Here is a 576,716-nt window from a genome sequence, read left to right on the forward strand (position 1 = left end):
CCAGCCGGTGCAGGCTTCCCCGTCCGGCCGGGCAGAAAGATGGGAGCTGCTCCGGCAAAAAGGTAGAGGGAGGGTCCCGCCGCAGCGAAAGCTCCGCGGCGATTCTAGCCGTGGGAGGCTGCTCCACGGGATCCGCCCCGCCTGGGTGGGGAGCTAGAGGCGGCTCCGGCGGCACCTGGAGGCTTCGGCTCCGGCCGCTGCAGGCTTCTCCACCCCCGCCGGGGGGAAAGAATGAAATTGGTCCGGCCGCCCTAAAGGCTCACGAAGGGTCCAGCCGCCACAGACTTCTCAGCTGCTCAGGCAGCTCCGGCGGCGTGCAGACTCTCGGCGATCTCGGACCTCAGCAACCAGTAAAAACGCGCTGCTCACAGAAAACCAGAGGAGTAGAAACCGAGCAGAATCTCAGCAGTAACGTTTTAGAATAACCATGACAAACCGAAACAAACATTGAGAAAGCCAGAAGGATAGCAGCCATACCTAGACCTGTTGCCTTTGCCAATGCACGTTAAACGTTAACACTGTTTCCACTAGTGCTTTGCCCTCCTAGCATCAGTTTAATACCTAAATAAAGCAATCAGCAACTGAAAAGTGGATATTTAACCTTTGCAAGGGGTCTTCCAATCAGTGGCAACACTTGGGGCAGCGTTTTTAGCAACTTTTGATCTGTTTGAGCTGTGCTTTGGTTCTAACTTACGAAAAGAAAAGTTGACAGGAGGAATGCTTGAATATCTCAGCAACTAAAAATAACTCTGAGCACATCCCTGACCATCATTATTTTGCCCACTATGCCACTTCAGACAGAGACCAGACATATGCAAATCAGACTAGTTTCTGCTCCAGTAGCAACAGTTCAACCCGAACTGCCAGGCCAAATCACGTATAGATGCAAAGAGAAAGAGACCCTGCCGTTGTATCATATTTAGGCCTTGTTAGTGAGATATAGCATGATCCCTATAGCACATTTAGCACAGGACCCACTTTGTGGCATCCCTGTGGCACTTGGAGTGCATGGATGAGACCAACATGACCTAAACTAGTCTGGGACTGCCTTTGTCCTGTCTAGAAGTGATCTAGGTTTTTGGCAGGTAACCAAGCGGTTTCTTTAACCCAATGATCTTTCTCTTCTCTTTGACCTGCAGATTGCGCCCAGATCTGCACAGCAAGTATTTAATTAAATCAGATATCATACTGAGATTGTAAATTGTGACCTGTAGATTAAAGTCTCATTAAATCATTGAGTCATCAGCCATTTTAATAATTGACAAAAATGTTATGTTATGTTATGTTATGTTACTATGTTATGTTGTTTTGTAGAGCGCTCAGCTGCTCCAAAGAGCGTCCCAGCGCTAAAAAGGCTTCAGAATATATGTGCAATCATTTTCTGAACAAATTGATCTTACAGCGTATCAAACCTGCAATTCACACACATTTTGATAGCTGGTACATTACCCTGTGAGCGCTTATCAGCAGCCAAGCATGCATGGTGCAGTTCACTGTGATCTATACACTGCACACACTAACCCACGTATATGTTTTACCAGGATTTCAAACTGTTATCTAAAGGTTACATATCTTTGATTTCCCACTGTGTCACCGGGATTGGATCCTTTAACATACAGATAGAACACAGATATTTACAGCAGCTTCAATTACTACATATCTTATCAGAAAATAGGACAAACCACACAGTAGGAAAAATACCCACTTAACCCCCTCTTTTCATTTCCTCCCAGACAGTACTGCATAAAAACCCAAATTCCCTGCTTTCTTTCCCGTGCCTGTAATGTTCCAGGATCTTTCACTGATTCAGGATGATTTCTAATCTTGTATGACCCAATATTGATCTGCAATGCATTCACATATCACTTTAACATGTAGAGACTTGCAGCTCACTGCGTAGCATTGGGAAATAGATTTTCCCAGGGTGACTTTAAGACTCATGATCAAAGAAGGATGAAACTATTAAATTAAACAAGCCACAATAAATCCTACAACTTTCAGAATCTCCCATGCTTTGCCACAACAAAGATCTAAATTCATTCACGCCGTATCAGTTTGCTGCAATCTAAATCCCTATTTCACTATCGCAGTATCACTGTTGCTGCTCTCAAGATGCTTAGTGAGTTCAGTGGGTGATCTTTACATCTCTGTGCTCTGCAGGCCAGCAGTCTTAATCCTGCGGAGGCCAACTTAATCTGTAATTTTTCCGAAATCAACAAATTGAGTACTATTACATTAGGAAGCAATGAAGAAGTGTAGTTGCAGCATATATAAGCATCAACTGTATTCAATTCTTTCCCTTTATAAGAGGTCAAAGAAATTCCAAATTTGTTCCTGTCAGTCACCCAGCACACTTCCATACTCCAACTGCGGTTGTGAGTATTCCCTGTATTGTCTCACTCATATTTACAACCGACTCCACACAGATCATCTCTGCGCAACGCTTCAAAAAAAGCTGCTTCGCTGATGTTGATTTCTAAAATCTCCAACTAGTTTGTCAACAACCTACTTAACAAAACAAAAGTTACAGTTAACTATAACAATATGATTGTAACCCACTAGTTTCTTAGTTTAGTTTTTATTTCCAGCAAATTATTTTTATCCTACATCCCTTAGGTCTCTTTTCCTATCCAGGCAATGGCTCCCATGCCAACAAGGCCCTTCCATTTCGTCGGTAATCATGGTTGACATTAATGGTCTTCCTATTTCTGATAACAATTGCTCCTCAACCTTCATCAGAATCTGCTGCACACTACCCTTAGGCTATTGAGATGCAACGTACAATTCACCTAACCTCCAATCAGGATCTTCCTCAGCTCCACAGGCACCCTCCCAATCAGGTTTAATCTAAATATTTTCCTAGAAGGCTCCAGCTTGCTGCAGGATAAATATGTTTGTGGCTGAGTTGGAACTTATCAGAAATCTGATAGACATTATGGGGCAGATTTATCAAACATTTGCACTTGTGTGGTGTCACCAAATGTGGCACAAAGGGACGTAAATGACAATTTACCTTCCAAACCACATCTTGGTCTGCGCAGTTTAGTGCACCCGAAGCAAATAAATACAGGAGTTCTTTTGCATCAAGGAAGTGTTCTACGTCTGGTACATGGGCCTTCCCATACAACTGCCCATGGATTTTGACACAAAACATAGATAGGGAAAGTCTTTATGCAGGTTTAATGTTGGAGAAAAGATTTTTCTCCAAACATTTCAAACTTTGCATGTGTGCTGTACTCTACCAGACACATAGAAGATGGGGAAAATTTTCAACTATGTCTAAGCATTGTATTTTGTACTGGAAGGGTACACCTCTAGCACAAGACCTTGACACACTTCCTTGCACACATCCAGCGCACATATGCATGGTGCAAGGAGGCCTGAAGTGAACCGTGCATGGGGAATGAGAAGGGACCCAACAGCTTAGTAGATATGGCAATGTACTGCTCTCTTCCTTTGACGCAACTTAGTGCAGCAACTTTTTTTGCTAAATTGCGTTGTGTTAAATATTAGTAAATCTGACCCTACATCAACAACCAATAAAAGTAAAGTTCATTAACTCTTAGTAAAAAAAAAGAGAGCAACCTGAGTTTTGGTAAGTAGATTTTTGAAAAATCTGGTCAACTGAGTCAAGAACAGTGTAGACAATAATCTTAGGCATCAGCTTCTCGTCTTTCAGGCTGAAATTAAGGCATCTTTTTTGTATGTTAGCTCAGGTGCACAGTTAGAATTTGATTGATTGGCATCTAAACTTACGTAGACCAGACATGCCCCTCAGCACTAAAGTAAATGATAGACCATACTTTATATTGTCTCTGTGATGATGCTAGTACTTAATGCATACAATATGCCCCAAAATATCTCTGACTGCGGCTAAATTCCCTTTTAGAAAATAGTCTCCAGAAGGAGAATTTAGAAAATGCAGTGTAAAACAAGAAATTTAAATTAGACTCCTTTATGTTTATTTTATATTGTGCAGGAATCATAATTCTGCATGCTGTTTCTTTTGGGCATTGAGTGCCTTAATTTTCTCAGGAAGCTTTTCACTCCAGAATGTTATTCTGTGATCTTTCAGCTTCTTGCCTGCCTTCTGTTGCAGGTTTATCTCCAGATATTGTTCACCAAGACCATAGGCAGGCCATTCCATCAAACCGTCTCCGTTAGGATTTCTGCAGAAAACACAATTTAAATTGTCGTTTATAATTAAATGATTTTCTGTTTGAGGAATTATCATCATACTGGTTGAGCTTCTTACCCATTTCGCGCAAAGTTTGCCCAGTAGTTCATCATTGTTCTGCTAAGGTTTTTTTCCTCATCGGTAAAATTAGCTGAGAAGTAAAACAAAGATGTCATTTTCCAGTTAACTGTGACAGATCATATGACTTAAGGAATTTATTTAATTTATTTACATTATCATAATTCTGATCAAGATTTACCTTTTAATTTACAAAAGGAAACTTGATGAAAACCAATTCCTCTGCTAGAAAATGGCTAGTAATATATTTTATTGCAAAAGATACAATTTTATTAAATGGTAAGAAAATGAAATAAACAATAGCAATTGTTAAAAATAAAAATGTTACATTAAATGGAATAAAATGGAAGATCATTCTGATGGGCTGGTTAAAAAATAACAAGGTTAGTAAACATGGAAGCAGTGGTTAATTTGGGCTAGTGGGTCTCTGGGTCCTGGATTTGGACTCAAATCCAGTTAATAAAGGACTGCTAGATGGCAGGTGAACACTTTGGACACAGGGTTGCAGGTGAACCATCAGGATCTCAGCTAAGTGACCTTAATAAAAGGATTTATCACTCTTATGCTGATAGACCAGCCAGCACGGAGAGCAAATTGAGGAAATGGGAGCGCATGTGTGTAAGAAATAGGGTTATTAGTTGAGAGTGATGAGAGCCCAACTCAAATAATGAACACAATCATTTTCAGACTTAATTATAATAGTTATTAACTAAATTTGTGCTTACCCATTTTGCAGCTTGGCAAAAAAGCAGTCAGGCTTATCATAGAGGCAATGTCTAAAGTATATATTCAGCACAACATAAGGAAAATCCCAAACGTATTAATAAAAATAGAGTACACTTTAATAAATAAAATGGCAAAATCCATTAGATAGCACCAGAGTTATGAATTTTTAACATTTTAGGTAAGAATAGCAGCAAGAAGCACAAAGCGCCAATAGTGGTTATCTGTTCTGGCTGGATCGATCAAAATCAAAAGTTCAGGTCGAACTGGTGGGGCGCAAGTTGGGTACAATAACCAGGTTCGTCTTGGTAGAAAGTTTTACCTTCCGACTTAGTCCAGTTCCATGCGAGGAGCCTAAGTCGGAGCTTCGCGTTGGCAGAAGGACCATGAGGAGATTGTTGTTCATTCAGTCAAGAGCTGGCGACCAGTCGGCGTTTTGCATTGGCAAGAAACGTGGGGCGGACATTGCTGATGTGAAGAGTACGGTGCGGGTGAAGTCCAGAGTCTGTAGCCAGAAAAGTTGCATCGGCAATCAGATGCAGGTTCCGCGTTTCTTTGACACCAGTAAAACCTAAGTACATATGTCCTATGCTGGATTTGGCCCTCTCCACAGGGTCAGTCAGAAACATTTAGTGTTAAAGTGTATGTGTTCTTCCCCCTAAAACATGGTAAAACTGACTTACACCTGATTGGTACATTTAATTCACTTGTAAGTCACTCGTACATGGTACCACGCATACCCAGGGCCTGAAAATTAAATACAACTAGAGGACAGCAGCTCTCATTGTGCCACCCACTAAAAGTAGCCTTTTAAAACATGTTTTAAGCCTGCCACTACAGTTTGTGACGCAGTTATAAACTGCCAATTCGACCTGGCAAAATTAACCCTTTGCCACACCTAAACCCTCCTTTTTTATGCAGATAAGCAACCCCTAAATCAGGTTCTAAATAGCACACTGGGCAGGGTGTATGGTTTTTAAAAGTAGTCATGTTCTTCTACGTTTTACATGTCCTGGTAGTGAAAGGCTCCTAAATTCGTTTTACACTACTGTAAGGCCTACCTCTCCCATAAGATAACATTGTGTCACCTTATTACTAAGGTCTTCTGTTCTGAGTTCTGGGCACAAACAAGCTCCAGTGTCCTTCTTGCAACTGCCCAGCTGATCTGCTGCACTCTGCATCCTGGGATCTGCAACTGGACCTGCCTGAGCCATGCTGGTTTCTGCTGGAGTTAGTTTCTGATCTCAAAGAGGTGTCTCTCCGGGTCTCGGATCCTTGCCTGGCATCAGCTGAGCTCCTCCTGTGAAAACCAATTTTTTTAACTATGTGTGCCAGACTTTAAGAAGGTAAATTTTCAGCAGGACTGACGTGGCCCTTGTATCCAGCCCGCATTCCATTGTGGTCGGCCTGAATTTGTGACTTTGTCCCGGTGTAGCGCAAACAGTTACCCACAGTAAGCACTTTCTGCTTCTTGGAGCTACTTTTACTTAAACCTTTAACCTACTTATTGAATTTTTGTCATTTTGGTCTCATTTTAAAATTAACTTGTACTCTATTGCTCTAAATTGGTGTGGGATATCTCTTCCGAGGTGTTTTCACTTTATCAATGTTGTGTGCAGCATAAATATTTAACACTATGGGGAGATTTACTACTTCTGGAGCATCTCTGCTAATCAGCAGGGATGCGCCAGAAGAGTTGCGACGCATCTGCCCACCCGTGTGCTACCACTGATGCGCTGCATTTACAATGCAGCACACATGGCGCACGGATGGGCAGATGCATGTCGCATCCCCGGGGGGAAAGACAGCGCATTGCTGGAGTTGCGCCGCAAGCGTGACGCAGCTCCAGCAAGTCTTGGGGTGCCCCTATCCCTAACCTGCTGCGTCAATTCTTACACCTGCTTCAAGCAGGCGCAGGGTTTTGACGCAGCATGACCTTAAAAGTGACTGAATGAAATCTTGTAGATTTCACTCAGCCACTTTTAGGAGGTGTTCCTGCGCCAGAACGCCCCCTGCACAGGAATGCACACATGTGGCGCAGGGCTTTACAACGTGACGCATCTCCCAGATGCATGGCGCTGGCTTTACACCGCTGCTGTGTCACAAAAGTGATGCAACGGCGCACAAATCTGGCATAAGGGGCTTGTAAATTGGCCCCTGAGACTCTAAGTTAAGACTGGCTGCTTTTGTGCAAAGCTACCAGCTCGTTAAACAGGTCAATTTTGTGACTTTTGTGGTTCACTGTTATGGCACACAACACCTGCCCTCCCAGTGGAAGCAGAAGATGCATGAATGAAGGTGCAGAGCCCTGTCTGTGCCTGGAAGGAGTGTTTGAGCGCTGAAGGACATATGTCTTTAGAGGTCACGCACAATTGCATGCTCACTATTACATGCCCAAGTCCTTTCTACACACTGTGTTTTTTTGGCCTTGTCATTCAAGAGTAGGCACAGTTCAGAATGATTGTACATTTGCCACAATTGCACATTTGACACGCCCATACTGCCAACCCTGCCCTTCTAGACTGTTCTAGAAGGTTCTAGACTGCAGTAGAAGCTTCTAAATTGGCCACACCCTCACTACCACAACTTGCTCTTTTAGACTGTTCTGGAAGGTTCTAAACTGTTCTAGTAAGTTCTACATTGGCCACACCCATAATGCCACACCCTGCTGTTCTAGACTGTTCTAGAAGGTTCCATAAACACCTAATGCTCTCACGGGCCATTTTGGCCAACAAAGACTATTTAAGCCATGCCTGTCGTCCCATCTATTGCTAGACAATCAGTGACTCAGGCTAAGAAGCAAGAAGACATCAGGGTGAACCTGAAGCTACTGCTCCTGGCCAAGCGGCAGTAGGAGACACCGGCCAGCAGTGCAGTGCTGAAGGCGTGCCAAAGGCAAGCCCGTCTGCGCCCGTCTGTGCACGGCCAGTGCTCAGCGCCAGACCTCCTGCTAATTTTTGCCCAGGTTTACCAGACATTTTAACATATTCAAGTGGAGTGCTATATAGCCTTAATCTCAATTTTAACAATATTCCAGTTGTCTATATTTGCAGCCGGGGAACTGCCTTCCACACTCCGAGTTGTCCAAGGGTGTGGAGCTAAATTGCCCGACTTATTACTTGAACCCATTACATGCATGCGTAATTTGAGCAACAATGAGAAAAATATCCAGCCCAAACAAGGTTGGAAATGTGTTCTTATCAACGCTCGATCACTGGTGAAACACAGCCTAGAATGTGAAGCCTTAATTATGAATGAGAGAATAAGTATCGCATTTATAACAGAAACCTGGACAGACGATGCCTCGGGTCCAGACTTGGTGAAAGCCACCCCGCCTGATTTTCTGTGTTTCACACTTAATAGACCCAATAGGAAAGGGGGTGGTCTTGTGGTTATTTACCACAAGTCAATTAGGTCATCTTCTAACCCGCTGATCAACCTTGGATTTGAAGCTCTTGATTTCTGCTTTTACCTCTCACATCACTTTACTTTTAGAGGCACTCTAATATCTAGAGCGCCTGGACTGAGAAACTTATTCCTCAGGCAAACTGTCAGCACAATCGAAAACGTTTTAAGTGCAAAAGCTTACACTATAATCAGAGATTTTAACTTTCATTTAGAAACACTCTCTGACCCTGACACCTCTAACCTATTAGATATGATGAGTAATGTGGATCTAAATCAGCTGGTGACTGGACCTACACACAAGGCCGGTCACACACTAGATGGCATTTTCTCAAGCGAATCACAACTATGTTTTATAGATACTCTCCAAATCATTTGGTCAGACCACATGGCAATATTATTCGAAATTAGCACTCCCAGCTGTCACTTATAGGGAACCAGGGAAAGAACAACTGGTTAGCAGAGCCTGGAATGAAATGAGACATGAGACAATACAAGAGACAGCTCCCTCTTTCCCCACAGATCTGGATGAGGTGACACTAGCATATACTAAATGGCTAGAAACTGCTGGAGATAAGCTCGCTCCTGAAAAACTACTCTACCCTACTAGGGCAAGATCATCTTCTCCATGGTACTCCCAAGAGCTTAGAGACCAAAAACTGAAATGCAAACATCTAGAGAGAAATTGGAGGAAGGAATATAATGATAGTGATAGAAACAAATATAAACTTAGTTTAGCTCAGTACAAATAGCTACTTTTTAATACAAAACAAGAGTTTTTTACCAAACAAATAAATCTTGCAAAAATCTTGTCCAAAGAACTATTTAAAACGGTCACACCTCTTGCACTCCCAACTATTCCTACTATCATCACTAGCCAGGAATTATCTGATAACTTCGCTCAATTTTTCATAGACATAGTTGAATCAGTCTTCTCCACTTTTTCCAAGGATACAGATAATACCACTCGTACCCTGAGTGTCGGAAGTCAATTAGAAACTAAAGACAGGGAATCCTTTGACAAATTTGCCCAAGTAGTACCTTCAGATATATTAAACCTGATTAAGACGACAAAATCTGGTTCACCAAATGACCCCTGCCCTATCTCTATGTTGAAAAAAGCACCGGAATCAGTAGCTTCGGCCCTGACCTCCATCATAAGTTTTATGTTTTCTCAGGGATACTTTCCCAAAATCTGGAAGAGAGCCTCTATACTGCCTCTACTTAAAAAACCCTCTTCGGATCCCAAAGACCCAAATAATTTCCGACCTATATCGAGGCTTCCCCTGCCAGCGAAAGTGGCAGAGAAAATCATGAACGTACAATTGAGCACGTTCTTGCTTGATTTACAGGTGCTGGATCCATCGCAACTTGGATTTAGAGCTGGGCACAGCACCGAATCAGCCCTTATTAAATCTACAGAGGAGATCAGGACTTGAGCAAGGAGGCAAAGCAGTGATGATCATGTTGTTAATCTCCGCAGCCTTGGATACGGTCCATCTTTTCATATTGTTGGACCGTATGAAGGATATCGGAATTCAGGATGCTGCCTGGAAACTGCTGGAATCATTTCTCTCAAACAGAATGCAAACTGTCACTATGAGGGAATTTTCTTCCAAGCCTTTTTCCCTGCCAAGTGGAGTGCCTCAGGGCTCCTCGTTGGGCCCGATGCTCTTTAATACTTATGTGTCATCCTTGTCTCCACTCATTGAATCCTACGGTTTCTCGTTAACCTCGTTAACCTCCTATGCCGATGACATCCATGGTGCCTTTGTTGCCAGGAGCGCTGATAGAAACAGAATCACGCCTTAAAGTCTGTATGTCAGCAGTAGGCGGCTGAATGGCGCAGAACTGTCTTAAGTTAAACTTCCGGATTAATATTTGGTAACAACCATAGTTTTTGGACTCCGGCCTGGTGGCAGATTCTCTGGGGCCCTTCCTTTCCCGAGGAACAAAGCACAAAACCTTGGGTAATGGATTGACAATAAACTGAACAAATGAACACGGTTATTTCTACCACTGCCTACACTCTCAGAGCACTTATCTTGGTAAGCACAAGTTAGTACTTATGTTATATCGTACACAGAGTGACACTCAAAGAGGTTCTTCCAATAAAATTGGCCAGTGACGACTTATCTTGGTAAGCACAAGCTAGTACTTATGTTATATCGTACACAGAGTGACTCTCTCTTCTTTATACTAGGGTATGTCTTTATTTAAGATTTAAAACTTTAGTGGATGTACACAAGTCCGCTTATTTTTTTCCCCCTTTGTAACCCTAGCATTATGATCTCATACTGGTAAATAGGATAAATATGTCTTATAGTTAGTGTATCTATTCTGATCAGGGTGGAAGTTTTTGTAATTCCCTTTCTGAGGTTGTGTATCGTCAATCTTTTGAAGTTCCCCACTGACAATTTCCCTTGTCATTTTTGTCCATTTGAAAAATCTTATTTTTAGATTACAAAACAAGGATATTAACCTAGGAAGGAAGACAAGTCTACCTTTTCACAATCATCGTTTTGTGATTTTGGTAAGTGAGCTCTAATACCCTCCACTTGGGCCCCTTCAACTATACAACCTTGACATCTTTTTTGTATGTTTGCACTTGATGCAATAAGTTAGAACAATTATCTTGAGGACTATCAATGGCCAATAAAAGTGTTTATCAATTAGACACCCTTCTAGATATCAGGTTCCTTCTATGTAGGCTTCCCGCTTCCAATGGACTGCGTGTACATCATCATGCCTTGAACACATCAATGTCACATCACTTTGGAATAAGTGTTGTCCCTCCCACCTGATTAGTTGTGTTAACACTAACTCCATATACTCTGGTCGTTATTCTATGACCTTAGAATTTTCCTTTTCTTACAATTACCACTGCTCAAAATATATTTATGTTAGTTTGTGCCTTATATAGCTATATCCCAGTAGCTATATAAGTAGGGAGTTATTGTGATTTAGGTACTGCATCTTTTCTAGTTTTTTAATTTGTGTGTATTTTGAGATTGTGTTCTCTCGGTTTAGTTTAAATTACTTTTACATATGTCCTTCCCTTGCTCATTTACTTATGTATTAAATATGTTTTCCAGATATTACTGTGGCTCCTGAAGAAGGCGTTCCCAATAACGCCGAAACGCGCGTCGAATAGAATATTGTTTGCCACTTGTATGAGTTTTTTATATGTACTTTTCATATGATGATTTAGCAATTTGTTGTCTGTATAACTGATTTACATTATATGTTTTTATTACTTGTTTTTAATGCTAAAATTATGAATATATTAAATGAAATCTAGTTTTTTAATTACCTAGTTGTGTGTCCTTCTTGCAATTTCTCCCTTTACATGTGTTAGTATTATGCTATTTTGCTTACATTGTTTATTTCCCTGTACCACAAATTGATTTTCCTAACAGGGGGTCCTTGTTATTTACACTAATACACTCTCAGAGCATGCAGGAAAATAATACCTTTTCTACCCAAAGACTGTGTACAAACAGTAATCACCTCACTATCTCTGTCCAGGCTTGACTACTGTAACAGCCTATACATTGCCATGCAGGAGGGACTCCTGCACAAACTCCAACTTCTTCAAAATGCTCTCTGGGACCTCAAGACTTGCCTTTATCTCGGCTCAGATTAAAAAATCCACTGGTTGCCTATTACGAAGAGGATATAGTTCAGGCTACCCAGGCAAGACACTATATGTACCAGGTTTGGGCTAAAATCAACATACCCAACCTGCAGGAGCAACTCTCTTCGACCATACCAGAACTAAACTCTGACAGTAACATAGCCACCGATCAAATAAACACCTGGATTAAATCCGTGGGTTTAATTGCTGCCCCCATAAAAAAGACAAACTCAAGGAGAAAACATATGTCAGAACCTTGGTTCTCAGATAAACTGCTACAAAAGCAGACTGTACGAGGGCCGAAAGGAAATGGAAGGTCAACTACAGGGGAGAGGCTAAAGAAACCTACTGTAGGACCTTGGCAACTTATAAAAAAATAAAAATGGAAGGAAAATCTGAATATTTTACAATGAAAAGAAATTAGGTCAAAAACTCTAGTAAAGAACTGTTCGCCACAGTTAAGAAACTGACTAATCTTGACGCAAACAAACAAACAGAAGGGAGCATTGTACTATGCAACAAGCTGGGACAATTTTTTGTTAACAAAGTGAAATCAGTATATGAATCCGTTATTATCACCAACAACTCAAAATTGTCACAAGCAGAGGTAAACCCTAACCCCTGCAGGCATACAGAAACCGGGAAGAACCGGTCAGTAGAACAGATACGCCAAATAATACTGGCAACTAAGTCAGGAGGCTTAACAGACCCTTCTCCACCTAAGCTCCTACATCTGTTCCCAGAGTTACTCAGTAAACAACTACAGCTACTCTTTGACAAAATAATACAGACAAGTTGCTTCACGGATGTTTTGGAAACTGCATCTGTACTACCGCTGCTGAAAAAGCCCAATCTGGATCCGCTAGACCCGGCAAACTACAGGCCGATCTCAAGAATACCTTTTCCGGCAAAAGTGCTGGAAAAGATTCTAAATATACAGCTGGCTGGGTTTCTCAGATCCACCCATGCTTTAGATCAATCACAGTATGAGTTCAGGGAGGAACACGGGACCCGAGACAGCACTGATCATGGCAGCAGAGGAGCCAGGGAGAGTACTGGACGCAGGCGGGAAGGCTGCCTTGATTCTTTTAGATCTATTGTCAGCCTTCAAGACCATTAACCATGATATACTCCTGACCCGTCTAGCAGAATTGGGAGTCCATGACTCAGCACTCGCACTGCTTTCATCATTCTTGAGAGAGAGAACCTTTACAGTCAAACTAGGGGAATGTACATCTAAATCCTTGGGGGGTGCCACAGGGCTCCTCCTTGAGCCCCACCCTCTTAACATTTATGTTGCCCCTCTAGCAGCTATTATTAGAAACTGTAGGTTTCTCCCCGTTTGCTACGCCAATGACACCCAAATAGTGGCGTCTATCTCTAACAACGCTGACGAAACAGCGGGCAGATTTAGTAAATGAATGGAACAAGTCAACCGCTGGATGCAACTAAACTGTCTAAAATTAAACAGTGATAACACTGAGGTCATGCTACGGGGGTGAAGCCCAACATCTGGTCGCATAAGTGGTGGCATGATAGCCTGGGCAACTGTCCATCACCAGTGGATAAAGTCAGGAATTTCGCCTTTGTATTTGATGACAAATTAATCTTTCAAGCCCAGATAAACAAACTCTCCTCCTTGGTGTGGTATATCCTGAAGCTGATAAAAAAGCTCTTGCAGTTTATTCCCGTAAAAACCCGTAAAACTCTGGTAACCATGCTTGCTCTATCCAGGCTGGATTACGGGAATGCTCTGTATGCTGGCTTCAAAATCAACTGATGTTAAAACTTCAGTGTATGTAAAACGCTGCTGCTAGGCTAGTTCTGGACATCCCTAGGTCCGAGCCAGTAGCCCACAGACTAAGATGCCTCCACTGGCTCTCAATGGAGAAAAGGGTACGATTCAAGTCAGCTTGGCTGGCATACAAGGCTTTCCAGGGAATAGGCTCCTAATTTCTAAAAAATAACCTAAAACAGTATGAACCGACAAGGAAACTCAGATCAAGCAGCGCAAAGCTGATTAAGACTCCCAGATTCAAACAACTGAGATGGGGGGGGAGAAGTTTCCTGCTGCACACGGCTAAGACCTGGAACCAGCTACCACTATCAATAATAAAAAGCCTGTCACTACTACTATTCCAAAAAGCCGTAAAAACCTGGGTCTTCTCAGCATAGCTCGATTTCCATTTCAGGCAGTCCTAGACTCAATGCACCTGACTCAGTGCCAAGACGCCCCAGGGCATTCGTGCGCTCTATACATTTTAAATCAAATCAAATCACAATTCAAGGCAATGTGCCTCGTTCACAAAGCCCTACAGGGAAATGGCCAAGACTTCCTGAAAATTTAAATTTCAATAGTATGTACCAAACAGAGTACTACGGTCATCAGAAGCAAAACTCATATTAGTGCGCAAAGCCAGTTGGGGAGGCAGAGGGTTTATAACATGTGCAGCGAAGGCCTGGAATAGCCTGCCGCTCCAGCTTAAAGCCATGACAAATCTATTCTCCTTCAGAAAGGCTTTAAAGACCTGGCTTTTCTCTTTCTAAATCCCTGGGTATCTTTTTCTCTCTTAGGCCTCAAAAGGACTTCTCAGCGCCAGAACACCCATGGGTAACACTGCACTTTATAAATAGAAATAATATAACATAACATAACAAATTCAACAGCATAGACATATCAGCTTATAGTGCTGCTCCGGCAGCATCAAAGCATCCAGGAGCACCTTGAAATGGCTGCAAAGCTCTCTCAAGAGGATCTTGCAGCAACACTGCTGCCCGTGGCACACACGACTGCTGCAGCAGACAACAAAAGAATCAACATCTGTCACTGAGTTGTAGAACCGCAAGTACAAGTCTGAAAAAGGAGTGCATGTTTGCTGAGCCTTCAAACTGTGGCAGTTCAATGTGAAATTGAGTGTTAGCAACTAGGGGCACTCCGAGTGCTCGACACATCCACTTCAAGCAGTGTTGTAGAGTCTGATTTATGTATATATTTGTTTGTTGTAAACGGATCCCGAGAAATGCAGGGACGTGATCAGTACACCACCCAGTAATTAACATTGAAGTGTGTGTTTGTGTGGAGTGTGGTAGATTAGGGAGCCTGCAGAATTAATAATGCTGTACACCTTATCACACCAGATTACCAGAGCCTGTACAACAACAGCAAGAGTCTGAAGCAAACGAAACCTGAGCATAACAAGGTGGTCCTCGGTTGGTCCATTATTATTTTGTCCATTTTCCCACTCTTTCGTTCTAGGCAGTGGAACTTAGCGACCATGGATGGACTAACGTCTTGTATTGAATCCGCTGGGTATGATGGTCCAGGTTAGAGGAATTGTATTACAGTGATAATCTGGTTTTGACATTCACCCCAACAGGGATAGTTGTTGTTGCTTGAGAAGTGTTTCACCTCCCTCAAGCAAACATCCCAATTTCTGACATCCTGCCCTATGAGATTTTATGGTACCTTAAGGCCTACTTATAAGTATAAAAAAAGGGATAGTTAGGCCTGGCGAAAGGTTTATTTTGCAAGGTCAATATGTCAGTTTAAATATGCACTACAGGCTGCAGTGCCAGGCTTGAGACCTGTTTTGTTGTGCTACTTTACTTGGTGGCACAATGAGTGCTGCAGTCCACTTGTAGCATTTTGGTTACAGGCTCTGAGTACATTTAATACCATTTACAATGGAAATGTACTAGTTGGGTGTATGCCAATTTTACTACCTTTGAAAGGGACAGCACAAGCACTTTACCACTGGTTAGCAGGAATAAAGTGTGACGTCTTAATGCCAACAGAAACAGGTACCATCCAGATGGAAATGAGGGGCTGGAGAGGGGTTGTGTCCAAGTAGCAGAAGGTTCACATTTATAAGAAAATTCTAATTTGTCATTATGGCAATTTGACCACGTAGTGCTCACCTTCACAAATTGTACAAACAAGGTACTTGTAAAGTTTTGAGTTTTGGCCTCCTCAGAAGTTATGGAAGTAAGGTCCTTCTCATTAAAATAGTGCACTCTCATAAGGAAGTAGCATAGCGCATGCTGACCAGGTAAACAGCTTAGTATAAGCTGGTTGAATGTGTATACAAAAGGATAACCCTATCGTAACAAATAACCACGTAGACTGTGCATACACCTGCCATTCATGACATTGGAAAGTTGCACACTAGTCACAATAAATACCTTAGTAAAGTAGTTTAGAGATTACCTATATTGGTGGGTCAATCAATCAATCAGAACATTTATAAAGTGTGTTACTCACCAGTGATGGTACCCAGGTGCTGGGGGTGGGGGGATGCAGCAGCTACTGAAAGAACAGCCAGGTCTTAAGGAGTCTGCTGAAGGTCAGCAGGTCTTGGGTCTGTTGCTGGTGGATGGGGAGGGTGTTTCATGTCTTGGCGGCGAGTTGGGAGAATGATCTGGTGCCGGTGGTCGTTCAGGGGATGCGTGGAATGGTGGCGAGGGCGATGTCAGCGGAGCGAAACTGGCGGTTCGGGGTGTAGAAGGTGAGTGCAATGTGGGCGCGAGTGAGGAGCTTGAAAGTGATCCTCTTGTTGACTGGGAGCCAGTGCAGGTCTCTTAGGTGGACGGTAATGTGGCTGTGGCGAGGTATTCCGAGGATGAGGCGTGCAGAGGCGTTTTGTATGCGTTGGGAGTCTCTTCTGGAGTTTGGAAATGGTTCCCGCGTAAAGGGCATTGCCGTAGTCCAGCCTGCTGCTGACGAGGGCTTGAGTGACCGTCCTTCTGGTTTCGGTGGGTATCCATCTGTAGATCTTGCGGAGCATGCGGAGGGTGGTTAAGCAAGAGTAGGAAACAGCATTGACTTGCTGGGTCATGGAGAGCGTTGAGTTCAGGATGAAACCCAGGATGCATGTGTAGGTTGGTGGGTGGGTGTGAATGAATAGAACAGAACTGGTACAATTAGTAATCTGAGATTGTACAGTTTCCGGAGAGAGTAAAAAGAACTCCACTCTTTCACAACAATGTATAACACAGTTTGAGGATGGGATTCCCATTAAGGGATTGTAATTGACATATTTTCTGTAGAAGAACTTCTCATCATCAGAAAAGCAATTATTTTGTACATTGGCCAGATATCAAGTAAAGTAAATGCTTTACACCTGTTATCATGGTGTGTGCTGTGTTTCATAAAATTGACAGTGAATGTAACATTTATGTTTTGTGGTCACATTCACAAGTTATAACTGGGCGTAGTGGAGGCAACTCAGAGTTGATGTGTTCCGAAAAAGGCAGAAAAGTCACTTACATAAGTATGTTCTCTGGTGTTTATTTGCACTGCAGCTCAACCTCATGTTTCTAATTTAAAGTAGAATGGGTTTTTCTTGGAAATACAAGACAGTGAGACTCTCCTCTCCTGTTTTTTATTAACAGTGTCATGAGAGTGAAACTGTACAGAACTTGTGTTAATAGGCATGAGTGCTCTTTTTTTTAAATGTCTCTTTATTGAAAGTTTTACATATCATGGGAGACATAAATGAGGTACACTGACAAACCAGATATAGGACCTTGTGGGGTTTACAGTCGCGACCAAGAATACAGCAAACAGGATCAGAATGGGCACAGCAGGTGAAGTTGTGCAGGTAGTGGGGCAGCCTAGATAGGAAGAAGGAGTTCATGTGGCAGGGTGACGGGGGTGCGGTGTGGATGTTGCATTGTATTCAGTGCCTTCATAAGACATGGGCACACTGGGAAGTTGCCCGGGGGGCCCACCAGCATAGGGACCCCATGCAGACCATAATTTAACACTAATTTTCTGTTAAACATTTTTATTCCTGGGAGTGGTTATATAGGCAGGGTCTAGAGTACTGCTTTGTCCGGGGCCCATAATGCTGTTAAGACGGCCCTGCCAGTATGGTCAGTGGCCAGTTGGGGGGGGGGTGGAGTGACCAATATCTGTAACCACATGCTCCACCTAAAGCGTAGGGGAGAAGGTTCTACACAAGGCCTCATGAGTGATTATAAATGTGATATTGATTCATGTTTTTGCTGTTTACTTGATTGCTCGTCCGCAAGACTTTGGGTATGGGCTTGCTAATCTATTCATATATTTTGACTATTGATGAGTATCCCCTGGATGAGAAGGATTAGTTACTTACCTGTAATCCTAGTTCTCATCCAGGGGTATTCTCATCAAAGTCGTAAGCGACCCACCCACCTCCCCGGACGAGCATTACTGCAAAGTTATGGTGCATTAATCACGGATTTACTGAGATGTTTATGCACCTCCAAAGAGAACTGACCTAACTGCCACCTGTGGTGCATCATGGGAGCAGGGGGTCGCCTACAGGTCTTAAAGGCACAGTACCCCTACTCTAATGCCTTAAAGGCAAGGTGTCAGTTTTCTTTGTTTCTTTATACTCTACGGCAGCCGACTGGCAAATGCCTGTAATTACAGGTTTTTCTATGGCAATAAAGCATTGTTGTATGACAAATGTTTACTGCTCTCTTTCTTCCTTAGGGGTTGAGAGAGTATAGGTGCTACTACGCAAACCTATGTAATTTCAGCATTTTTGCCATTTTGGATATATTTTAGGCTGCATGTATATGTTTTCACAAATGGACATATATGTTTATATATGTATTCTTTATATGCTCGGGATCCCGCACATGGGCGGAGATTATTCATAGATTATGACTATTGATGAGTATAGAAACAACAAAAGAGGGGACTACCGGTCAATAAACATCGAGACACAAGAGAATGGCTTGAAAATCGTTGGACACAAAGCAATACAAATTCAGCCTCACTGTGTTGAGATGAATCCCATCAGCCCACCACACTGACGGAGCATCGTCATCGGGGAATAAACATAGTTATACGAATTAGTGCAGCCCACACCTCTCCAGGGGGAACCAAGCTGAACTGAATTCACAACCAATGATCGATCCAACCAAAATCAAAACTCAAACAGTGGTGCTGATGATTTGCAGTGCAAGAGGAAATAAATTTGAGAAATTAAAAATGACTACTGGGACATAGAAATACATTTAATAGAAGCTATCCTAGTGTCAAGATTAAAAACACGAGCTGATAGTTTCAAAAAATAGCTATCTATAGCAATAGGACATAGGAAGACATGTTTCAACCTTATAGGTGGCACTAACCTGGCTTTCGTCAGGACCGAGAGGAGTTAACGCTACTGCAAAAAATACTACAAAATTGTGTGAGAGAAAATAGTAGTCACGCTACACCCTACCAGAACCTGTTATTCAGAGATGCACATTAATTTTCATTTTCACTGTAGGTGCATTTTCTTTCCTAAAAAAAACAAATATTAAGGTGATTAGTATTATGCTCTGGTACACACTTATTATACCAATCTCTGTCTCTTTTCACCTACTGTATCGGATAAATATACAACAGTAGGTTGCCCAGTCTGTAGCTAAAAGTGGGGCATTTCAAAGAACTACATACACATTAATTAATTAGTAGGTACTCACCCAGCTTTGTGTGGGAGTACGACTCACCTCACCCGGCAACTGCTCGGTAAATGAGGCCCCGCTCTGTATATGGGTACAAGAGAGCAAACAGGATTGAAAACCTCATGCGCCCCTTTCCTATTCTACATACATTCAAAACCTTGTTGTTGACACAAAACTGAACCGACCATAAGCCCACAGTTAAGACCAAAAGTTGATAAGAAGGACTCAGTAAAATATAAGGGAATCCCTTTGCAGCCCCCGTGTCAAGAGAACCTCTCTACTTCATCACAACATATACAAGTTTATGCACTCCTCAATACTCATATATATTCTATCAATAGACACTGCCATTGTTAAAAGAAAACGCTATACCGCTTAGTCCTAAGTGGCTCTTAAAATAAGCAAGGTCAATAGTACACACGAGGACCAGCGGTGAAATAAACTAAAATACACGTCCGACAAATCATTTTCTCACCCTCAATCATAAGGCAGAAGACATAAAGTTGGTAGTGCTTGAGCGACCTTTCATTCCGTCACATATCAGTGACATTTCGAGATTCCTCTTCATCAAGGAGCAAAAATGGATATACAGATTAAAATGTTACAGCCAGGGTCTCAGCCAGGGTCTCAGTGATGAGTTTTTCTGCCTATTGGGACTATAGCTGCATTAGTTGTATACATGAATTTTGTAATTGGGCTCCTGTACTGATTAGGTGTCCAACATCTTCTTTTGGGTTTCGTTATTACCATACCCAAACGAGTGCCTTTATGAACACACCAAGCTCTATTGTCCAAAATGCGTCTCCTCCTTCGGACTATCCAGACCTTTGATATGTACATATTGATATACACATTTTTATACAACAAGCCTGGGAGTCGTCTGGTCACATCATAGGTTTTTGTGCGGTGCACTGATAGGCTACAATTGATTACGAGGTTTGTAGACCCTTGCAAATTTGGAAGCATATTTATTTAAAATTCCAACAGTGGCATGGATAGTATCTATTCCAGGGAGACTATTGGTTAGTGGGCAATGTAGTGACACCCTAGAGTTACCATGGATTGTTAGCAGTTTGATTTATCAGATGCTCGACATTATCTAATAGACTCGTAGTCGCATGGACACTTTCAGCTCATGCGTTAATGAGTTCTGGGCAATTGTTATTCTATGCGCATGCGCACAAACCAGTGGGCAATCCTTTAACTAATATAAACCCCTAATAGTCGTACCTAATCACCAATTAACCATCAGTTATACAGTTGTATTAATATTTTTATATTTACATGTATGTGTGATATTGACTAAGGTGTATTTCTTCTTTTTTCTTGATGTCGTCTATATCTTGATATCGTCTTATCGCTATGACACCGTTTTCTCTCTTTCTGCAGTGTACTGGTATTAGATATACTACATCTCCCATCAGGCACGCAGAGTGTCTGGGATTGGGGCATGTGCACTGACTATGAACAGTGTTTCACCTTCTTGCGCATGCGCGGACGCGCACACGCTCGATTCTCATACTGGAACCACATGATGAAGGGCTCTGACGAAGAATAGTATACACATCTTCGCGCATGTGCAGATGTCCCACTCCGCGATTTGCTGACACGAGCCTTAAGATGAAAGGCTCACATGTTCCTAATCATCCAATTAACAGACCTATTTAAGGAGACTCTTCCTGTCGCCTGGTTACCTCCCCTTCAGCTTGGTTCCTGCCAGGGGTACCGACGGATAGGTCAGTCATTTAGGGCCTCCTTGTTTGTTTGTTGGTGTATTTTGGTTTATTTTGCCGCTGGTCCTCGTGTGTACTATTGACCTTGCTTATTTTAAGAGCCACTTAGGACTCACCGTTATATCGTTTTCTTTTAACAATGGCAGTGCCTGTTGATAGAATATATATGAGTATTGAGGAGTGCATAAACTTGTATATGTTGTGATGAATAGAGAGGTTCTCTTGACAGGGGTCTGCAAATGGATTCCCTTATATGATACGGAGTCCTTTTTATCAACTTTGGGTCTTAACTGTGGGCTTATGGTCGGTTCAGTTTTGTGTCAACAAGGTTTTAAATGTATGTAGAATAAGAAAGGGGCGCATGAGGGTTTCAATCCTGTGTGCTCTTTTGTACCCATATAGGGCCTCATTTATAGAGCAGTTGCCAGGTGAGGTGAGGCGTACTCCCACACAAAGCTGGGTGAGTACCTACTAATTAATTAATGTGTATATAGTTCTTTGAAATGCCCCACTTTTAGCTACAGACTGGGCAACCTACTGTTGTATATTTATCCGATACAGTATGTGAAAATAGACAGAGATTGGTATGATAAGTGTGTACCAGAGCATAATACTAATCACCTTGATATTTATTTTTTTTAGGAAAGAAAATGCACCTCCAGTGAAAATGAAAATTAATGTGCATCTGTGAATAACATGTTCTGGTAGGTTGTAGCGTAACCACTATTTCCATAGTTTTCAATTATATTTATGTTTTTTTACTCTCACACAATTTTATAGTATTTTTGCAGTAGCGTTAACTCCTCTCGGTCCTGACGAAGCCAGGTTAGTGCCACCTATAAGGCTGAAACATGTCGACCTATGCCCTATTGCTATAGATAGTTATTTTTTCAAACTATCAGCTCGTGTTTTTAATCTTGACACAAGGATAGCTTCTATTAAATGTATTTCTAAGTCCCAGTAGTCAATTTTTAATTTCTCACATTTATTTCCTCTTGAACTGAAAATCAGAACCACTGTCTGAGATTTCATTTTGGTCGGATCGATCATTGGTTGTGAATTCAGTGTAGCTTGGTTCCCCCTGGAGAGGTGTGGGCTGCACTAATTCGTATAACTATGTTTATTCCCAGATGACGATGCTCCGCCAGTGTGGTGGGCTGATGGGATTCATCTCTCAACACAGTGAGGGTGAATTTGTATTGTCCTACGATTTTCAATCCAATCTCTTGTGTCTCGATGTTTGTTGACCGGTAGTCCCCTCTTTTGTTGTTTCAGTGCTAGCTGTGGATCGGAGACTACTGGGTCGTTAAATATTATCTCCCTAGGACCCTCTTTTGTAAATATGTGTTTTGGTATTGATGAGAATCCTCTCGATGAGAACTATGTTATTCTCCACCATAAAGTGGCCTACATGTTGTGCCATTCGAAATATGGCATTCCCGAAATGCAAGACTCTGGTCTGGGTGGGGCCCTTGGAGTTTGTTTCCAAGCCAGAATCCGATGTGCCTACTTCAAAGAGAAAAAAACGGACAGCCTCTTAGGTGCTACTCTCTCCACCAGCCACTTTTCCAGGTAGACCACCATGCCTTCTTTCTCACCACCTTCCGGCAGGCCCACCAAGTGAATGTACTTGCAACGCACCTGCACCTCTGCATCCTCTGTCCTGCCCTCCAGGACACGCAGTCAGTCTGAAAGCTCCTGCATCTGTTGTTGAAGGTCCGTCAGCTGAGACTGCAGTTGTCATATGGTTGTCTCTGTCTTAGTCACCCTCTGTTGCAGCTTTTTTTGGTTCTCTCAAAGAAGGTCATTAGCATCTATGTTTGCCTCCATGGAGATTCTCCAGGAGTGGACCACCTCTATAATTTGAGCAACCCCGTCCAGAGCTGGCATGGGGGTCAGCAGCTGTGCCCATGGTCACCATATGGTGCATTAGCAGCTCCCTACTTGGTCTGCACATCTGTGTCCAAGGCCAGTTTGATGGTTGCAGACAGCTTGCCTTACATTTGTTTCCCCATTTCGGTCCAAGCTGTCAGCTTAGGCCTACAGCCACAAGGCAATATGGGACCAAATGTGCATCAGCTGCTCGTCCTGTCTCCTGGCATGTGTGCTAGGGAAGCAGGGCAGCTGCCCATCACAGGAATTGATAAAAGGAGAGGAGGGATATCGAAGGCTGCTTTCTGGGGTAGAAGAAGTGGTGGCCCAGATTCAGGCCCTCAGCCCCTCACCCTACCCCCAATGTCACAACGGGAGGGGTAATAGGTTCTATGTAGGTGAAAACGAGAGGAGAGGGGGTAGAGGGCTGTCACGACCCCCCTCCCCAGTTGTACCCTGATTCACTAGTAAGCCAATGAGAATGAGGTTCGCCTTTGCCAGTCCCCCCACTGCCCAAGCGCTAGGACGTTTGGGGACTGTCTCCGGCTCCACCCCATGAGCTCAACTCATTGCTATGGGCTGTAGGATAGGGAGGACGTCTCCGTCTGTTGCATGGGAGGCTCTCTGCCGCTGCCCACGAGAAGGGGGACTGGTGTGGGCCCCTGCAGCACTACCAATGGCCAGTCTGCCAGCCACAGCCAGTGTCGTCACCCACCATCAGCAGTGAAAGGGAGCCCTGCCTGCCATGCTCAGTTGCCATGATCCTCGCTGTCGTAGCCAAGAGCGCCTGCTAAAAAACGTGCTGCGGCAGCCTCCTGACCTCTAAAGGGGCTGGCAAAGATTCTCCCCTGGGGCCCAGTAACGGCCAGATAAGGGAGGAGAAGACCAGGCCCAAGCAGAGCTTTCTAAGCTGCGGTGCTATCTTTCTCGTCCTGGCCACTCCCCCCTAGGTATGAGGGCTCCTTAGTGCTTAGACCACTAAATAATACAAAGCACAGTGTCTTTACAAAGATCATATCCACTAAGCTCAGGGAAACATTTTTATTTCCCTTCTTCCACAAAGCAAGCAGTTCAGAATTTAACAAAAGAAAAATACTGTTTGCACAAAAGCACAATTTTCACATGAACTGTACCAAATGAATATGTAACATATGGAAGCATGGCCTTTCTGCCATAATGGTTGCATTTCTACATTCACAAATGTGTCTGGAATGTTCTGCAAAACCTGATTTAATAAATTGGGATTGTGAATTAGATTCATGGTTTGAATGAAGCATAACAAGAGAGTGATTGCCACATAATGTTTGCCTTGAATTCACATGAGGTAGCTAAGTATAATGCCACTTAAAGTCCATAGGGTTAATAGCCTGCTCACCTTGTATGGTAATATCACCTTCCAAGAATGGAAAGCCAAGGACGGATGCGACTTCATCGCCATGGTCTGCTTTCACGTGGGCTGGTTTTAAATCACCATGGATGCTCGGGCGGTGCTGATAATTGTAGAAATAGACTGGAAGGCCAGAGTCTAGGGGAGAATATGTTAATAATTCAACATCATGCTCTTTACAGCGACAAACGACATTGCAATTCTGAGCCCTCCGGCCTATCAGCTAAAGGTGACATTAAACAGAGGATTTCAGTAAAAAAGAATGTGAAGAGCATATGTAGTAAGAGGTCCTGTGGGCTTTCTTTAAACATCTTATACTTCTTTTATTTACTCTTTACGAATATATACAGTTCGGCACAGCCAACGCGTTTCACCCACATTACAGGCTTCTTCCGGGTGTAAGACAGCTCGCTTTTCCCCTCAGAATGCAGATATCTTTTGCCGGTACAATATTTCACCCTCGTTTAGGACATAATCTTCATAAGTAGTACATTGTATGTAGATTACTTTAGACCAATCATTAGGATACATGGATTCTCATATCACCTCACATCAAACACTTGGTCAGCAGTTCTTTTGTGTATGCACCTGCACGTACCACTCTTTCAGCTTTCAATTGAATTTCTCAAAGCTCTTTGCATCTGAGGCCGTGTACAGCCATCATGGGGGCAGTGTAATGCATCTACTCTCACAAAATGCTACACAGCTTACCTTTTCCCTGCCTCAGAATGAAGTCAACCCTGTCACATAATTAGGGTCCAATGCTGCTGCATTATTTTATGGTGTTGTCTATTTCCAAATATTTGTTTGCAATAGTTTAAAGTGCAAAGTTCACCTAAATGTGGTTGAAAAAATGTTTTTAATTTATCCTAGCATTTAGGGACGGATTTATATGTTTGGGGGTAAGCATACTCTGTCACAACAGAGTGTACATACCACAAAAATAATGGTCTGCCAACCAAATTTAGAAGCCGACGGACCATAGTTTGGCCACAGCAGAGACTACTCCTTCTCTGCCATGGCCAAACTTCTCCGATATCCTGACAGAGTAAGGGGCATGTTAGAATTGGCTATATGGCAATCCGTCCCATTTGGATTGGTGGAAATATTGCTATTTTTTACTGCTCATCACCACCAAGAAAAATCTGGGAGCAAGGGGCAGTAAAAAATAAAAAACGCTCCCTAGCCATGAGAGATGATTCCCATGGTGAGGGGGGAATTTCTTTTTTTATTTTCATAAACAAAAACCCATTCTGCGATTTTGTTTTGGAAAATGAAAAAAACTTTGGCTCTATCATGTTTGACACAGCTGTATGGCAAAGATCAGATACATTCACAGGAACTGCCGTGACAGTAGTTCCTGTGAATGCTTGACATATCCATTGGGCTGATGGACATTCAACAATTTGGCGGTTGAGACATCCTCCAGGGTAATTAAGTAAATGACTCCCTTGCCCTGGCAGAGGACGGCTAGACCCAAATTATAAATCGGGCCCTAAGTGTCAGCCAGTGCTGCGGAATAAGTGCTTTTGTGCCATTGAAAATGCATTTTTACCACTATTTGCTTCTAAAAATCAATTGAGCTTGAAAGTCGTGGGACCCTTTGATGAATGTTTTTGAAAAGCTGCGTACCGGAAATATCAACTAATCTGGGAAACATTTTCAAATGCTCCAAAGTTTCTACACATATTTTTATGTTCACTTGTGATCGATGTTGGTAATACACTGGGCATAAAATACACCACAGGAGATGCTTTTTCCAAGGATCCTGTGGTAGGCCACCCTTCTAAATCTCTCGGGTTAAGTAGCATATTAACTATTTTCATTGTTGAGCAATGTTACTGATCCATTGCATTTTAAATATTCTATTCTTCAAACCTTTTCAGAAAGCTTTGTTAAAACACATCCTACCCCCCCTATAAAATTGTCCTTTTTTACTATTCATTATGCACTCATGATTATGGCCTGGTGTGCATTAAACGTTTGAATTTACCATAGGTTTTAAAAGCTATCAATTGGAATGGAGGTAGAACCCAAAAGCATCTTGAAAAGTTGACATTATGCCTCATCCATCTTGGCTATCCTTACTGACCCAGTTTATTTTAAAATGCACCGTTGATAATCATTTTTTCCAGAGGTCTTGGTAATGCCCTCAAATCTGTCTGTATAGTTGTGTTAGTGATTTCAGTTTTAATTAATGATCGTAGCTCACAGTGGTAAAACTGCACCATTTTGCAAAGACAGTTTCAAACGTTCTTGGGTGACAACTTAAAATGTTTCAAATATTTACTCTAGTCACATGCATTTTTCAGTAAAGCTATGGGCCGTTTATGGTCCTATATTGATGTAAAGAATATCGACTGTTAGACCTGTCAGCCATAGGGTGGTCTTCCCCCAAACCTTTTGCCTGCTCCCCTCCTGTTTTGCTGAAATATTTTTTGTTCGCCATATGACTCTGCACTTTACCACTGCTAACCAGTGGTAAAGAGCATGTGCTCACTCCATAATTATGGTAAAATAGGCGTACACCTGATTAGCATATTTAATTAACTTATATGTCCCTAGTATATGGTTCTACATGTACACAGAACCTGTAAATTAAATGCTACTAGTTGGCCTGAAGCACCTGCTGCGCCACTCACTTAAGTAGCCCCTTAAAACATGACTCAGGCTTGCCATTGCAGTCTTTCTGCAGTTTTAACCTGCCAATTCAATTTGCCAAAATAAACCTCTGGCCAGACTTAAACTCCATTTTTTTTACATTTATGGCAGTCCCTAAACAACCCATAGGGAAGGATGCATTGTATTTAAAAAGTAGAAGATGTGTTTTTAAGTTTTACATGTCCTCGTAGTGAAATCTCCTAAATTCATTTTTCACTACTATAAGGCCTGTCTCTCTTATTGGATAACATAGGGCTACCTTATTACATTTAATAAGTGCTTATGTTTTATAGGGAACAGACAGGGTTGTCAAGTGTGGACTCAAATGAATTTCAATTTTAAATCCTCTTTAAAGTTAAAGTTGTATTTTAAATCACAATTCTGAAAATGCTGTATTTGGGAAGTTACTATTTTCTTGCCCTAACCATTTGGTGCCTGCTGCCTGTGCCCTGGGCCACATGACTGTGAATAGCTTGGCAGTTGGCCTTTATGTATTCCTCCAAGGCAGCGAGACAAAGAGGGACTAGGTGTGGTTATTAGTGGGTACCCCGGCTGGGAAGACGCTTCAAATGCAGACAAGATAGGGGATAAGTAACCCAAAAAATGACTGTGGTCTAGAGAGTTAGCCTTGGTCCAAGCAAACTGTTTGTGGGTGCCACATGTATCACTATGAAGTTGAGGCTTCATGCACGTGGAGTTAAAGCACACCTTCAGCCGCTGTAGACAACAGAAGCGCTGTAAAGATGGTAGAGAATTTGAAGGCCAAGCCATACATACCTTTGACCCAGTTCCTGAGGCGGAAGCCGGGAACTGGAGGTACTCTGCTAATTTTAAAATTTACTTTTCGTGTGGTGTCACTTTATTGCTCCTGTGTTTTTAAACAAAACAAAAATACTTCCTACCTCGTAGCGCTCGCTCTCCCTCTTCGCGCACAGCTGATGTCAATAGCTGTTGGCGCCATTCTTTGATCTATCAGCCTGCCGCCGCCATCACCACCGGCGTGCACGCTGACTCCGCCCCCTTCTTAGGCCACGCCCCCCGACCCTGCTATAAATACCGCTGATCCAATTGCGGTGGTTAGAAACCTTTGACCCAGTTCCTGAGGCGGAAGCCGGGAACTGGAGGTACTCTGCTAATTTTAAAATTTACTTTTCGTGTGGTGTCACTTTATTGCTCCTGTGTTTTTAAACAAAACAAAAATACTTCCTACCTCGTAGCGCTCGCTCTCCCTCTTCGCGCACAGCTGATGTCAATAGCTGTTGGCGCCATTCTTTGATCTATCAGCCTGCCGCCGCCATCACCACCGGTGTGCACGCTGACTCCGCCCCCTTCTTAGGCCACGCCCCCGACCCTGCTATAAATACCGCTGATCCAATTGCGGTGGTTAGAAACCTTTGACCCAGTTCCTGAGGCGGAAGCCGGGAACTGGAGGTACTCTGCTAATTTTAAAATTTACTTTTCGTGTGGTGTCACTTTATTGCTCCTGTGTTTTTAAACAAAACAAAAATACTTCCTACCTCGTAGCGCTCGCTCTCCCTCTTCGCGCACAGCTGATGTCAATAGCTGTTGGCGCCATTCTTTGATCTATCAGCCTGCCGCCGCCATCACCACCGGCGTGCACGCTGACTCCGCCCCCTTCTTAGGCCACACCCCCCTCTGTCCCCCATAAATGTGCCTGCACAGGACGCGCAGCGGACGAGCGCAGCGGGAGCGCCGTTTGCGCGCCGAAGGCGCGCCTAAGGCAAGCCCGTCTGTGCCCGTCCGGGCCCAGACGGCCTTAGGCCTAGCTACTATGCCCAATCCGCAAAATCGCATCTCATACTCCAGAGGCTCACTGCTTGCCTGGAACCCGGAAAATCACCCCCAGTGCAAATACATCCTCAAGGAGGACACCCCCTATGTAGGATGTATCCTCTGCGATAAACTTGAGGAAACAGAACGCCACCAAGGACTCCGGCTTGCCCTTCTTAATTGCAGATCCTTAGTAAAGCATGCTCACGAAATCAACATCCTCGTTCAGGACTCGCACCTAGATCTATTGTTTCTGACGGAAACTTGGCTGACCCCGCATAGCGACTTCGATGTGGCTAATGCAACCCCCCCCGGTTACCAAATATGTTGCCTGAATAGATCAATCGGTAGAGGTGGCGGCTTAGCCATACTCTACAAAGATCACCTTAAATGTAGAATCGAGACCGGAACTGTGAAAGACTGCGAGAACTGCCACTTCACAATCCAGATCTCACCATCTACCTCCCTTTCGGGACTGCTTGTGTATCGACCTCCAGGCTCCCTAGGCGAATTCACCAGCACTTTGATGGACTACATCTTACTCAAGACCATCTCAGTCTCTAACTTTCTCCTCTTAGGGGATTTTAATATGCACTTCCTGGACCCCACGGACAATGCCGCAGCAAACTTGCTCGCGAATCTCACCACAGCTGACCTCCTCCTCCAAAACCCCAAAGCCACCCATGAGAAAGGTCAACTCCTGGACCCCATCTTCTCCAACATCGGGAACCTGTACGCCCAGGACCCCACCCCTCTGCCTTGGACAGACCATATGCTAATTCCTATGCACCGGTCACTCGAAACGAAACCCGTGCCCAAACAAAAAACAAGGGTTCAAGCCAGAAGATGGCACAAGCTAGTACCAGAGGAATGGGAGGCCAAATTACGCGACACCATCGCCCCTTTGTCCACAGACCCAAACACCGCGGACAGAGAATTCATGGATTGGCTAGTCCGACCCCTAGATAGCTCCATTCCACTGACTAGCACGCTCAAACACGTGAAAAGAATCTGCCCCTCCCCCTGGTACACACCCGCCCTTACCACTCTTAAAAAACAATGCAAAAAGACAGAACGCACGTGGAGAAAAAACAAGTCAGCAGAAGAGAAAAGCGTCTATCACCACTCCATGAAAGCTTACAAACTAGCCTTACAAGACGCCAAAAGGACTTACTATGAGGAAAAAATAAAAAACTCCTCCTGCTCTTCCAAGGAAACCTTTTCCATTCTCAAAGATCTCCTCCATGTCCCGGACCCCCCACAGAAACCTATGGACCCCAAAGAAGCGGGGGAAAAATGCGTCAAGTTAGCCACCTTCTTCGACGAAAAGATTAAAAAAATTCTAATCTCCCTCCCACCCGCCAACTCCGATGCCTTAGAGAGAGACAAGGAGCAGATACCCAACGTCGACAAACCCTCCCTGGAGTCACTTGGCCCAGTTACAGAAGAAGAAGTAAGAGTCATACTTACCTCAATCAAGAGCGGAGCCCCGAGTGACCCAGTCCCCATACGTTTCGCCAAAAACATCACGCAGACTATAGTTCCCCAACTGACAGCCCTGATTAATATCTCACTGGAACAGGGAGAGGTTCCATCTAATTGGAAGGAAGCTGTTGTCAAAGCGCTCCTCAAGAAACCGTCGCTCGACCCCACAGACCTCTCCAACTATAGACCTATCTCACTTCTTCCTTGGATAGGGAAAGTCGCCGAAAAACTAGCAAATAAAAAGCTGTCATACTACCTTGAGTCAAACCATCTCCTCAACGACTCACAGACAGGCTTTAGACCAGGTCAGGGCACGGACACTGCTCTTCTCGTGGCAGTAGAAAGAACTAGGGAAATCATCGACACAGGAGGATCAGTGGCAGTGGTCCTCCTAGACCTGAGTGCGGCCTTTGACACGGTCAGTCACCAGGTCCTAACCCACCGTCTAGGGACTGTTGGGGTTAAAGGCAGAGCTCTGAAGTGGCTATCGTCCTTTCTCTCTCGACGCTCCTACCAAGTATGGGAAGGCGAAAGTCGCTCCCCTTCTATCCCCCTCCAGTGCGGCGTGCCTCAGGGCTCCTCCCTGAGCCCTACGTTGTTTAACGTTTACATGGCCCCACTGGAGGAACTCGTCGCACCCTTTGGAGTCACCATCGTCAGCTACGCCGACGATACACAACTGGTGGTGACACTCTCCCACCCCAAGCTTGAGCCCTCCAATCTCCACGACTGCCTTTCCAGCGTATATCAGTGGATGAGTGACTCTGCTTTAAAGCTAAATGGCTCTAAAACAGAGATCCTGCTCTTAGGACAAAAAACCACGAACCTCCCCTCTAACATCTGGCCCGCCTGCATGGGTGAACCCCCCACTCCCAAGAAGGAGGTCAAGAGTCTCGGAGTGTGGCTGGAGACCGACCTGACTTTCAGGACTCAGGCAAGAAAGACGGCCGGCACTTGCTACGGTCTACTTAAATCTTGCAGGAAGGTAATTCCACTTCTACCTTTCCAGTCGCGCCTCATGCTGATCCAGGGCCTAATTCTATCGAGGCTGGATTACAGCAATGCCATCTACCTGGGCGCCCCAGAATCCACCCTGCAAACGCTGCAAAAAGCTCAAAACGCCGCAGCTCGTCTCCTGACAAATACCCCGGCCAGATCATCCGCCAAGCCCGCCCTGAGGAAGCTGCACTGGCTTCCGATCAGGGAAAGGGTCATTTTCAAAGCCCTCTGTCTTGCCCACAAGGTTCTCCATAACACTGGCCCTCCCATACTAAACAACTGGATCACCCCCTATAGACCCACGAGAGCGCTCCGCTCGGAGCACGGAAACCTCATTACGATCCCCAAGGTGAAAAAGGCCCGTATAGGCGGCCGCCGCTTCTCGGTAAACACTGGAAACAAGTGGAATGCACTCCCTCTGAGCCTCAGAACAGAACCCAACCTCCTCCGGTTCAGAAAAGCCCTCAAAACTCTACTCTTCCCTTAAACTGACACTCTCCCGAATTTCACCTTTCGTGAGTAAAAAGGTTTTTAGCGCTGGGATACCCACTGGGTGACTACGCGCTCTACAAAACAATAAATAAATAAATAAATAAATATGGGTACCACGCAAGAGATAGAGGTTCATTAGACAGACCGAACTGCAAAAGGTGATTACATACTGATACTGGCAGAAGTGCAGGCTGATCGATTAAGGAAGAAAGAAGTGCATAGTCATTGCACTTACCAGAGTTTCAATAAGTGGAGCTTTACAACCTCAGTTCCGGGTGAGGAGAACAATGAATGAGCACACGGGTTGTTCTTACTGAGCTGTCCGATACCTGAAGTGGCTCACCACCAAAGATGCCAGGTGACGGCTCAGAACAACTCCAGAGGTCTCCAGCAAGTGAAAGGCCACGATGGAGATGGGAGATATGCTCACAGTTTCCCTGAGTGTTCATGGCAACTCAGAGGCTGGTCCATTGCCAGGCCTCAGCGATAGAAATAGTGAAGCAGGCTCAAATGGAAAGCCCACAGGAGTAGAAGAAGCTCCACCCTCAAGGTCAGCCACTCCCAAAATGAGATACCATGCTGCTGCCTTTCTGAAACCATCACTGCCTTTCGATACTGCCAAAAAGCAAACAAATTTGATGATTTCATTGATGCAATTGAAGAGGTTAATAACAAGATGATTATCAAGTATCTCAAAAATCTTGCTCGTGACGGTGTAAAAGAAGCCATCAAGAAAGTGCTATGAACTGATGAAAAAATGACATATTGTCAGAGTAAAGAAACGCTGAATCTAAAATGCAATCCAGTACCAAATGTTGATTATGAAAGCTGTATTTTCAGTCAAAAACGCCAAACACTTGGTGAAACCATTGGTGAATTTCTGGAGAGACTTGATATGCTCAAAATTCAATAATTAAACGAGGAGAAAGCTATGCAACTTAGTTATTGATGGATGCTTTTCAGATTCATTCAGATGATGAATGCTGAGCGAAACTCCTAGTCTAGAATGAGTGTTGATGGCTGCCACGGCTGAGGAGCGTGCTGAAAGACAAGACACTGACATGGAGGCCAGTGGTGGCCAAAGTGAATCAGTAATGAGCTTAAAAAGTAACTAAAAACAAAAGACTGAAGGACACTGTGACGGGGCACGGGAGCCGGAACCTCAGACTACTGCAGAATGGTGGACAGCCACACCTCTTTTACCCTGCCCCTTGTCCCCACAGAATACCTCGGCATCATGGAGCGAAGAGGATGACTCAGGCTGGATTCCGATTAATGCTTCGGAAGGCCCCTTTAAAACTTTTGAGCCAGGTAATGAGACTCCACCCCCTGTGGGCGTAGCGGGGTCAAAAGACGGAGAAACAGAAACCTCGTCGGACGGCGTTTCCCAAGGAGCGGAAGCCCACGTGGAGGACGACAGGAGATCCCAAGACGCGGAGCCAAAGGAGAACGACAAGCCAGGAGGCCAACGGTTTCACGCTTCGCCCCGCCACGTTCCCATGAGAGGAGCGTGGCTTCAAGAGGTACGGGGTCGGGTAGCGGGTTGGGTCGGGCGTAAGAAACAGTAGTGAACGTTTCTGTAAAGAAGCCCTCTATCCTCTGCCTCTGCAACTCCCCTACCTTTGCACGAGCACTTTTCTCTTACCACCGTTAGGGGTATCCAAGTATTGCACAAACTCACGACGGTTACTCCCTCACTCCCTGACCCTTGAGAACGTATCACATTATTATTTGGTCCTGATCCTTGTTTCCTTTCCTTTACCGGTAACGGAGCGGAACCAAACGACGAATCCTCGGTGAGGAACTCGACCACCTGACGCCCCGAAGACAAAGAGTTTAAAACCGGAGGATTCCTTTCTTTGTTTCTATTCTAAAGACTGAGTTTAATGAAAAAGACTTACGTCCCAATAAAGCCTTCGTTAAAACCGTTATTGAAGGCGCCTGTGTTCCTCTTTTCCTCACCCGCATCGGTAGAACCGATAACCCAGAGTGCAAACCCCAACGTCCCAGTACCCTCGGGACAGACACAAAGTGCTGTCTACAAGTAAATGTCCCATCATTGGACAAATATGTAAAGGCTGTGTTAAAGAGAACCATTTTGTGATTTTTTTGTAACAGAAAAGAAATGAAAAGTGTGTTACGGCGTGCAGACAAAACAGCCACCAGAATATTCCAGAGGCCATGTTCAATGCCACCCACAAGGCGAAACAGCAACATCAATACAGGCAAATTGATACTGAACCAAGTTGATTGTCAATGAATTAATCGTCAAACAGAGAAAAGCGCACATGACAGACTGGTTGCACGTGAGGAAAAATGTCAAAGAAAAGTTGACCTGCCAAAGCACCAAAGTCATACAAACACTGTCGCTAACTAACCTTAAAAATAAATGACTGCTCTATACCTTTCATCATCAACAGTGGTGCATCAATAAATGTAATGCCTGAAGAAAAATATCATGAATCGCCTCCATTACCTCATCTTATGCCACTGAAAAGCTAAGTGTTCACTTGACCTGCAGTAAAAGTCAAGGTTCATTTGTAGCAATACTGAAACACAAGAAAATGAAGGCAGTGGCATAGCAAATGCCCCGCAGTGTGGTGGCCTGAGCTTCAGGTGACCCCAGCAGCATAGCACCCTGGCATGAGAGCCCCTGGGTGAGTATGGAGGGGGACCCTATGTGCACTTTGCAGGGGGCCCCCTCAAGTTTCATTACGCCAATGAATGAAGGTGCAAGCACCCATCCAAGTTCTTCAAGATACATCAAAAAGTTTCAGCACCACTACTGATATGGGAGTGACGTCTGTGAATTACAGCCTGAATGCTCACCAGAAACTACTAAGTCAGTTTCCTTCATTGTTTCATGGTTTAAGAAAGCTAAAGACTATGAAAAGTAAAGTCACATATTAATGAGGATGTCTGTTCTACAGCACAGAGACATAGACAAGTTGCTTTTCATTTACAAGAAGCTGTTGAAAAAGAACTTGCGTTGTAACTTAAACATGACATTATTGAGAGTTCAACTGGTCCAATGTAATGGGTTTCTCCATCAGTGGTAGTGCCCAAAAAGGACACTACAAGAGCTGTGCTTATATATGTTGATATGCACCAAATAAACAAGGCAATTGAAAGAGAATGACATCCAGATCCCCATAATGATGACATGATAACGCAACTAAATAGTGCAAAGGCTTTCTTTCACCTTGATTTAAATAAAGGTAATAATCAATTGGAACTCTAATAAGATTGCCGGTACATCACAACCTTTTCTACACCTGCTGGTCTGTTTCAATATAAAAGACTCAGTTTTGGTGTATCATTGACTGAAGAACTTTTTCCAGACGTCATTCGATGTGTCATACAGCCGGTTGGGAATGCATTTAACTAGAGATAACACATAGATTTTCGGAGCTACCTAAAAAGAGCATGATAAGGCTCTCACTCAAGTATGTTGCTTACTGACTGATGCAGGTTTGACTTTGAATGTAGACAATTGTGAGTTCCACAAGACTAAATAAAAATTCCTAGGCCATATCTTTTTTGAAGGAGGTATGACACCCAATCCTGCTAAAGTGCAAGCGCTGTCTAATGCTGATATCCCAAAAGATATTTCTAGGATACGTTCATTTCTTGGCATGGCCACTTACTGTTCAAGATACATACAAGATTTTGTGACAATAAGTACTCCCTTACAAGAGTTAACGGACAAAAATGTTTCATTAAAGTGGTTGCAGGATTGTGTGTTCAGTTTCAAGAAAATCAAGTAAGCCATTTGAACTGCTACAGAAATGGACTAATTTAATCCAAAGCTCCAAACAGATGTTGTTGTTGATACTAGCCCCGTTGGGCTGGGCACAATTCTGGCCCAGCACAGTGGACAACCCCATGCTCGAATTCAAACTGTAGCATATGCCAGTAGAAGTTTGTTCCAAACAGAACTTGCTTACTCTCAACCTGAGAAAGAAAGTTCAGACGTGGTATGGGCCTGTGAACACTTTCATCTATTCCTAAATGGAAAGCCTTTTAGTAACTGATCATCAAGCTTTATTGACTATCTTTGGCAATCCAATAGCCAAAATGCATCCTCTCATTGATCGATTGGCACTCCAATTACAAGACTATGATTACACCATTGCACATTGTCCAGAGAAGGATAAAACCTCTGCTGACTACTTTTCCATTGTGCTTATCCAAGGTCAAGATATGCCATCCAAAACGGCTGAAGCCTACATTAATTTCATTGTAAAGTTAAATATGCCAGCAGCCCTATCGTTAGCCCAGATCATCACTGACACAAGCCATGATAGAAAGCTGCTGAAGCTGAAGGATATAATTACACATCAGTCATGGAGCCGAAATCCTTGACCTCTCACCAGGTAGGGTTAAATACTAAAAAGACAAAAAAGTTAAAGATCAACTGTCTATAACTCAGGAAGGAGTTATGCTGTGAGGATTGAGAACTCAAATTCTAGAGAGTCTAAGACAGAAGTTAATAGAAGTGGCTCACAAAGTAAATTGTGACATTGTTGCCACCGAGAGAGCTCTCTGAGATCAAGTTTTGTTTCCATGTGTAGATGATAGAATTAAAAAGGAACTTAGGGCCTGTTATCTTTATAGCTGCCTCTCTATACTTTTACGATGTTGGAACTCCCTAAGCATGCATGGGGGAGAATGGCTATTGATTTCTTTGGTCCACTCGACAATGGGCATCAGTTGATGGTAATTGTGGATGAGTACTCACAATTTCCATTAATAAAGGATCTCTCATCCATAACTCATGAGCAAACCACTGAGAGACTTGACTGCATTTTTGCAACATGGGGCGTTCCAGCTATTTTGAAGCCTGATAATGGCCCATTGTTCAACAGTAGAGAATAGAAGGATTTTCTGGAGCATCTGAACATAAAGTATCAGAAGAGTATACCTTTGTGGCCACAGGCCAACTGTCTTGTTCGGCATTTTATGTGCACGACTCAATTTTCAAACTGTATTGAATTCCACCCTACAAGCCTATCATTAAACACCTCACAGGACCGCGGGCGGTAGCCCTGCAACTTTGCTGATACAGGAGAGGAATGACAACAAAGTTACCTGAATGGACCAACAAAAGAAAAGGAGTTGATAATAAAACTTGAATAAAGGACTTGTTTAGTAAAGAAAAGATGAAGGCCTACGCTGACAAGAGGTGACATGCAAATAACATTAAATTTAAGACAGGATATCTAGTTATCGTCTGCAAACTGCTAAAGAGAAAATCTGATGCTCCCTATGAAGCTGCACCTTTACATGTGGTGTCAACCAAGGGACATATTGTGACTTCGTAGTGGTCTGGGAATTCTGTTACAAGAGGCTCTTCTCACTTTCGTCATTTGATTCATTGGTCTGATCCAGATGGTGAAAGCGAGGCTGGACCTGGGACCCCAGCGACTGCTGTCACCTTTTCACCATCTTTAAAGATCACTGACAGTGAAGATGACAGCTCCTAGATAAGGCCAAGTGATTGAAGCGCCAAGAAGGTTAATTGAAGAAATGTGATATATATGTATATATCAATCAACATCCTGTTTCTCATCAACAAACAGGACTCAGCACGCTCAGGTTTGAGTTCAGTGGTTTAATGCAGCAACTATATATATAGACCAAGCAGTGCAACAAGCCAAGAATAGAGAACCTCTCCTTGCCAAACAGAGTCCTACAAAGGAAGAAAAAAGATTCTAAAGTGGAATTACGAACAGCAACCCACTAAGAGGAAATAAAGCTCGATATATGACTACATGTCCCAGCATGCCAAGCAATGAGCCAAGCGCACTAAGGACAATGAAATAAATTAAAAGGCATGCATAATGAGCCCTGACTGTTGTACTTTAAAGTGAACCTATGAGTAAGATGTTGGAATGCATCGAAATGCGTCAGGCAGTGAAGATTCTCTTGGGAGGTCAGGGAGAGTTTAATGTGAAAACCGGATGGTTGGCCTGTTGTCGAGGGCTCTTCAAAAGCTTTGGGTGTTTGTTGAAGAAAATACAGCACAGCAGTCCTGTCATGGGAAGATGCACCATCTCTACAGAATAAACAGAGAGGCTGGGATTTGGACCAGTTCCAAAACCAAACAGCGCAACAAGCCAAGAATAGAGAAACACTCCTTGCCAACCAGAGTCCTACAAAGGAAGAAAAAAGCTTTTCAACTGTAATTAGGAACAGCAGCCCACCAAGGGGAAATAATGCTCGATCCATGACTACATGTCCCAGCATGCCAACCAATGAGCCAAGCCCACTAAGGGCAATGAAATTAATAAAAAAGCATACGTAATGAGCCCTGACTATTGTAATTCAAAGCTACCTATGAGTAAAATGTTGGAATGCATCGAAACGCGTCAGGCAGTGAAGATTCTCTTGGGAGGTCAGGGAGAGTTTAATGTGAAAAACGGTTGGCCTATTGCCGAGTGCTCTTCTAAAGCTCTGGGTGTTTGTTGAAGAATATATACATATATATATATATATATATATATATATATATATATATATATATATATATATATATATATATATATATATATATATATAAATTAACTGAAAGAAACATAGATTTCAGGGATGTTATAGTTAGTTGGACATTTCACTTGTACTAAAACCATAGAAATTCCCCCGTTATAGTTAGTTCAGCTAACTATAACTTGCGCCCCCGCAATGCACTGCTGATGACGTCACATATTACACCATTCATGACATGATCAGTGACATCACTGATGACATCACTAATGACATATCAAATTACATCACTGACTACATCATCCAGTGACTGTGTGTTTCCGTAAAGTTTAAATATGTTTTATATATATGCCAAGGTGTATTGTTCATTGTAATTGAAGAATGAGTGGGGGTATAAGTGTCTGGATGAGGGATTTAGTATGTGCGTGACTGACTGTATAAGTGAGTGATTAAAGGTGTCTTAGTGAATGCATGGGTTAGTGACAAAACTGTTTGAATGTCTGTATCAGTCTGTCTGTTGTTGTGTAAGTTGCTGCATGGGTTGGTCAGTAGCTACATGTGTGTCTATATGGGTTATTGATTGGGTGCCTGAGTATTTGTATGGGAGACGAATGAGTGTGTGTGTGGGTGGGTAGGAGGTATGTGGCTGTGTGCATAGATGTCTGAGTGGTTGATTCATTGGTTGTATGGGTTCAAGAGTGCATGTGGAAACAGCTGTATGGGTGGTTGAGTATGTGTATGGGTGTGTTGGTGAGTGAACAGATGTCTTAGTGGTATATGTCCAAGTAACTACATATGTAAAAGGTAGTGAATGTGAGAGTTGGAGTATATAAATGACTATCCGTGAGAGTCAGTGATTGTGAGAGTGGCCGTATGGATGAGTGTGACTTGTATCAGTGATTGTATAAGGGAGTAAGTATGTGTTAGTATGTGCTTGAATAAGTGAGGTGGTGTGTGTATAACTGTGTAGGTGAGGAAATGGGAGTGTGATTGATTCTTTATATGACTGACTAGGTGTATGAGTAACTCCATGGATGAGTGGGGTGAGTGTCTGTATAGGTGTATGAGTGCATATGATAGTGTTGTATTGATGAGTGACTGTATGTTGAGTGATTGTATGGGTGAGTGAATGGATGTGTGTGTAGTCCTACGAATCAGTGAGTGCGTATGTAGTAACTGGTATTGGTGTTACGATGGTTTCGAAAATGGTAGTCTGTATTTTACAGTGGGTGTATCAAAGATTATATTAGAGTGTGAGGAGGTGCATCACATTTTGACGTGGATGATGTCGTCAGTGATGTAATTTGAGATGTCATCAGTGATGTCACTGACCATGTAATGAATGATGCAATATGTGACGTCGTCAGCAGTGCATTGCGGGTGCGCAAGTTATAGTTAGCTGAACAAACTATAATGTGGGAATTTCTATGGTTTTGTACGGGTGAAATGTCCGCCTAAATATAACGTCCCTGAAACCTATGGTTTTTTCAGTGAATTTTTAAGGTTTTTTAAATGCTAATTTCTAACTATAACGTGCCTGAAACCGACAGTTTTTTCAGTGAATTTCAATGTTTTTTAAATGCTAATTTCTAACTATGCCTACAAAGTTAGTACATGTGAAGAAAGAGGAAGAAACGCACAGAAAGAAGCAAGACAAATACAGAAAGAGACCCTCTACCCTCTCCCCGGATTTATGCTTTTTTACAGAGACCTGGCTAAATCCCACTAATATACCAGCCATTAATCTCGCTTTACCAACGGATTACAAATGTATTCAACTTTAAGCATGGGCATATTTTGCAAATTCGCGATCCGCAAATTTGCGGTTTTGCGAATTCGCAATCCGCAAAATTCACAAATTTGTGCGAATTTGCGGATTTGTTTATTTTTGCTTGTTCGCGGGGCACTTTGCGTGTTCGTGGGGCGCTTTGCGTGTTTGTGGTTTTTTTTTTGCCTGGTTAATCACTGCCACTCTCTCGTTTTTTATGCCCTTCTGCCCTCTGTACCACTCATTTCTGTGCCCTTCTGCCCACTGCCCCACTCATTTTTTATCCCCTTCTGCCCTCTGTCCCACTTTTGTGCCCTTCTGCCCTCAGCCCCACTTAGAATGGCAGCGGCAAGCTGCCAGCGCCATTCTAAAATAGCTACAAAGAGCTTCAACAGGAAGCTCTAATAGATAAAGTAAAGCAGGTGCTCGAGTTGAAGGTCAAATTAAGTTACACAATCATTAATCACCCCACGTTTGGGGTGACTAATGATTGTGTAACTGAATTTGACCTTCAACTCGAGCGCCTGCTTTACTTTATCTATTAGAGCTTCCTGTTGAAGCTGACTTTTGTAACTATTTTAGAATGGCTCTGGCAGCTTTCCGGTGCCATTCTAAAAGAGTTACAAAAGTCAGCTTGAACTTTTGACCCATTCCGTTCCGCTCGCGGATTTTGCAGGAAATTCACGAATCTCGCGGATGGCGAATTTACTGAAAATCCGCGAGCGGAACGGATTTTCCGTCCATGCTTATTCAACTTGACAGAAGGGGAAAGTCAGGAGGTGGTATAGGAATTGCCTTTAAAAACCGTCTTAAAGTACAATGGATCTCTTCCATTAGCAATGATTTATTGGAGCTAGGCTTCTTTAAAGTGTCAGTGTCCCCAACAATTTCCTGTGATGGGGCCTTGCTTTATCGACCACCTGGTCCCAAATCCAAATCTAATTTTTCCACGGCCCCGTCAGTACTCATTGCCATGCAGGCCGTGGCTTCCAGCAATTTTATCCTTTTGGGAGACTTTAATTTTTATGGAGCGGATGTGAAAAACCCAGATGTAATAATGCTCTTCTCGAATCTGAGCGATATTGGACTTAAACAGATGGTGTCTGGACCAACACATACGGCTGGCCCTTCCCTGGACCTCATTTTTATCAGCTCAAATCAACTGAGATTATTGCAGCCGCTTCCCCTTATCTGGTCAGACAACTACATGATTCAATTTTCCCTTTTGCTTCAATCAGGACCAAAATATAGGACTAATCCTACATATAAAAACGGGAAAAACAAAAGGCCATGGCACAACCTAACTCTTGACAATTTTAACGAAACATTTATCCAATTCTCCCCCAATATTGAGCTGAATGACCAAGATCCCTCAGCTATGTTATCTAGCTTTAATTCAGCCTTAACAAAAACATTTGATAAAGTGATTCCATAAAAAAATGTCAATCCCTCATTGAGGCGACTTTCGGCTCCCTGGTACTCGGGTGAATTGAAAACTCTAAAATCCACGTGCAAAGCCGATGAGAGAAGATGGAGAAAGAAAAAAATCACCCGAGGATAGGAAATTCTATAAAGCATCCCTATCCCACTATCATCAATCAATAAAGACCGCCCGATGCTCATATCTACATAATCAAATCGAACAATCTAGAAATTCCACTAAAGCTTTATTTGACATTGTCAAAGATTTCTCCTCTCCTTTAGCATGCAAACAAACACCGCCTGAATCCCAAATATTATGTGACTCTGTAGCACACTTTTTTTACGACGAAATTGCCAAAATCTATGTTAACTTTCCTGCCACCATCACCAACAACTCCTGTTGTTCCTGTTCAAACATTAATTTGGATACCTCCCCCATTTCTATTGTAGGTGCTCTCAACCAGTTCAAGCCCATCTCACTTGCTGATACAAATAATCTATTGCTAACAGCAAAATCCGGCTCACCAATTGACAATTGTACCCTAGTGTTATGGCTCTTCTGTCTCCAGCTTGTGCTCCCATTATCCCAAACTTCCTCAATGCCTCTATTTCTACCGGCCTTATTCCAAGCGCCTGGAAAGAGGCCTCTGTTCGGCCCATCCTAAAAAAGCCATCAGCAGATCCCCAGGGGTTAAGTAATTACAGGCCAATATCCCTGTTACCCCTACTGGGGAAACTGCTTGCTGGAATCCACAATAAATATACAACTCAGTCAGTATCTGGAATCCAATGACATACTAGATCCCTCCCAGTCGGGCTTCCGCACCGGCTTGAGCACAGAAACAGCCATTTTGGCTGTTACTGACTCTCTGAGACGCACCCTCGATGCCGGAGGATCTTCGATCCTGATCCTCTTAGATCTCTCAGCAGCTTTTGCCACGATATCCCATCAGCGGCTAGCGGAGAGACTGATTGAGTGTGGCATTGGGGGCATAGCCTTACAGTGGCTGAGGAATTTCTTAATGGACAGATGGCAAACCACTACACTTTGACCATTCGTCCAAAAAAAAAAAATCCTGTTGGACAAAGGGGTGTCCCAGGGCTCTTGCCTTAGCCCCACCCTCTTTAATATGTACTTGGCCCCCCTGGCCAAGATTGTCCAATCCTTCGGCTTCGAGATAGTCTCGTACGCCGATGGCACGCAGCTACTATTTTCTATAGGCAAAAATATCAGTGACGAGAAACTACGCTTTTCGGGCGGTATGCTAGCAATCGCGAACTGGATGAAGGAGCGGTGTCTGCAGCTCAACCCGGAAAAAATGGAGCTCATGCTCTTAGGTAAGGACGCCCACTTCTGGACTCCTGATTGGTGGCCCCCCCAATTGGGTGAAGCCCCAACTCAGAGAAAGTACTAGGAATCCAGCTGGCTGTTATGCTTAACATGAAAGACAATATAAAAAATATTGCATGGTCCTGCTACTATAACCTGAGTCTACTACGTAGAATTATTCCCTATCTACCATTGGAACACCGTAGAACTGTAGTGCAAGCAATGGTAGTGAGCAGGTTAGATTTCGGAAACTCCCTGTTGGCTGAAGTAGGCGTTACCACTCTGGCAAAATTAAAGGTAATACAGAACACCGCCGTCAGAATGGTTTTAAACTGCCCTCCTGGATCCCCATCCCTCCCCTTGCTCAGACAAATGCGCTGGCTTCCGGTGTAAAACATCTTTGTTTATGATATGCTGTCTCTCCTTTAAAGCACTTAAAGGGGAGGGACCATCCAACCTCCAAAATAAACTTTCCAAATAATCACATGAATGCAATTTAAGATCTAATGCTATAGCTCTGTTGAAGATTCCACGTATTCGGTCCACCTGCACAGGGGGCAGAGCTTTTTTGTACATAGCCCCTAAATACTGGAATTCGCTACCAGTGGCCCTGCGAAAATCCAGCACTTATATGTCTTTTAGGAAACAATTAAAAACATTCTTGTTCTAAGCTCGCCTCTTCATAATACAGCACTCTCCCTGTTTCCTCGTTTCTGGATTCCCACTGGTAAAGCGCTGAGATGCCCCTGGGTGAGTCATGCACTATGTAAGAATCCATAACATAACATATAACAGACAACAGAAGTCCAGAAAGAGAAAGAAAAGTGCAGGAAGAAGCAAGAGATGTGCAGAAAGAACCAACAGAGGAGCAGAAAGTCCTCCTGTGCCTCCAACTTTTTGATGACGGGTACTGGTTGTAACTGACTCTGACTAACCAGGACTGGAGCCAGAGCTATGCTAAAATACACTTATAATACAGTGAAAACACCTACATACACTAAAGAACACTATGCGTTGGGGTACCCCTGTAATGAGCATGACCTCCTCTGTATTTGCCATGAGTTAGTGCCTGGGTCATTGCATGAGTACATGGGTAGTGACTGGATGATTAGAGTGCTGCATGGACAGGGCATGGTGATTTTATAACTGCTTGAGTTTTGGCTGAGTGATTGGATAAGTACATGATGCTGGATGGGTGATTGGAGGAGTGCATGGGTAGTGACAGAGGGAATTTCTGGAGAGCAAGGGTACAACCTGGGTAATTGTAGGAGTGATTCAGTACTGTGTAGGTGGTTAGACGTCTGCATGGGTAGTGCGCAGGGGATTGTAGTAGTGCATGTGTTAGTGCCTAGGTCACTCCATGAGTACATGGGTACTGACTGGAAGATTAGAGTACTGCAAGGAGAGTGCATGGTGAATTTATATGTGCCTGGGTTTTGGCAGAGTGATTGGATAAGTACATAGTGCTCGCTGAGTGATTGGATGAGTGCATGGGTAGTGACAGGGCAATGGCTGGACAGCATGGGTACTTCTCAGGGTATTGTAGCAGTGCATGAGTTAGTGCATGGGTCATTGCATGAGTGCCTGGGTAGCGACTGGACGGTTAGAGTGCTGCAAAGAGAGTGCATGGTGAATTTATAAGTGCTTGGGTTTTGGTGGAGGAATTGCATAAGTACACACATGTCCCATCAGGCCACGCCCCCTACCTTCACCACTGTGAAAACGCACCCCCTGGCGTGTTTTAATTTGGGGGATAATTGCCCTTGAATCCTGAGGTCCCTGGAAGCCAACTAGCCCACCATGTTCCTCCAGTAAGCGCCACAGAGCTGCATTGCTGAGAAGTGGGCCGAGGCCACGCCCTTTTTACACCTCTCTGCAACCCAACTCTGTGGCACTTACTGGAAGTACCTGGTGGGCTAGTTGGCCCCCAATGATGCTCAGGATTCAAGGGTTCTTAATTACCCAACTTAAAACGTGCCACAGGGCGCGTTTGCACACTTGTCACATCAGGCCAAGTCCCCTTTCTGCACCACTCTTGAAGAACCGGGTTTTAGAACCCAGCGGCGCCAGGGGCACGCCCAAAGTCTTCGGATTCACCTGTCTTAGAATACAGAGACACGGGATACTTCTCGGTGACATCAGAGATCAAATATATTGGCTGCAACCAGGAACAGAAGTCTACGAAGTGCGACACAAGTAGGTTCATCAGAGACTGCTCAATTATCGTATTGCGAGACATCGTCTTTTATGCTAAAAATCACATTCTGGACAAACACTCACTATTTACAATTTGTCCAATCATAGGTAACATTGCAAAAGGTATCACATGATGACAAACCCACTTTTCAGTTGTCCAGCCCACCATCAATTACACGGGAAAGTCCAACATTCTTTCTCGAACAGGCCGGACAAACCCATAATAAAAGACCACAACCCATATCATAAATAGGCCATAAAAGAAGGAACAGAAACAGATGAGAAGTAGGATAAGGGGTGTGTGTGTGCATACCAAACTTTACAACGTCCTGCTCTCTGATCTTTAATCTCGATCAGCTACCGGACAAGGAACTGGCTTAACAAGGTCAGCTTCAGGCAACGGGGTCATTTCACTCAGGTCATGCAGAAGTCAGCTAACGTGTACGTGTACTAAAGACTCGTTTGGCCGTAGTCATCTGCCTATGTGAGGGCAACCACAAAATGGCTGCCATACACAAAATGGAACCCAAGTATTCAGAACGAAATCCCTAAATACGTAGTGAATCCATCGGTCTAACATGATGCAAACACTCATACTTGCCGCACTCACTAGTTACAGTTCGCTACTATCAAATTCGTAACTAAACCATGACCTTTATAAAACGGGTTCAGAATTCACGGAACCTCAGACCCTCCTTTTGCCCATACATAGGCAATAACCTAAACTCACGTCAATCTGAATCCAGGTCCATATTCATCAGATCATCAATATGTTGCTGGAGCATAATCCTATTACTTAGTACCTCTCTCTGGACAGGTCTCCTTGCACACGTAGTAGCACAAAGGCCACATATAGCAGGAGCACACTGTACACAAAGACAGAACAGGAAAAGAATAGCTAAAGCCATCCCAATGATCATCAGAATCTTCCATCCCCAGGTGGATAACAATCCCTAAAACCATCCCATCAACGACCAATCTCCTTCGTCCACATGTACAGACTCGGAGATCTTACGTAGCTTGGAAATGGCCTGGTACACTGTAGGAGCATTGTCTGGAATGAAAACGCAGCAACTCGATTGAATCAATTTACATACCCCTCCTCTATCTGCAAGTATGACGTCTAACGCAACACGATTCTGCAACGTCATAAGACGATCCGATTGGAGCTCAGCAGTCAGGTTACTAAGGGCACCGGCAGTCTCAACTATGGTGGACTCAACCACTCTCCTCAATTGCCGTTTGTTCCTACTATTAACCATAGGTCCCCAAAACGGCAGGAAACCCTTAAAAAAAAGTCTCACAATTCTTGTCCTGCATTATCTTCCTTACTGAAGACACCTCTAACTACTCTCGTTCTGTGGTAATCTGCGGCTGCAGTATATGTAGGGGGCAACAGAAATGAAACATAACATGTTCCCGAAAAATCAGGGGGCAACCATGTGTATGCTCTATCATAGCAGACAAAATACGTACCCGTAGCTGCTAAAAACAGTGGGGAAGTCTGGGATGCAAAAACATACGTCTCAGTACAAACGCTCTTCCCTAACTGAGCTCTCGGATTCTTGCCATTACCTTGGAGACAAAAATGACCACGATGGGGTACGATCCAAATCAGAGATGATTTTTTCCCTCACTGCTTTTCACTCAGACTACCACCATATCCAGTCACGTTCCATCCAATATAAGCTAGTGTCTCATCTTTAGGAATAGTCTCATTGGAATTAATTCCTCTAATCATATCCACTATTCCCTTCACCAGAGCACTATTAAATTTTACTAATTTAATTCTGTAGCGGGTTGTGGGTTTATAGGGGAATAGGGTGGGAAGTAATTTAATTATAATTAATTAAATATGTAAATTTATTTATTGATAGTAATTAGTAATTAATTGCTAATGAATTTATATTTTGTTAATTAATTTAGTTAGAAGTGTTAATTAATTAATAATAATTGATTAATTGGTAATAATGTAAACTTTACTAATTTAATTTCTGTAGCGGGTTGTGGGTTTATAGGGGCATAGGGTGAGAAGTAATTTATTAATAATTACTTAAATAATAACATTAATTAAAATTTATTTATTTGGAAATAATTGTAAAATAATTTTTAATTTTTAAATAATTAATTGCTAATGTTTAATTAATTTGTATTAATAGGTGATTAATTGAAATATTTATTGTTAATTAGTAATTTTAAAATATTAATTATTATATTAGATAACATTTTTATTTATTTTAAATTAATTATTAATAGATATTCATTTTTAGATTTTTGAATAAAATATGAAATATTTACTTTCCCTAATGTTGTATTCTCTGGAGTGGGAATAGTAATGTTAACCTCCACGCTATCCAACGCTTTCCCTCCTGTTGCATCCACTGGAGTGGGAATAGTAATTTTAACCCCTACGCTATCCAACGCTTTCCCTACTGTTGCACCCACTGGAGTGGGAATAGTAATTTTAACCCCTACGCTATCCAACGCTTTCCCTACTGTTGCACCCACTGGAGTGGGAATAGTAACTTTAACCCCTACGCTATCCAACGCTTTCCCTACTGTTGCACTCTTTGGAGTGGGAATATTAATTTTTACCCCCACGCTGTCCAACGCTTTCCCTACTATTGCACCCACTGGAGTGGAAATAGTAATTTTAACCCCTACGTTATCCAACACTTTCCCTACTGTTGCACCCACTGGAGTGGGAATAGTAATTTTAACCCCTACGCTATTCAACGCTTTCCCTACTGTTGCACATACTAGAGTGGGAATAGTAATTTTAACCCCTACGCTATCCAACACTTTCCCTATTGTTGCACTCTTTGGAGTGGGAATAGTAATTTTTACCCTTACGCTATCCAACGCTTTCCTTACTGTTGCACTCTTTGGAGTGGGAATAGTAATTTTTACTCCTACGCTATCCAACGCTTTCCCTACTGCTGTACCCACTGGAGTGGGAATAGTAATTTTAACCCCTACGTTATCCAACACTTTCCCTTCTGTTGCACCCACTGGAGTGGCAATAGTAATTTTAACCCCTACGCTATCCAACTCTTTCCCTACTGTTGCACCCACTGGAGTGGGAATAGTCATTTTAACCCCTACGCTATCCAACGCTTTCCCTACTGTTGCACCCACTGGAGTGGGAATAGTAATTTTTACCCCTACGCTATCCAATGCTTTCTCTACTGTTGCACTCTTTGGAGTGGGAATAGTAATATTTACCCTTACGCTATCCAACGCTTTCCCTACTGTTGCACTCTTTGGAGTAAGAATAGTAATGTTAACCCCTACGCTATCCAAAGCTTTCCCTACTGTTGCACCCACTGGAGTGGGAATAGTAATTTTAACCCTTACGCTATCCAACGCTTTCCCTACTGTTGCACCCACTGGAGTGGGAATAGTAATTTTAACCCCTACGCTATCCAACGCTTTACCTACTGTTGCACTCACTGGAGTGGGAATAGTAATTTTAACCCCTACGCTATCCAACGCTTTCCCTACTGTTGCACCCATTGGAGTGGGAATAGTAAATTTTACCTCTACGCTATCCAACGTTTTCCCTATTGTTGAACCCACTGGAGTGGGAATAGTAATATAAACCCCTACGCTATCCAACCCTTTCCCTACTGTTGCACTCACTGGAGTGGGAATAGTGATTTTAACCCCTACGCTATCCAACGCTTTCCCTACTGTTGCACTCTTTGGAGTGGGAATAGTATTTTTTACCCCTACGCTATCCAACGCTTTCCCTACTGTTGCACCCACTGGTGTGGGAATAGTAATTTTAACCCCTACGCTATCCAACGCTTACCCTATGCTTGCACTCTTTGGAGTGGGAATAGTAATTTTTACACTTTTGTTATTGTACGTTAATAATATTGGCTTTTATTTAATTATATTTTGTTACTGTATATATATGTTTTAAGAAATATGAATATATATATTTTTTTACTTTCATTAATTATTTAAATATTATAAGTTAATGTAAGTATTTTTAAGTATATTTTAGTAATTAATTTTTAATAATAATTTAATTTAACATTGTTTTTAGTAAAGTCAATATTTTTTAAACTATATTTTTGTAAACAATATTTTTAACTCGATACTTTTGTACTTACCTGTTTGTAGATAGAAACTCGATATTTTGTTGTCAATATTTTGTCAACGATATTCTTGATGGTCGATATTCTGTCTCTCAATATTATTTCAGTGATCCGCTAAAAACTTGTCCCGACCAAACGTGCATCACTGAATGGAATGAAACGTGGCACAGTCTCAGTCTCTGAATCACCCACACCTTCCTGGACCCACTGGCCGTACGGCAGAGGTAAAGATACCCTCTTACAATGTACGCTGTGGATCCAGTTCTTTTTGCCATGAACTCTCACTGCGGTACGCGTCAACAAAAGGACCTGGAAAGGTCCAGTCCAGAGGGGCTGATCGTTCTTTGCCCGCTGAAAGTTGCGCACTAATACCCACGAGCCAGGGTCAATGGCGTGTCCTGGATCTGCAGATGCTTGTGGAAGTGTATCGTAAACCTGTTGGTGTAAGACACGCAATATAGCCGTCAAATCATACAGATAGTCAATCAGTACAGGATGTTCAATCTCGCTAAATTTTATCGGCCTCGGCACTCCCCATACGTTAGCCAGGCGACCAAAAATTATTTCATAAGGACTAAGTCCAATTTGGGAATGCACAATAGATCTTGTTGACAAAAGTGCCAATGGCAAAGCATCGGGCTATTGGAGACCAGAGCTCGCCTGAACCTTGGCCAACTTCAGCTTCAAAGTGCCATTGTAGCATTCGACTAAACCAGCTGATTGGGGGTGATTTGCAGCATGGAATTTCTGCCTAATGCCCAAACCTTCACACACTCTCTTCATAACTTGACCCACAAATTCACTTCCATTATCACTCCATCCTTGGCAATCGGAACCTAGGGAAGAATTCCTTGAGTAGGGCTTTGGCTGTGGACAAGGCAGTATTATCTTTCAGGGGGTATGCTTCTACCCATCTCGAAAAGGCACAAACAACAACAAGGACGTATTTAAAATTATTACATCTCTCCATGTGTATAAAATCCAATTGCAGCACCTCGAACGGATACATCGGAGGCGCAAAGTGACCAGCTGGAGTTGGAGTTCCCTTGCCAGGATTATGCATCAGACAAACCATGTAATTCTTAACCAAATTCTCCGCAAACTTAGGAATTCCAGCATTCTGCCATACTGGAGCCAACAACTTACAAATCCCTTTCACACTAATGTGAGCCATTCCATGTGCCATTGTAACCACTGCAAGGACATACGCATCAGGTAACAACCATCGCTGATGTTCCGACAACTCAACCCAACAACCAGTCGAATCCAATTTTCCCGTACTCTCTCTCCATACATTCAATTCTTTCTCCGTAGCTTCAGTCTGAATTTGACTTCACACTCTCTATTGTATCCTCACACATTCCTCTATCCAAAACCAATATCGCTGGACCCGCAACATACATTCGACTCATCACATCTTTCGCCGCTTCTTTCGCAACTGCATCCGCAAACGCATTACCACGACCAACGTCATTGGCAACCTTATGTGCACTGCATTTCACGATCGCAACTTGCATCGGCAATGTAAGTGACTCAAGAAGCTCATTCACCAACTGACCATGCTGAATCTTCATACAATGAGACGTAAGGAACCCCGCTCTTTCCACAAACACCCAAAGCTATGGGCAACACCAAACGCATACTGGCTATCAGTATACACAGTCACTCTCTTTCCTTTCGACAACACACACGCTCTCGTCAGAGCAATCAACTCTGCTGGTTGAGCTGAATTTTGTGGGATATGTGCAGCTTCAACAATTGTATGCAAAGTCATAACCGCATATGCTGCAGTCGTATCGCCATTCGGAAGCTTAAAGCATGAACCATCTACCCATAAGGTACCATCAGACTTCACTAGAGGAGTATCTTTCAAATCAATTCTACCCTTCGTTTCTTCCTCTGTCCTAAGAAAGCAATCATGCTGATCCTGAACATCTGTCTCTACAGAAATCGGCAACAACGTAGCTGGACTCAACGTGTTGCATCGCTTTATGTGCGCATGACTCGCCAAAAGCGTCAACTCGTAGCCTGACAATCGAGCACTAGTCAAGTGCTGTGTTTTCATTCTGTTTAATAAAGTATCCACTGCATGTGGAACCATCACAATCAATGTATTATCCATCACCAAACCAGCAGACTGTCGAATACCAACAGCTGCTGCCACTGTAGCTCTCAAACAACTCGGCAACGCTCTAGCTACCGGATCCAAAGTCGACGAGAAATACGCACATGGACTCTGTTTATCGCCAAACTGCTGTGTCAGGACTGACAATGCACATCCTTCTCTCTCATGGACATAGAGTGTAAAAGGCTTACTGTAGTCGGGAGTACCCAACACAGGAGCCGAACACAATGAATCACGCAATTCAGAAAAACTCTTCTGACATTCGTCAGACCAAGGTAGAGGATTCGGAGTATCCTTAAGAGTAAGTGCCAACAAAGGTTTCGCAAGTAGAGAAAAATTCAGAATCCATTGCCTACAATACGAAGTAATACCCAAGAAAGCACGCACTTCTCTCTGTGTAGTTTGCACAATCATTTTCGCAATCGCTTGAATTCGTTCTGGAGTCAACCTTCTTCCCTCCTTCGATAAGAGATGACCTAAGTAGGTCACTTCTTGTCGACAATACTGCAACTTTGAAGGTGACACTTTATGACGAAGGTCAGACAAATGTCGCAACAAAGTAAGAGTAGCTTCTTTACAAAACTCCTCATTATCAGCACCATCTAACAGATCATCTACATACTGAATAAGAGCAGCACCATCAGGCTAGACAATCGTATCAAGCTGTGTTTTCAAAGCCTGACTATAGATGGATGGACTCTCACAATAGCCTTGAGCAGCACGCTTAAACCGGAAGCTTCGTCCTCCTAAAGAGAAGCCAAAAATATCTCTACTCTCCTCTGCAATCGGGATACTGAAGAAAGCATTCTTCAGATCAATCACCGAAAACCAGGCAGCTGAAGCAGGAATCACAGTCAACAAAGCAGTAATGTCCGGAACAACAGGAAACTGTGGCACAACAATCTTGTTCACTTCGCGAAGATCGATCACGAACCTATACACAGGCGGCTGAGAAGAATCAGCACGTTTCAAAACGGGCAGAACCGGACTATTGCACACATTAACTCTCGTCTCTTTGATCACATCTTTCTCAATCAGATCATAGATGATCGCTAAAAGCGCTCTTTCACCATCACTAGAAATCCTATATTGGGAAATACGCGGCAATCTAGCATTCGCTTTCAGAGTCACACCGTATGGTGGAATCTCCAAAAGACCCACATCATTAGGACCAGTTGCCCAAAGAGTATCAGGGAGAGAACGCAATTCCAATGGAAGCTGATCTTTCGACAAATACATCGGAGAGATCACTTTCTTACCCAATGTAAGCTGTACTCCTGAAGGAGAACAATGTAATGTTGCATACAATCTCTTCAACAAATCCAAACCCAACAGATTCTCACCACAACCTGTCGTTAGAATGAGGGGTGCTTCCAATTCACAAGGTCCAACAGAAAGAGACAAAGGACTAGAAACTGCAGTACGAACTGGGGCGCCAGAAAAACCCACAGAAACATTTGTCAAGCCAGACAAAGGTGCACCAGGGAGTTTAGAGTGCATGATAGAACTCTTCGCCGCACCAGTATCCAACAAAAAAGGCTCTGACACACCTGATGTAATCACTTCAACATAAGGTCCATTCTGATCTACTGGAACTGACACTACTCCCTCTCTTTGTCTATGGCTGTCCTAGCAATCATTACCGTCAACATTCTCACTCTCAACATAGTAATTGTCAGCATCATACTGAGGCGACTTACCAGACACAACATTCTGTTGATCAAAACAATTCATAGAATTCTGTGGAGGAAAGGAACGTGCATTCTGGGGGAACACACCACGTCCTCTACCTCTAGGAGCTTGCTGAACACCTCGACCTCTCACACCAGACACACCATTCGTACGCTGTAACAGAACCGGACAACTATGCTTGAAGTGGCCTTCTTCTTTACAATACGGACACTGATTAGGACCTACAGGAACACGCTGCTGAAAAGACTCTGGCCTTTGCAATCCTCTCTGAAATTGCTGAGGTTGCTGAAACTCACGCTGTTTATAACGAGGCGGCTACGCCTGTTGCAAAAGAACCTTCGTCTTTAAGTCTTTAGTCTTTTTCTCTGCTTTCTCTTTCTCATCCTTATCTCTATTCTCGTAATATTAAGCAGTAGCCAATATCTGAGCCGACAAAGAAACAGCCCATGAACTCTCTGAATCCTTCAATTTATTACACAACTCGGGAAGCAAATTATGAACAAACTTATCTACGAACAACCTTTGGCCACCTTCCGTACTCATATCTTGACCACTGTGATCGATAAACGTCTCTTCAAACCTAGTGAAGAAATCAGACACACTTTCATCTTTCTCCTGCTTACATGCAGACAACTTATCCCAATTCACTCGCATAGCAGGCCTTAGAGTCTTCATATAGTTAATAATCCTACCTGGGAGTTCTGCAACTAAAGTCTCGGGTTTAGCTCCACCACCCTGTTGACCGTCTGCAGCAACAATATTCGCTCATGTATCGCCTAACTCTTGCGCATGATTCTCATGACGAATCTTTGCCCACAAAGGCTGAGGAACCACATTACCAAATAGCATGTCTATAAATTCAAAATGCACGCATCAGCTGTCTGTGACACCTCTTTGTAGTACCCTGCAGGATTCTTGCGGGGGTCAGGTAGAGTTTGTTTAAGGGCCAAAACTTCAGCTCTCTTCCACGGAACATGTACCCAAACACGCTGAAAATTAGCCGGTACAGCTTGAATACCCTGATTAGCATTAGCCTGAACTGCCTCTTTCCATACCGGAGGAACCTCCCTCATTGGATACTGTCTCGCTTTTCTCCTAACGGAGGGATCAGGCTCAAACAACGACTGGGAAGGAAACACACTCCTAAACGCAAGCAGCGCCGCAACTGCTTTCTCAACATCGGAACCAACTATCGTCCCTTTCGCAAACTCAGACTGTACATTAAACAACTCCGATGGGGTCTGACCCAACTCACTATCTTCCCATTCCTCACGGAGGAAAGTACACATGATATCAAAGACATACCTCTGCTTCGGTGCTTCCCATTGACGGAAGACATTCATAACCGATGCTAAATCATATCTCAAAGAATTAGTAACCCATTTACAAGCCAAATTATCTAACACTGCCCTCTCTTCGGGACCAGGAAACTGGCTACGTAATTGCTTACGCGCAGAAATAGGGGTCACATTCAATGACCCAAAGAAAGGAGCCAAAAGACCAGTAACAGTACTAGTCATTCTCTGCCGAACAGAAGGAGAAGTTGTCAGAAGGACAGGAGACAAAGCAGACTGAGATGAAACAAACGTAGGAGTAGTAGCAAAAGAAGTAGCAAGTACAGGAGAAAAAGTCGTAGGAATTTGAGGCGGAACTGATAGCAAAATCGGCGGCCCTAGAGAAGGCTGCGCCAGAGGAGGAGGAACCAGCTGAAGAGGAGCTGGCGACTGAGCAACAACAGGAGGCACAACAACTGGAGGTTGCGCAACTAAAGGCTGAGGAGGTGCCGTAGCACTCTGCACATAAGGGGGTGGCGAACTCAACAAATGTGACATCAAAGGATCCTTTTCAGGGTCCTTCGTTGCACCTTGTAGAATAGGTGACAAAACTGGATAACATTTATCGATGGCCATTTTATGTTGCCTATGCAACTCTTCACTTGCTTGATCTTCTTCATTCTCTTTAAACTGCCCAGCAGCTTGCATTATCGATATACCCTTCTCTCTTTTATCTCTTTTAGCTTGTTTAATTTCTCTCTGTTTGGCTTCCTTACGCCAAAAGCGGAAAGAGTCAAACATCGCCGGCCGGGCTTTCTTCTTAAACAGTTTAACTTCCAAATTATCTAAAATCTCTGTGTCATAGCTACCATGTTGGAGCCATTTCAAGACACCATCTTTCCTAGTGTATCGGACCCATACTTCATTAAACGTAATAGGGCCCACGCCATGTTTAGAATAGAGCTCATAAGTCGGAGTTCCAACCGGAGGTATCGGACACGAGTCCTCTAATCGGGAATCCCTGTTACAACTACATCAAAATATCTTTCCAAGTTTTCTAAGACCAGGCATCTTCGCTCACTAATCTAGCTTCAAACTTCAAGGGATTACCAAAAACGATAGTCTCGCAAATATACGAGTCCCTCGGCTTTGGCACTTGCAAGTTCCAAATCAAAGATCTCAAAGGAAACCCAAAACTAAGGACTGGGAGCGACCCACTTATACTTACTGAAGTATCAATCACATCACCAGAAGACCCATCTATCGTCTCGCTCTACAAATCATCACGAAGGGTCCAAGACAGGGCGACAGTCAGGGCAGCAGTCCTTCGTAGCCGTCGGAAAGCTGGAAGCCTCGCAGCAAAAACCTTCAGTCCACGTTCGACATGCAGGGGTCGATGAAGTGGGGGCCGTCTTCCAGAATTTCCTCACAAAGCTCCTCACGATCTTCAGGCTTAGACCCGTACCACTGAAGTTGGCCCACGTTGGGTGCCAACTGAAGAACCTGGTTTTAGAACCCAGCGGCGCCAGGGGTATGCCCAAAGTCTTCAGGTTCACCTGTCTTACAATACAGCAGGCCTAGGGGGTAAGGGTGTTTCTACCCTGCCCCCTTTTCTTGTTTTTTGTGTTTGTTTTACTGTTTTCTTGTGGCTCGGTTCTACCGAGTCACAAGATGGCTGCCAACACTTCCTGTTTTTTTTAGTGTTGACGGTCAATTAGAATAAAGCTTGTGGTGGGAAGGTCCGCGGATCCACTGTGCCTCTAGATATCGAATTTTTTATTTTTTTATTTTCTCAGCAACTACTGAACAGATTTACACCATTTAAAAAAAGGATGCTTTCTGAACAAAGCACTACCTTTTTGCCAAATTTGGTGTAATTCCGTCCAGCAGTTCGAGCTGTAGCCGTGTCTAAAGTTTCCTACGGGAAATTGATTTTCTGACCTCTTTTTTTTATTTTTCAGGAACTACTGAACAGATTTACACCATTTAACAAAAGGGGCTGTTTCTGAACCAAGGGCTACCTTTTTGCCAACTTTGGTGTTATTCTGTTCAGCAGTTCGGGCTGTCGCAGTGTCTAAAGTTTCCTACGGAAAATAACAAGGAGAACACAAGTTTTGATACCTCCTTTTTTCTTGGCCCTCGCTTGGCGAATCACCCCAAAACTTTTAAGACAGGAGCTGACCGGAGTGCCCCACTAGTTTTGAAAATTTTGCAAAGATTCGTCAACCGACGCCAAAGTTATTGGGAAAAGAAAATACGCTTATTCTATGGAAACTAGGTTCTAACTATAACTATCTACTGGCGACCGCCAGTATATTATATATATATATATATATATATATATATATAATGTGAACAAGGCTCCGTTGAGCTGAAACGTCTTTGACAGTACCTCTGCAATAAAAAAGGAAAAGCAAGAGCCCATTTGGTCCGTGTCCGAGTTTCTTTTGTTGGCTGGCGAGACTCGTTGCAGCGCAATTCGAAAGCGGCATTCCTGATATATATATATATATATATATATATATATATATATATATATATATATATATATATATATATTACCTATGTTAGGCTCCAGCCCAACCCACACACTGCAGGAACGTTGCAAGTCCCAACCACTTCCCCGACTCACCGGTCACTCACTAGATGGACAACAATGAGTTAACCGTTGAACCAGAAAAGGGGGTGGAAACAAATGGCTCCAAACCTTCCACCCCTTGTAGAGCGGAGATTCAAATAACACCCTCCTCCTCGCTTCCGCACCTGCATGAACAGGGAAACAAAAAAGGGATAGCACACAATAATATTCAGTTCCCAATCCTGCTATAGTAAACAAAGACCCTAAAATGCCATTTACCACACTGACACTTACCGTTCGTAAATGCAGGTTTTGTTTCGAGGAGAATTATCAAAAAGCAGAGATCTTGGGTGTATTAGGTTTGGACGTGACGGGATTGCTCAGGGTAAAAAACATGCAAAAGAAACGTGCATGAACAAAAAACCCCTGTGTCTCAAAAAATAAGTGAGAAGTGGAAAAAACTAAAATAAATGAGAAACGATAATGCTCGTTTCTCAAGTGGAAGTCAAAACTAATCCCAGCCGGGAATTAGCTAACAACGTCAAATCCGTCTATAACGAGGCGGATATTCTCCACAAGACTGGTGGATCGAAAGAGCGACTAGCGCCCAATCTATAGCTTTACCAAGTCTCGGGGTCCAAAGGGAAAAAGACACAAAGAATTTGCGTCTGACAAACAGGAGCCCCTGAATGTCGTTGAGTAATCTCTAACGGGGATAGGAGGGGAACGGGAACAGGAACACTAACTGACTCTCTACGGGAATACAAGGAGGGAAACTGCAAAGGAGCAAAAGGGGACAGGATCAGGGAATTAGCCACACCGGGGATCAAGGCAAGGGATACGGGAAAAAGGCAAGTTTTCCAAGGTTCCTCACGAGCCCGTGAGGAACGACAACGACCAACAGCTTTCTCAGGAACCAAAAGAAGCAGGAACCCACAGGTTTGTAATAACAAGCAAGGATCCCATGGTAAGACTCCATTTTATACTGCTGGCGTGTCACGTGTTGGTAAAGGCAATGGTCATCGAGAGAGGACTGGGAACCGAATCCTAACAACCTACTGTCGGTCGCCAGTAGGTAGTTATAGTTAGGACCTAGTTTCCATAGGAAATACTCAACATTCTATTTGGAATAACTTTGGCCCTGGTGGATGAGTCTTTGCGAATTTCTCAAAGAAGATGGCTCGGTCCGCTGCGCTCCTTCCCTGAAAGTTTGGGGGGGATTGGTCAAGTGGGGGCTGAGATATAAGGGGGGTCCCAAAACGTGTTTTCTCCATGTTATTTTCCATAGGACCTTTAGACTCGGCTACAGGTCGAACGGCTGAATGGATTTATAAGAAATTTGCCAAAACTGTAGAGTCTTGTTCGCAGATTACGCTTTTTTTGGAATGGTGTAAATCCGTTCAGTAGTTGTTGAGAAAATTAAAGTTACAGTCAATTATATATCTATAGGCGCGCACACGTGCGCGCACCCAAGCGGCTGCGCGTGAGCGGAATTTTTTTTTGCTGCGTGACGTCTGTTAACGTTCGATTCGAAGGAAATCAGGAAGTTTTGTCCGCCATCTTGTCACTGCGAGTAAATATATTGTTCATTTTAAAGCGTTGAAACATGGAAAGGGGAGAAGGTAGAGATTGTCTTGCTGCGTAGGTTTTCTCGGGGTGTGCAGTAAGGCCCTTAAACGCGAAAAGATATATTTTTTTTCGGAAAAAAAATAACGGGGTGCGCGCACACCTATTCACAAGAGTGTGAAAATGGAGATAAATCAGAAGTTTGAGTGCTTAGATATAAGGTGGCTCTGAAAAGAGCCCTTGTGTTAATTGAGTGTTTTCTGCATTTATAAGTAAGTACCGATGCAGAGCCTGATGTTGCAGAGGAAGATTCTGTTTCCCTCATTCGTGAAATGAACACCGTCTCTCCTATAGACTTCTTGCATGTGGTATCGCAAGTTGTTGTGGTAAATAGATCCCATGCTAAAATCTCTGAGGAACGCAGAAACAGATTTATTTACATGTCTCCTTGCTTTCTCAAATTGTGCACAATGTTGATTGGACCAATTCCATTTCTGTCTTTGGCATATATTGGAATATACCAAGGCAGATCGAGGAAAAAGTGTCATCAATTGTCGAAAGGTGTCTTTTAGAAGCATTTCCAGACCTACCCCAGTGATTGTGCCTAGATCGTTCCCACCACAGTGCACAATTATAAGGTCTGGTTCTGGGAGATGCATAAAAGTTTTCACTAATGGAATCAATTGGTGACATTTCAATCCTCTTTTGGCAATCCATGTTATGTGTACATTTGGTAAGCCGAGGTTGCAAATTCGTCTGCTTACTGCATATTTTTCACTCCAGTGAATATATCTGTGTCCTATTAGCCAGACCTTCATTTTCAAGGGATTTGTAGTCGTCCTCCGATCGTTCTGGAAGTGGAATGGTAGTTAGAAGTTGAAATTCTAAATAAAGAAAAAGGAAGAGGCTGGGTGTGGTTTAAAAAATAAAAATGATTGGTTGATTGTAACAAGTGGAGATTGAACAGTACGTTCCATGTTAATGTTTATGTTAAACGAAAAGTACTATTGGGTGTGAAAAAACAAGATATGTAACAGAGCTGTGTATTGGCAGGTGTTTCTGGAGGGAAAATAGTGTTCTTAGTTTGTTGTAGAACGTTAAGACATGAACTTTTGACCTGTGCCTTCAGCAAGGTGCAGAATGAGGTGTAACCATGGAAACAGCCGGAGATGGCAGTTGGTGATGGGTTCACTCTTTGGTGCCTCTGCATCTGAGTCTGTTCTCTGGTGGCAGGTGGAGAACTGTTTGTTATTGTGGAGATGAAAGGGTGATAAGGAGAGAAATACGACATAGCGTCTGGCCTGTAGAAGCGTGGGAGCAGTGATTAACTCTGAGTAAAGCGGAACTGTGTCGGTGCTTAGTAACAGTAAAAAAAAAATGTTAACAGTGGTATAACTGTCTTTACGGTGCGCGACCTACTAAGAAAGAGTTCACGGGCCGTAATTGGGTTGCAGGTTCTAGTATCAGTAAGTGAGGTCGAGAAAAGAAAACATTCAGGACTTTATTTATGAAGGCCTTGCGCCACCGGTGCGTTACTTTTTCCCATTTTAAAAAATGAGGCACTGGCGGCGGAAGGTCTTTATAAATAAGGTCTTCAGTGTCTAGAGTTAAGGTTATGTGGAACCCATGAATAGTTTTTCAATATGAAATCATTTCAGTTGAGATTATGGATTAAAAGAGAAACCGTGAATATTTGAAATGTTTATTTAGAAATGTACTGTTTTAAAGGCAAATCATTATGTAATATGAGTACAGAAATTGCAAAAAACACAGTAATTGGTATTGTCAGTAGTACATGGAATACAAACGCTATAGTTGAAGAAAAATGAATATAGTTGGAAAAAAACATTGTACACTCTTATAAGGAAGTATATTATATTTTAATAAATGGAAGAAGGTCTCTGGCCTTTCAGTTTAGGAACGATATATGAAAATGCAAGTGGTTATACATCATTACTTTATGAATCAGCTGTCAAACAACACGAAATCATAATGTCCACTGTTAGTAAAGCAAATAGGTCTGTTCTTCAAAAGAAAATATGGAAAAGAATGTGAAGAATATAGAAAACCAAAAGGAAATGAGGACGTCAATGGCTTGTATGAGAGTTATTGAAGCATTGTTTAGGCAAAATAGGTAGCTTCTGCTTGTAAGAGGAAATCAGTTTTATCATTTGAAAGTATGTCAGCTATCCAATGGAAAAGAGTAAAGCAGTACTGATGATCTGTTATAATCGGAGCCTCTTTTACCATCAGAGTGCAGGTCGGTGGGTTTTCGATGTAGCTCGCTGTTAGGAAAGAGTTAACCGTCCATTGTGTAGGCAAAGTATGCAGCAAGTGCCTCTAACATGAAATCATTGTTATCATCTGAAAACATGTCAGCCATCCAATTGAGAAGATGAAAGGAGCCATCATGATCTGTCATTATTGGAGCATCTTTTACCATCATAGGGCAGCTCGGTGGGTTTTCGATGTAGCTCTCTGTTAGGAAATCTTGCGCCGCTGCGAATATATTCCAATGACCCAGAACTCCTTGTATCTCTGCAAAGGCCATAAACCCTCCGTTGTAACAAAGCTGTTCATGATCAAGTAACGGATTCATGAGGTGATTGTAATTCGGTTCAGGAGGTACCAAATTGCAGAGACATAAATCCAGGGCCCACGTGAAATCACAGCTCAGGCAATGAAATACAGGCTGCACACAGGTGAAATACGAATATCGAAATGATAATCGATATGAAGTATTCAAAGTTGAGAGTGGTAAGGTGCCGTAGTACAGAAGCATTCTCTGTCGAAATAGTTCTAAGTGGCCCGGCTCGTTTGCGAAGGCAGGAGGGACATCCATTTTAAATTTCCCAAGATGGTAAAGGAAACGGCGCAGCACCGCTGGTTGTACAGCAACTCCACAGAATTAGGTCACCGGCTATGCAGTGGAGAGGAGCAGAATGACTTGATACATTTTCTAGGAGTCTAGTCACTTATATATTGCTTAGTAGTTATCAAAAAAGTAGCATGTCATGAGTGATGTAATATGTAATGTCATCAGCAGTGCATTACACGCGCAAGTTATAGTGAGTCCAACTAACTATAACGTGGAATTTCATTGGTTTTATGTCAGTAAAATTTCCAGCTAACTATAACTGGTGTCAAACCTATGGTTTTTTCAGTGAATATATATATATATATATATATATATATATATATATATATATATATATATATATATATATATATATATATATATATATATATATATATATATATATATATATATATATATATATATATATAGTGATTTTTCAAAATGTGCATTTTTTATTTAACATAGGGGGGAGATAAAGTGTCTTGTGATATTTTAGAATGGAACCCTTTTGGCTCCTAATGGACTCCATAGTGCTGTAGGTGTCCGTGCGCAATGCAATAAAAGCTTGTTTTAGTATGTTGAGTTTGCAGTTACACGCAGCAGAATAAAGACGTGCAATTCTAAGCTCCGTGGGTGGTGTGGTTATTAGTGGGTACTCCGGCTGGGAAGATCCTACAGTATTTAACAGGGTGTGTCGGAGTGAGGATCCTTGTGGAATCCTGCAGATAAGGTTGACGGTGTTCGTTGTGATAGAGGCCAGGCAGACCAACTAGGTGTGGCCTGTCTGGAAGGAGAACATCCAGCGAAGTGTGGTTCCTCGGATTATGACATTGTGCAGTAGTTGGCTAATGATGTTGGTGGTGGGGAGAAGGCCGCAGAAAGGTCCAGTAGGATGAGGGTCGTAGTGTCACCGCTGTCCATGATCATCCGGATGTTGTCTATGACGGTGATGAGGACCTTCTCTGTACTGGTTGGGCCTGAATCCGGATTGAGCTATATTGAGGTGGTGGTTGTCATTGAGGTGAGTGGCTAGGTATTTGTTTATCATCTTTTCTATGATGTGCTGGGGAAGGTAGCAGGGATATAGACTGGTAGTTGGCTAGCATCTTTTGATCTTCTGAGGGATTTTGAAGGAGGATACTTTGGCATGTTTGCAGGTGTCCGTGAGGGTTGCTGTGAAGATTGAGTCATTCAGGATCAGACTGATGATAGAGCTTATGCGGTGCCGTCTTTTGATGCGGACGTGGTGAGGAAGGGGCCTGAGGGTGCTCCATAGTGTATGAACTGCATGGTTGTTGTTGTCTCTTGGCTGGTGATGGTGGGGCAGGTAGTCAGTGTTGTCCCATGGGTGTTGGCTGAGATGGGCAGAAGAGATGCAAAGGTGGAAGGGTCCAGTTGGGGCTCAAAGTTGTCATGGATACTGATGATCTTGTTGTTGAAGAATAGGGACAGCTGGGTGCAGAAATCCTGAGAGGGGGTTACGCTAGTGGAACTTGCTGTGGGAGAGGTAAAGACCCTCACCATGGTGACCATTTCCTTGTAGCTGTTGGTGCTGCATTCGATGTGTCAGCATGGAGCCTTTAGTGTCTCTGATTTGCTGATGGCAGCGTGTGAGGGTGGATTGTAGGTGGTCTTGTTGGTGTTATCCTGACTATGTCTCTATCACCGTTCAAGTTATTTGCAGTGCCCTATGCTAAACTAGAGTTTTGGCGTGCGTCAGCTTGGTTGCGGCCTGGTTCATGTGGCTTTGTTGATTTTTTAGAAAAACAAGGGTATCTACACAATCGCTGATCCAGGCATTGACATTAACAATGGATTCAGGAGGTTGCTATTTTTTCTAGGCCAGTGATGTAGGAGTTCAGAAGACCATGATACTTCTAAGGCATTGTTTCAGTCCTGTTGTAAAGATTTAGTGATGGTGTTTCTGCGATAGAGTGGGATGGGTATGCTGAATTTGAAGAGGGTTTGGTCGAATAGGTGATTTATGTGAGCTTGTCTACTGTGATGTTGCTGGAGCTGGTGATGATGGGGCCCAGTAGGTGTCCAGGGGCCTTTCACTTTCTGGGTAAGTCCAAAGTTGGATGGCCCTCTAGGAGGTTGGTCGTGTTGGAATCGGTGAGGTCCTCCTGGTGGCAGTTGAGGGGCCGATAAGGATAAAGGCACTGAAGTCGAGGATCAGGGGGACAATGGTGCTGCCCAAGTTGGTGTATGGTCCAGGAGGTGCTGTTGGCGATGGTGCTGCTTGGGGTGTAGTTGGAGGTGATGGGGAGTTTGAAGGTCAAGTGTTCCATTTTGCTGGTGGTGTTTTCTGAGGTAATGGAAAATTTAATGGATTCTTTGAGAGTAATAGCGATTTCACCTTTGGGTCTGTTTGTCCTGTCTTACAAATTGTATCTGGAGAAGATTGCTGTGGTGATGACAGAGGCTGATGAGATAGTCAGACATGTTTCAGTGAAGAAGAACTGGTCCAGAGGAGCAGATCTCAGATTTCAGTGGTGTATTTAGTGGGGAGTGAGTGTTGAGGAGCATGAAGGACAAGGAGGAGTGCAGTGTAGTGAGGGTTAGGGTGTGTGTTTGTTGAGTATGTTGGGTGTGTAAAGTGCTGGGGGTGAGGTGGGTGTGGTAGGGTCCGAATTAAATGGCAGGTGGTGCAGGAAAAAGCATCTTCAGTGTTGGGTGGCGAGGTGCAGCGCTGGGAAACATGACTAGGGTTCAGGGAGTGGAGTGTCATTGCGAAGGAGAATCAGGAGGAGGTGGGTGGGAGGAGGACCAGAGGTCCTGGCCCTGGGCACATGTGGGGCATGGCTGGGTGCAGATGGGTTTGCCTTTGGGGTGTGCTGCCGCCATTAAGTGAAGACAGTTTTGATAAGTATTTTCATTTCCTGAATAGATGGATGATGGGAAACCAGTGATGTCACTTCCTGTGCAGATGAATGATTGACATTTATTTCACTGTTTTTAAGTTTTAATGGGCATTGGCCCAGAATACACATATTTTGATCCTTGATTTATTGGTTGATGTATTTGGAAGCCTGCAGCCATGCATGATCACATTTTGAAATGACTTTATCTATCAACAAAACATCCTATGACTCACTTGACACTTCATAGGTAGTGCTTTCCTCCAAGTTATTTATTTTCACTAGGCCCTCAGGTCACTTATGAAACAGTTCTTCCCATCCACTGGCCTCAGGGAATGGTAAGGGTTCCACTTCCTAGTGGTGGCCAGCAACCTTGCTAGAGACAACCCTGTTTAGGTAATTCCATCTCTTCTGCAGGTCTTCCCAGCTTAAGGGTAAATGTCTATTTTTTTTTACTCTTACCCCAATAGACTCCTACAATATAGTCTACGCTGTTTCTGTGGTTTTTGCCTTCAGTGGATCAAACACACATATCTTTTCTTCAATATCTCCTCCACCAAGATAATTCATTTTTCACCAGATTATTTCATTTTCAGACATCTTCTGTCCAAATTGGGAGCCTGGTGGAATGGTGTGTCCTCACTCTGTGAAGAAGGTAAATGTAGCTAGCCATTGGACATTGAAGAAATACAAAAGCAGATGGAGTGTGCTATGCAGATGAAGCACATCACAGGCAGTAGCAATCCTAGAGCATGAGAAAAGTTCAGAGCAGATGCAGTTGCACAAAACAGCATGAGTTCAGTCACAGCTATGGAGTATGAACCAACGTCCAGTCCACCAACAGGGGGACAGTTCGTAAGAATACAAGTCAAAGTAAGTGGAGCAATATTTAGTTCAGGCTTTACAATTCTCCTTTCAAAATCACGTATTAAGGGCCATCTACCAGAATGGACGGCACACAAGTGAAGTATTAGCACATATGATAAAACAGCATTCACTAATGTATCACATACTTAGTTTTTATGGTGAATAATACTATGGGAAATTATACACAGTGATGTCACTTTTAGCCTACAAGAGTTACAATGAGGCCCAAAGTTAGCAAATACCCCAAATTGTTGATTTTCTACAGGTTGAAGGGCACATTTTGTAGTGAAGGCAGGGCCTTGCGTGCACACATTACTACGTTAGCTTAGTCTTATTAGTCGTTTAAACACCATTTTGCCACTTTGCAGCTTTTGCACACTACACTGCATATATCTGTTATTGTAAGTTAGACTGCTTGACTTTTCTTCACATGAGAAAACCTTGTTTTCCACATCCTAGACTTACACAGTGATCTCTGTTTGTACAGTGTGTGCAGAAGCCTCCAAGGTTAACAAAACAATGTAAGCTGTTATTCGGGCTGATCGTCCCACGTTCTAGACACAACATGCACATAGCTGCAGCTGACTGAAATTCTAGCACCTTTAATATTGCACTGCATGCATGATTAGAGCACTTGGAGATTATCAGTTTCCAGAGTAAGAGAGCTTTTGCAGATCCTGATGTGATTCACCTCTACGGATCTTTGAGGTATGGGGTTCCCCATTCAAGCCTAAGAGATCTTTTATTATTATTAAACATAGCTCCTAGATAGGGAGGGTGGTATACTGGGCACTATAGGTCCTGTTTCCACTCGCATTATAATATGCTTTCTCACTTTGTGTTTTATGGAATTGTAACAATGCTAATCGTATCATTATTAATCATATGCCTGCTTATGTTAGCAAAAATACTGCATCTTAGAGCAAGTCATTAAAATAAACATTTTAAACTTTTCTGTGTCTCTATTTACTTACGTTGTGCACTGGTATGAGAATGACAAATGAAAAAGTGTTCTGAGTCCCATCATTCCTGAGAGTAACTTAAGTCGTATGTTCTGGGTTGTCTAATCATTGGTAACTTTGCTATAGGACGAAGAGCTAATGAGACACTCATGCTAGTCGATTAGGGGTTCTAGGTACTGAGGTGAGTTTTTTGCTCCCCCACAATTCACTGAGGTCCTGGGTCTCTGTGCACAGTTCTGTGTATGAGCATAATCCCTGCAACAATTTATAATATAACAGACCCTCCCCCAAACCGCTGGCATGCCGAAATACCCACTTTTACTGTCAGTGAGGGGCCCACTATACATAAAGATCCCCACCAGTTTGGTGGGTTTTCTTTAACAGGGCCTACCGCCATCACAGTGGGAGCACTTTCAATGAAAATGCTCAACCAGGCAGACTCCATGTCATGTTGCAGTATGAGCATTGTTTTTGTCTTACAGGATCAACACACAAAAGCGAGGGTTTCATACTAAAAAGAAAAAGAGGAGTTTCACTAACATGGAGGGAAGTTTCTCTCTCACATGTTGTGGCCATTGTTTTTCTTCCTATCCGTGCCTCTCATAGAGGTCACAAACATTAAACAAATAATGTTTTTCTTCCTATCCGTGCCTGTCACAGAGGTCGCAAATATTTTAAATTATCAGTATTGGAAGGCTTTGCCTAAATGATGCAAGCCTTGCAATGCTAAAAAGCAAACATCTTTGTGGCAGAAGAGCTGCAGCAAGGAGTTTCTGATGACTGATTTAACTTTCGTTTAGCCATCAGAAGCTCAGCGGTTACCCCACCTCTTGTGAGGAGGGAGAACCATGAGGCTGGTGGAACTGTGCCACGTTTCCTCAAACCTCAAAAGAAACTTCACAGTCTTTAAAAAGCAGGTTTACTGACATGCAAACAGAGAAAATATTTCAGTTGATGAATGATTTAGTTCTGAATTATGTATATGTTCATTGTACATTTGCAGTCAATGCTTCAATAGAGATGTGTGAATTATTCAGTTGACAGTGCCCGTTTTCTTACCTCTGTGATATTTGGCTGTTTTAATAGCAGGATTTATAAACATAATGTCTGCAAGCATCTCAAGGTAAGAGTCTCTAATCTCAAAGGGGTCTTCAGTATCTCCCATATATTCCCCAGTTACCACATCCATGAACTCAAACTGCAATCCCTTAAAAAAAAAAAGAAGAAAGTAAATCTATCAATTTTTGCTCTAGCAACCTACAAATATTTGCCCTCCATATCTGTGTCAAAATTGATCCAAAAGCAAATCCTTTTCTTTTTCATTGGATTCCAGTAAGAACGTTATATTATCTTGAACCATGTGATTTATTTTAACTTCACATGAGTTTAGTTTATTGGAAATTTTAGAACAGGTAGCCTGTTTCGCTGGACTTGACTCCATGATCGCTTTCAATTGTAGCTCAACGTCAAATTCCTAATTGCTTCATGAGCAAATATGAAAATTAACTTTTCCGTGCGCACAATTTGAAACAGGTAAATATGTGAATTTAAGCATTAAGAATAGATAACATTTTATCAGAGTGCCTTGTTACATAGACATTGGCAAAATGCACATTTTTATTTAAAACTCTGCCAGATGATTTTTTTTGTAACACAAATACTTTCACTGCTCTTGGCTGGTTATATTTATTTAGCATGAAAAACACAAAAGGTGATGGGCGGAATGCTTGCAATTTGTCTAACCACTGGCCTTCACTGTGGCTAGCATACCAACCCATCCTCCTTTTGCTCACAATGCCACCTCAGTTTGGACCCAGCCATATCCAAATCAGTGTTGACTCTGCTCCTCATTGGAACAGTACAGCCTGAACTGCCAAGCCAGGTCCTACCTGAACCGGAACTCAAGCAATGCAGTAACAGTTTTACCCTGGTTATGGGCTCATAAGCTGGGTAACGCTAGGTTCTAGTGACACAGAGTCAGTCCAAGAAAATTAAGTGAAAAAGGTAACAGCAGAGCTAATGAAATAGTTACCCAATCTCAAATGTGCATTCCACTGTTGCTATATAGTAGATATTGGCTATATCCAAGAAAGGGAGACAAAACATTGAATCTATGGCAGTATTACTCAAACACACGTTTATTGATAAACACAGTGCTAAGTGATTAGCACTGGCTAGAAGACATTTACTGCAAAATCATGCAATCTATGGAATATTGAGTCGTTGGCCATGCATATGGACCAGGTTAATTTGAACTCAATTCCCCTGCCTACTTTATTTATTTATTTGTATTTATTTATTTAATGCAATTTTATATAGCGCGAACATTACCCAAAGGTGTCTGAGTGCTTTACAAAAGGACCAGTTGCGCTACATAAGGACTTTGCATTAGATGAGTTACATAGGAGATACAAACAGAAAAAATTGCAAATGTACAAGTTATAAAGTCACTCAAGGAAGAGATACAAACAGATAAACTCTAAAATTTCATAGGAATGGTAGTAAGTACAAAGGTCTACTACATATACTAGTGGTTAGAGTTATATATATACAAATTGAAAATTCCCTCAGGATTGCATTTTAACAGCGATTAGGCTATATCACATATTTTCAGAGCAGAGCAGGAAATTATTGCCATCATTCTGCCAGGTGTCCAGGTAGTGTTGCACTCAAGGGTGGTGGTCTTGGGTCTGGAGGGATCCCCAAGTTGGAGATGTATAGGGTAGAAGGCTGAATGGTGGTGGGGAAAGCAGCATGCTGGAGGTCAGGCCGCATACCCAGGGCATTTTCCTTGGACTCGTTTTCCGCACGCAGTGTTTGGCTGAGAGTCAGAGCACAGCCGCCATGTCAGGGTCAAGAACAATGGTCAGGCAGTTCATCGCTAGCTCGTGGCAGTACACTTAAGTCCAAATTCACTAAAACGTTAACAGACTGTGAAAAAGCTAAGTAATGATCACGGAAATTGGATAAGTTCACCGCCCTCAGATCTCCGGGTCCAGGTCTCAATCCGTCCTCTAACTCCTTACTGTCTGGGGTGCGTCAGCTATATGCCTGAGGTCACCGCGCTGGTCCCACCAGCCTACTTGTGAGGTATGCACATCTTTCTATGATTTACAGATTCCTACCCAAATCAGACTTTCTTGCCAACTTTATATTAGGGCAAATCATGAACTAATTAATTAGCAGATATTATTTGTCGAGAAGGCTCGTCACATGAGTGTGGTAAAACGTCACCTACATTCAGGAAAATATAGCATGAGATGTCTTTAACAGACCTTGACATCACCTTCCAATATGTCTTTATAAAGTAGCACGGCCAAATATTTGGAAAAGATACCTTATTCTTAGTTCATAATCAATATTATTGGACAGGAGTTACAGAACATATTCTGGAAATGTAGTCCTAGATAAGGTACTATCTCTGAACAATCCTAAGGGAGTATTCCACATTATGGACAACTGTCTGAGGGGTGGCCACTGTGCCCCATAAACAATTGCTAGTGTCCCTTCGCTCTATCCCTATCAAGGACCACCTGCCAAAGTTTCCTGTATTTGAGGAGATCAGCCTCGCATATACTCTAAACAAAAGGCCCTTAACACCTTTGTCTTTCACAAAAAAATCTTTAATGTTCAAGAGTTTTGAAGCAATTTACAACACTAGTGGGTCGCTGATTTCTGCCTTTGACTGAAGACTGTTAAGGACTTACACTGAGCTCTACAGAAGGCTTTTGGAAAAAATAATATCTTCTAATAGGGTCCAATATCTACATAAATCCAGCCCTCTTTCAAAATTTAGAACCATTCACCTCTCGAATCTCTCTGGATTCATGGAGTAGAAGTGGAGACAGAGGCAGCCAAACAAGGATGACAAAAGAGTGGGCTATATTAGGACGTGTTTATTGAAAAGATTGAAATGCATGCCATATATGAAAGTGTTCAAAGGAAATAAATCATTATTTTGATTGAGGTATTCGAATCAGGTGTTGGCCTTCATTTGAAGAGGTTGCATCGGGTATTCTTGATGTCAATTCAAGGTTTTACCAGGGCCTGCTTTGATGTGATCTTTTATTACATGGATTTTTTTATTTATCGGAAGTCTGCTAATTCTTACACTCCTTGACCCTGTTTGCAAACCTGGATGTGCAAACTGCACTCTAAACGGTTTGCGAACACAGGTGCACTGTGCAGCGTGACAGAAGTCTCATCCTAAATTTCCCATTCAAAGATTTCGGTTTTGCAGAGGGTCACAAAAAAAGCTGAACTGATGACTATTAATTAGGCAGGTAAATACTTGTGACCCAGAGCAATTGTCTACAAATACATTTGTGGTGGCCTGCAAGTGACATAAAACTTCAATCCCTGCATTTATATCCCCAAATATAAAACATGTTTTTAAAGCAGCTCATGTAGTTTGAAGGGACGTGCTGCTAAAATGTTTTTTATTTGGGAAGACTTTTGGGAAGCATTCAAAGTTTCCCATCACAACTCTCTCCGCCCCCTACTGAAGCTTCAAAATACAATTCACAAAGAGAAAGATACTCCATGATGAAATATTTCTGGGGCAGGGAAGTTTGATGCTCTTTTCATGCCACCCCAAAAGCGAATTGGATTTAGCCAGAGGATCCATTTTGCAAATTAGAAAGAGTAGTATGAGTTACTTTAAAATTCTTCTATAGTGAGGTTCAGCTCCCTACTTTTTCTAACTCCCCTAGAGTTAGGAGAGCGCATAATGCCCCAATTTGGGAAGGCGGCTTTAGACATAGATACCCCAACGAGCGCCCTGGGCCTATATTTAACTTTGAGTACGGAAGACCTAACCATGCGCATGAGTCAAATTTCTGGCCTCCCATGCCATCAGACCCTGCCGCCAATGGTTGGGGCCCGGGTTGGATGGGCCAAGACACCACTGGGCGAATCAACAGGTTTATACCACGGTTGAGAAACAATCAGTTTCCGATACGCCCAAATACCCCTTTACCTATGTGGAACATCGCAGCTATGGGTCAAGGTCAGGTAGCTACCCCTTTTGATTGGGGGGGCGGAATGGGGAATAGGTATGCCCCCTTATCGGATCTAAATAACTGCGATTGACTTAAACCTGATAATGTCCGAGCAAGTGAGTCCATATTTACACCCCAAATAAACCGTAGCCAATGTTACACTGATGAAGATCTCCGCTTGCCCACATTTTATGAAACACCTGAGAGTTATGTGCCGTTAGATAACCCTGGGTTATCATACCAGGGGGTGGGTTGCGTATTGCCAACCCTGAATACCGTCCCAACACAGAGCGCCCCGGAGGTAGATCAGAACGAGGTGGTCAGATCCTCAAGTTTAGCTGAGGGGTGTCTGTTGGGGGAAAAAGAGTTGAGGTTACCTACTAACGCCTGTAAAATCATAAGTTGGAACATTGCTGGTTCAAATGCAAAACGACAAGACAAAGCCTGTTTGAGCTTTATTTCTAAGCACCATATAATCGCCCTGCAAGAAACGTGGGACACATCGGCTAACTTCTGGTGGGATGGTTTCACTTGCTTTACTATTCCTGCCGTCCCTAGCCGTATGGGCAGAGCCAAAGGTGGTTTGGCCATTATGTTTTCCCTAGACCTGAAGGGCAGTTATAGGCAGATAAATACCGATTCCGTAAACATCCTAATGGTTGAAAGGCTGACTAGTAACAATTGCAGGACGATATATATCAACTTTTATAACTCTAGGAACAGCGAATATAATAATGTTTCTCAGAATATCTATTTAGTTTATGAGTTTATCCTATTAGGAGATTTTAATATTCACCTATGTAACTTGGTCTGTATGGGAAGAGGTGACAATGTAACTGAGGTGGGTGAGGAGGCCCCTCGGGGTCCCCACTTCGAACACTCTACAGAGGGGCTCGAGTTAGAAGAACTATTAGCAAACCATGACTTATATGAACCCGACAAGGGCGTTAGGGCGCCAACCTTCACTGGCAGTCATTATGGTTCAGTGATAGACTATATCTTTGTCTCACAAGGTATCCTAAATCGGTCTATGGTTTATTGCACAGTCATAACACCCTACAGCGACCACAACCCTGTATTACTTGAAGTGGCCTGGGGTGGCCAGATGGGAGCACCGCCAAGAGCTCTTAAACCAGCACACCCCTTGAAACCTTGCGACCAAGACAGACGACTGAAATGGGCTAAAGTGATCCCGGATAATTTCTATGAAATAAATTTTCCAAAAATAAAAGACAAAGTGGACATCTGTCAAAAATCGGGTGCGCAAGGTAAAGAAATAATAGAGGCTTTCGAGGAAATTTGTGGCCAGGTGGCCAAGGACCTTTTAGTCAAACCAAAAAAAGGATTTTCCAGAACAAAACGTTGGTTTGATTCTGTTTGTTCAAAAGCCCACAGAGCATTGTTGACAGCGTTAAAAACCTCTCCCAGGGTCGGGGATGACATTGTCAGATTAAGGAAATGCTATAAGGTTGCCATTAAGAATCGCAAAGAATCCATTAAACGCGAATCGTGGGAAAATCTCCTCTCAGCTGCAGTACTGAAGGACAGTAGGAGATTTTGGGAGATTATTAGACAACCTTTATTCTCTGATGACAATAATGCTCCTATGGACTGTGTGATCACTGACGATAAATGGCTAAACCACTTCAAAAATGTCTATGAGGGCGGGGCCAAAGGAACTGTAGATGCTTCAGTGCCTGCTATAGCGGCACATCCTATGGTTTTTAACCCCGAAGAAGTAGAAAAAGCCTTGATGGCCACAACAAGACATAAAGCTCCTGGCCCTGACGGCGTTCCCGCTGATTTCTTCATGTACTCTCCTAAATTGTGGGCGGTGGTTTTGTCGAAAGTGTTTAATGCAGCCAATAATCATGCACCTAGTTCCTGGTCCACATCCACCATAGTTCCTATTTATAAAAATAAAGGCCAGCGAGATGATCCCGCCTCCTATAGGCCCATATCTCTTTTGGACTCAACCGTAAAAATACTAGGCAGAGTCCTTCTAGCTAGACTTAATGACAACGTTGAGAGCCGTGGAGGGCTGTCTGAATTACAATATGGATTCAGAGAAAGAAAGGGGACAATCGAACAATGTATACATTTACATCTACTAATCTCTAAATATACAGTGGCAAAGGGGGGTTCCATGTTTCTTGCATTTATGGACCTCTCCTCTGCCTTTGATCTGGTGAATAGGACGAAATTGTGGCAGTTACTGTTGGAGATGGGCATTGATGAGTCTTTGGTTGTGTTTATGGCTAAACTGCACCAGGAGCTTTTTGCAGCTGTCCGAGTCACAAACGATGGTAGACGCACCTCCCTGTTTAAATCCCTAAAGGGGGTGCGGCAAGGCTGCATTTTAGCCCCTGTATTATTCACCATTTACATTAATGGGTTGGGCAGTCACCTGCGGGGACAGGTAGCCGACGTTCCGCATGCAGGAGGCGTCAAAATCCCAGCACTCCTGTATGCAGACGATGCAGTGTTGATAGCCCATACTGGGGTAGGCCTACAGCATCTCCTGGACGCTTTTGGTAGTTTTATGGAGACTCTGGACCTCAAGGTCAACGCCTCTAAATCACACACGATGGTAATGGGGCGTGAGTGTAACAAAAAAAGACACAAAACATTTTTTTGTAGGGGAGTCCCTGTCACCAACGTATCCACATTTCCATATCTGGGGGTAATGTTTGACCAGAAAGGAACTTGGGGCCCTCAGATAAGAGCAAAAAGATTGGCTGTAATAAGATCTTCCTCAGCGGTATTGGGCTTTGCTGGGAAGCTAGGGGCTAGGCCTATGCAAGCTCTCTTGAAAATCTATAAGAGTAAACCAGTGGCCATAGCGGCTTATGGTTCCCAGCTGTGGGGTTACGTAAATCTCGATCCAATTCAGAGAGCAGAAAATAGATTCATTAGATCTCTGCTCTCAGTCCCGCAATCCACCCCAACGTATTCTATCCATAAAGAGGTGGGTTTGCCTTATCTGTCTGATACCCTGAGCCTTGCACCGCTAACTTTGTGGCTGAAATTGTGGACAAATGATGATCTACCTCTGAACCACAAGATTTTGCACGATGTCTTATCCTTGGATAAACACACCAGTATCCCATGGCTGGCTTACGTAGCGAAAACCATTGCAGATCTGGGTCGCCCAGAACTTTTTTCATCTCCAGAAAATATTAGGAGACAGGATATAGTAACCATCAAAAAGTTATTTAGGGATAGGCAGGAAGCACGGAGGGAGGAACTCGAATTGCTGAAACCTGCAGTAAGGGCACATAACCTTCTGGTTTGTACATCCTCACTCGCCCCCTACCTGAACTTTGTCACATTCCCATATCACAGGTTTTTATTAACAAAGTTTCGATTTAATTTGATACATTTTTATTTAGGCTCTTTTAAGAGTTGGCAGAAGCCTGAGCAGGCCCCACCGTGCTGCTGTGACAATTTTTCGGTGCAGGATACTCTGCACTTTGTTATGTTTTGTAGTATATACCACGAGCAGAGAAAGAAATATTTGTTGCCTATTTTGAAAAAAGCTGGTTTTGTCCAAGTAAGACCAGCCTTGCTCTTTCTACAACTTCTACCTAACACACATATTACTTTCTGCATGGCAAACTTTTTGTTAGCCGCAATGCGGGCGAAATCTGTCAGCCAAAGCTTACCTTAAAAATTTTTAGTCGTTTTAGGATGTTTTTGTGCTAGATCTGTATAGAATTATTTCATCCATGTTTAAAATTTTTCTTTCCTTCTTTGTCTAATTGGACTTTCTTTTTGGGAAATGTAAATAGATGTACAGCATGCATTGTATTGTAAAGTAATTGTTTTTCTTTTTGCTCTTTGTATGACTTGTAATAAGTCGAATAAAGATATTCTGACTGACTGACTGAGTTACAAAAGGGGGTTTGTACATCACCAATCACTCTTTTTTCAGTGGGAAACCCTGTGATTTTGTTTTTCATAGAGTTAATGAGCTCAAAACAAATTTGCACATAAAGCCCTTTCCCCCTTTGGAAATCATGTCTTTCTTTTAATTCATAGAAATCATTAACTGATTCCCCCAGATCTCATTAAAGACTAGCATCAGCCCGAAGAACATGAAAAATAGGGAAGATCTTGGCATAATAGTTTTATCAAATGGGGCATTCAAACCAAATAAGCAAACATAGATCAATGATATATGCCACTGTCATAAGGGAGAGGTGTTTGTGATATTTAAAGAACATCACCTTCATGGAAGGCAATTTATGGATGTGGTACATGCATCAACAACTAGCCTAGAACATATGCTTTCCAGGAAGAATTTCAGGCTGTAAGTTAGGACAGCATTCCTGCAATAAGAGCCCTCCTTCAATCAGTAAGCAGGAATCTTCCTTCTTGTTTATCTTTCTAGAATTAAACTTTGCAAGGGGTTGTAATGGCTACTGACTAGCAAGTCATGGACAGCCATGCTTATACAAATCTTTGCATTTTGTGTTATGTTTGAGGAAATGTTACAGAGCATTTCCTGCAAAATCCAAGAAAGTGAAGGCCTTTATTGGTGTTAGGACTCTTGGGAACCAGTAAAATCTCTAGCCTTTTACCAGACCCCACACATTCTTGAGGTGAACATGTGCATGTGCCTTCTGTCAAGGGCGGAGAAAGAGGACAGAGGAACAGTCACTATTTCTCTGTTTCTCTCTATCAAAAACTCTCTGTATTCCGAGGGATAATTTAGTGCTGAACTGGGCAGAGTGAGATTACTTGTGCACAGTTCATTCAAAGTGTCTGGTGAAATGTAGGAAATGTCCTACCTCAGTTTTCCTCCTACAGCACAGACAACCTTTGGAGCTGAGAGCAGACCAGATGGCCTAAAAGATCTATATGTATATAAAAATGAGTTTCTCTTCCTGCCCCCCAGATATGTGAATAGCTTTTAATAAATCCTTGGCTGGGTAGTTTATCTAAATAACTTGTTCATAACCTTCCCTATCTCTGCCCCGCTCCCCTTCTCTCACTCACCCTCCCCTGTGGGCCTTCACCGATTCATTAATGGAATTCGTGGACCCACACGGAGTCATTACTGGAAGTTGGGAACCCCATCCTAAGCATTTTCGATGATCTGACCCGCCAAACAATATCGGCATTCATCAAACAAATAAACAAATAAGAACGTATTTTATTTAACTCATCAACAAATATTTGTATTTTAATGGGACATTTGGAGCTTTTCTAAATCAGTTGAGGTCACTCCTTCTCCAAACTAAGGGGCCGATTTGGATGGCGGGCGGATCGCCCCCGCCAGGCTGGCGGTAGCCACCGCCAGCCTGGCGGGGGTGATCCGACCGCCATCCTTGCTCTAAAGACCCCAGGGGGACCGCGGCGGACGGTAAGACGTCCGCCGCTTTCCCACCCCGGTCGCCTTGCGACCGGGGCGGAAAAGGTATAATATGGTAGCGGTGTCTATCAGACACCGCCAGCCATATTATGATGGGCAATTTTGAATGCCGCCACGGAAAGGCATGTGGAGCATCCCTGCGGGGGCCCGTTGCGGGCCCCAAGGGACTCCGGGGGGTGGGGGGGTGCACATGGGGGGTACCTATGGTGCCCCCTAGCAGTTCCATGCGCAGCATGCTTTCCTGCCATTGTGGCGGGCGGTGCTGAGTGCACCGCCCGCCACAATGGTAGGAATGCGGTATGCGTCTGCCACTGTGGCGGGCGCATCCTAATGCTGCCAACGGGACTCCCGCCCTTATGGCGGGCGGTGCCTAGTACTGCGAGGATCCTAATGGGGGCCTATGTTCTGTTTGATGCACTTGCACTGCTCCCACAAATCAATTTGAGGATACTAACTTAATTTATTGCCTCTAATTTTAAATTACTTCACATTCACAGAATGTTTTCAATTGTCCAATGTTACACTTTGCTTCTTTAATTATATACTCTTTATTTATCTGTTAATAATATTTAATTGTCTGAGCAGTCACCGACCACCTACGAAGGCTTCACGGACCCCCAGTGGTCCCCAGACCACAGGTTAATAGCTATTGACCTAAATATTAAATCTTTCTTTACAAAGTAATGTATTGATATTTTTAAAATCTGTTTGTTTCAGATTTGGTTGTGTGCCATAGGTATTTCACTTTCCATTAAATGTCTGTATTGAGGCATTCAAAAATAATATATGTCAAAATACATTTTTATGAGATGTGCCACTGCAAACGGTGACCAGCAACCTCCTATTTGGAACTCTAAGTCTAAGTGGAAGTTAGCTGGCTCTGGTGAAAAACACAGTGCTTTACAGTGACATAACTCAGCCTGGGTGTAAATATAGTGGTACACAGAGGGTTCATTACTCCTACAGCTAGCTTTGAACTTGCAGATAAATAGAATTCTACACCTTCCATCCAATCCACAGCCCAACAAGCTGATCCAATTTAAGAATGGTTCTCAGGTTGGTCCTGTGCTACCAGTGCATCCTCTAGCAGTGAAACGATTCACCATTCTAGACAATGCTTACAGTGGTTGAGGCCTTTTCAGAAGGTCTCAGACAACAGAAAAGATTAACGTCCAGAAGTCTGAAAAGCAAACAAGAGGCAGAACACCTACTACAACCGATAGATGCCTGTATCTCGACTGCCCAGTATTACACCAAAAACCATATTACTGTGCATTCAGTATGAGCGGGTTACCTATAATCATATTTTACTAGGTGAGAAGCATAAAGCAGACAACCCTAAAGAATGCACTTTAATTCTGAGCTAGAAACAGTTGAGCTAATTCTGTAGTAGGCAAAGTTTAGCATTTACGTTTTTTTGCAGTTTTTCATTTAATGAGCAGATTTAGAGAGCCGAGGCACTGGAATATGGATGCAGCATAAGAGTGTCTGATTTAGCAGGAACTTTTATGTTCATTAAAATTAAAACTAAAAGCTGAGTTATTTTTTTAACCCTTTCTATGCTGATGACGGAACCGCTCCGTCATCAGCTGCGGTGGCGCTGTGCTGATGACGGAGCGGTTCCGTCATGGCCCTGCCGCCACGCCTGCGCGGCGCTGATTTCGCGCCTGCGCGGCGCATTCTATTGAGCGGGCGGGGCCATGACAGAACCGCTCCGTCATGAGCACAGCCCAACCACGGCTGATGACGGAGCGGTTCCGGCATCAGCATGCGGCCGCCGAGTGGCCGCCCCGCCAACTTAGCGCTGCGGCGGAATAGCCGCCGCAGCAATGTGGTTAAAGCATTTTGCATTTAGAGTACGCCATTCTGCAAGACACATGTACTGGTCCTGGGTTGCTAGCGTTCCAATTTAGGGAGGACCTGGCTTGGCAGTCACGGCTGGACTGTTCAGTGGGCTCAAAAATGGTTTGCATATGGCTGGGTCAAAACCTAGGTGGCATGGTGAGCAAAAGAACGATGGGTTGGGAAGCTAACCCAAGTGCGCTCTTCTGACATCTAGTGTATGAAGAGCTCTTAACACAACTGAATCTAGTTGGGGGAAAAGAACTGGCAACTCAATGGACTGGTTGAGGTGCAATTGAGAGACTATTTTAGGTAGGAACTTAGGAATGGTGTGAAGAACCACTTTGTCTTTATGTATTCGAAAGAAAGGTTCTGTAAAGTTATAGGCTGAAGCTCACTAACACGCCTGAATGAGGTAATGGCAACTAAGAATGCAACTTCCCACAAAAGGAATTGGAGGGGGCATTAGTATCGAGGCTCAAATGGGGGACCCATGAGTCTGGTAAGAATTATGTTAAGGTTCCAGGAGGGTGCATGAGGAACCCGTAGTAGAATAACTCATTCGAGTCCTTCCATTTAAGCTTTGATGGCTGGAATTTTAATAAGTGAGAGATGCTGTCTATTTTGGAGGTAGGCAGCAATTGCAGTGAGTTGTAACCATATGAAAGTGTGTGTTAAGTTAGTTTTTTGTAAACGAAGCAGGTAGCAGACAATGTCCTATACTATGGCTTTTAGAGGGTCATTTTGTTTGGATTGACCATCACAAACAAATCGCTTCCATTTTGCTGCATACCAGGCTCTAATGGTGGGTTTGTGTGCTCTCTTGAGAATATCCATACTTTCTGGGGGCAAATGAAGTGGCCAAATTGCTAGGTTGAGAGTTTTCGGGTTTGGGTACCTGACTTGTCCTTGATGTTAAGTGAGAAGGTCCGGCCTGGTGGGGAGCTTCTAGTGTGGACTCACAGATACGCCTAGAAGTGTTGTGAACCAAGGTTGACGTGCCCATGTGGGAGCTACCATGATGATTGTAAGAGATGTTTGCCTGAGCTTCTGAATCAAGAAAGCAAGTGGGAGAGGAGGAAAAGCTTAGGCAAAAATCCCTGACCAACTCATCCATCGTGTGTTGCCTTTGGACAGTGGATGTGGGTACCTGGAGGTGAAGTTTGGGCATTTTGTGTTTTCTGCTGAGGTGAAAAGTTCAATCTGAGGGAACCCCTACTTTTGGAAGTATGGCAAGAGGACTTGTGTGTGAAGTTCCCATTCATGGACTTGTTGCTGTATCCTGCTTAGCAGTTCAGCCACGTTGTCTGTTCACGGAAAGTGTTTTGCCAACAGGTGAATGTTGTGATGAAGAGCTCACGTCCATATGGTCTGAGACAGATTTGATAGCTGTGAAGATTGTGTCCCCCCAACTGTTTTTATTGATAATACATGGCTGTCATATTGTCCATCTGGACTAGAGCAACCTTGTGAGATAGGTGAGGGAGGAAAGGTAAAACAGGTAAGGAAGGAAAGATTTCAGTGCTAAGATCGCCCTGTCAACAGGTTGTTGGTGTTCCACCATTCTGGAGAACAGTGAGTGGGGAGGTCTATCAACACTAGTTCCACCAATTGACCCTGTGACTGAGGCCACTGGTGAGCTAGATATTGCTGAGGGGGACACATATGTAGCCTTGCATGGGGAACCATGGGAATGCAGGATGACCTAATTCCCAGTAGAAGCATAACTGTCCTTACTATGATTGTTTGATTTGATTGGAACTGGGGCAAGGTTGCCTGATTGTTCTGAATTTGAGCGGAGTTCGGGTAGGCAAATCCTAATTGTGTGCTTAGGACTGCTCCCAAGTATGGTTGGATTTGTAGGGGTTGGAGGTGAGACTTGGGGGGCATTGATAGTAAAAAGTAGGTTGTGAAGTAGATCTATTGTGATTTGAGTGTGTTGTTGACACTGCTGACATGTACTGGCTTTGATAAGCCAATCGTCTGAACGCTTGTGGTTCAGTAGTCAATCCAAATTAAAGACCTTTGAACTGATAGTGTTTTCCTGCTACCACAAACTCAAGTATTTGTGTCGAGCAGGATGTATTGGTATGTGGAAGTAGGTGTCCTTTAGGTCTAATGTTGTCATAAAATCACCCTGTTAAAGAAGAAGAATGACATGCTGTAAGGTGACCATATGGAAGTGTTCTTTTTTTTTTTAAATATATTTTATTTTACATATCAATAAGCACACATTTCAAAAAAAAGAATACAAACTTTTTCTCCTACATTTGTTCGTCTCACAATATAACCAAGCAAGTTTTAAATCAAAAACTGTTTAACCACCGAAAGGGGGGGCCAAGACAACATATATCATATTATACAAAAAAACACAATCATAAGTCAACAACCAAATGAATCATCCTATTCCAGTTCTCCATTTCTCCAAAGGTCCCCATATCTTAATACCTCGGGCTCTCCCTATCCTACCCTTCCTAGCATATATGTATTTCTCTAGATTATGTATAGCAATGAGATTAGATAGCCATATTTGCAAGGTCGGGGGAGTCTTATCTAACCATACTCTGGCTAGCATTAATCTAAAGACAGCCGCTGCCATAAAGACAAACATTGCATCGCCTGGGTCTATTTGTACATTTCCTACGTCCACACCCAACATAATTACACCTACAGTGAAGGTTATCCTTATCTTTAATGAATTGATTAAAAAAATTTCAACATCCTTAATTAATGTATATAATTGTGGACATGTAGCGAACATGTGGACAATATCTGCCTCGGTAGAGTCACATCTGGGGCATGTAGTACCCTCGGTGCCCCCCCACTTCGCGATCCTGGCTGGAGTGTAATATAGCGAAAATAATGTTTTGTAGTGTTGGGATTGCAAAGGGGCAGAACATAGCATAGACCGGCCTAGTTCCAATGATTCATTGAATGATTCAGGGGTAGCCTCTATCCTTTCCCCCCATTTAGCCCTGTGCTTATCTAGATCATCAGGTCTATTTTTTGCCAGTGCAGCGTATATTAGCCTAATGGAGTATTCCTCTCCCGTAGTTAGCCCTTCCATCAGTTCGGTTGGGTGAAAGCCCAATGGCCCTCCTTGTTTATTCCTAAGAAAACTCCTAATCTGGAGATATTTAAAGAAGTCCCTTCTGTTTATGTTATGTTTTTTAATCAATTCCTCAAATTGTATGACACCCTCTGAATTTACTAAATCCCCGATTTGCTGTATCCCTTTGCCCTCCCAATCCGCCATTACTGAATCAGCAAAAATTTCTTCAGGGAAGGATTTATTTTTATAGACTTTGGTGTACCTATTAAATCTACCCATACCGGTCTTTTTCAAGAAAATACTCCAGATTTTAAGTGCCGCCCTAAGAGTCTTGTATGTCTGCCTTCTGAGATAACCCAGATCCGTAAAATACAGGAAACCATTAACAGTATTTTGTCCTAGTACCATTGTATAAGCTTCGTTTGACATATTTATGGTCTTTGATGACCCCCCACCTCGCCCAATTATTCCCTGCATATACTGGAGAGCAGCAGCCAGATAGTATAATCTAAAGTCTGGTGCACCCCACCCCCCTCTATCCCTTGGCAAGGTGATAAATTTATAAGCCCTACGAGTTTTTCCTCGTGCCCAGATAAATCTATTCGCCACACTCTCCAACCTGTTGAACCATTTGTTGTCGAAAATCAAGGGTATTGACCTGAATAAATACAAAAATTTGGGCAGGACCATCATTTTCAACACATTTGTGCATCCGACCAAAGAGAGATGGAGATTGTTTATCCTTTCCAGGTCCATTTTAACCTTCGCAAGCAATGGTTCCATATTGCGCTCAACTAATTCCTCCAATTTTGCAGATATGTCAATCCCTAAGTGTATTGCATTATTGACCACCCTGCTATCTAAACTTGATGCAAACCTATTCACAATAATCTGGGTTTTAGTTTTATTTAGACTATATCCTGAGATCAGCCCAAACTCCTGCGCTTCTGCCTCTACTCCAACCATGGCTATATCCGGATTTGGAGTCAATATAGCCACGTCGTCAGCATAGGCCAGAGTTTTCACAGTACAACCATTTAATGACATAGGATGAATAATACGGTTTCCCTCTAGTTTACGTAATAATGGCTCTATGTACAGGGCGAACAACAGTGGAGAAGACGGGCAGCCCTGGCCAGTCCCCCGCTGTATATGTACTAGATCCGAGTGCCCACCATTTACTCTGATTTTAACCACCGGGTCTCTGTATAGGGCTTGCATAGCTCGTATGTAACCTGGACCAATACCACACCACTTCATAACTTCCCATAGATATTCCCAGTCGACCCTATCAAAAGCCTTCTCGGCATCTAAAAACAGTGCTGAAATAGGATCACCTGTGACTTCTGCCGCATCAAACATAGTGATCAATGTCCTAATGTGCTGTGTAGTACCCTTCCCGGGTATAAAACCATGCTGTGATGGGCTCACCAAGTGTTCAATACAACCTGCTAATCTCTTTGCCAGCATCTTAGAATATACCTTGCTGTCTGAGTTCATCAATGTGATGGGTCTATAGGATCCAGGAAGGGTTACGGGCTTCCCTTTTTTAGCAATAACAATTACGTCCGCCCCACGCCATGAGTCTGGTGATGGCCCTCCTTGCTGTACATATACCATAACCTCAAACATATAGATCAACAGAGAATCACGAAATACTTTATAAAATTCAACCGGAATTTGATCAGGTCCGGTTGCCTTTCCTGATGGTAAGCTGTTTAATGCATTGATAAATTCCTCCAGACCTAGGGTAGAATCTAACATTTCTCCTTCTTCTTTTGTGACAGAGGGTGAGCACACACCTCTAAGATAATTTCTAACTTCCACTATTCCCTCTGTGTCGCCCTGTGTATATAGTTTTTCATAAAAGCCTCTAAAGACATCCCTTATCTCATCTGAGCCTGTGACAATGGCACCCATTGGATCTAATATCTCCTTTATCTCTGCATCCACCCTCTGCTGTCTAACTTTAATCGCAAGTATGTGGCCCACCTTCTCGCTGCACTCATATAGCTCTTCTTTCTTAGCCAGATATTTTTCAGCAGACCTTTTCGAGAGACTTTCTATTGCATCTGCCTTCAGTGCTACTAATGTTAATAATATATTTTCCAAGCTGGATTTAGATCTTACTGCATCAACTAGTTTTTCTTCTTCGATAATCAGCTTTTGACGAATAGCTTCATTCCTTAACCTCTCTTTCTTACGTCTGGTCATCACATAACTCAGTGTTTCTCCTCTGACACCTGCTTTAAAACAATCCCAGGTTTGCCCTACTGCGGCAGTTCCATGATTAATCTCCCAGAAAAACCTAATCCAGCCTTCCATATGTTTCCTATACTCAAGGTCTTGGAGCAGACTCCTCTCAAACGTCCATGTGGACCTCTTGATCTGTGCATGCGGGACCTTAAGTGTCAGTATTAACGGACTATGGTCAGAAATAGTTCTTGGTTGCTTCTCAATCTTCGTCTCCAATACCATGGACCTAGAAACTAAGAAATAATCTAATCTCACCAACACCTGGTGAGGTGCTGAAAAAAAAGTGCTACCATCGACCAATGGGTGTTGCATTATCCAGGGATCTGCCAAAAGATTATTTCTAACCATATTGGTAATAGCCCTGTTTACTTTTCTCTTTCTACCATTATAGGCTGCACCTATACTCATAAATGAACTTGTGGGGTCATGCATATTAAAATCACCACAACAGATTACTGGTTCGGGCCACTGTGCTAATTCTATATCTAAAAATTCCCATATCTCTGGATCATCTTCAGTGGAACCATATATATTTACTAATGTTGCAAGTGGATCTTGTATGTTTTCAAGAAACGCATATAGAGGAAAAGCAGATTTATCTAATGAACCAACTGGGTTTTGATGTATTTGCAGCCAGTAGGCAAGGATCTAGGACAAGAGGAGTTGCTATCCTGGGGAGAAGAAGAGAAGTGGCAGTTAAAAGAAAGAAAGAGGACCGTTGGGGGAGATGGGTTATGGCGGAATTATGTGTTAAAGGGCTCAATGTAACATTAGTAAATACATATGGAAGTGTTCTGATGTAGTTGCTTAAAGGCCTGAGATCTAAGCTCGATCTTAGAGACCCATCCTTTTTGGGTATTAGAAAGTATAGAGAGTGTACTCATGAGCTTGATGTTGAAGGGTAACAGTTTACATAGCCCCTCTGAGAATAAGGGATTAGACTCACTGCTTTAGAAGTGCCTGATGTTCCTGAGATAACCTGTGAGTGTGAAGTGGAATGTTGGGCGGTGTGGTAATGAGCTCCAGACAATATCCATGTTCGATAATGGCTAGTACCCATTTGTCTGTGGTGATGGTTTTCCTGACTGAGTGAATAAACTTTAGTCTACTCCCAACAGGTGTTGTGTAGTCAGGGGAAAAGATATGGTAGTCACTGTTTTGCAGTGAAAGTTGCTCCACAAGCGGAGGCACCCCTGCCCCTATCCCTGTTATATTTTATGAAGGAACCTCTATAGAAACCCTGGGTGTGAGAGGACTGGGGCTGTTTCTGTTGGGAGGTGGGTGCCTTTGGAGATGGACTTATATGCACCTGGTAGCCTGGGTGACGAAAGGTGCCCATGGAGTGAACGTTTGTAAAGCCCCCATTGCTTTGGTCGTATAAGTGTCCTTCTTCATTTTCTCTAAGGAAGAGACTACCTGTGGGCAAAAGAGTTGTTCTTTTCAATGGGCATGTTTAAAACTGCCTGTTGGACCTCCTGTTTGAACCTAAAACACCTTAACCATGCGTGTCACCTAAGACGGATACTCATATTAATTCCTCTGGCTGCAGTATTTGCAGCGTCAAGGGCACAGCGAATGAAAGTGTTAATGATGGTCTGTCCCTCGGTAACAATTTGTTGACCACTTTTCTTATACTCCTCCAGGAGGTGCTGGTAGAACTCCACCATCTCATCCCAATGTTCCCTGTCATAGTGGGCCAAAAGAGCTTGAGAACTGGTGATGTGCCAATGATAGGCCTCCTAAGCTGCAACCATCTTTCCTGCAGTGTCAATGCACTTACTTTCCTTTCCTGGGGGAGAGGTATCCCCAGTAGCCTGGGAATTGGCCTTCAACATCCAGTAGTGGTGACAATGGAGTCTAGTGGTACTTGACTCAAAATGAATACAGGATCTGATGGTGCTGCCTTGTATTTTTCATGTACCCTAGTGGTGATACTTCAGGCCCTGATAGGGACCTTAAAGATCTAAGTTGCATGCATCATCATTAGTTAATATAGACAGATATTGTGCATCCCTGTGAGTAGAAGTCAAAGTGCCAAAGATGGAGCTGTATGTTGTAGAAAGCTGCTGCTCTCGCAATGACTTCCTGAGGATGAGCTGTGTACAGGCTGAGATCATTTGGTGTAGTGGGATCCGTGTCATATATATCCTAGGGATGAGGATCTCCTAATGGTTCCCCCAACTACTCGTTTCGGACTGTGGTGATCCTTGAGGGGACGTGTCTTGCATATCCTGCTATGGTGATAACAGCTGAGGAGAGTGAGGAGGATATGGAGGTGGTTGAAAAGGTTTTGGAGGGGGAGGTGGTGTAGGAAGCGGTGGATAAGAAGAGCTGGCAGTCTTGTCTTTTGCTTTCTTCTTGAGAGTAAGTGGAACATCTAGTGCCTCCTCAAATTACAATTTCCTTTTTAGAGGTGGTGGAGAGGAAGGTGAAGCAAGAATGCAACAAGTGCCCACTTGAAGTTAGATTTTCCTCTGTTGAATGTCCATTTTCAAGGATTCATTTACCAGGAAACGTTGAAGCCGATGATGGTTTTGAGTCTTTCGGCTCCGAAAGTTTTGTTACCAAGGTTTTTGGCTTGAAAGTGTGATGCTTAGTCGGCACCAAGGGAGATGGGGTCAGCTGCATAAACAGTATCGGGGTGGGGTCGGTACCAAAGCATGTTTTCTTTCCGAGGAGGTTGATGCCGAAGGCTTGGCCTTTGCAGCAATATTTAGCACTGAGCTTGAGGGCGGGCTTCCAAAACATTTTTGGATCCGAGCATGGTCAGAAGGCAGTAGTGGTCCGGCAACCTCTAATAGTGGGAGTGTCCAAAGTTTTTGGGTTGGCTTGGGTGGAGGGGCTGAGGTCATAGTACTCACATGCTGGGCAGATGGGAGTTCCTGCATCCCCATGTCTACCTCCACATCTGAGCCGGTGCTTTTCACTAATCGAGAAAGTGTAATCTTTTGACGGTCGGCTCCTCTGGGGTTTTCTTTGCCGAAAATGTCGCTTGTGTTGTCTGAGGTCTTCTAAGACATTTACAGCAGACGAGCACTTCAATCCCGATGTGTTTTCTTTGCCCAAAACAACTTACACGCTTCACAGTTGGCTTCCTTGTAGACGGGTGAAAGGCAAAGTTTGTACCTAAGGTGTTGGTTGGTGTGCAGATATTTTGAGTGGTAATGTGGACAGAATATAAAGGGGGTACGTTCCATCACCAGCAACACATTTTTGGATGGAGCTGGTATGATGCCGAAGGTAGGACCGAGTGATGGCCCAAAGGGCGATCAGATAAACAAATTAGAATCGACAAGTTTGAAAGGATGCAGATGGTGAAAGCGCAAACTATAAAGAATACCGTAGAAGACAGCAAGAAACTAAAAGATTGAACCGAATGCAGTCGAATGATGTAGCAAAGGCAAACACGTCCGAACCAGACGGCGTGTAGAAAACAATCTAACAATGGGGTCAATGTCCATGAGCAATATCACTGAGAGGAGGAGTCACTCAACCTCGTGACTGAAGACTTCCTTGAAGAAAAACAACTTGCACAATTCCAGACCCAACACAACAGTAATATGCAGAGCATGTGTAGCTACAGCCACACATGCCATTGAACATAAATGTTTTAGCAGTCACAGATTTTACCCTCATGTTCCTCATATAGAAAAACTTCCACATTAAACTCATGGCAAATTGGGAAGTGAAAAAGTTCTCTGATTTAGGGTCATGTGATAATTAACTTGATGACACGCATCAGGATTTTTTTCCCCCAAATTGGAAATCTTTAGAACAAATATTGTGAATTCAATGGACAGCTTATGGAATATCGCACATTACACAGCAGAACAAACATACATTTTCACAATACACTGGCATGAATGATCGGACACATGGTACTGATTTGCAGGTTCGAAGTCCTACCACTATAAACAGTTTTTTTTATTTCGCCTTGAGGAGCAAAATCCCAAGAAGAGTGTTTGACACCCTATTCCAATTATAATTGATGGTGGGTCAACCCTTATGGTTGTTTTTACAGCGTAGGACACTGTTAATTGGAGAAGTGTGGCTCACTGGTTAGAGGAGGCAGACCTGGAAGCAGAGGTCAGCCCGGGACCAGGGTTCAATTCCCAGCTCGGCGGGGTCTTGAGTCCTAAAATGTCCATGGACTCGACAATTCTCGCTCCGGTGCCTACTTGATTCACGGGTTCACACTCTGCGACTCTGGGCAATAGCTTGCTTAATCTCCACAACGGCCCCACGCGGCGGGATGCCTGGCTTTCACCTTGCGGATACCCTGCCGGGGTTATCTCACAGGGGAATACCAGGACGGGTTCCCTAAGCAAGCGCTTAGAGACCGGTTGGTGATTTGCGCTATATAAATTCCTGTACATTTACATTTACATTTAACCCAATATAGTGTGAAATATACATTTGAAAGAAAAAGCCATATAAACATCTTATGCACAGCTTTCTGTACAACGTTCAAGACTTCCAATTATGGAGGATTCTCTCCAGTTGTGTCTTTCTACAGAAGATTGACCTTTACCTTCCTTACACAGAGAAGCCCTAATGCAATAAAAAATAAATGAAAATGGTCAAATTGGTAAAACATAAAACTTAAATTCTATTTATATACCTTTGTGGCTCGTAATGCCATAACACTAAAATTATTTAAAACTACCAGGAAATATATTTAATATTTTATGAAAGTGAAATAGAATAAATGATGGAAGAGTGAATATGTCTTACCAAGTGTTGTCTAAGCATTGTGAACGATGAAATGGCTGTTTCTTTCTTAATGCCATCCTCCAAGTTAGAAATATTTAATGCCTGCAAAAAATGTATACAACGTGAACTCATGAAGCTTAGTTTACAAATTAATAGCATTGTTTACCAGTGTAAAAGCAGTCACAGGTAATGACTATTAAAGAACGGTGAAAGCATGCAATATGTGCCTTTAGATGTAAAATATATCATTTATATTTTTGTGATAAGCATCTAGATTAATTCACAAAAAAGTAGACTACAAACTAGACTGAACAAATTCAATTTTGCCTTAAAATGCTATATTAACCCCTTCCACGCTGATGACGAGCTGGGCTCGTCATGGCGTAGCCTCCTCGCACGCTGATGACGAACCCAGCTCGTCACGCAACATGCAATTTAGGAATTCTCAGCGTGCGAGCGGAATTCCGCTAGCGCGCATAGTGTAAAGACCTAGGGCACAATTTAGATCTTGGCAGATGGGTTACTCCATCACAATGGTGGTGAATATCCCGTCTGCAGAAATATAAATCCCGTAGGATATAATGGGACCTATATTTCACCATTTTGTCGGAGTAACTCGTCCACCAAGATCTAAACCAGGTCCTTGTTCATTTACACTTTTAAAAATGTAATGAAATAAAAAAAAATCTAAATCAGCAAATAAACACCTTACACAAGGTCAAGTTAGATTCTATGTTATCTGAACAGTCTCTTTGGAAGAAATGTCTTGTTGTGTCCTCATCTCGGTACCCAAATCGACTCATGTTAAGTGTGGTAGCAACGAGCTAAGGATTTTTTAACAACATGAGGCTCTATTATGCAGACTGTTCTTGCAGTTTTGCGTTTAGTAGGCAATACTACACCAATAATCCTGCTTCCATTGGCATGCACCAGAAACACAAAGGAAAGGCTATAAATAGATGCTGTAAAAGGTGACCTGCCTCTTTTCTTGCTGCTAAATCACATACGTGCCAGAACTTTATTTATTTCAACCCTGTCTTGCACATGTGCCTTTTGTCTCTTTCCTGCTGATGAATGCGTGTTACTTTGTCATCGATATCCTGTGGCAAAACTTGTCTGTTTCAATGTGTTTAAGTCAGTTATATGATGAAATGCATCACATGCTTGTATTGGGCTTGTAGGCTGGATATATTCCCTTTAATTTTTGTTTAGGATTTTGAACCAACGTGTGTTGTGCTTAAGTAAAACGTTTAAGCCTTTTGATTTGTGAGGGCACGGGTTTCGTTCCCCTACATGGCCCAATAGGAATAAAATAAAAAAATAAATATATATAAACTGCCGGTCACTCTGAACTGCTTTTAATTATGTTTTTTGTCACTTGAAAGTAACTGCACTGACGAGTTTTGACCTGCAAAGGTCAAAACGCATTAGTGCAGTTACTTGTGTGTGACAATAAACATCATTAAAAGCAGTTCCTGAAGTGCGGTGGTGATTTATATTTTATATGTTGGGACATGGGTAGTTTGGTCCACCTTCTATGACGCACAAGCTGAGGAGCGTGCTCTTCATTTTGAAAGACACATTGTTTCTGCTTGTGTGTGTGTGTATATATATATATATTACCTATTAGCGGTCGGCAGTAGGTAGTGATAGTTAGGACCAAAGTTTCCATAGGAACAGCAGGGTTTTAAAATGTTGCTCGGCATGAGGAATTTCCACAAAATTTTAACAAAACGTCCCCTTTTTAGGTTGAGCCTAGCGGCGGGGCGCATGCACTACTCGCTCTGCAAGACTGAGGCGCCCACTCTCATCCCATATTTTTCATTGGCTTGTGTCATAGTATTTTGTAAATGCTGCCTTCGATTCGTTATTAGGATTGTTACTCCCTCCTTAGTACGGCCTTGTCTTCATTTGTACCCTCCCATGGCGACTGTCCCTTTTACTTCAGTTGTTCAACAGGACCTGTTATTTAGTATGTAAGCACAATGTACTTTATTGAGTTTCTCTTACTGCAGGCCAGACTGTCGCTGCTTCAGCTGAAACTGCTTGTGTTTTTTTAAGGAGCACGGCCACCCTCATAACACAGGCGCCTGCTTTCACTCACTTTAACCATCCCGTGTCTGTTTGAACGCCCCAAGTAAAATGGATTTAGAAATGATTAGCAAATTAAGTCATGTGAATTTCAGGGAGCACATAATCCTGTGCTAATGGGCTGAAGCTGACAATAACAAATCTTTGTTACATTTCATCAGTATTAAAGCCACCTGATGGGTTGTTCTCAAAAGCCTGCTTTATTAACAACACCACCACCACCGCCACCAATACCACCATAACCATACCACTACCACCGCCAATACCAATACCACAACCACCAATACCACTACCAATACCACCATCTTCAACATACCAATACCATCACCACCACCACCACCAATACCACCACCACCACCATCAATACCCCCACCAACACCAATACCACCACCAATACTACCACCACCACCAATACCAACACCAATACCACCACCACCAACACCACCAATACCACTACCACCACCAATACCACCACCACCTAAACCACCATCACCAATAGCAACATCACCACCACATCCAATAACACCACCAATACCAAAACCACCAATACCACCACCACCTCCAATACCACTAATAACACCACCAGCACCAATATCACCACCACCAATACCACCAATGCCACCACTAATACCACCACCACCAATACCACTGCCAATCCCCAATAATAGCATCACCAATACCACCATTACCACCACTACCACCATCATCACCAATACCACCACCAATGCCACCACCAATACCACCACCACCAATACCACCAACAATACCACCACTACCAATACCATCGCCAATGCCTATTAATACAACCACCAATACTACCAATACCACCACCAACACAATACCACTGATACCACCACCACCAATACCACTAACCACCACCACCACCACCACCAATACCACAAACACCCCAATACCAACACCACCAATACCACCACAACAACCACCACCACGACAACCACCAATACCACCACTACCAATCCAATACCACCACCACCGATACCACTGCCAATCCCCAATAATAGCATCACCAATACCACCATTACTACCACTACCACCATCATCACCAATACCACCACCAATGCCACCACCAATACCAATACCACCACCACCAATACCACCAACAATACCACCACTACCAATACCATCGCCAATCCCTATTAATACAACCACCAATACTACCAATACCACCACCAACACAATACCACCGATACCACCACCACCAATACCACTAACCACCACCACCACCAATACCACAACAACCCCAATACTAACACCACCAATACCACCACAACAACCACCACCACGACAACCACCAATACCACCACCACCAATCCAATACCACCACCACCAATACCAATACCACTGCCAATACCACCAATACCAGTACCACCACCAGCAATACCACCACCACCACACATACCACCACCAATACCACCATAACCACAAACCCACCAATACCACCACTACCAATACCAACTCCATTAGCAATACCACCACCACCAATCCAATACTACTACCAGGTATACCATTACCACTGGCAATACCACCACCACCACTACTACCACCACCACCAATATCACAACCAGCAATCCAATACTACCACCACCAATACCACCGCCACCACCACTAATACCACCACCACCACAAATACCACCACTAATACCACCACCAACACCACTACCAACACCACCACCAATACCACTATCACCACCAATACCACCACCATCAATACCACCACCACCAATACCAATTCCAACACCACCAGTACCAATATCACCACCAATACCACCACCACCAATACCACCATCAATACCACCAATACCCCCAGCAAAACCAATACCACCACCAATACCACCATTACCAATACCACCAATACCGAAAACACCACCACCAATACCAATACCACCACCATCACCAATACCAATTCCGCCACACCAATACCACCACCACCAATACCAGTACCACCACCACCAATGCCACCTCCAATATCAATACCACTGCCAATACCACCACCAATACCACCACCACCAAACCAATACCACCACCACCACCAATACCAATACCACCACCATCATTACCAGCACCAATACCAATTCCAACACCACCAGTACCAATACCACCAGCAATACCACCACCAATACCACCCCAACACCAATACCAACACCAATACCACCATCACCAATATCAGAAACAGCACCACCAAAACCAATACCTACACCAATACCACTACCACCACCAATACAAACTGCCACACCAATACCACCACCACCAATACCAATTCCAACACCAACACCACTAGTACCAATACCACCACCAATACCACCACCACCAATACCACCCCAACACCAATACCACCACCAATATCACCAATACCATAAACAACACCACCAAAACCAATACCACCACCATTACCACTACCACCACCAATACCAACCGCCACACTAATACCACCACCACCAATACCACCCCCACCAATACCACCACCAATACCAATTCCAACACCAACACCACCAGTACCAATACCACCACCACCAGTACCAACTATACCACAATCAATACCACCAATACCACCAACACCAATACCACCCACCAATACCACCATCACCAATACCACCAATACCAGAAACACCACCACCAATACCAATACCACCACCAATACCACTACCACTACCAATACCAACTGCCACACCAATACCACCAATACCAGTACCACCATCGCCAATGCCACCACTAATACCACCACCAATACCGCCACCACCAATACCACCACCACCATCAATACCACCACCACTAATACCACCACCACCAATACCAGCACCACAATTACCACCACAATACCACTACTACTAATACCACCAATACCATGCCACCACCACCAACACCAATACCACTAATAACACCACCACCAATACCATTACCACAACCTCAGCACCTCTCGCTCACTAGTAATAGCAGGGGCACTGTACTAGGTCAGATCTGCAGCCCTCCCTCCATCCATCTCTGCCATAAAGCACAGCCCGCCCTGCACCAGGAGGTGAAGCCAGGTCACCACTACAGCTGGAGTGTTTTTTATTAGACCAAAGATGGCAATGACAATATGTAATACCACACTGCACACTCAAATCACGGAGAGGGCAGGAAATAGCCCCCCTCCCGCTCTTCCTCCTTAGCCGTGACAGTGTAATCACAGAGCAAAAGATTTTGGAGCGCTTTTTTAGTGTTTATAGCTCAGATCATATGTAACTCTCACTCCACACCTTGTGTCTGTGTAATTTACAACACGTGCGCATCTCCTTCACTGCACTATTTATCACTACTTTGAAGACGTCGCAGGCCGGTCTCTCTCTTTGATATTTACAATCTAACAAGCGGTCGAGAAGGCCCTTTATTGCAATGCAATAGGTCTCGCATTTGCAAGAGTTTAAGCTATTAGTATTGTAAATGACAATGCCTTTTATTTATGTTTTAAAACCCAAAACATTAATAAAAGGTATTGTCATTTACAATGCCAATAGCTCAAACTCGTGTGAATGTGAGACCTATTGCAGTGCAAATGCTTGTTGGTTCAGCCGCTGAGCTGAAGGTTTCGGGGTGATCCATCAAGTGGGGGTGAGAAAAAAGACAGGCCCAAAATGTGTTTCCCCATGTTATGTCTATAGGGATTTTTGCATTTTGAAGACGAGTACAGCCCGAACCGTTAGCAGGATTATACCAAATTTGGCAGAAAGCTAGATCTTGGTCCAGAAAGCGTGCTTTTTGTGAGTTGGAGTGAATCTGTTCAGGAGTTTCAGAGATATTTAAGTTAAAAAAAGACAGATATCAGGGAGCTCAACAGCCTACTGAAACCTTACTGAAATTTGATTGGCTGCCAATACTTGAACCAGGAAGGGATGTCAGCCATCTTGGGACTCGGTTGAACCGAGTCCCCAAAAAAAGTTTAAAAAAAAGAAACGGGGACAGGGAAGAAACAAGCTGACCCCTTAGACCTCTTGTGGGCCAACTACCCCTCCTGTAACCTGCCGTAAATCCCACACTGCAGGTTTGCTGAGAGGTCTTTGTGGCCACTCCCCTTTCTCTACCACTCTGCAAACATGCCTCCTGGCACACTACTAGTTGGGGGATGAAGTCCCCTTAGCTGCTGAGTGTCTTTGAGCGTGAATAACTCCTCCTGTTAGCTCCAGTAAGTCCCACCCAGCGGAACTGCGAAGGGGTCTTCGGAGGCCACGACCCCTTTCTCCACCACGCTGCAAACGCATCTCCTGGTGCACTACTGTTTGAGGGACCTTGGGGACCAAGAAGGCCTCCTGGTATTTTCTGTAAGTCCTATATAGCAGGATTCCTAAGAGCTGATCAGAGGCCGGCTCCCTTGCTCCACCACTCTGCAAACGCCATTACGACTTACAAAACCGTAGATATTCACTGAAAATACCAAAGGTTACAGGGTTGTTATAGTTAGGAATTAGCATTTAAAAAACCTTGGAAATTCACTGAAAAAAACAAAGCCAGTTATACTCTTAAGGCCCCCAATATTCGCTTCCCCTGGTTTTGGCCCTCTCCCCCGTGTGTTGCTCCATGCACCAGTCTCTTTTTTTTATGTGAATCTGCACAGGAGGATTCTCGAGTGGTCCAGACATTCACTACTGGGGCAGGACAGAAAGCAATTACCCCTGGATCACAGTTGGGGGAAACAGCAGAAGACAGTGAAGGCATTGAAATTAATTCAGACAAGGATGGGGGGGTGAGAAAAATGCTGTTGTTGCCCAATCCCATGAACCGAATCAAGAACATCTAGGCCGACAAGAGGCTCTTGTGGGAGAGAGTGTAACTCCAGATCCTGAAGACCCCTCAGGCGGAGGACATCTGACAACAAATACGCCCCAGTAGCCTCGAGGATACTCAAGACTTTGGGGACAACTTCTATTCAGTTACAGATGGGTCGGAAGTCACCCCCTCAGAAGCTGAAGATAGCGAAATTGCATCACGTTCTAGCTCAATTCCCAGCTCAGAGGCGGGCACTGGGATACCACCAAAGGATAAGGATACGGTAGTAAGGAAAAAGCGACTGTCAAGGAGACAGAGAGATTCCCACTCCCTGGATACAACTAGTAGTGAACAACGCGGGGCTAGCAGAGCCAACTCGGACGCAATATTGAATTGGGATTACTCAGCCACTAGGAGTGTTTATCCAGATCAAACAGCACAGGCGGTGGCAAGGGCGGATGACGATGTCCCCTCACTTCGGATGATACTTGAATCAATTAAGCAACTTCAGGAAGAGACAAGAACGGAGGGAAAAAAGAACATGCTGGCAACGAAGAATCTACAAGGGGCTGTAGGAAAGGTGGCTAAAATCTGTACAGACACACAACAAGATTGGCTCAACTGGAAGATCGCACAAGCCTCATTGAAGATTGCCAGGTGAAAGACTCAGCCAAGCTCAGTACCTATTACAAACAGTTTTCAGATGTACAATGGAAACTGGAAGATCTGGAAAACCTTCAGAGACGAAATAATCTCAGTGTTCTGGGAATTCAAGAAGGGATAGAAGGTGACAACATCAGGGCCTATGTCCTGAAATTAATGAAAGTAGCTTTCCCGGAATTACCCAGATGGGAGTGGGAAACGAAAATTCAAAGGGTCTACCGCTTTCCGCTGGCTCTGAAGAAAAACCAATCTAGAGCTCAGGAAGGAGCAGCAAGACCGAGAGCAATATTAATATACTTTGGGAATTTCCTATTGAGAGTAGAGGTCTATTCTAAAGCCCGCCCGAATGCCAAGCGCTCCTTCGAGAACCAGTCATTCTTTACCACCCCCGACTTTTGCCATATTACAGTGGAGAGGCGGTGGCGGCTGAGGGAGCTGGTGGAACCATGTCGACAGATGGGCCTGCAGGCCTACCTAATGAACCCGGCGAGGCTGAAGATCATCTACAAAAACAACACTAGGGTTTTCACATCCGAAATACAAGCTAAGGCCTATATGGATACATTAAAGCCAGGAAATGGAAATCCTACATCCCAGTGAGAAGATGAGTGGCACATGTTGACTTAGTTTTCTGTCACCCCGTATCGGCGTATTTATACAAACAGAATGAGGGGAATACATAAAGAGGGGGGGGAAGGGGAGTGGAATTCTACACAGCTTAGCATATAATAGGGGAGGTGTTGTTATAGGGGGTGGCACAGGGGGAAGGCTTATTCAGCACACCATGAAGGTCTAAATTCATGCAAAATGCGGCAAAGGGAGGCCGACTTTCAGACTCCATCATAGAGACCTTAAGTCTGCTTGCTTCATCTTGTGGGGTGGAGGGTGGGGGGGGAGCGAGGGGGAGGGGTTGCAGAGAGGGTTGGGTTTAGGTGTGGGGGTAAAAGGAGAGACAAAATAATCATCTTCATCAGTTAACAAAGAAAATCAGAATAGGGTACTTAGGAGGAAAGAAGCTGAACTTAAAGAAACATCATGCGGATAGCCACTATTAATATATGTGGGCTGAATGATGCAAGGAAACCATTAAGAAAATGGGGTAACCCATAAGGTATGGACCTGGGTATTTAGTAATATAGAAAAAACAATGGTCCTAGACCTATTAATTATAATGATTGACTTAAATCAATTGTAGTACCCACAGTATTATGTATGCAGAGCAACCACAACCAGTCTGCTCTATTGTACTGAAGTAACTTAGTACCACAAGATAAACCTCCACCACGGTTAAAGAAATTACTTTTGATTTATTAACTTATTTATAATTTTTTGTTTTTTAACAGTTCACCGTCTTGACGGTATCTCCATTTAACCTTGGACCAACTATTAAAGATCTCTATATAGTGCAAAAAAAACTTGAGACATATATGTCTACTTGTAACAGTGTCCTGATTGAATAAGCTTAAAAAGGTTTGGCCAGGGTCTCAATACAGCTAATCATAGGTCCGATATTGTTTTTTCAAATAACGTGAATAATCTTTCTGTCCACTAGTTTGATTTTCCTTTCTGCTCACTTGTTTCACACACCTGATCACTCTTTTTCTTGCACAGTTCCTCTCTTGGGCAACCTCTGTTTTTGATCAATTTTGAAATGAAATATTGTGTATAAAATGAACTGTTAAAAAACAAAAAATGATAAATAAGTTAATAAATCAAAAGTAATTTCTTTAACCGTGGTGGAGGTTTATCTTGTGGTACTAAGTTACTTCAGTACAATAGAGCAGACTGGTTGTGGTTGCTCTGCATACATAATACTGTGGGTACTACAATTGATTTAAGTCAATCATTATAATTAATAGGTCTATAATGATGCAAGGAAACGCAGGGGTGTGAAAGAATATTTAAGAACTGTGTGTGCCGATATGATATATTTACAGGAAACCCACGTTGAGGTCTCCCGCAAGTTTTTATTGGATCAGCTGGGTTATCAACTTTTAACATGCACAAAGCAAGGAACTAGAACACGGGGGTGGCGCTACTTGCTCGGGCCAAGGCGGTAGTAGTCAAAAAACAACTTGCAGACATTTATGGCCGCTGGGTTATGGTAGAATGTCAAACACAGGGACTGAATTTCACCTTATGTCAATATATGCTCCCACAGTAGATGATCTGGAAATATTAAATCAAATTAATATACAAATGGCCAATTGGCCTCTCCCAATAATAATGTGTGGAGATCTTAATATTAATGGGTTATATGGCCTGACATGTTTGTAGGCCAAAAGAGCAAAATCCATAGAGCTTTGATTCAACTAATGAATGACAACGGACTTATTGATATGTGGGAAAACCAAAACGCATGTGGGGGAGGCAGCACATATTATTCTGCCTCACATAAGGCCATAGCACGCCTAGATTATTTCCTGATTTCGCCTACATTAATTCCCATCTCTAAAATCAACAGGTTGCCACGGGTCATGTCGGATCACAACCCTCTAATTTTAGAGATCTCAATTCCAAGTTCTCAGATACAACCAACTAGCTGGTCATTTGAGCGAGCTCTACTACAATATAGTAAATATGTGACATACATGGAAGGCTGGCTTAAGGACTTTCTCGAAATAAACAGAAGGTCTGCGCAGGCTGGGGTAGTCTGGGACGCCTTGAAGGCTGGTATCAGGGGAGAGACCATGAGCTACTCTATTAGACGCAATAAGACAGAAAAGACTGAGATGGAGGTGAAGATAAGATTAATCACCACACTAGAGGAAGAATTGGTCAAGGCGATCTGCGCTAAGCACGACATTAAAGAGATAGCACCGAAAATGGCTTTAGCCAAGGCTGCGGTGGGGGAATCAATCGCCTCTAAGGCGGCTGGAAAATGTTTGGCCTGGAAGCAGAATCAATACGAATACAGCGAACAAGTAGGGCGCATACTAGCAGTTAGAACTAGGCAGGCAGCAACTAGAGGAGATATATCTGAGTTGATATCAGATGCTGGGGTAACCGCTACCACTCCTAAGGAGATCTGCCTGATATTCCAGGACTTCTATCAAAAGCTATATAACTCAGATAGGGGGATGGGCAGAGAGGAAATAGACTATTACCTTGAGTCTGCTTCAATTGAGAGACTAACAATCGAGGACACAGCGGCAATGGAGGTTTGTTTTTCCCCTGAGGAAATACAGGAGGCAATCAATGATCTCCCAGCCGGAAAGGCGGTTGGGCCCAACCTTATTCCACTCAAATTTTATAAGAATTTTTTTCCAGCATTAAAAGAGAATATTAGCAAACTCATGATCCAAACCCAGAGGGGAGCAACACCCCGCCATCTTGGGGGGAGGCCACAATGGTGGTATTTCTAGAAAAAAAACAAGCCCCCAACAGACCCAGTTTCTTACAGACCAATTAGCCTTATGAATAGCAACACTAAAATATATTCAAAAATCTTAGCGAACCACCTAAGCTCGCTAATCGGGAAGGTAATCTCCCCTAGACAGCATGGGTTCATCCCAGGGAGGGGTACTGCAGACCATATCAGGAGAGTATGTATGCTATTTGACGGCTCGGCAGCCTCACGAGATCCTATGGCCCTTATATTGCTGGACGCTGAGAAAGCTTTCGATAGGGTCTCGTGGGGCTTCCTATGTTCAGCATTAGAAAAAGCAAATGTTGGAAAATGGTGCATAGGGGCTTTACAGGCATTGTACATAAACCCCAAGATTAGACTTCGAGCAATGGGCGAGGTGAGTGGGGTAATTAACGTTGGACGGGGAACCCGACAAGGGTGTCCTTGTTCCCCGCTTCTCTTCGCCTTTTATATTGACTCCTTTATCAAGAGAATAGAATTAAATAGAAACATCCTGCCAATAATACTGAACGGGTATGAAACAAACATTTTAGGTTAAGCAGGTGACCTAGCAATTACATCATCAGAACCTGTTTCAGCTCTGGCGGAAATAGAAAGAGAGGCAGATATTTACGGGGCATTGTCTGGCTACAAACTAAATCAATGCAGGACGCAAATTGTGGTCAATAACAAAATCATACTGGCAGACCAAGGAGTAACAGATACAGCGGTATATCTTGGAATAACAATAACTTCAGCTCTATCTAAGATAGTGAAAAAAAAAATTGGTCCCTGTGATTCAAAAATCTAAAAAAGATTTAGATAGAATGAATAATCTGCACCTGATGATAGTAGGTCGCTGCAATATAATAAAAATGTTATTCCTCCCTAAAGTTCTATATCTCTTCAGGATGATCCCATTAAAATTCAATAGTAATTAGTTCAAAGAGATTGAGGGAGTTGCCAACCGCTTTATCTGGGCGAAAGGCAGAACGCGAAGGGCTATTAAGTTCATGTCCCTAGCAGGAGATTGTGTGGGCTTGACAGTACCTGACTTCAGGGCATATTTTTGGGCGTCGGTCCTCCAATATACCAGAGGGTTATTGGGGGGCACTATTCAAGATAAATGGAGGGGTAACAAGGGTATCCCAGATATTTACGAACTTATAATAACTGAGGCCAACAAATGGTTTCTAACATTCAGTTAAGCAAACTACTACAAGAAAGTAAAGTACAAGACACTGGGGGCCGCAATATCCGTCTGGACCTCGGTCCGGAAAAAGTTGGAACTTGGAAGAATGAACTACTATACCCCCCTATTTAAGAACCCCTCATTACTGGAGGTGTTTCATGACAATGTAATGAGACGCTGGGATGAGCTTGGTGTAAAAACTATTGGGGATTTTACTGATGCTACAGGCATAATCTCTTTCGATAAGGTGCAACATTTATATAAACTAGAGCGCAGAGACTTTTACAAATACCTGCAGATTAGATCAGCTTTATTAAAGAAGCAAGGAGGTAATAAGGTATTTAAAATAGAAGAAGTTATGGAGCGACTGCAAAGCGAGGAGCAATGCTCAATCTCACATATATATGAAGAACTGAGCCAGTATAAGGAAGATGATCGGGGGAAAGTCTCGGAAAAATGGAGAACCAAATTGAATATAGTCGGGAGCAAAATCAAAACCTTGCTCAAACTTGCAAACACAGTAATAAAGGTAGCGAACCTCCAGGCGCAACATTATAAGACCATTTTTGAGCTATATTATACACCGCATAGAATAGCTCGCTGGGGGGGAACAAGTGGTATAAGCCAATGCATGGAAGCAGATACAATCCCTATGTTTGCTTCATGCCCTATCTTAGATCCGTTTAAAAGCTCAATAGAAGAGTTTATGGGCAGAGCAATGGGGATCCATATAAGCTTAACTAATGAATTGATGGTACTGGGGGTAATGAGAGAAGGGGTCCCTGTAGTGCACCAGAAATTTATATTTCTGGGGATTGCCATAAGTAGGATATATATAGCATCTCTATGGAAAGATCCAAACCCCCCAACGTTTCAGCAATGGATGTCACGGTTATTAGCTACATACAATCTCGAGAAGGCATTATATGAGAAGAAAGGATGGAAGGCAAAGCAATTGGGGAGGCAAATTTGGGCTCCAGTTTTAGAATGGAAAAAGAAGATGGAGGGAAATTAGAGGGGAAGAGCTAGGAGCATCGTATCCATGCTTAGGAACTCTCGCTAGGGAGGAGGAAAGATTGATAAGAGTGGAGAAGAGCTGTCTGAAGGGTGGAATATTAGGATTTGATATCAATAATAATGCTATGGTGTATGAGGGGCTTCGTACATCATGAAGGTAGAAGAAGATACTTGATATGGCGGCTAAGATGCAATGATATGTTTAAAGCGAAAATTGGCATGTTCTTATATTTCTTTTCTCTGTTTTCCAAAATGAAAATATGTGGTTTATTTTATTTATTCTGTGTAACAATGAAATGATGAAATAATCAATTGATTATGATCAATAAAAAAATATATTTTTTTTTAAAGAAAAAAAACAAAGGATACAGGGACGTTATACTTAGGAAATGGAATAATAAAAACCTTAGACTTTCACTGAAAAAATCACGGGGACGGTATAGTTAGGCTCAGGTTTCACTCGTACAAAACCAGTCAAATTCAGCAGTTATAGTTTTCTGAACTGAGGGCAGGGAAACAGCTGAAAACTCTGCCTCCAGTAAGCGAGAGCAGAGTTATGTTTGCTCTTGCCTGGCGGAAGCTGTCATCTTCTGCCAAGCGAAAGCAAACAGATATCTCCCAGGAGAGTGCAGGAGCTGGCCCTGGGGGGTGGTGGTCCCTGGGGCCATTAGTGGCTCCATAAGGGGGAGCCCCCTTCTTTAATATGCATTTTCCGGTCCAGGGGAAGTGGTGGTCCCCTGGGTCATATAAGGCCCAGGAGGTGGGCCACCGCCCCCCTCCCATTCTTCAATATGTATTTTGCCCCAGGGAGGCAGTGGTCCTCAGTATGTGTGTGGGCCCCCTTTAGTATTTTTTTAGCCCTGGGGAGGTGGTGATACCCAAGTCCTATGTAACTCCCAGGAAGCAGCCGTACTCAAGGTTCTTAGAGCCTAATAGAGGCCAGCCGCATAGCCCCCCCATTAATTTCAATAAATCCCCAGAGACACTTTTTGGGATGATTTTGTGAAGATTAGTCAACCAGCGACAAAGATACAGGTAAGCCAAAAAACGCTATGCCATGGAAACATGGTGTGTGTGTTTGTGTGTATTAACATGGGTTAACATTTGCTTTTATATTAGGAGATCAAAAGCACAACCACTTGGCATTATTTGAGCGGACTACAACAACCATGAGGCTGTGTGACAGCCACGCCCACTGAGGCAGGAGGTTTGTTTGTATAAATGTACGTGAACGTTTACGTGACTTTGTTTCCTTTGCTGCCATTGAAGAAGGGAATAAGAATTCCCGAAACGCGTCTGGCGATTGATATTTGGTCACCTTGATCTGTGAGGCGGACAGCAATGCATGCAGTCGACAATAAATGAGAATGAACTTAACAGTCTTCTTGAGGTCTCTCTCCTGTTTGGTGCTACCTGCTTGATGGATATATATATATATATATATATATATATATATATATATATATATATATATATATATATATATATATACATATATATATATATATATATATATACATATATATATCTGTGTACAAAATGCTTATCCTTTCGTCACAAAACAGTATGCCGTAGACCAAATAAGTTGCAAAGCTGATTTATTTAGGCTTCTGACAAAACTCAACGCGTTTCGGGGAGAACCGCTTGATCACGACTTGTAAACAATTCACTGCTTTGCAACTTATTTGGTCAATGGCATGATGTTTTGTGATGAAAGAATCATCATTTTGTACAGATATTCAGGGGCTCGCCGTCCCGCCGTAGAACACCGCCGCAAGACGCAAGCGTGAGGCGACTGCGTTGCTTCGCAATACATATATATATGGGAACACCACTTGCTGAATAAACCACCAGATTTGCACTGATCTTTGGGTTGGAGTCCGTTTTTGCAGCTGTTCGAAACTCTGCGCCATACCGGATTATCCCTGGAATGTATATATATATATATAAATCACCAGAGTCCTGTCGAAAACCAAATTCTGCAACACAGTACCAGTGACGCTTTCAGACAGGAACGGACCACAACTCAGGTTCAGTTGAAAATAGTGTGCAATTAATTTCTCCATTTCATCTAACATGACGAGTTTCAACCGGGTCACCCCAGCCTTGATCACAAGCCAGTAGGTAGTTATAGTTAGGACCATAGCGTTTTTGACTTGCCTATATCTTTGTCGCTGGTTGACGAATCTTCACGAAATCCACCCAAAAAGTGTGCCACTAATTCTAGTTGTGCATGGAAGGTTTTGGCGCAAAAACAAAAAATATATATATATATATTCACTGAAAACACCAAAGGTTAATGTAATGTTATAGTTAGATGAATATGTCAGTGACAACATTTACGTTTTGAACAAAGAAAACACAGAAATTCACAAGTTATTGTTAGAAGAGCTACCTTTCACTTCTGTGACAGCCATGCACTGCTTATGACTTTACATAATATATCACTCAAGACTTGTTCTATGACCTCATTTAGGACATTACTGATGATATCCTCCGAGCTTCTTCAGTGCTCTTTAAACTAGTATGGTATATGAGGTCTGAAAGTAAGTACAAAATATCCCAGAATACTATGACGCATCATTAGTGACATGACAGGTACAACTCCCTTGTGTCTAGCAAGCATGGGTTATGTGCACATTGACCCTAAACCATTAATTTCACGGGTGGCCTAGTTCACATTAACCATCAACCACAGATATGTGGGAAACCCTTACTTAACACAATGTTTAATCTGTATCCAAGTGTTTCAGAGAAAGCCAAGTCCCACAAGATACTCAATGTCTCCTCCAAAATGAATAACTTACTATTGATAGCCTTTAACTGTATCAAACGTCTCAAAGTCACCAAATTTACAATGAGAAATTAAGTTGGTATGAGTAGAAAAGTGGGTACTTTAAACAGTGTTTACTCCATGGAGAGTGTTAACTCTGTATCACACTGTTTATAGATAGTGAAACTCTCCTGAGAAATACATCAAAGAGTATAAAAAGGTATCTACTAAGAACAATGTACACTCTGTGCAAAACGTGTCCAAAGAGACACTATTTGCTTAAAATAACCAAGGTCTGAAGGTGTTAAAGTCATACTACCTGCAGCCTTCATATTGTGGTGAAAGCTTTACTGATACACCATCTTCTAAAGCTAAACAAGCACAAGTACATAGTTTAGTACCTGGTGCACAGAGTCTTCTAAGTTATGTAGACATTGTCATGCTGAGACAATTGTCTAATAAATCAAAGCTTCTTACAATACTTAGTATCTACTACGTAGATTCTTTGGCCAGTTGGAAACTTTTTCTGCAGAACCAAAAAATGTGTGGGACATACTGGACAGAACTCGTCAACTGTCACCTGCACACAGAGTATCTCTTCAGTAAAAAGATTTATAACGTGTTCAATACCTCTACAAACGTATGATGCAATAGCAGCTCATGTGTTTTGTAAACACACCCATTAGCTTGACACATGCTATGCAAAGCTAGGTAGAAAAGTAATATGGTAGCTGCCTGCCACTGTGTAAATCATAAAACAAACTAACACACTCATTGGATGCAGTCATCAGTGATGTTATCAATGATGTCATGAGAGATATCATCAGTGATGTCGTAAATGGTAATCAAACATGTCATGAGTGATGTAATATATGAGGCCATAAGAAGTGCAGGGTGGGGGCACAAGTTATAATTAGGTTGCTACTCATGTAGACAAGTTCTTCAGCGCCCCACATAGGGGTAGTAAGCGCTATGTACATGTTGCAATGCAATGCAATACAATAGATGAATGAATGAGTGAGTGATGGATCAATGAGTGTGTGGAAGGGTGATTAAGCTTATGAGTGGATGAATGGGCAATTTGGTGCAAGGTTGACTGGATGAATGAGGAAATGGACGAATGAGTAGGTAGATATTTGAATTAGTTGATGGATACATTTCTGGATAAGTGAGAGAATGTTTGATTGAGTAGATGGAGAATGCATGGGTGACAGAGTGGTTTTGAAGACACTGAGAAGTAAACTAGAGGACTGGGGTGGAGGGGCAAATGGCTATGCACACCTCTGAAATGGCACCCCTAGAACAGTACCTGGACACAGCTGTAGAAAACTGTGATGGAGTCTACAAGAAGCCTTGGATTCTGACCGAGAGGAACTGTCAGACAACACATGGCCAGAGCTTGGCAGGCTAAGGCACAGTAACTTCACATATTATACAGAATTCCAAACTTGGCAACATGCTCAGAAAAAAAGGCACTCTTTCTGCCCTTACTACTGCCCCAGGTGCTACCCTAACAGCTGCACCTATCCTATGTGTCATGATCCGATTCTCTGCCTGATATGCCGGTTGTTGTTGCTCGGTTTCCTCTCCTCACCCCCTTTGCCTGAGCCACATGAATATAGTTAACTACCCTAAGTGTGCCTACAGCACATACATGTCATCAGATCCCTTACCATATCATGGTCAGACTGTCCAGTCCCTAGCTCTCACCCACTCTGATAGGACTCTGGGAAACAAGCCATCTAGCAGATCTACTTGTGGATTCAATTTCAGTTGCAAAACATTGATACACTCTATACCAACTTTCAAAAGAGAGGAACATGCCAATTTCATGCCACCTTTACCCTGCGATTTAGTATGGCTTGCAAATTGCACTATGTGAGCCATAAATAAATTACCATTAAGGCACAATGTTTCATGATTGCCGAGACTGTGACTTTGCCAACTGCTGGCTCTGCAACTGCAAGAACTGTTTTCTATAATAGGCTTTAAAAATCTAAGTAAGGTACTTTGGGCCACATGTATCAAGCATTTTTGCATTTGTAAATGGGCCAATTCTCAGAATCGGCCCGTTTGCGAATGAATAAAATGCTTTTCACGTGTATCAAACCCTATTTTGCGATTCAGTAACCTGTTACCGAATCACAAAATGGGTTTGCGATTCATTATATGTAAGGGGCATCCCTTCCAAAATATCGAATCACTGCGGTATGTATGAATGTTTTGGGACCGTGAATGCGGTCACAAAACATTTGTATTTTACCTTCAAGTTTGGTTGGTAATGCATTTGCCAATGAGAAGGGGTCCCTTCCCCTTTCTGAATGTATGCATAAACCTTTTTAAGAGCAGGCAGTGGTCCCATGGACCACTGCCTACTCTTAAAAAATATAAAGAAAACCTTTCATTTTTTAAGGAAAATGGGCTACATTTAAAAAAAATATTGCTTTATTTGAAAGCAATCACAGACAAGGTGACCCCAGCAGGCCACCATTCACGGATTTTAGCGATCCCTTGAGGGTCACAAATTGCGACCTACCTCATTAATATTAATCAGGTAGGTTGATTTGCGACCACCTACGAATCGCTACATCAAACTATCAGAGTTTCATACATTTGTGATAGTGATTACCTTATTGCGAATCGCAGAAAATTGCAATTAGGTAATCTCCGTTACAAATGTTGATACATGTGGCCCTTTGTCTATTAATGAATGTTGCTTTCCATGACGGCCACTGCCATATATCAATATGGCTAATAAAAATAGACATTGTTTTACCTAGGTTTGCGGAGAACTAGTGCCACTAGTCCAGTGAGTGACCATTGACTCAGACTAACATGAGTCTTTTTGTGCTTTGCCTGAGTATGGCAAAAGGAGGGTCTGAGGTTACGTGGTTTTCGACTCCGCTTCAGATCTAGCCGCCATTTAGTGTTTGACCGCCATTTTGTGTTGCCTCACTCAGGCAGCACGGCGGACGTGGTGAACGCAATGTTTTTGCTTTTTCAGCTGCTACGTGTCTCTCCCGTTAAAGAGTAACTCCTGCCCATGTTTACGAAACTGATGTCAGGGTTTCCCGAGTTTGTAAATCCATGTCTAGACTGATTAATCCATATCTTACTCCACTGTTTGGGTCCCACCATTCTTCTTGACTTTATCTTGTTTAACTGACCTTCGCTATTCTCTCCGTGTGTTCTCCTGTTACATAAACTGTCTTTTGAAGCATTTAAACATGTTCTACCACCTGCAAATTGAATTACGGGCACTAGTGTTGATTAACTTGAGGGGAGGAGAGCGCACAGGGTCTGAAAGAAGGGTGTGTTTTAGACATTCGATAGCTTGTTTTCAAACTATTCCTATTTGTCAGTTTTGTATGTTTTGGGAGTTGGCATTGTAAACCTGTGTAGTATAATAGATTGTGCGCCACGGAATGAAGTGGCAGTCTCCTGAGAACCTACCATTGGTGTACTTACAGGACAACTGTGCTTAGCTGCAGCTAATAAATCTGCTTTTCTACGCCTAACAGAGAGTCACATGTCTCTGTCTGCCAAAGCAGGTGAACCCGGAGATTTTAGGCGTGCCCTGCGCCGCCTGGCCCATAAGGTCAGGTTCTCCAATTGGCGACCCAACGTGTAGGCGACTTCAGCGGTAGTAGTTTTGCCCGAGGGTCGTGAGGAGCTTTGCAAGAAAATTCCGGAGGATTTCGCGAACCACGTGAGCGACCCCTGTATGTCGAAGTGAAGTTCGGCTACTCCTTCCCGACGGCTGCTGACGACTGCTGCCCTGACTGTCTCCCTGCTTTGGCCCCTGGTGATGATTAGTATCGCGAGACGTTAGACGGACATCTGTTGGAGTGAGAAAACATTTAGGTAAGTATTCGTGGGTAGTGCCCACTTTTTGTTTTTGTTTTTTGTTATTCGATTAGTGCACTAACCGAAGCCAAGGGGTAAGTACGTTTGTGCTGTGACTATATTGTCTAAAATCCCTTGACGTTTGTAAGTAGTCCAGTTTGTTACAAAATGCCTGGATTTAGTAAGTTTAAGAAATGTTGTTGTTTTGGCTGTATTAGGGATTCCCGGCTAGAGGATTCTTGTCCGATTCCTCCGGTTGGAACTCCCACTTATGAGCTCTATTCAAAACATGGTTTAGGTCCTATTATTTTTAATGAAACATGGATTCGATATACTAAAAAAGATGGTGTCTTACGGTGGCCACAAAATGGCACCTTTGAGCCTGCTATACTAGATAATTTGGAAGCGATTTTATTTAAGAGAAAAGCCCGGCCGGCAATGTTTGACTCTTTCCGCCTCTGGCGTAAAGAAGCCAAACAGAAAGAAATTAAGCAAATGAAGAAAGATAAGAAAGAGCAGAATATGACGATTTTACAGGCTGCCCAACAGTTTAAAAATGATGAAGCTGATCTGATGGTTGAGGTTTCGGAAAGACAGCATCGTATGGCAATAGACAGATGTTATCCTGGGTTACCTACTGTCTCAAAGAGTAAGGGTTCTGACGAAGATCCTTTCGTGCCCCATCTCTTGACGTTACCTCCACCTTATGTGTTAAGCGCTAATGCACCTCCATTACTACCTGTTGCTAATCCAGCTGTTCTGATTCCTGCACAGTTGCCTCTTTCTGTGATTCCACCTCCGCCCCCTTTGCCACCGACTTCTGTATAAGCATGGGTGAATTTTGTGAATTGGCAATTTGCGAATTTGCGAATTTGCAAATTGGCAATCCGCAAAATTCGCGAATTCGCGGATTTTTTTATTTTTGCGTGTTTGCGGGTGTTCGCGAGGCGCTTTGCGTGTTCGCGGGTGTTCGCGAGGCGCTCTGCAATTTTGCGGGTTTTTTTTTTTGCCTGCTTAATCACTGCCACCCTCTTGTTTTATATGCCCATCTGCCCTCTGTACCACTTGTTTCTGTGCCCTTCTGCCCTCTGCCCCACTCATTTTCTGTCCCCTTCTGCTCTCTGTCCCACTTTTGTGCCCTTCTGCCCTCAGCCCCACTTAGAATGGCGCTGGCAAGCTGCCAGCGCATTCTAAAATAGCTAGAAATAACTTCAACAGGAAGCACTAATAGATAAAGTAAAGCAGGTGCTCCAGTTGAAGGTCAAATTAAGTTACACAATCATTAATCACCCCAAGTTTGGGGGTGATTAATGATCGTGTAACTGAATTTGAGCAGCACCTGCTTTACTTTATCTATTAGAGCTTCCTGTTGAAGCTGACTTTTGTAACTATTTTAGAATGGCTCTGGCAGCTTGCTGGCGCTATTCTAAGAGAGTTACAAAAGTCAGCTTAAACTTTTGACCCAATCCCCGTTCGCGGATTTCCTTTCGCGGATTTTGCGGGAAATTCGCGAATCTCGCGGATTGCGAATTTACCGAAAATCTGCGAAATCCGCGAGCGGAACGGATTTTCCGCCCATGCTTACTTCTGTACCCCAAACTCCTGTGCCTCAGCCTCCTTTACCTTTACCTTCTTTTGCTACTGATTCTTCTCCTGTTTTTCAGAATACGTTGTCTCCGGTTCTAGTGTCAGATTCCCCTACAGCTCGAAAACGTTTAGTTGAAACTGTTTCTGGTCTTTTGTCACCTTTTATTGGACCTCTTTTCTTTTCTCCTGCTTCTTCTCAAAGACAATCTCGTAGCCAGATTCCAGATTCGGAAGAACGGACTAAGTTAGATTCTCTTGCTCGTAATTGGATCACAAGTAGTCTACAGTATAGTGTACGTGACATTTTAGACACTTTTCTGCAATGTAACGCGCCTACACAGAGGTATGTCTTTAATACTATGTGCAACACTATTATTAAAGGGTGGGAAGATATGGATTTGGATTTACCTCCTCAGAATGTATTTGAAATACGGGATCAATTTGATAAGGGACTTATTGTGGGTCCTGATGTAGAGTCTGCTGTTCAGAACCTTGTTACTTTCCGATCTTCCTTTTTCTCTTAAAATTCTCTTGAGCCTGATCCTGCGGTTCGTCGTAAAATGGCACAATATCCTAAAATTCTTAGTCAAGACCATGATCAAGCGTTAGGTGGTAATTGAGCTGCTATTGCAGCCGCAGATGCAGGACAAATAGGTGGTGTCAAACCTGATGATCTGATTACGGAGTTGCCCAGTAGAATAAAAGATCTTATGAAAACGATGATGCCTGCTGTACGCGTTAACTGGGATAAGTTAGCAGCGTGCATGCAAACAAAAGATTGATGAAAGCGTCTCTGATTTCTTTACTCGTTTCCAAGAGACGTTCATCTACCTTAGTGGTCAAGATATGAGTACTGAAGGTGGACAGCGATTATTTGTAGATAAATCCGTTTTAAATTTACTTACAGAATTATCGTATAAATTGAAACAATCTGAAAGTGCATGGGCTGTTTTTTCAACTGCCCAGATATTATCTACTGCTCAATATTATGAGAATAGGGATAAGGAAGATAAGGAAAAAGCGGAGAAGAAAACTAAAGAATTAAAAATGAAGGTTCTTCTGCAACAGGCTTATCCTCCTCGTTCTGCTCAGTCGCAATTTCAACAGCCTCCACAGTTTCAGAAGCTGTTGCAAAAACCTGTATCTTCAGTTCCGCGATTTCCGATGGGTCCTAATCAATGCGCCTATTGTAACGAGGAAGGTCATTTTAAGAATATTTTTCCGATTTTGTTGCAGCGTTATGGCGGATCATTAGTGCCACGGGGTCGTGGAGATTCTCAGTCAGTGTCCAGAGGTAGAGGGCGTGGTGCGTCGTCTTAGGAACGATGTCCCTCTCCCCCTCAGGACTCTGCAAATTATTTTGACCAGCGGTATTCTCAGTCTGCACAATATTACAATGACGATTATTGCACAGATAGCGAGAATGCTGGTTTCCTCACTTGCTAGGACAGCCATAGACAGAGTGAGGGAGTCATATCAGTTCCAGTGGATCAGGATGGACCTTATGTTAATGCTGTAGCATTGGGTGTTACAGAGCCATTTCTTTTGGATACTGGTGCAATGAGAAGTTCTATTATGCATTCCAAACTCACTGGGGCACCTTTGTCTGGCTTAACAAATGTTTCCGTAGGATTCTCTGGCGCCCCAGTTAGTAACCCTGTTTCTTGTCCTTTGCCCATTTCCATTGGTCCGTACGATTTAGAAGCTCCACTTCTTTTAACGACGGGTTGCGGAGAGAATTTATTGGGTTTGGACTTATTGAAACACCTGCATGCCACATTGTATTGCTCACCCTCTGGTGTACATCTTACTTTGGGTGATAGATTGACTTCTCCGATGTACGTATCTAAAGACCAACTGCCACTCAAACTGCGTTCGCTTCCTGCTACACTTTGGGCTACGGGTCCGAATGATGTTGGTTTGCTTCAAATTCCCTCTTATGTGATTACTGTGAAGCCTGATGTTAAGTTACCACGTATTCCACAATATAAAATCTCTAACGATGGTGAGAGAGCGTTGTTGGCTATTGTTCATGACTTGGTTCAGAAGGGTGTGGTCGAGGAGACCAGAGGAAATTTTTGTAATAGTCCTGTTCTGCCTGTTCTTAAGCGTGCTGATCCTTCTCAGCCACCTGTGTATCGTTTTGTGATAGATCTCCGAGAGGTCAATAAAATTGTTGTCCCTCAGTTTCCTGTTGTTCCAGATATTACTGCTTTGCTTACTATGATTCCTGCTTCGGCAGCTTGGTTTTCGGTTATTGATCTCAAAAATGCTTTCTTTAGCATTCCCATTGCTGAAGAAAGTAGGGATCTCTTTGGTTTCTCTCTCGGAGGCCGAAGTTTCCGATTTAAGCGTGCACCTCAAGGCTATTGTGAGAGTCCCTCCATCTATAGTCAAACTTTGAAGTCTCAGCTTGACACCTTTTCTTTGCCATTAGGTGCTACTCTTATCCAATATGTGGATGATTTGTTAGTGGCTGCCGATTCGGAAGATGTCTGTAAGAATGCGACTCTGTCACTTTTGCAACATTTGTCTGATCTACACCACAAAGTATCACTTACTAAGTTGCAATATTGTCGCCAAGAGGTTACCTATTTAGGTCATCTCTTGTCAAAGGAGGGAAGGCGATTGACCCCAGAACGTATCCATACAATTGCACAAATATCTGTACCGTCCACACAAAGAGAGGTGCGTGTTTTCTTAGGCATTACCTCTTATTGTAGACAGTGGATTCCGAATTATTCCCTTCTGGCTAAACCTTTGTTGGCACTCACTCTGAAAGATACGCCCCAACCTCTTCCTTGGACTGATGAATGTCAAAAGAGTTTTTCTGACTTACGTACTGCTTTGTGTTCGGCTCCTGTGTTGGGTACTCCAGATTACAGTAAGCCTTTTACACTCTATGTTCATGAAAGAGAAGGTTGTGCATTATCAGTCTTGACACAACAATTTGGAGATAAACAAAGACCATGTGCCTAATTCTCGGCTATATTAGATCCAGTTGCTAAAGCATTACCCAGTTGTCTTAGAGCAACAGCGGCAGCAGCGATTTCCATTCGTCAATCTGCTGGATTGGTGTTGGATCATACTCTTAATGTTATGGTGCCACACGCAGTAGATACTCTTTTGAACAGGACAAAAACCCAGCACTTAACGAGTGCCCGTTTGTCTGGATATGAGTTGACGCTTTTAGCTAGTCACATACATATCAGGAGATGTAATGTTCTGAATCCAGCAACATTGTTGCATATTTTATATGAGAAAAATTTACAAGATCAGCATGATTGTTTTCTTCGTACGGAAGAAGAAACTAAAGGTCGAATTGATTTGAAAGATACACCACTTACGGATCCGGATGGGATCCTGTAGGTAGATGGGTCTTGTTTCAAGCTTCCTAATGGCGAGACGACAGCAGCTTATGCTGTTACAACTCTACATACGATAGTAGAAACTGCACGCATTTCACAGAATTCAGCGCAAGCTGCAGAGTTCATTGCGTTGACGAGAGCATGTGTGTTGGCGAAAGGAAAGAGAGTGACTGTTTATACAGATAGTCAATACGCGTTTGGCGTTGCCCATAGCTTTGGCCGTTTGTGGAGGGAAAGAGGATTCTTTACCTCCCACGGCACTAAAATACAGCATGGCCAGTTGGTGACCGACCTTCTTGAATCGCTTGCTTTGCCTACTCAAATAGCGATTGTGAAGTGTAGTGCGCATAAAAAGATCACTGATGACGTGGGTCGAGGAAATGCATTTGCGGATGAAATAGCGAGGGAAATGGCACAGAATGTTGAAAGTCGCTAGTATGTTGCAGGACTGGCAAGTTGGGTCCCAGATGCTGGTATGTGTGAAGACACAGTAGAAAGCGTGAAAATTATTCAGAAGGAGGCAACTGAGAAAGAATTGAGTAAGTGGAGAGAGAGTACGGGAATGTTGGATACAATGGGATGTTGGATGGAATTGTCAGAGCATCATCGATGGTTGTTACCAGATGCGTATGTAATATATGTGGTTACTATGGCTCATGGACCAGCCCATATTAATGCAAGGGGTATATGTAAACTCCTAGCTCCAGTATGGCAGAATGAAAGTATTCCTAAATGTGCAGAAAATTTAGTGAAGCATTGTATTGTTTGCTTGATGCATAATCCAGGAAAGGGAACTCCAACTCCAGCAGGTCACTTTGCTCCCCCTACGTATCCTTTTGAGGTACTGCAAATAGATTATATCCATATGGAAGGTTTCAACAATTTCAAATATGTCCTGGTGGTGGTTTGCGCCTTTTCCAGATAGATAGAGGCCTACCCCCTAAAGGACAAAACTGCTTTGTCTACTGCCAAAGTCCTTCTGAAGGTATTAGACAGAAATTTCATGCGGCAAACCACCCTCAGTCAGCGGGTTTGGTAGAGTGTTACAATGGCACTCTCAAACTTAAGTTAGCAAAGATCCAGACCAGCACAGGCTTTTCCTGGCCTGATGCCTTGCCTTTGGCACTTCTCTCAACAAGAACGACTGTCCATTCTCGTTTGGGGCTTAGCCCATACAAGATTGTTTTTGGATGCCCAGCCAATGTCTGGGGAGTCCCTCGACCCAAGAAGTATTCAGACATTCAGTATCCATTGTTGGTTGATTATTTGCACGACCTCACCACTAAATTGCGTGTTATTCGTCAACAGGTCCAAAATGCTTTGCCAGAGGCCTCCTCAGATCCAGGACACTCCATCCAACCTGGCGACTGGGTTTGTCTGAAGAATTTACAGAGGAAAAAGAATCTGGAACCTCATTGGGGGCCGCCGAGACAAGTTCTACTAACAACCCGTACAGCAGTGAAGGTCGTCGGAAAGAAAAACTGGATCCAAGGCGTGCACTGCAAAAGGGTACCATTACCTTATAACCAGTGGGTCCGAGAAGGTGTTGGTGATAGTGAATCTGAGAAGGTACCCAAATTCGTACCATTCAACAGTGCACACCTGGATTGGACTAGTTCTGAGAAAGAGGACAACAACGTTTTACAGGAAGCTGTACCTCCACACTTACAACTAAACACATCGGATCCAGAGACTTTGTTTCAGGACCAAACGATACCTGGCAAGACACGGTACAACCTGAGAAAAAGGTTGCCTAAGGACAATTAAATTCTGTGTTTTATAATTTTGTCTTTGCTAAAAAGAGAAACATTCCTTTTCCAGTATCCATCAAGTTGCAGGGTCACGGTAGGAGTCTTCGGCTGTGACCTGAATAGTGACTAGGTCAACAGGACTTGCAGTGTCATAGGACGGCTAACAATCACAGCCAAGTGATTAAGGAAGATTATCGTGAGCAACGCCTTTAGAGTAATGGATAGCACAGGAAAAGAGAATGATATTAAGATAATGAAAATAAATCATTATAAGAAATTATTATTCAGTCGTTGTGGCGTAGCATTATATATTTCAGTATGTTTATGTAGTTTATTGGCATGTGTAGGATGGATCATACACAGTATGCAGCTGACACCTGTTCATACTTCTACTTCTTTGATTTCCTCTACTACTATTTCTCCGCACAAATTTTACTCTCTCCCGACCATGAGCAGATGAGAAGAATGGAATATCTCAACAATTCATTTATCCAATTGTTACATCAGCATCAATTGGTAGTAAATACTACTGATTGTTGGGTTTGTGGGCTCATACCACATAATACAGAGAGAGGGATGCCGTATTTAGTCCTTCCATTTACGTATGAAGGTTCTGCTTGGGCTTATCTGGCTATGTTTTCTAATACATACCAGAACCAACTCCGATATCCTCCTGGTGGGTCCTATAATGGTGGAGTGGATATCAGTCATAGCTCTTTGATAAAGGGAATAGTGACCATGACAAAAATAGCTGATATTGTTAAAATTCCCAAGGATGAGAAGAGAGCATATGATGGATGGATCATGACTCGGTAAATCACTAGTCTTACTGACAAAGTTAAACAGAAGAGATTTGCACAAATTTGGGTTTTACCCCAGAGAGGTAATTTGTGTTTACAGATAAATGGCCAGAATACCAAAGTTAAGCAAGAAAGGAGTAATTGTTCCCACACATACGTTTATACACCTTTGATTCCTTCACTGTTAGTGCCATCTCAAGGTACATACTTTATCTGCCACGACTGAGCTTATACATGGCTTCCCACATATTTCTCGGGAACATGTTATATAGCCTTTCTTCTTCCCCCAACATATACTGCTCCTGCAGATCACCATAGAAAAAGATTTGGTAAAGGGAGGGGTTATTGATGCGGAAGACACAGCCGGACAAGAGGGAGGAGATTTTCTGAAAGGGGTTCTTCCTTTTTGGGGTCCAATGGTTAATAGTAGAAACATCAGACGCCTAGTTCGTGTGGTCGATGCTACCATAAATGTAACTTCTGGAGCATTGAGTAATTTGACAGCTGAACTTCAGGCGGATCGCCTTATGACTTTGCAGAACCGAATGGTTCTAGACATTGTCCTTGTGAATAGAGGAGGAGTCTGTAAATTGATTGGGTCTAGTTGCTGCGTTTACGTTCCTGATAATGCCCCTACAGTATACCAAGCCATTTCTAAGTTACATGTCATCTCTGAGTCCATTCATCAGGACACTGGAGATTGGTCTGTGATGTGATGGTTTTGGGGACTACTGTCCACATGGGGATGGAAAGTGTTAACTTTCCTTGGAGCCATTCTAGCAGTCATCTTTTCTTGTTGTCTTTGTTTACAGTGTGATCCAGCCATTTGTGGACTTTGTGCCACTGTGTGTGTTTCTAAGCCAGTAACACAGAAAACAGAGAATATTAGAATGATGTTGCAGCAACAACTCAATGACCTCATGACCACTGATATTGACTCAGACTAACATGAGTCTTTTTGTGCTTTGCCGGAGTATGGTAAAAGGAGGGTCTGAGGCCACGTGGTTTTGGACGCCGCTTCTTATCTAGCTGCCATTTAGTGTTTGACCGCCATTTTGTGTTGCCTCACTCAGACAGCACGGGGGACGTGGTGAACGCGATGTTTTTGCTTTTTCAGCTGCTACGTGTCTCTCCCGTTAAAGAGTAACTCCTGCCCATGTTTACGAAACCGATGTCAGGGTTTCCCGAGTTTGTAAATCCATGTCTAGACTGATTAATCCATGTCTTACTCCACTGTTTGGGTCACACCATTCTTCTTGACTTTATCTTGTTTAACTGACCATCGCTATTCTCTCCGTGTGTTCTCCTGTTACATAAACTGTCTTTTCAAGCATTCCAATATGTTCTACCACCTGCAAATTGAATTACGGGCACTAGTGTTGATTAACTCGAGGGGAGGAGAGCACACAGGGTCTGAAAGAAGGGTGTGTTTAAGACATTCAATAGCTTGTTTTCAAACTATTCCTATTTGTCAGTTTTGTATGTTTTGGGAGTTGGCATTGTAAACCTGTGTAGTATAATAGATTGTGCGCCACGGAATGAAGTGACAGTCTCCTGAGAACCTACCATTGGTGTACTTACAGGACAACTGTGCTTAGCTGCAGCTAATAAATCTGCTTTTCTACGCCTAACAGAGTGTCACATGTCTCTGTCTGCCAAAGCAGGTGAACCCGGAGATTTTAGGCGTGCCCTGCGCCGCCTGGCCCATAAGGTCAGGTTCTCCACCAGGGGAATCTGAGGTCAATTGTCAAATGTCCTGATGAAGGTGTGACTATTGTAAACAGACACCGAAACGCCGCGTCGACTCTTTCTTTTGACTGTCTTTTTATCACAAAAAAGTTTTTATCATGTGGATAATTATTTTAATAATGTTTTTTTCATAATTTAGAATGTAACCCTAAAGGGAGGTACCATAATAAATTGTGTTAATTGTTTTTATATCTTTGTTGGATCTGTTTATTGAATAATGTCTTGGTATACAGTATGACAAGTGTTTTATATTTCTTTGCCAGTATAGTTCAATTGAGATTAAGGACTCTCCTAAGACCAGAATCCCCTTATACGTCTTTTCTTAGTCAGTACCCCTTTTTGCAAAAACAAACCACAGGGTCTTCTCTTTGGCACAACCTCTAAGGTAACCACCTAGGTGCATGCCACATCATCCTCGACACAAGATTCATATCAGGGGTGAGTATGCACATTGTTTGATACAAAACAAGACATAATTAGGTTCTACCATAATGAAGCTGCCAATCTCGGATTACCCGGTTGTCAGTTCATGTTATCGACCGTCTATCACTCATAGAGTCCTTTAATGGTAAAGGGCCCTATAGGTCATATGAGCTTGCACTTACATGTCCATACCTTTGTTATGAGGCACCCTGCCGCCTGGTCATCAGGAAGATTTTCTTAGGGGTGACTGGCATATATTAGACATGGCGCACTGACTTTGCCACACATGCTGAGGGTAAAGTTGAGTTCAAGCAGTTTGCATCGCTCATGCAGTCTGCAGTGACAGGTCTGATGTCAGTAGTTTTTTTGGGTCACTTATAGTGGCACAACCAGTGCTGCAAGTCATGGGGGCCCCTTTACACCCATGCCCTGGGTACCACTGGTACCATATATTAGGGACTTATAAGTGGGAGGGTAAAGTCCTTGTCAAATAGGATATGCAAATTTACACATTACAGTTTTAGGGAGAAAGCACTGACACTGGAGCATGGGCAGCAGGCACAAGTCCACTATTAGAGTCATAACCATCAGCACTGCAGCAAACAGTGTGTGTGTGTGTGTGTGTGTGTGTGTGTGTGTGTGTGTGTGTGTGTGTGTGTGTGTGTGTGTGTGTGGAGGGGTGACCAAACAAAAAGGGCACTTTCCTGTATCCTCTATATAAAGGAACGCTCAACAATTGAATGAGCAAATGATACGTAACAGACATTGATATGCATGTTATAAAAATACAGGCCAACAAAGAGCCCTGAGGCATGCCACAAGTTACTGGTGAGCTTGATGGTTGATAAGTTACAGGCCTTAGTGTTTAGGAATGATCTGACAAGAATGCTAAAAAAACTGTTCTAGATTGTATGCCTAAAGCCTGCAATGTCAGTCTATTCATGCAAACTTGGCTGTCAGCCATGTAAAATGGAGGGAGGCAGATCAAGCCTCTGCCCGGGTGGAACCAGCAAGTTGTCCAATAATTTACAGTTTTTTAAGAGTCTAATGAGTTGATTGGCTGCAAGACATTCTAAGACTTTACAAAGTGTTGGTAGCAATGTGTTTGAAATGTAGTCTTTAACTTTCACTGCCTCCAAGCTGAGTTTTCTGAATAGTAGAGAAACTAAACCTTGCTTCCAGAAGGTTGGAACCATCTCTTTTAGACCACCTATGATCTTTATGTAAATAGCAAACATTAAATAAAGCTGCTAGGTGTCCTTTGCACACACCTGCCCTGAGACTTCCCCCAGGTCACCCCTCCTTGAAATTCCCTAGCTGAATGGTCGATTATTCAGCACTCTAAGGGTTAATCAATAGAGGGAACCTTGCCTAATGTTACCTTAGAGAGCTACTCAATAGTGTGTGGATTTAAAGTATAAGTGGTGTAGTTGTAATGGTTGGAGGCATGAATAGCTGTCTCCTTCTGAAGGTGCTTCCTTGGTGAGGATGACACAGGCAGACTTTCCTTTGGTGAGCCCACTGCATGTGTCCACTGAACAGATGGGGCACCATAGGTTTTTTGTCACCTGATGCATTTGCTCAGAGTAAGAAGACTTGTCCACTAACCACTCAATATGGAGGCTTATAGGGGCAATGTGGGTTTCACCGTTCAAATTTGGCACCGGCTGTCATGGCCTAACAGAGGGAACGACAAAGCACAACAGAAATATCTGTCACCAGCTACAAAACAAAGCATCAGGTGATAGCAGCAACAGATGATACAGGGATAACTGGTGGCCCTAAAATCACAATCCACATAAGTGAATAGGCACAAACCATAACAGATTGATCCGATTTGCCTTACCCTTGTTTAAAAGCAGTCTCACAGCTATGAAGTCAGTCATCTTAATTCATGAAAGTGCATGGATACGGGATCAAATTTAAGAAACCTTCCATTGCCCAGCACATTTTTCTAAAGGAAAATGCTAGCCTGATAGCCCCTCAATATGGAAACTTTTGGTGGAAACCCAGGTCAAAGTCCCACGATTGTTCCTATGTTTCCCTGAGCCACCAGAGGGAATAACAAAGCACATCGGCAAAGTTATGTCCTTAGCTATCAAGAAAACCCTTGCCAAAAAGCAACAATGGTCAAAATCCCACAGCCTGAAAGCCATTTCCCTTATGTAACCCTCCAGCATTGACATATTTTCTGAGGGAAAAGGCAGCTTCTGGGGTTCTTGCTTTATATTTTGCAGTTGGCAATGTGGGGGTTGGATTTATCCACACCACCACTTTATAACCTGAACCTAATATAGCACTTGCTACTGCAGTTTGTCTATTTTCTGTAAATTTAACTAGGTAACTATTTGCCAATACTATCGGCCAATATCCTGCCTCCCTTTACCAGCCAAGATCATGGAGAGAGCCATGAACCAGGAGCTTACAAAATACTTAGACCACAACCACCTCCTAGACCCTACGCAACACGGATTCAGGGCATGCCATTCCACCGAATCTGCCTTGATCATAGCAACAGAAGACATCCGCAGGACCATGGACCAGGGGGAAAGAGCTGCCTTGATCTTATTGGATCTAACAGCGGCTTTCGACACCGTCAACCATGGGGTCCTACGGAATAGACTGAGGACGCTGGGCATCACAGATTCGGCCTTAGCTCTTCTCGAGTCCTTCTTGGACGGCCGCATACAGCAAATCCACTGGGGAGGTCTCCAGTCAGAAGAATTCTATCTCCCATGTGGTGTACCCCAGGGGTCTGCCCTATCACCCACCCTATTCAACCTGTACGTCACTCCCCTTGCGACACTAATAAAATCTCATGGTCTGCATCTAGTGTTGTATGCCGACGACACTCAATTAGTAGTGTCACTCTCCCAGACAGTGGAAGCCACTGCTGCGTGTTTTAGGGAATGTCTCTCTGACGTCAAAAATTGAATGAACGACCACTTCTTAAAGCTTAACACCGAAAAGACTGAAGTGATCGAGTTCGGCCAAAAACCATCTATTTGGAGTGACCTATGAAGGCCTCCAGAGGCTGGCATATGCCCTGTCCCAGCCAAAAAGGACAGAAATCTTGGCTTTATGATCGATAAGGACCTTACTTGCACTGCACAAATAAGTAAGGTAACCTCGGCTTGTTTCTACATAATAAAGGTGCTTCGGGAAATTCTTCCCTACATACCATTTACTCCTAGGAAAACAGTGGTGGGAGCTTTAATAATGTCTATGGTAGACTAGGTACATAGGAGCGGGGGAAAAACAGCTTGCTAGGCTCCAGTCCATTCAAAATACAGCAGCTAGACTTTTACTCAACCTCCCGAAAAGACACCCCACTTCAAAAGCCATACGGGAACTTCACTGGCTCCCAGTCAGTTGCAGAATTCATTTCAAGGCCCTATCTCTGGAGCATATCTGAGGAGCTCACCAACCATTTCCTCGTTATGTGCCTGCGTGCACGCTAAGATCTTGCAGTCAAGACCTAATCCAACTACCCAGAATAAAGAGAGCCCGATGGGGCGGAAAATCTTTCTCCTTCCGAGCATCCAAGCTGTGGAACAGCATGCCCATCGCACTGCGCTTGGAAAATAATAGAGCGGGCTTCAGGAGGGCGCTAAAAACCTGGCTTTTCACTATGTCCTAACCACCTCTGCACTACCTTCCGTTCTACAGCGCCAAGACGCCTCGGCATAAGATAGCTTAAAAATAATTCAGTCAGTCAGTCAGTTTGCTGGCAGTGAATTTATCAGCCTCAGAAGGATGTTAGCCTAGGTCAATCCGGTGAGTCTCAGGTTACACATAGATGTCAGCAGCATTTGCTTAGCTAACTGAGCTATCTTACCTAGTAAAGTTACTTGAAATTGCAGCTAAATGGTAAACTGGGGATATCATAATTTTGTAATTAATCCTTTGTGATACCTGCCAAGCCACATTCTGCAAACTTAACATGGCAAGACTTTTAATCGTCATCTATCTGAAGCAATATTTTTCAACCTGATCCAGAATGAGGGTTCTGACTTCTGAGGTATTAAGGACCTCATCACAATGCCGGTCAGTAAGCCTCCAACCATTCACCGGAGGCTTACAGACCGACATGGTTGGATTATAGTTCGACTGCCGAATTTCAATGTCGGCAGTCGGAGTGTAAATCAGCTGGTCAATCTGACTCGGATACCGTCTGCCAGACGGAAACCTATAATAACCCCTTATGGATGGCATTTCTGCCATCGGGATTATGATGTCGGTTTACGACAGCCTTTCCATGTCGGCCTTTCTGACATGGAAAGACTGTCCGAAAGCAACTTTGGGGCCCAGCAGGGCCAACATCCTTCCGCAGCCTATGTTTGTGGGCCTGGGGGGCACCAAAATCCCTGCACTTTGGAGTGCTTTCTACACCATGCTGAGATTTCCACAAACTCACATTAAGAAATGGGAGTTTGAGACCACACCATGCGCGGTCGTATTCTAATCCGGTGTTCAGAACCGCCGACCTATGGTCGAGCTGTTCCATCATCTAATCTGTCATCTTAATATGGGCCTCAATGTGCAAATTGTTTGGAAAAGTAAAAATGAAGAGGCCAGAAAGAATCTGTAATCTCGTAAAGACATTAGTGGAACTAGCAAATTACCTGAACTGTTGATAGCAGGAAAGCCTATCACATTCCTCAGAATGTTAGTCTGCCACTACTGGTTTAGGCTCAGCAACAGCAGCTCTACAACAGACTACTGATTCCTTAGAGGGACAGTGAAAGATGTGTCATGTGTGACATGGTTATGTGCTAGAAGAAGTACCAACCTTTGAGCCAGTCAATAATTCTAGTTGATTTCCCTTGCCCTTAATATGTGCCCCAAATAACAAGGACTTGTGGCTGGCTTTGCAGTAAGTAATGTTAACCAAGCATTGGCCCACTCTCCATAGCTTGAATTTATCACTATTATCTTTGAAGTAGAGGATTAACAGCAACTGAGAAAGAAACAAATATAAATGAAGCTATGAATGCTTTGGTCTATTACATGAAAGCTTTTGACATAGTAATTGGGAAATCTTACAGATGGGAATAGCCAGCCACATTCATCATTATTGACGCCCATCAGATAGGGAACAGCATGCCCATCGCACTGCGCTTGGAAAATAATAGAGCGGGCTTCAGGAGGGCGCTAAAAACCTGGCTTTTCACTATGTCCTAACCACCTCTGCACTACCTTCCGTTCTACAGCGCCAAGATGCCTCGGCGTAAGATAGCTTAAAAATAATTCAGTCAGTCAGCCAGTTTGCTGGCAGTGAATTTATCAGCCTCAGAAGGATGTTAGCCTAGGTCAATCCGGTGAGTCTCAGGTTACACATAAATGTCAGCAGCATTTGCTTAGCTAACTGAGCTACCTTACCTAGTAAAGTTACTTGAAATTGCAGCTAAATGGTAAACTGGGGATATCATAATTTTGTAATTAATCCTTTGTGATACCTGCCAAGCCACATTCTGCAAACTTAACATGGCAAGACTTTTAATCGTCATCTATCTGAAGCAATATTTTTCAACCTGATCCAGAATGAGGGTTCTGACTTCTGAGGCATTAAGGACCTCATCACAATGCCGGTCAGTAAGCCTCCAACCATTCACCGGAGGCTTACAGACCGACATGGTTGGATTATAGTTCGACTGCCGAATTTCAATGTCGGCAGTCGGAGTGTAAATCAGCTGGTCAATCTGACTCGGATACCGTCTGCCAGAAGGAAACCTATAATAACCCCTTATGGATGGCATTTCTGCCATCGGGATTATGATGTCGGTTTACGACAGCCTTTCCATGTCGGCCTTTCTGACATGGAAAGACTGTCCGAAAGCGACTTTGGGGCCCAGCAGGGCCAACATCCTTCCGCAGCCTATGTATGTGGGCCTGGGGGGCACCAAAATCCCTGCACTTTGGAGTGCTTTCTACACCATGCTGAGATTTCCACAAACTCACATTAAGAAATGGGAGTTTGAGACCACACCATGCGCGGTCGCATTCTAATCCGGTGTTCAGAACCGCCGACCTATGGTCGAGCTGTTCCATCATCTAATCTGTCATCTTAATAGGGGCCTCAATGTGCAAATTGTTTGGAAAAGTAAAAATGAAGAGGCCAGAAAGAATCTGTAATCTCGTAAAGACATTAGTGGAACTAGCAAATTACCTGAACTGTTGATAGCAGGAAAGCCTATCACATTCCTCAGAATGTTAGTCTGCCACTACTGGTTTAGGCTCAGCAACAGCAGCTCTACAACAGACTACTGATTCCTTAGAGGGACAGTGAAAGATGTGTCATGTGTGACATGGTTATGTGCTAGAAGAAGTACCAACCTTTGAGCCAGTCAATAATTCTAGTTGATTTCCCTTGCCCTTAATATGTGCCCCAAATAACAAGGACTTGTGGCTGGCTTTGCAGTAAGTAATGTTAACCAAGCATTGGCCCACTCTCCATGGCTTGAAGTTATCACTATTATCTTTGAAGTAGAGGATTAACAGCAACTGAGAAAGAAACAAATATAAATGAAGCTATGAATGCTTTGGTCTATTACATGAAAGCTTTTGACATAGTAATTGGGAAATCTTACAGATGGGAATAGCCAGCCACATTCATCATTATTGACGCCCATCAGATAGGGGACTGGATTACACTCTTTTCCAGCCATAAGGTCTTCTGGGTTCTTGGTGAGAAACACTCCATCCACAATGGCAGGCACAATAGAATATTTCTGGTGAGAAAAAGAAAGCATTTGTTTTTCATCTTTACTAGACATCATTTGTATGCATTTCACTATTGTTTGTGAGCTCATCTTTTTTTAAATGTATCAAACCATCATCTTTTTTTCATTTTCTCCACTCGAGTTGGTGATTGCAACTTTGATTTTAGAAAGTCAAGGCATGTGGAATTTGTGAATAGGAACAGACTGATTTATGAAAGTAGCCTACAGAGAAAATGCTAGTATTCCCTAACACAATGGCACTCTTTATAGCAAACTCAAGATGATTAATGGCTAGGCTTGTTGAAATGGGCTGAAGGCAGTGATGTTGATGGTATGCATATGCCTCTGTAGAGTGTGCCTTGTCCACTTACTTACTTAAAGGTTTTTGGTGTGCTTGAGTGCAATTTTTGTATTCTTAACAGGTCCCAATTTTTTGTATTCAGACAAAATATTGGGTTAAAAATATCGAGTTTCAGAAATATTGAGTTTTTAATATCATAACACACAAATATTGTGTGCATAAATACAGTGGCCAAAGATATCAATTTTTAAGGTAAGAAATATAGTTTTTTTAAGATTATGTGTTTGATTATTATTTTAATTGCATATGTTTTATATTCCTTATGATTGTTGTTAATGTTTTTAAATATAGTTTGTAATTTGTATCTATATTTTTTATTAATTGTTAAACAGTAATTTATGGTGTTGTAGAGGGTTTTAGGTTTGTAGAGGTACAGGGTGGGAATTTAATTAAGTATAATTAATTTACAAAAGTTCCTTAATTAATATTATTCCTTTATTTGATTATTAAGTATGTATATAACATTTTTTTCAGTTACATTTTATTTGCAGGTTGTTTGCTAGTAACGGTATGGGGTGGGAAGTTAAATAATATTGATTAAATATTGATACAATATTAATTAATTAATTGTTAATTATGTAAATCGTGTAATTATAATTTTTTAATTTATATTTTAGATGAAGGTTCTTGGGTTTCTAGGGGTGTAGGATGAAACATGTATTAAATAATAATTGATTAACTATTAATTCGTGCTAAGTTATTAATTGCGAATTAATTATGTAAATTGTGTAATTATTATAATTTTTAAATTTAGATATATGTTAAATGTGCATTGCTAGGTATGTGGGACTATAGTGTGGGAATGTATTGAAATACCTATTAAATAAATAAAAATCTTATATTAATTTGTTAAGAAATGTATAATAATTTTTATTGTTTAATTTGTTTTACATTTTATATAATTAATTTGAAATACATCGTTTTATAATAATATGAAACTAATACTTGCATTAAAATAAGGAATGTGTTTGAAGTAAAGTATATTTCCTACTGTTGCACTGACTGGAGTGGGAATAGTACATTTTTCCCCTCCTGAGTCCAACACTTTCCCTATTGTTGCACCTACTGGAGTGAGAATAGTAATTGGTACCTCTCCTGAGTCCAATGCTTTCCATACTGTACACCGACTGAAGTGGGAATAGTAAATGTTTCCAATCCCAAGTCAAATGCTTACCCTACTGTTGCACAGACTGGAGTGTGAATAGTAAACTTTACCAATCCTAAGTCCAATGCTTCCCCTACTGTTGCACAGACTGGAGTGCTTATAGTAAATTTTACCCGTCCTGAGTTCAGCGCTTTGCCTACTGTTGCGTTGCGCAGACTGGAGTGGGAATAGTATATGTATTGTTCATAGAATTTGATTGTTTTGTTTATATTGTTTAAAATTATATTATTATGCTTCTGAGCATTTCAAATTATATTTTTCAAATTAGTAATGTTTATAATATAGACTAGATTTTTAGTAAAATTTATTCTTTTATATTGCTCATTTTTTGCGTCAAATTAAATTGGTATGTATTTTTATTTATTCCAGGTTATTAGTTATTGTTTTGAATTTATTGTGTATATGTATATGTATATATATGTGATCAAGGCCCGTGGAGGCGCTGAAACGCGTCATGGCGACATTTGCCCCATCAATAAATGATTATGCACAAACTTTGTGGTTCGTGTCCGTTTTCAGCGAGGAGACAAGGCATAGATGTGGAGTTTCTTGGATGTGTGGGTGCATATATATATATTCACTTAAAAAACCATAGGTTTCAGGCCTTATATAGTTAGGAATTAGCATTTTAAAAACCTTGCAAATTCACTTAAAAAACCACAGGTTTCAGGCCTTTTATGCACGTACCACGCAATTTTTTTGATTTTTTTTTTGCCCTTGGGGGTCCTTTTGGGACCCCCTGAGAAGGGCTAGAGGGTTGGAGGGTCTCTACCCTGCCCCCTTTTCGTGTTTTCCACTCTTGTTTTGGGCTCTCTTGTGCCTCAGTTCTCCTGAAAAACAAGATGGTGGCCAGCACTTCCGTGTTTGGACAGTTTGGGATGTTGACAGTCGACTGCCAGCCAATCAAAAACTCGCTCGCACACGTAAGGGTACGCGCACGTACGGGTACGGTGAGCATATATATTTATATAATTTGCTCAAATTCAATTTTCTCACCAACTACTGTAGGGATTTTCACCAAATATAGAAAAGGCACTACTGCATACCTGTCCCTACCATTTTGGCAAGTTTGGTGTAATTCCGTTCAGCCGTTCGGGCTGTAGCCGTGTCTGAAGGTCCCATAGAAAATGCCATTTGAAAAATTTCAAATTCAATTCTCCCAAGAACTACTGAAGGGATTTTCACCAAACGTAGCAAAGGCACATCTGCCTACCAGGCCCTACCATTTTGCCAAGTTTGGTGTAATTCCATTCAGCCGTTCGGGCTGTAGCCGTGTCTAAAGGTCCCTATGGAAATTAACATGGGGAAAACACGTTTTGAGACCCCCCTTTTGGCCCCCGCTTGACAAATCCCCCCGAAACTTTCAGGGAAGGAGCGGAGCGAGGCAAATTTAAGGAAAATTACAGGCAGATCCCTCAATCGGCGCAAAAATTATTCCCAATAGAATGTTCGGAATTTCCTATGGTAACTAGGTCCTAACTATATATACCTACTGGCTATCGCCAGTAGGTAATATATATATATATATATATATATATATATATATATATATATATATATATATATATATATATATATATATATATATATATACATATATCGCTGCACGTTCCTCCTCTCATCCGTTGTTTAGGAAAGAATACGGCTGGCACTCTGGTATCAGTTTAAAAAATTTATTATTCCAAACCCCCCTCACCCCAAACAGACGCGTTTCGCCTTTGCAGGCTTCGTCAGTGTTACAAAAAAAAAAAAATATATATATATATATATATATATATATATATATATATATATATATATATACACATATATATGTATATATGTGTGTGTGTGTGTACCGTTCGAAGTCCTCTTTTAGAATATTGGCGCTGCTAATGTGCATGACCTCTCTGGTAGGACAAAACCTGTCAAATATTTCACAAGTATCGATGCAGGATGCAGGGATTATTGTAGGCGCACTCACTTGGGATCATTAATTGATATTTGTTATTCAACGCAATATCGCCTTTTGCATTTGAATAAATCATCAATCAATGATCCAGAGTGAGCACGTCTTCAATAATCCATGCATCCTGCAACGATACTTGTGAAATATATATAAATATATTTATATATATAGCAAGACCATAGAGATGCTCCATCTATCCATGCAGTCGCAACTGGCAAAGAGAGAATCACGAACCACCGGAGATGTAGGCAATTATTTCTTTATTGTCCTCAAATATATATATTTGGTATATTATTACATTTTATTTAAATTATACATTATTTTAATAGTCTTACATTTTTTATGTGTAAATAAACATACACACATACATATAGATGTGTATTTAAATGAGTAAATATTTGGATATATATTTATTATTATTTAAATATATTTAATTTACATTATATTACTGTTACATGTTAATATATTTAATGTTTGCTATGTTTAAGGGTATATATTTTCGATATTAGCGTAAAAGTATATATTGTTTCGATATTTCTGTAATCTACATTATAGGTATAGGAAAACAATGTTTTTGTGCTCGATACTTTTGACACAATATTGTTTACCATAATATTTAGGGCTACGATATTTTGCCATTGAACCCTATTTTGAAAGTCTCCCTTTTCTTAAGCTTCTTCTTGATACTAAATGATACAATAATGTTATAATACCAATAACAACAACAACAAAAAATACAACAACAAAACACCAACAATTACTGTTGTAGTTGTTGTAAGTTATAGATGTAGTACAGGCAACAGGCTGAATCCTCTCTTGATGCTCAATAACAGGTGTGAAGATCACCTAACTCAACAGTACTCTTTCTAGAAACTGAATGGCTGGAGGGACCATGAAAGGATGGAAATTGCAACCTGCAGGCCCAGTGAGAGGTGTTCAACTCATTTAGATGGGTTACTAATCTCCTCCCAGTGCCACTCCTTAAATTCTCAAGGGCTGAAGACAAGTCACAAGACTAAGATACCTATGATGGCATCCATTAACGTAACCCATTACATGCAGATAGCAGTTGGGGGGACATGGAGCACACTGAGAAGAGAGTGAGAGAGTACATGTTCTCTTTAGGAAGACCTGGACAACAAAAGCAATCCAATGGCCAGATGTACTACGATTTGATTCTCAAAAAGCAGTTGCACATTTTGCACAGATGTTTTGTGGATACTGCCTGAGGTTGTGAACTGACCTATGTTATAATGGGTCAGTTTGCAAAATTCCCATTCATTGTGGGTCTCAGCATGTCCAATATCATGAATATCAATTCGATAGGTAAAAAACTTGCAAATCATTCATATTTGTGGCCATCAAATGAATGGTGCATGCCAGGGTCAGCAGACAACCATGTCAGTGATTGATTTAAATAGGGTTAACCTTTTTTTAATGCAATACATTTTAATTAAAAGGTGGTGCAGTAGTAAAAAAAAAATCGTTGGTAAATGCATTAGGTTTTTCCTATGTGATTGATAATAAGCAGTTTTTTGTGCTAAGTAGTTGTACAATATAAGTTCAAGAAAGTCTGCTAAAATGTTATAACTTCTTAATGTACAAAAAGTCAATATATTGTGCTGTAACTAGTGGTATAGTGTTGGCAAATAATAGAAAAAATTGTAAAAATGAAATGAAAGAGGGAAATAATAGAATGAATTGGTAATAGCAATATTATGTGTTTAAAGGAGTTCTGACAACTTTTGGGTCAGGTGACACTACAACTGCTGCACCATTCAAATCATGCCCCTAGTGTCTGCAAGATAACTGTATTTGTGACTACCTGTTTAGTATTAAAAATATAGCAATATTGGGTGTATAGAGGAGCTATGCCCACTTTGTGCCCCGGTGCCACTACCCCTTTTACACCATTCAAATCATGAGCCTATTGCCTGTAAGAAAACCACACTTCTAACTGCCTGCTTAGTAGTACATTATTTCAATATTTTGTGTATAGAGGGGTTCCTAGTTCTTTGCGCCCCAGTGGCACTGCTCCTGTTGCATAATTGAAATCATGACCCTAGTACCTGCAAGGTAACTGCACTTGAGACTGCTTATTTAGTAGTTAAATATAGCAATATTTGGTGTTTAGAGGAGTTATGACAACTGGTGATGATGGGAAAAGTGAGATTCCCCAAGGGTTAACCAAGGTTTGAGTACCAGATAGCCCTTAACGCCTGGGAGGAGGTCCGCAGATTGTAATCTGCACCAGACGAAGTGTCTGAAGATGACTGTTTTAGCACTCTTCCGAATGCAGAACCCTGTTGTACCTGACCTCAGAATGAGGGCTCCAAGAGGGCAGTGGCCCTGATAAGGAGGGAGAGAAGCAGAGAAATGACGGCATAGGCCCCAGAAGAGAGAGGTGATTCCAAGAGAGAGTCCCCTGCAGGATTCTAAGCAGGAAACAGTGTCTCCTCCTAAACCTTGTCTCCTGAGGAGCTAAAGGACAGCCAGGCTGAGAGGGACCTGAGTCTCCAGCTGGCTCAACTGGCTGTACAGGAGAGAGAAGCTGAGTCTGAGAGGGCCTTGGAGGAAAAAAAGGTATTGCTGGCTCATGAACTGAGTCTCAAGGAGCTGGACTTGAAGACCAAACAGCTGTTAGAGTCTAGAAGAAGTAGTGGCAGCAAAACTACTGTGTCCAGTGCAGAAGAAAGAGTTACACACCCAGAGACTTGGTGCCTGACTTCAAGGAGGGGATGACAAAGACAAGGGGGTTCAGACATATGAAGTGCTCTAGAAGTACTGTGGATCTCTGAGGAGGGTTGGGAAGCTGGCCTTTGAAGTCATATGTCTGGTGATGGGAGGGATGCCCTGCTAGCCCTAGAGAAGGAGGAAAGGCTGAAATATCCCATCATTGTCAGAAAGTATGAATTCACCCCAGAAGAGTGCAGGATGAAGTTCGGGGGCAGTCAGAAACTGTCTCACCAGTCCAAGGTGGATTGTGTAGGGTACTTTTGCAAGGCACTGTATGTTTGGGTGATTGATAGTATCATGAACACTTTTGAGTAACGATTTTCCAGAGCTACGCCAACACTTATTTGAGTGTAGTTTCTCTGACCCCAGGCAACGTGCAAAGTAGGCAGACTTCTGGGTGAGTACCAGAGTGTCTGAGGAGGAATTTGGGAATGATCCTAAGGGAGGTAGCTCAGGAGCCCCTCAACAGAGTGAAGAAAATGTTTGCAGTAACCTGGAAAGGTTCCAGTATAGTGGGAGGGGAGGGGGAAGGATCCAACGTCCCTACTAAGATTAGGAGGAGAGGTGGGGGGACAGAGACCCAGGGTGCCCTATTCCAAGCCCCATAGTTTGGGTTGTTTCCAGAGGGATCCCCTCAGGGGGACCTGGTCTATATCATGAGTACAGCCGCTTGCAAGAGTCTCACAGTGTCAGGAGAGCTAGGTGGGCTGGCTGCTGCAAGCACCCAACAAGTTCTGGTTTCAGGGGGTACCAATACACAGCAGAAGGTACAGAAGCCCAGAGAGAAGGGCAGGAAAAGGAAACAGTCCACAGTGGGAGGACCAGTCGGTCAGAGGGTGCTATCCCGAGATCATAGCACCCAAATACTGACCTTAGTAAGGCCACTTCTGTCCTGATTGGGGTGGGGCTCCAAGCAGTGTCACAGGGACAAAGGCTGGAGACCTGCGCCAGGCAGACTCTTGCTCAAAACATGTAGAATATGTTTCCCAGGGGGTGGGGTAATTGTACTACCCTGGAAGCTCTGTCTTGCCGGGCACATAGTTCAGCCTAAGGGTACAGACCCTGGGTTGAAAGACCAGATCCACAATATCACCCCTGACCTGGTGGGAGAGTGGAAAAAAGGTACCCCCCAACTCTGAGAAATGTTAAAGGTCAGAGAGTTCTGAATGGCTTGTGGGCTGGCTCCTGACACTGACAGCAGCTGTCAGTTGCCTCTGTTGGTTGCTCTCCCTGTGGACAGAATTTTCTTTGGGTTGGGAACAAAAGTTACACCCAAGGGATGGAATGGGCCACAGCACTTTGCTGGCCCTGGTGGTACTGTCTGCCTACTGGTATGCATCTGTGACCAAATTAAAGTTAGGTGCTGTACAGATGGGGTCCACGGGTGAGGATTCCCTATGGATCAGCTCAGTGGCCCCCAAGAGTATAGACAGAGAGATCCAACTGGGTTCAGAGAGGTGTAGTACTGGCAAGTACCCCTGCATAATTGGGCCAAGATCCATGTTCTATTGCCCTTAGAAGGGAAATCCATCAAGGTATTATTGATCAGTCTACCATGGTTTTAGGCGGGGGGTCGTGATGGAAAATGGCCCTCTCTGAAGTGTCACCTCAAACCTTTTGCCTTCTTTTCCACTTATTTCTGCATTCTTTATGTGTTCTTTAGGACTCTGGGCACTTTACCACTGCTGACAAGTGTTAAAGTGCATGTTCCCTCTCTTCTAAACATGGTATAATTGGGTTCCACCTGTATGGCATATTTGATTTACCTAAATGTCCCTGGTAAAGTGCACTACATATGCCCATGGCCTTTAAATTCAATGCTACTAGTGGGCCTGCAGCACCGATTGAGCCACCCACGCAAGTAACCCTTTAAACATATCTCAGTCCTGCAACTGGTGAGCCTGTGCGCGCAGTTTTACGGCTACTGTGACTTGGCATTTAAAACCCTTGCCAAGCCTGAAACTCCCCTTTTATTACACACAAGTCAACCCTAAGGTAGGTCCTATGTAGCCCATAGGACAGAGTGCTATGTTACTAAAAGAAGGACATGTGTCGTAACTGGCTCCCTTAAGCCAACATTTTGGTTTCAACTGAACATCATAGGCCGACGATACCCAGATTGTGATTGCTGCTCATAAAGATCAAGCATCCCCCGCAATGCAGTTTCAAAACTGCATGAGGGAAAACAGCAGCTGGATGGGCAGGCATTGTCTCAAATTGAATTCAGACAAAACTGAAGTGGTGCTCTTTGGTTATCTCCAACCAAGTTGGGACGGACTCTGATGGCCTGTTGAGATCGGAAAGTTACCAAAACCTGAAGAAAAGGCAAAGAACCTTGGGTCCTGATACATAACATAACATGTATGTTTAAGTTCTGCATGTCCTAGTAGTGATACACACCTACATTCATTTTTCACTACTAGGAGGCCTACTCTTTTCATAGGCCAACATTGGGAATTCCTTAATAAACTTTTAAGCTGTAATTCCTGATAGAAAAGAGTAGCTGTTTCAAGGTATATATTTGTTGAATGGTACTGACAACTCCCCTTTACTAGTAAAGTTGGATTTTACATTACTATTTTATAAATGCCACTTTTAGAAAGTGGACATTTCTCTGCTCTTACCGCTGTGTGTGCCTGCAGCCTGTCTCCAATACAAGTCTGTGGTAGGTGACAGCTAAACATTGTGCATTCTCTCTAGCCAGTTAAAAGCACAAGAAGTTTAGGTGTGTCGGGGCCCTCCTCTGCATTCTTTTTTGTGTTAAAAATAATTTTTTATAATTTCTTGATAGTAAATAACATACACAAAAGAGCCCTGAAAAGGCACAACCAATACTTCAAAAATACAATATGGAAAAAGATAACCATTCTAATTTGTCAATAAGAAATACACGATTATAATATAAAGTACCTATAAATCAAAATATCACTGCAATGAAAATTAAAAAGGACAACAGCATGGATTTATAATAAATCGTTTACAGAGCTACTAAGCAAAAAAAAATTTTTTATTAGATATAGCTAAACTAGTACATACTAGGGACTCAACATTAGTCATCAATTGGTTTCCAAAAATTGAATTAGTTCGGATTATTATGAATAATACCAGATAAAGTCAAATTAGCACCCTTCCTTGTGAAAATAATCCAAGCCCACCATGCATGGACAGAGAAGATTAATCTTTCCAATTAGCAGTCATAGTCTTTGGAGCTCCTGACATTAAAAAATCTAAAAGCTTGTTATTCACCAGGGGCAATTTAGTAGTGAGAGAAGAGGCTTTGAAAATAACTAAGTTATATGATAATGTATCTAATACGTTCAATATATGAGTAATCCTATGCCAAACTTCATCCCAACATTTTTTAACAAAATGGTGATCATATAACATATGTCTTAATGAACCTACCTCTAAAGAACAATTCCAACAATTGGAAGTAGTTGAAAGTTTGGCATTATATAATTTTAAAGGAGTCCAAAAACAATTAAAAAGTATGTAGGAATTAGTTTGATGTAATGTTAAAGGCAACCAACCCGAAATAGAATTCAACCAGATCACCCTCCATGTGTCCAAGGATAAGGACAACTCTAATTCTGCATTCCAAAAGGTGGAAAGAAAAATTATATTATCACCATCAGAAATATTTAACTATTTCTATAGTAATGACACTATATGGAAGGAAGACACAATTGTTTGGAGATACATTTCTAAATCAGAGGAAACAATGAAAGGAAAGACAATTGTAAAGGAATCAAGAATAGAATTACAGAGCAATTCATATTTTACAATATCAGATGATTGCAAATGAAATCTTTGTTTTAAGTCTTCAAAACTAAGAAAGACATTATTATAATAAATATCTTTAAAATACAAAATGCCCGCTCTTATCCATAAATTCCCAAAATTTGTGTGACTAACTAATTTTACTGATGGGTTATACCACAGCGATAGGCTCAATGTATTAGAAATAGAACATTGGAAAATAGAATCCAAATTGTGTAAAATTAATCTAGTAGATTTCAACAATATTGATTTCTTTAAAAACACATAAAAATGGGACATTGTAAGTAAAAAAGCTAAAGGAAAAGGTGATCCTAAATTCTGTTCAATGTGAAACCAAGCAGGTGAATTATTAAGATCTAAATGTTGAAACCATAAAATACTTTGTTTTAAAATAAAGGCTTTATGATATTTTAGAAAATCTGGTAAACCAAACCCTCCATTGATTTTAGACAATTTCAGCTTCTTATAACTTAACAGAGTCGATTTGATATTCTAGAATTTTCTTTTATCTAGAGTCTTTTAACATTTAAGAGGGATTTGAACAGGTATCATTGACTAAATATAAAACAATCTAGGAACCAAAATCATTTTAACTGCATCCATTCTTCCCCACTAAGACAAACAAGAGGACCACTTTTGAATTTAACCTTTTGTATACACCAAAGTAGATTCAAAATTCAGGGTCAAAGTTTGTTTTAAGTTGTTAGCAAATAATATACCCAAGTATTTAAGTTTATCTTTTTGCCAAACAATATCCTTATTAGTAAGCATATCAGGTGAACAATGAATATGTACCAGAAGAAAATCTGTTTTGTTAGTTTTAAGTTTATAACTTGAGATTTTAGAGTAGACATCAATTAAATTCAACAGTATAGGAATGGACGATTCAGGATTCGCAATATATAAAAGAATGTTTTATTAGGGACCTTGGATAGTTGAAGGCCTTCAATTTCAGTACAATTCCTAATAGCAAATAATAGGGGTTCAATAGCAATAAGAAAAAGTAATGGAGATTGTGGGCAACCTTGCTTGGCCCCTCTGCAAGGAAAAACGTCTGGGAGAGTCTACCATTGATAAAAAGGTTTGGCAGAAGGACTAGATTAGAATGCTGAAATCATACGGATAAACACGGGCCAAAGTTAAATGCAGACAGGGTGTGAAAAAGGTACTGCGAATAAATGTTTTCAAAAGCCTTTTCCGCATCTTATGCTAGAACACCAGCAGGAAAAGGTAATATTGCTCCAGCATCAATAGCATGAAATAATAACCTAATATTATTTGACAAATGTCTATTTTTCATAAAGCCAGAATGATGAGCCACATAAATAATAGAAGAAAGTATACCAGCTAACCAAGTCGCAATAATTTTTGCATACAGTTTACAGTCTTGATTTATGAAAGAAATTGGAAGGTAATTGGTACCCAGTGAAGAATCCTTAACTGGTTTTGCAAGGACAATAATCAAAGTTTCAGTAAATGAGCCCGAAATATACCATGTATTGCTAAAGTGTGTAAACAAAGAAATCAGGTACGATGAGAGGTGAGTTGAAAATTCTTTATAAAATTCTGCAGGAATACCATTTGGACCTGGAGATTTCTTTAATTTTAGTGATTTAATAGCTGAAAGTAATTCCTCAACCGTAATAGGAAGTTCCAGTTCAATTCTATTGGTGTGTGATATTTTAGGTAACCCACATCCTTCCAAAAAATTTTCAATAAGAGCTATATCCGAAGAAGGTGGCTTATTATATAGGTCTGAATAATGTTTCATGAAGTGCTCAATTATATCATCATGGGATATAGCTATGGAGACATTTGGAGAGTGAATACCATTAATAAGATGTTTATGATTTATAATACAAAGGTAGTTAGCTCAAAGCCTACGAGATCTATTAGCGCTTAAACAAAATTTAGCTTTATTGTTAGAGATTTGTAATAAAGCTCTATTTCTTCAAATAAAATTCAGGTTATAACAAAATGTCTGTAATTTAACCTTATATCGGAGGTTGCGAGATGTAATATACAGACGCTCAAATTTAGCTATCTGATTTCCCAATTCTTCAATTCTAGTGTTAAATAATGTATTTTCATGTGCCATATTGGAAATAGTCTTGCTTCTAATATATGCCTTAAATGCGTCCCATCTGTTACTAAAAGACGTGGAATCTCAAGAGTCGAATGAAAAAAATTCTTTAATAGCTGATAAAAGTCTAGGTTAGTTATTGTCATTAAGAACAATATTGGTATTCATCTGCCAACAACTATGATTATTTTGACTGGAATTACTAGATAACATGCAGGAAAGTAAAGCATGGTCAGAAACATCTATATTTTTAATGTCAGGATTAGAGATTGAGGGAATTAGATTACGAGAAATTAAGAAATAATCCAACCAAGAGTCATGAGGATTAGAAAAAAAAGTAAACCGTTTGTCAGTTGGATTATGTAGACGCCAAATATCAACCATTTTTGTAGTATTAAAAAAGGATTCGAGAGAGAAAAACACTTTGGGGGGAACAATTTGGCTTGTGATATTCTATCCAGTAATGGGTCAGATATAAGATTAAAATCTCCTCCAATAATCAGAGGTACATTGCCTAATTTTAGAACCTCTGAAGTAAATCTTGACCAAAACTCAGGCTCTTCATTATTAGGCCCATACACAATAATTAGATGGAAACCCTTATTGTCAATTTTTTTATGAGCTATAATGAACCAACCTTCTAAATCAGAATAGTTATGCAAAATTTGAACATGTATTTTTTTTGCAAAAAGATTTGCTACCCCATTTTTCCTATTGAGAGCCAGAGAATAAAAAACAGCCACTACCCATTTTATATTCATATAGGATACAACTTTATCATCTACATGAGTTTCTTGAATTAATCATATGTCTGCTTTATGTCTAGCTAAATAATCTAAAACCTTAGTACGTTTAACAAGGTGCTGTAAACCCTTAACATTAAATGAAACAATTTTAATACCATTACTACTTGCCATTTTGAAAAAAGAGAAAAGATAGACAACAAGATAGATTAGAAAGACAGAATCAAAAAAGAATAGTAGCTCAAGTATCAATATAAAGAGGACACAAAAGACACCAATGAACATCAAAAATAAAAACTATACAACATATAAACATATATAGAACTTCTGAATCGCACATACACATGTCAAGAAAAACCTTCTCCACATGCCCTAAAAACATACTGTAATTAATTCAACATGCTGGCAATGAAATCAAGCAACAAAAAGTCATGTGTAGTAGCCCCATTATTTCCATAGATGGCTGAGACTGCAAATCCAGAAAGCAGCGAAGCTTCTCAGGATGTTGAAAAGAATTAGAAAACCCATCTTTCCAAATTTGCATAGTGGACGGATCAAACAAACCGTATTTATAAGCAGCATTTCTCAACCTGGGATGAAGATTTGCGAATTTCTTACAAATATTGACCGTGTCTTTAGCAAAGTCTTGACAAATACAAATGTCATTCCCATTGACCATTAACAATGGGATATCTCTGGCAGCCTTCATATTAAAATTAGATGATGATGACGTAACACCTTGAAAATCATTTGATGAGGCTTATCTTTCCTAGGGTTGCGATGAAAAGGAAATCTGTGCGCCTTATCAATCTCAAATGTTTCAGGAAATTTAATGCGCAAAAGACCAGTAAGTAGGTTTTCCAAATAAACCCTGCAATCATTACCTTCCACATCCTCTGGTAAATAAAAAATGTGCAGGTCATATTGCCTATTGCGTTTTTCCATTTCTAATAATAATTTATTCATTGGTTCAACTCTGGATGCATTAGGCAGAAGATGGTCAATTTTAGCTTTATTGTCCTGAATTTTAATAGCATTGTCAGAAACCTTCATTGAAAGACCAGCCATTTCTTTACGTAACTTTTTGATCTCAGCCGCAATATTGTCTGTATTTGAACGTACTGCTTGTAACTCCTCCAGTAAAGTAGATAATGAGGGCTCATTAATATCCACTAATTTAGATTTAACTTGTGAAGGAGAAATATTTTGTTTTCGTTTGGTAGACATATTATGAGAAAATAAATTAAGCGATAATAAAGGAGCAGTCTGGAGCAATATTTAATTAATAATACTGATAGAAGAGAAATGCTGCCAAAGTAAGTAGAGTGCAGCAGCTATAACCAGCAGTGGGAGTGTCCCAGGTCTCGGCCGTGCCCTTTCCTAAGGGTCTCTCCACCCCTCTGACAGGAATTGCTGGATCAGGAGCACCCCACACACCGGAGAGCAGCTTATCTCCAACAACTGCAGCTACACATGAGGAAAATGCACAAAAAGGTAATGTGCAGACCGACTTTCACTTCAATAACATTGTTGTTCGTAAAACAATAAGAATGGCAGGGGGCGGAGCTAGCCACGCAGAGAGATGGCCGCAGCTTGAGCGAGCGCCTCTCGGACGCCACAATATTTTACATTATCCTGTACATTCTAGAGCCGCAAATACCCAGCGATTAAGGGAATGCCACCACCGTAAGCACAGGCAGCTGCTGTACTTTGTTCCTGTTGCCCCAAAGTGCTCTGAAACACCGAGACGGAGTATGACGCCATCGCGGCCTTGCTGCCAAAACCGAAACTTAAGGAGGAGGGCTCATGCGAGCAGAGTGGCCGCAACACAAGGCACGTACCCCGGCTGCAGGGTCGAGGACCTGGTGGTGTGACCGGGTCTGAACCTGGACAGCGGAAGCAGCATACAAACATCGGCGCTGCGCCTGTGGAACCCTCCTTCGTTTCTGTAAAGTTGGGGCATCTCCGATCATATCAGTGGTAAGAGCGTGTACCCCTTCCACAATATGCCGCAAGATGAGGGGATCAGGCGCCCGCAGACTCTAATATACGGTATGCCGCCACTTTCGAAATACACAGCAATGGTGTATAAACAGCGGGAGCAGCACACAAACGGCGGTGCTACACCTGTGGAGCCCACCGGAGCTCTGTGGAGGTGGGTAGCTCTGTACAAATCAGTGGTAAAAGCGTGCGCCGCTTCCAAAATGTGCCAAAGGGGGTGAGATCAGACTCCATTATACCACATGCCTCCGCATTTGAAATACACAGAAGTGGTGTATATTAAACATAATAGTGCATAACTGGCTCCCTTACCTTCAAGACTGCCCTGAATAAGCCTGTATTCATATCACCACTTGTGCAAATTGCGGAGACACCCCCCTGAGCTCAGATATTATAACCACAAACACTATACAATGCAGCTCCCAGACGTGCAAGACCTACAAAATGCGAATTGCGGTGCCTAACTGCGCAGCTCCATTTCATGTGCTCTGCAGCTGATCGTGAGCACGCACATAAACTGAGCATTGGTGACGGCTTCACTTCCAAAAAAGGGTACCTACAGGGGGCGAGGCCAAAACCAGGAATTATATTGAGGGAAGAGATAGCGCGCATGTGGCGGTGCCTGTTAAACACGACTAGATATATAGCGCATGTTATAAACTTGAGGAGGCATCTCATTGTTGCTGCGACTAAGGTAGCAAACAATCTATCAAGGGGCAGACACTGAATCTTAAATCCACGCTGGAAGGCTAGAGCTCACCAGAGCGCCTCACTTCACTCTGTGCAGCCCCATCCAGACATCAGTACTTGACTGCTACGCATATAAACTACTCATAATTGAGGTGCCAAAACCATTGAGAAGGGGGTGTTAATTTGTCACAACTTCTACATTGCGCTACTTACCCTCTGCTTGGAGTAGTGAGGAACTCGGCATTGAGGAACAGACACTACTGGGACCATGGGTATGACGGACAGAAACCAACCCAAAATCACTTTCGACAGGCCAAAAAACACCCAGACTAAGGTGTGGATGATCAACAGGCGACACAATCAGCGGCCAGTGCATCTGGCGGAGTCATCAATGATGATGTACAAGCCATGTTCACCAAGATACAAGCAGCCTTAATTAAAATTGAGGGCAAGATAAACCTACTCACTTACCGAGTTGATCGATTGTCTGAAAGCATGGACAAACACACGGAAAGGCTTGACATGGCCGAGCGCCGTATATCTGAAGCTGAAGAAGCTCAAACTCAGATGGAAACTAAGCAAGGGAAAATAGACAAGCACCTGGCAGCCCTAACGGCGAAATCAGAGGATTAGGAAGCAAAGTCCTGTAGAAACAATATCGGCCTGACAGGCATATCGGAAACAACGAACACAGGCTCTATGCAAGCTATGTGGAACAGCTACTCATTTCCCTAATGGGCAGGCAAACGTTCTCTGAAGTCTTCATCGTTGAGAGAGCGCACAGGTCGCTGGTTCCACCACCGCCGCCTGGGTCCAGACCAAGACCAATAATAGCTAGGATCTTAAACTACAGAGATCGAGATGCTGCACTTTGCAAAGCCAGAGAGCAGGGCAAGCTACGTCACGAAGTTATGTATATCTCCTTATATCCTGCTTAACATTGACTGTCCAAGAAGCAAGGAAGAAATTTGGGCCTGCAAAACAAAAACTGTGGGATTTAAATATACCATACGCTATTCTCTATCCTGCCAGACTCCGCGTGACTGATGAAGGGAAGACAAAGATATACAATGAGCCCAAAGAGATAATGAAGTACCTACAACAGAAAGGACCATACTGCATGCGCAGGAGATCCTCAAGAGGAGAAATGGAGGAACAAGCACATACTTCAGACGTGGAATAAAAATGTTTAATTTGTAACAGATACTCTCCATGCTTAGCACCCCACCAATCGAACACATAGAAAATACCTGGACTAGGGGCTGAAACGCCACACTGTGTTGCTGCACCTGCGAATTAGATGATGACTTATTACTGCAGAAAACAGAGGTGCAAAACAAGGGTGGCGATCACAGAAGTTGCAAACATCCTGACGAACAGTTTGAAGAATGCAGGCTGCTGTGAGCAGATAAGTTAACATTTGAGACCTGGGATTAATCCACAATTGTAACTGTAGACTGTATATAATAAGATGTTTAATGTCTTGGTTTCAAACAATATGCAATTATTGGCAAATGAATCACTAGCTGTGGGTTGGTGGTATAGTGAGCTCTGATGTGCATTGAGTTCGTATAGATGTGGCGTCCACTCATGTGGGATATCCACCAGAAATTGGGGCGGCTGCTCCCGCCCACTTGTGTTTACCACACAAGTTTAGTCTTTAGTTTCTAGGGAGCGGTGGGAGGGACAGGATATGTTGCAAATGTTAGGGATTGTCTCCGCTACATGGGAATGGGCCAAGTGGGAGGGGGTCGGGGGGGACAGGAATAAAAACTCTGGTCAGCGCTGAGAAAATAATTATTCACATTTATAACAGCACAATACGCATGAGACAGCAGCAGTTTCAATGTATAGAAGACAACACACATGGTTAGTGTTCAACCACCTACCGAAAACTTACGCTCATGACCTGGAATATACAAGGACTCCATAATCCGCAGAAAATATGTAAGGTACTGCCATATTTAGACAGCACGAGATAGATGTCACCTGTTTACAGAAACCCCATATTACGGCCCTAACCGAAGACGAATAGGTGCACGGTGGGCGAAGTACTACATGACATACTACTTCTCTACATACGCTAGAGGAGTAATGCTTCTGGTCAGACGCAGCACCCCATTTCAGCTCATTCAAGCTATTAAAGATGGCCAAGGGCATTATATTATAGTACAGGAAATTTCGGGGTTACTGTATTAACAATAGTCACATCATATGGCCCGAATACTGACAACCTCAGTTTTTATGCACGCATATGGTCTACACTGCGGGACTTACCAACCATTGCAATAATATGGAGGGGGGATTTTAATACATGTCTGGACCGGGCACTTGACAGATCCACTGGTAATGAAAGATATGGTAAACAATCCGCTAGGGTGCTTAGAGAGGGAATGGAGATGTGGATGATGTCTGATAAATGGAGCTTGAGACATCCAGGGCGCAAAGCAGGTACCTACACATCAACGACACATAATACATGGTCAAGTATAGACTACTGGTTGATCACACAAGATGCTTGTATGTGGACAAAAGCAGTGGAACACTTGCCCAAGACGCTATCGGACCATGCCCCCGTCTGCCTTCCCCTAGAGGTCCCCACGCACATACCACGACAGTTCACATGGAGACTACAAAGAAGGGCTTTCCTAGGCCCAGCATTCCGTAGCGAATTACACCAGGCGATAGAGGACTACTTCAACCTTAACACTGGGTCGGTAGACATCGCACAAACATTATGGGAGGCCTTTAATATCACTATAAGGGGGCACTGTATCAGTAAGAACAACTCAAAACGAACTATACAAAAACACAAAATCCCAAAATATTAGTGGCCATAAGGGGGAAAATAGATGCCTATCATGAATATGCTGCTGATGAGATAAAATATAGGTTGCATAGATACACAGCGCAACATTTTAGCAAGGGAGGTAGGCCAGGGAGAGCACTATCAAATAAAATCAGACCTGCAACAACAGCAACCTATATAACACAGATTGCAGACACGCAAAATCAAATACTCTACAAAACCTCGTCAATTTTAGGCTGCTTTAAGGACTATTATCTGCAACTCTATACTACACGATTCAATGCGACCCCAACTGACATTGGCCAATATTTAGATGATGTCGCCCAGGCGTGGCTATCTGACAGACAGCGCGAGTACTTTAGCCACCATATCACAAAGCACAAAATTATTGAAGCGATCAACTCCTTACCCAACAACAAAGCTCCCGGCCTTGACGGTCAATCCGGAGAATTCTACAAAGAATTTCGGGACTTATTGATACTGGATCTAGCTGAGATGTATGAAGAGGCCTATGAGGAGGGTAAACTCCTGACCTCGTTAAGAGAAGCACTTTTAATAGCACTTCCCAAACCTGACAAGGAATTAACTAAGTGTGAATCCTATCGGCCCCTATATTTAATAAATATAGATGTCAAAATACTAGCTAAAATTATAGCAGCACAAATTCAGCCCCTATGGGTAATTTGATTTTGCCAGACCAGGCTGGCTTTGTACCGACACGATCTACCACACAGAATATACGCACCATCTTTGCAATGTATCATCATCTAAACCCTGATTTACCGGCAGCCGCAGCTTTATTAGATGCAGCGAAAGCTTTCGACTATGGGTATGAGTATTTATGTTTACAGTGTAGCGCAGAATGGGCTTCCTGGAGCCATTTCTGCGATGGATCGGACTTCTCTATACAGATCCCACCGCATAAGTCAGAATTAATGGAAACACGTCCACTTCCATTAGTATAAGCCGAGGGACGAGGCAAGGCTGCCCGCTATCGCCTAGTTTGTTTACATTAATCCTTGAACCATTAGCTTGTAAAATCTGTCAACAACATTCTGAGACTGCTTTACAATTTCATCTTCGACCCATTAGCATCTCACTATATGCTGACGTCATGGTGCTTTTCACTCGATATCCAGACACTCATTTAAACGAACTTATTAGCGAATACATACGATTCGTACAATACTCAGTACTCCGTATAAATTGGGATAAATCAGTAGTCATACCTCTTATGCAAGCCACAGCAAAACCCAATTTAGAATATCCACAGAAATGGCAAACTGAACCAGTTAAGAATCTTGGCAGAATCCAGAACTAGTGTTAAAGGAAAATTACGGTAGGGCACTAACCAAACTTGAGGAACAAATAGATCGCAGGATAAAGATGCCTCTATTTCTAGCTGATAGAATCGCCTTAAAAAAATGATAATCAGCCCCAAATTTTTATAATTATTCATGAATATTCATATCTGACTCACACAGACAATGTTTCTAAATTAAGGTCAGCCATGCAACGGTTGACATTGCCTGGAAAGCAGGCCAGAGTAGGATGGTAAACACTGACGTAACCATAGCATCAAGGGGGCTTCGGAGCACCGGATCTGCAGTTATATTTTTAATGCGCACAAGCATAACACGCTCACTACTGGCTACACCCACACGCATACATACCACACATAGCAGTCGAGCGAGATAGCGTACAGCCGTCCCCACTGATGGCTTACATATCAGACCTAAAGACTTTTACCCCAAACTGTATACTGCACTTCAAGAGCATGGCATATGCGAGCACACCGCGTGCAGAAACTACCCATATACGCCCCATCTCTGCCTATAGCTCATCACCCACGAATATCAGTTACGTAGGAGAATTTTTTTTAATGCTACTGGGAGAGATGAAACTGACCACTATGGGTGATATATTCCCGCATAATAGATTCATCTCGAGGGATGACCCATCACTAAGTGCACACCATGCACCACTGAAGATGTTTGCATATCTGAGGCTGCACATGGCAATCAGGGAGCTATATTTATCATTTCCGGATGAACAACCAAAATTGCTAGCACTACAGCTTTAATTGATGGTGCCTACTCGTCAAAAGCTAGTTATACAATGCATCACAAGCAGAACAGAGCAGGCCGTGAACAAATCGCTTCAACGGTGGGAAACACTGCTAGGGGACACCATAGATGAACGAGATTGGGACTTTAGCTGCACACAGTTGCAACTGCTAACATCAAACTGCAACTTATGTATCATTCACTTTATATTTTTACACCAAATGTATTATACTCCAGCCCAACTATACAAATATGGACTTGGATCACAAGACAAATGCCAAAGATGTGACGCATCAAATGCAGATTTTTTACACATGGCTTGGGCATGCCCCCAGATCCATATGTATTGGCAAGAAATTACAGGCGTAATTACAATTATGCTGACTGAACTGATGCCGAATGCACAGCTTGTTTGCCTATTGGGAATATACAAACTTAGACCAGCGAAGAAACGGAAATTTCTGGCTGTTGCACTGTTACTTGCCAAGCGCTGCATTGCAATTCGATAGGGAAGCGAACGTCCCCCCAGACTTAAAGACTGGCCTCTGACATGTCATACTGCACGGAGACACTAGACGGTTATGCGGAAGAACTACCGCAGGCATCCAGACCTAGAGACTTTTTGGGAACCTCTAACACAGTACCTTCAAGCAACACAAATAGACGACTAATTCACAATGTAAGGTCTGATCGCACATGATAAACTTGCATTCTCCGTTCACAATAGTGTAGCGGACAGTTGATATAACAGATGTTGAGATCAGAAATGTGCCAAATGTGTTACATGGTAGTAGACTGTGGTTATATATAACTGTCAGACACCTGGAATATGTAGAATCTTGACAAGTTTAATAATGTACAGGATGATGTGTGCCTTTCGAAATACGTAACTGTATGCAAACCAGAGATTGCTCTGTCTGTATTATGTGTATTTTTCATTGCTGACTGGAATAAAAAATAAAATAATAATAAAAAAAATAAGAATGGCAACTTTAATCCATCCTTAAATCGCCTTTAATGGGCACATTTTGCCATTACTTAGCGGGAGGCGGCCATCTTGTACGGGGCGCTCGCGAGACTCCCACAAATCTGTATTCTGATGGCTCTTGCTGGGCAGGAAGGGAGAGAGGGGATGATACTTGCACCTGAATAGGAAGGGTCATGTCCCCACAAAAAGGGCTGACTACACACTTCAGATAGCCTGGAGCCAGGCTGGGAAGAAAGGGCTGTTGTGCACTTCAAAGACCCTTCTTTGAAGTCACCCCCACTTCAAAGGCACAACTGGGTATTATAAGTACAGGGTCTCAGACCCCACCAAAGCAGACACTTCTGGACCTGTGGAGAACTCTGCCAGGAGGAAGGACTATTGTGCTGCTACACGAACCACCACTCTGCTGGACTGCTACTCTAAAACAACTGCTTTATGCACTGCTTCCCTGTTGCCTGCTACTCTCTGCCCTGCTGAGAAAAAGAACTGGGGCCATCTCATTTGAACCTGGAGTGACTCCAAGGGCAGGCTGGCTTGCCCCCTGTTGTGAAGTCTCAGAGACAGAAAAGACTTCCTGCAACCTTGCAACAGCACCTGAACTCTGCCATCTCTGAGTCCTGCCCTGCCAAGTCATACCAATCCAGTCCTGGGCACCTGGAAGTGAGGTTTTCTGTGCTGCAGCAATCAACAATGACACTGCGGCTGTTGTGCAATTTCACCCGACAGCGCTGCATCATCCATCTTCAGCACTGCTTGACGTCGAAGCTTCCCCGAGTATGCGGCTCAACGATGATGCACCACCCATCTTCAGTGCTGCTCGATGATGATGGTTTCCCTGAGTGTGCGGCTCGATGACGATGTTTCACCTATAAATCCCTTGGATTGATGACGACGCATCACCTCCCTGTTACTCGCATCTCGTCCAATACGTGGACGCTGCCCCCTCCAAAGGTACTGTTTCAGCAGGCCAAGGCTGGTCTCTGTATCTTACCTGCTCTTCATCGTAGTTGGCCTGATCTTTTGGATTTACCCCGGTCAAGCGCTACCAGATTGCCCTGGCTGGTGCTTTATGTTTCTAAAGCGATACCAAAGGGGATGATGGATGGGGGTGGTGGAGTGAGCTAAAGTATGATAATGGATTAAACCCAGATCAGTTCACTGGGGGTGAGTCTTTGATTTGCTCAAGCGCTCCGTCCAAATGTCTGAACTGGGGTGGTGGAGTGAGCTAAATAATGATGATGGATTAAACCCAGATCAGTTGACTGGGGGTGAGTGTTTGATTTGCTCAAGTGCTCCGTCCATCCTGCCCTTTGGTATCGCTTTGTTCGCCCTAAGTTGGCAGGGTATGGCCAGACGTGAGTCCCTAGCTCACTCTGCCACTGGATTCAAGATATCCTGGCTGATGAGGGTTATGAACCCGAATCCAGTCCCAGGATGCTTGTTTCAGGTCCAGGGAAGACGTGGCTTGGCAGTTCTGCCTGGACTGGTCCCATGAGGCACAGGGTCAGACTGATTTGCATATGCCATGTCTGAACTGGGGTGGTGGAGTGAGCTAAAGAATGATGATGGATTAAACCCAGATCAGTTGACTGGGGGTGAGTGTTTGATTTGCTCAAGCGCTCTGTTCATCATCCCCTGTGGTATCGCTTTGTTCACACTAAGTTGGCACGGTATGCCCAGACTTGGGTCCCTTGCTCACTCTGCCACTGGATTCAAGATAGGCTGGCTGATGAGGGTTATGAACCCAAAACCGGTCCTAGGATGCTTGTTTCCGTTCCAGGGAAGATATGGCTTCGCAGTTCGGGCTGGATTGTTCCCATGAGGCACAGGGTCAGACTGATTTGCATATGGCCATGTCTGAACTGGGGTGGTGGAGTGAGCTAAAAAATGATGATGGATTAAACCCAGATCAGTTTACTGGGGGTGAGTGTTTGATTTGCTCAAGCGCTCGGTCCATCATCCCACTTTGGTATCGCTTTGTTCGCCCTAAGTTGGCAGAGTATGCCCAGACGTGGGACCCTTGCTCACTCTGCCACTGGATTCAAGATAGGCTGGCTGATGAGGGTTATGAACCCAAAACCGGTCCTAGGATGCTTGTTTCCATTCCAGGGAAGATATGGCTCCGCAGTTCGGGCTGGATTGTTCCCATGAGGCACAGGGTCCGACTGATTTGCATATGGCCATGTCTGAACTGGGGTGGTGGAGTGAGCTAAAGAATGATGATGGATTAAACCCAGATCAGTTCACCTGAGGGTGAGTGTTTGATTTGCTCAAGCGCTCCGTCCATCATCCCCTTTGGTATCGCTTTGTTCGCCCTAAGTTGGCAAAGTATGCCCAGACGTGGGTCCCTTGCTCACTCTGCCACTGGATTCGAGATAGCCTGGCTGATGAGGGTTATAAACCCGAAACCGGTCCCAGGATGCTTGTTTCCGGTCCAGGGAAGACATGGCTTGGCAGTTCGGGCTGGACTGTTTCCATGAGGCACAGGGTCAGACTGATTTGCATATGGCCATGTCTGAACTGGGGTGGTGGAGTGAGCTAAAGAATGATGATGGATTAAACCCAGATCAGTTTACTGGGGGTGAGTGTTTGATTTGCTCAAGCGCTCCGTCCATTATCCCCTTTGGTATCACTTTGTTCGCCCTAAGTTGGCAGAGTATGCTCAGACGTGGGTCCCTTGCTCACTCTGCCACTGGATTCAAGATAGCCTGGCTGATGAGGGTTATGAACCCGAAACCGGTCCCAGGATGCTTGTTTCTGGTCCAGGGAAGACATGGCTTGGCAGTTCGGGCTGGACTGTTTCCATGAGGCACAGGGTCAGACTGATTTGCATATGGCCATGTCTGAACTGGGGTGGTGGAGTGAGCTAAAGAATGATGATGGATTAAACCCAGATCAGTTGACTGGGGGTGAGTGTTTGATTTGCTCAAGCGCTCCGTCCATCATCCCCTTTGGTATCGCTTTGTTCGCCCTAAGTTGGCAGAGTATGCCCAGACATGGGTCCCTTGCTCACTCTGCCACTGGATTCAAGATAGCCTGGCTGATGAGGGTTATGAACCCGAAACCGTTCCCAGGATGCTTGTTTAAGGTCCAGGGAAGATATGGCTTGGCAGTTCGGGCTGGACTGTTCCCACGAGGCACAGGGCCAGACTGATTTGCATATGGCCATGTCTGAACTGGGGTGGTGGAGTGAGCTAAAGAATGATGATGAATTAAACCCAGATCAGTTACTGGGGGTGAGTGTTTGATTTGCTCAAGCGCTCCGTTCATCATCCCCTTTGATATCCTTATGTTTCTATGCACTAGATTTCAAGATAATCTTTATAAAAGGTAAACCCCGGGTTTTACTTTTTGGATTTTTGTTGTTTTGGTCTTGTTTTATTCATAACATTATTTCCTATTTTATTAACCTGTTGTGGATTATTTTTATGGTGTATTAATTGTGTTACTGTGTGTGTGTGGGGGGGGGGGGGTATGTGTGTTTGTGTGTTGCATAATTACTTTACACATTGCTACTTTAGATAAGCCTGACTGCTCTGTTCCAAGCTTCCAGAGGGTGACCACAGGTTATATTTAGTGTTAATCTTGCTTACCTTGACTAGGATTGTGGGCCCTAATTGGACAGGGTGAATACCTCTGCCAATTAGAGACCCAAAAATTAGACTTTAATAGTCATGTATCACTTGTCCAGTGCGTTTCTAAACTGAAACAGGTGATCTGCTGTTGTCAGGCTTACCATTGTACAGTGACAGATGCATACATGTTTTAGTACACAGATTTCTGTGCAGAGTTTGGGGCACAAGTCCTCTCTCAAAATTCTTTACTTTGGTGCTGCATATAGTGTGTCACACAGACAAACCACACCATTTCAATTCTCATGAGGGAGGCCTTCATGATTTATGAATACCACAAAATTGGAGACTGCAGCAAACCAGCCTGCAAGTCAATGTTGGGGGCTGTCATCACCTTCTTCCTATGGCTATTATCCATATTGCATAAACCTAAGGTCCCTTGGAAGAAAACAAATTTCAGTTAATAGAACCTTACTTCATTGTTCATGGCCTCAGTAACTAGGCAGTTATCAGAAAAATATTGATTAGAGTTTTGCGTACCAACTAACAGAAAAACTCGATAGTTTGAAATTAAGAAATTGCAATGTACAATTTAAAAAGAAAAGTAAAGCAAAATGAAGGAAAATAGATAAGAACTAAGATGGGGAAATAGTGTTTGGAGGGTTAAGTACCCCTTAATCTTTTTGATTAGCAACAGGTTGAAAATATAACAAATCCGTTTAACAACCATAACAAAAATATGTTATGCAGTATTCAAACATCCCAAAATCTTTACTTAAATATTGAAGGAAACAGATGAAAAAAACAGTGAATAAAAAGTTTCAAAGCTAACAGATAAAGAACGTGCTATTGTATCTGCAATAACCTATAGAGAATATCAGCCCACAGGCTTTCACTCAGGTTTGCCAGGGTGAGGTGAAGTCTTTTACTTTGAAGCAAACTGTTTGACTGATATTGTAGGCACTCCAAGTTGACTCCTCTCAGAATTTCCGTTCTCGCCAGTGAACTTTTTTGGGCATCAACTGCTTTTTACAAATTTGCTAATTTTTTACCATATCACCAGGAATTCTACCCAGAATTTACCAAAGGCTACCTCTTTTACAGTCTTTTCAAGTCTTCAACAGTAACAGTTCTCAGCAAGTTCAGTCTCTAGCAGGACCCAGTCCATTCAAAATTCTATCACATTCAGTATACTGGGAATCCATAATAGGTCTACAGGACTAGCTTCAAAGTACTTATTCAAGTCAATTCATGTGTAGGATCGAGTTTTCCAGGCTCAGGACTCATTCTTCTGGAGGCCAGAAATGGAGGCCAGAAAAGGAAATCATCTCTCTGGCTGCTGAAAAAAGTGAATTGGAGAAGGAATATGGAGGAAGAGAGGAACAGTGAAGTAGTGTGGCTCACTGGTTAGAGGCGGCAGACCCGAGAGCAGAGGACGGCCCGGGACCAGGGTTCGATTCCCGGCGCGGCAGGTTTCTGGACCAGGGTCAGCGGACTCGATAATTCTCTCGCCTCGGTGCCCACTCTGATCAGCATTCACACTCGGTAACTCTGGGCATTAGCTTGCCTCATCTTCACTAACGGCCCCACCAGACCGCTGGGGATGCCTGGTCTCACCCTGGAGATACCCAATAAGGGACCATCTCTCAGGGAAGCCAGGAAGGGTTTCGCAGCGGTCGAAGCGCCTTGGGACCCTACGAGTAAGTAGTGTGCTATATAAATGCCTATACATTTACATGCTTCCAATTTAGCTCTACAGGTAGATTGTGATAGGAACCTCTTACTTTCTGGTCGTGTTTCAAGACTATGGCCCCGATTACGATGCCAGATGGTCGCGTGTTCAACTGACATGGTCTCGGAATGGAAACCTACTGACTAGTAGTCGGCGGTTCCATCCAACAAATTAGGATGCAACTGCCCATGAGCTGGTTGGAAAAATGTATTTTTCCATTGTGGCTTGTGCTGCGGATGGAAAAGGTCTGCAGCACAAGCTGCACTGGAAAAATGGATGTTTGCAAACATCTATGCACCATGTGCCAGGCCTTATGTGGTGCCTGGCACACGGGGTATGGTTCTTTGGTGTGGGCACCACTGGCGCCATCCAGGCCTCATATCAGAAGTCACAGAGGGACAAGGGCCCTGCTAGGGGCCCCAAAAGTCCATATTCGATAGCCTTTCAAAGGCGACCGGACCTCTATTGAAATGCTGTATGAAAGGGACATCGTAATCCCTACAGTGGTACCTGAGCAGGCACCGCCCTATTGTAGGGTATTACATTCTAGCCGACAGTCCGATGGATCCCATTAAAAGCATTGGCCGATCCCCTTGCCTGCTGCCTCTGACCACCATGCATCATAATGCGGCTGTCAGACTGCGGCACCAGATGTCAGTAGCGAGCGCAACCGGCAGCCTGTCGGTTGTTGCCCAACCGACATCATGATGAGGCGCTTGATCTTAAGGAAGGTTGTAGAGCTGGACATCCTAATCGCGCCAAAATATTGGTAGGGAGATTCCAGCTCATCCGACACCTGTTCCTAGATACACCACCATCTCTTTTCCTACTGTGTTGTATGAAGTATGAGAAGTTTTGGGAGATTTGAAATTTCCCCAAACAGCTCTTTGTAGCCCAGTTCTCATTTAAGCTTCTCTTTTACAGACATCTGACCCAAGACAAAACTCTCCTTTCACTCTGCTCAAAAAAGCAAACCAGTTATCCAAAAGAACAAATGCGTTTCTCAACTTTCTGTAAAATGAACAGTACTATTCACCAATTTCTGACAGAAACAGTTAATATCCCATGTTGTACTTTTGTCAGGGCCATTTAAAGTGTGGAACTGACAGAGTTTTCCGAGAGGCTTAGTAGGTTTCGATAGATGCACTCTTAACCTAGGAAATGAGAAAATCTTTTAAATTCATCTTGGGGTAAAAATATGACATCTTCAAACTTCCACAGTTAAATAATGAAAACAGAAATGTTGAATTTGTTTAAGATGTGCTTTTGATTAGGCTGCCAATGTGCATAAAAATCCTACATTAATCATTTATGTAACTTCACAGGGAACTCTGTACTTTTACAGTTAGCTTCCTATAAGACAACTGCTATTATTTTGCACCTTCCAGCACTAGTCACAAAGCCTTGCCATAAAAGAGGCTGCATTGGATGTGAGAGAATTACCACTCTACACAAAGCCTATAGTAGCCTATGCTAGGTTAACATATCTCACACCAAACCCAGAAATCCAAAAACTGAAACAATTGAGTATACATTGCGGCAGACAGAATTATCTACAAATACATCATGCCATTACAGATGGGGCATATAATAAGTGGAAAGCATCAATAAGCATTTGTGGTGAATCTAAATATGGCTGTTTTGTTAATATTGAGAGCAAGCATGCTAATAATGGTGATAGGGCAGAGCAGGATGTGAATAGACAGGGCTATACTGTCAGTGTGGCAGGGTACACTGTTCTGCATTAATTACTGGGTTCCAGATTTCCTGTCACCAACATTCTAGAGAGGAAAGAGGCCACATGGTTGATGTGAGTTGAGCTGGAGACCTCAAATGGCCCACAATGTTAGAACTACAAATATGAACTGGTTTCTGTGATGACTACACAGTTGGCAGCATTTTACAAGCTGTAAGGTCTTCCAGACAAAATGCATGGTGTACACATACATCAGTTAAACAATTCAGTGGAGAAATAACGATCTTAACAGTCAGGAGCAATTAGAGCCATGCTGGCATGCTTGGCTGGAACATATGTGGTTGTATGGTTGGCCGGTTGGCTGGAGCTTGTCTGTGGAAAGGGCTGGATGTGGTGTGGGAGGTCCTGGCATGTGGTCTGGCCTTACAATGGTGAACATGTCACTTTATGTATATGTGCAGTGGATATATGATTTGTGAAAAGTGATAGCAAGTATCATGCAGCAGTTATTCAACACATCTGGCTGATACGTCATCACCTGGTGGCTGTGTTACCTTTTCTTTTTACCATAAATCAGGATCTCTATGTTTTGTCTTAAGTGTTTAGCTGGCTTGCTTTTTTCTACATATCCAGATTAGATTTGGCTGTTAATTGGACTGAGAAATAGTGTGTCTCGACGGTTGATAGGTATTGCTCTATTGTAGTTTTAATTTACTTATCTAAAAAGGGTGTGACTTTTAAAGTGTGCTGTCTTGGATGAGAAGGTAGAAGGAATAGGCTCCACAAACTGGATAAATAGGCAAACAAATTAACCAATAATGAGAAAATATGCTGCTATAAAAATGACACCAAAATAGAAAGGATTCTGAGATGGTTACAAAGTTTCACAGAAAAAGGGCAAAGTGTCTAATAGAGTGAGAGCTTGCAGGGGAAACTAGGGTGTAGGTGAGAAGAGGAGAGACTGCGATTCTACGAAGACCACTACCCATTCCACACACTGTAGCTCTGTTTAAGTCACAGTCTTATATTTTCAATTCTAACTATTCAAAAACAAAACATTAATGTTACTCGTTTATCTGATGCTGCTAACGAGCACTAATAAAGCTAACAGGTATGGCTTAATGTATGGACAAACAAAAGACACACAAATTATGGCCAGATTACGGAACAAATCAAATATTCACCCCCATTCAAAAGTTTTGAGTTAAAACCGTCGTTTTTAGCTCGCCATGCCACCCAAGTTTAGACCCAGCCATATGAAAATCAGTCTTGACTCAGCTCCTCATGGGAACAGTCCAGCCCGATAAACCAAGCCAGATCCTCCATGGACCAGAAAAAAGCATCCTGGAACCGGTTTCAGGGTATCACCCCTCATCAGCAAGGCTAGATTGAATCAAGTGGCATAGTGAACCCGAGACTCCATTCTGGGCATACCCGGTGACATGCAAATGATGAAAGCACTGCACAAGAAATCAAACGTTCACCCCAGTAAGGAGATCTAGGTAAACCCATTGTTCTTTTTGCTGGACTGTTCCTTTGGGGAGCAGGGTCAAGACTAATTTATACAGGTCTGGGACTAAACTGGAATGGCATGGTGTGTAAAAAATTATGGATTTTGGGGCAGATCTTTGCACTGGGGGTTAATGTTTGACATTGTTTCAGCATTCCGTCTATAAATTATTTCTTTTGCATTTGTCACCCTAAGTGAGAACGGTATGCCCAGATGCGGGTCCTGTGTTCACAATGCCACTAAAGTCAAGCTAGCCTGGCTGATATCAGGTGATACCCTGAAACTGGTCCCACAATGATTATTCCTGGTCCAGGGAGGACCTGGTCTGGCAGTTCGGGCTGGACTGTTCCCATGGACAGCAAGGTCAGGACTGATTTGCAATATAAACAAGCATTTGCAATGCAATAGGTCTCGCATTAGGAAAGATTTAGCTATTGGTATTGTAAATGACAAATTATTTATGTATGTGTTGGTTTTGGAAATAGCGAAATTAATAGCTTTGTCATTTACAATGCCAATAGTTATAACTTTCACAAATGTGGCACCTATAGTATTTGTAATGCAATATGCGTTTTATTTAAGTGACTTAGATGTATTGATATTACAAATAACAATGGCTTTTAATTTTTTTAAATAATTAATACTTAAATAAAAGTTATTGTAATTCATAATGGCAATAGCTTAAACGTTTGTAAATAACTTTTGTGAAGATTATGTTCAGTGTATTTTATTGCTATGAAAATCCAAGAACAGAAGTGAAATATTAACATCTTTTTGTGACATTTGTAATAAAACTTGAAACATTGAGAGAACATATTTAAACCAGTTGTTGTTTGCACACTGGGTAAAATAGTCCTGGAATGTCAGTGTGGCACATCCTAACACCAGCACACACATTGTGATAGAGGAGACGTATTATCTTTGCACTGCCGAAAGTACATAAAGTGCATAAAGCGCAATGAAGAAGGTGGTACGGATTTCAAAACGGGAAGATGGACAAGAGAAAACCATGCGACAGACAGCGGTACTGTGCATGCATCTTCTATACCTTAACTGCATGATAATGCACACACCGGGACAGGTCTCATGGAAATGTTGGTGGTTTTTTTTAGCGTTTTATATAGCGCAAACTTGACTCAAAGGTATAGAGTATCAGAGCGCTTTACACAAGCACCAGTAACGTTACAAGAGACACATTCTATTTTATTAGGCACGGGGAGATTAGGTGATTTGCCCAGCCTTGCCCAGATGTGTTAATTCCTGCTGTGCGCTATTCAGCGGGTGGTTACAATGATCAACAATCTGTAAACACGGCTCATTCTGTGAGGCAGAGGCTGGATTTGTTGATCGCGCCAAGACACACACAAATTTATTTATTTTATTTATTTATTTATGCATTTTTATATAGCGCGGACTTTACCCGAAACTTCACAATATGAACAGAAATGATCAAAGATGAGAACATTACACGAGAACAGATTACAAAGGCAGACGTTACGTTACATACTGTAAAGTGACAATTGTGAGCAAACAAAATACATGAGGTAGTAAAAATTGTGAGCAAACAAAAATACACGAGGTAGCAAACAAAATAGATGAGGTAGTAAAAATTGTGAGTAGCTCAAAGAAGTTTAACACTTAGACGAGACAAGTAGGTGAGGTAGGTTTTCTGAGAGTTTCACATTAAACGTTAGCAAAATGACAAAAACAATGTATTTCACAACAGCACAGTGGTGCTGGTAGCTTTATTGAGCGGGTATAACATGCACGCCTTATCCAGTAAAAAAAGCTGCTTGACCTTTGAATAGTAAAAGCAATATATTTGTTTGCAGTTTAATGTAGCGCAGACTTCACCCGGAGCGACTGCAGCGCATTACAGGAGCAGCAGTTACAAGATGAAAGCCCAAGGACAGTCCGCAGGGTCGGAGTGACTCTCCCAGCTGACAGTTCCTGCGAGCTGCAGGGACAGAGCGCGGCCTACAGAGGCAGGAGGAGGACAGGGTGAAAGGAGGGCGAAGAGGCAGGCGGCTGTGCGGGGGGCTGTGCGGGGGGGGGGCAGTGCAGGGGGCAGTGCAGAGGCTGTGCAGGGGGGCAGTGCAGGGGGCAGTGGGGGGCTGTGCAGGGGGCAGTGCAGAGGCTGTGCGGGGGGCTGTGCAGGGCGCTGTTCAGGGGCTGTGTGAGGGGCAGGGCAGGGGCTGTGCGGGGGCTGTGCGGGGGGCAGTGCGGGTGCTGTGCAGGGGCTGTGCGGGGGCAGTGCTGGGGGCAGTGCAGGGGCTGTGTGAGGGGCAGTGCAGGGGCTGTGCGGGGGCTGTGCGGGGGGCAGTGCAGGGGCTGTGCGGGGGGGCCTGAATGAACAGATGAGCCCACGGGTTGACAGATACACCACCTGCACAAGCTAGATCATCAGAGAGCTGAACACACACACAGATGAAGACAGGTAATCACTGTGAAGGTGCGACTCACGGAAACAGACACAATAAACAGACCATTTTCTAGACGTGAAAAGGAAACAGAGGCACATGGAGACACGCACAACACAAGAGCAAACAGGTAAGTGTGAGTGACAGAGAAATGCCGCGGCAAATGGACCCAGCGCCACAGACATATACTTTAAGCACACAGCAGACAATAGAAGTAAAAGCCAGTGCGCACTGACAGATACATTAAAACAGACACAGTGACTCACAGCGATACACACAGACACCAAGACTGGAGAAGCATGGCTACTGATGAGATTGCTTAAGGGAGGTCTTAAAATAAAGTCGCTGTCACTTGCGTTTGCTCTGCCTGTGATGCACACACACCTTTTGTTACACACAAGGCGCAGCTCTACCAAGAGAGGAGGGTGAGGAGAACGTAGTGTAATACAGCTGTATCAGTGCCACATCAGCATGTACATGTGTGCTGAGAGCCCCAAAGCTGGTGTGTGCTTGGAGGGTGGGAGGAGGGCTCCTAATGTCAAGCAGAAAGAGGGAAAGACTAAATAAACAAGGTAACAACCAGCCCTGCACTGCTCCGGGCAGGACTTCAGAGGACTCACCTGACTGCGGCGCCGCTCGCTGTCACCGGGGTCCCGCTGCTGGGGGGCTGCTGTGTGCGGGTCCCGCTGCTCAGCTCCCGTCGCAGCTCTGCCCGCAGCTGGAGGTAGCCCCCGAGTGTGACGAGGTGCAGCACCAGAGATAGCGCCAGGAACCCCAGCAGCAACCGTCCTTCGCCGGCTGGGAGCCTCGGGGCAGGTCGGGGGGTCATGGCACCAGGAAGCAGGGGGGCTCTCCGGGATCTGCTTCAACCAGCAGCTACTGCCCCATGTCGCAGAGCCGTGGAGACACTGCTGGGAGAGCCTGGGTGCCGGGACTCCAGGGGGTGGGAGAGATAGGGAGAGGGGAGGAGACCGCAGGGAGGAGCTAAGGGAGGGACGTGAAGTTAAGATGGTGGGGCACTGCTGGAGCCGAGGACAGGGCAGCGGCAACTTCCTGCAGAGGAAAGTTAGCAGCTAGGACGGGAAACGACACCGAAGAGATAGAGGATCACCGCGGCCCACGAGACAGAGAGCGGAGCATGGAGAGGCAGGTATGGAAAGGACCTGGAGAGAGCCTTAGGCAGAGGGAGGACTGCAAACTACAGAAGGGGAGGCGAGAGACTCCGAGGGAAGGATGCAGGCGAGAGAGACGCTGAGGGAAGGGGACACGAGAGAGGCGGAGGGAAGGGGACACGAGAGAAGCGGAGGGAAATAAACGGGAAAGACACTAACGCGGCATGGATGTGAGGCACTGCAGCCAGTTTCACTTTCAGAAACACCTAATATGGCGCCAACGACAAGCACCATTAGACGCTGGTTTGAACAAGACTTGCATATTACTCTGCAGGAAACACCTTATATGGCACCAACAACAAGCAAAGCGCCATTAGACACATACACGCACTCAGAAACATCGTGTACCTTTTGCACTTACGATGAGTAATGTAAAAAACGAACACACTAAGCTTAATAAATATTGCCAAGTAATTGCAACGCACTACAAGAAAAACCTGCCTTTGGAAACATCGTGTACCTTTCGCACTTACGATAAGTAATGTAAAAAACGAACAGACTAAGCTTACTAAATATTGCAAAGTAATTGTGACGCAATAAAAAGAAGTCTGCCTTTACAGTTATTGTATAAAATGGAAATACTCTAACCTTAAGCTTGTTAAATGTTGAAAAGTATTTGCCACTGTAAACGAAAAGAGAAAAATTATGACACGCACTTAAGAGGAAAGTCTACGTTTGCAGTTACTATGAGAGAAAATGACACGAAAAGCACTCAAATTAAAGTCTGCCTCATTGTGTGTGATCGCAACGGAATAATAAAATAAAATAACACGACACGCTCTTAGAAAAGTCTGCCTTTGCAGTTACTGTGTGAAAGAAAATAACCGACACGCACTTAAATTAAAGTCTGCCTGTTTTACATACCAACGGAATAATGTACAAAATGTCTTGCCAAAGCTTACTAAATAAATAACAGGAATTAATGCTGTCCAAAAATGAAGACACGCACTCTAAAAGTGAAAGCGCTCAAGCTTTTACACGAAAGCCAGAACACGTAGTTCGAAACCGAAAGCACTGAAGCTGTCTCCAGCAAGCTCCCAGCAGCTAGATACAAAAGCGCGTTCACACGGACAAATCTGAGACAGCGAAGCGCGTGGGCGATCGCTGTCTCACATTCCCCGAGACACGCCAGCAAAAGATGTCTTCGCAGACAAAGCATGCTCCGCATGCTTTTTAGGTCTGCTCGACCTAATGATGGATTTAGGCCAGATCACTTTATTGGGGGTGAATGTTAGACATTGTTTCAGCATTTCATTTATCAGTTATCATTTTTGTATTAATTTATGGGCAAGACAAGATTTGGGGGCCCTTCTTTGGAACAACTTTGAATTTACTAATCATTTTCATTTAATTTAAGCCCTTGTGATGTCACATAATATTAAATTATATGTTTAACTTTAAGAAAGAGGGGCACACAAATGTAGCTGAAAGCACAAACTGCCACTGGCGACATTCAGCCAAATAGTACCACAAGAAAGCTAGACCAATTATTCAGTGTCTACCCAGCCTGTTTATTTCACTGTAGGAAAAACATTATAAGGGGGTGTTTTGGTGGAGACTTAGTGGTCTTGTTCATAATGTTAAAATAAAATTTTGATTTTGGGAGGCAGAATTAATATAGTGAGGGAGATGATGTAGAGAGAAATGAAGTACAGTGAGGAGGGAGGTGGAAAGGGGAAGCAGCAAAAAACCATAAGGCAAATTCAGCAGATAGGTATTAAGAGAGCAGTGGGATACAGAGATATGAAAGAGTGAGAGGGAGGTTGGATGGAGAGAAATGAGAGAGAGAGGTGAGGTAGCAAGTGGGACGTGTAGAGCGGCCTGACGTAGGCAAAGAAAGGTGAGGGAAAGTGTGAGATTAGGTTGATAGAGAGGTGCGCTACATTTTTTAAAAAAGACATAGGGAGGTGAGAAGGAAAGAGAGCCTTGAGTTGCAGAGTGAGAGATGAGGCAGAGACAGAGGTGAGGTAAAGGGCAAGAGATATAGAGTTAGCCACAGTGAACGGTGGAAAGATAGAGGCAAGGTCACAAGAGATGTAGAAAGAGGTTAATAGAGAGAGATCTCTGGAGAGAGAAGTGAGGAATATATAGGTGAGTTAGAGGTGAGATAAAAAGGGTGTAGGTAAATGAGATGTAGAGTTAGGTGGCGAGAGAGTGAACTAAAGAGATACGTGTGAGGGAGGTGAAGTGAGGTGAAGAAAGGAGAAAGACAAGACACAGAAAGTTTATTTTTTTATAATATTTACACCAACTGCTTGAGAGTGTGAGAGTTGAATTTGAGCATGCCAGGCAGGAACGCCGGGGTCCTCATTACAGTAAATTGTGCTCCATACAAAAACACCTGTTAGCCCAGTGGTCACAGTTATAGGTTTGTCTGAATTTACCACACCCGGAGAATTCAGGACTCAAAAAGTACAACACTCAGAGTAAAATTTTGGCAGATGAAGTCACCAGAATCTGCATGTTATTTCCGATTCCGATAGAGAAACTCTTAACAGTAGATATCTATCAGCCAGTTACATACTGTAAGGAAACAGGCTTTTTACAGGTTTCCCTTACTTTCTGCCCCCATATGGACAACTAGTTTCTGATTTTTCAACTCTGAGAATGCACTGAGGCCTGCTAACAAGTGTGTTTACCCATGGCAAAGTGTATGTCGAAATAGCTATACCCAATTGCAAGGACTGACTTACTTATAAGTCACTAGTATATGGTACCTAGAGTACCAAGGGGCATATAAGGCAGAGTATCCACCTTATAAACGACATGTCTTGCTTAATAATATACAGCTCTCTGCCTTAGGGCTTTAGAGGCCTTCCTTAGGGGAGACATACATATAACATTAAGGGGAGCGGTGGCTTTTCCATTAATGGCAATGGCAAAGTAGAACTGGCAGTGTGACAAATGCTTTTCCAGTTGCAGTGGCAGGCTGGGAGCAATTCTATACCTTGTCACAAACAGGGTGGCACCATCAGTGCAGCACTTTTTGTGCCACACTGTTGGTGCCACCCTGTTTGTGACAAGGTATAGAATTGCTCCCAGCCTGCCACTGCAACTGGAAAAGCATTTGTCACACTGCCAGTTCTACTTTGCCATTGCCATTAATGGAAAAGCCACCGCTCCCCTTAATGTTATATGTATGTCTCCCCTAAGGAAGGCCTCTAAAGCCCTAAGGCAGAGAGCTGTATATTATTAAGCAAGACATGTCGTTTATATGTGACTTAGCATCAAAAAACCCCAAAGTTGTAATTTTGATGTGGAAAGGTCAATAGCCCTATTGGCTAACACAGGGCTACAGAGCTACAGGCTGCACCCTAACCTGGCTAACTTCTGAATAGAACTACCTAACTGTGTTCTGTAAGGCAGTGTTTCCCAAACTGGGGTCCGTGACACATTCCCAGGGTGTCCGCAGGCAACAGTTTTAAAAGCACAGAAACGTTTCTTGTATAATTAGCAGCTTTCCAGAAACAATAAAAGTGTCAAGATTATAAATAAATGCCAGTGATTAATGTACCTGTTGGAGTGGGAGGAGAGTTTTGTTCAGTGGCAGCTTTGACTAATGTAGCACAGAGGGTTAATGTGCCTACTGCAAATAACGTGTAACATGCATTTTAAAAAGCAGTATTTTATGTGCATAGGTTCGTGGTTACTGCTTTTGTCACAGATTCTTTCGTTACTGTGCACTTCATAAGTGACAATCGTAATGTAGCAGAGGGACCAATAAACTGTCATCCAAGAGCTGCTTGAAAACTCCATGGTACCAGTTAGTAACTTATGTTTTTTTCCAGTTAGTCATTATCCTGATGCTGCTAAAAAGGTTTATTTGGGTAGAAATACATTTTTAATGTTAAAGTCAGTGCTAGCCACTGTTATGTTCTGAATCCTGAGTTTGTGCTTTTACAGACCAAGCACGCTTTAAACATTTTATATACACACTGATTTACATGTATGATTCAATGTCTATATGTGTGTGATGTAAAGTGCTCTGACATCCTACAATGGTATGAGAGGTGCTATAAAAGAAATGAAATACATGTGACAGAGGGGCTATTACTAAGGGCCAGATCCGTTTTTAAATGTGCGAACGGGTTTGCGAACCCGTTTGCGCATGCATGTACATTGCCTATTTTGCGAGTCGCAATTTGTTTGCGACTCGCTCAATAGGTTTTGCAACTTGCCATTTGGAAGGGGCCTTCCCTTCCAAATAGCGAGTCTCAAACCCATGTACAAATGTTTTAACCACATGGCTGCTGGGCGTTTTCCCCCCCTGTGCTGGAAAATGCCATTTTAGTGGCACCATGATGAGCTCAGCTCGTCATCAGCACACGACACCCGTGGGTGATGACGAGCTGAGCTCGTCATCAGCATCGAAAGGGTTAAAAAACACTTGCCATTACCACCTACTTCAAGTAGATGGTAATGCATTCGCAAATGGGAAGGGGTCCTCAGGGGACCCCCTTAAAAAATTAAACGAAAACGTTGAATTTTTTTTTTTTTTTTATTGCATGGTAAGCGAGCTTAATTTTTTTTAAAAACTGCATTATTTAAAAGCAGTCCCAGACATGGTGGCCAGCACAGCCCAGCAGGTTACCTCACCTGGGAGGGCAGGCATTCCCAACGGGCTCGCAATTTGCGAGAGGCTCATTAATATTAATGAACTTCGCAATTTGCGACCACATTGGGATTCCCAAACAGTGTTAAACACACTGTCTTACATTTCATTTAGCAACTCGCAATTTGCCACTTGCAAAGTATTGTCAATTGCAAGGCGCTAAATGAAATGGTCGTACATCTGGCCCCAAAATCGTTAGTACTTAGAGTATTTGTTTTGTGTGCACACGTGTGTATTTCTTTGAATTACTGTTTTAATATTTGAAATTTAACCTCATACAAATTGCTTGGGGGTCCCCGGCTTCCAGTGGTGACTCAATGGGGGTCCTCAGGAGTCAAAAGTTTGGGAACCACTGCTGTACGGTATCAAAGTAATTGCGGCATTAAATCCTACCTGATGCCCAGGTCAAATTTAATATCCAAATTAAAATAAAGCAACTTTTAGAAAGCTGCCACTCTGTGGCCCAAAGACATCTTTCTGCCCACCTGAGGAGTAGTGTGAACGACTCCCAGGCTTTGCATCAATAGCAGCTCGCTGCAGGGAGAGGTGTCACCTCCCCCTCGCAAGAAGCCACTCAGGGTGTTACCCGGAGACCAGAAGCCCAGCAGCTTCTGACCTTAGACCCCCAGAAAGAGGATTCCATGGGATCCCGACCTCAGAGGCCCATGTTGGCCCACATTACCTGCAGGGTGAGGTACAACTGCAAAGGCACACCCATCAACTGCATCACAACTGCCGTATCCTTAAGCATCTTTTCAGCTTCAGGACCACTCCATTATCGTTTATGGCGATTGTACTGTAAAGGTTGGTACTGTTTTAAAAATGCTTTAGTGGCCGGGTCACTGTCAAAATCTATCCCACTGGCCTTACAAGACCTCCATCCCATTGAATGTGACCACCTCAGCCGGATCAGAGTAGTACTAACATTTACAAACTTTTGAAAAGTTTGCAAACTTTTTGTTGACCAATGCTTGCTGTTGAATTTAAAAGTGATAAAAACTTAGAAAAATCATATCTCTAGAACCCTGCAGCCAGTTTTGCTCATCTCACTCTCTAAAAATTCATTAAAATGTGCTCTATTTGTGTAAGTTGATGGTGTGTTTCATTCGTGTTTGGTGACTCTTATTTCATTGCTTGGTGCTATTAAATGATTTACACTAAGTTCATATGTTCAAGCCTTGCTGCTCTAATTTCATAACTACCCAGAATTGAACTTAAAAGGTTGTTCAAATGTGCCTGACTGGTCCCAATAAAGGCTTTGTGAGTGCATTCCATGATAAGACCCCACAGTCATATCATATAATACACCCAGATCCTATAAAATACCAGCACCAAGTTATTGGCATGTATTCGGGCGGACAAATAATGTATTCCCCACCAGCCGAGTTGTCATAAGGGCTTACATGAAACTGAAATATAAAAAAAATGTATCTGAATTTCATGCACATTGTTATTGTGATGGTACTGTTCACTGTTCTAATTACTTTATCAGGGAGCTTCTTGGTAGATGGGGCGCTGGGCAATTGTCCACATTCCCCATGCCATAAACATCTCTGGTTTTAGACATAGGGCCATTGTTGTGCTATATGTCTGGATGCAATAAGACAACACTCCAAGAAAGGCACCCAAATACTGCTGAGGTGGCATGCTGCGTGAAGGCCAGGATTATTAATATTTTTGTTTTAAACCACATCCATAATTACATAAGCTATGCCTCTAGGAAAGAACAAGTACTTTCCTTTGGCCACTGCCCATTTAGAGACCCCCCTCCACTTTTATAGCCCACTGAAAACACTGACAACTGTTCCAAGTTGTAACCGTGAACCTAGAATGTTTCAAATTGTTTGCAATATGCGCTGACCCTGCCCACCACTTTTTTTAATTAAAAAAGTGTGGAACCACCAAGATTGCAGATGGCCTCCAGGGATGATTGAGCAGCAGGGACGACTGAGCTGGAGGACTGGGCTTGCTTAGGAAACTCCCTCCAGATGTGTCTGTCTGTATGCATACCCCAGTTTTATTTGGATTGGAAGTGTTACTGATACATCCTACAGTCAATAAAGAAATCTCTGAGGTGATCTGTGGGTTCACTACATACTGTGCAAAAATCAGTCTATGTTTAAATTGGGATGCACATTGTCTTTATAACCCCTTTGTACACTGCTTTATATAAAAAATTGTTGTATAGTGATAAAAACGAGAGGCTGTTTATAATACTTTTAAACTGCATTACCATGAAGTATTTCATGAGAGGGTTTGCTATTTCTAAGCTCAATGACACTCATTCCTCGACATCATAAGAATGACAGAACAATCTGAACTCTTCTGAATTTGATCTTGAAAACCAGACTTTTAAAACAAATCTGAAGCAGGTGTAGTGACCCCTGAGATATGTCTTCCATAAAGATAGCCGTGCCTTAATTCTGGTGGAAAGGCATTTAGCCCCACACAATTGTAAACAATGATCCAAAGAGTCCTGAATGTCTTGAGAAACCAGAGGTAGGAAAATATCCCTTTTTGTATAGTCACTCTCCCACAATTTTCGCCAAATTCTGATGGTTAGGACTATGCACTGGAGTCTGCTGCCCAGACCCCAGTGTTTGTGCTCTTTCCTAAAACTGTTCTGTTCAACTTGGTAATCTCAAATTGGCAATAGTGTTACCCCCTAATAAGTTTGTATGGTAAGGTACAAGGAGTACATAGGGCGTTGGGGGTATAGGGGTCCCCAGGGTTGATGCAGCAAAGTTTTGTGCCACCCTAGGTGGCCCATGCAAATTACTGACAGCAGGCCTGCCATTGCAGACTGCAGGAGCAATGCAAACTGCTTGAACTCAACTGTGTCCTCACCATGTGTGGCACAGTCACCCTACACTGCCTTTAAAGTATCTAAGGTACCCCTATGGTAGGCTTCCTCAGCCCAGGAGGTAGGGTTCTTTATATTAAATTGTGGACATAAAAGTGCAAGCCTATATGTCCCTATAGTAGTGTTCCCTTGGAAACTACAATGTTTTAGTGGTGTATAGGATAACATTGGCTGCAAACCGTGCAGTTTCAAGATTGGTAGCTTTGTTATGGTACCATTAAAATAAGTCATGTTTGGTATCAAATAACTTGCCTTCTCAGTCCTGACATGCTTCTAGTGCCCTGGGGACATGGCATGCACCCCGAATGCGCCTTAGAGGTGGGTCCCTGGTTGCCTCTAGCTTTACTATCGCTCTGGCCAATGAGCATGCACTTTTCCGTGCCTGCTGCCCCCAAAACAGGATCTGACCCCCTGCCAGGCAGTGTGATTACTCTCAGGAGTCAACAAAAAAGGGTGGACAGGCAGTGAATTGGCACATCAGAGCTTCAAGTTTTAAAGGGTGCACCACCTCTGATATCCATCTGGGAGGTCCCCCTGAGGAGGAAACAGCCCTCCCCTAGCCCCAGCTGCGCTTGCACCTCAGAAATGCACGAAATTGGCTATGCTGGAGAATGTACGCCCTTAGGTCACATCTCTAGGATAGTGACAGGATAGAGATAGGATAGAGGTGCACTGTGAAATCTCTGAGGACATTGCCTTGCTTGGATGCAAGTGTGGACTGCACATAAGGGCAACGGTTAATTATGAGTGATCTTTTAATGTAGTACAAATGCACACTGCATGCTAAGCTAGAGATGCTTTTTGAAAGCTCTTTGGCTTTCTCGATACTAATAAAGAAGTGTCTGATCTAAGTCTGGATATGAAAGATTTAGAATATATCAGTAGATATCTCAGTACTAACAAAAGGGTTCATTACAGGTCAAAATAAAATGTATTGGGAGAGCTCAGAATGTGTCTCAGTACTGGCACAGAGCAGACACAGTAGATGTGCACTGTGATAGCCATTTTATAATCAATGCATAAATAGCAATGTGTGGTGTAGGTCTGAATAGAAGAGACCCATGAGAGCTATATCAGGAAAATCATTTATATAATTCTATTCTGTTGTGATGTTTTTGTAAAGAGCATACCGGGTGTCCCAGTGCTGAAAGCAACCAATACCTGCCGAAGTATCAAACAGAACTTTAGAATAGTGCAGGAATTAAACAGGTGGGTTTTAAGCAGTTTCCTGAATCTGGCTACTGACTATTGAGATCTCAGATTTTCAGGGAGATCGTTTGACAGTTTCGGTACCAGGTACTCAAAAGATCTACCACCATATCTAGCTTCGCTGATTTTAGGTACAGTTAGCAGTCCTTGTATCCCGGAGCATAAAGGTTTCCTGGGGACGTAAAGGTGAAATCAACTTCTTTTGTAGACGAATCTAGGGCTCTAGTGTAATTTACTGATTCATGCCCCTATATAGGTATAACTCATCATATCCTTATGTAGACATCAGAATCATAACCATATTTAGACACAGCCAATGTAGTCCAAATACGGCATGGCTACTTCCACAGATTCCTATAAATTACAACGAGTTCTCGGAGAGAACAAAACTCCAGCAGTCCGGAACTTTCCCCTGCTTCTGTATTGATTTGTCCTAGAACTCCTGGAGTCCTAAAAGAACTGCGAGTTCTTAGTGATGTATTATTTTGAACCTTATGTCAAACTCGGCACCTTCCCGATATAAATATACCAGCATCTGGCCTAGCAAAACACACGGTGGTTTGGAGCAGATCGACTAACTACTTGCCCGACGCCCTGCTGTAGCGAGTGCCGAAGGGAGCCGACCCTCCAGCTGACGCACTGAGAGAGATGCTGTCTTTTCTCTTGCCGAGAAATCCAGCTCCGGTGTTTCCCGGCTACCCTTGCAGGTTACTGGGAGATCGAGTCCTGAGAGAGATACAAGACCTCCTACATTCTATAAACAAGGTACGGAGCTGATTAGACCCTTAGAGAATTCTTGGATAGATTCTTGGCAGAAACTATTTTAACTCAAGCTACATCTCACTTACTCCTTCCCATGTACTAGGGTTAGGTTAGGTACACCGGGGTAGGCATATCTTAGAAGCACCAGTTGAGTACGTTTAGTCATCTTTTATCATTGGATGTATTTTATCCATTTTAAGTATCTTATGGCTTAGAAACCATATAAATGCTTTTACAGTATTATTTCATAACACTCTTTTTACTGTACGCACTTTACTTTATGACAAGTATTGCGATTGTAACAATTCACTTCTCTTGCATGAGAAAGAAGACTGCTCAATAAATACCCTTTTTATTGAAAACGTCGTCTATCTATTTCTATGCACTTTTGGTGAAACTAAGCATGCACGATTGAATGATTGAAATAGCCATCTATTGTTTCCGCGACTGGAGATATATTCCTTATTCTTGGGGAACAAAAGTTGTCATGTTATATGGTTGTCAGAAACAAATCCCTTCTTGTGTATTCAAGAAAGTTTCTAGTATGCATGGGCGAATTTTGCGAATCTGGCGTTCGCGAATTTGCGTATTTGCGAACTCGCAATTCGCAAAATCCGCGAATTCTCGCGAATTTGCGGAATTTTTTTGTGTGTTCGCAAGAGTTTCTACCAGTTCGCGAGGGTTTTGTACCAGTTCGCAATTGCGAACTCACTTGTCGGCTCGCAACGGTCGCGACTATGTTGTTTCTACGTCTGGTTCATCCTCACAGGTTCCCAGCACCCTCTGTTTTACCACTGCCACCCTCTGTTTCACCCATGCCACCCTCTGGTACATCAATGCCACCCTCTGGTTCATCATCACTGTAGATTATGGGGGGGAAAGCAAGCACACCTGCCCTGCTTCAACTTACATGAATTAATTTGGGGTTGGTTTATTAATGTGTCACTGTTTTAAAATTCCAGTCTGGCACCTGCTTCCTTATCTGTAATTTGCTTTCTGTTGCAGGGCAATTTTTTTGTCCAGGACCTTTGTGGCCTACTTGTAGCTAATCTATGAGCCTGCTGTGAGGGTCAGAGCAGGGTCATACAATTGTTGCAACTAGCAACTGAACTCTGGAGGGGCCCCAGTCAGGAAGCACTACAGGAAATGGTTACTAATGATGAGTTTGAACTTTTGCACCTGCTGATTGCTTTCAGTTTTGCAAAACTCTTTTTTCTGCAATTTCGCGACATTCAAGGGGGGCGAACGTGCGCGAGATCGAATTCGGAAGCCACGAATTCGTGCGAATATGCGATTTGTTTTTTTGCGGCGTGTTAGTTCGCAAGGTTTTGTGCATTTTAGCGAGCCGCTTGTAGCACAACGGCGCGAAGTTACCCTCACGGTCGTTCACGGGCGTGGCCATCTTGTTTGCGTGACGTATTTCCGTTTCCGGGCGCGATGTGTAATCTCGCAAAGTGTGCGGCTCGCTAGTACAATTTTGCGTGTGTTCGCGAGGAAAATCTCGCGCGAACTTACCCACGCGGTCGTGAACGGGTGCGGCCATCTTATTTCTCATTCATTGCTATGGTTCTGGGCATGCTTTTTTATCCTCTCTGAATCTCTGCCATCCTTTGCTTGTTTGAAGTTTTTTTAATCTATTTTACTTATTATCTACCTCTCTATTTTTCTAGCTCTATATTTTTGTGTTTTCTGCTACTTTTGGTTAATTTTAAACTACTTTTTTAAACTCTTTTCTTTTCTTCTCTTCCCTATTCTATTTTCTTTATTATTTAGCTTCCTTTCTGCCCAGAACATGGTAAAGGGAGCCAGGAAGCATCCCGAGAAGGGGAAGGGTCCCGCACCCCGTGCCCGGCTCCCGTGCGGGCGTTTGAGGGGGGAGCAGGTCGCACCGCGGGAGATCTTCAGCCCGGAGGAGGTGGCCGCACTAGTTTATTATGTTCATCGCCGCCTCCCCAGGACCATCATGGCAGGCAGCAGGATCGCTAGCGGGTCCGGGATCCAGGAGCGCCGGAAGCGATGGGAGAAGGTGTGCCGGGCCATGTACCAACACTTTCGGGTCCGGCGGAACTACAACCAGGCCACCCACCGTTGGACGGATCTCCTGGACCGGGAACGCGATCTGCTCGACCTGCTCGGCCTTGAGATCCCCGGGCTTGGTGAGTAGTAGTAACTATTTCTTTACTATGTTTTCTCCTGCTCTGTGTGTTATTATCTTGCAAATTTTTGTTTTTTACCAAAAGCAATAATGTTGCTGATTACATTGTAGGTAAATTATATTTCAAAATCTTCTGTGCATTTCAGGTGCACTGCTCTCCTTCTCAGTAGCGCTGCTACTATGCTTATTTGTTTTCGATTTTGTGTTCATTTCATTGGCCTGTGAAATTATGCATGAGTGTAGTTTAACACCTTGGCTGCTATGACTTTTCCCCTCCTGTGCTGGAACCTCATCGAACCCCATTATTCATGATGAGCTCAGCTCGTCATAAGCACAGCTCCAGTGTGCCTCATGACGAGCTGAGCTCGTCATGAGCAGCGAAGGGGTTAAAGAACTGCCTAATGCTAGACACTAAGGGTCAGATTTTTAATTACCGGCGCATCCCTGCAAAGTAGCAGGGATGCGCCAGTAATTGTGTGCCACGCCACCACCATCCATGGTGCGCCGTATTTACAATGCGGCGCACCATGGGCCCAAAACGTCACCAAAGCGTTACGCATCTGTGCCGTAAAGGCGGCGCATTGCTGGAGTTGCGTCGCAACGATGGCGCAGCTCCAGCAATGCTCTGGGGTGCCCTATCTCCCCAATGCTGCGTCAAGCCGTACGTCTGCTTCAAGCAGGCGCAGGGTTTGAGTCACGCATCATTGTCCTCAAAGTGACTGATTGAAATCTTGTAGATTTCCCTCAGCCACTTTTAGGATGCGTTCCTGCGCAGGAGCGCCCTCCCTTGTGCCGGAACGCCCCCTGATGGCGCAGGGCTTTACAACGTGATGCATCTCCCATATGCGTCACGTTGTTAATATACGCCGCACCATGGCACCTCTTTTGTTCTGCCGCTGCGTCACAAAAGTCACGCAACAATGGAGCAAAAGAGCCGCAAGGGGCTTCTAAATCAGCCCCTACAGACTCAAGTCCAGTCGTTCCTTTGTACACATGGCGATAAGAAGAAATAGTGGTGGTGGATTGATAGTTTCAGTATTTTAATGACTGGTTAATTTAGTAGGAAAATTTAGTGTTGTCGCTGAACTGCAATCACGATGGACTTTGTCTGTCACTTCGCGTGCTGCGGACTGTTGCCTGCCAGTCCTAGGCAAACCTTTTTAGTACTTTGTTTAGTGAGTTACATAAGAACTTTCCAAGTCGACGGTCCGCAAATCAAGCAATACTAATAACGTAGTAGACCACATGAGATTGGTCAATATATCCCGTGGAATAGTTGTCTATTTGCTATTTCGCCAAAATATTTTGTTATTGTTCTTTTGAAATGTTTGATTTGGTTGACAAATATCATCCATGTTTTCTGGTCTTTCTTTCTTTCATGTTGTACATCAGCTCCCCCCAGTGGCAAGAGGACACAGGAGGAGGAGGCTGCTGTTCGCCAGGATGCAGGCCAGGATCGGGCAGGCGAGGGCTCCTTTGCTGGCCCGGTAAATTTTAATTTTAATATAGAGTACCTATTTTTTCCTAGCATTCCTCATTCGATTTTTTCTAAATCGTCTTTGATCTTCTTGTAGACTGTATCTAAATTCTTATCCTGCCTCGACTATGACTCCCTGTGGTATTACTAGATTATTCTTATTAGTCTGTCTGTGTAGCTAAGTAAGATTGCACATTTGGCAATTCCATTGGACTCCCATTCTAGTCAGCAATAGCTCTATGCACTGAGTGCAGTCCTCTGGGATTGTCCATACTGTCTTTTCAAGTCTTCTAAATGTTTATGCTTTGACAATTGCCAACAATAAAAAGGTGAATGACCACCAAGGAAGAATAAGATACTACTTTACTTTTGGTTTGGATAGGAGGACAATCCATTCTACTACTGTTGCAGGGACAAATCTGTACAAACAGAACTATGTACACTAAATAATGCATTGCTTAGCTTATCAATTATGATAGGCGCTGTTAGACTTTCCATATACCTCAGTGATAACAGACTTTGTAGTTGAACCCCCAATCTCCTTACTGACTAGATAGTGTGGCAGAGTCATTTAGCTCCCAAAGTCACCGAAGATTGATCCCCAATGATGATTAGATTATCCAACGCAGGACAAGAGTATGGAGTCAGAGTCAAGAAGTGTCAGAGGCACGGACTCATGCTTGCAAAAATTCCAAAATCTTTAGCTCAGCCACTCTATTCTGGAGGACCAAAAACCACAGAGTCTATTTAAGTTTTAAAGCTTTATTAAAAGTAAACACATTTATTAAAATCAAGTTTGTCATAAAACTAAACGTTTAACTGAAAATGGAAAAGTGCTTAGTGCTGACGATTAATTGGACACATTTCTTGTGGTCGAGCCGAGCTCTCACCTGGTTTGAACTTGATCTTGCTCGTGTTCTTAGAAGTCAAGCTTCTGTCTGTTAGGAGAAAAAGTGGTGCGTGTTAAAAATAAAAAGCAAGCATTCATCAGTTGTGCGAAAAAGTGCAGCACGACAACAGCCTTCCCTGGGAAAAGGGACATTGTTACTTTAGAGTAGACAGCCACAAATTATTACATTGTTTGCAGTTTTTTTAACATTTCTTTATTCCTAGACCAAATATTATATAGTAGTGAGTGGTGTATTCTAACATTCTTAAATGTACTTTGTAGGTGGAACAGCTGGTGGCGGGGCTAGCGCGGAGGTGGTGGTGGATGAGTGGAACACTTCTGGGGAGGATGCAGTGCAAGTGCCGGACGACACCAATGTGCCTGTGAGGGTTCACACGGTGGTGGCGGGCAGAGGTAAGCTATATATTCCTTACTTATTGAGATTGAAGACTGCAGAGTGTGCTATCTGGGGCTCTGGGAGGGGGAGGGGGGGGGGTGCACCAGCAAGTGCAAGGAGCCTGCGCCCGCTATCTGCACGGGTGTATTATAAATCAACCAGGTAGTAGCCTCCTCTAAATGTACTTCGACTTAGCTGTGTAGTTTTTGGCGAGAAGAATCCCAATCAGATCTGAGATGAACTTGATGGATGGGATGAACGAAAAGCGAAAGAAGGGTGTAAGTAAGTGTGGAAGGCCGAGAAATTTAATGATGACTGGCAAAGAAGAATGATATGTCTTTGCTTGGTCCCCGAGGTGGCTGGGAAGGAAAGAATATGGTATGGTGCATGGCTGGGTGAATGATGAAGCAAGGATGGGTGGAAGGAGAACAGCCTGGATGGGTGAAACAGAAACTGTATGTGTGCATATACTTTGAATGAATCGATGCCTGGATCATGGTACTATCTCACTCTTAGATAGCATATACTCTTAGATAGCATATGTGTATCTAGAGAGAGTAGATGCTCACTGGTGAACTAGGTGTTACTTTGAAAAGCATGTAACACCGCACCCGCACGTCCGTTTCCGTGTATGAAAGGCAAGGAAAATAAGTTGTAATTTTGTCCAAATACTACCATGAATAGTAGCAGTAGTTTGTATTGCAACTGCAAGCACAGCATATATCTGGTTCTTACGGTGGACACTCCCTACCTCTCTTAATAACTTTAGTTTAGTAGTAGTAAGTCATTCATGTGTGGGTGTATCACTGTTCACTCAATAGTAAGCAAAGCACCTAAAGTCATCCCATATGTAATCAGAAACATCCCATGTGAAGTGATAGATAATCAGATTATTTAGCTTCTTTATTTTCCTTTTCTAGTACTCATTTGCACTGTAGGGTGAAAGCTAAATTAATTAAGCAGTAGCCCTTTTAACAAAGTATTCTCAGTGCCACCCGTAATAGAAAAGTAAGAGCTTCACCACCTGCATGGTCTGGACCGGTACAGTAACGCAAGTCTGTCTCACTCATCATGGTGTGCGTCTGTTTTTCTCGGGTGCAAGTTCACTGCGCTGGCATTATGCCGGGTTGCATAAGATAACGTACCAATTTTCCTAAACAAGAGAGAAGAAGAATAAGACTGGTGTACTGTCATAGTCGACTGTAATGGAAGTCCATAGTGCTCGTAGAATTTGTTCCTTAAACTCCCACTAATGTTAGAGCAAGGATGAAGAAGTCGGAGGTTACATAGATACTGTCCTCAATAGTTATGTACTGTGCTTTCAATTTGCTACTTGTACTGTGACACAGCTTTCCGCTCAATCATTTTGTGTTAATCTTAAGGAGCATTGGTTACAGACTATGTCTTTCTTTCTTCATATAGTTGCTCCTTCCAAATCAAACAGACCATCAAGGAAGGAGCTGGCTCGAATGGCCCGGCAACGGAGGCTGGATGCCACTGTCGCCGAATATCGGTGGCTGGTGGCCCTGGAGGAGGAGGACACGCAGTCTACCGGTACAACATCCACTGGGACAGCTGCATCCTCCTCCGGCCAGCGCAGTGCTCCAGCGGTACGGAGCCAGGCTACCAAAGCCAACCGCCACCGCCGAGCAGCAAAGACAGCAGCTGCCCCCCACAGGAGTCACAAGGCACGCCAGCACTGCTTATGCCTCAGAGTGTCCTACCTGGAGCAGGAGGTCCTAACGTATAAGACCTTGGTGGAGGGTCTCCGCTCCGACCATGCCACCCTCCACAAGGAGTATGATGCCCTGGCCGCAAAAGTGAACAGCAGCCTGCCGTAATGTCCCTTGCCCCTTTTTTAGAGATTTTTGGGAGGTGGGAATTGGGAGTTGGGTTGTTTTTGGGACTTTTGAAGGACAATCGTTGGGGTTAGGGAAGGTCTTGCGGGAGATTATTTTGTTAGGGCTACACAAATATACTTTTTGAAACTTTATCTGAGCATACCTGTTTTTTACTGCTTTTGAGTCTGGTGGGTGGGGTTTTAACAGAAAGTTTGTGTTCCTGAAACTTAAGTCTGTGTCATTTTCTTCCTTTAAGTGTAAATGGCTAAATGTTTTCAACACTAAGTGCCTCTCACAGAGTAATTGAATTCAAGAGTGCTAGGACTTTAGTAGTACTACCGTCAATCTCTCGTCTCTCCTAATACTCCATTATAATACTACCTCCCACCAAACGCTTATCTTACCTGTAATTTGTGTTTGAAAGTAGGGCTAGGCCCAGGGCTGGCTCCACGGGAAATGGCGATTAAGGTTAGCAATCCTGGGCGGATGAAATGTCCTCATTGCGGTGGTACTAGTGGTGTGACACAGTGGCAGTTGCATGCCTCTGGAAAAAAAGAAAATGAAACCTGGTTTGTCCTTACTGTAGCATTACAACGGTACGATAGAGAATATAGCAGGTGACAGTACACTAGAACAGTGCCACAATGTAGCCTAACAAATGGTAAAGTATTGAAAGTATAACTAGTACTTGCGTTGAATTTCTTCGACATTGGCTACTACTACAAGAAATAGTACTGAGGCTGAGTAAGTCTAGAATATATCCTCGGATTCCTTCACCAGCCTGTTGCTATGACCTTATCCTCCCCAACAAGTGTGTGGAATTATTGATGTCATTTAGTCACACATCAATCAAAACCACACAGCCCGGGGGAAGAGGGTTAGGGTTTGGAAAATGGATGGGAATGGGATTTCTTTTTGGGTAGGTTTTGTTGAGAGAAGAAAAAAAAGCACAGCATGGACAAACAATAATTGAAGATAAAGAAATCTTTGGGTACAAAGCTAACCATAAATCCTTTACTTGACATAAAGGAAGTGCATGCACTACTGCATGCATTGTTACTGAAAAGTAAGTAGTACTTTCGACAAATGAGAACGCGACAGTAAAGGGCTGCAGCGTTTTCACTTGCCTATCTCTGCACTCAGAGAAACACTTCTTACATTAAATTCGGTTTAAAAAATAGCTGAAGTAAAACCTATAGAATGGCTGTAGGGATCAATTTAGAAGCAGAGAGAGATCCAAGAAATGCAGTCACACTCATAGAAGAAAACAATGGATACTGTATCTGTATGTTGTTGTAGTTGTCCTGTTGAATTTGGTAAGTAAGTTGCACGCATCAAACAATTCCTCTTATTAGCGGCACTCCTCCATTCCAGCTGACGGTTCGTCCATCAATGTTGGTGACCAGAAGACACCCTGTCCACTGCCTGCCTGGCGGATGCTGAATTGCGGCTCGCTAATGTGAAGCCTGACTCCATCCTTTTTTTTCCATTGCACAGACTGAAACCCTGCCTGTAATTATTGACGGAAAAACAGGAAGTGATATTAGAACACCACTGATAAATAAATATAAGGTATGTACGCTGTGTAGTGCAAAAAGTCACACTTTGAGTTTCCTAATAGACACTACAATATTTTTGAAAGTGCGTACTCTGTCTGAGTCTCCTTTTGAAGGATAAATAAGTATGGGCAAATTAATTTAGCTGATCTTTCCTCTCAAGCTAGGTGTACTGTAAACTGTGTTTTAGAACAAAGATAGACCTTCCCAGCAGTGCTCCCACCTAGACCCTTACTAAAGCCAGTCGCAAAAATGTAGAAGAACCACAATCAGATCTCAAAAAACGAGGCCTAGTAGAAAACTGGTGACAAAACGTACTTTGAAAGTAAAAGTAGGCCCAAATACCCCCTTACCCCACCCTGGATTGTATTCAAACCACTTGCAAGCAAGCAAAAGTATCCATACCCAGCATCGCTCCAAGACTCGCAAACCCCCCCGCCCAAACACATGCAATACAAATACTGCTAACCCTAACGAGCCCTAAGTTAAGAATAGTGGCAAAGGCTTTCTTTAACAATGCCAAATTCCCCCTTTCCCTCCATGGATTTTCATCAAATCACTTGCAACCAAAATTACACATTCCCACGAGTGCTCTAAGACCGCAGAACTCAGTTGCAAAAATCTAGAACACCCCGAAACACATGCAATCCTGCTGCTAGGGCTAACCCTAACGAACCCTAAGTTACAAAAAGTGCCAAAAGGCTTTTCCTTATGGATTTTGTCCAAACCACTTCTATCCGGTATTAGACCTTCCCAGCAATGCCCCAAGACCCGCCAACCCACCCACAAAAAAGCACAACACCCCCAAACAGCCAAAAAGGAAAATCTCATACTTAAACAATATTTATCGGCCTTCGGTCCAAACGCGCTGTGCAGCTAGGTCATAACTCCAGTTTTCCACCACGGATTTCCTGAAAAGCAAATGCAATCCAAATTAGACTGTCCCAGCAGTACTCCCAGACCCCAAAACTCACCCAAAGAGCACGTCCAAGGCAAGCAAGTCAGCAAAAACGCAAAAAAAATGTTGCCTCTGATTTGGTCCAAACCACTTTTATCCGGTATTAGAGCTTCCCAGCAATGGCCCCAGAGCCGTCAACCTAGGTGAAAACTAGTAGAAGACCCCCAAACAGCCAAAAAGCAAAAGTACAAAAATGGGGACTTAGTCATTTTCTTGGCAATTTCCAAAATCACTCTGCGCGCGCTCTGCAGCTAGGCCCTAACTCCCCTCTGCCACCATTGATTTGCTTTAAACCTCTTGCAATCTAAAGTATCCATAGCCAGCAGTGCTCCCAGACCCCGAAACCCACCCACAAACACCAGGAAGCCCCCAAACAGGCCCCCGAAAACGCTACATTGAGCATAATGTCAAATAGCAAAAAAAATTCTGTATGGATTTTGTCCAAACCACTTCTATCCGGTATTAGACCTTCCCAGCAATGCCCCAAGACCCGCCAACCCACCCGCAAAAAAGCACAACACCCCCAAACAGCCAAAAAGGAAAATCTCATACTTACAATATTTATCGGCCTTCGGTCCAAACGCGCTGTGCAGCTAGGTCATAACTCCCGTTTTCCACCACGGATTTCCTGAAAAGCAAATGCAATCAAAATTAGACTGTCCCAGCAGTGCTCCCAGACCCCAAAACTCACCCACAAACACCGGAACCCCCCCAAAGAGCACCTCAAAGGCAAGCAAGTCAGCAAAAACGCAAAAAAAAATTCGCCTCCGATTTGGTCCAAACCACTTTTATCCGGTATTAGAGCTTCCCAGCAATGGCCCCAGAGCCGTCACCTCACCCGCAAAGAAGTAGAACACCCCCACAAGTGCAGAGTCTTTCTTCATTGGGCGTAATCCAACCCTCTGCTTTGAGGGAAATATGAGTCTGGAGGAGAAGGATAGAGGAGCATGTTCTTGTGAACTTGTGAACCTGAGGAATGCAGACTGCGGCACCTTCAAATCAATAAGCAAACAAGTGAAGACAGTTCTGCTGATGGGCTTGTTTTTGTGATTAGGTGATTAAAGTTTGAATTATATTAACTGTGCACAACAAAGAAAGACAGACACACAGAAATAAAAGTGAATAAGGACGAAAAAGAAAGTTATTGATTCATTGTCTCATTTTCAGGGATCGGTGATGGGGAATAAGAATAAGGCTTCGTCATCATACTCTGCGAATTCAGGCAGGGTGAGGTCAGTGTCACCTAACAGAGAAGAAATTCCCTCATCTACGTTGCTGTCCACCTCATCTTCATCCGGCATGCTTTCGCGTACTTTGTAATCTGGTGGTATGAGGTGCTGATTCATCTTGATCATTGTTAACCTCTCCACATTTTTGGGCGAGAGGCGGCTCCGTTTGGAAGTTACAATGCCACCAGCAGCACTGAAAACACGTTCAGAAGACACGCTTGTGAGTGGGCAAGACAAGTAGTTTATCGCCAGGTTGGAGAGCTGTGCCCACAATTCTTTTTTCCCATGCCAATACGCCAATGGGTCAGCATTAACATAGACCTCTGTTGAGTCATTCAGATAGTCCTGCACCATCGACTCAAGGTCCTCCAAGTTTACTTCACTTTGCTTACTTTTTGCTGTGACCTTTTGAGAACCAAACCGAAGCCGAGTTAGCCAATCCTCTTCTGCATCCAACGTTACTGTTGTGTCTAGTGCAGATGATCCGGTTGCCGGTGTCTTTAACGGCTGAGAGGTCACTTGTGCCACAGCCACAGGTTCAGAAGTGGATTCTTTTGACTTGGGATGGCCTGCTGATGCTGATGTACTGCCTTTTCCTTCAATTTGCTGCCGTTCTCTTTCAAACCTCTTAGCTGAGAAGGCTAGCCAACGTTTGTACTTTGTAACATCTTGATCACCAAAAGGAAAGAATGCTTGGCCTGCCAGCGCCTTTTTGTAGCGTGGATCCCGAAAGTAGCACAAATGTAATGCTGTTCTGAGTGGATCATTTTAAGACGTTCATCACCAAGTAGGCGCTCTAATAATTTCTCCGCCAAAAGAAAAGCGTCTTTCTTTTTTTCATCTTTTTGAAACATAGAAGACACCGCCTTCAGTTGGTGCTCCAGCATGCGCAACAATGGGATAGCTATTCCCAAATTACAGTCCTCCTTGCTGACTGCACGCGTGAAGACCTTAAAAGGACGAAGCATGTCTGTCAGGCTTTTAACAAGGTTCCATTGCGCCGCATCTAGCCTCAGGTCCTTCTGAGCTGTACCCACTGTTAAGAAATAGTGATTGAGTACCGTATACTGCTCATACAGACGCTCAAGCATGTAGAAGGTTGAGTTCCAACGTGTTGCCACCTCCTGGATGAGTCCTTTCACTGGCATTCGACGTTCATGTAGCAGGCTCCTCAGATGCTTCCGGGCCTTAAAAGAATGACTGAAATGGTTGCACATTCTTCGGCAGGTGCCCACTAACTTGCACGCTGGATTGTCTTCATCACTCAAGAATTTTTTAACAACCAGGTTTATACATTGCGCCAAACACGGCACTCTGAAATACACCCAGCTCCATGGCCTTAACTACATTGGCGCCATTATCCGTGGAAACATAACCAATCTTGCGTTTTTTTGGGGACAGCCAGTGAAAGACCTTTGTGTTAAACTCATTCAAAATGTTTTCTGCTGTGTGACGTTTCTCCAAGCCAAACATGGCTATTGTTGCATGTTTCCGAGCAGCTTTAAAAACTTGGTCCGGGTCAACACCTGCGTTTAGCTTTGCTTTAACCCCTGAAAAAGAGACCCAGTGTGCAGTGATGCACATGTAATCAGCGCCTGCGCCACTGGTCCACATGTCTCTGTTGTCAGATGTATAGTGTGAACAGCACTCTTCTCCAAAGCTGCCCCAATCACCTTCCGCACATCTTCATGTAGTGCTGGAACTGCAACTCTGGCAAAATAGAACCGGCTAGGAACCTTCCATTTAGGGCAGAGAGCTGCCACTAATTCTAGAAAACCAACCCCTTCTACAAAAGAAAAAGGGAGAAGGTCCAGAGCTAGCATTTTAGCCAGCTTAGTGTTATACAGACGCGTCAGTGGGTGGTTGCGTTCATATGGCGCGTCTGAAAAAAACATGTTTCTACTGTTGCCCTAGACCAAGCATTTACGGGATGATGATGATGATGATTTCTTTGACCCAGTTACGCTCGCTGATTAACTTTTTCGCATTGGTGTCTCACTCTCTCCCACACTCTTAGTGTGGCTCACATGGGGTGTGCTGCTGACTCGTCATCATCAGATGAAACATCAACGTTTTCTTGACTTTCAATTCGGGCTTCCTTGATCTCTTTTAGGTGCGCAAACCATTGGACAGCGTGCTGTCTCCTAAGATGACCTCTCTGGCCTCCGGTACCATAGTTGGTACCAAACTTACCACGACTAACTGCATGCTTACAAATGCTACAAATGGCGAAGTTTTCCTTTTTTGGGCACACACTAAAGAAGTCCCAAACTGGGGACTTGAATTGTCTGTGGGGGGCCGGAGGAGGCGGCGATACTGGTGGTGGTGGTCATGCTGCTAATGCCAGATGAAGTGGAGGATGTGGATTGCCGAACTTTAGTACGTTGTGCACTTTCACCACCACTAATTGAGGTTGAGGTGGATGGCGGTCCCTTCTGGCGAGGAAGAAATATGGAAGCGGTACGTGTTGGTGTACTAGTTAACTCCAATGATTGTGGTGTTTCCACTGCCTCCTCGTCAACAACATCATCATCATGCTCAGCAGCTTCTCGGGCTAGGGTCAAAATGTCTGTTTGCTGCATGCCCGCTGGGGCTGCAGTGACCTTTATGATGACTGGGTCGTCGTTGTGAGAGTATTCATCAGCAGCAGTATCCGCCACTTCTTGTTGAGCCTCATCACACTCCATAAGTATGAGACTTTGGACGAGCTTCCTTTTACGCTTAACTACCTTTGTCAGTTCATGGTGTGCCTCACTCTCAGACGGCAGTGGTACTGGTTCCCAATTTTGATCCGTATCATCAGAAGGAGGTGTGCTTGAAGAAGATATAGACACCACCCTTGATCTCTTCCTTGCTAGGGGTGTGGAAGACAATGAATGATCATCAGGAGGAGTGGCTTCCTCAAATGATACCTCGCCTTGATTGTCGATTTCCTGATGTGCCCCTACTTCGGGAGGAACAACTATTGTGGGCACTTGTGACCCTCCATGCACCTCTGCTTGCACATCTCCTTGTGCTGCCTCTCCTTCCACTTGTACTTGCACATGTGGTTGTTGTTGGGACTGTGGTTGTTCAACACTCGTCAGATGAGTTACAACAACCTGTGTTGATTGAGGGACATTGCTGCTACTTTCTTGCGATGAGCCAACATCACTGGTCGATGGTGATTGAACAACTAGACTAAGTGCCTCTGCAGCACTCAAGGGCTTGGACTTAAGTTGGCGTGGTGGTGGTGGTGGTGGCACTGAGCCCAATGGAGCGGGGGTGCTGCTCCCAGCTTGGTCCCCAGCAGATCCCGCTGCTGCTGCAAGCGTACTTTTTTTTTACTCCCAAAAAATGTGGCGGGCGGCACACCAGTCTCCTTGGTAACTTGCTTATTCTGCTCCTTACTGGCAACTTTCTTGCTAGAGGAGCTACGGGGAACTTTTTTTGGGGCCATCTTCTTCAGAGCAGGTCAGAACAGCAGGCCGCAGTTGCACGAGTTGCAGAGTTGTCTGTGGCCAGACGTGACGTCGCGTGACGTTATGCTGCACACACACACCGCTGCAGGACTTCTTCCTAGCACTGGTGGTTCTCTTGAGTCTTGTGCACCTAAAAGCAATGGAAGACATAGGAACATCAGTTCAGTTATACACCCTAAAAAATCGAAAATCACAGAAAAATCAGCACAATCCCAAGCCCTCCATGATGTTTAAATTCAAGACACCCCACAGAAAGACTAGGCCCATGCACCACTCACTACCCCTGGGCATAAAGGTTGAAAGCTAGGCAAAATGGTAGCAGACCTAAGAACACTGCCTGCATTCAAAATGGCCCCCTGCCTCCAAGCACACGGCCAGGGCCTGCCTGTACCAGCACTCAAAATGGCCCCCACCCACATGGCCTGTCCCCATGAACACCCCAAAAAATCAAAAACACAGAAAAATCAGCACAATCCCATGCCGTCCATGCCCTCCATGATGTTTAAATTCAAGACACCCCACAGAAAGACTAGGCCCATGCACCACTCACTACCCCTGGTGAAAAGGCCACAACAACAGCCCAAAAAAACGAAAATCACAGAAAAATCAGCACAATCCCAAGCCCTCCATGATGTTTAAAATCAAGACACCCCACAGAAAGACTAGGCCCATGCACCACTCACTACCCCTGGTGAAAAGGCCACAACAACATCCCAAAAAAACAAAAATCACAGAAGAATCAGCACAATCCCAAGCCATCCAGGCCCTCCATGATGTTTTTATTAAAGAGACCCCACAGAAAGACTCAGTCCACCCACCACTGAGTACCCCTGGGCAAAAGGCCCCAACAACAGCCCAAAAATCGAAAATTCCAAAATTCTAGTTGCAGCAACTGTAATGCCCCAAACAAACTTACTTGTGAAATTTCTAATCCAAAAGTGATCCAAAGAAAGTCAAAAAGGCCTCAAATACAAATATCCAGCAGCATCCACAAAAAGTAATCCTTCCAGGTGAAGAATCTGAATGAAAGTGATCAACACATGAAGAAAGCACTGGGAGGAGCCTGCTGGACAGGAACAGGAAGTTGGAGACTGTGGGGCACTTCCTTCCTCCCCTCCCCTCCAAATATGGACTCCTTGCAAAAAAAAGAGCAGGCAAATGTCAACCTGAGGAGTTATTCTGATAAAAATCATCATTTCCAGAAGGTTTATGCTGCTTGCTGGTGGATTTCTTGTGCAGAATTGCAAATTTTGTATTTTCGCAAGTGCGAGATTGTTGCTGCCAGCCGCATCTACGTGTTCGCAATTGCGAACTCCTGCGATACGTGATCACGGCGTACTCGCGTTGACAAACTCTCGCTGTGCAAGGTGGCAAGCCGCGATGACGTAATCGCCGTCGGCAAACTCCCGCGGTATCCCGCAGCAAGATCCAAAATGGCGCAGCACTCGCAAAATATCGAGAAAAACAACTCGGCAAACGCTGAATGATGGTAAGTGAACGCCGCACGCCGCAAAATTGTATCACCAAGAAAAAAAACATCCGCTGCGTGCGAATTTGCGGATTTTGCGGGAAATTCGCGAGTCTTGCGGATTGCAAATTTACCGAAAATCCGCAAAATCCGCGAGCGGAACGGATTTTCCGCCCATGCTTAGTTTCTAGTGACCTCTGAGCTAGCTGGCATTCACAAATTAAGTCTAACATATTCAATAGAGACCTAGTCGACTTCAGTCCTTCGTCTGAATTATCGTTTATGTTATTCCAATGCGCAGAGCCTATTGGGAATATAGGAACTACACTACACTTCTGTATGATTGGTGGGCCTCTTCTCTATATCATTCATGGGCGATACAGAAGGCCTTAAAGTGAATTATTTGCTGCATCAGCAGCCTGTGCAGGTATGCCAAAGCTGGCTATCCTATTGACGTTTAGGAATTTTAAATAGAATCCTCGCTGCAGCCTCTGGACTATTTGAAGTCTTGATAACATATGTTGTACTCCCTATGTAAAGGGCATTATCATAGTCTAACCTAGAGCAAATTAAACCTTTCAAAAATACTCTTCTAGTAGAAGGTAGTAACCAGTGTAGTACTTTTCTAACTTCTGTTAGAATGCTGAAGTAGGACCCTGCCAATACCTGGGCCTGCATGTTCATGGTAAGTTTGTTGTCCATCCATAAGCCAAGAATTTTCACTGCTTGAACGGGGATCTGAGAGTCCCCTTGATACTCTGGCCAAATGAGACCAGTTATGTTATGTTATGTTATGTTATGTTATGTTATGTTATGTTATGTTATGTTATGTTATGTTATGTTATGTTATGTTACTGACATTTGTATAGTGCAACAGCTGCCCCAGCAAAGGGACGTTCTGGCACTGTCAGCAAAGCAACACCACGGAGGGAAGGCAGAGACTATACAATAGGAAATAGGTATGTTTTTATGGCCTTCCAGAAATCCAAATAGTTAGTATGGCTTCGAATGTGAGTGGGCAGTGAATTCCAAATAAGGGCTGCCCTGCTGCGGAAGGAACAGCATCCTGGCCGCACTTTCCGGAACATTGGGACCCTCACTAGGGGCTGGCTAAGTGAACAAAGCTGGCGTGTGGGAACGTAGGGAATAACTAGGTTGGCCAGAATACTAGGAGTGTTGAATTTCAGGGCTTTAAAAGTGAAACAAAGGGCCTTAAATTCAATTCTCCTGGCCACCAGCAGCAATGTAGCTAGTGGAGTGTGGCTGACACCAGGCCGGACCTGCGCAAGCCAATCAGCAATCTGGCTAATGCGTTCTGTACCCGTTGTAGCATAGCAACCTCAGATTTATTTTCCCCTAAATACAGAGAACAGGCATAATCCAATCTGGACATTATAGCTGACTGAATGATAGTCTGGCGCGTCGGAGGGTCAAAAAACCCCAGTAGGGGTCTAAGCCCACGTAAAAGCCCAAAGCAAGTCCCTGCTATCTTTTTAGTTTGCACTTGATAGCTGAGCGAGGAGTCCAACCATACCCCCAGGTTTTTGATGGCTTGCTTAGGAGGGGGGCACTACCCAGGCTTTCTGGCCACCAAAGTTCACTCCATAGTCCATGGTCCTTTCCCAACAACAACACCTCTGATTTACCGTTCAGCTGGAGACAGTTGGCAGTCATCCACTAAGCGACCAATGCCAGATCGCCCCAAAATTTCAGGGCATCGCTCTTGGTGTCGCTTGGGAGTGCCACCACCAGCTGAGTGTCGTCGGCGTAGGAGACCATGGTCAGTCCCCTGTTTCTAGCCACCACGGCCAGCGGTTGGACATAGAGATTGAATAAAAGGGGACTGAGGGAGGAACCTTGTGGAACACCTTGTTTAATAGGGTGAATGCCTGAGACAAAAGGGGGAACAGTAACCATAAATGACCTCTCACTGAGGAACGAAGTAAAAAAATTCAAGGCCGAGCCGACAATCCCCGCCTCCTCCAGACGTTGTAGCAGAATGTCATGAGACACTGTGTCAAACACGGAGCTGAGATTCAGAAGGATCAGCGCCGATGTTTGCCCAGTGTCCAGAGCACACCAGAGATGTTCTGTCACAGCCAAGAGAGCAGACTTCGTGCTGTGACCAGGTCGAAAACCATTCTGGGAGGAGTCCAACGTGCCGTTTTCGGCCAGGAAGTCTGAGAGGAGTGAGTTGACATGCGCCTCCGTGATCTTGGCTGCCCACGGGAGTTGTGAAATGGGGTGATAGTTTTCGGGCTTGGCCGAATCCAACAGAGGTTTTTTAAGTAAAGCTTGCACCTTGGCATTTTTCCACGCCTTGGGCACGATAGCGGTGGAAAGCAACATATTAATTACCTGCTTCAAGGAGGGCATAATCGTTCAACTTGCTGGGTTATTTGCGACCACCAGAACCTCTGTCTTCTCCTTATTCAGTTTCAGACTGCTAGCAGACATCCACTGAGATACTTCTTTTAAACATTGAGACACTTGAGCCGATGTGTGAACCGCATCAGGGTATGGGCTATAATGATTTGTGCATCATCCGCACACAACACAAGATCTAGGCAGTCATCATGAACAATCTCTGCTAGGGGAAGCACATCAAGATTAACCCCTTGGCAGCTGGGGTAATTCCCCCATGGTGCAGGGGTGTGGGGTCCAGGGCCCAGCTATGCTCAGGACAAGCTCAGCTCATCATAGCTTCCGTAGCATCTACACATAAGCCTTCCCCCTCCCGCCCTCTGCCTCTACCAAACAAGTGATCAGCGCCAAGAAACCGTCCGGTGAATGCCGCGCTTTATAAATAATTTTTACATTACATTTTACATTACATTACATTACATTACATTACATTACATTACATCATGACTCACAGTGGAGCTGTGCTCATGAGGAGCTGAGCTCAACACAGACCCGCCCACTCATTAATTCTCTCGCACAGGCGGGGAATTAGCCGCACGTGGGCGGACCGCAGCCGTTATGACGAGCCTCGCTTGTCATGAGCAGAGCTCCACTGTGACTCATGACGAGCTGAGCTCGTCATGAGCATGGAAGGGGTTAAAAAGTGTGAGGCTTAAAGAGGACATCTGAGGAACCCCACCTGTAAGCCATTCTATACCATACCCACAAAATCCAACTTCCTTCATCCTCAGTATGAGGGTAGGATGAGAGACAGTGTTGAAAGCTGCGCTCAGGTCTATCATGATCATAGCAGCAGAGCCACCTTGATCCAAGTTTACCACAGTTCCTTGGTCGGCACTAACAAAGCAGTCTCTGTACATACCTGAAGACTGTTTGTATAAGTTGAACAATATCATCTGCTTCCAGAAAGTCAGACAAGTCTTTATTACCATGTTTTTCCACTATTTTACTCATCAGGAGAAGTGAAATAGATCTATATTTCTGTCAATAATGGGTTGGCTGTTGTTTTTTTTAGGAGTGGTTTTACTATTGTCTGAATCCAGGGTACAGGGATCGTACCACTCACTAGGGAGTGATTAAGGACCTTGATCAGTAGGGGCAGAAGAATGCTGCTGCCTTTTTCAGAAGCACATTAAAAGGTGCTGGATCATGTGGGGAGCCAGACTTAATCAAGTTTAGAATTGACTGCATGGTTTCTATTTTAAGTGTAGGGAACACTGCTAGCGTATGGCTATTTCATGGCCTTGTCAGGGGAGATTAATATGACGTAGTCGTTGTAGGAAGGAGATAAAGGATTTTGTTGACTTTGTTCTGAAAAAAAATTTGCAAACATATTACAAAGTTCTTCTGATGATGGGGCTTGTAGAGCTAGGAGGAGCTTGCACAAGATAATTAACAATCTTAAACATTTCCTTGAGGGAGTTTGGTGCCTTCTCTATTTTATCCTTGAAGTAAGTCATTCTGGGCTGTCTTATAGCACGTTTGCAGTCATTTAAGGCTATTCTCTATCCCATTTTGCAGGGATAGTTAAATACTATTCTCCATTCCTTTACCATTATTTTTGCTCCTCTTTTCAGTTTTGTTAGCTCTGGGGTATACTATGGAGCCATTCATTTTGTCTGATTACGTCTGCAAGGTCTGTATGTGTCAAGCAAGTTCAGAGAATAATTCATCCATCTCTCTAGAGTATTGTGCCTTTTGGAAATATCAACCTTCCAGATGGGTGCAGACTCTGTAAGTGAGCTCACCCACTCACTGCTATCTAACTTGGACCTGGGACCCCTAAGCCTTTAAAGGGGGGACCGGCTTAGATGTTCGTTTAGGGATTTTGATCCCTAGTCTGACCTCAGTGTGGGATAGTATCCTAAGTAGTCAGATTGGGGATATTAGTAAACACGGGGTCCAGAAGGTGACAGCAGTTATGTGTGGGTCCATTAATGATTTGCCTTAGCTGCAATGCATCTAAGTTTTGGATCAACCGTTTAGCGCTTTTGCCACCAGTTGCCCCTAATATAGTGAAATTTGCTTTGTGAAGGCAACATTCTGCCACTATGTCTGATAATGCTTGAACAAACTGGGATGCTGCCTCTGGAGGCCTGAACATCACACTGTTCAAGAAGGTAAAAGTGGGTGAGAGTTCTAGTGAAAATTGGAGACCTCACAGCCCATAATATTGATACGTGTGAAAGTCTCCATCAATTCTTCTTTGAAAAATATAACTACCCCACACTGTCTTTTATCTTCCCTATTAGAGTTTTCTATGGAGTAGCCCAGTGGAAGGGCCCCAACTATATCTTGGGTGCCCCACCTTTCAGCCAGGTTTCTATCAAAAACATGATATCTGGCCTTTTGTCATCTAGAAAAATGAATTAGTCTGTGCTATGTTGTGAGAAGTTGGTCTGGTATATGATGTCCACTAATTAAAGTGGGCACCTTGCACCAGTCCAAACAACCCTTGTGGTGATGTAAGAGGTCTAAGATTACATTAGAAAGCTATCCAAGTGGTAGCTGTGGAGAGCAGCCTAAAGGCTTAGTCTTGAAGGAATGTTAAGCAGCTTGTTTTACCAGGATTCAACCTTATTTTATTGGTTAAATCAATGGAAAACCACACAGTAGTTATACAAATATGCACTTATTATTATAACACACCTTAAATACCTCAGACAGAGTCAGAACATAACCATAGCCTCTTGGAAGAGACCAATGGGACTGGGCCTAAGCAACAAGACAACATCAGCTGCACAGGAAAACATGTAGAGCCCTCCTTGAGTGAAGTACTAAGCTCTATCAAGAACTTTCACAAAGATGTCAAAATGGTAATTCGGAGGAACCACGCTGCCATACAAAAACTTCAAGGAGCAATTAAAAAAGTGGGTCACACCTGCTTAGAAATCTCAGACCGAATGGCTTCGGTAGAACTACGTACTGAGAATCTAGAGAAAGACGTTGCTGATCTTCAAACTCAAGAAAAAGAACAGAAGGTAATTATGAAAGATCTAATAATAAAGGTTGAAGATCAAGAAAACAGAGCCAGACGAAATAACCTGCGTTTTCTCGAAATTCCTGCAGGCGCGGAGGGAAACCACCGAAGGGGATTCATGATTACCCTCCGTAAAGCAGCATTTCCGGAACTACATTCTTGGGAAATGGACAGAGAGGTACAGCGCGTACACCGTTTCCCCTTCGCTCTTCCAAAACGTTCACCCCTCCACCACAATACCCAAGGGCAATACTGGTACACTTCGGGAACTTTCTCTTGCGCGAAGCTATCTTCGATCTTACCAGGCCCACCCACAAGAGGGTAGCACAAAGGTTTCTTGTTCTTTGCTCGACCAGACTATTCCCATGCCACTGTGGAACGTAGATGGAGCCTGAGACAACTATTTACCCCCTTCGAGAAAATTGGTGCAACTGTCTCTACAAAACCCGGGTCGACTAAAAATGATCTTTAATGGAACAACACAAAGCTTTACAAGCAGAATTCAGGCACAGGCTAATTTGAAAGAAATCTCAGACTCAGGAAAACGTAAAACTGAAAAACATTAAAACATAGTCAGAGTAATTGGACATTTGAGAGAGTTTTACTCTTAAATGAAGAATATTGTCAATGTATAAATAAATGGATACCGGAGTTTCTTGAGGATAACATGGGTAGCGCACCTATCAAATAATCTGGGATACCCTAAAGGCAGGAATAAGGGGTGAGACCCTAAGATTCTCACTTAGTCTTAATCGCAAGGCAAAACAAAAAATGAATATATTACAGGGAAAGCTGGTAGAAGCAGAGCAAGATCTTATAAGGGCAGTACAAGAGGAGTGGAACATCGAAGAGAAATTGGGAATAGTAGCCATCGCAAGAAACTAATTAGCAGATATAATCACAAAAAAGGCAGTCGATAAAGCTACTGTGAATAGGGAAATCCTATATGAACTCAGTGAACGAGTGGGTCATCATCAGGCAGTACACGTGAGACAACAAAATATGGCAAACACAATCAAAGAAATCAACAATCCCAAAAAAGGACTCATACAAGACCCCGTAGAGATAAGAGCAGCATTTCAAGATTATTACCAGGATCTATACAAGGAAACAAATAAAAATCAAAATAAGATCAAAGAGTATATAGAACATTCTATGATACCGCAACTTTTAGAGGAAGATCAAGAAAGTTTAGCTATAAATCTGCAATGGGGGGAACATTTGTAATCAATAATAGCTTAGCCACTGGAAAAGCAGCCGGGTGAAATGGGATACCAGCTGAATTTTATGCTAAATTCCATAAACCTCTGAAGGGAATCATAACAACACTAATAACGCATATATTCTTGGGCGGACAGCCAATAGGTTCATGGGCTAGTGCAAAAATCATAGTTTTTCCCAAAAAGAAAAAAAAAACGGTAGAGCTTGGATCCTACCGCCCGATCACTTTAATAAATTGTGATTCCAAAATCTATTCAAAGCTATTGGCAACCAGATTGGCGCAACATATACACAAAATTGTCTTGCCCCGCGAGCATGGGTTCATTACAGGATGAACCGTCCACCACGGACCATGTTCAGAGGGTTATCACGCTCTTTGATATAACGGAAGTGGCAGGAGACCCTATGACATTGACACTACTAAACGCTGAAAAGGCCTTCGATAGGGTCTCCTGGCAGTACCTATGGACCGCTATGTCGGAGAGTGGGATCGGTGAACGATTTATTAGAGCCACCCGCGTGCTATATATAAACCCCGAAGCGGTGGTTATGATAAATGAGGAGACGTCTGGGAAAGTCAGAGTAACCAGAGGGACAAGAGAGGGATGCCCTTGCTCCCCCTTATTATTTGCAATCTTTATTAACTCTTTTATTCTTAGATTAGAGTCCAATCTAACAATTACTCCGATCAAAACCGTAAATGGCGATACTAAGACCTTAGCCTATGCGGACGACATAGCTGTAGTTACAGGAGATCCCAGGGAAGCAGTGAAAGCCATGGAAGAAGAAGCAAGACAATTTTGGGGAGATTTCAGGATACAAGCTAAACCAGGGCAAAACCTAGTTAGTTGTCAATAGTAAGGTCATTTATCAAGAAAAACGGATAGTTGAAAATGCCACATACCTAGGAGTTAATATAACCTTCGACCTAGATAACCTGGTCGGAATTAACTTGGAACCACTTATAAAACAAACTGAAAAAACCTCTGTAGGATAGATATTCTGCACTTGACTCTAGTGGGCCGTTGCAATGCCATAAAAATGTTATATTTTCCCAGATTTTTATAGGACCATATGTTTAGACTTTGCACCACAAATACTTAAGGACATAGAATATTTATTCTCTAGGTTTATATGGAGCTATAAAAGGCCACGAAGAGCACTTAGATGCATTACACTTCCTAAAGATAGAGGTGGCCTTGCACTACCCAACCTCAAAGTTTACTGGTGGGCCACAATACTAAAGTACTGCAATGTAATGCTTAGCCCAAATAGAGCCACCGAGCTAGAGGGGGTGATCTCAACATCACAGGAACTTATCTTAGGCAACGAAGATAGTGAACATCTTTGGCGATTAACATATCATTGTTATTTTAAAAAGGTAGGGTTTAAAACTCTCAAGGGTGTATATTCGGCATGGAATAACGTACGAAAGCTCCTGGGTATCGGGAGATTCTCCTATTATACTACTCTATCAGAGACTTTCAACGATACATGCATGAAAAGGTGGCAAAGGGCAGGGATTACCCGGTGTGGCAATTTCTACTCAAACACAGGATTTAAGTCATTCTAGGAACTAAAGAGGGAATTTGGGCTAGACCAAAGAGACTTCTTTAAGTTTCTACAAATCAGAGACTTCTTATTGAAAAAGGGGGAGGCCCATCCAAATAAAAAAAAAATCAGACAATTGAGATAATCAGCCAAAACATGACTGTTAAGATTGGAGTCATTTATGATAACCTGACGTCTGTACTACCGGATGATATGGAAAAATTCAAGGCAAAATGGCAAGACAAACTGGATGTGGCGGAGGGGACAAGTCAGAGATCCTTCGAAGCTTCCCAATCATGGCTTATGTCGGCTAATCTACAAATCCAATATTACAAAACCTATTTCCAGCTATATTATACCCCAAATAAAATTGCTGAATGGGGCACAGGCAGAGGCACAGAATGCCCGCGCTGTCGGCAGCGTAAGGCAGACATTGTACACATATTTACTACATGTGATACTTTGGGTATAGTCCATAGGGAAATATCTACCTTTCTGTCAGAAATCTTTAAATCAAAAATTGAAATTACAACGGCAGAATGAATATTAGGGCTAGATGGAGATATTCGACCCAAAGAAATGCAAGGGCTAATATTTATGTCCTCAGCAGTCTTTAGAATATGCTTGGCTGCAGCTTGGCTAGATCCCAATCCTCCCACCTACCGACAATGGTGGACGAGATTCCTGGCCACATATAACCTAGAAATGGTTATATATCGTAGGAAGGGTAAAAGGAAACAACTGATGGGGCTGGAAATCTGGGACCCCATCACACGTTGGATTCAGAATCTTGCCTCATCATTCAACTATGTCAAATTTGGTGAACATATATAGGAAATGTACAATATTTGTGTTAAAGTGTTCTAACAAAAATATCATATCACTAACCATGTACAAACTTTTATGAGCTTATGCCTGGGGAGGAAGGGGGGATGGGGGGGAGACTATTTTATTGGGATTATAGGTAAAACATGGTTTAAAATATTTCAATAAAGACTTGTTTAAAAAAAAAGTAGCACTAATACACAGTGGGCTCCAGGGTGAGACCAAACCATATACTAAAATAATGCTATAAGAGCCACAACTCGAGTCAAGACAGTGTCGAGGGGTGTAAAATTGCTGGGGTCCAAGAAACCACACAAGCTGAGTAAGGATGGACCCCATAGAGGACTGCTGCAGTGTAAGAACACAACCGCGTGCTACGTGCAATTTAATGGGAGAGCCTTATTACAGTTTGTTGCAGTTTCAAAGTTTAAGGACCCTTCCCAGTTGATTACAAAGAAACCCTTTAGGACATAGAAGGTTGTAGAGCCACCCCACCAAGGGTACCAAAGTACTAGAGTTAACTATCACAGGGAAGCCAGGTGCATGGGGCTGAAGTGGCGTCTGAAACAGTCGTCGTTCTCAATGGAAGTCTTCAAAGAGATGCCACTGCTGGAAAGAAGAAGAGTGTCCAGTGGAACCCACAGTGTCTGAAAGCAGAGGGGATAGAGGCCGTGTCACTCAGGAGTAACAGGGGGCCCTGTAGACGAATGCCCACCGATGGCTGGTGCTTCAGGTGTGAAGATAGAGACATTGACTCTGCAGCCACGGAGACCAGGAGACATCGAGGATGACCAGGAGCGGATACAAGTTGTCCCATGAAGGATGTCGAGGGCTGAGGGGTTGGTGTCTGCCACGAGCACCAACAAGCCTTGGCAGCAGCAACCCACAAAGAAGGTTGAGTACGGTTACGGTCTGGCCCAGCAAGGACCAGGAGACTCACCACAACAAGGGGAGTCAAGGCACACCTGGATCAACCAGGAGAGGCCAAGAAAAACAGTGCTGTCCCTCAAATGGACCAACATGCCGAAGGGACAGGAGTCGCAAGGGGACCTCTAGCATTTTCATGAAGTCACAGCTTGCAGGGCACAGAATGCGAGGGGGGCAAAGTTCTTTGTGCAAAATGTTTGCAGAAGTTGGGGCTGTCGCAAAGCCCAATGCACTTAGTTGGGGAACACCAACAAGCATATGCACTTGCAAGAGTGTGCGGTGCACAGGGGTTCGGGTTATGCAGTCTCCACGACGGATACGGGCCTCAGACTTGGTGAGAGGGCAGCTCGACTTCAAGAAACATAGGAACCCACCTCCTGTGTTACTGGAGTCTTCAGAGTCTGCAGGAGCTCAGGATCAGCAAACCAGTCAGCTGCGTTATGGTCCCTGCAAATGCAGGGGATTGACTCCTTCACCAATTGACATAAATATTTTTTGACAGAGCACAACCGAAAAAGTTTGCTACCACAATGGTTAAAATAGACCAAATATGCGTGGCATCATATAAAGCACGACTCAAGCATTGTCCAAAAACACGAAGAGTCTTTATTTTCAAATCTTGATCAAAGTTGATTCATCACAGTTGACACGTAGGTATACATAGAATCACAGCTGACACGTGTTTTGTCTTGAGACAACTTTTTCAAGGCTAAAAACACACGGTGTAAGCGTTTCCAGGTTCCTTAACGCTTCACAAATGGTTGGGAGGAAACTTATATGTATTGAGCCAAGTTAGACCATTTTAGAATTGTATTAGACCAGATCTGTTCCAGATATGATAATCAGAGCAAACAAAACAGGTCGAGTCCTGAAGATACCGAATCACGTAGTCTGTAGTGATAGGACGGTCACATATATTCAAGAGTATCTGTAGTGGTTAATTCAGAGTGCCGCTAGCCTTCGTGAACTTAAACAGGTATGGTGCACCGTCCTATTAGATTTTAGAATTCTAAAACATTGCATATATTTGAATTCAACAGCAGTAACATCAATGCGGAAGAGGCCACCTGATAATGGCACACGAAGTAGTACCCACAGGGATTCTCTAGCCTGTGAGGGACCCAACTTTCAAAACGCCACGCTAAAATGTGAAAGGACACAGGACCGCCGACATGAAAATGCAGGAAAAGCGGCGCAGGCAGTTAAGTGCAGCGTGCACGCACCACCTAGCTTAGTGGTGGTGGTGCGGTGTGGTGCGCGGTCGGCATATCGTTTATCATGTGTGTCCCAAGACTGTCAATCTGGTAGCGCACAAAAGCGCAACCAATGACGGTCCTGGACATCATTTTGGCCAGCCCCCGTGTGCTGTGCTGCTAAAATGCAGCAGCGCAGTCAGTGACGCAGTACGCACGCACCACGTGCTCTCTCAGTCTCTTCAGTGGAGTCGGGACTTGGGAGTGCAGGGCGATTTTTTGGCTTGCAGACAGTAGTTGCAGTCTACAAGGGAGGTGAGTGAAATTAGCGGTCCCTTCCCTTGTTCCCTATGGGTTGAACATTGATTTGTTTCGACGTTTCTTCCTTATTGCCTCCCCCTTTATTCCTGCTGCAATTGCTCCTATTACTGATGGTGAATGTAAGGGGCATGAGGTGGAATGAAGACTTGCATCCTTGGTGTTAAGCATGCGACATAACATAATGACATTCGATAGCCCTGCCCACGTGCGTCTGAGCATCAACACAACTTTGGGCCCCAGCGTTTATTTTTATTATTTTTTACAAATTAAGCACTGCCTATGTTTATTTTTTGAATGTCCATACAGTCCATAGATAATTACAGAAAATCTGAAATCTTTCTGCATGTATACAGCCTGAAACACAACTTTTTTAGACAGTATCTTAAGTTAAACTATTTGCAAATTGCAACATGTTTTTTCAAACAATAATAAAAGTCATATTGGTGTGTTAATTTTCAGCACTACATATTCCACATGTATTCACATATCTATAACCATACTCTCTGACATAAAAAGCCAGCGACCAAGGATGTGAGCTTTTTTTGGGAAGGGGTAGTGGTGTGACCTTTTATAAGGAATAAAATGCCATCTGAAGTACATTAAAAATATATTGCAATTCACCTTGAAGTGTCACTTTTCTTCTCTTCAGCCTCGTTCCTCTCACTGAACTCCTTTGTAAGATAGAGTAACCTTAATGTGTACATCAGAGGGTACTTTATTCTGTATATAGGCGCCTCACTTTATTCTGTATATAGGTGCCTCTTGAACTCGTGAATATTTATGTGGCTCCATGTGATTGGACAGAAAATGGCCACGAACTTTGGCGCACGAGTGTAGCGTAGTTGACATACATACCCAGCTGCCATATCCTCACCTGGCATCGAAAGGAGGCCGAGGCGTGTTGACAGAGTGTGGCTCTCGGGACTTTGGCGCATTCCATTACGCGCTTTTTGACCTGAGGGTGAGAGCCGGGGGAAAATATATTTCCTTATCGTCACACCTAGTAAACACATTAGCGCCACTTTACCGTGTTTGCCAGTAAAACCCCTACTTTTGTTTTCTAGTCTCTCTTTGAACAACATTGTTTTTCCCTAAGTGGGAAAGTGCACTATTCCTGGAGGTACTTAAATACCTGCTTGATGGGTGAATTGGAAAACAAAATGTGTACAGCGGTTGTGTGTTCACGAATATGGTCTTTTTAAACCATACTGCTGCTTACGTTTATAAGGATATTAGCAATGAGCCTTGAGACGGGTCCCTTCTGGGCCCTGTAGTCATGGCCTTTACTTTTCAGTAAATAATGAGTGTAAAAAGATAAAGGTAACCATGTTGTTCCTGCTTACATTTCACATGCTTTACTTAATCTTGCATTCCCTATGAGTGTTTGCTTTTTCTAGGCTGTTAATTTTTTTTAAGCAGCAAATTGCTCTTGTCTAGTGCGTAATTTAAATTGAGCCACATCCAGGTGTTTATGGCGATCAGTGAAGTGCAAGTTTCTCTTAGTGGGGCAGTATGATGTTCAGTGGGGGAGAGGATGTGGCACTATGGTCAGAGGTGCTGAATTTTTTACGCATGCTAACAGTCTCTGCAAAGATTTGTCCTTATTAGTACCAGTGGAACATACAAATGCAGCAGTGAGAAAGGTGACCAGTCAACCTTTGCAAAGGGCCGTCCACTTCACAGCAGCACAAGTCACATTTTTTAGTAACGTTTGATCTGTTTGAGCTATAAACAATTTATTAGTTAAACTCATCAGATTATGCAGCAGATGATGTATTATGTGGCAAATATGCATGCTGGGAGTTGTAGTTTCACAATGGGCAAGCAAAGTATGTCTGTTTGTAATGCACTCTTGTATATGGCTAGAAATACAATTGTTAAATGTGGAACATTATGATTTTTTGGACTATTAAACCATATATACATTGTGGGAGTGATGCCATTTTATAGGACCACATTCGAGAGGCCAGTGGGGTGGGAATGGCGACAGGTGAACTAGGCCCTAAAGGCTGGCCTGACAGATCAGTGCATTGTTTTTTTTTTACTGTTTGTGGGCCGATTTTATTTGCTAGTGGGCTGTGCCAATACTTGTCCTTGGTTTTTTGGCTATTTGTGGACTGATTTTATTGCCTGGTGGGCTGGTTTTTATTGTTAATTTCTCTGATACTACTACAAACATTGCTGCACGAACAAATAGAGTCTCCCATACCTTGCCAAACACCTCCTATACAACATGTCTTTACATTACAAGTTTAAAACTTAATTTGCAAATGTGGCTCTGAAGAAATTAGCCTTAAAATCAGTAGAGCTGGGCGAGGGGGGTTCCCTTGGAAAAATGGCCAAGTTGCTTGGGGTTTATTAGCTCACAATACATAGGCACAAAACTCGACAAGTGACGTTCCGGTCCATTTAATTAAAAAACCCAGATATCACTTTTAAAATTACAGATCTCACATGTGGGGGTCTCGTGGTGGTCTGCCGCTTGGAACACCCACAGAGGTATCAAAATGTTGACTGGGGGCCTGCAGTGAGAAGCGATGTATTCCTATTTTGTAAAGGCAAATGTTTCAGTGTGCTCTATTGTCCATCCAAGTTGTGATTGCGGAATCAATAGCTTTTATGATTAGTAACAAAAATTGTGACTTTATTGGGTGTTATATGAAATTCGTGGATTGTGGGTCCACCAAAGTGTAACAGAAAATCACATGCACCCTGGAGTTAGGTACCTTTGTGGTTTTAAAAATTTTCAGCTACAGATTGGTATGTCCATTTAGTTAGCAATTAGCTGAGCAAATCAATTATTATATTTTATGATAATCAAGGTTCACATGTAGCAAGAAAGTTATTCATACACACGTTTAATATCGGCATATCATTATTTGATGGCTGTTTAACAGGAAAGAATAAAGTGTGCCTTGTTGAGTTTTGATAAGCACTCGGCCACTGAAAGACAAACTATTCAGGGCTGGGAAAGTATGTCGAAAAGGACCAATCTCACTTATCTCATACCTGTGCTCTTTTATGACTTTAAAGAAGATTAGTCACATGAAAGCCAAAGATCAGAGCACAATAAGCTTGCAAAATAGAAAATGAGGGCCCACGAAAATATCACGCAGAAAGGTTGCAACGCACTTCCAATTTCTTTCAATGTGATTATGAGATTTGTCATAAACTGAGGTTCGCTCCAAAGTTCTCCATTTAATTTTCTAACTTCAGAGGTGGGTGCAACTGATAAGTGTTTTGAATACTACCTATGGGGTTGTCTAGTTTGAACAATGGTGCATTCTTGCAGTAAATATTTACATTGGTTTCTTTCTTTTGCTGTAGAACTCATTTTACATTTATTCTGCAGGGTCAAGCTTTTTAACATGAGGAAAAATGGCAAGCCGTGACCGCGACAATGGACGGAAACATGCCTCTGGTGCATTCAAGAGGAAAAGGAAGTGGGAACAGATGGAAGAAGATAAAAGTCAGCGGGAAGCTGACTAAACTGTTTATAGTCACCCCTAAGGCAGGCCTACTGAGCCCTAAAGGCAGGAAGTATGATCTTCAAAAGATAGACACATGTTTTATTAAATTTACATGTCCTGACAGTAAACCTGACAATACCTGACAGTAAAAAAAACTGCATTTTTGTGTTTATTGTGGAAAGTCTAGTAACCCCATTTGCGAGTATGGAGTTGCACCCTGACAAATCAGCAGTTCTAACTACCAAATGGGACTAGTAAACATTGTACTTCAAGGTATCAAACAAATGGTAACATTAAGCCCAACTTGCTGCTCAAGTCGAATGTGATGTAAAAAACATTGACACTGGCATAGCATCCTTGAGCATCTTCAGCATCTTCTATCCCTTGCATAAGGAAACTCCATTGACTTCTATGGTGGTTCGCTCGTAGGACATGGAATTGGACAGGGGCCTGTTCAAACCAACACGTAACTGTTCACCTGGACCTGATTGGACATTGAGACTGGCTCCCTGTCGAAGTTGGTTCCCACAAGAGTGCCCATATAGATGTTTTCAAGTCACTTGTCGCTAATCCTAAACTGCAAATACATTACAACACTTTATTACATTGAGTGAAAACCTGTGATTTATTGCTCCTTCGAAAGATCATATCTTTGAAACCAACCGGTGGATTTTTAGCGATGAGGTGTCTATTTTAAGATAAACCAACAAACCTATTTTTATGAATTGGTGTCAGATTTTTTGTGTTGCATTTCATTCTTATTCAACTGTTTTGGGACTTTTTAATGCTTCACACTTGATCCTTTGATAAAGCCTGACTGCTCTAAGCCACAGCTATCCAGCACGGAGGCAAGATTTTAGAAAGGAACCTGAAGGTGACCTGATACGAGATTGTGTTTTTATTAGACAGTGATGTTACACAACCACACCATATAGTAAACCACTTTCCTCACACTGACCAATTGTAACATACTACCTAGATATGGATTCTCTTATGCTACAATGCAAAGTATACTTCAGCCAATTACCCGCATTTGTGAAAGCAAAATATTCAACAGCATCACTCACCATCTTTTGAACTGGTTCCAGGATCTCCTCCTCCGTCTTCTTCCTCATACAGTTCACTATTGCAGCGGTGTCTAAGGTTTCACAGCCAGTCGCGTTCGCTATCATCTGCACGTGTTCATAAAATAAAAAATAAAAAATATGTTTTTTCTCATTTAGCAATAAGGTAATGAGCAGTGTACAAATTAAACCATAAAATATATATGCCACATTAAAATCAAAGTTTATTCCATACTTAGTTTACCCGTTGTCTCTAGAGATTCTGAATCTTAGACAATTCCTAAAATAATGATGTTAGTCAATAATGTTTGAATGAACAGTATTATCTGAGAGCACAGACATTTAAATGTTTTGGACGCGATGGTGGAGATGAAGCATTTACTATTTCAGTTTTCGTTCACTCATATAAAGCTTAGCATCAAAGTGCTGAAATGTTATATTCCCTTGTTAATACTAAGTAAAAACAAATACTTGCTGCATAAACCTAGGAAATATCAGATACTAACTGAGCGATCCCAACCATAATTATTAACAGTGACCCTAAAGTTTGCAAGAGTCCTGCAGCTGGTACCTTAGCCAACCAGTAACATAATACTAGTAAATAGACTGGGAATGCATTTTGGAGCTTTGAACTTTTCCCAATTGTGGGATAAATGGTGCAATGTTGATCAGGGACTTGACTTAGCTTCCTCATTCCTCGGACACGCAGTCTGACCCTTATTGTTGTGATACTCTTTTATATCCATTTAGGACCACTTCATCGCCAACAGAGACCTTGACTATGAGCAACACTCATCAGAAACCACCCATCTACTTATAAAAATAGTAGCCACCCAGAGTCAACTTGACTCACCTGAATAATAGATATGTGAGTGCCAGAGAAACCGGATGTTGTTGAGTTCGTAGTAACTGAAGTTGTCAACGCCATACTAGTACTCTCTTCACTCTGACATAAAAAGTACACAGCTACTCTGTTCAGACTGTGACACGGCTTTTAAATTCTGTTGAATAGGGCTAGTTTGGAGACCACAGACCACAGTCTGTGACGTCTGACTAAAGAGAGGTAAGCGTCTTGCTATAACTATAAATAAAGCACGTGCATCGGGGCCACACACCGCCACCCCTTATTCCTCAATCAATGTCCCCTCAACTTCCCAACCAAAGTTATTAATAGGAACATTATTGGCACGCTGCTTCCTCCCAGTCCCACAAACATTATATTTCAAGGTCCTCCTCAAGGGGCATGGAGCGTGTTGGGGATGTAGACCCTCTGAAGTCAAGCCAGACAAGTGTGCCGCAGTGGCTGCAGTCAGTAGCATAACTGAAGGGAGCCCTCCATCTGCAGAATGTGTAGTGGGCCACTGAGTCCCCCTGATCTCACAAATATATATTGGCATTGGTCAGAGTACGGCCCTTCTGAAGGATGTGTGGACCACTGAAAGTTCCCAATTCCCTCCACCCCCCTCCCTTCAGCCGCCCGGGCCGTGTTAGGCCCTGACTGCACTTTCCGTACCTTTCACGTGCCTTACGTTGGAACTCTGTGCCCACAGAAATGCTTCACTTATTCTGAAAACCACAAGCTTTCATCTTTCTCAATTGCAACCAACCCTAATTTCAGCCAAAGGTCTGTGCTCCAAGGTGTCATGTTTGCAGAATATGCGACAGGTACATCAGTCAAAGAAGCAAACCTGTCTTTCGAAGACATTTGGCTTTTAACCATCGCCTTCAGCTAATTGAATTCAGTTAATTGAAAAAAAGAAAAGAACATGACTGTGATCTTGTGTAATGTAACTGGTGCTCATCTAAAGCGCTCCAATACTGTCGGGTCGGATTTGTGCGGTATAAAAAAGTGTAAAAAAAATAATAATCTGCCAAAAACCTCTGCAATAAGATCCGCTTAAATGTCCACAGGTCTAAGCACTTCTCAAAAAAATAGAAAATGTAAGTACCTGCGCACAAGTTAATATTTAGGCAAACTGGCATTACGCACAAGTCTAAAAGATACTGTTACTTTTAGTGGTCATAATTTCCACAAATAGAGAAGGGGAACTTGTAGAACTAGGAATACAGAGAAAAAGTGTCGTCTTTCTCATTTTACGGCGCATTTTTACCCAAGAGAAATGTGTATCTATAGTGATCATAATGATAATATTTAGATGCCATATTGCAGGGGGTAGAGTAATAACTGGACAATCTCAGGATGGGTTCTATGTTACTGGTGCACCTGAGAGAGCGCAATTTGAATGAAAAGTATATCTGTACCATATTTACAAGCCTATAACGCAAACGTAGAACTTGTAACGTGAAGTTAGCCGATGTAACATGAGCAATAGGAAATGTATTTGTATTTACTCTAGAATATGCATAAGAATTGGAAGGCCCGTATACATAGTGGGCTAATATAGAAATGTATAGAAATGCTTAAGAACAGTAGAACGTGCTGAATAGAATGTACGTATGTAATTATTAAGCAGAGAAAGCGGCGAAATGTAAAGTGAAGAAATGTGCAGACTATATAGCACTGTGTAAGAACGAGAATATAACGTTGTGTTTTATGTAACATGGATTCAGTTATAATCAATAGTTTGCTAATTCGATTATATATATATATGTGTGTTAAAAGTTATACCGTGTAGAAGAGTTTGTAGGAATGTTAGAATAGTGTGGTCATGTGTGATTTTAACCTAACTGACCAAGGGTTCGCAAGAGTGTAGTCCGCTGCATGTAATTTAGTGGGCTCACAGGAATAGGGGATAGCTTTGATCTGAACGTGCGAGCCAAGAGTCAAAGGTCTTGTTAAATTTAAAGTGACAATGCTGGACGAAGTTTATGGCCTAAGTGAGATAAGAGACGCTTGGAATTTGGGGTCTTGTTTAGAAGTGACCGTTCACAGGACCAAAAGAGGTTATAATCACAACGGTAATAAATAGAGCTCTGTTGAGGTGATAGACTTTGCTCCGAAAGTGTCAACTGGAATGTCATGAAGTCACCAGCAAGAAGACGAAGATGGCGCCTAAGAAGCAAGGTCAACTTAACGGACGACGCGAAGAGATGAAGCTATGGGAAAACCCAGAAATGAGATCACGTGAAATGTATACGTGGTGGGCGTCAAAGGGGCGTTCCACCCATACTGTGATTTTGTATTTAGGGACAGCACCCTGGGGAGGAGAAGTCAGAGCGAGAGGAGAGAGCAGTAGGCCGAGGACCCTTAGAGAGCGGATGGGTAGGCAGAAAGGGTACTGCTTCTCAATATAGGTTACCATCAGAGGCTAAGAGAGTTTGAACTTCTTTGGAAGTCAAACTGCTGACACCTATTTAGGTAAGGAACTTGCGAAGTAGGGATGTCACCTAGCATAGAGTAGGGACAGATTTAACTTGTTTATTCTCTTTTTGTAGATGACGCAACAGATCCACTTTGTGTCTATGCTTTTCAATTTGCTGATTCTGGAATTGATTTTAATCGTTTTCTTTTGTAGACTTAGGTTCTTTAGGGAATTTATGTTCCTTTTAGTTCCTGTATACTTGTTGAATCTTATCCTGAGAGGATTGTATATGCAATTGATTCTGATTTTATATTAAACTTTTTAAACTTTATCAGTCGTAAGTGGTTCTTCAGAGTTGCGTCAGTCTATGGGGTTGATTTAACTTATGCGGGGTTTGCCTTTTACTCAATGACAGATAATAATCGATCCAAATTGGATGAATGAGATAGGTATCTAAGTGATCAGAACAGATATCAAAATCTCATTCCCCGCAGTTGGTAGCAGAGAAAGATGGTTTTCTTCTTGAGGAAGGCAACCTAGGTTAGGTTTAGATTACCCCAAGGTCCCTAGTCATCGACGACCAGAAGAAGAATCCCTGCCGAAGAAGGTGCTGACGGTGCGTGAAGAGAAAAGCAGCAGAGTTGGTCGAGAGTGAGTATAAGGGTCATGCGTTGCCAGATTGCGGTGTTTTATGTTGTACCTGTGTTGTAATGTCAAGCGGAGTTGAATGCCTGTAGTGTGATTGTGGGAAGGTTGTGAGCGCGCGCAACCGGATAAAATCTTAAGTCCAGAGAAGGGCTTAAGTGGTTCGGGTGTATCGAACACCCAGAGTAATTGTCTACCATTGTAAAGGGGGTCATGAGGTACCATTGATCGCCCGCAGGACCGAGATAGGGGGAACGTAAGAGTGAGTGTATGAGTAACGGACGCTGGTTGGACGTTTACTGTGTGTAAGTAACCTATCAGTTAAGGCGAGCGTCTGGAGTGGGAGGAAGACGTCTCGCCAGTTGAGGTGACAATTACAGTTAGACTGTGGACGTACAGTCAAGAAAAGTGATCGCTTGGACGGAAGTAGTCATTTTTCGGTGTATGAATGAAACGCATGCAAGACCGCGAGACGAGCTGAGAAAGGAGGGGAACTGCTGCAGAGGGGACGAGTGACGACAGCGTAGAGCCGCGCTGAGATTGGCCGGTCAGTGTAAAACCGCGCTGGGATAGGCCGATTAGCGAGAGCCGCACAGGGATTGGTGGTTTGTCATCGGGAAGTAAACAAGGAAGAGAATAAGGAATATCGTAGATTCTTGAAAATGAAGTGTTTTAAGCGTTTAAGGGCGATCTTTAAGAGAGATAGAGGAAACTTGTATGCAGGGGAAGAAGCCCCACCAGAAGGCACACCAGCTTACTATATGGCTGTGAATGTAGGCTTACACTCAATACTATGGATCTCCGAGTGGAGTAAGCTAACAGAAGGAAATGAGGAACTGACGTTCCCGAGATACGGGACGTTTAGGATAGAAGCATTGAACCAACTGAAAGCGGTAATGCTTGCAACGAGACCTCTACCGAGGCCAACACAGTTCGAAGCCCTTAGTGCATGGTTCAGAGCGGCACATGAAAAGAGCTTGAATAGGCGCCAAGAAAGAGTGAGACGATCGGTAAGAGCAGTGCAGGATGCTAAATGGGACGATGAAGCTAAAAAGTGGAGGGTGCAAAAGATAGAAGCAGACAAACTGTACCCAATGCTAGAAGCTACGGGAGAAAAGAAACCTCTAGAGGAAGATGAGGATAGCGAGCCAGATGAGGATCTGATAGAGAGGCTATTATTGGACAGACCACCTCCGTACAACAGAGAAGCCGAAAGTCCCGAACTACAGCAAGGGGACGGGGCTAGGTGGGGGGAATATAAACCGCTCCCCATATCAGAGTGGGACCCCAAGAAAGGTGAGGAAGTACCTCAATCTAGTCCCGTACAGAGAGTAGTAGGAAGATTCGTGGTCCAGAAGGTGCCAGAAACGCAGTGTGCAAGGTCGTATCAATTGCCGGATGCTCTACAAGTACCTGTTACCATAGGTCCTATAGTGTCAATCTACAACCCAGAGGGAGCCCAGCAGGAGGAACAGGCATGATGGGACAGGGAAAGGGCAGAGATGGAGAGTAGGAATAATACGATCAATTCCCAAAGGCAGTTGCTAGGACCAAAGAGTCGGAGTACCCCATTGGATCCAACAACGGGTCCCTGGATAGAACAGGGGGGTCAGAGAGGACAGATGGATCTGAGGGGACCGAAACCGAAAACCTTTAAGGAATTAAGGGAGTATTTGAAAGAATGGGATGCTGCCGAAGAGACTCAGAATAAAAGAATAGAAACAGAAGCAGAAGGGAGAGATCAGGATAACAGGATCCTCTCTCACTGAGGAGCTGGCGAAAGCAGCCCGGAGTGGGAGGGAGGGAGTCAAGGAAGCAAAGGAGATACTTGCCATACCACCAGTAGCAATAGACAAATGTGCGATGACAAGAGTACAGGGTGTGGGGGAGTGCCTCGCCTCATCCTTAGTGAGGGAGAACGAAAGACGCAGGAGTACCGAGATAGTTTCAGGTGCACTCACCATGCCCCGGGCGAAAATGTGCGACATTGGAGTCACGAGAATATAGGGAGTCGCGAAGGGTCTCGCCATGCATCCGGTGATCACGGACGAGATCGCGGGAACATGGAGGACCGCGAGGGATCTTATCATTTATTGAGCGACACCAGACAGCAAGGGAGTTGCAGTGATATAGAGCAGAACGGAGGATCCTATCTTGCATCCAAAGAGACCGAGCCGAAAAGACAGAATGTAGTAATGGGGAATAGATCATTGTTCCACCATACCCCAAGGGAGGATGGGAAAGCTTGGGATCTAGAGAGGTGGGAACAAAGAGGAACAAGAAGGACGCCTCATAACTCACCTGTGCCTAGACGTAGGACTCGTAGTGGGGGTGAGAGGGATGTAAACGAACAACCTAGGAGTGAGGTACTGAGAGCTGAGATAAAAGCAAAACGGCTCGATGTAATGAGTTTAAAATCAGACTTGAATGAAATAATAGACGGCACATTGCCAATGGAAAGGATAGAGCTGTATGATCAGGATGAAATACTGTTTATGTCTAAGGATGTTACTCGGAAAGCGAGGTCAGTTCATGAAAATTTATCCGAGTTGGCAAACAGGTATATGATAGACCTATCACAAACTAAAGCTTTACAGGGTAACCATAGGCTAAGCTGCACGGATCAGGATCTAGATGAGCGTAGGACGATTGGGCTGAAAATACACATAAAGGAACTGATCCTGAGTATCAGAATGTGGAGGGACTTGGATAAATGGGAGGAAAGATGGTCCAAGAGGGGATCCGTCAGAAGGAGTACACTTGCGAGGTCCCCGGATGGAGAGTTAATGCGAATGGAAGCTTTCCCTTTGCGAGAAATCGCGAACGGAAGCTACGTGCATGTGCCCTGGAGTAGGGGGGATTTAGCGGCATTTACCAATTCCTTTCCAAAGTTAAGGGAGAATCCCGTCGAGTGGTACAAACAGGTAGAGAGGTTCGTGAAGATCTCTAAGGTGCTGTGGGTCGACTTGAACACCCTGTTTGACATTGTAGTACCCGGAGATTTGTGGACGGCATGTAAACTTAGTGTCGAATGGCCCATTTGTGAACCCGAGAGGGATGCCCGGACGAATGGTCCATCCGAGAGAGTCATGGAAAAGTACGAGAGGGTAATTGCATGGTTAAAAGAGAAGGTGCCGTTGCTGGACATTGACTGGGTTAAAATAGATCGAACAACTCAGGAACCTAAAGAAACTGTTCACGAGTTCTATGAGAGATTGCTGAAAGCATTCAAACAGTATAGTGGATTGGATGTGATGGATCCCAAAGACATAGGACAGTTTGTGTCGAAGTTTGTCCTGGGATTGAGACCAGACATAAGCTTAATGATTCAACAGCATTTGATTTGTTGGCAAAACAAACCTTTAGATGAGATTCTGAGGTATGCGAGGTACTGTAGCGATGAAATAGATTCGAAGGCAAAGAAACTTAAGGAAAAGCTGATGTTGGTGCAGATGCAATCAGCTGGAAAGGGTGGACAGCGACAACAGGGAACAGGAACCCTAGGAAAGAAACAGAATACTCAAAACAGAGATGAGGAGGAAAAACCGAGACCTAGGGTAGATATCGCGACACTGAAAAAGACAACGAGGTGCCATCAGTGTAACGAGGTAGGACACTGGAGACGCGAGTGTCCTTATAATGTCGAGACGGGGGAATTAGAACAGGAGGAGGATGAGGTTCAGAACAGCATGGTAAAGGGAACAGCAGTCCCGAAGGGAAAGTTTATCAAAGGGGGGACTCAGACTCCTCGAGCCCCGTTCCCTCAACCGCCTCGCATTGCAAATGGAGGGAAAACCTATAGACAACTGCCACTGTTCGTAGGAGGAGAAGAATGCTACTACGTTGATCCTCTTACGGGACAACAGGTGAATAGAGAAGAAGACTGTACTCTAGGAGCAGCCCTGGAGGTAGATCAGAGAGGACCATACGTAGAGGCTGAAGTGGCTGGATGTCCTACGACCTTTTTGGTGGATACGGGGGCCACTCGATCCACTTTGAGATCGGCGGTAGTCCCAGGTCTGCCAATGTCGGGAGAAACGATCCAGGTGGTAGGAGTCGCAAATAGGAGAATGACGAATCCTCTGACCGAACCAGTGTCAGTGAAGATAGGGAAGTACAGTGATGAACATCAGTTTGTGATCTATGATTCTAGCCCTGTGTGTCTGCTAGGAAGAGATCTGTTGTGTAAACTAAACTGCACCATATATTGCACACCTGAAGGAGTAGAAGTGCAGACTAACGATGATGATGCCGATTTTAAAGTTGTAAACTCGCAGGGATGCGTGGAACTATATCCTACCTTAACGGTGGAGGAGCTTCCACAGGACTTGAAGGAGATGGTGTCAGCTGAGGTGTGGGATTTTACCGGAGAAGAAATAGGATTGATCAAAGGGGTAGAACCGGTAAAGAACATGGTAAAACCCAATGCCGAATATCCCAGAACACCACAATATAAGTTGACACCGGAGACGATTGCAGGAATAAAGCCTGTGATCGAATCCATGATTAAACAGGGAATACTGAAGGAGATCGTGGGAAGTCCATGTAACTCCCCGATTATGGGTTTGCAGAAGCCTAGTGGGAAATACAGAATAGTGCAGTATCTTCGAAAGATTAATAATATCGTTGTTTCATGTTGTCCAGTGGTACCGAATCCATCAGTGATATTGTTTCAGATACCGTTCCAAGCTGAATGGTTCACAGTGATAGACTTGTGCCAGGCTTTCTTTTAAATCCCTTTAGATGAGGAAAGTCAGTATCTGTTTGCTTTTAAGCTGGAAAATCGCGTTTTAACATGGTGTCGTATTCCCCAGGGGTATACAGAAAGCCCATCGATTTTTAACCAGCTGCTGAAGAAAAATCTTGAAAGTCTAGTACTGCCCAAGAACTCGGTTCTGGTCCAGTACATAGACGACCTCCTAGTGGCGTCAGAAACTGAGGAAGCTTGCAAAGTAGACACCATCACCTTGTTAAATCACTTGGCCGAGAACGGACACAAGGTGTCTCCAAGTAAATTGCAGTATTGTCTGACAGAAGTGCAATACTTGGGCCACAGGATTGAAAAGGGAAAACGGAAGGTGTCTCCAGACAGAATAGAGGCGATCATGAAAATGAACGCGCCTAAAACACAAAGAGAAGTCAGGATGTTTCTAGGCATGGTCGGTTATTGTCGGCAGTGGATAGCCAACTTTTCACTGAAGGCAAAACCTTTACAAAAACTGACGCACAAGGGAGTAAGTGATCCGGTACCATGGGACAAAGATTGTTTGATGGCGTTTTTGCAGCTGAGGGAGGACTTGTGTCGTGCCCCGGCTTTAGGAATGCCTGATTACGAAAAACCATTCTTGCTTTACTGCTGCGAGAGGGAAGGTTGTGCTTTAGCAGTTTTGGCCCAGATACACGGAAATGCGCGTAGGCCAGTTGCTTACTTTTCGGCTACATTAGATCCAGTAGCCGCAGCGTTGCCCGGATGTCTCAAATCCGTTGCCGCAACGGGTGTCAGCATTGAAAGATGTGAAAATGTGGTAATGGGACATCAGTTAGTGGTGTACGTACCGCATTCTGTGGAATTGTTAATGACTAGGACTAAGACTCAGCATCTGACGAATAGCAGGCTCACACGCTATGAGCAAGTCATATTGGCTGCTGAGAATGTGACCCTAAAGAGATGCTCTGTCTTGAATCATGCTACTTTGATGCCACTTCCAAATGATATTGATGATGAAATTTGTACAGATCATGACTGCCTTGATGTGACTGAACTATGCACCAAACCGAGACCAGATATCGTAGATGAACCATTGACTGACCCCGATGAAATATTCTTTGTTGATGGTTCATGCGTAAGAGACGATATCGGTCAGCTGAGAGCAGCATATGCAGTTTGTACTATTACCAGAGTTGTGGAAGCCGCTTGCCTGGAAGGAGTACATTCCGCTCAGGTAGCTGAAATTATTGCTTTAACCCGTGCCTGTTTGGCAGGTAACAAAATTCGAGTCACCATATACACCGATAGCCAGTATGGTTTCGGGGTAGTTCACGACTACGGGCAGTTGTGGTCTCAAAGAGGTTACATGACCTCCTCGGGTTCTCCTATTAGAAATGGAGAATTCGTGAGATTATTGTTAGACGCATTGCAAGGTCCAACAGCCATAGCGGTCGTCAAATGCGCCGCGCACACAAAGAATACAGATTTTGTGTCGCAAGGAAACCGATATGCAGATGAAGTAGCACGTTATTGTGCGGAACAGGGGTATTCTCACACCAATGTAGAAGTGGGGGGAATACAAGAAAGAACTGAGTTAACTATGTTGTTAGACACTGTAGATACGTGGGACGAATTGAAGTGTGTTCAGGAAAATGCACCAGATTTGGAGAAAAAGGGATGGGAGACAGCTGGATGTACCAAAAGTGAGATGAATTTTTGGATTTCTGCAGATGGGAGAGCAGTTTTACCAAACGAACTTGTTAGTCCAATGGCAAGGAGATTGCATGGACCAGCACACATAGGTAGAGATGCTATGGTGAGAGTATTCAGACAAACGTGGTATAATCCGAAGTTTAGAGTAGCGGCAGAAGCAGTATGTCAGCGTTGTGCGATCTGTCAGCAACTAAACGTAGGAAAGAGAACACCAGTCACGTTGAGTCACATAGGGAGGTCTGGGGGGCCTTTCAATAGAATGCAGCTGGATTTTATTGAAATGCCTAAGTGCAATCGACTCAGATACGTCTTAGTGATTGTCTGTATATTTTCAAGATGGGTTGAAGCTTACCCTACACGTAGGTGCGATACACTTACAGTAGCAAAATTGTTGCTTAGAGAGCTGATACCGAGGTTTGGGGTGCCAGCCTCTTTGGAATCGGACAGAGGAACTCATTTCAACAGTGAAATAGTGAAGATGCTATGTTCAGCCTTGAGTATAGACCAGAAGCTCCATTGTAGTTATCGACCAGAAGCTTCGGGGATTGTAGAACAAATCAACAGCACAATTAAATCCAGACTCGCCAAAGTTTGTTCATCGACATCCCTGAGTTGGCCTGATGCACTTCCATTGGTTCTTATGAGCATACGTAGCACACCAGATAGAAGAACAGGTCTCTCTCCACACGAGGTGCTAATGGGGAGAGCTATGAGACTGCCTTCGGTTCCGACTGCAGCATTGTTGAACATCACAGACGATTTGATCTTGGACTACTGCAAGGGACTATCTGATGCCATTCATTCTGTGTCCCTCCAGGTCCAGGCTGCAGAGGTTCCATCAGCACAAGACCTGTGCCATGACCTGTGTCCGGGGGATTGGGTCCTGGTGAAGAAGCATGTCAGGAAGAACTGTCTAGACGTACGTTGGCGTGGACCATTCCAAGTCATACTAGTTACGAACACTGCAATAAAATGTGGAGGCTTGCCCAACTGGATACACGCCTCACACACCCGAAGAGTTCCAGCACCTCTGGAAGAAACAGCTCCTCTCTTGGATGAAAATCCAGCAGAAAGTGGAGAAGCCACAGAGGGGGAAAGCCAAGCTGTAGAGGTGATCGAAGAGGCTGAGCGTGTGTCGGAACAGGCTGACGACGGTCAGGACACCAGTGAGACCGAAGTTGCCTCAGAAGAAGAGAGTAACTGGGAGTTCGAGTCAGATACCGAACAAGCTGTAAGTGATCAAGAGACGAGTCCAAGAACAAGGAGCAGGAGGACAAGGAATGGAGAAGCTAGTTGGCCGGAAAGAAGGAGAAGGTCAAGCTTAAGAGAAAATCCAGAGAGAACCCTTGTTCCGATCTCTGAAGATTCGGAGCTAGACGAAGAAGCCACGGACTCAGGCTCTGAGAGTCCGAGAAGATCAAGAAGGGTACGTGTGCCCTGCAGAAGATACGCCACCCCTGAGTGGACTTATCTAGCAGATGTCTTGGGGACAGAGATCTGGGAGAGTGAGAGAAGTGCAGGTGATCAATCTCGATCCAATTGTGGCAGTGGAGATATGGATGTTGACGCCTGGAATCGAGACTGAGGGGTTACTGACTTTCACACTTCCCATTCCCCTTTACCTAAGTCGGATCAAAGACCTAGTGCTGAATCGATTAGAGTTTCCGACTTTTGGTCATCAAATACCAGCACAAGAAGAAAAAGTCATTCGTTTAGAATTATTGGAACATGTTATTAGAGCTGCAGGTACGAGAATTATTGTAGATGCATAAAGACTTTTGTGTTTAAGCTATAAAGAAGAAGATAACCTAGCGCCGAGTGGAAAGAAGAATAAAATTAGGGATTACATTTAGAGGACGGAGAAGGGTTAGGGTTGTCTGTTGCTGAAGATAAAAAGACATTGTGGTGAAAAAGAGACTTTTTGTTGATTAAGAGCGCTTCACAGACCGAGAAAGCAAATAAAGCAAATAAAGACTTGAAAAGGAAACTTTCCTCGAAAAAGAAAGAGCTACGCTGTTTGATAACATGGAGAATGGCAACCCAAACCGAAAGGCCAAATGCATAATAGGTACACTAATAGCAGTAGTAATTTTTCTCATTATTACAGTAGTTACCATATCATACATAGTAGGACATACAAGTGAAAAGGAGACAACAGATGTAAAGCCTGTAACGACTTTGAAACCTGCTCTTGTTGGGAAGAAGGAGGAGAGCAATGTGATCCGTGAAAAGGCGTTACTGGCAGATGAAGCTCGTAGGTTACACGTAGACGAGTCACAGGGAAATTTTAGATCAAACGCATATGCCAAGCTATTATACGAGTATATTGATGCCATGGAGGCCAAAGATTGTTATGTTTGCATGCAATTGCCGGCTTCTGTAGATGAAGGCATCAGATATCATCATCTCCCACTGACTTATGGGATAACATGTAGTTTATTGCTCAGTATATTTTATGGTAGAGAAGGGTTTGAGTACTACTTTTCAAATTATGATTCGGTACTGCCTGAAGTCCTGAATTATAAACAAATGAATAAGTGGGACTATTATAAAAAGGAAGATAGATTAGCAAAATTCTTTCTTCCTTGGGATACATTAGATACTTCATATGCACGCAGAAATAATCTGACTTGCAAAGTGTCAGAGGTAGAGAAAAAGTTCATAGGACAAGTAGATGACCGGTACAGAAGGCAGAAGATTCTAAAAATGTCAGGACAGTGGAAAACTGATTGGACCGAAGAAGAAAAGGCACACAAAAGGAAAGGTAGCAATGGTCCAATAGCTTTGGATAGAACGCAGAAAGGAAAGTTATGTTTAACTCGAAGCAAGACATATTATGAGAGTGTATTTGTAGGTGAAGTTAATTGCGAACATGCTTTTAGGTTAGAGTACTATACGAAAGATTTTATGAAAGGGATGCAAGCGATTCCTAATGTATATTTTGTATGTGGAAGAAATGCCTATGTAAAATTGCCTGACAATTGGTATGGTTCGTGTTATTTGGCAATTGTCTTCCCCAAAATATATCATGCAAAGGATTTAGCGATCATAGAAGGAAAGGCTTCGACAAGAGCGAAAAGGGAAGTAGGAGATGCAGAGGTAGTAGGAGACATATTTGGAGCAATGTTTCCTCTTTTAGGTTTGATACTTAACGATGTTAAGATCAGGAGACTAGCTACAGTTGTGGATAGATTGTCTGCTAGTACTGCAAGGTCATTGTGCTAGTAGAAGGAGAGATGCAGTCGATTAGGGCAATGGTTCTTCAGAACCGTCTTGCTTTAGATGTTCTGCTAGCAAAAGAAGGCGGAGTTTGCAAGGCTTTGAAGGTCCAGGAATGTTGTACTTATATTCCAGACAATTCAAAACCACTTGAGAAAGTCATACAGAACATTACAGAGATACACCAAGAAATCGAAGATTTAACAAAAGTAAATGTTTGGGAAAAAGTAGGTCATGGAGTGGGAAAGGTTGGAAGTTGGTTTGCCAACCTTGGTAAAAGCGTTGTGTGGTACATATTGAAACCTGTCTTAATAATATTGATTTGCATATTCATATTGCTGGGGTTAGTGAGACTGTACAAATGGTATAGGTCGAACCGGTTACAAAGGTCCATGAGAGAGCAAGAGAGGAGATTAGCTGCTTTACAAGACCAACAGTATAAAAGTTTAAGAGCTCTCGAAACGATAAAAAGGGGGAGCCTTGTAAGTAGTTCTGTGTAAAGTTTCATTCAAATTGAAATTAGTGATGACCCCTAGAGGTCATCAAAGGGGGGAACTGAGAGAGCGCAATTTGAATGAAAAGTATATCTGTACCATATTTACAAGCCTATAACGCAAACGTAGAACTTGTAACGTGAAGTTAGCCGATGTAACATGAGCAATAGGAAATGTATTTGTATTTACTCTAGAATATGCATAAGAATTGGAAGGCCCGTATACATAGTGGGCTAATATAGAAATGTATAGAAATGCTTAAGAACAGTAGAACGTGCTGAATAGAATGTACGTATGTAATTATTAAGCAGAGAAAGCGGCGAAATGTAAAGTGAAGAAATGTGCAGACTATATAGCACTGTGTAAGAACGAGAATATAACGTTGTGTTTTATGTAACATGGATTCAGTTATAATCAATAGTTTGCTAATTCGATTATATATATATATGTGTGTTAAAAGTTATACCGTGTAGAAGAGTTTGTAGGAATGTTAGAATAGTGTGGTCATGTGTGATTTTAACCTAACTGACCAAGGGTTCGCAAGAGTGTAGTCCGCTGCATGTAATTTAGTGGGCTCACAGGAATAGGGGATAGCTTTGATCTGAACGTGCGAGCCAAGAGTCAAAGGTCTTGTTAAATTTAAAGTGACAATGCTGGACGAAGTTTATGGCCTAAGTGAGATAAGAGACGCTTGGAATTTGGGGTCTTGTTTAGAAGTGACCGTTCACAGGACCAAAAGAGGTTATAATCACAACGGTAATGAATAGAGCTCTGTTGAGGTGATAGACTTTGCTCCGAAAGTGTCAACTGGAATGTCATGAAGTCACCAGCAAGAAGACGAAGATGGCGCCTAAGAAGCAAGGTCAACTTAACGGACGACGCGAAGAGATGAAGCTATGGGAAAACCCAGAAATGAGATCACGTGAAATGTATACGTGGTGGGCGTCAAAGGGGCGTTCCACCCATACTGTGATTTTGTATTTAGGGACAGCACCCTGGGGAGGAGAAGTCAGAGCGAGAGGAGAGAGCAGTAGGCCGAGGACCCTTAGAGAGCAGATGGGTAGGCAGAAAGGGTACTGCTTCTCAATATAGGTTACCATCAGAGGCTAAGAGAGTTTGAACTTCTTTGGAAGTCAAACTGCTGACACCTTTTTAGGTAAGGAACTTGCGAAGTAGGGATGTCACCTAGCATAGAGTAGGGATAGATTTAACTTGTTTATTCTCTTTTTGTAGATGACGCAACAGATCCACTTTGTGTCTATGCTTTTCAATTTGCTGATTCTGGAATTGATTTTAATCGTTTTCTTTTGTAGACTTAGGTTCTTTAGGGAATTTATGTTCCTTTTAGTTCCTGTATACTTGTTGAATCTTATCCTGAGAGGATTGTATATGCAATTGATTCTGATTTTATATTAAACTTTTTAAACTTTATCAGTCGTAAGTGGTTCTTCAGAGTTGCGTCAGTCTATGGGGTTGATTTAACTTATGCGGGGTTTGCCTTTTACTCAATGACAGATAATAATCGATCCAAATTGGATGAATGAGATAGGTATCTAAGTGATCAGAACAGATATCAAAACCTCATTCCCCGCACACCTTGATAAATGTACATTTGATACATTTCCTTTCTCAGTGACATAAATTGCGTTTTGTACAAGAGGACAATGAAATATGCTTAGATTGGCAGTACTAAGTAACGTCTCTTACGCACGTGCTGTTTTTAGGTTGGATGTGTAGGATGACTGCGCCAATCATGGCGAGCACAATAAATGCTATACTTACTTTAACACGTTTTGGTTAGCCTCCTTTATCAATTGGCTAATTAATATGCATGCTACGGAAAAGAAAGCTACCCTTTTCTGTAGCATCCATATTCAGAAGTTTTTGTCTTTGCTCACTCCTCCGTGCTGACAGAAGCCAAGTATTCGCTATTTCAGTCGGATGAACATCAGTATAGATGCTGTAATTTACACCTATTGGAATATTGGCTTTGCCAGTGCCTGTTTTTAGCAGTTACAGGGCACGAGGTTAACCATGTTTTAGGTCCCCAGGGGGCATATTCACGAGCCCCTTTCGCCACCACAACGTCACTTTCAGTGACGTTCTGGTGGCGATAGGGGCCTCGCCTTACTCACAAGGCAGTGTTAAACCACTTAATGTGTCTTAATGCTGCCTTGCGAATAGGGCCCCTTTCACGCTGTGTTTAGCGTGAAAGGGGCGTGCAGTGGGTGTTGTGTTGGGCGTTCCGCCGCAACACCCATTGATATTTACGTTGCCACCTATTCACAAGGGCAGCGTAAATAGGACCTAACGCCAAACTCAAGACCAGGAATACCCTGGTCTTAAGTTGGTGATACGAGGAGAAATGCTTTATTTCTCCTCATTTTTGCATTTTCCATGTGTTCTGCCTTGTGCAGCACATATGAAATAAATGCAAAATGCCATGGTTTGTTTATGTACAGAAAGGTGTCCCTTCCAGTACATAAACAAATCTTTTTTTAAAAAAAAATGCTGTTTCGTAACTTACATGTGTGCTGCATGAAGCAGCACACATGTAAGTTACAAACTGGCATTTTAAGTTTGTTTATGTGTAGGAAGGGACACCTTCCTGTACATAAACAAACCTCCCTGCTTGCAGACACTCTTGCACTCTGGTGCAAGGGTGCCTGCGTTGGCGCTAAGTTGCGTAACTTAGTGCCATCGTAGGGGGAAAAGCAAGGCTGTACCATGTGCTTGTGAATACAGTGCAGCCTTGCTTTTCCAAAGTGGCGGAGAGAGGCGTTAAAAGCCAAGAAGGCTAACGCCTCTCTACATCACTTCCTTGTGAATACCCCCCTCAGTGCCAATAGAGACTTCAACAAGGGAAAGAATGTCAATATTTACAACAGAAATGTGACTAACAACCAAGTAAGCAAACATCGTTTTATTCTTTTTCGAGTATTTTTTCAGTAGATTGTACGAAAAAGGAAAGGTCTACAATTACATATTTGTAAGGGAAATTTGAAACCAAATGCTATTCACTTCTGTAAAGGTTCATGCGCTTGTTGTGATAAAGGGATGCTCTATAATGACATGTGTTACTATTACACAAGTTATTGATTCAAATGTCATCCACTTCATACAGATGAGAATAGGCAGAACTAGTAGCATTCACACATTTTATGTTCAGGTGACACAAACCTCTGTTGTGTCCAGTTGAGCCCACTGAGCTCCTTTAATGGACCTCTCTTGCTTGTTAGAGCAAATACAAGCAGTTCCACATTACTAACCCAGTTTGCCTCTCACCATTCAAAACGTAGGCCCTGAACCCAGCTGGTGGGAGTTGGTAGAGAAGCAGAGTCGTGGGAGGGAGCCTTGTGCCAAACAGCTTTTGTCACACCTTCCTTCCAACTCCACATCTATCACCTACCCCTCCTGCTTCCATCCACACCCCAGCACCAGATGCCTCTCTTTTTCGGACAGTGGGAACTATGCCATTCTGTCATCTCCTACTAAATGCACCCTCAATTGCATGATCCTAAAAAGTAGAGGATTCCCCTATAACCATGATTTCCCGAGTTCCACTTTAGGTTATCAAGAAACCTTCAAAGCAAACCAGATTGCCCATTCACAGGGACACTACTCCTAATAAAACAAAGCTGGGCACAAGCCACAAAGAATCTGCGGGTTTTTCTATTGGTAGGTGTAAGACTGGACATCCTTTGGTCTTAGTCATCCAAACATTTTGCCTTCACCCCTCCTGTTCTGCTGAATTACTTGTGTTTGATTTAGGACTCTGCACACTTTACCACTGCTAGCCAGTGCTAAAGTGATTGTGTTCTCTACTTTAAACATGGTAAAATTGTCATACACACTATGGCACATTTAATTTAATGTGTACTTCCAAGTTAAGTGCTAAAATAGTTACCCAGGGCTTGTAAATTAAAAGCTACTAGTGGGCATGCAGCACTTATTGTGGCCTCCACTTACGCGGCCCTTTAAAACAAGGCTTGGGCCTGGCATTGCAGCCAGTGTGTGCAGTTTCAAACCAACATTTTGACCTAGCAAAATAAATCCCTTGCCAGGCCGAAAACCTCCTTTTTAATATATATGTCACCCTAGAGTAGATCATACACAGCCCATAGGCTATGGCCCACTGTACTGAAAAAGTTGGAATATGTACTATTAAGCTTTAAATTTCCTGTTAGTCAAAAACTCCCATATTTCTTTTATAGTACTGTGAGGCCGACCTATCCCATAAGTTACCTTATTACAGTGCTTAATTTGAGTAGGTGGCTGCCGGTGGGGGGGTGGGGGGGCACTGACCCTTGTATTGGGGGATTGGCACTTATGTTTCTACATCAGAGAGCAAGAGTTGGACAACAAGCAAAGTGGAAAGACTGAGGAAGGAAAAGATGGGTAAAATGTCGTTAAGGTAGAAAGCAGGAGCCTAGAAGAGTGTGATAAAGGGACAGGGAGTGCATGGCAGTGGATTAAAGATGCATGAGGTGGATTCAAGACCTCCCAGCCTTTGCATTTGCCATGCCAACCTTTAATTACACCAGCCGGGCATTTCAGAGCAGAGCTTTGGGCACCTGCACTTATTTAATTAGAACTGAAACACTGGCTTATTACATTTAATAAGTGATGACTTTTGAATGGGAACAGGTAAAAATGTAATGTTTAGCTTTAAATGAGTTGTGATTTAAATCCCTCTTTAATGGTAAAGTAGGATTTTAAGTCAGAATTTTGAAAATGGCACTTTTAGAAAGTTGGCATTTTCTTATCTTGACCATGTGGTGCCTGCATCCTGTTCCTGGGTCACATGACTAGGTGTCGTTGACAGTTGGCCTTTGTGTATTCCTCCCAGACAGCCACACAATAGAGAGACAGGATTTTGGCAGGATGGGTAATCCTGACTTGATGGGAGGGTGAAGCTGTCATCCATCACACTTGCACTTTAAAGACACTCCCTCAACCCACACACAAATAACTTCATACTGCATAGCCATGGCACGAAATTCCAAACCAGATGTGTGTGTGTGTGGAGGGGTGGATGAGGGGGGGGGGGTGTCTGGAAAAGTCTCACACTTCTAAGCTAGCGCCAGGTATAAATATTATATCCTCAGACCAGCTCTTCAGAAAACTTCTCGGCCTCTGGAAAACTCAGAAGGACAGCCTGCTGCTGGAAGGACTGCCCTGCTACTGATTGATTTTTTGTCATTTTGGATCATTTATTACATTTAAATCTATTTTAATGAATTGGTGTTGGATTTTTCTTGTGTTGTGTTTTCACTTTATTGCTGCTTGTATGCTGCAAAAATACTTTACACATTGCCTCTTAGTTAAGCTTGACTGTTTGTCTTTCTGCCCAGCTATGAGAGGGTTTAGCACAGGTTAATTTAGTGACTGTTTGTGGTTCACCTTCACACGGTTTGTAGTTGTTGCTTGAGAAAGGCTTACACCCCCTCAATCAACAATCCACTTTCTCACAAACAGTTAATAGGATTGAAAAAGAACTCCAGAAGGCCCAAGCACCTATCAGGAATGAACCCCCCCCCCAAATGTATAACGTTTTATCAGGTGATATAACAGTGAATTATTATACTATGGGGAATAATGGCAAAGCCTTTAGCATTGTTGTGAGAGTCTTGCAGGTATACTAAGAGTTTCAATTCCCACTCATTAGTAAATGTCGGTTAGGAGCCAGACAAGGGGTATGTTCCATATGTGCCCTCTGTCCTAATGTTCCATAGACCACTCTTTGGGCAGAGTCCAAACTGCAGTTCTCACACAAAATCCAAAAGCCAACAACCCCAAAGGGAAATGGGAATCAGACACTACAGAAAGGAAGGCTATTTGTTGACACAGGGAACTGAACAAAAATTATGAATTAATTCAGTGGGTAGCCTAGCTTCAACGTCAGTAATAGGGATATTGGGCACAGTTCAGATGACCAATGACACTTCCACCAAGTCTCTGTCGATGATCAGGTTGCCAAGGATGCTAAGAAATGGAATAAGCATGTTAGGATGTTCACAAACCATAGTCCCTGTCACTTGGAAACTGATGATCAGGCTCGAGATTTTTAGTCAGGGATTCAGGAAGCACAGAAGGGGGGAAGGCCATATTGGTTTTATGTTAGGTAATATCAACACTGTTCTCACCATTGCATGGAAACTGTGATATGTGTAATGGTTCAAATGGTTCCAAGTTCAGGGAGATCAAGCTGACCTATGATGTCCTATTCTCTCATGCTTAAAAATACGGATACGTGCATCCAATGCATCTACACATAATGTTCACAGACCACATTTCTATCGAAATGAGGGTCAAGGACCTGTGATTTAAATCATGTGGCACACAAGTGAATAGCCGGCAGCTCAATTGAGTAATGGATCTTTATCAACAGACACAATCTTCCAATGCTTACTTGACCCGCTGATATTTTTTGTCATTGTGGTTGGCCAGTTTAGTTATGTGCAGCTCTTTATGAGTCTTAGGCCTCCATTCAATTAATCAATCAATCAATCCGAGGACTTGTATAGCGCGCTACTTACCAGTGAGGGTCTCAAGGCCCTCGGGGGGGGGGGGGGGGGGGGTGGCACCGTTAATGCTCGAAAAGCCAGGTGTCTTGAGGCGTTTTCTGAAGGCGAGTAGGTCTTCAGTCTGACGTAGGTGGGTAGGTAGGGTGGTCCAGGTTTTGGCGGCGAGGTGGGAGAAGGATCTGCCGCCGGAGGTAGTACACTGGATGCGGGGGACGGTGGCGAGGGCGAGGCTGGCGGAGCAGGCGGTAGGGTGTGTGGAAGCTGTGTCTGTGTTCAGGTAGGTTGGTCCGGCGTTGTGGAGTGCTTTGTGTGCGTGGGTGAGGAGTTTGAAGGTGATCCTCTTTTCGACGGGGAGCCAGTGGAGGTCTCGCAGGCGGGGGGTGATGTGGCAGCGGCGGGGTACATTGACGATCAGTCGGGCGGAGGCGTTTTGGATGCGCTGGAGACGATGCAGGTGTTTGGCTGGGATTCCGGCGCAGAGTGCATTGCCGTAGTCCAGCCTGCTGCTTATGAGGGCCTGTGTTACCATTCTTCTTGTCTCAGTCGGGATCCATTTGTAGATTCTGCAGAGTGTGCGGAGGGTGTTGTAGCAGGAGGAGGATACGGAGTTGACCTGTTTGGACATGGAGAGGGTGGAGTCGAGGATGAATCCTAGGTTGCGTGCGTGGTCGGTTGGCGTTGGTGCTGTTCCCACGGTGGTCGGCCACCAGGAGGCATTCCAGGCTGAGGGGTGGGTCCAAGGATGAAGACCTCCGTCTTGTCCAAGTTCAGTTTCAGACGGCTGTTCCTCATCCAGTCGGCGATGGCCTTCATCCCGTTGTGGATGTTGGATTTGGAGGAGTGCGGGTCCTTGGTGAGGGAGAGGATGAGCTGAGTGTCGCCGGCATAGGAGATGATGGTGAGGTTGTGGTGCCAGGCCACTTAAGCGAGGGAGGCCATGTAGATGTTGAACAGCGTTGGGCTGAGGGAGGAGCCCTGGGGGACGCCGCATATGATGTCGGTGGCTTCGGATCGGAAGGGCGGGAGGCAGACGCTCTGGGATCGGCCGGAGAGGAAGGATGGGGTCCAGTCGAGGGCCTTCTCTTGGATTCTGGCTTCCTGGAGGCGGGTCTTTAGTGTGCGATGGCAGACAGTGTCGAAGGCGGCCGATAGGTCCAGGAGGATGAGGGCATATGTTTCCCCGTTGTCTAGTTGGCACCTGATGTCGTCTGTGGCTGTGATGAGGGCTGTCTCGATGCTGTGGTATCGTCTGAATCCGGATTGGGATGGGTCCAGGATGTTGTTTTCTTCCAGGTGACGGGTCAGCTGCAGGATGACGATTTTCTCGATGACCTTCGCCGGGAACGGGAGCAGGGAGATGGGCCGGAAGTTCTTGAGGTCCTTGGGGTCCGCCTTGGGTTTCTTGAGGAGGGCATTGATTTCAGCATGCTTCCAGCTTTCCAGGAATGTCGCATTTTCGAAGGAGACGTTGATGACCCTCCGTAGTTGGGGTGCGATAGTTGCGCCTGCCTTGTTAAATATGTGGTGTGGGCACGGGTCAGTCGGTGATCCTGAGTGGATGGAGTTCATGACTTTGCGTGTCTCGTCGTCAGAGACTTTGGACCAGGAAGTCAGATTGTTGGTGCTGATGGTGCGCGCGGGAGGGTTGGGGTCTGGTGCGGTCGGGTCGGTCGCGGTGTTGAAGCTGTCGTGGATGTCAGCGATCTTGCAATGGAAGAAGTTTGTGAGGAAATCACACAGTTCCTGTGAGGGAGGGATGTCGTTGGGATGGCACTGGGGTTGGAGAGTTCTTTCACGATGCGGAAGAGCTCTTTGCTGTCGTGTCCGTTGTTGTCTAGGCGGTCTGTGAAGGAGGATCTCTTGGCTTGTCTGATGAGGTGGTGGTGTCTGCGGGTGGCATCCTTGTGGGCTGCCTGGGTGTCCGGTGTGTGGGCCTGGAGCCAGATCTTCTCCAGTGTCCGGCATGTGCGCTTGGAGGTCAGAAGCTCGTTGGTGAACAAGGAGGCTCTCTTGCTGGCGTTGTTGTTGGGGAGTTTCTTCAGAGGGGCGAGGGTGTTGGCACAGTCGTCGATCCACGAGGTTGCGGGCTGCGATGTCAGGGTTGTTGAGCTCGGTGGGAGGGTTCATGGCGAGGGTGGAGGTCAGCTGGTCTTCGGTCTTCGGTTATTTTGCTCCAGTATCGGCGAGGTAGCTGTTGGGTGCGGTGGTGCGTGGTGGGTTTTCTGAAGGTGAAGTGGATGCAGCGGTGGTCTGTCCAGTGGGGTTCAGTCGTGTGGTTGAAAGCGATGTGGGTGCTAGTCGAGAAGACGGCGTCCAGTGTGTGGCAGGCGGCGTGGGTGGGTGTGGTCACGAGTTGTCTGAGGCCAAGGTTGGCGAGGTTGTCGATCAGCGTGGCAGAGTTGAAGTTGTTGTTGTTCTCGAGGTGGAAGTTCAGACCCCCGAGGAGGATGTAGTCCGTGGAGGGGAGGGCGTGGGTGCTGGTGAGGTCGGAGATGGAGTCGCTGAACTGGGCTCGGGGTCCGGGGGGTCTGCATACGAGCGTTCCTCTGAGGGTGGTGTTGGGGTTGGTGTGGATCTGGAAGTGCATGTGTTCGGTGGTGTGGAGGGTGTCGTCTGCGTGGGTGGTGACCTCGATGGTGGACTTGTGTACGATGGCTAGTCCCCCTCCGGTGCCTTTGACGCAGTCCTTGTGGGTGATATTGTAGCCGTCTGGGATGGCGACGGCGATGTCTGGGGCCGAGGAGTCGCTCCACCACGTCTCCGTCAGGAAGGCTATGTCCGGGGTGGTGGTGTCGAGTACGTCCCACAGTTCGATGGCGTGTTTCCGTGCGGAGCGGATGTTGATGAGTATGAAGCGGAGGTGGTTGGGTCTAGTCCTCGATGGTTTGGTCGTTCTGTTGCTGGTGAGGCTGCAGTTCCGACAGGAGAAGGGTCCATGGGTGCTTTTCGGGGCTGCCTGGACGCAGCGTTGGTCTCGGTCGGTGTTGAGAGCTTGGAAGGATCATCATCGTAGCCGAGTCTAGGACTGGTGCAGTGGGGTGTGCGGGGTCCAGGGTTTCGGGCGCTAGGCGCGGTCCAGGCGCGGACGGGCGCAGACGGGCTGGCCTCTGGCGCGCAGCCAGCGTGGAAGGGGCGCGGCCGCGCAGCGGCCTGCATTAAGAAGATGATGTTCGGTGGTTTGTATTAGAAAAAATCATCCCCACAGCAGGGCTCTGTTGTGAAAAAGTAAGGAAAAAACGTGAAGTCTATTATATTTTTATGTTCAATACTGTCAATAATGGTCTCAACTCAGAAATTTCATGGGACCATGCCATTATGTAAACAGTTTCTCTCCCCTCCTTTTGATGAAAGAGCGATATGTTGAACTCTTTTTTGTGAACATTGAGCCAATATATGTCTACATTGTTTGTTTGGGTTATTAATTTATTAGTCACGGTCACCATTTTACTTTGTGTATTAACACCAGACCATTGTGTATTGACACCGCCATGGTTATTCATTCACACTTTAAAGAGATGGGTATGTCCAAAATACTGCATCATTTCACATCTTATCTGCGGCCCCCGCTTCAGTTAATGTATTTTCCTTCTTTTATCATATTATTAGGAACATCCAGCGACCACATACTGACGGTGTATGTATATACACTGAAACTAATATATTCTCAAATCGCTATACATTTCATGAACCGTACATCAAAATCGTTCATTTGCGACCCATTATAAGTTTGGCTACTTACGATATAATGTCATTATTCATTCCAAACATTTAAATGAAATGTACTATAACTGTTTATCTGTGGGGGGGCGTGGCCTGGAGCCGAAGATGGTGGACGTGTAGCCCGAGAGCTCCGTCCGTAATCCTCTACACGAGCTGAATATCCTGATTCCCCCACCTGCGACCCACCTGATTATTGCACCGGAGGTCCCCGGAGGTGTCCTTCTGGAAGCGGAGCGGTGCTTCTCCACTCCGCCCGCTCTGCTGACGCTCTGACACGGCTGCTTCGGCCGCGGCCTGTTGCACAGGGTGAAGCCCCGGGCTCGAGTGGGCATTCTCCCCGGCCTCCCCATAGCCTCTGGCGCGGTCCGATCGGGACTCAGTGCCGGACCACAGAGGCGGACACCAGCGGCTGCCCTCGCCTATGAAGAGGTGATCTGATCCTACGGCGACCCTGCGGCCCCCGTCTCCGCTGCGGAGTCCTGCCCGGCCGTCCTGCTGGGTGACCTGCGGATCGAGGGGAGGCTTTCTTTAACCGGCTGACCGGCTTGATCCCAATCTACACGGTGGGCAAGCCGCCCGTTACCTGCTGCGCCGACCGGGACTGTGGGGCGGACAGCGCCAGGCACCTGACACCAGCACCGCGTGCTCCGGACCCCCCCCGGGACCTGCAGGCCTCGTAAGCAGTATTTTGGCGCCATCTTGTCACTGGGACCCGGGCGGGGAGAGTCCCCGGCCCTGCGCTGGAACGTTTCTCTGGCCCACACACTGGCCAATTGGCGGAACCGCGACTGGGATTCCACGCGGAGCGACGACCTGCGGAGGGCGGTGTGCCCGGCGGTGAGCAGAGGGCGGTGGACAGCAGACCCTGGATACCCGGGCAGCCGGCCCCAGACAGCGGCAAAGGGGTGAGACACGTGCGCTGTGGGCCTACCACCACGCACTGGCCCAGACTTCTCGAGTGCTCCTGCGTAGGGCCGATTCACTGGACACTTGCAGCAGGCCGTCTTACTCCCTTCATTTGTCCTATAGGGAGCTAAAGTCGATTCTGCACACGGGGCCTCCCTGAGGAAGCCACCTATACTGACACCGACGCCAAGGACAGAGATTCTACGCGCTCCCTGCCAACCCTGGGCCTGTGCTACCCCCACCCTTGACCGCCACACCCTGATCCTGCGGCGGACGCAGTCCGGCGTCCGGAGTAGACACGAGAGTGGGCGGCGGCGATCTGCTGTGCCCTTTCCGGCGTCACCCTGCTAACGAGAGCCATGGGCAAGCAAAGGGGCAAGACTCATGGACAGGGCGCTGCGACGGACCTGCAGTCCACGGGCTCCGAGGACCCTCTGACCTCCTCCATGGACATCATTCCGCCGACTGGGAAAAGGTCCCAGGACGCAAAGTTGGACCTTATCCTTAATGAGATACGAGCGACTCGTGAAGCCCTGGAATCGCGTATAGACAATATGGCGACTGGCCTATCACTACTAAGGGCGGACCATAACAAATTGGCGGAACGAGTGGCGGAGCAGAAGATAGCACTGAATGACCTAGTGCCACAGCAGACGGAGCATTCCACGAGGCTGGAGGGAGTGGAGAAACAGCTTAAACATCTCTGGGATAGGGTGGATGAGGCAGAAGGACGTGCACGCCGCAACAACGTCCGCATCTTAGGCATTCCAGAGAGAAGTGAGGGGAGGAACCCCACCCAATTCGTGGAGGACTGGTTACGAAAACTGGTGGGCTAAGAAGATCTCACTGCCCTGTACAGCGTGGAGAGGGCACATCGGATGCCTCCTCGGCCCCCCAAACCAGGGGCGCCCCCTCGTCCCCTGATCGCGCGCCTCCTTCATTTCAGAGACCGGGACACTGTTTTGGTGCGGCCAGGGAGAAAGCACCGTTACGATTTGAAGATAAAAACATTTCAGTCTATCCTGATTTCACGCCCACTGTACAACGCGCCAGATCCACATTCATGGGTGTCAAACGCAAATTAAGAGACAGAAATATGAAATATGCGCTGCTGTTCCCTGCTCGGCTCAAAATCCTGCACGACAACAAATCCCACTTCTTCGACTCACCAGAAGAGGCTGAGGAATGGATGGAGGTCACTCTGACGCCGCCGACCTCACAGGACCCATTCGGGGAGCACCAGTAAGGCGGCCGCAACGAACGCGGAGATACACCGGACAGACGGCACAACACTCCCAGCCCGGGACACCACTCTTCCCATGGACCCTCTGCGAAGACGCACCCTCCTGATGCTCGTGTGGCGAGCCACCCATCGTCATCTCATCGGCAGCAGCTCACGGAGGAGGCACTGGCAGCACACAACGCCCAAGCACTTAATGACAGGCACTCCGCCACCACTGACACTCATACAGAGGTGTCTGGCTCAATGGACAGCTTGCCGCTGTTCCCGAAAATTACAGCCCATATGGCAGAGGAGTTCTGATTTGCTGAGAATATGATCCCCTCCAGGTGGTAATGTATACTTGAACTCCCCCCCCCTCCTTTCGCATGTGGTGGGTTGCATGGGGAACCCACTTTGTTGAGGACTAACGAGCCCATGCAGACCGTTCAATGACAGTCGACAGAGGCCTGTCACCCCCCGGTATGCACACGGACTCCAATGACTTGTGCCCACGTTGGGCACCACAGTTTGGATCCCGGGCACGTTGGCTTGGGGACCTTTTTGTTCAGGGGTTATTTGTTTTCACGACACACTCACCTTATCTCAACGCAGAACTGACATGGGGCCCAGGGCGTTTCACTGGGTCGCACCACATAGATGGTTATGGGGCCCCTTAATAATTACCAACTGTGCACCTGGAACGTGCGTGGCATGGGAGCAGTCCAGAAACGCCATAGAATTTTGGCCCAGCTTAACCGCAGGGGAACCCAGATTGCATGCCTGCAAGAGACACATTTGAACGCCTCTGAAGCTGTGAAGCTGCGCAAGAAATGGAGGGGACAACTATTTGCTACCTCCTATTCTGCGTTTTCAAGGGGGGCAGCGATTTGGTTCCGTGGCTCTGTCCCCTTTCAGTTGTTAGAGCATAGAATCGATAAAGAGGGCCGATATGTATTTGTGCGGGGGCTGTTAGACGGGGATGCTGTTGTATTTGGGTGTGTTTACTCGCCGAACTCTAATCAATCGGAGTTCTTGTTAACGGTGAACGGGGTGCTGACGGAGTGGGCTGATCATCGATGGTTTATTGGGAGTGATTTTAACGCTGTGCTTGATGTTACGCTGGATAGGTCACATCCCCCTTTACAGGCGACTGAGAGTAGGAAACAAGCGGATGCTCTTAATCGGTGGACTGAGGGCTGGGACCTGACTGATGCATGGCGCAGTACACACTCACAAGAGAGGGAATATACCTTTTTCTCCCCACCTCACCAGCTTCATACCAGAATTGACCACATATTCTGTTCCCGCTCCGTGGCAGATACAATTGTTCAGGCCCAAAACATGGGGAAAACTCTGTCCGATCACAGCTCTGTAGAACTCACATGGCAGTGGGGCAGGCGACTAGCCCCCATCCCCACTTGGAGACTCTCCCCAGATCTCCTTGAAGACTCAGTATTCCGGGCCTCCCTGTCCGATGCTATAGTAACATATTTCTCCACAAACATGAACACGGCCAGCACCCGTCAAGTGGAGTGGGACGCATTTAAGGTCTGTCTTAGGGGGGCGGCCATGGCCGCTGGAATGGGCAGGAAACGAGAGATAATTGATCAACTGAAGGAGGTGGAGGGCTCCCTAGCTTCCCTAGAGAATGAGGCTGCCGGCACACATGCACCCTTCACGCCACTACATGAGGCCCACATTCGACACGCAGAGCTACTGGAAGACCTGAGGCTCCTAGACTATAGAGAATATACGAACAGGCAGCATGCACAAGCGGATAGAGCTGGCCCCCTCCTAGCCCGCCTCTTACGGGACTCCCCAGTGAGCCACCCCATTCTGAGAATCTTGGACCAAGCAGGAAATCCAATCACCACCCAGGTCGGGATCAACACTGCGTTCAGGGCATACTACACAACGCTGTACAGTCCCCCACAGCCCCTTCCCGAGGTTGCATTCGAGGCCTTCACGAGGGACTTAGCCCTGCCTCGACTTACAGACGGGCAGGTCAAAGACCTTAAGCGCACCATTACTATAGCTGAAATCAGACAGGCTATAAGCGCCCTTCCTAAGGGCAAGACCCCTGGGACAGATGGCCTACCAGCCGACTTTTATGCAACATACATAGACCTACTAGCCCCACGGTTACACGCTATTTACTTGGAGGCTCTGCGGACAGCCACCCTACCGCAATCGTCTATGCAGGCGTTAATCACGTCCCTTTTGAAGCCTAATAAAGAAGGGCTCCAGATGGCTGACTATAGACCCCTGTCCCTTCTCAATACTGACTCCAAGATATTGAGCAAGGTGCTGGCATCGAGGCTCGTGCAATATGTACCTCAGCTGGTCCACTCGGACCAATGTGGTTTTGTCCCGGGCCGCAATACAGCCATGAACCTCAGGCGACTAGCTCAGCTCATGCTCGTGACCATGAGGACACGAGCTCCGAAGGCTGCATCTCCCTGGACTTGAAACAAGCATTTGATTCCCTTAGATGGGATTACATGTTCGACACACTGTCGAAATTTGGGATACCCCCCGAATTCCTCGCTTGGGTCAGATTGCTGTATACAGCCCCCACAGCTAGAGTGCGCACCTCAGGTCATATATCAGTTCCTATAGCTATCGCACGGGGCACCAGACAGGGCTGCCCACTTTCCCCCCTCCTATTCGTCCTTGCCCTTGAGCCGATGCTCTGTAGGCTCCGCCACATGGCCCCCCGGTTTGGCATTCTGCGTCATCGGACGGCACATATAGTGTCCGCTTATGCGGATGATATTATCTTATATTTCCGGGACTTGAGGGGCGACTTGAGCCCTGTTGCCCAGGTATTTGAGGACTTTAGGTCGATCTCAGACCTGACCATAAGCGAATCCAAATCATATGGATTCACATTTGCAGCAACTGGTCTGACTACTCCACTACCCTTCGCCCCCCACGAGTTCCGGATAGCTGAAACCACCTTCAGATATCTGGGGATGCAGATTTACAGGGAAGCAGACCAGATGATCGACAGTAACCTTGGGAGGGCCATCAGAGCACTGAAGTCGCAGATACAATTTTGGCTCACACTACCACTCTCTATACCCGGCAGAGTGGCGATATCCAAGATGGTGATGCTCCCCCGCCTTCTCTACCACTTCACTAACTTGCCACACCTGATCCCGGCAGCAACCTTTAAGACCCTAGACACTCTACTCACCGAACTTGTGTGGGGGCACGGCCGCAGGCGTATAGGTCTGTCCAAGCTACAGCTACCCTCTGAAGTCGGTGGCATGGGTTTGCCTGATTTTAGGGCCTACAACTATGCGTGTCAACTGCAATGGCTGGCCTTCTGGGTAGCGGGTCGCAATCTTCAGGAGATCAACATGACGGATAGGGATCATGCATTGGGGAGAATACACACGTTGCTTTTGCCCAACTCGGTTATACCGAGGGATGTCCCGCCTCTCCTCAAACTGGCGATAACTTACTGGCGGAAGGCGTTAAAGTACACGTCCCCTGGGTCGTCCTATGCCCCCACGATCCCGCTCTTGGGTATCCCGCTGGCCACGGGGACTCTGTCGGCGGACTCGCTGGAACAATGGCATGACGCGGGAGTGTCGCACGTGGGTGACCTGTTCGCGGAAGAGCACCTACTGTCCTTTGCAGACTTTAGAACTACCCATGGAGTCCCTGGAGGCACCTTCCTGCTACACTCTGGCCTTCGCCACTATATCACACATAAGTGGTCCCCTAGGGGCATGGAGCCAGCTACAAATCCTCTCATCACCATGCACTACCTGATGGGCACGGGCGCCCACCTTACAAGGTGGCTCACTGCTAGTATTAAGAAGGGGAGGGCTTTCGATCTGTCACCACTCCGGGCAACATGGGAGGGGGACATTGGTAGACCCCTGAGAGATAAGGAGTGGGAACGTATCCTTCAGTTTCCCAAAAAAGTAGCTAGTAACCCCAAATTTAAGTTCATTCAATCGATGCTCCTACACAGAGCCTACCTGACCCCACGCCGCATACACATGATGTTCCCTGATGCGAAAAGTAATTGCCCCCGATGTGACACCGAGGAAGCAACACTAATACACATGCTTTGGCAATGCCCCAAACTAGGATACTACTGGACCACGGTCCATGAATCGCTCCAGAAAGCGGGTGCTTTGACCCGATCTCCTACACTGGAAGGCACGTTACTGGGGTTGGGGCCCTCACAGCGCACTAGAACCGTGGCGACACGTTTCGCGGACCTGGCACTGTTGCTGGCGAAGCGTGCCATCACGATGAGGTGGAAGTCACCCAGACCTCCCAACCCGGAATTGTGGAAGGCAGAGGTGGTGCGATGGGGTAAGGCAGAGGGAGTTGCACTGCAGAGGGAGGAATACAGAGGCCTGAGGAAAACGCCAATTTCACTGGACTGGTATACCATATAAGGTATGTTTGAAACTGGGGGAGACGGGGAAGACGAGGGTACAGGTGCCTCTTCGAATGCACGATAAATGTGTCCTTGGCCGGACTGACATGCACTGCCACTAACCGTGGTGCGCTACGGGGAGGTGCGAGGGGTCCCCAATTTACAATCTCTGTACTGGTCTCGTTCCACCTATGTGTACAGTCGAATGGAGCCATATGTTGTGATTCTGTATGTGCCCCAGTCTAATTATTGCTCAATCATATGTTTTTGTGAGAGTGTCGGGTGGGTTTGTTGAGGGTGGGGGGAGGGATAGTTTTGATCGGGGTTTGTATGTACTGTGACGGTTACTGTCACCAACAAAATGAAAAATCGAGACAACTATGCAATTATATGTTCTAAGCAACCTTATGTATGTATTACTCTGTTTCCCTCCGGGACTGGAAATTTCTGTGACTGCTTTACCTACTATGCTAATAAACAGATTTTCAAAAAAAAACCTGTTCATCTGTGTTCTTAGAACCGTCGATTTTTCTTAAACTTTTCTTCAAAAGAGGAACTGAGACAAAAATGTATCTACCCCTATGGTCAACTTGGTGAATAGAACCATGTAATCAGTGCACATTATCTTTTAGTGGTGGTACTAACTATGATTATCGTGTATGCTGGGTTCTGTGTACACATTTTACGGGCAAAGGTTTTCGCATCGACCTTTAATTAAATTGGGACTTTAATTTGGACACTTTACATGCCATTTATTTGTATGTCCAGTTTGATGTTCATAATACTTACTTAGACTATGACAAGTTTATAGTCTAAAACCCGCTGTCCTGTTTCTACATCTAGTTTTTTCAATACACGATAACAGTCTCTTCTCTATGGCAAAAATTTACCTAGACTACAACAAGGCTATATTCTCAAACCCCCTGTCCTGTTTCTATGGCTAAAATTTACCTAGACTACAACAAGGCTATATTCTAAAACCCGCTGTCCTGTTTCTCTGTCTAGGCTTCTAAAGTTACGTTTGTAGTCCTTTTCCTATGACTGAAACCCGTCGCCTCTTATACCGCCTACATAAAGATGGCGTATGACAGCGGGTTACTGTTTGTATCCAGCCATTCGTCACGTCGGCTCTTTTCGTGATGTTCCCCCGATACCGAGAGTCATAGCCGGAAATTATTCTCCTTTTTAACGGTAAGCGTACAGTTACGTTGGTCGGTTTATTAGTGATGGAGATAGAGTATACGCTATTAAATAACTCAACCTCGTTTTGTTGGACTTTTTTAGAATTATAACAAGATAACTAACTCTCGAACCCTGACTCTCGGCGCATTTACAAGTGTCAAGCCCAGGTAATTACAGCAACCTGACCTTATTAGATGCATTGATAAACGTTATGCCTAGATAATCACATTAACCTAACTGTTTGGCAATTATGGCTTTGAAACCGGTTGCGGTTGATGATTTATTCTGTTTTTTTATCATCTTGTCTTACTATAGGTTCTTATTCAAGTATCTGCCAGACATCATTTTTTCTACACCTACTGAAATAAATTTCCAGTATAACGTGATTCCGTTTAGTTCTACACGAGATATTTATCAAGCTTGATTTTAGGTATATTATGCCTTAACTTATACGTGAAAGCAAGTATGTGTTGGCACCTCTAAATCCTCGTTATACTTATGGCTATTATCGCTCCCTTGCAGTTGAGACGTTAATGATCCTAAATAAAGCCGCCAGGAACGCCATCAGTGAATGTCATCACCCTCACCTTTTACGGTACATACTACCTATATTGTATAATTCTTACTCAACACTGTAAAACCATGTGGAAAATAATTCATATTACTCCATCCCCTTTTTTCTATGTAACAGGCACTACAAGTACTGATAGCACTGCAAACAGTAAAACATCATATTGTGGTCTTTGAGCACTACGCTACGCCTTAGTTAAATTAGGTAAGTGGTTTCCACATTACTGTATGGTCTGTATAATCATGATATTTTGCGTCCATACCTTAGAATACACCTTATAACCACGTATATTATTTACCCCGTGGAAGTACTACATTGCAGTTTCTCGACCAGAATGAATTTTTCCTAAATAAGATCTTTGAAAACAATCAAGTATAAGATTACCTGTCTGTTAAACATATTCTTTTCTTTCCTTACCTTCTCCTTAGTTTTATCGCCAAGAACTACAAGGTTACATCTAGCAGCCCCGTTTTCTGTTTTCATATGGTTTGGATATCTTTGGTTTCGTAAGTATAACCATTCACAACTAGTTCCCCTATTGTTGTCTGCTACAAACTGATATCCTCAAACTAAGTCGGCATAAATTGCCGGCTTTAATGCAATGTGCTATTCGATCCTGATAGCCTTTTTCATTCACATTTTAAGAAAAATGGGTCTGAGTGATATAACCATCGATTGTCTAGTCTCTATTATTGTCATATAAGAAAATCTAGGTAGAGCACAGAGAATTACTTTACCTACATGTACCATAGACTGCCAAATGCCCAACATGTGACAGAGACCTGTTTAAATATATGGTTATATTTTCATATACAATGTATAGAAATAATGGTGGCTAAATTTTCAGAAATATTCATTACCATGAAACCAGAAGAAGTCTCTTATGATGATGTACATAACAATCTGTTTTATATATGTGGCTGTCATATACTATCAAAATGCATTAAATCTGTTGATTTATAACTGTTTTTTATACTGTATATAAACTGTTGGTTGTGTTGATCCATTGTATAGAATCGAATGTATAATGTGTGTCCAGTGTCCAAAAGTGTCTAACTCTCACCCGTATTGTGTTTAACAATTTCAGAGCAATACACGGCCACCTGTAGAAGGTTAACTGGCCGAAACGTGTGTTGTGAACTACCTTGCCGTATTGCCTACACCATTTGTTTGTTTCACATCTAATGTTTGTTTGCAAATGTTTTTAAAGTCTTATGTTTATGAACTGTAAATCAGTCATATGATAAACAAATACATAAGAAAAAAAATAGATATATATATATAACAAAAATGCTACAAAAAGATAAAATATTTATAATAATTTCAGAATAAATAAAGGAAATAATTTAATTCCACTGTTCTTTTGGGTGATGAATTTACTTATTACTGGATGCTACTATTATAACAATTTATGGTGATTGTTACATATAGTGTTTTATGGTTCTGTACCTTTACTTAACTATAGACCGTTCTCAAACTGAGAGAGAGAGAGAGAGAGAAACAGAGCAAGAGGTCAGACGTTATACTTACCGCCCAACACTGGGCCACCAGGGATGAGGCACAGGCGGGAGCCTGCGGGTGGAGAAGGGCCTCGAACTTCCAGCGACGGCAGCAGCGGCGTGGGCAGCAGCAGAGCACCAGCAGGGAACGCTGGAGCGCTGGGGGAGCGGACCTGGCCTGAGGACAGGTCAAGGTTCGCACTCTCGCCGCGCAGCGGCCTGCATTAAGAAGGGTGGAGGGAGGGAGGAGGAGCTGGGAGGTGGGTGGCGAATGGGAGAGGAAGGGGGCGGGACAGCAGGGGACGCCGCGGCGGGAAGGAATGCAGAGGGAATGCGGGGGGGGCGGGCGAGATGGGCACTAGGAGACAAGTAGGCAGAGATTAGAAACAGGCAACAAGGTTAAAGGCAGAGAGAAACGATTTTAAAGTGCAGCAAAAAAGAGGAAATTAAGGAGAGAGAGAGAGAGAGAGACAAACAGAGCAAGAGGTCAGACGTGATACTTACCGCCCACCACTGGGCCACCAGGGATGAGGCGCAGACGGGAGCCTGCGGGTGGAGGAGGGCCTCGAACTTCCAGCGACAGCAGCAGCGGCGTGGGCAGCAGCAGAGCACCAGCAGGGAACGCCTGAGCGGTGGGGGAGCGGACCTGGCCTGAGGACAGGTCAAGGTTCGCCATTAACTTATCCTACACTTACTGCATTAGTCAGACTGGCAATACTGCAGCGCTGCCATTTTCTTTGAGGGTTTAATGCAAGGATGCTGTTTTTTTCTTTTTCTATGGAGCTGAATAAGCTGCCTTGTGACTTCATTATTGCCACCACCTTGTTGGAGTGTAATACTTCATTTTTAAAAAGCATTCCTTAAAATGTGATTTCCAACATAAAATAATGTGTGCATATTTACCATATAATATGTGGTAGGTAACAACACTATTAAAAGCAACCACTCAAGTTAACATGTTGTCATTAATTAAGCTAGACTAATATTAATGTCATTTTGAATTCTGGTTTTGCATGTTTGAGGCTTAGAGTCCTTCTCAGTCATGTTTGGGGTTGTTCTGCAAGCTAAGTTTCTTCTTTTTCTTCCCATTGCAAATGCTGTATTTTTCCAGAAGCCTTCTATTAGCTAGTGAATAGGCATTTTTATGTATTAAAAATCTTATAGTAAGGTTCCCACTGGGAGGAGCAAAAGATGCCAGATAGTGTGGCTCGTGGGAAGAGCTGTCTGTACCAGATATTATGGCCAGTGTAAACAATTCATGGACGTAGCCATCCATGCAGGGCCGGCTTTAGGACAGTGCGACCAGTGCAACTGCACTGGGGACTGACCTGTGGAACGGGCACTGATCTTAGTGGGGGCACTGTGTTTAGCAGTAACTTATGATTGGAGAGATGAGGGGCACTTTTGCCTGGTGGTAGTGAGAGAACCCAAGGAGGAGGTTGTGGTGTGTGTCTGGGTGTCAAAAAAGATTGTCGCACTAGGCGCCGCCAGCTCTAAAGCTGGCCCTGCATGCATGGACCATTGTAACAACATAGGAAAATGGAAGTTTACCTCTTCCTAGCATCAGGGGAACATGGATTGGTTCCTGAGAGTGGAAACAAGCTGAAATGTTGCAATTTGAGTTTAGCTGAACTATAATATCATATGTTTCCTAGTCTAATTGGAGCGAGAGCACACACTCATTCACAGAGAATCTTGCTGCTTCAGAGCTCAGAAAACCCTTCTTGCCTCTGCTAATTTCCACAGCCTGAGTGCTTATGCCTTATGACTATGCATTCTTATTTTCTCATCAGAAATCTTATTTGGTTTTCTGATGCTGACACCTTACCTTATTTCCTTATCCAATTGCCATTCTTGACTTACCCTTCTTAAATATGGATGATGGATTGTCCTTTATGGAACGCACTTGTTGCATATTTTGAATTCTATTTGTATTTCTCGTATACATTTTATTTTACCTTATTTTGAAATATTTACCTCTTGACTATTTAAATCTGTAATAATGATGAGTAACATGTTGCTACTTAGGACTCGATTCTGATCCAGGTTGGAAAGCTCTCCAACCGAGCCAGATCCGGAGTGTTTTCTGACCGAGCCGGACTCCTGCAGTACCAACGTACGAGTATGATGCGGCCGCATGCTGCCGGACTCGGTTTGGTCAGACTCCCATAGAAGCCAGTGGGAGCCGGTCGTACGACGAGTACATGGCTCCCATTGACTGAATGGGTACGTCTCACACAAAAGCACCCCCTACAGTGGGTACGGGTCGGTGCCATCTGCACCGTACATGCCTGTGTAGTGGAGACCCCTGGGTCTCCCCCTGTGTCCAATGGCTTCGGGTGACAGGGGGTCCGATGCGGACCCCCATACCAACGTCCCTGACGTTTTGCGAGCCGGAAACTTCGGTTAGAACCGGCTGTCCGACACGTGCATCGTACTGGCTCGGTCGTAAATCTCATCCATTGCACGGCACGGTTTGCTTACGGACTAGACGTACGGAGCGATTCAGACCCGGAAATGATTCGGTCACTGATTTTCGCGTAGCTTGCATCATACTTGCTCGCTCGTACAGCTGTACGAGTCGGGCGGAAAACACGAGTACGGCTCGTACTTTTTCATTCCGGGTTGGGTTCGATGCCCTTCCGAGCAATATCGGAATCGGACCCTTAATGTGCTAATCAGTTGGATTAAACTAAATTGCTAATCAATCCCTTTTAAATTTACTTCAAATAACTTTGTTGTTTCCTGTGATGTTCCAATTGGCCATCACTGTTTATGGAAATTAATATAAATATTAGCTTCAAGTATTTTCTCCTCCTCGACTAACAAAGGTCTAAACGATCAGTGGCGAGGTTTGTATGAAGAGTATACTCAATAATTAGGATTTTAAAAAATGCTGCTCCAGCAAGTTGGAGCAGAGTGACGGTTATGTCACAGAACAAAAAGTGCAAGAACAGTTTACAAAATTTAGATTAATTAAACTGGCTCTAGCTTAAAAATTAGCTATTTACATAATGTTCTTGGCCCAACTTTGAAGGTTAACGGGGTTTTAGTGGTTCAGAAGGTGTTTGCATTGCTGGAGGAGTAACTATTGCAGGAAAGTGGAGTATTATGTGGGGTGGGGGTTAGTTCTCACCATGTAATACTGTCACAATACCCCAAAGATGGTCCTTGGATTCACACTATGAAAATCCTTAGCTCTGTCCTGGTAAACTGGCAAAGAGCAGCCAGGCTTTGCTAGAGGAACATATGTTAAGCACTTCAGAGTACCAACGTGGACGATTAGTAATTGACATGACTCAAGAGAAATCAGACACGAATTTATAAAAATAGAGTGTATTTTTATCTTTATTTAGACACCAAAATAAATGGAATTGCATGCATACAACCGAAGTTATAGATTTTTGAAGCAATATAAAATGAGTGCAAAACAATACAATGAAAATGTAACATTGCAGTCAATTGGAAAAACAACAATAAGTGACAAGCGGTCACTTGCAGATCGAGTTGCCTTGTACCCTTACAGTGGAAAGACAGTGTGGTTCACAGGACTAAGCCACATCAGTCAGTTGAATTTTACCTGGCCTGTGGAGCCTGGGTAAGCTCAGCTCGGCTCTTCTTCGACATCTGGAGGTCTAGGGAAAGACAGTAACAGCTTGAAACTTAGTGGAAGACTGGACTACAATTCCCACAAATGCAATAGACCATCTGGATTTGGGAAATCCCTCAGAGAGCCTGATGGACAGTGAGTTGTCGGATTCAGAGTGTTGTTTTACCTGCAGTTTGCAGGGGACTAGTCCAGGGGAGACTGGGGGTGCTTCAGGCTTCCACAGGAGTCCCTCTGTCTGGCGGACCAGGAGATAGACTAGGACAAGTATCAATCAGGCAGTTCCAAGAGAGATGCCCTAGGTATAGGGTATCCCTCCTTTGTGCAAGCCTTGTTGTCACTGACACAGGTCTCTTCTTCTGTCCTTTTCAATGCAGATTGTTCAGAACTGAGGTTCTGGGGTCAGGGGTGTCCCTTAAATCCTAGATTTAGGGGAATTAGGGGTGTGGGAGCAAGTAGCCAATGGGCAGCTATTCCCTGCAGCTAGTCTGCCCCTGGGATGACCACATCCGGGGGTGCAGGCTACCTTTTCTACCCAGTACCCTCTATTCTGCCACCTCTAAAGATGGCAGAAATCAAATTTTAGTGTACAGACCACGCTGCTCACCCTGGAGGAGTAGCTAGCCTTCTAGGGGTGACACATCCTTGACTAACTCACTTCCTGCCTGCCCGGGTAAAAATGTGCCTGGGGCATGGGGGGTGTTGTTTCCTCCACTGGGAGTCAGTCCTGATGCATATCAGAGGCAGTGCAGCCTTTGATGCTCACCGCCTTGATGTGCCACCTCAGTAGCCTGCTTAGGAGGGAGGTGTGACCTCCTTCCTGCTCAAGCCTTTGTCCCCGACTCCTGTGAATGATCACACTGCCTGGCAGGAGGTCAGAATCTGTCAGAATCCTGTCTAGGCTGCACCAGGCATGGGAAATTAGGGTTTGCCAACCAGAGCACAGAGAAGTTGGGGCAACCTGTAAGGTAGCCACCGGGTGCATGCCAAATCACGCAGGGCACAAGATTCATGTCAGAGGTGAGAAGGCATGTTGTTTGATACCAAACATAATGAATTTTGGGGATACCACAATGGACCAAAATTGAGAATGCCCGGGTCACAGCCCATGGTCTCTAATGGACTGCTGAAACTTATAGTAGTTTCCAATGCGGAACATCACTATAAGGACATATAGGCCTTTACTTATTTATTGTGCTCACATTTAATATAATGCAACCCTGCCTCCCGAGGCTGGTTTATATTAAAAATAGTGTATTGACAGTGCCATACATGGTGAGAGCACAGTTGAGTTTGAGCAGTTTGAATTGCTCCTGCAGTCTGCAATGGCAGGCTTGCTGTTAGCAGTTTACTTGGGTTGCAAAGGGTGGCACCCAACCGTATTGCAGCCCTGGGAACCCCTATACCACCTATGCCTTGGGTACCCTGGTACAATATACTTGGGACTTCTACAGGAAATGCACATTTCCGCCCCAACCCTCGCCCTCCTTTGCTGCCTCCTGGAGGACCCACAGATAGTCTCCAATTACAGCTCCTTTTCTTAGAGTGTTTGCATACTTACTCAGAGAAGCCTTACTTTTCATTATCACACAACTGTTACTGACACTTAATGCCGTTATATATTAATTACTGGCACACTACTGGGAGACGGGTTTTGCTAATGTTAATGACTCCTCCTTCTTCCATGACCTACTTTCCTTGTCAATATTCAGACATGTTTCTGGTGTTGTATATAAATCGGGGAGCCCAATCTCCTCACAGTGTGATTTTACATACGCTAACCGTGGAATCTCTAAAGTAGCATATAAATTCAGACAGTCCTTTAACACAAGTTCCTTCAAAACCGGTTCCTGCTGAGTGCAAATGGAGTGCCAGAATATGAGGGGGCAATCTTAATTTTGTCCTTAATGCATGGGGAACCCAATTGATCGTGGGAAATGCAGTTAGAACACCTTGACGGAATCACGGATACATTTTTCAGGAAATAATTTTTCACTCGTTGGATTCCTTGCCCATTCACCATACCCCAAATACCTGCACCATAGGTTGCAGTTACTACACATTTACTAGTGTATATTGTTAGAAGTTCCCTCACCGGTTTAGATCCCAGTGTTTTTTGCAAAGCTATGAAGACCATTAATTGACTTCTCAAACATCAAAATCCTCTTTAACAGAACAAACTTCCATGCATATTTACTATTTAACAGGAAGCCCAGGTAGGAAAATTAAACAGTCTCATTTATATTAATGTTGCTAATAAAATTAACAGGTGTTTTCCTTGAGCTCGCCCAACACAAATCATAGTAATTATTTTGGTCTGATTTACTTTTAGGTCCAAATCAAGCATAAAAGCTACAGAATCATCACTTAGCCCTTGCAGCCCTCTCCCTGTTCAAGTAATTAGCACCGCATCATCAGCATTTAGTCGAATAAGGAGAGGGGGCGCAAACCATTTATCTTCCGGTAATACAGTGACCAGATTGGACATAGTATCAAGAGCCAAGAAAGGATAAATTACGGTTCTCCAGAACTCAGTGCAATCATTAGATTCACTAGCAGAAACTAGCTGATCCCAAACATTCCCCTTATGGGATTCTTTTCTCTTCTTCAGCACCTTCCTATAATAAGTTCTTAAGCTCTGTAGCTCCTCACTGTTTCTTGGACAGCTTTTAAGGGCTGCTTTTAAGGCACAACGGGCTTTGGAACATACCTTGTTAAACCACTGAGGTCTACTGGAAACAAAATAGCTTTAACAAGGGGCAGGAAGAGTAAGCCTTACCCCAGCACAAAAGTGCCGAGAAGGTAACTAGAGTGTTCTTAGGGCAAAGGTCAGGGTTAAGACAGCGCTCCACCTCTGGGCTTAAATGCCTAAAAAGAATCCCACAAAATTTCTCTAGGACAGTTCTGGACCACCTCAAGCATCTACCCTGATCTGAGAGAGTCAAATATGGGAGCTGGGGGTTCGAAGACGGAGTGCGCTGACTCTAATTTTTTCATACTAACACCAAAGGATTATGATCACTCCACCCTGTCCATATAGACTGGTACTCCACCAAGTAACTAACGAGTAACATAGAAATCAGGATGTGGTGCACAATTGGTTCTGCCCCGCTACCTACATAAGTGGGAGATACCTGGACACCAGGAATAACTAAATTCTGTGTGTGAATCAGGCAGTTCAACTGCTCCCCTTGAGGAGAGTGTTCAAATTGGGGAAAGGGGGAGCTCGACTTCTACCAGGGGGCCCTGAAAACAAATTAGGGTCCTGGGCAAGGATGGATATTAAATTCACCCATGGATTAGCCCCTGTGGGGCTGAATCAGCTCCACAGGAAAGAAAGGAGTTCTTGAATTTGTCTATAATTAAGCCTATCCTAGAAATGGTGCCAGAATGGGAAGAGTGACTATTTGGGTTAGAAGTATTCACAATTAACATCAAAGAATTATAGGAAAAAGTGAGTGAAACCGCCTCTACATACGGACAGTTTATCTGCACCTCAGTAGCAGCATAATTTAATGCTAGGGAGATTAAAATACATAAACCAGCCTTGGCTCACCCAGAGGGGAAGTATCTCTGGCAAAACAAATTGGTAAAATTAGCTATAAAAGAGGCTATTTTAAAGGTCCAAGTTTCTTGAAATGCTAGAACATGATAAGATTAAATAAAGTCTAACCAGTTTGGATCCTTAAAGTTAGCTTGTACGTTCCAGGAAAAGAACCCCAGCAAATCACTAATGTGGGGCTCTAAGGGGGGCGCCTCCCACCTCTTCTTCCGCTGGTCTCATTTCACCCCCAAGTTCAATATTGAACAATCAATCTACCCCATCAGGAGAACCAAGTATCTAAAATCTATTGGGGGAGGTAAAGGGGAAAGGTTCTCTCCAAGAGGCCTGCAGTGAGACATCGGGAGGGCCTTGGGGAGGCATGGAATGATAGAGAATGCTCACCACTGAGCCAGAGGAAGTAAAGCAAACAGACTGCTCCAAAGTATGCCTACTATGAGTAACCTGAAGAGCCTCAGGCACCCGGGAGTAATGGTGGCCAATCATAGCAGAGCCATTCCCCGGCTTGTAGAACAACCCTAATGGGTGCAACTCAATGCCTGAGCTTTCAATGCCCTGTGAGGAACTCAGAATTCTGGCCGCAGCCCACCTGTTATTAAAATTCACCACAATGCAATAACCCTTTGACTGCTTAGGGCCTCAGCCAACCCACCCAACTCTATGGGCCATGCTTATCTGCCTGTGGATGATAGTGTCCGCCCCTACCTTCATGGACAGCCAGTGGGACACCTTATTCTTAAGCTGTAAAAACCCTCATTAGTGTTTGGTTAAATTGGTGGCACATCCACTAGGACCACCACATAGGGGGTACATTAGGTGGGAGATCTAGAATGTTGCCCGTATAGGAAAAAGACCCAGGACTAATCTCCGTTCAGAGGTGCAGGGGGAACGCTAGTGTGGGCCTCAAATTAGGTGTCCCTAGTGATGGCATGTCTTGATGGGGTCATTGGGATTGCCCGTGTATGTATTGTCAGACCTGATTTCCCTGCTAAATTGAGGGTCCCCTTCTTTTATGGGCGCAAGGGCGGGGCAAGACCTGTGGCAGACGTAGTAAAAGCCATGGTGATGGGAGGGAGCGGTTGATCCCCATTGGCATGGACATCCAACACTAAAGCCCTGGGGCCAGTAGAGCCACTTATGTGGAAGGAGGGTGTATTAACATGGGGATGGCTTGAACAGTTCTCCCTTTCCCTAAGCTTTACCAATAAACTATTGTTGAATACAATAAGATCTGACACCCTTGTGTTTAAGGAAAGGACAACGACTTTAAAAAACGTAAGTTTGGTTCTAAGACGTACAACCAGGCTCTAAATACCATCTAGAGCCTGGATAAGGGCATAGGAAGGTGGGGGTAGTGATGCAGCCAGTGTGTTTTGAACAGACAGCGCCCGAATGACAAACGGCCAATGGAAATTGCAGGTGAGGAGGAAATGGGAACAGTGGCGGTGTCCACCAGCCCAGATTATTTGACCAAATTAATGGCTGATCCAGAGGAGTCTTTGTCACACTTAGTTTTCGTTCTCCTGGTTACAGGCGTGTCAGGGACTGATCTCCCACTACTAATCATGTTCTCTACTTAAACAGTCAATTCATTAATTACTTGAAGAGCACAGCTCTCAGCTGCATGGCGCCTTGCAGATTTTAGCTCCTTCCCAACACCCAAAGAATTATCAGATGCTTTCTGTTTGCCCATGGCTCTTAAAGGGAGAACAGACAATAAGACAATGGCACCGACAAGACACACAATGCAAATCAAGCAATCAAGCAGTTAGGTGGACCAAGGCCATGGAAAGTAAAAAGTCCTGCAAGGAGAGACAAGAGCACAGAGAGTGAGTTTACTGATCAATTATCAACCGACGTTACAAACAGAGCCAAAGGGGGTGGGCCTGCCCTGTCTCTTCCTGGCGCTGAAAGGCGCAGGGGGGGGACCGCCCTTGGCCCAGACTTTGCCATGGCGTAGCCCACACCTGTACCGTGCAGCGGGGCTGGCTTGGCTGTATAGAGTGCAAGCTGTAGTCGCATCAGACACTCCCAAGCAGTAAAAACAGCATCCAAACAAAGTGCCTTCAGGACAGTAGGACTGCATCGGCACTATATAGTGCAAGTTTGAGGATTGTCAGACAGCAGGAGGGATTATAGGACTCATCGTCCCCAGCGGCGATGTCAGCAGCTCCCCAGTGGTAAAAAAACCTTCTAATCAAAGTGTGCCGGGATAGCAGGGCAACGTCGGCGCCATATAATCCAAGTTGGAGGTTCGTCAGGCAGCAAGAGGGGTAATGGGACTTGTGGTCCCCAGCAGCAATTGCAACAGCTCCCCAGTGGCAATAACAGCCTCCAAAGTGCCTAGACAGAGTCAGAGACTGGGAAAGAAGGGGTGTCTGCTCCCTTTTTTCTAATTTTTCCAGAGAGTTGAAAGCTGCGTTTTCTGAAATTGCTCAAGGACAATAATTAAAGTGAATCTGTCAGAAGCAATCTTAGAACTCTTAGTCAGAAACAATGAAGCAGGCCATAGGAGAATTGCATGGAAACTCTAATCTCAGAATGCAAAGAGGCAATTGGTGACATATGTTTTCACTTTCTAAACTGAAGGTGAGTACAGGAAACAATCATTGGGATGTGACATGGACACAATAGAACTAAACATCTCATCCTTGGTCCAGTGGTTATGATGGGAAACAGAGCCTTCCCTGAGTGCTACTGAAAGGGGTGTGACATGCTGGTGCATGGTGAATCATGGCTTGGCAGCGTTTAAATGTGAACTAGTTTTTCCCACCACCTTGAAAAATACACTCTTAAAACCCCTCCTGAAAAAACCTCATTTGGCAAAAGATGACCTAAAAAACGATCGACCTATAGCCAGTCTTCCATTCCTGGCTAAGGTAGTAGAGAAGGCTATGAATCACCAACTATCGGAGTATATTGAAGAACATGCCTTGCTGGATAATACCCAGTTTGGGTGCCGCAAACATCACGGCACCGAAACAGCTTTAATTAAAGCCGCTGATGATATTAAAGCCATCAAAGACCAGGGAGGTATGGCAGTACTCGTACTACTGGATTTATCTGCCGCCTTCGACTCGGTCGATCATTCCATCTTGATCGACCGTGTCGGAAAGATGGGAATCCAGCAGCGAGCGAAGAATCTTCTGACTTCTTTCTTGGCGGATAGGACCCAGGTAGTCACCTTGGGCCCTTTCAAATCTAGTGAGCTCTCTCTACCTTGTGGGGTGCCTCAAGGCTCATCCCTGAGTCCGACACTTTTTAATATCTATGTGTCGGACCTAGCTACCGTCATCAAGCAATACGGGATGGGCCTTACCTCTTATCCAGACGACACCCAATTGGTCATTGCCATCAAAAATGATGGAGAAAATGTGGCAAAGCGTTTTCAGGAGGGTATGCTGGCTATCGGGGACTGGATGTCCGCCAATTCCCTTAAGCTAAACTCCCAAAAGACCGAGGTTGTAATTTTTGGAAACCTCTCCCCTTGCTGGTCCCCTGTGTGGTGGCCTTCATCCTTTGGTACCCCGCCATGTCCTGTCCCAAAGGTCAGGAATCTGGGAGTAGTATTCGGTGAAAAGCTCAACTTCTCGGCTCATGCAAATCAAGTTGCAGCCACAGCTTTTCATAAGCTGAAACTTATAAAAAAAATTACTCCGTTTTTACCTGATGCTGCAGGGAAAACCCTGGTGAGTGCATTGGTATTATCATCACTCGATTATTGTAACGGATTGTTTACTAGTGCACAGACTAGAGTCATCAATAAAATGCAATCTGTGCAGAATGCAGCAGCGAGACTGTTGACCAAAACTCCTAAATTCAAACCCATCTCTCAAACTATTCGCAATCTTCACTGGTTGACTATCAAAAATTAAGTAAAATTTAAAACAATGTGCCTGGTTTTTAAGACCCTTCAGAACTCGGGTCCACAGTTTCTTAGGAATCAGATAACGCATACCGACCATCAAGACAATTAAGATCAGCCACCTTGCTTCATCTAAATATTCCCCGTACGAGAACAGTCACCTGGGGTGATAGACGGTTTACAGTTGCAGCATCCAGACTCTGGAATTCTCTTCCTTTGTCAATTCGGATGAGTCATACGTTGCTGTCATTCAGGAAGAACTTAAAGACTTGGCTGTTTAACCAATGACTGGGCCGACAACATCAGTAGGGAATCACAAATCGATTTTTAGCGCCAAGATGCCCTCGGGCATATGTTCGCGCTCTATAAATTTTTAAAATAAATAAATAAATAAACTGGCCCAACCATCCCAAACTTTCAAGCAGCTTCAGGCTCTCTGAGGTGCATGCCGCAGAAGCAGCTACAAAAACAACAGTTGATGGACAGAATGCAGAACAATGTCATACATTCACCCCAGTACAGAGATATGGGCCTAAATCCATTGTTTTTTTGCACTCCACACCACCCCAGTTCAGACATGGCCATATGCAAATCAGCCTTGACCCTGTGCCTCATGGGAACAGTCCAGCCCGAACTGCCAAGCCATGTCTTTACACCACTATCACAGGGATGGCAGCCTTCAAGGGTCAGCAAGCCTGCATGTCTGTGACTAATTTTTAATAAAGTTTCCCTTTTTTTGCAATACAGTCCATTTTCCTTCAAGGAATGTTAACGGAAAGTTTTCTTGTACATTAAAGTTTGTGTCAGAGTTGGCAGTGGTTTTGTGGACCACTATCTACTTCCTACCAAACATTAATTTTTTAACATTCACAAAGTGGAAGAGGCCCCAAGGACACCTATCCCTATTTACAAATGGGTTATTGCCCCAATTTAGGGGTTGGTAACTTTTCCATGGTTTCAGATCTCTATTTTGGTCCTAATACATTGATACATATGGATGTAAATTGCGATTTGAAAAAGACGCCTACACCAATCCCCAAATAGTGATTCCTTGTCCATTTCAAAACCAATTCTAGGAGTTGAAAGAAAGTTACTGACTCCTAAAGTGGGATTAGTACATTGTAAACACAATTTTTGTGGCCACAAACTCCTAATCCTAGTATTTGCACCATAAAAATACTTTGTACACCTGACCCATAATTCTGATTTCTTGTAATAGGTAACTCCATGTGCTTTTTGTTGACTTTACCATCAGTTGTTTTTCAATGCAATTCTCATGGTCACCAAGTCAGGGGAATCAGACGAGGCTTGCATCCTAAAATGACTAAGAGGTATTTGTAGCTCATTATAGGAAGAACCAGGTTTCTTTAAAACAATCTTCACAAATATTATAAATTATTGGCCCCATACAAAAAACTTACATCACGAATGAGGAGTATGACTTCATGTTCGGTGCAGAACAAGCCCGGAAAGAATATTGACCCACTTTGAGATATCGCCTTATGGAACAATCCCTTGGACAAGGGGGACAGGACCTGCAGAATAAAGATTGTTTTACATTTAAATGGTGCAGACATTATAAAATATCAAATGTGATCAAGAATTATTACTAATGTAACAGCGCATTAACATAGTTTAGAATATACAGAAGTAACTGTTTTAGTTATTTACCGCCGTCACGTTTCACAAAAAAATTCCAAAACTGTTTTCCCCTGATGTGAATCAATGCCTGGAAAGCAATGCACTGACTTCTTCCCTTCATCCTCCACATCCTGCAGAAGCTTGGTGGACATTGTGAAAGCTAAGCACCTATCTGGTATTGTTGCATGCTTATCTAGGATCCTGATCGATACTGTGACCTTATGCCCCTATTCGGCTATAAATCCATTTATTCCCTATATTGGCATAACCGTTCAAGTGCGATATTCAGAAAGTCATCTCTGGCCTCACACGAACAGAGCCACATTCCAGAATAGTTTTCTCTGCCACTTCCTTTGCTACCAATTAGTGCAATGACAGAGCAGAAGTCACTATCTGAGATTCCTAGATTAACATTCCGAGTTCTTCAACAAGATAAAAACTCAGCAAACCTGGAAATCCCCGCTTGCTGTGTTTTGATTAGTAATGGAACTCTAATGAGCAACTGATAGCTATCACTTCCTAGTGACATCTTTAATTGACGTCTTATGTCCAGCAAACTTACGTCAAACCAGGCACCTGTCAGGTATAAATATTACCAACGTTGCCTTAAGCAATTGCCCTGTTGCTAGCTGTCTGCAAGCCCCTGTTGCTGCAGCCTGCTGCCCGTCGCCTGAAGCTGCTGATACCATTATCGCTGCTAAAGCGCGAACGATGGCGTGGTGAAACTAGGAGCTGAACAGCCGACCCTCTGCGAAGAGCCCAGCAGATGCCAGCTGCCCGTGGACGCTGTCCCCCCTCCTTCTCCTCGACGCGCTGAAGAGAGACGTTGTCTTTCTCCTGAAGAGAAATCCAGCACCAGCGTTTCTGGTCTACCCTCGCGGGTGACTGGGATACCGAGTTCCCCCTGAAGGAGATACCAGACCTCCATCATTCTATTCAGAGGTATGGTGTTGACTAAACCCTTAGTGAGAATTCTTGAAGCAAACCTTGGCAAAACCAACTTAACTTAAAGCTACTTACTTACTCCCCTCCCAAGTATTAGGCTTAGGTCAGGTACACTGGGGTAGGCGTAGTTAGAAGCACCCGTTGAGTATTTTAGCCTAATGTATATATGACTGTATATATGTTTTATTACTTTTAAACCATTGTATGGCTAAGAAACCATATCAATGCTTTTACAGTATTATTTCGCAATCCTTATCTTACTGTACGTACTTTTTATCATAACAAGTCTTGCAATTGTGGCAATTCATTTCTCTTGTACGAGAAGAAAGACTGTTCAATAAATGTTAACCCTTTATTGACAAACGCCCGTCTCTCTATTCTCTACATATTGTGAAAGTAATCTGCACTAACCTGACTGAGTAAAATAACTGTCTATTGTTTCACACGACCCTAGAGATTGACTCTTGATCTGAGGAGCAAAGTTGTCATGTTGCACGGTTGTTGGAAAACTGAATCCCTTCTTGTCTGTGCCAGGGAAGCTGATCACTTCCTATTCAGTCAAGAAAGTTTCCAGTGACCTCTGAGCTAGTTGGTAACAAACCCAATTAAGTTTAGCATAGTCAGTAGAGGCCTGGAAGAACTGCACTTCTACGTCAATACTACTGTTTATGTTATTCCAATGCGCAGGGCCATGTAGTGTAGTTCCTAGTTTCCCACTAGACCCTGCGCATTGGAATAACATAAACAGTAGTATCGACGTAGAAGTGCAGATCTTCCAGGCCTCTACTGACTATGCTAAACTTAATTGGGTTTGTTACCAACTAGCTCAGAGGTCACTGGAACCTTTCTTGACTGAATAGGAAGTGATCAGCTTCCCTGGCACAGACAAGAAGGGAGTCAGTTTTCCAACAACCGTGCACCTAATCTTTGTCTCCTTGGAGACCTACTCTGCAAAACCTGCATTTATACAATGCCAGGAGAAAACGGAACCACTGGGGCCGCAGCAGATGCGACTCAGCAGGGTCCCGAACACACTGACCCGGATGCAATTATCATCCCGGTCCACTTAAGAAAATCTATAACTTTAAAACTTATAGAGAACGGACTGACACCTCAAGGTGGTACAGTAATTTTCATGATAGAGGCTCACGAATATCGGCAGACAGAGGTATTCTATTCAAGGATAAACTTTCCAGCGGCAAACGCTACAACAAAAGAGTTTCACTATTACAAAATAGAGAAACCTCCGGAAGAGTACGCTCCTTTCGAGGAGACTGAAATCCCACTAAAATTCCAAGAGCACCTGCTCTGGTTTAATGGCGCCCTAAAACATAATGATCATATTACCAGGCTCGGTCCACTAGGTAGACCAGCAGCAACGTGGCCGGTTCTAGCCGGCTACACACCACATCCTGACATTGCAAAAATGTCTAGAGAAGAGCTGTTAGTACAGCTAAAAACACTTATAAAAATACATAGGCAATTAGTCCAATATGTAATGCGGACTGCAACAGTCCAGCCAGCTGTTAATGTACCACAGCTGACCCCTCATCAGGGGAACACTAATAAAATTACACCACAGAACATACAGTCATGTCTTGGTAAAACACCCGTAAAACAGGAACAAATCCCGTTCTGGTTAGCACAGAAAATCACTCAAATAGATGCAGTATTTCCGGATACTACCCCTATTGAGAAACACAGAATCTTGACAATCTGCCTTCCTATGGGAATCGCACCACACGTGGAGGACTGCGACACTTGGGGTACAGTCTTTGCTTCCATTTACACAAAAACACACGGTGTTCCGTCTATGGCGGTAATACCAGAAGTGCTAAAACAGATTCAAAATGAATACGGTCCAGAGCCTGCTTTAAATCTTGGTATGAAATTACTGAAAGACTTCAAGCAGGTCTCGGCTATATTATTAGCCAACATAAAGGGAGAAGCAGCATCTGTGGAGATCCGCCAGAAGTTGAAGGAAACAGATATAAAAGATCAGCCAGTTAAGCTTGCCAGAATCATAGAGAAATGCTATGAAGAATTAGGTAGAGACTGCTTGGGTGGAAAACCAGTAAAGCCCCAACTGCTCGAAAATCCTGAAAAATTATTTATTAAAAATAATTCAAACACTCCTAAAAATAGCTGGGATGGAAATAAACAATCCACTCCCAAGGAAAAAGTTGTCCAGTCCAGAGGAAGGTCTCCTCGACGGAGGGAAAGAACTCCGACTCGAGAACACCAGTCTCCCCAGAGGGAGCCCTCTGAGAAAAGATATAACCTTAGAAATAGGGATAATCTGAAAAAACCTGATAGATATCAAAGTATTGATACACGTCCCTCTCGATCTTTTTCGCAGAAATCGGAAAGAAGAGGACGGTCAGACCCAGGAGAGCACACCAAGTCCAAAGACAAGGAACCTGCTCAGAGTAAAAAATCTCAATTTCCAAAAAAGAAGGTAGCCAGTATTAGAGTAATCAACCATGCCGAGAATACTGAGGACACAGTTGAAAAACGGGGAGTTGGCATTGACAATGTTGGACAGTGCAGCAGAAATCAGTATAGCGCGCAAGATCTTGATGAGTCATCTGGAGACAGTGGACACGAATGAATACATTCAGGTTGAAACTGCCGACACCAGACTTAGCGAGCCCCATAAAATATACGAAATAACATTGCGTATAGAGGGTGATAAGACTAGGAAAATAAAGGGTCTATTTTGGGATAAGCTCTCAAAAGGCTATGATATTCTGTTAGCTGAAAAAGATTGGCCCCCAGAGTTTGTCAGGGAGTGCCCTCGTGGCGAAGAAGTGATTATGCCTGCCTTCTCGAATCACATTCCGATTCAAAAAAAATATACATATGCAAGGAAATGGGCAGTAGCCCAGGCACCGGCATTGTATAAAAATCATGTAGGATGGGATGAGGACTCTCCTCCTCACAAAATCCAATTAAAAAGTGAACCAACTGCCCAACGGCAGTATCCCATTAAGCAAGAAGCTAAAAAACAAGTCAGGGAGATTTTAGATCAACTTGAATACCAGGGGGTGATTGAAACATGCACCTCTCAAATGAACAATCCTTTGTTTCCTGTCTCCAAGCCAGACAAATCATATCGTCTAGTTTTGGACTACAGACATCTTAATGCATGTTGTAAAACATTTGCAGTACAAAACTCGCATAGTGCAGCCCTAATGAATAACATAGTTAGGAAAAAATATAAAACGACATTAGACATATCTAATGGTTTCTTTTGTCAAAACATTTGCACCAGAAAGCAGATATTTGACCGCTTTCTCCGCATTTGGGTCGCAGAAAAAATTCTGTCGACTCCCACAGGGGTTCAAGAACAGCCCAGGACTATTCTCAGCTAGAGTAACAGAGTTACTACAAATATATGATGATGAGGCATTATCTTACGTAGATGATATTTATCTCACAGACGACGACTTGGATACTCACTTGAAAAGAGTGAACACCATTATACTTGGGTTCGCAGCAGAGGGTTACAAATTCAACTTTAAAAAGTCTCGAATTGCCCATCTGACAGTACTATTCTTAGGGTACGAAGTAGCAAGTGAAGGGAAAAGCCTAGCGGACAACTTCTTAGAGAAGTGCGCTGTACTCCAAGCTCCAAAAACGCTGAAGAATTTACAATCCATTCTAGGTTTTCTGAATTTCGGAAGAACTTACATTCTAAATTACGCAGAGAGGGTTAAACCTCTCTACGAACTAATTAAAACTGATTTTAAACAAATCAATTGGACTCAAAAACACACAGAAATTTTGAGATTACTGCAAACAGACATGTTAGCAAAAACAAAATTAGATACACGTGACAACACACGCGATCTTGTAATCCGAGTCATCCCAGGAAGATACGGATTCACGTACCTGACCTCTAATGAGGGAGAAAAGGTACCAATTTCAATTAAATCTCACTTGTACACACAAGCAGAAAAAGCATTCAGTCTCACAGAAAGAACTGTGAAAGCAGTGCAAATTGCATTAGCAAATGAAAGATAACTAGCACACAGCAAACGGATTAATATCCTCACAGCGGAATCCGCCTTCGAGGCGCTATTCAGCCCAGTAAACCTGCCTACAGTATCACTGGATCCGAAATGGATACAGTGTGTAGATTCTCTAGGAGAGGAAGATGCGAAATACTATTTCGCCCCGCAAATCGAAGAACTGAATGATTTAGAGTATGAAGAAGAATATCCTCTGCCAATCGAACTTCTGCCTCTCCCACAATACGCCTGTATAATCTATACAGAAAGATTTGTACAGCATTTCAACGTAGGGAGTAAATCCTACGATGCAGCCTGTGCGATTATTAAAGGTCGTTGGCTGTGCGGTAGATTCAGACCGAAAATAACAAAAACTGAATCTGTAAGAAACTGTTCGGTTCAGAGAACTGAAATCAGATGTTTAAAGATGGCGCTCGAAAATGCAGAACGTGAATTCCCGACACTTATCGTGTGTGATTCTCATTTTTGCGTCAACTCTTACAACAATAAACTGCAGAGGTGGATTGAAAACGACTACAAAGATGACACAGGTGCCACAATAAAGCATAAATTGCTCTGGAAACAAGTAGCTCTTTTACACAAAGAACTACAAAAGACTCACGTGATTCACGCACAGAGTCTTCAACGTGTTGGCGTTCACGTTGCAGGGAATTCATTGGCTAATACAGCCACAGCGGAAGCAACTAACCCGGCTTCCGTAGCCACGAAAAAGCGTGCAGAAAAATACATAGACGGGGAAACCATGCTGGCAGTAAAAACGACCGTAAAAGGCGACTGTGCAGCTCTCCCCGTGAACTATCCACTCAATTATGCATACATAATCGATGCAAACTCCGTTCCTTTTGCTCGAATCCCTGGAGTGGGGGACAGAGTACTTCCAAGCAGGAGCAGGAGGGGCTTCATCTTACTGGAAGCACACATGGGGTTGGGTCTGAGACATCAAACAATTAAGGATTCTCTGAAAGAATTACAATCAGAGTACTGGTGGCCAGGAATGAGCATAGATATCCAATGTTTTGCTCAAAATTGTGAAGACTGCAACAGAGATCGCAGTAATGAACAGGCCAGTGTAGTTTCAGAAACCCTGATAGACAGCAAACGGCGGTCTATCTGCGCAATCAAAGAAGAGAAGCGCGTCCCATTGTACACAGTTAAGGCTAAACACACTTAAATAATGTAGCCTCCAGCGCTCGGCTGACGCTTGAACTGTTATAAGAGAGATCTGCGAGTCTATATCGGCACATACGCAATTACCACGTTCCATTCTGACCAGGGTCCTGCTTTTAGCTCTCGAGCTTATAAGGAGGCCATGGCCAGCATGGGAATTGGGTTGCGGTATTCTTGTCCGTCGCACCCCGAAGGGAATAGTGTGGTTGAAAGAAAAAACCAGGACATAAAGCGATCTATAACAGCGAAGGTATTAGGTTCAGGCGCTGGGTGGGTCAAACATCTAATAAGTGTCCAGACCAGTCTTAATAACTTGCCAAGAAATTCTCTAAAAGGTTTCAGCCCATACGAACTATTGTTCGGAATTAGAATGAACATTCAGGACCTCGATAGTCAGATGTCAGTGGTACAAGACAAAACAACAGACTTTGACATCAAAGATCGTTTGGCTGTTTTACAGGAACTGAATGAAACAAGAAAATCCTTAAGCAACATAAAGTTAAAGCAACAGCCATCTACCACTGACGAGGCACCACAAGCAACAGCCCCAGCAAGGCCTGTCTGGATTCCAAAGATTGGGGATCTAGTCAGAGAAAAGATTGCGGTGAAGAAGGAATTTGGGCCTTCTTACAGAAAAGCAGTACGTGTCTTGGCAGTCACCGGAACAAGATCAGTTGTACTACCGCCCCTTGCTGGTAAAAAGGAAAACAGAGTCATGTCTATCGACCTGGTAAAACCACAAGCATGTGGCCTATAATCAACAGTAGGCCCAATGGACTCCCAAGAAACAACAGAATACCCAAACTTGCAACAATCCAAGAGGTTCAAACTGAAAGACTAATCACATTCGATCAGCCTGCAGTGCACAGAGAAGGACCATGCAATAATGCCATGGAACTCGTGCCTCTTGAGACACAGATTGAAACAGTTCGTCAAGAAACACCAGTCTACAATAATGTGGCATCAGAAAGTGCTACCGAAAGACAGATTGAAAGAACAATCCCAACAATTGACAGAACTGCCTCTGGTTATTTCATCAACTTCGACAACTTCTCTGAAGATCAAAACGACCCCGAAGTGATGCCAGAAACAAAAAAGACTTTTAAAGAAAAAGCAACAGAACTCTTTCATCAACTGAAGGAAATCTACCTTATTTCACCTTGGTTAGAGTTCTGGTTCGGTCTAGGTGTATTTTTCCTCCTGCTTTGGCTCATCATGGTACTTTGTTTTGGAAAATTCATTGAGGGAAAATATAGTACAATGGACACAGCAAGTCAGAACATCAACCTAGTCCTGAAACCACACAGATCATCCCACGTGAAGAAAAGAGAACTGTCAACAGTAAATGTCACAGCAATTCCAATACCTGGTGGGGTAGTATGGAAGAAAACTGACTATGAGATCTATGGTCCGGTCGAAATCCTGAAGTATCCTCATCAACTGAAGGTTTCCTTAAGTGACTTTGTAAAACCTAGTACATTCTCTGATGATTGGGACTTCAACAGTATGAATGACATGATGTCTGATTTAGTAATGTCAGCTAGATTCACAGATCATGATTATTTACAAGGTTCGTCTAGTTATGAGCAATTATTCTGCTACACACATTATGGTGATCATTACTTGCATAAATCTGCACAGCCTAGAAATGTTTTTATGTATAATCAATGGGAACATTGTGCTACACCACCTAAAAGCAGTTCTAAAGCATTTTTTGAGAAATTCAAATACTTCTCAGGGTTTAACACCAGTGATGCAGAAACGTTTTATTACAAACTGTTAGATAAAACAGGAATGAAAACAATGCTGACAAATTCTAAATTGATATATTCAGAAGCATTTTATGAAAAAATGATGACATTTGGTTTTGATTATTGGAAAAATAACATTGAAACGAAAACAATTTGAGGTACAAAAGATTGGCAGGTACAAGGCTTTGAAGCACTATTCAGAACCTGCATGATACCAGAACAAATGATGTTTTTAAATGACACAATACACCAAACATCCTGTCTTGGCCTAGCTAAGATCAAAGACCTTAAAACACCGTCTATTCCAAAGCCAATACCTGAAAATACAACTACAGATATTGAGTTAGAGGTCTCACAAATTTTAAATTTTAACAGAACACATCCTGATTGGAAAAAGTGGTTAATTTGGCCTACTGACACAAACAGCTGTCAAGATAGATTCCTGAATAAAACACAGGGGTTAAAAATGACCAGACTAGACCCGAGATACTCCCAGAGACAACATCCAGGGATAGTAACAACATACAGTGTAGGGAAACTCTGCCTTGAATGGCTAACATCATCCACACTGGCTGAAATTAAGCAACACTTGTCTTTACTAAAAGATGGTGCTGATTTGCGCGATTTCATTCTTGGACCACGCAAACAGCGTCAAAAGCGTTTCATAGCGACCAGTATCTATGCTGCTTACAACGAGGCTTGGAAAGTCACACAAATTGAAACAGCAGAAAAAATACGAGAAATTGATCGTATTCATTTGGAAAAATCACTTTCTGTAGTAGACAATGGGTTAATGACTCTGTCTTCCAGAATATATTCGTTGGACAATATTGTATCCTCTGCCTTTGATGTGATAGACAGAGAATTGCTAATGTTACAGCATGGCCAGTCACAATTACGTTCTATTATACAATTAGGCTGGACGCTGCAAAATCTTCGTTCAGGCTATGTGCCTTGGCGTTTAATCAACACAACGTCATTATTTTCCATTTTTAACCTTACTGATAAACAAATCAGTTTGGCACAGAAAGGAGCAGACTATACAATCCTGAGCATCGAAAAACTCGAGAGATTACCATTGACAATGTCAGAAAGTCCTGTCATTGAATGGATAATACACAGAATTATCACTATTCCGATAACAACTTTCCGATTTAAAAAGTGCCTTGAGTACATACCTGCTGACCAGTATGAACGATTGGGTAAAGGATATGTAAAATCAGAATGGAAATTACCATACACACATTCATGCTATAGTGACAGCGACAAAAATGTATTTCTTAGTGGTGAAAACTGTAAACATTCACTAAGCGGTATACTTTTGTGCCAGGGTATTAATTTACACGGCGCATGTGATGGAAATTCTAACAACCTTTCATGCCACCAGCTAGTCACACCTGCAACTCAGATAGAGCCCTTCTTTATGCAACTTGCAAACGAGAGTTACATTCTTAGAACGGATCACAGATGTTGTGGCCTTGTTCCAGGGAAAAGTTATCTAGTAAGAGTAACATCCATGGTCAAATGTTGTATGCAGGCATTGTTTCCGAGAGGGCCTGCAGACACAGTGACTCCCATCTGGCCTCGTCTGAATCTCTATTCTATACGAATTGATACTTTAAGCAAAATGAAGTCTGTGCTTTTACAGACAACAGTGCCCATAACGTCATCAAAAGAGACGTATGATCTTCTAGTTGCAAGGACAGCTACTGAAGTTCATGAACTTTTATCAACAAATTGCCCCGTGCATTTCGTAGAAATGCTTAGCCAACTCCTTAACATGTCTAGTGCCACAGGCATCCCAGGCATATTTAAGACGATTTTTACGGGACTGCTAACCCCTTTTCAAGCAATTTTGGGAATCGTTCCTAATTTTGTCCACCCTGTTTTTGGCGGCATACCCTTATTTTTGGGACTTGTAGCAGGGATTTTATTTTTGACCGTCCTGCTTCGTTATGGCAAGCCAAAGCTCAGACATAGCTCCCATGGGAATGGAAGAGACAATCCTAGCAATGCGCTACCGGGACAGGATAACTAACGTCCTTGGATTGGCCAGGCTGAGAGATCTAAACATGACATGGTTCCTTTCATTCAGACCTATATGGCAGAACTGTATCTTACCGGTACTTCGATGTATGCTATGCGGAGATGAGTGCGTGTTGGACATCTGTCTTTCACTTCCATCAGCAGTACCAATGGAAGTCGATACTTTGCTCAGTCCGATAACGGCTCACGTATTGTGTTGTCCCCAGCGGCTACCAATCCTGATGACGGCATTCGTTGAGACTCCTGTGCTACGACTAGGTGGTAACAGTGGAGCAAGGGACAAAAGCAACATCACCCAGGTACGACCTTCTGTGAGCATTGCTGATCCCGACTATGATGACAGCAATCATTCTCACACCTGCCAAGTTACAGCACTATCGAATTTGGTTGAACTGTCACCTGATTTTGTAGACAAATTCTTTGAGAGCCTGTCTGATATGATGTTTTCACCTGAACAGAAATAATAACTTTGGAGAAGCATTCCGACACACAGCATTCCCATGAACTCAGAATTCGGCCTTCAGTTTTGAACAACAAAAACTGCTAAAAGCGTTGGAACTCTATTTCCCCGTTCAAGCATTAATTCTTTTGAATTGAACATTTTTTTAATATTCACCCTTTTTTGGCACGAACAATTCTTTGCTTAAGGTAAAAACTATTCATAGAGAACAGAAGCTTCAACTTCTATTTCTAAAACACATCTAGAGACATAACCTTACACCAGCCTCTAGCACATTTATTGCAATGCATTTATATGTGATGATTTATCTCGCCCTTCTTCTGTTCCAGAGATATTTCATGTGTAATTCTTTTGCATAATCGTTCATTGATTTCATATGCAATAATTTTTGAATGATTTCTATGCTTCAAAAACGTACAGTACCTATAATTTTCACGTATTACAATATACGCCTATTTCGAATGCATTTATGTATTTTGGGGTGGGCAATGTTACACATGCATCTTATTGCTCTAGTTTTAGTAATTTGATGGACATGAACCTGTGGAGTGGGTGTTGCGTGCTTATCTAGGATCCTGATCGATACTGTGACCTTATGCCCCTATTCGGCTATAAATCCATTTATTCCCTATATTGGCATAACCGTTCAACTGCGATATTCAGAAAGTCATCTCTGGCCTCACACGAACAGAGCCACATTCCAGAATAGTTTTCTCTGCCACTTCCTTTGCTACCAATTAGTGCAATGACAGAGCAGAAGTCACTATCTGAGATTCCTAGATTAACACTCCGAGTTCTTCAACAAGATAAAAATTCAGCAAACCTGGAAATCCCCGCTTGCTGTGTTTTGATTAGTAATGGAACTCTAATGAGCAACTGATAGCTATCACTTCCTAGTGACATCTTTAATTGACGCCTTATGTCCAGCAAACTTACGTCAAACCAGGCACCTGTCAGATATAAATATTACCAACGTTGCCTGCTAGCAATTGCCCTGTTGCTAGCTGTCTGCAAGCCCCTGTTGCTGCAGCCTGCTGCCCGTCGCCTGAAGCTGCTGATACCATTATCGCTGCTAAAGCGCGAACGATGGCGTGGTGAAACTAGGAGCTGAACAGCCGTCCCTCTGCGAAGAGCCCAGCAGATGCCAGCTGCCCGTGGACGCTGTCCCCCCTCCTTCTCCTCGATGCGCTGAAGAGAGACGCTGTCTTTCTCCTGCAGAGAAATCCAGCACCAGCGTTTCTGGTCTACCCTCGCGGGTGACTGGGATACCGAGTTCCCCCTGAAGGAGATACCAGACCTCCATCATTCTATTCAGAGGTATGGTGTTGACTAAACCCTTAGTGAGAATTCTTGCAGCAAACCTTGGCAAAACCAATTTAACTTAAAGCTACTTACTTACTCCCCTCCCAAGTATTAGGCTTAGGTCAGGTACACTGGGGTAGGCGTAGTTAGAAGCACCAGTTGAGTATTTTAGCCTAATGTATATATGACTGTATATATGTTTTATTACTTTTAAACCATTGTATGGCTAAGAAACCATATCAATGCTTTTACAGTATTATTTCGCAATCCTTATCTTACTGTACGTACTTTTTATCATAACAAGTCTTGCAATTGTGGCAATTCATTTCTCTTGTACGAGAAGAAAGACTGTTCAATAAATGTTAACCCTTTATTGACAAACGCCCGTCTCTCTATTCTCTACATATTGTGAAAGTAATCTGCACTAACCTGACTGAGTAAAATAACTGTCTATTGTTCCACACGACCCTAGAGATTGACTCTTGATCTGAGGAGCAAAGTTGTCATGTTGCACGGTTGTTGGAAAACTGAATCCCTTCTTGTCTGTGCCAGGGAAGCTGATCACTTCCTATTCAGTCAAGAAAGTTTCCAGTGACCTCTGAGCTAGTTGGTAACAAACCCAATTAAGTTTAGCATAGTCAGTAGAGGCCTGGAAGATCTGCACTTCTACGTCGATACTACTGTTTATGTTATTCCAATGCACAGGGCCTAGTGGGAAACTAGGAACTACACTACAGTATACCTTCAACATGCTGGTGACCAAAGCCTGCTTACCGCTCTCTAAAAGAGAACAAAGGCATTGTATTCCATAATGTAGGAAACTGAAGGTCAGAGAAAGGTAGTGGAGGCATGGGGGGTGGCTCAGGACACAAATGACTGAGGAAGGTGTGGGAGGGTGAAATAAACTGAATATGTTTAATGGATTTCAAGAAAATCCTAGTGAACGTTATGGGAATGAAGCAGATTTCGTGTAGCTTCTTCATTTAGTTTATGGCGTTTAGCAGGGGCAAGGGTCATTGGAAATAGCAAGAGGAGGCTTTTTTTAGGGTGGCTCATCTTTCACAAGGGTCCCTTAAAAGTCTGAACACTAACAGATTACGGGGGCTCTTGGGATAAACACAACATACAACTATAGATGTCTAAGTACCAGCAAATGGGTGCTGCCTGTGATAAACCACTCAAGCTTGGGTCTTTCGTCTATAACGTCCATTCAAGTCCCATTGATAGGTAAACAATGCATTTTATTCTGACTTATTTCCACTGTTATATAGTCGACATACCACAAGAATCACTGAGTTTCATATTTTGGGTGTACCTTAAGATGCCTACTGAAACGCTGCAGAAATTCTCATTGCATTAATTGACATTTGTTAGCTTTCAAAATACATAGCTTTCATATTAAGTATATCACAGATACAGCACTACAAGTTAGAAATATGGCTTTTCAATTATAAACCCTCATGCATTGGCATAGACCAATGCTCTTAAAATTTTTTGATGCCATCCCCTCTCCATGTTAAAAAGATTAATCAAAGCCCCAAGAATGACAAACATAACTATTTTCTGACAACACTTTTATAAAATTGGCATAACTTTAGCTATTTCTTTTTGAAATGTGATCAAATCCATGATTGGCAAAATGCTACTGGCAGCAGGCACTGCCTAAAAATATAAAAGTCTCCTCAGTAAGTCGGAATATGAGAGCTATTTGAACACACTCCCCTTTTTCACACCTACAGAACATGAGTGACAAAAACCTTACTGATGGTCCATCACAGAGTGGCTCACTGTCACTCTGTTTTCTGTTTTTTTTTTTTAAATACATAACTGTTTTCAGGAACGTCTGGCTTAAAGACAGAACAATAAGGGCTGAAACAATGGGATTTATCTGAATCAAAGATCACAATTACCAGATTTACTGTTTCATTTAGCAGAATTTCTAAATATGTGTCACTTCCTCAAAATTCCAAAATCTGCTTTATGGCTGTGGAGTTATTCAAAAACTGATACAAACATAAATAACTCTGATTTGGAACGTAGTTTTTTGGGTCATTATGGAACATATTAAAAAACTTACCAGAGCTGAAACGCTTATTCCTCCTGCAGAGTCTCCAAATATGGTCACAGAGTCTGGATTCCCGCCAAAATAAAAAATATTTTCCTGAACCCACTGCAAAGCAGCCACCTGATCCAGCAATCCCCAGTTACCACGAGCATGCTCATCACCAGTACTAAAAAAAGAAACAACAGTGACCAACCACATTAGATATATTTAAAACAAAAGAAGTTTAGCTGTGAGTGGCTAACCATTGTAAAGCGTTGCCAATTCCAGTAATTTCCTTACTTTAAAAAAAAATTGTTTTATTAATATCCACAGTATCAAAACATCCAAAAAGTTACATATGCAGAAATATCTAATAGCTAGACAAAAAAGCAATTCAATTCATTCGATTATACCTAAAATCATTACAATGGATTACAGTCATGTTCACCCTTAACAGTTCATGTGAGCTATCAATGCCCCCCATACATAAATACTTAGTTTACATTTCCTTGACCCTTTATAAGCATAGAGACTGCATTCTAAGTTATATATGCTATAGAACCGGGCTCTCCACGATTCAAAAGATGATACTTCAGGTTGGAGCCACAAAGACTTTAGACACAGCTGTGGCGTGAAAGAGCAGGTACCGAAATGTATACATAGGGTTCCCTAGCTCAATCGCCTTTTCCAAGGAAACACTAGGCTTTCCCACCTTGAGTGCCCATTTAGAGTTCTGTTTATCTAAATCATCCCTCCTTAAATCTAGCAGAATATTATATAAAATCCCTATTCTACCCTGACTCCTGATAGCTTCAACTAGTTTGAGAGGTTCCGTCATTATAGATTGTTTGCTCAGAAAATCGCGAATTTGTAAAAATGTGAAAAACTGATTTTTATGTAGAAATGTATTAGCTAAATCTGTAAAGGATAATTAGAGTCCCCCGGCCTCATAGACATCCCCAATTTGGGAAATACCCTTAGATCTCCAGCTACTAACTACAGTGTCCTGGAAAATTGAGGGTAATATACCAATGGCTGCCGTAGGGGTATAAAGAGATAACCCCTGAATTTGAAGATTCTTTTGTACTGTGCTCCAAACTTTAAAGGCTGCCCCCAAGACTTTGAAGCACGTTCTTTTAGAATTATTCCTATCCAACCTCTTAAAAGAGGCAGTTCCTGACCTCTTCACCTAGCAACATCTGATAGATTGAGGAAGCCTCAGCAGCGTTACTAACATTTTCTCCAGTTAACATTATCCGCATGTTTAATAGAAGACACGAATAATAATAAAGTGTGAAATCGGGGACCGACCAACCCCCCCTCTTCCTGGGAAGTGTCATAAGCTGCATAGCCCTTCGAAGTTTCGCTGGAGCCCATAAGGATTTAGAGCAGAGGGCATGCAAATGTTGTAGCTGGGCGCGAGATACCTCTAAGGGTACAGATCTAAAAAAATATAAAACCTTGGGAAGTATATTCATTTTCAAAATATTGGCTCTGGCTACCAAAGATAAATGTAGACACTCCCATCTGTATAGTGATTGCTTTACCTTGGTGGTAATATCCCCCCCAGTTAACGTCCACCAGATCTTTCAGGTTGTCTAGGATCTTAATTCCGAGATACGTGACCTCCTTAACCACCCTAGGGTCAATAGCCATAATATCCTTCGTACAAAGGATCTGGGTTTTCTAAATATTGATCTTATAGCCCAATATTGCGCCGCACTCAACTGAACCTTTCCACCTCGAAAATAGCTGTAAGAGGATCCGAAGTTGTTATGGCGATATCATCGGCATATGCAAAAACAAGGAAATTATATTCCAAGACGCGAAAGGGCTCAATCTGGGAGCTACTTTCAAGCATTCATAAGAAAGGGTTAATGTATAGAGCGAACAGCATGGGGGAGGTGGACACAACTGGTGTGTGCCTCTTGAGATTTTGATAGGGTCTGAGACAAGTCCCATAGAGCAGACCTAGCAGTAGGTGACTGGTAAAGTACTCTTATAGCCTGGATGAAACCCTGACCAAGCCCCATCTGCAGCATAACCTCCCAGAGAAAATCCCAAGCTACATTAATCCTAAATCTCTGGATTCAGCCTGAGCCACATCGAAAAACGTCACAATTTTGTTAATATGGTTTACGGTCCCTCGACCTAGGATAAAGCCATGCTGTTTTAGGGATACTAGGGGAGAAATAACTTTTGCCAGGCGATTCGCCAGAATGTTGGCATGAATCTTCCCATCACAATTGACAAGGGAGATTGGGCGATACGACCTTGGCTGATCTGGCAGCTTATCTTTTTTCTTAAATATGACAATATTGGCCTCGTTGCCACAATTGTGGTGCCCCCCGCTGGGCTGCATGGAAAAAGGCCAACAAGTCTGTTTTAATTTCTTGAAAGAAACCCCTATAAACTTCGGGGGGAGCTTGTCGGGATCCGCTGCCTTACCAGTTGCCATGCTATTTATTGCTAGCTCTACCTCTTACAAAGTGATAGGACTCCCCAATATCCCTGCCTCTTCCTGTCCAACCCGATCCACTAATCGTTGTATCCGTGGGTTCGGAATATGAAGTCCTGGTTCTTTTCTCAGATAAAGGTCCTAATAGAATTTATGGAAAATCCCAAGAATTTCTTGAGGATCATACACTGTATCACCAGACAGATTTCTCCAGCTATTCTATGAGTAGCTTCATTGGAGCGTAGCCTGTTAGCCAGACAGTGTCCAACCGCTTAGCTGTACTCATAGCATTCCTTTTAGTATACAAGATATTTAGCTGAGATCTCCTTACTCCAAGATTAGTTGATATTAGCCTTACATCTAACAACAATAGTTTGGAGTTCAGTAATATTGCTCTTGGCTAATATCCCTTGTGCTAGATTTTCTTCCACAGATTTAAGTCTAGTATACAATTCGTGCATTAGAGATTTAGCATTCTTTTGCTGGTACAAGCCATAACTCAGGATCTCCCCTCTAAGGCAGGTCTTAAAGGCATCCCACAGAACCCCGACAGATGTTGAATGTCGGTTGTCTTGAAAGAACCCCTTGATCCAGCTCTTAATATGATCTAAGAAACTATCATCAAGGAGTTTCCTATTGAAAGTGAAAGTTTGTGGTTAATAGAGGAGCCTAATGCAGGGATGTCCAGGGCCACTGGAGCATGATCTGATGTAATTTTTGGGAAGACTCACATTTTGGCATCTGTGAATAGTAGAGGTGAGGCAAAAAAGTAATCAAGACGGAGCAATTTTTCATGGGGGTGAGACTAAAATGTGAAGCCAGTATCATCCATGTGAAGATGATCCCACACATCGACCAACCTGTGGTCCATTAATAAATGAAACAGTGCTTTAAAAACTCTTGGTTTTCTACCCTTAAAGCTTTGTGGGCCCCAATGAAGTTCCTTATTACTCAAATTGATATTGAGGTCACTGCATAACACCAGGGGGGTGGGCCATAGTGCGAGCTCCACATTCAAATGCTCCAAAACCATAGCTTCATCATGATTGTGGAAGAGGTGTGGCTGGACGCTGGGGATCACGGTTCGATCCCCGGCTCCGGCGGCAGGGGTCTGCCCAGCACCATGTGACCCTGGGCAATAGCTCGCCTAATCTTCCCGACGGCCCCCAGCGCCTTGACACCTTGACGCACTTTACAAATACTGGACATGATTGGAACAAAGACAGTACACAGTGTACATTTTTCTCCCCCAACAGACATTCCACGATAAGCTAACACCCCAATTTATAAGCTATTACCCGTCCCGATGTTTGCATGGCCGGTTTGGCTAGCAAAGCCACCCCCGGGTGGTTGAGGGTTGTGACGTAGCCGCTAAGAGCACGAAGCCCATTTCGGATAACATTTTCTGCTTCCCACAGAGTACATGGGTCTCTTGTAAACAGGTTAAGTCTGGCTGAATCACACACAGTTCAGCAGCAACCCTCTGCCTCTTATTGTAGATATTTAGGCTGCAGACATTTAACAAACATATTCTCAGTCCTGGTCTAGCCATTAGGGATATAGGCGGACAAGCTAATTCTCATTACTCTAAAAAAACATTGGATCTGTTAAACTGAACATTTATCTGATACTGTGGATTAATTTCCTTATTCCCCCCCAGAGCCACCTGCTCACCCCAGTCGCCCCCCAACCCCTACCACCCCGACTCCCCTCCCCTCTCCCCCCTACCCTTCAACAAGGCTTTGGGACCAATGGTCCCTGTGATGACAAGCTCCCACCACCCAGCTGCTCACCCTCACGGCAGACCCCTGACTCTATACAATAGTTGTGACAATAAAAAAAAAAGGTTAGAATTCACAATATTCAGAAAACCATATACATATTGCCAATCTCGATTAAACTGTCTGGATTTCCCGATCAGATATAGAATGGGGCTATACGAAAGTTTAGAGAGAGAAAGCAACAGAGATAGACGACAAAGAGAAACAGAGTAGAAAATTAAATGGGATAAAAGGCAAATAGAGCTAGTAGCTTATCTAGGTATTAACTCGAGCCTTGGCATTAATTTTAACGACTGTGACAAACTTGGACAGTTTTCATAAAGATTGAAGAAATTCTTTCGCAAGTATCTCAGAGGAAAAGAATCGTGTCTGATCTTTAACCATAATTTTAGGCTTGGCTGGGTTTAGGACCTGATCCCTTTCAGCCTGAAATGGTGCGATAAGCTGGCGTAAATGCCAGCGCCTCTCCACAGTTAGATGGCAAATGGCAGGCCTAACAAAGAACTCCAACCCCTTGCCTGTCCGCTTTTTATCAGGATGTGCCTGGGAGTACACATCTTCCCGAGCCAGAAAGCTATTGAGAGATATCAGTATCGCTCTAGGTCGATCTAAAGTCTGACCAGATCTGGGGTGGGGTTAAATGGAAAGTGATGTGCTCTTTCTACTTCTCGCTCCCCATCCCATTTATCCAGTTCAGGAAAGGCTTCCGTAAACAAATCGATAATAAATTTACGAGGATCCTGTCCTTCAACCCCCTCTGGAATTTGCATCTTTTAAAGAGCGTAGAGAATCTGTCAAAGCCTTCTGAGCAACTAGTTCTGTTGTGAACGTATCTAGGACCCTAATTAAATATTCCCGATTCATGCCCTTATGTGGTTATAACAAATCATATCCTTATAAAGGCATAAGAATCATATCCATATTTAGTCATAGCCAATGCAGTCCAAATACTGCAAGGCTACTTCCCTAGACTCCTAGAAAGTACAACACGTTCTTTAAACAAACCAAGCCTCCAGCAGCCCGGGAATTCCCCCTGCTTCTGTTTTGATTTGTCCTAGAACTCCTGAGAGTCCTGTTCTTAGTGATGTCTTATGTCCAACCTTACGTCAAACTCTGCACCTTCCAGGTATAAATATACCAACATCTGTCTTAAGCAACACACAGTGGTTTGGAGCAGAGCGGCTATCTACTTACCCAAAGCCCAGCTGATCCGAGTGCCGAAGGAAGCCGACCGTCCCATTTGATGCACTGAGAGAGACGCTGTCTTTTCTCCTGCTGAGAAATCCAGCTCTATTGTTTCCAGTCACCCTTGCGGGTTGCTGGGAGATCGAGTCTTGAGAAAGAGATACAAAACCTCCTTCATTCTAAAACCAAGGTACGGAGTTGATTAAATCTTTAGAGAATTCTTGATTCAGATTCTTGGCAAAACTAACTTAACTTAAACTACAGCTCACTTACTCCTTCCCATGTACTAGGCTTAGGTTGGGTACACCGGGGTAGGCGTATTTTAGAAGCACCAGTTGAGTACATTTAGTCAACTTTTATCATTGCATGTATTGTATATATTTTATCCGTTTTAAGTATCATGTGGCTCAGAAACCATATAAATGCTTTTACAGTATTATTTCATAATACTTCTTTTACTGTACGCACTTTAATTTATGACAAGTATTGCAATTGTGGCAATTCACTTCTCTTGCATGAGAAAGAAGACTGCTCAATAAATAACAACTTTTATTGAAAACGCCTGTCTCTCTATTTCTCTGCACTCTGGTGAAACTAAGCATGCACGATTGACTGAGTGAAATAGCTATCTATTGTTTTCACACGACTCTGGAGATATACTCCTTATTCTGGAGGGAGCAAAGTTGTCAAGTTTATGCGGTTGTCAGAAACTAATCCCTTCTTGTCTATTCAGGAAAGTTAACTCCTTCCTGTTCACTCGAGAAAGTTTCTAGTGACCTCTGAGCTAGCTGGCATTCATAATTAAGTCTAACATATTCAATAGAGACCTATTCGACCTCAGTCCTACGTCCAAACTATCGTTTATGTTATTCCAATGCGCAGAGCCTATTGGGAATATAGGAACTACTACAGGGCGCCCGACATTTGGTAAGGCGATAATCTAACGCAAGATACTAGAGTAACTCAGTCGTGCTTTTCACACAGACCCCTTTTCCCGTAAAAACTCCAATAGAAGTCTGTAGTGGGTAAAAGGTTAATATCCGTCAAAACTTAGTAGGAAGAGATTCCTATGTATTAGTTTTTGGTTTAGTCAACGTTGAAGGATACAGTGTTCCAAAATATTGTGCATCTAATCTTTGTTTCCTTGAAAATTGCTCTGCAATTTTTCTGTCAGTAAAAATGTCAGATAGTGAGGAAGAAAGGGAGAGAGCTAAATTAGCAGCTCAATTCTTAGCGGAAGACAAATGTCTCCAAAATGCTGACCAGAATGATATAATCATCCTGGTCAATATAAGAAAAACAATAACTATGAAACTTATGAAAAATGGAGTATCATCAAGAGGTGGTACGGTCATATTTGTGGTAGAGGCCCATGAATATCGGCAGACAGAGGTATTCTATTCCTAGATACATTTTCCAGCAGCACATGCTGTGACACACGAGTTCCTCTACTACAAAATAGAGGAATCTCCAGAGGAATACGCCCCTTTCGAGGACGTTGAAATTCCACTAACATACCAAGAGCACCAGCTCTGGTTTACTGGCACCCTAAAACATCAAAATCACATTACCAGGCTCGGTCCACTAGGTAGACCAGGAGCCACATGGCCAGTTCTAGCCAGCTATACACCACATCCCAACATTGAAAAAATGTCAAGCGAAGAACTCTTAGTTAAAATAAAATAATTAACAAAAGCATATATAGATTTAGTTCAATTAACAGTTGACGGTACAACCTACCCACTAAATACACCAACTGAAAATCCTGAAAAGACTTTAATTAAAAATAATTTAATTACTCAAAAGAAGAAGTGGGAGGGTAATAAACAAACCTCTCCCAGAGAAAAACAGTTTCAGTCCAGAGGAAGGTCTCCTCAACGAAGGGATAGATCTCCAGAAGGAGGAGGCAAGTCTCCCCAAAGGGAGCCCTCTGAAAAAAGATACAACCTTAGAAATAGGGAAGATTTGAGAAAACCTGACAGATATCAAGATATTGATATACGTCCCTTTCGATCTTTTCAGACTTCCTCACAGAAATAGGAAAGAAGAGGACGGTCAGAACATAAAGAAGAGCACGTCAAGTCCAAAGACAAGGAACCTGCTCATCAAAGTAAAAAATTTAAATTTCCCAGAAAGGAAGTAGCCAGTATTAAAGTAAAACATGCCGAGAATTCTGAGGACACAACAGAAAAACGGAGAGTGGGCCCAGACAATTCTAGACAGCGCAGTAGAAGTGACCATAGCTCGCAAGATCCTGATGAATCTTCTGGAGACAGTGGAACCGAATGAATATATTCATGTGGAAACTGCAGACACCAAAGTTAGCGTGCCCCATAAACTATATGAAATTACATTGCGTATAGAGGGGGACAAAACTAGGAAAATAAGAGGTCTCTTTTGGGAGAATCTATCTAAAGACTATGATATCCTTCTAGCAGAGAAAGACTGGCCACCAGAGTTTGTCAGGGAGTGCCCACATGGAGAAGAAATGATTATGCCTGCCTTCTCAAATCACATTCCAATTCATAAAAAATGCACATTTGCTAGGAAATGGGCAGTGGTCCAAGCACCTGCATTATATAAAAATCATGTAGGATGGGATGAGGATTCTCCTCACCATAAAATCCAGTTAAAAAATCAACCTACTGCACAGAGGCAGCATCCTGTTACGCAAGAAGCTAAAAAACAAGTCAGAGAAATCTTAGATCAACTTGAATATCAGGGGGTGATTGAAACATGCACCTCACAAATGAACAATCCTTTGTTTCCTGTCTCCAAGCCAGATGATTCATATTGTCTAGTTTTGAACTACAGACACCTAAACTCTTCTTGCAAAACATTTGCAGTACAAAACTCTCACAATGCAGCACTAATGAATAACATTGTGCGCATGAAATATAAAACAACATTAGATATTTCAAATGGTTTCTTCTGTCAAAACATAGCAGCAGAAAGCAGATATTTGACCGCTTTCTCCAGCATGGGGACCCAAAAACAATTTTGTTGTCTTCCACAGGGATTCAAGAATAGCCCAGGATCATTTTCAGCCAGGGTAATAGAGTTACTACAGATATATGATGATGAGGGATTATCTTATGTCGACGACATCTATCTTATAGACGATGACCTGGAGGCACACTTGAAAAGAGGGAACACCATCATACCTGGGTTCACATCTGAAGGGTACAAATTTAACTTTAAAAAGTCACGAATTGCCCACCACACTGTCCTATTTTTAGGATATGAATTATCAAGTGAGGGCAAAAGCCTGGCAGACAATTTCTTAGAAAAGTGTGCAGTACTCCAAGCTCTAAAAACGCTGAAAAACTTACAATCAATTCTAGGTTTTCAGAATTTCGGAAGAACATACATTCTAAATTATGCAGGGAGGGTTAAACCTCTCTATGAACTAATAAAACCTGATTTTAAACCAATTAATTGGACTCAGAAACACACAGAAATGTTACGATCATTACAAACAGACATGTTAACTAAAACAAAACTGCAAACACGCGCAAACGAACGCAACCTTGCAATCCGAGTCATCCCAGGAAGATGCGGATTCACATACCTGACCTCTAATGAGGGAGAAACGGTACCAACAGCTTATAAATCACACTTGTACACACAAGCTGAAATAAAATTCAGTTCTACTGAAAAAATTCTGACTGCGGTTCAAATTGCTGTAGCAAAAGAAAAAGCCCTAGCCCAAGGGACAAGCATGTCTGTACTACCAGCAGTATCAGCCCTTGAGGCAGTAACAAGACCAGGCATTCTAAATGCTAAAGCTCTAGATCCAAAATGGATACAATGGGAAAATTCTCTTGCAACAGAAGACGTGAAACACGTATCTGAACCAAAAATGAAAAAACTAGAATATCTGGAATATGAAAATGAATGTCCTCTGTCAATTGAAATTCTGCCTCTCGAACAATACACCTGTGTTATCTACACGGACAGATTTGCACAACACTACGTTGTAGAAAAACAAATTTACAAGGCTGCGTGCGCGATTGTTAAAGGTCGCTGGCGCTTAGGTAAATTTAGACCGATGGTCACTAAAACTGAATCAATCAGAAAATGTACAGCTCAGCGAGCTGAACTACTAACTTTGAAGATGGCGCTTGAAAATGCCGATCGTGAATTCCCCACACTAATAGTGTGCGATTCGTATAACTGCGTCGAATCTTACAATAATTCCATGCAGACCTGGATTGAGAACGGTTACAAAGATGAGACAGGTGCCACAATAACATATAAAAAAACTATGGGAACAAGTAGCTCTTTTGCAGAAAGAACTACGAAAGACTCATGTGATACATACGCAGAGTCTTCAACGTGATGGCGTTCACGTTGCAGGGCATTCATTGGCTAACAAAGCCTCGGCGGCAGCTGTTCAATCGGCTTCCGTAGCTACATAAAGCGTACAAAAAAGAAATAGACTGTGAAACACTGCTAGCAGTAAAAGCCTCATTGAAAGGCAACTATGCAACATTACCTCTAAATAATCCACTCGGAAATACATACATAATTGATTTTTGCTCAAATCCCTGGAGTGGGGGATAGAGTAATTCCAAACACGAACCAGAGAGTCTTCTTGATTCAAGAAGCACACATGGGATTGGGTCTGAGGCACCAAGAGATCCTGAAATCTCTAATAGAATTACAATCACTATACTGGTGGCCGGGAATGAGGGTGCAAGTTTATAACTTTGCAATGGAGTGTCAGGTCTGCAATAGAGATCGCAGTTATGAACCGGACCAGATATCTGACTTTAACATAGTAAGACCAGCCCAGGCACCTTTATTAGACAGCATTAGACTATCTACACGCAGGCGTCCGACCGGACAAATGCGGTCCCATAAATATTAAGACGAGATTCATTTGGATGTGGCCCCAGCGCTCGGCTGACGCCAGAACTGTTATAAAAGATTTGCGAGTCTTTAAGGGCACATATGCAATTGGCATGCTACATTTGGACCAGGGTCCTGCATATAGCTCTCGGGCTTACAAGGAGGCCATGGCCAGCATGGGCATTGCGGTATTCTAGTCCATTCCATCCCAAGGGAAATGCGGTAGTGGAGAGAAAAAAATGTGACATAAAGCAATCTATAACAGCAAGGGTATTAGGTTCGGGTGACGGGTGGGTCAAACATCTAATAAGTGTCCAACGTAGTCTTAATAATCTGCCAAGATATTCTCTAGGAGGTATCATTCCGTACAAACTTTTGTTTGGTACAAGAATGATCATTCATTTTTTTTTATTTTTTTTTTAAACCTTTATTGTGCAGAGTCAGCAAACAGTTACGGGCCTACAACCACCAGGCCGGCCTCGGCTACGATATGTAGCACAGTAGCAAATATACGGCAACTCAGTAGTACGTCGATAAGAACAGCAAGCATGTCAAGTTACACTAAAACCCGTGCGACCACTGAGGTATAGGAGGAATTAAGGTTCATTTTTATGATTTTGTAGAATATAAAGGATCAAATGCTGTATAGTCTAGCAACAAGTACCGAATGGGCATTGCGTAGAACAAATCAATTAAGCAGCAAATACTTAGGACACCGGTGCTAAGGATTATCAAAAAGGATAAGCGAAAACAGTAATAGTAACACACCAGTCAATACCCATCTCAGGGACATAGAACAACCCTAGTACCTCCCACAGGACCGCGACAAGCGGAGAACAACGAAAGGCACCCCACTGATCCAGCATATCGATCCAAGGAAAGGAGAAGAAAGAAGGAAGGAAAACACAGGAGAAAGAAGAAGAAGAAAAAAGGGCCCATAGTAACTAAGGGAAACCAAAACAAAAAACCCCAACCCCCAACCCCCCACCCTGCACCCCTGCAGAGGCTACGGCCCATCCCCCCCTGGCAGCGTGCCTGTCGCCCTCGAAACGAATACCCGAAATTTAGAGAGAAGACATGATCAGGAAAAGGCCATAGAGTAAGAGTATACAAACCCAAGAACCCCACCCCCCAACCCCTCACCCTGCACGTCGAAGAGGCTACGGCCCTCCCCCCCAACTAACGTGCCTGTCGCCCCAGGAGTACCCCACAGAAGCGAAAAGACGGGGGAAAGTCAACACAACCAGACTCTCGCTCTCCCCCACTCGCACAAAGTAGCTCAGGCTCGATCACAAATAGACCAACAGGTCGACAAGCAATGGCGGCGTCGTAGTACAGGTCAGCAAAGCGTCCACATCACAATAGGTGACCGGGCATCCGTCCTGCGGTATATAGAGGAAGAGTTCACCCCTGACCCAACTTGACCCTTTCGTCAATACGTAGCCACTGGAAGTTTGCAATGGAGCACAGCCTCAGACGAACAGGGTAACCAGGCAGGCAGAACAGAGTCAATTCCGTGAGAGACCCCAGCAGCAAGGGGTTGAGAAGAGAGCTCTTCCAGACATGTAGGCACAAAAGCAAGGTTCCAGGCCAATCTCTCAAAGTGCGACCCATTAGGGGCAACGCAAGGTGGCTGGGTAAAGGAACAGGTCCATAGAGGCAATCCGCCTGCTTTGCAGAACCAGGCCCCGATATCACATTCACGCGGCCGGTCGAGTTGGACCCGTACCCAACACTAGCCAGGGCCCCCCACGGAACCACCCGTAGACACGTAGCAGTTGCACTCAGTGGCGGTAGAGATCCGCTTACGGCACCACTCCTCCCCGGACCGCCGGAGCCCTCATCCCTCGGCGGGGTAGTAATAGCGTCCAGCCGCCGTCCAAGGTCTCTGGCCCCATCCACCCAAGCAAAACGGAGGGAGCCCAGAGCAGCAATGAGGTCTCGAACCGTGGGTTCCATCCTGCTTAGCCAGTATAAACTCTCTCGCACTCTGCGTATCTTCTTCCCCAGCCAGCGCCAGTAGCCCACACAGCACCACCTAGCCAAAAGGCTGGTATTAGATCCACCAAAACGGGGGCCAGAACCACACTCAGCTGCTACGAGCAATCCGCCATTTCCACCATTCCAGTACACCTGTCGGGACTGGCATCAGCACAAGGAACATAAACACCACTAACCTTACTACTTGTCCCAGCGGAGACGATGATAGATGCTAGGGCCCAGACTCCCTGCTTGCACAACCCCCAACAGAGTAAAAATATACCTCTGTCTGACCTTGTGCAAGGAAGGGAAAAAAGGAGAGAAGAAGCAGATGTGGAAACGTAGAGATGGAGGTGCTTCTCTGCGCTTCGTCTCAGAAATGGACTGGGTCTAAAGGACAGCTCAGTAACACCGTCACGGGTATCTGAAAGGGGAACAAACACGCTTTTACCCTTCAGGTTCACACTATAAGTAAATCTAGTATCAAGTGAGATTATGATATCACTCACCACTACTCCTACTGAAAGGGCTTCTAATGGAGGGTTTCCAATAACTCCTTTTCTCTTCAACGCGTCCTTTTCGTATAGAGGATAATCCCCAATGTCTCTGACCATCAGTTCCACAATAATAAGTTTACTCCACTGAGCATAAATCATAAACAAACGAGGCTTCTAATCTGTTGCTCTTCTGAAGTTGTTTATCATCACAACATGGACTCCTTTTCCCAAAAGTATCTCAAGGTACATAGCTCATCTGTCTTGAAACTCGAGTTCCTTTTCTCTGACAGGCAGAATACAGAATGCGTCCCTAGCGCAGCCGCGCAGGGCCTCCAAAAGTTCTCTGGCACTTATAGCCTGTTTACCGGCTCGCGTTAAACAACCACGCGCGCCCGATAACTAGGCTAATTTACTCGCGGTTCACAATAGCGCTAAAGCGCACTAGAATAATCCCGCGGCTACACTGAACTGAACAACAGTTCTCAAGTCCAGGATACAAATCTACAATTCGGAAGGAGGCGAGCCCGCACTCCTTCTCGTCTAAACAAAATACCGCTTGGCGATTTCTCAGCTTCTCCACACGGTCTTCAAAAACACGATTCCTCGGCTAAGCGCTGAACTTCTTCTCGCTGGAATCCGGCGGGGATCACCATCCGCCCATCCCTCGACTCGAACTGCAGGAACAATTGACAAGCACCTTTCTCTGGGAAAGGAGGGGCTTAGTACTCACAAGACTCCCCCAGGGCAGTCTGGGAGTCGTAGTTTTTTGCCACATTCCCGTTTTCCCTTCATAGCAGGAATTCAACCCTTTCATTTTCGCAATCGCCACAGAACCCCCTCTCGAGGACAGCCGTCCCGGCGGTCGCCCAGGCTTACCAGGATACAGTTCGTGAAAACGAGCAACCAACTCAGGACAATGGAGGTTACGCACCGGTTCCCAAGTCCGCTCTTCCGGGCCAAACCCTTTCCACTCTACCAAGTACTGAATCCGCCCTCGCACCATACGGGAGTCCAGAATCGAATGCACCTCATACTCCTCCTGACCATCAACCTCAACTGGAAGGGGTCTATCAGACAACCTAGTACTAACAGGACAGGGCTGGAGCAGAGAAACGTGAAAGACAGGGTGGATTCTCCAAGTATCAGGGAGTGTCAGTCGTACTACCACAGGGTTAATGACCCTCTCAATGGCATAGGGCCCCACATACCTAGGCTTCAACTTGTTCTCTCCTTTCAAATGTAAATGTTTCGTGGAAAGCCACACCTTATCCCCCACCACATACTCGGGAGCAGAAGATCTTCTATTGTCAGCGAAACGCTTCTGGGAAGACTGAGCGTTCACTAAACTGTGTCGTGCCTCAACTAACACCGCCCTGAGATGTGCATGATGTTCGTGTATGCTTGGTACCGGGGAGTGAACAGGTACCTCAAAAGGCAGCGCATTCGGGTGATAGCCATACAGACAGAAGAAAGGGGAACAGCCCAAGGTGGAATGAATTGCGTTGTTGTATGCAAATTCCGCCATCCATATCAAGGTAGTCCATTCCGTATCGTTCTGCAAGGCAAAGCAGCGAAGATATTGCTCCAACGTCTGATTCAGGCGTTCCGTTTTCCCGTCCGTCTGAGGGTGATAGGACGACGAGAGTCTAGCATCAACATCCAGGATCTTACAAAGGGCTGTCCAAAAATGAGAGGTAAATTGCGTACCTCTATCGGTGATGATCACACAAGGGATCCCATGGGCACGGATTATGTTTTGTAAGAACACATGTGCCAATTCTACAGAGGTAGGCAGGCCTTTCAGGGGAATGAAATGTCCCATCTTTGTTAAATGGTCTATGACCACTAAGATCACCGTTTTCCCCTCGCAGGGTGGCATTTCTACGATGAAGTCCATTGACACAGTATGCCATGGTTTAGGCGGAATAGGGAGTGGTCGGAGCAATCCAATAGGTTTAACATGAATGGCTTTCCCTTGAATGCAGACAGCACAGTTCATCACATAATGTCTCACGGCATCTCGCAATTTCGGCCACCAGAAGTTGCGTTCCACCCCCGCAATTGTCTTATAGATACCCAAATGTCCACCCAATGGAGAATCATGGATCCATGACAAAACTTTTTGTTGCAAAGGTTCAGTGGGGACAAAAATGGCTAATCCCTGATAAGCAAGATCGTCCTTTTCCGTTCGGTGGTCAGGATCCTCCTGTATCCAACCTTGCACATCCATATCTGCAAGTGCCACCCGCACATCATCCAGGAATTCCGGTGTAGATATCAAGGCGATCAAGGAAGAGGGATTGTCGGTTTCCCGAAGGATCAGTGGAGGTTCATCTTCCTTCTCGGTACTCTGCTCTGCCGTTTCCCCGATCCGGGAAAGAGCGTCAGCTTTCCCGTTTTGCGGCCCTGGACGATATTTGATAACAAAATCAAAGTCCGAAAAGAACAGAGTCCACCTCAATTGCCGGGGAGTAAGAGCCTTGGCGGTTTTAAGGAACAACAGGTTTCTGTGATCGGTGTAAATTTCGACTGTGTGCATAGCTCCCAACAGGTAGTGCCGCCATTCCTCACACGCTCGTTTTATAGCGAGAAGCTCTTTGTCCGTAACGGAGTAATTTATCTCGCAAGGGGTAAGTTTCTTCGAGAAATAGGCCACAGGATGCAACTGACCTGTTTCGGGGTGACGCTGTGAGAGTATGCCGCCAATGGCATACAAGGAGGCATCGGTTTCCAAAACGAATGGTATCTGCGGATCAGGGTGGCGCAGGATAGGGGCCTGCGTAAACTGTTCTTTGAGATACTGAAACGACCTCTCCGCTGCAGAGTTCCAACCAAACACAGTGTTCTTCCTCAGTAGACTAGATGTAGGTTGAATTATCTTGGAGAAGTCCTTGATAAACCGCCGGTAGTAATTGGCAAAACCAAGGAAACTCTGCACTGCCTTGACGTTCTTAGGTGTGCCCCATCCTACGATAGCCTCCACTTTGCTGGAATCCATTTGGAAGCCTTGGGCTGAGATGATGTAACCAAGGAAGGACACTTCTTTCACGTGGAAAAGACATTTTTCGAGTTTGGCGTACAAGGAATGTTGTCGTAGGCGATGTAGCACCGTTTTCACATGATCCACGTGTTCGTGCAAAGTAGATGAATAGATTAAAATGTCATCAATGTACACGATGCAGAATGTCTCCAGACACCCACGTAGTACCTCATCCATGAAGTATTGGAAGGCGGCAGGGGCGTTGCAGAGCCCGAAGGGCATCACAAGGTACTCGAACAATCCGAATTTGGTTCTAAACGCGGTTTTCCACTCGTCCCCGCTCTGTACTCTAACCAGATGGTACGCCCCTCTGAGATCGAGTTTTGTGAAGAATCGAGCTCCCTTCAGCTGGTCTAAGAGTACAGGTATAAGTGGCAGAGGATAACGATTTTTCACCGTCATTCTGTTAATGGCCCTGTAATCGATGCATGGCCTCAATTCCTCGCAATCCTTCTTGGGAATAAAAAACATCGGCGAGGAAGCAGGCGAGGTAGAATGACGGATGAACCCCGTGGCCAGATTTTCATCAAGGTAATTCCGCAAATACACAGTTTCTTTTTCAGTAAGGGCGTAGACTCGGCTAAAAGGTATGTCAGCCCCCGGAATGAGATCAATCCTGCAATCGTATACACGATGTGGTGGCAGATCGGTGGCCTTCTGTTTGTCAAACAAAGAACTGAACTCCTGGTATTCATCAGGGAGAGCTGTGGCACAACAGTATGGTTCGACAGAACATCCAGAAGCCAGGCAGACTGAAGGCGTAGCTTGTTGTTCATCATTACTAGACATTTCCTGTCTACAATTCGCCTTACAAAATGCAGAAGATAAGGTTATAGTGCGTGCTGCCCAGCTGACTTGAGGATCGTGAAGCGTCAGCCACGGCATACCCAATATGAGACGGAACTGGGGCGCGTCTATCAAGTCGAATTGTATCATCTCATGATGGTTTTGATTCGTCTGCATCCGCAGTGCTTGTGTATGATAAGAGACTGGACCAGATGACAACACCGTTCCATCCACTGCTTTGACCAGCTCCGGTTTATCCTTCTTCTCACATACAATCCCAATTTTCATAGCGTATTCCTGGTCAATGTAGTTACCAGTGGCTCCTGAGTCAAGCAGTGCATCGATTTCCATAGCATCACTGGAAGTGACCCATAAAGTCACTTTTAGATTCATGTGGGCCACTGCAGGATGCAAGGTATTCGCGAGTGTGAATGAGATCTTTGGCGGTAAACAACCCAAGGCAGCGACCTCCTCCTGATTTGGGCATGCTAGTTTTCCGCCGGTCTTCCTCCTTGTACGACAGCTTGTGAAGGGGATGCCGTCGATCTTCCAGGGAATACGTTCCTTACTCGGCAATCTTTAACAAAATGACCGCCCTTTCCACAGTAGAGGCACTGTTTAAGTCGTCTTCTCTTGTCTTTTTCTTCCTTTGAAAGGGGGCCTCTAATGCCTCCTATTTGCATAGGTTCGACCCCTTCGGGCGTCTTCGGGTGGTCTTCTATATTACTCCGGGGACGTGGGTAGAAAAAACGGCCGTCTCCTCTGCCTCTATCACCCCGTCTTTCCAGAAGGCGATGATCCAATTGAACGGTCAAATCAATCAGTTCTTCACAGGTCGTGGGAAGTTGTACCACTTGAGCTAATACGTCTTTAAGCTCCCCCCGAAGCCCCTGGTAGAAAATAGAGATTCTCTTAGCCGTAGGCCACTCCGTTTCGACCACAAGACGATTAAAAGAAGTAATGTAGGAAAGCAGATCTTGGGACCCTTGTCGCAATGTCAGTAACTCTCTATCCAGAGACAACATATGGAGTTTTCTGTCGAACAAGCGTCTCAGTTCCAAGCAAAAATCATCGAAATCATGCAATACCGGATCATTTCTCTCCAGCAAAGGTATTGTCCAACTTGCTGCATTGCCTCCCATGTAGGACATCATAAATGCGGTCTTGGTTGTGTCCTCTTGGAACACCCCCGGTTTGCACAAAAAGTGCAATCTACATTGGTTTAGAAATGTCTCAAATTTACGGGGATCCCCGTAAAACCTTTCAGGAGGGGCCAGTGGAATTCCTGTATTCTGTATCACATGGACTGTAGGAACTGCATCCGAAGAAGTGGAGGGTGTGGACACTGTGAACCCACCCCCTTCAGCACCCTGGGACACAGGGGTTGAGGAAGTGGAAGGGGGTTGTAAAGTGGCCGGCTTGATATAAGAAGCCCCTTTGTTACCCTTACTGGCCAATTCGGACATCTCTTTCCTAAGGACCCCCAGTTCGTTATATAGAACCTGACTCTCGGTGCGTGAAGTGGTGACCTCCTGCTGAAGAGCCGCAAGGCTCTCCACCACGGAATTTAATACACTTTCAACGTTCATCGTCCGGGCTGGGTCTTGTTACTTGGGCTTGTCAATCTGTCGGGACTGGCATCAGCACAAGGAACATAAACACCACTAACCTTACTACTTGTCCCAGCGGAGACGATGATAGATGCTAGGGCCCAGACTCCCTGCTTGCACAACCCCCAACAGAGTAAAAATATACCTCTGTCTGACCTTGTGCAAGGAAGGGAAAAAAGGAGAGAAGAAGCAGATGTGGAAACGTAGAGATGGAGGTGCTTCTCTGCGCTTCGTCTCAGAAATGGACTGGGTCTAAAGGACAGCTCAGTAACACCGTCACGGGTATCTGAAAGGGGAACAAACACGCTTTTACCCTTCAGGTTCACACTATAAGTAAATCTAGTATCAAGTGAGATTATGATATCACTCACCACTACTCCTACTGAAAGGGCTTCTAATGGAGGGTTTCCAATAACTCCTTTTCTCTTCAACGCGTCCTTTTCGTATAGAGGATAATCCCCAATGTCTCTGACCATCAGTTCCACAATAATAAGTTTACTCCACTGAGCATAAATCATAAACAAACGAGGCTTCTAATCTGTTGCTCTTCTGAAGTTGTTTATCATCACAACATGGACTCCTTTTCCCAAAAGTATCTCAAGGTACATAGCTCATCTGTCTTGAAACTCGAGTTCCTTTTCTCTGACAGGCAGAATACAGAATGCGTCCCTAGCGCAGCCGCGCAGGGCCTCCAAAAGTTCTCTGGCACTTATAGCCTGTTTACCGGCTCGCGTTAAACAACCACGCGCGCCCGATAACTAGGCTAATTTACTCGCGGTTCACAATAGCGCTAAAGCGCACTAGAATAATCCCGCGGCTACACTGAACTGAACAACAGTTCTCAAGTCCAGGATACAAATCTACAATTCGGAAGGAGGCGAGCCCGCACTCCTTCTCGTCTAAACAAAATACCGCTTGGCGATTTCTCAGCTTCTCCACACGGTCTTCAAAAACACGATTCCTCGGCTAAGCGCTGAACTTCTTCTCGCTGGAATCCGGCGGGGATCACCATCCGCCCATCCCTCAACTCGAACTGCAGGAACAATTGACAAGCACCTTTCTCTGGGAAAGGAGGGGCTTAGTACTCACAAGACTCCCCCAGGGCAGTCTGGGAGTCGTAGTTTTTTGCCACATTCCCGTTTTCCCTTCATAGCAGGAATTCAACCCTTTCATTTTCGCAATCGCCACAACACCGATCACTCAGTCTTAGGACGCCCCAAGAGAAGCGCGGGCAGTATTGGCGCTGTATGGCACAGAGTCTTAGTAGCAGGGACAAACCCACCAACTGTGCGCAGGATTGCCGACCCCCACGTCTCCGAGGTCCGAAAACGATGCACAGGTCTGCCCCAGGTCCACAAATGCCAGCAACGTTGCGCCCAATCCAAAATGGCGACCTCAGCCCGTCCAGTCGACTCACACACAGCTTAAAGAACAAAGGGACAGTCTTACTAGGCGGTGGAATCGAATCTCCAGTGTGTGCGTCCGTATCTGGGGCAGCGCATTATCCACCACGTCCATCTGTGTAGGTCCAGTGTCGCCTCCCGCAGCTCCAAGCTATGGGCGTCGTGGCCTGCAAAGCCACGTCCTCGAGTGGCATCCGCGGCCAGCATCAGCATCCGGTCCCTCCGCCAGCAGTCGGACTCCGCTACGGCCCAGGTAGAAAGGATCAAAGTAAGGGCTGCCGGTCACGGCCAGACATCAGAGTTGCCGCCCGCTAATCCCCGGGACTTCCGACGCCATGTCAGCTCGGCCCGAGCTTGTGCAATCCGGGGAAGGCAGCATATGAACAAGATTAAAGCCGTGGCGAGCGGAGCTAGCGGACTAGGCGGCCATCTCGCTCCGCGCTCGGCCACCAAGAAGAAGAATGATCATTCATGATCTTGATTGTCACACTTCAGTGGTGAAACAAAAAACCTTTGATATCAAAGATTGTTTGGCTGTTTTACAGGACTTGAATGAAACAAGAAGTAGTCTAAGTAACACAAAGCTATAGCCAAAGACCACTGAAGAAAAACAACCTGTCCCAGCAAGACTTGTCTGGATTCCAAAGATTGGGAATCTGGTTAGAGAAAAGATCGCGGTGAAGAAGGAATTTGGGCCTTCTTACAGAAAAGCAGTACCTGTCTTAGCTGTCAGCGGAACAAGATCAGTAGTACTACCGCCCCTTGCTGGTAAAAAGGAGAACCGAGTTGTATCAATCGACCTGGTAAAACCACAATCATGTGGCCAATCATAAGTAGTAGGCCCAGTGGACTCCCAAGAAATAGCAGAAGACCAAATCTTGCTACAATCCAAGAGGTTCAAACTGAAAGACTAATCACTTTTGATAAACCTGCAGTGAATAAAAAAGGACTATGCAACAAAGTCATGGAACTTGTACCTCTTGAAACCCAAATTGCAACAGTTCGTCAAGAAACACCTGTCTACAATGATGTAGCCTCGAACTATGCTAATGTGAAAAAGGAAGAAGCAACTACAAAGATTAATAACAATCCTGATGCCATCCAAACAATTGACAGAACTGCATCTGGCTTCTTCATCAATTTCGATGACTTTTCTGATGATCCAAGTGAACATGGAGACAAGCCAGCAAACAAAACTTTCAAAAAGAAAATTGCAGAGCTCTTTCATCAACTCAGAGATTGAATTATAGATTGTGTTAGGCGTACTTTTCCTCCTTCTATGGCTCATCTTGGTTTTAAGTTTGGGTAGATTTATTGATGGAAAATATAGTACAACGGACACAGCAAGTCAGAACATCAACTTGGTCCTGAAACCAGGCAGATCTTCTCACATCGAAAAAAAAAAAACTATCATCAGTGAACATCACAGCAAATCCTATACCTGGTGGTATAGCATGGGACAAAACTGATTACGAAATCTATGGCCCGGTTGAACTCTTGAAATATCCACATCAATTCAAGATCTCTTTAAGTGACTTTGTATGACCTAGTACTTTCTCTGATGATTGGGACTTTGAAAATATTAATAATATGATGTCAGATTTAGAAATGTCAGCAAAATTTTCAGAACATGATTATTTACAGGGTTCTTCGAATTATGAAGAAATGTATAGCTTCAATCACTTTGGGCATCTTATCTGCATAAATCTGCTAATCCTAGAAATGTTTTCAGTTATAATCAATGGGAACATTGTCCGACTCCGCCAAAAGGCAGTTCAAAAACATTTTATGAAAAATTCCCATACTTCTCAGGGTTTAATACCACTAATTCAGAAATGTTTTATTTCAAAATGTTAAATAAGACAGGAATGAAAAACATGTTGACTAATACTAAAATGATTTATTCTGAAAAATGTTATGAAAAAATGTCTACATTTGGTTTTGAATTTTGGAAAAGTAACATTGAGACAAAAACCATCTGGGGTACTAAAGAGTGGCAGGTACAAGGTTTAGAATCATTATTTAGAGCCTACAAGATCCCAGAACAAATAATGTTCCTGAATGACACCATTCAACAAACAACCTGTCTTGGCCTAGCCAAGATAAAAGATTTAAACAACCCAAAGCCTATGCCTGATAAAAATAAAACTACAGATGAGGGGTTAGACGTGTCCATTATTTTACAACAAAACAGAACTATTCCTGATTGGAACAAATGCTTGATCTGGCCCACAGACTCTAATAACTGTCAAGATAGATTCCTGAACAAAACACAGGGGTTCAAACAGAACAGGCCAGACCCAAGATATTCCCACAGACAACATTCAGGGATAATTACAACATATAGTGTAGGAAAACTATGCCTCGAATGGCTACAGAAATCCACACTACCCGAAATTAAGCTACACTTAACTTTACTTAAAGAAGGTGCTGACTTGCGAGATTTCATAATGGGACCTCACAAACAGCGTCAAAAACGTTTCTTATACGCCGGTATATATGCAGCTTACAATGATGCTTGGAAAGTAACACAAATTGAAACTGCAGAAAAAATACGAGAAATTGATCGTATTCATTTGGAAAAATCACTTTCTGTAGTGGACAATGGGTTAACGACCCTGTCCTCCAGCCTTTATTCACTGGACAGCATTGTATCATCTACTATTGATATAATAGAACAGGATATGCTAATGTTACAACATGGTCAATCCCAATTGCGTTCGATTGTACAGCTAGGCTGGACGTTACAAAACCTCTGTTCAGGCTACGTGCCATGGCGTTTAATCAACACAAGGTGATTATTTTCTATCTTTAACCTTACTGATAGACAAATCTCGTTGGCACAAAAAGGAGCAGACTATACGGTGCTGAGCATTGAAAAACTAGAAAAATTACCATTGACATTGTCAGAACGACCGGTCATTGAATGGATAATACATGGCACCATTACAATCCTGATAACAACTTTTCAGTTTCAATACTGCCAAAAGTATATACCAGCAGGCCTGTATGAAAGGTTGGGTAAAGGATACATCAAGTCAACCTGGAATTTACCTTATACACATAGATGTTGGAGTGGGGGCAAGAAAGAAGTATTTCTTAGTGGTAACAATTGTAAAAAGTCACTAAGCGGTACACTTCGGTGCCAAGGAATTAACTTGCATGAAGCCTGCGAAGGTTCATCAAACAACCTTTCATGTCATCTGCACGGCACCTCTGCTACACAGATAGAGCCCTTTTTCAGACAACTTTCCAACGGTAGCTAAGTTATAATAAGTGACCACAGCTGTTGTGGCATGATGCCAGGAAAAGCCTATCTCGTGAGCATTACTTCCAGGGTCATTTGTTGTATGCAAGTATTGTATCCAAACAGTAATCCAGACATGGAGGCAGCAATATGGCCTTCTGTGAATATCTCTTCTATTCGAATTGATACTTTAAGCAGAATGAAGTCTATTCTTTTACAGACAACTGTGCCTTTAACCTCGTCCAAAGAGACGTATGATCTGCAAGTTGCAAGGACAGCAGCAGAGATACATACCCTATTATCGACAAATTGCCCGTGCATTTCGTAGAAATGTTAAGCCAAATCTTAAACATGTCAGATACCAGTGGCATCGCACATGTATTTAAGACAATTTTTCGGGACTGTTAGCACCCTTTGAAACAGTTCTGGGCATCTTCCCGAATTTTGTGCATTTTTTATTCGGTGGCCTGCCTCTTATTTTGGGACTCGTAGCAGGTATTTTATTTTTGTTCCTCCTGCTCCGATATGCAAAGACAAGTCACAGACAACACTCAGGCTACGATGGAAGAAACGATCCTAGCAATACGATACCGAGAACGGATCACTAAAGTCCTCGGATTGGCCCGGCTAAGAGATCTGAATGTTATGTTATGTTATGTTATATTGATTTATTATGCGCACAGATACCCCTGAATACTACCTGGTTTCTTTTGTTCAGACCAATCTGGCAAGATTGCATCTTACCTGTGCTTCGATGTCTGCTATGCGGAGAAGAATGCATGTTGGACATCTGTCTTACACTGCCATCAGCAGTACCAATGGATATCGATGATTTGCTTGGTTCGGTAACGGCTCATGGAACATGTTGTCCCTAGCAGCTACCTATTCTGATGACGGCATTCATTGAGACTTCACCATTACGATTAGGTGTCGGTGAAGTACGAGATGAAAGGGCACCACACAGGTACAACCTTCTGTGACCATTGCTGATCTAAACACCGATGATGGCAATGCATTGCATGTATGCACTATTTTTACTTTTTCGGAGTTGGCCCAACTTTCACCTACTGTTGTAGACAAATTTTTGGCCGGCCTATCTGAGGTAATGTTCTCTCCTAACAACTGGAATATTATTTAAAATAGCAAGCACACAGCGTCCCCTGAACTTTGAATTCGGCCTTCAATTTTGATAAACAGAACTTCTAAAAAACATTGGGACTATTTTCTTGCCGAAAGCGAAATTATTTTTCTCCAGTTCCCAAAATATTTACCTTTTTTTTGGCACATGGTACTCTGCTTAAAGTAGAACTATTCTTAGAGAACAGAACTTCTATTTTTAGAGACTTTAGAGACAATATTTTGAATCAGCCTCTAGCACATGTACACTCTTGTATAAATATGTGATGAAATGGTCTCGACCTTCTCTTCTGTATTAAGAGCCATTTCATAAATGTAACCTTCGTGAGTCATTCAGTGAAGATTATAATGCACTACAAATAATATTATATGAATGATACCACTGCTTGAAAAACGTACAGTATAATACTCTGTATCTATACCATTTCAAATGCATTTTATGTATTTTGGGGTGGGCTGGAAAACACATGCATACTTATCTATACTACTATCATAAAGAGAGAACACACACCTTTTAGCCAGGTAAACTCTGGAACCGCAGCACCAATCCACACACCCGATACATTGTAGAAATTGTCAGGGTGTGCAGATGGACATAGGCGATAAAAAATAAAAAATAAAGTACATTTAAAAATATAACTTTTTTAAAAAAGTAGTGCCCTGAAAGTAGCGCCGGCCGCGACGCTGTGCTGGCCGCGACGTAGCACTGGCCGCGATGTGCGTGATGACAAGCGGCGGAGAAGTGAGGAGCGCGGGGAGAAGCGGTGGCTCAGGTGCGTCATGACGAGCGGCGGACATGGAGCTGCTGTGAAGTGAGGAGCGTGGGAAGGAAGCGGCAGCTCAGGTAAGGTAAATGCACATTGGAGTCAGGGCGGGGGGGAGTCGGGGCGGCAGGGGGTCGGAGCGGGTGTGCATAGAGGGACGGGCGGGAGGAGTCAGGGCGGGAGGGAGTCGAGGAGGGAGGGGGTCGGGAGCGGGTGTGCACAGAGGGACAGGCACGCAAGCATCAAAAGCTGCCCCCAGCCCCTTTCTGCCCCAGGCAACGCTGGGGTGGGCTGCTAGTATGTTTATATATTGCTTAGTATTTAGTAATGATGGACATTATATGTGGAGTGCGTGTTGTGAACGTATCTAGGACCCTAATGAAATATTCCCGATTCATGCCCTTATGTGGTTATAACAAATCATATCCTTATAAAGGCATAAGAATCATATCCATATTTAGTCATAGCCAATGCAGTCCAAATACAGCAAGGCTACTTCCCTACACTCCTAGAAAGTACAACACGTTCTTTAAACAAACCCAGCCTCCAGCAGCCCGGGAATTCCACCTGCTTCTGTTTTGATTTGTCCTATAACTCCTGAGAGTCCTGAAAGAACTGCCAGTTCTTAGTGACGTCTTATGTCCAACCTTACGTCAAACTCGGCACCTTCCAGGTATAAATATACCAACATCTGCCTTAAGCAACACACGGTGGTTTGGAACAGAGCGGCTATATACTTACCCAAAGCCCAGCTGATGCGAGTGCCGAAGGAAGCCGACCCTCCCATTCGACGCACTGAGAGAGACTCTGTCTTTTCTCCTGCCGAGAAATCCAGCTCCAGTGTTTCCAGTCACCCTTGCGGGTTGCTGGGAGATCGAGTCCTGAGAAAGAGATACAAGACCTCCTTCATTTTAAAACCAAGGTACGGAGCTGATTAAATACATCCTTAGAGAATTCTGGATTCAGATTCTTGGCAAAACTAACTTAACTTAAACTACAGCTCACTTACTCCTTCCCACGTACTAGGCTTAGGTTGGGTACACCGGGGTAGGCGTATTTTAGAAGCACCAGTTGAGTACGTTTAGTCAACTTTTAACATTGTATGTATTGTATATATTTTATCCGTTTTAAGTATCATATGGCTCAGAAACCCTATAAATGCTTTTACAGTATTATTTCATAATATTCCTTTTACTGTATGCACTTTACTTTATGACAAGTATTGCAATTGTGGCAATTCACTTCTCTTGCATGAGAAAGAAGACTGCTCAATAAATAACAACTTTTATTGAAAACGCCCGTCTCTCTATTTCTCTGCACTGGTGAAACTAAGCATGCACGATTGACTGAGTGAAATAGCTATCTATTGTTTTCACACAACTCTGGAGATATACTCCTTATTCTGGAGGGAGCAAAGTTGTCATGTTTATGTGGTTGTCAGAAACGAATCCCTTCTTGTCTATTCAGGAAAGTTAACTCCTTCCTGTTCACTCGAGAAAGTTTCTAGTGACCTCTGAGCTAGCTGGCATTCATAATTAAGTCTAACATATTCAAAAGAGACCTAGTCGACCTCAGTCCTACGTCTAAACTATTGTTTATGTTATTCCAATGCGCAGAGACTATTGGGAATATAGGAACTACACTGCAGTTCATCTTTAAGACATGAGATTCTTGCTCCTGCTTCATTAAACTTCGTTGTGAACTCTGTACAGACTTTAGCAATCCGTCGCACAGAATTCTGCAATTTGCGGCAAGACCCCTGTACTCTCTGATTCTCTCCTCGTGCCTCCTCTCTATGGCTGACCATGGTCTGATAAATCAGAGCCAGTGACATATCATCAGAAGGGTTGGTTGGAATATCAGTAGCAGGCCCCGGGCTGCAGCCATTCTCTACTCTCAAGTCGGCTGAACAAGAGCAGTCCCATTGTAAAGCATTGCCCCCTGTACCATTATCTGTCTGTTTAACACAGCTTTCATGTCTTGACTTTTACACACTGTACTTAAGGTGCCATCTACATCCCCCGTGCCCTCAAAATGCGTGCTACTATGGTCACTACCGCCATCAGCATCAGGACCAGACATGTCTGTGGCCACAAATATTGACACAAGATCATCACTGGATGAGTTTGACTGATCCGATAGTGAAAAGAAATAGCCCCTGGATTCTATGTCCTGAAGTGAAAATTTGAGCCCTGTAGCATCATCTATTTTATCTCCTTTTGAGGCTGAGCCAGAGTCCTTAGTACCATCTAGGCCGGCGTTAATGTCACCATTCAGCAAGACCAGAGTAGAAGCACTGCATGCGTAACTTGGGAGATTGTCCACAGCATTTACAGCCTCACCCAGTTCACCCACAAAGGCGGCTCCGTGTATAGGTATCACGCCCATGTTGGAATTGCTAGCACTATTGGGGTTACGGTCTCTCAGCCCCCCAGTTGCTCTAGAATAGAGTCTATAGTTCTCTCAGCCTCTGTCACCACATCAACAGATATGGCCTGAGGATTTTGGAAAATCTGGGGTTTTTTACCCTTGTCTTTTGCTTTACCCACAGAAAATAGGGTCAGGATGGTGCGCTTACCCAAATTCGTTAGCAATTTCACTCCCTTTACAGTCGGCTCCTTGCTCAGTGTTTTGGGAGTGCTTGCTGTAGTTGTTGCAGTTGCTGTGTTCTTTGGCCCAGTGGCAGTACCAACGATGTCCACATTAGGGTGAGTCCTCCCTATTCCAACCTTGGGAGGCATTGCGAGCACAATCCTGTCCGAGCCTCTGTGGCCACCATAACGAGCAAGCGCCGTCAGCGAAGACCAGCGCAAACACCGGGTGGACCTCGAGAAGCTGCCGCGATATAGGGGATGTAGCGCAGCCAAGATTGACCCCGCTACGACAATCTGCATGTGGGGCCGGTAAGGTATTCCTCCGTTCTGCTCGAAAGCAATTAATTTACCATAAGGTGGAGGGTTAGAGCAGCTAGGAGCTGCAGCTTACACGTCCGAAGCTACAGACGCCATCTTGCCTCAAAAGCCGCCATTTCCAGTAATTTCCAAAATATGACCTCGCTTGAGCTCTCTGCAACACATTTAATGAAAGCAGATCATCTACACATCGGTATGCACACACACACATATCCACATTTACCTACTTTTCCATGAAGACCGTATTTGCTGTTCTACCTGGACTACATTAAAAAGTATAAAAACGTTCACTCTGTAATATACAAAAATTAGAAAAAGTATAGAGGACTTGTCCACATCAATCAACACACTTCATTCTATTTTAAAAAAATTCATAAAAGACAAACACAGTAATAAACAAAACACTGAGATCAACATCAGCACAAGTTAAACTTTTGAATACATTAGAACACCAGAGAAAGTAAAGTGAAAAAAAACAGACTGTGGGTGTATTTAAAAACTGTAGATACAATAATGCATTTTTGACTTGAATAAAATTCATAGGCTTTAAGAGTGGGCGTATAAGTTCAAATCGCAAATTATTGTATTTCGGGCAAATCTTGACAATGTTTAAAGTGTCATTAGCTGAGACATTATCACAATTACACCAGGGCATCATCAAGTCCTTAAAACAAAGTGATAAGAAGGTAATAGTCGCTGGAATAAATTAAGCTTAAAACATGTCAAAAGACGTCACTGGTGGCAGGACAGATTCCAAGTAAGATAGGGCTCCAGTCCATTAACAGCTTTCACCAGGCTCGCATGACACATTGAATGCTTGTGTAGTGCTATTACCTCGCGGTCTGCTACCATCTTGTCTCTAAATACATCATTGGCCCATCTCAACTTCACCCTTCCTACACACAGCATACACTCTACTCACAAACACATCACCACCCCCTTTACCTTACAACTTCCACTCACAAACAATACTATACAAAGAAATTCTTCTCATAAAACAAATACATCAGCACCTATTTTCACTACTCCTGAAAAAGAAAACATATCACACACACCAGCATGACAAAATCTCTCAAGCCCAACACCTCATAATACTTACTGTCACAAAATAAAATCAAGCACCCACCTTTCGAACTGCACAAATGAACAAACTACAATGCAAAGCTTTCTCTCTTCCACCCCACCTAACACACATGCAGCAACACAGCAACTCTTAGAGCCTTACTTCATGACCCACATGCTGCTCCAACACCCTTAACTCATACACCTCTCCCCTAACACAAGTAAGTTTGCAGGACCACATTATGGATCAGGGAAGGGCATTGTCAGCAGTTAAGGTAATATATTTGCCCATATGTTATTTCTGTTCAAACTTGTGTTTATGGTTCATTCATTGAAAGCCTTTATTATTAGGGTGAGCGCTCTAAGTAAATGTTGTAAGCTCCGACTGCACTATTGACAGTGGTTCCAGAATAAAAATGTGTACACATTTTCAAAGTTTAGCAATGCGAGGCTATGTATAATGCTCCCAGAAGGATCTCAGATTTGATGCAGATATTGGCAGAAGCTTGGAAGCAAAATTGATGTTTCTTTCGTCTTAAAAAGAAATGTTTATAAAAAAATGAAAGCAGGAAAAAAACATTTTGCTAAACTACTGTAAAATTTCAGGTACCATTTTTTTGCAGCATCATTTAGTAACATGTGCTGATGCATGCTTGTATTTCCCAAAAATATTAATAATGGAAAATCAGTGTAACCAGTTCGAATAAGATTATGAGAAACAAAAATAAACAAGCATTGGCAAACCCAGTAGGTCTGCAATTGGTGGTCAGCTTCTTAGTTTTGTCAATGTGTGACTTGTTTTGGCATGGTTTTTGTAAAACCTTATTGGTGTTGGAGCTGCCGGGCCCTCATCATCATAACGAACATTGGCAAAAGCAAAAATTGTTTTTAGGTCTTCAAAAGCACACACTGCCACAGTAGTTACTGGCACTGCACAAAACTACTTGTGTGCAGATATGCTCCTTGTCAAAGAGCAGAATGCTGTCACTCACAGTGAAGCCAGCCAATACAGAGAGAGAGAGAGAGAGAGAGAGAGAGAGAGAATTTTAATATACACAAAAGGTCACGGTTCAACGCCAGACCAAATCAGGTGCCCAATTATTAAAGAAAGTCTCAAATATGCACCCATGGTATATGCCCGTGCATTGAGTGCAGCTATACGGCTTTCATGAATTCCCAAGAATTTATAGAGTAGGATAAGAAATAGTACTCCTAAAAAAAGTCTGGGAATTGGCAAATTCACTTTTTTCCAACCACTTTTTTTCCAAACTCTGGAAGAAGACTTACGTCTGCCATTGTCAGGAGTAAAATTCCAACATTTCTCAGTATGAGAAAAGATTAGAGAAGAGTTGTTGAAAACCCCTAAAACATGCAAGTTATTAGTTTTGCAAAGACTCAAAAGGACATGCTAACCTTGGAACTATTGCTTACCACTACCTTCATCCACCAGTAGGTAGATCTGTGGAAACGTGGCAACATAAGGGTATTGCAAGTATTCAAACACTACTATGGTATGAGCCCTGGAATAATCAAAGAGGCTATTTCAGAGCTCTTATATAATGAGATTGCTGCCATAATTTGTCACTGCATTACATGGCACAAAAGGGGCAAGTGGATTTTGTTACAGGACAAGTAGATTTATGAAACAACCTGCCCCATTGGACAAGTAGATATTTTATTAAGTTCCATACCCCTGTGCTTGCTTTCCAACATAAAGCAACACTCAGCGTCTCCCCTAACACCACCTTACGCGCATCCACCTATTGGCTGTGGAACAAACTCAATTTGGAACACTTAAAAACACAACTAACATCCAGTACAGATCTGGAAACAATACATTTTGTTCAAAAACTATATGAGTGGCTATAGGAAGCCTTGATATCCTGATGCCACTCGAAACCACACAACAGAACAAAAGAAAACAAGCAGCTTGGAGAAATAAAGAGATAAAAGACATAAAACAGAAGGTTTGAAAGCTGCAACATGCCTGGCTCAAAACAAACACCAAACAAGGCAATCTTCTCCTACAGAAAATTAACTGATTATACAAGTCAGCTATCAAAACAGCAAAGAAAATGTATTATTCAGACATAATTCTTAATGCTAAATGTGCAAATAAAGCATTCTATAAAAAAACTCAATGAATTTCGTAAACAAATTTGCCTAGAAGGAACTTATTCTGTTACTCAAGATTTCACAGACAAACTGGCAAATCATTACACGGACAAAGCAGACATGTTGGATTCATACTTAAAACAGAGGCTAAGCATCAGCACTAATCCTTTTACAAAACGATAATCTAAGAATACTGTAACCCAGCCTCTCCATTCCTTCCAACACATTTCACACACTGAATTTATGGACCTGGTCAAAGCAAGCTGGCCTGCCGGCAGCCATTCTGACCCGTGTCCGCCGCAAACTTTCAAGACAATTCTACTAACAACCTCTGCTTCCACTCCAGTAAGAAATATACACGATTCCTTAACTACTGAAATAGTTCCAGAAGTACTCAAAAAGTCATGCATATGCCCTTTACTGAAGAAAACAAGCATGGACCCGCTAAACCCCGACAACTACAGACCCATTACAAATGGACCTTTCCTGGGCAAGCTGATAAAAAGAGCAGCGTTTGCCCAGATGTCACAATTCATTTAAGAGGATTACATACTTTCAGACTTCCAAACAGGATTCCGTTCGGGAAGAGGCAAAGAATCTACCCTCCTTGCCATCTGGGAGGAACTGAAGAACACAGTTGACCGCAACAGGGTTACTGTGCTACTCCTCTTGGCTGCCTTTGACACAGATGGCCATGACACTCCGATACAAAGACTCTATGAAGCCAGCATAGAGGGGACTGCTCTAGACCGGATCGTATCCTACCTTTGAAACAAAAGCAATGTCATCCATACCCCTTCTTTCTCGTCTAAACCATAGTCCACAAAAACAGGAGTCCCTCATGGTTCTAGAATCTCGCCTATGCTTTTCAACATCTACATGAAGTCATTACCAGTACTGATCAATCAATTTCACTTCACATGCTAGAACAATGCAGATGACTTGGAGCCATTTCAAGTTGAATGCTTCCAAAACTGAAATACTCATGTGTGGCGATTGGAAACATTATGTCCCGCTTGCCACCTGGCCTGATGAACTGGGATCAACGCCTAAAGCATCGAAGGACGTAGGAAACCTCGGAATGACCATGGACTCCAAGCTATCGATGAATGCCCAAGTGGACAAATTAGCAAGAGCTAGCTTTGTTATTATAAAAACTGCGACAAATCTTCCCCCATTTTGGACTTCCACAAAAGGTCAAAGCTACCATCTCCCTTGTTCTCTCCAAACTCGATTATGCCAATAGCCTCTACTACGGATCAGCTTTACCAACTATGAAAAGATTACAACAGATTCAGAACTCGGCTGCCAGAATACTCTTGCATATCAAACCGCAAGACCACATCTCCCCTGCCTTGAAAGCTCTGCATTGGTTATAGGGTGCCAGAAGATCCACGTTCAAGCTGTTTTGTATCACACACAAAGTGATACATGGAAGGTGACCACTCTTCATCATGAATAAAATCACCAAACACGTTCAACAAAGGAACCTCCGCTCTAGAGTGGCACCTCACCTCACCTCAAAATCCCAAGATACAAGAAAAAAACTTGGGGGCACATCCTTCTCTGTTCAAGCAGCCAAACTACGGAACTCTTTACCCCCAACATAAGATCCACGGACAACCACCTTATCTTCAGAAAACTACTCAAGAATTGGCTCTTCCCCACATAAACACCATATGCAAACAGAAATATACAGCATATCCCTCTGAATATAAGCCTTTATTTGTATATAGATATGTACCTATATATGTGTATTGCTTTGTATAAACATGTAGAATAATTAGGTTTAAAAAACACTTAAAAACCAGAGTTCATCTAATGCATCTTTGATCTACATATACTTACTTCCTTTATGCATCTATACACCTTCCATGTACTTGGTTCTATGTATTTATTAATTTTCTCCTAAAAAAGCATATTCAATGCACTACCCTATTTCTCACCCTATACCTCTATCAATATCTTTAATCTACATATACTTCCTTCCTTTATGCATCTATAAACTTTCCATGTACTTATGGATATTTATATGTGGTACTTTCTTCTTACTCAGCATATCCAATGCACTACCCTATTTCTCACCCTATGCCTCTCTCAATATATCTTCTACCTCAAATATATGACTTATCTCAAACCTCTTACTACAACTCTTTCCAATGCACTACTCTATTTCTAACCCTATATCTCTATCAATATATCCTCTAAATCCACTCTCTCAATCATCCCAAAACTCACTACCATGATACCCAAAATAACCCTTTCGAGACTCTCCCCTAATCTACCCCTCCTTGCATAATCTGATACCTCTTTTATTTTACCGATGCCCGAAAACAAGCCTTCCTAAACTCTTCCCTCTGACTCTTCCACTCCACGTCCCTTTTTACTCATCCCAAGCTCCGCCTACTGCATATGCCCTCCAAAAAAACAAAAAAAGCCCAAATTCTTCACTCTTCTATCCCTCCACTATCCTTTTCAATCAAAATAACAGACTAACATGTTCATTTCTCAAATTTAATATTTCACTATACTAATTCACCACTAATCCTTTATGGGTTCCGGAGTAGTGTGCTACTTGCTGAAAAAGCCCTTCAACACCTCATAGCAATCACTAAATAAGTGCAAACCTTTTTCCCCTCTTCAACCCCTTCCCTATTCATCTCTATCCAATTAACTGAATAACATATCCACAACTCAAATTACTTTCATATTTCACTATACTAATTCAACACTAATCATTTATGGTTCCGGAGTAGCGTGCTACTCGCCAAAAAAGTGCATCCCATTAGGGGTAACAAGTGCTATATAAATGCAAAGCTTTTTCCCTCTTCTATCCCACCCCTACCCTTCTCAATCCAAATAACTGACTAACATATCCACCACTCAAATTACCATAAGATTTCACTATACTAATTCAACACTAATCCTTTATGGGTTCTGGAGTAGCATGCTACTCGCCAAAAAAGCGCTTCAATACACAATCAGGGGCAACAAGCGCTATATAAATGTAAACCTTTTTCCCTCTTCTATCCTTCTCAATCCAAATAACTGCCTAATATCCACGAATCACAATACTTTCATATTTCACTATACTAATTCGGCATTAATCCTTTATGGGTTCCGGAGTGGTGTGCTGCACACCAAAAAAGCACTTCAAAACCTCATCAGGGATAACAAATGCTATATAAATGCAAACCTTTTCCCCTCTTATATCCCTACGCTATCTTTCTGAATCTACATAACTGACTTACCTATCCACCACTCAAATTACTTTCATATTTCACTATTCTAATTCAACACTAATCCTATATGGAGTGGCATGCTACTCGCCGAAAAAGCACTTCAATGCCTTGTCAGGAGTAGTAAGCGCTACATAAATGCAATTACAATACAATACAATTTATCATGGGGTTTAGCTATTCCACTTGGATTGGTATAAAGTTCAGCTCTCCCTAAAGATTTCATATTAGAGGAGATATAGGCCATCCATGGGATCATGAAAGAGTTATGCTTATTCATGCAATCATGCGCGATCAGTCTGTTAAGACCTAACTCCTCCTTTGTCCAAACTCGGAGCCAGAGCCTCAGGGGGCAGAGTTGAAGCTGATCCATAATATAGCCCAAACCCACCTCTTCCTCATGCAGATGATGTTTGTCTGGTTCAAATCCAACTTTTACATCCCTATGAATTCTGACCCAGTCCCTATAATGTGTGCTATATTTGCTTACATACACAAGACAATCAAATGGTATTAAACTGTTTTATTGGCTAGATTTTTCCATGTAGCAAACCTTAAAAGTCATTATGATTAATCTAAAACATTTTGAGTATTATCTAAGAATACTAAGAATATGTAATGTTGGAGCTCTAACAGCACCAAACTTAGGACCCAGTTTAGAGTTTGGTAGACAAGGTACTCTGTAGCAAATGGAACAGAGTACCCTGCATGCCAAATCCTGGGTCTGTCTGCCTCATTTAGAGATGGGCAGACCTTGAGTATTCCATTGAAGGATCCCACTTTGGTGACAGAATACCTCCGCCGACTGCCTGGCGGGTGATGGAACAATGCAACATCCTTCTCTATTTAGGATGGGTAGTGTAATGCCTTTCTTTTCCTGTCCAATGCTTCCAGGAAAAAACAGAGCAACAGGAAAACAACAATAATGACCCGCATGCCCTGGAAGAAAATTTTAAGGGTGTGGGGCTCACTAGTTTTTGTTTTTCAAAAACAAACACATTTTAATAGTCTGGAGTATGGCTGACAAATCTAGTGTCATCCATACACCAAACCTTCAGTACATTGAAAGGGCAATGGTTCATTACAATGTACAGAGAGGACCGCAGTTCCAGTGGTGATCTCTAAACCTGGCTGGCGAAGCATCCTCGAGATGGCGGAGGTCATGTCCTCTGCCATCCAGACGGAAACTAATCTGTACACCAAACTTTAAATCAAGCCCTAACCTTCTTTTTTTAGCTGCCAGTAAGCAAATTTAAAACTTGGAGCAATGTTAGTTTGCTACTGGCCATCTGTTTGGAAAGACTTTCAATGTCACTGAGACCACTGTCTGATGGGGCACATCCAAAGATAATATGTAAATAAATTAACCAAAAATAGAAAGTCTGGGCAAAAGGCATAATCTTATTTGAAACACTTTTATGCCCAAAGCAATATATATGTTCATGTCTGGTATTTGTACAGCACATACCTAGCCAAACGCACGGGAACACTATACAGGGTCAAAGAAGGCAAAGATACAGTCACCAAGTGATTTGAGAAGTAATTGGTTTGTGTACTGTTACTGAATTATGATGCAGAGTTCTTTAATAGGTGCCTCTTCTGTTTCCTGGTTTGGAGTAGGGTTAAGACAGTCCTGATGGATATACGGGCATAGGATCAGATCCTGTGTAAATAGTTGAACAGGCCATTTGTATTGTTCTTCCATATTTGAGCTTCTTTGTCTCCAGTCTGATTGTGTCCTGGCTATGGATGAGCGGACAGCCACCAGCATCAGCTACATAGGTGGGGGTGGAGGTCATGACGGCTTTGTAAATGAGGTCATTATTTTGATTATAGTATGGGCTGGTGAAGGGAGAAAATTAAGTCTCGTCAGAATGGAGGTGATATATTGCTTCAGCCCCACAAAAGACGTGTTGTGGCATGTACAAATGAAGCAAGAGGGTCAAATCTGGCACATTCCTAATAAACAAGTGTCTACAGGGACAAAATGGATCTCCTGGTTGTTTCTCAATAAACAAAGATTTTCCAATATCAATAGTGGTTGGACATCACAAACAAACAAGAAAGTCAAGATTCTTATGTTCTTTATTCAAAATCCATGGGAGTAAGCTTGACAAAAAACAGCCGACACGTGTTTCGTCAGTACTAAAGGTAAGTACTAAAGACTTTTTCAAGGCTAGGCAGGACGTGAAATAACGTCGTATGTCACAAAAGGGCTTGTCCAGGCATATAGATTTAAAATGTGGAACCATATACAAAAGAAAGTCCGGAAAGGTAAAGAAAATGTCCGGATGTTGAAGGATGTGGAATCAAAGCATCCTGGTCTAGTTTATAATAAAAACACCAGGGGCGATCTGCAAGTACCAAGCGCAGGGCTCTCCCCAATGGATAAATTAGCCAGATGTGCTCCGTATAGTAGCGGAATCGTCTTTTTGATTCTGCTACTATACGGACTCGATTCATCACGCCTTTCGCTGCAGTGGGGCTTGGCTGCAGTATATTGGACCCGTCTTCTAGGGACGCTCGTCACATAAGCTCACATACCTATGAGTGAGCACAGTGAGCACTGCACCCCAAATAACTTTGCTACTCACCACTTGGACATTTATATAAAGCTTCGTCCTGATTGAGCACATCTGGCTACTTCATCTGGAAGAGAATTGCTGACGCTGGTTGAACCCTTGGTGATTGTGAGGCCATTCGGATTTCTTGCCACTTGTGCTTTTGCCCACCTGCCTCCCGCCGCCGGACTCCAATTTCATCTCGGAGTCGGACCGCCGAGCGGAGCGCGGCGCAGGGTGAAAAACTACTGTTCCCAGCGGCCTCTGCGGCGCTAGCCGCGTCATTCGCGCGCCAGGAGGCGCTTAAATCTGCAGTCACCCCGGTCGAGGGGGGGAGTCATTCTGGAAGAGAATTGCTGACGCTGGTTGAACCCTTGGTGATTGTGAGGCCATTCGGATTTCTTGCCACTTGTGCTTTTGCCCACCCGCCTCCCGCCGCCGGACTCCAATTTCATCTCGGAGTCGGGCCGCCAAGCGGAGCGCGGCGCAGGGTGAAAAACTACTGTTCCCAGCAGCCTCTGCGGCGCTAGCCACGTCATTCGCGCGCCAGGAGGCGCTTAAATCTGCAGTCACCCCGGTCGAGGGGGGGAGTCATTCTGGAAGAGAATTGCTGACGCTGGTTGAACCCTTGGTGATTGTGAGGCCATTCGGATTTCTTGCCACTTGTGCTTTTGCCCACCCGCCTCCCGCCGCCGGACTCCAATTTCATCTCGGAGTCGGGCCGCCGAGCGGAGCGCGGCGCAGGGTGAAAAACTACTGTTCCCAGCAGCTTCTGCGGCGCTAGCCGCGTCATTCGCGTGCCAGGAGGCGCTTAAATCTGCAGTCACCCCCGTCTCGTGGGACGCGAGCGGGACGCCGGGCGAAGCCGGGCAAAGGGCAGGCCGTCTGAGGCCGTCCGAGGTTGGACTAGGTTGGGTTGGGCCAGGGACTCTGCCCTACATTTCCTTTGCCCACTACTGGATACAGTCTATCTGGACTACTGAACACCAGGTAAACAAACATCTTTTTGTATCTTGTGAGTTAACATCTTGCACCAAGTCCACAATTCATCCTTATAAATGCCCGGAAAAAAGCTAACCCCAGTTACTAACACCATGGAGAACTATCTTGTCCAAGCTGTGGCGAAAATAAATAGTGACAGAAGGTCCTCATTGGGACTAGATTCACCTAAACAATCTCCACTGGCAGATAAAGAGTCAGAGGTTTCATTTGCATTACTAAATAGTAGCTTCTCTGGTGTGGTACATGACTCTCTCCAGGACACAATTACCATCCAGCCCAGTGGCATAGTAGCTAGTACTGAAGAAAATAGCGACTGGGAAGTAGTGGCTGTGATACCTACTAATAATGAGTCCACTATCCCTACTGCCGCCCCTATTCCTGCCCCGAGGGTTACAGGGGGCAAAAGAAAGGCCATACAAAAACGGGGGGGTTTAAGGTCAGCTAAAAATAAAGTTGCTACGCCACCAAGGAAAACACTTGAAGAAGAGGAGGATGATTTGACTGGGGAAACTTATGTGACCCTTTTCAACGCCCAATTTCAGAAACTTTGGAGCTTGATGGACATAAAAATCAAAGGCATAGTCAAACCTCTGATAAGTAAAATAGACAAATTAACTGCCGAGGTAAGCAAACTGGAAGGTTTACTTGGACAAACCCTGGGGGAGGTAGGAAACCTCCCAGAAGTCATCATGTCCAGTGTTCAGCCATTGGTGAGCGAAATACAATCTTGCAAAACCAATGCATCGACTCCTGCTGTTGTGCCAAACCTTCCAATAGCTCCACTGATTAACCCACCTGACGGAACCTCTGGAGTTGTACCCTCTGCTCCTCTTAATGGTGAATCTAATACTTCCAAAGGGTCTTTCGAGCTTGTAGTGGAAGCCTCGCCACTAGTTCTCGTACTTGCAAATGTACCCCCATTAGCTTCTGGCGAAGTTGAATCAACATCATCACTACTAAATAAATCCTTATCATGGCTAACTAACAATATGGCCATATCTCCTTGGGGCAAGCAGCAATTATCCGAAGAACTTGTAAATGCCAGAAGGGTTGAGTGGATTGGGAACAGGGTAAAAAAATTCAAGGGGGATTGTGTGCTTAACTTTTCTGACCCCGAGGTTTTGCCAAACATCTTGCCTAATATCTTCCCTCCACAGAGAAGATCTACTTCCATTGTTCCACTGACTTTAGACTTTTTCTATCCTCGGAAAGGCAGAGGCCCCAATTCAAGCACCTTAAGAACAAAATGGAATGTTGTAACCAAAAGGGGCAGTAAGAATTCTGGCCTTACTGAGTGGGGTCTAGGTCTGGAAAACAGATTTTCTGTCCTTTCAAACCTAGATGCATGTGACTGACAACCATTCAACCCCATGCCTCTGTTGCAAATTCCTTCGGTTGCATGTATAACTGGGGAGCCTAGACGTTCAATAGGTACTCAAAACGAGACGCACAACCTTGATGCCATAGCAGGACTATTTACTGCAAATATAAATGATAATGGTACTGATGATGCAATGTTGAATGGGTCTGTCCCCAGTTCTAAACCAACTATGATAAATGCAACCGGGAACCTATTGTCTTGGAATGTTGCTGGGCTTTGTTCCAAATTGGATTGCGGAGAATGGTTTGGGTTTGTCAGCCAGTACGACGTCTGTATTTTTCAAGAGACATGGGCCTGTGATCCTGTTTTTGCTCTGGGGTACTGGAATTTTTATGTTCCGGCCACTAAGGGCCCCAAAGGGCGTCCGATGGGGGGACTCACCATATGGGTCCGCCAGTCCCTAAAGGTCGTAGTGAAAAACCTGGAGCTTCACCAAAAAGACATTCAGCTCATCAGACTCACGAGTGACTCATCCACCTCTATTGACATTTATAACATATATGCCAGAGGTGGAAGTGCAGGAAAATCACAGGTCCTCTTGTCTTTGTATAATCTTCTAGAAATCCACTCTTCTGAGAATAACATAATAATAGCAGGCGACCTAAACCGCACTTTTCAACCACCAGATACTGGCGAGGCTTTCTTGGGTGCGGAGGAAGACAAGAATTGGGACATCCCCGCACTCGATACAACCCCAATAACTCGCTGGACCGAGGATATTTTAGGTTTAAATGCTATGTGCCTTGAACAAGGGTTAAGGGCTTTGAATGGTCGGACAAAGTCAGATAGAGTACCAGCCATGACTTTTAACAACGGGAGAAATAAGAGCCGCATTGATTATGTCATATGTAGTATGTCCCTATGGTCATCTGTTACTGATATGGTTGTTCTGGAAAGGCTCGAGAGTGATCACAACCCTTTATGTGTTCTCCACAAATGGTGGCTGTCTGATGTTATTGCTCCGAGTATTTGTGTCGAATCCTTACCCCCGTTGATTGTACCAACTAATGACATGCGCAGGTTGAGGTGGACAAGCGTTAGGACAGATCCGCTGGTTTTAGAAAAAATAGGCGTGGCAACTGATAAGGCTATAATGGCCCTTGAGGGAGTGGCTGGGTATTCTTGGAGTCAAAATAATACTACCAAGGTTCATGATGATCTCTTTAATGAAATCAAATGTCACTTCTTAAAACCGGTAAATAGAAAGAGGGTCTGCACCTATAGAGCTGCTAAATGGTATAATCACGACTGTAAGGTGGCAAGAACCTCCTTGGGAGATGTAATTAAGAATAAAAACCTGGAGGTTATTAGATCAGCCAGGAAACAATACAAACATTGCATAGCTAAAGCGAAAAAAGACTGGGATGAAGCCCATTGGAACAAGTTAAAATGTGCAAGTGACCAAAATCATTCTAGGTTATTTTGGCACATAGTCAAATGGGGTCATGATAGGCTCGAAGAGGCTAGTACTAACAATGTCCCCCAGGACGCCTGGGTTAAATTCTTTAGTGAACAGTATGCTTCCAGGGATCAGTCTGTAAATAGTAGATGCTTGTCCTTTTTATTGGCAGAAGATGACATTTTCATGCAGTGCGAAATACTGACTGCCCTTAAAACTGTTCAAAGTGGTCGCGCTCCTGGCATTGACGGGGTTCCAGCAGATGTTTTTTTAAATGATACTGAAAGATGGTGCAAATACATCCACCTGCTAATAAACAATATTGCCAGAGGTGCAGACATCCCAGTAACCTGGCGGGGTGCTGTAATCATCCCGGTATACAAAAAAGGAGATCGCGCACAGCCCTGTAATTACCGCCATATTAGTTTAATAGATACTATTCAAAAAATAGTGGGGCGAGTGATAGTTAACAGGTTGCTCGATTGGGCTGATGATAACAACATTCTATCTCCCTTTCAGGCTGGATTTCACAGGGCAACCAGCACTGTGGATCAAGTCTTTCGTTTTCAACTGATCCAGTGGAGGACCATGGTGCTAGGCGGAGGCAGCCTGTACGCAGCATTTGTTGATCTGCGGGCTGCCTTCGACCTGGTACCAAGGGCAAAACTGTGGGAAGTGCTTGCGGCTTTAGGGGTCCCAGGGGACTTGTTGACTTTAATCATGCGATTGCACGAAGGCAACTATGCCAAAATCCGATGGGGTGGGTACGGTAACGACACCGCCGAATTTCCCGTTGAGCGCGGGGTTCGGCAAGGGTGCTCAATGGCCCCAACCCTGTTCACCCTTTTTATTAATGGTATCGTTTCCCGCATGCAATCTCAGGTAGTGGATGCTCCCTTTCTCGCAGGTGTAAAAGTTCCCATTTTAATGTTCGCCGATGATACGTTAATTTTATCCAAAACCCCAAGTGGTCTGCAAAAAGCATTGGCAGTATTTGACGAGTTCTGTGTAGACCAGGGACTGGAGGTGAATGCTTCCAAAACAAAACTCATGGTTTTTAATCCACATAGAAATTTTAAACCAAAAATTTCAATGAGTGGACGCATTCTGGAGGTTGTAAAATAATTTACTTACCTGGGGATCCTTATTTCAAATGACAATAGGTGGCATCAACATCTTAATATTGCTACATTAAGGCACAAGCAACTAGCTGGCACTATTATCAAGGAACACAGGAAATCCCTGACTAAACCCATCAAACCACCATTGATAATATACGAGGCAAAAGCAATTGGGTCAGCTTTGTATGGTGCGGAGCTATGGGGGCACGAAAATCTTCAGGAACTCCAAATATCAGAGAATAAATTCTTTAGGACACTGACAGGTACCCCTCAGAGCAGTCCGCTATTGCCCCTGCGATATGAGCTTGGTAGGAGAGAAATTTCGGAAATGGCCAAACTACGCCCGATTTTATACTGCGTAGGCTCTGGACCACGCCGGAGCTCTCCCACTACGCGGATGGGTTCATTGACGTTATTAAAGCTGATCGTTATAATAAAATTAGATGGTTCAAAACATTAAAGATTGCATTGTTTGAATTAGGACTAAATGCTTTATGGACCGATCCAGCTGGGGCTTCATTTCCCACCAAGTCTATTTTAAAAAACATTTTTTGGGAACATGTTGCTAAAAGGAGTATGCTCAGTACTAACAGTGGGTCCATGACCACCAGTTTCCTAGAAGTTAGGATGTACCCTATTTATGAAATGTACTGGGACTACATATCGAACCCGATGGACAGGAAACTGCTTTTCCAATTGAGGGTTGGTATCCTCCCCCTCCGTAATTTAACAACTACGTGGAAATCAGGAGGTGTAGCGATTTGTCCAGTATGTGGGGTAGGAAACGAAACTCTTGGTCACTTTTTGTTTTCTTGCCCAGTATATTCTGCACCAAGGCGAGCTTGGTTGGCTCCTATGTGCAGGAACTTAGGCACAAAAAGTAGCATGGTAGCGCTGCGTATTGTAAGATCTACTTCTGTAAACTGGATCAATATTGCCACCGCAAAGTACCTGGGGTGGGCGTGGGTTATAAGGCAGAGATTGCTAGTAGGTTAACTACTCACTGCCTAGTTGTCCAGAGACTGCTAGACTATTGTCTATTCTCTGTAACTGTTTATTAATAATTCAGAGACTGCTAGACTATTGTTTATTCTCTGTAAATGTTTATTTAGTTGTTCAGAGATTGCTAGACTATTGTCTATTCTCTGTAATGGTTTATTTATTGTATCATCGGTATGAAATTTTAATGATTTTTAACATACTGTCCCTGTGATCATCATTTTGGTATTTTTTAAAATAGTAATGAACTTTGCACCTGTGTTTATGATGAGTAATAGTTTTTAAAATTGTGTTACGTGCTTATGTCTAAATGACTTTGTAAATTTAATTGATTTTTATTATATGTTTGTATGTCTGCTTTTATGAGTAATACTCGAATAAAGCACTTTTGAAATTAGAATCTGAACTTTCTTGTTTGTTTGTGATGTCCAACCACTATTGATATTGGAAAATCTTTGTTTATTGAGAAACAACCAGGAGATCCATTTTGTCCCTGTAGACACTTGTTTATTAGGAATGTGCCAGATTTGACCCTCTTGCTTCATTTGTATCTGTCAATCTATGATTGTCATTTAATCTCTCTTGGTAGTGGGGGATAGTGGTCTGTAGAGTACTCCGTCTTCGCAACTGAAGATTTATTATATTTCCAGTACTTATCATATACCTAATTGTCACCAGTGAATGTGCGGTCTTTTCCTTTTGGATACACCACTACCGTGTTGTGGCATGTAGTATGCCCTTAAAGGTAGAAGGGGGGTAATGCTGAGTGCAACATTACATTTCTACCCTCCAGATTCAAGAGTAAGACAGCTTGAACAGCAATTCAGAAGTTGCTTTCTGGGAGAAACAGTTTGAATTTTTTGATACAGAGAGATGTTCCAGGCTGCCTTTGTTTTCTTGGCAACATGTTCCTTGTGAGTTAAATTAAAGCTGGAATTTAAAGTAATCAAGGTTAATGTCATTGAGCAAAGTGTGTACTATTTCTTGCTTGCTTTTCTTGGCAATTACCAGGAATTCTGTCATGGTGGGATTGACCTCCAGGTATGCCTTGGACATCTTAGTCTGAAAGAGATGCAGTCAGCGTTCGGGGCATTAGATGTCTGAAGCAGAAGAGACTTGTATATGCTGTGCGTCATTAGTATATTGGTCAATTATGAAGCTTATAGTAAGTCGAGCTCCAAAGAGCTCCATTTAGAAGCTGAAGATGACGGACGACAGTATGGTACACCAGGGCTCTGCAGGTGATCGGAGTTCTGCTGGGACCTTGAAATCACCAAGAGAATGAACTGGTGTTGGTTGCAAAGGTAGGAGGAGAAGCACTGAATGACATTGCCCTTCATTCCCAATTAAGACTTTAGGTGTGGATGACGGTGGAATGGTTGAAGGTATCAACGTCAGTTGAGGAGTCTATCAATAACAGGTGTAAACTTCTTCTGTGGTCAGGTGGGGATAGTTTACGATGTGTAAAGTAACTGTCTCCATGCCGCAGTGTAATCCAAGGTCAGATTAGAAACTGTGAAGGAGATCGGTTTGATGTGATCTTGTTGACCCTTGACTAATCAAATCAAACAATACTTTATTCAATTTCCATCAGAAGAATTGTGAAAGCACAGCAATTCATTAAATCGATTACCAATTCTAACATTTTCATAAAATTGATTTCCTACATTAAACTACACTTTTTAGGAACATTGATAAAATCCAGACTGCATATATTCATTCTCCAGGAACTGTAACACTAAAAAAGCTGGGTGGCATTGTTTCATACCTAACACTTTAATGCCCACATGCATCAATATCGGCTTTCTCGATTTCTAAATTGCGAAAAATAGCGATTCGCAATTCAGAAATCGCAAAAGCCTATGCATGATTACTTTTTAATTTTTTATGCAATTCGGTAAAAATCGCTATTTTTAGCGAATCGCATAAAAAATGCGAATTTCAAATTGCGAATTCGCAATTCCCATGCATTCCTATGGGCCAAAATGCCCATAGGAATGAATGGGAATTGCGAATTCGCAATTTGAAATCGCAATTCATCAATCCATTTCAAGGGTGGAGAGGGGGGTCCAAATGACCCCTCCCCTGCACCCATGAAATGCACTTTTACCTATAAGTTACATACACACATGTCCTAAGGACATGTGTGTCTGTAACTTAACAGTTTAAAAAATGCATTTTTGTGCATTTTTAAACAATTTCGCAAATTACCACGAGGTTCAACCTCGTGGTAATTTGCACTTGCAATCTTTAAAATCGCAAATTTTTTAAGAATGATGCATTGCATTTAAGGAATCGCAAAATTGTGATTCCTTAAATGCAATCGCATTTTTGAAAATCGCAAAATTAGCGATTTTCAACAGAAACAAATGATGCATCTCAAAAAGCATTTTTGGAATCGCAAACGGCCGATTTAAAGGAATCGCACCGTTTGCGACTCCAAAAATGCTTGATGCATGTGGGCACTAGAGAGGTCAAATCCATTTCTTTCTTTGTATATTATACAATTTGCAAAATAAAACCACATGGATAATTGTTTGCTCTGAGCGACCATCAAAGGGACACAGTTGCATGACTTTTGTCCAATCATTCATTGTTGGAAAGCTGGTTATTCTAGGGAGTGTTCGAGTCTAAATCTTGTCAAAAGGAATCTATGATACAGACCACAAACATGTATATGGTATGGGTGCACACTGTAAGTAATTAAAATCATTTGGTTATGCAGTACTGTCGGTTTGATTATTTATTTCGATAGTCTGAGAGATTCCAATGGATTCAATGCATTTGCTTACAACATTTTTCTTAACCAACCGCTTATTTTATTCGGCTCTCTAAAAAGCTCAGGATGGCATAAGTCAAACATAAAATCCTGGATATACTTCAACCATGGAATTTTCATAACATACTCTGATTCAAGAATGTCAGTAAGTATGTCCCTATTAAGATTGGTTTCTACAGATGTCCATATCCTGTGCCATAGCAGGATAGGATCCACCTTTATAGATCTGTCAGATAAGGGACCCCCAATTTGGAATGCAAATAAACGAGGAAGTACTGCCCGGGACTACCAATTATGAATTTTAAAAACACATTTTTAGTTTCTTGCAGAGCTTTGTGAGCAGAATATCCCCAAAATCCTGCTTTGACATGGCCGTCAAAATACATTTGGCCCTTTATATTTGTAATAACCCATACGGAGTCCTCCTGCCTAGCTTTTTTGAAAAGTTTACTAGGGCCGCAGTAGTTTTCATAAAGGCCAAATTTCTAGATTGGACTGCACAAGTCTATGTGGCATTATGGTTAAATAAGATACCCAGATAGCTAAAACTATTCGTGAAATCATTTTTTTGTTTATCGATGTACATATCTTTACACTTGTGACTACCAATACCACATCGCATAACAAAGGTTTATCCTCAACCCCAAATCATGATTAAATGCTGCAACACTATTTAACATTTTTTGTAGGCCTACTTTTGGTGCAAGACATTAAAACAGCATCATCCGCGTACAGTAATAAAGGTATGGGCTGCCTTCCATTTGGGGAATGTCTTGACATGTATTTGACAGTGCTTGGCCTAAGCAAATTATGTGAAGATTAAAAACGAAAAGGGGCCAACAAACAGCCTTGCTTTACTCCCTTGTTTATTCGAAACTATGTTGCACATTCTCCATTAATAAAGTTTCATACTCTGGCTTTTGCATCCTTATACAATTGTCTTAAAAAAAGAATAATAGCAGGGTCTACTCCCAGATCCTGAAGGATCCTCCATAATTTGTCATGCTTCATGCAGTCGAAGGCTGCGGTGAGGTCGACAAATACTAGGAACAGCCTGCCTTTTTAAACAAGGGTATACTTTCCTATAATAACATTTAGATTTAGGCTTTCTACTACAGTCCCTAGACGTTTACGAAAGCCGAACTGTAGTTCAGACAAAATCTTAATATCCGCAGCCCAGGCCTCCAATCTTTCAAGTATGATTAAACCAACCACTTTCGCCAGTGAGTCTAACAAAAATATCGTCCGGTAGCAGGGTGGGTCTTGGCAATTTCCTTTTTTAAATATTGAACTAAGCATGACTCAGTCCACATCGCTATTAATTGGGAGGAATAACTAGCTATGATGACCTGGGCTAACAGTGGACCCTATAGAGGTATGTTGTTTTGATATAAATCTAAAGGAATACCGTCAGGGCTGGGTGCCTTCCCTCCCATTCTTAACATTATCGCACAATTTACTTCGTCCAGGGTAACCTGCAGATTAGTTATTGTTGGGGTAGATTCTCATTATCTAGTCAGATTACTTTGGTCTCATTATACGGGCCACTGTTAAATATATTGGAAAATGCTCCACCCATTGCTCTTCCGTTATTGCAATTTCAATGGATGGGGCATCCCTAGAGTCCAGAAAAGGAGTCTTTACAGCCCTCCTCAATGCCGTCCCATTCCTCAACATTGCGGCCTCATGCAAAGCCATTGATGAAGCGAGCTTCAGAAATTATTTTATTCTGACTCGTGAATTCAGTTCCCTATAACATGAACTAATCTATTAATGAGCTGTTGCATGATTTGTTTTATTAATCAACTTAGATTAAGATTGCATCACACACGAACACGCGGGAACTAATAACATGTGCTCTTGTTGCATTTGCGAGTCTGTTTTGTAACACGTAATTAATTTTGTTTTGTTTGTCATGTTTGTCCTTTTGTCTTTGTCACTATTAATATGCGGCTGATCATTCATGGCATGTGCTTTTTATATGTGCTTACATGTTTGTTCTATGTTGTGATTGTCTGTCTGTGTATCATTTAATCATCTTTTTACTCTTTCAGAAATTTAAAGCTGGACTATATGAAGAATGGTAGATATTTTATGTGCTGCTTTATTTGTTTGCTTCTGCTAGATGTCATTTATTAATGGGTTAATTAATAATTAGCAATGGTCGGGTGGGTAACAGAAGAGTTTGTTTTACCTGAATGAATCACTCTTTTGTGTTTGTTTAAATACTAGCTCGAGAAAGGCTTGAGGCCTAGTTCTGGTTCTGAAGAATGTTGATCGGCCTGTACGTGAGCAGAGTCGGAGCCAAGTGCAGTCATCTTGGAATTTTTCCATGGAAAGATTTGCTTTACTTTTGAAAGGACTGTGGCTCTGACAATAGAGACTTATACACGGACTGCTCTGAATGTTCTTTTTACAAGGCCGAGGAAGTAACAGGGATGATTTTGCCGAGCTTTGGAGGAAACCAGAGAAACAACTTTTAAAATTGTTGCAAAACGCTCGGAAGTCGATGTCACTCTATGTCAATGAACAATAGTATGGTGACGTTCTTTCCCTGGAAGAGGTGGTTTTGGTGGTCTGACAGTCAGCAACCAATCAGGGTGCTGAAGTTTGTGGAAATATTACATTTAGTTAGATTAGCAAGCAAAAATGGTATAAAAATTGGGCCTCTTGAGGGGAACGGGGCTGACTGTTTCCTAAAGGCGAAGTGCTGTCCGATTTCCTATGGATCGTAAGCATTCAACTGTTTATTAATTTTATTTTCCTTTTCAGGTCAGAAAGCTAACTTAGGGAATAGGGTTAATGATTTCTTTAATTCATAATTTTATGCAATGTTGAACTGTCGGATCTTTGAGCCAATGATTAATGATTTAAACTGAATAAATAAAAATAAATGTTTGATATTAATAAAAGAGCTAATAAAGTTTTTGCAATTTGGGAATTTTAAAATAAACTTTTAAAATGACAAGCTGGTCTTGTTTATTGTAGAAAGTTTTAAAACAACATATTAGATTAATTCGCCTCATGATTCAGTTGCTCTGTTATTTCTATGGGCCTGGTATTGATTGGTAAGTCTGGTGGTAGATAGTGACATCATTTATGCAGAATTTTAGTAGGAGCGCTGGATCAGTTTTTGGTAGCATTCGTACGGTTATATGTTGTTTTTGACATGCATGTTACATATATGTTGGTATAATCATAGGATCAATGTTTAACAAATGTTACGTTTTTGATTTGTCAGATTGTTATATGTAGTTGTAAGGATTTTTTCCAGCAGTGTGAAAAATTCCTAGTTATTTGCCGGCAAAGGGTAGTGTGACTAGAAGAGTTACACAGTGCATTTGTTCTGTTTCAAAATTGTGGTATGGAATATATCACGTGTTGTGGACGTACAACACAAGTTTAGGGACATTAGATTGTCTGGTTAAATGTTATAGTGAGGATTGCCTATGAAATCGTAGCATTAAGCATAGGGACTTGTTGCCCGTTTTAAAACTTTTTGTGAAAAGAGTAGTAGGATTTATCTAAGCTTGAGAGAAGGGTGAGATAGCGTCGTCTATTCTTATCAACGATTGACGTTTTCTGTGGTTGGTTCAAGTCCTGCCAAGATCTCGTGTGTGAATGATCAGGGTTTTCGTATGTATGTGTGAATAAATGATCGTATAGAAATAGCGTTGTCTATTTTATGCGAAGAGTTAATTCTGAATGATTGTAAAGCTATCACTTTGTTAGCGAAACAGACAGGTGGTTTGTTTATTCGTAGTTATTAATTAAAATTCATTGGAAAGTTTTGCTTAAAATGGCGCTGTGAAAAAAGTTTTGTGAAGGAGGGGTGAGTTTACGGAGTAACACACAGAGAAGCTGCAGCGGCAGCATACGTCATTTTGGTTCGCTCTGTGATTGGCTAACATACGTCACAGAAAGCGCAATGATTGGCTCACGTGACTGTGACGAGCTGGTACCAGATTGGTCAGTTCTGAATACTGTATTTCTATTGGAAAAGCAAGGTGGTGACGTGGCTTAACCTGATTGGCTTGTTGGTGTCTTTCGCGCACGGATTGGTTGGAATAGCGGAACACCAGAAAACATTTTCGAAGCTTACGGAACAACAATTTTGACTTAAAATCATGAGTTATTGGAGCGACAGTGTAATAAAGAAGCCTTCATGGTTTCAGAAAGTGAAAAATTATTTTAAACCTGACAAGAAAATTGAAACGCGTGGTGGTAAATTACTTCATAAGTACAAAACACCCGCAGCTTATATGGAAGGCGAATATGGCTATCATACTGTAATTAGGTTTGAAAATTGGATGCATTACAACAGAAATGATGGCGTATTAGCCTGGCCAGAAGATGGGTCATTTAATATGAAGGTTTCAAGAAACCTGAGAGGAAAAATGATGAATCTTGTGCCGAAGCCAAGACCTACACAATTTGAGGCATTGGTTGAATGGGAGGTTGAGATGATGGAACTTGAGCGTGAAAGCAAATGCCCGACACCTAGACATTCTAAATACATTTTAAATAGAGAAACACATGAGGAGAAAGTGAGACGCTGGAGAAAGGCAGACATGTATGATGGTCTGTATCCAGTGAGAATAATGATTACTGAAGATTTGGAACAAAAGACAGCCGGAAGGAGAATTGATGAGGAATTAGATGATGCAGTTTTAGAAGACATTTATGCTACTAAACGCAAACCGCCACCTTATCAAGCAGGTTCTCAACCTACTCCGAGAGTTTCTACAGAAACTTCTCCAAGTGCACCTCCTAGAGAAGCTGAAGAAGGTTCTCCCAGATTTTTAAAATTACCTGAAAGGGTAGGGTCAGTAAATAATTGTAGTACACCTAGAGAAAGCAGATTCTCACAACAGGAAAATAATTTTGTGAGAAATCAAGAGGGAATACCTGCTGTTATACCAGAAATTTCTAGTTATAATAAAGCAAAAGAAGATTTAATTCAGCAATTGACAAAAGGCATGGAAGCAGTGACAGTACCAGTAACTATTGGTCCTGTTGTACCGGTTTTTGATCAAGGAGACAATAGACAAACAGCTTTGACAGTTCCATTAAATGCAGAAATTCAAAAGGTTGCTGAAAGATTTTATTCGGAACTTTCAGAGATTCATAGAGAAAAGTCTATGATGCCAAATTTAACATTAAATGGAAGTTTGTCAAGTTCGCAAACACCATCAGTGGCAGATTCAGATTCAGGTCTGTCAGAGAAAAGTTTAAACAGAATAGAATTATCTCAAAATGGATTGTCCCCTGAAGCTCCTGATTATAAAAAGCTTGATGTTGCTAAATTAAAGGCTGATTTGGAAGAATTAATCATTGGCACAATTGGTACTGACAATTTGAAATTGTATCAGGATGATGAATTGCTGTTTATCTGCAAAAGTATCCAGTGGAAAACGAAAAACAGGTATGAACAACTGGAAGAAATGGCTGCTGAGTTAGAAATTGATTTGAGTAAACAAAAACATTTACAGAAACATTACAGGGTGGATTATTCTGAAAGAGACATTGACAATCTGAATGCTGCTGGAAGAATAACACATATAAGAGAATTAATAAGTTTTCTCAGAAAATTAGGTGAATTAGGTAAATGGAGAATAAAATGGTCAAAGAAAGAGCAGGATAAAAGATTAAGAAACGATGTATTTTCAGAATTTCCAATGAGGGAAATAGCTGGAGGAGGGTATGTACATGTCCCTGGGTCTAGGCAGGATATTCTCCTGTTTACTAATGACTTTCCACGTTTGCGAGAAAAGCCAGTTGAATGGTATCGACAAGTAGACAGATTCATAAAAGTGTCAAAAGTTCTGTGGATTGATCTAGATGGATTCTTTGACATTGTTGTCCCGTCAGATCTTTGGACAGAAGCAACATTTCTGTGGATTGGCCAAAAGAAGAACCTCCTCGAGACCCGGTTACAGGTGCCCCAGCAAAAGATGTCATGGACATTTATAATAAAGTAATTTATTGGCTGAAAGGAAAAATTCCCCCGAAAGAAGTGGACTGGGTTAAAATAGAGAGAACAAACCAGGAACCAAAAGAATCAGTTCACTCATTTTATGAAAGGTTACTGTTAGTTTTTAAACAGTACAGTGGCTATGAAAAATTAAGTGAAAAAGACATGAGCCACTTTATATACAGATTTGTATATGGCCTGAGACCTGAAATTGATGACAAGATTAGAAATGGAATTGTCTGTTGGCAATCACTTTCAGTTGATGACATCCTGAGAAAGGCAAAATATTGCAGTGACGAGATAGACGCGAAACAAAAGAATCTCAAGGAAAAAGCGATGTGGCCGCAAGTGAAGGTAGCAGAGCAGCAACAACAACAGTTAGCTTCTATGCAGCAACGGCAGCAGAATCAGGGAAAGTTCAAGAATAATGTTAATAATAATAAGCCAAAATTTAATATAAATGTTGAAGAGCTGAAACAAAAGCTCCCATGTTTTGATTGCGGCGAGATTGGACACTGGAAATGCGAGTGTAAAAACCCATCCAGAAATTTTAAAAATAATTCTTTGAATCCACAGGTGCAGTGTGAGTTAAATCCGCAGCAACAGCAACAGCTACAGCAACAGTTAAACGAGTTAAGTCAGCAGCGATGACAGATAGCGAATCAGCAGAGCCAGATGCAGCAAAGCCAGTTTCAGCAGAACCAGGTACAGCAGAGTCAAATTCAGCAGAGTCAGGTACCTCAAGCACCATTCCCTGGTAGTGCTAACACACAGAGATTTTCTCGCGAAACAGGTTTCTGTGGAGGTAATTTGGTAAATAATGTGTCAAAGGTTAACATGTCAAATGCTTCTCAATTTTGGTTAAAAGACAAAGAAGAGAGTGATTCATCAGAGGATTATTCATGACGGTGCCTGAGAGAGGAAGAAGAGTGTGTGCTTGGACCCACTCTTGAGGTAGATCAGTCTGGTCCATTTGTGAATGGTAAAGTAAATGATGTTGATGTTACTTTCCTTGTGGATACAGGTGCTACCCGTTCTACTGTTAGATCAGCAGAAATAGAAAATCTTCCTCTCTCTGGGGAGTCAATCCAAGTTGTAGGTGTAGCTAATCAGCAAATTAAAACAAGTTTAACAGAACCAGTAAAAGTGGAAATAGGCAACTACAAAGATAAGCACAGATTTCTAGTTTGTGACAGCAGTCCTGTGAATCTGTTGGGTCGTGATATATTGTGCAAAATGAATTGCAAGATATATTGCTCACCAGATGGCATTGAAATGCAAACCGCAGAAGAATATGGGCTTTATAAATTGACTATGCTAATGGTTGATGAGGAGAAAACATTACTGTTTCCTGTGTTTGATAAAAATGACTTACCAGAAGAGCTCAAAAAGCCAGTTAATCCAGCAATTTGGGATCTAACAGGTAATGATATGGGTCTCATCAAAAACATAGATCCAGTAAAAATCACTGTTAAGCAGGGAATAGAATTTCCAAATGTTCCTCAATACAAAATGAAAGCTGAGACAATTGAGGGTGTCATTCCAGTAATTGAAAAATTCATAAGTCAAGGTGTGCTAAAAGAAATTGAAAGCAGCCCATGTAACTCACAGATTATGGATATTAAAAAGCCAAATGGAACATACAGAATTGTTCAGGACTTAAGAAAAATTAACCAGATTGTTGTTCCATGTTGTCCAATTGTTCCAAACCCTGCAGTAATTCTTTACCAGATTCCACATGATGCAGAATGGTACACGGTCATAGACCTGTGTAATGCCTTCTTTACAGTTCCATTACATCCAGAAAGCCAGCAAATTTTTGCTTTCAGGTTCCAAAATAGGATCCTAGCATGGTGTCGTATCCCTCAAGGGTATACTGAGAGTCCATCCATCTTTAATCAGTTGTTAAAGAAATCACTGGAAGATCTGATATTGCCAGGTAATTCCACACTGGTACAGTACATTGACGATTTGCTTGTGGCAGCTAAAACACGAGAAAATTGTGTTACTGATACCATTACCCTGTAAAATCGATTGGCAGATGAGGGACATAAAGTGTCACCTGCAAAATTGCAGTATTGTAAACAAGAAGTGAAATATCTTGGTCACAGAATTGCAAAAGGAACGAGAAAAGTGACAGTTGAAAGGATAAAAATGATTCGAGCAATACAACCACCGACAACACAAAGACAGGTGAGAATGTTTCTGGGAATGGTTGGTTACTGTCGACAATGGATTAGTGGGTTTTCAGTTATTGCAAAACCACTTCAGAGATTAACAAAAGCAGGCATAAAAGATCCAATTAGTCTGTCAAAAATTGAACTGGAAGCTTTTGAGCAGTTAAAAAAGAGCTTATGTGAAGCTCCTGCCCTGGGTATGCCAGATTGTGAAAAGGAATTTGAACTCTATTGCAGTGAAAGAGAAGGTTGTGCATTGTCTGTGTTAATTCAGAGGCATGGTAAGTTGAGAAAACCAATTGCATATTTTCAGCTGTTTTGGATCCCGTTGCAAAGGCTTTGCCATGTTGCTTAAAAGCAGTGGCTGCAACAAGTGTAAGTCTTGAACAAAGTGAGGGTATCATTATGGGATTTCCTGTAAAGGTATATGTACCTCATTCAGTTGAAATTCTTCTTACCAGAAGTAGGACTCAACATTTAACAAGTAGAAGACTGACAAAATATGAAAAAAACAATTCTGGGATCAGACAATGTGTCAATTGTGAGGTGTGTGAACTTAAATCCTTCCACACTGTTACCAGATGGAGTCATTACTGAGGTAAGTAATGAAAATGACATTGATCATGAATGCCTGGATGTTGTAGATTACTGCACAAAACCAAGACAGGACATAAAAGATGTTCCTTTACCTGAATCAGACATAGTCTATTTCGTGGATGGGTCTTGTTTGAGGAATGATGAAGGGATTCTGAGGGCAGCATACTCAGTGTGCACAGTTTCAGATGTTGTTGAAGGTTCACCTCTGGATGGAATTCGTTCTGCTCAAATTGCAGAGCTAATTGGTTTAATTCGAGCATGTGAAAAAGCAGCTGGCAAAAGGGTAACCATAGTGACTGATAGTCAATATGGTTATGGTGTGGTTCATGATTATGGACAACTGTGGTCCCAAAGAGAAATGCAAAATTGATCAAGAGATTGATTGATGGCATTCAGTTACCAGAACAAATTGCTGTAGTCAAATGTGCAGCTCACAAGAAGGGTGATGATTACATCACCAAAGGAAATGCGTATGCAGATGAGATTGCGAAATACTGCGCCAAAAACAATTACTCAATCAATCGGGAAAAAGACGAAAGTCACACAATGAATTCTCTCATGCTAATTTCTGTAGTTGAAACATGGCAAGAAGTAAAGGATTTACAAGATGAGGCAAGTGAGGAAGAGAAAAACACATGGTTAAAAAATGAATGCAGGCAAAGAGAGGAAGATGGAATTTGGGTTCACAAAGATGGAAGGCCTGTAATGCCAGACTGCATGATTGCTGATATGGCACGGATGTACCATGGTCCAGGACATTTAGGGAGAGATTCCATGATTAGATTATTCAGAGAAACATGGTTCAATACGAAATTTAGAATAATTGCGGAGTCACTTTGTCAAAGATGCTTGACCTGCCAACAGATGAATCCCAACAGGAAGACTGTTGTAAGTTTGGGAACCATAGGACGGGAGGGTGGTCCTTTTACCAGATTACAAATGGACAGACTGAGATATGTATTGGTATTTGTTTGTCTGTTTTCAAGATGGGTGGAAGCTTTCCCAACTCGTCACAATGACTCAGTCACTGTGGCAAAATTGCTTCTTAGGGAGATCATACCTAGGTACGGATTTCCAGTGACCATTGAAAGTGATTGCGGAACTCATTTTGAAAACAGATTGATGAAACTGATTTGTGAAGCTTTGAATATTCAACAGAAGCTGCATTGTGCTTACAGACCAGAAGCATCAGGTGTTGTTGAACAAGTAAATGGAACTATCAAGAATAGAATTTCAAAAATGTGTCTAGCCACAGGAGTGAAGTGGACGGATGCACTTCCACTTGTTCTAATGTCAATGAGAAGCACTCCAGAGAAAAAGACAGGTCTTAGCCCACATGATATTGTGATGGGTAGAGTAATGAGGCAAGCATTTGTTCCAGTTGACAAATTAATGAGTATTAATGATAGTGCAATCATTGCATATTGCCAGAACCTGTCTGATGTAGTAAGTTCTGTATTTCATCAGGTGGGAACAGATGTAATCTCAAAGGAGAAAGTGCAAGCCCATGATTTGATACCCGGAGACTGGGTAAGGACCAAAGTTCATAGAAGAAGAAACTGTTTAGTCCCAAGGTGGCAGAAGGCAAGACAAGTAATTTTGGTTACAACAAATGCAGTTAAATGCAAAGGGCTGAAAAGGTGGATTCACGCAAGCCATACGATTCGTGTACCACCTCCTGAAAATCCTGATGAAGACAGTGATACAACAGCTGATTCAGATTCAGAAGGAGACCAAGAAGATCCTGAGTCTGATGATCAACAAGAAAATCAACATCAAGAGAATCTAGATGAGAATCAGAACTTGAATGAAGAAGATCTGAATATCGAAACTGGAGATCGAGGTGTTGATGAAGATCTGCTTGAAAAAGAGTCTCTAAATGAAAAAGAAGATTCAGAAGAAGCAGAAGATTCTGCGCGAGACGAAAATCGGAGCCAAAGTATTGAAAGGCGAAAAAGTAACTCTGTGATCAGGAGCAAAAAGCCTGAGACTGGGAAGCTGAAGGTGATTCCTGAAGAAGAAGAAGAATTACCAAGTACCAGTAAGGATATTGTTTCTAATGGAGTGAAGCTGCCGAGTAAAGAAGTTCCTAGGTACAGATTTGAAGTCTCAGATACAGATACTGATGAAAGTGATGAAGAATCTGAAATAAGAAAATTCAGAAAAAGAGCTTGGAAAGCTGAATGTAACGAAAGTGTGCCAAAGAAAAAGGTCTTGAGAAAAGGAGACATTTGGCCTGAAGACAAATTGAAATTCAAACTGGTGAAGAAATCAAAAGATCAAATCAACGAGATATCTAGTCAGGGAGGTGAGCCTGAAAAGAAAAACGAAAACAAGAAAATAGAGGTAATCACTCGAAAGACAAAGAGAGTAGTAAAGCCAAATCAGAAATATAAGTCCCCAGAGTGGACCTATATTATAATCCCACCAATTGTAGAGGTTGAGAGCAGTAGTCAGGAAGACTTGGAAGAACTCAGTGACAAAGATTGAAATTGTTAGAAATTTTGATAAGGGTTTTGTGTCCTGGCATAAGGCTGAAGAAAATGTGTTAGGTGACTTTAGGTCGAAGAAATTGTGTTTAGTTGGGGAGCACATATTTATGTGACACAAGGTCAAAGAAAAGCTATTTAGAGTTTTATTCTAAAAAAAAAAAAAAAAATTAAAAGGGGGGATATATAGTTTGTAGTTACTCACATTTTAATAGTTTGTAGTTACTCCCATTTAAAATTTTTGTTTTTCAAATTTAGAATGCCTAGATCAGATACTTCTAGGTGTTCGATTCTTAAGAGATGTTGTAAAATGACTTCAATTTGTGTGATATTAATAATCCTACTTTGGTTAATTTTAGCTGTGGTTTATCCTTTTGATGTTAATAAGCAAAAACTTAAGACTAATATAACAAGTAAGGTAGAGCCTATACATGAGAAACATGCTGGCAAGTTTAGCAGAGTTATTAATCATGATCCAGAGTCTCATCAAGATAGATCTGTTGGAGATTTCTCAAGCAATTCATTTTCAAGGCTTCTGTCTGAATATGTTAAAGTAATGAATGTCAAAGACTGCTATGTTTGTGTGAAGCTGCCTGCTTCTGTTTCAGAGGGAGTTACTTATAACATGTTACCTCTTACATATGGCATTACTTGCAGTGTAATTGCTAGTCTGTTTTATCAAACTGGTCGCCTGGAATATTATTATTCAGACTTTGATGAGGTTTTTGCAAATCTCAAAATTGTAAATAGCTTGAACAAAGTGAGACCAGGGAAACAGATGAGGGAATTCTTTTTAGTTACTAATGAACTCAATTATGAATATGCTTATAGAAATAATGTAACATGCAAAATGAGAGCTGAAGAAAAGACTTTTCTGAACATGGTTGAGGAGAGAAGGGCTGTTTACAAAAGAAATGAAATGCTTAAGCATGCTAAATCAAAGTACTGGCAGATGGAGGACGCAAAATTAAATGGTGTTAATACTAATGCTGCAATTCACATAGACGAACCAGTTAGTGGTAAATTTTGTATCAGAAGAGACATTACGTTATATGATAATTATTTTGTGGGTGCTAGTCAATGTGAGGATACATATCGTATCATAGGGGGATGGGGATTTAAAGGTGGTAAGGATCCAATTATTCCTGGGATTTATTTATCTGTGGCAATAAAGCATATTTTAGCCTCCCAGACCACTGGTATGGGACATGTTATCTTATCTTGGTCTTTCCTAAAATCTTTCATGTTGACAGAAATGAAAAGGGTACTTTTGAATTTGGTGAACAACTGAACCTGAATAGATACAAAAGAGAAAGCTTTACAGAAGTTCTGGGAGACATCTTTGGTGCTGTTATTCCTATGGTAGGAATTACCATGAATTCAATCAAAATCAGAAAGGTTTCTACAATTGTAGATAGGTTGTCAACAGATACTGCAAGTGGTTTTCAATTAGTTAATACTGAACTTGTTGCTACCAGAAGCATGGTTATGCAGAATCGTCTTGCTTTAGACATTCTGCTTGCAAAAGAGGGAGGAGTTTGTGGGGTCTTACATGTCCAACATTCGGGAATATAGAGTTGCTTGTTAAAATCATTATTCAATTTCATGAAGAGATAGTACCCATGGAAGAAGAAAGTTTTACAGAAAGAATTGGAAAAAGAATGGAGGCTATCAAAGAATGGTTTTCTGAAGTTGGTAGCTCCATCATTGGCAAAGTGCTCTATCCAGTAATTGTCATCATCATAGTGATAATGCTGCTAAAAATTAGCTGTTTGATTCATAAGAGGAGGAAGCATCAGAAAGAAAAGAGAAGGATTTTTAAACTCAGAAAAGAACAAGAGAAGGAATATGAGTTAGAGGAAATGCGAAGGGTTCAGTTTGAAAGAGATGATCAGACAGCAGAAACAGGGGTTTAGGGAGACTAATATCGAGAGAATCCAATGTGTGGTGTCTCTAAATTGGGTGAAAATTTTCCTGAAATTTTTGGGTGTTGTTTGGTGATTTTTAAATCACCAGATGAGGGAGTTGATAAAGCGAGCTTCAGAAATTATTTTATTCTGACTCGTGAATTCAGTTCCCTATAACATGAACTAATCTATTAATGAGCTGTTGCATGATTTGTTTTATTAATCAACTTAGATTAAGATTGCATCACACACGAACACGCGGGAACTAATAACATGTGCTCTTGTTGCATTTGCAAGTCTGTTTTGTAACACGTGATTAATTTTGTTTTGTTTGTCATGTTTGTCCTTTTGTCTTTGTCACTATTAATATGCGGCTGATCATTCATGGCATGTGCTTTTTATATGTGCTTACATGTTTGTTCTATGTTGTGATTGTCTGTCTGTGTATCATTTAATCATCTTTTTACTCTTTCAGAAATTTAAAGCTGGACTATATGAAGAATGGTAGACATTTTATGTGCTGCTTTATTTGTTTGCTTCTGCTAGATGTCATTTATTAATGGGTTAATTAATAATTAGCAATGGTCGGGTGGGTAACAGAAGGGTTTGTTTTACCTGAATTAATCACTCTTTTGTGCTTGTTTAAATACTAGCTCGAGAAAGGCTTGAGGCCTAGTTCTGGTTCTGAAGAATGTTGATCGGCCTGTACGTGAGCAGAGTCGGAGCCAAGTGCAGTCATCTTGGAATTTTTCCATGGAGAGCTTTGCTTTACTTTTGAAAGGACTGTGGCTCTGACAATAGAGACTTATAATCGGACTGCTCTGAATGTTCTTTTTACAAGGCCGAGGAAGTAACAGGGATGATTTTGCCGAGCTTTGGAGGAAACCAGAGAAGAAACTTTTAAAATTGTTGCAAAACGCTCGGAAGTCGATGTCACTCTATGTCAATGAACAATAGTATGGTGACGTTCTTTCCCTGGAAGATGTGGTTTTGGTGGTCTGACAGTCAGCAACCAATCAGGGTGCTGAAGTTTGTGGAAATATTACATTTAGTTAGATTAGCAAGCAAAAATGGTATAAAAATTGGGCCTCTTGAGGGGAACGGGGCTGACTGTTTCCTGAGGGCGAAGTGCTGTCCGATTTCCTATGGATCGTAAGCATTCAACTGTTTATTAATTTTATTTTCCTTTTCAGGTCAGAAAGCTAACTTAGGGAATAGGGTTAATGATTTCTTTAATTCATAATTTTATGCAATGTTGAACTGTCGGATTTTTGAGCCAATGATTAATGATTTAAACTGAATAAATAAAAATAAATGTTTGATAGTAATAAAAGAGCTAATAAAGTTTTTGCAATTTGTGAATTTTAAAATAAACTTTTAAAATGACAACCTGGTCTTGTTTATTGTAGAAAGTTTTAAAACAACATATTAGATTCATTCGCCTCATGATTCAGTTGCTCTGTTATTTCTATGGGCCTGGTATTGATTGGTAAGTCTGGTGGTAGATACTGACATCATTTATGCAGAATTTTAGTAGGAGCGCTGGATCACCATCCATGCCTCATCTCTCAGCTGCGATTTTCATTGCTTAACAGCATTTTGTATACCCGTCTTGCCTGCCCTAAAGCATACTAATTTCTGGAACATTTATGTGTCTCTAATTTTAACTTTGAATAAGCCTGGGTGAACTTTGTGTCGAACCATCCTTTCGTATTCCTTTTTTGTTTTCCTTTTAGTACAAAAAGTGCACCCTGGATCCCATCAGTGATGGGTTGAAATGAAGTTAAGACTATTTTATGTGTGGCATTCTCCTCTAGACAAGCGGCAAAGGTGAACTTTGTCTTACTTAAAACATCCCTTAAAATTTTAGGGTCATCCACCATCGCCCAGACCAGAGAGTAACCAATCATTCTATCACGACATGTTTTGGGGGAGTGGTTGCCCTTAAACTCACTGTGTGTTAACCAAGTTATGTGTGAAATAGAGACACTCAATGGACAGTGGACACTCAAGGTGATGCAGTGATCCTTGACTATGTTTTCAATTATCTTACCAATGAAGGGGAGATAAGTGTCAGGGCAGTTGCTGGCAAGGACATCAGGGTCTAGTGTAGATATCTTAGGGAGTGGAAGGATATGGCCTCTCTTGAGAGCCTCTGGGAAGATGCCTTAAATGAAGGAGGCACTGACAATGGTAAGTAGGGCAGAAAGTTCCTTCACAGAGAGCACTTTTGATGATGGATAAGGCTAAGACATCAGCGGTAGCTGTACAGTCATCTTTAAATCATTAACATGAGTTTAGGTTTGTAAAGAATCTCTTTCAAAAGAGGCTGGCTTGTATGGAACCAATGTTTTTTTTCCAAGTATACTTCCTCTCAGATGAGCTTTTGAACCCTCCAAACATCATTATATTGAAACACTGAGCCTCATCTAGAGTTCTGTACAGAGGCAGACTCCCCCCCAATGCACACAAACCTTAGGGACAACAACCCACAACATGTTACTGCATCCTGGTGAAAGTAACAGCCAAACTGCATTTTATTAATACTAACTCACTATAGCACAGACAATGGCCTCAGAGAGGCACCACCCTAAATAACTACACTGCACCCTCCGGGTGCTAACTCACAACATCAACTCACCACACTGCATCTGAAGGACAGTAATCCACAGCAGAGTACTGCATGAAAGGGTCACTAACTGTAACACCCTACATCAAAGAAACACCCATCCACCACACAGACCGTAATTCTAAGAGAACAATCTGCCACACTGAATTGCACACTAGGGATACAAAAACACTAACCAACTATATTGGACTCTATTCTAGAGAAACAAACTCATCACATGGCAATGTGTCATAGGGACATTAATCCAATGTGATCCGTTCAATGGACATAGCCACACTACAATGTTCTACATCCTGAGGTCACCAATGCACCACAGCCACTTCAGTGTTCGCTAGCAGACCAAAGACTACTGAGTCCTAGGGAGACTTACTCTCTACTGACTGGTATGCTAAAGACAGTAACTCAAAACAGTGAATTGCATCCTTTGAATACTAACCCAACATTGCATCTTATGAATAATAATTCACATATTCGCATCCTAAAGATGTAACCCTTCACACAGTGCAGCATTCCATTCACACTTTCCCACCACACTGAATGATATGGAAAATAACCCACCACTCTACACAGCACCCAATTAACACTATATATACTTTGTATCTTAGAGATACTAATCAAAAAAACTGCCCTGCTAGGGTCTTCAACCCACCATAAAGTGGAGAAATGGGGCTCAATGGTTAGAGCGGCACACCCTGATGCAGAGGTCTGGCCCGTGACCAGGGTTCAATTCCCCGCCTCGGCGGGTCTTGGGCTCAAAAATTCCACGGGCCTGATAATTCTCGCCTCGGTTCCTATTCCAATCATGGAGTCCCACTCTGCAACTCTGGGCAATAGCTTGCTTAATCTCCACAACGGCCCCCACAACGCTAAGGATGCCTGGCCTCCACCCACATACTGCACAGTATAAGGAACTAAAACCTACCACTCTGCCAGGCATCCTAGAGACTCTAACCTTCCAAATGGAACTGGAGCCATGAGGCACTGGCCTACAGCTCACCATAGCAGCCAAAATAACTACATGGCACTATTTATAAACATTATTATTATCTACACTCTAGTGCTTCTCAGGGACAGTACTATATACTGCTCCCTTGGAAAATGAATCCACCACAATATACTGCATTGCAGGGACTATATTGCAGTGCACCAGTGCATAATTTGTAAAATATGAAGTGCAGGTGCTCAAATGTTTGTCGGGGGTCACACACCTACTTTTTCCCGGCTCCACCCACTCCCTCCACTGGTTCCACCCACTTACGCTACAGAGGGAGAACTTCTGGATACGTTACCTGAGCACGATGCAGCCCACAGATAATTCTTTGTTATCTTTGACTCTTATCGCATTCTATCTGAGACAATCTATTAACCATGAATGTTTGCTTTATCCATGATTTACATGTCTGTGATAGTACTAGAATGCATTTCATACATATTATGTTTACAAAGTATTAACAATCTTTGCACTGGATTTTAGGTTTGTGTTTATCACAGAGATGTTACTTTAGTTTATCTTACATGCCATAGTATGTTATCGTTTTCACCGCATTTTCACCCTTCCAACATGGCCCCCGTACATCACACTGTTATGTATTCTTTTCCCATCCCGTAATGGCTACCCTGCTTCGGACTGTTTTTCAGTCCGTCATTCATGTTTCTAGAAGGCACCGGTCGTGCTGCACATAACACGAGCACCAGCCGATTCCTAACGCTTACGCGAGCAGGAATCCATGACTAATGCGCGTTTAAAGTACATCTCTAGTAAGTACCGGCTTTGGGCGGCGTTTAAACTTGATTAGCGCACACAAGCACTTCTTTAGAGATAACGAGCATGTCAAGATCATGCATTTTGTTATTATTATTTGTTTAGGACGCTGTTTTTAACTCTATTGGCACTCCCGGTCTGGTATTGCCTGTTATCACAATGTCGAGCACTCCCAATCGCATATTGTTGTTACGCTTCAATTTGGTTTTAATTCCTTTTCTCGGTTGCACGATATTTAGTTCACAATCATTTTTAAACTTGACAATTATTGAAATATCGGCATAGTTCTAGACTATCATTTTTGACACATCTTGCATGTTTAATAATTGTGGAGATTCCTTGAACTATATTGGATACTTGATGTTTAGATTTTAGTTATGTATTGGAGAAATCCTCTCTGAAAATAGTTTGTTTTCATTTGTATTACAGACTATCCCCCTGATGAAGGTCTGGACTAGCCCGAAATGCATAGGGATGTATGGGAGAAAAATTGTGGATGTATTTACTGATGCTTAAGGAATACTACAATTACAAAACAATCTGGAATGAACTTTGTGTATGTCTGAACTTTATCATACCCACGGGTATTACTTAACGCGGTGCACTGGATGACAACTCCCACTGGGAGTTTGCTACTTTGTCTTTACCAAGGTATGCCAGCATGATTGTCAGGAAATTTGAAGCTCACCCCCTCAATCTTTCTGACCATGCTACGCCCCTTCCCGGTATCTACACTAATGCTAATGCACGCACACTTGCAAGTCCAATGCCATTCTCAGCTACTGTCTGTTAATTACAAATAAATCATACTAGTTGTAGAAGAGTAAGGTCTGCTTCCTATGGTTACCCCCACTTTTTGCTGTGTTTCACTGGTTTTTCAACTTAAGTCGGGCTGTGGCCCTGCTAATCAGGACCACAGCCTAGCTGTTCTCTCTCTAAATTGATACCATGTACTTTAGGTACATCCCAGATTGGTTACTGGGTTACCCTTGTGAGTCCCTGTATATGGTACCTTAGGTACCCAGGGCATAGGTACGCCAGAGGCCTACCAGGGGCTGAAACATGTATTATGCCACCCCTGGTTAGCCTTCCAAAATGGCACCACAGGTCCACACTTGCAGCCTGGGTAAGGTAGAGTAAGCACCCCTCACTTAGATATAGTATACCTATATCTACCTTTACATATAGACACATATTAACCTATAAGTCATTCCTATGGCAGGCCTTGACAATCCTGAAGGCAGAGTGCCTGATTTTGTGTGAGAGGGTGGCCTAGCATGAGCTGAGTCCCTCGGCAGCTTTCTGAACCATCTCCTTATAGCTGTTCTATGATATAGCCATACCATATGCTCTTAAGTGCATTATAATCCTCGCGGTTAATGCTAACTTTGGATTGGCTTTATCAAAACATGTCGTACTTGGTGTCAAACACTTTGGAATACTACCACCCCCCCCTCCACTAGCAAGTTCTGGCAGCTGGGTAGCATCCCAACGTTCTAGAGGGAAAAGACATGTACACACTGGTACACCCGTTTAAAGTTAAACAGAGCCCCTGCATCACAAAATGGATGCTGCTGCCACAGACACGAGTCTGCCCTCCCCAGACAGGCTTTCGTGTATTGGGGCTGGGTGAGTTGCATTCAGTGAATGCTTTTCAGACACTGCTTGGGGCACACAAGGTGCTCCATGCATTTTCCAGTTCAAACTGGTTGCTGGAGCACTTTGCCCCAGCTCTGGTGCGAATCTGGACAAAGGGGAAGGGGTGTAACCACCCCCTCCCCAGGTCCTCCCATGGGTGGGACCCTAGAGTTAGTCCAACCTCTAAGCTTACTATAAGAATAGGAGCCCAGTCCCTAGGACTTTAGATTACCCTGGACCAATCTCTGCAACATATATCTTGGACATTAGACATTCCATATCGACTGGAAGACAGAAGAAATCTCCCTTGTGGTCAAGGAGTGACCACCCTGTTCAAACAGGCACCAACAGCATCTTTGCTGGTCTGCATTTTTGAGGCTCCCACTGGATTCCGAAGAATCTGCAACACAGGACACAGAGTTCCAGACATCTCTGAGGCTGACCCGAGATCCCAGCAAAGCTGAGACTTGAAGCTGACACGAGAGACGTGGGATCGGAACTCCTGAACATCTGCATTTTTGCAACTGCACCTACTTCCTGAGGTATCCCGAAGTTGTGCATTGGGGTATTTGAAGCCCCTGCCCCAAGCACTTTTTGCACTGAAGCTCAGAGGCATACACTTCACAAGTGTTCCGTGGGCCCAGTTTGTGCATTTCCACTGAAGGCTCCTTTGCGGTTCCCGGTCCATTGGCTAGTGAGCCCCCATAAAGTCCAATACTTGATTCCTTGAGTTTTCCTGATTGCTCTAGACGTGCCCTGACTCCCATCCAAAGGAGGAGTCCCCCAGACTTTACTGGTCTGAACCGAAGCCAATCTTGTCATCTTGCATGGGTTGCTGTTGCCAAGGCTTGTTGGGTCTAATCCGGATTCGGACGCTGCAGCACTCGGCATCCTTCATGGGACAGCTTGAATCCAGCTCTTGATCATTGTCAACACATCCTGGTCCTCGTGGCTGAAGAGTCAAGCTTCACCCCTCTCACCTGAAATCACCCGACATCGGCTGGCATCTTCTCCTCACCATCCTGGTCACTGGCTAGTGACCCAGACTCTGTCCCCTCTGCTTTCAGGTTCTTCACATCTTCAATCCACCCTTGGATCCACCCGGACACTTTTCCTCTGGTCGCCTGCAGCATTTCTTCGCAGTGCCCCATTGGAATCGACGACATAAACACACCAAAAGACACCTATGCACCGGCTTCCCTGGGTGAGGTAACACGAGTACTCCGGTGCCCCCGTGGGTCTTGACTCTCCACAGCTACCACTAGGATAGCTTTCTATAAAGGTTGACTTTAAGCCTAACATCAATAAGGGTTGTTTGGACTGGTGCAAGGTGCCCACTACAATAGTGGACATCATATGCCAGGCCAACTTCTCACACCAATGTCCTCTTTCTGTCCCACATTGTAATACTGGGCACATTTTGTGTTGAAGTTGTCCACCTACAGTTTTTAATAGTACTGCATGTGCTATTAATTATTGTTTGCACAATCAACCCACTCTTTGAGGCTCAAACCTCAGACTGGTGAATAATACCCAAACTGTGCATGTTTCCCCCCTTTCTGAGGTGTTCAAAACAAACCACAATGTTTGTGGTAGCTTTTATCTCATTAAATTCTTGCCAGCAAACAACTGCATGTATTGTATTGTATTGTAATTGCATCACGCTTACTACCCCTGACGAGGCGTCAAATCGCTTTTTCGGCGAGTAGCACTCTTCTCCGAACCCACGAAGTATTAGTGTTGAATGAGTATAGTGAAATATGAAAATAATTTGAGTGGTGGATAGGTTAGTCAGTTATTTGGATTGAGAAGTGTAGCAGAGGGATAGAAGAGGGAAAAAGGTTTGCATTTATATAGCACTTCTCACCCCTGATGGGTGTTGAAGCAGCAGTAGATGCAGTGACACCTGAGCCCAGGGGTATGACAGGCCCACTTCATTCCAAAGGCTGTATTTTACTAAAAAAAAAACAGGACATGAGGGCCCAATTTATTTCCTTGCATTAGGACTATTGGCACCCTTGCTATGCCAACTAATCAAAGAACCAATTTCACTTCAGAATTAGGGTCTGTTTGTGTCTGACTTCGTAAACTAGACATGGATGTTCAAGGCAGCTGCACAGTAGTCCCTGTCTTGCAATATCTTTCGGGCATTGATATTCTAGGCTCTGATACCTTCTTTGGGTCAATAAGGGCAAAATCAAAGAGCAAAAAACAGCTATTGTAATAACTGTACTTGAAGGTATTGCACTTAGATTTAGAGTTTCAGTGCAAAAATGAGGAACAATGCATTCATTTGCATGTTAGCAACACGATTTTGCTCTCCACTTGCGGATTGTCTATGAACTGATGCCTTCCACCCAGCAATCAAAAGCTTGGAAAATTGTATGAATGAGTAGTAATTCTTCTAAATGAGGGTCAAGGAACCCAATGACAAATGAAAAGGCCATCAGTAGTTGAATTTCAGCAGAACCTTTGGAATTTCTATCATATGATTTTTGAATTGAGCAATAAGCGTCTGCTAGTATCAGCTGCTGCACAACAATAGAATGCTTGCTTTTCCACTGGTCACGGCATGGAAAGAAATCTAAAAGCCCATAGGACGAACGGGCACAGAAAGAACCATTTTGTAGCTGCTCAAAAGGCAATTTCATTCGTGAAATAAAGCAGGAGTGACGTCTATTCTGCCTCGACACAAGAAGCATAGTGAGTGATTTGGAGATACATGGCATTGTCTCCCCAGCATGGGAGCGCTGGGAGGAACGCTTAGAGATCAACAGCACAGGGCCCACAGCCAGATTAATTTAGCATAACATTCCTCCCCTGCACCTTCTGAGACAAAACTGTAATAACGGATTTGATTGGGTGGATCTGGTCCCTAATAGAGCTATCAGGGGACTGAGCGGCAGGACAATTCACACCCTGCAGAGGTGACAGAGTGAAACAGAGCTGCTAATGGGCTCGCAACCAAACGTCCAAACAGCACATGAGTTTTAAATCTACTATGTCTTCCGTAAAAGCACTAAGGGACACCAGGAGGTGGGCAATGTTCAATACAAAGTACACACTGTGCAAAGAGTTGAGGTTACAATGGACAATGCACTGAATACTAGTGGCAGAGAAACCAGGCCAACATGTTGCAGGGGGCTTGGTGTTGGTCCCAGTAGGGGCTGTCCTTGGGTCACAAAAACAGCTTAAGAGCGCATCAAATGAAGATTTGGGGAGCTAGATCCAAGAAGATGACCTCTAGTGAGGCATGGCCCATACCAGTGAACCTAGAGGAGGGGTGGCAACATGGTGGCTTTAAAGGGGAAAAAGGGCACATCAATGAAAGATATGATATACTAGCAAAGCCACAAGTACAGAAAAAGGAGACAAGCAGAAGAGACAAAGCCATGGCCAGCCTGTAGTTGGCTCTGCCTTTCCCAGGTCAACAGACAAAGGCCCGATCACAAGGCAATAGCTAGAGGACTTCACCATCATCAAAATGTGTTTATTTCGAATTATAAATCCATAAGCACATACATCAAATCCACAATTCATTATTATGACAACCCTATGGTAAAATAAATATTTTTTTAAAACTGCGATTAAAATCAGCTAAAAATGGAAATATGAGTATATTAGACAATATCTAGGGGTTTTACATTATTAACAGCCGGAGTACCTATCCAATAACCAGTAGGCACTCAAATAAAGTAAATCAGAAAACATCTTGGGGGTTTTACACATCCACGAATGCAGGTTCAGCCACTGCGCCAACACAGATACGTTTTCATCCACTGAGTCTGCAAGGATATGTATTATCCAAACAGAATGCAGGTACTTGCCTTTACTAACCATTACCTCTTCTCTTCTGTCAGATTTTAATAACCTCAGTGCTAACTGGGAGGGTCTTAAACCCAGCAGTCGGCACAAAGGTAGAACTTATTTAAGGAACTTTGGGATTGGTTTCACTTCTTTATATGAGAAATACCCAAGAGATACAAGATTTCAAAGCTGACTTAAGTACCTTGAGGAAAGAGTGTGCTCTCTGGGAGAGGCAGTGGAAAGTAGATTAGAGGAACAAGAATTTCTCAGACAGGAGCTTATTGTAGTACAAGAACAGAACAGAACCTTACAAGGGCAACTGGACAACTTGGAAAAAGCACCAAACAAGATAACATCAGAATGTGAGGAGTATCATGAAGAGTGGAAGGAATATGGCAAGAAGATCTTCAGAGGCTACTGGGATATGAAACCTTCATGGTAGCACTAGACGGAATGTACAGGACAGTGGGCCCCACATTGACGACGAATGGTCCACTGGATAGTGTGAGTCCATTGTATTGAAGTTAAAAAGTAGATCATGGTAACAGCAAGGGAGAAATGAAACATCAACTTAGAAGGTCACAGCATTGCTTAATGTAAGGATATCAGCAGTGACATTACAGAGAAAATGCCCTTTCCAATCTGTTGCAAACTCAAAGCTTAGCTATGGAGATGGGCTGATGGAGCAGATTTCATCTGGAGTCAAGCATTGCATTATTTTTGTGCTTCAGACAGACTACATTTAAAATGCGCACATTTTGGTGCAAGTGAAAACACATGGCACATAAGACATGAATTGAGGCCTAGTTAGTCTGAAATGCTTTTGTTGAATTAACATGCGTTTTTTCGCAGAAAAAACTTGTGATTTCAGTGGCCTTTTTTAGTTGTGAAGAATGGCCCGTCACCCCCTCCCAAACACTTAGTGAAGACCTTTCAGACTTTTTTGAGGAAAAAATTGCCAACATTACGTCAACAATCGCACAGAATCGAACAGATACCATCTCAGATCCTTACACCACCTGAACTACAGCATTTACAACTTTTAAACCACTCACCAAGGAGTATGCCCTGAATCTATTTTTAAAATGTAAATTTGGCTCTCCACTGGACCCAGCCCCGGCGCTGATCCTGAATGAGATAGCCCCGCTAGTTATTAACCCCCTGCTTAAAATATGGAACTCCTCCCTATATTCAGGTGTTGTCCCTTCCGTCTGGAAACATGCATTGCTAATCCCCATTAAAAAAAAAGCAGGTGTCGACCCAACATGTTTGAGTAACTACCAACCTATCTAACTCCTACCCAAGCCAACCAAAGTGCTCGAGAAGGCGGTACAAGAACAGCTATCCAACTATTTAGAATCAAATTCGCTGTTCCACGATTCCCAGTCTGGATTCAGACCGGACTTCAGTACCGAGTCAGCTCTACTTGAAGTATCTGAGTCGATTCGCAAGTGCACGGATAGGGGAGAGGAGGCCATGCTGGTCCTCCTCGACCTATCCGCAGCATTCAACACCATCTCCCATGTAACACTACTTACTCGCCTGCAAGAAGTGGGAGTTGGCGGTGCTCATCTTGCCTGGGTCAAATCATTCCTCACGAACAGATTCCAACAAGTGATGCTGGGCTCCTTCCTTTCTACCAAGAAACCTTTGACTTGGGGGGTACCACAAGGTTCTGCCCTTAGCCCGCTCCTGTTCAATGTATACCTGAAGCCATTGGCAAAAGTGGTGGAATCATGGGGCGTCAGAGTGACCTGTTACGCTGACGACACTCAGCTGGTGTTCTCCTTCAACGACCACTCTGAAAGCTCCTTACACAACTTTCGCCACTGTATTGTAAACATCGCCTCCTGGATGTCCTCTAACAATTTAAAACTTAACACAGATAAGACGGAAGTCCTATTTTTAACCAAAAATCCCCCATCTCTTCCAGCCTCTGGTGGCCGGCCGAGTTTGACCCTCCCCCAGTACCTGTCCAAGCTGCCTGCAATCCGGGCTTCCAATTTGATACTGCCCTCTCCTGCAAGACCCAAATTAACAAAGTCACAGCGTCTTGTTTTGGAAAGCTCCGTATGATTAGAAAAATCATCCCTTTCCTGCCACCAGACTCACGCAAGACGGTAGTCCACGCCCTCATAACTGTCCATCTGGACTACGCCAATAGTCTGTACGTCGGAGCCCCGGCGTATCTCATTCATCAACTACAGACAGTACAGAATTCAGCGGCCAGGCTGATCTGCAATATCCCCTATCGTCATTCCATCTCACCCCATCTGATTAAACTCCATTGGCTCCCAGTGAGTCTACGGATTCAGTTTAAATCCCTGACCCTTGCTTTTAGAGCTCCTAATGGTCGAGGCCCTGCCTACCTGAGACACAGACTGAAGATCTCACAAGCACCCCGAAACCTCAGATCTAACCATCTCCGCCTTATGATCTGTCCCCGTTTTCGCCTTGCGCGAACAGGAGGAAGGGCCTTTGCAGTAGCCACCTCCAGACTGTGGAATCACCTTCCAACAGAACTAAGATTCCTAACTTCTGAGCCTTTGTTTCGAAAAAAACTAAATACCTGGCTCTTCTCCCTGATTTAACCCTCCCTCTCTCTCCTGAATACCTCTGAACCTCACGAGATACTGTCTTCAGCGCCGGGACACCTCCGTCGGAGGTAGCTGTGCGCTCTACAAACTCCTAAATAAATAAATAAATAGAATGTGTTCTCTCTTCCCAGCTCATTTTCCTTGCAATCTACATTCACTAATCCTGTTTTAAGAGACGTTGGCTTTGTTGCATATTCAGAAAAAAATATTTCAACTTATAACACCTCTTTCTATAATGTGTGTTAATTAATAATGCACCAAACACTACACATGGGGCAAAACGCTTTTTGCATGAAAAGCTATGTAAAACATTAAAGCATGTTGCTATGAGTATGTATTAATTGTGTGCACCTTGAAAATTTACACTAGTGCATGTTTATGCTATATTGCACATTTTTATTTTTGCATGTTGAGCACAAATAATAAGAAAAGCTGCTTTAAACTAATAGCTTTGCTAGGTAATCATTTCTTGATGGTATTAGTATGGGGTGGAAAACCATAATTGGTTTATTTACATAAAGTGAATACTCTTTTATGTTAGTTTTGTTTTTTGGGCCTAAGATAAAATGGCTGCCTGTGAATCCAGCAAGGCTGTGACTTGCATTAAAAGAAGACAGCATGCTCAGATTGTACCAGCTTGCCTCAAGAACAGAAGGTGTCAAGGCCACTGTGTACTGTACATTCTTTTTATTGTACCAATGTACCAGTGTTAGTTAGAGTATCCTTCCTCCCTGTGATATGACAGGTAGGAGGAAAATAGAAGGAAACATTTTTCCTAGTAATTGTTGCTAAAACATATCAATGTATTAATCATTAACGTTTCTTTTGTTAAAACCTGTATAGTTTGGAATTTGCAATGAGATCAGAATAGTGAGACCCTCATTCCATCTTGGCTGACCAATCAGGTACAAGCTTTTCTGAATATGAAACATTTTTGTGTAGTCTGCCAAAAGTTAGAGTATAAATAATGACCTCTTTGGAGGCGTAGTTGGCTCTTTGGCTTTTAGGCACTAAGGCTTTAGGGGGCGTGTGAGCTCTTGAGAGAACAGATTAGACCAGACATCATATGGGTTAGGTACGAGAAATGTCGCAGGAGGAGATTGCTGAAGCCTGGGTGGAGATTGCTTTGGAGGAGTGACAGAGTGAGGTGGGGGGCCTTTGCTCATATTTTTTCCAGAGTAGTCCTTGCACGTCATATTTTTGGCAAGGCACATCACAGTCCTCTGAGGACTTGTGAAGGAGGGGCATTTCCAAGGAGCAGCCTTTCTGTCAGACGATGGAGACGGAGAGAGACAGATTGAGCATCACCATAGCAGACAGTGCAGTTGATTAGAATAGGTTTAGATGCTAAAATTCTACATTTATGCTTTGACTAATTAATTAGTTTTGAAAAGATGTATTTGTCTTATGCATTTAATACTCTTAATGGGAGATTTTTGTAAATGATTAATTATTGATTAGCCTTGCAAGACTCTTTTTTCCAAGAAACTCTTTAAGAGTTTTGAATGACATTTGCACCACATTTTCTTTTCTACATCAGATGCTTATATGCAGACTGTAATATGTTCTGTTTTAATGCGATTTTTCCTGTTTTCAAAATTCTGTAACCTGATTGATATTTGAATAATGAATAAAGGGTTAGAGAAAACCTTAATTTTTGTCTAGAAAATAAAACCCTTTAAAATACTCACCATCTCTCTTTATTGGCTTAATTAATAATTGCATTTTTAACTGTTCATGTTCATGTAAAGTCTCCTGAAGGTTATACATCTTCTCAAGGGCCCAACACCTTTTTAGCGGTAAAATAGAGGTAGATGAGGTTTTGTATTGAGAAATTACCATGAAATTAGCACTGTATCGGGGCCGGTAAACAACCTTTACAACGAAACCTTTACAACGCATTACCATTATGACGCAACTTTTACAACGCAAAACATTACAACGCATTGCGCTGGGGGGCGCTCTAGGATAGGGAATAGGTTTAATGTACTATCCAACACCTTCCCTACTATCCACGGGGACTGGAGTTGGAATAGTAAATTAAACTATTCACTATCCAGCGCCCCAAAGCACTATGCGTTGTAAAGGCATGTGTTGTAAAAACCGCGTTGTAAAGGCATGCGTGGTAAAAGCATGCGTTGTAACGTCAGACATCCATCGGGGCCATAGTCTCTTGAAATGGCCAGCAATACCAGAGAGGTTTAATAGCAGAGACAAAAACTATCCTGATCTCTACTGTAAAGGAGAGCGATGTTGAAGATATTGGATTGTAGGTGGCAGTTAAAGGCTGCCCCAAGCACTCAGACTGAAGTGGACAACTGTATCTAGCAAGACGTGAAGGGGAAAGCCATTATAGGAAGACATGACAAATGAATGTGAAGGATTCATCATACAGCTATGGATGCCACCTGTTCAACCAAAGAGAAGCATAAGGGACACATGTAGGCCCTCTTGTGCAAGTAGTGACTAAAACGAAGTGCCTCGGGGGATGGCTGGTAACCATGAATTTTAAGATCACGATTATGGAGTGGACAGCTGGGGCGGGGGTGTTAAGTAATAGATGTTTCCTTGATGGAGCAGTAATATGGTAAGATTCCTACATGTAGTGAAGTGGAAGGGATGGATGGTTACATGCGTACTTTATCCTGCTTGACACGGGCAGGACACTGAAGTTGTTTTTGTTTAGTATAGTTGATGTGTTTAGTGGGTTGTGGGAAGGAGGTTGGGACCTAGGGAATGGTTGTGCTTAGTTCCACCTGCACCAAAAAAGCAACAACTTTCAAATACTGGCTCTACACTGGAGACTTTTTACATAGGCGATAGTGGCTGGTAGCTCGGGAGTAGCGATGTAATGGTGAGAAATGATGGTCAAGCTGATTAGCTTTAATGTCGGGTAACTTAATTCCTTGGAAAAGTACCTGGATGTCTTGAATAAACTGTAGGCCGTGGAAGGGGTCATCTGTCTCATACAGGAAACATAATGTTTTAAATTAAAAGTACTTCTAAAAAGTAGGAATACCAGGAGGTGTCTTGGCACTGCCACTGTCAAAAGGTCAATAAAGTCGATTAGTGATTACCAAAGAGCCAGGTTTTTAAAGCCTTTTTGAAAGATAGAAGAGTTGCCATGGATTTGATGTTTAGAGGGAGAGTATTACATAATTTAGTTGTGCAAATAACAAAACTTCTCCCGCCCCAGGAGGAACATTTGAACGTAGGGACTGTGACATTTGTTGCCCCAGTGGAATGCAAGGACCTGCTGGGACAGTACAATTTGAAGCTGCCTTTAAGTAGAGACCATTACAATAGTCTATTTTAAATAAAACTAAGGCCGTCACTACCATTTGGTGTAAGTCAAAGGGAATGTAAGGAAGGATTTTCTTTACTATCTTTAAAGTATGAAAGAAAGAGGAGACAATGGCATTAATGATCAAACTTCTAAATGTATTACCTTCTTGACCGACATTGGTAGAGTTCCTAGCTCATGAGAGCACTATGACATGGACCAAAATGACACCTCATTGCTAAACGGGAGGACCTCTGTCTTCTCAAAGTTTGACTTCAAGCAATTATTATTCATCCCATCATTCACTGTCCGCATGCAGTTATGAACTCTGCTTCCAGTGTTATTGTCATTACTGGAAATGGAGTGCCGTCCACGTCGGATGGCAAGAAAATCTGGCCTGAGAAGCTATATACATGTTAAATAACGTTGGGCTAAGTGAAGGTCCTGATGGACCCCGCAGGGCAAAGAGACGGTATCTGATATGAACTCCTCCAGTGTCATGGATTGCTCTCTCCCGCAGAGGAATAATTTTAAAAGGGCAGGTGCAGCTCCCTTGGTCCCAATGTTGTGAAGACAGTGTCATGGGTTGCTCTCTCCCGCAGAGGAAGAATTTTAAAAGGGCAGGTGCAACTCCCTTGGTCACAATGTTGTGAAGAACGGTCAATCATCAATATTGACTATAAGCAGACTGGCCCATTTGAGACCCAAATGATTTCCTAAGCAATATTTTGCTTATGGCCTGACTAAAACCAACACATCAGTTTCCATAAATACCTTTGGGCTGTTGCATAATTTGTGCCTGTGTTTGCCACTTGCCCGCCACCAGCACCTTTTGCTACACATCATAACATACATACCACCGCATGGTGGTGCTGTGCGTCTGCTTTTTTAGCAGAATTTATCAGAGGAATGTTTAACATTTTAATATATTTTTTTTTAAATGAGAAACTAGCATGTAGGTATGCTGTTACGGCATTTAGCAGCAGTAGTAGCCGCAGTGGGCTGTGCCAGCTGCAATGGACTCCTGCTAAATACTTCAGACCCTGGCATGTAATTGTTTTTACAAATTAATCACTGTGTTGGTCAAGTGCTTCACTGGTTTGTCCCTCTCTCAATAAACCAAGAATATTTGGAAAATTAAACTAATAGGGTGTTTTAAGTTAGTTTACCCCAGCCAAACTATGAATAAAACGCTTATAAAAGTGAACATATTTTACTTTACCTGAAAAAACCAAGTGTCCCAAGTCGATACTGAATTGACACCACAACAACATTTTCATATGCAGATAATGCAGATCCATCATAATAGGATGCACCGCCATTGATAAATGCTCCTCCATGGATCCACACCATGACCTGACGCAAACATAATGATTACTTGACAACAGAACTTTAACAGTAATTTAATGTTTACAGTATTTAATCTGAACTCAGATGTAATTCTGTTTTGAGAGCCAGGACACGTGAATCATTTTTAATATCAATTCAATATATCAGTTCTGCAAGCACAAACTTCGAACTGTTCAAAGTCAGTCTATATTTTCTTGAAGGTACCATGTTCTTTAACAAATTATGCTGGTAATCTTGTTGTTGTTAACCAAATATTGTTTTTACTTGAGACTCAAAGCATTTAATATACATCTAATATACATGCTCAAATTCAATAGCTCAAAAACCATTAGACAAAAATAATTTACATGGACATATAAATGTTATTTTGTAGAAAATATCATGATGCAAATATCATGCAAAGAAAAATATCATAATACTAATATTATATTGCAAACGAAAAATATCATAATACAAATATTATAATGCAAAGAATCAATGGAAACACATCTAAATGATAGTATGCCTTATTATTTGAAGTCATTTTTTGCTTCTCTGTTTGTGTTGCTCATTTTGGGCCACAGAGAAGCAGATAGTTTCTAGGTCCAGACTATTTTGTGGACAACATCTCTGTCAAACATTATATTGTGAGCAAATGTTGCTTTCAGAAACAACTATGTTTACCAAAAGGACAATTCAACTCTAATACTTAGTGTACTGGGTTGTACTTGCAAGGGCAAGGGATACAGTGTCATTGCTTGAAGGTGCCTTAGTGCCTTGAGAATAGAATGGTTAGTAGATAGGTGTGCATGAAATGTTTTGCGCCCATATGTGTACCTATAGTGGTAGAGGTGGAACCGAATGACAATACTGGTTATGGTAACTGTGGGCCAGAATAATATGCATACCAAAAAGACAATTGTGTTTTGGAAATTAGTTGTACCAATGTGGAAGTCAATTGAGAAATAGTCAAGAAATTGGACAATCATTATTTTTCATTACAGAGATCACTCTGAATGTGTGAATTTTCCTGCAACTCTTTTCCAGGTGGTCTCCATGGTAAGGAATGTTTTTTATAATATCTGCTAAGGCAGGGAAAATTGGTAATTTCCAGCTAGGAAGTTGTGAGTGAGTGAGTGAAGGAGTTTTGTAAAACGCGGCTGCTGCCCGAGGGCGTCCAAGCGCTAAGTAGAGGTAACAGAGTTGGCTTAAGTTTCCCTCTTTCACCTCATTTGTGTGATGTGTAATAGAAAACTACTGGCCCACCTCCTTCTGATGATATCCTGGCCCAGAATGCCCTATGGGTGGAAATTGAGGAACACAAGATTGTTGGGTGCCGGGCATGCCCTCAGATGATTTTTTGGGTTACCAAAGGTAGTCGACGAGCGGGGACAAGTGATGAATTTGGGTGCTGGTATGGGGTGCAGAAGTGAGTGTGTAGTAGGAGATATGGGACATTCAAATTGCCAGTAGGATGGACAGCACTCAATGCTGAACGTGGGGATGGCTGCTGACTGGTGCCAGACCTTCCAGTGTCCTGAGTGGCAATTTGAAGAATCAGGTAAAGTTTCTCATTGCTGCAAATTGCTGCTGACACTGTCACCTTTCCTTATCCTTTGAAAAGCTCTCAAAGTGTCTTAAAAATATGCAACATTTTAAGTCCTGCCCATCCTTATAGCTCGTGTAGGAGGCTGGCTTAGTATATGGTGCACACTTATTTAAGTGAAGAACCTTGCACTAATCCAGACAACACTTATGGTGGTTTTAGTGGTCTTAGACAACTTTAGAAAGCTCTTTAAGTGGTAGCTGTGGAGTGCAGCCTTCAGGCTTAGAAAACAAGAAGTGTAAGCAGCATTTTTTTACCAGATCTAATCATGTAGTGTAGGTTAAATGAAAAAGAACCACAGAGTGTAGTTATAAAAATATGTCTATTTATTACACCACACTCAGTAACACATTGGTGTATCTCATACCAGGAGATATCAACACAATTACACAACAATACTTCAATTGCAAGAGGTAGGTAAGTACAATAAACAGTGGTATCTAGGTGGGGACCAAACTATATACTAAGAAAGTGGAATGCAAACTGCAACCAAAGTAAGGACTTGGACCAGGAAACTCAGAAGAGCTGGGGACACAAGGAACCACCCAAGGTAAGTACCCGGGAACCCTACAGAGGATGTGTGCAGAGTGGAAACACAATTGTGTCCTCAATAGAAGTCAACGGGAAAGACGCAGTTGCAGTTTTGAAGAAGAAGGACCCTTCCCAGTGGAACCCTGAAGAAACCCTGTGGAAGACAGAAGGTTGGAGAGTCACCCCATCTGTGCATACCCAAGGAACCGAGATAGCTGCACCAGGGAAGTCGGGTGCATAGGTGTGAAGTGATGTCAGAAACCGCTGTAGACCACAATGGAGTAATCAGGAAAAGATGCCGCTGGGGAAGACTGTGCAAGAGTCCAGTAAAATCCAAGGGTTGATTCTTAAATAGAAGAACCGGCAAGCAGAGGGGACAGAGTCTATGCCACTCAAAGGTGACCAGGAGGCTTGTAAGAGCAATGCTTACTGATGTCAGTTGATGCAGGAGGGATGACAGTGACATTGTCAATGCAGCTGCGATCACCAGGCAATGCAGAGGAAGACCAGGATCCGTGCATGAGCTGTCCCACTTCGGAAGTCGAAAACCAGGGGGTCAGTGTCTGGCAGGAGCACCAACAAGCCTTGGCAGCTGCAACAGGTGTGGAGAGGGAAGAAGGAGCAACGTTGGGACCAACAACATCCAAGAGACTCACCACATGCAGGAGAGCAAGAGTAGGACCAGAGCAGGCAGGGGAGCCCCCTGAAGCAAGAGAAGACTCTCAGGAGGACCCAGAGGCTGAAGGCACAGGAGACGCAAGAGGACCCCGAGAAGCTCACCAAAGATGAAGGCCCACTGTGTAGAGGATGGGGTCAGGACGAGGATCTTGGCAGGAAGAGAGGCCGGAGGATGGAGCTTCTTGTAGCCAGAAGATCTCTGGAGTGCAGAGCCAACAAGCCTTGACAACGGTAAGTCAATGCTACGTGAATAGGGTTTTGTCCCAGTGGTGCTGAAGAGGTATATTGGCATCACATTTACAGAGAGGCCAGGACAGGCCTTGAGGGAGTTATAGAACCACCATCTGTGCTGCTGAGCCTTTCAAAGTCTGTGGGACATCAAGAGAAACAGACTGGTCATCTCCATTGCGGTGCCTACAGATGCAGGGGAGTGACTCTTTAACTCCAAGGGAAATTACTTTGGGTGTCCTTGAGGCCCACAGGTCTGTTGAAAATCCTGAAAGAAGCACAGAAGGTGAAGAAGACTTGCAGAACAGCGAGACCAGAAGCAGTAGGGGATATCCTTGATGCAGTCTCAGATCCAGGCGAAGTCCAGTGAAGTCCAAGTGTCCAGTCGGTTGAAGAGTGACGTGGTTTCAGGCTTTGGTCTTGTACTATGATGAATCTGAGGACCAACCCACAGGTAAGCCCTTTTATACCCTAAGAAAGAGCTTCGGACGACCCAGGGGTCCTTCCCAGAGGAGGGGCTGGACATATGGGAGGATAATCCCATTTCCTTTGTCCATTTTCATGCCAAGCAGAAGTCAAGGGCTCTCAGAACTGGTTCCAACTGGAGGATGCAAGGAGGGCACCTAATGTGCACTTCAAAGCAGTCTGCTGGTGCTGGCAAGCATTCCCACCCCAGTCCTATACATTAAGTCCTGTCTGGGCGGTGGTCACACCTCCCTGTGACAGGAACCCAAGTGTTCTACCTTCCCCTGCTTGAGCTCAGCTCAGCAGCAGGAGGGAGGAATTGTGTCTGGGGTCGGCAGCAGAACTAGCTTGCTGGCAGACGCTGGACAGCTGTTACCCGGAGTTCTGGGGGCTTCCCAGAGGAGCCCCTCAGTGCACGGAATCATACCTTCAACACCGGTAAAGGTGTTGAGGGGTGATTCCAACATGTTTGATACCAAACATGTCCAGGTGCGGCAGAGCCACCATATAGTTAGCCATTGTGTAATGATGGGTGTCCACTATATGTATTAAAATGGCTGACTGCACTTACAAAGCCTGGAAAATCAACTTTGGATTTGGTAAGGGTGCCCTGCTCTTGCAGAGACACCCTCACACTTATAACCCAGCACCATGCCTTTAGAATTGAAAGGCCTGCCTTAGGGGTGACCTATAGGTTTTAAGTGTAGTGACATCGGATATAAGAAAGCATTTATCAGTCATAAGTGGTGCTAACACCAGCTTACACAGGCGGCAATGGCAGGTCTAAATTCACAGTTTGAGTGGTCGCTCATGGGTGGCTTAATACTTGCTGCAGCCGATCGGAGACCCCTGGGGTACCTATGCCCTGGGTACCTTAGTACCATATACTGGGGATTTATAGGGGTACACCAGTAGCCAAAAAAGTGGGGGTAACCATGAAAACAGACCCTTCAATCCTACAGCTGGCATCCCTCTTACAAAAGCAGATCTTGATAATGCTCATCAGTTCATTTTATCACCTCCAAGTACACGCCCCTTTTGAATAATTGCACTTTATTAGATCTCCCTGTTCCCCAATATTCATAACAATAAACACAGAAGCCATTGGTAATCGTGTGGATATGGAGGAATTTGTGTATGTTTCATATGTTTGAGCATTATTAACAACATGCAGAATGTACATTTTTCTGGCTTGGATTAACTAGGCCTCAATTGAGGCCCTACCACCGTCTTGTTCAAAATGGATGTCCTCCCCCTTCACATTTCATTGATCATTAATTCTGCAGCATGCAGTCAAGCAGTCATGTTTATTTCTTTTGATGTTGTTCTTGCTGTTCTTGGAGAAAGCTTTCAACACAGACATAGAAAGTAAATGTTTTCAAGGTCCTTTCGCTAGCTCACTGTACCCAATTCATTCATATTAGTTTGCCATTATTCACGTAACTGTTTTCTCCTGCTATCTCCAGATGAAATTAGCATGGAGAGGGCAGAATAAATTTTCATGTCATGGGATACTGCTTAGGTCCTAAGGCCATATGACTTTTTACAAAGTTGTGCTCTGATTTGCAGAGAATCCAATACTTTTGTTCACAACATGATGAAGAGAAATTGAAGCCCTATCTGGGTTTTAGAGAATAACACAAGATCATCAGCATAGGCCAGATACAGTATACTGCACTGCCCCAATTTTGTACAATATAGTGGTAAAAGCATCAGCAAGATATAGAGAAAATAACAAAAGGGACTAGCATTCATCCTTGTTTTAATCCATCTTCTGTTTTAATCCTTGGAATCAAACCTCTTTTATCACTTTCTTTGACCTGCACCCGCGTATCCGAATACAACTCCATAATAAATTTAATTGAGTATTATCAATCCTCGAACCTGCTTGCTTTGCCACAATATGTTTCAATCTACCTTATGAATGCATTTGAATAGTTTATAAAGCCGGCAAACAATTTTTTGTTTTTAGTAACAAAGGAGTGTTTTACCAAACAGTTTAAAGCAACAATATTATCCATTCTTAAAAACCCTGATTTAAAACCAGTTTAATGAGTATGATTTATCGCAAAGGCAGTCTGCCTAGTCTGCCAATTTCATTGATAATACTGTACTTTATATTTCACCATCAGCATCAAGTAACGCAATTATGTTATAACTGATGTGTTCTCATTTGGGGGCCCATTTACAAAGGGCTTGTAAAATAGAACCTTTCAATGATGCAGGAAAAATACCAGAACTAAAAAGTAAAGTCAAGTAGACCAGTTTACTACATTACTCTTGAATATAGCATTCAGGCCTTGAAAAATCATAAAAATGTTACTAGACCTGCAATTCCTAACTTGAATTATCTACTCGACCTAACGAATGTACTTGACCCGTAAATTAGTCTCAAATTGCGTAATCCTAGGCAAATATTTTACTTTACAGAGCCACCTTTTCCTTTATTATCACATTTGAGAGAGCCTTCAAATATGTGAGTGCAGCATTTCTGCTGTACAAAAAAATCCTCTTTTGTTTGATTAAATAGACTAAACGCTTGCTTGATGTATACCAAAAATCTACTTACATATAGGGTACACATGATCACTGGCTTGTCTCTTAGTTCACTAAAAGTATTGCCATCAGGTCAGGGAAAGGAGTGTTTCTCAGTTCATGTTTAAAAACTCACTTTTAATAAATATATTACTAAAGCAGGATGTGGAAGCTAACAGTCATTTACAGACAGTACATTTTCCGAGGAAATGTTCCAAATCTTTCCCATTAGCATGCAGTTTTACTGGTAAAACTATATAGTGTATAAACAATAATCTATGAAAATTTGTTTTAGTAAGCATATTTTTTATTTGAACATTACCAAGTGAAGTGTTTGATTTGTTTTCCTTCTATTAAAATATTTTTTTCATCACACAGAATTACAAAAAATAGGCGTTCATAACTACTGAAATATATTTTGAATTGTTTGTACAGTTCTTTTATTAGCTATTTAAATGTGTGTTAGAACAAAAAACTGCCACCCTACAGCCTTGCATGTCACCCTCTTTGTACAGCAAGTCAGATAGTTCACTTTACAAAATCCTGGAACTCTGCAGTCAGAGAAAGAAAAGAAATTGTAACAAGATGCAAACTGACTTCTGACATCTGTCTCTATACACAGAGGAAATGTGACCAGATAAAAATAAGATTTAAAGGCATCTTTATTGCTCCATTACTTGTGGAGTGAACAGAAAGATTTCTTGAGGCCTTTGTGCTTGAGATCCATTAGGGCCAGGGGCACGAGACATTTTAAGTTGAGAAATAATCCAGTATTTTAACAAAGATTTGAGACTGTGGCCTTCAGATAACACACACATCTCTGCATCTTGTGCTTATCAAACTGTCCTATATAAAGGATAGTTTTTGTCTTCTGAAAAAAATGTGGAGTTACATTTCGTATATCTAGTTTCATTTCTTGCCTCAACTTAACCATACGGGAAACTAGTTAGTTTTCCCATCGACCGCAATGTTACATGTTTACTGTATTATTAGAATTTATTTTCTTTGACTTATGAAATTGATAACTTTGGTTGTATGTATTCAATTCAGTCTATTTTGGAGTCTAAATTTAGATAATACATTTTATATTTATAAATTGGTGTTGTATTTCTCTTGAGTCTTGTCAATTATTTATCGCCCATGTTGGTACTGCTTATAACGTGTTTCTCTAGTAAATCCTGACTGCAGTTTGACATTCTACCAGGACTGAGCTAGGAATTTATTAGTGTGAATCCGAGCACCATCTTAAGAGTATTGTGATAGTATTACATGGTGATGACTAACCCACACACCACCTAATACTCCAATTTCCTGCACGGAGTACCTGCCCACTTCAAACACCAGTAATAAATGCAATGAGCTGTTTTGTTTCTTTGTAGATATCCGATTAAATTATCTCAAACAGTTGCCAAATAGATAAGCATTTCCCTAATTGGAGGTCACCAGCTGATCTTTAGTGAGTGATGAAAGTCCAAGCAATAAATAAAGATGCCTTCAAATTCTATTTTTATCTATCTCATTTGCTCTGCTTCAAAGACAGGGGTCAAATATGAGACTTTGTCTCTCCTCCGCTTTTGACTGTGTCAATCGGGGGGAAGATGTGGCAGTCCATGAGGGCCATGGGGGTGGAGGCAAATTTGGTGGACTTTCTGATGGATTTGCATAAAGACACCAAGGCAAACATTAGATTCACCCATGACCTGAGGGTCTCTAGGGACTTTAGTAAAGAAAGGGGTGTACAGCAGGGGTGCTTCCTTGCCCCGTTTCTTTTTAACCTTTATATCAACGATTTAGATAATATCTTGAGAGAAACGGGGGCTGACTTTCCATTTGTGGGACGCAGGGGACTGCCCGTCTTGCTTTATGCAGACGATGCAGTTCTCCTGGCCCGCACCCCAAAAAGCTTACAGATTTTGCTCAATACTTTTCGTTGGTTTATGGCCAAAGGTGATCTGGCCATAAACACTTTTAAATCCTACGTAATGCAAGTCGGGGTGCGCCCCAAGAAGCAGTACTCCTATAAGGTGAACGGAGAAAAAGTACCAATAACATCAACTTTCTCCTACCTCGGTGTCTTATTGGATGATCGCCTGGACTGGGGTCTCTTACTTAGGAAGAAAAGGGGGGAAGTGTCTAGGACTAATGCAGAGATTTTTAAGTTCGCTGCAAAAATGGGCAAGCACCCAATAGCGGCGATGATAAAAATGTATCAGCAAAGAGTGTAGCGATTGAGAGTTATGATAGCGAATTATGGGGATATTAAGGTCTGGAGGGTATTCAGGTGGTAGAAAATAACTTTTTAAAACAGCTGTTGGGGGTTAATAAAGGGACCTTGAACTTAATAGCTCACGAGGAGACTGGACTAACATTTATTGGTGATATTCTGGCTATGCGCCCATTGCTTTTTTGGCTCAATTGCTGACTGAACGAGGATCTCGGCCTTATTCAATAGTTAATGAAATACATTTTGAGCCTGGATCACATGATTGAAATACCTTGGTTAAAATACCTAAAGGGCTGCTTTGGAAAGTTGGGACGTCCGGACCTTTTTTTAAGACCTGATTGTATCACTAGATCAGATATGGCCTTTGTGAAGCAATCTTTTATTTTGCGAAAAAAACTAAAAAGAGATGGGATGGAATTGTCTAAAAACAGCGTCTGTGAGTACGTGATGCTCAAGCCCACTCCAGATATGCAGCCATACCTGTCGTGGCCTTTGTCGGCTCACGAGCCGTTTTTACTAATAGGGTTCCAACTGGATTATTTCCATCTTTTACTTGCCGTACCGAAAGGGTGTCACAAAGGACAAGTGTTAGCACCCTGTGGCTGCGACAGTCTGTCTCCACAGGATCTGCTGCACTTTGTGTTTTTTTGTAATTTTTATGATGCCCCTCGGCGGCTCTTTTTAAAATCATTTTTTAAAAAGTTAAATTTTAGTCAGGTTCGCCCCGCTCTCTATTTTATGTAATTATTAAAGCCAGATTGTATCCCATTTGTGGTTGGTTTCTGAAATCTTCCTTAAGGTACAGAAACTATGTGAATCCCTAAAAATTGGTTGATGTATTTTATGAAGTGACTTTTTAAACCTTGGTGATGTTGTGTTCATAATTTCTTTTAAATTTGCTGTATGCATTGGGATATTTGTATAATATGTCTGGATATATATATTTGTGCTTTTTATATTTTTAAGAACGAATTGCAAACTTTTATGGTTTTCTAACATGTAAACCGAATAAAGTATTTTGAACTGAACTGAACTACTGTATTATTTAGAATTTATTTTCTTTGACTTATGAAATTGATAAGTCCGGTTGTATGTATTCAATTCCGTCTGTTTTGGTGTCTAAATTAAGATAACAATACATTTTATATTTATCTATCTCATTTGATCTGCTTCAAAGACAGGGGTCAAATGTGAGACTTTGTCTTCTCAGAAAATTGATGCTTATTTTTATAACATAGGGTTTGCTTTTTATAAAGTCCTCTAAATGTGTAAGCAAAATGAATTAAATGGCAAATCGTGCTGGGGGTAGAGGTGCTGTAAAAGCAAAGGCTTTAGAGTGCGCTTTTTGTAACACAACAACATGTAAATACCTGTAAATGTACTCTAAACATTCAGCTGTTAGGATAGCAAAAATAAAGCAAATGTTTTGCAATTCTGTAGTGTGATGGACACAGATTTTAATAGGATCAAAACAAATCAAGGCTCTTTATTTGGTGGCGCACACATGACAAATATTCACTGAAACCAGATTTACACACATCATTTGTGTGCAATATAGGTTTTTAGGTAAAACTATGGGGCATATTATCAAAACGGCAATAATGGGCTTGATAATATGTTCTATGGAATTCCAACTGAAGCCCATGTTAGATGTCCTTCACATTTAACATGGGCTTCAATTGGAATTCCATAGAGCATATTATCAAGCTCATTATGGCCGTTTTAGCGGCGGTTTTCTGCAGCTAAAACAGCGATAATTTTATCGCCTGTCTTGATAATATGCCCCTATATTTCTGTGCAAATGTAGTGGCCATTTCAAAGGAACATTGCTGTCTGAAATGTACTATGCACTCCCACTCGATGCTTTAGTTACATAAAAAAATAGCTGTTCCTGTGCCTAGACTGTGCTGATATAAAATATCCCCAGCTATTTCAACTTACAGGTAGCTTGTGTTGTTTGTTGCCTGCTGGGGTGTACACATTGAGGTACAAACAGTCTTCAGAAGCATCAAACGTTGGCGTTTTTGCTTTCCACAATTTCTTAAGCATTTCTAACGGCTGCAACATTTGTAAGCACCTACAATAGAAACATATAATCAATCATATAGAAATTGGATTTCATAATAAAACACAACATAATTATGCAATTTCAGACTGCAAGCTATTTTAAAGGAAGGGTTGGCATTTCGAGGCAAGGAGAAGTGTGGCTCACTGGTTAGAGCAGGCAGACCCTGAAGCAGAGGCCAGACCCGGGACCAGGGTTCGATTCCCGACGCGGCAGGGTGTTGAGCTCAAATGTCCACGGACTCGATAATTCTCACTTCGGTGCCTGACCTAATCATGGGTTCACACTCTGCAACTCTGGGCATTAAGCTTGCTTAATCTCCACAACGGCCCCCCCGCGGCGGGATGCCTGGCTTTCACCTTGGGGATACCCTGTAGGGGCTATCTCACAGGGAAAAACCAGGACAGGTTCCCAAGGCAAGCGCGGAGATACCCCTTCGGGGGTCGATTCTGGCGCTATATAAGAAATATAATAATAATAATAATAAAGGTTGTATACTACACCATTTCTAGACAGTTTCATACAATTCAACTCACTTATATATGAGCTGTAAATAAGCAATATATTTATTTAGACCTGAAACCATCTTTGTTCTCTTAATTTAGAATACGTTTTCATGAGCAAATGCCATAAGTAGAGAAGCAATGTCTATATTTGGAAATATTCACTTGTACTTGAGTTTGTAAAATAGTTCTAAAGTTTTCAACTAAGTGTGTAATTAGAATCTTTTCATTTTACCTTTACAGTGGTTACACATGACTAGTGGTTTTAAGGGTGCTTCCAAATAGTTATTGAAAGATTTACCAAAAAAGTGTATCAGTCATGCCTCATTCATTTTGCTTCGCTACGTGTCAAAGCACAACAACAAAACACAATACGAGCACAACTCTGGGCCTCATGCACAACATCAAATCATTACTCACATAGGCCTCATGAGAGAGAGAGACACACTTTTTCATCCAAGCACTCAAAAAGAGTAGGGAGCAACCTGCTGTCAGCAAATGCATTTCAGCATCTCCTTGGAGGCATGATACACTTTGTGAATGCTATTACAGTACAGCACAAGGGGCACAAGTCTGTGGATACAGATGTTTGGGAGGTGAATTTGTTATGAGGTTCAGTATAGCAAACATTTAGTACAATCATTTTCATCAGTCAGTTATCTCAATTGGCAATCCAGCCCCTTGGACACAGTAAACAGCAGTTTTACTGATAAGCACATGACCAATGTATCAGTTAAGAGGTTTAATTTGACATGTAATGATATTGCTCGTGTTGGTAGCTCAACTAAAGAATCAGATGTCGTTGGATTCTGTTTTGGTAATTCATCCAATCCCTCTGCTCAGTGCAATGCTCTTGTCCTAACATAGCACCCGGATTGATTCCAAGTTAGATAATCCTAGTGCAGAGTGAATCAACACACACGGTTGCTTCACAAAAGCCTACATAGGAGGTATCAAGTGAGTTTCCACTTTCTTTTTGCAACCATTCTCCATTTAACAAAGAAGATGCGCCTCTTGCCTTCAAGCACCTGATCCAGGCAGTATTATGTCCGTCTACAGATCCAGTGTACATGCATGAAGATCCTAATGGTAATTGAACTTTGCTAACACTTCTGGTAGGTTAGAATCTATTGGAACCATATTAAAAGCAAACAGACATTGACCAGGATCTACATGTAGGATTGCTTGGCTGGTGTATTAAATAGTACACAATTTAACCCTTTCTGGTCCATCCTGTGGAGGATGAACAACGATGATATGTTTTTGAAAATCCTGAAAAAAGCTACAGGTACCACACAATCAGTTGGTGAGGAATTTATGAAGGCCTGATTATGAAATCACATTAAACCTGCTCAGACAATGTGACACTAACATCGTATCATTTAGGATACTGAAGTAAAGCTTCCATGCGATAAACCATTTTGGGGCACGTAACTATCATAGGGGCAGGAGAAAATCTCAGCATTGTGTAATAGTGGACTAGGCGCTCATGGTCATGGTTTTGTTTGGAAAAGTAGGGTGCCGGATCATGGCCCATGCTTTGGAATACTAATAATCTGGAGATCAAAACATTTTCGGTCTACATCATCTTCTGATTCAACCAATCTAGTGTTTCTCTGCAGCTAAGAGCACAACCTTGAGTTTTTTCAAATGGACCGCAAGGTAATCTCTAAGGAGGAAGCTTTTTTAGGATGAAGATTAATATTTGAAAAGAGAGTGCGGTAAAGGGGCAACCAATTACATGAGAACAATTTAAAAGGAGAAAGGTTTCAATATATGCAGCAAATACATGCAAAGACCATTTCAGAGGTTCTGACATTGATATTCTCACTGTTTTAAAGGAAAACAAAATCACATATTAACCTGATCATTAACGTGCATATTTAAACATGAACTTAATTTCTTTATAGATTTGGGTTGGTTTCTTGCCCAGGTTAGTTTGCAGAAAAAAAGCATTATTCATTTTATGAACTTTACACTCATGCATAATAACTGGCAGTTCCTTTTGTTGACAACTTGCAGGTTACAGACAAAGCAACAACACAATATGTGGCACATAAATATTTTATTTTTTTCTAAGCCCTGTGTCATTGCCATACATTCTTTACTAATTTCACATACGTTTTTGTTTCCCTGTAGTTTTGTTAAATGTTTTCACTTACTTTGCCCATATAAAAGCTACTGTGCCCTAATCTACTTCAAAACAAGAGCGTAACAATGACCTGTGCCGCAGCGGATCCACAACACTTCAGGGGCCTCTAACTCTCAATGGAGACCAATTCAGCCCAAGGTCAATGAATATCTGTGAGATATGGGAGACTCATGGGCCCCTCTTCACATTCTGCAGGAAAGTTCCATCAGTTTGCTTTGTGCTACTGATTCAAATCCTCTGATGATATGTACCACATAAATTGTTACAGGCCTTCCCTTTCCCCTCATCTGCTATCAGATACGGATGTATGACGTTACAACGCATACTTTTACTCCGCATACCATTACAACGCGGTATTCACAACGCATACCACTACAACGCATAGTGCTTTGGGGTGCTGGATAGTGGTAAGTATAATTTACTATTCTAACTCCAGTCCCCGTGGACCCTAGGGAAGGTGTTGGATAGTAAATTAAACTTACCTCTTATCCTAGAGCGCCCCCCAGCGCCATGCGTTGTAGTGGTAGTGCGTTGTAAAAAATGCGTTGTAACAGGTGAATACCATCAGACACTCTCCTTTAATACCTGTGGTACATATGTATTGTGTTGAATGCACACATCGAAACATACAAATATAGTGAGTTTAGAAACCTATACCTGGGTACAGAAACTACATATTGTAGTGTGAGAAGTCAGGGGATTCTTTGTGGGTGCTTACTTTCAGCATTGTTGGAAGAAAAGGAGTAAGTACAGATACCTGCTTTCCCAAGGGTAGTTTCTGTAAATAGCATGAGACATAGGAAACGTTCTTTAAAAGAATAAGTCAAGAAAGAGGACTTCATTTCCCATCATCCAGCAGCACAGAAATTGACATCAATGGTTCTCCCATCATTCGCCTGTACGGGAAGTGACATCACTGAATTTCCTAAAATCCATCAGGACAGGAAGTGACATTACAGGTTTTCCCACCAAACCCATCTTCAAAAGACATCTACACACCCTAGCTCAATCCGCATTGGCTCCCTATGTCACTTCAGAAATACCAGCGGACAAGAAGACCATTCAACAGGACCGCCTTAACAAGTCAGGAGAGGAACTCACTATCATCTGCAAAGAATCCATCAAATGCGCAACATTAGACAGAATGCCACCCCATTTATGGAACACCAGCATTTCCTGCTGCAAATACCCGAAAACGTCACCCTGACCTCTACTGACCACCCGGACCACAAGCCACCTTTACCAACTTCATCACCAACTTTGTGGCTCCACTCATCATCGACTCCAGAACCTACATTCTCCTCAGTGACCTCAAATTTCACCTGAAAAACAAAACAACTCCTGCTCCACAGTATTCCACGAAAGCTTGAGCAACATCGGAGTCCCCCCGCTTGTCACAGAACCAATACACACTGGACCCAATCTTCATCACAAGCTATACATTAAATACAACTCCACCACACAGCTCACATGGATCGACCACTCCATCACCCGCTTCCAAATCAACACACTTCAAGTCAACATCCCTACTAAGTTCAACATTCCAAGCCACAGCTGGGGAAAAATTACAGAAGCGGACTAGCTCCGATCAACCTAGCCCCACAGACAAGCTTGACAAAGACATCAACAACTGGATCAAGAACTACGCGGACTCCCTCGCACCCTTGAAACCCAAAATGCATAGTAGATCAAAGAAGCAGGCCAGCTGGTACACAGAATACCTCTGAGACACCAAAAGCCACTGTAACAGCTAAAAAGGAAATGGAGAGCCAGCCACAACATCATTGACAGAACTACCTACAAGGCTGCACTCAGATTCTATCACCAGCAAATTAGAGATACCAAGAAAAAACTAGTGACCACATTGATGGAAGCTCCAACAGCTGCAAGGATATCTTCTCCCCATCACATCCACAACCTGGGAACATCAGCAATCAGCACCACTGTGACCCACATCAACACCTACATCAGGTCTGCCATGTTCCCAGATGAATAAAAACTTGCAGAAATCAATAACCTCCTCAACACGTCCACAGCCGACCTAAATCAAGTGTACAAATTCTGACCCATCTCCCTGCTCCCCTACCCAGCCAAAGTGATTGAGAAGGACATCAACAAGCAACTCACAACAATCCACAACCTTCACCATCTTCCAGTCAACACTCAATCAGGATTTAGAAAGAACCAAAGCACTCATCGCAGCCACAAAGGACATTCGATTCATACTGGACCAAGAAGAAACAGTGGGCCTCGTCCTGCTCGCCCTCTCTGCAGCCTTAGACACTGTCTCCAACAACACCCTCATCAGAAGACTCCATGAGACTGGTATACAAGGATCTGCTCTCAAATGGATATGTTCCTTCCTCATGGAAAGAACTCAAAGGGTCAGGCTGTCACCCCTCAGATCAGAGAGCAAGAAACTGTTATGCGGTTTCCACACAGGGATCGTCCCTCCACCCCACCCATTTCAACATATACATGACACCTCTTGCCAACATCATCAGTATCACAAGACAGCACCATCATCTCCTACGCCGAAGGAACCCAACTCTTCATCTCTCTGACAGACAAGACAAACACCACTAGAACCAACTTCCTCAACCGCATGACCATAGTGGCAGACTGGATGCAAACCACAACTGCCTTACGCTCAGCTCCGTCAAGTCAGAAGCACTGCTTTTTGGCAACAAGGCCTCACTATAGAATCTCACCTGGTGGCCATCGAAGCTAGGACCAGCACACACACACACCACAAAAGAAATATAGGGATCATCCTAGATGACAAGCTCTATATGACAGCTCAGATCAGCCAGTGAGCACTTCCTACTTCAACATCTTATGCATGCTGTGAAAAATCTTCAAATGATTGCCTCAGAACACCAGACGGACCATCACGCAATCACTCATCACCAGCAGGCTGGACTATAGTAACACTCTCTATGTCAAAATCTCCAAACAACTCCACACAGGCTTCAGACCATTCATAATACTGCGGCAAAACTCCTATTCGACCTCCCACATCACACCCACATCACACCACACCTCAGGAAGCTTCACTGCCTCCCCATTCAGAAGCACAGCCAACTAAAACTTCTCAAGCATACATACAATGCCATAAAAAACAAAGAAATAGAATATCTGAACAGCTGCATACATTTTCACCAACCCGCAAGACATGAACGCTCTGCCTCACTCTCATTCGCACACACTCCTGCATCCACAAAAGCAAAACTGGAGGTTGCTCATTCTCCTACATCTCACCCAATGCATGGAAGGACCTCCCAAAACACATTAGAGCCTCCTCTCTTCACATTTCTTGAGTTCTGCAAGAAGCTGAAAATCATGTTCCTCATATAAGCACCTTAGGCCACACACCTGCCCAAACACCTGGATAACCTCTTGGGTGATTAGTGCGCTATCCAAATCAACATAACATAACAAATAGGGAAAGTTTAGCAGTATGCTGTCTTTTGTATCCTTCATACTCTACAACACCCACACATATGAACAAGAAACGAAAAGCTCTGAGAGGCAACATAAACAAACTCTAAGGTGTTGAAATCACAAATGCTCGATGTATACACATGAGTCGGGAGGAAATCTTTGAATGTTCAATCTTTTATTTCAGATAAAATGCTGGACAGCCAATACAGCCAACACGTTTCACCCGTTGCGGGCTTCTTCAGGGCATCCAAAGGGAGAAGAGCTTTTATGTAAAAAAATGATCTTATTTCTTTCCTTCAATGAAGAACTTGAATGTTGTGCAGCACCAACAACTGTTTGGCAAGAGTAAGGCACAAAGGCTGTCCAATTGAATCCATGGTGACTGAGATGCCGGAACGAAGTACGGGTCGGGTCTAAGATGTGGTTGATGGTCCCACATCATTAGCACCATTTGTGCCATACTCTTGCCAAACAGTTGTTGGTGCTGCACAACATTCAAGTTCTTCATTGAAGGAAAGAAATAAGATCCTTTTTTACTTAAAATCTCATGTTAACTCTGGACCACGTAATAGATATTTGATAGACACAGCTTGTAGTTTGTTTTTCTCATTATGAACTCCAATATTGAAAAAAATTTCCAGAGGAGCTCTTCTCCTTTTGGATGCCCTGAAGAAGCCCGCAACGGGTGAAACGCGTTGACTATATTGTCTGTCCAGAATTTTATCTCAAATAAAAGATTGAACATTCAAAGATTTCCTCCCGACTCAAGTGTATACTTGGAGCATTTGTGCTTTCAACACCTTAGAGTTTGTGTATGTTGCCTCAGAAGGCTTCTTGTTAAATTTTTTATGGTTTTATAGTGGCAAACCATAATTTGAGGTGGGCAATTGTAAACTGTCTTCAGTGTTCTTGGAATTACTTTTGACTACAGGGGATTGTGCGATAACAAGTTGCCCTGGTTAATATTGTTTGTTTAATTGCCCCTCTATATATCTTGCAAATACCTCCTTCAGCCCCAGACTTCTCCACTTCTACGTTAACTTGTGCACCCTTCAAATGTTGTTACCCTCCACTTAATGCCTGCCTACAGTGCCTACAGGATACAGTGTCAAATACATGTTCATACTCATGATAACACACTTTCCAATATGATAACACAAAAAGCAAATGTGATTTTCTCACAGTGGCGGGTAAGAAGATGCATCTCTGAGATTGTTCCAGGGTTCTGGAGACTGTGGTGGAGAAAATCTTAGCTGTCCAATAGGAGGCTTTGCAAAAGGGATTCCAAAATAGGCCTCAATCTCTTGGGACGTTCCTTTAACACTGAATAGTTTTCCCTGGAGTTCTCCATATTTGGTGGTAACCAGAGGTGGATTCATCGTCTCTTGAGCTGCTAACGATAAAAACAAAAAATGTTAAGGTAAGCAAAAAGTTCATATGACTATTGCATTCACACAATCTTGTTACTGAAGTTGGTGTATCCAGTCATGGATTTGTGTTATGTGAAAAGAATTTCCTGGAAGAATATGTGTACATTCAAAATCTTTATGATGATATCTTGCTTCTAATGGTTGCATGAGTACCTGACAAGGAACGTGCTGGTGGAAACCTACCTTAAAAACCTTCTCTGCAAACGTGCGTCCATACATTGTCCAAATGAATGACAATCCCAGATTGCAAAATCTTACCTGTAGGATGTCTTTCATTTAAAAAAGTGCTAACTGTAACTTTTATTCTAGGACTTTTCTACTGTGTATGTGTGCTGTATAGTGCAGTGCAAATGCAAAGTTGGAAAAGAAAGGTGAAACAAGAACACTTCTTTTAATGCCGCCTTTCAGATGGCAATACATTTTGGCGCAAAACCATGTCTACTATTGTTAATAGATAGGTTATGGATCAAAAAGAATGGGTGGTTTAATGGGATTCCCACGTGCCACCCTTGTAATGCTCCCTTTACGCTAAGTTACGCAAAGCAATGCTTCGGGCTGCTTTACATTACTTTTAGGCTATTTTCTTGTGCTGGAAGTACATTTGGAAAAAAAAACTTTGTGCTGGTTTGTGTCACTTTTGTGACACTAACCCAGAGCAAAATGTTTCTAAAACTACCCCCTAGATTCAATTTTCCTGTGTCCAACTTGACACAATCTTTCCACAGGTAACCAGGACTGCACTGTGGTGTACAAAAACGGGTGCCCAGCCATTTAAAGCCATGGGGGTTGGGTCCTAAGTATATGTGCATTTAAGGGGAAGAGGTTCCTCCAGCGCCTATTTTATTCACAAATTCATAGATTGATTCATAATTCATGTATCAATCACGAAGGGAGGCATAAATCAGTACTGTGAACCTAAACCTCTTCCAATATCTTGAAGAATTCTAAACAAGATTACATAAGCCATTCATTCAATATTTGTCTTTCAAGATTCAAACATTAAAAGTAATTTATACAAAAGATAACACTATTGTGTACAGTGCAAATTGTGTGAATGTGAGCAACGTGATTTATAAGTGAGCCAGCAAATATTAAAATTTAGCAAATATTAAATTGACTTGAAAAATATGCTCACAACGAGAAATTTGTGTGATTTAAACTGGTCAGTCTGAATTTTGTAAGAATAAAAGGGAAACATGATGGTGTTATTCTTCACCCTATCTGTGATACACCAGAGTTGTGCTGTACATCCTTGGTGGTCAGTTCAACGCTGTTTGCGCTTGGTCCATGGGTGAGTCTGTTCAATTTATAGCACCTATCTCGGATTTTGGTGGTGTCCATGAATTACGACCCTATAATTGCTTCTAAATGTTTCATCAGGACAAAGACAGATAAAATAACTCCAGTGTTTGATTCAAGGTTTATTTGACTACCTTCAAATATTGAAAGTGTACCTCGATCCAGAATGCCGGATCACTGCTGCCAAACCTGAATGAATGAATGAATGAATGAATGAATGAATGAATGAATGAATGAATAAATGAATGAATGAATGAATGAAGGCAGTCTTATATTGCGCAGACGTAGCCCGTGGGCATCAAAGCGCCTAACAGAAATGAAAACATGATATATGAGCCGAGCGCCAGCTTACAGATACGCCTCTGCAAAAAGCCAGGTTTTTAATGCCTTCCTGAAAGGTCGGATAGAGGGTTGTGCTTTTAATTCCGGTGGGAGGGTGTTCCACAACTTAGCTTTTCTGTACCTTGCTTTTCCGTGCTAAAAAGTTACAATCTGGGTGTGGTGAACTATCAACAGACTTTTAACAAGCATTGGAAATGCAATAGGGCTCGCATTAGGAAAGTTTGAGCTATTGGTCTTATAAAGGATTTTTTTTTATGTGTTATTTTTTCAAATAGTTAAATTAATAACTTTGTCATTTACAATGCCAATAGTTATAACTTTCGCAAATGTGACACCTATAGCATTTGTAATGCAACATGTTTTGTATTTACGTGACTTAGATTTATTTATATTACAAATAACAATGCTTTTCATTTAATGCACAGCTGACAAATTTGGAATTCGACAATCCACTGCTAAACGAGATAAAAAGGTATAATTGGCGGGTCAAACTACAGGACTGAAGAAATAAATAATAATTGTGCAGGAATGTGGACATTGAGAGTCCTTGCGTTTGTGCATGCTCAGTATTATATTATTCTAAAGCACGGGAGACCCTTTGTATCGATGGTCAGCTCCTGAATGATTTGAAAGCTGTGAGCAAAAAAAATGGGGAATTACGATCACAAAGAGCTCCGTGCTGGCAAGCATCTGAGCTAAATCCACCGCTAACTTTTAGTTATGCAGCACAGGCGGATACAAACAGGAGATCCTGGTCTGTGGAAGTCTCTTACCCTACAATAGCACTGCACGAACGCCGTAGGCGTGACCCTCGTGCTTTATTTGAAGTGTCAATAAAATGTACAGCGGTGGTATTACTGCACTGTATATACTAAAGTAGATGGCTGCCGGATGTGCACATGACAACTTTACATATGCAACTGTGTGTGAGCTGCTATGCTTCCGAAATTTGGTGAAGAAGACACAGGTCACTTCCTACGCCTCACTGAACGCCTGTTCCAAACCAAAAATCACGAGATAACGAAAAAAATACAGGACGGGAGCCGCTGGCTTGTTTGAAGAGCCATGTGTGGATGAGTTTCACAACACGAACATGAGCCATTGTTAGCCAGAAGTCACACATCCTTTCTTAAATAAACACAGGGCACAGGCGATCGTGTATACCATGTCCGCTCTGAAAGAAAAGCACTGCACCCCACACGCTTAAATAAATGCAACACCGACAACCGCTTCACTCCCACGGAGGATACACAATGTTAGCAAGTCTCTACTTTTCAAGAGCTCCTCTGTGTCGAGTCGCCGAGTTTCAAGAAGCCCACATGATCACAGCACAAACACCTACATCCTGCAGCAAGCATGGGTTGCCATGGCAGTGTTTCCATTAAGTGCTCTGTGCCTGTATTACTGTCAAATAATGGTTGAAATGCAAAGCGCTATATAGGATTTTAACTGCTACAGCGTGCACGTTTGTGTGCCGATTAGAGGTTTTTCCTATTGCGGGGCTCCCTGTAGAAGGCTACAGATTGAGACCTTACAGCAAGACAGCTTTGACTGCGTTCAGTGCATCAATGTTACAGACTTGACATGTTCAGCTTTTTCCTTTCCAATTCCTACTTTCCTGGCCCAGTATGTGCATCAGAGGACACCCTTCCCTTCACGCAACTAAGCTATTGGTTCTCATACTGACATTTGTTTTGGAAAGTAGAGAGTCACAATAATAAGAAAAAAAACTACAAGTGTCCGCTATAACTGATACAAATTCATTACAAACGTTGGTCAAAGAAAATTCATGCAAAAAAATATTTAACTGATGCAAATGTAAAACAAGCATTGGCGCAGCGCGGCAGGAACGAGAGACACGGCCTGGCGGCCGTGAAACTGAAAGCACGGACAGCCGTGAAAAAGCCTTTGATGCAGCAGGGGGCAATTAGGGGAGGAGAATGGCTGGGCTGAGGCAGAGCGCAAAGCCTTTGATGCAGCAGGGGGCGGAGCAGGAAGAGCTGCTGGCGGCACCAAGCTGACAATTTGATGCTGTGCACTCGCATTTTAACTCATTGCGCTTGCGCAATGAGTTAAAAAGCACATGCACTGCATGGAATCGCCAGTGGTTAAACTCTGGATAAGCCACTATAGTGCTTCGCCAGCTATGCGCAAGCACATCAGCAGGCAAGCCCTAAAAATGTGATGGTCTCCTCCGTTTTACAGTGTGGTCACAGTTGGCAGAAAGTGATGCCTTCAATATTTAACAGTGTATACCAAGTGCTGGCATCTGCGCATCATATGCAATTATATGGCCCTCTTCTTCTGCTCAGATAGGGTTTCAGATGCTAGAGTTGTAGAAGGGGTAGGATTCTAGAAGCTCCTTAACCCCTTCGATGCTTGTGACGGAACCATTCCGTCATCAGTCACGGTTGAGCTGTGCTGATGACGGAATGGTTCCGTCACGACCACACCCAGTTATGGAATGTCCAGCACACTGAGGAAATCGGGGCCGCACGCAAGGTGTTAAGGTCACTTGCACACAATAGCACTGGAAAGTATGCTGCATTACATTCCCATCATGTCACTTATGCAGAGGTTCTGTGATACAAGTAGAACTTCACATCTGGAACATCCCAAAAGAGGGCTTCAATTTGTTGAGGGTCCTATTATCTATCATACACTGAAAAGAGCTATCTTGTTGTTGTAAATGTGTAAAAGTGAAACAAGCAGCTAAGGTTCCATGTTGGAACAATGAAGCTCTTTGGGACTCCGAGGTCGAGGATTATCACATACTTAAATGTGAGGAAATAAATTAGGATAGAACAGTATGCGCATAATTATCTGGGGTGCCCATATCTGCACTGACAGGACACACCAGTGAGTTCACAGTGCAAACTTTATAGATATTCTTTGGGTTGGGATGTTTTTGCAATGACTACTGTGCCAGCGGGAAGGTGGAAAATACACAAGACCCGGCTGGGCAATACGGAGCTGAAACATGTTGACTGTATATTTTAAGTGATATACCAAGATCCAGTTACTTGATCTGATAGTATACCCATATACCAATTTTAATAACAAATCACACCCTTTGGAATAAAATAGTAATGTGGGTGATGACTTGTCTTTTACTATAACTAAACCTTCAAAGTGGTGATACCTAAATTCATCTCTGGACACTGCTTCGCTGCTCCAGAGTGGTCCTCAGGCTTGAGGCTGGCATGTAGCACAAATAGATCACCCGATGACAAATGCCACGAACGTCTATGTGGGGCGGAGAACTAAGATACACCGCACTTACGAAAAATCATAGCGTTTATGAGGGTTTTCTATACCACTTCGTGTAAATTATTTACAAGTGTCCTAGTCTACTTTTGATATTGAAAAAGGAAAATACACATGGACATTTGCCAAATAAGTACAATAGCTGCGGGTCTCACTTTTTTAAAAGAGATGCTAGCAACAGCTCTTCTTGCGCATTTGAGGTCCCTTTTCCCTGCCACAGCAACATTTCTTATATTCAATTTGCGTCTAGGATTCCAGTCAATGTACACAGATTGACTCTGTATGATGAATTGCAATACACACTCCTACCCCTTCTACAACTCTAGCATCTGAAACCCTATCTGAGCAGAAGAAGAGGGCCATATAATCACAGAAGATGCACAGATGCCAGCACTTGGTGTACACTGTTAAATATTGAAGGCATCACTTTCTGCCACTTGTGACCACACTGTAGAATGGAGGGGACCATCACCTTTTCAAAAGGCTGCCATAGTTCACCACACCCATGTGGGAACGTTTTAGCACGGAAAAGCAAGGTTTGGCTGCAGTGATCTGGCATTCTGGGTCCAGGTACACTTTCAATATTTGAAGGTAGTCAAATAAACCTTGAACTAAACACTGAAGTTATTTTATCTGTCTTAGTCCTGATGAAACATTTAGAAGCAATTATAGGGTCGTAATTCATCGACACCCCCAAAATCAGAGATAGGTGCTATAAATTGAACAGACTCACCCGTGGGCCAAGCACAAACAGCATTGAACTGCACACCAAGGATGTACAGCACTATGCCAACAGAATATTACACACAGGAGCTGGAGGGCACAGCAGCATCAGAGTGATCAAGTCATTTGAGGCATGGCTTCAAGATTCTGAATGTACTCTTATTGATCCCATGCAATAGGATGACTGCTGTCATACCTCTGTTCAGATTGTGGGGTGTGGAATGACTAAATGGTGTCAGAAAATACTGTTTAAAAAGGGCAGGTGTTCACATGTGTGTCAAGGACATATGTCAGTGTTTGATCATGTAACTGCCACAAGATGTACCTGAAAATTTGGCACATACGCACATGATATTTTCCCTGTTATCACATGGATCACGGTGACTTGTATGTGATAGACTGCAAGAGTTGTTGTTTGAGGAGCAGATGTTCAATGGGGCTACAGCACAGTAAGTGTGGAGTCTGTGGCACCAAGCATACTTTATGGCTGAAACATGCAGCAGCATAGAACTGCTGTGTGACATGTTGCCTGTTCTGCACAGTCTGTGGTTTGATGATGTACTGTTGCATGCAGTTGTTGACGCAAACTGAATGTTTGTTGAGACACAGTATGAACACCAAAGCATCGCTATTCATAAATGATTGACAATCAACGTTACTTGATATAATTCAACCATAGTTAGCACTGACCAATATAAATCTTGAATAATAACTATTTCACTATTTGAAAACTTCTGAAAACTTTTCTGTTTCCTTGAAGACCGCCTGTAGTTCTAAGATGACACCGCTCCTAGCGCTGCGAGGCCTTCAGGGAGCCATGCGCATCAGAAATGCAGATTCATTCATTCATTCATCCATATTAAGGAGTGAATTGAAATACTGCTCATTTATCCATGTTCTAATCTTGGTAATCAGGATTTTGTGCTCTTTCTCAGTTTATTACTTATTAATATTAGTACTTTCATGCAGTTTTAACATGACCATTTTTTCATTATGAAAGGGTTTGTAAATCATTTACAGCTCGAAACAAATAAAGAAACTTTGTCCTGTGAACTTTGAATTTGGAAGAATGCATAAAAAACTTTCATATGAAACTGGGCACTCCTTTCTTGTTAGCAGCTGCAAACATTTTAACAACATGTTTGTTTGGGCCAGTGGTCAAAGTACATAAAGAAAAGTATGGAAACTACGATCCTGAGTACAATGGGCGCAGGGTCAGCAAATGTGGGGTCGGAGTTAGAGAAGCAGCTCAAACGAACAAAATATTCTCTATTTCTTTGGCCTTTCACCTACAGGTAACAGCATTTAAAATAAAATGCACAGGAATGCATTCGTCTCGAAGGATGGGTTGGTTCAATAATGTGATCACTTCCGTTGTCTGTTGGGGTAAATGGATGGTAGGGGTGTGGAATTTAATAAAATATCCACTAGTTCATGGAACAGGTTGCTTCATAAATCTACTTTTCCAGTAAAAATATATCCACCTGTCCCTTTGGTGCCACGTAGTGTGCGACAAACTACAGCAGTAATCTCATTATGTAAAAGCTCTGATATTTGACTTTCTGATTATGCTAGAGCTCATACTTTTAAGAGCTGGGGGTCTCTAGTTGGCTGAGGTAGGTACCTTAGACCAAATAGAGACCCTTGCTTCTAAGTCAGAGAAAGGAAGGACACCTTCTCATATAGCCCCTAAATACCATAAAAATATACTCCGGCACCAGTCACGGTGCTCCGGGCAGTCTTTATGCCACTTCTGCTGACTCGTGGTCAGCTGCTGCCAAACTATGCCCCCAACACAGGTGTGGTGGAAAACAAAGTGTAGCTCCACACTCCGGCCCAGGTACTGCCACTCCTCGGCAAGTAAGGGCCGCAATACAGACTTCAGCAGAGGCTTGCACTGCAAAGTGAGGTAAGGCCTAGAGCATTTTTCTCGTAGCCCACACCCGCCCCAGGCGCGACACATGCCCACTCGCTGAGTGTCACCTGGTGGATGCGATCTCACTCTCCTCTCCTCTCGGGCCTCCGTTGTGACTTTGTTGATCTTGGGCAGTGGAATACGACAGTGGAACACGGGCCCCCCCGACGGGGTTGGTTCAAGGTCCCTCCTTATCAAAGACTGGCTCGGACCTGGGGCACAGCTCCTCTGGGGATGCCAGTCCAGGCCTTTGGCAATGACGCAGGTCTCAGGCTGCAACAGGGCACAAGCACACAGCATCGCTGAGACTCACTTAAGCTCCGTGTACCCACGGTCACAGGACAATCCTCATGACGGTCTCAGGCTGCACAAAGCACAAGCACACAGTGTCGCTGAGACTCACTTGAGCTGCAGGTGTACACGATCACAGGACAATCCTCATGAAGGTCTCTGGCTGCACAAAGCACACGCACACAGCGTCGCTGAGACTCACTTGGACTCCAGGTGCCCACGGTCACAGGGCAATCCTCATGAAGGTCTCAGGCTGCAGGAAGCACAGGCACACAGCGTTGCTGAGACTAACTTGGATTCCGGGTGCAGACGATCATGGGGCAGTTCTTACGAAGGTCTCAGGCTGCAAAAAGCACATGCACACAGTGTCGCTGAGACACCTCTGGAAACATTTATGTTCCTGAGTTTCCACAACAGGGAGCCAGCTCTCCTCAGGCCCTTGGGGATAAATTATTTCACGACACAGCACACAGCAAAGTCCTTATAAGCAGGGGAACACATCACATAGAAAAGTCCCTTAGCACCTCCTTGTTTAAATCAGCACACTGCAGGCCAGCCCCAGAACACACAGAAAGGGTCAGTCCTTTCCTTCAGTCTCTTCAGCTGTTTCTTCCTTGGCAGATGTTCCTCTTGACCACAAGTAGTTTCAATCCTTTTCAGTCTTGATCAATCCAACGTCCAGGGGTTCCAGCTCTCATAGTTATAACCTTAAATGACTTTGAAGTCTTTGCGTTCAGGGGGGCATTGACCCCTGTCCAAACCAGTTCTGGGTGTCTCCCTGCCATTGACACCTTCTTCCTTTGATAGTGGGGGTCGGATCCTCAATCACTCAGCAGGAGATGGAGCCATTGATTTATGATGCCAGCCCAGGCCTCTTCACCTCCAGTGGCTTCTCCTCCCCCCCTGCAGTCCAGATGCAGGTCAGCCTATTGCTGTCTCACCTCCTCCCTTGGGTCAAGACGTTCCCCAGATCCTATCACTTTCAAATCCAGACAGTCAATCTACAACCAGGCAGAGACACACAGAAATGTTAGAACACAAAAAAAACAGCCACTTCTAGAAGTGTGGTTTCTAAACACACAATGCAAAAACCAACTTCACAAAATGATGTGTTATTAAATTGTGAGTTCAGGCATACTAAACTTCAACTCTCCATCTTAAGCCTATGGGAAGATAGGCTGTAAACATATTAACCAGCCTCCCCATTCCGTCCTGTGGGCAAGATGGCCATTCAACAGTAAAAAACGAATGGAGAGTATTTCAGTATCAGGACATGGTATACACCTTAGTACATGTCCTACCTTTCCCATACACTGCACCCTGCCCAGGGGGGGTACCCTGGACCTACCATAGGGGTTTCTGATGTGCATAAAAAGGGAAGGGTAAGGCCTGGCCAGTGGGTGCACATGTCAGGACAACAAAGCAGGGTAACAACTGCGCGCAGGTACTGCAGTAGCAGGCCTGAGTTCTCTCTTTAAGGCTACTGCTGTGGGTGGCACAATTAGTGCTGCAGGCCTACTAGTAGCATTTGCATTACCAGCCCTGGCACACATAGTGCACTTTACAAGGGACTTTACTAGTAAAACAAATATACCAATTATGGACAACCAATTCCCATTATACATTATAGAGGGAGCACTTGCACTTTGACACTGATCAGCAGTAGCAAAGTGCCCAAAGCATCTAAGTTGGCAACACCAAGTCAGTAAAAAGGTCTAGGGAAGAGGCAAAAAGTTTAGGGAACTTTAGCCAAAAAGGGCCAAGTCCAATAATACTGTAGTAGGGGTTGAATTCTAGCAGTTTCCTTATTTTGCCACCTTTACGGAGATCTATGTACTGTGTCTAGAGGTAGTGTTAGGCAATAGTTTCAGGGTTGGAATGCCCTTTTGAGTCTGTGCAAACCTCCTAAATTGCTTGCTTTAGGGGTTTTCGCCACCTCTTCTTTAATCTTTTCCATACTGAGAAAGGTTGGAAATGTACTCTTAACATTTCCAACCTTTCTCAGTATGGGAAAAGATTAGAGAAGAGGTGGCAAAACCCCCTAAAGCAAACAATTTAGGAGGAACATGGTGGCGGGCTGACCCCGGTCGCGGGAGCTCCCGTAGTAGCGAGGCAACGATTGGGACCAGGGATGTGAAATGAACCATATAGAACCCACACAACATGATATACAACGCAAGAAGGTTTGCTAACAGGTAATTACGAAAGACGCGACACGGGGTAACATGATTTCTGTTTTCTAAAACCGCTTTGTTCTTTACCTTCACTCTTCATGTAATACCGCTTTAACTGGCTGCATGGGTTTGGAGGCAGCGGTTACTGCGGCAGCGGCGGTGCAGAGCAGTGGGCTATCTGGACGCGGATTAAAACTGTGGTGAAGAGTGTTGGCGGCTGTCGCACAAATTGATTTTCGGGTTGGTGGAGGCTTTAGAGTGCTGCATTCACAAGGAAAGGGATCCTGGGAAACCCAGGAGGACTGCAGAGCGCAATGGAGAAACGCCCCCCTAGGTGAAGTCGGGACTTGGGTAAGCAGCACATTTGGTCAGGAGGAGGACCGGCAGATGGAAAAACTGCTGCTTGCTCACCGCCTAGAGGAACAAAGCAGAAATCTCGAGGGGGTGTTTGGTGTTGGTTTAGGGGGAGGAGATAAGGTCCTGGCAAGCCCAGTGGAGGAAAGCCTAGGTGGAAACAGAAACAGTCAGGCACAACACAAGGTGCAGCAAGAGAAGCCAGAGAAGCAGCAGGGGTCAGAAGATCCAGAAATAAACATAAAATATATTAAAACCCTACCAGTAAAAGGAGGGGCAGAGTACCCCCTGAGGAATAGATATCAACTTCGCTCGCAGTTGGAGGCAAAGAGTAAAGGGAGTAAAGGGAAAGAAACGGTAGGGGTGAAAACTGTGGGAGAAGTTCTACCACTAACCTCCAAGAAAAAAGTCACAAAATCAGGAGAGTGCAGGAAAAGAAAGGAGGCTAAGGCTGCGCGCATCTAGGTAAAAACTACCCCCTCTTTGAAGTCGTATTTTAAGATTATGGAGCAGGTGACTAGTTCTCTGGAGGGGGGGGCAAGTCTCGCTGCAGGCCTCAACTCCCCTTCTATTAGAGAATCGCTATACCCCCTTAGTAGAAGGTGGTGGGGATGGGGTGAGGGAAATAGGCGGGGCTGACACAGAAGGGTTACAGGAGGGATATCCCCCTACAGTAGGACCTCTTCCTTGTGTGTCCACACCTTCAACATTAGCGCAGGAAGATTGCAGCTCTGTGTTCAGAGGAGAGAAGGATGCTTACTTGGGAGCAGTTGGGGGGAAATCGGACCTGGAGTCTTTTTTGTTAAGTTTGAGAGGGGATTTATTCTCAAAGTTTGAGATCTCTGAAGCCAATCAGAGAGGTATACATGACAAATGTGAGGTTTTGGAGAGTAAGATGTATGATATAGCCTCCAGTACAGGGGTCCTAGAATCTGAGGTTAAGAGTCTCTGAGAAGTAGCATAGGCCAATAATATAGGACGACGTTGAGAGATTGGAAATGCAGGCAAGACGGAATAACCTAAGACTTCTAAAAATTCCGGAAGGGGTGGAAGGGGGAGACCTAAAAACTTTTATATGTCAGATCCTCAGAGAAGGGATCTTAAAAGACAGACAGGATATTGACTTGGACAAGGAGATCCAGAGAGTCCACAGGGACCATTTTAAATTGAACCCAGCAAGGAAGGCCCTAAGGAAAATACTGATACATTTTCATTCATATTCGGTTAAAGAGCTGATACTGGGGAGAGCCCTGAAGGAATCTGCGCAACAATTTGGCTTGATCAGCTATCAAATTAGGTCAGACCTCGGGAAGAGAACTGCACAGAGGCAGTGGGACCTTGGTAAAAGGATGCCAGAGTTGAGAAGTCGTGGGGCTCCAGTTCAGATGAGATATCCAGCCATGTTAAAAATAATGTGGAAAAACAAAATGTATAATTTCCGCTCCCCTGAGGAAGTCGATTCTTTTTTTAAAACAATGGACTAGTAGTGTAGGTGGAGCCGGAACTTTAGACCATGGTGGACATATAAGGAGAGGATGTTGAGACGAGTGTAAAGGGTAGGGGGAAGATAAAAGCCCAGAAAAAAAAACGGGGGAGGAAGGGAAGAAAGAAAAAGAAAAAATATATTGGAGAGGGAAGATAGAAGCAAATATATATATATATATATATATATATATATATATATATATATATATATATATATATATATATATATATATATATATATATGTCAGCTTCACAACAACAACAATTTAATTCCATTAGGGTTGTGTACGTTGTGGATACCGTTATGGATGCATGCCCATCCAGGGCGATATAACATAAAGATAAGAGAGGGACCTCTTACATGGTGTAGCCCATACAGGGCGTTATGATTTTGTTGACAGGGCTGCATTTTGTGGAAATATACGGAGATATTGCTCATTGAATATATATATGTATAACACATTGTAACCATTACCATTATAAGATGGCGACCGCCATTCTATATTTGAATTATCTTTTGAGGTTAGTCCTACCTTTATGTTTATTACCCGTGCAACGCGGGAGTTTAAATACAATCTGTTGTTGATTCTAAGCGTCTCATACCTGACGAAGGCCGAGTGCCGAAAGCGCTTGTGAGATTAAAATCTTTATGCATCTATCTTTGGAGTGCTGCCTCCTGAATTCCCAAGGATTGTGGGGAGGGATTGTCGGAGCTGACATATATATATATATATATACATATAGGGAGAAGAGAAGGGAGTTTTTTTTGTTGTTGTTTTTTTCCCATCACACGTTTCTATAAGGTGGAATATTATAGCATTAGGTGGGTGATTCTTTTTGTGTAGATGAGGAGTTGAGGTCTCGGCTACAGAGGGCAGGTCCCGAAGTCGGTAGGTGAACAGCAAAGGGAATAGTAGGAGGGTTCCTCATTGGAGGGGAGGGTGGGGAGCACACATGGTGGTGGGCTCATGGGGGGAAAATGCGAAAAATGAGTTCTCATATGTGTCCAAAAAGTTTTGATCTAAGGTGTAGAAAGGTTAAAAGTGGGATAAATGGATATGCAACATAAACTTAAGCTAATAACATGGAATGTGAATGGGTTGAGAGGCAAGAGAAAATTGTCCAGGGTTAGGGAATGTTTGAGGAATAGTAAGGCTAATCTTCTTTGTCTAGAAGAGACTCATTTAGAATCTCAGGAGTGCAGACTAGGCTTGGAAAAGGAGAGGTGGGTCCAGGAAGTTCTTTGTTCCGATCAACGGGGGAGTACCAGAAGGGTGGCACTGATCATTAGGAGCATTGTAGGTATCAGGGTCGTAAAACAAGAGTCTGACTATTCAGGAAGGTGGTTGGTTGTGACTCTGACAGTTTATGATTCACCCCTGATATGTGCAGTTTATTATGGCCCGAACGAGGATAATCCAGGAGCTCTTCGAAGACTAGAAGTCAGTCTGATTAACACCACGGGGCCAATAATATTTGGGGGAGATTTCAACCTGGTTTTAAACAAAGAGAAGGACCGTACCTCTAGAGTAAAATATAATAATCTGCCAAAAACAATTGCAACGCTGAAAAATATCATTAAAAACTTTAATTTACTGGATATATGGAGAAGATTGAATGATGCTACCAATGACTTTACCTTTTATAGTAAAAAATACAAGCATCATTCCAGAATTGACTTTTTTCTGGTAGATAAAGCTATGTGTTCAGAGGTCATACATATAAAACATATTCCAGCCATATTGTCAGATCATTCTGCAGTTGAGATGATCCTGGGATTCAAGCAAAGGGAGGTACAAAGAAGATGGACCCTAGATAGAGCCATGTTATTAGACGACGATGTGATAACAGAGATGTTCAATAAAACAGATGAATATTTTAAATTTAATATCGGCACAGTGAAAGTACAGACGGTGTGGGAGGCTTATAAAGCTTATATAAGAGGTGTATTAGTTCTATCTCGGTAGGCAGAATGAGAGCTGTGAGAAATGAAGAAATGGAAAAAATTAAGAAGATTGAGGATAAAGAAATAGAACTACAGAAAGCATCTATGGATGCTACGGGAACCTCAGAAGTTGTTTTATCCCTAGAAAAAGAATTAGATAAATTACGAGCAGAGTACCCAGCTAAGATCAATAAGAAGCTCTTAGATAAGTGGAGAGCTAGCAAGCTTCAGCACTTTGCCTACGGAGAAAGTGTGGCCATTTGTTAGCTTGGAAGGATAGAATGGACAAGGCTACAAATTTGATAAAGAGTTTAACTTTGCGGGGTTCTGGTAGACCAATATGTAGCGAGGATGAGATTCTAGAGGAGGCAAGATGTTTTATGAATGATCTCTATAAAGAAGATATAAGTTTAGGACAGGAGGAAGTGGAGAGATGTTTTGAAGTAGTTATGCTTCCCAAGCTGCCTGAAGAATTTAGCGCTCTTTTACAAACTGGTATTACAGAAGAAGAGATCTGAGCGCAAAGTAGAAGAACGACCAGGGGAAAAGCTGCGGGTCCAGATGGGCTCCCTAGTGAGTTTTACCTAGGGGTTTTGGGGAGCTTAATACCAATTTTGAAAACATTATTTAATAAAATCTATGTAGATGGTGAAAATACCCCGGGTTCATGGGCAGAAGTCACAGTTACATTAATATTAAAACCTAATAAAGATCCACAATCAATAGAGTCCTACAGACCCATATCTCGATTAAACTCGGACCACAAGCTTTATACTGGCATATTGGCGGCTAGAGTGGCAAAGGTCATTAAGACGGCAATCCACTCGGATCAGAGGGGCTTTATACCTGGGAGGCACCTCAACGAGTTGACCTTCCGGGTAATGGGGGCTATTGATATGGCTGAAGTTAAGAAAGTTCCGTTGACAATAGTTGCTATAGACTCTGCTAAAGCATTTGACCAAGTTAAGTGGCTATATCTTTGGGGAACCCTAAAAAGATTTGGCTTTCCCCATAACTTTGTTCAAGCAATTAAGAGTGTTTACCTTTGCCCCAAAGCTAAGGTATTGGTGAACGGAGTGTTGACAGACTGGTCTAACATCGGGAGAGGCACAAGACAGGGGTGCCCTCTGTCACCACTTTTACTTAATCTTTACATTGAACCTTTTGTTAGCATGCTCTGGCAGGATACTGTTATTCAGCCCTATATGATGGGAGGGTTAGAACTTAAAACTGCTCACGCAGACGACTTGCTCCTATACACAATTAATCCAACAGAGACCATACCGCAGTTATTTGAGATGGCGGAAACATTTGGCCAGGTCTCTGGCTATAAAATTAATAAAGATAAAACGGAAATAATGGAGTGGAATTAACCTAACAGTCATCAAGGGGTAAAGCGTCAAATGAGGTATTTAGGGGTCCAGCTAGTGCAGAGCTCAGAAGATATTACAAAAGTCAATTGGAGGAGGACCTCGAAAGAGGTTGCTAGCTTACTTACAAGATGGGCTAATCTCCCCTTTAACATCTATGGGAGAGTTAATCTTGTAAAAATGATAATTTTGCCGAAAATTACCTTTTTATACAACACAATTGCATTAACTTTAAAGAGAGAAGATATAGCCAAATTGCAAGTTAAATTAAACACTTTTTTATGGGCAACAAAAAGCTCCCGGATAGCCTGGAAAAAATTAAGAAGAGGCCTTAAGGTGGGTGGGTTAACCCTACCAGATTTATTAATTTATTGTTACACTTTCCACTTTAAAAATTTTAGGATCCTGACAAATAAACCCGATTCTTCACCGTTAGGTCTTTTGTTTGAAGCCATGTTAAAGGATGTGGCTCAAGGGCAGGTCTCTTTCCTATTTAAATATGGAGATCCTAAATTCTACAAAAAGTCAGGTTAAAAATATTGAGGGCAGCTTTGAAAAAATGGGTGTTTATAAGAAATAAAAAAGATATTCCGTACTATGCAACACAGGCTCCAGTATGGGACTCTCCTGGCACTCCAGAATGCCTACAAGATCAATTGAGCGTGCCACTTAAAAGAGAGGGAATAAAGTGTTGGGGTGACCTACAAGATGGTCGTAATCTTATGAGCTGGGAGGCACTAAGTAGGTTAACCCAAGGATCTTTGACAAGGTTCAAATATTATCAGATCTGGGGCCAGATGAAGGTAAATGAGATTTACCGATTTTTAATTACCGAATTTTACCGATTTGGTAATTAAAAATCGGTAAATCTGAGGGGTGGATATGTAGGAACATCCAGATGTTCCTTTGACCGAATCGGTAAATATCTGTATTTACCGATTCGGTAAATACCGACCGGTAATGCCCCATTCATTCCTATGGGCTTTGAAGCCCATAGGAATGAATGGGGCATTACCGGTCGGTATTTACCGAATCGGTAAATACCGATTCTGACAAGGGTGCAGGGGGTGTCACTTTGACACCCTCTAGCACCCCCAAAAAAGGTTCGGAGGCCATGTGGCAGGCATACCTGCCCTAAGGGCAGGTCTGCCTGTCATATGGCACAGGTGTGCATGCACACATGTGCATGCACACCAGAATCGGTATTTTACCATCAAATAGTATTTGATGGTAAAATACCGAATCTGTAATGCTTGTGGGACTCAGAAGAGTCCCACCTACATATCAATTTTACAGAATCGGAAAAAATACCGATTCGGTATTTTACAGAATCGGTAAATTTACCGATCGGTAAATTTACAGATTCTGTAAAATACAGGGCCCTACATCTCAAATTGCATTTACCGGTCGGTAACGGCCGAATTCGGCCGTTTCCGACCGGTAAATGCCTACCTACATCTGGCCCCTCATCTTGGTGGTCGACGCAGAGTTGGCAGGAGGAGGAGGTTAACTCAAATGTATTAGATCAAGTGACCAGAAGAGGTATCTGGAAAAAGGAAGTTTCTTATTGGTATGGAGCAATTTTGAACGTTGAAGATCAGGGAGAATCGGAAGTATGTAGACTATGGAGGGAAGAATATGGAGGGAATGGAAAGGATGTATATACGGTGTGGTCTGATTCTTTTGTTATGTTACAGGACATAGTAAAACCAGCAGCACTGAGGAGAAATCATCTATATACGGTTAATAGAGTATATTGGTCTCCCAAAAAGTTGTCTAAGTGACTGAGACGACTTATAGCTGTCCGAGGTGCAAATATCCAGACGCAGATGATGTTCATATATTTAAGGAATGTACAGAAATCAAACCTTACTGGAAGGAGGTATGTGCATTTTTAGGCAACTGTCTTGGAAAGACCAATCGATAAAAGTATCAGCCTGATTTTTTTTGGTTTACCAAATGATTATCATATGAACACACCTATGTTTAACCTTATATTTTACGAGATCATTTTGGCAAGGAGAGAAATCTATAGGGTTTGGAAATCAGAACATCCCCCGTTTTTTTCAGAATTTTAAAGAAATGTTATTTGCACTAGCGAGACTGACATGGCTTGTGATCTAAAAAGTAAGGTGAAGACTTGGGCAGATTTGTTAACTTGGAGAGAAAAAGATACAGGGTCCAATGTTTAAGCCATCACACCGTCGACCAAGCCTCCTCAGTAACTATTTCTCTCCATTGCCTCTCCGAAGGGTCGGTAAAGAATGGTATGGAGTAGTTAGTGGTAAAACCCATCTTGAGTTTTTGGCAGTATGAGGACTTAAAAAAAAAGGTTAAAAAAAAAAAAGGAATTTTACTCTTAACAATGGAGGAAGTAAAACTTCTTCCAGTTTTGGGAAAAAGTGTTTGGAGGAAAAATAAATCTTGTACACACTCAACACATTTTCTCATGATACATTCTACACCTGCATACTTGCTCATGCTAAAACATAGATCACACATATTTTCTAGGAGTATGATTTCCTGGCACATTTTTGTTTGTGAATTCATGACAGCTGTAAATCTGCACTAATGCAAGGACATATACCAATGATGCAATTTTGTGACTTTCTTTAAGAATTAAGCCGCCACCAATTAGGTCTGGAGTTAAACAAGACCTTTTGTTATTATTAAAATTCTATGCTTCTCTCTATCTTTCCATCGGCGGCTTCCGCTTTCACAAGGAGCATATCGGCAAACACAAAGTAGTTATGTTCATTGCCAGGGACTACTGTTGCAATGTGTGCTTTATGAAACCAAAAAATATTATATCTTTTTGCCAATGTTTATTATAATGGTGAGGGCCTGGCAGCTACTGTAGGAGCGTAGGGTCTGCTTCCTATGGTTACCCCCACTTTTTGCTGTGTTTCACTGGTTTTTCGACTTAAGTCTAGCTGTGGCCCTGCTAATCAGGACCACAGCCTAGCTGTTCTCTCTCTAAATTGATACGATGTACTTTAGGTACATACCAGATTGGTTACTGGGGTACCCAGGGGATAGGTACCCCAGAGGCCTACCAGTGGCTGAAGCATGTATTATGCCACCCCTGGGAAGCCTTCCAAAATGACACCACAGGTCTGCACTTGCAGCCTGGGTAAGGTGGTGTAAGCACCTCTTACTTAAATATAGTATACTGATATCTACCTTTACATATAGACACATAGTCACCTATAAGTCACTCCTATGGCAGGCCTTGACAATCCTGAAGGCAGAGTGCTTGGTTTTGTGTGAGAGGGTGCCCTAGCATGAGCTGAGCCCCTCTGCAGCTTTCGGAAATATCGCCTTATAGATGTTCTATCATATACCCATACCATATGCTCTTAAGTGCATTATAATCCTCGCGGTTAATACGAACTTTGGTTTGACTTTATCAAGACATGTCGTTCATCAAACCAGTGGGATGAAGGCACTATGTGCTTTTAAAATACCCCTCACACACTAAGAATCCCTTAGTGTCATGCTTCATCATTGGGGTCTTCCCGTCCCTCTACGGGGCGGGGCGTGCTGCGACCTACGAGCTATGCGGGAGCACTATTTTTTGTGATGAAGGACTATGTGTTAGTGCAGTGTCAGTAAGGTTGGTGAAGTGTAGGGACCTTGTGATGTGGGTAAAAAAATTAAAAATTCCCTGGCTAGTGGAAAAAATAATTTTATTCACTTCCCTGGCTGGGAATGTTAAAAAGGGGTTGTGAGGTAGGTCTGTTCGCACCTACAAGGTCGACATGTTTCACAGACAGTCCCCTACTGTCTGATCATCAGGACCTCTGATGGTCCCTACTAGAAGGTACTCAGTTCTAAGGTTTGCCTAGAGTCCTACAAACCGATAGCAAAAATAAGCTGTCAGTTTGTGCTTCAGGGCATGAGTTAGCCCAGGGTGAAGCTCAAAAGATTGAAAAAAAGACGCAATGGTCTCTGAAAGAAAAGAGGAAAAAAGTATATAACAGAATTAAAATATACAATTGTAGCACATGGTTAGTTTAGACCTTGTCATTGAACTTTAAATAAATGCACACGTTGCTCGGCTGCATTAAGAAAACGGTTATTACCAAAAGGTAATGGGCTCCATCTATGGGAGCTTTCTTTTTTCTATTATGGAAACACATATAATCTCGACTTCACACACGTACACTAGTGACTCAGACATAAAGACAGACACCCGTTATATCAATGTATCGGTATTTCTTGATACTAGACATTGTGTTTTTGCGATCGGTTTACTCGTTGTCGAAGTTGCGATTGCAAGTGGTAAATAATTCAGAAGGAGCATAAATATATACATATATACATACTTTCTCAGTTCTGATTGCGTGCCTCATGAGCCGGCAAAAACGAGGGTTTTTCAACGCATTAAACTGAAAGAATAAATAGAGCCGCATCCTCTCGTTAGACAACATTGTTCGCGAAAGCATTTTTTACCTCGTTTCTTGTGAAGACCTGATGTGCTCGGCTGTTGTTCACAGTCGATTTACTTACGTAACCGCTGATAAGCACTGCTTTAGTCCTACCCCGGTGCCGCTCCGAGGAGAAACATCAGCTTCACCTCGCTCCCATCATTTTATGGAAGCCGGTTTTGCAGTGTCATCGTCGTTGCACTGTTTTTCAACCACTAGTCTGCTAACCTAAAATGGCCGCGTGTTTTTGGAACACTTCCTGGTTGGTATGAAAAATAGTATTTTTTCTCTGTCTATCATTTACAATACAAGATATTTGGGAAAAAAATTTCTTAGTTATGGGACAATGGTAGTATTCCATGGAAAACCGGGGGAGTTGGTTGGTGGTACGGTTGACTTTAATTGAAAGGATTTGTATGAGGAGTAATATGAACCGGTTGGTTTCTTCCAGAGAAATTGATTTTTTGATCATTTTTGTTCATTATTGTATCATAGTCGACCCCAGGGGATGTCATCATTTAGGCCGTTCTTGTTGGACTTGATTCTGAACACCCATCTTTGTTCTTTCTCTAGGAGTTGTTCTTCTCTGGCGACCAATTCAATTATTGTCCATGACATTTCCTCTGCTTTGTGGCCCATTTCCAAGAATTGAGTGGTTAGTTTTGTACTGGATTTTTTACATTTAACGGTGCTCTTATGCTCACCTATCCTTATCTTGATGGCCCTGCTGGTCATACCCACATACTCCATATTGCATGGGCATTTTATGAGGTATATGGCGTTTGAGCTATTACAGTTGCTGAAACTTCTCGGTTCCCATTTTGTGCCATCATTGAAGGTAATTGTCGTGCTTTTCTTGGTCAGGCAACAGACCTTACAGTTTCCACAGAAACTGTAAAAATCCTACATTTAATACTTGCACTTTTTTTGATAGAATCTTTTTGTTTATGTAGACCCTTAATCATACCCTTTAAGGTCTTGTTAAATCTTTCAACTAGACCATTGTACTGTGGATGATAGGGTGTGGTGAACTTGTAGTTCACTCTACACTCCTTCCACATTGCAGTTAAGTAACTAGACATAAAGTTTGCCCCTCTGTCTGATACTACCTCCTTAGGGAAACCCACTCTTGAGAAAACTCCCAAGAGGGCTCTTGCCACAGCAGGGGCTGTAGTGGTCCTAAGGGGAATAGCCACTGGGTTCCTGGTGGCATGATCCTTTACAACCAGGATAAACCTGTGCCCAGATGCTGTTTGGGAATCAATTGGTCCAATAATGTCAATCCCTACACATTCAAAGGGAACCCCCACCACAGGTAGTGGTATAAGGGGGGCCTTTGTAGTGCCACCTGCTTTAGCACTGGCTTGGCAGGTGACACAGGAGCGACAAAACTCCTTGGTGTCTTCAGACATGTGGGGCAATTGAAACTGAGGGACAATTCTGTCCAAGTCTTGTTCTGGCCCAGGTGTCCTGCTAAGGGAATATCACGAGCTAGTATCAAAAGGAAGCCCCTGAAGGCCAAAAGTATGACCAACCTCCTGGAAGCACCAGGCTTGGGGTCTCTACTCTTTGAATACAGGAGCCCTTTATCCCAATAGATTCTATGGGTGCCACTAGCATTCCCAGCTGCTTCAGCAGCAGCTTGCTATCTGAGGGGTTCAAGAGAAGGGCAGTCCAACTGCCTCTGACTCAGATCTGCCCTGGAAGGGCCCCCTGTCCCCAAGAACTCAACCTGATCAGGTTCAAGCTCCTCTGGGACAGTTCCTTCTTCAGGCTCACAATCAGCTTCCTCAGAAGGCTGATCCTCACTCTGAGTCAGGGGGGAAGGCACTGCTTTAACCCTACTGCTCCTTTTATTGGTAGGCAACTGGTCCATTATTCCAGAATCCAGTGCCTGTCCAGTGTTAGACTTTTTGACCTGTGACCTAGTCACAGCAAGGGCATGTGCTGAGATTCCTAACATTTCTGCATGTATCCTAAACTCTACTTCAGACCAGGCTGAAGTCTCTAGGTCACTGCCAAGCAAATATTCTACAGGGAGGTCTGCACTAATCACAACCTTCTAAAGGTCAGTTACCCCTCCCCAGGAGAAATTAACAACTGCCATACTATGGGTAGTACTGACATTGATGGCATTGGTCCCTTGATAAGTTTCACCAAGTATGACTTGTCCAGGGTCCACAAAGGTGAGTGTCACCATTGTGACACTTGCCCCTGTGTCCCTGTAGGCCTGAGCCTTTTTCTCATTATTTAAAGGAGTTTGTCTGTACTTGCCCAGGTTACTGGGACTCACAGAGGAGGTCATATCCATGCCTCCATCACAGATCAAAACAGCTAGAGTTGGTACTCTGACTAGGCCAGAGTCCATCCCAGTTCCCAGGGTCAACCCTACTACACCCTTCTGCTGAGAACCACCAATTGGAGCTGAACTAGGGGGAACAGTTTAATTAAGTTCCTTGTATTGTACTTTTACCTCTGACCTCATAAAGAGACCAGAGGGGTTGTGTTTAGAATAAATACATATATATTTGATATATACCTTGTCTGGTGTACTTTCATTTGATCATTCAAGAGATTATAGACTGGTAAAACAACTTGCTTAACTCACCTTTAAGTCTTAGCCTGAAGGCTGCTCTCCACAGCTACCGCTAGGATAGCTTTCTATAAAGGTTGACTTTAAACCTTCCATCAATAACGGTCGTTTGGACTGATGCAAGATGCCACTAGAATAGAAGACATCATATGCCAGGCCAACTTCTCACAGCTACCACAAAGTTTTTGAAAAACAAGACACTCATTGATAAAATCAAAAGGCTTACCACGAATATCAGACTTTACTTTTGCCAAGGATTGTTTATTTTCATACTTCCCATTATCTTATTGAAACTAGTTGGACTGATTTTCCACTACAAATATTTTTGGGAAATACTAGCATGCATCAACACATTTTACTAAATGATGCTTAACAGAATTGTTACCTACAATTTCACACTAGTTTAGCAAAATGTTTTTATTTCTTAGTTACATTTTTTTGTGAACATTTCTTTTTGAAAAAAAAGGATCATCAATCTTAGTTTGAAGCTTCTGCAGAGATTTGCCTATAATTAAAGATCATTCTGGAAGCACTTTAAAACAAAAATTTTTGGCATTTGCGTAGGCTTATGGATTGATTAACACAATATGAAGGACATCTATTGCTATGTAATCTGCAGCATGAGGGTTTGAACTCACTCATGTTTTCGTTTTATGCCTTAAAAATAAAATAACCAAATGGCCTTTTGGCTTTTTCCAATAGATGATTGATGGTGACTGTAGGAGAGTAGGGTCTGCAATCCTATGATCACCCGGACTTTTTGCTTTTGTTTCACTGGTTTACGACTTTCTCGGGCTGTGGGCCTGCTAATCAGACCCACAGCCTAGCTGTTCTCTCTCTAAATTGATGCGTGTACCTTAGGTGCATTACCCAATTGGAACTGGGCCACCTTGTCAGACCCTGTAACTCAGGGCATCGGTGTACCCAGGGCCTACCAGGGGCGGAAGCATGTATTATGCCACCCCTGGCTGGCCATCTAAATCTGACACAACTGGCTGCACGACAGCTGGGGCAACGTAGCGTACCTGGTCATTGCTTTAGGTATAGTATCCCCATATCTAAACTCACAATGGACACCCGGGTTCCTATCAGTCACTCCTATGGCAGGCCTTGACAATCCTGAAGGCAGAGTGCATGGACCCGTGTGAATTGGGCTCTGGCACGAGCCGAGCCCGGTTGCAGCTTGCGGAACCAAGACCCAATGGCTGTTCCATGGTAACGCGTATCATATCGGTAACTTCGGTATAGCGTTATCAAGACACGTCGAGTAAGGTGTCATACGAATCGGGATGCTACCCACTCACCAATTCTGGCGACGAGGTTAGCCTTCCGCCCTTCTAGAGGGACACGACATGAACGTAACTGTGAACCCCTGTTAAAGTTAGCTAAAGCCTCAGCTCCACAAAATGGATGCTGCCACCACAGACACGAGTCTGACCTCCTGCTGCTGGGAGTCCTTCCAGCGAGGAGAGCTTGGACAAAGGGTTTCCTGTCAAGGGCGGTGTTCGCACCGTCCCAGACAGGGTTTGTGTATTCTGGGTAGGTAGGGCATTGCGAGAAGGTGACTGCGGAGTGGCACCCCGGTGCTCACTACGCATCTGCCGGTCAGAACCTGTTCCGGGGGCGCCAGCCCCTGACCTGGGGAAAGTCCGGCAGGGGAGAGGGGTGTAACTACCCCCCTTCCTGGTCCCACCCTTAGGGCAGGACCTAGTCATGTACCCACCCCTTTCTTTAGGATAAAGGCCGGAGCGGGGACCCTTCCAAATTAGATCATCTTTGAATCAAGAATACTTTCTACGAAAGGACTTCGAGACTCTTCTCAAGATTTCTCCCTTGTGACTAAGGAGTAGTCACCCTGCATCAGCAGGCACCATCTAAGAACTCTGCGGTTTGCTGCAAGTCCTTCCTCAGGAATCCGACGGCCCAGCTCGACGAGAACCGGCTTCCCTGGCACCTCTGACCTCTACCCACGTCATCAGCTCAGCTGTGATCTGTGGGTGCGACGAGACCTCGAGGGACCGGCCATCATCAAAACCTGCACGCTTTCTTAATCAGCACGACCATCGAAGCAATTCTCTGGTGAGTGCTCTGAGGTCCGAGAAGCCCCGACCCTGAGCAGCTCTAGCACCGAAGTGCAGTCTCCCAGCATCTCCACGATCTGCGTGGGGCCCTTCCGCTCGCTGCTCAGCACGTTGTCTGGTCACTAGCCCCTGGCTTGTGCCCTTCTTTGACGACATCCGACAACCAACGCTGCTGGTCTGGTTGCTCCAGACTGGCCTTTGCTTCCATCTTTGAGAGAAGCACCCCGGACCCTCCTGGTCCACTCAAGACGCCATTTTAGGCCCACCACGTGGCCCTGAAATCTGCCAAGGCTTGTTGCCCCAATCCTGGGCCCAGCGACGCCGACAGCATCAACCTTCGTGGGACAGCTCGCACCTCCATCCTGGTCGCCGACAACGCCTCCGGGTCCGTGAGACTGCAGAGCCTAGCGTCGCCCACTCACCTAGTCGAGGTGACGGCCATCCGGTGCCTTCCTGGTACCCTCTGACTACTGGCTAGTAGTACGAACTTGGTCCCCTCTGCTTTCAGGTATTAACGATCTCTGATCCAGGCTTGGATCTCTACGAACTATTCATCACTGGTCGCCGGCCAGCAACTCCTTTTCTTCCGGCTCCTGGCTCGTCAGCGAAGACCCCCGACGCCTGTAAGACTTGTGCAGCCGCAGCCCTCGTGGCTAGGTAACTTCGGCATTTCGGTGCCTACATAGCCTCCTTACTCTAGGGTCCCGAGCCCCTCGCTTCCGACTTGCCTTATCGGGTCCGCCCGAGACCATTAGAACTTTCCGTGCCCTCGGGCACTTGTTTTAATTGTGCACTTGAAGTATTTTCCTAAGAGTTTTGTTCTGTTCTTAGTACCCTGTCCTCATAAAGAGTCCAGGGCTGTTGTGATTCTTAATAAATATACTGTTTATTTTCATAACACTTGTGTGGTGTCCTTTCACTTGGGGTTCAAGGGGTGTGTGATGGTATAACAGCTGGCTTAACACGCCCTCTAGAGTTTAGCCCGAAGACTGCTCGTATCCACGCTACTAGGATAGCTGGTCTAAGGTTGACTTACAACCAATCACCATAAGGGTCGTTTGGAACGATACATAGTGGTCGCTAGAATAGCGAACGCTGCATATCGGGCCAACTTCTCACATTGGTGAGCAGCGGTTGGGATTTGAGCTTGATGTTGTTTTACCACGCGTATCCTAAGAACATCTTGTGAAAGATCGCATAAGTACTCCAGGTACATATAACTTAGCTTAGAATACTCTGAGTTCTACTGAACCAGCTGTTGTAGCTCCTCAAGGCTTAGCACACCTTGGCTGCAACTCTTAGCAAGGTATCATTAGGTAAACCCATAGTGTAGGTAGGTGCATCACTTACACCACACTAGAAGCAGCATGTCAGACAAAGGCGGAAACTCTGAGTCTCCCCTCGTGTCATTCGACCTTCCACAGGTCACCTCCAGATATGCTGCGCTTAGCTTTCATGAGATGCGACAGATCTGTACGTCTCGAAAGATAAAACAGGGTGCAAACCCTACCATTCCGTTTCTGATTGGTCTCTTGGAGACTTATGATGCCAAGAAGGCGGGTAACACCGACCCTTCTCATCCCGAAACGGAGATGCCTCCCCTCGAGGGAACCCGAGGTGACCCTGACCTTATCCATCTCTCCGCCGAGGGCGAAGAGGAGGACGAGGAACCAGAGACATCTGGGGACGAGGCAGACAAAGGTCCAGTCATAGTTAGTCAGCTAACTCAGGACAACTTAAGCCGGCACGAGATTGGTACTAGGAGACCCCTGGGGCCTCTCTCGGGCCAGCTTAACATTGGGAACGGGCGAGTTAGATCTCTGTCGAGAGGCTCTAACAGATCTGTTCGAACCAATGGCTCTCGAGGCTCTGCTCGAAGAGGGATGACATCACCTCAGAGAAGAGTGTACGAAGCAAAGGAGCGGGAAGTCAAACTGCGGATCGAAAGGGAAGAACTTGCCCTAGCTAAAGAGAGACTCGCCTTTGCTCAAGAGCAAGAGTTGAGTGGGACAATTCCCACTGGTGGCAGCATTCCCCCACGGGAACCCAGGAGTTTAGACACTAAGCACCTGAATAAGATAGTGCCCCCCTTTAAACAAGGGGACGACATCCACAAATGGATTACTGCTTTGGAGCGGGCCTGCACTGTACAGTGCGTCCCCCAGAGTCAGTGGGCAGCTATCTTGTGGCTCTCCTTTGAAGGTAAAGGTAGAGATAAGCTCCTTACCACAAGGGTCGAGGATGCTAACAATTACCAGGTCCTGAAGAACACACTGATTGATGGGTTCGGCCTCACCACTGAGCAGTACAGGTTGCTGTTCAGGGATACCCAGAAAACTCAGTCTCAGGACTGGTCTGATTTCGTTGATTGTGCCACTAAGGCTTTCGAGGGCTGGTTGCTGGGCAGTAAGGTTACTGATTACCAAGGATTGTATAATTTGATCATGCGAGAACAGATTTTAAACAATTGTCAGAACCAGTTGTTGCATCAGCACCTTGTCGACTCAGATCTGACCTCTCCCCAAGAATTGGAAAAGAAGGCAGACAGATGGGTCAGAACAAGGGTTAAGCAAAACCAGGGTCAGAACCAGGGTGGTCAGAAGAAAGCAGACCAGAAGGGTAAGGATTCGAAAGGGGAACAAACTGACCAGAAGTCTTCGACAGGTCCCCAACAACCCAAAGAGGGGGAGGGTCAGGCTTCCCAGAAAAAGAAGAATCAAGAAGGTCAATCGAAAAGGTGGTGCCAATACTGTAAAAGTAAAACTCACTGGTTTAGTGAGTGCACCAAGAAAGGAGGGCAGACTTCTACTACTGCAGCCCCTAAGGCACCTGTGCCCCCTAGTACAGCCAGCAGTAGTAGTGCGCCTCCCAAGGGACTAGTTGGGTTAACCTTGGGTTCTGAGGGGTGTGACAGCTTAGCTGGTACACTCACTCAGGCTGTCCTTGTCTGTACAGGGGATGTGGATATATCCCCTGATGTCAGTCCCAATACTTTGGGCAAATACCGACAGACGCCTTTAATAAATGGAAAAATGGCTCAGGCCTATAGGGACACTTGTGCCAGCGTCACCATGGTGACGCCTAACTTTGTGGACCCTGGACAGCTCATGCCAGGTACAGAATTCCTGGTGACCAATGCCAGCAACGTCACTACCAGTCATAGTATGGCGATTGTTGCTTTCTCCTGGGGAGGGGTAAATGGCCAGAAAAAGGTTGTTGTTAGTTCAGACCTCCCAGTGGATTGTTTGTTGGGCAATGATTTGGAGTCATCACGATGGTCAGAAGTGGAGCAAAGGACTCACATGGAGATGTTAGGCTTGCCAGCAACACGTGTTTGCTGTGACCAGGTCACAGGTCAAACGATGCCCCACTGAACAGGTGCTGGATCCTGGGACAACGGACCAGACACCTCCCAAGAAGAGGAGCAGTCGGGTTAAGGCTTCGCCTTCCCCCTTGCCCCAGGTCGAGGATCAGGACTCAGAGGAGGCTGACCTCCAAGAATTGCGGGAAACTGAACCTAAAGAACTCGAACTTGATCAAGTTGAGTTTCTGGGCTCAGGGGGACCCACACGAGAGGACCTGGGGAAGGACCAGTTAGACTGCCCTTCTCTTGAACCCCTCAGACAGCAGGCTGCTGCTGAGGCTGCTGGGAACGCCACAGGTACCCACAAGGTATACTGGGAAGATGGACTCCTGTACACTGAGGCAAGAGACCCCAAGCCTGGCATGACCAGGAGGCTGGTCGTCCCCTTGTCTCAGCGTGGTTTCCTCCTTACCTTGGCCCACGAGATTCCCTTAGCAGGACACTTAGGCTAGACGAAGACGTGGGACAGGCTTGTCTCACACTTTCACTGGCCTCACATGAACGAAGATACCAAGGAGTTTTGCCGCTCCTGTGTCACTTGCCAAGCCAGTGGTAAGTCAGGTGGCACGACAAAGGCCCCCCTTATACCAATGCCTGTGGTGGGGGTGCCCTTTGAACGGGTGGGGATTGACATCGTCGGTCCCATGGAACCACCAACAGCGTCAGGGCACAAGTTTGTACTGGTGGTAGTGGATCATGCCACCAGGTATCCTGAAGCTATTCCCCTTAGGACCACTACAGCGCCTGTTGTGGCAAGAGCCCTAGTTGGAGTATTCTTCAGAGTGGGCTTCCCTAAGGAGGTCGTCTCCGACAGAGGTGCAAACTTTATGTCGAGCTACTTAACTGCTATGTGGAAGGAATGTGGTGTCAACTACAAATTCACTACACCCTATCATCCACAATGCAATGGGCTTGTTGAGAGATTCTACAGGACCCTGAAAGGGATGATTCACGGACTACCTGAAAAGCTTCGGCGTAGATGGGACGTCCTGATTCCCTGCCTTTTATTCGCTTACAGAGAAGTCCCACAGAAGGGGGTTGGCTACAGCCCTTTTGAACTTTTGTACGGGCATCCTGTAAGAGGACCCCTGTGTTTGGTGAAGGAAGGATGGGAGAGACCTCTCAAAAAGCCTGCAACCAGCATAGTGGACTATGTGCTGGGCCTCCGCTCGCGGATGGCTGAGTACATGGAGAAGGCATCCGAAAACCTTAAGGCCAGCCAAGAACTCCAAAAAGCTTGGCATGACCAAAAGGCTGTCTTGACTGTTTATCAGCCCGGACAGAAGATGTGGGTGTCGGAGCCAGTGGCCCCAGCAGCACTCAAGGACAAATGGTCCGGGCCCTACACCATCCTGGAGAAAAAGGGAGAGGTCACCTACCTGGTAGACCTGGGAACTCCCCGGAGCCCCCACAGGGTGCTCCATGTCAACAGGCTCAAGGCATATGTCGACAGGAAGGACATGAGTTTGCTCATGGCCATGGATGAGGGACAGGAGGAGGAGAGTGACCCTCTCCCCGACCTGCTCACTCAGAATCCTGACGATGGATCTGTAGATGGTGTTGTCTTTTGTGGCAGCCTCTCCGAACATCAACAGGAGGATTGTAAACAGGTTCTTCAATCCTTCCGGCATATGTTCTCTCTAACCCCCAGTCAGACCAATTGGTGCACCCATGAGGTCGACACTGGTGACAGCTTGCCCGTGAAGAGTAAAATCTACCGGCAGCCAGATCACGTTAGAGACTGCATCAAGAATGAAGTGCAGAAAATGTTAGAGCTAGGAGTCATTGAACCCTCGGACAGCCCCTGGGCTAGTCCCGTAGTTCTAGTGCCGAAACCTCACACCCCGGGCGGTAAGAAAGAGATGAGGTTCTGCGTAGACTACAGGGGTCTCAATGCAGTCACTAAGACTGATGCCCACCCAATACCAAGGGCAGACGAGCTTATCGATAGATTGGCTTCGGCCAACTACTTAAGTATGTTTGACCTGACAGCTGGGTATTGGCAAATCAGGTTAGCTGAGGACGCCAAGCCGAAGACCGCATTTTCTACCCCTGGTGGGCATTATCAGTTCGTGGTGATGCCCTTCGGTTTGAAAAATGCACCTGCCACCTTCCAACGGTTGGTGAATCACGTTCTCACTGGGCTGGATGACTTCTGTGCGGCGTATCTTGACGATATTGCTGTCTTTAGCTCCACCTGGGAGGATCACCTGGTCCACCTGCGGAAAGTGTTAGAGGCTCTGCAAGCAGCAGGTCTCACTATCAAGGCTACCAAGTGCCAGATAGGGCAGACACAGGTTGTATACTTGTGCCACCTCGTCGGTGGAGGCCAAGTTCAGCCACTGGAGAGCAAGATACAGTCAATCAGGGACTGGGCTCCTCCAACCACCCAGACTCAGGTTCGAGCTTTCTTGGGCCTGGCTGGTTACTACCGGAAGTTCGTCAGAAATTACGGATCGATTGTGACTCCGCTCAATGAACTGACGAGTAAGAAAATGCCAAAAAAGGTTCAGTGGACAGCGAGCTGTCAAAAAGCATTCGATGACCTAAAACAGGCCATGTGCACGGCACCTATCCTCAAGAGTCCAGACTACTCCAAACCATTCATTGTCCAAACAGATGCTTCTGAGTTGGGTGTGGGAGCTGTTCTATCTCAACTGAATTTTGATGGTAATGACCAGCCCATTGCTTTTATAAGCAGACGGCTGACCCCCAGAGAGAAAATTGGTCAGCTATAGAGAGGGAGGCCTTCGCTGTGGTGTGGGCCCTGAAGAAACTGAGGCCATACTTGTTTGGCACTCATTTCAAGATTCAGACCGACCATAAGCCCCTCCTATGGCTGAATCAGATGAAGGGTGAAAACCCCAAACTGCTTAGGTGGTCCATTTCCCTACAGGGGATGGACTTCACAGTGGAGCATAGACCTGGCACCGATCATGGCAATGCAGATGGGCTCTCCAGGTATTTCCACTTAGAACAAGAAGACTCACCTGGTCAAGGTTAGCTTATTGTCCCAACGTTTGGGGGGGGTCATGTAGGAGAGTAGGGTCTGCAATCCTATGATCACCCGGACTTTTTGCTTTTGTTTCACTGGTTTACGACTTTCTCGGGCTGTGGGCCTGCTAATCAGACCCACAGCCTAGCTGTTCTCTCTCTAAATTGATGCGTGTACCTTAGGTGCATTACCCAATTGGAACTGGGCCACCTTGTCAGACCCTGTAACTCAGGGCATCGGTGTACCCAGGGCCTACCAGGGGCTGAAGCATGTATTATGCCACCCCTGGCTGGCCATCTAAATCTGACACAACTGGCTGCACGACAGCTGGGGCAACGTAGCGTACCCGCTCGTTGCTTTAGGTATAGTATCCCTATATCTAACCTCACAATGGACACCCGGGTTCCTATCAGTCACTCCTATGGCAGGCCTTGACAATCCTGAAGGCAGAGTGCATGGACCCGTGTGAATTGGGCTCTGGCACGAGCCGAGCCCGGTTGCAGCTTGCGGAACCAAGACCCAATGGCTGTTCCATGGTAACGCGTATCATATCGGTAACTTCGGTATAGCGTTATCAAGACATGTCGAGTAAGGTGTCATACGAATCGGGATGCTACCCCCTCACCAATTCTGGCGACGAGGTTAGCCTTCCGCCCTTCTAGAGGGACACGACATGTACGTAACTGTGAACCCCGGTTAAAGTTAACTAAAGCCTCAGCTCCACAAAATGGATGCTGCCACCACAGACACGAGTCTGACCTCCTGCTGCTGGGAGTCCTTCCAGCGAGGAGAGCTTGGACAAAGGGTTTCCTGTCAAGGGCCGTGTTCGCACCGTCCCAGACAGGGTTTGTGTATTCTGGGTAGGTAGGGCATTGCGAGAAGGTGACTGCGGAGAAGCACCCCGGTGCTCACTACTCATCTGCCAGTCAGAACCAGTTCCGGGGGCGCCAGCCCCTGACCTGGGGAAAGTCCGGCAGGGGAGAGGGGTGTAACTACCCCCCTTCCTGGTCCCACCCTTAGGGCAGGACCTAGTCATGTACCCACCCCTTTCTTTAGGATAAAGGCCGGAGCGGGGACCCTTCCAAATTAGATCATCTTTGAATCAAGAATACTTTCTACGAAAGGACTTCGAGACTCTTCTCAAGATTTCTCCCTTGTGACTAAGGAGTAGTCACCCTGCATCAGCAGGCACCATCTAAGAACTCTGCGGTTTGCTGCAAGTCCTTCCTCAGGAATCCGACGGCCCAGCTCGACGAGAACCGGCTTCCCTGGCACCTCTGACCTCTACCCACGTCATCAGCTCAGCTGTGATCTGTGGGTGCGACGAGACCTCGAGGGACCGGCCATCATCAAAACCTGCACGCTTTCTTAATCAGCACGACCATCGAAGCAATTCTCTGGTGAGTGCTCTGGGGTCCGAGAAGCCCCGACCCTGAGCAGCTCTAGCACCGAAGTGCAGTCTCCCAGCATCTCCACGATCTGCGTGGGGCCCTTCCGCTCGCTGCTCAGCACGTTGTCTGGTCACTAGCCGCTGGCTTGTGCCCTTCTTTGACGACATCCGACAACCAACGCTGCTGGTCTGGTTGCTCCAGACTGGCCTTTGCTTCCATCTTTGAGAGAAGCACCCCGGACCCTCCTGGTCCACTCAAGACGCCATTTTAGGCCCACCACGTGGCCCTGAAATCTGCCAAGGCTTGTTGCCCCAATCCTGGGCCCAGCGACGCCGACAGCATCAACCTTCGTGGGACAGCTCGCACCTCCATCCTGGTCGCCGACAACGCCTCCGGGTCCGTGAGACTGCAGAGCCTAGCGTCGCCCACTCACCTAGTCGAGGTGACGGCCATCCGGTGCCTTCCTGGTACCCTCTGACTACTGGCTAGTAGTACGAACTTGGTCCCCTCTGCTTTCAGGTATCAACGATCTCTGATCCAGGCTTGGATCTCTACGAACTATTCATCACTGGTCGCCGGCCAGCAACTCCTTTTCTTCCGGCTCCTGGCTCGTCAGCGAAGACCCCCGACGCCTGTAAGACTTGTGCAGCCGCAGCCCTCGTGGCTAGGTAACTTCGGCATTTCGGTGCCTACATAGCCTCCTTACTCTAGGGTCCCGAGTCCCTCGCTTCCGACTTGCCTTATCGGGTCCGCCCGAGACCATTAGAACTTTCCGTGCCCTCGGGCACTTGTTTTAATTGTGCACTTGAAGTATTTTCCTAAGAGTTTTGTTCTGTGCTTAGTACCCTGTCCTCATAAAGAGTCCAGGGCTGTTGTGATTCTTAATAAATATACTGTTTATTTTCATAATACTTGTGTGGTGTCCTTTCACTTGGGGTTCAAGGGGTATGTGATGGTATAACAGCTGGCTTAACATGCCCTCTAGAGTTTAGCCCGAAGACTGCTCGTATCCACGCTACTAGGATAGCTGGTCTAAGGTTGACTTACAACCAATCACCATAAGGGTCGTTTGGAACGATACATAGTGGTCGCTAGAATAGCGAACGCTGCATATCGGGCCAACTTCTCACAGTGACAAATATATTTTTTCAACCTTGATAAGGTGAACTCCAGGTTGCCATTCCTAGCACATAAGCAAGCATTCATGTAACTTCTCATTTGATTGTTGTTTATTTTCACTGACATGACACTTTTTGATAATAGGTTTCTGAAAACTGTTTTTCTAGTGTTGCCCAGGGTGGCTAGTATCACCGGATGGTGAACAAGGAGATTGAAGCCTGATACAAAGATGTTGAGGTAAAAAAGATTGGTTGGGGTGAGAGTGGTTTGAATGTGATTTTCGGAACTTGGAAATTACAGTACATTTTTTGTCTTTTTGTTTGTAGCTCTTGTTGTTCTGCGTCCTGAGGAGAACCTGACAATTAATTACAGTGGGCTTGAAACGTGTCGACTGGTTTCATCTTTAACCAAATAGGTGCCCGCATGGATGGGTGACCACTTTCCGCTCACCAAAGACTGTGTGCCAACTGATCTGAATACGCAGTGAGCTGAGTAGGTCCACCATTTGTTCCTTGGCCTCTTAATTAAAAGAGTATTATCAGAAAAATATTCAGAGGCTTTGTTTATTTATAAAATTGTGGTTTAGAAATGTGACAGAACCAGAGCGAGAAATGTATTGTTTTTGTCTATAAATGTGTTATGAACTTTTTTTACACTCTTCACATTTGTGTGTGATTTTATGATTTATGTTGCTGTGTCTTCAGTGGATGTTATATTTTGTAATTTTTTATGTTGAAAATTCAAAAAAGAATCTTCGTCCTACAAATATGATGTAAAGATAGAAATTATTTAAAAGAAATAAAAATAAAAATATTTTCAGATCAGATTGTTTAGGTTTTTTTGGTCTCTGTATGAATGGATTTCTTGAATGACAATCAGTATAGGCATACTCTGTGTTTTTTCCCAGTAGTTTGCTTAGGTCACCCAGGGTGGCACAAAACGGTACTGTAGCTCTGGGGCTAATTTACCGTCTATTCCTGGGTAACCCGGGTACCAAATACTAGGGACTTATTTGTGGGTCAAATCCTTGTCAACTGGGATTGCCAATTCACACATAACCTTTTATAGGGAGAGAGCACTGGCAGTTTCACTGCACTGCCAGAGTCGAAAACCAGCATCTAATAGTTCAAATGGGGACAAAATGTGGGGAAACATCTGCAGAGAGCTCTGTTTGCTTACATGTATTTTTCCAGGGAGGGAATGGATACAGAAAATGATTGTGACGATTCACGAAGTTCTGAATTTGTGGGTGTTCCAAGTATTGTTATCTTCCTTCCCCCCATACCAACCACCCCTACCATGACACTCAACTATACTTGTCTTTAGCCACTCCTACCCCTCAACTCATGAAACGAAAATGTATCATTGTTGCAGATTTTTCCTAGTCTCAACTTTAACTTGTGGTAAGGAACATATTTAAACCTTGATTCTATGTGGCATTTTCAGCTTTTTGTCCATCTACTGACACTTTGGTGTACAGTATGTTTGTAAACTATACGTCATGACTTTCACTTTAAATATTTGCTTGACCAAAGGTTTGGGCCCTGTGAGATAGCCAATGGACATACATGCACTTCGTGAGTGAGATTCTACTGCTTGCATTGATCACAATGTATCCAAAATGCATATAACATATAGAATTAATTATAGCTTCTATTTGCATAGTGTGATTGCACTTCTTGTTTTGTTAATGTGTGAGCCAAGCAGTGCCATGATTTTGTTCAGGTTGAAGTTAAGCATGTGTGCCTTCAAAGCAGCCTTTATAAGTTTATTTTGAAAAACTTGTATTTTAAAACTGTGCTTTGACTTTTAAATATTAACTTGCAATTGTTTTGTTGCTTTGATTTTTCTGAAGTTAGCCTGCTCTTTTTTAATTTCTCCCTTCAGATTGTTGGTACGAGATTTGTAGCCTGAATTCTGCAGTACTTCACATTTGCTAAGTGCAAGTAAAAAATAATGTGTTTAATTTGGATATGCCCCTGCTGTATTGGCGAAAAGTTCTAGAGTCCTTATTTGGTAACTTGTGAATCACCTTTGGGTTTCTGATAACATTCTATTTTCTGTTCTTCCTTCAGCCTAAAATTGCAGAATATCTTATTTATCCCCTGTTCACGACCTGTTTATGAGCTTGAGTTATACCAGGTGTGGTAACTTCTCACCAAATAATACTGATGCCATAAGGGAGGGGTAAATGGAAAATTACAAAGGGGCGGCTCCTCCATTAGGGAGGAGGGGCGTCGCCCCACTACTTTCTCACAGTCGAGAAGCTGAAACATAAAATGGTATTTTAAATATCATTTTATGTTTCTGCTTTTTGCACTGTGAGAAAGCAGAAGGGTATGCCTTGTTGGGGGTGGGCAGGTGGGCGGGTCAGGGAGGAGTGAGCAGAAAGGTATGCCTGGTTGGGGTGAGGGTGGGTCGGGGAGTAGTGCCTTGCCCAATGCTGTGGGCCCTGATTGTTTGGTTGACCCTCTGGGGCCGACTAAACCAGTCATATGCACTCTCTGCCTTTTCTCTATATAGGCAAACCCCTGGTGAGGTCTTTTGGCCTTGGAGGTTCCCATCCAGTCTGCACTTAGCAGCAGCAGGGGAAGGGAACACGCACTGCTGGAGAGTGAAAGCAAAGGCTGCCTTGCCCACCTTTCAGTCTCCAGATTACACTCCAGGGAAGAGGCTGGATTTTCCAGAGTGGTATTTGTTGAAGTCACTGTCAGGCTGTGGTCCACCTTAAGAACTGGGCTTTTTAGACCCCAGCGGCGCCAGGGGCACGCCCAAAGTCTTCGGATTCACCTGTCTTGGTTTACAGAGACACAGAATACTTCTGGGTGGCGTCGGAGACCAAGTTTATTAGCTGCAGCCAGTAACAGTGATCCTAAAAATACAGCATGGGGTATTTCAGGAGACTGCTCAAATTCGTAGAGCAAGACATCTCCTTTTATGCACAATATTCACATTTACAAACATACACTCCTACTGCGCAAAAATTTAACCAATGGGGTACATTCTCAAACAAAGTATCACATGACGAAAAGATCAGTTTGCAATGTCCCAACCCAAAGTTAATCATTGGGAATGTCTCAAATCCAATCTTCACAAGCCGGACAAACCCATAATTGAAAGGCACAATGCATGTAATAAAGAACATAGAAAAGGAAACAATGTCTGATAGTGAGCAAGAAAAGGCATGTGTAAGGAGACTAAAAGTTAACGATATCCTGAAGAATGATTGGCAATCTCAGACAAGGATCAAACCAGGGAAATTGACTCGGCAGGGTCAGCTTCAGGTGAAGGAATCAGATCCTTGCAATTCACCTCGGAGTCAAGAAAGACCCTGTTAATGTATAACAATGGATCACTGACAGAACCTCGACAGACAAAATATCGAGAGGACAAAATATCGAGGTTAAAATATCGACTGCCAGAATATCGACTTCCTATCTTCAAACAGGTAAGTGCAAAAATATTGACTCCAAAATATCGAGTGTAAAAAATATAGAATGTCAAAATATCGAATTTTTTAAATATGTTAAAAGTAACTTAAAAGTGATATAACAATAAATTAAATTATTATAAACATATTTAAAATACTTAAATAAACTTAAAATTAAGAAATAATTAATATATCTTAAAAAAGAAAATGTTTAATACATATATATATATACATATTTTTAACTAAACATATACAATATTTTTACCATAGGATAGCGAGAGGGTTAAAGGTACTGTAAGGACTCCAGTGAGTGCAACAGTAGGGAAAGCGTAGGATAGCGTAGGGGTAAAAATTACTATTACCACTCCAGAGAGTGCAACAGTAGGGAAAGAGTTGGATAGCGTAAGGGTAAAAATTACTATTCCCACTTCAGTGAGTGCAACAGTAGAGAAAGCGTTGGATAGCATAAGGGTTTAAATTACTATTCCAACTCCAGTGAGTGTAACAGTAAGGAAAGCGTTGGATAGCGTAGGAGTAAAAATTACTGTTACAACTCCAGTAAGTGTAACAGTAGGGTAAGCATTGGATAGTGTAGGGGTAAAATTTACTATTCCAACTCCAAAGAGTGTAACAGTAAGGTAAGCGTTGGATAGCGTAGGGGTAAAATGTACTATTCCAACTCCAGAGAGTGTAACAGTAGGGAAAGCGTTGGCTAGCGTAGGGGTTTAAATTACTATTCCAACTCCAGTGAGTGTAACAGTAGGGTAAGCGTTGGATAGCCTAGGGGTAAAATTTACTATTCCAACTCCAGAGAGTATAACAGTAGGGGAAGCGTTGGATAGCGTAGGGGTAAAATTTACTATTCCAACTCCAGAGAGTGTAACAGTAGGGAAAACGTTGGATAGCGTAGGGGTTAAAATTACTATTCCAACTCCAGTGAGTGTAACAGTAGGGAAAGCGTTGGATAGCGTAGGGGTTTAAATTACTATTCTAACTCCAGTAAGTGTAGCAGTAGGTAAGCGTTGGATAGCGTAGGGGTAACATTTACTATTCCAACTCCTGAGAGTGTAACAGTAGGGTAAGCGTTGGATAGCGTAGGGGTAAAATTTACTATTCCAACTCCAGAGAGTGTAACAGTAGGGAAAACGTTGTATAGCGTAGGGGTTAAAATTACTATTCCAACTCCAGGGAGTGCAACAGTAGAGAAAGCGTAGGATAGCATAGGGGTTAAAATTACTATTCCAACTCCAGAGAGTGCAACAGTAGGGAAAGCGTAGGATAGCGTAGGGGTTAAAATTACTATTCCAACCCCAGTGAGTGCAACAGTAAGGAAAGTAAATACTTCTTATATAAATATAAATATCATAAATAGTAAAATCTATTGCAAATAATTTAAATATTTAAGAATTGTGTACATTATATTACATATTCTATTAAAATGATAAATAATAAGTATTTAATAATATAAATTACCTACTAATACTAAGTATTTACCTATTAACAATCAATTAATTTAATTTTTTTTAAATATTTTACAAAATAAACTCAATATATTTATTTAAACAGTTTAATTACTTACAATTTAATGACTTCAAAATATATTCCTCTATAAACACACAACCCACTACAGAAATTAAATTAATTAAATTAACATTTTTATTTATTCATCATTTAACTGTATTTACCAATTATATTGTAATTAATTCCCAATTAATAATCAATTAACAATTAATTCGAAATAAATACCTATAAATTAAATGACATATTTAATTCATGATTATTAAATTACTTCCCACCCTAATCCCCTATAAACCCACATCCCGCTACAGAAAATAAATTACTAAAAATAAATATTCAATCAATTAATCAATTATATTTAATTACCAATTATATTTTAATTAATTACCAATTAATGATTAATTAACAATTAATTTGAAATAATTACCAATTATTTAAATAACATATTTAATTAATTATAATTAAATTACTTCCCACCCTATTCCCCTATAAACCCACAACCCGCTACAGATAATAAATTACAAAAAATTATATATTTATAAATTTTTCAATTAAAATTAATTACCAATTATATTTAAATTAATTACCAATTAATAATTAATTAACAATTAATTTTAAATAAATAAAAATTAAATAATTAACATATTTAATTAATTACAATTAAATTACTTCCCACCGTATTCCCCTATAAGCCCACAACCCGCTACAGATTTATATTACACAAAAATTAAACATTAATATTAACTTACCTTAAATTCGATATTTTTGTTGTATATATTAGGTCTAGTCGATATTATGTCCATTCTATATTTTTGATTCGATATTATTGCTATTCTAGTCGATATTACATTTTTCTAGTCGATATTTTTGTAGTCTATATTATGTCTAGTTGATATTATGTCTAGTCGAAATTAAAAACTCGATATTATGTCCAGTCGAAATTAAAAACTCGATATTATGTCTACTTACCATACCAATACATGAAGGCCAGGCCGCTTCGTTCGTTCGACTATATTCGTCGGCCTGCGTGATGGCAAGACAAAATGGAGACTCAAACAAAATGGAACCCATGTTCGAGACGAAATCTCCAAATACGTAATGTTCTCGCCAGCTAACGTGACAAATTCACTCCACATTAGCCGCACTCACTAAATACGGTTCGACATCACGAAAATCCTGACGAAACCATAACCTTACGTGACAAGGTCCGTTTTCACAGAACCACACACCCGTGGGGGAGTTCTCCCAACCGGGTGTTCCAGGACCGGCCTGTGGTTTTCGGCATTCTGTGATTCAGAAAGGCCGCAAGGCCCTGTGGACAGTCAGTGTCTCTGAAAGGATCTGAACAGTATTTCTGGAAGTCCACAATGACTGGCACTAGCATCTATGAAAGGCTGGTAGGGCTGAGATAGGTCTCATTTCAGTACACCGCTGTCTATGAGAGGCTGGCATGACTAGGGCAGGAGCAGTCGCTTGTCAGGTTAGTTATGATCAGTACCTCTGTTAGTTAAAGGCAGGAGCCATTGCATAAGTGCAAGTTCAGGACTCGTGACATAAGTACGAGCTCAGGACCCGTAGCATAACTGCAAGTACAGGACTCATCGCATAAGTACAAGTCAGAGCCAAAAGCCCCGAACAAGGCTGCTCTTAAGACCCAGTCAACACTGGACACTGTGCTCTCCCCAAAACCACTGGATACTAAAAAGTATAGGACCTCCTTGGAGAGGTGAGATAACAGAGTCCGGGGATGTGAGAGACATAATTAATGGAGAACAGTAGTGGCAATGTTGGGTGAGGGGGGAGGGGGGTGTGTCCATGTACAAGTAGGGGAGGCTAGTTGCGGGGTGGGGCATTGTACTGGAGGGGGTACAAGAAGGCAGTGGGGTGAAACTCGGGACTTCTGATTTGAGATGCGCACTGTCTTTCTAGCTCCTTCAAGTACTTGAACTGATCTGTGAAGCCAGAATATGGTGTAGAAACACTCTTGAGGCAGAGCAAAACACAGAGATCACAGATCAGAGAAAGAGGCACACCCCAACCCCTTCCCCTTGGGTTATTTCCAGCATACAGCTTCCTGAACCAGTGTGTTGAGTTCAACCTTTTGGGAGACGTCTCCGAACTCCCTGGGTTTTCAGGTTAGTGAGTGTTTCCAGATGGTGGGGGGAGGGGGGCATCATTATAGAGAGTAGCAGGTAGAGGCATCTGGCAAATATACACACAGATTTATACGCTGGCAATGTAAAAAAGGAAATTATTCATGTATGGACTTTCCCCAAGCTGTACTCACAAGGCAGATGCACTTTTAATATCTGTTGGATTGTATCTGCTCCTGCCCATCATTCTTCAGAGCATGGGGGTCTCTTGGGTTCTTTCTCATTTGATAGCTGCTGTTTATTTCTCTGCATTTATATTTATTTACGTATTAAATTCATGTGGACACTGTGTTTTTAGTTTTCCTTAAAGGATGGGAGCCTCATAGGCTCTTTCTCATTGGATAGCTGCTGCATATTTCTCTGCATTTATGATTATTTTGACAACATATTAATTTTGACAGTGTGTTTTTAGTTTTTATTTTCAAATACTTGCAGGGGTTTTTTTTTCATAGATTGTAGGTGTGAAATGGCGAAAGCACGTTCCTGCATATTCTCTCACCCTATGTCACAAATGACCAGAATACTTCTGAATATTTACACAATAAAAGCAGCATTTTTGGTCCTTTCTTTGGGAAGAGGTCCAACAAAACCACTGTGAAGGCGCTAGCTGAAAAGGCGGTGGGGGCAGCTTTGGTGCAAGGGAGGTAGCACACCAAAAGAAAGGCAAACATTTGAATTGTGCTATTCTCAACAAACGTCTGAGAGGCTTTTCTTGCAGAAACTGCCCTCCATTGGCATTCATTAAAGCCAGAGCAGGTTGTTCTAGGAAGGTACACGTTGGCTCCTTGTAAAGATGTTGTCACAAGAGGTCATCCTGAAAGCCAAACATGCTCGTTTAAATAAAATAACACGATGTGCATGTGGCTGGATATTCCTGGCATTAAAGGCGCGAGCTTTTTAAACAGAGAATGGCACTTTAAATTGCCCATAATCCCTGCTCATTACTAAAGCGGCTACATATGTTATTATCATATGAAATCTATTTATTGATATCATAACTACTCTTTCACAATTGCTTTATCAACTTTGTTGTTTGCTCAAATTTACTTGAAAATGCACTATTTGCCCACTTAAGAAAAAAAATCCCCTATGGTGGTCGCGCTCGCTCGCTCGCCACCATACAGTACTTTTACACCACACCACTTTCAAATGTCTCCAGCCACCACTGGAATGACAGGCCTTCGACCACGGTCGGATTGAGGCAAAAAATATGCCTAGTCACTAAACTAAAAGTGGCTTGTATTAGCAAATTAAAAACATAAACGTGCACCACATTTGCAAGTTGGGGGAGTTTTGAACTTGTAAAGACACGCAGTATAGGTGTTTTGCAAAGTATAGGATACTGCATACATTTCTGTTTCCCACAGGCAAAGATTCAGGCAATATCAGAAAAAACAACAGTTGAAGGTGGCCCACCAGTCTGTAAAAACAAACCCACAAACGGCCATAAAAGTGGCCACACACAGACCTGTCAGACTGGTCTTTCTGGCAGTGCCTCACTGCCCTTTAGGCCAGTCCGACCCTGCCTTCAACACATGATTACATGTTGAAATCTCAGACCATTGTGTTGGTACAACTAGATGCTGCTTAGAAGGTTGATGAGGATCTATTTGAATAGCTAGCCTCTTCAGATATCAGTGTTGGAAACTGATTAGAATTCAGAGGTGTGGTTTTTATAGAAACTCTAGGCCTTGTCACAAATGTAAACAGGACGTCCAACTGGATCCACTTTTCTCTGGCATATTCATATTGTGTTTGAGGGGTGCACAATGTTTAGCGTGCCAATCTTTCACTGGTCTACCTCTCCTGGTCTTTATTCACCATTTCTCGCTCTGCCTCTCTCTGTTTCCTAATTTCTGTTGTGCCCTGTATTTGGATATACGAGGCCTGTAGTGGTCCTCGATGGACTCCTTACAGGTATTATGTAATCTGTTGTACAATCAGCTGTGAAAAGGTGGAGAGTTGAGGTCTTCACCTTCTTGCCCATACTTATCAATTTGGACTAGGGCCTCATCCTAAACTTCTTACAGGTTCTGAGGAATGGCCTTTCCTCTCTAGTCCTTCTTACTCATAGGAGTTGCGGCTCTTCACTAGTTACTCCCTTTGAGCAGTCACCTTGTAGCCAATGCCCCTTGCTTTCCACAACACCCTTAGATCCATGATCATCAGTCCTGGGATGACTGTCAGGTTGAGATTCAGACCGGTCTCCATAGTGCCTAGCTTTTCTACATAGTAGTTAGACCATTTTAAACATTTGAAAAGACTTTCAGAACTTTTTCTAACTCAACTAAGCCTCTTAAAATGTATAGATGAAATGGGAGTCTACATAGGGCCCTAACATTAAAATTAGAAAAATCAAATAAATTATGAAAAAAAATATTGTTGATGCCAAAGTCAATTAATTGGATTTTTCGTGCAAAATCACTTATGACCATGTGATACCGCGAAACACAGGTTCAGGATCCCCACCACTGTAACACCAATGTAGGAAAGTGGAGTATTATAAGGTGTGGCGGTTACTCCTCACCATGTAATACTATCACAATTCCCTAAAGATGGTCCTTGGATTCTATAAGAAAGTGCCCTTTTTTATGGCCACCGCCTACTATTTGCTCCAAATGCTGATGGTTGTGACTCTAGTAGTGCACTGGAGTCTGCTTCCCAGGCCCCAGTGCCTGAGCACATCCACTTTAGCACTGGGTAACAGTGGTAAAGTGGTCAGAGTGCTAAAAACAACAATAAGAAATCATTAACATACGAGCCAAATAGGCAAAAAGTTTTGGGGGACACCACCTTAAGGTTTTAGGTCCCAGGATGTTTGTTTCCGGTCCGGGGAAGACATGGCTTGGCATTTCGGGCTGGACTGTTCCCATGAGGCACAAAGTCAGACTGATTTGCATATGGCCATGTCTGAACGAGGGTGGCGGAGTGAGCTAAGGAATGGTGATGGATTAAACCCAGATCAGTTGACTGGGGGTGAGTGTTTGATTTGCTCAAGCGCTCCATCCATCATCTCCTTTTGTATCGCTTTGTTCGACCTAAGTTGGCAGGGTATGCTCAGACGTGAGTCCCTTGCTCACTTTGCCACTGGATTCAAGATAGCCTGGCTGATGAGGGTTATGAACCCAAAACCGGTCCCAGGATGCTTGTTTCCCATCCAGGGAAGACATGGCTTGGCAGTTCGGGCTGGACTGTCCCCATGAGGCACAGGGTCAGACTGATTTGCATATGGCCATGTCTGAACTGGGGTGGCGGAGTGAGTTAAAGAATGGTGATGGATTAAACCCACATCAGTTGACTGGGGGTGAGTGTTTGATTTGCTCAAGCGCTCCGTCCATCATCCCCTTTTGCATCGCTTCGCATCACATATTTGGCACATTTTCCTTTATTGCGCTGGGGGCACCATTAAAAACGTGCGCCTAGTGCACTGAAGGAAAATGCATTGCATTATGGGGAGTGCTCTGCTGCCAGGGCAGCCGCAAACTTGTGCTGCCCTGGGGGCAGTGCATTAACATGAAATACGGAAAGGCTGATTTGAAGCTGCTTGGCGCTTCACTGTGCAGGCAGCAACCCACCTGCATTTGAAAAGGGGATGACTAGGGGGTCCTACCTGGCAGAGGGCTGTTCTCAGGAGGCACCCTGACTGTGCACCTCCTAAGGGCTTTTCTGCTTCCGCGCCCGTGTCGGTAATACTAGAAAATTATGTAGGGGTTCTGCCCAAATCACCCTCTCATACCTAAGCAAGGGACATCAAGAGATGAAAAAGTAGAAAAAAATGGTACTGAGGGATCAATCCAATATTTAATTACAGACAAGATATAATTAATTATCCTGTTGATTACAAGTATTTGAAATCATTAATGTTGACAATTTATAAAGACATATATACGTGACACAAGACATGGTGGTGCACAAAAACAAAAATATACTGAATAATATCACAGTAAAACATACAATATATATACATTTCATAATATACAATATATACATTACATATATACAGCAGTGTACCCTATTGGAATATATAAACTTCTCACGGTATCCACTCCTGACTTCGAGTGATACACATCAAAAAAGGAAATCCTAGCAGTGCCAGAGATATAATTTCTCTTAAACAAAATATAGTTATCAGGGAGCATGAAATCAAACATAAATTGCAAATATATGGGGACTCCTTATCACAATGGTGTTGACGCAGTCGCGGTCGCGTTCCAGCCAGTTGTCTCTTATGGCTTCATCAGGACAAGGGTACTTCAAACTCAATTCAAGGGGGAAAAAAATCCAATCCCGAAATACGGTACATACTTTACGTGCCCCTAGAATGACTAAAGGCTCCCACTTTGAAGTCCAAGGGTTCACTCGATTATCTAACTGCGAATAAGTAATTTACACTACGTTCTCCTTCCTCATGCGTGGGTCAGGGCAAGTCTAACTCCGTCTCAAGGCACATGCCGCAAACTTGTGCTGCCCTAGGGCAGTGCATTAACATGAAATACGGAGCAGCTTATTTGAAGCTGCTTGGTGCTTCACTGTGCAGGCAGCAACCGACCTGCTTTTGAAAAGCGGATGTCTAGGAGGTCCTACCTGGCAGAGGGCTGCTCTCAAAAGGCACCCTGACTGTGCACCTCGAAGGGCTTTTTTGCTTCTGCGCCCATGTCGGTAATACAGCGCAGGTGCAGAGGCAAAGAGATTCCCTCATTTGCATGGGACACGCCCCCATACAAATGAGGGAACGCCCCTGAAGATAGCACTGGTGCTTTATGTGCGCCAGCGTTATTGGTATTACAGAAGGGGCCGCACAAGCAACTGCCACCCCTTCTGTAATACCAAAGTGCCCCGGGGGCGTGGAAAGTGGATTCAAACGCCCGTTGTGCCCCTGGAGCACCTTATGTAATACGGCCTCCTGGCAACTAAAATATTGTATGTGTTTTACTTTCATATTTGAGCTCTGCAGGTGTTGCCACAAACTTTCAGGGGCATCTGAGCTTACTTGATATCTCCTGGCTCACCGGCGCCCTTATCTAGCCTGTCCTCCCGCCGCCGCAGCCGTCCACTCTTGCGGTCGCCGAGAGGAGGACTCCATCCCCCAGGCTCCCTTGCGGCAAAGCCGCCACCGTCATCTGCGCGCCTAGAGGCGCTTCAAATATCGCTCAGCCCCGGTGGAGCAGGTTTTGCTCACAAACTTTCAGGGGTATCTGAACTTACTTGTTATCTCCTGGCTCACTGGCGCCCTTATCTAGCCTGTCCTCCCGCCGCCGCAGCCCTCCACTCTTGTGGTCGCCGAGAGGAGGACTCCATCCCCCAGGCTTCCTTGCGGCAAAGCCGCCATTGTCATCTGCGCGCCTGGAGGCGCTTCAAATATCGCTCAGCCCCAGTGGAGCGGGTGTTGCTCACAAACTTTCAGGGGCATCTGAACTTACTTGTTATCTCCTGGCTCACTGGCGCCTTTATCTAGCCTGTCCTCCCGCCGCCGCAGCCCTCCACTCTTGCGGTCGCCGAGAGGAGGACTCCATTCCCCAGGCTCCCTTGCGGCAAAGCCGCCACCGTCATCTGCGCGCCTGGAGGCGCTTCAAATATCGCTCAGCCCCCATTTGAGCCCGTTCGAGGCCTGAGGGGCTGGGCTGGGCCACTCCCCTAACATCTGGGACAGACAAATATAATCAGTAAGTGCACCAATTTAAATTCGCATCTGTGCTCATTTTATCTCATCATGGCTGTCCACCCTGCAAGAGGGAATATTGCTAAGCGTGGGGGCACAGTGACTGGAACTCTAGATAACTTTATCATCAGAGCTACTTCGGTTCTAGCTCGCGAAATTGACCTAACTGAACGTCTTCTTTCCCTGGATCCATTATTTAACAAACGGTCCTCTCTGGGTAACATCGCCTCGCACAACAGTCCAGAGGGATGTGTTGTTATCAACACAACTAATGACTCAGTCGCTATGAACTTAATTAGCGACATAACTGATGATCTTACTAGTATCAAGGCTAAAGAAATCATTAAAACACTGATGTCATATGTAAAAGATCCAGTTACAATCTTGCCAGAAGAAGTCTCAACTTGTGCACAAACATTAGCTGAAAAAGGGGGTGTTGTTCCTCCAATGTGTACCACGACAGGAGCAATATCTAAACAGAAGAGGGCAAGGGGTTCAAAAAAGGGTAAAAAGGGTGAGCAAGCTAAAAGCCCCATTGAAAACTGCCCAGCGCCCATATTGGCCGATCAATCTAACCAGGACCCTGAGAATAACATCGACCCTAATGTTATACTTGGAGGCCCACTGATTTTTGATGTAGGGTTCTGGACTAAAATTGGTGGTATTGTTGCTTCTTCTATTCGACCCATTACAGACAGATTAAAAGTAATTGAAGAGCGGTTGAAGAAAATCGAACAACAGACTTTATCAAATTTGGAACTCCATTGCTTTAAATAGTGCGCAGATGCCCACGTCAGTGCCCACAACTAAGCCTTGTGATGTGGACTTGACAGAGGGGACCCCCAGGAGCAACGTGGAAAGTGGACTGTATAGAAACAACGCACTTAGTGGACAGGGGGAAAAAGGTTTACTAGATAGAACTGGAGATCAAAATGTGGCAGGGATGGGTGGCTCGAACAAAGGGAATGCCGGTATTAGAAATGGACTAAATGAAAAGGTGGTACGAGGTTCATTGCTTCCCAACGTTGATTTACCCCCCGAATCTGTCCCATACGTTGTAGTTTTAACAGGGGTCCCAGAGCAAGGAAAAGAGAGCCATGAATCATTTCTAGAGCTAAGAAATAAAACTGTACATTGGCTCAATGTACTCAGACCCCTACCCCATTATGCTCAAAGTAGGATCTTATTGTACGCAGAGTAAATTGGGTGGGTACATCTAGAAAAAACATCCAGGGAGATTGTATTATTGTAAACTTCCAGGACAGGCAAGTGGTAGAGCACTTTTGCGCTGAATGGTATACCTTTACTAATACTAAAATACAGCCCCTAAACGTAACCTATTTTTATACCCCTGAACTGCCAAAGAAAAATCAAAATTATAATCATGAGAGACGTCCTTGGGAAGTGAATCTCAGGGCAAGTGGCCCGTTGAAAGCACATGATTATGAGGGACCTGGGATGGAATATGGTTTCCCAACGAGTAATAGATATAACGCACTTGAAATGGTTGATTGACTTATCCCACTGACAACTACATCTAAGATTCCTAACATAGATAAGGCAAGAGTTAACGAGAGACACCATAGTGAATATAGCCCTATAAGTACTAGTACTAGTACGGGTGGGGAAAATGCAGACACTGTAAACAATAAAATGCATACGACGAACGACTCCTTTGCCCTTACTAATAATATAGGTACTCCTTGTCAGTTGTCGGCATCTCCTTGGGGAAGGGAAAGAGAAAAAGCTAGGGCAGGTAACAAACTGAATTTACAGCACAGTTCATGTACCCGGCTCGTCAAAACCTAGAGGAAAATGACAGCATCCATGTCATAAATAAGAATATAGAAAAGGGTGACGCCATTACCTACTTATCCTGGAATGTTGCCGGGCTATCTCACAAGTTTAAGGACCCAGGGTTCTTACCTTTTACACAAGATTTTACTATTATTTGCCTGCAAGAATGCTGGGAACGGGAAGAATTAAACATAAATGGCTTTTGTACCTACCATACCCCTGCCATCCCGTCAATAAGGGGCAGAAACAAAGGGGGACTTTGTACCTATATTACCAATACACTGAATGTCACAGTTGTAAAAGTTAAAACTGACTCTGATTATTATCAGCAACTAGAATTAAATATAGGAGGAAATCAAGTCATTATCGTAATTAATTTTTATAATAATATCCCGAAGGGAGAGATAAATAAGGTCTTTGAAATGATCTCACAAAGTCTGACAAACCCCGATGATAATTGCTCAGTGGGAAGATGTGTTATATGGATGGGGGATTTTAATTGTTTTGTATGCCCTAACAGCGACTCGGGCGCTTGTGGTTTAAATGATGTTAAAGGTGACCTTTGTACTCACTTTTCGCATCTGCTTATCGGAAATTGTTTTAATAATTTACTATTTGATCTGGATCTGGGCTTTGCAAATGAATTATGTACCCCTCAGGTTCCCTTTGTGCCCACATTTAAGGGAAGGGGACATTACTCAGTGATAGACTTTGTATTGATTTCCAATATCACTCCCAGCATGTTTCCGCTTTTAAAACGGGTGATTTGGCGCTAAGCGATCACTTCCCAAATACTTTTTCCCTCTTCCTCGTAGTACCTAATAGAAAAAACACTGACTTATTTGACAACTTATATAGCCATAGATTAAGTCTAGCGAAAAAGAATGGCTATAGTATAAAATGGATAAAAATAGAGCCTACTGCCTTCATTGAGAATCTAATTAGGAATAAGTATAATGAATTTATAACATGTTTTACAGATAACGATGATAGCGCCTCAGTGATCTTGGCCTTTTGCAACATCTCTGAGGAAATTTGCAGCTCTCTCACAGGAACTGCGAGGTGAAATAAACCTAAGGTGCAAGGGTGGTTCAACCGAGAGTGCAGTAAAGCACATGCATACTTAAAGCTGGCACTCAAAACCGGACCCAGAAACGTTATTGAGATTAGGAACGCCAGAGCAGCTTATTATAGTGCAATAAAAAATAGAAAAAGGGAATTAAAGCAGGAGGCGTGGCAGGCCTTGCATCAATAAATACAAACGTGAGACTAGAGGTGCTCTAGTTGCATCCCATGGTTGGCACTCATCATTTGTTGTCTTTCCTTGTTATAAGAAAACGACTTCCATTCAATGTTCAAAAATTAATCATTTATTATATTTCTTCATTCAAAAATTCCATGTTTGAAAACTCAGTTCAATTTAATTGCAGATCATGATAATCGTTTGCAAAAACTCAGGCACTGTCATTTTATGTGGGTCCAATGCATTTCGGGCATTGATGACAAGCCCTTCGTCAGGGAATTGACACTACAAATAACAATAATAGCATGGGTTAATCTGGGGCCAAAGGGTAAATGTATGCAAAAACAATGTGAAATGAAATACAACATTTATCAACGTGCAATGAAAATTACCCGAACAGTGTGTGTTAAAAAAACCGTGTTAGGACAAAAGTGCATGAAATGAATTCCGTGCAAATATAGGCTAGGAGTGGCAACGTGAGAAACAAAGTAAATGGGTAAAGCGGACCGTGTTGGTTAGCGGTTATACCAAATGTATGCCGGGGTTATCAGTTTACTAGAGTAAATGGACCATTAGGTTTAAGTTGCACTTACATGCCTGTTGGTCGAGTGAAATCTCGTGATCTGAGGGAAGAAAGGTAAACAAAAGAGCCGTCAGCGCCTCTGGGCGTGCGGTGCTCGGTAACGCTCGCGTCTGATGGAAGTGGGATTATAACCACTCACCTGGAGAAAATCTGTAGCGGGTTTGTTCGGCCGGTGATCGTCTGCTTCAAAACGCCGGTGAAAGTAAAGAGTTCCCGCGTCAGTTTCATTCGAAAAACCGCGATCACGTGATTGGTCACGTGTGGTCAAAGGGGTAGACAGACTAAGGAAGTGCTATTTGTTGGAAGATGTAAACAATGGGTAAAGAGTCTCTGAAAAAAAGACTCAAGTTAGGAATATCAAGCCATGGAAATACTATAGAAAACAAGGGATAAAAAACCGGGATAGAAACATAGGTTGAGATGGGAAGTGATAAGAGGTGATCCTGTTGTTGATACAACGGTGACGATATGCGTGTTCAAGACTTGGGATTGTGTTTTGGGGGGGGGGAGGGGGGCGTGTTTGTGTCAATGTTGTAGCGAACATACACATTAACAATCAATTCGATAATCAGAGCAAAATACTTTACAGGTAACATGCAAATTCTATTCTTTCGTTCAATCCTGTGGGATTCTGGGTTGATAGTTTCTGAATCCAATAGTTTTCCCTTCTTAATAGGAATTTATTATTGTCTCTCCCTTCTTGTTTGGTTACAGTCTCAAGGACGACGAATTTGATTTGAGAAACGTTGTGGGATTTCTCAACAAAGTGGGCTGATAATGCTGATTTGGAATTTCTCAGTCGAATGTTGGATTTGTGTTCCGTGAGACGGACTTTGATGCGTCGTTCGGTTTTCCCGATATACATTTTCCCACATGGGCACTTGATCCCATAAATTAGGTTGGCAGTGTCGCAGGTGGCATTCACTTTGAGTTTAATGGTGTGGCCTTGGCTTGGATGGTTGATAGTGTTTCCTTTAATTATATTGTTGCAGTTGCCGCAATTTAGGCAGGGTTTAGTACCTGCATAGGTGATGTTTTCCTCTGGTTTCTGCTGAAGAATTTCTCCCAAGTTCTTAGCCCTAGTATATGCAAATATTGGTGGTTGGATAAATGCATTTTTGAAATCTGGTTCCATATTGAGTATAGCCCAATGTTTCATAATGGTTTGCTTGTATTTTCTACTACTCGTGGAGTATTTTGAAACCACCACTATACGTGTTTGCTCTGTTTTCACGGTTGGTGTTAATAGTTTGGGTCGGTCCTGTTTGTCAATTCTCAATTTGGTTTCCTCAATTAGGGTCTTGGGGTACCCTCTCTTCATAAATTTTTGTGACATTTCCGTGAGTCTCTGTTTGAGTGTTGTTGTGTCCGAGGTGATCCTTTTCACTCTCGCCATTTGTGAATATGGTAGGTTACGTATCAGATTGGGTTCATGGAAGCTAGAGTGTAAAAGTAGATTGTTCCTGTCGGTGGGTTTTACGTGCAGGTCTGTGATAAATCCATTCGGTGTTGTTGTGACTTTCACATCCAGGAAGTTAACCGACGTTGCTGAAATGTCCCAGGTAAGTTGGATCCTCTGGTCAATGGTGTTGAATTTGATGAGTTCCGTTCTCAGTGATTCTTCTGTGTCCGCCCATATGATGAAGTAATCGTCAATATATCGGGTTAGCATCTTGAGATGGTTGGTCCAATTTGTGTTCTTCAGGATATGTTGTGTTTCGTACCAATGCATAAACAGATTCGCATACACGGGTGCGGCCGAATTGCCCATGGCCATCCCGGTGAGTTGTTGATACCAGTGGTCTTGGGTTTTGAAATAGCTGTGGTATAAGGTGAAATGCATGAGTTCCATTAAAAACAGTTGAAAATCATGGTCTAAGTCAGTGTTCAGGAGAGCTGATTCCAGAGCTTCTATCCCCATGTCGTGGGGTATGCTTGTATTTAGGCTACAAACATCCGCAGTGCATAAGATTACTTTATCCGTGGGGTGAAGTTTGACTTGTTGTAGTTTAAGTAGAAACTGTGTTGTGTCTTTGGTGTACGTATCCATGGCTTGGACTGAAGGTTGTAAATATCTATCGATCAATTGGCCGATCGGTTGGTGTAGACTACCTAGCGTGGAGACTATGGGTCTCATAGGGGGATTTGTGAGGTTTTTGTGAATCTTAGGTACCATTTTGAGTATTGGACTTCTGGGGTTGGTGGTAATGAGGAAGTTTTTTGTCCTGTCTGTAATAGTCCCTTGTTTATGTGCCTGGTCAATGATGTTTTTTAAGGTGTTAGAATATTCCATGGTAGGGTTAAAGTCCAATTGTTTATAGGTTGCCATGTCCGTCACATGTTCAGTGATTTTTTCGTTATACATTGATGTGCTCATGATGACAATTGCTCCCCCTTTGTCGGCTTTGGTAAAAGTGATTTTATTATTCTTTGCCATTCTGTTCAATGTATCCCAATCTTTTTGTGTGATGTTTTTGGTTTTAGGTTTGGTGTGTTTAATTTTCATGAGATCCTGTTTGACTAGATTTTCGAAGAGGTCAAGAGTTTTATGGCTGGTGGGGGCTTGAAATGAACTTTGTGGACGTAGTCCCAATAATTGATCTTTTTCCTGCTGTGGACGTTCTGGTACAATGTTGTCAAAAAAATGTCGTAGTTTGAGTTTTCTCATCAATTTAAAAAAACTCACTTCCAATTCCAGATGGTCTGTGGAGGTGGTGGGTACGAATGAAGTTCCTTTCTCCAATAACTTCATTTCGTATGCATTGAACTTCTGGTCACTAATATTGATCACTAGATGTTCTGTGGTTGGTTTTTCTTGGGTTTCTTCTCCTTCTCTTTGGTAGTGGCCGTCGCACTCCTGGTATTCGGAGGGTCCCTTTCTTTCTCTTTTTCCTTTTCTTTGCCCTCTCCTGGGTCTCCTTTTTGGGCTTGGCCCTGGTCTAAAAAAGGGCTGCTCTCATGGGTTTGACTGGTAGTTGGTTCCACTGTAGGTGTAAGGTCTTGTGGGGTTCGTGTGGTTTGTGGTTTACGTGGTCTTTGCCCTGCTTCACTATCGGTAGATGAAGTATCCGTATTGGAAGTGTAGGGGCGGTTTCGTCTTTTTTGGGCGTAAACATCGGCCCAGGTATAGACCTCTCCCAGTCTATAATCCAAGGTGTCCCGCTTGAATTTTCTGATTTTGCGTTCGTTAATCTCTCTAGTGTGGCGGTCAATTTGGTTTTTGATGTCTTCCAAGGTAGTTTTGAGTTCTTCTTCTGTCATCATTTTAGATAATTCAGTTGATGTTTCCTCTATTTCATTGGAAATTTCTTCCAAGATAGAAGAAAGTTCTTGAATAATTAGAAGGATGAGATCCAGTGAGAACTTGGGAGAAATTCTTCAGCAGAAACCAGAAGAAAACATCACCTATGCAGGTACTAAACCCTGCCTAAATTGCGGCAACTGCAACAATATAATTAAAGGAAACACTATCAACCATCCAAGCCAAGGCCACACCATTAAACTCAAAGTGAATGCCACCTGCGACACTGCCAACCTAATTTATGGGATCAAGTGCCCATGTGGGAAAATGTATATCGGGAAAACCGAACGACGCATCAAAGTCCGTCTCACGGAACACAAATCCAACATTCGACTGAGAAATTCCAAATCAGCATTATCAGCCCACTTTGTTGAGAAATCCCACAACGTTTCTCAAATCAAATTCGTCGTCCTTGAGACTGTAACCAAACAAGAAGGGAGAGACAATAATAAATTCCTATTAAGAACGGAAAACTATTGGATTCAGAAACTATCAACCCAGAATCCCACAGGATTGAACGAAAGAATAGAATTTGCATGTTACCTGTAAAGTATTTTGCTCTGATTATCGAATTGATTGTTAATGTGTATGTTCGCTACAACATTGACACAAACACGCCCCCCTTCCCCCCCCCCCCCCCAAAAACACAATCCCAAGTCTTGAACACGCATATCGTCACCGTTGTATCAACAACAGGATCACCTCTTATCACTTCCCATCTCAACCTATGTTTCTATCCCGGTTTTTTATCCCTTGTTTTCTATAGTATTTCCATGGCTTGATATTCCTAACTTGAGTCTTTTTTTCAGAGACTCTTTACCCATTGTTTACATCTTCCAACAAATAGCACTTCCTTAGTCTGTCTACCCCTTTGACCACACGTGACCAATCACGTGATCGCGGTTTTTCGAATGAAACTGACGCGGGAACTCTTTACTTTCACCGGCGTTTTGAAGCAGACGATCACCGGCCGAACAAACCCGCTACAGATTTTCTCCAGGTGAGTGGTTATAATCCCACTTCCATCAGACGCGAGCGTTACCGAGCACCGCACGCCCAGAGGCGCTGACGGCTCTTTTGTTTACCTTTCTTCCCTCAGATCACGAGATTTCACTCGACCAACAGGCATGTAAGTGCAACTTAAACCTAATGGTCCATTTACTCTAGTAAACTGATAACCCCGGCATACATTTGGTATAACCGCTAACCAACACGGTCCGCTTTACCCATTTACTTTGTTTCTCACGTTGCCACTCCTAGCCTATATTTGCACGGAATTCATTTCATGCACTTTTGTCCTAACACGTTTTTTTTAACACACACTGTTCGGGTAATTTTCATTGCACGTTGATAAATGTTGTATTTCATTTCACATTGTTTTTGCATACATTTACCCTTTGGCCCCAGATTAACCCATGCTATTATTGTTATTTGTAGTGTCAATTCCCTGACGAAGGGCTTGTCATCAATGCCCGAAATGCATTGGACCCACATAAAATGACAGTGCCTGAGTTTTTGCAAACGATTATCATGATCTGCAATTAAATTGAACTGAGTTTTCAAACATGGAATTTTTGAATGAAGAAATATAATAAATGATTAATTTTTGAACATTGAATGGAAGTCGTTTTCTTATAACAAGGAAAGACAACAAATGATGAGTGCCAACCATGGGATGCAACAAGAGCACCTCTAGTCTCACGTTTGTATTTATTTCAATCGGCGTCGTTGGACCCTCGACGCCTCCAGGCTGAGCACCACTAAAAAACCATTAACTTGCCAAACTTCACGGTTAACCAGACACAAAATTAAGCAGTGCATCTTCCACAACATAATACTATTAGGCCTTGCATCAAGCCAGTCTGAAGAAAGACAATATAGGATTTTGGAAGGCGGTAAATGCCCCTTTTTTCGCAGACATAAAAAATGATTCTATAGAGGTGGCAATAAACGAGGAAACTTGGGTTAACTATTTTACAGAACTGTATAAAACAGATGATACATTAGGGAGAGTGCACGCTGAAATAACTGGACTAGAGGAAATGAACACTTGGTCATTTTCCAATTGCCATTACCTTTACCTTATCTGAAGTGGAAATTGCTATAGCAGAGAGTGTCGCAGGAAAAGCCCCAGGTCCGGACGGGGTTTCGGTAGACATTTATAAATCTAACGTTAAGCTGTGGGCACCTCTCCTGACCAGTGTTTTAAATAGTTGCAATGAAGTTGGTTTCCTTCCATCATGGCAAGAGGCCGTCGTGGTCCCAATTTTTAAGAAAGGAGACCGGAACGACCCAAAATGTTAAAGACCAATTTCATTGCTGTACTCGATGATGAAGGTGGCAGGGAGGATAATACTAAACAGACTACAGGTTTGGGCGGATGAAGCAGATATTCTCTCAAAATTCCAATACGGCTTCAGAGCAGGTTTAGGAACTGTGGAACAAGGTTATATTTAGCAATGATAGTAGGTAAATATGTGGTGGCAAAAAGGGATAAATTATACTTAACATTCGTTGATCTGAGCTCTGCTTTTGATTGCTTGGATCACAAAATATTATGGTCAACACTGTTGCAACTAGGTATGGATGCAAATTTGTCGATTTTTATTAAAGAATTATATAGGGGGCAGGTGCGATGGTTCGCTATGCAAATAACGGTGAGTGCACTGAAACATTTCCAATAAATAAAGGAGTTAGGCAGGGATGCATACTAGCACCTTTTTTATTTAATTTATATATAAATAGTGTGGCATCCCATCTAATCCAAGAGAGACAGGATTACCCTCAAATAGGAGAACTCTCAGCCCCCATTTTATTATAGGCGGATGACGCGGTAATTATGGCTAGGACTCAAGTCGGCCTACAGAGATTTCTCACCAGCTTCTCATATTATATGAACGCTAAAGGTCTAAAAAATTAACATCACTAGGACTTTTAGTATGTGTTGCACTACTAAGAGGAACCCTGTGTGTAATACCTTTCTATCAAATATTAAGATAGAGACTACAACACATTTTCTTATCTGGGCATTAATTTTAATAAGAAGGGGACCTGGTCATCAGCTGCTTCCTCTAGGAAATTGTCTTTCTCGTGCGCCATTGGAGCGGCGAGAAATTTCGCAAATAAACTGGGGGGTCGACCTGTACAAGTCAATCAATCAATCAATCAAAGACATTTGTAGAGCGCACTACATACCCGTAGGGTCTCAAGGCGCTGGGGGGAGGGGGGTGCCGCTACTGCTCGAACAGCCAGGTCTTCAGCTTCTTCCTGAAGGAGAGGTGGTCTTGGGTCAGGCGCAGGTCGGTCGGGAGGGAGTTCCAGGTCTTGGCGGCCAGGTAGGAGAAGGACCTTCCTCCTGTAGTCGCTCTTCGGATGCGGGGGACGGCGGCGAGGGCGTGGTTGGCTGACCGGAGGTGGCGTTGGGGAGCGTAGAAGTTGATTCGGTTGTTGAGGTAGCTCGGGCCTTGGTCGTGTAGGGCTTTGTGTGCGTGGGTGAGGAGGCGGAAGGTGATTCTTTTGTTGACGGGGAGCCAATGCAGGTCTCTCAGATGTCCGGAGATGTGGCTGGTTCGTGGGATGTCGAGGATGAGTCTGGCTGAGGCGTTCTGGATCCGCTGGAGTCTCTTCTGGAGCTTGGCGGTGGTGCCGGCATAGAGGGCGTTGCCATAGTCCAGTCGACTGGTGACGAGGGCCTGGGTGACGGTCTTCCTGGTCTCGGTGGGGATCCACCAGAAGATCTTTCGTAGCATACGTAGGATGTTGAAGCATGCCGAGGAGACGTTGTTGACTTGCCTGGTCATGGAGAGGGAGGAGTCCAGGATGAAGCCCAGAATGCGTGCGTGGTCTGTCGGTTTGGGTGCGGTGCCCAGGGCGGGAGGCCACCAGGAGTCGTCCCAGGCGGAGGGTGAAGAGCCCAGGATGAGGACCTCCGTCTTGTCTGAGTTCAGTTTCAGGCGGCTGGTCGTCATCCACTCGGTGGAAATATATAAATCAAAATGTGTTTCCACCGTAACTTATGGTGCGGGAATCTGGGGGATAGCGGATACTCACGAAATCCAACTTTGTGAGAATGCTTTCCTCCCGTACCTACTAGCAGTCCCAAGGTCCAATTCCACCTATGTGTGCCACAGAGAATTAGGTCTAGTGTACATCTCGGACCTTATTAAGGTTAGCCCTATTCTACTGTGGCACAAGGTATGGACCTCTGAGGAGTCTGGACTTAATAGGGATATAATCATGGATTGCCTGAAACTTCAGGGGGCTCTTAAAATGAATTGGCTAATATACATAAAGAGCTTCCTGAGAGATATTGGCCACTCCGAATACTTCGACTCTCCGACCTCTTTAGAGACAATATCAAGAAAAAAGCTGAAAGAAACCTGTCTCCTTTTTTTGGAGAGCAAACGTTGGCTACTAGAGAGCAGCAAGATCTCTGTCCTGGAGAATCAGTTGATCCTACAGGGTCAGGGTATCCAGCAATATTTGACTTTAGTCTATAGTAGTTATTCCCGCATGCTGTTGACTGGATTCAGAGGAGGAAGTTTTTTTAGACTACTCACTTTTCCGGATGCTAATTCTTGGTCTGGAAATTTGATCTTGTGCCCTTGTGATTGTATATCTGTACAATCGATGTTGCATTGCATTTTGTTCTGCAAATTTTATACTTTGCCTAGGAGAAAATATTTAGTACTTTTGTTAAGAAAGTGGGGTATGAGATAATGTAGACCGGCTCTTGTGAGAATGCAAATGCTAGAAGATGAATTGACTATGTATCTAGTGTCAATGTTCCTAAAAAGTACAATTAGACACAGACTATCTATGAATTGATTTAACTGCTTAAAGATTACCAGTGAATTGATTTAATTGCTTACAAATATAGTAGACTAGCATTGCATTGTATCAAATGAATTCTATTCCATTCGTACCGTATTTCTTCCCTTTTTCATATATTTTTGAAACCACAATGCCTGTGCCTTTTTCCTTATGAATTTTATAGCTCTTAATGATCATGGATTTGTAACTTTAAAAAAAAAATGTAATTTTTATATGTGCCTTTGTGATTCTCTAGAAATGAAATCGAATAAAGCTACTTTTGATTTGATTTGAGCTCAGCAGAATACATATGCTAATGATATCTTACCATCAGCAGCGTGAGTTGTTGACCAGGCATGAAAAGTAAGGCATATATACAGCCAGAGGGTTCCTTTGAGATGTATGTCCATTTTTTGCAGTGAAGTAGCCAAGACGTGTTTCTTCAGTGTCGGATTTGATTAAAAAGACAACCTGCTGTCCTTCTGCAGCTACTAAAAACTGCAAGCAAAAACAGAACACGGTCAAAGTCAGACACCAACATTAGTTTTAACTTCTTATGCCCTCCAGATAAAATCTAAACGAAGTTACAATGTCTCATGCACACACTTTACGATGACAAACACAAAGTTACAATACCTCCAAGTGAAAGATACATTATAATCGCTATATATGACCGTTAACTCATAATTGCTTGCACCTGGGAGCTGGTTATCGGTGTCCATTGCATTTCGCTGCCACCTGATCTCCAAATTAACTTCTGACAACACATCTATTAAAACTGTGGGATACAATCTGTCTTTTTACCCAACAGAACGTTGCAACAGTGTCCCTTTATTTTACAAATGTAGGTAAAGTTCTATGGGATAAAAAAGACAAGGACTGTCAGAAGGTGCCAGAGATGACATGGAAACACTTCAGCTGTGCATGCACCAGGGTGTTGGGCTGACATTTGAGGAGAGCAGGCGCCCTAGCAGGAACATAAATTGCCTTTTGTGTGGTGAAAGGAACCCCCTTTAGTTTACGCATTGCGTGGCGCAACTTTGTCATCATAACCACTATGAAATAACGGCCAAAATGTAACTGTCGTTATACTGCTCTAAAAATGTCAGTTCTGCGTCCAGGGAACGTCATCTGCACTGCCTGTAATATATGCCAGTGATAGGTAATTGGGAGCAAAATCAAACCCGGCGTCTCAGTCTTAATAACTCGTTGCGTTGCTGCTCAGTGCAGGCAAATGGGCAGGCGCTCTCGACAGTATGATGCTACTTTAAATCATTTCAGACAAGCGTTTTTTGTGGTAAACCTGTTAAGAGTGAGTCTATCACAATTTGAACTCGATATGAACAACAGCATTCCTCCGGATTACTCGCAATCCACACGCGTGACGCCCCCCTATAAATTCACTTTAAATTGTGCAAGCGCAGCTCACATGTATAGGGAGATCACAAGAGCTGCGAACCCCGTTCGAACTCGTAGTCATAGTAACAAATACATTGCTTCAACTTTCAAGATGCATTTTAAATGAGCTATACGAGAGAGCCGTATGGCCAGAAGCAAACTTGAAAACGAATGTACTTTCCTTTATTTTGGATGAAAGACTAAAACTAGATTTTGGAATTGAGCACAGATAAACACAGCAGCGCACTATACCGTCTCTTTCCCTCTACGACTTCGCTGTGAGAAAGGTGCGGTCTGTGGTCAAAGTGCATGAAAAAGAGTGTGGGAACTGTGGCGCTGTGCGACAGGGGGCGGGTGAGTGAGCGTGGGAGTGAGGTCAAAGGCGTGGCTAAAAAATATTCTGTAACTTTTTGGGGGAATTTCACCTTCAGGTAAATACATATAAAATCAGACACAGCTTAAATGAAAATTAAATACAAGCTATGTTAATCAATGGGAAATGAACTATCGTATATTATGAACCCTCTCTGTTGGTTGGCACCAGAGAGCCACAGAATTGATTTCTGGTTCTTGAAGGAGAATAGTGACTTGTGTATGTTGAGTGTCACGAGGTTCCCGTCTGTGAAAGAAAGCAATGTGAACATGGAAGTCAATATTCCCCGAAAAGAATAAACGTGTATCATCAGGATGCAAAGTTTTATAACTATATTTTAAAAGCACACAATTCACAGCTTGGCAAGTACCTCCCTCACAATAACTCTTAACAAAAATAAATGCATGTCATCAGGAATTTTAAAGTGATTCCCTATCAATTAAAACCAATACGGGCTACCAAGCACCGGTTACATTCGCAGAATGACCAGTTGAGGGCATTTACATTTCTTTCAGGGACGAAGCATCCCCCCCTAGGAAAAAGGCTTGTTGTTTAGTTGTCCGCGCCTTCCTTGGTTTCTCAGCACGAGTCTCCCTACCTCCAACTTCTGCTGAAGGTTTTCCGCTCTCGGAATTAACCGCCTGGTGGACTTCTCACAAAAACGAAGCGAATTGTTTTTCTTAAAAACATATGGGCACGTTGTGCCTCTCCGATCCCGCCTACTTAGACCGTTGGGTGCAGTTTGTTTATACTCTTCGTATCTCTCTATCAAGAAACGCGTCTACTTCCCCCTCCTGGCCATGTTTGGTATTGTTCAATCTGAACGAAATCCCATCCACCTTCATGAACATTAGTCCCCAAAGTGCTTCTGGTGTTTGCGTAATATTTGGTATCTCCTCGGGATATTGTTTCCCCTGCTCTTGGCAGTGTGCGGAGCTCTCTCCTATTGGCCAGCTCAGGCCGCCCCCTCAACACATCAGCTCGGATTGGTGTCACTACAACGCATGCTTTTACATCGCATGCCTTTACAACGCGGTTTTTACCACGCAGTCCATTACAACGCATAATGCTTTTAGGCAATGGATAGTGAATTATTTAATTTACTATTCCAACTCCAGTCCCCGTAGATAGCAGGGAAGGTGTTGGATAGTAAATTAAATATATTCCCTATCCTAGAGCGCCCCCCAGCGCAATGCGTTGTAATGGTATGCGTTGTAATGGTTGCGATGTAATGGTAGTGCGTTGTAAAAAATGCGTTGTAAGTGATGTTCCCCATCAGCTCCGTCACGGCATGGGCAGACAGAAGCAGCCGTGCTCCGAGCAGAGCTACTGTTTACGAAATAAATACCTCTGTCAAATGTTTATAGCGCCCGTCAGTTAGGGTATTTGGAAAGCGTCCAACGGGCCTGTTTTGTTTATCTTGTCATCAGCAAAGATGGCAGGCAACGGCAACCTGACAACCTCGTGGGAGAGTAACAAATATAGATAATCAAATGTAAATTATGGGGAACAAGGAAAACATGAGAAGACCTTAATACCACATTAATTTGCAATCGAAAGAAGGGAAGGCAAACAAGGGAAGACAACAGTGGCAGTAGTTGGAAGGCGTTGGACTTGGCCCTTTTGGCAGGTTTACCCTGAACTTTTTGCCTTGAGCTCTGACAGGATGGTAGTGATTTTGGGCCTCTGTGCACTTTAGCACTGTGGCCCAGTGTAACGTGCATGCACTCTCTGAGTGCGTGTGGTACTGAGTACAGTGTGTCTGCCTGCCTGATGTGAATTGCATGTTGGCTTGTGATTAACAGGTGGATGATTTGGGTGGCTCCAGGAGCCAGGATGGGTCTGCCCAGTGGTGAATAGGGAGGTCTCCATGTAGATGGTAGGGAAGAGTTGCTCCTGGGACCTGAATAGGACTGTGCCTTCCCTCCACAATGCCGGCCCGCCCCCTGTGGTGCGTCTGAGCACTGAGCCCCCACCTGACAAAGGAAAGAGGAGCTGAGCAAAACAAAGTGCTCCAAAGCTCTCCTGAACCAGTTGTATCTGGTTCCCCCAAACCCTGCACCTTTGAACAAAGGGAAAATGTTGGATAAATATAGGGGCTGTGACCCCATGTAAATGTTCAGTTCCTGTTCTGTTCCTGACGGAGGGAGACTTGCTGCTGGTGGGGCCGCCATGTGGGCTGCCTCCCTGCTGGAGGGCTCTGTGTGCTGGCCCCTGGGCCCTGCATTGCCCCTTCCTGTCTAAAGACTTTTTGGGACCTCTGTTGCTGATCCCCCAGGACCTTGGAGGAGCGTGTCCTGATCCGAGCACCTGGTGAGCGCTTTATTTCTAAATTCTCCAGAGTGCTTTATTTTCCCCCAGGAGAGGGAGAGCCTAGGGGCTGCGCAGCACTGGGCTGTAGTCCCTTCTCAAAGGGAATAACGACGTAGGGATTCCCCCCTTTATGCCTAGATGGCGTGTGCCCACCCCACTTGGCTCTATTTTAAATAGTGGGAGCCTACTCCGCTTTATGGTGCTTTTACTTTAAGGCGGGTGCCCACCCTGCCTTCGTTGGGAGTTTTGCGGGTGCCCACCCGCGTCATCGCAGCATCTGATTAAATCTATGGAGTGCGGGTGCCCACCCGCGTTGTCCGCCCTAGCGGGTGCCCACCCCGCGTTATGTGATTTTTGGAAGAGGGAGCCTATCCCTCATGGCCACCGAGAAAGGAAATCTCCGGCGCCGTCCGTGGCCCACCTGGTTGTGGGTGGGGCCTGATGGATGGGACCGGAAGAAGGAGAGCCACGAACATGGCGCCAGTAAGCAGGGCTCCCGTATGCCAGTGAAAGCCCTGCCTGCACCCAGAGAAGCCCCGGGTCCCAGGAGGGGGCCCGGGTGAAATTGGAGGCGTTCCCGGTGGGTGGTGCACGCGGGTGCGGGGCTCCCATGAGTGAGGGAGAGCCCCACAGGCGCCAGCAGGAGAGAAGCAGGGAAGAGCCAAGGTCGGTCTCGCCAAAGATCAGCTCCACTTCAGAGACCCCCGTGAGTAGGGGCTTCATCATGTTGTGGTGCCTTGTGAGGCACAGTGTTGGGTCCTGTGCCGCTCCCATGTCGTTGGTATGATTAATCTCAGGGCCTACGTGGCTCCTATGATGGGGCATGAGTGTTTTAGAGCCCTGTGTGGCTCCAACGTTTGGGGGCATTATTTATTTACAGAGCCCCGTGTGGCTCCAATGTTTGGCATCATTATTCTAAGAGCCTAGGTGGCTCCAACGAAGGGGGCTAATTTGTTTTCAAGGGCCCGTGTCCCTACCAGGTTGCCCAGTCCTACAGCTGCCCCGCCTGATAGAGGACAGCTGCAATCTTTTGCATATTTGTTTGGCAGGGCACAGTCGTGCCAGTACCCCTCATTTTAAGATTCCCAGCTGCCCAGCAAGTAGTGGGCAGCTGCACCATTTAGGTTCTTTGCTTTAGGGGACATGTTGAAGTTAGGAGTGAGACGCACTCCTTCGACCCCATCCTTTTTACAGCTACGCAGCACTTAGTGCCAGCTGCAACGTTTAGGCCTGCGCAGATTGCGCACTCTTGACTTTCGCTGCCTTGGCAGCGCGCCCTGACTATTGGGACATAGGGCATTTGAGCCCCTTTTTGAGATGGCCAGTTGGCCAGGGGGACTGTTAGGATTGTAGGGCGCCAGGCCCTAATGTGATTATGTGGTGCTAGGAAATGTAATGTATGTAGTATGTTTTACGCACCCTGCTTGATACCTCTAAAAGTGTTTTTTGGTTATGAGATTGTTTTGCATATCATGGTTTATGCTAGTGAGATTATGTTTAACTGTGGGGTTTATGCCCCTAATGTGAGTTATGCTTAGGAGGTTAGGGTCTAATGTGTTTAGACTTATGAGAGGATTGCATAATGTGTTTATGCTGGTGAGGTTGGCACAGAATGTAATTTGCGTCTGATATGATACTGTGCATAATGTATCTTATGTTACAGGCTGATGCTAAGTACAGTGATTACCAGTGTGTACTGGTTGTACATTTACGATCTATTTTACTTTTACTAAGTTCGCTTTGTGATGGTTCTGACAGTGGTCCATATAGCCCTGTCCTGTGTATATAATCCCTTGTAAATATTGCCTAGTGCCAGTTGGCACAGTGTACATTGTGTGATTACTATTCTAATGTGTTATGAGAATACAAAGGCTATTTTTGGTATAACATTGTGTGGAGTTCCTATTGTAGATGTGCCAGGGATGTTGTTGCTGTGTGCATGTGCAAACGCTTTACACATTGCCTCCGGGATAGGCCTGAATGCTCGTGCCAAGCTACCAAGGGGGTGAGCAGGGTTTATCTTGGATGTGTATCTCCCTTGCCCTGACTAGAGTAGTTGTCTCTGCCTGGCTCTGGCGCAAGCCTTAGCCAAACAGAGATGCAGTTTTTAACAGAAGGAAATATGCAAAACGAAGAGAAGACCAAGAGGAAACTTGTAGGAATTAAAAGAGAATGGGAAATCAGCATTGGAAAAGTCAATAGGTCTCACCTTTGGATGAACTATTGGCTTGGGTAGGTGCACAATTAGAGTCACTGGGACAGTAAGTATATAAGCATTGGCATAGCCAATAGGTCTTGCCTATGGCTTTGTCAATATGTTTAGCTATGTTGTATGTTAGCGTGATTGTTATTTAGTGTACTTAAATGTTATTGATGTAAAGGAGTGTTGATTGATATGTTTTAAAGCTGAGGAGTGTGTAGTGTTATGGAGTGGCGTGGAGCATAGTGATGTAGAGGTGAGTTGAGTGGTATATTGTGTTTTGGAGTGGCGTGTAGTGTTGTGTTATGTAATGTAAGGAGTATAGCGCTGTATATTGAAAGGGCGTAGAGTTGAGTGGAGGTGCAAGAGTTGAGTATAGTTTTTGAGTAATGTAGAGTGTTGTTAAGTGCTATAGAGTCCCCTAAGGGGGGGGGTGAAATAAACAGGGTATCAGGAAGTTTCATGGTTGTGAGGATTGAGGTGTACATGTAACAATGGTGATGTGGGTGTGTTTACTTTGATTGTGGGAGAATTGGAGCTGTAGGCCTGAGTGGTAAAAGTAGAACAGTGTGTCTGAGGCAGTGCAGTGGAAGAAGCAGAGGTGCGTTTGTGAAGAAATGTGGTTGGGTGAGCAAGTGGTTGAGGTGTAGGAGTGTGTTTGGAAATTGCAGATGTGAAGGACTGTTCCTAAGGTGGATGTGGAGAGGGGAGGCTGTAGAGCCACAGTATAAAAGTAAAGCCCGTGTGCCGCCAACCTCCATGTAGACCTTCCTAGGTGGGCTCCCCAAGGCTCTCAGTAAACATAAAAGGGGGCCACTGGAACATGAATGATAAGAGCTTTACTACGCACTCTTCACTGGCCCTCTTCTGTGTTTTACTGAGAGTCTCAATGATGTTGCACGCCCGGCACTGTCGGGAACAAAGACACCCCTTTAAAGTCAGCTATTGGACATTCACAGCTGACATTTATGGGGTCTTCTGAAAGTTTCCTGCTGCCTTTGCCAATTACGTCGCCGCCAGCATCCTGCTCTTTTCTACGCCGTCTGCAGCCTTTGAGGACTGCAGCAGGGTGCCTCCCGTGGATCGAGCCAGCCTGTGCCCCTCCTCTCTGCCCGCAGACAAGCTTCATTCCCAGCCTGATTGCAGCCAGCCTGCCTTCCTCCTTCCTTCAGGTCAGTGATGGACTATTTAGATCTCGCCTACGCAGCGCCATGCACTGCTTTGTTAAAAGACCTTTAGTAATCGCTCCCGCTTTGCAGGCAAAAACGTGCGCGAATGGCAAACCTATACTGGAGGGGTGTCCGAGGGATTACCCTCTTCCCACACTTGCAGTGGTTGGTGCTGATAGGGGAAGGGGAAAAAGGAAATAAAGGAACCCAGGGAACAGGTCTCGTGGTTCAGAAGATCACAGACACTGTGTCATTGTCTTTTGATATCTATCACACCGGCACCAATAAGACCCATTCCTATCATCAAACAGAGCAACTGGCTATGAGGACGGTTGAGTCCTGATGCCCCACCACATCCTCTTACCTGGTCTGCTGTCCAATATTTGTTTTCAACATAGCGCAGCAGTTCCCAGGGGCGGCCTCTCTGGTCACTTCGCCCCACTGGCTGGCCCATCCCCTGCGGGCTTATTGCATCATTGCAACTGGAGATGGGCAGCTTCCCAAAAAACACTACACTGCCTACACCTCTGGTGGAGTGGACTCTGCCACTGCTGCCTCCTCACTGCTGTCATCTCTGGCAGCCCTCAATGCCCGCATCGCTTGTTGCCTCTCCTGCCGGTGAGGGTGCAGCTTTGGTCTGCTGCACAGATTATGGAGCTCCTCCTGCTCTCAACAGAAACCCCAGGGAGGCACTCTCCAGCCCGAGGCTATGTCGGTGGCCTACAAGGTGAACCCTCGCTGCTCGAGCCTCACGTTCAGTTCGCCTGCAGAGAGGCCTTTTCATGTGGCCAACTCCCCATGTCCCATGTGGGAGGTCCTAAGGGGAGACTCTCCGCTTGCATTTTCATAATTAAGGCATTATGTCTGCTCTGAACCTGTCTCCTACCCCTGCATTTTCTGCTCTGCTGGAACTGTTGTTTTGCCCCCTTCTTCAGACCTAGCTGACCTTTTGAAGGTGGATCACAGCCAGATGGAGTTCTCGGTTCCGATCACTGGATTACACCATCACCAATCAATCAAGTGTATAATTTGAGAAAGACACCCCTTTAGAGCATTTACAGTGAATCACATTCATTATTTCTACAGTACCTCCTACTGAGCCATTCATAATTGATGGGTCGTCATCTGCTCAAGCAGCTAAATGAAGTTCTGGCTAAAGCACCTAGAAACTAAGCATGAGCGGATTTTGCGGATTGGCAATCCGCGAATTTTGCGGATTTGCGGATTCGCAATCCGCAAAATCCGCGAATTCCCGCGAATTTGCGGATTTTTTTTTTTTGTGTTCGCCCGTGTTTCTGCCAGTTCGCGAGGGTTTTTACAATTTCGCAATTTGCGAACTTACCTGTCGGGTCGCAAGTTTTGCGAACTTGTTGTTTCTACGTGTCCAGCCTGTTTGGGACACTCTTCTTCATCACTGCCACTCTCTGTCACCACTGCCACTCTCTGACTACTCATGCCACCCTCTGGCCCACCCATGCCACCCTCTGTTTCATCACTACACCCTCTGGTTGTCCAGTGTACATTATTTTCGGCAAAGCACACCTTCCCTGCCTCAAGTGACCTGAATTAATTTGGGGCTGATTAATGTGTCACAGAATATTTTTTTAGCTGGCACCTGCTTCCTTAGTGCGCCCTGATTAGTGATCTTTTGCACTTGCTAAGTGCTTTCATTGTTGCAAAATTAGTTACAACACCTGCCCTGCCCCAACTGACAATAATGAATTAGGGGCTGATTAATGGATTTTAACTTCCAGCCTGGCTCCTGCTTGTCTCCCTTAGCTGTAATTCAGGACCTTTGTGGCATATGTGTAACTATTCTGAGGTTCAGAGCAGGGTCACATAATAGTTTCAACTGGCAACTGAACTCTGGAGGGGCCCCTCAGGAAGCACTACAGGAAATGGCTACTAATGATGTGCCTGAACTTTTGAACCTGGTAAGTAGTTACTTTCAGTTTTGCCAAGATCGTATTTCTGCAATTTTGCACTTATTCGCGGGGCGCGAACTCACGCTAACAGTGCGAGCAGTGCGAGCAAAATCCGCTGCTCGCGGATTTGCGGATTTTGCGGGAAATTCGCAAATCTCGCGGATTGCGGATTTCCCGAAAATCCGCAAAATCCGCGAGCGGAACGGATTTTCCGCCCACGCCTACTAGAAACATACTTCGCAGTGGTGGCCTTGCACAATGATAGATGGCGCCCTATGCTTCTACATTTGGGGGGAGGTGTGCAGCCCTACACAAACTAGGCAAACCTGTTGCGGAAACAGGACCTCCGTACACCTATACCGTGTTGAAAGAAGCATTAATTGCCCATTTCAAGCCCCTAGCAAACCTGTATTATGAACATTTCCGACTTTGTAAAGCAAAACAACGTCACAGCAAGTGCCGATTGTACGAAGGGGGCGGAGGGCGCGGTCAGCACGCCCTCCCTTCCGATTGGGAGACTATTCCAGGGGTGAGCAGACTAGTTGTTGAAGCCCTGAGACAACATCAACCACACTAACGGCGGACACAGGGTCTATTGACTGTGACTGCCGTAGCTCCAAAGTCGTGGTTCTCGTGCTGGTAACTCTTTTTTAAAAATCACTGCTGGCTTTTAAAATATCATTTTGCAAACCTTCCTCACCTTTTTACTGATTGTGGCCTGAAGCAGTAGCTGCCCGCCTATGCTCCCTGGTCCGTCACGGCAAGTGCCGGTTGTACGGAGGGGGCTGAGGGCGCGGTCAGCACGCCCTCACTTCCGGTTGGGAGACTATTTCGGGGGTGAGCGGGCTAGTTGTTGAAGCCCTGAGACTACATCAACCACAGTAAGGGCAGACAGGGGGTCTATTGACTTTGTCTGCCGTAGCTCTAACATCGTGGTGCTCGTGCTGGTAACTCTTTTTAAAAAATCACTGATGGCTTTTAAAATATAATTTTGCAAACCTTCCCCACCTTTTTACTGATTGTGGCCCGAGGCAGTAGCTGCCCGCCTATGCTCCCTGGTCCGTCACGGCAAGTGCCGATTATATGGAGGGGCGGAGGGCACGGTCAGCACACCCTCACTTCCGGTTGGGAGACTATTCCGGGGGTGAGCGGGCTAGTTGTCGAAGCCCTGAGGTCATTTAAAATCATAACGATACGGACGCGCAGCGGGCACGCCAGCGCGCGTCGAAGGCGTGCCAAAGGCAAGCCCGTCTGCGCCCGTCCACGCCTGGCCCGGGCCCAGGGCCAGAACCCCTGTGCAAAATAGGAATAAAGCAAACAGGAGGGTTTATAGCAGCATTGAGGAAACTACGGACCAGGCTGGATTTTGAGATATTTAATCCACTGGAAGAAATAAAACACTGCCCCAGCTGTTCGCTGTCCCTTAACTACACGCTATGCAGAACAGCAGCGCATCAATACCAGCAGCCTGCAGTGCGTTTAAGTACACAGGTAAAGGCAGCTCTGGTGAATGTAAGGTCCCTAGTAAAACATAATACTGAAGTAGCCAACCTGATTGACACACAGGACCTAGATCTGCTGTTCATAACGGAGACTTGGGCAGACAAAACCTCAGACATTGATCTGGAATTAGCAGTCCAGGGGGGATACTCTATCCTTCGGGCAGATAGAAATGGGAAGCGTGGGGTAGAGCTAGCCATCATCAGTAAAGATGCATTTCAGGTTCGACGCTTGGAGGCCCGGAGTTCCACAGAGTATGAGACTCTACCTTTTAAAATAGGCATCACTAATAACTATACCTTTGATGGCCTTTTGTTGTACAGGCCGCCTAAGGCCAGTACCCCCTGTCACAATCGTTGGGCCCCGCTCTTGAGTCCAGTCTCTCAGGGGCAGACTTCACCATTTTGGGAGACTTTAATATCCACCTTGAAAAAGTCACAGATAAAAACACGATACTTATCCCTGAGACTATGGCGAGTTGCAGCATGACCCAATTAGTCCAACAAGGAACCCACTCCGCTGGTCACACCTTGGATGGGATCTTTTCCTCTAATCCTAACATCAAAATAGGTGATGTTATTTCGATCCCCTGGTCTGACCACAAAGTCCTCAATTTCACCCTATCTATAGACCACGCAAAAACGGCCAGGGTCCAGCAGGGTGGGCAATTCTCCTACCAGGAATGGGAAAAAATTGATATAGTCAAACTGCATGCGCAGCTTGGAGCGACAGTATCATGTTTAGACCAGGACAGTAATCTAGCCACGGACCAAGTAAATACCTGGATCAAAACAGCGGTTCTTTCAGTCGCTCCTATTAAAAAGAAAAACCACATGAGTAAAAACACCTCTGAGCCTTGGTTCTCAGAGAAATTAAGATTGCAAAAACGGACATGTAGGCGGGCCGAAAGGAGATGGAGGGTTAACTATGAGGATAAGGAGAAAGAAGTTGACTGCAAATCCCTAGCTACCTATAAGAAACAGATAGCTGAAGAAAAATCTGCCTTTTTCGTAAAGAAAATCAAGGAGGCCAAAAACTCAAGTAGGGAACTCTTTGCCACTGTTAAAAAACTCACTGAGCCAGCTGCTAAACAGATAGAAGGCAGTTAAGATCTTTGTAATAAATTGGGGCTTTTTTTCACTGACAAAGTGAGACTCATTTACGAATCATTTTCTACCCCTTATTGCAACTCCAATGCAACAGGAAATTCCCAGCCTAACGCAGGAACGCACTCAGAGTCAAGTTCCTCAGACTTCCAGTTCTCAGCCCCGTCAGCAGAACAGATTTATCATCTCATACTGTCAACCTAGTCAGGGGGCCCCATGGACCCTTGTCCCCCTAAGGTCTTGCATATGTTTCCTGAGATGCTCAGCAATCAACTTCAGCTGCTCTTCGCCAAGATAATACAGGTCAATTGTTTCCCGAAGGCTTGGAAAGCAGCCTCTGTCTTATCTCTCCTTAAAAAGCCTAACCTTGACCCTTCAATCTCAGATAACTATAGACCAATCTCGAGAATCCCTTTCCCGGACAAAATTTTAGAAAAACACCTGAACTCTCAACTTTCAGGGTTCGTTAGGGACTCCAATGTTTTATATATATCACAATATGGGTTCCGGGAGGAACATGGGACTGAAACGGCTCTGATTATGGCAGGGGAAATCTCATTGAAATCCTTTCACTCGCCCTGGGAGGTCCCACAGGGCTCGTCATTAAGCCCCCCCCTTTTTAACATATATGCTGCCCCATTAGCAAACATCATTAGAAACTGCGGCTTCCTACCAGTATCCTATGCTGATGACACCCAAATAGTGGTGGCTATATCAAACAACACAACCGAGACAGCGGATAGATTTAGGCACTGCATGGATCAGGTTAGTCACTGGATGCATGCAAACTGCTTAAAATTGAATGGTGGTAAGTCAGAGGTCTTGCTACTGGGATCTGAACCTAACATCTGGTCACTCAATTGGTGGCCCAACAGTCCGACACCTGTGGACAACGTAAGGAACCTGGGGTTCACGTTTGACTCCAAACTTACTTTTAAGGCTCAAATTAATAAACTCGCCTCCTCTGTATGGTACACGCTGAAGCTGATTAGGAAACTGTTGCCACATATCCCTTCTGATACCAGCAAAACCCTTGTAACTATACTGGCACCATCCAAAATGGATTATGGGAATGCCCTGAATGTAGGGCTTCATAAACAGTTATTACTAAAGCTTCAGCGCCTCCAGAATGCAGCAACCAGGCTGGTAGTGGATATTCCTAGGTTCGAACCGGTGGCACTTAAAATGAGAAGTCTCCACTGGCTACCTATGGAAAAAAGAATTCAATTCAAGTCAGCTTGCCTGGCTTATAAAGCCTTGCATGGATCAGGCCCTCACTTTCTCAAAACCAACCTCCTACAATACGACCCGCCTAGGACTCTTAGATCCAGCAGTGCCAAGCTTCTCAAAACTCCTAGATTTAAACAACTAAGATGGGGTGGGAGAGATTTCCTACTGAACACAGCTAAAACCTGGAACAAGTTACCTATAGAAATAAAAAACACCCCATCACTGTTGTCTTTAAGAAAAACCTAAAGACCATGGCTTTTCTCAGCATAGCTCTGTTTCCTGTTTTCGCACAACTTTTCCCACTTCTGCAGGCATAGTCTTTTTTAGTGCCAAGACACCCTCGGGCATTCGTGCGCTCTACAAATCTGACAATCAAATCAAATCAAGGAATCGGTGGATACTTTCAATCAATCAATCAGAGTACTTGTAAAGCGTGCTACTTACCCGTGAGGGTCTCAAGGCGCGGAGGGGGGGTGCCGCTACTGCTTGAAGAGCCAGGTCTTGAGGAGTCTTCTGAAGGCGAGTAGGTCTTGGGTCTGCCGTAGGTGGGTAGGGAGGGTGTTCCAGGTCTTGGCGGTGAGGTAGGAGAAGGATCTGCCACCGGAGGTTGTTTGTTGGATGCGGGGGACAGCGGCGAGGGCGAGGCTGGCGGAGTGGAGCTGGTGGGTGGGGGTATAGAAGCTGAGTCTGCTGTTCAGGTAGGCTGGTCCAGCATTGTGGAGTGCTTTGTGTGCGTGGGTGAGGAGCTTGAAGGTGATCCTCTTGTCGAGGGGGAGCCAGTGTAGGTTTCTCATGTGGGGGGTGATGTGGCTGCGGCGGGGGACGTTGACAATCAGTCGGGCGGAGGCGTTTTTGGATGCGTTGTAGTCATCGTAGGTGTTTGGCTGGGATTCCTGCTTAGAGTGCGTTGCTGTATTCCAGTCTGCTGCTGACGAGGGCCTGTGTCGCCGTTCTTCTTGTTTCGGTCGGGATCCACTTGTAGATCCTGCGGAGCATTGGAGGGTGTTGTAGCAGGAGGAGGAGACGGCGTTGACCTGTTTAGACATGGAGAGGGAGGAGTCAAGGATGAATCCCAGGTTGTGTGCATGGTCGGTGGGTGTCGGTGCTGTACCCAGTGTGGCCGGCCACCAGGAGCCGCCCCAGGCTGAGGGGGTGGGTCCGAGGATGAGGACCTCCATCTTGTCCGAGGTCAGCTTCAGATGGCTGCTCCTCATCCAGTCGGCGACGGCCTTCATTCCCTCGTGGAGGTTGGTTTTAGTGGTCTGTGGGTCCTTGGTGAGGGAGAGGATGAGTTGGGTGTTGTTGGTGTAGGAGATGATGTTGAGGTCATGGTGGCTGGCCACTTGTGCGAAGGGGGCCATGTAAATGTTGAACAGCGTCGGACTTAGGGATAAGCCCTGGGGGACACCGCAGATGATGTCGGTGGCTTCGGATGGGAAGGGTTCTGCCGGAGAGAAAGGGAATGGTCCAGTCGAGGGCCTTGTCTTGGATTCCGGCTTCTTGGAGGCGTGTCTTTAGAGTGCGATGGAAGACCGTGTCGAAGGCTGCTGACAGGTCCAGGAGGATGAGGGCTGATGTTTCGCCGTTTTCTAGTTAGCGCCTGATGTCGCCTGTGGCGGCGATGAAGGCTGTCTCGGTCCTGTGGTTTCATCTGAATCTGGACTTGGACGGGTCCAAGATGTTGTTGTCTTCGAGGTGGCGGGCCACTTGCATGTTGACGATTTTCTCGATGACCTTCGCTGGGAACGGGAGCAGGGAGATGGGCCGGAAGTTCTTGAAGTCCTTGGGGTCCGCCTTGGGCTTCTTGAGGAAGGAAATGGTCCAGTCGAGGGCCTTCTCTTGTATTCCGGCTTCTTGGAGGCGTGTCTTTAGAGTGCGATAGAAGACCATCTCGAAGGCTGCTGACAGGTCCAGGAGGATGAGGGCTGATGTTTCGCCGTTGTCTGGTTGGCACCTGATGTCGTCTGTGGCTGCGATGAGGGCTGTCTCGGTGCTGTGGTTTCATCTGAATCTGGACTTGGATGGGTCCAAGATGTCGTTGTCTTCGAGTTGGCAGGCCACTTGTATGTTGACGATTTTCTCGATGACCTTCGCTGGGAACGGGAGCAGGGAGATGGGCCGGAAGTTCTTGAAGTCCTTGGGATCTGCCTTGGGCTTCTTGAGGAGGGTGTTGATTTCGGCATGCTTCGAGTCTTCCGGGAATGTCGCTGTATCGAAGGATATGTTGATGACCTTCCGTAGTTGGGGTTCGATGGCTGCATCTGCTTTGTTGAATACGTGGTGTGGGCACGGGTCTGACGGAGATCCTGAGCGGATGGAGTTTATGACCTTGCATGTCTCATCGTCGTTGACGTTGGACCATGAGGTCAGGTAGTTGGTGCTGGTGGTGTTTGCAGGGGAGGTGGAGTCTGGTGAAGTGGGGGCGGTCGTGGTGTTGAAACTGTCGTGGATGTCCGCGATCTATCGGTGGAAGAAGATGGCTAGTGAGTTGCACAGTTCTTGTGAGGGCGGGATGTCATTGGCGTTGGCGCTGGGGTTGGAGAGTTCCTTCACAATGCTGAAGAGCTCTTTGCTGTCATGTGCGTTGTTATTCAAGCGGTCTTTGAAGGAGGATCTCTTGGCTAATCTGATGAGGTGGTGATGTCTGCGGGTGGCGTCCTTGTGGGCTGCGTGTTTGTCCGGTGTGCGTTTGTGGAGCCATATCTTCTCCAGTTTCCGGCATGTGCGTTTGGAAGTCTGGAGTTCGTCGGTGAACCAGGTGGCTCTCTTGCTGGCGTGGCTGCTGGAGGGTTTCTTGATCGGGGAGAGGGTGTTGGTGCGGTCAATGCTTTCTGCGCCTGTCTCCAAGATCTGGCTAGCACTTGCACGCTGCCATACGAAAATGATGAAATACGGACACAATTCATTCAGGGGTGTGTCTCCGTAAAGTTGGGAGAAAACATTCTCCAGGTCCCAGGAATGTCCACGGTGGACATGCTGATGATGGGAAGGTCAAAAGAACTGTCCGAAGTGTGCGCCACGCACATGGAAGCAGCATTATAACGCCATCCTTCCCGGTAACTATGACAAGAAGAAAATGCGCTCCATGCCTCACACCGTGCCCAAGACATGCTATGTGTGTAGCGGGCCTTTCTCTCACCAGGAACCATGCTAAGCCCTAGAGAAGAGATGCTCAGCATGCAAACAAACTGAACCACTTTGCAAAAGCTGAAGTACCGAAAAAATATTTACCACCACCCAATTAGAGTTATACTTACAACCAGTCCCATTCCCATTACCAATAATCAGTCAGTTGGCAGTGTAGAAGGTCCAATCGTTTATTATAACGAACAAACTCTGCCAGAGGAGCTCCTTGCGACCTAACCCCACGAGGTTCGCCAAGAAGACTGCTGGCACATTGTCAGAACATCACATATATACTGTTACATTTTGAAACCGTTACCTAAGATGGAAAAATACAAGTTGGTACAGGTTGGCGCAGAGGGAAAGACCATATATGGGAGACAAAGCGCTCTTGGTTTAGCTCATCCTAGATTAGCAAGGTCGTACGGGTGACTCCCTTCTGCTAACTCCAAGAGAATCCGTCCTGCACCCCCCCGGAATGTGCCTATCTGGCCTCCTCCTTCTACCTATAACCTTGACAGGCCTAACGAGCAGAGACAGCAGTTTTGCAACAGTTGGGCTATTTCTCAGGGGAACGGCTTCTGTGTAATGCTTGAATAAGGTCTGCTAATGTAGGACTTCGAGCGAGGCCACAAAATGGCCTCGGTCAAGTCAGGCAAGTGTAAAACGTGCAATGCAGTGTATGTTAGAACCCTAAATTACTACATTTCGGGTGTATGCTAGTGTATGCGTACCTGCAGTAATTAATCTAAATACATCATGCTAATTCTTAAACAACCATTATATGCTTCATAGAACCGAAAATCAATTCCGGTTCCTCAAACCCTCCTTTTAGCGTGATGTAGCTATGGAAAAAGGAAACGCTAATCTTGAAAAATCTCCTCATCAATAGCCATTAGTTCATGAATCTCCTGTTGGAGCATCTGAACCTTGGCGGGAACTGGGGCAGGGACTCACATGGTCGTCACCCTGGAAGCACAATAGGAGCAACAAGCCGGACCACATTGTATTAGGACGCAACAGGTGAAAATTACACTGGCCGCTCCACCCAATATTAACAACAATTTCCATCCCCATGTGGTCAGGAGCCCCCAGAACCAGCCGGACAGTGACCAGGATCCATTTTCGGTATGCATTTCAGCCGCTATGCGAAGCAGCTTCTGGATGGCCAAATGAACAGTGGGGGCGGAGTCTGGAATATACACGCAGCAGGAGATGCCAATCACTCGGCATGCTCCGCCTCGATCAGCCAGGATAACGTCCGAAACGAGCCTGGTCGCCTGAAGCTCTACCGTAATATTAGTCATGATATCAGTGGTGATATTAATGACATTTTCTACTATTCTGGACAACCTTCTTATTTCTCTGCTATTAAATATAGGTCCCCAGAATGGTACCAAACCTTTGCTAAAATCAGTGAACTGCTGCAAGGAGGTGTCGGTCTGATCAACTTCTGTTGCTATGAGCTGTCTACGTTGCCTATTGGGTACTGTTCTTGCTGAGTGTAGCTGGTGTGTTCTATGATAGTCGGACGGTGCTATGTATACGGGTGGGTACAAGAAGGACAAATAGCACTGCCCGGCCCAACCTCGGGGTAACCAAGTGTAAGCATTTTCCCCGCATACGAAATACACATTAGGTGGCGTTAAAAATGGCGGACTGCTAAATATCTTCATGCGATAGGTGTAATTACAGACACTGTCACCAACCTGTACATGCCCCATCCCTTGTACACAGAAATCGGAGGAGGTATTTAAAATTGGAATGGGTACAATGCGTTCACTGGTAACATTTCTGACAACAAAATGTTGGAAGTATTGGGAATCATTAAAATGGGCAAAATCATAAAGTTCATCCTGTAACCAGGTACTATTCTCGACCTCAGTATACATATTCATACAGGCTTCTGGATCCAACGATCCCTGTCCCTCATTACCTTCTGGGTCAAATCCCTGATGCTTTTCGATATATGCTAAGATCATACTGTCATGCCTCAAGCCTCCTACAACACTGCCCCTTTAAATTTCGCGCTATTTAGGACACCAGGAACCATGGAGCGACGCTTCACGTTCTTGCGTCTAAGCTCCGTTTGGTTCCGTGTCCGTCTTGTATCGGATTGCCTGACTTCCGCTTTTTGTACTTCCTGCTTTGTTGTGTCGGAGTGAGCTTCCCCAGCCGCCGCGTTGCTGAGCGGCCTCCGGGTTTCTCTCCCTACCGATACCCGCCAGTTCTCCGTGGGCGTTCTCCTTAGTGAGCCCATTTATCGGAGTGCTGTTCTTTTGCGGGATCTCCCGTGACCTGTCTTCCCCGCCCTTGAGTCCCGCCCAGCGGCCGGGTTTTTCCCCGCCATCCGGCTGGGCTCAGCCCCCGTGCTTCTTCCTCAGTGTCTTTGCTCCGCCTGACAGCCAGGCTTGTTCTCCGCTGTCCGGCCGGGCATCTGTCTGGCACTTCTCCCTTGGGTTGCTCCACCCGGCAGCCGGGCCTGTTCTCCGCTGCCCGGTTGGGTTTTCCTTCTTTCTTTTTAGGTAGTTAGTTAGTTGTTTCCCTTTACTCCTCCCCTTACCAGCTCATCCCTTTGTTTGGATTCTTGAACGGGGATTAGCTTCTTGTATTTGCTGGATAACTTGCGTGGACCAGAGTGGGTGCAGCTTTATCTACACTATGTGGAATCACGGTAACAGCGCTTTAGCGCTGCACAATATATTATCTAAAGGGTCTGGTCATAATATATATCTGACTACATGTCTTGTTTCTTTATAGTGATTCATACAAACAACTGTGGTGTTGGCAATAGGTTCATTGTATTTCATCATACAAGTGGATATTTTCTCGAGTCTTCGACTACAGTTAAAGTGAGAAGTGTAACAAGTTAAATATACTGTACTTGCTTGTAGGGAAGTAATAGTGACTCACTGATATGTTATGTCATCTTTGCCACAGCTCCAGACAAGATTCCTTAAATAAGATCCTACATATCACTTCTGCGATATTTCAGAACACCCTTTGGTATCTAATGTTGATATGCATAAATGTGTCAATGTGGTTGTAGGTTTCCTGTTTTGGTTAGATAAGGTTGCTTACTTATCTTTCATTGCAGCCTACCTGTTGTCCAGTTTCCCCATTGGAGTTACCACGCATCCATTTTGAAGACCACCATCAAGCACCTTTTTTTTCCCCCAACCTTTCCTTGTTTTGTCTCCCTGTTTTCCCCAGGCGTGTCTCTTGTACTCTAGTGTTTGATAGAGTCGGAAGGCCATAGGGGAAGGCTGTGGAATAGTCTTCGGATTCCTGACGCTCCTGTGGAACCTACTTGCAATCCTTACAGAACGTGAAGCCCAAGTGATGTGTTCTGCCTGAGCGTCATGGATCTTGAAGCAGTTACCTTGGCAGATTTAGCAGGCATGCTAGGAAATTTGCAGGCCGAGACTCAAACACTGAAGACCAGAGTAGACACTATACAAAGACATCAGACTGCAGGGGCAGCAGGCTGGGGAACGTCGGTGGTACAAGTAACCACTTCCCCTACCATACCTCTAGCACCCACTTAAAGATTTGCAGGGGACGCAGCGCGATGCGCAGCTTTCCTTAGCCAATGTCAACTGCATTTCTCCTGTAAGGCTACCTGTTTTCCCTCTGACCAGGCAAAGGTAGCCTTTGTCATATCATACCTTAGTGGGTCTGCGGCTGATTGGGCAATACCATTAGTAGACAGAGATGACCCACTATTACATAGCTACTCATCCTTCAGGCGAGAATTCCGTAAATTATTTGACAGACATATGTATACACATTCTTCTGATGCAGAACTATTAGATCTTAAACAAGGTACTCAGGATCTAGTTGGTTATATAACCAAGTTCCGCAGGCTGGTGGTTGAATCCGACTGGCCTGAAGAGAAACGTAGTACCATATTTTACAGGGGGTTACGGGATGATTTAAAAGATGCCTTATCTCAGATAGTTGATCTCCCCACCTCATGTACAGCACTTATTGATCTGGTAGTGAAAATTGACCATCGGATTTAAGAAAGGAAGAAAGAGAGAGGGAAGCATGAGTACAGATATGTTGCTATGAAGGAGAAAAAGAGTGCTCCAGAGAAAACCAGTGATGAAAGTGAACCTATGCAGATAGGTATAGTTAGAGGACCTCTGACTCCAGAGGAAAGACAGAGAAGAAGAACACTTAGACTCTGCCTATATTGTGGTAAAGCAGGTCACTTCCTAAGAGAGTGCCCGGTTAAACCCACACAGTCAAAGTATTCGGGAAACTAGTAAGCCTGGGTTCTTGTAAGACGAGGAACCCAGGTAGGTCTGGCCTTACAGTCTCTTCCTCCTAGAGTATAGCACTACTCCTACTAATCATTTATATGTCTCTGCACATCTAACTCAAGGAGCACTTGGTTTACATGTATTGGTGATGATAGATTCCGGGGCGTCTGGGAACTACATGGACGTGGAGTGGGCAAAGGAGAATATGATAACCTGTACTAACAGAGAAATAGCCAGTAATGTCACTACCATCGATGGCAGCTCTCTTATCTCTGGTCCTGTAACTCATCGTACCACCCCATTACATATGACTATAGAACCTGACCACCAAGAAGAGTTGATGTTCGATTTGATTTGTTCTCCGGAATTCCCGGTGCTCCTGGGTATTCCGTGGTTGAGGTCTCAAAACCCTAACATAAATTGGGAGACATCTACCGTAACGTTTCCTCCCGTCACACCTTCACCCTTAGTAGGAGCAGTTGTGGACGAAGCACATTTAGACAGAGAAAGTAGTGAGGGCAGCCCTGCTCTACCGCCCTGTTATCAAGATCTACAGGCGGTCTTTGACGCTAAAGAAGCAGAGGTTCTTCCCCCACACAGGGTCTACGACTGCCGTATTGATCTCGAGGCAGGGGCTAGAATTCCATGCAGCAGAGTCTACGCCCTCACCGAAAAAGAGAATGTATATCTACGTGATTATTTAGACACCATGCTCGAGAAAGGGTTTATCCGACAGTCTCGTTCCCCAGCTTCTTCCTCTTTGTTCTTCATACCAAAACGAGAAGGGGGTCTGCGTTGCTGCATTGATTATCGGAAGTTAAACGACGTCACAATAAAGAATCGTTACCCTCTGCCTCTAATCGCCTCTCTCCTTGACAAAATCCGCAATGCCCAATTCTTCACTAAGTTAGACTTGCGTGGTGCTTATCATCTGGTGCGGGTGAAGGAGGGAGTCGAGTGGAAGACAGCCTTTTGCACCAAATACGGTCTCTTTGAGTACCTTGTGATGCCCTTTGGGCTGTGCAATGCCCCTGCAGCATTTCAATTCTTCATAAATGAAGTCTTAAAGGATATGCTTGAGATATATGTTATTGCATATATTGATGACCTGTTAATTTTTTCCTCTACTTTGACTGAACACCAACAGCATGTACGCAACGTGTTAGAACGTTTGCTTGCTAATCGCTTATATTGTAAGCTAGAAAAGTGTACTTTTCACACCCAGGAAGTTCCCTTTTTGGGATATGTTGTTTCCCCTAGAGGTCTTCGTATGGATTCCTCTAAGGTGGAGGCTGTTCTGGCATGGCCTGCTCCTCGTTCAGTAAAGGAAATTCAGAGTTTTTTGGGTCTGGCCAATTTTTATCGGCGGTTCATCCGGAACTTCTCAGCCTTGGTATCTCCTATTACAGCTTTGTTAAAGAAGGGGGTTCCCTTTGTATGGTCCTGTGAAGCAGATCATTCCTTTCGGCTACTAAAAAGAGCTTTCACTAGTGCCCCTGTCCTGCGGTATCCTGATCCCGCACTGCCCTTTGTGGTGGAGGTGGATGCGTCTCAAGTGGTAGTGGGAGGCGTACTATCCCAATTAGATGCGGTGTCAGGCGAGTGTCATCCGGTAGCCTACTACTTCCATAAGTTCACCCCTGCTGAATATAATTATGCCGTGGGGGACAAGGAACTTTTTGCCATCAAAAAGGCCTTTGAAGAGTGGAGGCAGTACCTCTTGGGTGCCAGACATCCTGCTGTAGTATATACAGACCACCGTAACCTCCAATACATCAAATCAGCCAAGGCTCTTTCCATGAGACAATTGCGTTGGTCCCAATTTTTTTGTGAGTTCGAATTCACTGTCCAATATAGACCTGGGAAAAGAAATGGCAAAGCAGATGCCCTATCACGATTGGGCTTTGAAACCCTTACAGAACAAATAGATCAGACCTATATCATTCCCAGAACAAACATCATAGGAAGCATACAGACTGAGGAAGACTTCTTGGCACAGGTTAGAATCAGTCAAGCCTCAGTAGATATGATGACTGTGGTGGGTTCGCATGAAACTTCCACGAGGGGAGGCTTCGTATGGGTACAAGGGGGAGTGGTATTACCGACAAAGGAATTACAGGAGCAAGTATTGAAGTGGTACCATTCTCATCCGATAGCAGGTCATCCGGGGATCAAAAGATCTATCAAAACAGTGCGTGACCGCTTTTTGTGGCCTAATATGCTGAAAGACATAGAACTCTTTGTGAAGACATGTTATGTATGCGCACAAACCAAGGTATCACGCCTCAATCCCGTGGGCCTTCTCATGCCATTACCTTCCCCTTCTGGTCCTTGGCATACTGTGTCACTTGATTTTATAGTGGAACTACCACTCACGAAGTTAAAAAACAATACCTTGCTAGTGGTAGTAGACCTATTCACAAAGATGGCTCATTTCGTACCTTTAGGAGGGTTACCCACAGCAGTAGAACTGGCATCCGTATTCATGCAGCACATAGTGCGTCTTCATGGTTTCCCTTCTGTCATGGTGTCTGATAGAGGAGCCCAATTTGTGTCACGATTCTGGAAGAGTTTATGTGCTTTACTCCAGATTGAAGTCCATTTGTCCTCAAGTCACCACCCACAGTCAGATGGACAGACGGAGGGGGTTAACCAGTGTTTTGAACAATACATAAGGAATCAGGTGTTACAAAATCTAATGGATTGGGATGAGTTAGTATGGTTAGCTGAAATCTCCTACAACAACAGTACACACTCCTCCATTAACACCACTCCCTTCTTTTGTTCATATGGTTACCACCCTAAGTTGTTACCCTCTAGTATTTCTACGGATTGTCCGACCCCTGCCGCTTCCGACAGGGTAGAGAGACTACATGAAGTACATAAAAGAGCAGTAGAGAGTCTTGAGATGGCAAAGGTGAGATATACAGAAGGGGCAAACCTACACAGGAGATTGGAACCTATTTACGTACCAGGAGATGAAGTTTGGCTCTCCACTAAATACATCACTCTGGGGGGTCCACGCAAGTTTAACCCCAAATACATAGGTCCCTATAAGGTGGAAAAGATGATCAACCCTGTTGCCATGAAACTAATACTTCCTCCTTCGCTTAAGATACATCCGGTATTCCATGTGTCACTACTAAAACCAGTTGAACCTGGTACTAAAGTACCTGTAAGACCTGCTCCTATAACTCTTCAGGAATCGGAAGAATATGAGGTTGAGGCCATCCTAGATTCCCGTAGAGTGAGGAATACATTGCAGTACTTGGTCCATTGGAAAGGTTACGGTATTGAGGAACGCACTTGGGAACCCGCTTCTAACATCAATGCAACCCCGACTGTTACGGATGTATCATCAAAGACATCCTGACGAGCCCAAACCGGGAGGAGAACATTGTGGGGGGAGTGTACTGTCATGCCTCAAGCCTCCTACAGCACTGCCCCTTTAAATTTCGCGCTATTTAGGACACCAGGAACCATGGAGCGACGCTTCACGTTCTTGCGTCTAAGCTCCGTTTGGTTCCGTGTCCGTCTTGTATCGGATTGCCTGACTTCCGCTTTTTGTACTTCCTGCTTTGTTGTGTCGGAGTGAGCTTCCCCAGCCGCCGCGTTCCTGAGCGGCCTCCGGGTTTCTCTCCCTACCGATACCCGCCAGTTCTCTGTGGGCGTTCTCCTTAGTGAGCCCATTTATCGGAGTGCTGTTCTTTTGCGGGATCTCCCGTGACCTGTCTCCCCCGCCCTTGAGTCCCGCCCAGCGGCCGGGTATTTCCCCGCCATCTGGCTGGGCTCAGCCCCCGTGCTTCTTCCTCAGTGTCTTTGCTCCGCCTGACAGCCGGGCTTGTTCTCCGCTGTCCGGCCGGGCATCTGTCTGGCACTTCTCCCTTGGGTTGCTCCACCCGGCAGCCGGGCCTGTTCTCCGCTGCCCGGTTGGGTTTTCCTTCTTTCTTTTTAGGTAGTTAGTTAGTTGTTTCCCTTTACTCCTCCCCTTACCAGCTCATCCCTTTGTTTGGATTCTTGAACGGGGATTAGCTTCTTGTATTTGCTGGATAACTTGCGTGGACCAGAGTAGGTGCAGCTTCATCTACACTACGTGGAATCACGGTAACAGCGCTTTAGCGCTGCACAATATATTATCTAAAGGGTCTGGTCATAATATATATCTGACTACATGTCTTGTTTCTTTATAGTGATTCATACAAACAACTGTGGTGTTGGCAATAGGTCCATTGTATTTCATCATACAAGTGGATATTTTCTCGAGTCTTCGACTACAGTTAAAGTGAGAAGTGTAACAAGTTATATATATTGTACTTGCTTGTAGGGAAGTAATAGTGACTCACTGATATGTTATGTCATCTTTGCCACAGCTCCAGACAAGATTCCCTAAATAAGATCCTACATATCACTTCTGCGATATTTCAGAACACCCTTTGGTATGTAATGTTGAAATGCATAAATGTGTCAATGTGGTTGTAGGTTTCCTGTTTTGGTTAGATAAGGTTGCTTACTTATCTTTCATTGCAGCCTACCTGTTGTCCAGTTTCCCCATTGGAGTTACCATGCATCCATTCTGAAGACCACCATCAAGCACCTTTTTTTTCCCCCAACCTTTCCTTGTTTTGTCTCCCTGTTTTCCCCTGGCGTGTCTCTCGTACTCTAGTGTTTGATAGAGTCGGAAGGCCGTAGGGGAAGGCTGTGGAATAGTCTTCGGATTCCTGACGCTCCTGTGGAACCTACTTGCAATCCTTACACATACTATAGTCTTTCTCGGTGTACTGTTTTGGGATTTTCTACATAATGATTGTACATAGCGGAAAACATATTAAACCATGCTTCACAACTTCCTAAATAGGACAGGGGTAGCGAGAGGAACAGATCATGTTTGTGCATAACAGAAGGCAGAAGCCCGCAAACCCAGCAGTCGGTAATGTTGGTAGCACTGTGTGTCTGATGGAGCATTTCTACAAATACGTTTTTCGCATAAGTCTGGCGATGCCGTTCTTTGTGGGGTGCTAAGGTGAACATGAAATGCTCAGGCGGTGCAACAGTAGAAGGTAGAAGAGTTTTGAAAGGGTATTTATGCTCTAAATATATGAATAAGCCCATAAAAATAGCTATTATGACAGTTATAACCAACACAAAGGTTACCTTAACCCTCGTGGTCCAGGTAGAAAACATTGGTCCATAGAATGGCACGTATCGAGGTGCAAAGGGAAGTTCTTCTTCAAGTACAATACAACCAAAATGGTACATTCCTAGCTTAAAGTCCCAACCTAAACTCGGGCCTAGCAGTCCGTTCTGCCAGAGGATTCTTCTCCCTGTGTCCGTCAGAGTCTCACAGACAGACTCCTATTGTGCAAGAAAACAAAGAGTTGTGGTCAAAATGATCCCGTTGTACAACCTGGCCGTTCACAGGGGTCAGCTTTTCTTTCTGAACAGAGCACAGTGATCAAAGTTCCAGCTCTCAATGAGTTCAGTCCAGTGTCTCGCTCAGTACCTCAGACCTGCAAGCTAGCAAACCCTGTCTGTCTATAATATTGGCAGCAGTTTCTTCCACTACCCCTTTGTCAATGAGATCTTGAATAATAACACTGCGCTTTCCAATGTCCTTCCTCTTTACAATATGAACATTGGTTGATCCCCACCATCGGAGCCCCGCCTGTGCCTCGGCCTGTGCCCGACCCTCTGGACATGGGCCCTCTGGCTCCTCTCCCCCCTCCTTGTCCTCGGACAACTTGCTGACGCAGCACCCGAGTTTTGAGGTCTTCGGCCTTTTTCTCTACTTTATCCTTACTTTCATTCTCTCTATGTTCGTAGTACTGAGCCATACTCAAGATCACGGAGGGAGTGGAGGTAGTCCAGGTACTTTCTGCAGCCTGTAACCGCGCAGAAATTTCGGGGGCCAAGTTGGTAACAAATCTGTTCACAAACAACCTAATTCCACCTTCCGTGGCCAAATCCTGCCCACTAAAATCTATAAAGACTCCTTCGAATCTAGTGAAGAAGTCGGATACACTTTCATCCTTTTTCTGCCTACAAGCTGTCAGTTTATCCCAGTCGACTTTTCGTGGAGGTATCAAGGTATGCACATATGCTATTATTTTTGCCGGTAAGGAAGTTATTTCATTTCTAGGCTTATCCCCGGGTTTACGATTTCGGTCCCAACCTTTCAGTTCTTCCCAGGTCCCCCCTAATTCAGCATGATCAGTGTCATGCACCTGCCGCCATATATCAACAGGAACTAGTAACCCAAAGAATAACTCGACATCTGCCAGGGTCATTACGGCAGAGGCCGCAGCCTCGGTCAGTTCCTTGTAGTAGGCGGTGGATTTTTACGGGGATCAGGTAGTTGGGATTTCAGAGCAAGAACTTCGCTTCTTTTCCACAGAGTGTACACCCATTGCTCCTGGACCCGGGCATCTACTCGAGCCCGTATTACTTGTTGGGCAGCATCGCGTGCTTCGGGAATTTCGGGATGGAAAATAGGGTGTACCTCTCTCATGGGATGTTGGGAAGTCCAGTTGGGACTCTTTAAAAACATCCTGCCTCAATACTTAACCAATGTGTCTACGTTCTTATATACCTCCTGTATATCCATATTAAATTTATGAGTCCAATCTCGGATGTTATATAGTATCTGGGGGGGCACTTATTATTTATTAAACAGTTTTGTACAGCGCGTGGTTACCCTGGAGCATCCCAGCGCTTCACCTAACAGAGTAACAATAAAAGAAAAGAGGCAGAGCAATTTAGCAGAAGAGAAAAGTTTTCAGTTGTTTACGAAAACGCAGAAGACATGGCTCCGAGCGTAAATCTAGGGGGAGTGAGTTCCAAAGGGTTGCAACCTTTACGGAAAATCTCCTCCCTCCTGATCGGGCCTTTTTGACCCTGGGGACCACGAGTAAATGTTGTTGGTCAGAGCGTAGAGTTCTACTTGCTTTATACGGGGTCACCAGCTTTTGGAGGGCAGGAGGGCCTTTGCCTTGCAAGATTTTGTGTGCAAGGCAGAGAGATTTAAATTTAACCCTTTCTCGCACTGGCAACCAGTGCAGCGCCCTCAATGCGGGTTTGGCCGATTGTGGCATGGGGATGTTGTGAAGCATTCGTACCGCCGCATTCTGAACTTGTTGAAGTTTGTTCAGAGTGATCTCAGGGGCACCCATTACTGAAATCTAACCTAGATATAATCAGGCCTGGATCAAAAGCTTCCGAGATAGAAATGGAATCAGAGGGAGCACTTTGCGCACCGATCGGAGAAGGCCGAAACAGACACCAGCTAGTTTGGAAGCCTGGGTCCTGAAGGAGAGATCTTGCTCCAACCAAATACCCAGGCTCTTGATCTCGGCCTTGGGTTTGGGAGGGGGTCCCAGGCAGCTAGGCCAAGCCGAGCAAGGGAGTGAGGGACTTTTCATTCCCATCAACATTATCTCAGTTTTTGTGCCATTCAGCTTTAGTGCTGAATCCCCCATCCAAGAGTGGACTTTGGATAGGCAGGAATGTAGCACCTGGGATTTATCCGTGGCCTGGGAGAGGGCGAACACCAGCTGGGTGTCGTCGGCATAGCTCACGATCTTGATGTTAAATGGAGCCACCACATCCTCCAGGGGGGCCATGTACACATTAAATAATGTGGGACTCAGGGAGGAGCCCTGAGGCACACCACAATGGAGGTGGGTGGATGCCGATCCTGCGCCCCCTTCCCAGACCTGGAAGGTCCGATCGCTGAGGAATGACCTAAGCCATTTCAATGCTGTCCCCCTCACTCCGGAATCTGACAGTCGCTGAAGTAACACTCGATGGTTGACAGTGTCAAACGCTGCACTAAGGTCCAGGAGGATCACTGCCACTGATCCTCCTGAATCCAAGATGCAGTGTACCTCTTCCGCGACTGCCAGCAAGGCGGTGTCTGTGCCTTGGCCTGGGCGAAAGCCTGTTTCGGAGCTTCTCAGCACACCGTTGGACTCAAGGAAATTGGATAGCTGGAGATTAACCAATTTTTCTGTGATTTTACTTAGTCCCGGGAGTAGCGAGATGGGCCTGTAGTTCGCCATATCAAGGGGGTCTAAGCTAGGTTTTGTTAGGAGGGCTTTTACTATTGCACCCTTCCAGTTTTGTGGGACTACACCAGCACCTAATGAGGCATTAATTACCTCAGTAATAGGCTCCACAATGGAAGGGGCAACCAGTTTGAGAATCCTCATGGGGACAGCGTCCCGGGGAGAGCCACTCTTAATGGACAATAAGACTTTAAGAGCTTCATCCTCAGTGACTGGTCCAAAAGAGTCCAGGGTCCTCAGAGGTAAACCCTCATCCTCCAGGGGCTCAGCTCCTATGTTAATTTGGGGCAAGGTGATCAGGACTTTTTCAATTTTAGTGTGGAAGTACTCTGCTAGATCGTTGCATTTGTCTTCCAGATTATCCGTGGGGGCAGGAGGTGTGGGGACCCTCAAGAGCTCTTTGACCACCAGGAATGTTTCTCTAGAGGAATTGGAGGCATTGCTAATTCCCTCCTCCAAGAATTGGATTTTGGTGAGCCGGATGGAGAGCTTGTAATTCCTTATCACCACTCGGTATTCGGTCTTACAAGCTACTTCCCAGTTCTTTCTCCAGGCACGTTCTAGTTTTTTACATGCCCTCCGTATTACCTTCAGCTCTGGCGTGTACCATGGAGCGGTGCGCAATCTTTTCTCCTTTCTTCCTGCCGATCTTACGGGGAGGACGGCGTCGAGTGTGTTCGACATCCATCCGCAGAAGTCTGCTTCTGCCAGGACAGGGTCCTTCGCTAGTAATGGGCGTGAGGCCTCCAGACTACGTGAGAAATTTTCCACTGATAGCCTGGCCCAGGGTCTTTCCGGTGCACAGACACTGGTGAGGGGGGTGCTCTCCGACTCGGTCTGCCAGGCAATGGGGATCATAAAATGATCCGTCCATGGCAGAGGGATCGGGGAGGCTGCTTTCATAGTGGAAATGTTTGAAAAAATAGGATCCAGCAAGTGGCCCTTGTTATGGGTAGCCTCCAAATTTATAAGGTCAACCCCGCAGATTTTCAGGTCACATTGAAGGGCTATCGCCGACCGGTCTTCCTGGTCGTCATAATGGAGATTAAAATCTCCCAAGGTAATGAAATTTGTCGCAGAAGCGGCACAGACCATTACCGTCTCCATAAGTGAGCCAATGAAGTTACCAATACCTCCTGGGGGACGATAGACTAGTAACCCCGACATCGCCACAGTGGGTGAGATTTGGAAGGAGAACTTACAGCTCTCACAATCTTCCACCTCACCCTTTTGGGCTCTACATGCCAACAAGTTCTTATACAGAATAGCAACACCTCCCCCTCGACCCTGCGGTCTGTCCTGGGTATGGATTAGAAAACCAGGAGGAAGGGCGTTCACTATGTCCGCTTCTGAACCTTGCATGAGCCATGTTTCTGTTAGAAACAGGATGTCTAACTCGTATTCCAGAATAAGGAGGTTAATCTCCAGTGAATGCCTTGGAAGAGATCTACAATTCAAAAGAGCAGAACGTAGTGTATGTTTTGCCTCTACTTGATTGGGGGGATGACATAATGCACAGTAAGTAAAAGGTTCAGTGCCCCTCTGTATTAATGTACAGTGCGAAGGTGTTAAGGAGCGAAACCGAAGTAGTTCAGCCCGCGAATAAGTGAATGCAGAACTTACTGAAATCGGGAGAGTGGTTGGCCCTAGGCTTGTCTGGGCTCAGAAGGGCGCAGACGGGCATGACTCTGGCACGACTCCCGCGCAGGTCCGGCGCGTCCGCAAAGCGCGTCCGCTGCGCGGAGTCATGGCCGTCCTTTATGCGCGTTGCTAGAGCGCGTCACTCACCAGCCCACACCCAATATGGCCGCCAAAGTTGGAAGAACCAGCCCTCGGCGTCTGCACTCGGCCGAGAGCTGTCCTGGGGCAAAGGGAGGGGGGAGAGGTACAGAGAGCAAAGGGGTGACACAAGGGAAGTCTCTACACGCTTCTTGAGTCAAGCGTGCAAAAAGCGAGCAATTTTAAAATCAGTAAAACGCTAAAAGCGCAAGGTGCAAAGTAAAGAGGAGAGACCTCCCGGCTTCCACCTCAGGAGGGAAAGTTATCTGCTGGTTGTCAACACGAACACTGCCTCTCAGGACCCTTTATGCGCGCTGCTAGAGCGCGTCACTCACCAGCCCACACCCAATATGGCCGCCAAAGTTGGAAGAACAAGCCCTCGGCGTCTGCACTCGGCCGAGAGCTGTCCGGGGGCAGAGGGAGGGGGGAGAGGAAAAGAGAGCAAAGTGGTGACAAAAGGGAAGTCTCTACATGCTTCTTGAGTCAAGCATGCAAAATGCGAGCAATTTTAAAATCAGTAAAATGCTAAAAGCGCAAGGTGCAAAGTAAAGAGGAGAGACCTCCCGGCTTCCGCTTCAGGAGGGAAAGTTATCTGCTGGTTGTCAACACGAACACTGCCTCTCAGGACCCTTTATGCGCGCTGCTAGAGCGCGTCACTCACCAGCCCACACCCAATATGGCCGCCAAAGTTGGAAGAACCAGCCCTCGGCGTCTGCACTCGGCCGAGAGCTGTCCGGGGGCAGAGGGAGGGGGTAGAGGTACAGAGAGCAAAGGGGTGACACAAGGGAAGTCTCTACAAGCTTCTTGAGTCAAGCGTGCAAAATGCGAGCAATTTTAAAATCAGTAAAACGCTAAAAGCGCAAGGTGCAAAGTAAAGAGGAGAGACCTCCCGGCTTCCGCCTCAGGAGGGAAAGTTATCTGCTGGTTGTCAACACGAACACTGCCTCTCGGGGCCCTTTATGCGCGCTGCTAGAGCGCGTCACTCACCAGCCCACACCCAATATGGCCGCCAAAGTTGGAATAACCAGCCCTCGGCGTCTGCACTCGGCCGAGAGCCTTCCGGGGGCAGAGGGAGGGGGGAAGCTTACTTCCCAAGCCCCTATGAGGAAATTAGACATTTGGTAGTGCGTGTTGCTACATCACTGGCTCTAAATCCTTAAGAGTACTCCATATATCGGCTACTGTATATACATTGTTTCGCATCCATTGGGCGGCCTGATCTGCTAATGCTTCTTTTTCGCCATACTCCACAGATGCTCTAGTGAATAGTCGCTTACTGCCTAAACCTCCCGGTTCCCCTTTTGGTGTCTGCCCCGAATCTCCGGGCGTTGCGCCGGCTGACTGGGAAGTCCATACGGGGCTTGGGGTGGCTAACAGTACATGGGGTGATTCCAGGGAATGCCTGGAGTCAGGGACGAGGGTGGCCAGGTCTCTCACTGAGGTAGGTGGGGCACTGATATTCCCCAGAGGGGTGAGAGACCTGCGTTCTTCTGGTGCGGAGGCTTGGGGCGCAGCCACCACTTGAAGAGGTACCGCAGCATATATGCGCTGTGGAGCATACGGTGGAGGAGGTCTTTTATCTAACAAATCCTCTATTTCATCTTCTGTTTCATTCCGTGTTACATAACTCTTATCCACCTGCAATCTAAACTGTCTATCCGCGTACTCAATATTTTTCTCGGTCTTATTTCTGTAATGTGCAATGGCCTTCTGGGTTACAGTCTGCCCTTGCTGTATTTTCAGAAGTTTCTCGGACCGAATGCGTCTCCTCTTTGCCTCTTTCTGCCATTTCTTAAGGGTGTCAAACATAGCCTGTCTACTGCGCTTAGCAAAGAGACGTTCTTGCAAATACTGAATCTTCTTTTCGTCAAAAGACCCAGTTTTTGGCCACTGTAGTTCCACATTGTCCTTGGTGTATTTGTGCATAAGGTATTAAAGAGAAGGGGACCTATCCCGTGCTTGCAATACATTTCATGGCTGCGGGTTCCTTTCGTCCAACCTCGTGCTCCCTCGGTGAACACAGCCAAAGCATAATTTACTAAAGCACGGCATTGCCCCTTTCTACCTACTTTGAGCTGGAAAAGAATCAAGGATTATTGTTCATAACACAAAAGAATCAATGATCATTAATCATAACACTCTCATACACATGGCCATGTTTTCTTTCAAAGTCACTCTCACATCGAAAAACAAATCTTCAATTTTTACATCAACAAAACGAAAACACAGATATTTGCAAACAAGAGGTGGAGCCCGTCGACTCCCACCTATGGAGAACCCATTCCAAATCTTCAAAGCTGCAAAACGTCGTCTTATAACAGTCTTGTCCTTAGACTGCCTTGAGATAGCTACACAGGTTTCTAATCCACAGACCAATCTACGGGCCATCCAACAGCATTCATGGTTCACCCCCCGAACTATTCTGGCTAAGCCCGCTTTTTCAAGCGCCGCTCCAGATCTGTCCGGGTGCTACCCAATCTCAACTGCCGGCATTCCCGAGAGCAGTCCGGCCTGGTGAAAACCGCAATTCCCACAAAGGCGTCTAGTCTCTATCTCTAGTTATCCCTCATAGACCAAACCAGAGGCATCTGCCCATGCAATTTCAATGTTGCCCCGTCAGACCCCCTATCTCCAAGGTTTCTCCGTGACCACAGGTCACCAAATGCCAAGTCTTCAAGTCCAAAATTGCAAAACGATATCCAACACAAAACAAGACAAGACACTCACCTGGTGCACGCAGGTCTGATTGTACGTTCTTCACTGCCAACTCCCGCTAATGCCAACTTGGCTGGTTCTCGGGTTACACCCGAAGGACTCCGGCGTGGGGCCACTAGCAGCTGGGGTTCTCGCGATCGGGAGAGCGGAGCGGACTCCAAATTCTTTTGGTCTATTCTTCAACCCCCGATCAAAATTGCCCCTTCTAATGTCCCGCTTCTTTTCTGATTACAGGGGGATGACCCCAATGCGGAGTCCCGGCGGAGTCGCCAGCTGAAGTACCGAAAAAATATTTACCACCACCCAATTAGAGTTATACTTACAACCAGTCCTATTCCCATTACCAATAATCAGTCAGTTGGCAGTGTAGAAGGTCCAATTGTTTATTATAACAAACAAACTCTGCCAGAGGAGCTCCTTGCGACCTAACCCCACGCGGTTCGCCAAGAAGACTGCTGGCACATTGTCAGAACATCACATATACACTGTTACATTTCGAAACCGTTACCTAAGATGGAAAAATACAAGTTGGTACAGGTTGGCGCAGAGGGAAAGACCATATATGGGAGACAAAGCGCTCTTGGTTTAGCTCATCCTAGATTAGCAAGGTCGTACGGGTGACTCCCTTCTGCTAACTCCGAGATAGTACGTCCTGCACCCCCCCCCCGGAATGTGCCTATCTGGCCTCCTCCTTCTACCTATAACCTTAACAGGCCTAATGAGCACAGAGACAGCAGTTTTGCAACAGTTGGGCTATTTCTCAGGGGAACGGCTTCCGTGTAATGCTTGAATAAGGTCTGCTAATGTAGGACTTCGAGCGAGGCCACAAAATGGCCTCGGTCAAGTCAGGCAAGTGTAAAACGTGCAATGCAGTGTATGTTAGAACCCTAAATTACTGCATTTCAGGTGTATGCTAGTGTTTGCGTACCTGCAGTAAGTAATCTAGATACATCATGCTAATTCTTAAACAACCATTATATGCTTCATAGAACCGAAAATCAATTCTGGTTCCTCAAAGTGTGTCGCTCCATTGCACAAAAGGGACCGAGGACCAAGCCTGTTAATACCCTATACGTCTACCTCTAGAGCCCCTGAGTAGGAGGAAGACATAGATAATAATGATGTCAAAGTAGTGGCCCGTGTCATAAACTCCATGCCCCAGATGAATATCTTAGAAGATGGATCCCAAGATGCAGCGTGCTCGTTGCAGGATACCAGGTACAAGCATTGATTGACACAGGCGCGGCAATAAACATTATGGCACAATCAGCAATGCAGACACTTCCCACACAACCAACCCTACACCCCACATATACACTAGTGTTTGTGTCCACCAGTCCACTTCCGCTGGCTATAGTCTTCACCACAGACATCACTCACGAATCCCATTCTACTCGTGCCAAGGTGCATGTTACCAGAGGGGGTCAGGAATGCTACTGAGCAGTTAAACAGCCTAGCACCTGCAGGTGGTCGCTTTTGCCTTCAGCATACATGAGGAGAGCGTGGAAGGCCTGGTGGCAGAATTTGGACATCTGTTTGAAGGAACACGATGCCTCAAAGATAGCATGATACATCTTCATATCCACAGTTCTGTTCAACCCATTTCCCTGACACACCAAAGGGTGGCTTTTCATTTAAGGCTGCAGGTGGAGGAACAGGTAATGAAATTGGATCGAGCCAACATCATCGGGTGGATGGTCTGACTCAATGGGTATCTCCCATCATGGTAGTGTGAAAGCCCAAACAGCCTGGAGAATTGAGAAAATGTGTTGACATGAGACTACCTAACCAAGCAATCAAGAGAGAACGTCATCTGACGCCCACAGTAGATGATATATTGTGGCAGAGGTGAGTGGTTCCCAGTGGTTCTCTAAGATGGACATGGGAGCTAGATAGCACCAGCTACTGCTGGACCCGGAGTCAATGGCCATCACAACATTCCCCACTCATGTAGGTCTCAGGAGATATAAGTGTCTCAGCTTTGGGTGTTGAGTGCATCCGAAGTCTTCCAAGACACCATACAGGGTGTATTTGCTGGTATTGAAGGGGTACTCAATGTCAGTGATGACATCTTAGTACATGCACCTACTCTGGAAGAACATCTTGATCGCCTAAGACCCATGTTTCAACACCTGAAAAACAATGACCTCATGCTCCATCAAGAAAAATGCATCTTCCTTCAGAAGAAAATATAGTTTTTTGGATACTGATTTTCTCTGCATGGAGTATTACCTGATCCAGCCAAAATACAGACATCCAGTCAGCCTCTGCTTCCACAACAGTCACGGGCGTTAGGAGTTTCCTAGGTATGGTCACATACTGTGTACGGTTCATTTGGAATCTGACTGACCTCACGGTCCCCTTGAGAGAACTGACGAAGACTAACACCGGCTGGCAGTGGGGGCCTGATCATGAAAGCGAGTTCCAAGCTACTAAACATGCATTGTTTGCTGACACCACTCTGGTGTACTTTGATCCTGCCCAGGAATCAGAGCTGTTGGTAGATGCTAGCCCCATTGGTTTTGGAGCCGTGATGCCACAGAGGTAGAGCAATGGAGACTGCGCTCCGGTGGCTTATGCAAACCACCTGCTGCTGGACACAGAGCAACGGTATTGCCAGATCGAAAAGGAAGCCATCTTGGTCCATTGGGGCTATCGTCACTTTCCTCTCTACGGTGGAACTTTTGTGGTCCACATGGATCGCAAGCATTTGATTCAATTATTCATGGGGCTATCATCGAAACCTCCGCAGAGGATCGAGAAGTGGTTTTTGCAATTACAAGTTCACTGTGGTCTATCGCCCAGGGACCCAAAATCCTGCTGATTTACTCTCACGACATGCAAGGCCAGCTACGTAGGAGGATGAATCTGATGCAGATGAAGTGGAGGAGTATGTTAGGATGGTAGTGGAGCGGTCCAGACAGTTGCCCATTTCCCTTGAAGAGATCGTGAAGGCCACGGCGGAAGACGAGTGTCTTCAATTAGCTATCTCCGCGGTAGCCTCTGGAATATGGCAAGTCTTGTCCAACAAAACACCCTGCAGGACAGAGGAAGCACGGGCAGTACTGTACTCTATACAACATGTGCGTTAAGATATGGCTGTGTCCCCCAAAGGCTATCTCATGAGAGGTTCCTGTCTGGTAATCCCTGTGGCACTACAACAATGAGTGGTGGATCTTGCTCTTTTGGTCCATCAAGGGATTGTCAAGACGAAGTCTTGACTAAGAAGTAAGGTCTACTTTCTGTATCTTGACATGCTCGTTGAACAGACAGTTCACCAGTGCCCTTTGTGCCAAGCGGCCGGGTTGGTAGAGCCACCGGCCCCAATCATCACTGAAGATTTTCCATCATTTCCATGGCAGAGAGCAAGTGCTGACTTTGGAAGTCTCTCTGACAGGAGACATATGCTGGTCGTCATAGATGATTTCTCAAAGTATCCGGAGGTTGCAGTCATGTACTCGACGACTGCACACGTAACTATTCCCCGGTTGTAGAAAATAATAGCCACCCACCGGCTTCTGAAAAAATTGCGCACTGACAATGGCCCTCCATTCACTAGTCATGAATTTACGGAATACTTGCAGTCCAGAGGCATTCATCAACTAAAGGTCACACCCCGCTGGGCGCAAGCTAATAGAGAAGCAGACGCTTCATGCGTACTTTAAAGAAGGTGCTGCGCATCGCTTTGGCTCACGGACAGAATATGGAATGTGCTTTGTATGCCTTCCTTAGAGAATACCACCTCACAACCCACTCAACAACCCAAGTCAGTCCCGGTTCTTTGTGCATCAATCACACAGTGGGTGATGTCCTTCGCCAAGTGGATTAGTCTTCAGACCTTCAGACACAGGTAGCTGAGAAGTTGAAACAGCATTGGACAAGGAATGATCACATGTCCTGAGTCCGTGGAGCCAAGCACAGGTCCATTGCGGTCGTAGATTTAGTGATGGTGAAGAACCTGAATCCTCAAAGCAAGTTCATGCTCCCTTTTGAGGTTGATCCATGACGAGTACAGTCAGTGAAAGGAACAATGATCACCGCCCAGAAGGCGGGAGAGACTGCTACAAGGAATGTGTCCTGTTTCAAACATTTCTGTTCTCCTGTAAACCAGCCTATGGAGGAACCGTCGGTGGAAAAGAGAAGTGAAATTGGAGATAATGATAACTTTTTCTCTGTAGGCTCTCTTCCGACAAAGGTCTCCAAATCTACAACCTCCGATCCAGGAGAAGCTAAATCTCTGGAGACTGTTATCTGCCCATCAGGGGGACCGAGCCCTCATAGACTGACTGTTTCCAGTTTGCATCCACCCCTGCCTAGGCGTGATGAAGCAGGCGAGGATGGCCGTCGTCAAGGAAGTGAGAGATCCCACCTCAGACTGTGTCCTGAGAGATCTTCTTACCTGAAGGACTTTATGTTGATCTGAAGTGTGGTAGAACGTGATGTATTCTCTCTCTCTCTCACTCTCATTCTTCTTTTTTTTGCTTTTTTTCCTCATCTCTTATTTTTAACATTGTTTCTAAAATCTTTTAATGGTGATGTTACATTGATCATCACCAGGTTTTGGTGCTTTTGTGTTTTTATTTAAAATAAAGGAGAAATGTTATGTTGGGGGGCCATTCCATTGGAAACTCATACTGGAAGGGTGTCCGAGGGATTACCCTCTTTCCACCCACGGGTGATTGGTGCCGATGGAAGAAGGGGAAAAAAGAAATAAAGGAACCCGGGGAACAGGTCTCGTGGTTCAGGACACCAGAGACAGTGTGTCGTTATCTTTTTGTATCCATCACAGCGGCACCAGTGAGGCCCATTCCTATCATCAAACAGAACAAAATGGATTATTTTGTCTTCCCTTTTCTATGCCACAAAGACCTCAAGGATTAAAGTGCGTCATAAACTTGAAATTGACTGTTTTCTACTCAGGTTGATTTCGAGGCAAAACAGAGGTCTCTAACAGACATCTGCACACAGTATTAAAATGGAATGTTGAAAACCACTAGACACACACAAACATACATTCACAAACAAAACACAGAGTAGCCGCAAACAACTCAAAATCTATCGGAGGCTCACAGGACCTCATTCTAATACCATCAGATAATGCTTTTAGTGGAATGACAATAGCACTACTTACATGTTCTATGCATCATTTTAATGTACTTCATTGTAACGTTTTAGGTATTTCATGGTGTACTGCATTTCAACTGTTTTAAAAATCAAGCAATGAAGATTTGATTTGAGTTGATTAATGCCATCCAAATTTAGGAAATAATTGTGGATCTTAGTAAATGAGAAAATCTGAGCAATAATCAACGAAATATCAAAGCGTCACAACAAACCAACTAAGCTAAAACACAACTGAACACTCCCCCCCAAAAAACTTTCCATGTCCCAGATCCTAAAAAAAATTCTCAAACCGAAAATAATGCATAAAGTGCAATCATATACTCTCACAATCATATGCAGGAATGTACACACTCAAGCACACACATATACAGGCACACACACTTGCAAGCATGAGTAAGAAGCATCACACACACACACTAAGAACATGCATAGATATATGGCAAACACATAACTACAAGAATCCCTCCAGCCCTACTCAAATGTATGAGCAGAAAGATGTACGAAGGGTGTAGCCAGGTTGTATACATGAAGGAATGTACTCAAGCATGTGTGCTCAAACAAACATGTTTGGAGGTACACATAGATGGACATAGGAACGTACACAAAATGGTGCAAAACATCCACAAACATGCTCCCACAACCATATGCTGGAGTGTATACACAAACCAGCAACATCCTGAGAGGCGGGACACAGCAAGCTTCCCAAAACACGCACATGCGAGCAAGTGTGTAATAGACACAAATTCAAGAAGGCATACGTGCCTACACAAACATACTACCTTGTTTGCCTGGACTTCGCCGTGGGCTGTTCCCTGCACCTGTGGTGTTTTTCTTCTGCCGCAGCTCCTCGCCGGACCCGCTCCGCGGGTCCCGCTTCGCGGTGTGGAGAGAGGCGCCTTGAGCATAGAGGGGCTCTGATCTTGGACACCGGACTCTGGGCTTTGGCAGGCAAGTACAGGGCTGCGAGCGGACCCGCAGGGACTCCAACTCCCACGAGCCCCTGCGTGAGGTCAACCCACAACACCTGGGTCGCTCTCCCTGACTGCCACGCCCCCGCCCTAGCACTTGAAAGCAGCCCCCTTCCTGATCGACGTGGGATACCTTGTTTGCCTGGACTTCGCCGTGGGCTGTTCCCTGCACCTGTGGTGTTTTTCTTCTGCCGCAGCTCCTCGCCCGACCCGCTCCGCGGGTCCCGCTTCGCGGTGTGGAGAGAGGCGCCTTGAGCAAAGAGGGGCTCTGATCTTGGACACCGGACTCTGGGCTTTGGCAGGCAAGTACAGGGCTGCGAGCGGACCCGCAGGGACTCCAACTCCCAGGAGCCCCTGCGTGAGGTCAACCCACAACACCTGGGTCGCTCTCCCTGACTGCCACGCCCCCGCCCTAGCACTTGAAAGCAGCCCCCTTCCTGATCGACGTGGGATACCTTGTTTGCCTGGACTTCGCCGTGGGCTGTTCCCTGCACCTGTGGTGTTTTTCTTCTGCCGCAGCTCCTCGCCGGACCCGCTCCGCGGGTCCCGCTTCGCGGTGTGGAGAGAGGCGCCTTGAGCATAGAGGGGCTCTGATCTTGGACACCGGACTCTGGGCTTTGGCAGGCAAGTACAGGGCTGCGAGCGGACCCGCAGGGACTCCAACTCCCAGGAGCCCCTGCGTGAGGTCAACCCACAACACCTGGGTCGCTCTCCCTGACTGCCACGCCCCCGCCCTAGCACTTGAAAGCAGCCCCCTTCCTGATCGACGTGGGATACCTTGTTTGCCTGGACTTCGCCGTGGGCTGTTCCCTGCACCTGTGGTATTTTTCTTCTGCCGCAGCTCCTCGCCGGACCCGCTCCGCGGGTCCCGCTTCGCGGTGTGGAGAGAGGCGCCTTGAGCATAGAGGGGCTCTGATCTTGGACACCGGACTCTGGGCTTTGGCAGGCAAGTACAGGGCTGCGAGCGGACCCGCAGGGACTCCAACTCCCAGGAGCCCCTGCGTGAGGTCAACCCACAACACCTGGGTCGCTCTCCCTGACTGCCACGCCCCCCGCCCCACCTCCTTCTCTTTTATTTTTGCACTAGGATCCCGCTGCGCGGGAGGGCGCCGGGAGAAGCCCGGGACAAGGGCGGGGCCGTCTGTGGCCGTCATAGGCCGGAGTAGGCCGGGCTGGGCCTACCCTCTTGGTTCTCCCGTTTGCCATCAAGTCCCTAGCACAACAAGCTGATAAACTGCCCCATAGCTATCATCACATTCTAAGATACCATGCCGTCCCCGGTAAGGGAAAGTACCCCCATAAGGCAGGCAGGAACAAAAAACATGACCTTAGAGAATTACTTTCCTCGGGCGGGGGGAGATGGGGACAAGGAGAACACATTAAGCCGGCTCAGAGCTGAGCGGAGACGCTCTATAGATAATTTGAAAGGTAGACCTCTAGGAGACTAACCTCCCACACCTAGCGAAGACTTGACACTAAATGAAGATGTTCCGATCCTGCTTAGGGATGTTACAAAAACGCCCCCAGTGGTACTTATGAGCTCAACCCCAGTGAGTAGCACAAGCCCAAGTAGGGGGACGATTGACTTAATTTCTCAACCGCCCCCAGCATCAAAGTCTAGGAAAGCCAAACCTAAAATAGCTGTAGCACAAGGGGTTTTTGGGCCCCCACCAAACAAACGTAGGAGGAAGTCGAGGGGTGCCCAGGCTAAAAACAAACCAAAGATCCCTCATTCTGATTTTGGGAAGTCATCTAAACCCTCCATATCAACTGTGACAACGGTGGCTGACTTACATTCTAAACCCGCTGCACAGGATGGTGTGGTCCCCGTCCTGACTAAAGAGACGGCTAGCAACATTGTTAATGCCCCCTCTCTGTTGCTCCGCTGGGTAATTTGGAATTCCTGCTTAGGTCACTTTTGTTACCAATTAGTGAAAGCATTAAAAAAGTGGAAATCAGACTAACCATTCTTGAGGCTACACTAAGCAGTATGAAAAATCCGGCCAATTCTCATGAGAGGGCTCCTAAACCTATTGCCACCCCAACAGCTCCAAAAAGTGTTACGCATCTTGCTCCCTCACAGGTTGCAACTGCGGCCGCCCCACCACAAACCCAGAGGAATAACCCTGCCCCAAATAAGCCACCTAACCCCATAGGACCTATAACCCCTGCAAATGCTGTTCACCCGGTACAGCCCCCAGATAGTGTTGCACCCACTCCACTAATGAAGCCTCCCCCCAGGCCACGTAGACCCAATTTACCACCAGAGGCGAATGACTTTACAGTAGTCATGGCGGGCGTCCCACCACTAGAGGCAGGTGAAGCCGAGGATTTCTGTGCTCTGAAAAGCAGGGTGATTAAGTGGCTAAATTTGAATAGACCCTTACCCGTACACTTAAGCAATGAGATCATAATGGTCAGAAGGGTGCCTTGGATAGGGAGAACACGCAAATCCATCATAGGGGATTGCATATTGGTGAGCTTCAGGGATGCTGGAACAGTTGCTCACATATGCCAGGGAAAGAACAGATCACAGGTAACAACAATTCAAACACTTCATGTGTCTTTCTTCTTTCCCCCCACCCCAGCCCCTGTACACGTGACCCGTTCATATGACAACTGGGAAAGGGTGGGTCGAAGGGGTGTTCATCACAAGTTCAATCCCAGGCCATTATTTAGCCGCCCAGAGCCACCCTTCCACACATTCAATCGGTTCCACTGCCTGGATGGTCTTGAGGGGGTAGATTGACAAAGAGATAATGGCATATGGGGTATAGGGGGTAGAGGGGTTCCAAATGCTGAGAGGGAGAAGCACAGCCCCGAGGCAAAACAAAAGTCATCAAGTTGCGCCCGGAGTTATGTGCTGGATGAACCTAGGGTTGTAGATATTGCATGTATAGGTGACGCACAGGGACCGGAATTGGGAAAACAAGTGCAAGAATCATTGGTGGGTCACAGGGAGGAGGGGTCCAGGCGGGTGAGGCACTAAAAATCATCTCATGGAATATAGCTGGCCTGGCTGGGAAATTTAATAACAAAGAGTGGCTTGACTATATCAGAAAAGTCCATGTAATTTGTCTGCAGGAGACCCGGGCCCAGGAGAATAATTTCCATCTGCAAGGGTATAAGTGTTTTTTTGTACCTGCTCAAAAATCAAGATCAGGGAGAGCCATGGGAGGTTTAGCTATTTATATAGATCTGAGCCTTCCGGGAAGTTACACTTGCCTTGATTGGAATTCCCACAGGATTCAGGCAGTCAGGTTCACTGGGAAAGGTCTTAGATTTGTTGCAGTAAACCTTTATAACAACGAGATAGCGGGATCTAACATCTCTCTTGTTACTGAATTAGATAATAGGTTAGGCCAGGTCATAACAGGCCAAAAAAATGGGCAGTCACATGGGTTGGTGGTTATGGGAGATTATAATTGCCACTTGTGCCCGGTACGGGTCCAAATAAGCACAGATTGATCCCGATGCCCTATGGAGAAGGGACCGCATTTCTCTCATACGCCGTTGGGCTCAGCTTTCAGAATGTTACGGTTTAAATATGACCTTGAACACACCATTAATATGGTAGGGATGCAGGAGGATGGCACACTCCCCCCCACATTTAAGGGTAGAGGATGCTCTTCCTTCATAGATTACATTCTGGTCTCAAGGTCCTTAATTAATAAGACAACTAGTGTAGGGATCGAATGGAGTGGCTTTAGTGACCATAACCCTCTTGTCTTGGAGCTGCAGTATATGGTGGGTCTAAGTATTAGAGTTCAACGCACCTTCACTGAGAGAGCAACAGACCAGGGCAGGAGACTAAAATGGGCTAAAATAGATGGGGAAAAGTTCTACAAGGGCCTGGTGGACGCAGGCAAACTTGCTATTAATGATTGTTTGGACACAGAAGTCCGCGGACCGAGGATAATGGAAGCTTTCGACCAGATCGCTAATCTGGTCGATGGTTTGCAAAAGACTAGTGTCCCATTTAAGAACCACGGGAATCCCTGATGGTTCGACAAAGACTGCTCCAAAGCTTTGAGGGAGCTGAAAAGCTGCCTTAAAACTAAACCAAGGGTCCCCCACAAAGTTAAGGTGTGCAGAGAAATTTATAAAAAGGAAATTAAGAGGAGGAAACTTGCCTTGCAGGCGGAAGCGTGGGCAGATTTATGAGAAGCGGGGGAAAGAAAGGACCTAGCAGGCTTCTGGAAAATAATTAATAACCCAACTTTCCAGGAAAAAGATACCCCGGATATAGGGGCCAATATTCTCCCAGAGCAGTGGGTCAACCACTATAGGGGCCTGTACAATCATGAGCCTGGTTCTACTGTAGACCTACCGGCCATTCCAACTGAGGCTCCACTGGTAGAATTCTCCATTAAGGAGATCATTGCAGGGATTGAGGGCCTGACCAAAAATAAAGCTCCGGGGTCTGATGGAATCCCCCCTGATCTGTTTTTGAGTAACATCGAACTCTGGGCTCCCCTAATGACAAGGGTTATTAATACTGCTATCATCTGTGGCCTGCCCCCGTCTTGGTCCACGGCAGTAATTGTGCCGATTTTCAAAAAGGGCAACAGGGATGACCCAAAGTGCTACCGCCCGATCTCCCTGATTGATGTGTCAGCAAAACTTTTGGGGAGGGCAATTCTTAATAGACTGTCCGAGTGGACCGAGGAAAAAAACATCTTCTCGGACACTCAATACGGATTTAGGGCAGGGAGGTCCACTAGTGACCAGTGCCTGAACCTTTATATGCTGACTGCCAAGTATACCATGGCTAGTGATGAATCCATTTACATGGGTTTCATGGATCTGGCAGCAGCATTCGGTCACGTCAATAGGGAAAAATTGTGGGGCATGATGCTTAGTATGGGGATAGAGAGTGGTCTAATTAATATATTGAGGGAACTGCACAGTGACACCACCGCCAAAGTCCGCTTTAATAGGGAGGGGGGCTGACTAGTTCTTTTCCCTGTAAGAGTGGAGTCCGACAAGGCTGCATTCTTGCTCCCTTTTTGTTTTCCCTTTATATTAATAATTTGGAGCAGTTTCTGTTAGGTCTGAAGGCAGATTGCCAAAGGGTTGGGTCGCGTCATATTCCTGTTCTGCTTTATGCAGATGACGCGGTACTGATCGCACGAACACCAAGGAGCCTACAAATCCTGATTGATGGTTTTGTTAGGTTCATGAGTGCCTTGGACCTTTCTGTAAATCTGAGTAAATCCTAGGTGCTCCTGGTGGGGAAAAAAAACACCTCTAAATTTATATACAAAATAGGGAGCCACATTGTGGAAGAGGTCAAAACGTTTCCATACCTTGGTGTAACATTTGATGGTGCCCTGCGGTTTGATACCCTGGTGGAGGAACGTTGTGGTAAAATGATTGCATCTAACGGGGCAATTGCTAGCTATGGCAGGAGGCTAGGAAGATGGTCCCCGGAACAGGTGATAAATCTGTACAGCTCAGTATCATGCTCCAAGGTAATTTACGGGGCAGAAGTATGGGGCTTTGTCAATACCACTAGTATCCAACGTGAAGAAAATAAATATCTGAAATAACTCTTGAGGGTACCACAAAGTACTGCTGGTTTGATTGCCCATAGGGAGCTAGGGAGACCATATATAGAAGATCTGATAAAATTGAGGCCTATTATCGCTTGGTTAAAATCTGGTACAATCCTGATGCGACACTTAGTAGAGAAATCCTATCGGACTGCCTAAAAAGGGACAAGTGTATGCGCATCCCCTGGCTCCTTTATGTGAAGAATACCCTGGAGGAGCTAGGTTTTGGGAACCTCTTTACTCATCCTGTAACTATTGTAGCCCAGAATAAACTGCATGTAGGGAGAATTTTTCTAGAGCGGAAAAACCTACGCAGAGATGAGGCTGAAGGGTGCAAAAAGACAGTGAGGGCCCATCACCTAGTGAAGAGCGTGGAAGGTATGGAGCCATACTTGTTCCTCATGTACAATGCACAGGATAGGTTCCTGATGTGCCGTTTCAGATTGAACCTTCTCCCATTTATGTTGGCATCACCAGCGGGGTTTGCTACATCAATAGAACAGAAGGGGCCCTGCGGCTGCGACAACAGGTCTCCGCAGGACTCCCTTCATTTTGTTTTACTCTGCCCCTTTTACTCAATGCCCAGACGCAGATACCTTGTAAATATTTTGAAAAATGCTAATTTGGTCCACGCTAGGGAGGCACTTGTATTCTTACAGAAAGCTGAGGAACCCCTAACACTGTGTAGTATTATGAACTTTATCAAGGTAGCACTTCGTTTAAGGCTTACTAGAGGAGAAGACTGAAATATTTTTACTTTAACTTTTAAGTGTTAAATATGGCTATATTGTTGTATTTATGTTTTGTTAATTCACTGTACAAAGAACCCTGAAATGTTTAATGACTTTTAACATGTAAATATGAGTGTGCTTTTATGGTGTTTTTTAATCACCGAATAAAGATTTTTTGACTTGACTTGACTACTATAAATCGTTCTTATAAACGTATCCAAGAAAATATGCTCAAACACAGAAATCATTAAAAAAATACAGGTAAACACACAGAAACAATCAGAAAGGTGGACATATACTCCTGATGGGGGTTACTATAATACAATAGGAGTGTATACCAACATAAACACATGAAGGAAGGTACGTATACACCAATAGGCAAGCACAGACTAATATAAGTAGACACATATGTTTATGCATCCACAAACATTTCCAATAAGATATACCACATTTTTACCTAAAATTAATAATGTATCCAAGTTATTAACTATATGCAGGAATGCAAGAGGATACACACACACACTAGCAACACCCTGGGAGACGGCACATGGGAAGCTTCACAAAACACGCACATTGGAGCAGGAAGGCATATGTACCTACAGAAACATACTATAAATCTTTCATATACATGATGTAACCAAGAAAATATGCACACGAGTCAGTAACAAAATACAGGAAAACACGCAGACACAGGCAGGAAAGTGGGCACATGGTTACCCATAATAACATAGGACTGTATACCTACATAACACATGAGGGAAGGTACGTATGCACAAATAGGCAGGCACAGACTAACATAAGCAGACACATTTGTTTACGCATCTATAAACATTTCCAGTAAGGTTTACAACATGTCACCTAAAATGAATGAATAATGTATCCGTATTATTTCCTATATGCTGGAAGCCACACAATAATGTACACAAGAGAATATTCATAAAGTTATATAAATATACACTGACTCAAACATATACCAAAAGGTATGGACACAAATTCTCACACAAACTGACGTAGAAAGGTACAGAGACATATAATAATGACACACGTGAAAGAAGGTACACATACACACTGTTGTTTCCACAACCCATAGCTAGGGAGGTACACAGAGACAGATCCTACCACAAGCACACTAGAGTGTACAGACAAAGAAATGCAGGTTGCAAAGTGCACCAAGATTTTCAGCACAAACACAGCCACACATTAGCACACTTAGGAAACAACAAGGGGGACAATGAGGGCTTGATGAAGGTCTACCGTCTCACGAGATCGTTTGATGACGCCACGACGACCGATACTCTGTTGAAGCGACTGCTGAATCAGGAAGCTTTGACTTTGGATGCGGATAAATAACGCCACTACAATCCTGTTAAGGAATTATTCTAATATAACAGGAATAATTTTGAACCAAGGGTCCCACACGAACTACGCGGTCTGCAACGATCAGGTGGAGACCAAGGAAGCGGTTACTTTTTATAAAAGATTGTAAGTCCTGAGGATGGCCTTGAGGATTTTTCCAGCATAAAGGCCGAAACTTCGACATATGAGTCCACATCTTTCACTTTTTTTATCAAGTCGTCACAGCATCACCATTGTATATATATATCAAGATTAGCTGTGTTTGATTAGTAAAGAGTCTGCAACGCAAGTGGTTCTCAAGAATCAACTAATCTATGTCTTGTTCACTTGTATTCTTTTGATGCATTTGCACAGTTTTTAAGAAATTGTACCCTTTGAAATGATTTTTTGATATAAAGAGATATTCTATAAACTCTACTTCCCGTGTAGCTTGTTCTATTTTGAGTGATCACCAATTTCTATATTGATTATTGTTATTATGAGTGATTACCTTTTTTGTAAAATTGCAAGTTCTTATTTAGATACAAACAGGTTTAGAATTAATTAAGGTGGTACTAAATTTTCGTAGACCAACCTCCTGTTTAAGAATTTAAATAAAATACAATTCCCTTGCAAGCACCTTTTTCTAAAACATATCACAGCCCAAGCTCGCAAGGGTTTATTGGGTCACCCACCTTTATTTAAAAAAATAGAAAGGGGCGCAGTCTCCTGAAGCGCACACCATGCAGGAAGGCTGGCAGCAACAACAGGGGAATGAGGGGGTGGGAGGGATGATGCAATAAAATATGAGCTCTGAAGCTGAACACGCACCCACGGTGTAACATGAGCAGGAAAGAAATTAAAAATAGTCCCCCAAACGAACAGATAAACAACCAAAGTGTAAAGATACAGTACTTAGTATCTGCTCCGTGGGAGGAAACAAAAGACAAAAAGGAGGGACAAAGAAGAAGGATAGACCACTAGTAAGCATGGATTTGTAAAGGACAATGAAACAAACAAATGAAAAGCAGTGAACGGGCTGTAAGCACACAAAGAATAAACAAGGTCTAGAAACTCGACCAAAAAAGTACTATAAAGAGGCCATTGCTGGGAGCATTACAGCTCTTTTTTCCTTGAATCAACACGGACAAGAGGTGGGAGGGGAAGAAGCCAAATGTAGTGGCTGCTTCTTAGTGCTTTTTATTTTATATAATAATATTTATTATCCCGGTGACTCTAGTTGTGCACCTCTACCCAATTGCCAAATCAATAGCTCGCCCATCGGCAAGATCTATTGGCTTTGCAGATGCTTGTTAAACCCTATCAACACTGTCCCTATGTTTGCTTGGGGAATTACAAGCACACCTGATTTATTGCACGCATGAAAAAATTAGTGCAACCATAGTGTGAGAAGCTAAGGAAAAGTTGAACAAAATGCGAATTTATAGGAAGTAGTCTCCACTGCTTTTTTCCGGATGTGATAGGGTCTCTGCTGTAATTGGAAACCTACGAACCTCCTCTAGTTTGCCATTGTCCATATAAAGATAAGAAGCACAGGTCTATTGTGTTATACAGGATGTTAATAATACTGGTGAATATGTATCCATTTGCTTGAAGCAACACAGACTGGAGACGAGAACGGAAGAAGGAAAATGGACAGGAAGGTGGGAGGGGAAGAAGCTATACAGACCTGATGCAGTTAAAAGTTAGGTAGCGTGGCTCACAACGAGCCAATGGACAACGTCTTAATGGATTGGGCATGCCATCTCCACAAGGAATAAACCATGGTATTGCCCTAAGTATATTTTATTATTATTTTTTAATACTCATCGTGCAACTGGTTATATTTTCAAAAACATTAGATGTATCATGACGGTACTGTTCCAGAGATCATACCATGAGTATATTCTCCAAGTTTATAGAAAAAATATGCATTTAAACAGCACAATCGCAATAGACATTGTTTAGATTGAAAAAGGCTTGCAGAATTCCGAAATGTGTCTCTACATCTGTGTTGCATGAAATAAAGAAAAGTATTGGACCTATCCTGGAGTGCTGGATCTCTTTTGAAATATGGAGCAGTAATGTTTTTGAAGACGCTTTGTGGAGGTGTCCGGCAGAGCGCCACCTCTGGTAAGGTGCAAACCGGCATACCACGTAGGAGTGAAGATTTAACAGCCGGCCTGTCCCCAGAATCCAGAAAGTCAACAGGAGTGAGCGGGGCGAGGCGGGAATGGTGACACTATGCCAAGGAGGGAACTTTCTTGTGGCGGGGGCTGCAATACTCCAGGAGGGGACACATCCCAGCGAATTGAATTTGGGATAAACCGAAGCAGGGCACCGCATAGTCATCGGCTGAGCAGTGAGGACTGGTCTTAATGGATTGGGCATGCCATCTCCATAAGGAAAAAAACCATGGAATTGCCCTAAATACATTTTACTATAATTTTGTCATACTCATCGTTCAACTGTTTATATTTTCAAAAACATTACGTGTATCATGATGGTACGGTTGCACAGATCATGATACCATGAGTATTTTCTCGATGTTTATGGAATTAATATGCATTTTAACAGCGCAATCGCAATGAAGATTGTTTTGATTGAAAAAGGCATGATGAATGCAGAAACACGTCTCTACATCTGTTGTGGCTTGAAATAAGGAGCAGTACTGGACCTATCCTGGAGTTCTGGGTCTCTTTTGAAATCAGGAGCATTGTTGTTAAAGACGGTTTGCAGAGGCGTCTGTGCAAGCACTACCTACAGTAAGGTGCAAGCCGGTATACCACGTAGGAGTGAAAATATAATGGCAGGCCTACCCCCGGAATCCAGAATGTCAACAGGAGTGAGAGGGGCTAGGCAGGAGTGGTGGCCCAACGATAAGGGGGGAAGTTTATTGTGGTAGTGGAGCACGTCCCACCTAAGTGAATGTGGGATAAACCAGAGCAGGGCACCGCATAGGCATCGGCTGAACAGTGAGGACTGGTCTTAATGGATTTGGGAATGCCATCTCCACAAGGAATAAACAATGGGATTGCCCTATTTAGATTTTACTATAATTTTGTAATACTCATCGTGCAAAAGTTTATATTTTCAAAAACCTTATGTGCATCATTATGGTATGGTTGCAGAGATCATACCATAAGTATTTTCTCCATGTTTATAGAACAAATATGCATTTAAACAGCGCAATCGCAATGGAGTTTGTTTAGATTGAAAAAGGCATAGAGAATGCCAAAACACGTCTCTTCCTCAGTTGTGGCATGAAATCAAGAAAAGTACTGGGCCTATCCTGGAGTGCTGGGTCTCTTTTGAAATAAGGAACAGTGTTGTTGGTAAAGAAGCTTGGCAGAGTTGTCTGTCCGAGCACCACCTGCGGTAAGGGGCAAACCGGCAAACCGGGTAGGAGTGAAGATTTAACAGCCGGCCTGCCCTCAGAATCCAGAAAGTCAACAGGAGTGAGCGGGGCGAAGCGGGAGTGGTGGCCCGACACCAAGGGGAGAAGTTTTTTGTGGCAGGTGCTGTAATGCTCCAGGATGAGCACGTCTCAGCTAATTGAATTTGGGATAAACCAGAGCAGGGCACCGCTTAGGCATTGGGCAAGCGGTGAGCACAGGTTTTAATGGATTGATCATGCCATCTCCACAAGGATTAATCCGTGAAGTTGCCCTAAGTACATTTTAATATTATTTTTTAATACTCGTCGTGCAACAGTTTATATTTTCAAAAGCATTACGTGTAACATGCCTGTACAGTTGCAGAGATCATAGTATGAGTATTTTCTCTATGTTTATGGAACAAATGTGCATTTAAACAGTGCAATCAAAATGGAGATGGTTAAGATTGAAAAAGGCATGATGAATGCTGAAACACGTCTCTACATCTGTTGGGGCATAAAATAAAGAAAAGTACTGGACCTATCCTGCCTGGAGTGCTAGGTCTCTTGTGAAATAAGGAGCAGTGTTGATGTATATGTCAAAACCAAGAAAAAGGAGCAGGAAATTCCGAATATGGGGCCAAGGGAAAAGAATGCCCTAACAAAGTGAGAACAACGGGCAGCAACAAGAAATAATACATCAACGGAATACTGTGATTAACCTCACTAACATTCCCTTAACTAAAGTAGATGAAGAAATGTTATCGCTTGGCCTTTCATTTTGACCAGTCTCATGCTTTGACTACACTCAAGTAAGGGTGGACTTATTTAAGTTTATATGGAAATTGAGACTTAAGAAATTCTTTTACCACAAATCCACCCAGAGACGAATAAGGGCAAATGAGACTGGTACGCATAATACATTACAAGTTAAGACATTGATTGCCTTGTAAATTTGATGACCCTTGAAGAGAATGTAGAAATGGATAGTTCTCAAATACTTAGCTTAGCCAGTAGAAGCACAAATGGAGGGGGAATACTGAGTTTAAAGTAAAATCCAAATTCATTCCACCTACCGAACATGACAGTATTGAAGCATTTTCATAATTAATGATTGGAGAATTAAAAAGATTGTAATGTAGTAATGATACCAAAATGATAAAAACATTTAAACAGAATGAAATGTATGAAAAAGTAGTAAACAAGTGGAGTAAAAAATGAAAATTGCATAGTGCGAGGATCTGATAAAGGTGGCAATGTAGTCCTATTGGACAAGAAACTATACATGGAGGAAGCATATTCACAGTTAAATGACAGGAAGTGCTACACAAGAGTTGGGCAGAGCAAACTAGAGACAGTGAAAAATAGTTTCATGAACAGCTTGATGAGTGGAGAGATAAGGGGTTGTTGAATTGGGATAAATGGAATTTTACCGAAATCACCCTAAAACACCTGTATTTTACCTAATTCCCAAAAAACACAAAGAAAGCCAGAAACCACAGGGAAGACTAATAGTGGCAGCAATAGACAGCCTCTTTAAAAAGGGCTTCAATATATATTAATCATTTCTTACAACCTTTAGTAAAAAATCGTACGTCATATACTAAGGAGACAACAGATTTTCTTTAACAAATCTTCTATGTAGCATGGGAGAAAGACATGGTGATGATGACACTTGATATAACATCACTCTATACTAGTATTAGACATCAAGATGGCCTGAAAGCCACAAAACCCTTTCTGACAGCAAGAGCAATACAATTCTATGACAACAACCAAATGATTTTGAAAATCATGGAGTGGTGTCTAACAGAAAATATTTTGGTGTTCAATGGCGAAATATTTCAACAGCTAAGAGGGACTCCGATGGGCACCTGCTTCGCTCCCAGCTTTTCAAATCTGCATATGGTCTGGTGGTAGGAGCAGGTGCTCAATGGAGCAATTTTGAGTAAATAGTCAGAAAATATTGTCATGTGGGTTCACTACATCGATGACATCTTGTTGTTATGGAGTGGTGATGTCGATGTCGCAAAAGCCTTTGTGGTAGAATTGAATGACAATTACCTCAATCCTAACTATACGAGTACAATCAACAGACAAAAGCTTGATTTCCTTGATGTAAGAAAGAACTATAAACTCACTAACACGTTTTTTAGAAAACCGAAGGCAGGAAACAGCATTTTAAACGCAGATAGTTTTCAACCACAGCTACTCAAAAACAACATACCATTTGGAGAACTGTTAAGGGCAAAACGTGTCTGTAGTGGAGAAAAGGAATTTGAATAAACAGATAAAAACATGCTATCGCGACTGAAGAAAAGGGGATACACAGGCAATATATTAGAGAGAGCGCAAACCAAAGTGAAAATAATTAAAAGAGAGGACTTACTGTTCAGAAATTCCCCAAAAGTTACTGAAAAAAACACTGAGAAGAAGCAACTAGTAGGATTCATCACTAAGTTTCATACAAAACATTTACAATTAAGAAAAGCTTTAAACAAACATTAGCATCTAGTAAGAAAAGAGCCGGTAATAGGGAAGGAAGTGAGTGTGAAACCTCAAATTACATTCAGGAGGTCCAAATCAATGAGAGATATTCTAGTTAACATAATGGTAATAACTACTCACCAACAATGGCTGAGATCAAATCCAGGTTTTAAAAATGCACAAGGTGCAAACCCTGTGTAAATGGAAGAAATAGGACTGAGCTAGTCACACCTTTAGAAAAACTAATTCAAATCAAGAAAACTCATGCAAAACAGATCACACAGTATATGCGTTATCATGCCCATGAGCAAAATGGTACTCCATAAAAAACTGCAGGCAACACTTACCCAGTAGCAATACATTTTCAAAACGCACACCAAGTTGATTATACACGGTTAACCTACAGTGTAATAGACAATGTCTGAAGAGATTGAGAGGGGGAACAGGGAATGGGAACTTAGACAGTTAGATTCCAGATACATTTTGGAAATGGATAGTAAAGAACCAATGGGATTAAATAAGGACAAATAACTCTTTGCACACCTGTAAAGTGTCATTATTTATCCCTAGCGGTTAACTTCTGAAGAACGCAGGAATATGAAATTGTGTGCTTTAAAATAGGTTTTAACTCAATTCTATTGTGTTCTGATTATAGGAATGCAAGAAAAGGGAATAATGACAAGCAAGCTAGCAATAAATGCATCTAAGAGTTGATAGTATAAAAGATATGCTGGATCCCAAAACACAGACTATACGTGAGAGGTATTTGGAGAGAAAAAATAGGATATTTTAAATAATGCAAAATGTTATTTTCAAGATAGCCCACTTGGGATGCTAAACATTAAAGTAAAGCCCACTTGGGCAAAATATGTCTATGTGAAATGATTTAGGGCATATTGTATATACCTATGAATTAAATATAAATTATATATATGTATATTGAAAAGGGACCGTTAGCAATATGACTTTATTCAAATTGCAAATGCAAGTATGTATTGGAAAACACACTCCAAGATGTAGGAGATGTTTAACACAATGTTAATAGTCCTATGTTTATGTCACTGCCTCAAGCACAAACACAGGAAGTGTTTAAATAACCTATCATGATTTTCAAACAGTTTGGCCAAGGTGTGTTCACACTGAAACACGTTGATGTGTCTTTTGCCAATGTGAAAATAAGAAATAGATGAAGAATCAGCACTGGAGTGCTGTGGGTTTCTTCTGACAATGAGCGAGCCAAATCCAAGAAGATATATATATATATATATATATATACTCTATTTCCATATCCAGTGAATCCAGCATAGAAAGCGGAGAGAGACCTACACCTACAATTGTACTTGATGCAGGAGAAGAATTTGATTTTTTAGTTGCAGAGAGACTGCGGTCCTTGAGACCGAGAAAGGACAGCAAACCACAGCAAAAAACACAAGAAAAAACAGACGAAGAAAAGAAAGAAGAAAAATCAACAAACAAAAGAGGAAAAAACAAAAAGAAGAGCAACTGGACAAGGAGAAAGTAGATTTGGATAAAACCATCATTAACTTGTCTAAAGTACCTTTGTCTGATGCTGAAAAAACATTGCTGTCCCTGGGTCTTAATTTCTGTCCCGGCCATACTTTCAATTATAGCTCCACAAGAATTGATGTCTTTAAGTTCGTGAGAAAACTCAAATTGAAAAAGCATTTCTTTTTGAAAAACGCCAAAGACAAAGACGGGGAGTCACAACAAGGAATGACAACTCATGTGGAAAGTCTAGGGATAAGGGCAGCAGACATCCCTATTTACCTGGACCTCCATGACTTGAATGTTGGCGAAGCAGCAGACAGTGATAATGAATGTGACCCATCTACTCAAACCAGAATGAGCAACATCAATCTGCTACAGAAAGGTGCTGGGATCAGCCCTTTCAAGAAAAAATCCAAATATATCCCCATGATGCCGAGGGATGCATTAGACACGTTCCACGACTGTGTGGTCGAAGACATTAAAAAACTGAATAAGCAAATACAGTCTGAGAAATTCAAACAAAGAAAACATGTTGAGCAAAAGAAAAGGGACTATGCCAATCTGATGAAGAAATTAGGAAAGAACAATGAAATCATCATAAAAAAATCGGACAAAGGGGGCAATCTAGTCATCTGGCCCCGGGAAAATTATATCAAGGAGGCAAAACGTCAGCTTGGCAATACTGATTGTTATGAGCCATCTAACATCAAAAAATACAAGCAGGCTACAGATTCACTGAAGAAACTGTTAACACAATTGCGCAGCGATGGCCTTATCTCCAATGATGAGTTCAAGTTTATGCACAATGAAACTCCAATCACACCTGTATTTTATTTAATACCAAAAGTGCATAAGTGTGTTCTCCCCACTCCTGGCAGGCCAATCATTTCCGCTATTGGCAGCGCAGCGGAACAGGTGGGCCAATACATAGACTTCTTTTTGCAAAATCATGTAACAACACTGCCTAGTTACATCAAAGATACTGGTGACTTCCTGGGTAAAATTAGGAATATTCAATGGTCAGAAGGGATGTATTTAATTTCTTTAGACATTGAATCTTTGTACACTAGTATAGACCACCAGGCAGGATTATCAGCTGTTAAGTTCTTTTTGGACCAAAGACCGTGCGAATTTTATCAGCACAATAAGGCTATAGTAAGCATGATGCAGTGGTGTCTCCACAACAACTTCTTTCTTTTTGGAAAGGAGTTGTTTAAACAACTAAGGGGTGTGGCCATGGGAGCTTGCTTCTCCCCCAGCTATGCGTGCTTGCACGTTGGCTGGTGGGAGGAGCAGGTGCTCAAAAAAGACTATTCTGCGATATATGAGGAAAACATCATACACTATTACAGGTTCATCGATGACATTTTCATCGTGTGGAGGGGTAGTAAAGACAAGGCGGTGGAATTCATCAATAACATCAACAAAAATAATTTGAATCTCCACTTTACCCACCACATAGACAGTTCCAACTTGGAATTTCTTGATGTTAAGCTGTATATAGCCAATGGCAGAATAGAGAGTACATTATTTAGAAAGCCCACGGCTGGTAATGTCACACTCCATGCCACAAGTGCCCATCCCAGGCACTTGATAGCCAGTATCCCCTACGGGGAACTGCTACGCTTAAAACAGATATGCAGCACGGAAGCTGAATTTAATATCTGTGCAGCAGAATCCATGCGTCGCATGAAGGCTAGGGGCTATTCAGATAAAATTGTGACATCTGCCTTAGCTAAGACAACGGCTAGATCTAGAGCCAGCCTGTTACCTGATCCCGTCGGGGAAGAATCTGTCCCGCAAGACCAAGCTGTTCCATCGAAAACATCTGGGGCAGTTGAAAAGGTCCATTGTCCAAGACTGATCACAGCCTTCAGTGAGAACGAGCACAAAATTAGATCTATCATTAACAAGAACTGGAGAATAGTTCTCACTGATCCAGTTCTGAAAATGAGCTTGCCTTCCAGCCCTATTATAACATTCAGTAGAGGAAGAAACATGGGAGCTGAATTAGATCTTACCAGTCCTGAGATTAGAACTAGCCCCAATTGGTTAAAACCCAAAGACGTTTTTTTCAAATGCTCCTCGTGCCGGGCGTGCAAGTTTGGGATTAGCACTACAGAATACAACACCCCATTCAGTCCTATACCACATAAGATAATGGGTAACTATAACTGCAAAACTGAGTTCGCAGTATACGTCCTCACCTGTACCTGTGGGCTAAATTACATCGGGAGCACGAAGCTACAGGTACATGAGAGAATACTCCAACATCTCCGTGCCATCCTACATAGTGATCCCAATTATCCGGTGGCACGCCACTTCAAGCAAGTTCATAATAACAACTTAACTTGTTTGAAATATTATGTGGTATCAGCAGTCCCCAAACCACGGAGAGGGGGCAACAGAGAAGCCTTGCTAAGGAGATTAGAGACTAAATTCATCCTAAACTTCGATAGCAAATGCCCTAACGGTCTGAACAACACCGAAGACATGTACACGTGCCTGTAATTTAGTATTCTGTATGCAGCCCTATATGAAAAAAGATACATACTGTACATCATTTGAATTTGAATTTGAATTTGTTTCTTGTTTAAATCGTGATAACATTATCCGATTTATTGAATGTGTTTAGATAGTCATACTCGTGATCAGAATAGAGACGTAGATTGTCCTTGGATATACGAATTATGACGATTATTTATTATTCACCTCACTTTTTGTCACTATGGTAGAGATACTGTATTATGTCTCGTACTAGTCGAGGTTAGGTTGAAAGATGCAACTGCATCTTTCCACTATTTTTAATACATTCAACACGTAACATATTATTTACACTGGGTATTTGTGTTTTGTAGAGAAATCTAGAAAGCAGCTTCTTTATGCACTTATTGTATCTGACGACTGCTGTTTGGTTACATTAAACATCTTGCCTGAATTCAGAAGTGGTTCGTGTCTCTTTCTTCGCCGCCGGGGCGTTCTGGTGGAAGTGGAAGGAGAAACCTGCTCGTAATTTTTTATATATATATATATATATATATATATATATATATATATGTATATACATATATTCACTTAAAAAACCATAGGTTTCAGGCCTTATATAGTTAGGAATTAGCATTTAAAAAACCATTGAAATTGCTCCTATATAGTTAGTTGTACTAACTATATTTCGCGCACCCCCAATCCACTGCTGATGATGTCACATATTACATCATTCATGACATGGTCAGTGACATCACTGATGACATCACTGATGACATCTCAAATGACATCACTGATGACATCTCATTTAACATCACTGATGACATCATCCAGTGACTGTTTGTTTCTGTAAAGTTTAAATATGTTTTACCTATTGAAGAATAAGTGGATGCATAATTGTCTGGATGAAGGATTTAGTAGGTGCGTGACTGACTGTATGAGTGAGTGATTAAATGTGTCTTACTAAATGCATGGGTTAGTGACTAAACTGTCTGAATGTGTGCATCAGTATGTCTGTTGCTGTGTAAGCTGCTGCATGTGTTGATCAGTAGCTAGATGAGTGGCTATATGGGTTATTGATTGGTTGCCCAAGTATTTGAATGGGAGACTGAGTGTGTGTGTGGGTGGCTGGGAGGTGTGTGACTCTGTGCATAGATGTGTCAGCAGTTGATTCACTAGGTGTATGAGTTCAAGAGTGCATGTGGAAACAGCTATATGGGCGGTTGACTGTGTGCATGGGTGTGTTGGTGAGTGAATGGATATCTCAGTGCTACATTTCCAAGTAAGTACATATGTAAAACACAGTGCATGTGAAAGTTGGCATATATAAATGACTATACATGAGAGCCAGTGAATGTGCGAGTGGCTGTATGGATCTTTGTGTACTTGTATCAGTGATTGTATAAGAGAGTAAGTATGTGTTAATATATGTTTGAATAAGTAAGGTGTTGTGTGTATAACTGTATAGTTGAGGAAATGGAAGTGTGATTCATTCTTTGCATGACTGACTAGGTGTGTAAGTAACTCCATGGATGAGTGGAAGTGTGTGAGTGTCTGTATAGGTGTATGAGTGCATATGATAGTGTTGTATTGATGAGTGACTGTATGTATGAGTGATTCTATGGGTGAATGAGTGAATGTGTGTGTAGACCTAGGAATCAGTGAGTGCGTATGTAGTAACTGGTATTGGTGTGTCAATGGTTTCAAGAATGGTAGTCTGTATTTAACACTGGGTGTATCAAAGGTTATATTAGAGTGTGAGGAGGTGCATCGTATTATCACATGAAGGATATCATCAGTGATGTGATCAGTGATGTCAAATGAGATGTCATCAGTGATGTCATTTGAGATGTCATCAGTGATGTCATCAGCGATGTCACTGACCATGTCATGAATGATGTAATATGTGACATCATCAGCAGTGGATTGCGGGTGCGCGAAATATAGTTAGTACAACTAACTATATAGGAGCAATTTCAATGGTTTTTTAAATGCTAATTCCTAACTACAAGGCCTGAAACCTATGGTTTTTTAAGTGAATTTGCAAGGTTTTTAAAATGCTAATTCCTAGCTATATAAGGCCTGAAACCTATGCTTCTAAGTGAATTTGCAAGGTTTTTAAATGCTAATTCCTAACTATATAAGGCCTGAAACCTATGGTTTTTAAGTGAATTGGCAAGGTTTTTTAAATGCTAATTCCTAACTATATAAGGCTTGAAACCTATGTTTTTTTAGTGAATTTGCCATGTTTTTTAAATGCTACTTCCTAACTATATCAGGCGTGAAACCTATATATTTTTTCAATAAATTTCAAAGCTTTTGTAAATGCTAATTCTATTAGTGGATCACGTTTATATATGTTATTATCCTTCTGGGACCACCTGAGCAGCCATCTTGTTTCTCAGGAGAAGTGAGGCACAAGAGAGCAGAAAACAAGAGTGGAAAACGCGAATAGGGGGCAGGGTTGAGACCCCCTGACCCCCTAGCCCATCTCATGGGATCCCAGAAGGACCACCAAGTGCAAACATTTTTTTATTTTTTTTAAATCGCGGGGTACGCGCACGGTACACGTACCGTACGCGAACGGTGCACATACCCCGTGATTTTTTTTTTTTTTTGCCCTTGGGGGTCCTTTTGGGACCCCCTGAGAAGGGCTAGAGGGTTGGGGGGTCTCTACCCTGCCCCCTTTTCGTGTTTTCCACTCTAGTTTTGGGCTCTCTTGTGCCTCAGTTCTCCTGAAAAACAATATTGTGGCCAGCACTTCCTGTTTGGACAGTTTGGAATGTTGACAGTCGACTGCCAGCCATCTCGCTCGCTCATGTAAGGGTAAGCGCACGTATAGGTACGGTACGCGTACCGTACGCGTACAGTGCGCGTGCGGTGAGCGCATATAGATATATAATTTGCTCAAATTCAATTTTCTCAACAACTACTGGAGCGAATTTCACCAAATATAGAAAAGGCACTACTGCATACCTGTCCCTACCATTTTGCCAAGTTTGGTGTAATTCTGTTTAGCCGTTCGGGCTGTAGCCGTGTCTAAAGGTCCCATAGAAAATGCCATTTGAAAAATGTCAAATTCAATTTTCTCAAGAACTACTGGAGGGATTTTCACCAAACATAGCAAAGGCACATCTGCATACCAGGCCCTACCATTTTGCCAAGTTTGGTGTAATTCCATTCAGCCGTTCGGGCTTGAGCCGTGTCTAAAGGTCCCTATGGAAATTAACATGGGGAAAACACGTTTTGGGACCCCCTTTCGGCCTCCGCTTGACGAATACCCCCGAAACTTTCAGGGAAGGAGCGGAGCGCAGCTGGCCAAAATTCTAGAAAATTACATACATATTCCTCAATCAGCGCCAAAGTTATTCTCAATAGAATGTTGAGCGCATATAGGTATATAATTTGCTCAAATCAATTTTCTCAACAACTACTGGAGGGATTTTCACCAAATATAGAAAAGGCACTACTGCATACCTGTCCCTACCATTTTGCCAAGTTTGGTGTAATTCCGTTCAGCCGTTCGGGTTGTAGCCCTGTCTAAAGGTCCCATAGAAAATGCCATTTGAAACATTTCAAATTCAATTTTCTCAAGAACTACTAGAGGGATTTACACCAAACATACAAAAGGCACTGCTGCATACCAGTCCCTACCATTTTGCCAAATCTGGTGTAATTCCGTTCAGCCGTTCGAGCTGTAGCCTAGTCAGAATGTCCCAATGGAAATTAACATGGGGAAAACACGTTTTGGGACCCCCCTTTTCTCTCGGCCCCCGCTTGACGAATCCTCCTGAAACTTTCAGGGAAGGAGTGGAGCGCAGCTATGCAAATTTATGGACAATTACAGGCAGATCCCTCAATATGTATAGATAGATAGATAGATAGATAGATAGATAGATAGATAGATAGATAGATAGATAGATAGATAGATAGATAGATAGATAGATAGATAGATAGATAGATAGATATATTACCTACTGGTGGTCACCAGTAGGTAGTTATAGTTAGGACTAAGTTGCCATAGGAAGAACATTTTTTGTTTTGCTTATAACTTTGGCGTCATTTGATAAATCTTCATGAAATTTTCCAAACAAATTCTTTGTTCGTATCAGCTCCTGTGTTGAAAGTTTGAGGGTGATTCGTCAAGGGGGGCCAAGACAAAAGGGGGTCCCAAAACGTGTTTTCTCCATGCAATTTCCATAGGAGACTTTAGACAAGGCGGCCGGTCGAATGGGTGAACGGAATTACCCCAAATTTGGCAGGGAGAAGGGTCTTGGTCTAGAAAGCACGCTTTTGTTCATTTGGTGTAAATCCGGTCAGTAGTTTTGGAGAAATATCGAAATTTACAGATATCAATATTTGGGAATTCTGCCATCTGATTGGCTGAGGCGTTACGAGCACAAGCTTGCTGCTTAATGGCTGTGAGTGGTGCAAGCGGTTGCAACTAGGAAGTGTTGGCAGCCATTTTTTGATTCCGTTTTAGCGAGTAAGGGGAAAAATGGGTGAAAAAAGTAGGAAAGAGGAGGGTAGGAGCACTGTAAAATCTGTGGGGTGTTTAGGGTATGCTATACAGAGGGTGCAAAGCAAACTACTTATCCCTACTGGTCTGAAAGTGCTGGGATACGGAAATTAAGTGAGGTATTGCCTAGAGTCTGATGCTGCTAAGGTGAGCTGCTGCAGGACTCTGGGATTAAAGCGTGAGCCCAGACTGTGTGTCTTATGCTGTGAAGTCATGTGCCCTGGCCGCTACACCACCCAGTGGAAGTAGTGTCAGCATGTGTTTATACATACTAGGACAACATACTGACCCCTACTGGTCTGAAAGTGCTGGGGTACGTAAAATATGTGAAGTATTGCCTAGAGTCTCATGATGCTAAGCTGAGCTGCTGCCGAACTTGGGGATGAAAGCGTGAGTCCAAACTGTGTGTCATATGCTGTGAAGTCATGTGCTCTGGTCGCTGTGCCACATCTGTCCAAGTAGTGTCAGCATGTAGTTATGTAGTTGTACCTACTCGAAGCAACTTTTGTTTTGAACATTGTAACTTGTGTATGGTGCTTAGGGGGTGTTATACAGGGAGTGTGAATGTAGATTTGTAGAATTGTGCGTATCAAATCAATTTGGTATTTGTAAAGTGCAAACTACTCACTCCTACGGGTTTGATGGTGTTGGGGGTGTAAGCTGAGCTGCTGTCGGACTCTGGGAAAAAGCCACTGAACTACTGACCCCTACCAGTCTGAAAGTGCGGGGTACGGAAATTAAGTGAGGTATTGCGTAGAGTGTCATGCTGCCACATTGAGCAGCTGCTGGACTTGGGGATGAAACCGTGAGCCCAAATTGTGTGTCCTATGCTGTGAAGTCATGCGCCCTGGGTGCTGTGCCAGACCTGTCCAAGTAGTGTCAGCATGTGTGCATACGTACTAGGAGGAACTCTTGTTTTAACAGTGTGACATCTGTAGGGTGATGTGAGGTGCTACGAGGAAGTGTGAAGTTCAATTGTGCCATTTCGAATCAATACGGTATTTGTAAAGTGCAAACTACTCACTCGTACGGGTCTGCAGACAGTGGGGGGCGATGTGGAAATTAAGTGAGCTATTGCTCAGAGTCACATGGTGCTATCCTGAGCTGTCGGTAGAGCCGGTTATCAAAGCAAGAGCTGTGTGCTCCAAAGTCAGATGGTCTAGCCGCTGCAGGACAGCTGAGTGGAGAATACATTTTGGTGAAGGTCCAGGAGTTGCCGTTACCTGGTCCTAAAATAGCGGGCCTAAGTTGTCAGTTATAAGGCGGCTCTAAAAGGGCCCTTGAGTTTATTAGTTGGAGCTACATATAAGTGCAGATGCACAGCTTCAGGTTATTCAGAAAAACTTGATTTCCCTGATCTGTGAAGTGTACTGCATTACTTCGGTAGATATCAGCCATATCAAAACGTATGTTGTTGTTGTAGATCGACCCCATTCTACGGTCTCTGAGGTATGCACACACAGCTTTGTTGACATTCTTCCTAAATTTTTCAATCTGAGGACAAAATTGCTTTGACCATTTCCACTTCTGTCTTTGGCATATATTGGAATATACACAGACAGTTTGAGGCAAAAGCAACATCAATTGTCGAAAGGTGTCCTTCATTAGCATTTCCAAACCTACCCCAGTCAATGTGCCTAGGTCGTTTCCACCACAGTGCACATTCATGAGGTCAGGGTATTGGAGATGCAAACAGGTTTTAACCAAAGGCAACAATTGGTGCCACTTCAATCCTCTCTGTGCAAATCATTTAATATCCACATTTTGTAAACCTAGGTCTAAGTCAATACGTCTCTGTTCTGCATACCTCTTGCACCAGAAAACATAGCTCTGTCCTACGATCCCCACTAGCATTTTGAAGGTATGGCATGGAGGAATGGATAGATGTCTGTAGCTCATGCAGTCCATTCTTAGAGATATGATTAAAGATGGGGAACTACTTATTTTTGCCATACAAATTGATACCTGATTGGGAGATGATAAGCATTGTTTTTAAAAGTAGGATGCACATTTGGTTTGTGGAAAAGCATCTTCGTGATTTGTCAAGAAAAAAGCAGTTTAAACGTGGAGTACATATCATAGGATAACATTTGCTCAACTCAACCACACCTGCTACTTGCATTTGGAAGGCACTGTTTGAACTTAAAACAATCGTGAACTTTTAACCTGCACGTTCCGTTAAATGTTCAAGAAAATGTTGCAAAAAAATATTGTTAGGTTTACAAAAATTGATGAACTTTTAACCTGCATGTGCTATAGAATGTTCTAGAAAGTGTGTTGATAGAATACATTGCACTTCTGATTTCTTTGTGTCCTTGAATATAAAAAAAACTGTTTATATGGACAATTTACAACAACAAAAAATAGATAGAAGTTTTGAAACCTAAAAGAATCAAGGAAGTATTTCAATTTGTTCATTACATGTATTTATGTGGGGAGCAACAAAATTACAGATACAACACCACCAGGAAGAGCAAGAAGCAGGGAGTGGGGGGACAGGGGAGAATGGCACAATGGCACACTTGCACAATTAAGTACAGCAGAACTACAGACAAACTATGGTCAAAATGAAACACACCAACAAGGAGGACAAGTCACACAACCCACCAACATCACACCACTGAACGAGCATAAAAGTGAAAACCACACTGCCTGAAAGGGAGAAGGGTGCACAAAAGCATACATGAAGGGACATCTCACACACAGTGCAGCACACATACATAAGAACTAGAGTACACCAACATCCAAACCAATGCTGTTCAAACACATATAATCGCACAATCGAACACAGGACACAAGTGCACTAGCCTGTGGCGGATAAGCGCCTAAAAGCGCCAGTATGAAAGAGGCACATGAGAAAGAATAAGTACAAACCCGCAGTCCGGATGGGGTAGCAATTCACGTATGGCAGGCAGCCGGAGAGTACGAGACATACACATTGGCATACAAATGAATACACAAAACATTTGGAGCCAAGGGAAAATGTGGAAACTTTATTAAAAACAAGCATTTGCAATGCAATAGGTCTCGCATTAGGAAAGTTTGAGCTATTGGTCTTGTAAATGACAATTTTTTTATTTATGTGTTGTTTTTGAAAATAGCTAAATTAATGGCTTTGTCATTTACAATGCCAATAGTTATAACTTTCGCAAATGTGATACCTATAGCATTTGTAATGCAACATGTTTTGTATTTACGTGACTTAGATGTATTGATATTACAAATAACAATGGCTTTTAATTTTTGAAAATAATTATTACTTAAATAAAAATGATTGTAATTTATAATGGCAATATCTTAAACTTTTATAAATAACTTTTGTGAGGATTATGTTCAGTGTATTTTATTGTGACGAAAATCCAAGAACAGAAGTGAAATATTAACTTCTTTTTGTGACATTTGTAATAAAGCTTGAAACATTGAGAGAACATATTTGAACAAGTGATGCTGTGGTGGTGCTGAGTGATGCTGTGGTTGCACAGAGTGATGCTGGGATTGCACTGAGTGATGCTGTGGTTGCGCTGAGTGATGCTGTGGCTGTGCTGAGTGATGCTGTGGTTGCGCTGAGTGATGCTGTGGTGGTGCTGAGTGATGCTGTGGTGGTGCTGTGGTGGTGCTGAGTGATGCTGTGGTGGTGCTGAGTGGTGCTGTGGTGGTGCTGAGTGGTGCTGTGCTGGTGCTGAGTGGTGCTGAGTGGTGCTGTGGTGGTGCTGTGGTAGTGCTGAGGGATAATGTGGTGGTGCTGAGTGACACTGTGGTGGTGCTGAGTGATAATGTGGTTGTGCTGAGTGGTGCTGTGGTGGTGTCGAGTGGTGCTGTGGTGGTGCTGAATGATGCTGTGGTGGTGCAGAGTGGTGCTGTGGTGGTGCTGAGTGGTGCTGTGGTGTTGCTGAGTGGTGCTGTGGTGGTGCTGAGTGATAATGTGGTGGTGCTGAGAGAGCTTGGGATAGTGCTGAGTGGTGCTGTGGTGGTGCTGAGTGATGCTGTTGTGATGCTGAGTGATGCTGTGGTGGCACGGAGTGATGCCGGGGCGGCGCTGAGTGATGCTGGGGTGGCGCAGAGTGATGTTGGGGTGGCGCTGAGTGATGCTGGGGTGGCGCTGAGTGATGCTGGGGTGGCCTGAGTGATGCTGGGGTGGCACTGAGTGATGCTGGGGTGGTGCTGAGTGATGCTGGGGTGGCGCTGAGTGATGCTGGGGTGGCACTGAGCGATGCTGTGTTGGTGCTGAGTGATGCTGTGGTGGTGCTGAGTGGTGCTGAGTGGTGCTGTGGTGGTGCTGAGTGGTGCTGTGGTGGTGCTGAGTGATGCTGTGGTGGTGTCGAGTGGTGCTGTGGTGGTGCTGAGTGGTGCTGTGGTGGTGCTGAGTGGTGCTGTGGTGGTGCTGAGTGATGCTGGGGTGGCGCTGAGTGATGCTGGGGTGGCCTGAGTGATGCTGGGGTGGGACTGAGTGATGCTGGGGTGGTGCTGAGTGATGCTGGGGTAGCGCTGAGTGATGCTGGGGTGGCACTGAGCGATGCTGTGTTGGTGCTGAGTGATGCTGTGGTGGTGCTGAGTGGTGCTGTGGTGGTGCTGAGTGGTGCTGTGGTGGTGCTGAGTGATGCTGTGGTGGTGTCGAGTGGTGCTGTGGTGGTGCTGAGTGATGCTGTGGTGATGCTGAGTGATGCTGTGTTGGTGCGGAGTGATGCTGGGGTGGCGCTGAGTGATGCTGGGGTGGCACGGAGTGATGTTGGGGTGGCGCTGAGTAATGCTGGGGTGGCGCTGAGTGATGCTGGGGTGGCAATGAGTGATGCTGGGGTGGTGCTGAGTGATGCTGGGGTGGCGCTGAGTGATGCTGGGGTGGCACTGAATGATGTTGTTTTGGTGCTGAGTGATGCTGTGGTGGTGCTGAGTGGTGCTGTGTTGGTGCTGAGTGGTGCTGTGGTGGTGCTTAGTGATGCTGCGGTGGTGCTGATTGATGCTGTGGTGGTGCTGAGTGATGCTGTGGTGGTGCTGAGCGATGATGTGGTGGCGCTGAGTGCTGCTGGGGTGGTGCTGAGTGATGCTGTGGTGGCGCTGAGTGATGCTAGGGTGGTGCTGAGTGATGCTGGGGTGGTGCGGAGTGATGTTGGGGTGGCGCTGAGTGATGCTGGGGTGGCACTGAGTGATGCTGGGGTGGCCTGAGTGATGTTGGGGTGGCGCTGAGTGATGCTGGAGTGGCGCTGAGTGATGCTGGGGTGGCAATGAGTGATGCTGGGGTGGTGCTGAGTGATGCTGTGGTGGTGCTGAGTGATGCTGTGTTGGTGCTGAGTGGTGCTGTGGTGGTGCTGAGTGGTGCTGTGGTGGTGCTTAGTGATGCTGCGGTGGTGCTGATTGATGCTGTGGTGGTGCTGAGTGATGCTGTGGTGGTGCTGAGCGATGATGTGGTGGCGCTGAGTGCTGCTGGGGTGGTGCTGAGTGATGCTGTGGTGGCGCTGAGTGATGCTAGAGTGGCGCTGAGTGATGCTGGGGTGGCGCGGAGTGATGTTGGGGTGGCGCTGAGTGATGCTGGGGGGGCACTGAGTGATGCTGGGGTGGCCTGAGTGATGCTGGGGTGGCACTGAGTGATGCTGTGTTGGTGCTGAGTGATGCTGTGGTGGTGCTGAGGGGTGCTGTGTTGGTGCTGAGTGGTGCTGTGGTAGAGCTGAGTGGTGCTGTGGTGGTGCTGCATGATGCTGTGGTGGTGTCGAGTGGTGCTGTGGTGGTGCTGAATGATGCTGTGGTGGTGCAGAGTGGTGCTGTGGTGGTGCTGAGTGGTGCTGTGGTGGTGCTGAGTGGTGCTGTGGTGGTGCTGAGTGGTGCTGTGGTGGTGCTGAGTGATGCTGTGGTGGTGTTGAGTGGTGCTGTGGTGGTGCTGAATGATGTTGTGGTGGTGCAGAGTGGTGCTGTGGTGGTGCTGAGTGGTGCTGTGGTGGTGCTGAGTGGTGCTGTGGTGGTGCTGAGTGATAATGTGGTGGTGCTGAGAGAGCTTAGGGTAGTGCTGAGTGGTGCTGTGGTGGTGCTGAGTGATGCTGTGGTGATGCTGAGTGATGCTGTGGTGGCGCGGAGTGATGCTGGGGTGGCACTGAGTGATGCTGGGGTGGCGCGGAGTGATGTTGGGGTGGCGCTGAGTGATGCTGGGGTGGCGCTGAGTGATGCTGGAGTGGCCTGAGTGATGCTGGGGTGGCAATGAGTGATGCTGGGGTGGTGCTGAGTGATGCTGGGGTGGCGCTGAGTGATGCTGGTGTGGCACTGAGTGATGCTGTGTTGGTGCTGAGTGATGCTCTGGTGGTGCTGAGTGGTGCTGTGTTGGTGCTGAGTGGTGCTGTGGTGGTGCTGAGTGGTGCTCTGGTGGTGCTTAGTGATGCGGTGGTGGCACTGAGTGATGCTGGGGTGGCGCTGAGTGATGCTGGTTTGGCGCTGCGTGATGCTGGGGTGGAGCTGAGTGATGCTGTGGTGGAGCTGAGTGATGCTGTGGTGGCGCTGAGTGATGCTGGGGTTGCGCTGAGTGATGCTGGGGTGGCGCTGGGGTGGTGCTGAGTGATGCTGGGGTGGCACTGAGTGATGCTGTGGTGGCACTGAGTGTTGCTGTGGTGGCGCTGAGTGATGCTGTGGTGGCGCTGAGTGATGCTGTGGTGGAGCTGAGTGATGCTGTGGTGGTGCTGAGTGGTGCTGTGGTGGTGCTGAGTGATGCTGTGGTTGTGCTGAGTGATGCTGTTGTGGCGCTGAATGATGCTGTGGTGGCGCTAAGTGATGCTGGGGTGGCACTGAGTGATGCTGCGGTGGCACTGAGTGATGCTGTGGTGGTGCTGAGTGATGTTGTGGTGGCGCTGAGTGATGCTGTGGTAGTGCTGAGTGATGCTGTGGTGGCGCTGAGTGATGCTGGTGTGGCGCTGAGTGATGCTGGGGTGGCACTAGGTGGTGATGTGGTGGTGCTGAGTGATAATGTAGTGGTGCTGAGTGATAATGTGGTGGTACTGAGTGATGCTGGGGTAGCGCTGAGTGATGATGTGGTGATGCAGATGGCAGAAAGGTACAAAAACGAGTCTAACAGAGGGCAGAAGGGCACAAAAACAAGTCTAACAGGGGGCAGAAAGGCACAAAAACCGAGTCTAATAGAGGGCACAAAGGCACAAAAAATGAGTCTAACAGAGGGCATAAGGGCAGAAAAACAAGGGAAAAACAAGTGACAAATGATACTAAAACTAGTGCGCATGTGTCAAATAGAAAAGTTTTGCTGCTTCACGCACGGCATAAAGGTGTTTGGGGAATACTGGCTGACATGGTGCCAGCCCTGTCATACACTTTTTGGGGTCTGCAAAGACCGCCCAATATTGAAGCGAGGCAGCATAGTGTTTTCAATAAGCCCCCCAGTGGGTACAGTATCAGCCAGGCGGGCAACTAGAGCCAAATTTCAGGGGGGGGAAGGGCTGACAAATATTTCGGGGGGGGGGCTAATTCTTCCATCCATAGACAGAGTGGCTGTAAGAAGGGGTGGACACACTGTTACACACAACAAAAGCCTCATTTACATGTAAATGGTCTTTTAAAGACCTGTTAAGTACTCGGCTGCGGCTGCAAATAGATCCTCGCCAGCCCGTAAAGCTGTCTTCGCCCGGGCTGACACACACAACGGGGGGGGGGGCTGAAGCCCCGTGAGCCCAATGGGTGTTACGCGCCTGCTATCAGCCCTGTACTTTCCAGGGGCCGCTTGTTAGTAAAGCAGTTCAGAAATCCCTATGAAAGCTATTTATTGGATTTAATGGGGTAATGCTTTGGAGGAGAGAAAAAGTGCCAAGAGAGGCAGGGAAATAATGATCTGCATGTAATGGTGCTTCTATTAAAAAATAATAATAACCCCGCGTCTCCCTAGTCGTCACTGGATAGAATGGAGTCATCAAGCCTATCTGACCCAACTCAACCCTGTGACGAAAACAAAACAATTGACGAGCCTAACAACAATTGCACAAACAATAACTAAATATATGCGTAGCTGTCTCATAAATAAAAAAATAAAAATACTAACCAGAATCTTACATCTAAAAGTTGAAGATACAAATCTTGCACACAACAATAACTAAAACCAGCAACGCGGGAGTGCGTTATTAAGGAAATAAACATGACTTTCTGGTAAATGCTGTGTTAGTAAAGAGGTAAACATCTCTCGAGCCAATTAAATCGTGGTGGCGCGTACGTGACTGTATCATGCATTTACGTGCCTGCAATGCGCTATTGAAAAGATGAACATGGCATTCTCCCCTGCATTACTAATAGTGATGGGCTGTGTTCCTGAAGAGATAAGCATCTCTTTAGTCAACGCGGAGGTGCGTTTTAAGGGGAGGAATGTCTATTTCTCTTACCGGGATCAAGCCGCGTCCTGCCGTCTCTCGCCTGTGGTGAAGAGTGAGGCCGGGGCGCGGAGTGCGTTTAAATGAGCATCCCTGCGTGCATGCAACATGCTCGCCTGCCAGTACAGTCATGTGGGGCTTGGGTGTACGTGTCAAAGTGCTCATAGCGGGCCAGATGAATGCAAGGAATTGTATATGTTTAGTCAAAGGGTCGTATTTGATCTTTGGTTTGAAAAAAGGTGACTATCATGCAAGTACATTAACATGTCTCATACATTAAGGACTGAATTTACCAATTCTAATCAAATAATCTGGCGAGTTGAGGGGCTTCCAGGCGCTGGTGCGTGTACCCGGAGCGGACTGGGTGGAACAGGCTGGGGCACCGAGGCAGAGAAGGAGGGCGGCCCTGGTGCGACGACACATTTAAACAGTTGCTGCCGCCAGGAGCCAGCCTGAACAAATATGACTCGGGCAGCGTGTGAACGTGTTTAACGCCCAAGGAGGCGGCTCGTGCGAAGACCCTGACAACGCTTTGTTTCCAAGGCGGCGCTTTGGACTTTCATGAGACATTGCCGCCTTCCTCCCTGCGTTTTTGTTTGCATTGTTTGATTTTGCGTCATCGCCGGGCAGCCAGGAGGTCTCTTCAATTCCCCTTAAAGGATGGTACAGAAAGTGGATAAAATGGTAAACTAACATGACAAAGTAAAAGTAATGTAGTGAAGGCATGGGTTTGAGAAAGATGTACAGGAGCACACCTGAGGTGCTGTGGCAGTGAAGTTGGTGCTGCTGACATAATGGTGCCTTTGAAGCACGGCCTCGCGGCCGTGAAGAAGTGTGAACAGCAGGGATGTAATTAGGAGGGGGGAGGAGAAGTGGAGAAGTGAGGCCGAGCAACAACCACGCTGGGGAAGCAACAGATGGCTGGCTTTGATGTGAAGATGTCAGGCAGGCAGGCAGGCGGATAGAAGTGCGGTCACGAGACCACATGCACTTCTGGAAATCCTCTTTTTTGAGAGCTTAGTTTAGCTCTTAGTTTAGCCCCTATAGTCTCGCCTATTAATCCCTGCGGGATATAATAGGCAAGCCCTAAAAATGTGGGTCAGTACAGCCAAGAGCAGTGCCACAATATGCAGACAATTGCAGCAGCATGCCTGAATAAGGAACGTAGGAAAACGTCCATGTTCACCTCGGGTAGTCCATCACCAACACACGTCAAGTCGAAGCAACGTTGGTTGTCCACGCCTCGGATTTGATTCTACGCCAATGCAGCCATGTCCACTGTTGTTTGGGACATGTGACCAGATGTACAACGTGTAATGATGCTGTGGGATACGTGCAATGTGGCACATCGAGTCGTGGTTGCAGGTACCTTGACACTCGTTCATGAACACGAGTGCAGCTGCGTAAGCCAGTATCTCTAATGAGTGATGGTTGGCCACAATATTTGACACGTCATCAACGTAATCCATCAGCTGACAGATGTGCTGACTCCAACCACTGTACCCAATGTGCACCAAAGCAGAATCGGGAGTTGGGTCAATTTGCTCACACATACTACGACACGTGCAATCTCCCAGACTCAGTTCCCAACATGCATGCCAAACATCCATGCATGCCATAAACGGGCAACACCATGACACTCCTGGTCGTGGGCCAACAGGGGTAGCAAACACCCATCGTAATCCATGTCAGCTGCCCACTTGTTGGAGAGGTACACATCCATGCACCACTCGGATAGATAGGCATGTGCAACATTGCAATGCAGGTTGAATGCAGGTGACGTCCGCAATGCGGAAGCTCAGCCGGTAAGTGATCTGCAGTACTGCCAAAGGGAGTGCACCCAGGACATGCCGCAGATGTGCAAGGTATAGGTGGATGTGAATGGAGTTGACCATGTGTTTGGGATGCTCTGTCATTGTGTCAGTGGCTCTGCTTTTAGCTGCACTGGCTTGCCATGTGCCAGTCTTGTGAATGAAATGGCACAGCTTGGTGCAATGAGCCGGGTGTTTGTGCAATGGGTGCAGGGTAGGGGTGTGGTGGTGAAGTGTGAAGGCCATTTTACGCACGCTAACTACGACAAAGGACTTTTGAGTGTGGGATGTGTACTCGTTGTTCTCAAATAGGGCAGTTCGAAGTGTGGGAGAGGGATGCAAATATTATCGTATATCTGTCGGGGGGCTGGCCACCTGCCAGTTCCTTCTCGGAGCAGCAGATGTGCTAGCGCAAGATAGCTCAGACAAAGAACCTTTTATCCCTACAGTAAGTTATCCAGCTGCATTCATACAGGATGTGTACAAAGGCCAGACATGGGTGTTGTGGGATATCTGCGACTCTAGCCATCATGGTTGAGATGCCCAGCACGTGGGTTGACTGTGTGTTACGTTGCCAAACAGCTGCGCCTCCCTCCCACAAGCCCCCACACTTTTGTATCTCGTGCACTCCTACGGCACACCATTGTAATGCGTATTCGCGCATGTCCTTCAGCATTCCAACCACACCGTGACAGTGCAGTTTGGAGGTGGTGTATGCCACTTTACAACATCGACTGCTGAGGCCCTTGTGGCAGGCCACACCAGAACACAGAGACACACTTACCACACTTCCTGCACACAGACATGTTCGAGACACTCCGTTCCCCTTGCCGGATAGGCACACCCCAGCGCTGGCCTGTCTACGCCGGACCAGTACACGTCGCTTGGGCATGCAGGAGGATGGTTGCGTAGCTACATGTCCAGGGTCACTGTCAATGCTGAGGTGACATGGTAACCTCCGCTGAAGACAGCACACTGTAATGTTGCAGGGCCCGTGCCTCTCATGCTAACACAATGACCACACACGGACACACTTGCTCAGATGCAGGTCGGGGGCATTTGCGGTCCTGGGGTTGTTACAATGAGTGTTGTGGCCCTCATGGGTATCCCTATATCATGCTCATTGACTCTATGGCACCTGTGGTTGTTCCGGTGTGGGTCTTGGCTGTGTTCCCTTTCATGCTGCAGGTAGTCGTCCTGCTTAACACCAGCAGAAAGCAGTTGTATAATACCTGGTGCAAATACGGCTTATCGCCGGAATTTGGTTCGCATTGCAGTTGTTGTGAAAGTTGTGATGTGATTTTTTTGGGTAAAGAAAAATAAACAAACTGGGCATTGTATTCCATCAAGATCCAGCACCTGACCCACTATTCCCAATCAATATAAATACAATGGGATTTCTTCATTGATTTTGTGTGTACAATGTAAGTGCACCCACTACCACAGTGCAATTCAATACATGGTTTTAGTAATTAGAATAAATCGCAGAGGTGCACCTTGTGTCTTTTTGCATGGGAACGGCTACTCTGCATTTCATTATCAGCACTTTAATGCAACTAAAGTTGAGATAAATCTAACACACTATTCAGAAGCTGGTGCAAACGGCAGACATCACCAGTATTCCCGCGATAACTGCCCCAAAAGTTAACACCATTGTAGACACCACCAAATAACAGTAATAAGAACGAGAAAGAGTCACACAGCACTTAAGAAAACAACCAAAAACTTTATTGTCATTTTCTATTTTTTTTTCAAACTTTATTTCTTCATAAACATATATATAAAGGATAAACTAATAAACTAAATTTAACAAAAAGAACACAAAACAACAAGGCGGAACACTCCTGTGAGAACCATTAATGTCAACGACAGAGCCTGGATAATAAAGCACAAAATAAGGACATGCATAATGTGCATATCAAAGGAGTGAGACACAGAGAAACAGAGAATGAAAAAAAAGCCAGAGGGAAAAAGAGAGGAAAGGAAAGAAAGGGAGTGAGAAAGGAAGAAGGGAGAGACAATGAGAGATATAGAAGGAAAGGAAGGAAGAGAGTGAGAGAGAGAGTGAGTGAAGAGAGGGAAGTGAGAGAGAGAGAGACACTGCCACCCCTCCGCACCCATGACCAAATAATTACCTGCTGCCATCGGAGATCACATCAGCTTCTCCACGGCCTGGCAGATCTCACACATGTCGCCTAGTCCTGAGTCATTAATGGCGGAGACCACATCAGCTTTTGGTGCCACTAACCCTGTGCAACGCAAGTCAGCGCCACGTGGTAGTAGGCCGCTGATGACCATAGAACTCAGGGTGCAACTAACCCTGTGCAACTCAAGTGTGTGCCATGTGGTGGTAGGCCCTTGACGGGCACATCAGCTTCGGATGGCACTAACCCTGTGCATCTCAAGTCCGCGCCAAGTGGCGGTAGGCCCCTGACAGCCACATGAGCTTTGGGTGGCACTAACCCTGTGCATCTCAAGTCCACGCCACATGGTGGTAGGCTCATAACAGCCACATCAGCTTGGGTGGCACTAACCCTGTCCATCTCAAGTCCTCGACACATGGTGGTAGGCTCATAACGGCCACATCAGCTTGGGTGGCACTGACCCTGTGCAACTCAAGTCCGCGCCATGTGGTAATAGGCCCATGACAGCCATACAGCTCAGGGTGCAACTAACCCTCTGCGCAACTCTTCGTGGACTGTTTATCATTGAGACCAGTCACCACCGGCAATAAAGGATACGACGTTGCCGATCCATTATATTTGCGTGGTCACATGGCCTGTGATGCATGTGCCAGATGGGTGTGGTGTGTGTGCAAACCTGCCCTCAGGGAGTAGCCGTAACATGTTGACAACTAGACCACTGACCTGCACACCAATAGCAAGTACGCCTACGATAGGTAGCTGTGTGGGGGGTGTGAAAACGTGTTTTCTCAATGGATTTTCCATAGGAAACTTTAGACAAGAGTACAATTTAAACTCCTGAATGGAATTACGCCAAAATTGGCAGGGAGAAAGGTCTTGGTTCAGAAAGCGCACTTTCTTGCATTGAGTGAAAATATAAAAGAAAGGTCTTGGGGGCAATTTAACATAGAGGAGCTCTGTCTGTGGGAGATAACTCTTTCACGCTCCCGCTGCCCAAAATCACCACTTTGCAGCTATGCCATTAGAAGCCAGTCCTTCGGCTCGCAGCTCTCTACCTTTGCAAGCTAGTACACTAGTGTGCCTGTATCTCTGCGAGCTACTACGCTGCTATTCCTTTGGAAGCGGACGGCTTGTGTTACTGCATCTGTAAGTCAAGCCCACGGGCCGCATCTGTCCCTCTGCGAGCCTGGGTGCGAACTGTTCATAACTCACACTACATAAGTATTGAAAAAACATTTTGTGATTCAGTATTTAAGCTGGCATCTGTCTGAGGCATTTCTGAAAACATACCGGAGTTATTTCTGTGAGAGATACCCCTTTCAAGCTGCCTCTCCCCACATCAGCAGGTAACGCACCCCACATTACCAACATACCCCCAACAACCTTCTTATGCCCGGATGTCTCCCTGTGCGGTTGGCTTTTGTTAAAAAGGTTTAGTGGGACTACGTGTCGCCGGCGTTGCATATGAAAATATGCCTTACTGATCGAAGGGAGTGTGGTGCTGGGTCGCTGCCACAGACTTGGGGTCACTGCCATTCAGGACTCAGGACACAGTTACACATGTGGGATGGGCTTGTATTAAATGGGAAAGTGGCACCAGAAGCAATTAGACTGTATGAGCCTTTGATGATGCTTGGTGCGGACGGGCAGCACTGGTAGCAATGTGTCTTGCCTACTGGACTGTGTCATGTGGAATTGGGACTCTATCTGAATTGTGAGGCCTGCTGACCATAGTGTAGGCCAGAGGGAGCAGTGAGGAAGGGCCAACAGCCACGAGCAAATGTTGGTGGCTCTACTGGCCTGCGTAGTGCAGGTTCAGTGGCAACAATTGTTATTAGCCTTCAGTATGCAAATACTCCTCACTAATCGAAGGGAGTCAGGTGCTGTGGTCACTGTCACAAAGTTCGGGTCAATGGATTCCTCAGTAGTAGCTGGGCTCGTCATGAGTACTGCGGTGCCGCGAACGGCCACTTGGAAGGGTTAAACATTTATATATTTCTAACTGTAATAAAGTTATATTATTGTAAATATATTTTCTCAAAATTACGTTGTGTGCGGTCTTGTGCGCTAGGTGCGCGATTGTCATGTGACCATAAAAAAAAGCATTTCATTAGTTCATAACATCTCCCATTGTAACAGTTGGAAAACGCCACCCATTTTAGTCAATCTCTGTACTGCATTTGATGAGACACACCTCTTCTGCTCTTTGTTCTAAACTTTTTGCAATGTACACATCTCTTACACCACACACAACATGCAACCATCATCTTCATCAATATTCATGGTCTGTAAAGTGGCCTTCCACCTGTGATAGCCATACACCTAAAAGTTACGTAACCAAAGTTTTCTCCACTACCAGAGGTAACATGGTTGCATACGCTGTCCACAGCACAACATAATGTAGTATGACCCAGAGGCAGTATCATGCATAGATAATGAACACACGGACACAGATAGATAGTGGAAGTGGGTACGGGCACATGCGCTCAACTCCTTTTTATTACTAGGGTCACATATCCAGTGACGTCTGTGCTGAATGCGTTTGGGGTGAGTGTAAACCAGCCCTCAGGAAATGGTTGCTGCTAGCATCAACTACAACAGTAATCATTGGATCACACACAGAGATTCAATATTAACAGAATCAATAATTTGTGCTGCAGTAAGGTAGTGACAGTAGATGTGAAATAATACAGAAAAAATTCTATCATAAAAGAACCACAACTTGTGGTATACTGAGACACAATCAATAGATTTGAAATAATGCACAAAAATATTATATCATAAACGCTCCATCAGTTCTAGTGCACTCACATAGCCACTTCAAAAGCATTCACCATGTGCCCAGCCAGCAATGATGCGTGCTGCGGGCGGGCCATACTCTGAGCAATATCTGTTGCCATCAACACTGCATCATCTGCAATAACGACTCAATCTGAATTGTGAACACTGCTGTCTGCAGTGTAGGCCAGACAGGGTGGTCACCAAAGGCCACACCCATGTGGCATTGACTTGAGCTCCACAGTTTGCAATCCGCAAAGCAACAAAGATTGTGTGCAGAGCCTGCAAAGATGCGTATGAGTGGTGCAGACAGAGCCCACTGGAGCAATGTCTTTTCGGACAGGACTGCGTCATCTACAATAGTGACTCGATCTCAATTGTGAACACTGTTGTCTGCAGTGTAGGCCAGAAAGACCTTTCAGCAAGGGCCCACTGCCACGTGGCATTGGCTTGAGCTCCACAGTTTGCAATACGCGAAGCAACAAAAAAGCATGTGCGGAACCTGTAATGATACGTATGCATGGTGCAGACAGAACGCACTGGAGCATTTTCTTTTTCACTAGGACTGCATCATCTACAATAGCGACTCAATCTGAATTGTGAACACTGCTATCTGCAGTGTTAATTGAAGACAGTAATCACACACACAACTATGAATACTTTTTCTCAGTGCCTCTTTGCAAAATACAACAACATAAATTACAGAAAACTCTGCAATAAATAAATCAAAACAATTCGAATTCTGATTTCATCTGTCCAAAGCCTACACTATTCACTGTTCCTTTGGACTTGCAAGATACATTTGGGCATTTTACTAAACCTATAACTCATCTAAAAAAAGTTCTTCAAGCAAATATACTAAAACAATATTTTGTATATTTCAATAAACGTTGTAGTTACTTGACTACTGGATTCTATAATTTAACAATCACCACTCGATCTGAATCGTGAATGCTGCTAACCACCGTGTATGCCAGAGGCAGTGGACATTAACACCTCACAACCACGTACCATTGGATTCAAAAGCACGGAGTTGGTTGCACCTGATCGGAGGGGGTACACAGAAATCATCACAGACTTTAACTGATGACACTCTCAATCATAGAATCAAGACCCCGTTTCACTGTTCGGACCTGCTGTACCACGGTGTACTGCACCGACTAGTGTCAACCAAGCACAATAATCATGTGCAGCAGTTAGCTATGCAAGCACAGAGTCTGATACACCTCAATGGAGGGAGAAAGTAATATCAGACATCTTCCATTGTGGGATCAAGACACTGTTCAACTGTTGGGACCTAGATTGGTTGCACCTGGTTGAAGGGAGTATCTTCATCTCCACTCTCAGAAGCTGTTCTAACATCCTCCATTGTGGTATCAAGACACCGTTCCACTGTTGGGACCTAGAGTTGGTTGCACCTAGTCGAAGGGAATACCTTAATCTCCACTCTCAGATGCAGGTCTAGCATCATCCATTTTGGGATCAAGACACTGTTCCACTGTTGGGACCTAGAGTTTGATGCACCTCATTGGAGAGTGTACACAGAAATCATCACAAACTTTAACTTGTGACATCCTCAATCATAGAATCAAGACCCCGTTTCACTGTTCGGACCTGCTGTACCGCGGTCTATTCCAGCGACAGCAGTTAACCAAGCCCAAAACGCATGTGCAGCAGCTAACTAAAGGAGCACAGAGTCTGTGAAAACCAAGCAACAGGTTGTATCAAACATCGTCCATTGTGGGATCAAGACAACGTTCCACTGTTGGGACCTAGAGTTTCTTGCACCTAGTCGAAGAGAGTACCCTCATCTCCACTCTCAGATGCAGTTCTAACATCATCTATTGTGGGATCAAGACACCGTGCTACTGTTGGGACCTAGAGTTTGTTGTGCCTGATCAGAGAGGGTACACAAAAATCATCACACACTTTAACTTCTGACATCCTCAATCATAGAATCAAGACCTCGTTTCACTCTTCGGACCTGCTGTACCATGGTGTAGTCCTGCGACTGCAGTCAACCAAGCCCATGTACAGCAGTTAACTACGGAAGCACAGATTCTGATGCACCTCAACAGAGGGAGCTCTGTGAAAAGCAACCAGCAGGTAATATCGGACATCGTCCATTGTGGGATCAAGACAGCGTTCCACTGTTGGGACCTAGAGTTGGTTGCACCTGGTCGAAGGGAGTACCTTCATCTCTAGGTGCAGTTCTAACATCGTCCATAGTGGGATCAAGACACCACTATTGGGACCTAGAGTTGGTTGTACCTGCTCAGAGGGGGTACACATAAATTATCAAAGACTTTAACTTCTGATGGATCCATGTTACAATATCGATATCAAAAATATCGATGAAAAAAATATTGATGTAAATATATCGATAACAAAAATATCGCCTCCCTATACTTAAAAAGGTAAGCACAGTAATATTGATGTAAAAAATATAAATGTAAGAAATATCGACTTTAAAAAATATTATAACTTAAATTAAATTATTATATAGTAATATTATTATTAACAAATTATATTAATTTTAATATATATTTGAACTAATTATAACAAATAAACTAAATGTAATTAATATAAAGACAAAAAAGTGTACATATACATATACATATATTTACTTAAATACATTTGATTAACTATTATCTTTATTTATTTTATGAACTTTCTTAATTATATGAAAATTAAAAAAACATATATACATAATTAAAAATAAATACTAATATTTAATATGTTCTATATTTATTTAACACATTAAACTATTAAAAAAACATACATTTAATAACAAAATAAAAACATTAATAGTTAAAACATTAGATAGTGGGAGGGTAAAAATTACTATTCCCACTCCAGTGAGTGCAACAGTAGGGAAAACACTGGATAGCGTAGGGGTAAAAATTACTATTCCCACTCCAGTGAGTGCAACAGTAGGGAAAGCGCTGGATAGCGTAAGGGTAAAATTTACTGTTCCCACTCCAGTGAGTACAACAGTAGGGAAAGCGCAGGATAGCATATGGGTAAAAATTACTATTCCCACTCCAGTGAGTGCAACAGTAGGGAAAGCTCTGGATAGTGTAGGGGTAAAATTTACTATTCTAACCCCAGTGAGTGCAACAATAGGGAAAGCGCTCGATAGCGTGGGGGTAAAATTTACTATTCCCACTCCAGAGAGTGCAACAGTAGGGAAAGTGCTGGATAGCTTAGGGGTAAAATGTACTATTCCCACTCCAGTGAGTGCAACAGTAGGGAAAGCACTGGATAGCGTAGAGGTAAAAATTACTATTGCCACTCCAGTGAGTGCAACAGTAGGGAAAGCGATGTATCCTCCTTTAAAGACCGCTTGGATAACAACGCACACGACAGCAAAGAGCTCTACGGCATTGTAAAGGAACTCTCCAACCCCAGTGCCAACGCCAAACAGCATCCTGCCCTCACAAGAACTGTGCAAATCCCTAGCCATCTTCTTCCACCGCAAGATCGCTGACATCCACGCCAGCTTCAAAACCACGACCGCCCCAACTACGTCAGACTCCACCTCCCCTGTGAACACCACCCGCACCAACTGCCTGACCTCCTGGTCCAACGTCAACGACAATGAGACACGTAAGGTCATGAACTCCATCCACTCAGGATCTCTGTCAGACCCATGCCCACATCACGTATTCAACAAAGCAGACTCAGCCATCGCACCCCAACTATGGAAGGTCATCAACATCTCCTTCGAAACAGCAACATTCCCGGAAAGCTGGAAGCACGCCGAAATCAACGCATCCTCAAGAAGCCCAAAGCAGACCCCAAGGACCTCAAGAACTTCCAGCCCATCTCCCTGCTCCTGTTCCCGGGAAGGTCATTGAGAAAATCCTCAACATGCAATTGGCCCGCCACCTGGAAGACAACAACATCTTGGACCCGTCCCAGTCCGGATTCAGACGCAACCACAGCACTGAGACAGCCCTCATTGCCGCCACAGATGACATCAGGTGCCAACTAGACAACGGCGAAACATCAGCCCTCATCCTCCTGGACCTGTCAGCCGCCTTTGATACGGTCTGCCATCGCACTCTAAAGACATGCCCCCTAGAAGTCGGAATCCAAGAGAAGGCCCTTGACTGGACCACGTCCTTCATCACAGGCAGAACCCAGAGAGTCCACCTCCCACCCTTCCGATCCGAAGCCACCAACATCATCTGCGGCATCCTCCAGGGCTCATCCCTCAGCCCGACGCTGTTCAATGTCTACATGTCCCCCCTCGCACAAGTGGCCGCCGCCACAACCTCAATATCATGTCCTACACCGACGACACCCAGCTCATCCTCTCCCTCACCAAGGACCCACAAACTGCCAAAACCAACCTCCACGAGGGAATGAAGGCCGTCACCGACTGGATGAGGAGCAGCCGTCTGAAGTTGAACTCATACAAGATGGAGGTCCTCATCCTCGGCCCACCCACTCAGGCTGGGACGACTCCTGGTTGCCAACCACACTGGGAACAGCACCAACACCCACCGACCATGCACGCAACCTAGGGTTCATCCTCGATTCTCCCTCTCCATGTCTAAGAAGGTCAACACCGTCTCCTCCTTCTGCCACAACACCCTCCGCAGGATCTACAAGTGGATCTCGATCGAAACAAGAAGAACAGTGACACAGGCCCTCGTCAGCAGCAGACTACGGCAACGCACTCTACGCAGGAATCCCAGCCAAACACCTACGATGACTACAACGCATCCAAAACGCCTCCACCCGACTGATCGTCAACGTCCCCCACCGCAGCCACATCACCCCCCACCTGAGAGACCTACACTGGCTCTCCGTCGACAAGAGGATCACCTTCAACCTCCTCACCCACGCACACAAAGCACTCCACAACGCCGGACCAGCCTACCTGAACAGCAGACTCAGCTTACACACCCCCACCCACCAGCTCCGCTCCGCTCCGCCAGCCTCGCACTTGCCGCTGTCCCCCGCATCCAACATACGACCTACAGAGGCAGACCCTTCTCCTACCTCGCCACCAAGACCTAGAACACCCTCCCTACCTACATACGGCAGACCCAAGACCTACTCGCCTTAAGAAGACTCCTCAAGACCTGGCTCTTCGAACAGTACCAGCACCTCCCCTCAGCGCCTTGAGACACTCACGGGTAAGTAGTGCGCTTTACAAGTACTCTGATTGATTGATTGAGTGATAGCGTAGGGGTAAAATGTACTATTCCCACTCCAGTGAGTGCAACAGTAGGTAAAGAGCTGGATAGTGTAGGGGTAAAAGTAACTATTCCCACTCCAATGAGTGCAACAGTAGGGAAAGCACTGGATAGCGTAGGAGTACAAATTACTATTCCCACTCCATTGAGTGCAACAGTAGGGAAAGCACAGGATCTCAAAACAATAAAAAATAAAAATATCAACATTTTCAATAAATTTAATTTCTAATTTTAACATAATTAATATATAAATCTACGTATATTATTATTAAGAAAGATAAAACAAATAATTATTTAGCACTATTTAACACCAAATACCTCAAATTAATTACACAATTACATTTAATATTTACTAATTAATCAATGAAAATTAATTATTTATTATTTATTAATTAAACAATTAATTCCTTACCAGCTTTCACACCATTATACACATATAAACACCACAACACACACCTAAAATTAAATACACAATTACAGTAATAATTACTAATGAATTATTTAAAATACATTTTTTATTATTTATTAATTAAACAATTAATTACTTACCAGCTTTCACACCATTTACACATATATAGATCACAACACACACCTAAAATTAATTACACAATTACAATTAATAATTAATAATTAATTATTTAAAATTATTTTTCTATTATTTATTAATTAAACAATTAATTACTTACCAGTTTCACACTATTTACACATAGATACACCACACCACACACCTACAATTAATTACACAATTACAATTAATAATTACTAAACAATTAATAGAAATTATTTTTAAACTATTTAATAATTAATCAATAAAAAACTTAATTACTTACCACCCTTCACACCATTTGCATATATAAACACCACAACACACACCTAAAATAAATTAAACAATTAACATGATTAATTAATAATTAACTAATCAAAAATAATTAACAACTAATTATTGAACTATAATTAATTAATACAATAACACATTAATTAATAAATAAATTTTACATAATTAAATTACTTCCCACCCTATTCCCCTATAAACCCACAACCCGCTACGGAACTAATGACGCAAAATTAAACTTAAAATAAATTAATAATTAGAAAAGTTCTAAAACATATAATAAAATGACTAACAATTTTTATTAAAAACACTAAAATACATAACATTATTAAAAAATCAATATTTTAGTAAACTATATTTTTGTAAACAATATTTATTACAGTGATTTTTTTGTAATCGATATTACTTACCTGTCAGTCGATATTCTTGTCATCGATATTTTTGTGGTAGATATTTCCCTGTCGATATTCCTGCTCTGCACCCTTCAGACATCCTCAATCATAGAATCAAGACCCCGTTTCACTGTTCAGACCTGCTGTACCACATTGCAATTTCAACTTCATGCATAGCAATGGCTGCTTCATTTTCCAGTATTGGTTGTCCAAGAGGATCGTGACTACATGGCCGACTTGTGTGACTATCTTCAGAACTTTCATTACTTATTTCAGCTGTAATAGTCTTTTCCTGCTCAACTTCATCATTGAACACTTTTAAATATGTAGGAAAAATTGTACATGCAACGCTATCTTTACATGCATTAAAAGAATCTTCACAGCAGTTAAAGTCTCCAAGTAATTCACTTTCGCTACTCCATGGTTTAAACAGTTGATGAAGTGCTAAATAGTAAAATTCTCGCTCATCTGAAGTTTCACAACTAACTTTCTTGTGGTTTATGAGATTACCCTTTGCATGTTTTACTAAACAACACTGACATCCAACTACTGCATATTTTCCTCCTTTTAAATTCTGTCTAACATTTATTTTCAAGCTGTAATGTTCAAGTACTTCATACAGACATAGCTGTTCCAGATGTTGACTACTTTTCGGTTAGTATGTGTCGAACATATTAGTTTTAAGATTGTCTGTACTGTCTGGTTAATTTGCTGCTAATTCTTCAATATCTTCAAATGATTATAACACTCTATTTAGTTTGCAGGCAAGACCTAAACGTACCCAAATGATTCCTCGTGACTTTGAATATAAACTTGAAGAGCACAAGTGGTCTGAACATTCATACAATCTAATTTCTCAGTGGGAAAGCATTTTCAAAGTAAAGCTGCACAAGTCTTTACTGAGGCTTTTCTCTTGTGCAATTTCTTCCCACATTTGTTTCATCTCTGTGTTGTCTGATTTTGTTATGTATGATGTAACACAATGTGCAACAGCAATTAAGTTATCTGCTGCATACTGAATGTCCATGTTCGCATTCCACATTTTTAAAATTACTGGATTGTAATCATTGATATACTTTGACAATTCTGTTCTTTTAAGTTGTAAGTATTCTTTGAAGATTTTTGAGTTATTGTGTGCCTTACAAAAGGAAAAAAAGAATTTAATTTTCCTTAACAAATGACTGGACGGGAAAACCCAAACCGACATCTGGTGTAAAATATTCCTTTAGACTTGTATTTTCTTCTGCAATACTTTCCATAACAGTGACTTGCTGTCTCAAGCTTCTATCTCCTTCTTCTCTTGGTATCTCACATGTCATATACTGTTCGATAAAAGACAATACTGTTTCATCAGAATCATTTCCAAATTTAGGTGCATCCTTGATCCATAGAAGCATATGTATATGAGTTGCACCTCTTGCTTGATACTCCTTTCTCCAAAAGAAATCGGTAACTTCTCCAAGAGGTGGATTCTTTTTATTGCAGGTAAAATACATCAGCTTGAAACCTATGATTAAAATATCAGCACACATTTACAGGATCCAATGAACACAGTTCACCACTAGTCTTTATTTAAAAAAATGTATATTTGAATTCGCTTCGCTTAGAAACTCAAGCAAACCTTCCCATGCATACTCTGCACAGCTAAGTGTGACAAACCATGCTGGTGTACCTAAGTTCCTTAACATACACTTGAGTTCTTCTTGACAACAATACCACTACTCATTTGTTCCACTTTGACATGCCATCAAATTGATTAAGTGTCCTTCTAAATTTTCATCTGTTTCTTGAACTTTCTCCACAAATTCTTTCGCAGAAAGAACTGATTGATGAATTTCAGTTTTAACTATGTGGTTCACTGCATATGACAGAGAAGACACATCACTTTCAAACAAAAGGTGAAATATGTATGAAATGCACTGTCGAAATCTAGGATCTTCAGAATATAATCTGAAATTTCAAGTGGTCAAATAGAGAAAGTGGACACGTCAAGGACTCAAGATATTTATGAACATTACACAGTATGTCCTTTGCATTCAAAAGAAGTAATAGGAAGCAGCTTTGTGTTATTTGAAATGAAAAAAGCACAGAGAACTCCAATTATTGTATGGGAGAAAAGCTTGGAAGATCGTTGTTTTCCACAGCTGATTTCTATAGGAGAAGGTGGACGGTGTGATGATCAACCTGTATGGATTCCAGCTTCAGAATATCAGTCAATAAGATTCATCTTCTAAACTTATTACCTGTTCATCCACATTTACAGTTTTGTAATAAATATTGTTCTCTAAAAGATATGAGGTAGCCTTTTCAACGTTATTAACATCCACACATTCTTGACATATTTTCCGACTCTTTGTTGGTATACCATTTACTAGAATGACTACTGCCTCATTTTCCTCTTTCTCTCCAGCAATAGTTTCAATATTTTTATTAAAATCCAAAGGTAGGTACACCACTGTACCTTTCAGCCCTCTTTGCAAGTCTGTTGGCGGCAGTTTACCTGTTTTAGGCTCCATCCGAATTATAGTTTGAAAAGAATGAACAGATTGAATTAGAACAGACTCATATGTATTCAATTCTGCCAGTTCCAAGTTATTATGTGCTGCTCAAGCAGGCATTTTGTTCTCTTCTAATTTGTTGTAACAATATTAACATATACGTTGATCACTACCTAACTCAAAATGACCTCCCACCAACAAGTACATTGCAAACTCAACCCACTTAACATTGTTCTCCTTTTCACTTTTCAAATACAAATCAACATTCCTACTTTGACTTTTATAATGAGTACGTCGACAACAAACACAAACATAGTTTAGTATTTCAGAGGACTCTATATTAAACTTTCCAATTTCTTCTTCAAACTGATCACTGCTAATCACTTTCTCATCTCCTCCAACATCTGTAATTGTCAAACTTTCACTTTCTATGAAGTGCTCTTCTGAACCAAAATATCGCATTTCAATATCATCACACTTTTTTTGAACATCTGATAAAGAACCATATAAAATACTTGTATTCAGTTCACTTAAACATAATGCAGGACTTTCTACATTGTACAGCTTCCTTACAAACTTCCGCATTTCAAGAATGGTGTACTGCTAACATCCTCAAGTGATGAAAAACACTTTTACAAACTTTTCTTGAAAGACAAGCAAGAGAATGTCCATACTTCTCTGTATATTTTCTTACATTACATGGCTCTAGTCCTTTTAACAACTTAATCTTCTGTTTAATACTTTTCTGAGTATATTCTTGTAACAAATTTTGCATTATATCAATGGATTCCTGTCAGATACTACAAATACTACTACAACCCCACTTATGGACAGGAGCTTGTGGACGTTTCCCTTGCACTTCTTAAGCTATTAACTCTTCTGCACTTTTACCATCCATTTCCTCATTTGGAAGAGGACAACCATCCTGAACTTCGTAGCATTGACCTCCATTATCGACTGCAAATGGTAAACTATTTTCCTTGAAGTAACTATCCTCATTAAAAATGATTATATACTATTTTATCCAACAGTTTGATTTTCTTCAAAATCAGAATGAATAACTTCTGTTTTAAATTGAAAGCAGTATCCACTATATTTTCAATACGTAGCTTCTCATAGAATTGCAACACTTTCCTTTTATATTTGCTGCATGTTTTCATTAAATTCTGAATCACTCTAGATCGAAAAAGTCTCTGACGAAGTTCTTGAAATTGCTTTTGTCTCAGAGTAACAGGTACTATTTCTTTATCATGTTTCCTTTTCCTGCTATTTGAAATTGAACTCTGGTTCGCCTTACTTGAAAAATTCTTCTTTATTCTTTGTGTGATCTTTTTTTCATTAAGGGTCCGATTCTGATTCGGTAAAATCCAGTCCGAATCACCGTATGGAGTGTTTTTCCTGTACGATTTGTACGCAGAACCTTACCCGTACGTACGATATAGTACGATGTGTACTCAATGCAGTTCTCCGTACGAATTGTACAAAAGACCGTACGATTCATGAAACTGTACGGATTGCACTCGGAACACGCAGTACGCAATGTTCGTACGGACCGAGGCAGATTTTTATGAACCAGCAAGTACGATTCCTCTGGACGACACTCCGTACGACTCTCTCTCTACGGGACTTTAAAACATCCGTAAAAGCACATTTCGACTCTAAACGCGTGCGAAACAGACTCCCTTGGGTACGCGAGTGCACCCCATGTTCGCAGGGGTATGGTGCGAACTGGTACGGTGCGTTGGGGTATGAAGCATAAGGGTACGGTACATCGGGGTACGGTGCATGGTTGTACGTAGCGTAGGTGTACGGTGCGTAGGGGTACAGAGCATAGGGGTAGGGTGCGTACCCCCATGATTGCAGGGGTACGGTGAGTATGTGTATGTGTACTTCTCCATACAAATTGCTCAATTGCTGCTTTCCGTATGAATCGCATTCTCTGTCCCCGGTCCGGATCGTACTTGGCGTGTCGTACGGCATGTTCACGAATCGTACGGTTCACTGGGCGGCTCAATGTAATTCGGATTCAACCTCGTTTTTCGTACAGTTCGCAGACATTCGTACATATTCTATTCCTAAAGATCGTACTACGCGATTCGTACAGTTTTGTACAATTCGTACGAAAACGGCTACGAATACGAATCGTCGTACGGATTTGTTTCCTGAATCGGAATAGACCCGTAAATGTTCGTAATATTTCTTTCACAAATTGTCTTGTACTGTTAGTAGAACAAACTGTTTCTCGACTACTCACATTTTTTTCTAATTGAAGATATTTCCTTTTGCTCAAATATATATTTTATTCCAAACAAAATCATTTTCTGAAAAACAAAAAATAGATTCATTAATTTTTCACATTTGTACACTATGTTAAAATAATAACATACAATTACAAAACTTCCACTAACGACTTCCAGACCCAGTGCTGCAACGTGATGGAGCACGAAAGAGGAGCACTAGGATGACAAGTAGTACCATAGAACATACAGCAAGTATTTATTTATTTACATACACCTTTACAATTTATATGTAACTGCACTACCTTGTACTTTTCACCTCTCCGCCACACCCCACCACCCCACAGCACTCTCTCTGCATCCCACCGCAGACAACTTAATAGATAGAATTTTTAAAAATGTAAATCTATGTACTTTGGATCATATTATCAACCAAACAGTACACACACAAATTACCATTATTAGCCTAACAATTTTATATACAACTTCGCAAACATAACACTGCACCCAGGGCTTAAAGTGGGGGGGGAGTCTGTAGGGGTCTGAGCCCCAGTAATTTATTTTCGTGAGCCTCGAAATGGGTCTTTATGGGGCTCTATATTCAGGCCTCGCAAAGCGTATCCATTTTTTTTTCTTTATTGCACTGCAGTGAGACTGTGAGAGCATGCACATTGCTCACTACTTAGAAGTGCAGACATCATGCCAGGTGACTCGCATTGTACAAGAAGGGAAATCCTTCATTGAGAGCCATTTTCTCTCAGGATTTCCATTCTCTTTTTGCAACGTACGAGCAACATCATCGTGGGGTGATTAGCAGACAGCCCACCAGGCGCGCAGTGCCCATTGCCCTAGACTCTCTGAGACAGCTTCCGGGGTGCACACACACAGCTGCACCCGAGAACTTTACAGGTCTTCGAAAAATCATTGTTTTGTAAATGAGACTCTGTTCTTTTTCACCCCTTTTTACAGTCCCACATCCCCACTTGTCTATTGCTGATAGAATTAGGCTCCCCCTAAATTGCGCTCTGGTTGCGCCTCTGCAAACGACCACTAGCAGGCAACTCCAGCACGACCCTGCTCTGACCGTAGACACTATAGTGCTATGAAAACACATGCTTTGCCTGGCTAACTTAGTTCTCAAACCCCCTCTTTAATATGATGATAAAGGCTTTGCAATTACTTTTATATTCCTATAATGTGCTTCACATGGAAATATAGAACTGTAGATTCTCACCACCACAAATTAGCTCTCTGGTATACTTTCTCAAATGTACGAAGTACATATTTTCAGTATCTGTCAGTCACGGCCACTTTAAAACAGTGTACCTATATACAACTCATCAAAACATTATGGGCCCGATGTAGGTAAACTCCAATTTACCACTTCTTAAATACCGAATCATACCGATTCGGTATTTGAGAAGTGGTAAATTGGAGGGGGGGAGATGTGGGTATTTCAGAATCGGTAAATACCGAATCTGTAAGATTCGGTATTTACCGATTCTGTAAATACCGAATCGGTATCCCCCATTGATTCCTATGGGCCTTGAAGCCCATAGGAATCAAAGGGCATTACCGAATCGGTATTTACCGATTCGGTAATTACCAATTTCTGCAAGGGTGCAGGGGGTGTCACTTTGACACCCCCTAGCACCCCCAATACAGGCTTGGGTGCCATGTGGCAGGCATACATGCCCTAGGGGCAGGTCTGCCTGCCACATGGCATAGGTGTGCATGCACACATGTGCATGCACCCCGGAATCGGTATTTTACCATGAAGTTGTATTTCATGGTAAAATACCGATTCGGTAACACCTGTGGGACTCAGAAGAGTCCCACCTACATTAGGAATTTACAGAATCGGTAGAATTACCGAATCGGTATTTTACAGATTAGGTAATTTTACCGATTCGGTAAATGTGCAGTTACCTACATATGCCCTCGGAAACGGGCACCTACATACCAAATGGCCATTTACCGGTCGGAAACGGCCGAAATCGGCCGTTTCCGACCGGTATTAAGGCTCCTACATCGGGCCCTAAGTTTCTAAATTAACGTCTTACACTAAAAAGCTCCTTTACATTTCTTTTGCTAGATGTACCGTTGTTTAAAAAGATCACCAGAGAAGGGTGGTGAAGTATGCTCCACAAAAAGCAACTCAAAGCTTTGTTGTTCTTTATAAGAAACATCTGCCTGTCATTGCTTATCAACAGCCTTTTCGACCCCTTAAGAGGCTGGGTGGATGAGTATAATACATCGTATTTAGGATTGGGGGCAGAGGATGCACGGAAATAAGAACGTATAGTTGAATAAAGGGCAAGTGAATGCATGGCCAGATGGATCAATGGATAGGTAGATGGATGGAAATCTGGATGGATGGAAGGATGAATGAATGCAGGAACCAGTACTTACGATAGACGGTGGGCTGTTAGATGCTTAGAATTGGTTCTGGGACAGATGTACCTACAGATATATAGGCATATGGTTGCATGAATGGCACAGTGCTTACTATAGGCGAGTGGGCTCATAGATGCTTAAGATAAGTGCAGGAACAGATGTATGTATGTATGTAAGTAGTAATGCATGCATCAATTAACAGATGGTTGGATGGCGCAGTGCTTAGGATGGATGGATGCTGGGCTTTAATTGGGCCGGGTTTGAGATGGGGCACTTATTTTCAGGGAGCATCCAAACGGGTCTCTATCGGTCTCTATTTTCGACCCTAGCAAAGATAGTCAATGTTATAATTTTTTTAATGCACTGCAGTGAGAGCATGCACATCAAAGTGCGCATGCTTATTTCGCTCACTACTGATAACTGTAGACATCATGCTACATGACCTAAATTGCAGAAGGAAGGGAAATCCTTTAAAGAATGTTTTATCCGAACGTTGGATAATAGGAGGAGATTTTCTAAACCACACAATGCTGCTTATCTTGATTTAGACCATGCCCCTACTTGCATAGCCCACACCCCTTTTAGAGCATCCCAGTTTTTTTCCCACTTAGAACCCTGACTACACCATAGTAATAAAGAAACAGTCTAAGCTTCCATTGAAATCTACAATGGCACCAAGTTACATAATTTCCCATCAAAGCATGGCAGCCTTCTACCAAAGTGCAAGAGTGTCTATCAGCACAAAGATTTGTTATCCACAGAAATGTTGTGTAACTTGTGTAGCTGTCTGCTGGAACATTCATCACCAAAAGGTATTAAAACATGGGAATTTGCCAGAAAACCATATACCATACCATAAAGCGATAAAAAATGGGCACACTGCCACTACACCACCCTCTTCCCCATCCTTCCTTAAACTTACAAAATCAAAGAAAGAGCCACACCAAACCTAGTAGAGACACCATAGCAATACAGGAACTTAATTTCAATGACTGTCTGCCAGAACGCTCATCAGCAAAGCGTATTAAAACATGCAAATTTGCGGTTAAATCATATACCATGCCATAGGGCGCTTTATAAGTGCGCCCAGTGGTACTACATCACCTTTATTAGCTCAACATCTGCACGTTACTAAATTTTGTGTTTTAATGACCAACATACCCAACTCCCCCACACCCACCCCTGCCCTTGCTTAACCGTCCGAAATCATAACAGAAATCCCCAACGTTCCTAGTAGCACAACTATACCGTGTGTGCCGTAACGCGTATCAACAAAAAGTATTCAAACATGCAAATTGGTGGGTAAAACATAAACCATCCCATAGCACGGTTTATAAATGGACCCAGTGGCACCAGATTACCTTTAATAGCTACATATTTCCACGTTACAAATATCCGAGTTATAAACAGCAACATACCCACCTCCCCTACCCCCAACCCTGCCCTTGCTTATCCTTATGAAATCAAACAATGAGCCCCAGCACTCCCGTTAGCGCCACTATAGCCATACATAGACTTAATGTCAACAGGTGTGTGCCGGTACGATCATCACCAAAACCTATTAAAACCTGCAATTTTACAACTAAAATATACACCATGCCATAAGAGGGTTTATAAATAGTTGCAGTACCACTACACCACCTCCACACCCGCCCTTGCTTAACTTTACGCAATAAAGGAAACAGCCCCAGCAAAACGTAGAAGCGCCACTATAGCCATACAGAGGCTTAATTTCAACAGATGTCTCCCGAAACACTCATCAGCAAAACGTGTTAAAACATGCAAATTTGCAGGTAAAACATATAGCACGCCATAGGGCGCTTTATAAGTGCTCCCAGTGGTACTACATCACCTTTATTAGCTCAACATCTGCACGTTACTAAATTTTGTGTTTTAATGACCCACATACCCACCTCCCCCCACCCACCCCCACCCTTGTTTAACCGTATGAAATCAAACAGAAACCCCGACCATTCCTTGTAGCGCCATTATACCCAAACACAGGGTTAATTTTAACAGGTGTCTGGCGGAACACTTATCAACACAAAGTATTCAAACATGCAAATTGGCGGGTGAAACATAAATCATCCCATAGCACGGTTCATAAATGGATCCAGTGGCACAACAGTACCTTTACTAGCTACACACGTCCACGTTACAAATGTCCATGTTATAATCAGCAACATAACCACCTTCCCCACCCATGCCCTTGCTTAACCTTACGGAATCTCATTACCGCCACTATAGCCATACATAGACTTAATGTCAACAGGTGTCTGCCGGAACTCTCATCAGCAAAAGCTATTAAAACCTGCAATTTTGCAACTCAAACATACACCATACCATAAGACGGTTTATAAATAGTCACAGTACAATTACACCACCCCCACACCCGCCCTTGCTTAACTTTACACAATAAAAGAAAGAGCCCCACCAAATGTAGAAACGCCACCATAGCAATACAGAGGCTTAATTTCAACAGATATCTACCGAAACGCTCATCAGCAAAACATATTAAAACATGCACATTTGCGGGTAAGACGTATAACATGCCATAGGGCGCTTTATAAGTGCTCCCAGTGGTACTACATCTACTTTAGTAGCTCGACATCTGCACGTTACTAAATTCTATGTTTTAATCACCAACATATCCACCTACCCCACACCCACCCCGCCCTAGGTTAGCCATACAAAATAAAACAGAACCCCCCCCCCATTCCTAGTAGCGCCACTATACCCATACACAGGGTTAATTTTAACAAGTGTCTGCAGGAACACTTATCAGCAAAAAGTATTCAAACATCCAAATTGGTGGGTAAAACATAAACCATCCCAAAGCATGGTTTAATGGGCCCAGCGCAACTACACCACCTTTACTAGCTAGACATCTATATGTAGCTAAAGTCGTTTAAACACTCTGTAGAGTGTAGCAGGGGATGGGGAGAGTAAACAAAGTTCTAATTCCCAAACATTTGATATACAGTCCCTTTACTGTACCTATATTAAAGCGCATTGCAAATGAATTAATAAATAATATATACAAGATAATGATGCGTGTACAGAATCCCTATTTCTGCATCAATTCAATGAATTGATGCAGAAATAGGGATTCTGTACACGCATCATTATCTTGTATATATTATTTATTAATTCATTTGCAATGCGCTTTGCCAAGTAAATTGTTACTGCTATAAATTTTGTTCACGGACCATTGTTTTCATTCCAGTATTGCGCCCAGATCCGGATTGACGTTAGGGGCTACCCCATTATTAATAATGGGTACCTATATTAAAGACATTAAATGGAATGAAAAAATTGACAGAGTCTCAAAAGGGATAGTAAAGCTGAACACCATTAAAACCCGGACCACTTCAACACCTACATATATCCAGCACAGGGACACAGCCTAACAAATAGTATCACTTAAAATTACATGTAGTTCTCTAATGTCAACAAAGTCATACAGAAAATATACAGCTCATTTTCATTTCTTTTTTATCTCTCACACATGTATAACATATCTCTTCTAAAGAAACACTCCCCAACCACTTCTATTCCATAAGACAATCATTAATAAGTTTACTACCATATATTTTAGTATATCTACCTTTTTATTATTCACTGGTAACTAACTACTAAAACTATTAACTATACCCAAATGCAAACTAGAAACAATGTTTATATTATATCTCAATCTATAATCAAATGATTCAAACTATGCGTACATATAAAAGGAACGTATAACTTTTCCTATCTCCTCTCCATGTAATCTCCAAATACTGTAGACGGCCTCACAGTACAACAACGTACCTCAACTTACATTCAAATGTACCTCTCAGTGTCAAAAATGAGACCACAACCTGCCCACATAACATTTCTGAGTTTCGTTTTATCGCTTTTAACTTAATATTACATACATTTCCTACCACAACTCCCACCCCACTATTTTCACAAAAAGTATAATTTGCAAATGTGCAGAATTTTGTTTATCTCGCCCGAATACATTACAAACCCAAATTAACGCTGTACCTCATTTTCAAAACCATTCAGTCTTATAAAGATGAACTACACTCCTTCTTTGTGAAAATTTTCTAAACATATATAAAGTACTTATTTAACAACAGGTCAAATTGTATGCATATTTTATAAACAATATCAAACAGCACACTTTACTAACACTAGATCACTTTGAAATAAAAAATACTTTCAAACTTAAAAACATCACCTCAAATACCTAATCACTACTACAGAACACATAACACACCTTGTTCTTTTCTATCTCCCCTTTCTAGTTGCTATGCAGATTTCAAATGTCACACACACATACAATTCTTTCTTTGTCACATAGTACATGTAAAGCACCGATTTCATCAAGAATGGAACCAGGAATGGCACAATTTCTCTGTCGCTCCACACATAAATACATGTAAAGAACAAATCAGAATACTTCATTCCTTCAACGACATTCCAAAACTAATCTCCATTGGTTAATTTTAAATGTTCCTAACGAAAAGCTACTTAATATTCCGCGCCACATACAGGTCACAAGTTCAACCTATTTTATCACCACACTTTCTGGAACATGCAACGGCACCTGCATGTTAAGAGTTCATCAATTTTTTTTTTTTAACCTAACAATATATTTTTGCAGCTTTTCATCAAAAATTTAGTGGCACATGCAGGTTAAAAGTTCACAATAGGGGTCAGTAGTTAATCAGCTTTATCCCCAATTCCAGCAGCTCCTCTGCTTATGCCCCCAGTACCATCAGACCCGTAGGAGTCAGTGCTTTCCACTTTACAAATACAGAATTCATTTGACATGCACAAATTTACCTTCGCACTCCCTATATAACACCCCTAAGCACCATAAACAAGTTACAATGTTCGAAACAAAAGTTCATCCGAGTAGGTATAACTACATGCTGACACTACTTGGACAGTTGTGGCACAGCGGCCACAGCACATGACTTCACAGCATATGAAACACAGTTTGGGCTCACGCTTTTATCCCAGAGTCCAGCAGCAGCTCAGCTTAGCAGCATGAGACTCTGTACAGTACCTCACATATTTTCCGTACCCCAGGACTTTCAGAGCAGTACGGGTCAGTAGTTCGTCCTAGTAGGTATAAACACATGCTGACACTACTTCCACAGATGTAGTGCAGCGGCCACGGCACATGACTTCACAGCATAAGACACACAGTTTTGGCTCACGCTTTAATCCCCGAGTCCCACACCACCTCACCTTACCAGCATCAGATTCTATCCAATACCTCACAAAATTTCCGTAGGCCAGCACTTTCACCCCGTTAGGGGTGAATACTTTACTTTGCACCCCCCCTATAGCATACCCTAAACACCCAACAGAGGTTACAGTGCTCCTACCCTCCTCTTTCCCACTTTTTTTGCCCTTTTTCCCCCTTATTCGCTTCAACAGAATCACAAAATGGCGGCCAACGCTTCCTAGTTGCAACCACTTGCAACGCTCGCAGCCAATCAGCAGCAAGCTCGTGCTTGTAACGCCTCAGCCAATCAGGTGACAGAATTCCCAAATATCGATATCTGTAAATTTCGATATTTCTCAAAAACGACTCAACAGATTTACACCAAATAAACAAAAACGTGCTTTCTAGACTAAGACCCTTCTCCCTGCCAAATTTGGGGTAATTCCGTTCACCGGTTTGACCTGAAGCCTTGTCTAAAGTCTCCTATGAAAATAAACATGGAGAAAACACGTTTTGGGACTCCACTTTTTTCTCTGCCCTCCCTTGATGAATCACCCTCATACAATATGTACACCAATTTTGCAGCCTCATTTTGTATCAATCCTGTCCAAGTGGGCCAATGTCTGATTAAAGCAGACATAACTAAGAATAATTGTCCAGATGGACTAATCCTTGGGCAGGATTGTTACAATATGAGGCTTATATAAATATATGTGCAGATATATGAATTTTGTACATATATATGTATTTGATTAACTCTGCCCATTGGGGCAAGATTCCTATGCACATGAACGAATGATGCTGCATATTGTTGATTAATTTTGTTTAGCAGCATGATTATTCATTGGTTTATCAGTATTATTGTTTAAAATCAATACCTGCGAAATTGGTGGACATATCGTATGTATAACATGAAGGGCCAGATGTAGGTAGGCAAATATCGGTCGGTAATGGCCGAAAATACAGAATTTCGGCCATTACCGACCGGAATAGGCTTATTGAGATGTAGGAGCCAAAAATATACCGATTCGTTAAATACGAGTCAGTATTTTTCTGATTCGGAATTTACTGATTTCGTATTTACCGAATTCCTATTTACAGTATTCAAATTTACTGAAGTCTTATTTACCAAATTGGTAAATAAGAAATGGTAAAAAATGACCATTGAGATGTAGGAAAACTCAAAAATACCGAATTTTATGAAATTCGGTATTTAAGAGTCGGCATTTACCATGGAGTTAACGCAGGTGCTAAACAAGTTTTAGGCTAAAAAAAGGACCCAAAATGCAACACTTTGACCAGAATGGCGGCATTCCACGTCATTGCAAGGCGGCTACGGCTACAAGCAGCAGGAGAGAGGGTCTGGAGAAGGGAGGAGCAAGTCTACAGGCAGAGGATTACGCTTTTCCAACTCACTGAGCCAGAGATATTGCAAAGGTACAGGTTTCACCCCCACACCATCCTGGACTTGATCAGGGACCTGCATCCACTCCTCGAGCACCCAACACCAAGGGCGCACGTCATCCCACCCCATGTGCAGGTGCTATGTAGCATACACCTGCTTGCATCTGGGAGTTACCTGAGTGTGATTGCTGCGGTAGGTGGGGTGTCCCAGAGCTGCCTGTCCCGTTTCTTCAGGAAGTTCCTGGAGGTCATGATGCAGAGAATGCATCATTACATAAGCTTCCCTGAAACACATGCGGAACTGGTGAAGACCAACTCTGATTTCTATCAACTGGCACACTTCCCTCATGTCATAGGCTGTATAGATGGCACCCACATCCCAATCTGCCCACCTGCAGCCACAGAATACATATACAGGAGCCAGAAGTCAACACACTAAATTCATGTGCAGGTGATATGCAATGATGGCAACATCATAACAGACATTGTGGCTAAATTTCTTGGGAGCACCCACGACTCCTACATATTCCAGAACAGTGGGATCTACACACGTCTTGCTGCTGGAGATTTTGGGGAAGGATACCTGCTAGGTAACTAACTCTGACTCACCCTGATAGTTACTGCAGATGAATGTATAATGAGTATGTAACTAATGGCACTCTCTTTTCCACCTAGGCGACAGCGCTTATGCTGTGCGGTCCTTTGTGCTCACCCCCTGCCTTAATCCATCTACCAGGAGTGAGAGGCGTTACAATGTGGCACACAGAGCAACACACAGCATTGTAGAGTGCACATTTGGACATCTAAAAAGCAGGTTCCGCTGCCTCCACAAGAGTGTAGGTGCACGGCAGTACACTCCTATCATCTGCTGTAAGATCATTGCGACCTGTGCCATGCTGCACAACCTTGCCACCAAGAAAGGCACAGAAGTGGAAATGACATATCATGAGGACATTGATGATGGAACTGAACAGCCAGAGCCCTATGCAGCAGGTGCAGCGCAAGCCACAGATGGGAGACTGAGATGGGCAGAGATCACACGGAGCTATTTCTAAGTAAGTAAGGACACACAGCTAGGCTTTGTATTTGAATGACGTAGTTTAATGTGCACTACGACAATTTACTGATAGCACACCATGCTACTTCAATGTCTGAATACCCCACTGGTTTGTCAAAGGTTACCTCACTGTGACATGTCTTGTGGGTTGTGGACATCATCAATGTTTGCGCCCACGCACAACAGTGTGGGATGCACGAGGCTGGGTGGCAACAGTGGCAGTGGAGCCTGGGTCAGCAGATTGGCACCTGCTGCTTCTGCGAATGTCAGGAATAGGAGTGCTACAGCTACTCCTGCTGGTAGAGTCTTCAGTGTCCCCGACACCTGTGTCCCCAGCAATGGCAGCCTGGTTTGTTAGTAATAGTTCCATGGCAGAGGTAACTCTACCCATCCCCCTAGACAAATCCATGCAGCAGTGCACAAGGCCATTTTGCATGGCGACAGAGCGCCGACATAGCAGGGAGGTTGATGTGGCAAGCAGGTTCATGGCCTTGGTGTGTTGACGCATGCGCTGTCGATCCCGTCGCCTCTCTGTGTGGTCAGAATCCAGTTTCTCACAGAGAGTAATCATGCACTGTGACATGTCCCTCATTCTCTCTGCCATGGACTTCATGCTCCCTGCCATGGAGCCAATCCCCCGGTCAATGTTGCCCATCCAGTTATTTAAGTTGCGCACCTGTCTATGTACTGCTAATATGCCCTTTGCTTGCAGGCACTGGACTTTGACCATAGTTGTCTCAAGACCACAGAAGACCCACTCTCCTTCCTGGGCATCGCCTCTCTCCTGTACCCTTCGGCATCTGGCACCGGTACGCACACCTCCAGAGGCGGTCTGCTGCCTAGCATTGTCTGCCTCAAGAGGATCTGTTTGTGTGTCACTCTCCCCATCATCCTTATCCGACTCAAGAATCCTGAGAGGGGGCATATCATGCCTCCTTGGCCTTACCAGTTCAGATGACACTGAAGTTGGTGTGGGGGAGAGTGCTGGTAGTTCCAACTGTTGTTAGCCAAACAGCAGAGGTAACAGAGGCTGTTGTGTGGTGGGTCGCTCTGGTGTTGTTGCTTCCTGCGCTGAGGGTGTGGGTGGCGGAACTGTGCTTTGCCCTGCACTTGTGGCTGCATCCTTACTCCTCTCCGTTGCCGGTGCCCTCTCCTCCCTTTCCTGCGCTGTACTGCGCAATGACTCTCCTGTGGACAGATATGAACATTGACTCAGTGATGATGTACACCTGTGCTCCATTATTAAATAACATTCCTGTCACACAATTGCATAGTCCCCAACTGCTTATGGATGTAGTGTGTGGCATGCCTTGCTATTTTATGTGATGTATGTATTGATGTATGTTTCTATGACTACGTCTCCCATGATGCATTGCAAGTATATCCTAAAACCTGTACTGGAGTGTGATACACACAACCACATTGGAGAAGGGGACAGGGAAGGGGGTGGGGATTGATGTCCATGCAGCTTACCTTGTTTTCTTGCAGCTCTGGCTGAGCTGTCAGCATCCCCTATCCCATGGACACTCACTGGCTCCAGGGTGGACTCCACCATCAGTTCCAGGTCTGTTAGTGCAGGTGCACGGGTCCTTCCTCCACCTCTGGCACAGGCTTCTTTTTTCTGGGCTGCAAGCCTCTTTTTGGTTAGGATCCGTAGATCATGCCACCTTTTTTTAAGATCATCAATGTCCCTGGTTGTGACCCCAATGGCATTCACCACGGACTGGATCCCCAGCCAGGTGTTCCTTTTAACAGACTCTGCAACATGCAGAGACTACTTGCCAAAGAGCTGGGTGTGGTGTCTCACTACCTCCTACACCGGCACCGGTAGTTCAGCTGTGCTGAATTTAAGTTTCCTTTTCCTCTCAGCTCCATCCTTCTGGGTATCCTGGAACTCCATTGTGCAGCTCAGCTCTGGGCAGCCTATTCCTCAGTGTCTCACTGCTCTCAATGCTGTTCAGTCGCTCTGCACCTGCATGGGTGTGGCCACTTCCTGGTAGTAGGGCGGGGTAGATGCATTTGATTGGTTGGTTCCTCTTGTGCTTTGCTGTGGGGTGTGGTGAGTGTTCCTGATTGGTTGACAGGCTCAATTGGGTGTATTTTGTATTTCCGAATCAGTATTTACCGATTCGGTATTTACCGATTCGGTAAATACCGATTCGGTAAATCCCATTCAATGCTATAGGCCTCCAAGCCCATAGGCATGAATGGGAATTACTGAATTGGTATTTACCGAATCAGTAAATACCGAATCGGTAAATATTGATTCGGACTATCCGAATCTTACCGATTCGGTATTTTTTATCGAATCATTTCCTACATCCCATTGACCAAATCTAAAATACCGAATCGGTAAAATTCAGTATTTTAGAGTCAGTAAAATGGGATTACCTACATCTGGCTCGAAATCTTTACATGTATTGAATCAATTCTGCATATTACAAAATGGCCGCCACAGTTGCTAGCATTCTATATACACAGCGTGTGGGCTAGTCCATCTTCTATTGTTAGTAGGAAGTGGATATAACCATGGTGGTACTTGGCTTCTACGAGCATGACCAAGGCGTAAAGCCGAAACGCGTCATTTTGAACTTGCCATTAAAAAAATTTGCAGCACTTTGAAGAGTCCGAGTAGTTCCTGTCAATTACAGAGACTTGTGAAGTGATTACGTAGGACTTCCGGCGTCCCGACTCGGATCGCCTGTGACAGTCTGTCACTTTCCGACTGGAACTTGTGAAACAAATATATATATATATATATATATATATATGGAGCAAGATTCTGTTCCCAGTTCTGACCACAGAAGTAACGGACCACCACACGGTTTGGCAGAGTGTCACAGCGAACTTTTATTATCCATTTTGACAGCAGTTCAGGTAGGCATGACGCGTTTCGGGCAGGAACTGCCCTTGATCACATAACGGAAATGCAGATTGTATCACCTTAAATAGCGCACACACTAATTTTTTTCTTTCCGTAATCACACCACGTGTTCTAGTGATGAGTCAACATAGAAAACAGACTTTTTCAGCGTGTTAAAGTGTCTTAAATGTACACAAGGAATTATAACTTTGCCCATATAGATATAAGTATAGCAGCATGATACATATTGCACAGAAAATAGAAATTCTTTCAAATGCAGTTCTGGATGCAACCGAAAATATGACCGCTTAAATGCGTATTGGCGTGTACCCATATCAAGCCCTTGACATAATCCTTAAAACCACTAAATACAACTGTCGTATTAGAAAATAGTAATCCAGTTAATGAAGCCCATTGCAATCAATAAATAACATATAAATATGTTAAAATAGTAGAAAAATATACCTCCGATAAAAAATGGTCAAATGGTAATTTACATAAATAAATATTATGTTAAAATGATTGTGCAAAAAATGGCAATTAATCTAATAACTGGATATAACGTAGCTGTTGTGTGGTCAAGTACATACTTTGGCTCCTAAGAGTAGCACGCCTAAGGGTCCCGTTGCTGATAAGAAAAGAGTACTATTTATAAAGTGCTAGTGCTGACCTATTATGATTAGGGTAGCATCCCTACCCTCAAGCCACTGGTTTTCTAAAACAATAGATAACCAGATATGTGCAAAGTCGACTTCCCATTATATAAAGTGCTGAGTGAGATAAGTGCAACCAAGATAGTATAAAAGGTTTAAAAACAAAGTGATACTCGGGAGAGATATACAATCATAGGTTCAGTAAACGTCGCTCAAAAGATCTTAGTAAATTTATTTACATCTCGTGTTATAGTTATATAGACACCTGGAGATTTAAAGAGACCAAAAGTGACAAGACCAAATGAATTGGTGGACCGGGTACAGGAAAAATAATAATTATCATAGCAGGAAGGTATGCATGTCCTCCCTGTCATTAAGGCCATTAGGATGCTTGGAATCGAGATTAAGAATATATCTCGTCTCCAACTGCCTTAAAGCTTTATCTCTGTCCCCACCACGCTTGGGTACCGGTGCCTGATCAATTACAAAGTAAGTAAGACAATTGACGTCTTTGTTATGACTCACTTTGAAATGCCGGGCTACCGGATATGCCGGGTCACTATGGATGATGGCACGAATGTGTTGTAGGATGCGCATATGTACGGGATTTTTTGTGCTGCCAACATAACGCAAGCCGCAGGTACATGTAAGAACATAAATAGCGTACTCAGTGCGGCAGTCGTATTTCCCTCTGATGGTTTGTGCTTTATTTTTAAATGGGGTGTTATAAGTGGCAGTGTTGGCTCCAAAGTTACATGCCCTACATGTAGCACATTTACGAAATCCATTACTGGAGGGCATCCATGTTTTTATGCTGGTAGATCCAGTGGAAATCTCTTTAGATAGGAGATTCCCTAAGTTTCTAGACTTCCTAAACGTCACGCTAGGATGTTCTAATAGCGTGGCTTTAAGAATAGGGTCTGTAAGAACAATGGGCCAATTCTTTTTCATGATGTTCCGTATTTTGCGCTCCTGTCTACTATATGTGGTGATTAGTCTTGGGGAACTGTTATCATCTGCTGTGCTGAGATCTAACTCTGTGGTGCTGGGCAGTAGGGTGGATCTAGGTCTTTCATTAGTTTTGTTCATGGCTTTGTCAAGGATGTCCTCGCTATACCCTCTAGCTCGCATGCGATCTAAGCATGTTCGACTACAGATGTTAAATTGTTCCGGCGTGCTGCAAATGCGTTTAAGACGCAGCAATTCACCATAGGGTATGCTGGCAATTAGGTGGCGCGGATGAGCACTAGATGCGTGTAATATCGCATTTCCAGCAGTTGGTTTTCTATACGCTGTAGTGGTAAGTGTCTCATCAGTTATTACTATTTGAACATCTAAGAATTCAAGCATAGTAGCACTTATGTTAGATGTGAAGTGCAAATTGAACTCATTGTCATTCAAAAGTTCCACAAACTGTAAAGCACTCTGCTTGTCACCTTTCCAAATAACAAAAACATCGTCTATATAACGAAGCCATGAAATCACATTATTTTCAAATGTAATTTTGTGTTCCTTCATGAGGACCTGCTTTTCCCAAAACCCTACATGCAAGCATGCATAGCTCGGCGAAAAGCAGGCCCCCATGGCCACCCCCTGCTTTTGTCTATACAGTTCCTTTTCAAATGAAAAGTATTTGTTGTTCAAGCACCATGAAATGAGTGAAATCAACATTTTGTTGTGCATAGCATATTCAGCAGACCGTGTATTCAAAAAATGTTCCACACCACGTAAACCACAATCGTGCCTTATACTTGTATAGAGAGACTCTATATCAAGAGTTAACAGAATCCATTCCTTTGACCAGGTTATGCCATTAAGGTGCTGTAAAAAATCACCAGTGTCTTTAAGATACGAGGGCATCGTTTTTACTAGGTCCTGTAAATAGAAGTCAATGTATGAGCCCACATTTTCCGTCATACTTCCTATCGCCGAAATAATTGGGCGACCAGGAACCGGAACAGTGTTTTTATGAATTTTTGGGAGTAAATATAAATAGGGCAACCTTGGATGGGCGTTGAACAAGAACTTATGCTCATCATTTGATATTAGTCCATCTGATTTCCACTTTGATAGTTCTTTTTTTAAATTTTCCTTTGCTTTGTTGTATTTACTCCATGATGTCAATTCATAACACTCATTATTATTAAGTTGTCTCTTGGCTTCCAAATCATACTGTTGTTTTGGCCATAGGACCACATTGCCCCCTTTATCAGATTTTTTAATAATAACAGAAGCATCTTTGGCTAGTTTATCTGTTAGTTTATTCAGAGCAACTTGTCGTTGATTGAGGGTGACTTTTTTGTTATGATTGATGGAACAGTTCAATTCCTTGATTTCCTCTACGACGCGATCATGAAAAACGTCGATTGCATCCTTTGGCATTAGAGGAATAAATGCAGACTTGGGTTTGAAAGGGCTTTCCCCTGCGCCCTTCTGTAGTAAATTTAATTCTTTTACTTTTACTTGTGTGGGTGCCTGGGAATTCAATTCATCTTAATGATTCAAGCCATGTAAAGCCCATAACGCTGGTATTTCTCCTACTGATAGGCCAGAGGGGTTAGAGGCTTCCTGCTTGTGTTGTTTGTTTTCCCCTAGATCTTTAAGGGCATGAAACTTTTTAAGTTTTAACTTCCTGATGAAAAGAAATAAATCCACCTGTGTAGATGCATAATCAAAATTAGTGTTAGGACAAAAGTTAAGACCTAAGGAAAGCAGCTGTTCTTCAGCTTTTGTCAGAGTTGTAGTGCTAAGATTAACTACGGTGTTATCATTTACTGCTTTTTCTTCCGCCAGTAGTTTTGCCTCTTTTTTGGCTTCTCTTTTGCGTTTTCTCCGGGCGGTTTTTCTAATGGTGTTCCGCCTTCGTCGGCTTGCTTCCTTTCTTTTCTTGGTCTCAAAGTTTTCAAACGGTCCTGCACTAAAAAATCCACCTCTTCGCCTAAGCCTGGGATAGCATCAGTGGGGTCTGTGCTGCCTGAACTCACTGAGCTCAAACTGGATTCGCTTGTGACTGATATTGTGTCTATTTCTTCCAGATTCCCAGTTGCTGTAGTCTGTTTAGTTTCCAAGATGTTAGGTTTGGTAGAGACTTTTCCTTTCATTTTCCGGATGTTCTCATACTTTTTTGCGAAGGTGTAGATTTGGCCTCTTTCATAATCCTCCAAGTCTCTGGCGAATTTGTGCACTTTTCTATTTTTTATTTTTTATTCATATTTTTTTAAGCGCTCCTTAATTTCATTCATTTTTTTAGAAATCCAGTCCTGGTTTTCCATTTTGTTTAAGTCATGTTCCATCTCCTCAATTTCTTTTGCGAGGGCTAACCGGTCAATATCAGCGTATTTAATTAAGATCCTGATCAGGTTCATTGATTGTTGCAGGTTACTTTCCCCCCACTCTAGTAACATTGCGGGGTTGGGGTGCTCGAAACTAGGAGCTAAAAGTATACGCAAGCCCCGCGGAACCCGGTTGACCTCCACATATTTAGTCAGGGATTTACTCTCCCACCATTTCGTTAGCTCACTGCGCATTTTTTTCTCCAGATTTCTCAACAACAAATTTGCATCTTTGTTTGCGTCTTCGGCAGGTTCATTCTGCGTTTTTTTCGATACATTTTTATCTTTGTTTTTCACCACATTGTCGAAGAGCGCATCAGCTTCCTGTTCTCTCTCCCGTACTGCGTTACTCAACATGATGCCAGTAACCTTTAGTTATTGTTGACTGCAGTAATACTAGCCTGCACGTGTGCGTGCAACTTGGCTTTCTTTACATAAAAAATGGAAAAACACGCTGTGTACTGCCAAATCGTAGCCCCGTCTTGTGTATGCTTTCTTTAGATTACTCACCGGCGACGAGGTCAAGCCTACGCGGGTCCTCCGACTCAAGCGTCGGCGTCCTCGAATACCGGTTTTCGTTCTCGTCGTAGCTCACAAGGGGTTCAGCCAGCCTGAAGATTTCCTTCCGGAGCAGCAAGAGTTGTCGGGTTGAAGGCGGCTTCCAGCTCTCGAGGCGGGGTCCAGAAAAGCGAAAGCAACCAGAAACTTCCGCATTCGAAATGGAGCAAGATTCTGTTCCCAGTTCTGACCACAGAAGTAACGGACCACCACACGGTTTGGCAGAGTGTCACAGCGAACTTTTATTATCCATTTTGACAGCAGTTCAGGTAGGCATGACGCGTTTCGGGCAGGAACTGCCCTTGATCACATAACGGAAATGCAGATTGTATCACCTTAAATAGCGCACACACTCATTTTTTTCTTTCCGTAATCACACCACGTGTTCTAGTGATGAGTCAACATAGAAAACAGACTTTTTCAGCGTGTTAAAGTGTCTTAAATGTACACAAGGAATTATAACTTTGCCCATATAGATATAAGTATAGCAGCATGATACATATTGCACAGAAAATAGAAATTCTTTCAAATGCAGTTCTGGATGCATATATATGTTCGTCACACTTCGCTATTTCAAACGAAAAATAGACGGCACTCCAAAGTCTCTTGTCCAAGAAAATAATTTTATTGGCAGACCCCCTGCCCCCTCGACAAAAATATATATATATACATACATGTATATATATATATATATTCACTGAAAAAACCATAGGTTTCACACCAGTTATAGTTAGCTGGAAATTTTACTGATATAAAACCATTGAAATTCCCACGTTATAGTTAGATGGACTCACTATAACTTGCGCGTGCAATGCACTGCTGATGACATCACATATTACATCACTCATGACATGGTCAGTGACATCACTCATGACATCACTGATGACACCATCCAGTGAATGTGTGTCTTTCTGAAAAATAAATATATTTTATATATGTATATGTAAAAGTTGATGGAAGAATAAATGTTTAAATAAGTGTCTAAATGGATGGTTTTTAAAAATTGATTGGTTAACTGGCTTAATAAGACATCATCAGCAGTGCATTGCACGCGCAAGTTATAGTGAGTCCATCTAACTATAACGTGGGAATTTCAATGGTTTTATATCAGTAAAATTTCCAGCTAACTATAACTGGTGTGAAACCTATGGTTTTTTCAGTGAATTTAATAGGTTTTTTAAATGCTAATTCCTAACTATAACTGGTGTGAAACCTATGGTTTTTTCAGTGAATTTCATAGGTTTTTTAAATGCTAATTCCTAACTATAACTGGTGTGAAACCTATGGTTTTTTCAGTGAATTTCATAGGTTTTTTAAATGCTAATTCCTAACTATAACTGGTGTGAAACCTATGGTTTTTTCAGTGAATTTCAAAGTTATTTAAATGCTAATTCCTTTGTATATCGAGTTTCTAACCTTTTTTTTTTTTACAATTTGCTGTTTTTTTTTAAGTATTCATTTTTTTTATAATTTTTTTCTTTTGCGCTCTGGGTGCGCGCTCGGGGAAGCTTTCAGCTAAGCTCTCCTGTAAGCTTTTCCGTGCGCTCATCTGAAAGCGCACCCAGAGCGCAACTGTCGTTCGTGAAAAAAAAATATGAATGAAAAGTTAATAATAATGCAAAACATTTCGTACCATACAAATAAAATTTGTTTTTTTTAATATGGAAAATGATTATGCATTTCTATTAAAGATTGATGACGTCACTTCGGCGCGCAACGTACGTGCCCTCGGAAGCGCCTCCGTGCGCGGCGCCTAAACGCACGCAAAAGCGCCTACGATCGCGCCACGTTTGCGCCCCGGAAGCGCCTACGATCGCGCTGCGTAAACGCACCTGGAAGTGCACCTGAGCGCGCAACGTAAGCGCGTCGGGTCATGTGACCCTAAAATAACACTTTTCATTGGTTGCTAACAGTTTTTTTTTACAATGAATGAAATCCCCACCCATTTCCTTCACTTCTTCTTTCACTTTTGTGACTGAAAGACCTGCCTTTTTTGCTGCTCCATATTCCTGGATTCATCATGGCTGCCAGACCATCCAGCAGTGAAGATGACTCCAATGATTTCATTGATGAAGAGCCTCCTACCCCAAAGGTGAAGGAACATTTCATCTGGAAATTTTTTAAGTTTCCAGAAGGCCAGAAGAAGGTGAATGCACCAAAAGTAGAGTGCAGGATCTGCAAACATGTCCTGTCACGGGGTAACCCCCTAAAAAAATACTCTTTTGGCAACTTCACCATGATTCGCCATGTGAAGAGCAGGCACCCCCAGAATTTTGCCCGGGAAAGTGTCAGGGCTCTGGCACAGGAGGTTCCCAGAGATGGGGCCTCTACATCAACAGGAGGAGCAACTTCTTCTGGAAGAGAACAATCTCAGGGGCAGGTAGCAAACATTCAACCTGCATTCAACCATGGGGTCGTCAGATGCAGATACTGCAATCAACTCCTCACCTATGGGGAGCAAAGTGTCCTGCTCATGGTTCGGGCATTAGAGAACCATCACTGCCCTTCCCACCCCTAATTTTTTTCTTTTCTTTTTGCTCCTGTTGAGCAGTTTCTATTCCCTGTTTTTGTTCCTCTTCAGTTAAAAGAAGAAAACCAAAAGTTCTTTTCAGAACTACCTCCAATTCTCATCAAAGAGCTATAATCTTAAAAAATGAAGAGTAAGTGAAATATAGTGCATTGATAATTGAAAGGAGAATGAGTAAGAAAGAACAGAAAGGTATGAGAGGTGAAAGGAAGTGAAGTAGGAGGACTGAAAGAAGGTGAGTGTTAGAAAAGAAAGTTATGACACAGTGAATAAACTGGAGGCCTCATTTCTGAAAAGTGACGCATCGCTACGTGAAAATAGCGATGCGTCACTTATCTGGACGCACTCCTTATGACATTCCAGATGTGTCATATTTAATGTATAACGAATCATATCGCAAGGAGTTACAGATACGTCAGTATTTCTGACATATCTGTAAACACAAAAGTAACGCATTGCAGGAGTGCGTCACAAAAGTGACGCAACTCCAGTAATGTGTCCTTTCACATGGAAAAAGCACCATGTGAAAGGTTTGCTGTGAAGCAGGCGCAAGATTTTGGCGCAACTGCATCCTAAAAGTGACGCACTGCGTCATTATTACCAAGCTTTTTGCAAGGAACACCCCCTCTGCATGCATTATACCTGACACTATTTTTTAAAAAGTGACGCATCTAGGTACATGGGTCACTTTTTAAAACTCTGCACCATATTGTATCTGCATCAGGTATAATGTATGCAGAGGGGGCAATCCCTCGCAAAAAGCTTGGTAATAACAACGTACTGAAATCTATGAGATTTCCCTGCGTCACTTTTAGGATGCTATTGCGTCAAAATTTTGCGCCGGCCTCGCATCACTTTTATGTTTACACATATGTCAGAAATACTGACGTATCTGTAACTCCTTGCAACATGATTCGTCATACATTAAATATGACACATCTGGAATGTCATAAGGACTGTGTACAGAAAAGTGACGCATCACACCAGCAGTGTAATAAAATGTGCCTCGTTGCACTATATTTAAAGGATGCAACAGCATCCTAAAAGTGACGCAGTGAAATCTCAAACATTTCACTGCGTCGCTATTACAAAGCTTTTTGTGGGGGAACACCCCCTCTGCATGCATTATACCTCACGCAGATATAATGTGGCGCTTGATTTTAAAAAGTGACCCATCTACCTAGATACCTCACTTTTTAAATATAACGCAACGCAACACATTTTTTTACACTACTGGTGCAATGCGTCACTTTTCTGTGCGCACTCCTTATGACATTCCAAGTAACGCATTGCTGGAGTGCGTCACAAAAGTGACGCAACTCCAGTAATGTGTCCTTTCAAATGGGGAAAGCAGCATATGAAAGGTCTTGCCTCAGTCTAACACCTGCTGTAAAGCAGGCACAAGATTTTGACGCAACAGCATCCTAAAACTGACGCAGTGAAATCTCAAAGATTTCACTGCGTCGCTATTACAAAGCTTTTTGCGGGAGAACACCCCCTCTGCATACATTATACCTGACGCTATTTTTAAAAAGTGACGCATCTAGGTACATGGGTCACTTTTTAAAACTCTGCGCCATATTGTATCTGCAACATGATTCGTCATACATTAAATATGACACATCTGGAATGTCATAAGGAGTGCGCACAGAAAAGTGACGCATAACACCAGCAGTGTAATAAAATGTACCTCGTTGCACTATATTTAAAAAGTGACGCATCTAGATAGATGCGTCACTTTTTAAATATTGCATAACAATGCGCATTTTTTTACACCGCTGGTGCGTCACAAAAATTGACGCACAGGAAGCGCAAAACTAACAGCGCAGGGCCTTCATAAATATGGTCCTGAATTTTCCCCGTGCTTCCGGTGCGCGTACCATGCGCTTCCCCCGCGCAAAACGAAAAAAAAATTTTAATGCCCTGCAGGACCCTATTTTAGTCCCTACATCAAACCTAGGGGGTCAGAGGGGGTCTACTCTTCCCCCTTATGGTCATTTGCCCCTTTTTTTTTCAAACCCCTTGTGTCTCGATTTTACCGAGACACAAGATGGCGGCCGCTCCGCACTGTTTAGAATGTTTACAGACAACTGAGATCCAATCAGCTTCCTGCGCGCAAGTCGCGTGTCGCGCCTGGAGCGCACTCCCGTGCGCGCACGGGAGAGCGCCTATAGATATATATATTTTTTTGAACCTAAATTACTCAAAATCCACTGGAGCACATATCTTGAGACATAGCAAAGGCACATCGGGCTACCAGTCCCTACAATTTTGCCAAGTTTGGTGGAAATCCATTCAGCCGTTCGGGCTAAAAGTGAAATCGACCGCCCTATGGAAATTAACATGGGGAAAACGCGTTTTGGGACCCCCCTTTTATCTCGGCCCCCGCTTGACGAATCCCCCCCAAACTTTCAGGGAAGGACCGGACCGCCATGAGACCATTTTCCTGAAAATTTCAGGCAGATTCGTCAACCGGCGCCAAAGTTATTCAAAATAGAATGTTGAGATTTAACATTGAAAATTATCCTAACTATAACTACCTACTGGCGACCGCCAGTAGGTAATATATATATATATATATATATATATATATACAAAACGAAAGTCTGAGCTTATGAAGTTGCACTCCACGGAAATGGGTCTGGCAAAACCTTTTATTAAGGAAAGCAGCATCACATAACCCACTGATTACCTTTCCCTGACGCGTTTCGGTGCCACGAGCACCTTAATCATAGGGCGGCATATGGGGAAAACATATTACATTTCTCATGACATGGTCAGTGACATCACTGATGACACTGGGGGAAAAGGCTGGGGTGCAGCAGGCTGGGTGCACAGGTTCAGGCAAGTGATGTTGCCATAGATAATAATGTAATCTCTGGCCTATCTCTGTTTCATTGTAAGGACTTTCTGGACCGCACTGTTTCTTGTGGACCCCAACGTCCCAGACAAACGGGTTATAGGAGGTGAACAGTGAGGGCTGGGTGCAGTAGGCCTATGCTCTGTCTCCTCCTCCCTCTGTTCTTTTGACTCTCCCTCCCCTTCTCCCTTCCACCCACTCGCTCTCTGTCCCATTCTCACTTTCTTCCTTTCATTCTGACTACCTTTCTTTTTCTCTTGGACATGGCACACATACTTATGTTTCTTTTTTGTCTTGCAGTTTTGGTAAACTGCTTCCGGATGAGTATCACCCACTTATTTCATGTTATACTGTTGTTTGTTCGACTAAAGTTGTGTTTCCATTTATTCGTTTTGTTTTAATAAAGGTTATTTTTTTACCAATCAATAAGTGAGTGTAAGAGTCTTTTTTGGACAACACTTGTCAGTAGTTTATTGTGAAAATCGGCGGTTGTAGGAGGTTATGAGGGAAAACATTTGCAATTTTGCAGTGCACCTACCAAATATAAACTTACAGACTATTACATAAATGATGCCTGGGTAATTCTACAACTGCAAGGGTTCTATGAGTGTATCACATTATAACACCATGAGTACTGCCTGTGTGATTACAGAACCAATAATTCACTGCCTTGGGCCACCAAGGCTTCAGGGACCAGTGAGGCCCACCCTGCATATTAAAGTAAAGCCCAGAGGGTGGCGATTCCTGGACTTCAGTGGGCCTCGAAGCCCCCCGAACAATTATTAACAATACCCGGGGAAGTAGCGATCCCCTAGGCTGCAAAACGTCTCTGTGCCCTCCCGCGCCTAATTTACATGTAAGATTAAGGTCCCCAGTGCTGCAGAAACCCCACAATATAATAATAGGATTGGCTCTGGAACATTACCCACCAGGGGGCTCATTTTTTTCTGCATTTTTACCGTCTTGTTCTGCTTTATTGAAGCGATACAAGGTTTTCCTCCTCTCGCTTCAACGAGGCAAACAAGGATTTGCTATCACAGGGTGGAAGCCATGCACCCGCCCTGTAATAGCAAACATAAATGTCCCGCGGATGCACATCCCGGGACATTGTATGAGCTGCGCCTGGAAGGTGGCGCTCCCTAGGGCCATGATACATTGGTTACTGCATAACTACAGAGTAAGTATAAACGGATACTATCACTACTTGCACACGTGTAGTACAGCAACCAGAGTGTAGTGAAGATGCAGAGGAAACCCAAAATCAAAAAAAATAAATCCTACCAGGGGTTGGATGGCATAGTTCGATGAGCCGACGACCTTGGGATGAGTGGAAACAGCTTCACAAATAAAGCGGGTCTTCAGCAGAACGCAAGGAAGATCGAAATATTGGTGAGTGCTGCCTTCTTTTTACCTTCTCCCGGTCGTCGCCAAATGTATGTAGTGAAGAGGCAGACAGCAGTGGATCCGATATGTAGATTTATTGCAGGAAAACAAGACAGCTTAAACAGCCACCTACAGAAGCAGACAGCAAGGCAACCATCTTCTCCAGCACCGTGTACAAACTCCCCAAAATTCCCCTCATAGCGGCCCACATTCTAACATTACATACTTACATTCAAGTAGCATTACATACTAACATTCTACTATGACTTACATTGAAATACTACATAGAGCACATGACTTTACTGCAATGAGCTCATGGTTTCATCCACAAGTCTTTAGACCGGTAGGGGTGAGTAGTTCGCTTCCCACTCCCTGTATTGTATAAACGCAAACTAACACTACTTCCACAGGTATGCTACAGAACTCAAAGCACATCACTTTACAGCAATGAGCTCGCGTTTTAGGCTCACAGTTTAATCCCTGAGTCTTCAAACCAGGAGGGGTGAGTAGTTCGCTTCCCACTCCCTGTATGGTACAGACGCATACTAACACTACGTATACAGTTATACTACAGCGGCCAGTATGCTACAGCACCCTAAGCCCATCACTTTACAGCAATCAGCTCGGTTTGATCCCCGAGTCTTCACACCGGTAGGCGTGAGTACTTCACTTCCCACTTTCGATATAGTATAAACGTACGGTAGGGGTCAGTAGTTCGCTTCCCACTCCCTGTATGGTATAAACACCTACTAACACTGCTTGCACACGTATGCTACAAAGACCAGAGCACAAAACTTTACAGCAATCAGCTCACGGTTTAGGCTCTTGGTTTCATACCCGAGTGCAGCAGCATCTAATCTCAATACCATGTCATTCTGAGCAACACCGCACTTTCAGACCGGTAGGAGTGACTACTTCGCATTGCACTCCCCCACAGAGCTTACAGTGCTCCTATCCTCCTGTTTCCTACTCTTTTTGCCCTTTGTTCCCCTTACCTATTTCAACGGAATCACAAAATGGCAGCAAGCTCGTGCTCGTAACACCTCAGCCAATCAGATGGCAGAATTCCCAAATATCTATGCCATCAGTGATGTCATTTAAGATGTCATCAGTGATGTCACTGACCATGTCATGAATGATGTAATATGTGATATCATCAGCAGTGGATTGCGGGGGCGCCAGTTATACTTAGTACAACTAACTATGACAGAGGAATTTCAAAGGTTTTGTACGAGTGAAATGTCCAGCTAACTATAACACCCCTAAAACCTATGGATTTTTCAGTGAATTTCTAAGGTTTTTAAATTGCTAATTCCTAACTATAATGTCTGAAACCTATGGTTTTTTCAGTGAATTTCAAAAGGTTTTGTTAATGACAATTTTAAATGTATTAATTGTTATATTTCTTTTTTGGATACTGATTTACTACATTTCTTTAAACTATTTATTTTTAGATATTTTATTTTTTAAATTACATTATAATTACATTGTTCATTACATTATAAAGTATACTTTCTCAGAATGAATTACTTTAGTTTAAATACTTTGCAAATAGGCAATAGACTTTTAAGTACAGTAGTTACAGTTGTTGCAATGGGCAACACAATTTCAAACACAATGCAACATTGAGCTCAATGTGAATTTCTACTTAACCCGTTCGGCGCTTGTGACGGAACCGTTCCGTCACGCGCCTCAGGTGAGCTGTGCTAGTGACGGAACGGTTCCATCACGGCCCGCTCGACGTGCCTGCGCGCCGCTTATTTGGCGCCTGCGTGGCGCGTTCTATTGAGCGGGCGCGTTCGTGACGGAACCGTTCTATCACTAGCACAGCTCACCCAAGGTGCGTGACGGAGCGGTTACGTCACAAGCACAGGTGAGCCGTGCTGCCCCCTCCCCCCCCACTCCCTAGCACTGCGGCGGAATTGCCGCTGCAGTGAAGGGGTTAAATGCAATTATTTACTTTATGGATTACTTTTCTAACCACATAACTGGATCCTAGATTCAGTCCCGTAAACAGTTGAGTAAAAGTGTTTTAGTTACAGTAGTGTTTCTTAAGGAATATTATTGTTTTTAAAAGTTGACACAGAAACCTTTTCACATAGAATCACAAATGTTATCCTGTCAGAGGAAATTCACTTAGCAGGTAAGTAGTGTTATTGTTACTTTTTCTTACTCAGTGGTGGATCCTGAATCCAGCACTGGTGCATCTCCTGTAAACATTTGAAAGAATGCATTTAAGTCATACAGGTGATTTTTAAGGAATATTTGTAGTTTGTGATAATCAACACTTAGAAACATTTCTGGTGAAAACCATATAATGGATTCCTATGGAAGGAAATACAAGTTACTGGTAAGTACGGTTAGAAATACTTTTCAGGCTTAGTGTTGGGCTAAAAGATGCAGCACTGGGTTCTCTCCTGATAACAGGTGAGTAAATCGGAATTTGTTGTTCGGATGATTTTAGGTGAATATTTTAAAGTTCCAAAACTTCACACACAGAAGTATATCCAAGTGAAACCAGTCAATGTTAGCCTATGGAAGGAAATTCAAGTTACTGGTAAGTATGGTTAGAATTACTTTTCAGGATCAGTACTGGGCTCAAAGATGCAGCACTGAGGTCTCTCCTGATAACAGGTGAGTAAATCGGAATTCGTAGTTTGACTAATTTTAGAGGAATATTTGTAAGTTTCAAAAATCGACACACTTTTTCAGCAAAAAGCAGGCAATGATATCCTATGGAAGGAAATTCAAGTTACTGGAAAGTATGGTTAGAATGACTTTTCAGGATCAGTACTGGGCTCAAGGATGTAGCACTGATGTCTCTCCTGATGACAGGTGAGTAAATCGGAATTCGTAGTTCGGCTGATTTTAGAGGAATATTATAAAGTTCCAAAATTCCATACTTAGAAGTATTTCCAAGTGAAACCATTTAATGTTAGCCAATGGAAAGAAATTCAAGTTACTGGTAAGTATGGTTAGAAATACTTTTCAGGATCAGTACTGGGCTCAGAAATGCAGCACTGAGGTCTGCTGATAACAGGTGAGTAAATCAGAATTTGTAGTTTGGCTGATTTTACTTCGGTCTAGTATATATAGAGCCACTTTCCTACACCATCCCCTCCCTTCACCACTGTGCAAACACGCCCTCTAGTGCGTTTTAAGTGGGGGAAATAATTCCCCTTCAATCATGAGGGTCCCTAGAGTCCAACTAGCCTACTAGGTACATCCAGTAAGCCCCACAGAGCTGCGTAGCAGAGAGATATAAAAAGGGGCAATGCCTGCACCACCTCTCTGCACCTCAGCGCAGTGGCACTTCCTGGAAGCACCGGGTGGGCTACTTGGCCCCCCTGGGACCTCAGGATTGAAGGAGAATTTTTTCCCCAACTTAAAACGCACCACAGGGTGTGTTTGCACACATCACCTCAGGCCCCGTCCCCTCCGTTCACCACTGTGTAAACTTGCCCTGTGGCCGTTCTAAGTTGAGATATTACGTCCCCTTCAAATCTAAGGGTCCCTAAGGTAAAACTAGCCCACTAGGTATCTCCCATAAGCGCCAATGAGCTGCGTTGCAGAGAGGTGTAAAAAGGGGCGGAGCTTCTGAACACCTCTCTGCAACGCAGCTCCCTTGCGCATACTGGAGATACATGTTGGGCTATTTGGCCCTCAGTATTGAAGTAGAATTATTTCCCCAACTTAAAACGCGCCACTGGGTGCGTTTGCACAGTGGTGAAGCAAGGGGGTGTGGCCTGAAATGTCTGCAAACACGCCCTAAGGCGTGTTTTATGTTAGAGAATTAATTCCTCCTCAATCCTGTGGGTCCCTGGGTGCCAACTAGGCCACCAGGTACCTCCAGTATGCGCCAGGGGGCTGTGTTGCAGAGAGGTGTTCAGAAGCCATGCCTTTTTTTACAACACTCTGCAACGCAGCTCTGTGGCACTTACTGGAGGTACCTGGTGGCCCCCAGGGACCCTCAGTATTCAAGGGATAGTTGGGTTTGAGAGTCCCACAACACCCCAACTAGTGTTCTTATTTACTATTTGGCTAGAGGCATTGGTTCATTTCCCTTGATTGTGTGAGGGCGCCAGGTACCCCCACTGCAACAGTGGTCAAGACATCCATTGCGAGGGATTGTGCAGTTTTTATCCAGCAGCACTTTGAACGTTAAGACTTTTTGGTACATTGTTTGAATGGGAACAATAGAATGAAAGCTCTGAAGGGGGTAAATATGTGGTAGAAGGAGGGACCTTTGAGTCAGTCAAATGAAAAATTGTGTCCATCTATAGCAGAGATTCCATATGCATTCTCCTCATATTTTTCAAATTTCATGTTGCCATCCTCACATTCTAGGCTTCTTTCTTGTATGCATGTGTAAATGTATGTCTATATGTGCTGGAATTCATGAAGTACAAGCACTTCCAGGAATCAATAGAGATCTTTACATGGGGTGGGGGTGGGGGTTATGGGTTCACGTGGGGATGTTTATTCCACCACACAGGGTGATTCTCGTTACATTTCACTGCTCTCAGGTTTCCCAGCTGCGTCCTTCACCCAGACCCCTCAAATGCCCGGCTTCAATCCTGGCTAGCAGTAGCCTTAGTGTCATGAACCCAAGTGCAGGAAAGAAGTGGGCCTCTGCAAATGCTGCAGCGATGCAAGCTACGCCCACACGCCCTGGAGCTGTGGATTCGAGCTGTCTCGAGGGGAGGGTCCATGCCACCTGCAGCGCGTAGATCGGGGGCGTCTCGAAGGGATTGTCCCGCTCCAGACATTTAGCTTTAAGGATAGTGATGGAGAACACCACCGCCACATAACTTCAAGAATGTCCACAGTGCACAGAAGGGGTGCTTTCAAAAGAACCGGGAGAGAGGTCAGCCTTCAGTTTATTGAAGTGCAATTGGACACCGGACTCATCACTGCGGTATCACAGGGCCACAGGGAGAAGGGACACCAGACTCACCACTATGGTGTGTAAGGACATCACAGGGGTACGGTAGAAGGGACCACAAACTCAGCACTGCATTTAAGGGATCACACGGGCCTATCTGTGGCCTAATGTAGCAAAACTCCTTCTGAGGTGACGTGGGTCTCTGTACTGACGTCATGCGCTGGACGAAACCAAATGGGCAGGTTCTGGGGAGGCTACGGGTAGTGAGACCCACCTTCCATTCTATGGAGTGACCTTTAATACACCCCTTCTTGTTTGGGGTTTTTGAGGCGGTGAAACAAATCACTGGGGTTCAGTTGACACAGACCCCACAATGCACCCTACTTGGGTGGATGCTGAATACACATGGGGTGGGGGATAAAAGAATGATGGAGGATTATGAATACACACTAATTACTGGCCGAACCCACTACCTAAATGGTGACTAGTCCTCATGCCACAGTGGAAGGTTGATACCACCAAGTGTGGTATGTTCTAAGGATGGAAAGTCTCACTCATTCAGTCAAGGGTGTGGATAAGGTATTTCCACCAGCATGGGCCCTGCTCCTGATGTTATTTTGCAAAGGTCCACAGAGAACTTAAATGCCCAGGGGACTACGATGCTACTACTGTAGCCTACTACATTTAGGCACGGGGTACCTCGTTGGAGTCTCTACTTCAGTTATGCAAATGTCCTATACTTTTGAAATCAGTTCAACTCTTTTCTATTCCAGGGCATGGCTCCAGGAGCATCAGAAAGGTATCTATCAACAGTGCAGCAGGTGCAGTGGCACCGGGGTCATTGGGTTTGAGAGGCCCACCACACCCAAGTATTGTTCTCATTTACTGCTTGACTAGAGGCATGGGTGCATTTCCCTTGATTGTGTGAAGGCACCAGGTACACCAATGGCCAAGACCTCCGTTGTGAGGGATTGTGCTAATGTGTAAATCAGGGGAGGGAGAGGTGCAAGTGGCCTGGATTTTCACAATTCAGAAAAAGAATTAATAAGAATAAGTTAGATGGTTGCAATTGATGGTGACCAAAAGCGAAACACACATTTCACCATGATAAATAAATTACTGGCAGATTGAATTTGCCACTGTGCACATTTTTATTCAACTATTGTTTTAGTTTTGTAATTGTTTTGTGGGGTTTGCTCCATGAATCACCAACCATCAACAAAAATTGGAAACATTTAATAGAAATGGAGAAAACAAAACAGAATGGCAAATTTTTCTCAAAAAAACAAAGACAAATCCCCCAGACCTGGTAAAAATACAAAGAAATAAAGAAGGCAGATCATTCGAATATAGTAAGGAGCACACTGTTCGATGTGTAGGTCTTATAAATAACCACTGAGCCAACATTACCAGAAAACACATCAGAGAACAGATGAGGCAATGTCAGTAGAGAAATGAAAACCATCCCCAGCCCTTCAAAGAGAGGGAAGCGGCTGCAAGGGCCACTATCAACTTGAAGTACCAAGTTTTTGGTGGACACCCGAGGGGGCCACGGGGAGGATTGTGTGGGATCTCTCTTCTCTAGTGCAGACCGCCTTTATTTGTAATAAATATTCTGTGAGTGACCCTGGAGGTGGCCATATTCTTTGTGTAGAATAGGTTCAACAGCCCTGGTGAGGTCTACAGTGGCCTCCTGTTGGGTCTCAAGCTCCAGGTAGTGTTTGTTTCTATTCACCAGTCTTCAGACATCTGTCCACTGGGTTCTGCACTGCTACAGAGTGGCCAAGGGGCGCCAAGGTACATGCAGCACCAATACTCAGTCCTATGTTTTATCCAGCAGCAGCAGCAGCAGATTCTTGGCACATGGTTTGAATGGGAACAATGAAAGTAGAAGGCCCAGAATGAAGCCTAAGGTAATTTAAAAACCCTGAAGGGGGTAAAGGTGTGGCAGAAGGAGGGGCCTTTGTGTCACTCAAATGCAAAATTCTGTCCATCTATAGCAGAGATTCCATATGCTCACATTTTTCATATTTCATGTTGCCATACTCACATTCTAGGCTTCTTTCCTGTATGCATAGGTAAATGTATGTCTACATGTGCTGGAAATCACGAAGTACAAGCACATCCAGGAATTAATTGGAGAGCTTTACATGAGGTAGGGGTGGGGAGGGCGTTGGATACACGAGGGGACGTTTACTCCACCATACGGGGTGATTCTCCTTACACTTCACCGCTCTCAGGTTTTCCAGCTCCATGCATGAGGAGCTCACCCAGTCCAGGCTTTTCTTAGCATCTGGGGATGGTATCCTGTTTACCTCATTATATATCCAAGCCACGAGCCCCAGAATTCAAAGTACAAGCCTGGGCTGGGTGAGCGACTCACCCCTGGACCTGGGAAGCTTCAGAGCTCTCTCGATACATACAGCAGGGCGGCTGTACATGTGATGGAAAGTACCAGAGCATCTTTGCAGGACAGCAATTCCCCTGGGTGTGAGGGTTGGAGAGAAGACAGCTCTTGCAACGTACTAGCGACCTCACACTCTCCAAGCCCCGCAGTCTTGTTGTCTGTTTACGGCCCTCTCCCAGCTGCACCCAGGACCTCTCCTCTGGGTGTGTCAGGTGCTGCTTGAATCTTGGTAAATAAGAGGAGGATTCGGGGCACATTTTGGGGCAAACTTTCCGCTCCCCCCCTCCCAGTGACGTCATTCTATATGATCACTATCCTAAGGCTTAACTCCAGCCAGGCCCGGCCTCAGATGGGTAAAGATGCCCAATGCTCCGGAGAGAGAGGTCAATGCTGTCAAAGTAGCCACGGGGAGAAGAGTAGGAGAGAGAGCTCGTGAGCCGCCACCACGGCCCTTCCTGTGGGCAGTTAAACCATGAAGCCTGTCCATGGAAACGAGGCCGACACTGGGCCGTGGCAGGCTGTGCTTGCTGGTTTTGGAGTGAGAGGGAGTCAGGGAGAGTTTCTAAAGCTAGAGTATTGTGAGAGAAGTGCTGCAATCTGAGGGCGGGTTAAATGCAGCAGAAAGCGCTAAGTGACATGAAGTGCTAGCTTGGCGCTTGTAAGACATGAATGGTCCCGTGTTTTTCCGAGCTAATAAGCCCCGAGGGGGGCGCCGGTCCCTGGGGCTGCGGGCGGCACTGTGCCCCCCTGCAATGTCAACATGCCCCCAGGATATGGCCCCCCGGGGGCAAATTATCATCCAAACGCGGGAGACCGAGCTTCGTTTTTTTTATCGGCAAGGTCTGCGCACCCTGCACGGATTTTGCCAATTAAAAAAAAATAATACTTTTTTGGGGGCCCTGAGCAGGCCTAGGGGACAGGGTGTTTCTACCCTGCCCCCTTTTTGTGTTTTTTGCGTTTTTTTATTTAGGTTTCTTGTACCTTGGTTCTACCGAGGCACAAGATGGCTGCCAACACTTCCTGGTTTGGAGTGGTGACAGCCAATTAGCATACAGCTCGTGCTTGGCAGGGTGCGCGGATCCTGCACGGCCATAGATATATATGTACTTTTAATTGTGATTTTCTCAGGAACTACTGAACAGATTTACACCCTTTAAGCAAAAGGCACAAGTCTGAACCAAAGGACTACCTCTTTGCCAAACTTGGTGTAATTCCGTTCAGCAGTTCGGGCTGTAGCCGCGATAAACGGTTCCCATGGAAAATTGCTTGGGGAAAACACGTTTTGGGACCCCCCTTTTTTCTCAGCCCCCCCTTCATGAATGGCCCTTAGACTTTCAGGATAGGAGGTGACTGGAGCAGGCCATTAGTTTTGAAAATTTCTCGAAGATTCCTCAACCGGCGCCAAAGTTATTCCAAATATGTTGCGGATTTCCTATGGAAAATAGGTCCAAACTATAACTATCTACTGGTATATATATATATATATATATATATATATATATATATATATATATATATTGCGCTCACAAATCCTTATCCGCTAGAGAAAGGAAGACAGCACTCCGGCAGTGACAGGATACGGTTTTTAATCAGCAAACGTTTTTCGGCGATAGCCTTCCTCAGTGTTTCTTACCGGTATCTTGCAGTTCCGGTTTAAATGCAAGTGTGCTAGCAATGATAAACAACAACAAGGGACTGGCCCTTCCGACACCACAGTGGGCGCCATCTTGGAATATGTTGAATACCTCCGAAAATCGGAGTATTCACAAGACAGAAGGGTATCAAAACAATAGAGCCGTGGATCGGCATGTGTCCCTTTCACAGTTGAGTACCGTCTAGCAAACACAGATAATATAGCATATGGAACTGCATATAGGTGTTCAGCACATTTCATAACATCATTATACAAATTCATTTTTTCAAAGATTGCTAAATTGCACATAATTGCAAATGATGAAATGTCCATCATAAAGCGAAGGCCACCATGCCACTGACACTGTAAAAAGAGAAACACAAGTTCTGAAGGACAATCAAAAAATATATGTAGAGAACTCATTAATGCTCATGTTTAAACTTCATCAATAGAGCTAGAGAAATAATAATTATTCTTAAACAAAATTGATATATCAATTCATCAGATAGACTGTAGTGATACCCAATGAGGTACGATCCATTCATATAGCAAAGAATAATACAGATCACAGGGTCACATCTTGATCAAGGGCAAAGATATAGGTTATTATTGATTATATAGTAGGCTCCCTACGTAATATAGCCAGGGTGTAGGCAAAACAGAGCACTCAGCTCGCCTAATTCAGTACACTAGAGATGTTGTAGTTGTTAATCATTATTTTCCAAGGTGTACTGCCATTTCCTCCCCGCTGTTCATACCTTTCGGGTACTTGGTGGACAGATCAATGATGTACCTTGATTCAAGGCGTCGTAGCCTTCTAAGTCTGTCTCCACCCCGTGGGCTGTGCGGAACATGGTCTATCCCAAAGAATTGCAATTTGTTCCTATCTTTGTAGTGGTGTTCCGCAAAATGTCGGGCCACTGGGTACGAGGGGTCTACTTTGTCAATTGCCCTTAAATGCTCCAGCACTCTCAATTTTAGTTGGCTGATAGTGCTCCCGATGTAGCGTAAGCCGCACGGGCATACCAGGCAGTACACGGCATAGGTGGTACTGCACGTGGTAAATTTGTGAATTTTATTAGTCCTGCCTGCATCCGGGATATCATATTGGAGCACCCTACGGCTGTTGGCACACGCTTTGCATTTGTCGCAAGGAAAGAACCCACTCATGACCCTCAAGGTGTTAATTTGGGCAGTTGGCATTTCCAGAATGGCTATGTACCAACATATCCCCCAGGGATTTAGCCTTACTAAAGGTCACTAGTGGATGTGGTGGAAGATCTTCTTTCAACACCTCATCGGTTAGTAAGATGTGCCAATTTTTGCGCATCATTGCTCGCAGTTTGTCAGCACCCGTGGAATAAGGTGTAATCATCCTAAAGGTATCCATTTAGAGATGTTTGATTCCTTGGAAAATAGGTCCAAACTATAACTATCTACTGGTATATATATATATATTCACTGAAAAAACCATAGGTTATAGGCCATATATAGTTAGGAATTTGCATTCACACGACCTTATTTTACTCACACAAAACCATTAAAATTCCATATATAGTTAGTTGCACTAACTATATATCGCGCACCCGCAATCCACTGTTGATGATGTCACATATTACATCATTCATGACATGGTCAGTGACATCACTGATGACATCACTGATGACATCTCAAATGACATCACTGATGACATCACTGATGACAAAATCCAGTGACTGTATGTTTCTGTAAAGTTACATTATGTCTTACATATTGAAGAATGAGTGGATGTATAAGTGTCTGGATGAAGGATTTAGTAGGTGCATGACTGACTGTATGAGTGAGTGATTAAATGTGTCTCACTGAGTGCATGGGTTAGTGACTAAACTGTCTTAATTAGTGCATCATTATGTCTGTTGTTCTGTAAACTGTTGCATGTGTTGATATGTAGCTATATGAGTAACTATATGGGTTATTGATTGGTTGCCCAAGTATTTGTATGGGAGACTGAGTGTGTGTGTGGGTGGCTGGGAGGTGTATGACTCTGTGCATAGATGTGTGAGCAGTTGATTCACTAGAGGTATGGTTTCAAAAGTGCATGTGGAAACAGCTGTATGGGCGGTTGACTGTGTGCATGAGTGTATTGGTGAGTGAATGGATATCTCAGTGCTACATGTCAAAGTAAGTACATATGTAAAACACAGTACATGTGAGAGTTGACATATATAAATAACTGTGCATAAGAGCCAGTGAATGTGTGAGTGGCTGTATGGATCATTGTGAACTTGTATCAGGGATTGTATGAGAGAGTAAATGTGTGTTAGTATATGTTTGAATAAGTAAGGTTTGTATAACTGTATAGCTGAGGAAATGGAGGTGTGATTGATTCTTTGCATGACTGACTAGGTGTGTGAGTAACTCCATAGATGAGTGACAGTCTGTGAGTGTCTGTTTACACTGATTGTATCTAAGGTTATATTAGAGTCTGAAGAGGTTCATCGTATTATCACATGAATGATATCATCAGTGATGTGATCAGTAATGTCAAATGAGATGTCATCAGTGATGTCATCAGTGATGTCATTTGAGATGTCATCAGTGATGTCATCAGTAATGTCACTGACCATGTCATGAATGATGTAATATGTGACATCATCAGCAGTGGATTGCGGGTGCGCGATATATAGTTAGTGCAACTAACTATATGTGGAATTTCAATGGTTTTGTGTGAGTAAAATAAGGTTTTGTAAATACGAATTCCTAACTATATATGGTCTATAACCTATGGTTTTTTCAGTGAATTTTCAAGGTTTTGTAAATGCTAATTCCTAACTATATATGGTCTATAACCTATGGTTTTTTCAGTGAATTTTCAAGGTTTTGTAAATGCTAATTCCTAACGATATATGGTCTATAACCTATGGTTTTTTCAGTGAATTTCAATGGTTTTTTAATAGCAAATATGAAAAGCTTTTTTGTGGAAAATGACTACAATTAGGTATACATAAGCGGCGTTCATTTATGTTCACCACAGCCACTGTTGAAAGTAAAGTGAAAGTCGCGAAACAGTGGCCAAGCCATCTAGTCCCTTTTAGGCCTCATCATGCACGTAAGTCACAGCCATTTTGTGTGTCATGGCCTCTCTGCCCACTGCCAATAGCCTATGATTGTTCGGAATTTGTTCTCTTTGGGTGATTCTCTATTAACAAATAAGCACAGAGTCGCAATACTCTGTTTAGTTTTTGCAGATAGAGAAGGATAGGTAGTGCAGACTTTTGTCCCCTTTGTAACCCGTCATGCCTATCTCAATGTGAATGTGTTGTGCACCCCACACAAAGAAAACAAATTTTTTTTTTATTTGCCCTGCGGGGCCCTTTTAAAGACATTCTTTAGTCTAATTACGTTGGCCTCTATTGTATGTATTTTTTTTTTATTATTTTTTTTTCTTTCGCTCCCGGTTGGCGAACCGGGTAGCTTAGCGTTATCTCAATTTGGTGCTGCGACTCGGTCCGCGAACCAGTAAACGTTCTTTTTGCGCAAATGCCGCATTAGAAAACAACATTGTGACGCGTCGCGTAAACGCAACGTATCGCGTTGTCGCGTAATGCGTCTTATGACGCGCCGCATTAGCGCACCCGGAAGTGTTCCGGAGCGCGAACCGAGGCGCGAAGCGCAGCACCCCGGAAGCGATCCGAGGCGCGGAGCGCGTAACGTAAGCATAACAGGTCATGTGACTTGTTTATAAAACATTTCATTGGTTCATTTTACTTTTAGTTTCCTAATGATGGAAGGCTTGGTCATATGACCTTAAAATAACACTTTTCATTGGTTTAGAACATTTTTTTTTCCCAAATGATGAAAGTCCCACCTTTTTTCCTCACTCTGACTTTCATTTTTATGAGAGAAAGACCTACATTGACTACCTTACAAATGGCTTCAATGATTGCTGCAGCTGGTGGACCCCCACCACCACCAAGACCTCCTAGGAAGAGAGGACCACCTTCTCAGGTCATTCTCCAACAAGAGGAGGAAGAAGAGGAAGAAGAGGAAGAGGAGCAAGGGACTGGGATGTTTTTACCTGAACAGCCAAGGAGGTCCCATGTCAAACCACATTATATATGGCAATTTTTTTCTTTTCCCCAGGGACGAAAAAAAGGTTAATGCCCGGTATGTTACCTGCCTGATTTGTAAAAATGAACTGTCCAGAGGAACAGAAAAAAAATACAGTTATGGTAATTATACCATGCATCGCCAAATGGAAAGGTGGCACCCTATCAACTACAGTGCTGCTCAAGTACGTGATCTGGTGGATAACCCCCGACCTGTGGCCAGTACATCCACCAATGAAGAGGCAGTGACGGGACCAGAGGCGAGCGACATGGTCCCAAATATTCAAATGAAATTTGGGAGCATAAAACATGTCTGTATTCATTGTGGACAACTCATTTGCTGCAGAGAGAGTAGCATAAATTTAATCAATTTAGCTATTGATAATCATCAATGTCCCAAACGCTCCTGTTGAGCCCTTCATAACGAATCATTTTCATTCCCCCCCCAAAAAAAACAAAAAAAATATAAAACCGTTCAAAAATAATAAAAAAAAGTTCTTTTCAGAACTACCTCCCCTTTATAAGAATTTGCTAGAATGTTTAGCACTCTGACAACCTCTATTTCTTTTGGTTTGCTTCCCGAGCCGCGCGCCGGTACGCGAACCGGGAGCGAACTCCAAAATTTTTTTTTTTTTTTTAAAAAAGAGAAAATAAATTGAGAGTAATGTTAAAAGAAAGACAGTTAGAGGGAGTAACACAGAGATACTGTTTAAAGAGGGACTGAGAAAAGGAGTGGAAGGAGTAGAGTAAGTAAGTAATAGAGAAATGAATGAAGTAAGTAGCAAAGGCAGAAAACTGAGGGTTAAACAAATGAAGCAGTGGAACTAATAGAAGTTAAATGTGATAGAAACGTAACGAAAAGAGTACAAAACATTTACCTTATAATTGTCGTTAACTTAGTTACTTGTTATTTTTATACTTTCAATCTGTGAAATAAAGAACAAACATTTGAAAAATATTAAAACATGTATTTTAAAATTAGAAAAGACAAGGGAAAAGATTGACAATCATCCAATTTTACAAAAAAATAAAGTTAGAGGCCTCCACTTCTCCATGCCCCCTACACAGTCCTAAATATATACATTTTAAACTGACGGTATCTTGTTGAAGATGAAGTGAGGCCTATCTTGCAACATGGTGCATCTTTTGCACTGCTGCTGCGTTACAAAAGTGACGGAACAGCGGCGCAAAAGAGGCGCACGACCATAAATCTACCCCTAACATTTTTAATGATTGTTTCAAGATGCTGATAAGGTGTGACCTATCCACAGATTTGTTTCAGGTGAGTCCAACTCAGAGTTACAGATGAAATTTAAGTTATTGAAGAGTACAGAGGAGATAATACATGAGCAGGCCTACCAACGAAGTGAGTCATGTCCACTGCACTCTTGAACAAACGTCAGACCTCCTCTATCTCCTTGAACAGGCCTAAATCTCATCTACACAATGTGATTCGTAATGTTATGAAACACAGGTAATGTAATTGAAAAACGTGCAATTTTTTTTGCTCATTCCACAATCACATCACTTGTGTTTTTCCTTTGCTTAGGTATCTCATTGTGCAGATATACTCTAGCATATCCAAGAGTACGGAGAAGGTGAGGACTGTATGCAACAGAGCAATGTACATTACTCACCTCCCTTGACACTTACAGAAGCCTAATTTTTTCCATGCCTCCTACACAGTTCTCAATGTATATCATAAATACAAAAAGTACAGAATTAATTATACATGTTAAATGGTTTATTTTTGCTGTTCTCAGAATATATCGTATTTCACTAAGCACAGTGATTTGAAGGTATTCATCATATAACAGCGGGGAAAAAAAACCACAATCAAAATGATTGTGTTTAAAAAACTCATATAGCATAACCAATCAGAAATCTGTACTCCTTAAAAGTAACTTACTTTCCATGACGTCAAAGGATGTCCTATGAACAGCTTATACTCTGTTGTGCTGCTATTATTTTCAGCCCGCCACTTTCTGAAAGAAAAGCTCCATCGTTTTGAGAAATATGTTACATACAATAAATGACTTCTCGCTCTCTACCGCACATTTCCTCAAGGCCAAATCGTGAAAGAGCCATTTATAACTCTTGGAATTCTTCTAAGCAAATCCCATCATTTTCTTTTTCCGCAACTTTTAGAAAGAAAACGTTCAAGATCACTTTCACAATCCTGTACTAGTAATATCTCACCCTTCTTGCTCACTCATGTTCCACATTTCCACATTTAACTTTTGACTCTATACTACACTTATCCACAAGGCTATATAGTGTAGGAGCCATTAGAACGTCTTGAAATTCCTCAGAACAAATCCCGAGATTCTTTTCCTAAAATTTTGGTTTTAAAAACACCAGGTAAGAATTTTTAAGGTCAAAAGGCAATTTTTTTTTGAAAATTAAAACAGAATCATTGCAGAATGACCAGCCATTTCTAGACTTTAAATAAGCTGTGTAATGTCCTGATGTTGTTGAAGGACTGTCATGATATATAATTGCTGCAGTTACAAAAGTCCTTCCTGATATTGACAACTGCGAAGCCACACAATTTTTAATTAAAGTTGTCAATTTTGTTCCATCAGGCCTACATCGTTGGAACATTAAAATGACATACTGGCCATATGTTCGTATAAATAATGTGGACAGCATTGCTGACTTACATTGGCTACACTCCATGTTGTGATTGGCTGATTTTACTAGCTTATTAAAGGACACTGATTTACTGTCTGGCAAAGTTAAATATATAAATCTTTCTGAGTTACACTACTAGTACTTGATAGCCTACAGTTCTCGCAGTCATGCTGCCATTGATAAGAAAGGCCAAACAGGTGATCTACATCTACACCTTCATCTTGTAATACATCAAGCATATACATTAAAAACTCTTGACAATCTTGCTGAATATTTTGAGAGAATTGCATTTGACCTGAACATTTGTCTAACAGATTTCGAATTTCAGACACATTTTCGATTTTTGTTCTATCAGTGCTACATTTCTCTAACACAGAATTCAGCAAGCAGCAAAAACTTTGATCCGAATTGATCACAATCTGTTCTTTTCAAGTTTCTAGAGAAAAGACAACATTAACCACTACATTAGCATAGCAGTTGACAGCAGAACTGTTTTCAAATTGAAAACCAACAACATCTTCAACAGAATCCTTTTTCTTTCTGCTTATAATTTCAGGTTCATCGAATTTTTGTCTTTTTGCTACAACCTCCCGACTATTGGTCACATTTCTTCCTTTCCGGCCTACCACACGTTTCTCAAACAAAGGATATTGAGGCAAAAGTGGCGCATACTCTTTTCTTAACCTATTGTATTCCTTAACACAATCTAGATCCGCACAAATGTTTGTGACATCACACTCAATCAAGTACAATCCCGATAAAGTTCTAACTCGTGACAATGCCACATATGCCATACCCTCCTTGAACACAGAACTGCCAATATTCACCAATGCACTGTCTACACTTAAACCTTGCGATTTATGGATTGTCACTGCATATGCCAAGCAAACAGGAAATTGCTTACGGCGAACATATAAGTCTTTTACAAGAAAAACCTAGCAGAGCAACGACCAATTAGCTGTACTTCCTCAATGCCATCAAATTTAATTTTTAAAAATTCAATTCCATCTCTATTTCTGTATTTCTCAAAATCAACAACATTACCCATTGATCCATTTACCAGACCTCTTTCAACATGTAAATTCCTTCTTAAAATCATACGACAATTTAAGCACACATTCAGAGTCTTTTCAAAACCTGCAGCTTTAGATATAGTCTTCTCTAATGAATCCAATTTAGATTTCAAATTCTCAGACAAAATAATTGTTGCTCCCATATGCTCTACTCTGTCAATAGCTTCCAGTTTCACAATCTCTTGGTTTTCTAAATGCAACATTTTGTTGTTGAAGATGGCACATTCTGCAAGAGTTGGCATCAAACATATTCCAGATTTCTTCTCAGTAATTTTCCGAAAAATATTCTCAGGTACAACGTCTTCTTCTGGATACAAATTTGACAGTAATCGTGCATGTAAAGCTTCTTTCCCATGCTCGGTCACTTTTCCAATTCTAACATCTTGTAGAATATTCTTATAATCTTCATCCTTTGCTTGACACATATTTTCACGCAGTTCAGCATAATTGAAGTTTAACCATATATTGACGTTGCCAATACTCCCTAGACACTTCCTGGTATCTTCATGTGTGAGCATTTTGAACACAGGTTGTCCTTTCACTGGTGTCAGCTGCAGAAGATCACCGAAAACAATGATGTGTTTGCCACCAAATAACACATCATACTCTGTTTTAAGAACTTCTTGCATTCTCAACTGCACAAAGGCAAGCATGACATTGGAAACCATGCTTACTTCGTCAATGATAAGAAGTTTCATTTTCCTCAAGACTCTTGAAACTTCACAACAAGCATCTCCAGATAACTTGTGGTATTGTAATTTGTTATCATGCTCCACTGGCAGCATCAGTAGACGATGCAAAGTAATACCTTTAATGTTATGTGCTGCCAGTCCAGTTGGAGCGGTGACAACACAAGACAGCGATGACTCAGTCCTTTTCTGCAAATAACATGAAATTGCTTTAATGAGGAAACTTTTTCCAGTTCCCGCTTCTCCACTCACCTACAGTCGGACAGTCTTCAACGACGTACATGAGCACTCTTTCTTCTCATGACTTAATCCATGATGAATTTGGTTGGTAACTTCATCATATATTTTCCTCTGCTCAACGTTGAGGTGTCTTTCCAAGTCTTCTAAGTTAACTGCATCCTCCTGAGCATGTGCCATGGCTCTTTCCACTTCAATCATAGCAGTGGCAGCTTCATTTTCGATAACTGGTCCTCCTAGTGGATCCTGACTCAATGAAACAGAACTCTGACTGTCCTGAGAACTGTCTCTAGCAATCTCGGCTGCAATCGTTCCTTCCTGCTCGATTTCTGCATTCAACATTTCTAGATATTTGGGAAAAACAGGACATTCTATGGTCTCTTTGGCTGCATTGAAAGAGTCTTCGTAACAGAGGAAATCTCCAAGCAGTTCCTCTTCTGCACGCCAAGGCTTGAAAAGTTGCAAAAGAGCAAAATAGAAAAACTCTTTTCTTTCAGGAGATTCACCACTCAATTTTCAATGATTTACCAATTGGCATTTTCTTTGCTTGACCAGACATCCCTCACTTCCAATTACAGCATACACTCCTTTATCAATATCTTCTTTGATGTTCCTTTTGAATATGTAATTTTGCAGAACCTCATACAGACAAACATTCTCGAGGTGACTGCTTCTATTTGGATAATATGTATCCAACATGTTGGTCTTCAAAATATCTGTACTGTTTGGCTCCTTTTCCGCCAAATACTCAATTTCCCGTACAGGTTTCAGAACTCGATTACGCGTTGCAGCAAGACCAAGACTCGCCCAAATGATACTCCTGGATTTGGCATAAAGACTTGCTGAAGACAACCGGTCAGAACATTCGTAAGCTACGATTTCTCGATGCGACAAAATCTTCAGACTGAAACTGTCAACTTCTTACTGAGGCTCTTTTCATGGGAAATGTCCTCCCACATATCCTTCAATTCTGTCTTTTCTTTTTTGGTGATGTAAGATGTCATATACCGAGCCACAGCCATACAGTTATCAGCCACAAACTGTATATCCATGTTAGCATTCCACATGAACAAAATCACTGGGTTGTAGTCATTGATATACTTGGACTCTTCGTACCTTTTCAAATTGTATGTATTTTTGGGTGATTTCCTCGTCACATTATGTCGCAGAGAAGACATCAAATTGTTCACTCTTCCTTTAGATATCACCAATCGTGGAAATCCAAAACGACATTTTGTATAGTACTTGTTCTTGTTTCTGAATTTACGACGACAGTACTTTCCACAACGATGGCTTTGAAACCGTAAAACTTGTTCTCTTAGACTTTTGTCTTCCTTTGTCTTTGGAACAGCACATGTAGAATACTGTTCTATGAAACTCATCACTAATTCATCTGGATCTGTTCCAAATTTGGGAGCATCTTTGATCCACAGCAGCATATGTATATGAAGAGCACCTCTTGCTTGGTACTCCTTTCTCAGAAGAAATCCAACACCTCTCCAAGAGGTGGATTTTTCTTGTTCATGATTAAAGACATCATAGCTTCAAATCTATGATTGAAGTACCTGCATACATTCACTGGATCCAAAGAGCACAGTTCTCCGGGTGTCTTGAATTCGATATTTTCAATGTTTCCATTTGCCTCTCGTAGAAATTCAAGTAAGTCTTCCCAGCCATACTCGGCACAGCTGAGAGTGAGGAACCATGTGGGAGTTCCTAAGTTCCTCAGCATACATTTCAAATCACCATGACGACGGTACCAGTACTCATTAGTACCACGCTGACACGCCATGAGATTAATCAGGTGAGAATTCAAAATACTATCTTGCACATTGACTTTATCCATAAAGTCACTTGCCAAGATGTTTTGCATCTGTACACCACTTTTCAAGATGTGGTTCACTGCATATGACAGTCCAGACAGATCGCTTTCAAACAGTAGATGAAACAAATAGGGAATGCATTGACGAAACCTAGGATCTTCTACATACAATCGTAAAGTCCGGTATTCAGAAGCAGGAATTTGAACAGGTCGCTCATCATATCTTCCTCCTTGACCTGTTGGAAATAGCTGTGGGAAACACCGAGCTTCCAAACTTTCCTCCCAAACACTAATAGGACTCCCTTTGGCTTGTTTCATTTGAAACAACTCAATAGCATTCCCTATGACTTCCTTAGAATGCAAAGGATGAACACTATAATGTTCATATATTTCTTCATTTTTAGAGGGTTCTACTTTTTCAATTTGACCAGCACACAAATCGCTATCCTCTTCTTCACTTACTTCCTCTTCTGCAACATATACATTCTTGTAGTACTTATTGTTTTTCTTCAAATACAATGTTGCCTTTTTGACTTTCCTAACATCCACTAAATCTTGCCATATTTTCTTACTCTTTGTCGGAACCCCATTAACTAAGATAACCAGAGGTTCCTCTTCCACTTTCTCTACTCCAATTGTATTAATATTTTAAATCTAGAGGCAAATAAACAACTCTTCCCTTTAATCCTCTCTGTAAATCTGATGGAGGCAATTTCCCTGTCTTTGGCTCCATTCTTACAATAGCCTGAAAGGGATGCACACTTTGAATCAAAATAGATTCATAAGTATTTAAATCCTTCAATTCAGAAGGAATGTCAACCAATTCCAGATTATTATGAACCGCTCTAGCAGGCATCCGGTTTTGATTTAATTTGTTACAACAATAAGTACACACACGTTGATCCAAACCCAAATCAAAACAATTTTCTACCATCAAGTATATTGCAAAATCCTTCCATTCACTATTATTTTCCCTTTCACTTTTCGCATATAAATCCACTAACTTAGTCTGATTCTTATAATAAGTGCGTCGACAACACACACAAGTGAAATTAGGCCTCTCACTTGATTTCACCTGAAACGTGGCAATTTCCTTTTGAAAATTATCTGTACTGGAAACCTGTAAACTAGCTTCCACATTACCTTCTTCTTCTGGGTCAATTTCAACATTCTCCTCTTTACTTGTAAAGTAACAAAACTCAATTTCTTCACAAATATTCTTCACATCTACTTCAGAACCATGCAAAAGAGCAGTGCATAATTGTTTAAGCATAATTGCTGGACTCTTACCATATTACAACATTCTAACTAATTTCCTCACTTTACTATGATGCACTGCTAGCATCCTGAAATGATGAAAAACACTCTGGCATACTCTCCTGGAAAGACAAGCCAGTGAATGACAATGCAAACCTGTCACTTCTCTCACTCTGCAAGGATCTAATTCTTGCAACAATTTTTTTTACTGTTTTAAACTTTTCTTATTAAATGTCCGTACAAAATCACAAAGAAAATTGATGGAATCCTGTTGCACACTGCAAATAGAACTACACTTCCAGGTATACACTGGTCCCTTAGGACGTCGCCCTAAAACTTCATTACCTAACACCTCTTCTGCCTCTGTTGACACAAGTTTTTCTTTTTCAACAGGACAACCATCTTTCACCTCATAAGCTCGACCACTGGTGTCAACTGCATGCACCAATTCATTGTCCTGAAAGTAACTCTCCTCATTGAAAAATACCTCACAACTTGAACTATGCATCCATTCTCCTGAGAAAACTTCACAAAAATTACTACGATTAACTACTCTCTTCCATCTACTATTTGATTTGAAATCATAAATTACCTTGTTTAGTTTCCTAATTCTATTGATTACCAAAATAAATAACTTTCGCTTAATTTCAAAATCCTGATCAATTCTTTCTCTTATACAAAGCCACTTTCTGTTGACCTTTCTTTAAATTTTTTAACAAATTGCCAATTATCCTGTTGCGGAACATTCGTCTACGAATGTCCCTAAACTGATTTTTCCTTCTACTGCCATGCACAGAGTTATCTCCTGCTCTAACAGTAACATGTTTGATTGTCCTTTCCTTTCCGTTTAAATTGGCTCTCTTTTTCTGGACTAAAACTTGTTCTGTAGTTATACTTTTGTTTCTACAAATGTTTCTAAGGAATGATTTTGTTCTCTTACCCGGAGCTTTCTTCGTGACTTGACGAGATTTTATTGTAGAGGACTGCTGCAAGCATTTAGTAATCTGCTGTCTTTGTCGTTTTGTAGACTTTCGGATTCTATCCTTAGACGGCATTGTCTAATTTCGAAATGATCTGCAGTTGAATCTGTGGTAAAATATAATAAAAAATGTTATTAACCACTATTACCAAACAGTAAATCAATAACAGTAAGGATTTGATTCAGCAATGCCATAAAGATGATTCAGTGAAATCTTCTTAATTTTACTGTGTTAGTTTTACAGGGCTTTCATGCAAATGACTGCCCACCCTGCAACAAAACGCCCACATGAAACCTGACGCACGTTAAATTGTATACTTACCTGCAATAATCCATATGCCAATGTTTAGGTCCCTCCACCCTGCCCCTCCCCCTCCCTGCCTCCCTGCCCCACCGTAACTCCCTCCACGGCCCGCGGCTGCTATCTTGCAACATGGTACATCTTGTAAATCACTGCTGCATTATAAAAGTGACGCAACAGCAGCACAATAGAGGCGCACAGCCATCATAAATCTGCCCCTAACACTTTAAATGATTGATTCAGGATGACGATAAGGTGTGGAGTATCTAGAGGTTTGTTTGAGGTGAGGCCTACTCAGGGTTGCAGATGAAATTTAGGCTTGTTGAAGAGTACAGAGGTGATAATACATGTGCAGGCCTACCAATGAAGTGAATCATGTCCACTGCACTCTTGAACAAAGGCCAGACCTCCTCTATCTCCCTGAACACGCCTAAACCTCATCTGCACAATGTGATTCGTAATGTTAGGAAACACAAGTGATATAATTGAAAAACGTGCAAATATTTTTGCACATTTAACAATCACATCACCTGTATTTCTTCAGCTTAGTTATCTCATTGTGCAGATGTAGTCTAGATCCTATGTAGAAGCACACCCTATCAATACTTAAATTAGCCAAGCACACATGGGGGCGTATTTACAAGGACCTTGCACCACGGGGAAATGTCTTAAATTAAAATGGGAAAAATAACATCAAAGGGACTCAAAGGCCTTGTAAATATGCCCCAAACAACCTATGAAACACTAGCAGTACATATCAAGAAACCTAATTGATTTCAAAAAACGTTTTTAAACCTTTTATGTAAAACAATTATATACCTACATTCATGGGGAACTGACTTAAAATGCCCTAATACACATGAAAGCGTTTTTTTAAGGCCCTTGCACCTTTTTTTCCATCACTTTTAACATGGCTATGTAACTCAAACAATCAAAATCATAATTTGCCAAGCACACATGGGGGCGTATTTACAAGGACCTTGCACCACGGGGAAAGTGACTACAAATGGCAAAACACACATGGGGACGTATTTACAAGGCCCTTTCACCAGGGGGAAGTGACTTGAAATGGCCAAGCACGCATAGGGACGTATTTACAAGGACCTTGCAGCAGGGGGAAGTGACTTGAAATGGCCAAGCACACATGAGAGCGTATTTACAAGGCCCTGGCCTTGCACCAGAGGGAAGTGACTTGAAATGGCCAAGCACACATAACGGCGAATTTACAAAGAACTTGCACCAGAGAGAAGTGACTTAAAATTGCAAAGCACACATGAGGACATATTTAGAAGACCCTTTCCCCAGGGGGAAGTGACTTAAAATGACCAAGCACACATAGGGGTGTATTTACAAGGCCCTTGCACCACTTATGCATCACTTTTAACATGTACACTGTGGAGCACCATGGGGCAAAAACAACACAGATGCATCATGCATCTGTTCCGCAAAAGCAACGCATTGCAGGAGTCACATCGCAAGTAAATAAATTCTCATAAATTTAAAAAGCATTCCTTTTCCTTAAAAACGATTTTTTGGTCATAATTTGAAAACACAGCACAGCTCCTATGTACAACCACACCTTGTCAGTACTAATATTTCACATTATCACCAATTACAATTTGTAAAAGAAGCAAAATCTTCTTGGAAAACATAACGCAAACACTTGACACAAAACATTATTTTAAAGGCACAGCTGGCTTCCTTATTTTCTCCAAAAAGCATACTAGTCTCTTTCTAAAGTAAAGGAACCATATCTCACCTTAGCAAAAGCTTTTTGAATTTCAAAACAGTCTCAGAAACACACCAATTTTACAAAAGCAGAGAAAAAGGTATGCACTCCAGAGGCTGGAACCAACAAAGGCACAGAAATGCTTATATTCATGACACATATCTCTCATGTCACCCAATCAAAACTCTTCCCTCACTTTTTTCAAATCAACACCCTTCCTGCCTCTGCCCTTTCTGCCCTTTTTCCATAGCAACTACCTCCTGACAGACCTCTCATGTTTACAAGTTCACACAACAATGTTTCAAATGAACTCTGAACTCTCACTACACCTGCTATTCCACTGCAGTCTTTCTTAAAATCATTTTTTATTAACCATTCAAATTACATCTTTCAAAGAACACATCCATGCACCCTAACTTTCTGTTTTCAGCAATGGAAATCCACCAATCACTGCTAATGAATCATTAGCACTCAAACTCCACAGTTTCTTTGCTTTACAAACTCCACTGTTTCAACTGCCATTTCATTCCCACACTTCATCTGAATGCAGCAGAACCTCCTCTCGCCATGTTTTCTGTCTCGATTCTTGGACATAGCTAAATCCACTGGGCTCACAGGTATGCTGATAACAGAAATTTACACAACCTCAATTTACAAAATGTGGAAATCAAATGGATTGGACAAAGAGGATTGAGATGTCACCAATTGATACCATTGGTGAAAACCTTTTTGCATTTGCCAAACCCTGACCTCATAATAGTGCACTGTGGAGGAATTGATTTGGGCACTTTGACTGGGGTAGGTCTGGAAATGCTCTTAAAAGACACCTTTGAGCAATTGATGGCACTTTTTCCTCAAAGTGCCTTGGTATATTCCAATATATGCCAAAGACAAAAATGGAGGTGGTCCAATCAATTTTGTCCACAAATTGAGAAATCGAGGAAGCATGTAAATAAGTCTGTTTCAGCTTACATGAGAGACCATGAAATGGGCTGCATCTACAACAATAACTTGCGTTACTACATGCAAGATATCTACAGAGGAGATGGTGTGCACTTCTCAGATGAGGCGAACAGAGTTTTCATACAAAATTGAAGACTGTGTATTGGTACCTACTTATAAGTACCTAGAACTCACACAGAACCCAAAAGCTCTTTTCAGAGCTACCTTAACTATAATTACTCTTTAAAAATTTCGAATGTACCTTTTTTCACTAATTTTCACTTATGTTCGCTTCCCGGTTCGCTACCCGGTTCGCGTACCGGCAGCTAACCGCGCGAAAAATTCAAAAACATCTTTCTTTTTTCTCGCACACAGGGACTCCTCAGCCACCCTCAGAAAACCTAGGGGGTCAGGATACGTCTACCGTGCCCCCTTCTACCCATTCTGAACATTATTTACCCTCCATCTTGTATCTCAATTCTACCGAAACACAAAACGGAGGACTCCCGTAACGCTGCAGGTTCGCGTACCGGGGCACGCACTGAGAAGCGCTCGCTTAAAAAAGGTGGAAAAGTAATTTACAGAAAAACCACTGGAGACACTTTCACCAAATATACATTAGCTCATACTACATACCAATCCCTACCATTTTCACAAATTTGGTTGGAATTCCATTTAGCCATTTAGCATGTAGACCTCTCTAAATTCCCTGAGGTAAATTACTTCACAAAACACATCTGAAGTGTTGGAATTGACAACCAATTAAAATGTTACTTTCATTTTCTACTTTTTTTACCTGACATTTGATTGATTATGTAACTGAATATATATAAAGAAAGAGAGAAAAACACAGCCATTTTGACTACTACTTCCTGAAGTACATTGCAAGAACATTTTCACTGACAACTTAAACTTGTTTTTAAAAGGTAAGATGTTATTTTATAAATTTGACCGGAGAACTATGTTATACAATTCAAATTAATTTGGAAAACATTTTCAGATAGTTATATGCTATCCCTCTGTAAGAGTTAGACATTGAGAAAGGCTTGTTTATTATAATTATGGATTGATTTACGTTTCTGTGTTATAATTATGAATTTACTTAGGCTTTTTCGCAGACACTTTTTAATAGTACTACTTCACGCCTGAAACCATACAGTGCCCATAGATAACTTCTCTGTTATAAACTCACAAGTACCTGTCTGAACTTAAACCCAACATTGCCCTACCTCTACTGATATATTTATTTTTTATGCAAATTTCAGCACAAAAATGGAAGGAGAACATAACGTTTCCTTTGAAATTGCCCTAGAGATAAACAATGAGGAAATCATTGAACGCATTGACTTGGAATTCATGGACGAATCACGAGACCAAGAACTTCTACAATGTGTAGAATCTGTGGATTTGTTACTTCATTATGAGGACGATAAAATGTGGGAAGTTATGTTCACTCAACAAGAGGACATTTCGGACAGTCAAATGTTAGACAGTCTATTAAATTTTGAAAAAGAATCAGAAAAATAAATTTATATTTAATAATCAAAAATTGTTCGAGTCTTTAATCATTTTTATATGTAATTCATAAACTAGTACCAAATTGATTATAATGTAAAGTCAGACTTATAGATACTGTGCAACTTTTTTATGTTACTGTATTGGTACCTACATTTTGCTACTTAAATAAAAAAAAAATTTTAAAAACCAAGAAAACGAACAATCAATAAACATACAATATTTAAAAAGTCTATCATTCTTGTTTCCTCATAGTACGCTCCCCGGACCGCTTTCCGGTGCGCGTACCGGGCGCACCCCACGCCAAAAAAAAAACGATTTTTATTTGCCCCGCGGGGCCCTTTTAAAGCCTCCACATAAAACCTAGGGGGTCAGGGAGGATCTACTATGCCCCCTTATGGTCATTTCCCCCTTTGTTTTGGCCTCCTCTTGTCTCTCGATCCTACCGAGAGACAAGATGGCGGCCGCTCCGGACTGTTTAGAATGTTGACAGACACCGGAGAGCCAATCAGCTTCGCTTCGCGAAGTTCCGTTACGCGTCAGGTACGCGAACCGGAGCGCTACCCGGAGCGCTGTCACAGATATATATATTTTTTTGAACGTTAATTTATCAAAATCCACTGGAGCACATATATTGAGACCCAGCAAAGGCACATTGGGCTAACAGTCCCTACAATTTTGCCAAGTTTCGTGCAAATCCATTCAGCCGTTTGAGCTAAAAGTGAGGCCAACCGCCCTATGGAAATTAACATGGGAAAAACGCGTTTTGGGACCCCCTTTTTTCTCGGCCCCCCCTTGACGAAACCCCCCCAAATTTTCAGGGGCTGCTCAGAAACAAAATGTTCCATTTTCCTGAAAATTTCAGCCAATTCCGTCCACAAACGCCAAAGTTATTAGACATAGAATTTTCAAAAATCCCATAGAGAAAAAATCCTAACTATATATACCTACTGGCGACCGCCAGTAGGTAATATATATATATATATATATATATATATATATATATATATTTTTTTTTAATTATTTTTGGGGGGGGAAATCACCACGCTGCAGGCTGCCACTGCACAAATCCAAAATGACAAAGAGTGAACCCAATAGTTGCTGGTGCAAACAAGTGAATTTATTCCATGATTGCCAGCACTGCCGCCATGACGCGTTTCGCCTCCAAGGAGGCTTGATCACATGACCATATATATATATATTTATATATAATAGTTAGGAATTAGCATTTACAAAACCTTTGAAATTCACCCAAAAAAACATAGGTTTCAGGAACGTTATAGTTAGTTGAACATTTGACTCATATAAAACCACAGGAGTTCGCCTGTTATAGTTAGTTGAGCTAACTATAGCTCACGCGCCCGCAATGCACTGCTGATGATGTCACATATTACATCACTCATGACATGGTCAGTGAAATCACTAATGACATCTCAAATGACATCACCGATTACATCACTCATGACATCATCCAGTGAATGTGTGTTTCTGTAAAGGTTAAATATGTTATATATATATATATATATATATATATATATATATATATATTCTAAGGTGTATTGAAGAATGAATGCATTTAGAAGTGCCTAAAGGAATTATTTCATATGTGCGTGACTGACTGTATAAGTGAGTGATTGAATGTGTCTTACTGAAAGCATGGGTTAGTGACTAAACAGTGTAAAAGTCTGTATTAGTCTCTCCGCTGGTGTGTAATCAACTGTATGGGTTGCTGAATAGCTACATAAGTGTCTATATAGGTTATTGATTTGTTGTCTGAGTATCTGTATGGGTGTCTGTGTGGGTGGGCGCGTTAGGGGGTGTATGAGTCTGTGCATTGATGTCTGAGTGGGTGATTTAGTGGTTGTATGGATTAAAAAGTGCTTCTGGGAAGGGCTGTATGGGTGAGTTAGTGTGTTTATGGTGTGTTGGTGAGTAAATGAATGTCTCAGTTGTGTATCTGTGACTAACTACATATGTTTTAAGGGACTATATGTGAGTGTTGGAGTATATAAATGAATATATGTGAGACTAAGTTATTTGAAGAGTGCATGTATAAATACGTGTCTGTTCCTATCAGTGATTGTATAAGACAGTAATTATGTGTTAGTATCTGTACAAATAAGTGATGTGGTATGTCTAAAAATAACAAAGTTGGTATGTATAACTGTATACATGAGTAAATGGGTATGTGATTGATTCTTTGCTTTACTGACTAGGTGTGTGAGTAACTCTATGGATGAGTGGCAGAGTGTGACTGCATGTATAGATGCATGAGTGCATATTATAGTCCTGTATTGATGAGTAACTACAAGTATAAGTGACTGGATGTGTGTGTAGACCTAGGAAATAGTGAGTGGTGTGTAGTATATGGCATTCTTGTGTATATGGTTTCAAAAATAGTAGTTTGCATTTTAGAATGGGTGTATCAAAGTTTATATTAGAGCATCAGTATGTACATCAGATTATCATGTGGATGATGTCATGAGTGATGTCATCAGTTATGTCATGAGTGATGTCATCAGTTATGTCATCAGTGATGTCATCAGTGATGTCACTGACCATGTCATGAGTGAATTAATATGTGACATCATCAGCAGTGCATTATATCAGGCAAATTTCTAAGGTTTTTTAAATATTAATTTCATATTTTAATGTTTATAAAACCTATATTTTTTTATTATTTTTTAAAATATTTTGGAACTCTATTATACTTCTTTTGTTTAAATTTAAAAATTATGTAATGTTTTATATCTTCCCCCAAAAATATGTATATCCATTTTTTTGGGGAGAAAACTGCACTCCAATACCAGTAGCGTACAAAGCTCCTTCACCACGTGAATCCGATCCACCATATTGCTAAACTCGCAAATGAAGCGCATTTCGTATCCAACAAATTTGTGGCACTGTGACCCGCGTAACAGCATATACGCATGAAGTTGCCCCAGCTGCTACTTTGGTATCTGACGGGTACGCAGTACCAAGTTATGCGTTACGTCATGTACGTATGGGGTCGCGGCCGCTGCACGTTGCGTATGTGACGAGTACATGCGGCCAGGCCCTTTGTTATGTCACAGACGTATAGTGTCACACCAGGTACGCCATTCCCTCGTTTTTATTTTTTTTGTCGCAAAAGTATATCTAAATAACTTTAAACAGTATCTGAGAGCAAGCGAGAATCTAAAATATTTGAAACATTTATATATTTCTAACTGTAATAAACTTATATTATGATAAATATATTTTGTCAAAATCCGGTCAGGTGCAGCCTCCTTGCGCGCTCGGTGCGCGATTGCCATGTGACCTTAAAAAAAAGCATTTGATTGCTTCATAACCTTTTTCCAATGTAACAGTTGGACGACCCCACCCATTTTAGTCATCCTCTCCACAGCGTTTGATGAGAGACACCTCTTCTGCTCTCTGCTCCCTCTACAAGCCTTCCCGATCTTTGAGATCCGAATTTCTTGGCCTGGCAACTGTTCCAGCCATTAGGAAAGTCAGGATAGTGGACGCTCGTTTAAATATCTCGCCCCGAAACTGTGGAACTCCCTCCCCGTTGATCTGCGCCGCATTCCCAATTTACTGGCCTTTAGAAAGGCCTTGAAAACATGGCTCTATAATCAATAAATGGTATGTTCCCTGCTTCCCTACTTCTCTTTTCAGCCATGGGTCAGAAAGCGCCGGGACACTCCTTGGAGTAGCCGAGCGCTATATAAGACACCCATTAACATTAACATTAACATTCTGCTTAAAGAGCTTTTTTGAAAAGTTTTTTCCAGTATACACATATCTTATACTACACACAACATGCAACGATCATCTTGATCAATATTCATGGTCTGTACATTAGCCTTCCAGGAGTGATGGCCATGCATCTCAAACGTTACATCAAAAAACAAATGTGTGTTACATGTTCATCTCTGTCTCATTTTAAAGACCTGCTGGACTGTACTGTAGGCCTGAGCCAGCGGACAACGCTGCCTTACAGATACTTGTTGAGCTCAATGCTGCGAGAAGGGTGGGGTGCATCGGCCTGGGTCCGCAGGTTCAAACAAGAGATGTTGCTGTGTGTAATGATGTGATCTCTGACCTGATTCAGTCACATGTCTGTCTCATTTTAAGGATGTGCTGGACTGTACTGTAGGCCTGAGCCAACGGGTAGCGCTGCCCTACAGACGCGTGTTGAGCGCAGTGGTGCGGGTTGGGTGGCTTGGGGTGCATCCGTCTGAGTGCGCAGGTGCAAACAAGCGATGTTGCCGTGAGTAATGATGTGATCTCTGACCTGATTCAGTCTCATCTCTGCCTCATTTTAAAGACCTGCTGGACTGTACTGTAGGCCAGAGCCAGCGGGCAGCGCAGCCATACAGGATTTTAGGGCACTGTAGTGAGCTCATTACCAAGTGTACATGCACACAGCCTTCAGCCACTGCATTACACGCACACATTATGCTTCTACCATGCGCTCTGTTCCTTTGTATGTAAACCTTGGTATAACATATTATAATTTAACATTGTGTATTCTTGTGCACTCCAACTCCTCTTTGAACCACGATTACCACTAACAGTTGGTAGATCGTACTTCAAAAACAAACTGATGTTTTCTATTAAGCTTGAAATAAACCTTCATTTACCTCCAGACGATTCTACCATTAAATTATTTCTCCCTTTTCAGACACTGAATTCCTTAAGCCAAAATGGGCAGAGCAGGTGCGCACACTGTCATGATGCCCTGGGCATTCTGACGCCTTCCATCGTGGTGTCAAGACACTGTCCTCAACCGGAGACCTGCTCTCCCACCCTACAAACGTACCCCAGACTCGGAGCTTGCACCAACAAATCGTTGAACACACCGATGGTGGCAGGTGAGCAGTGAAGCTTCGGTACACAGGACCTAAAATTGAGCACAGTGCGGGGAAAGGGCTGGGATTCAGCACCCTGGGTTCACAGGTGCAGGCAAGCAACTTTCCCGTAGCTAATAATGTAATCTCTGGCCTCATTCATATGTTTCATTTTAAGGACTTGCTGGACCACACTCTTTCTCGCTGAACCCCAGCTTCCTAGACCCCAGCTTCCTAGACAAACAGGTGATGGGAGAGTAAACACTGAGGGCTGGGTGCAGTAGGCCGACACTCTGTCTCCTTCTCAGTCTGTGCTTTTGACTCTCCCTCCCCTTTTCCCTTCCATCCACTCCCTCTCCCCCCATTCTCACTATCTTCCTTTCATTCAGACTAAATTTCTTTACCTCTTCCACATGGCACAAATACTTGTTTCATTTTTGTCTTGCAGGTTTTGTTCACTGCTTCCACAGGAGTCCAACCCATGTATTTTATGTTATACTGTTGTTTGTTCTAATAAACTTACGTTTCCATTTATTTGTGTTTTAATAAAGATTATTTTTTGTTCCAATAAATAACTGAGTGTATAAGTCTTCTTTTTCTGACAACACTTGTCTATAGTTTATTGTGAAAATCGTCTGTTTATAGGAGGTTATGAGGGAAAACATTTGTAATTTGGTGGTGCACCTACCAAACATAATCCAATTGACTATTACACAAATGAAGCCTGGGTAATTCCACAACTACAAGGGTTCTATGACTGTATCACTTTATAACACCATGAGAACTGCAAGTGTTATTACAGAACCAATAAGGCACTGCCTAGGACCACCAAGGCTTCAGGGACTGCTGAGTTTCACCCTGCATATTTAAGTAAAGCCCCGGAGGGTGGCGTTCCCCGGACTTCAGTTGGCCTCAAACCCCCCTAACAATTAGTAAACAATGCCCAGTAAGGTGGCGGTCCCCTAAGCTGTGAAACGTCTCTGTGCCCTCCCGCTCCTAATTTACTTGTGACATTAAGATCCCCAGTCCTACAGAGACCCCGCAATATAATAATAGGATTGGCCACGGAACATTACCCACCAGGGGCCTCATTTAAATGAACGGGTGAGACCCCGCTTCTTTTTTTCCCTCTCTCCATTTTTACCATCCGGATCCTCTCTATTAAAGCGATACAAGGTTTTCCTCCTCTCGCTTCAACTAGTCAAACAAGGATTTGCTATCACAGGGGGAATCCATGCTCTCGCCCTCTAATAGCAAACACAAATGTCCCTTGGATGTACACCCCGGGACATTGTATGAGATGCACTTGGGAGGTCATGCTCCCTAGGACCATGATGTATTGGTCAGTATAAACGCATACTAACACTACTTACACATGTGTAGTGAAGAGGTAGAGAAAGCGCAAAATCTAAAAATATATATCTTACCAGAGGTCGGATGACATAGTTCAATGAGCCGACGACCCTGGGATGAGTAGAAACAGCTACACAAAGTAAACGGGTCTTCAGCACAACGCAAGCAATTCTGAAATATTGGTGAGTGCTGCCTTCTTTTTACCTTCTCCCACTCGTTGCCAAATTTATGTTGTCAAGAGGCAGACAGCAGTGGATCCGATAAGTAGAGTTATTACAGGAAAACAAGACACCTTAAACAGCCACCAACAGGAGCAGACAGCAAGGCAAACATCTTCTCCAGCACGGTGTACAAACTCCCCAAGGTTCCCCTCATGACAGCCCTACATTCTAACATTACATACTTTCATTCTAGTAGAATTACATACTAACATTCTACTATGACTTACATTGAAATACTACACAGAGTATATGACTTTACAGCAATGAGCTCATGGTTTCATCCACGAGTCTTGAGACCGGTATGGGTGAGTAGTTCGCTTCCCACTCCCTGTATTGTATAAAAGCAAACTAACACTACTTCCACAGGTATGCTACAGCGCCCAGAGCACATCACTTTAGAGCAATGAGTATAAGATTTAGGCTCACAGTTTAATCCCAGAGTCTTCAGACTAGAAGGGGTGACTACTTCGCTTCTCACTCCCTATATACTATAAACGCATACTAACACTACTTACACTGTTATACTACAGCGGCTAGTATTCTACAGCACCCAGAGCCCCTCACTTTACAGCAATCAGCTCAGTTTGATCCCCAACTCTTCACACCGGTAGAAGTGAGTACTTTGCTTCCCGCTTCCGGTATACTATAAACGCACGGTAGTGGTCAGTAGTTCACTTCCCATTCCCTGTATGATATAAACTAACCCTGGGCGGAGTTGGCGGAGTGGGGCTTCGCGGAGCTACGCGAAGTGGGCGAGAAACTACGCCCACCTCCGCACTCCGCGTAGCCCCACTCCGCAAACACCACTGGCCGCCAGCCCCGCCACCCGCCTCCCTCCCGCCCTCCCTAAATACTTTCAAATAAAGGAATCAAATAATTTAAAAAGCACTTACCTTGCCGCCGCTGCCCGCCGCGTCCCCGGGGCTCGCTATCTTCCGTCTTCTTTAGTAATGCGCATGCGCGGGCGGCCGCGCATGCGCATTTTCTCGTGAAAATGCGCATGCGCGGCCGCCCGCGCATGCGCATTACTAAAGAAGACGGAAGATAACGATCCCCGGGGACGCGGCGGGCAGCGGCGGCAAGGTAAGTGCTTTTTAAAATATTTGATTCCTTTATTTGAATGTATTTAGGGAGGGCGGGAGGGAGGCGGGTGGCGGCCAGCTACGCTCCGTCTGCGGAGCGTGCGTAGTGCCGCCTGGCTACGCCAGCTCCGCAAAATGCGGAGTAGGCGGCACTACGCACACTCCGTGCACGGAGCGTAGCTGGCCGCCCACCCCTAATATAAACGCCGACCAACATTACTTGCATACGTACACTACAGCGCACAGAGCCCATCCCTTTACAACAATCACCTCGGTTTCATCCCCAAGTCTTCACACCGGTAGGCGTGAGTACTTCGCTTCCCGCTTCCGGTATAGTATAAACGCACGGTAGTGGTCAGTATATATATATATGGAAATGAGCCGGTTGTGCATGTTTATTTAAGGTTACACTACATTGCTAAGTAGTGATTTTCAGAGATCCCTTTTGCCCAATTTTTTATTAAAAACCTCATCTTGTTCTGCGTGAGTAACATCAAGAGGACAAGAAGCAGTGGCAGCAGGAAAGTGATGGTGACAAAGGGATGTGGGAGTCCATGGCAGCAGGCAATATGGCCCAGAGCCTCCTTGCTGATAAAATATAAGGTTCGCAGCCGCCATGCTAAAAGGTGAAGCGCCGCAGTCGTGAAGCAACCCCATGTTGGTAAAAAAAAGACACACGGCTTCCTGAAGCAGCAGGCATGCTGACACCTAATCAACGGAAACCCTGCAGCTCTGCTTGAACGCCATACCAGTAATCAGAGCCCTGCATGGCTGTAGATGGTAACGGAGCTCGGTAAGCTGCCACAGCCATTTGCAGACAGGCAGGGCCATGTGGAGCAAATTGACCAAGGCATGTGGGAGTCGGTGGCTGCACACAATGAGACACAGTGTCTAATTGCTGATGAAAGAAAGGCGCGAGGCCACCTTGCTGAAACATAAAGGGTGGCCGTGAAGTGGGCACCATGTTTATAATAGAAAGGTGTGCTGCCTTCTGAAGTGGCCGGCATGTGACTTGAAGAAAAACAGAGTTACACAAAAGCAACACATGATGACAAAATCTTAAAGATACAGTAGTTAGGCGCTGCTACATGGGAGGATACAAATGACAATAAGGAGGGACAAAGGAGAAGGATTGGCCACCAGCAAGAAATCTTTTTGTCAGACAATTGAAGTGATGAATAAAAAGGCAATGGGCCCGACTGAGCGATGCATCCTAGATTTCAAACTTCGTATCGAAGAACCGTCAATGGGATCGTCAATGACAACGCATGTGCTCCGATTGCAGCCTTGCCGCATCTTGGAAAGCCTACAGAGTGGATACAGCATGTCTCAAAGAGATAGCACATGTGCTGCCTATGATCAACGTAAAAAGGGACAAGGCCATGCATGCCAACATTTTACAATAGGAAAGTGGAAGATTTTGAAAAGAAAGTCAGAAGAATGCATTTTGTGCATAGATTTATAGTGTGGCAAAGGCGGAAGCCAGCTACAATAAAGCCATTTTTGGCTTCTAAAATTGTGAGTCTCCCACCTCCGTGAGCACGTATGCCAGAGGAAGACAAACAAGTAAAACATTTGCCTTTTCATTAATGAAAATATTCTCATGGCTTCTGTAAAGCACTCCATGATTCAACATGGAGAGGGGCTTCGAATTCTTCCTTTGCATAGGGACACGTGTACTGAGGACCCAGTGTTGTAATTCACATCTTTTTGGCCGCCAAAAAGTTGATTGTGGGACTTGTAGTTTTCCCTTTTAAACAGCACTGGAAATTTAAACAATAAACTTCAGGATCCCTTAAACTGAGGATCAAGATGTGGCATCAAAAATGGAGCAATAACGAGGGCCAGAGTCATGAGAAGTCAACTCTGTCAGTAAACGTATGACATTTTAAAAACCGCTTTCATAATGAAATTGCAAGATTGCAAAATTGATGGTAAATGTATCCCACCATAATGGTGAGATATAGGCTTCATTTTAAAATACCTTATGGGGTAAAAGAACCTGCTTCACACATTTCAGTGTATCATAATGTTAAGATAATTGCTAGTTAATTGCCAGTTAATGAAGTTGCTGCAGTGATGTCTGTGCAGTCTGGTCATAGTCCAGGCTCAAAGCAAAGTGGATAATGTGCTTGCTACAAAGCACATTGTGTAACATGCAACTTTCTATTTTTGTATTCCAGATTTGTATTGGATGCAAACAGTTCAAATACTTTTTTCTTTGTTGCTGAGATCCTTGTGTTACTTGCAGGTCTCAAACTACAGTATCTTGTGATGTAGCTTAATGAGTTATGAACCTTCACCAAGGAGCAGCATGCAAACTATAAGGCTGGGGTTTTAAACCTTAGGGAAAGATTTACTAAGCCTTTTTGCTGCCCTTGCTTCACTCAACGCAATGCAGGGAACCTCCATACACAGTCTTACCACCTCACTCACCACACTAAAGTAACTATAATTTGCCCCTTTGTCATGCATTCATTATTCCCTTGCATATTACATGATTCACAGCATGTGAAATTCTAGCATTCATAACAACACATTCAGAGAACAGTGCAAAGTAGAGTGGAGAGTTATAGTTAATGTAGTGTGGTGGGTGAGGTGACAAGACTTCTGTATGTAGGTGCGCAATACATAGTAAATTGAAGGTGATATGCAGATTATTAATTAAAGTTTTAACTAGAGGTGCGTAAATTATACGTTAAAGTTGTAACTATAACTTTAGAATTCCTCAAGTTTCTATAGTGTAAGTTTGGTTTGAATAAAAAGAATATATACATTTTTCCTAACTACAGGTTAGCTTTAAGCTTTGTTTTTTTCATTAAATTTAAATGTTTTTTTAAAAAGAAATATATATTTCAAATTGTAGTGTTGAGTGTCATTTAACTGAGTGTTGTTGAGTCCAGTGCTGTAGAGTATAGTGAAGGACATTGTTATACACTCTGATATCATAGGACCTGATTCGCAAAAGCAAATTTATACTTTTGATTAAGTTTATGATTGTTTGATATTCACAAAGGTATTTTTCTAGAAGTATCTTTACAACCGTGGAGTCTCTGCACATAAAAAGATAGCCCAGTTTTATCTTTTTATGTGCATAGATTCTACACTCATCAAGATACTGCTCATAAAATACATTTGTGAATAGTAAAGAATTGTAAACTTACACAAAAGTGTAATTTTACTTTTGTGAATCAGTCCTAAAGTTGAGTGTATTAGAGTAGAATAGACTGGAGTAGAGTGGACTGGAATTGCGTATAGTGGAGTAAAGTGTTAAAGAGTGGAGTATCATGGATTGGAAAGGTGTGTCGTATGGTACAGTTGAGTGTCGTACAGTGGAATATCGCCGACTGCCGATTCGCGGAGTGGAGTGTCGCAGAGTTGCACAAAGTTCACTAGAATGTTCTACAATGGAATAGAGTGGAGTATTGTTCAGGAGAGTTTACGGGCATACACTGTAGTATTATGTTGTACCTGTGGCTTTGAATGTACTAGAGTGTTGTAGAGTGCACATTTATAGAGTATGGTGGAGTGAAGCAGCTTACATTGGAGTGTCGTACAATGGAGTGGCATACCAGAGAGTGGTCTAAAGTGTCATATAGTGGAGCAGTGTCTCGTATAATACAGTGCCGTGGAGTACAGTGTAGTGGCGTAGCATACAGAGGAGTAAAGTGTTATAGACTCGAGTGGAGTGTCAGTGACAGGGGTGAAATCAAAGATGGGGGTGGGTTGATCTCGCTGTGAGTTTGTTCTCCCCAGTGTTCCATCCCTGCTGACCACTACCCTTCATCCACCGGATGTCTCCTGCAGAGTGCCTATTATTTCAAGCTCCATGGTGGAAAATCTGAAGCTCTGGCTATTGAGGGGACCATTCCCCTAACCCCTAATGAATCAGTCTTCCACATTGTCCCTCTCCCCGTTTGGATATGGCCCTGCAAAGCAGAGCACATCCCATGGAGGATGAGGGACTTGAAGGGCTGCTGGTGCCTCCTCATGTACTGGGGTGAATGTATGACATTGTTCTGCATTCTGTCCATCAATTGTTGTTTTTGTATTTGTCACTCCGAGTGGGACGGGTATGCTTAGACGTGAGTCCCGTGCTCTCCATGCCAATGGAATCAAGCTCTCCTGGCTGACGAGGGCTGACAGCCCGAAACCGGTCCTAGGATGCTTGTATCCAGTCCAGGGAGGACTTGGCTTGACAGTTCGGGCTGGACTGTTCCCATGGGGCACAGGGTCAAGACTGATTTGCATATGGCTGGGTTCAAACTGGAATGGCATGGTGAGCAAATAAACGGTGGATATAGGCCCAGATATCTGTACTGGGGTGAATGTATGACATTGTTCTGCATTCTGTCCATCAATTGTTGTTTTTGCATTCCTCATGTACGGCAGCTCCTAGGCTGAGTTCACGAATAGAGATGGCCAAGCAGTCTGTACCACCAATCGGATGTCCAATAATCAATCAGGTCTCAACCACAGGTGGGGCCTGAAAAGCTACTTCAGGAGTGCTCAGAGGCTAAATTAACTCCAGGCACAACCCCTCCAATTGTCAAACTGTTAATGGAGGCAGTCTGAGTTGGTGGGTCATCTTCAGTTTCTCAGTCACTCAACCAGGTTCCTTCTGTCGCAATGATTTGCTACAATGTTTTGACTGTCACTCTTTCTCAACGCAACACTGTTACTGCAGCTGGTTCCTTCTCTGATCCCCTTACTTCTACGTCATGGGCTAACAATAGGACTAACAATGGGATCTCTCTAATTCTGTGAGGGGATAGAGGAAAAAAAGTAGTGTCTCTATAACTCTGCCCACCCTCCTATCAGACTCCGACACTGCTAAACTGATAACTACCCTTAACGAGCATGGCATGGCTGCCATGAAAAAAATGTTGCAGATGAATTCAAATGATCTTAAAAAGGTGGATGAAGCATCAGCCACCATGTCAGTGGGTGGAGGGGCATAACTCTATGAGGGGTCTCAGGACGATAAAGATAATAACTAGATTGCTGATGAGGAAATAACAGAGAGAGGCTAGACCTGCCTATGTTGGTTGTAAGATAGGGGCCAGTACACAAAAGTACACCAATATAAGCACCCCACCTACAGCTCAGTCTACATTAAAAAAAAGTTAATCTCCTCTAAGGTGTCCAGTAAGAAATGTAGCAGAGGTCAGCCTAGTTCTGGGAACAAGGTTGGCAACTGGGAAGCGGTCTCTCCTAATGGAAATATTCCCTCAACTGGTAGCACTCATGTTGGGCAGGCTGAGAGACCTCGCTGTTTGTCAATGGTTTAGCCAGCACACTAGTGCCCCTTCCATGTAATACTTGTGCGGCTGGTAGGCTAACTGCCTTGGATGTCAACTCTATTTTGCATGATATATCTGCCTCATCTACTGTGACTATTACTCCTGAGCCCTAATTGTCTACTAACCTGCAGAGGATCCGGGTCCAATACTCAGAGGCACTGCATCACTATGCTCAGGTGAGAACTGATAATTTGCAGTTTCAGCAATCTATGGCTGAGATCGTAGGGAAAGTTGTCGCACTTACCACACAAGTTACAGAACTTAAACAGTGGCCAGCAAGGGCTGAGGAGGTCGGGACGGCGTCCGCTAAGCTACTCTGAGATCATGAGGTCTGGATTTCTTCAGTCCAGTCTAAGATCAAATATTGGGACCCCTGAGATCGTTTCCTGACCTTTTGGATAGGTACATGGACTGCCACATTCAGGTTGCACATTACCTGGAATTAAATTGTGACGCAACTAAAGGCAATAAACTCCATCGTCAGCCCATGCTGATCTACATGGGTTATTTCTTATTACCACAGGCGATCTATCTGAAAGCTCAAACCTTAGCCCCAGTATCCATTGATTCAAAGATTTTGGCTGTCCGGTCAGATCTCTATAAACTAAAGATGGACTGGCCCTGGAAGCTATGACAGATGATTGATCCATTAATATCGGTTGGGGCATTAGTCTTTCTTCAGGAGCCGGCTAGGCTCAAGCTCACAAAAAAAGAACATACTCAGTTTTGTTACACCTAAGTTGATACAACTTGCATTCCTAACCAGTAGAAGGTTCATCAGCAGTGCTTAATTTGAGCTGGTGCTTTCCGGTGCTCAGTACCGGTACATGATTGTCAACATCGGCACTTGTGACAGTCTGCCACAAGGTGTGCTGTCCGGTTAATTTAGAGATGACCGAAAGAACAGTTACTTATTAATTCAATACACATTAAAACTGAGTGCTACCTGCCGCCCAAGCCGTTCTTATAGCTCTGGGGACCTGAAATAGTCAGAATTGTCACGCTTGTAGGACTCTGATTGTTAGTAGTTGGCATTATAGCAGGGGCAATGTGGTATGAAAGCTGACGAGAGCCCTGGCATTTATTGTTTTACAAATTAAGCACTGGTCATCAGGCTCTTGCCTGATCTCTCATTGTTAGGTTTTGTTGATCCCCTTTGTTCTATTCCTGTGGTTTGCAATGGACTTCGTATGGTATGGTCTCTAAATATTTCAGCTCACATGTCACGGTTGGAGCTAACCTAGCTACTGTTTAGAACTGTCCTTCTATTTTAATTTTGTGATGGGTTCTCCTCTTTTTTTCTTTTTCTTGGGGTGGCGAGCCTGTGGGTTTAGTGTCACACTAGCACTGTCTGGCCATCTGACAGCTGAGTAGGAGGGATGATTTTTTTCCAGGTCACATGGTGCCACACCCTTGCAGGGGGTTGGCATTTAAATCTGATGTTTTGTTAGGGATATCTCTTTGGGTGGGCTCATTTGGGGTTGGGGAGAGGAAGGTGCAGGGTGGAAAACTGAGTTGATCTTATCACATGAATAATATGACATGGGCATAAGTTCTGTGTTTGGCAATCAATAGAAATGTTAGTTGGTCACTTCTGTGTTAAGAAATATCTAATGTGTCTCAGTTTCAGTTAATGTACAGGAATGCGGCTGGTCTTAATTATTCTCGCAAACCTTATTTAATTAAAGAGGAAATTACTATCTACAGGCCTTGTGTGCTCGGCCTAATAGAGACTCACCACACAAATAAGGATCGGTCTCTTTGGAGCCAGCTGGGTTCTAATCATGTTACTTGCATGGGTCAATCAACCACCATCTGTGGGGTGGCTATACGTTGCTCCAGACACTTAGATTTTAAACTTCTCAAATCTTCCTCTGACTTGAAGGGCAGATGGGCATTGCTCAGATGATGATTTTCAAAAAGAGGTTTATTGTGTATGTTGTATACGGCCCAAACATCAAAAACCATGGCTATTTGATTGGTTGAATTTAGAATTACAAGGATGGACAGTAGTTCTGCTACTTGTCGCCTATTTCAACTGTATAATGAACTAGTCGATTGATACTACTAACCAAACCACTCATCCCATATGATCAAAACTAGAGCAGCTATCCTCGAGGTTATCGGGCTGCATGGCCTAGTTGGCGTATGCTGAATTTTACATTCTGTGCTGCCCGGCTATACTTTCTACTCCTCGCCCCATAAGCAGTATTCTAGGTTTAATATTGATTTATGTATATCATTTGTAGAGCACAAACTGTCACCAAAATTGGTATGCTGGCACTAAGATGCATGTAGATAGGTACAGACTTCCAACATATAACCATCAAGAGAAAAAGGTGAGAATTATTTGGGGAAAATCCATGTCTTCAGAGCTTTCCTGAAATGCTGCAGATCTATTGCGGATCTTAGAGATGCTGGCAGTTTGTTAAAAAATGTGGCTGCTTTGACTGAGAAGGCCCGACTCCCTTTTCTAGATATAGCTTTTATCGGGCCGAGTCTAACCCAACTGGCCAATATAGAGGTATGTCATAAGATTTGTCCCAAGATAACATCTAGTGATTTACAGAGGAGACCTTAGAAATAAAATACTGCACCTGTTACACTGTTGGAGAAGTGTCTAAGTGGTGTTATGATCAGGGGAGAAGGCCTCTATCTAATGTGATTTAGAACATCTTTTGAGACTCAATCAATATTTCAATACTCCCTCTCGATTTCAATTGACTATTGGAGCTTATCAAAAATAGTGGGTGCTGACCGTTTTTTGTTTCTGATTGTGTGGATAATCTCCACTGATGGGGGATTTGAAGGCTTTCTCCCCTGATCATAGCACAACTTAGACACTTCTCCTACAGTGTAACAGGTGCGGTATTTTATGTCCAAGGTCACGCCCTTGCCAGACAGCTAATTCCAAAACTGACAGCGTGGTAACATAAGCCATTCGATTTTTCTCAGTCTAAAGAGCAAATGAGAAAAGGAAGCATTGAATATCCTGAAACTTGCCCTTTCAAACACGTCTCCAGTAATTCTGAGTAAACTAAGGTACGATGTGTCCCCCTAATGTTCGAACATCATTACAACACTGTTCTCTACAAGTATCAATTTATTAACATATGTACACTGTGTTGTAATCTGTAGTAACATTAACATCGATAAAGAAAAAAGAAGCATTTGCCCCTGAGAATAACAACCCAGAGATTTCTGCAAAGAAGCAGGTACATTAAAACTGAAAATCAAACACTTTTGAGAGTGTAAAAGTGGTAGAACAGAACCTCTATAACAAAAACACATATTCATTATTATTTTTTAGTTCTCAAGACCAAGTCCTAGTCCTGAGGAGAACCCCCAGCAAGATGGGGTTCGAAACGCGTTGACTCCAGCTAATGGGTTACGAGACACAGGGTATGCCATTTGGGAATACTTTACACTTTGTTCCCCGCCAAGGCAACACCCTCCAAAGATTTGGAAATCCCATAGCTTTTGACACTGACCGGACAGCAGACTGAAGCCCGTGTTAATGAACTTTTGTGTCCACCTAGTGTAATTTGCAATAATGACTGGTCGATGTGCATTATGGTATGTCACTATTTAAGTTTATTGTATCCTTTTACTGTATTTCACTGTGATGTGTTACAATGTGTTTTTTTATAATTCTTTTGTAAGTATCACCCAAAAAAATCTTTTAAAAAATGTGAGTTGTCCGAGATCTGACATGCAAATAATGGTATAAACTTATTTTCTAAAAAAACGAAAAGAAAAGTGAAATAAAGCACACAGATTTTGGAATGGTTGTCTAAGGTCAAGTTGTTTCATTAATATGTGATGAACAGTCTATCTGTACATCTTGTATGTTCATATTTCCACGGCAAAAGCATCAGAACAATCTGAGAAAAAGATGTCAACTGTAAAGGGCACTAGTATACAAATGGGTTGTACTGAGGATGTATATGTTGTAAGACATCCTGATGGATACTGAATGGACGTGTGCAATGTGAGTGCTCAAACAACACTGCTGGTTTTAGAAAACCAGAAAAGTCAGTGTCGGTTGGTACATGCTATAGATGCAATAGTAATACACGTATTGCCTCTTGGTCTTGGTGTCCTGCCATCGACAAGGAAACAAATATGGTAGTGTAGGGCACTTTGCAAGTGTTTGCAAGGATCTCAAGAAAAGTCCTCATCAGATGCATGGTAAATTGTCATGTGCATCAGAAGTGACGGATACAAAGTTATTGTGCAACTGTGAAAAAGTCACAGAGAGTGGAAAGGGGATTGTGTTAACCATTCAAAAGGGTGGAGATAGAGAATCTAACCAAGTAGTTAAGAATCTTCCCAAATACGTGGTTCACATTTTCTGTGTATAGTTGAAACTTATGGCATAATCTGGTTCCCTCTGGACAACAATAACCTGACAATATTTCTTGGAGAAGGTTTGTGGTAATTTGGATATAAAGCACTTGCAACCTTCTGATATAATCGCTGAGAGCTTTGATGGTTCACCATCAGTATAGATGGCGATGTCAGTGTGAAGTTGGAATTCAAGAGTACATGCACCAAAGTTAAACTCTATGTAGCAATAAAAGAGGTGAATATTTTATGGTGTATAGATCAGTGGAAATTGGGCATGATGTTAAATCCCCATTTCATTGAGCCTGTGTCACTGTTTGCTGAAGGGATTAAGGAACAAGTATTATTCATTGATGAAGGAAACAAGGAAAAATTGGTAAAATAATGTTTCCAAATGCCTTCAGTGATACATTGGGAAAATTGAGAGAATGTGTACACAGGATCAGAAGAAAAAGCAGCGCAGTACCAGTGAAACAGAAACTAAGGGGAGTACCTATTAATGTCCGAGAAGAGTTGACGGAAATGCTGAATGAGTTGGTCAAAAAGGGTATAATTGAAGAAATTGAGTCAGCTGAATGGGTTTCAACCATAGTTTTGACTCACAAAGCTGACCAAAAGTTGAGGTTGTGTGTGTATTTGAGGGCCGAACCCAGCTCCTCCTCCGTCAGCGGAAGGTCAAGGCGCTCTCGTACCTCATCTGACACCGCGCGCTGTGGTAAATCTGCTATAAACGTGTCCACTACCTCTGCAGGAAGGCATTCATTCGTGGCATATTGATCCGCATGGTATATCGTAAAGCTTTTGGTTAACTCCTTGGGATCTGTGACCAGGACACCCTCATCATCTAGAATCCCTGGTAAGGTATGTGCCTGGAACGTGCCCTGGCACAACCAGTGTGCATTGTTCCCGATTTTCCCCCCCACTGGTATATCCTACTGCGTGTTGCAAGCCATATCTGCCTCGCCTAGTCCATCAGCAGAGAGGCATAGGACTGCTGTGCCAGGAGAAGCTGCCTCACCGCTTGGCCCTCACCTTCAGCGCTACTCCCACGCTCTAGCACCTCTACCTCAGCTGCAGCTCGTACCAACTCCGCCTTGCGCCTCTTTCGGGCAGCCGTACACCAGGCAATGTCCACACCCCGTAGCGTAGGTTTTAGGGCCTCCCACACTGTCCCAGCATCTGCCACCGATCCTACATTTTCTACCAGGAAGTGAGCTATGGCCTTGCCCATATGTTTCTGGTCATCTTTTAGCTGAAGGTGCCATGTGGAGAGGTGCCACTGAAACGGCTGCCGTCCCCTGTCTAAACAGATATCAATAGTGATGGCGGAATGATCCAAAAGCCCTTGTGGCAAAATATTTGCCGACTCCACCCTACCAAGCACTGCTCAGGGAACAAAGATATAATCCAACCTAGAGAAGGATTTGTGGACCGCTGAAAGAAATGTGTACTCCCGCTTATCTCCGTGTAAATGTCGCCATGTGTCTACCCAGTCCAAGCCCCTAACCATGTCCATCAGTTTGGTGGAATGGCCCGCCACTTGGCCGCCCCCAGGCCGATATCTGTCTCTACCACCATCCATAATGTCGTTTCAATCCCCTCCCACCACCGATAGTGCCTCCGGAATGTCAGCCCACCCTGCAAATAACTTTTCCACCATCGACCATTGCAGAGGGGGCGGGGCATATACACTCCCCAGTACCAGGGATTCTTCCCCAATCATACCTTTGATAATATGTACCGGCCCTGTGGATCGACCCATTGAGCTGAATGGACATAGGGAAGTCTTCGATGCACTAAGATGGCCACCCCCCTGGATCCTTTAGTAAAGCCCGCATGAAAGACCTGTTGGTAGCCATAGTGCTATAAACATAGTGCCTTAGTCCCTAGTAGGTGGGTCTCTGTACCATCAAGACATCATCTCCCACCCTCTTTGCCTGCCGTATCACTGCCTCCTTCTTAATATTGTCCAGCACTCCCCGCACATTCCAGCTAAGGACACGGAAAGAACCCCTGGGCCCCAGAGCCCTATCTACAGGAGTCACCATTTGGGAACGATCAGAGCAAACGCCCAGACGATGGGCCATTTAGGTGCATACCTAACAACCACTGAGACCCCCATGTAACCGTGCGACTCAAGACCAACTAGAACTATCCCCCCTAGAACAAAGAACCCCCCCTCCCCAGCCCCCAACCCCCACCCCATACCTCAAAAACACTGAAGAACCTGTTGCATCATACCTGACTCCCGGGCCCCAACGCAGGACCTGAAGCCGGCTACGCCAATGGATCTCTGCCGAACAACCCATGTACCCAACACCGCCACCCACAACAAGCCCTAAGCGAGGGGGAGAATCTTCCCACAATGCCTCTACCTCCCGCCCGCTGCACCTCACAATCACTCTCCGCCGTGGACATATCTACTTATTGGCTCCCTTACAGCCCCAGGTCAAAAAGTCAATGATATACAGCAATACAAAACAATTCAAAGTCGCATTAAAGCCCAAATCTCATGTGCCCACCATCTGGATCATCAGAGATCGACTGTTTGTTGTGTAGAGACCTCCTTCCTCTCCTCCGAGGCACCACCGGATGTAGAACGCCGTCGGGATCTGGACCCCCACCCCCACCTCCGTGTCCCCTGGGATTGTTTGCGACTGTGCCCCACTCAGTGATGAATCCGAGTCAATGCCCGGCGGGGTATGCACCCTCACCTGTACCGTCTCATCTGTCATTTTGAACACCTCCTCAAGGGTATCAAAGAAGTGGGTGCAGGACTGAAATACCACCCGCAAGTGGGCTGGGTAGAGCAAGGCATAGGGGAGTTTAAGATCTCTAAGGCGTGCCTTGGCTGCCATGAACTATTGCCGCTGTTGTTGCACCAAGCGCGTATAGTCTGGAAAGATCAGGATACGCTGGTTGTCGTAGAGTAAGGGTTCCTTTGCCCTGGCCTGCTGCAGGATAGTGTCACGGTCATGATAGTTCAGTAGTTTGGCTATCACATGGCGAGCCCCTACCGGCGGCTTTTGCGTGAGGGCCCTGTGCGCCCACTCTATTACGAAGCACTTTGATAATAAGTCAGGGGGGAGCCAGCTTTCCAGCCATTGTGTTAGGAAACCCTCCATGTTATCTTTCTCGCAGCCCTCCGGGAGCCCAACAAAGCGCAGATTGTTCCGCCTGGCCTGCCCTTCTGCATCCTCAGTTTGGAGCGCCAGGTCCTTCTGAATGCCCTCCATGCTGGCCACCTTGGGCTTCAGGGCAGCGACATCATCCTCCACCCCCGAGATCTGAGTTTCGGCTTCTGTGATGCGGGACACGGCGTTGCGCAGATCTTGGCGCAATAATGTGACATCCGACCCCACGGTGATTATTTTCGCATCCAGTGCATCCCGGGACTGGGTTATGGCTGCCATCAATGCCGCATCATCAGGTCCCTCATCTTGGTGACCACCTGTAGCCCCTGCACTGCCTCCCGGTCCAGTGAACTTGTCTATGGGCCCGTGTTTCGTGGTCCCTCCACTGGCCTTATCTCTCGCCATGGTTGCTATTCGTTGGGGTCCGCCCACGGGGGACCCAGTCATTGCGACCACTGACTATCTCTCTCAGGCACCACCTGGATTGCTAGCGAATATCAGGGCCACACTCAGCCGCAACCCCCCAAGTCAGGACCCACCGCTGAGTCCCGTTCCCCACGTCCTCCTCACCGGATCATAGACTGTATCCTCCCCAGGCCGGTTACTGCTTACCAAGTCTCTGGCCCCTGACCTCTGTAGCCATCTGCAAGGCCTTGGGTCCACTCTCCTCCACAAGCGTTTTATTTCAATTCCCCGGCTCAAGGTTCACTCCGGCGACGAACTCCCGGCCGGTCCGGGTGCACCCCCGGGGCCCACGGAAAATTCAGGCCCAGCAACGAGAGGTTCCACGTCCGTCCAGCCACACCTCCTGCACACCCTGGAAGCCGCCCCCGAGGGCCGAACTGCCCCCGATCCCTCTCCACCAGCTACACCAATGGATATCCACCCCTGGGCAGCGCCAAATCAGAGCCCCGGGGCTCTACCACGTGACACCAGGCCTCTCTGCGTGGGGGCCCCGGTGGAGCAGGATGAATGAAGCGGGGCCTCCACTTCCGGGGTCCACCACCAGGAGAGAACTCCGGGGAGGGGGGGCCAACCGGTCCCAGAAGCCGTCCGCCAATACCTCCAATATAGGGCCTTGCACCGTCAGCCGCCGGCCGCAACCAGTGTGCTGGGTCCCGGGAGACTCAAAACTCGAGGCCCCCAGCTTCACCTCTCCACCCTAGGCTGCACCTCGCTAATATCCACACTGCGGTCGCCGGGCACCTCGAGGCTCTCCAATCACCACTGGAGTCTTGCCACTGTCACAGCGCCTCGTTTCATCAGCAGGAGGCCGCCACCCGTAGGCCAGGTCCCGGGACACCCAGAACTCGAGGTCCCGGCTGCACCTCACCCCCCAGGCCGCACTCTGCCGATCCTCACACTGCGGTCACCGGGCGCCCTGGAGCCCTGAAATCGCCAACGGAGAATTGCCACCGGCCTCCTACTTCAATGGGACCCCTCCGGGCAGCGGGTTAGTCGGGAGGGACAGGATATAAGGAAGGATCAATGTCGGGCGGCGCAGAGCTCTACTAAGCTGCGTCCACCATGCCGACCCGCGTAGCCACACCCGCATGATGATATTCTTAAGAGCAAACTTGTTAAGGAAAAAACAAAACTACAAATCTCAGAATGCAAAATGTGTTTAGCGGAAAAGGGTAGATCTAGCTCAGGGTGTTAAACATGAGATAGGGTCAATTAGGGAATGATTTACATCTTGGCGGATGGGTTAATCCATCTCAACGGTCTTGCCAGTCGAAATATAAATCCCATATGTTATAATGGGATTTATATTTCAGTGGATAGGCTATGCTGTTGCCGAGATTCTAGGAAGTCACAGAAATATGTTTGGGATCATTGGACCATGGTGTTGTGAATTGGCAGCGATCGGGTTAGCGTTAGCAGAAGCCATCCTGTATTTAGAGGCTATCTTGCCCGTTTTGTGGAATCCATTATGTATTTCTGTCAGCCATTTTGTATGCCATGTGCTACCTCGTGTTCATCATGTGCTCTGTCCTACCTTTCTGTTAACTGCTCTTGAAATCTGCCTAGAGACGAGATATATTTAGCATCTTCCACCATCGCACATGCTCAGTTGATCTTGCAGCTATCTTTGCAGCTGCCACCAGAATGTAACTGTCAGGATGTGTTTGCCAAAAACAGCCACTGTTAGCTCCTCCCACTTGTTGACTGTGCATTTTCTGTATGACCATATATGTTCCTAAAACCAGCATTTTGTACTTGTACGCCTTCATTTGAGCCCCTGTGTGGGTATAAAAGGACCAAGCTCCTTCCATTCAGTGTGCTGCTTCATACATTCCCAAAGGGTGCTGTGTGAATGTAGTTCCACCTCATGAGGTTTAATACATTTTGTACTTTCTATTCCAGTTTCTGTGCCAACTTCTATTCTATGGTCCGAGGACTCTGTGCAGAGAAGGGGGAACCCCTTGCAGTGTTATGCCTTGCTGAGGCTCATCACCACAAATTGGCGCTCCAACGTGGGGCTCATCGGCGACTCGGATGCCCGAAGGACTGGTCGAAACAAAGGATTGGAATCTCGCTTTGGACGCGATCGCTGCCTGAGGAGACCCGAGTCTTGGCAATCGCAGCGTTTTTCCTTTCTTTCTGATATGACCGTCCAGGTGGTGCAGGTCCTCGACTGAGATCTCTTCTGTTGATTCGCCGTGCAGTGACCATTTGGTCGATTTGAGAACTTGGCAGTTGGAACCTGGACACCATTTGATTGGTAAGAGTCGTTCTGCGGCACTTACTGTTGGTTTTTAAAGATTGGATTGGTAAGATAGTTTAGTAACACTTACTGTGGCTTTTGATTTGAAGGATTGGCCAATATTTGTATTTGTTTGTAAGGTATATATAAATTACAATTTATATAGGCAGGTAATGAGGAGAATTTTCTCTATTTGAATTGATTTGAACGTCAGATCATACTAAAGGTACCTTAAGTGCTACTTTGGTTATAATACTGCATATTGTGCACTATTTTTGTCATGCCTGCTTTAAGTTTTAGCACACTTCGTAGGATGTGTTGCTTTTGTAGAGGTACCAGTTTGAGACTCGATAGAGCACAACCGGCCCCCCCGGAGGGGACGCCTTATAGGGACATGTATATTAAGTATGGTATTTCTTCTATAATGTACAGCACGTTATGTAATAAAAATACTCGTAAGGATTCTGAGTTGCGTTGGCCTATGCATGGGTCATTTGATTTGCGAAAGATTCAGTATATAGAACAATGTATGTTTAAGCGGAAGACTAGGCAAGATATGTTTGACTGTGCACAAATGTGGGAGAAAGAAGTGTGTGAACGAATGAAGCGTGAGCAAGCCTTGATTGAAAAAGAATAGCGAAAGAACATTTATGCGAAAGCAGTAAAAAACAAGGAAAACGAAAGAACTAAAATAGAGAGAGGATAGGGAGCGCCATTTACAGGTAACTGGCCAATACGCTGTTAGGAAACCCCTTTATCCTATCCTTAATAAACCAAAAGATGATTTCTTGTTATTAGATCGTTCTCTACCTCAGTATATTTTCCCTACCGCTCCTCATAAGTCCGATGAGGAATCTTCTACAGATCAGGATAAAGCGCGAGAAACTTGTTCTATGTTGCCCACTGCGCGTTGTGCTAAGCTTAGATCTGCTGCTTGCAAAGCTGCCCGTAATACTGCTTCTGCCTCAGAACTTTTAGATGACATGAAGAATTGGCAGGAAAGGGAGCAAGTATACTTTACAGAGGTGTTTGCCGCAGAAGTAGTTGAACGGTTTAGGAAACATTCTGAGGAATTGGAGCCTGTTGATATAGCAAATGATTGTAAGCAAATGCGTGATGGTCTTTTTCTCTTTTCTCAGGTGGCTGACTCTATCAGGCGTTTGGTTAAATTATGTGTTGAGGCAGCCCGTTTGTGAGAGGAGAAAAAGGCAGCAGATGCAGGTGCACAAACATCTCAGACCGGCCTGGCACAAGCTTCTATTTTCGGAACAGATAAGACTATGATAGTTCATGCAAAACCTATGCGGGAAGCAGCGCCTTTGAATGTTCCTCCTAGAAGCGAGAGAACGGATGATGATAAAAGTTCTGCTGATGCAAAGGGTTACTTTATTTATAATTGGGTCTATACTCCTTGGAATAGAGCGGATGTTATGGCCCTTAAAAATGCATTGCCTGATCCGCGCAAAAATCCAGGAGCTTTTTATGAGGAAGTTGAGGGTGCTATTAGCTCTTGTACCATGACTTTGCCTGATATTGATGTGTGTTTCGGATTGATATTGCCGCCTGACATAAGGAGGACTGTGTGTAAAGTTGATGATTGTGCAACTTTTGGGGCATTATGGAAAGAGTTAGAACAAACGTATGTAGAGCGGGAGCCTGCACAGAAACAGTGTAAATTGATTTTAGATCTCCCTACAGCTATATTAGTTAACTTAAAGACGATTATTCCCCCTAAAAAGATTGATTGGACTCTATTAGCGTTGTGTAAGCAAAAGGCAGATAAATCGGTTTCAGATTTTTTGCACGCTTTGAGGAGGCATTCCACGGTTTTAGTGGCCAGTCATTGACAGATGACACAGGTAGGCATCTGTTTGTCGATAAATATGTTGCAAACCTTTTGCCAGGAATAGCTAGTCGCCTAAAGGCCAGTGGGAGTTAATTGACTACCTCTTCTCTGGTTTCTCTTTTGACTATGGCTCACTATTATGAACGCCAGGAATTAGAAGCGAAGGGTAATGAGGATAAAAAGACTAAAGAGTTGAAAACAAAGTTTATGTTGGCTCAGGCTTATGGTCCGCCTTCTAGAGATAATGATAGAGGTGGATGTGGATCTTATGGTTCGTCCTTTCCTTCTGATACTTGTTTGAATTTGTCTGTTGACCAGTGTGCGTACTGCAAGAAATTTGGACATTGGATTTCTGATTATCCAGTGCTGCGTGCTCAGCAGTGTCCATGTGCTCAGGGACAAATGAGAAATCATTCAGGATATCCAGGGCCTATAGGAAGCACGAATGATCATGCTAGGTTTGATGCTAATACACGTGGGCAGGATGGGTTTAACACTTTTGATAGAAGGAACCAATATCAAATGTCCGACTATGTGCCGTCTGATTTTCAAGATTCTGCTTATGCATAGGATTGCCTAGGATGGGGTAAGGAATCAGTTGCAGTTCCAGTAGATCAGAGGGGTCCCTATGTTACAGCACATGTTTTGGGTTCTACTGATCAGTTTCTGGTTGATACAGGAGCTACTCGTAACGCCTTATCTAAACAATTGGTTCCAAGGGCTTCCCTGTCTGGCTCAACCATTACATCGATAGTGTTCGATGGAATGCCGTCCCTTAGCCCATTGTCACAACCACTCGCATTCCATGTTGATAAGTTTACTGCTCCATGTTCATTTTTGCTCTCTCCGAACACACTAGACAATAATGTGGGTCTTGATATGCTCAAGTATTTCAGGGCTACGATACGATGTTCTCCTGAAGGAGTACGTGTTATTTTGAATGACAACTACCCCACAATTGAGAGATCTTGTCTTGTTAAAGAGGATACTGCATTAGCTTCACTCACTAGTACTTTGTGGGCTACTTCAGACATAGATGTAGGACAGATGGTTATCCCACCAGTGCATATTAGTGTCAAGGAGGGTGCTTCATTGCCACGCTTGCCTCAATATAAAATTTCTCAGGAAGGCGAAGAAGCACTTATACGCATTGTTCATGATTTGATTAAAGTGGGGGTTGTGGAGGAAGTCCGTTACAATGTTTGTAACAGTCCTATTCTGCCCATTGTGAAAAAGAATACTGACACTAGGTTTTACAGATTCATTATTGATTTGCGAGAAGTTAATAGGATTGTAGTACCACAATACCCAGTGGTTTCTGACATAACAACACTACTTACTTTGGTTCCCCCGACAGCGACTACATTTAGCGTGATTGATTTGAAGAATGCTTTCTTCTCGATCCCTATTCATCCTGATAGCAGACATTTGTTTGGTTTCACTTTAAATAATTGATCATACAGATTTTGTAGAATTCCTCAAGGGTACACTGAGAGTCCTAGTATCTCTATTTTTAAACAACAAAGAAGTGACTGTGATACCAAAAATTAATGAATGTGATAATTGGAAGGTTTGCTGGAGCCAAACTCCGCTGTGTGCCGCACGCGTGATCAATGCTCACACGTGTGTAGTACACACAGCGGGGTAGTCTCGAAGTCCCTGGTTATCCCCAAAAGACTATCCTCAGCTGGAGAAGAGTCTAGGGGATTGTTGGTCACCCAGCCGTGGGTGGAGGGAGAGAACCCTACTTCTTTGAAGGACCCTCACTCACCACTAGTTGGGGACATGCTTCATCATCGGGTCCCCGCTGGGGTGACCCAATGTCTCCCCAGCGTGCTACGACGCCTGGTTACAGCGGAGCAGGATGTGGTGAGTGCAACAGTGCCAAATTAACCCCTTCGCTGCGGCGGCTATTCCGCCGCAGCGCTAAAGGGGCGGGGTGGCCGCGCGGCGGCCGCATGCTGGTGACAGAACCGCTCCGTCACCAGCCGCGGTTGAGCTATGCTGGTGACGGAGCAGTTCCGTCATGACCCGCCCCGCTCTTTAGAACGCCCGCGCAGGCGCGAAATCAGCGCCGCGCAGGCGCGGCGGCTGGGCCATGACGGAACCGCTCCGTCATCAGCACAGCGCACCCGCAGCTGATGACGGAGCGGTTCCGTCATCAGCATGCAAAGGGTTAAGAAGTGACTAGCTGTGATTGTGCAAAAGTGTCAAAAAATTAAAAAATGCGAGGGTTGTACCTTTAGAAATTTTTTTTATAATGGCCACCCTGCATTGATTAAAAGCAAAGTGAGCGGACTCCCTAGGTTCTTGATTACGGAACCGGAATCCTAAATCAGAGGCATAGATTGGTCGACATGTTTCAGCTGTTTGTAGCGGGTCGCTCAGCTTTCTTCAGGACCTAAATAAAAGTCCTCCGGTGGTTTGCGCGCGCTAAGGCGCACCCTCCAGAGAGGCTCTAAGTGTGAAAAAATATATATACAGTGAAATAAGACAGTGAAATAAGACTCAATTGGTAGGGATGTATGAAAAGACTTCAAAAGGGACATGGTTGCGCCCCTACGGGAATGGCAGCGTGGGATGTCTTCACGCAGCGTTTATTTTCGCGCACGCGGCTCCCCTCCATGTACCTACATGGACAGCATCTGTCTCCCGATTCAGTAATGCCCATTGATTCCTATGGGCTGCAATGCCCATAGGAATCAATGGACATTACCAACTTGGTATTTACCGATTCGGTAAATACCGATTCTTACAGAATCGGTAATTCAATTACCGATTCTATCTACATCTCCCCCCTTCTATTTTACCGATTCATAAATTCCGAATCGGTAAAATTCAGTATTTATGAATCAGTAAAATATACTTACCTACATCTGGCCCTATATGTCTTCACGAATATGAGAGCTATGAAGACCAATGGACTATTTGTGATTTCTGTTACTAGAGCTAAAGCTGATTTGTGTATTAGTAGTGTTGGGAGAATTCCAGTAGGAAGGAGTGAGTGTACAGTGGTACTGACTATTGAAGGTACAGCCTTGTATAATACTTACTTCGTGTGTGGCAATAACTACCTGTTGGGTGGTCAGGGATTTGCTATATATCCTTTCTATTGCCCCCTGTTTTTATGGCACCTGCATCTTATCACAGAGACTATAAACTGTATAATGATATCTCTAAGAACCGAAATAGGAGAACCATAGGTATGGACGAAGTCGATCCAACTGACACTCCTCTACAACAATACGTCAATTTTAACTTAGGATTGCTCTTCTTTCTGGGTGCTGCATTGAACAGCAGAAAGATTGACTCGTGTTGTGGAAGCTGGGATGTATGTCATCACAACGCATGCTTGCGTTGTGGGGCGTTGGATAGTGGAATAGTTTAATTTTCCATTCCAACTCCAGTCCCCGTGGATAGTAGGGAAGGTGTTGCATAGCAAATTAAATTATTCCCTATCCTACAGCGCCCTCCAGCACAAGTCTTTGTAACGACTTGCGTTGTAATAGCTGCGTCGTAATGGTAGTGTGGAGTAAAAGTTGTGTTGTAAAGGATGTTTCCCCTCCAGAATCACATGGTATTAGATGTGATTCTGGCTGATCGAGGTGGTGCATGCCAAATCATTGGCAGCAGCTGCTGTGTCTTCATTCCGGATCACTCGCCTTCAGTATATGATGCAATCTCTAAACTGCATAAGATTGCTGCAGAAATTCACCCAGAGACTGGTACATGGACATTTTCAAACTGGATATGGACACTCCTTATCACTTGGGGCTGGAAGCTACTGACTGTTCTAAGTATACTATCTCCTTTGATGCTCA

The 576,716-nt window shown here is 43.6% G+C and overlaps 1 protein-coding gene across 5 annotated transcripts; it reads right to left on the reverse strand.

The window, feature by feature from the left end:
- Positions 1 to 3,939: 3,939 nt before the first annotated feature.
- LOC147673982 (fatty acyl-CoA hydrolase precursor, medium chain-like) lies at positions 3,940 to 412,648 on the reverse strand. 5 transcript variants are annotated; one of them, XM_086945063.1, is made up of 14 exons: positions 412,497 to 412,648; positions 410,456 to 410,625; positions 352,246 to 352,456; positions 344,841 to 344,976; positions 334,526 to 334,659; positions 259,165 to 259,318; positions 245,163 to 245,276; positions 198,637 to 198,741; positions 124,177 to 124,317; positions 88,238 to 88,318; positions 67,036 to 67,183; positions 24,444 to 24,593; positions 4,256 to 4,328; positions 3,940 to 4,169 (listed from the first exon to the last, which is right to left on the reverse strand). In XM_086945063.1, the coding sequence occupies exons 2-14, from the start codon at positions 410,535 to 410,537 to the stop codon at positions 3,983 to 3,985; spliced, it is 1,716 nt and encodes a 571-aa protein (XP_086801189.1). In that variant the 5' UTR covers positions 410,538 to 410,625; positions 412,497 to 412,648; the 3' UTR covers positions 3,940 to 3,982. The 5 variants fall into 5 exon arrangements, with proteins under 5 accessions (XP_086801189.1, XP_086801192.1, XP_086801191.1 ...); XM_086945066.1 differs by having other exon boundaries at positions 352,246 to 352,453; positions 412,497 to 412,632; XM_086945065.1 differs by having other exon boundaries at positions 412,403 to 412,592.
- Positions 412,649 to 576,716: the final 164,068 nt, after the last annotated feature.

This window comes from Lissotriton vulgaris, chromosome 12 (genome assembly GCF_964263255.1).
Source record: "Lissotriton vulgaris chromosome 12, aLisVul1.2, whole genome shotgun sequence".
Taxonomy (NCBI): domain Eukaryota; kingdom Metazoa; phylum Chordata; class Amphibia; order Caudata; family Salamandridae; genus Lissotriton; species Lissotriton vulgaris.

Excerpts from the sequence above, each read along its gene's own strand:
- LOC147673982 (XM_086945063.1), bottom strand. The coding sequence starts at position 410,537 with ATGGACATACATCTCAAAGGAACCCTCTGGCTGTATATATGCCTTACT. Across the intron at positions 344,977-352,245 it reads GCATCTTCTTACCCGCCACT|GTGCTTACAAATGTTGCAGC; the intron begins GTGAGAAAATCA and ends TTTCTATTGTAG. Across the intron at positions 124,318-198,636 it reads TGGAACCAGTTCAAAAGATG|AAATATTCTATTGTGCCTGC; the intron begins GTGAGTGATGCT and ends TTTTCTCACCAG.